Source organism: Scardinius erythrophthalmus, assembly GCF_964197995.2.
Source record: "Scardinius erythrophthalmus genome assembly, chromosome: 15".
Lineage (NCBI taxonomy): Eukaryota > Metazoa > Chordata > Actinopteri > Cypriniformes > Leuciscidae > Scardinius > Scardinius erythrophthalmus.
The window spans coordinates 31,188,551-31,765,266 of record NC_138235.1 but is presented as its reverse complement, the minus strand read 5'-3'; the positions used below and the strand labels follow the sequence as shown (position 1 = coordinate 31,765,266).

The 576,716-nt window shown below is 38.2% G+C and overlaps 18 protein-coding genes and 1 long non-coding RNA gene across 26 annotated transcripts in view; 6 read left to right on the top strand and 13 right to left on the bottom strand.

Annotated features, from left to right (window-relative positions):
• Positions 1-16,444: 16,444 nt before the first annotated feature.
• On the bottom strand, positions 16,445-219,492 carry plxna1a (plexin A1a). 2 transcript variants are annotated; one of them, XM_081387663.1, is made up of 32 exons: positions 219,362-219,492; positions 196,537-197,932; positions 180,132-180,314; positions 123,237-123,368; positions 108,646-108,746; positions 107,628-107,751; positions 105,417-105,570; positions 105,235-105,334; positions 98,704-98,818; positions 84,419-84,619; positions 70,974-71,070; positions 67,777-67,967; positions 60,807-60,958; positions 60,073-60,193; positions 59,256-59,392; positions 56,551-56,718; positions 51,167-51,260; positions 49,736-49,972; positions 48,077-48,220; positions 46,241-46,475; positions 41,524-41,672; positions 38,837-39,093; positions 37,418-37,484; positions 32,476-32,622; positions 31,357-31,516; positions 28,297-28,400; positions 27,416-27,512; positions 24,940-25,130; positions 22,746-22,915; positions 22,430-22,642; positions 22,154-22,304; positions 16,445-20,057 (listed from the first exon to the last, which is right to left on the bottom strand). In XM_081387663.1, exons 2-32 carry the CDS (start codon positions 197,722-197,724, stop codon positions 19,962-19,964), a joined length of 5,676 nt encoding a protein of 1,891 aa, XP_081243789.1. In that variant the 5' UTR covers positions 197,725-197,932; positions 219,362-219,492; the 3' UTR covers positions 16,445-19,961. The 2 variants fall into 2 exon arrangements, with proteins under 2 accessions (XP_081243789.1, XP_081243790.1); XM_081387664.1 differs by having other exon boundaries at positions 41,530-41,672.
• Positions 219,493-260,687: 41,195 nt separating this feature from the next.
• On the bottom strand, positions 260,688-267,513 carry LOC308702983. The gene is made up of 3 exons (XR_014031668.1): positions 267,400-267,513; positions 266,165-266,217; positions 260,688-260,971 (listed from the first exon to the last, which is right to left on the bottom strand). It is a non-coding gene; the product is annotated as an uncharacterized lncRNA (long non-coding RNA).
• Positions 267,514-276,233: 8,720 nt separating this feature from the next.
• Positions 276,234-352,419, bottom strand: chchd6a (coiled-coil-helix-coiled-coil-helix domain containing 6a). 2 transcript variants are annotated; one of them, XM_081386307.1, is made up of 10 exons: positions 352,219-352,272; positions 352,012-352,123; positions 351,311-351,383; positions 351,102-351,174; positions 348,046-348,190; positions 331,187-331,210; positions 329,190-329,273; positions 312,829-312,899; positions 299,611-299,746; positions 276,234-276,599 (listed from the first exon to the last, which is right to left on the bottom strand). In XM_081386307.1, the coding sequence occupies exons 2-10, from the start codon at positions 352,093-352,095 to the stop codon at positions 276,576-276,578; spliced, it is 714 nt and encodes a 237-aa protein (XP_081242433.1). In that variant the 5' UTR covers positions 352,096-352,123; positions 352,219-352,272; the 3' UTR covers positions 276,234-276,575. The 2 variants fall into 2 exon arrangements, with proteins under 2 accessions (XP_081242433.1, XP_081242434.1); XM_081386308.1 differs by lacking the exon at positions 331,187-331,210 and having other exon boundaries at positions 352,219-352,419.
• Positions 352,420-352,925: 506 nt separating this feature from the next.
• Positions 352,926-364,517, bottom strand: sars1 (seryl-tRNA synthetase 1). The gene is made up of 11 exons (XM_081386100.1): positions 364,271-364,517; positions 362,525-362,595; positions 362,353-362,433; positions 359,978-360,136; positions 358,776-358,919; positions 358,370-358,525; positions 356,079-356,300; positions 355,732-355,861; positions 355,426-355,583; positions 355,192-355,321; positions 352,926-353,965 (listed from the first exon to the last, which is right to left on the bottom strand). Exons 1-11 carry the CDS (start codon positions 364,404-364,406, stop codon positions 353,808-353,810), a joined length of 1,545 nt encoding a protein of 514 aa, XP_081242226.1. The 5' UTR covers positions 364,407-364,517; the 3' UTR covers positions 352,926-353,807.
• Positions 364,518-370,908: 6,391 nt separating this feature from the next.
• On the bottom strand, positions 370,909-385,374 carry LOC308703446 (interleukin-17 receptor D). The gene is made up of 12 exons (XM_081386924.1): positions 384,998-385,374; positions 382,103-382,187; positions 376,984-377,142; positions 376,497-376,615; positions 376,159-376,282; positions 375,975-376,013; positions 375,739-375,884; positions 375,467-375,541; positions 375,201-375,267; positions 374,783-374,932; positions 373,924-374,096; positions 370,909-373,153 (listed from the first exon to the last, which is right to left on the bottom strand). The coding sequence occupies exons 1-12, from the start codon at positions 385,112-385,114 to the stop codon at positions 372,680-372,682; spliced, it is 1,728 nt and encodes a 575-aa protein (XP_081243050.1). The 5' UTR covers positions 385,115-385,374; the 3' UTR covers positions 370,909-372,679.
• Positions 385,375-385,703: 329 nt separating this feature from the next.
• Positions 385,704-395,225, bottom strand: fam50a (family with sequence similarity 50 member A). The gene is made up of 13 exons (XM_081386930.1): positions 394,963-395,225; positions 393,813-393,897; positions 393,009-393,108; positions 392,670-392,812; positions 392,387-392,463; positions 389,245-389,311; positions 389,003-389,064; positions 388,784-388,860; positions 387,469-387,523; positions 387,085-387,133; positions 386,825-386,895; positions 386,351-386,461; positions 385,704-386,036 (listed from the first exon to the last, which is right to left on the bottom strand). The coding sequence occupies exons 1-13, from the start codon at positions 395,071-395,073 to the stop codon at positions 386,028-386,030; spliced, it is 1,017 nt and encodes a 338-aa protein (XP_081243056.1). The 5' UTR covers positions 395,074-395,225; the 3' UTR covers positions 385,704-386,027.
• Positions 395,226-395,643: 418 nt separating this feature from the next.
• tmed4 (transmembrane p24 trafficking protein 4) lies at positions 395,644-402,265 on the top strand. Its single transcript, XM_081386936.1, has 5 exons — positions 395,644-395,855; positions 396,341-396,441; positions 396,546-396,671; positions 398,411-398,557; positions 401,035-402,265. Exons 1-5 carry the CDS (start codon positions 395,711-395,713, stop codon positions 401,182-401,184), a joined length of 669 nt encoding a protein of 222 aa, XP_081243062.1. The 5' UTR covers positions 395,644-395,710; the 3' UTR covers positions 401,185-402,265.
• Positions 402,266-402,870: 605 nt separating this feature from the next.
• On the bottom strand, positions 402,871-409,257 carry plpbp (pyridoxal phosphate binding protein). Its single transcript, XM_081386931.1, has 8 exons — positions 409,123-409,257; positions 408,008-408,115; positions 407,896-407,931; positions 407,739-407,814; positions 407,422-407,562; positions 406,734-406,876; positions 405,021-405,119; positions 402,871-404,045 (listed from the first exon to the last, which is right to left on the bottom strand). The coding sequence occupies exons 1-8, from the start codon at positions 409,234-409,236 to the stop codon at positions 403,890-403,892; spliced, it is 873 nt and encodes a 290-aa protein (XP_081243057.1). The 5' UTR covers positions 409,237-409,257; the 3' UTR covers positions 402,871-403,889.
• A 540-nt stretch (positions 409,258-409,797) lies between these two features.
• snrpg (small nuclear ribonucleoprotein polypeptide G) lies at positions 409,798-413,840 on the bottom strand. Its single transcript, XM_081386939.1, has 4 exons — positions 413,377-413,840; positions 413,134-413,156; positions 412,687-412,811; positions 409,798-410,098 (listed from the first exon to the last, which is right to left on the bottom strand). The coding sequence occupies exons 1-4, from the start codon at positions 413,406-413,408 to the stop codon at positions 410,048-410,050; spliced, it is 231 nt and encodes a 76-aa protein (XP_081243065.1). The 5' UTR covers positions 413,409-413,840; the 3' UTR covers positions 409,798-410,047.
• Positions 413,675-417,854, bottom strand: LOC308703448 (uncharacterized protein). The gene is made up of 2 exons (XM_081386926.1): positions 417,663-417,854; positions 413,675-416,937 (listed from the first exon to the last, which is right to left on the bottom strand). The coding sequence occupies exons 1-2, from the start codon at positions 417,716-417,718 to the stop codon at positions 415,431-415,433; spliced, it is 1,563 nt and encodes a 520-aa protein (XP_081243052.1). The 5' UTR covers positions 417,719-417,854; the 3' UTR covers positions 413,675-415,430.
• Positions 417,855-418,520: 666 nt separating this feature from the next.
• Positions 418,521-425,996, top strand: coq10a (coenzyme Q10A). 2 transcript variants are annotated; one of them, XR_014031718.1, is made up of 6 exons: positions 418,521-419,204; positions 420,189-420,335; positions 421,337-421,529; positions 421,631-421,732; positions 423,145-423,522; positions 424,863-425,996. XR_014031718.1 is itself a non-coding variant. In XM_081386935.1 (5 exons), exons 1-5 carry the CDS (start codon positions 419,065-419,067, stop codon positions 423,310-423,312), a joined length of 750 nt encoding a protein of 249 aa, XP_081243061.1. In that variant the 5' UTR covers positions 418,521-419,064; the 3' UTR covers positions 423,313-424,835. The 2 variants fall into 2 exon arrangements, 1 of the variants encoding a protein (XP_081243061.1); XM_081386935.1 differs by lacking the exon at positions 424,863-425,996 and having other exon boundaries at positions 423,145-424,835.
• Positions 425,997-426,870: 874 nt separating this feature from the next.
• cs (citrate synthase) lies at positions 426,871-444,094 on the bottom strand. The gene is made up of 11 exons (XM_081386929.1): positions 443,938-444,094; positions 437,647-437,694; positions 437,283-437,390; positions 436,217-436,282; positions 435,493-435,624; positions 434,167-434,355; positions 433,835-434,034; positions 430,682-430,811; positions 429,815-429,916; positions 429,479-429,688; positions 426,871-428,816 (listed from the first exon to the last, which is right to left on the bottom strand). The coding sequence occupies exons 1-11, from the start codon at positions 443,986-443,988 to the stop codon at positions 428,646-428,648; spliced, it is 1,407 nt and encodes a 468-aa protein (XP_081243055.1). The 5' UTR covers positions 443,989-444,094; the 3' UTR covers positions 426,871-428,645.
• Positions 444,095-447,085: 2,991 nt separating this feature from the next.
• LOC308703442 (inactive dipeptidyl peptidase 10) lies at positions 447,086-510,904 on the bottom strand (the record flags this gene model as incomplete). Its single annotated transcript, XM_081386917.1, has 25 exons — positions 447,086-447,642; positions 447,728-447,800; positions 448,645-448,703; positions 448,951-449,050; positions 449,526-449,580; positions 449,867-450,061; positions 452,204-452,270; positions 452,711-452,809; positions 457,316-457,363; positions 457,446-457,564; positions 459,341-459,388; positions 459,993-460,084; positions 462,471-462,575; positions 462,746-462,790; positions 464,104-464,227; positions 466,096-466,193; positions 466,346-466,500; positions 466,781-466,901; positions 468,120-468,201; positions 468,744-468,796; positions 475,084-475,155; positions 476,713-476,807; positions 477,709-477,804; positions 488,178-488,292; positions 510,866-510,904. The coding sequence occupies 25 exons, from the start codon at positions 510,902-510,904 to the stop codon at positions 447,419-447,421; spliced, it is 2,379 nt and encodes a 792-aa protein (XP_081243043.1). The 3' UTR covers positions 447,086-447,418.
• Positions 510,905-512,540: 1,636 nt separating this feature from the next.
• On the top strand, positions 512,541-523,970 carry racgap1 (Rac GTPase activating protein 1). Of its 2 annotated transcripts, none has more exons than XM_081386918.1 (17): positions 512,541-512,723; positions 513,282-513,372; positions 513,482-513,684; positions 513,773-513,915; positions 516,274-516,343; positions 516,733-516,786; positions 516,871-516,948; positions 517,256-517,373; positions 517,812-517,963; positions 518,627-518,791; positions 518,928-519,023; positions 519,109-519,307; positions 520,463-520,568; positions 521,380-521,512; positions 521,620-521,749; positions 521,848-521,959; positions 522,531-523,855. In XM_081386918.1, exons 2-17 carry the CDS (start codon positions 513,288-513,290, stop codon positions 522,604-522,606), a joined length of 1,920 nt encoding a protein of 639 aa, XP_081243044.1. In that variant the 5' UTR covers positions 512,541-512,723; positions 513,282-513,287; the 3' UTR covers positions 522,607-523,855. The 2 variants fall into 2 exon arrangements, with proteins under 2 accessions (XP_081243044.1, XP_081243045.1); XM_081386919.1 differs by having other exon boundaries at positions 512,545-512,719; positions 522,531-523,970.
• Positions 522,916-528,998, bottom strand: LOC308703453 (uncharacterized protein). Its single transcript, XM_081386932.1, has 5 exons — positions 528,752-528,998; positions 527,559-527,664; positions 527,279-527,385; positions 526,646-526,818; positions 522,916-524,347 (listed from the first exon to the last, which is right to left on the bottom strand). The coding sequence occupies exons 1-5, from the start codon at positions 528,909-528,911 to the stop codon at positions 524,060-524,062; spliced, it is 834 nt and encodes a 277-aa protein (XP_081243058.1). The 5' UTR covers positions 528,912-528,998; the 3' UTR covers positions 522,916-524,059.
• Positions 528,999-529,805: 807 nt separating this feature from the next.
• bin2a (bridging integrator 2a) lies at positions 529,806-533,735 on the top strand (the record flags this gene model as incomplete). The annotated part of the gene is made up of 12 exons (XM_081386937.1): positions 529,806-529,904; positions 530,407-530,487; positions 530,575-530,629; positions 530,714-530,808; positions 531,174-531,269; positions 531,395-531,502; positions 531,684-531,769; positions 532,378-532,453; positions 532,525-532,607; positions 532,719-532,823; positions 533,111-533,549; positions 533,667-533,735. The coding sequence occupies exons 1-12, from the start codon at positions 529,812-529,814 to the stop codon at positions 533,733-533,735; spliced, it is 1,386 nt and encodes a 461-aa protein (XP_081243063.1). The 5' UTR covers positions 529,806-529,811.
• A 6,035-nt stretch (positions 533,736-539,770) lies between these two features.
• Positions 539,771-546,495, bottom strand: dazap2 (DAZ associated protein 2). The gene is made up of 4 exons (XM_081386938.1): positions 546,320-546,495; positions 545,065-545,183; positions 543,181-543,432; positions 539,771-542,554 (listed from the first exon to the last, which is right to left on the bottom strand). Exons 1-4 carry the CDS (start codon positions 546,330-546,332, stop codon positions 542,426-542,428), a joined length of 513 nt encoding a protein of 170 aa, XP_081243064.1. The 5' UTR covers positions 546,333-546,495; the 3' UTR covers positions 539,771-542,425.
• Positions 546,496-551,072: 4,577 nt separating this feature from the next.
• Positions 551,073-569,778, top strand: pou6f1 (POU class 6 homeobox 1; the record flags this gene model as incomplete). 3 transcript variants are annotated; one of them, XM_081386921.1, is made up of 12 exons in its annotated part: positions 551,073-551,442; positions 553,698-553,828; positions 554,151-554,195; positions 558,081-558,264; positions 559,808-559,923; positions 560,278-560,503; positions 560,766-560,980; positions 565,316-565,444; positions 565,568-565,804; positions 566,999-567,134; positions 567,361-567,529; positions 567,919-569,778. In XM_081386921.1, 11 exons carry the CDS (start codon positions 553,775-553,777, stop codon positions 568,262-568,264), a joined length of 1,857 nt encoding a protein of 618 aa, XP_081243047.1. In that variant the 3' UTR covers positions 568,265-569,778. The 3 variants fall into 3 exon arrangements, with proteins under 3 accessions (XP_081243047.1, XP_081243048.1, XP_081243046.1); XM_081386922.1 differs by lacking the exon at positions 554,151-554,195 and having other exon boundaries at positions 551,074-551,442; XM_081386920.1 differs by lacking the exons at positions 551,073-551,442; positions 553,698-553,828 and having other exon boundaries at positions 554,088-554,195.
• A 1,010-nt stretch (positions 569,779-570,788) lies between these two features.
• The window catches only part of tfcp2 (transcription factor CP2), a 12,735-nt gene continuing 6,807 nt past the window's right edge, over positions 570,789-576,716 (top strand). Inside the window, exons 1-8 of one of the 2 annotated variants that reach the window (XM_081386927.1) lie at positions 570,789-571,120; positions 571,453-571,672; positions 572,362-572,513; positions 573,070-573,146; positions 573,374-573,479; positions 573,665-573,771; positions 574,271-574,423; positions 574,554-574,664. In XM_081386927.1, coding sequence (XP_081243053.1) covers positions 571,551-571,672; positions 572,362-572,513; positions 573,070-573,146; positions 573,374-573,479; positions 573,665-573,771; positions 574,271-574,423; positions 574,554-574,664 — 828 coding nt within the window. In that variant the 5' untranslated portion in view covers positions 570,789-571,120; positions 571,453-571,550. The remainder of the gene's footprint in view (positions 571,121-571,452; positions 571,673-572,361; positions 572,514-573,069; positions 573,147-573,373; positions 573,480-573,664; positions 573,772-574,270; positions 574,424-574,553; positions 574,665-576,716) is intronic. The other variant, XM_081386928.1, reaches the window with a different exon arrangement.

The following is a 576,716-nucleotide window of genomic DNA, read 5'->3' as shown; positions in this document are numbered from 1 at the left end:
TGCACCGAGACCCCCTCCCCGTAAACACGGACACACACACGCCAGCATACTATCTCTGGATCCGCAGAAAGGTTCTCTGTTGCTTCAAAGATCCGGTTTGGCGTGCTCACATCCCGAAATGCAATGCTTCCCTTATCTCTTCGAACCATAAAGAACCACCATGTAAATCCCCCGTTGATAAATTGAAAGATTGCAAAGTGTTTGCACCCTCTTCATTGCTCTCATTAAGTTCGGTTCATTTGCATCATCGCCACTCTTTTGTTAGCAACATATTGAGATTCAAAGTCATGGGGAATCGGCGTATATGAAAACTTTTAAAACTCTAAACAAATTGGTTTGCGTGACCTTATTTCACGTGTCACTTTTTCTTCAGGCGTAATGAAATTTATGTCCCGGCTAGATAATTAAACGTCTTTGTTTGAGTGATTCTGGCCCTTAAAACTATGTTTAAGTGGAGGATATTTAAGTGTTTAAAAGGATTGTCTTAAAATTTATGATGAAATGACGCTGTTATTGAAAACAGAGCCATTGCTGAAAGAGTATTTGGGAAAGAGAGCACGGCCAAATGATGTCACCGAAAGCGTTCACTGTTTGTCTAAAGTGCTGTATTAAAGTCTTTACTTATGCCAGGTAGTTTAAGGAGAATGTAAAAGATTACAAAAGCCTCTGCATAAGTTTAACAACATTAATTATGTTTATGCTTAAAGTCCCCCTGTAGTCAATAATTGTAGTATCTCTTTTGATCACCAAAATTACATTTAAACGTTTTTTCCTTGAAAAAAAAAAAAAACAATTCTTCATGCCTTAAAATAACTTGAATGTAACTCTACACCCTTGCCTCATTTAGTATATGTGGTTCTATGAATATGCAAATTAGCCCCGCCTCCACTCACTCACACCAGCTCAGAAATCCACTCGTTGATGATCACACATTGACCTGATTGTTTACAAGGTAGTTTGTGACGTCAGAAACAGCGATTTCAAACTGCGTTTTTAAACTGTCCTTGGTTCACTGCAGTTTTAAGGAGAAAATACTCAGCAATGGTGTTGACTGATGAATTTGTCCATGGTTTGTCTTAAAGCATAAACACATAGACATATAAACAAGTTAACAACATTAAAAGCTTGATTTTTACCACAGGAGGTCTTGAAAACAAGCAAGAATTTGCCAAGAACTAGGACAAAGAAAACTATAATCAGTGTTAAATACAGTTGCTTAGTATTTTTGTATAAACTGTGACACATTTTGTCAGGATTCTATGAATAGAAAGTTCAAAAGAACAGAGTTTGTTTTAAACAGAAATATTCTCTAACATTATAAATGTATTTACTGTCACTTTTGAACAATTCAATGCATCCTTGATGATGATATTAATTTTTATTTTCTTTCTTTTCTTTTCTTTTTTAAAGTCCCCATGAAATCAAAATTGACCCTATTTACTTTGTTAGCGCATATTACTAGTCTTGTGGTGAACAATTAATCCGTGCAAGAAAATATTTAAAAAAAAAATTTTTTACCATGGTAATCTTTAATCAAAATCTGAAAATGCCCCTCCCCTCTGCATTGGAGGACCTTCTCTGATGACGTAGGTTTGAGGAATTGGTTTGGGCAACGCTTAACCACTCCCCTCAAACCGTTAGTCTGTTATGAGCAGAGATGGAGAGGAGGAGCGCTAGAGTAAAACCCTGCCCTCTGTTCAATATTCCTTTTCACTGGGAAATACGTCATAACACTGGAGAAAAGTCGTTTGCAACTTCCGGTTCACGGGGACTTTAATCTTACTTGCCCCAAACTTTTGAATGTTAGTGTATTTAGGTTTCCACAAAAATATTAAGCAGCTCAACTGTTTTCAACATTGATAATAATAATAATAATAATAAATGTTTCTTGAGCAGAAAATCAGCAAATCAGAATGATTTATGAAGGATCGAACATTAAAAAGTTACATTAAAAATATTCAATTATATAAAAAATAAAATAAAAGTGTGGTTTGTTCATATCTGATGGATTCCGCCTAATCTTATTTGAAATGGTTAATTCTGTGAAGATGATGTCATTTAATCTGTTTTTGGAGATCTCTGAATAAAACTTGTCACTATGGCATACAGATGGCACACGCCAAGCTGTGTCATAAACGACTGACTCAGCCAGAACCGATTCGTCGACATATTTACAACATCTACACGTTCGACACCTTTGCACCATGAGAAATAACAGCCAAGATCCGTCCCCCCTAATCACACTGTCTACATTCCACTGCCAATCACACTCCACGTCTCCGAGCTCGGTAATCAAACCGGCTCTCAGCGACAGCCATCTTATTACCTTCACGCAGGTGTGATGATTCCAGGGGCCGATCCCACGGCTTCATCAGCGGCCCCTGTCCTCAGAGACCCGCCGAGAGCCGGGTGAGAGAAGCGTGCTGCGCGCATGAGTGAGCGGGAAGATAATTGTCCACATCTGTGTCTCTTTATTCTGACCATCAGACATTCAAGAGTCTGTCTGTCAGCGGGAGGCCTTGAAAGAGAGGAATAGAGAAGCAGAAGAAAAAATATGGAGGAAATAAGGTGAACGGGAGATAAGACGAACTGGTTAGAGGCTGTGAAATATCAGCAAATGCGTGAAACTCAAGTTTTTCATTTGAGTTTTCCAGCGTACAGACGACAAACGACCCCTTTTCAAACACGAAAAAGACTAAAGAGCTGTTTTCTGCTGTCAGGTCTTTAGATGGCGTTGAAACGAGACTGAACACGTAATTCGCATGTGCATGACGCCATCGTCTGCAGAGATCCGTTTTTGTGGTTTACACAGAGACCGTTTTCAAAAACTTGCACTTTGAAACCCGTTTTCAAAAGTTTGCGCTTTCAGGCACCCAAAACGCCAATGTTTTACGTTTTTAGTTGAAATGGTGTCGTGTAAACAGCCCCTCAGAACAATAAAGAAAAAAAAAGCAGTTAATTATGTTTTTGTACCAAATCAATAACATTTGTTTTGCTTTGTAACATTTTCATGATTCATTATTAGTCATACTCATTATTTTTGAAAATTAAACACATTTTCCCTCGAAAATCCTTTTGGTCATACAAACATCTTTATCTTTACTGTAATATAAAAATATGGGTTACACATTATTTTAAGGTGAGGTAGTTATATTGTACTTACTCAAATAATTACTGAGTAATATTACATGTAGGCTACTTATAGGCTTGAGTTACGTTTAGGGTTAGTTACTTGTAATTATGCATATTTTAATGTTATTACTATAGTAAATATAGGCTATGTGTAGTAACATAAATGTCACCTTAAAATAAAGTGCTACCAAAATATGATATATTACTTTATGTGTATATATACACACACACACACACACACACACACACACACACACACTGCGATTCATTTTAAAACAACTATGCCTATACTATTTAGTTCTTTTCCAAAAAGACAGCTGTAAACTCAAAATTCCAAGTGTTTGTTTGGCACATTGTGATGAACTAAATCAGAATGTGTGAAAATGAACTACAAAAATCTTCACCGCTCATTTAATCCAGCTTGAAAACACCTGAAGAAATGTGTTTGGAGAGCCAGCGCTCATGCAAGAGAAGATCCAGACTCTACCCCGATTCACAGCTGTCGTCCATCACTCTCCCAGTCCTCCCAGTTTATGTTTATGTTTTCTTCCCCATCAAGCTCTGGTTGCCCTGCCAAGACACACCATGTTTACCTTGGTTGATATGGATGCAACTATCTGATGTGAATAAATCACATGTTTGACAGTATCCACCTTATTTTTAACGTAAGAGCAGGTGCGCCCATTTGTAACTTGAATGTGCGAGGCTTCCGATGTCATTCGCTTCCAGTTTTTTTTAGCTAAATGGTCGTTTTGATAATATTCATACTATACACATGCATACTTTTGTAACAGTCGTGACGTTTTCATCAAATGTAGAAGCTACTCAGTAGATGAGTAGAGAAATGAAGGCTAGAGGAAAGGACAGCTGAAGGCCCAGACAAAGGAAGAGGTGCAAACTCATAACCCAAAAGTTATGCTTAGAAATGTGCAAATCTTATGTGAAATGTCTAAAAAAATTAAAAATATTATATTCAATGGTCTGTGAGAAATTTGGGGAGTGAAGGTTCAAACTGGAGTATACTTTAGAGTAGATCTACTGTATATTATTTTAGATTATTTTGAGTTTAAGAAAAAGTACAACTGCATCTTAAAAAAGAAAAAGAAAACTAAACTATTTATTAATAGGACACCTCTTTTTTAAAAAAAAATAAATAAATAATAATAATAATAATAATTCCAGTACGGGTTGTTTTGACCCCCTTTATGCATTCATGTAGGTTTTCTGGTTCATGGATGCTAGGATTAATGGAATGTGTTTTTTTTTTCTTCCTTTTTTACAGTTCTATTTGGATGTTTGTCTAATATTTTTTAAATGTTACTACTTGTTTCAGAATGTTTTGAGAACATTCAAAAGTAGCATTCCCATAATGTTTCTAAAATTATAAATATTCCCTAAAAGGGGTCCTATAATGCACTTTTCACAAGATGTAAGTTTCTGATGTGTGTACGTGAAGTTTAGCTCAAAATACCCCACAGATATTGTTTTATAGCATGTTAAAATGGTCACTTTTTGAGTGTGAGCAAAATCGCGCCATTTTTGTGCGTGTCCCTTTAAATGCAAATGAGCTGCTGCTCCTTTCATGGTACAGAGGGCTCCGCTTACCTCACATAGACACTAACTGAAAACCAAAAAACATTTTAGCCTTTTATGTTCAAACCAGAGTCGCGGACAAAGATGGAGAGACTCAAGAAGAAGTGACAACATGCAGAATGCAACAACACATTTCTTAATGGTTAGTTGATGAATTTATTTTAAGCCAGCAGCCATATCACCCTGTAGCCCAAGACTGGTTGCCCACTGAAGCTAAGCAGGGCTGAGCCTGGTTAGTACCTGGATGGGAGACCTCCTGGGAAAAACCAGGTTGCTGCTGGAAGAGGTGTTAGTGTGGCCAGCAGGGGGCGCTCACCCTGTGTGGGTCCTAATGCCCCAGTATAGTGACGGGGACACTATACTGCCAAAAGAGCACCGTCCTTCGGATGAGACGTTAAACCGAGGTCCTGATTCTCTGTGGTCATTAAAAATCCCAGGATGTCTTTCGAAAGAGTAGCGGTGTAACCCCGGCATCCTGGCCAAATTTGCCCCTTGGCCTCTGTCTATCATGGCCTCCTAATCATCCTCATATACTGATTGGCTTCATTACTGTCTCCTCTCCACCAGTAAGCTGGTGTTTGGTGGGCGTTCTGGCGCAATATGGCTGCCGTCGCATCATCCAAGTGGATGCTGCACATTGGTGGTGGTTGAGTAGATTCCCCCCTTTATTATTATATATTATTATATACGAATTATTATTATTAATTATTATTATTTATGTAGCTGATGTGGAGATAACTATCTTATAGTCACTGATTAGCATATTCTGTCATGATAATCTATAAATCACGTTCCCGGGGGCGGGGTTTCTGTAAATTTTAGCGTTAGTGATGTGCTAACCCGTGAAGAAGCTCATTGTAGTCCCTACCAGCCGTTTGTTGTAGTCCTTAAAAAGCGATTTCTCAAGTCAAGTCAAGTCAACTTTATTTATATAGCGCTTTTCACAATACAGATTGTATCAAAGCAGCTTCACAGTATTAAATAAAATAGTACATCAGTGTTTGTTTCTGGTGTAAAACATCCACGTTTGGTAATGCTGATCAATAGCACTGTTGAATCGATTAATCAAATTAAGTATCCCCAACTGAGCAAGCCAAAGGCAACAGTGGCAAGGAACCGAAAAACTCCATCAGGTGAACTAATGGAGAAAAAAAAAACCTTGGGAGAACCCAGGCTCAGTCGGGGGCCAGTTCTCCTCTGGCGTTTATGAAGTAGAGACCGGATTTAACTGTAAGATTAAAATATTATATGAATGCCTGGCTGAAGAGATGCGTCTTTAATCTAGTTTTAAACTGGGAGAGCGAGTCTGAGCAACGAACAGTATCAGGAAGGCTATTCCAGAGTTTTGGAGCTAAATGTGAAAATGCTCTCCCTCCTTTGGTGGATCTGGATATCCTAGGTATGACCAAAAGCCTAGAATTTAGTGATCTTAAAGAGCGCGATGGATTATAGGGCGATAGAAGATCCGTTAAATAAACTGGAGCTAAGCCGTTTAGGGCTTTAAAAGTCAGTAGCAATACCTTGTAATTAATACGGAACTTTATAGGTAACCAATGTAGTGATGATAAAATTGGTGTTATATGGTCAAACTTTCTTGATCTAGTAAGAACTCTAGCGGCGGCATTTTGGACTAACTGTAACTTGTTTATTGAGGATGCAGGACAACCAGCTAATAAAGCATTACAGTAATCTAGTCTCGAGGTCATGAATGCATGAACTAACTTTTCTGCATCAGAAACTGATAGCATGTTACGTAACTTAGCAATATTTCTAAGGTGAAAAAAGGCTGTTTTTGTAACATATGAAATATGATTTTCAAAAGACAAGTTACAATCTAATATAACACCCAGGTCTTTTACTGTAGAGGATAAAAAGTAACAGGACACCCTACTATGTTAAAGTTGTATTGTAAGAGGTTTTGTGGGCGGTTTTTTGAACCGATAAGTATTACCTCTGTCTTATCTGGATTTAATAAAAGAAAATTGTGCGTCATCCATCTTTTATATCTTTAACACACTCTGTCAATTTGGATAATTTAGCGTTTTCATCCGGCCGTGATGAAATATATAGTTGAGTGTCATCAGCATAACAATGGAAACTAATTCCATGTTTCCTTATAATATTTCCAAGTGGCAGCATATATATTGAGAATAATAGAGGGCCTAACACAGATCCTTGCAGCACTCCATAGTTTACTGGAGTTATGATCGATTTTTCTCCGTTTAAATAGACAAAATGGTAGCGGTCAGATAGGTATGATCTGAACCAGCTTAATGCTTGTCCTTGAACACCGGTATAGTTTTGTAGTCGATCTAAGAGTATTGTGTGATCTATAGTATCGAACGCAGCACTAAGATCAAGTAAAACTAGTATTGAGATACAGCCTTGGTCAGAAGCTAAGAGTAAATAATTTGTGATTTTAACAAGCGCAGTTTCAGTGCTATGGTGCGGCCTGAATCCAGACTGAAACTTTTCATAGGTGTCATTTTCTTGCAAGAAAGAGCCCAGTTGGGCAGACACAACTTTTTCTAATATTTTGGACATAAAAGGAAGATTTGAAATGGGTCTATAATTTGCTAGGTTATTTGGGTCTAATTGTGGTTTCTTAATGAGAGGTTTTATAATTGCCAATTTAAATGTTCTTGGAACATGACCTAAAGATAAAGACGAGTTAATAATATTGAGGAGAGGCTCTTCCACTATAGGTAACACTTCTTTCAATAGTTTAGTTGGTATGGGATCTAATAAACATGTTGTTGTTGTTTTAGAGGAAATGATAAGTTTATTTAACTCTTAAATAAACTTTCTTAAATAAAGATTTCTGTAAAAGAAAATATCTCCCTTTGCTTTGAACTTCAACTTTTCAGATGTTTTTTATGCTCAAACAGCAACATTAAACACTAACTAAAGTAAAAAAAGTGAAATCATAATTAACCACCCCTTTAAGTTTTCCATGACCAAGAAAAAACGTTTAAAAACTGGATGTTTTGAACATTCAGATTACTTTCAAAAATAAAGTTTGCATAACTTGGAACATATTTTTGTTAGCTGGGCACCCAATAAATGACGCCACTCACTTAAACAATCAAAACCAGGCCTGCTGATATCTGGATAGAAAGCACTAGTAGAACCAAGCAAATGAACATTGTGCTTGAAAGGGAAAGTGATGCATGCACGTGAAGCCATTCACTGTGAGTATTAGAGCATCATTGTGTCACTCAAAATGCTCATCAAGTAACAAAAGTGGAATGGAGCTTTAATTGCTCTGGCTGTTCGCGGCGGCCGTCATTGACTGTAACTGCTTAGAGGAAAGAAAATCACATCCACTGCCAGGCAGCCATAAATCACAGCTTTACTGGTACATGCACATTTGAGTCTGACAGAATCATTTAAAGACTCGGTGGGCTCGCAATCATAGGGCAATTTGAGCTTTCCTTCAAAAAGAGTTTTAATTGAATTAGTCTGAGCGATTATATGCTCCAAACTAATGGGGGCAGTTTCATCTGGCGGGGCTCAGTGAGCTGAATAAAGAGCCAAATCTCAGTTCCTCCATCATTACTGGGACTCAAATGTCAGGACAGTATCAGATAAACATTCGCACATACTGGCTCACTGGCGTTTCAAAGCCTAGTTTGATCACTACTCTCTACATAGGTTGCCTTCTAAGACAACACAAAAGACAATTGAAATGGGGCCGCTCCCAATCCCTTCCTTGTTTTACATTTGCATATAGGTGATTTATAGATTATTTATCAATAAATGTTTCAAATGTAAATATTTTTGATATTTCTCAGTATTGAATGTAAAATATGCACATTTATAATGGATATATCCATATAGTGGACAACGGAAACCAACGGGTTGAAGATCCAAATTGTAGTTTCAATGCAGCTTCAATGGGCTCTACACGATCCCAGCCGAGGAATAACGGTCTTATATAGCCAAACCATCGAGATGGTCCTCAATGCAGTACAAAAGATCCGGGGGGAGGAGTCGGATCCAGATCCAACTCCTCCCACCTTACATACCTAAACCTACCCAACTCCGCCCCCTGATCCCTAGACCCACCCCTAAACCTACCAATATCCACCCCTTATATGAGATCCGACTCCTCCCCCCGGATCTTTTGTACTGCATTGAGGTGCTACTGAAACCATCAGCCATTTTCTGAAAAAAAAAAAAAAAAAAAAAAACCTTAATATATATACTTTAACCACAAATGCTCGTCTTGCAAGACTTCGCGTATTACGTAATCACGTTGGAAAGGTCAGGCAGTAACATAGGCGGAAAATATTCTCCTCCAACTTCAAAATTGTCCGACATCACTAACCGCGTTTCCATTACCCTTCAAACTGCGCAAATTGAAATTGCGAATTGAAAATATGCTCAATGGAAACACGTCAAAATGGCAATGGAAACTTTTTTTGCGCATTTACAGGTCAGCTGACTTAGAAGGCGCGGTGTGTTTGGACAGAATACGAGACAGTTCTTGAGAAGAAAGAATGACAGAAATACTGGTTCCCTTTCGAACGGTCACTTCGTATTGCGTAGCTATACGCAGTGGGGAAACTCCTTTTCCTCGATTTACTGAAGCTTTTATTTAAAACGCATTTGCAGCTGCACAGCTAGCACATTGAGCGTGGCTCGCTCATAGGCTGTGCTGCAGCAACTGCTTAAACCAATGGCGCGGGCGCCTCAGACAGGCCACCAATGAACAACATTGTACGTCAGAGCTCCCAAAGGGGGCGTGGCCTTAGTCTATATCAGAGCCCCGCATTCGCCATTATAGCAGATTTCACTCCTTCAGCGACAACTGCATGTCTCTGACCGATACTGCAAGCTTCGCCGTAGAACAAGCCCTTCAGCCTGAGCGAGCATTTTCAGCGGACTACGCACTCAAGCCGTTTTCCCCCTGACGCCGTCTCACCTGTGGCTATCCGGCGACGACGACGATCATATCCTTTTAATTATGCCTGTTTCATCCTGCGCCACGTGCGGACTCAAGCTGCACGAGGCTGATGGACACGCGAGCTGCATTTCCTGCCTGGGAGCTGCCCACGCGGAAAATGCGCTCTCCGCCGGCGGATGTGAGGCCTGCGAAAGCATGCCGATCTCCGTGCTGCGCACCCGGCTAGCTCTCTTATGAGACGGCGATGCCGCGTCACCCGCCCTTCCCTTCCCGGCACTACTTAAGCCGCGGAAGAAGAAGCGCCGCAGCCAAAGGCCCCCCGAGACGATGGAGATAAGCGAAAGCACGCCGGCCGTGTCCCCGCGTGCCTCGCCTTCTCCAGAGACGACGCCCTCACCGGTTTTCTTCGAGGGAGACCTGCGCCCCCCCCACCACGTGGCGGGCCTTGTCTCCTTCGGAGGATCGGGCGAACACGACGACAGCCTGTCGATTACTGCGTCTGAGGAGGAATGGCCGGGCTCTCTCGACCCCGCCAAAGCTTCTGAGGCATCAGGCAGTTTTTCAGCGACCAGGACTAACTCCGACGCCGAAATGCTTCGGATCCTGACTAAGGCTGTCACGGACCTCGACCTCGAGTGGGCCTCGCCCGAGGAGCCGCCCCGTAGTCGGCTGGATGGCTGGTTTCTCTCGGGGCGCCAACAGGCCCCACGTCACAAACCAGCGCCATTTTTTCCCGAGGTCCATGAGGAGCTGACTAAGGCGTGGCGAGCACCCTACTCAGCACGGGTGGGTTCATCGGTTTCCGCGACACTCTCTTCAGTGGACGGTGCAGCGGAAAAGGGCTATGAGTCTTTGCCGCCCCTCGAGGAGGCTGTGGCAGCTCATTTGTGCTTGAACACGGCGGCTAGCTGGCGAGCTAGAGCTACCCACCCCAACAAGCCGTGTAGAGCTACATCAGCCCTCGCCGGACGCGCGTATTCCGCCTCTGGCCAGGCTGCATCAGCTCTACACACCATGGCCGTGCTTCAAGTTTACCAGGCCAAGCTCCTCCAGTCCATGGACGAGACTGGCCCGGATCCGGAAGCCTTCAGCGATCTGAGGAGCGCTACGGACCTAGCCTTGCGTGCTACGAAGGCTACAGCACAGGCCATAGGTAAGAGTATGGCTAGCTTGGTAGTGCTAGAGCGCCACCTTTGGCTGAATCTGACGGAGATCAGGGAGACGGACAAGACACGTTTCCTCGACGCCCCCGTGTCCAGCTCCGGCCTCTTCGGCCCGGCGGTCAAAGGGTTTTCGGAGAGATTCACCGAGGCACAGAAGGCGTCCCAGGTAATGCGACACTTCCTGCCGAAACGCTCTAGCTCGGCGTCCAAGACCAAGCCAGCCTCTTCGCCGCAACCGGTCAGACCGGCAAAGCAGGTATCTCAGCCCCGCCCTGCGGCTGATACCTTCCGCCAGCCGAGACCGACAAAGCGCTACCCGATGCCCCGGCGCCAAGGCCCGCGGCCCAGCGGTGTGAGTGAACCGGTTCCGCCGAAGTCATCCTAGCAAGGATGAAGCGAGAGGGCTCGTGTCTCGCACTAGCCGGACCACCCTCAAAAAGACCCGCTATACTTCCCACAGCTCCCTGTTTAGTTCAGGCGGCTGGGGATTTTATTATTGTAAACAGGCCCGCAGCAGTGAGCGCGCCTCTACAAACAAACGCCGTTTTCACGGCGACCCAAATAAAGCACAAAAAGAGCATGTTTCACAAACACAATCCATGGTTTCACGGTCCCCCTACACTAGGTGGCCCCCTCCATGTTGTAAGAATGACTTCCCCACAAGCAAAAGTTGGTACAGTCACTCAAACACTCGATATGTGCACAAATCACAATGTAAAGGTAGAGAGTCCCCACAGTGTAGGCGACTCATCCCATTCAGTGGTTCAATCCCTAGCCACACGGGTGCAGGCCTGGCAAGCCATCCCCGGTGTGTCGAGTTGGGTCATAAACATTATAAAGTGAGGTTACTCGCTCCAATTCGCTCACAGACCCCCAAAATTTCAGGCGGTGGTCGAGTCTTCAGTGAGAAGCAGCGTGGGTCACGTGCTTCGCGCCGAAGTACAGAATTTGTTAGCAAAAGGGGCGATAGAATTAATCCCTCCAGCGCAAACATATTCAGGGTTTTACAGCCGTTATTTTCTAATTCCGAAAAAAGACGGCGGTCTCAGACCCATACTAGATTTGAGACATTTGAACAAAGCTCTCATGAGACGGCCGTTCAAAATGTTGACTATCAAACACATCCTAGCGCAAATTCGCCCGGGAGACTGGTTTGTAACAATGGATCTGAAAGACGCGTACTTTCATATTCAGATAAACCCTCGTCACAGGCCATTTTTGAGATTCGCCTTCGAGGGTCAAGCCTATCAGTACACGGTCCTGCCCTTCGGCCTGTCCCTGGCACCCCGTACATTCACAAAGTGTATGGAGGCAGCGCTCTCTCCCCTGAGACATCAGGGAGTGCGCGTGCTGAATTATCTCGACGACTGGCTGGTGCTAGCACAATCGAGAGCAGAGCTGGTAGCTCACAGAGATTTGATTCTCGGCCATTTGAAATGCCTGGGTCTCACAATCAATGTTGCCAAAAGCAAACTGACACCCAGCCAGACTGTAGTTTTTCTGGGCACAGTTTTAGACTCAGTGGAGATGACAGCGCGGCTCACACGAGAGCGCGCGCTCGCAGTGCAGACGCTAGCAGCCTCGTTCAGAGCGCGAGAGCGCGCGCCCCTGAAAAAATTTCAGAAACTTCTCGCCCTCATGGCAGCAGCATCGCCAGTACTCTGTATGGGATTACTGTGCATGCGCCCGCTGCAACACTGGCTGAAACGCCGTGTGCCAACCTATGCATGGCAGTCCGGCAGCCTGCGCATCATGGTGAATTACGGTTGTATAAGAGCCCTGATTCCCTGGCGAGCTCAGGACTGGTACATCAAGGGTGTGACCATGGGAGTAGTTTCCAGAAGGAAAGTAGTGTTTACAGATGCATCCAACCTAGGTTGGGGTGCTCTGCACGAGGGCAAGCCTGTCTCCGGCCTCTGGTCGAGCACGGAGCAGAGCTTACACATCAACTGTCTGGAAATGAAAGTGGTTGGTTTGGCCCTGAAAGCATTACTAACAAACCTAAAAGGCCACCATGTCCTGGTCCGCACGGACAACATGTCAGTGGTGGCCTATATAAATCGCCAGGGCGGCATCAGGTCAGGCAGCCTGTATGCCCTAGCGAGAGAACTCCTTATATGGGCACAGAGCAATCTGCGCTCTTTGAGAGCAATGCATATCCCGGGCGTTCAGAATCTGGGCGCGGATATGCTCTCACAGGGCAACACTGCCCCAGGCGAGTGGTCCCTAAACCCTCAGACGGTTCGTCTGATATGGAGTGTGTTCGGAGAGGCCGAAATAGACCTTTTGCCTCGAGATCCAACACTCATTGCAAGATGTTCTTCTCGAAGAGCAGGGATGCGTTGACCCATCGTTGGCCCAATCGCCCCCTATATGCTTTTCCCCCTGTCTCGATGATTCCACAAGTCATAAAGAGGGTCAGGGAGAGCGGGTGCCCAGTCCTGCTGGTGGCCCCTCTCTGGAGATCCAGACCGTGGTTTCCGGAGCTGATTCAGTTATCAGACACAGTCCCTTGGCCTGTTCCGACGAGGAAAGACCTCCTCTCCCAGGCGAAAGGAACGATATGGCATCCGCGTCCCGATTTATGGGCCCTCCATGTGTGGCCCCTAAACGGGTACCCGGGGACCTTCCAAGGAAGGTCCTAAACACTATCTCCGAAGCCAAGGCCCCGTCTACTAGGCGCCTATATGCTTTGAAATGGTCAGTGTTTTCCAGCTGGTGCTCGAAAAACTGTCTGGACCCAGAGTCATGTGAGGTAGATACAATATTATCGTTCCTGCAGGAGCTGTTGGATGCGGGCCGCTCCCCGTCCACGCTCAAAGTGTATGTGGCAGCTATTGCAGCGCATCATGCCCCGATAGCTGGCCAGTCGATAGGAAGGGATGATTTGGTGGTGCGGTTTTTGAAGGGTGCTAGGAGGATTAACCCCTCCAGGCCCCCTTCTGTGCCCCTATGGGACCTCTCCAGGGTCTTAGGGGCCTTAAAGGGCCCACCATTTGAACCGCTACAGTCGGTTGATTTGAAACCTCTCTCACTAAAGACTGCTCTCCTGCTGGCACTGGCATCTATCAAGCGAGTAGGGGATCTGCAGGCGCTCTCTGTGAGCCCTTCATGTTTGGAGTTTGGCCCAGGTGACTCTAAGGTCGTTCTCAAACCCAGGCATGGTTATGTGCCTAAAGTGCTTTCAACTCCGTTTAAAGCACAGGTCATTACGTTATTAGCCCTTCCCCCCTCTGCCGAAGATGGGGAGGTGAATCTTCTGTGTCCTGTCAGGGCACTGAGAATTTATCTGGAGCGTTCTGCGTCTTTCAGGCAGTCAGAACAGCTATTTGTCTGCTTTGGTGGCCGATCCAAAGGCGATCCAGTCACCAAGCAAAGGCTGTCTAGATGGATTGTGGATGCTATATCTATGGCTTATACTTCAATGGGTCAGGTTTGCCCCATAGGTATTAAAGCCCATTCGACTAGAGGCATGGCTTCTTCGTGGGCTTGGTCATCTGGTTTTCCTATTCAGGATATTTGTGATGCGGCCGGCTGGTCCTCGCCTTCCACATTTATGAAATTCTATAATATGGAAGTTCCTTCTCTGCATGCGAAGGTGCTTTCAGTATGATGAAGACCCGGCAGTGCCCGGTCTTCTCTACAGTGTACTGTGCATAATCATTCACATATATATAAAACCCGCTTGCTGGTTAATTTCTAATTTACTAAATAGCCCCGACGGTGTCCGGGTTCATTAGTATATTGGGTTGGTATTGATACTGACATATATATTTTATAAGGCCCGACGGTGTCTGGTCTATATATATAAATATATTTTATATGGTTCGGACTTGTTGAGCTCAGGGGTCCTGAGTTCAGTGGCAACCAGTTACTGTTGGTGCGGCGTTTTGCATGGCGTCCCCACTGCGTATAGCTACGCAATACGAAGTGACCGTTCGAAAGGGAACTACTCGGTTACTATCGTAACCTCAGTTCCCTGAGATAGGGAACGAGTATTGCGTAGCCGGCCGCACTATAGTAACCTGATGAGTTGTCGCTTCAGTCGTGGAACCTGCTATAATGGCGAATGCGGGGCTCTGATATAGACTAAGGCCACGCCCCCTTTGGGAGCTCTGACGTACAATGTTGTTCATTGGTGGCCTGTCTGAGGCGCCCGCGCCATTGGTTTAAGCAGTTGCTGCAGCACAGCCTATGAGCGAGCCACGCTCAATGTGCTAGCTGTGCAGCTGCAAATGCGTTTTAAATAAAAGCTTCAGTAAATCGAGGAAAAGGAGTTTCCCCACTGCGTATAGCTACGCAATACTCGTTCCCTATCTCAGGGAACTGAGGTTACGATAGTAACCGAGTAGATTCTAAACCTCAAAGAAATGCCACAATCAAGACCTCGGAGCAGAAATGAGGGAGAAACACCCAGGTACGTGGCTGTTATATATAAACTTACCAATGTCCGTTGCCATGATTTTTGGAATGACTTATCGCGGGAGGAAAAAATGACGTTTTAGTCGCATAACATCGGTTAATGGAAAATGGAAAAAATCGCAAAAGTTTTGCACAAATTTTTAATGGAAACGCGCCAACTGTTTTACTTTTCTTTTTTTTTTGTAAAGGACGTTTGAGTTTTCGCTTTGTAAACACTAGGTAGGTACTTCCGCCTAAGTCACGCATGACCTTTCAACGTGATTACGTAATGCGCATTTCAGCTACTGTAGTGCAAGACGAGCATTTGTGGTTAAAAAGCATATAAATGTTGTTGTTTTTTAAATGACCGATAGTTTCGCTAGATAAGACCCTTATTCCTCGGCTTGGATCCCATTGAAGCTGCATTGAAACTGCAATTTGGACCTTTAACCCGTTGGTTCCTGTTGAACTCCACTATATATGGAGAAAAATCCTGGAATGTTTTCCTCAAAAACCTTAATTTCTTATCGACTAAAGAAAGATTAAAGTAAATGATATGGAAATTTTAATTCTGAAGGGAACTAATCCTTTAATGTGTGGTCACATTTCCTGTTAGTTGACAAAATTTTACATTCGAAATCCAGTCATTTCATTAGGAATCTGAATTGGGAGTTTTGAATGAAGGCAAAAACGGCTTTTGTCCAGGTACACTTGCACATAGTTTTTCAGGTAGCTTTGCAGGAAGGTTTCTTCAAGCATCTTGGAGATGTTCCCGCAGTTCTTCTGGATTTAGTCTGTCTCAGTTTTTTCTGTTTCTTCATGTAATCACAGACGGACTCGATGATGGTGAGATCAATCATACCGGCTGTTGTCAGACTCCTTGTGCATACACAAATCTCACTGGATTATTACAATTAATGGCAAAAAGAATGTTTGGAAATGTAAACTGATATTTCCTAGTGACACACTACAGCAAAAGATATAAATAACTGACTTAAAACCATTTTTTTAATGGGGATATTAACATGCCTAAGACTTTTGCACAGTACTGTAAATTCGCTGCTAAAGCTGCTTTTTGTTGGAAAGCAACCTTCATGCATCACTAGACTACTGACAATGAACCTTTTTTGCCTACAAAGTTTCACTAATGTGAAATGTGTACCTTTAGAAAGATCATCAAATTAGACAGAAAAAAAGCATGATAAATTAGAATAAGACGACTAGGGACACAAGCAATTTTAGCGAAAAATGTTTAATCTCTCCTTGATGCATGTTTATTTACACATAATAAATTTGCAAAATAGGAAAGAGCACAATATTTACACAATGAGCATTTAACAGCCAACCTGTCACAGTTGATTCAAGTCTGAAACTCTTCAAAAGGTATCAGAATTAATAAAGTATTAAAATTCTTTAGTTTTCGTTTTCTTTGAAATCTACATGCTCACATTTTGCTCCTACGTTTAAATGAATTCATCCTTCCAAAAAAGGATTGTTTCTTCAATCTGGAAACACAATGAGCGGAAATCAAAAACCGGATTGGTCTTTTGGACTGAGGAGGAGCTTAAGAAAGAGGGCGTGGCCAGCAACGATAAAGAGGCGTATGGAAAGAGATGGACTCTGGGTAATGACAAAAACGAGGGAGGAGTTGACAAGGCACTCTGTGCGAAACGAAAACTCTGTGAGTCTGAAACACCTTCTCTTCGGCTTGTTTTCCCTCTACAACGTCTTTTTTTGTTAGTTCCTGTACTCAAAGTAGTTCTTAAAACAAGTGTCGCAAAATAAGAGGCATCACTCAAATACTTTACACAGCGAAATCTTTGAAATGTTAGAATATCTCTGAAGAATTCCACATGTTCCACAACTCAACATCTAAAAACGACTGAAAATCAAAGATAGCACTCGTCATGAAAACAAACTGAATGAAAAGAAATGCAAAGACGACATCAAAGTGAAACACATGTCCTGAGACATTACAATGCCACCAGCTGCTTTACAATCACCAACACCAAAGTCCTGCTAACAAAGCACAAAGCACATCGAGATTTTCCCATCCAGAAAATGACAATAGTAAAAGAAAAAATAACACATGGCCAGACCGTACATTATATGTAGAATGAACATTATCGGCCTTTGGAATGAAAGTAGAACAGCATGCTTGTATTCTCCAACCATTTTGTAATGTGGAAGCATGCAGAAACTCATCTACTGAAAATGAACTGAACATACTGACGTAAAGAAGGGTCCGAGTCACCTGACCTGTAATGCTATACATCCTTCTACTGTTAAAATTAAGACAGTAGTATGTATGTCCAGTTAGATAGGAAGTCTATCTATCTATTTAGCTACTTCATCCATGGTTCCTTCCATGTAACTTGATCTTGCACTAAAACTGATGACAGAAATGATCACTAAGAGTTTATGAGAGCTAAACACAAACAAGCAAACAAATCCAACACCGATTTAATTCGTTTTCGGTTGACATCTGTGCTGAAAACGAAAGCAGTTCCTACAGGTGAGCATCTGGAATCTAAAGAGAGATTGTCTTTACCGTTCTAGAGATTTGTGGAGACCTGCTCCCGGTTGATTAGGAGAAATCGCGATGGCATAAAATCAATAACGTAAACCTTAATCCCAAAATAAATAAATGCGTAAAAAGAGTGATTCTGTATTACTTTCCCAGCTGGAATGAACCCTGATGTATAGCTGAGGTAAAGCGAGCGAGAACCCGTCAAACGTTCGGTTTCGTGCGTCTCACTCACTCTCTCTCATTAGATTTCTGACCTAAATCTTTCAAAGATGTTTCTATCACATCTCAGAAAGTCTACATCTGCTTTAATCTCAGTGGAAAGCCAACGGAGGAAAGGCTTTCTCTTGTTTGAACACGACTGGCTTTAAGAGAACTGCTGCAGCACATGAAAGCGAGTCACTGCAATACACATTCTCACAGACACAATCTCACAGAGTTACCGACGCTCGCAAGAGAGAAGATAAAGAGAAACTCCAAAACAAACAAGGTGGCGAAGAAAAGTAAAGCAGAACTCGACTTCATCTGCTTGATACCCCTGAAACAGTTTGAGAATCGCTTCACATTTGTATTTGTAACACTGCAAATCATCAATCTTGATAGAAATTAGTTAGTGGACTGTTGAAAACCAAAACGATCAAGACAAAGCACAAAAAGTAGTTTTTTTTTTTTTTTTTTTTTTTTTTTTTAAATGGCATAAGGAAGCAATTTAGCTTATAAGCTCAAATTGAACAGAAAAATAAATTAAAAATACTCCTTAAAAGGGTTCTACTTCACAAAAAAAATCGAACTTAGTGCTGACACGATGGCCGTTTAAGAACGTTACCACCTTGCTTTAAGCTTAACTACCAGTTTTCATGGATATGTAACATTCACGTATGATCATTTGGCTTTAAAACCATTGACTTTAAGCTTTTAAAAACCAGAGGCTGCTAAAGATGTGGAACTGCATGGAATTAACATTTGCTACATTTACAGTGATGTCACAGAATCTTCTCAAAATGCCAGATTGTGACATCATCAGTAACGGAACACATTCTTCGGTTCTTCAATCTCAAGTTTTCCTTCATTCTAGACTGATTTGTGCAAAAGTTACAGAGGCTTAGAGTGCTCATGTTTTTAAAATGAGAAATGAAGTTGAAAAGGGCCAATTATTAATTATCGATCAAGTTTTTGCACGGAATAGCAACGAATATGTCCTGAAGTGTCTTTCAGACTGAAACCCATAATAGCAATAAAGGTTGAAATAAGTGTACAAACTAAATACACAGATTCATCCACCAAATAAACAATGAACCCTTTGTTTTTCGTGAGGACATTTCCCTCCAAAAACACTAGGTACCACATGGGAACACATTTGTCTGAGTTTGTTCTTTTTTGCACATTGTTTTTTTCACTCTCAGTTCTCAGTCACTAGGGTAGTCAACATTAAAATAATAACACATTTTATCTAAAGAAAATCATTTTTTGCACTAACAACATTCAAATAAAACATGGCACAGGACATTTTTTTTTTCAATATTTTTTTGTCATAGTTCAGTCTTTGTTTCAAATATCAAATTCATCTTATTCTTTTCTATGTTAAAATGGAAAACTTTGTACGCATCTTTTCACTCTTTTTGTATAAAAATGCAGTTGTATTTATATATCTATACACATTTATATATATATTTATATCATTTTCATTTGTTTTAGTTCCTGTAAATTGTGCAAATTCAGCAGTAACACAAGTGGCAGGAGACTGGATCAAGTGAGTCCTTTGATCAACCCAAAGAGCAAACAAAAAAAGAAAAAAAAAGATGTGATGTAAGCGCTAAAACAAAATACCGTTTACTAAAAAACAAAAAAACACTGTTTTTATCCTTCGTGGGCTTTAAGGTCTTCTGGCTCATAATACAAGACATCCTTGGTGAGTAAAAGCACACAAGCGTGGCTCAACACACACTCCAAAATGATAAAAATCCGAAAAACGAAATCCTATTGGTTGGACGTGGCGTCCAGGGAGACATTCTGGTGCGTGTTAAGTTCAAAGGAAGTGATAAAACAGGATTTCCACCCTGGGCTAAGGGGTCTCCAGTGTACTGCTTCTGTCCTTGCAGTCCGTTAGCTTAGTGTGTGTGCGTGTGTGTATGTGTGTGTGTGTGTGTGTGTGTATGAGTGTGGGCGAGGCTCTGGGATGGGCTCAGGAGGTCACAGGGAGCCAGCTGAGGTGGGCGGAGAGATGGGGAGGGGGTCCTCAGCTTGCCAGAGCCATGGTGTCGATAACCTGTTCCAGTTTACTGCGCAGTCTCTGTCGCCGAGCTAACTCATCCTTCTGAAGCGCGGACAGGATCTGTAGAGGAGGAAATTACCTTAAATTAAATTGCTTTCACAGGGTAGTGAGTACTTTAGTTGGTTTATGAGGCCTGTGTTAAAGGTGCAGTATGTAATATTGACAACTAGTGGTTGAAATGGGTACTGCAGTTGTTTCACCCCCCTCACCCCCAACATATTATGGTATTTTTATGTAAAAAAAAACTTTTTTACTGCACCTTTAAATTTACGTTTACACAATTCTCTCTATGGCAGCATAACAGTGATCAAATATGCAAAAAAAGTCTCAATTACACACTTAATGTGGGTATTTGGTCTTTATTTTGTTGTACAAGTGCTAAAAGATTCTTATTGTGGTAGTCAGGATGCAAAAAAGCAATATACTGTACATACTGTACACTGTATAAAATTACGGCAAATTCTGAACAAAGTCACTGGAACTCTCATTATATCACAGTTACGATTTCTGACCTCGTAAGTAAACTTCCCAGAGGACTTATAGACAGCATAAAAGCCTTAAAGTCAACATGAAAGTGTTCGCAACCCATTAAAACTTGATTTTATGCAATGGGAATTGAGATCTTGATGACAGCTGAAAAGGAAATTTGTTTTAGAGGAAGAGCGAATTTAAATGTAGTAATACATATCATGGCACTAATGTTGATTTCATGTTGACTTTAAAGAAGTTGAGGTTCAAACCTACAATCTTTTGGTTACCAGGCAAGATCTTTAACCACTGGGCTTCATCGTTCCCTTTGGGTAAATGTTTTTCTCTAGATGGAAATACAAATGTGCCGATCACGCCTTTCAGAAGTTGTTGTGAAACAGCGAGAGATGCTAACACCCATCTGTGTGGTTTAACCAAAAAAGCAAGCGTCTAAACGTAAAGGAAACGGGAAAGAAAAGAATCTCCAACACCCTTAGCGTCAGATAATGGACTGCTGATTTCCCTCCTGTTTTCACGCAGGTTCATTGAGGGTGTTCATGTGGACACGTGTGCATCTGGATAATAAAGACTAATGAACATAAACGGCTGTTTAAAACGCAACCAGCTGCGGTGTATTAATGTCAGACAGAGAGAGGGAGAGCGGTTTCATAGAGCAGAGAGATGATGTTTGATGAGTTGTATTAGACTAAACTATCCTGAAAGTAAGGAAATGGAAGATGGAAATTAAATCATAAAAAAAAAAAAAAAAACGGGCTAGGTGCTACCTATGGACACTTTTTTATATCTGCTTAATGGGTGAAGAAACAGTAGTAAATGTAGGAATAATTATGCAGACACACCGTGTCTATTTCTTTTCACTAAACACACACACACACACACACGCATTCCCTCATTTCTGTATGAGGTAGAACTAAATGGTCTCCTTCGGCGGCTCATTATCTCTCCATTTATCCAGCCTGGCTGGAATGAGTCACTGCTTTTGACACATGATCTCGTGTGTGCTGTCAGATGGCGTTACGTGTGAAGGGCTACATGGATAAACCTGTATCTGAGTGGCCATGTATTAAAAGTGTTAGATTTCAGATTTTGCCATTTTAACAGCCTATTCTGGCTTGCTTTGGTTGAATTCTGATGTACTAGTCAGAGGAGAAATACTTTTTTTCATCTTTCCCTCTGAAATATCTTTAGAATGACATACTACATACTATTTTTCAAAGAAAAGTAGTATGCAGCATTTATACTGTGCACAGCAAGTGAATTTTCTGTATGCATTAAATAGCTACTACCTAGTTGCTAAAATGTACAATGTGCAACCAGAGCACACTGTATGAAATAGTGCATCCCATGTCGATGCAATGTGCTCAACTTGGTCTTCAATTATCAAAATTAACTGGAAGTGTTATCAGCTGGAATTTTGAGTCCAATATTGCTCAAATATCTCTGCTAAAAGTTATGAAATGTTAATGCAAAAATTGACCATTTATTTCTGTGATGACAACTAGATGAATCTTGCAACAGTGTGGCCACGTGACAACGTGTGTGAAATGTTTGTTACATACTGTATACCAATTTAATCTTTTTTTGCACTGCGCATTACTGTATGCATACTATTTTTTATAAACAAAATACTTGTATTCCATTTGGATCACAGCGTTTGTTTCTCTTACCTCGTCTTTGTACTTGGTGATGTAGGAGTAGATCTCGTGGAGGGCGCTCATGCTGTTGAACTGGCTCAGGTGGAGTCTGGACTGCTCCGCGAGATAAGCGCTCATGTCCTGATCACTGATGGCGGACATGCGCCCAATGTCTGAGTAATACCTGCAGGACGGCAAGACAGCAGGTCCAAATGAGCATAATAATTTGCATCTTTGAAGGTTATAATTAAGGTCTAATAGGGCAATTTTGTGCTAGATGTATCTTAAGCAGGATCTCTGCCCACTTACCTTTCTACCCAGTTCTTGTAGTTGGGAATATCTTTAGCGTAGAGCAGCTTATTTGAGGGGGAATCTTTGCCGAGCTTGTGTTCAGATGTGGAGCAGGAGTCCATGAAGGTTTGGGCGACTACGGAGAGACAGGCATCCGTGATGCTGTTCTTGTGGATGTCGAACACAAACTGAGGGTTCTTGATCACGTTCACCCAGAATCTTAACGGCAAACTGAGGACGAGGGAAAGGCAATGGGTAGATAATGAAAACAAAATCTAGCTGATTTCACAAAACAGCAGTTTTTCCTAATGTCTTAAATAGCGTCGCTCCTCACCAGTTGCTCTTCCAGGTGTGCCGAACATCTGAATCTGTGATTTGGTGTTTGTCTGCCTGCTCATCCAGGAAGTCAAACATGTATTTGATAGCGAGAGGGAGGGCACTGCCACGGTGTGCCGTGCTGAATATCGTCTCAAACAAATCATCGACGAATTTCTGTAACGTACCCTGTAGTGAGAGAAATCAGATGTGTCTTGAAAATTACCTAAAACTTGCACACACACTGCAAAGACACATTTATATACAAACACCATATAAAAGTGAATTTTGCATCCAATGATCCCTTTAATGAATGTGCCTGTTAAATGTCCTATTTTTCATGTCAAATAAACATAAAATCAGTGGTTCTCAACCGACCAAGATTTTGACATCAGGTTGCACCGAAAAATACCTACATTTATCATACAGATTTAAAATAAATATTGAAATGTTTTTTTATTGCCATCAACTGCACAAGTCCAACAATGAGCAAATATTAACAAGAAATATACCATAGAGTTTGACTGTTAATGTCATCAACACAAGATTTCGGGAACCATTTTCTCATCTATTTTAAAAGTTGAATTATTTGTATTTTATTATTTTAAAATTAATTTAATTTAATTTTGTTTTAAACTATTTTATTTTTAATGCACAATATTATAGTTAGTTGGATTTTATTATTTGCATTTAACATCTTTTTTTTTCTCCACCAGCTGACAACCACTGTATTAAAAAAGCCTGAAAATGTAATTTTCTCAGCTTTAAACCTATCCTATTGATCACAACGGCTACTTGCACACAATCACAACTTGCAAAAACTTACTAAAGGCCTAAAATCGGAGATGTCGGTTTATTCATCATGTCTGTTAGCGGGAGAACAGCAGTGGCTCTCAGAGTGTGTTGATTAGGAATCTGGTGTGTGAGAGTGTGTGTGTGTACACGAGACAGACAGTCACAGTCCGCGTGGTTTCCCAGCATTCATTCCGCGATCTGTCACCACGCACCATGAAGCACTCGATCCACAACAAATTACCTGTCTCCTGCTGTTCTCTTCCGCTACAGCATTACATTTATCTATCGTTTTTTATTATGTATCAAAATTGACCACCCGAGAGGATTGTAAACATATTCTGATTTCATTTTTTCCTAGCCTAACAATTAGGAGGCAAAGCAATAAGCTACAGAACCAAGAAAGGGGGAGAGAGAGGAATGAGGGAGGTAGACAGAAAGAAAAAAGGAGATAGCAGGAATATTATATTGTGTCCTAACCAGATGCGATATGACGTGATTCAAGCAAGTGGTCTGTCAACACTGAATGTGACTCTGTGATGTGACACAATCATGGCCAATCAGAACATATTTGATATTTATGTAAAGTAGAATTTTGGACCAATGAGATTTACATTGGGCAGGACTTCCAAGCATAACAGAAATAGAAACCAGGCAATCAACAAAATGTTCTGTCCATCATTGCTTGTTGCATTTGGTTAGGATAAAAGCACAATTTTGCATAATCTTTTATCATCCTCAAAACTTCAAGATGGACAGACTGAAGCCCCTTTCACACTACCAGCAATATGCAGTTACAAAATACCATTAATCCCATTCATTTTCAATGGAAAGCTGGCGACTTCCAGGGACAGCAACCGTTGCAGACAGAAGTGGGAATGTCCAGTGACGCAACAAAGTTGACTAATGTTAAACTTTATGCAAATGAAAAACGACTTTCAGGAACAACAAGCATTAGGAGTAAAGTCAGTTGAGCGCACGTGATCCACCACTAGTGGAGTGTCAACGGCAAGATGGAAGAGAAGTTGGTGGTACTTGCCCTGCAAACTCAGAGACTGAATGGTTTTGTGAACCCAGATACACCGGCACTTGCGCTTTCACCACAGATAAATAGCATTGCTGTAAATAAATAACATAAATAACTTGCTGTTTCTCGTTCATCTTTAATATTAAGCAGTTTATGTTATGATTCCATTTATATTGAGTCTTTTCCCTCCAAAAGGTTTTTAGCGGCAAGAAAACTGATTGGTTGTCTACAACATGGAGTTGCATCTGTAAATGTCATTCACAAAAGTAGTGAGACTGCCCACTAGTGACCTAACAGCCAGCCACTGGTGACATGTAGCGACAAAGTCGCTGGCATAGTAAACGCACCTCAAAATTCTTAAAAACATGAATAAGAAAACTTCATGAAAGCTCACCTTGGTGGCCAGCAGTCGTGTCAGGTAGATCTCTGACACCATCTTGCTCCCGCGATCGCCCTCACGCTGGTCTGCGTGGTCGTGGTTTTTGACGAGGTGCCAGAGCTTGGTCCCACTCTCTAGATCGGGCGTGATCATGGGCGTCCTGGACCGCAGACTGTCTGGGCTGCTGGCCGTCCTCAACATGCTCTCTGAAAAGAAAGAGAGTCAATCATTAAATAATTTCTAGCATTTTATAACATGGATAGCTCTATTTTTACATTTGCTAGGTGAAGGAACTATAATAGTTGCCGAAAGATAAGCGTTTTCATGTTCACTATTTACAACATTGATGTGTTTTATCATGTTCCTGATACTGCCGCCATTTTATAAAAGCAATACGCTATAAAAAGCCATGCGTTACAGTAATTCTACCTTGTTCAAGGGTGTTATTGGCACTCGAACAGCATTAAAATCACTGTAACGCACGGCCTCCCACGCGTATTGCATTTATTTCATCATAATCTGGAAGGTTCAGTTATCTCAGGCAGTACTGACCCCATACATATAATATAAAGCGAAAAATAAACAGCATAAAACAGTCACATCGGCGGTTGTAAATCAAGTCCGGTGGTTTCTTCTATCTGATGAGCAGTCGGCTGCTAAATACCCAGGAGTTACACATCAAAGATGAGAGCAGAGAGGAGCTGAGCTCTGGCTAATGGATGGTTAAGCACAGTAATCTGTCTGAGGATAAGGCATTCTGGGTAAGGATCATTTCCTGTGGATGCCCTAAACTACAATGAATATACTGCATCTGCAGAATCCATCAAAAAACTCCCTTAGGTTTATTCTATCCTTAAGTGGCAAGTGGGAGTGAAAGATAGAGTCCCGCGTCTGGAGTCTAGTTAATCAGTCACAGACTGGCAGGCCGGCGTGCTTGAAAGAAACAGCCACTGTAAGCTTAATTCAGCCTCTCGCAGCGCTTTTATATTACACCGCATAAAAAGTCAAGGCTTAGAAAAACATAATAGTAGAAAAGCAAATAAATAATAAATAAACCGGGAAAGGAGCATTTTTAAGTAACACAGAGACCACAAGATAAAGGAAAACAAACACTAATGGCTGAAACTTACTCTACGCAAGTATGTCAACGCAGACGTTCATGCACTGAAATTCGTAATATAACGCAAGTATATATATAGCATAAGATACTTCTTTCAAAAACATAAAAAAATGTTATCTATCCCAAACTTTTTAACAAACATATATATGTTATTTGCCTATGTATATATCAGCATTGTATCAAATATATTTTTCTAGATGTTGAAATCCGCCACAGAAAACCCCATTTTAGTCATCCGCTGGCCAAAAAACTGCCTTTGCAGATGTATGTTTCTATATGTTTATGAGTATGTTTCTGGTCGAACAGGTCATTCATGCTTGCGTGGTGCTAGCAATAAGCAAGTGTATGAATATTGTTCCTCAATGCGACACAAATCGCATATAATGTTCAGCTCAGGGTAATAAAGGATGACACGAATATATAAAAATACCCTGTGAGCAGTCTGAAGTAAGACTTCCTCTGTTCTCTCCTACGGCTTGTGAATGCATCGTTTATTATTAATGGTACCAGTGTCAAACTTCATTACGGAGGCCCAGGGAGATGCATATCTGTCCAGTGCTCTTATCACCATGTCCATTCTGGAGGCCGGGGAGGAAAGCTCATTTGGGTATTGAAGATATGAATTCACTTCCTGTAGCGGGGTGTGGAGGGATTTGGAACAATGTTCAAAGGTATTTTCATGAGCTTACATATCCAGGAAATCAAGTTAAAAAAAGAAAGAAAGCCAGATCACGTAATGAGAACGATCCGCATTGGCGTCACTCTGACACCACAGCGACTGCGGTAACCTCTGCCGTTTCCATGGCAACGAGCGAAACACGACTTGAACGACAATACGAATGTGCGTCCAGTGTTTGAGCAGAATTATCCGAGACATGAAGCCCCCTCTCAAAGGGAAATATAATGGACGTCTGCCATGAGAGAGCCATGGCTTGAGTGCATGTAATTCTGCGGCAATCACGGATACACGCATCTGAGGAGGAAAGACGACATTAAACAGCCTTTTCCCTCTGATCCGCTTTCTTTTTTTGGGTTGAGGAACAAAACACCTTCAGTTCTGTGCTATCATCACCTCTTATTCGCACAAACACCCAAAGTGCTCGGAAAACAAAACAAAATCATCACAAAGAATAGTGAAACACATCAAGTCTGCCGGCTTTTTGAAATCCAGACACGAGGACACGATTCTAGCGCGAGTCCTCGTTTTTAAGGGAAAATGGAGGCCAGTGAGCTTCTGGGTGCAATAAATACAAATCTCTCAGGTGAATATGGCAGACGTGATCTCACTCTTCTGAAGAAAGTCTCTGAGGAGACGAGAAGTGGAAGTTCTGAGGGGAACATCAAAACAGGAAGTTGAGACAGAGTTCTTACCGTATCTGCTGAGGGACTTGGTGAAGGTGGACGAGTTTGAGATGTTGTACGCAGAGTTTTGCTTTGGCACCAGGGCAATAACAGACCCATCTGTTACCTGAATACAGTGAGGAACTCAACATTACTGCAAATAACTCACACATTAATCTACATCATTAATCTATAGTGCACTATACTCTGCAAATCAAAGATTCAAGATCATAATGGATGTACACTGCCTGTCAATAGTTTGGAATAATGTTTTTAATAATTGAGCACCAAATCAGCATTTTACAATGATTTCTAAAGGATCATGTGACACTGAAGACTGGAGTAATGATGCTGAAAGTTCAGCTTTACCATCAAACGAATAATTTACATTTTTAAAAATATTAAAACGAAAAAGACAGACATTTTACTGTATTTTTGTACAAATAAATGCAGCATGGATGAGCATAAACATTTTTTAAAAAAGCGTAATTATTCCATACTTTTTACTGGTATTGTATGGTATTTGAATAAAATGTTAACTTGATCATGTTTTTGTAGTCAAGACCATTTCTAAATGTGTTTCCACCATATTCAACCAGTTTCCATGACTATTAAAGTCATTCATGATTAATGCACAAGTACTTTTAAAATAATCTTCCATTTATATGCCAGGTGACAATCCCTGGAATTAAGAGATTATTTTGTACAAAAGTCTCCAAAAAGATCACAACAACAACAAAATCACTACAGAAATGTCCATGACTTTTAACATTTTAATACATTTCCATAACGTTCCAAGCCTGGCGGTCACAATATAAAAAAGGTTTTCCATGACCATGAGAAGCCATTCTTTGACCATGACATCTTTATTTGCCTTAATATTATTGCTCAGCTGTGGACAGTGACCGTACCTGATAGTGTGCTAGTGTGTTCAGGCGTTTCCAGTCATTATCAATCTTAGTAGTGACATCCTCATCCTGCAGAATGATCCTCGCCAGTCTCCCCTGGCGCCACTCTGCGACAGAAAACAAGATGAAGGTGTGTGTCAATGGGAATTGTGACATTTTATGTCTTAAAAAAGCAGTACTTGCTGCTTATTTATGAATACATTTTCCAATTGAGGACATCCCCAAATGCCTCCCAAAGACAGTTTTGTCATGTTTAGCTCACTTTTGGGGACAATTTTGAACTCAAACTCTAGCTATGTGTGTACACACGCACATTACTCCCACAGCAAGGACAACTGACCACTTGAGGGGAGCTTTCCTCTTTAGAAATGCTTCATTTAGAGCACATAACCTTGTGCAGACCTTGTCCGAATCTCCCTGTGCAGAGTGAAGTCACTTTTCCGAGCGGAAAAGATATGAAAACATGCACTTGCTGTTAACAGGAGCTGAGTGACAAGTCTGACTCCGGGTCAGATCTAAATGACGGATCTGATCAAGGTCATGGGAATGACTGTTGTAAGCCTCTTATAAGCAAACCGTTCCAATAAACAACCTTCCTGTTTGTTTGTTTGTTTGTTTGTTGCAGGAGGAAGTCGCAGTTTCTTATTTCGAAACAGATTCTGAAAGACAACTGCCAAGGAGCAGAGCAGAGCAAAGCCAGAAGAGATCTGCAGCTGATAGCATCACTCAGTCTGAGCCAGATGACAATCATGTTGGGAACTGCTCTAGCTAATGGGATCTTGCTGTGGATGATATGGTGTAGTGCCTATTTCCCTGGTGCCCACAACGGTGACTTCAGCATCCATTTATATCAAGCTGCTGATAAGCTGAACATTTGTATTAGCTGACAGTACCTTCTCTGAACAAAGCCATTTGATTACAAGAAAGTGAAACAGGGTTGTAAATAATTTTGTATAATAATTTAATTAGGTTATCAATTGTCGATTAATTCGTTTTAGCACAGTAATCAAAATCTATGTGTATATATATGTATATATATATACAATTTATGTACTGTTCCTCTATCAGTCTTCCTGTATCATCTCCTTTATTCATGCATAATATTACTGAGTTTAATGCATACTAAAAAGCTTAAATGTATTAAACTTCAGTGGACTGAACATTTGTTAAAAAAATAAATGGCAATATTTACATTAAGCATAAAAAAAAATATTTTATAAAATTAATTTACTATAAAATATTTGAAATTAATAATTAAAAAAATTAAATAAATTATATATATATATTTTTTTTTATGATTAATTTCCAATATATTTGTATATATTTATTTATATGTGATTACAATATTATATATATATATATATATATATATATATATATATATATATATATATATATATATATATATATATATATATATATATATATATATATATGTATATACATATACAATTTATGTACTGTTCCTCTATCAGTCTTCCTGTATCATCTCCTTTATTCATGCATAATATTACTGAGTTTAATGCATACTAAAAAGCTTAAATGTATTAAACTTCAGTGGACTGAACATTTGTTAAAAAAATAAATGGCAATATTTACATTAAGCATAAAAAAAATTTTATTTAATAAAATTAATTTACTATAAAATATTTGAAATTAATAATTAAAAAAATTAAATAAATTATATATATATATATTTTTTTTAATGATTAATTTCCAATATATTTGTATATATTTATTTATATGTGATTACAATATATATATATATATATATATATATATATATATATATATATATATATATATATATATATATATATATATATATATATATATATATATATATATATATATATATATATATATATATATGTATATATATATACAATTTATGTACTGTTCCTCTATCAGTCTTCCTGTATCATCTCCTTTATTCATGCATAATATTACTGAGTTTAATGCATACTAAAAAGCTTAAATGTATTAAACTTCAGTGGACTGAACATTTGTTAAAAAAATAAATGGCAATATTTACATTAAGCATAAAAAAAATTTTATTTAATAAAATTAATTTACTATAAAATATTTGAAATTAATAATTAAAAAAATTAAATAAATTATATATATATATTTTTTATGATTAATTTCCAATATATTTGTATATATTTATTTATATGTGATTACAATATTATATATATATATATATATATATATATATATATATATATATATATATAAATATTGTAATCACATATAAATAGATATATACAAATTATTATTTAAAAATATTAATATTATCGGAATTAAAAAGTAGGTTATGTGTATATTTTATTTGGAATCTTCCATATGCATTTTGTAGTATTAAAGTCAAAATTTAGATTGATTACTTAATAATTATTTAATAATTAATTGATTAATTGACATACCTAACATGCAATATTTCATTGATATGTCCATCTTGAATCATAAAAGCTCTGCCAACCACACATCCAAACTGCAAATCTCTCTAGGGCTTATCACACTGCATTTAAGCCTGAGTTATCGTCTTTTTAACCCTGGGTAAGGTCACTCATAACCCCGGTTTATGCAACGTTTCATTCTTGTCATTTCGAAACAGGGTTAGCACCACTTTTAACCCTGGGTTATGGAACCCTCCCCACCTGCAGCGGCAAAGGTACACACTATACAGTGTGAAATGATGCAGTGCAGCGAATTACTTAGCTACAGACAACTAATCATAAACTGCCTCAGTGTTGACCTCATTAAATATTCATGTGCTTTGTACAGCCACAGAAACGTTCACTTGTACATGTAAACATTTTCAGAGATGGACAGGCAGTTATTAAAACCAATCAATCTTATTGACCTCATAAATATGCAAATAAGAACATTAACCCAGGGCTTCCAAATGTAGAGTATAAACCTAACTGCCCAGGATTAATTGCAAACCAGGGCAAAGAGTTGAATAGTGTGAAACATGAAACAAGTTAAGCCAAGATTTTGCTATCCAGGGTTTAGAATGACCTAATGACTCTTTCTCAAGAGTTTCTCAAGAGTTCTTACCAAGGTCCATGTCTCCAGCTTTGGGTCTCTGTGAGTAAGGGCTTCCTTTATACACAGCATCCAGAAGCTTCTCTTTCACCTGGGTGATTGTGTCGCAGTTCAGGCATTTCACCGTCACCTCCGGGCCGTTCTCGTTCTCTGGGTTCACGCAATGAAGTGTCTAAAAAGAGTCAAGATAAATCAGCCTGAGCGATTTATCATTAGCTTCTAGTTTGAGCAGTTAAAACACTCAATACTGTAAAAACAAGTTGAAAACACCACTGAAAAGGCCGCTGTCTTCTAAAAAATCTCACAAGTGACTGATTTGGAATGCTCTGCATTTGGAACTTCATTTAATAAGCAAAAATCTTTTTTTAAATAGCATTTTTTTATTTTATTTCGCTGGCTACGTTTCGGAAAAGCTTTCATGTCAGGAGGTTTTCACTGCACATTGACTTTGTTAAATCAGCAGAAGGAACGGTCAGCAAAAAGTAGGATGCTAAAGTTAATACACTTTAGGGCTTTTCACACTGCGCTTAACCCTGGGTTATCATTGCACCTGGGTAAAGGAATATTGCACACTCGTAATTTAGAATCAGGGTTAACAATACGGAAATGCTGCGTCATTTCAATGTTTAAGATTCAAAAACATCAAACGATGATTGCGTTAATTGGCATGAAGAAGAGACCATTTTATTCTTACATTTATAGCCTGTAAAGGGCATGTAATCTATGTAAACAGGCTGCATGTTGCGTTCGTCCAATCAGTGACACCGACACCACAAATATGCAAATAAGGATGTTATCCCAGGGTTTAGGAATGTACAGTGTGAAAAGTCAGCTCATGAATACCAGAGTGAATGGACCCTGGGTAAAGTTTGAGCAGTGAGACGCATGAAGCAAGAAAGATCCAGGGTTTAGTTTGACCCAGGGTTAATTATTTAATGTGTGAAAAGTCCTTTTGATTAAAGATTACTTTTTCCTCTAAAACAATATTCATGAGTTGTGCACAACAGGACTAGTGACATTTATTAAGAATACAAATAAGGTCAATTTTGATTTCATCTTGATTGGAGAGACATAAAAACACATCCTCAGTCCTTCAGATGAGTGAGCTAATGTTGTGCACTGTATACTGACCAGCGTCTTATAGTCAATCTGCTGTCGGATGAGTTTGTCCTCGCTGAGGGAGTAGCGGGCCTCTCCGGTGATGGCGTCTATAGGGCCTTTTTCCATCTGCTGTTTAATAGCACAGTACAGCATGAAGAGAGGCTCGCCTGCACACTCCTGTAGAGAAAGAGAGTCAGAAACAACAGTGTGTTAGGACTCCGCAATGTCATGAATACATGCACCGTGAATTTTTTTTCACCTCATAAAAAGTGAAAGATGATGCAATCAATAGCCCTTCTTTCCTTTCATAGTAACACGCGGACATAAAATGCATTTCAGGATTTGTATATTGAGCAAAACTTGATTACTGATAAACTGTCACTTCAGATGTGAAAAACAAGCGGCTATAATGGCACACCGCTTTCAAATAATCACAAGGACTTGCCAATCAATACAACCATTAGCCTCTCACACCCTCAAAAAGCCCCTCTCGAAAAAGACAAACAGTTTAAACGTAGGGAATAGAGAGAGCGATAGATGGAGGTTAACGATTGGGAGGAAGCACTTAAACCCCTTTGTGAAATGAACAGATAGGTGTGGAGAGAGAGGCGGCAGAGATGTGGATTGATAGGCTAATTTCTACATTAGCATCAACATTTTTCACTGGCTAACAAACAACTTGTGAGTTTCTTAATTATCCATATTTATAATAATTCATTACATTTATATAGCGCTTTTCTCGGCACTCAAAGTGCTTTACATAGAAGGGGGAATCTCCTCAACTACCACCAATGTGCAGCATCCTCCTGGATGATCTGACGGCAGCCATATTGCGCCAGAACACCCACCACACACCAGCTTACTGGTGGAGAGGAGACAGTGATGAAGCCAATCAGTATATGAGGATGATTAGGAGGCCATGATGGACAGAGGCCACTGGGCAAATTTGGCCAGGATGCCAGGGTTACACCCCTACTCTTTTGAAAGACATCCTGGGATTTTTTGTGACCACAGAGAGTCAGGACCTCGGTTTAACGTCTCATCCGAAGTACGGTGCTCTATGACAGTATAGTGTCCCCATCACTATCCTGGGGCGTTAGGACCCACACAGACCACAGGGAATTTGTATTCATATTTATTAATTCATATTTATGTTTCTGTTTGAAATAGGCATCCGTTAGCAGTTCGCTAGCCTTATGTAGCCTGACCTATGGTCTATGTAGTGACATATTCTGGCCAATTTTGTTGATATAAAGCAACCAACCAGCAGGGTTGTTATTGTTAACTAAAAACTAAACAAAGCTGAAATAAAATAAAATATATATATTAGATGGAAAAACGTAAAACAAAAAAATAATAATAACACAGAATATTAAAATTGTTGCTTTGGCAACTAACTAACTAAATACGTTGAAGTACTAACACTAAAAAACTATTTAAAAAAATCGTATTATTATATATTCAGATTACATGTAGCACACATTGTGTGAATAACACATTACCACAGAAAATCTGAAACTACAATTAATAAACCTGCTAATCACAAGTTCCTGAGGCAGCTACAATAAATCTGAAGCTACATTCTGGGAAATTATCAATTCGCAATCCTATTCATTGCAGCTTCAGATTTTACAATGGTGTGACTGAATAAACTTGCTGATCACTATAGTTTCTGCCTCAGAAACTAGTGACTAGCCAGTTTATTCATTGTAGCTTCAGATTACACACAGCACATACTATCTGAATTACACATTACCACACAAAATACAGTGAATAAACTAGCTTCTGAGGCAGAAGCTACAGAGCTACAATGAAGCTTCAATCAAGTTTCTGAGACAGAAACTAGCAATTAGCAATCGTATTTAATATAGCTTCAGATGTTCTTGTGGTATGAGAATAAGCTCACTAATCCCTAGTTTCTTCCTCAGAAACTACAGAACTGATTAGCCAGTTTATTCATCACAGCTTCAGATTACACAGCACACATTGTGTGAATTCTACATTACAACACACAAAATCTGAAGCTACAATGAATAAACTTGTCAATCGCTAGTTTCTGAGGCAGAATTGCTACAATGAATCTGAAGCTACAATGAACTGTAATGAGTTTCTGAGACAGAAACTAGCAATTAGCAATCTTCTCCATTGTAACTTCAGATTCACTGTAGCTTCTGCCTCAGAAACTAGCGATTAGCAAGTTTATTCATCGCAGCTTCAGATTATAAATAAAACACATTGTGTGAATTATACATTACGACACAAAATCTGAAGCTACAATGAATAAACGTTTTAATCGCTAGTTTCTGAGGCAAAAGCTACAATGATCTGTAATGAGTTTCTGAGACAGAAACTAGCAATTAGCAATCTTTTCCATTGTAGCTTCAGATTACAAAGAAAACGCATTGTGTGATTTACACATTACCACACAAAATCTGAAGCTACCATGAATACACTTGCTAATCGTTTCTGAGGCAGAATCTACAAAGGTTCTGAAGCTACAATGAATTAGAATGAGTTTCTGAGACAGAAATTAAGTCAATTAAGTCAAAATCTGATATAATTTCCAAAGATTGGTCAAATTTGAATGCAGGAGACACGTAAATCATGATTTACGGAGAGCAGTCACATGCGAGACGCATTAGGCTTGTATCCCTCCTCAACCGACCCCCCGAGCGCAGTGATTATGATGGGCACGGTGAAACGAGGAAACCCGCCGTCTTCCTCCGCCTCACGCAAACCCACACGAAACAGTTACTCTGGTTTCCTCCACCACTTCATCCTGTTTTACTCCACCCACCCTCCCACCATATGCTGTTAACGTCTCGTTAGCATCTGCGCTAATTAAGCCGACAGCTGCTAACGAGAGGGAGCGTGAATACATCACTCTTAGAGACCCCCACTGCAGCGCACGCGGCCGAAAGACTAGACCTCATCCCACGCTCTAGCTTCATTAAAGAGACAGAAAGAGAGCGAGAGAGAGAAGACCACATAGACAGACCTCACCCACCCATAGGGCTAATGAACAGTAGCAGGAAAATATCCTGTTGAAATACAGAGCTAGCAGATCAATTATTCCACACCACAGCCTTGAGCAGACCTCGTTCAAAAGCACCACTGTGGCCAAAAAACTGCACTTTGTGAGAGAGATTTCTGGGAAGGTTTGACAGACTTGTGTCAGTTTGCTTCAACTGTGCTTTCTGAGCAGTGTCATCATATGTGATATTACAAGCTGTGTGTTGGTGATGTATGGTGTAACAGCTTGTCAGTTCCACTAACTCACGCCACAATCCCATCCGTCTAAAACAGCGCCGCTTTTCCTAATGCTAATTAGCGATCACAAACTGTCTGCTTCTGAACTTTTGTCAGTTAGCAGAGGAGCCAAACGAGGCCTGTAAACAGACAGAGCTTGAAACGGACTTCAAATGAGCAAATTGGAATTGGCTGATTTAGTCTAAAAGGAGCATGACTGCTCTGTGTGAGACTATTTCTATACACAATAAAATATGAGTAATTTATATATATATATATATATATATATATATATATATATATATATATGCTATATATGGTTGTGCTTATATATGTTAATGTATGTGTAATGTGTATTTTATTTATTAATTCTTTCCATTTTAATATTTAAAATGTATGGTCACTCATCTGATATCAGTCTATTATTAGTACAGTACTGTAAATAAATTGACCATTTTCATCTTGTGGATGAACTATTCCTTTACAAACAACTACATTCTATGTTGTCAAATAATGCAAAAGCACGTTCAATTTGTGTCAACTTTAAATGAATTTCTATGATGTGAAAGTATTCTAGACACCGGTTTCCTGTTGATTAAAATTCTTCCAGTGCATGCTGAGCCCTGCATGATTGAACTAATAAAACTAGAGAGCTGCTAATGTAAGAGTGTGTGTGTGTGTGTGTGTGAGAGAGAGAGAGAGAGAGAGACAGACAGGGGAGGATGCGACATCCTGCAGCTCAATCACGCTCTGTGAGTGGCGTCATGGAGTGCAGCAGGATGGGGGGGGGGGGGATAAAAAAGGAGAGGGAGCTAAGAGCTGATGAGGACTCAGAAGCAAAGGTGCCGCTAGGGACAGCCTTTGACCTGCCCGACCCCTGACAGACAGCTTCTGTTTCTTAATTTGTCTAATCATGTTGAAACTACTGGTGGGAAGGTTCTCTGGTCGCCCTATTCTTGTAGAATAAAGAGTGGGAATTCATTTTTATGTTTTTGTATGTGTGTTTGGGTGCATTTTTGTTTTATCAGGAGTGGGTGGAACAGACTTTACACAAAAATTCGGTCATTTACTCACCAATCATATTAAAGCTGATATTTTGTAGGTTTCAAATGGTTTGTCCACACGATAAAAGTCAATTGGATTAAAAAAAAACTCCCCTTAATACACAAATGTAGATCTACAATGATTCGTTAGATGGATTCAAACAAATCAAACAGATTCAAAATTTCTCTTTGATTCTTTAGAAGAACTGGCTCATAAGTTCAAGTTGAATGAATCAGCCTTGTGAATCAAACTATGAAAGCTCACAAATATAAGGTGTAAAATATAAAGTGGCACTGCAGATTCAGTAGTGCGTAAAACACTGGTGCATGTACTGTACACTACTAGTCAAAAGTTTGGGGTCGGTAAGATCTTAATATTGTGAAAAATATTTTTTAATATATTCTGAAATGTAATTTATTCCTGTGATGGCAAAGCATAGTTTTCAGCATCATTACTCCAGTCTTCAGTGTCACATGATCCTTCAGAAATCATTCTAATATGTTGATTTGGTGCACAAGAAACACTAGTCGTGCTGCTTAATATTTTTGAGAAACTGATAATATTTTTCAGGATTCTCAGCTGAATACAAGAATTGATTTCTTTAAAAAAATTAAAAATAATATAACGACCCCAAACTTTTGAACTTTTGAACGATATCCTACATACTGTACCCACTTACTTTTAAGAACTTGTACAGAAGAAAAGTGAACCAGTTCGTAAGCATCTTCTCAGCAACAGACTCGGTCCTAAAAGCAGAGAGGAAAAGAGGAAATGTGAATTCCAATTCATATGATAAAAATGTAATCCAAAAGTAAATAAAAGCCTTCTCAAAAAAAAAAAAAAAAAAAAAAAAAAAAAAAAAACACACACTAATGTGGTACTTGTGGGGGATAAAAAAACTACACTTTTTCCCAAAACAAACCACCAATCTTCATTAAGACCAGACAATTACAGTAATTGGGCGACGTCTTCCATTAATGGCCAACCTGTCGCTAGCCGAAGACCCCCCAAAAGCTTCCCCAGAACAGAAGTAATTAAAGCATGCCTTAATTAATGGACTTCAATTCTCCTAATTCATCTGTAGCTGGCAAACGAGAGCGACTGCTAGTGCGGGCTGCAAACTGCGGCTCCTTCCTCCCTCAGGCCCACCAGAAGCCTTTTCTGCTGTTCAATAATGCATTCACATAGACTTACCAACTCCCATTACCTCCTTACATAAGGGCCTATTATTAAATTATATGCTCGTTAATAAAACGGTGAAGGGGAGATAAGGTGAATGAAGCAGGACAACAGGTATTTCATGTGGGGCAAGTGTACTGAATAGCTCATTAGCGCACTTCGGTAAGTGCGCAAGATCAGGGTTGACGTTGGGTGAGATGGAGAGTATTGACTTCCGTGAAAATCTGAGGTGTTTTTCCCAGGCTGGGAATTTTGTAGCATTTTAAGTCTACTTAAAATGATAGTCAAGGTCTCTTGCACAAAAATCGTGATTTAGATTTGCAGTACTATATTCTACCCTTTCTATGACCCTTGGTGCGCCCACAATTGCATACTATCTGAGTAGGTACTACATTTGAATTTGAATTTACTTCATAGCAGTTAAAAAAAGTATGCTTTATATAGTATGAATATGGGTAGTATGAATGAAATTTGGACATACTACATCTGCCATGTTGTCATTATCACGTGACCTACCAGCGTCAGTTGCTTCGCTTCACTTCCATTCATGAATCCTCTCCCGTAGCGTCATTGGATAGTAAAGTGTCCATTGAATGCACACATCCTTATTACTGTGTGGTATGTGCTGCAGTGATGTGTAAATTTCCCCTCAGGGGAATTATAAAGTTTACTGAATTGAATCGAATTAAACACGTAAGAATCTCGCCGGAAGTAGTAAGTCATCCGGGGACTTTTCACCTACTGTTTTTCAAACACTAGGACACACTACTTTTTTTTGGCATACTATTTTTAGCATACTTAGATAGTAAGGAAGAATTCGGTTTTTGCTACTGTACCTTTAAGAGTTTTAAAACTAAACAACCTCTATTTTGATTAGCCAACTCTGTATATCAGAGTGTGTGTGTGTGTTCTCTCCCACCTCCTGAGCAGCAGTTTGGGGTGGTTCTTGCTCTCCAGGTTCTTGTCGATGAGGTCAGAGAGCAGCTGTTTGAGGACTCCTGTAGCGTACTCCATCTCTCCCTGTAGAGCTGTCATGATGAGTGATGCCACGTTGCCACGGTCACGCATGGAGAAGGAGCGCTGAGCTTCGAGCGTGCGGATAAATGTCAGAAGGAAGTGCTTCTTGGTGAGGAGTTGACCAAATAGAGTCAAGGCCTTCTCGACATTAGCCTGCACCTGTGGGGGAAAAACACGCAGAGCAACTCATTATACAGCGTAGAGCTAATTATGACATATGTTGTGTTTTGTTGAACAGACAAAAAAGAAACAATTACATGAATCTACACTAGCAATCAAAAGTTTGGAGTCTGTAAGATTCTTATGTCACCAAGGCTGCATTGATCAAAAAATACAGTAAAAAACAAACTGTTTTGTATTTTAATATACTTTAAAAAATGTCATTTATTCCTGTGATCAAAGCTGAATTTTCAGCATCATTACTCCAGTCTTCAATGTCACATGATCCTTCAGAAATCATTCTAATATGTTGATTTGCTGCTCAAGAAACATTTCTTATTATTATCAATGTTGAAAATCGTTTGGCCTGCTTAACATCCATGTTGAAACATTTTTGAGATACATTTTTCTTTCAGGATTCTTTGATGAATATAAAGTTCAAAAGAAAAGCATTTGAAACAGAAATCTGTTGTAACATTATAAATGTCTTTAGTGTCACTTCTGATCAAATTAATTGGGACATTGTTGAATAAAAGTATTAAGTAAATCTTACTGATCCCAAACTTTTGACTGGTAGCTCATACCTAACATAGTTCATATGTAAATTGTCGTCCAGAACTGATTCATTTTATATCACTATTTATTAATTTATGCAATTTTATGAATGACACAAATTTGTGCTCGTGTTTTATGCCTGAGAATCCCAATACAACAACTTAACAAATGCCATGAAATTGGAGGCGGGACTATCTTTTTAACTGGCCAATAGCGGAGGTGAACAACATTAAATTACAATTTTCAGTGCATTAAACTTGTGCAAATGTGACATTTCAAAATAAAATATTAATCGGGAAATAAACAGATTTGATTTTATTGCATAGTGATTTTATTGTATACTACCAAGTGGGACTTTTAAAAAAAAAATTAATTATAACATTCGGTGATCAGTTATGCACTGTAAAACCAGAGGAATTTTTAAAGAAAGTAAATCAGGTCAATTTCGATTTCACATTGCTTTTAATGTTTTTGATTGACACGTTCTGCCTCTCTGAAGCACAAAGTTAAAGTCCTTTAGTGTTCAAGCACAAGTCCACATGAGGGACGTGTCGCTTTCTGACTGACATCAAAGGGAATCCAAGATGCTAGCAGCTCAAAAACACAACAGAAGGAAATGCAGAGTGAGGAAGGACAGAGAGAGAAAGAGTACAGCAGGAAGCAGATGTGACCTCTGTGTCCAGGAGCGAAAAGTGGCGTTGTGTCCTTCCATGATCCGCAGGGCAGCACCTGTCACTTTTCATCTGCCTCACCTTTTCATACATCTTACCTGTACAATTTCTTGAAGCTACATGTTTATACTAACATAATAAAAGAAACACATCTTACATGTGTCCTAACAAGCCAACCTGTGTGCGCATATTCATCTAATGAGTAGCCCTGCCCACAGTGAAATCTCATTGGTGCAAAATTATGCTTCACAAACCTCTATGTAAAACTGTAATTATCTCACATTGTTGCTGGGAACTTTTCACAGCTGTTTAGGACAAAGAGCTATAATCCAAAGAAATTACGAAAAACAAAAACGAACAAATGAAATCTTAGTGCGAGGATGCAGGAATCAGACTTCAAAGCGAACCGACGTCTGTTATTGTCCCCTTCAGCACTTTATGTTCCATGTAACCTGACAAAGGCCTTTTTTTTTCCAACATCACAGACTAATAAAGTGCCTCAATTCTTCTCTGCTGAGCCGAATGAAATTTGCAGCCTCTCGGGGAGGCCGATTGCACTGTAGGTTGCTCTGGGGCGAGAAGCTACACAGAGCAATAAGGGTCTGAGCCGTGCGCATAGGCACTTGATTACGCCGGGGACTCGGGGGCAAATACAGTGAAAACAACCCCCAGATGAAATAATAAACATGTGATCCCTCCGCAAGCCAACAGCATGACCTGCCGTACACAGGCCGAAGGACGTAGCATGTTGGAGTAATGGAGTATTTAATTGCGCTGACCGGTGCGTTTTGAGGTTTTACGATTGCTCGTTTAGCGGCGTTGTTTTCTTTAGCTCGTGCTATTACGCGTCAGTCATTAGCGTCTGGTTCTATAGTACAAGAGGTCACAATCTGTAACGTATTGAACTCTTTCAACTCCAGATTGTAGGTTCAAACTGTATTTTTTCACTCTTTCCGGTGAGTCACTGACCCCATTTATCAGAAGTCATTGATGTCAAAAATATTGGTAACCGAATTTACAATATACATTGTGACCTTTCAAGAGTGGTGATCAGGCGTCAATGCCGTTATCATAGTTCATACAATCTCAGCTATACGTGAGGGCCTGATGTTGTTTTTTCTAGCATTAGTAGTGCTCTGATGATTTTTGATTTCACTGTTAGTTCTGCTCTATAGGGGTACCGTGGTGATGGCGATGTACTGACCCGTACCTCCATCTCCTTGAGCACCGGGTGGTCCTCAATGCCTGGGAAAAGCACTCTCATGGCGTAGATTCGATAGTCCAGGAACGGGATACCTGCCCCATCCAGCTCTTGGGTCAGCTCGTGGATGTCGGTTTGGAGTTCGGCAAACGCTGTGAGGAGAAAAGAAAACCTAGTAAGTAGAGTTTCAACACTATCTGACTAATCAAGTTATAAAAAAAAATATATATATAAAAAAATATAAAATAATATATACACACACACACACACACACACACAACCAGTCAAAAGTTTTGGATCAGTACGATTTTTTTATGTTTTTAAAAGAAGTCTCTTCTGCTCACCAAGGCTGCATTTATTTGATAAAAAAAAAAAAAAAACTAATATTGTTTAATATTATGACAATTTAAAATAACTGTTTTCTATTTTAATATTTTTTAAAATCTAATTTATTCCTGTGATCAAAGCTGAATTTTCAGCATCATACTCCAGTCTTCAGTGTCACATGATCCTTCAGAAAGCATTCTAATATGCAGAACTGATGCTCAAGAAACATTCATTATTATTATCAATGTTGAAAACAGTTGTGTAGTTTTTTTTTCAGAATGATGAATAAAAAGATCAAAAGAACAGCATTTATTTGAAATAGAATCGTTTGTAACATTATACATGTCTGTACTGTAACTTTTGATCAATTTAATTCATCCTTGATTTATTCAAAACTTTGAACAGTAGTGAAATCTAATAAACTAATAAAACAATCATAAAGGTAATCAGTCACATCAATATATATACAACCAGCTACTACTGTAGATCTATAAGTAACTGAACCCTCAACATATTTCCAGAGAAGTTTTGCAGTGCAGAGAATGATTTAATAATATATATATATATTTAAATCAGGGTACATAATAAAACATCTCATAATAGAAGTTTGGTTTGCTTTAAGCCTTACCTAAGTATGATTAAAAATAAATTTTAAATAAAGTGGTGGAAAATTATGGCAAAATGTGGTCACTGGGAGTCTCGTGAAATAATAAGTACTTATTGGGTAAACAGAAGTAATGCTAAGTCTGTCAATCTGTTTGTTTACTCAGTTTATGACTAATTTGGTTTTGCTATTCGAAAAGAGCGGGAGGGAAGAGACGTAAGACACAAAGTTCACGGGAAAAGAAAGTCAATTAATTGCATGAGTGGGTAATTAATAAAGGAGCGGAGCTTTTCATGCATAATTTCCTCCAGCTGTTGTTCCTCCTCGTTGTCCGCTGGGATACGAATACTGAAGCACGAAGCTCCTACTCTAAGTGAGGGGTTTTCATCTTAAAAATACTACACAAATATTATTCAAGATGAACTGTCCAATGGGATGTTCAGTCTCCTGATGAAAAAAAAAAGAAGAGAAAGTGACAGGCCTAAAGAGCTTTTAATTCAATGGTTCTTTCTCTTCAAAAGTGCACTTGAAAGGCCTAACAAAGATTTCCAACATGAGGGATGGCCTTGTAATTCAATTTCGCTTCATTATTTGGCGAGGCGCGTGTCGGATTGTAAAGCATGAGGGGGCATTACAGACAGCTTGAATTGCGAATTTTGAAAGGCTTCCTGTTGTAGTGGTCAAAACATTACACCACTCAGGAAGAATCAGCGCTGGCAAGGTCAGCCAGCAAAACATTTCCTTTAGTGCAGAAGCTGTTTGTCAAAACACGTTTGAAAAGTTTTCGGACACTGCTGATAATGCGTTTCTTTCTGCAATCGTTCCTTTAGTTGTGAAAGCACTCAAAGTGAAACAATTCCAATTACTGTGATGTCCACACATGCTTGCACTAACATTTCTGGGCTAATGTAAAGCAGAGAGGCGAAGCTGATATCCCCACTGAGCGTTCCCGGGATCTAAACCGACGCTGGATAGCTGGCTAATTAGCCATTAGCCGTATCCTTTGTTTGTCTGTACCACTGCGCTCTCTGATGGGCTGCATCATGGCTCAGTAAGTCTTTGCACATGGTAAATCGCATGTCCCTGGATGGCTCTCGCCGGTCCACACCCAATGACTGTGCAGCGCCATCATGACTGCATCCACCCTTCCAAATGCTACACAGACAAACTAGAGGGCGAAATTGTTCAGAGGGTTGGGAACGCAGAGGCTTTTGGGTGAATAAGCCATGAAGTACTTTTTACAGTAATAGAAAAATTCAAATTATATCTCACATTTTGGTAATGAGAATTTGGGGAGGAAATGTGTAAAATATAAATTTTTTATTCTAAATATACTATATCAAATTATTACCTTATATGCATGAATGTTTCGCCAATCATTATACATATTCTGGTCTTTAGCGACCCGGATCTACAGTATATCTAACACTGATGGATCTCTACCTGTTGCAATAATATAAAACTCTCCTGATGTTAAAGTAACTATTAAAGAACAATAAAATAAAGCATATTCTGTTACCTTTTGGAGCTTGGAAGGGTTCGGTTTGAGCAGATGTTTTATGCAATCATCACTGTCCTCGTAAGAGCTCATTTCCCAGTACATATACGCGGTTTCAAACATTTCTCAAAACTATCATTTTCAACATCTTCAAAATCAATATTTTGATCTCTGACAGTTTCTTCACTAGATCCACCATCAAGTGACAGTAACACTAATGTTTGATTGCATTCAGTACTTGCTCTGCAGTAAATAGCTAAGTTTTGCTGATGGTACTCCTTATTATTTTGTTTTCTGCCTGTGATAACTATGAGTGAAACGTCACTTCATCATTGTGTATCAGACACTGCCGTCCTTGTGGAATAAAGGTGAATTGCACTTATTCAGTCATTAAAGATTCAATTATTGTTGTGCAGAAACACCTCAGTTCGTTAGCGACCTTATACAAAACAAAAAACGAATGGGAAAACAGGCATTCTTTTGTAATTTTTTTTTCTTGTAATATTGCATATGATGAATTGATTGAGGAGTACTAAGAAGATTGATGTCTAACTACATGTAAATAAATATATGAGGAAGGGGGTAGTAAATGACATCCCGGGTCACTAAAGACCCGAGGTATGCGTTTAAGTGTTAAAATATTTTAACAGATATTTAAACTTTTTTCCTTGTAATTTTGGTGTAAAATATGACGTCTTGACAGGTTTTGAGAGATTCACCCCTTCGCAGCCCATTTTCTGGCCCTGTTGACCTCATTGGGTTCGACAGCCCACTGGTTTGAGAGCTTCGTGTCATTACGAAGCAAATCCATTCCCAGCCCAAAACGAAAAATAACCAAGCTGAGGTCATAAATATTTTGCAGAGGTTGTAAATAATGTCAGCGCATATGATCCAAATAAAACATTGATGCACAGATTGAATGGCATTGCGATAACAAACCGTTCAGGTTGTCCACTAATGAAGGCGGTCGGCCAATCAGTGAGAATCAGGTCTAAAGAACGTGACAGCTAATCAATGTCTACCGGTTCCTTCACCCATTTGGCAAGCAGAAATTTCTTTCATCATTCTCCCTCTGACATTCAGCCATCTCCCCCTTTGCGGTGAAAAAGACTGTTTGTTAGCTAGCTAGCCACGCCACGCTTTTTCATCCTCCTGACAGGGTTGTGACCAGGAGGGTCGACAGTCCTAAGATAATGGCCAATTAGACCCAGTGCATCTCTACGAGACCAGGTAGAGTGTGGCATTGGGAACCTTTACGGCATACGGAAACTGCATTTCATACTGGGTGGAAGACGGAATCCCATAACAGAGCGGCCCACTAACACCAACCTGTTACCAAGACATGCTAACAACAATAACGGTGTCACCATGGCGACAAGAGAACGGAAAGATGTTAATGTGGAGCTTGATCGTAGGACCCGCAGGTTTCACTTCAACAGCAATTTAAATCACGTATGAAAATCACATTCTCTGATGTGGACGTTTATCACAGCGAGTGTCATTTACATAAAACACCATTCTTAAATGTATTAGTAGGAACAGATAGGGTGTAAAAGCTTTTACAAAAGTATTCATTTATTAGGGTCGACTAGTGTTATTTTATTAGTAGATGACTGGGCAAGTCAATGCATACTTTATGTAAATGAATACATGTCATTGACATTTGATTCATTTCAGAAAGTTTTTAACAAACCTGTTTATTTTAAATTACATTTTTTGAATGTTTTAAAAAAAAGTCTCTTATGCTCACAGAGGCTGCATTTCTTTGATTAAAAACACAACAAAAAAAGTAATACTGTGAAAGATTATTACAATTTTAAAATCTATTTTAATATATTTCTTCAGTGTCACATGATTCTTCAGAAATCATTCTAATATTTTGATTTGCTGCTCAAGAAACGTTTATTATTATTATTTATTATCAATGCTGAAAACAAAAAATCTTACCGATCATGAATACATGCACACACACACACACACACACACACACACGCACGCACACACACACACACACACACACACACACATATATATATGAAATTGCGCATGCATAATTGTATATATAGTCCATTTAACATGTTAATTTAGTACAAATATTTAAAAAAGCAATTAACCTGTGTCTGACCCATATGTAAATTCTGCAGTGACATAATTAATTTAATTAAGCAATTTAATTGGTTGACAGCATTGTTACTGTATAAAAGGGCAGCATGCAGCTGCAGCAGGATGCAGTTTGTGAACCATCTTTGCAGGCCCTAAATGATATATGACTTACTAATAATTGATCTCACCTTCTTTGCACTCGAGAGCGACTCTAGACTCCAGGTTGTCCATTTGTAGCTGGAGTCGTTTGAGCGTGCGGTCAGCGTCCCGGGACTTGCGCTTGTATGCGATGAGCACAGCGATGATGACCAGCAGCAGGAGTCCTCCACCTCCTCCGATCCCGATGATGGCAGGCAGGGTGAGAAGGCTGTCGGAGTAGATCTGCAGCGTGCCGGGGGAATATTCAAACCCTCCTGCTCGGATCTGTAACAGAGGCACGGAAGACCTGACTCACTGAGGCGCAGGAAGCGAATCTTGTGTAGTGGCCTGCGATCTGCAATTAGCTGCGATTAACATTCATCATGTTGTTTGGGCAATTCATTTGTGAGAATCAACTTTTTGCATCAAGAGTGCAACAGCAGCTTCACACAAGTCCCAAATTAAAACTTTATGAGCCAATCACATTTATGAGACAAGCTCGGAGATTGAAAACCCATTTAGTTCAAAAAGCCCTATTATTACTGGATCATTTCATGCTTGAATTTCAAAAATAGAAAATTTAACAAGGAACCTTGTTATTGTTTACATAGCTCTGTCTTGGCAAAAATCAATTCACATAATGTCAAGGTGTTTTTCATTTCTTTTTTTTTTTGTTTCTTTTTTTTTACCGTAAAAGTGTTTTTACACCAGGGTTAAATGTTTAAAACCATATTACTTTCAAAGGAAGGAATTATGTGATATTGTGTGATATATATACATGTATATATATATATATACAGTATATATATATATATATATATATATATATTATCCTTACATTACATATAGTATTAGCTATTATTCTGTACACACATATATATATATAATATATATATATATATACATAGTTAAGTTTTTATATATTTAATTTTTTTTATTAGCTATTATCCTGTGTCTAACCCATACGTACATTCTGTAATAACTTAATATCACATAACTCCTTTGAACCTCTCCTCAACAAAGCACACAATCTGAGGTATCATTCATGTCTGTAGCACAAACAAATTATTAAATTCATTCCGTTGGGTTAGGGGTGTTGAAATAAAGTGAAGCGCAACAGCGCATAATATAAATCTGTGGAATTGAACTACAAGAGAACTCCACTGCAGACATTACGTGAGTGTGTGTAATGCACCGCAGGCATTGTGTGCTTTCTGCAAAACTGCAGGGACCCCTGGGAAGGCATGGGGTCAAAGATCCCAGCCATGCAAAATTTCCTAGAGAGGCTCTCTAACAGGGGTCACAACAGTCAATGCACAGCTGTGTGACCAGCACACTCACATGATCACATGTATAGACACACACACAAGACTAATTCTCACATAGAGGCCAAAAGATACAGAAATCACACACACTGAGAGCTGCCAGACGTGATCCAATGCACCAAGGGCGGCCCATAAGTAGGTCAATGTACATGGGACAAGAGCACAGCTGTGTCTGCCTCTCCCTGGCCTGGCTTCACGTCGCCTCTTAGTGCCGCACGCGGATTGCAACACAAAGAGACACGTCTATTTTTGAACCAGCATTTTTCAAAGAGCATTTGTAAAAACATATATTTCATACAATTTCTCTCAATCCAATGTGACATTTGCGGCAAAAATAATACGAATGCAGAAAACAGGCGTAAATGTTTTTCTTCTCGAAGCATTCTGCTTTCAGAGCCATCACAACGAATGACATGCTGCGAGAAGATAAAGAGTGTCCTTTCAAGACGTTTTCCTTCGGCGGGGCATTCGGCTGGTGCTAAGTTCATTTCTGACTGCCAGTTGTCATTTCCGATCTTTTGACATTTGGACAGAGTGAACTTGAGGATCTTGAGTACATACCGTCACTTTGTGCTGGCCGGTGAGGTTGGGCCATTCGCACAGCAACTGGGTCTCAGAGAGCGTCAGAACGCACGGCGTCTCTCCGATAAACACGGTGTAGTTCAGTCTGGAGTTACCAGGAGCGACAGGAATCAAATTACGACCCTGCAATGAGGAATAAAAAAAGACATAATCAGATATGGAAAAAAAAACTAACATTCATTGCTTTTTTGACATGATTCTCATCAGGGCTTTGTCATGAATCATTTGACCTTCACCTTAAAAGCATCAACTGCGCAAATACAGTATAACTCATTTCCATTAAAAAACTATTACTGCAAATTTTCTTTGTAAAGGGAAACTAAATAATATATTGTTTATATATTATATATGCAGAAATTTAAGTTTATCATTTTATATTTACATTTATTATTACAAATAAACATTTTATATTATATAAAAATCGAATAAAAAAAATTAATCAATAAAAATATCAATAAGATATAAATCATACATACGCACACAAACACTATAACAAAATATCCATTTAAATAATTAAAACAATATAAATGAAATACTTCACATAAAAAGAATACATTTACAATAAAACATAAAATATAATAAACATAAAATACTAATTTAAATTGATATTATTTGTGTGTTGGCAACAGTGAAAATATGAAAAATATCTATAGAATGTTCATTGACATTAAGCTGAAAATATCCTTTAAAGCACCAGAATGGGTTTTCAAGATAATAGTGATGGTCCATTTTTGTCTGAAATAAATTTTGCGTCACACAACCTTGGACACGTAAAGGTCATGTAGATATTGATTTTAAAAAAGCAAAGAAAACCCCAGAGGCTTGAACAGATATGAACATATCCTGTGACTGATCTCCTCAATGGAGATAAACAGTAAGGAAAATAAAGGACGGAAATCTCTGCAGCCACATGGACGGACGGGACAGGAAAGAGAAATGTTGATGAACAACAGCAAAGCACCAACACCCCCCCCCCCCCCCACCACCACCCATCCTCAGGGTTCAGTGATGCCATGGCACGACGCTCTTTAATGCAAATTCAGCTCCCTCTCCCCTTCTCATCTCATCCGCGCCGCCAACCCCAGATCAAATTAGATGAGAAATTAATTGCGTGGAGAATGTGATGCATCTCCAGAATATCCCTGATTATTTCACCAAATTGCATTTCGTATTTTCCTTCGCTTTGCTAATGCACCGGGTTGTTTTCTCTCCCCCCAATAAGCCAGACGGGGGATCGGGCATTAAGTAAAAAGGTTTCGTTAATAAATTTCCATTTAACAAAGAAATATCACCCGACATGCTGCGACTCTCACCTCAGTTGGTTTAAAGAAAAGAGAAGCTTTCATTACAGGAGAAACCAGCTGGTATCTGTGATCAGCATTTAGAAGTTTATAAACGAAGAGATGAAGGAAGTTGTAAGTATGGACCAGACAAATCAATAAAAAACGATACAAGAGAATCAGATATCAGGTTTATATTAGCTATTTTACATTGTACTTGTATTTATTGGTACAGTAGACAGGACAGGAAAATGTGTGCAGAAGAAGGGGAAACATGATCAGTAAATTACTCAAACTCAAATTGGCCACAAAAACCTCACATCAATACCCACAAATCCATCGACATCTTGACTTATACCTTCAGGATGAGGGGAGATGTTGGTTTGAGCTCCAGAATGCCTGTGGGACTGAGGGGTTCAAAGACGGGGTCCGGGTAGTAGCTAAAGCTCTCGTTGACGACCACAAGAGCGTGGACGTTATCCATGTAGAAGCCGATCTCATCGGGTCCGCTGCCAGTCTCTGCAAAGCCTCTCTCTGAATCAGCCACCGACGGGGCCAGACAGACCATAACTGAGTTGTTGAAAACAGTGCAGTTCTGAGTAGAATAGGAAAACAGAGAGGCAAAACTTCATAAAACTGCAACATTTCGAAACAACATTTATTATCAGGACTGACCAAAAAATATGTGGGGGGGAAAAATGGACAGAGCCTCTAAAGTGTGCGGTGGGTTTAGTGGGGGGTAATTGAGAATGAATGAGGGAAAGTCATGTGAGAGGAGGCAATGCCTCCATCACGCTATGATTGGATGTGATTGGTTAGGATTGATTCACACGATAAATTCCGCCTCGTTTTCGTGCATGTTCCGAATTAGTCTGAATGAACAAAATGATGGCGTTAATGGGAAGGCTAATTAAAAAAGTAAGTAAACAGCCCGGCCACTTGGATAACACCGCTTTATGTCACGTCAAAATCAAACTTGAAATGGCCTGAAAACATGATCACTGTTGGGGTTTTTAGCGAGCAATAAGCTTGGTGAAATGAACCTCCGTGTCTGTGACCAGTGTTTACCGACTGATGATAATAAGTTGACAGCTGAACATCAGTTTGGAAATAAAATGTATTGTTTAAATAGTTACTGCCTTTAGTTATTATTTTGGAATAAATGTAAAATGCTTAAAACACTAACTTGATGAGATTTATTATTGGTTTTAATAAATAGAACATTGCATTTTTAATATAAAAATACTAAATAGAATTGTATTTTTTAATGTATAGTAAAGTAATATTTAACCAGGAAAATGTGACACGACATTAAGTGTAACTGGGACATGAATGTACATTTGAGTTACATATATATATATATACATATATATACACACATGTACAATGTAAATAATTTCATTAAAATATTTAATTGATTGACCTTACTTATTAAATCGTTACAACAGAAGCCATGTCAGATATAACGTTACATAAAACATTTGTTAATGTGATGTTGAAAACACAGAGGTCATTTAAACAATAGGACAGTAAGAATTGTGTAGAAAATGAAACAGAGTGACAAAGATATTTCTGTGACCTTTCCCAAGTGCCTCTTTTATGGAGTCCTTTAAGCAAGAACAGTGGCAGGAGAACATGTGGGAGCTTTTGTGAGATGAACATTTAGATGTTTTCCTTAGAGCGAAGGAGAAAGCTGACTGAAAAATGCGGGAATACAAGGGAAAAATGTATGGCTAGTGGTGTGGAAGGAAGAAATGTCAGGAAAGAAAAGGGAAAAAAGGATACTTACATGGAAGGACTCGGCAGAGCCGTACTTGGCGCGGATCTTGGGTTCTTTAATGGTGGCCAGGTTGGTGCCGCTGATCGTCAGCAGAGTCCCACCGCTGGGAAGAGAAACAGGAAGTCATCATCGAAACATGATGGGTACAGATCTCACACAATAACCCAATCATACAGTCTAGCTCAACACTTGGCCTTGAAATCTGAAGAAATATCAGTCTATCAAGCTTTTCATCCCAAAGGGAGGTAAAACAGAGCAGAGGTAATATATCCCATAATCACTTTTGGCGATGAGACACAAAAAGGATTTTCGTGAAGAGCCGGGAGTTTAAAGACATTCCACCTCTACATATGCGGCACCCGTTTCATAAGTCATAAAAGAGGCTGAGATTAGGTGATGTGGTTATTCAGAGCCCATCAATTCAAAACTAGAGTTTTATAGCTTTCAGTCAGTGGCAGTTAGCTTCAAGGCTAACTTTATGCTAGTGCACTTCTGTACTCATTTAAAGTCTTTCATTTCTGTAAGACCAAATATACTAATGTATTTTTAAATGAGAGATTTTATTTAGGTGAAAAATCAACCTCTAGACTGAGAATGTCCCTCCCATAAATGTACATCCCCTTACCATGGCAAGTAGCAAATTGACATTGCTCACTTTATTTCTTTTCTCAACCATCAATTGGACACAAACATATACATTCATTGTGAAAGTAGTATTTTTAAATGCAATTTTACCAGCCTGTGATGTAAACTGGATGCTACAGGCTATTTAGAAAAAGAGAAAGCTCTTGAACCAAATCCTGCCCCAACTTCTTGTTTCAAAAGGAAATGTGTCAACCTTGCAGCTCAGTTTGTCTTACCAGGTGTTTGGAGACCTGTTTGTCCTGTAGTTCTTTCAGTCTCTCTCCTAAGTCCATAGTCTGTCTGACTAAGTGAAAATCCCTCTTAACTCAGGTACAAGCTTCAGAGAACAAGAAAAATGACACTCTGCCTACAAATAGATCCTCTACCTACCACTGAGAAGATATCTCATTCCAGTCACAGTGCTTGCCGGTATGCAACTGTACACTTGATGTATAACCTAACCTGATGCTAACCTACTCAGCAAATAGTATCTTCAGTAGTTGATAATAGTTAACAGGTTTCTATCCATCCATCCATCCATCCAATTTCAATAATTGTATATATATATTTCAGTCACAAATAAAGTGTTTAGAGTTTATCTGCAGTATGTCAGAAATAGAAACGAACGAAATCAAGCTACCGTAGTTAGTTTTGCGAGTTTGGAGCCTTTGCTGTTCTTGGTTTCTTTCATGTTTGTCCTAACTTTTGGTCTCTTGGCATTTGTCTGCATTTGATGATGCAATATGTACTTTTAGATTATGTTTTTTGGCTGATCTAAACACTAAATCGTTTCATGATACCAATTTGCCTAGGGTTCCCTATGCCGACATCTTCTGAAAAAACACTTGTGTTCACAAGCTTGTTGACATAGGCGGTCTGTGAGTTTGAGTCTCACACCGTACCGCTGCTGATGTCTCTGCCTGTTTGCCTCTGTGACACCTGCTGTGTGCCGTGGCCCTGAAGGGCATTTTCAGCTCGAATCAATAGAGCTTCTCTCAGTGCTCACTAACAGGCTCTGGGGCCACAACTTTTGGATTTCAGTTATGTCTGTTCAAGCTAAGGGCGACTTCTGCACAGGCGCACTCATTTCTGGTTCTGCTTTGATCCCTGAGTGTGTGTGTGTGTGTTTGTTTTTCAGAGGCAGATGGAAGGGGGGAAGGTACTATGGTATAGACTCCTGCGGGATAATGGCCCCGTTCAAAGCAGGGCACGATGGAGAAAGAACATGCTTGACTGTAGCGGCCTGGGTTAGCATCAGAACACACAATCACACAGATACTCACTTGAGAGTATGTGTGTAGTGACAACTGACTCTTCTGTGACTATAGAAAAAACAGAGTAAATTTATATATATATGCTGCTTCTGCACATGTAACATACATGAAATAACCCCTGTATCAGATCTATACAGGTGGAGCTGGGGAAGTTGAAGGGTTTCTGAAAGTGGGCTGCACTACTGGTATTTGAATGTTGAGCCGCAGCTCATTGGCCTGCGATGTAACAGCAACCAATCAGCTGCGCTATGTAGATGAGATGTGATTGCTAACCAAATGAGTTAAGGACCTATCGGACCGCGCCATCTAGTGTCTAATGCCAGAACTTGGTATAAATATGGTAGGAACATTATAACCTGGACCAGATATCAGAGATCATTCAAATATTGTTTTAAAAGCAAAAAAAATAATAAAAAAAAATAGCAATTGTTAGACACGGATACATGCTAAGTGCATAAAGTCAACAGCTTCGCTGTATAGCTTTAAATTGTTCAGCTTTTTGCTCTCAAAGAGCATACCGCTGACACCACACAAAGGTAAATAAGAAAGTAAGAGATAGAAAGAGGGAGAGAGGGGGAGTGTTGAGAGCTTCTTTTCATCTACAGGCTTTTAAAGAGCTCACTCTATAACCCGCAAGAGAAGCGAAGATGCAGGTGATAAGTGCTCCATCCTGCCTGCCCCATCTGACACCGCTGATGGTGTTTCTATAGACTTGTTGTTTTTATTTCACCCCCGACACCGACAGGCCAGACATGCTTTAGTGCAAATCACTGCTCCTCCCTGGAAAGCTGCAAAAAAACATCACCTGACAGCAGCACTGCTCACAGGTGCAGAAGTCTGATGGCGTGAAGGGAGCGACGCCTAAAAGAATCTCATTTTTCAACCTCTTAATGAGTTCTGCTCATGTGTCAAGAGAAAGTGTAACACAAATAGCTTCGTATTGATTTTTAATACTTCTTTGTAGTTCCAACGTCCTTCAGCGAGGTAGAAGGAATTGCTACGTTTTTAATTTTGCCATTTTTATTAAGAGGGGAAGTAGAGAGATGACAGAAAATTATGGCAAAGGAACTAGGAGACAAAGTGGACCGGATTCGAACCCGTGACTGCCACATGAACGCCACAGCAATGTGTTTTGGAGCACATATGCTAACCACAGGCAATGGCTCTGAAAAAAGCAGCTACATTTTAGTGTTTAGTGAAAGTGAGTGTAAGTGAAGGGTGTAACTTTTATAAAAAAATATATACTGTCTTTCTGTTGGTGCTTGAAATTCTCAAGATCCAATGTACAAATTATAATTTCTGTCAGCAATTTTTGGGCCGCAATCAGTTGAGGTTCGTCTTGTGGTGCACGTAGCATATTTAGCTAACTGCCAACTATTTTAAAGACATTTTAAACAAACCACCACAAACGGTTTTATCATATATTTGTGATGTGTAAATCTACAATAAAGTTAAAAGAAATTACATACATGCGACTTAAAATCAATGTCTGATTGCTTTTAGAGGGAAAAGCTGCTCATTACTGCTGGCCTAAGAGCAGTTTTCTTAGTAATAATAGCATATCGGTGAAACAGATTTGGCAAACTATCAAGTGTTTGCGCTCTGGAGAGCATCAATGTGTTTTTGCAGTGTTGAGCAGTGTAGTCAATCACAAACATAGCTGTTGATTTCCTGAAAGCAATGGTCAATCAGAGGTGTTGAGTTTTGAGCGGTGAGTGGATTCAGAGTTCTGCGTGCTCGCAAATCCTCTCATTATATCAAACAAAGTGTAGACAGATTCATTGTGCAGTCAGTTGCATTGATTTTAAAGGAATTTTGTGAGATTGCGATGAACTGAGATGAGTGACAGCTTTTTAGTACTACTTTGAGCACTTTCTGCCATGCCAAATCCCACACACAGTATGCTTGTTTTTCTGTTAAAATTAATAGTGGTTCGTGAATGTGGTCCCTTTAATAACATAAGTTATCGGGAGCGTTTATGCTGGGATGTGTAGGTTGTATGGTGACATGTAACTTGAAACTATTTCAAGGAAATCTATTTAAATGCGTTTTTAAAGGGAAGCGCATCTCCTTGCCCTGGAGTTGGTTCACCCTCCGCATATGTAACTGCATTTTTAAAGGAGAACTCGGCAACTCTAGCGAACTCTAGTCACTTCTTCGCTGATTTTCCCTTTTGTTGTCGCATGTTTTCCCCACGAGCTCCCCCTACAGCTGTGGTGGGGCGTATATTTCACAACACAGTCGTAAAAAACTCACTTGCGGCAGCCTCCTCCCCCTCTCTACCGCTGCTCATGTGCGTTTGTTTTGATCGGAGCAAGCCAACTGTATCGCGTGGAGCTATGTCTACTGAGGTGGGTAATCTGGTAATACATCATAAATGCGTGTGTGTTTATGTCGAATTGCCGTAAAGCAATTTGTGTTTCGCGCTCGTTCTCGTTCTCGCTTTCGCTTCTCACGAGACTTCCAATTTCTATCTTGCCGGGACGGTAGTGAACAAGTTGCAAGGTTGGTTTTCCGCCTGGGAACGCTGGGGGGAGCGGGGAAAGTCACCAATATCACCAGAACAGGTTGTTTAACCATCCAAATGATTTCTAGACAGTTTTATTAAGTTAAAAAAGCTACCAAGTTCTCCTTTAATGATATATACACTGCCTGGCAAAAAAAAAGGTCGCTGTTTGGATTTAAACAGGCAAATGCTTAAGAGTCTTAAAGTCTTAAGAAAAATGTTTCTAGCATGTTATATGTTTGGCAACAGTTCTTCTAACCCTAATTGATGGAGTGTGTTGCTTTCATTTTTTAAACAACCATGTAGGAAGACACATCATGGCCATATTCCAGGATGACAATGTCAAGATGCATCAGGCTCAGATTGTGAAAGAATGGTTGGGAGAGAGCATGAAGAATCATTTTCACATGAACTGACACCTCTGAGTCCAGACTTTAAATTCATTGAAAGTCTTTGGGATGTGCTGGAGGAGACTTTACAGAGTGCTGGACTTTTGCACTGTCATTACAAGATCTTCATCAAACGTTGATGCACCTCTTGATGGAAATAAATGTTTTTCAATCAAAGACTCTGAAGCAATTGCCTATTTAAATCCAAACAGCAACTTTTTGTGTATGTAAGTTTAGGGTATTGGATAGTATTAAGGGATGCAGAATATGGTCATGCAGAATAAGGCATTTATATGTGCTTTATAAGTACTACTAAACAGCCAATATCCTCGCGATATGCATGCAAATAAGCAAGTAGTTAATAGTGAGAATTGGACCCTAAACTAAAGTGTTAATTTTACGACTGTGAGAAGAAAAGAAGGCTGCATGATTGGCACTGTTTAATGTGTCAGGACACATACACAAACCACTAGACCATGGTGCCAACACACCAACATTGTAGTCATGCTTCCATTCTGTTCTGAAGTCACAATGTTGCGATTTTAAATACTCAATAACACAAACGCACATTGTGGGCCACTGAACAGTTGTGTCGCCTACCTAGCGATGCTCCAGTCTGGGTCTATCTTCAAGACAGTGGGGTCCTCTGTGTAGTTAAACTTCACCTCGGGGTTCCTCAGCTCAGCAGAGTCAATGTCCACCATAACCGGAGTACTTCCCGCATTCACGCCGGCCGGGGTCACACACACGATCTCTTTAGAGCTCCGCCTACAGTCATGGAGGAAGCGCAGAGGTGAATTAGGGTAAAAGCAAATGAAATGTTTACTAATTCTCATCACAATCAGAGCATGTGCTGTTAAAGCATGCCATCACATTCATATTTCATCATGACACAGATTCTGTACTCAATAAGAGTTAAGTTTGTTTGATGAAGCTCTATCATTTGTGTTAACAACCATATGGGTTTCAAAGACTTCGGGTCTGTTTTTCTCTGTCTGTCTGCTTCACTCTCTCCTCCTGTACTGGAGACGTGCCTGCAATCTCCATGCACATCCCCTTAGTACGTTGCCATGGGAACGCTTTTCAAGATGCACACCCCAGAAATCCTCAGAAGACTGCACATATTTTGACAAGGTGGTTGTCACAAACAAACACACACACACACACACACACACACACACACACACACAAAAAGTTGTGGAGCGGATAAGCCACAAATTTCCTCAAAGGTAAAATATACAGACATTCAATGAAATGAAGTGCAAAATGCAACCATTGCTTTGGGATATTTTTTTTGTTGAGATTTTGCATTTTAAATATGTAATTTGGATTACAGACATGTAGAATAAATTTGAATATAAATTCACTGGATATTATGAATGGAAGAAACAAAACACACAAAAAAGAAGCAGGGCATATGAAAGGGATAGTTCATCCGGAAATGAAGATCTCATGTCTTTTGAAACTCGTTTAATTATTTATTAATTTTCTGTAGAACACAAAAGTAGATGTTTTACAGAATGTCCGAGCTGCTCTTTTCCACACAATGAAAGTGCAATGGTGATTATGGCAATAATACAAGACTTTCAGTGAATAATGAATGAAATTTCAGTCTGTTCCTCATACAATGCTATTTTATGGCTTTAAAAGACTTAAAATAAAGTGCACAATTTGTTTCATGATGCTTTCAAGGAATAGTTCACCATAAAATGAAAATAATTTGTGTGATAATTTACTCACCCTCATGGCGACTAACTGTATGCCCTATTTTTATTTTTTGTGGAACATAAAACAAAATAGTTAAAATTGTTCACACTTTGGTACAACTGTGGTTTTTAAAGTGATATATATATATGTATGTATTATATATATATATATATATATATATATATATATATATATATATATATATATATATACACACACTATAAACACTTTAAAAAACACAGTTGTACCAAAGTGTGAACAATTTCAACTATTTTGTTTTATGTTGTTATATATATATACAGTATATATATATCTCTCAATGGGCTCCGATATTATTTAGTTCCCAACATTCTTTGAAATATTTTCATTTGTGAATAGAAATAATAGTTCAGACATAAAGTAAGTAAACGATGACAGAATTTTCACTTTTGCGTGGACTAAATGGCATAAATGGCCCAAGTCTCCATCCACTTTCATTGTACTGAACTGAGCGTCATGAACATTCTTCAAAACTTCTCCTTTTGTGTTACTGTAATAGCCATACAGGTTTGAAACTATGTGGGGGCGAGTAAATGATGAAAGAATATCCATTTTTGAACCTACTATCACTTTAACATCCTCGCACAATGGGTTAACAGGATGTGGACCTTCTCTCTGAAGCGAACCCTGGCTCTGAGACCAGGTGTGGCTGACGTCTCAGTCAGCGAGAACCGTGGTAATCCTCATTCTCTCCTTCTCTCATGTCTGAGACTTGGCAGCGAGACAATGTTTTTTATTCTCCGCTGCAATGCAGAGCGGTCTGGTGCTACAGATAGACAGGCGGACAGCAAGAACACTCATTCACTGTCCCCGTCCACAAACGGAAGCGCACAATCGACCGGGACCGCATGTGCCATTCCGTGGCTGATGTTCGTGCCTTCAAAGTGTCTCTTTATGCTGTAGATACACGCCGAGGGGTAAAAAAAAATGGGCCTGGGTGTTTTGACTGACGGAATGACAGGTGGACGTGCTAAGGTGAGAAGCCGGAAGACAGCTTTTTGGAAGGATACAGATAAAGACAGAGGGAGACAACTTGGCAGACGAATAAGCAGAGAGAGTAAGAGAAAAAGGACCACATTAACAAGCAAGCGGAGACTGTATGTTGGCAAATGCTACACCAAAACAGCCAACAGGCTAACCATCAAAACAACTGGCACAGAGCCTATGGCGCATATAAAACAGTCAAACAAACAAACACAAACTATGTGACAGACAGAAACAGAAAGTTAGAAAGAAAGCCAGACAGATGGAGGGATAAACGGATAACAAGACAGACAGAAGGGCAGCCAAACAGACAATTATGCTTTTTTCATATATATATTTTGGGACTTTTGCCTTACTATTAGACAGGTCACAGGATGGACTCGCACTTGGATTACCCAAATGAGCCAAATAATAATTTATATTTTGAATTATTTCTAGGCAGATGCATTTGAAACTGTGACTGTCCCCAATATGTCTTCATAGTATATACCAATTCATACCATCAACCATCATGCCAGAAGTATGTGGCATAGCTGCTAAAAGATACACAGAAGATATAGAAGAGCAGTACTCACTTTTTGAAGTGACAAGGGTGACGCCCAATGTTGACCCCAACAGAGCTGCCAGCATTAAGGTGGTTTCCTTCAATAGTGATTCTGGTTCCTCCTGAGAGGGGTCCCTGAGCGGGCTGGACACGTGTGAAGTACGGCGTCTGAGGAAGAAAATTATACATTAAAGAAGTTCACTATTATTGTCATTTTATCTTATTTCAAACACTATTAGTACAAAGTATACCCATACTGGGCATCACCCTTGCCTCCAACTCTGTGCATCTAACTTCACGCATTCCTGATATACACTAGCGTTCAAATATTTGGTGTTTGTAAGATTTCTAACATTTTTAAAATTAAGTATCTTTTTTAAGTAATTTGATTAAAAATACAGTAAAAACTGTCATATTGTGAAAAGTCAGTTTATATTTAAATATAGTTTTTTATTTTAATATATTTTAAAATGTAATTCATTTCTGTGGTGGGAAACTGATTTTTTTTAATGCTGATTTGTTGCCGCTTACTATTTTTTTGAAGAAACTGTGATACAGTTGTTTTCAGGATTCTTTGACGAATAGAAAGTTCAAAAGAACATCATATATTTGTATCTTTTTTGACATTATAAATGTCTTTACTGTCACAATTGTATGCGTCCTTGCAGAATAAAAGTATTAATTTCTTTAAAATGTACTGATCTAAAACTTTTGAACGGTACTTCATTTATACACAAGTGTTTGTTTGGAATTATATACAACCAATTTGCATAATTACAATTATCCAAAGGCAACGAGATCTGAATGTTTCTGTAGGATTAAGTGTCTCCAGACTCCTAGATGCTCACCACAAAGGTAAATGCCCTGGGTGAGAGGGCTCTGTAGTCAGCCAGGCAGTCTCTCACGCACACCTCCACCTGGGCTTCCTGCACACGGTATCCTGTGGCGTCATTCAGCAGACACACAATCCTGCAGAAGAAAGACACGTCAGAATCCTCTTTAAGGTTCGTGATTAACAGCAGTGCTAAGTTTCCAAAGGCCTCAAGGGGAGGAAGGTGAATGGATGGATTTATATGTTACAGCGCAAGTAAATATTATTATCATAATTAATCTGCTTCTGATTTATGAGCTGACCCAGACTGAAACTGCTGACTTTTTTCCTGCATTTTCTGCTCTGATTTCTGCACTGCAAGGATTCTTAATTTAGATGTGGTAAAATGTGTTATAATTACTAGACAACTATCAGAACTAACAACATATTAAAAACCCACTTTGTAGGTTGATTTTGATAGATCATTCAGTGAAAAAGAGTGTTATAGTTAGGTTTGAATGTTTAAACAAGGCTGTGAGGTATAGACTTAGTCTTTACAATGACACAAACTGTATAAAGGCCCTACATCAGGTAATTTGCACAACTCAGAAAACTGTTTTATGGAGTTTTTGTCAACTGATTTTTTATTTCAGAAAGACATTTTTCTCCCGTGCACAATTTTTATGATGTTAAACAACAGTACAATACATTAAACATGCTGTATTTCTATCCCTCACAGCCGTTTTCCAAAAATCTTCAAGTATTACCCACCTTTCCGCGCTAACATATTCCTCTTCAATAGGAACACAGGGTACTTTTCCCAGCCGAACACCTGTCATAATGTCTCTGAACTGTAGACCCAGATTCTCTCCAGTGATGGTGAGCCTGGTTCCGCCTTGCCGTGGTCCGGTCTCTGGAAACAGCTGTCAAATGAGGAAAATAGAGATATTAGTTTGATTGGAGACGGAGCAGGAGATTTAAAAGACTAAAATACAACAAACCAAATATTATTTTGGGACTTTTTGCCATGATGAGCAGAAGGGCAGAGAACAAAATCAGGAAATGTAGAGTAAAGAAAAAAAGTCTGGATATTCTGATATATGTAGACCACATAATGATCCACTGGTTGGTGCACAGGTCTTGGGATTGAACCCTGTAGCTCCTTATAGTCTCAGAGTTCCAACACAAACTCAGACACCTTGCATTTTAATGGAGACAAATCACCCCTTGGCGCAGGGGAGCAGAAGCCCCTAATGCTGGGCTTGGCGAAACACCTCCCTCCAACCCCCCTCCATCCATCCTCTAATTGAAACTTATTACCCAGGCTCTCGGATCCACGCTTCAGAGCCGCATGGCGCAAGGCAGTGGGATAATGTGATTTATTTAGCCGGATTATTCTCCGTAACGAGGACAGGTGTGGCATGACAAAACAAATATGGTGAATGATGTGCCGTGATAACAGCAGGATGGCGCCCCATAACAGCCATCATGAGGTAATTACAGGTACTCTGTACGCCTGATCTCTCGACCACAAGGTCTCCACGGCAACCTGGAGCCAGGCCTCGGCTGCATCACTGCCACAATGGCGGTGGGCCTAGAATGGAGCCTTGAGGTACCCCTATGTGTAAAATGACATTCCATAGAAAACTGTAAATTCAACAAGTGTGAAATGAGAAAGTTTGCCATAAAATTTTCTTGTTGGTCATGTACAGCCAAAGTAACCATAGTCTCAGCCTCACTAAGTACAGGAGAATTGAAGTATAAAATGAATGACAGGAAGAGGAATTCAATTAAATTTAAAAGAATTGCAAAATAAATGCAATGCAGGTGGTCCATAAAAATAAAAATAAATAAAAATAAAATAAAATAAAACAGATTTAACTGACCACAGCAAACCAAATAAAATAAAAATCTATTATTATTAGTTTTTAATAATTCGTTTTTATCTATCTATCCACTTTTTCATTTGTTATATTTTTGTTTTGCCCCTGTCAAACCAACATTCACCTTGATACCAGAGGTAAATTTATTTATTTTTATTTTTAACTACATCCTTGCATTCACATTCGAATTGCAATTCTGCATCCTGACTGCAACCTCAAATTAAATTCAAATTAAGCTGAGTATAGGCATTAAAAGGCATTTTCAATTCAGTTCTGAACGTTGTTTAACTCTGTTGCATTCATAACTGGCAAGAGTTGGCCAGTTAAAAAAATCATTTTGGCTGACTTCATGCAACTTCCTCGTGCCTGGAACAAGGTAGGGAGCAGTGATACAAAGAGCACTTTTGAGTCAAGTCAAGTCAAGTCATCTTCATTTATATAGTGCTTTTAACAATGTAGATTGTTCCAAAGCAGCTTTACATTGATAATAGGAAATTAAAGTAAGGTGGTCTGGCTTTATAGCAGCTCTAGAATAAAGTTATTGTCCAGCTAAAGTTAGTTTGCTGGTATAGAACTAGGAAGAGGAAGAACTATTGAGGAAGAGCTATTCGCTGGATTCGCCAAATTCCCTAAACAGCTAAAAAAAAAAAAAAGAAAAAAAAAAGCCGTCACTGGTCGCATCACACACAAAATGTGGACCAGACTTTATGCAAATCTGGCCAGGCAAAACTAAAGTAATCCCAGGAACCGGTCAGTACAGTTCTCAGACAGCACTGTACTGTCAATGCAACAACCTGTGTAGCAAAATAAATGCAAGCTGTATTGATAGAGCATATACAGTAAACCATCTAGTCTTGACCTGAAAATCACAGATTTTCGACTGAAGACTGTCGCTCGGGATTCCACAAAAATTAACCTACATTAGATGTCTTTTATTATGTTCAAAAAACAATTTATACGTTTCTAATTAAATCAGCCTTAGAGCGAAATGATAGATAAAAATAATATCTCTCAACACAAGTGGGGGTACACTAATATACACACACGTTCTCCCCCAGGACCTTGTTAAATTACAAGCAGTTAAGTAAATCTCCCTTCATTATCAGCTATGGGTAACGATACATTTCAAAAAATATATGCAATTACTGAGATTAAAGTGCACCAGAATGCACAAAACCTCCTGTCGATTTCCAGTGGCGAGATTATTACTGTTTGTGTTTCGCTTTCCCCCCACCCCCCGCCAATGGGTGGGAGGACGACAATGGAGGGAGAGGGGGAGGACTCGGAGAAGACGGCGGGTGAAAAGAATAGGGGCAGATTGGGGTGTCTGAAGACCTCCATCTTCCAGATCCCATCCGCCCACAAGCCACCTGCACAGTGTGTAAGGCTTAACGCTTTCCTGATGTTGCGTTTGTCTACCGTCTTTCTGTTTGTCGGTCTTTCCCTGATCTTCATCAGCAAGGTGGTCTTTCATCTTTTGGCAAACACAGAAATGCAGCATGGGTAAAATCTCTCAAAAAACATTTGGCGACAAATTACAGTCAAAATCTACTGGTAGAAACATCTACTTGCGCTTTTCAGCTCTCAGATACGCAACACAGTTCTGTCTGGCACCCCCTCTCCATACGTCTGCGGCTGCATACTTCCTGATGTAATTGAGGTTAAGTGTCTTTGCTTACGGGTACAACAGCTTCACTTGGGATTTCACCCAGAAAACCTCCTATTTATAGAGCTTCCACCAATCTGCTGAAGAATGGAAAAATGCATCAAAGTTCTGCCATATCTGTCGCTTTAGTTATGTAGCTTTCTAGGGCCCTAATTTGCTTCCTTTTTTCCCCATCAAATATTGTTAGTTTGTAGCATATGTTCTCAAATCCCTCTCCCCCTAAGCCAATCTTAGACCCTCGTATAGACCATAGAGTCAAAAATTGGCTTTTTGTACCGAGCGATGCCAATAACGAATACAGCATAACGAAACATGGAGGGAAAAGTGGTCTGTAATTGGTTTCAGAGGGGTTGTTTTACATGTAGCTTGGTAGCATCCAATCACAACCAGACTTGGATGGGCAGCAGCAGAAGTCCAACTCCCTAAAGGCACGTGAGGCTTAAGACTATTTTCATTTGTTACCTACATGAAGAGAATTGAATCTGAATCATCCAATCAGACGCATTGTTTTTTTCTACCACCTCTCATTGCCTGTCTCATTTTATCTCACTGCATGAAAAACAAGGCAGAACAACATGTATATTTTACATATTTCAGTGTCAAAGCTTATCAGAGCTGCTTACTGTTGACAGAGGTGTGATAAGGGTTGCGTGTGTGCGAAAGAGAGAAAATCCGAGATAAAGAAAAGAAAGTTCGGCATAACAAACCTTGCTGTTGCCCCCCGGTTAGGTGCGCTTTCCTCTGGTGTAATTAGAAATGGAGAAAATCTACACTCTGAGCAAGTTAATGCGATATTGATGGCGAAGTGAAGAGGTGCATTTTGGGAAAAACAAGAGCTAAGAAGCAGTTTAAGGAGGACTTTACCCCAAGATTGTCAGGGTTTTTCCACCCAGCATGTCACAAAACTTTGCAATTGAGTAGCTGCCAATGAGATGAATGGGAATGCTAACGGCTAGCTCTCTCCAGGTATTACAGACCTTCTTAGCCCATAGAGTGAAAGGGCACAACTTTGACGTCAGCAGACTGCTTTAACAGAGACGCAAAACAGCAGACAATAAGACAGACATAAAGCAAATTCAATTACTACTCATACCCAGGGGTCTCTCTCTGAAGAGAGAGAGACAGAAAATCCCAGTTTAAATACTCTATTCCAAATGAAATTAGAAGCTTATCCACCAGCTAATATACTAAATCACACGGCTCTGACGTGAACGAAGGAGAAACGAGGGGATGAGTGTGGTAGGAATTGATAAACTGCAAGAAAAGGTTAAAATATATAGGCATATAGCATAATGTTACTTGTGTTAACAAATGTTATGGAACGTAAATGTTTTTAAAAAAAATTCATGAATGTGAAGTTCTGGAGAGAGAAAAAAAACCCTTTAGTATGCTAAGTAAACTAATGATGGTACACTTTCCCACTGACTATTTAGTAGATGGTTTGATTTGCATTGCTAAATATCTAATTATTATTCTCACAATTTGATTTAAGCCATTTATTGCTACTGTGCCTAATACTGGGCCAAATGGGCGACTTACTCCCTTTTATTTACTCAATAAAGGCAATTTTACCCCATATTTGCCAAGTGTGTATTTTGGACCCGGTTCACTTCCCTCACGTAGTCTCTCTAATAACATCAGAGCTGTACCACAAATGTCCAAAAATGGGCCTGTGAAGGAAGTACAGCATGTGTTGCTGTTTTATAGGGTTTTGTAGGTTTAGTACATTTAGCGTACTGTACTTCCATTCTTCAACAGCTTTATTTCCGTCCACTCGCTCTTAAATCAAACATGGTCACGTCAATGACGTTTGGTCACGAGACACTCTGGAACATACAATGCTTGACGTCATGTGTCTTACTGCACCATATCTGATTTGAGAGCTGCGGTAGAGGGGAAAATGTCAATTTCAAGCTAAATTTAGACTGTTCATCACACAAAGCTATTGTATGACTTCAGAAGACTTACTGTAGGTCTGATTTTGGGCCTGTAGTCATCAAAACCGTTCAAAATAGTCTTACTGGTTAGCAGATTCCAAGTGAACTGAAAACAAGCGTATGTCTTTTCCTTTCTTTGTCTGTACCTCTTCCTTTTCTGTTTCTCCCGCCATTCAAGCTTTCAGCTCTGGTTATAGAGCGATAAGTAAGCAGAGAGACAGGCATGAGCTAACGGATTAGCAACTGTGCCACTGGCAATTACCCAGTATCAGGGGCTAATCTTACTGAGAGACACCGCTGTCTCTCAGACTGCCAGCTGCCAACACTGGCACACCGCAGTATATTAGCATCAATCCACCGCTGCACGGCAATAAAAGCACAGCGAGAGATTTGTTTGGCACGGCCATTGTGGAAAATATAAGATGGAGGTCTATTGTTTTTTTTTCTTAGATTAAGAGTGTCAGTGTCATGGAAACTGAAAAACAGTACAGAATTGCCATCATTAGCATACAGGAAGTAAACTTATGGTTTCTCTGAACGAACATTTATGATGAAATGCCAAGTGGGAAACAACAAATATTTGTTCAAATCCCTTCTAATAAATATAAAGACATTTATAGTGTTACAAAAGACAAATATATTCTTCACACTAAGAAAAAAAAAAGATCCTTTTAAGAACTGCTCACTGAAAGGTTCCTTAGGGAACCAAAATTGGTTCTTCTATAGGGGTTTTCGCACAGGTTGTTATAGGAACTCAGTCAGGGCCGTACATAGGCATTGAGGGGGACAAGTCCCCACAAATAACTAGAAATGACCAAATTGCCAATATTTGATATTCTTGATGCTGCTCTGTTGCACTCAATTACGTTTGGCTCTGTTAGTTGTGTTAGGATGACAAGAAGTTTTAAAAGCCAGCAGATGGAGACATTATTCAAGCATGCCATTCAACAACGTCAACATCTGGAGGGTGGAGGACGCTGTGATCAGAGCTGTGTTTTTGTCGTATTATGCGTTCAGCCAATCAACATACACCTACATCACTGGTAGTTCTTATTGTGCTGGGTTAGACTCTACTCTGAAGTAGGAGTTAATTTAGTCCCCCCAAAAGGCGTTCCTATATCTAAATCGTTCCCAGTCTCTGGGGTGCCTTTATGCCAAAAATCAGATACTTGCGGTGCGATAGCACCGTTCCAAACCCGTAAGACTTTTGTTCATCTTCGGAACAAAAATTAAGATCTTTTTGATGAAAATTCTGTTCCTTCAATGACATCTACGCTACTATCCCTTTGACGCTTCAAAAAGTTCATAAAGAGATCGTAAAACTAATCCATTTGAATTGAGCTGTTTATCCAAATCTTCTGAGGAGACGCGATTGCTTTATATGATGAACAGATTGAATTTAGGCTTTTATTCACATATAAACACTGATACGCAAACATAAACAGAAGCTCAACCAAACCTGCTTGATGACTGAGAACAAACCTTGTTGGTTCTTGCTGAAGCTCAAGCATGCGGCGTAACACAAGAATGAACCTCATTGGTTCTTGCAGAAGCTCAAACGTAATGCGAAACACACGAGAATGAATCTCATTGGTTCTTGAGGAAGCTCAAACGTGCTGTGTAACACTCGAGAATGAACCTCATTGGTTCTCACACGTCAAGCGAACATGCTTAAGCTACTGTTTATCATAACTGATGTGTGTTGATGACTGTTTATATGTGAATAAAAGCTTAAATTCAATCTGTTCATCATATAAAGCGATCAAGTCTTACAATCTCTTTATGAACTTTTTGAAGTGACAAAGTAGTAGTTGCGTAGCTGTCAATGGAGGGACAGAAAGCTCACAGATTTCATCAAAAAGATCTTCATTTGGGTTTCCGAAGATGAACCAAAGTCTTACGGGTTTGGACCGACATGACATGACAGAATTTTCATTTTTAAGAGTACTATTCCTTGTGTGTAACAGATGATATTTCAATTGTATACAGTACATTGATCTGAACAAAATATAAATGCAAAAATAATATTTAAAAGAACCATAGAACTACTCAAAAAAACTAATACAGTAAAAAGTGTACTTGACAGATTCTTTGCAGACCATAAGATGCAAAAAACAGTTGATGAACCTACATTTTCAACACTGCTCTGCAAAAACAACACCTGTTAAATGCTCACACAATAAAAAGTGTGTTTGACAGCCTTGTAAATAGTGAATGTGTTAAATGGAATGTGACAGAATGAGAACGGGTGCTACCTTGTTGATTTTGGGGTGCGCACAGCGACTGTTTCCTGCACTGGGGTGCATCCAGATGCTCTCTAGAGGAGCACACTCCTGTCTCAGCGAACACTTCTTCTCCTGCACGCACCAGCCGCAGTCGAACCGGGGATCCGCTTTCAGACACATCCCACAGCTGTCCCGCATGGCGTAACACTTGTACAGGTGCGCTGTCGAGAGAAACAGAGATAAAGAGAGGGATAAATATGCAAGCAGAGCAGAGGACAAAACCTTGCAACCGCACATCAGATGAATTCTTCATTAATGTGCCAAGTTGCTTGGCAACCATAAACCATCTACAGTTGAGCTAATGAACTGTAATACTCGACTGAATAAGTGTTTATTGTGCTTATTAGACTTAATAAATGTGATTATTTTTAAACAACGCTGTCTTTTATTTTATATTGCTGTACAGTTTTAGTTGTGAGTTTCACCTACAGTACATCTCACAATGAGCCTAAATGCAAAACCTTGTTTTTAATTTAATTTAACGCACTCAAAATGACAATTTGAGATAGAAAAAACAGCTAAAACCATCCTTTGCTGGATGTAGCTGGCCAAACTGGTGTTCAGTTGGTTTTAGCTGGTTCTCCAAGTCTGACCAGCTGAGTTGTAGCTGTTTTTCAGCAGGTAAATGCATACGAATAAGAGCATAACTTATATACCATGTAAACACTATATAGTATGGTATTTACATTATTCCAAGGTATTTCAAAGAATACGGTGATACACATCCAAATAGTACCATGGTGGCCTTTTGTTTGAAGCTGAAAGCATGTAAAAGAGCATTGAAGTTGAACAAACGAGTTAAATCTACACAAACAACACCTGCTAAACTGCTAAGCGATCGGCAAAACTTTAAATAGGCATGTTGCCATTTGAACAAGAAAAAATGTAGGGCGGGACTTGATTTTGTCCAACTGGAATTGATTGAATGATTGGATGGTTGTGTTTTGCTATTGGTGGATCTCATGTGAGTGACAGGTTGTCCCGCCCTCGACTCGAGCCTCTAAACACATTATCACAATAGAGTTGTCGCTACAAGAAGGAGGAGGAGTTATTTTGATTAAAGATTACAAGGGCATGTTAATTAAAAAAAAAATATAACAATAATGTGCACTGATAAATCATTTATAATTATAAATACTCCATAAACAAACAAGAATGGTCAATTTTGAATTCATGGTGACTTTAAAATGAGAGCACAAACACATTCTGCAATATTTTTTATCTAAAATGTTCAAATAGTTCCGTTTAAATGTCAACAGACAGGAAGAGAGATTAAAAATTGGATGATTTATGAAACAAAGGTATCACCTCTGCTACCGCTAGCAATTAGTGAATTACAGATGTTAAATTCCCATTGTAAAGAGAAAGATGGCAGATTTTTCATGGATCCCTGGAGCTTCATGGGACTGGGTGAATGTTCTGTTTGCCTGGGTGTCTTAGACTGCCGCCGGACTTCAAAGGCGACAGCGTATCCATCCGTCTCAGCCTCATGCTAATCTGATTAGCCACGGCTAAGCTTAAAAGTAGCGCTGCGCTAATTAAACTGAACCAAATGAATGATTTAATTACATTAACATTTCCACTTTACAGCAGGGCAAAGCTGGGGTTTTTCTCTGGCAGCGTGGTGAAGATGGATACATTTATTGTGCTATAAAGACAGCGCTGAGAGAGAGAGAGAGAGAGAGAGAGAGAGAGAGAGAGAGAGAGAGAGAGAGAGAGAGAGATAGAGAAACAGCACAAAAAGATCTCAACATCCCAAAAACAAGAGTTTAAGACTAGTTAGAGAATATACACTGAATTTGTTTTCATACATAAATTTAGCAATTTAGTGAGATTTATGCTTTAAACAAGGAAACAAAATGTCAATGTGGTTAAAAACTAAATTCAAGATGTTTTTCTTTGCATATATTTTCTTTTAATAGTTTATACAATGTTTATTCAAGCAAATTTATCTTGTTTTACGGATGAAGAAATATTTGTCTGAAAAAAACAAAAAACAAATACAAATTAATGAATTGTAAATAAATATTAATGTTGAAAACAGTTTTGCTGCTTAATATTTTTTTTTTTGACAGATATAGTTTTTCCAGATTTATTGATAATACAAAGCTCAAAAGAACAGCATTTTTTTTATATATATATATATATATATAAATCTTTTGTAACTGTATAAAAGTCTGTCACGTTTGATCACTTTAATGCAGGGTTCCTCAAACTCGGTCCTGGAGGGCCGCTGTCCTGCAGAGTTTAGCTCCAACACTGATCAAACACACCTGAGCAAGCTAATCAACGTCTTCAGGATCACTAGAAACTCACAGCTAAGTGTGTTTGATCAGGGTTGGAGCTAAACTCTGCAGGACAGTGGCCCTCCAGGACTGAGTTTGAGGAACCCTGCTTTAATGCGTCCTTACTGACCCCAAACTATTGAACAGTAGAGTATAGACAAGTAATCATAAAATGAAATGACATTTATGAATCAATTTACTTGTACTCCACCCAACCTAAGTGAAGCATTCATCAATTCTACCTTTTGAAACCGACCATATGAAGGCATCTTAGTAGACAGGATGTTACACAAACATTGGATCTGGGTCCGTCTTAATGCCTTCCTATCTCTGTGTACAATAGCATTTTTCAGATTTTGTTGACAGCGAAGAGATGGGAAAAAGAAGAACGGAAAAGCGCGGCACTCGTTACCATCACTCAAGGTGCCGAGAGCTACATTTGGCCCAGGTGTGGCGATCTATTGGATGGCCCTCCAGAGTCACCATTCACTCAGCGCTCTAAATAGCTGCTTACCAGCCTGACACTTGAAATATTAGCAGCAAATGGACCTGGACTCGACCCAAATGACCAAAGCGCTCATTTTGAGGTATATGAGGAGTCAGGCTGAGCCATCGAGACGGGGATGTCAACCCATAACCACACTTTCTCGACTGACACCCTTTTCATTCTTTCTGAATGAGGGTTTCACACGGTTTCTCATTGTTTAGCGGCGGCGAGCTACAGTCACAGCTCAGGAAGGACCAGATAAGCTGTATGGAGAGCAGTGAGGCCTGACATGCAGCCAAGCATAAAACGGCCCTAATTCATCTGCACAGAGGGGTGGATAATACAAAAAGTGTGACTATAGAGAAACGGATGTGTCAGACTGAGGCTAGGTTTACCTTGGATATGGTAGGGGTTGTCAATGACGAAATCTCCATTCCACACAACTGATAGGTCCACCGGCAGGTCACTGATGTCATTTCCTTCATAGTCGTACTGCAGAGAGAGAAAGTAAAACGAAAGATAGATTTGACTCCATGCTATTTATCACACTTGGTAATAGATGTTTGTATTATACCAGCCTCCATCAACTAAAATTCCTGTCATCGATTAAAGCAATGGATCACAAAAAGGTTATGTTTTACATGGGTGTAGCAATCATCATGTGGAAAATATGGGTTTTGAACTGCTTATCACCATAATTTTCTGTCTCTAAAGTGTGGCTAATCCACCAAAAAGGCACCAAAAAAACTATTAAATGACACATTGAACAACATTTTCAGATCTGATCCAACAACAAGAAAATAGACACACACAAAAAAAAAAACCTGTTGGAAATCAGGCTCTTCACATTACTCGATCCCATTACCCTCACTTCTCACTATTACTTCCTGTCCACTATCTATTGTCTTTCCATCTACCAAAAAGACACATTGTGCTGTAGTGTTTATGTGGGAAATACGTTTTTAAACCTGACTTTTTTCCCCTTTATTTTTTGCCATAATTTCATGTCCACTCTCTACTAAACAGACTTGCTGGACACAGTCAACTGTAGTGTTTATGCAGAAAACGAGAGCTTGAATTTAGCTTGCAACATTTTTCAATTACGATTTCCTCCACTTCTCACTATCTTTTCCTGTTCTTGTGTTGATAAAATCTGCTAAAAAGACAACAACAACAAACTAAAAAATGCCATTGCACTATGGTGCTTAATATGCAGGAAATACAGTTTTGAATCTGACCTTTATTTCTGAACCAATTATTAATAATTTCCTGTTTTCTAAAGGATAAAAAGGATAAAAAGACTCAAAATAACAAAAAAAAAAATGCTGTCACCATTCAGCTGTGGTGTTCATGTAGAAAATTGGAGTTTGAATCTGGCTCACAACTAACTTCCTGCTCTCTCTCCAATTAATAAAAAGACAAAAATGGCCAAAATATCAATACTGCTGAACACATTCAAGCTCAGGAAATGAGAATTTGAATCTGGCTCGCAACATTTTTTGATTCCCATAACCCACGCAGCTCAACCCTTTGTGCAGCACATCAGTGTTTTACTGCACTGATCCTGACATGCAACTGGAGGCCGCCGGGATGAAGAGTGTTTAGAAAAACGCATGCAAACCGTGTTCCGGTGCACAGCTCAAACTCAGCCCTGCTGAAATGGCAGCGAATGAATGAAACATGCCGGCTTATCTCGCTCCATGTAAATCTTGCCATTTAAAAGTGTAGCCTTGAGAGAGAGAGAGAGCGAGAAAGAGAGTGAGACGGATAAAACGGAGAGAGCAACGGAGTGAGACGGACAGCGAAGGAGAGACAAGTCAGGATTCTCATCACGCAATTGTGAGACTGTCAGATCAATATGGGGGGAGGTGAAAACACTCCACCCTGACAGCAGCCTCCTCTCTACGGCTACTCTCATTCACACACACACTCCTTACAAGCACTGATAAACAGCAGGAGACATTCAGCACACTTACAGGCGAGCTTCTAGTATCAGAAACCGTCTCTTCAAGCAAAGCTACTGACTCAGAACCAGCGCGCAGAGAGAAATGCGATTTGTCTGTGCGCACCCTGGCCGTTTCTGGATGAGCTGAGGGGAGACGGAAACGGGGCGGAATAGAATGTGGGCATGTGGGAGCGCTCAAAAAAATCTAAATTACAGAGCGGAAGCCATTAATTTACACATGAAACAAGTGGCGGAGTTTAGGCGTGAAGCGTGTTGCTGGGACTTAAGTGAAATTGGCATTTCCAATTTGCTTTCTGACACATCTCATTTGGCTTCAACTGTCTCCAACATACACACACGTGTGCACACACGCACACACAATAGTTGACCATTGAGACTTGAACATACAAAATACATGTCAAGCCAGTTTTGCAGTGCATTTCAAGTGTGTTTGTATGTAACATCAAAACAGTTTTTGTGCAGAAACCGTTTAAAAACGGCAACCGCTCGTTGTGTGTATTAAAGGAATTGTTCACACAAAATCACTCTCATGGCATTCCAATCCTGAATACCCTTGTTTTTAATCAATTTACAAAAAAAAAAAGGGAAAAAAAGGAGAATTATGATTTAGAATGTACTCCTTTTCCTTGCAAAGAATGGGGGGACTGGACCTTTAACCCCTTACCAGACCTACCTAAAATAAAAAGGTTGCTGCTCGTAAGTCATTCTGAATAGACACATAACCAAAAAAAGGGCTCATAACACATATTTTAGCTGTTTTACACTCTTAAAACCAGAAGCGATGCGATTAGATTTCAGCGACAAGCAATTTGTCTGTCCAATCCAGTTGCGACGTGACTATGAGACATGACCAAATCAATCAAAGACCACAGCCAATCAGAAGAACGTGTGGGCGGAGTCTCTCTGCAAGCACACTGCACTCACAACGAAAAGGATAAGTACATAAGTAAACTTTAATAAACAATATTACACCATTTGAACAGGATTAAAAAAACATACTGAGTGAGTGAAACAGTCTTTGTCATAGACACTTGTTTGTTCACTTTAGTTCTGAGGTGATTTATCCATTGTCACTTTCAGTATTACTACAAAAGTCACACAAAATGATATGCAATGTGATTGTTTCCAAAGAAAGAAAATGCACTAGACCATATATCTTATTTGTTATCTTTCAAAATGAAGGAAATGATCTGTCAATGTTTATAAAATGTAGCGCAACAAAACAAACGTTAAAGCGAAGACTAACAAGTATGGTGAGCATAGGACCGGTTTTGTTCACATTGCACATAAATCAGTTTTTTTTTTTTTTTTTTTTTTTTTAAATCTGATCTTTATGACTTTACCCGTCTGTCATGCTGCAAGTGATGAAATCAGGTCCGTTTGTTCTGACAGTGCAGTCAATATCCGGTATATCCACATCGGTTGCTGCAGTACTGATTTAAGTGTCAGCGCGACAGCGAGAGTCTTACTTCTACTATAACTGAGTAGCTGTCACTTTGGAAAGCAAGGACGGAAAACTGAAAATTGCCTTTGCTCACGTCCATCATGACATCTCACCATGATGAACTCCCGAAGAGCATCAGACGGATTACAGCATTATTGACACATTCATGCAAACACCGCCTCTTAAACCACTCATGTTCACTCATTCACCATTTAATAGATTAATAATGTCGCATCTGAACATACACTAATGTTTAAACGTTTGGGGTTGGTGTGTTTTTTTATAAATGATTTTGGAAATATGTATTTTATGCTCACCAAGACTGCATATACATGTATTTGATCAAAAATACATTAAAAACAGAAATATTATTACAATTTAAAATAATTGTTTTTTATTTTAAAATATTTTAAAATGTAATAATGTCAAAGCTAAATTTTCAGCATTATTTTAGCATCATTACTTCAGTGTCACATGAACCTTCAGAAATAATTCTAATATGCTGATTTGCTGCTCAAGAAACATTGTGAATGTTAAAAACTGTTGTGCTGCTTAATATTTTTGAGTAATGAGTCATGATAAAAAAAATGTTCAGGATTCTTTGATGAATAGAACGTATAAAAAACAGCATTTATTTGAAATAGAAAATAAAGATGTAGAAATAGAAATCATTTGTAATAATATAAATGTCTTTACTGTCACTTTTGATAATTTGAATGCATTCTTGCTAAATAAAAGTATTTCTATGTAAAAAAAAAAAATACTGACCCCAAACCTTTGAACGGAAGTGCAATTGAAACTGAAATCATTTTTTAATCAGATTTTAAATCCCATATGAATGTGATCAGATTTAATGTGGCTGGATCAGATTACAAACAACTACTGTAAACCGATCTGGTTTTAATCTGATTTCAAACTATATAAATAAATGTGAACAGTTTTTAAAAATAAGAATTGCCGTGGTTAGTTACAAACATCTAAATGGAATTGAGTCGGACACGGCAAAATATAAATAAATAAATCAGATGTTTGCTGCCTGTCTGAACAAAGCCAAAGAGTCAGTTGACGACTCTTTGAAAGGCACAAGGTCAAGGGTAAACCGCTAAACACCCTCGAGTCACGAGGCCTTTCTTTTGACAACTAATCATTGGCAGCTTCTTTCAAAGCTCCAATTTGATCAAACACATCCTCCACGCAGACCGCAGATGACCTCCACGCTTACAAACACACATTCTTCCCTAAGCAGACATGTGAACCCTCACACTCCTCCTGCCTACGTCTCCTCACCAGCGTCCCAGCTCCATTAAACTTTAAAGAGCTCCAGCTGTCCTCCCACACATACGTCGCGTCTTTACAACGGCCGTCGCTGTTCTCCGAGGGCCGTCCGAAAACACAGCTATGATTTATTCATATCATCATTAACATGCCTTTGACATTACACTACGCTCTCACCTCAGTCAAACAATCGGCATATTCGATGCTAATCGTCGCGGTAACATCATGCGACTGGGGTCACGTGACTTCTGGTGACCACAAAATGGCTGGAAACAACTAAATGGTGCATTGTTCTTTACAAAAAGGTCACACGCAGCATTTATGGAAAAGGTGGAGGAAAACAACGGCCTCTGTTTGGTGAAAGAGGGCAGCGTGAGAGGAGCTCGGGGAGGAGCTCGGCGTCTACTTGAGACTGGATGAATAATAACGCTCATTATTCAGCCCGTGGTCATCATGGAGACATGGCGGAGAGTAATTAATTGCTTGTGCAAGTGTGAGTTCCCATGAGGCCGATGGAGGCCTCCAACACAAGGTGAGGAGAAACACGCACATGACCCAATTAAGAATAACCATGATCCGGCAACTTATTCCATACGCGCCAAACCTCACACACACAGGTCTTTAAAAAAAAAAAAAGCCCCTCAGGTGCTGAGCTGACATGGCAAGTGTTGATAAATGTCAATGTCTCCTAGACTGTGACTTACTCTATACATTCTTGTCTTTGTGATCACTACACCCACACCATGCCATGGTTATGATGTGTTTTCGGAATAAAAAATGTGCTAGAAATCTCAAAATAAAATATGCTGGTCACATTTCACCTCAGAAAAAGAGAATGAATGAATGAATTTAAGCCTGTAACCTATAAAAGTCTATATTCTGCACAGTGACATTTTCATGACAATTACATACATTCTTCTCCAAGACTCATTACCATAATGCGCCTGGACATTTTATAAAAAAATAAATAAAAAAAATTCATAATATTCTTATTGGTGATACGACTTCATGTGGCGCTGCTCAGACTGAGCAGTGAGATTTTCTGCTCGCAATCGGGGGCGGAATTGAAAACGGAGACGTCAAGTCGGACACTTTTGCTGTGTTTAGACCCACATAAAGTGGGTCTATATATTTTTTTATCAGTGTCTCTTTTCCGATAAGCATGGCACAATTTAACATTATGGTTACATGAAAAGAGATTTTACTGTTATAAAAACATTTGTGACAGTCAAGACGATCTGCTGAAGTTCAAACAGCATCAGAATGGGGAAGAAAGGTGTTATAAGTGACTGAACATGGCATGGTTGTTAGTGCTGGACAGGCGGGTCTGAGTTTTTCAGAAACTGCTGATCTACTGGGATTTTCACACACAACCATCTCTAGGGTTTAAATAGGAGAAAATATCCAGAGAGCAGCAGTTCTGTGGGCGAAAATGTCTCATTGATGCCAGAGTTCAGAGGAGAATGACCAGACTGGTCTGAGCTGATAGAAAGGCAACAGTAACTCAAATTAGCACTCGTTACAACCGAGGTGTGCAGAAGCGCATCTCTGAATGCACAACACTTCACCTTGAAGCAGAGGAGCTACAGCAGCAGAAGACACACCGGGTGGCACTCAGATAAGAACAGGAAACTGAGGTTACAATTCACACAGACTTACCAAAAATGGGAAAATAAAGGATTGGAAAAAATGTTGCCTGGTCTGATAAGTCTCGATTTCTGCTGCGACATTCAGATGGTAGGGTCAGAATTTGGCGTAAACAACATGAAAGCATGGCTCCATCCTGCCTTGTATCAAGGGTTCAGGCTGCTGGTGGTGTAATGGTGTGGAGGATATTTTCTTGGCACACTTTGGGTACCAATTGAGCATCGTTTAAACTCCAAATCCTACCTGAGTATTGTTGCTGATCATGTCCATCGCTTTATGACCACAGCGTACCCATCCTCTGATGGCTACTAGCAGCAGGATAACGCACCATATCAAAAAGCCCAAATCATCTCAAACTGGTTTCTTGAACATGACAATGAGTTCACTATACTCAAATGACCTCCTCGGTCACCAGATCTCAATCCAACAGAGCACTTTTAGTATGTGATGGAATGGGAGATTCACATCACAGATATGCAGCCGACAAACTGCTTTCAAGCTGATTTTTCCTTTTCATTTTGATGTAATATATGACCAGGATGAACATAATAAGTGTCAAGCGATAAAAGTTTGCTTCAAGTAAATCTGATTGTTCTTTACATGACAGAACATTTTATCAATCACTCTCATGCAATTTCAGCAGCATCTTTTTTTAAGGCATTTTGCCACTTATCAGACAGTCATCTTTGTAAAAGGCAAGGGAAAAAAAATACCACCTCAAAAAGTACTTCAAATAAAAAAATTGCTCGTACAAGAGTGAAAGTAAAACAACTTTGCAGAAGACAGGCTGGAACTACGCACTGACCTTAAAAGAGAATAAGAAAGCATTAAACTAACTTCTGAACATGATAAAAGACAACAAGAACTCCACTTATTATGACTCCAGTTATAGTACCTGAAATTTGTAAGCAGTTGTGCATGCACAATAGTCTGAGAATAGAGTAACATATGAGTTGTATAGGTCCTCTTTCTTTCTCTCTCCACCTGCATGCCCAAAATGCATAATTACCCTCACAGGGGAAAATGAATGGAGGCCAGAAATAGAGACACACACTGGGCATCTCCCCAGCCTGCGCCCGTCCTCTGCTGGCAAGCCCATTGATCAGGGGGATGGAGGGAAGGAGGGAGCGTACGGATACGTGCGGGTGAGGCAGGAGATTCCGGGTCCGTGGGGCTGGAAAGTGCCGATGTTAACAAAAAAGACCAGCTGCTGGAATGTGAGGAGGGAGGGAAGAAAAAACGCCGCCTTTTGTGTGGGTCAGTCTTATATAATTAGTCATTTTTGATAGCATACCTGTGCGCCTGGGTAAAAATAACACATCAGCACATCGGGAGGGGTTTTGAACACGCGTGCGCACGCACACACTCACACACACATACACAAACCTTACACAAACATGCAACATTCAATCTACTATTTTGGTCCTATATTACGGCATGCCATTGTTAATTGTCAAGAAAGTCAAAAAGGCAGTTATAAATATAATCATAAATATTTTTTGTATATTACTCTTTATGCCATAAGGAGAAATGTCTTATTGATTGCATAATACTTTTTATGTTTAAGAAATTCCACAGATTGTGCGGGAAAAGTTACGTATGTAAATGTAATACTTATTGTTAGTGGTTTGTTGAAATCACTAATTTCAAGTACTAGTGATACTTGACTAATTTTGAAGAAGAAGAAAAAAAGAAGCTTTGATTATGTATTTGTAGCTCATTATGCAGAGTTGTTTTATTGGTGCAACTGCTGTGTCGTTTTTTTGCGACGAGAGTCATTTTGTCAAGTGCTGTAGCTCTTGAATTCGGCTCTGAGCTCGTGGTGAATCTTCTTCCTAGCAGGAGCTCGGCTCCACAGGAGCGTGTGACACACTCTTAACCCCACTGTGGGAAGCAACTGAGACTCCTCCAGCTATTCACCTCTCCCTCTCGCCCCAACATACGAAAGCTGCTTCCCGCTCCCTTCCTCAAAAATGATGACCCTTCTCCTCCCGAGCTCATTTTCCCTCCTTCCTTCCTATCTTTTTTTTCCTCCCTCAAAGTGTTTGGGGAGGAACTGGTGTGTTGAGTCTGAAGCAAAGCTTCTCTCTGCTGCACGGCTGCAATTCATCATCATGTTATCTATGACGGCTTTTAATTGGATCCTATCAAGCTCTCCCGATAGTCTTCATTTTGCTGTAGACGGCATAGAGGAGATTCTGGAAGAGATTTTTCTTCCCTTTCCCCCCTCTATGCCTTTCCATCATTGTGTTTTCTCTGTCAGTCTCTCGTTCTCTCTCTCCGGTCATTTATCTGAGCTGAAGGTAATGTTGTAAAGCAGAGTCTGATACCATCAGCCTGTTCTGTTCATCTCCTGGGTCCTGAGCTGTGGCGCTCAGAGAGAGGGCTCTGTAGAGGAGAGCGACTTTAGGTCTCTTGTCTTGTCTTTTATACACCCATCTTCACTCCTTCATTTGATTTCCTCTCTTTTACATCTTTTCCACCAAACTTGTGCTGGTGCCAGAGCACAGTCTGTGAGCCGTCTTGCGTTTACACCGACTTAACTGACTACACATCCCTCTCACAAACATGCATATTGGTCTTTGTTTATGAGTCTAAAAGGGTTACCCAAAAAACATCATGTTGCCATGTTTTAACCCTCATGTTAGGGCTGGGTGATATATCCCATGACATTGTTAGGCGCATCTCGTCAGTAAAGCCGGTACCTTGATTAGTAGTAAATCGCCATCACCTGCTTTCAGATGGAGCGGCATTTACAACACAGAGCCGTAGTTAACTGACAAGCTGAGCCATATTGCATTAATTATCGCAGGCGATACGTCGGCGATAATTAACGCGATATGGCAATTTATTCGTATTGCATATTTATTCGTATATGTATTTACTCATGATACATATATCATTGCAATTCATCAGGATAACATATTTGTATCCAAATTAATTCATTAAAACTGTGGGGAAAAGTGAACCTGCTGCATCAGTTTCAATCCCTCTTATGCATTTGGCATCACTTTTGTCCAGTACTGCATCTCTTCAGACACACACTTTGAGAAAATGCATCTGCAGACAACTGGATAAGAACAAACCAAACAGAGTTTGAAAATCAGATAATAAGTTCTTCCTCCTTCAGTATCAACCTGCTAATGTCACTGATGTTCTTCCTTCTCAGCACATCTCATCCTAAGCTGTATATCCTTTGTTTACTCAATCGACTGAGTCAGGACTGCCCGCTTCCCTCAGCGTCCCAACACTCCGTCATGCTTTATTAACCCGTCTCTCCATTGTCTTAAGCAGAGAGACAAAGGATCGAATTGATCAATCTCAGGCAAACACAATCAGCTCCCCCTCCCTAATCATACAACGCCAGCCATCTGCCCAGTGTGAGCCTGGGATTCCACCTGGCAGCTGTTGCCTCCAATCTACCTGGCACGAGATTGACCTCAAACGACCAGCGCTGAGGAACGCTGCTTGCAATATCATTCTGTAAGTCACGATAAAAGTGACCAATTACACATCCAGCGCTTATCTTGTACATCCATTTTTATGCCATTTCTGTGATGCATTCTGCATTGTTGTTGCCAGTTCTGTCGAATCTGTCACCATGATAATATTATCTACAGTAGATAGCTAGCATAGCTGAGGTTTTGTCAAGTTTGCACACAAAATCACTTGAAAGCATCATTAAGAATGTAAAATAGTTTTGTAAATAAAACTATTATTTGAACCAAATGTGGTGTCATGGTAGCGATATGCAATTTTTTAAATATTATTTTCATTTAAATTCAAATTGGTATTGACAAGAGTTTATCCCTGCAACATACAGTGGTCCCAAATATTATTATTAAATCTTAAAAAATGCCTGAATGTCAATGGATTGGAAAATAATATTGAAGAAAGGCAGTACAACCACATTATTTTATGCAAAACATCTCCCAAAAATGTGTTTTCAGTTATAAAACAATAGTGTTCAACAATCATTTTGCTATCAATCTTGAACCTGAAAATTACTTCATGAACTGACAAAAAATAAATAAATTAAATCACCATTTTGTTCAAATTACTTTTAAAAATGGCTCAAAAAGTAAATACAGTTCAAAGAAAAACTTTAGATCAATTTTGTTATCTAATGTATTGACATTCAGATAATTCTAAGTGTGTCTTCAATGTTCAAACTCTTTTTGAAGTAATTTAAAGTAGCAACTCAGAACTTTAATGTTAGCAAAAAGTAACCAGATTATTGTTGTTACTCACAACACTGCCGCTGGGACCTTAAAATGGTATTTCTCAGAAACAGCAGTGTTATGGCAAAGCAAACAGTTCAAATCCCTTTGAATTCAACAAAACCGTTAGTCAGAGTTATAATTAATCATTCAGATGGGAAATTTTTCTGTGGACTGAATGAAAAGAACTGCAGGGGCTTTTGGTGGGTGATTCATATCCGACCTGCCGTCTGGCACCTCAGCCAAACTGTTTTAATACAGAAGTACTTGGAATTTTCCGGGACCGATTCAGACCGAAGCCTATTGACGAACAGTCATTTAATCTGTAAGGAGTGACTCTGTGAATGTTTAAAACAATAGTGACTCTTGATCTATGCCAAAGCCTGTCATTCTTAACATGCTCCTACTTCTGGTAATGGAACTCTCACGCAGGGCTACACAGCACTCATGCTAAAATCACTGCAAGCTAAGTAACTGATAATTGCTGGCATTTAATGGTGTAATTGCAGTGGGATCTTAACACGGCTGTAATTGCGGCTCTCATTAGGAGTGACAGGCTGTCTGGATACCCAGCAGCACAGAACCAGTCCCGGCCTGGTTCCGTCACAGGCGTAAACCGCAGATGACCAAAGCAAAGCAAGGGACCTAATCTTAGAGTTTCAGCTGAGATAGAGATGACCTACGGTTATCCATGATTGTTCAAGAACAACACATCATAGAATCATACTGATTTTGAGAAGTATTTCATAAATTAACATGTTACTTTTAGTATTTTAACCACAACATCTGAGTTTCAAATAAGTTAAAACAACTTTCTAATTGATTCTTTGGAGAACAAAAGGGAACATTTTTAAGACTGCTCTTTTCCATGCAATTATGGGGGCTTAAAAAGCACCATAAAAGTGGTTCAAAGGATTTCAAATGCTCCATATTAAGTTTTCTGACGTCATGTGAGGAAGAGAGCAAACTTTAAGGAATGGAGAAACAAGAAACTGCTCTAACTCTAATCATGTTTACAAGAGACGTGGCAATGTCCAATTGAATCAATGCATGAATGAATCATTGTTTGAGTTGGATCTTATCAATGAATCAGTTTCACTGAAGCATTCTGATATGGCTCTCGAGTTCAACTTAATGATTCAATCATCTGGTTACAGTGAAAACCAACTAAAATTTCAGTCTTATCATTCCACAAAGCTATCTTCAGAAGACATATAGCAAAGGATTCATATGGACCACCTTATGAAACTCAAAAGCTCCAGTTCCCATTCAACGTAAATGCATGGAAGTGAGTGACTACGGAAATTCTCATTTTGTGTTCCAGAGAGGAAAGAATGACATGAGGGCTAGTAAATAATGACAGTTTTTAATTTTAAGTGAGCTAAACATTTGAGAATCTCATTCAGAAATGCACCTGTAACGCTTCCACCCTTCCTTGCAAAATTCGAAGAGAACGGGTCGCTTATCAGCCGGCAGTTTTTGGCTCTCGTTGACTGTTAAAGTTAACATCACTCTGGCTGATGCCTCCAGCTGGCGGAGACAGAGGAATAGCTTCTCGTCAGCGACGCGCCAATCGCTGTTGATTTGAAACGGCTGCGACAGCAAACAGTCGATAAAGTCTTTAGCGAGACAGCTCTGTGCAAACTCTTAGCCGTGTAATTAGCTCCCCCTCAGTAACACCGGGAATCTCAACACAAAAGAGAAAGAGGCCGCGTCCTATAACGGCCATCAATAAGGCATGGTGAGGAGTGTCACGGTGCCATCAAATACCCAAGCTTCCTCTCTCTGCCACTAATGACTGCCTTTGCAAAGCAGTCTGTTAAAACGATAACAAGTGGCACGTGTTTCATCAGGCCCTAATGGTCCACCAGTGCCTGCCCAGTGCCTGATGGGATTTTTGACAGGCCGACAAAATGTTGACAGGCCAGAAGGTAATGAGGGGGAAGGCTTGTGTCAGCAGTGCTGTAAGAAAATGGCCGGCTATTTGGACTAGCGTTTCTCTACCAATAATGACTTTTAAACAACTCGCAGAGATGTGAGGATTTAAGCGAGTCACGGCTTGTCAGAATGACTTTCGGTCCATTTGCCTGCGGTGCAGGTCCACTGGCCCGTGTGAGCATAAAATACACACAACACTCTCTACAGTAAGTTTGGCTAGAAATTCTTTCCAATGGAAAGAAATATCCCCAATGGGATCCCATTAGCATCTCAATTGTTTCTCCTAGACAGCAATGCAATCAAATGAAGAGTAAATTAAAGCGGTTAAATTAAAGTCTCCTATGCCAGTGCTCATATGTGTCTCTTTTCCTAAATGCTGCAAGTAAAAGTAAAAGTCAGAAATCTTAATATGAACTCAAACATTTATCTTCAAATTCACAGAACATAATAATTCTATGATATATCTACCTACTCATCCATCCATCCATCCATCCATCCATCCATCCATCTGAATTCTATGTTGTGTGACTAAAGATAAATGTTTGAGTTCATATTGAGATTGAATTAAATCCTATGATATAATATAATTCAATGTTGAGTGAATTTTAGGAGAAATATTTAAAGAATAAAAAGTTTGGGGTCAAAACTGTTGCTGCTTAATATTTTAGTAGCTGCTTAATGTTTTTATGACAATTCTTTTTATGAATAAAAAAGGTTAAACAATAGCATTTATTTGAAATAAAAACTTTTTTTTCAATTGTGACCCTGGACCACAAAACCAGTCACATGGGTCCATTTTTTGAAACTGAGATTTGTACATCACCTGAAAGCTGAATAAATAACCTTCCCGTTGATGTATGGTTTGTTAGGATAATATTTGGTCGAGATGCAACTATTTGAAAATCTGGAATCTGAGGGTGCAAAAAAATCTTAACATCGAGAAAATTGCCTTTAAAGTTGTCCATTTATGTTCGCGATTTTGCTGCATTCACTCACAAAAATAAATGTTTTATATATTTACGGTAGGAAATATTTTCATGGAACATGATATTTACTTAATATCCTAATGATTTTTGGCATAAAAGAAAAATCGACAATTTTGACCCATACAAATGTATATCCGTGCGACTTATGACTCTTTTTGTGATCCAGGGTTACAATTTAATACACCCTTGATGAATAAGAGTTATTTCTTTACAAAAATCTTACTGACTCCAAACAGTTTAACAGTAATGTAAATAGTTACAGCTAATTACTCCATTATATCTCCTGAGCTATGCAAAAACAAGGGCTTCCTTACTGAACAAAATAAAACTACCCAAAACAATAACCAACAAGCATTTATCTTACCATGGTCTTCTGACACTGTATGCTGGTGCTGTTGAAGCGCAGTGCAGTTACACTGTACTCTTTCCCCTGGATATAGAAGATACACTCGTAGTTCCTCTGGCCAGACTGGGGCTGTGGAAGGTTCCGGGCCAGCAGGGTGATGGGCTTCATGACACCAACGGGGATGTAGATTTGAGTGGACGGCAGGATCTGGGGACACTCCTGCGAAATGAAAAAAGAGGATAGTCTTCAGAAAATGCTCTTTTTTATATGTTGTAAATCAAATGTGAGTGAACTCTATGATATTAAAGGATTTATTTACACACATTTTATCATCTGTGAGACGAAAATCATACACATGTTCGCTTTGAGGGTTTATTCATGTTTGTAGCATACAATAGATTGAACAAAACAAAGCGTTTATATTTGTCATGTGTTTAGAGGTATGAAAGATGACACACATAGACATAATTTGAGACTGCTATACAGAAAACATAATGACTTGCTATTATGATTTTGATAGATTCAAATAACAGCACTGAGGTGGATCTAAAGAAGATCAAAAACACTTTGATCTTACTAGAGTAAATGTGGCCATTCAGACATGGCAGCCCCTTCAGTGATGCTGCTAAATCAAGAGCGGGCGAAGGCGAGGATATGAAGGATGCGAGGAGGACTTCAAGGCCATTGCCACCGTTGTCATGCCAACAGATTGGAAAACCAGGGCACAGAGCATGCAATTAAGCTTTTTGAGGGCGTGTGCCATTTTAAAGACTTGGCATTGGCAGCAGAGTTATGATGCCAACTGTGCACTTTAACTAGGCAGCAGCATAACCATAGGCACGAGATCTTACCCGGCAGGACCGCTCCTCAAGAAAAATATTATAAATCTTCAGATTCTACATAGAATAATTGCTTTTGTGTGTGTGTTTATATGTTTATATGTCACAGACACATCTCATGTGCAACACATAAAACCCGAAATTTAAGCAAAAAAACTGAAGCACTACATGATGGAAGATACAACTACATCAAAGCATAAGCCTCTCTATTGATGCTTTGATGCAGTAGGAGAACAAACAAAAAAACATGTGGTACCATGATGCATCAGTTGGTAGAGTGAATCTCACAAAACCTGTTTGTGTCATATTTCAATATATAATATATAATTTCTAACGATTAATCGCATCCAAAATAAAAGTCTGTGTTTACATAATATACGTGTGCGTACGGTGTATAATTATTTTAAATACACAAACATGCATTTATATATTTAAAAAAAAGTCATTTAAATATAAATTATTTATATGTATATACAATATAAATTATGTATAAATATATATATATATATACACAGTACATACATGCAAATATTTATTAAATATATACATGCATGTGTGTGTATTTATATATACAAAATAATTATACACAGTACGCACACATACGTATATTATGTAATCACACATTTTTATTTTGGATGCGATACTAATAATTTTATAGATTTAAAAAAGTATAAAATCTGCTTAAAATATATAGGAAACCACCTAGAAAACTATACATATATAAACAATGGATGGATGGATGGATGGATGTGATGCATGAATATGATAATCATTCAGTACCATAAATTACTGGATGCAACACAGGTCACATGTACAATTAAATCAAGCTGAAGTCGTGTAACCCCAAAATAAAGAAACATTTGCAGGTGATGTACGAAAGATGCAGCACAGGGTAGATCTTTCCCCGACCTCGCCTATCAAAGCCTGATAAAGCGTCTGAACTTGTTACCCTCATTTCCTATTTACCCTGCCTGTGGTTCTAATTGAATGGGAGGAGTATGGAACACCAGCGGCGTTATTAAAATCTAGTGGAGATATGAGCTAGCGCTGCCACGGCGAGGGCTCTGTAAACAAACCTGATGGGAAAGCCACATGCGGATCGGTGACTCTGCAGAGTTCCATTGGGCTGCTGGTTTAATTGCCTCGGGCGGCAGTCTCCTTATTAATACTGTGCTGTGCTCTCGATTCGGTTGTGACTGAATAAATAGACTGTGATGCAGTTTCCCCCCACCACCACCCTCAATGGAGCGAGCCTGTGTTAGCGTTCAATTACTGTGTGGTACACAAAGGTGAGGGTTTCGCTGCTAATGAAAAGGTGCAATTTGTTCAGAGTCAATAAAGGCCTGTATGCTGAGCACAGAGAGCCCTTATCAGTTTCCTAAGAACGCAGCACACAAACCCAAAACTATATCACTGCTAGAGGTTTAAAAGGAAATGTGTTTTCGCTGCTTGTAACAGTCGGTTACGTGTAGCATGATGGCTGCATACTAAATACTTATCTTTTCAAAGGCTGAATTATAAGCACATGCCAAGAAAAACATGGCATTACTATTCAACTGGCTGAATCTAATGAATAGCCCAGTACTTATTATATGCGTTTTAATACATACTGTACTATGTGTTTTAAATTTAATTTGCAACAATGTTATATGTAGTCAAATCATAGATGATTAGTTAATCATAGTTTTTAATATCCATCCATCCATATACACACATCCTATAAATGTCATATATACATGTGTTTTTCTGTCTATATCTATCTATCTATATATCTATTCTATACATCTATATCTATATATAGAATGCTTCAGTACAAAAAAAGTCCTAACAGTCTCAAAATTAGCCCTTTCTTTTTTCTTCTTTCTTTTGGTTTTGATGTGAACAATGACTTGGACATGTTCCTGACAGTACAGTGGTACATTATGATTGTTACAAAAGAAATTATGCTATAAGTATAATACATATTAAAGAGCAATTCTGTATATTCGATTCTGCTTTACTTACCATCATATTAGTTTCAAAGTGACATAAAATTGGGCATATCTTCAAAGACAAATGCTTTGGCATCATTAGTTCATCATTAGTTCTGCTATCCCTTCACACTCAGCTTGTTTGTAAGTTTGTTTGGTTGTTTTTTTTTTTTTCAATAAACTGCCATGAAATCTAATTACCATGATTAGTTTGGCTTCATTCCGAAAATAATCTGCAAACGTGACACAATGTCATTTAACAACGTCTATTCAGCTCGCAACTGCGTGAGGCAAAGGCGAGAAATGATAAGAGCGACAGAGAACCAATCAGAGGAGAGCGGGAGCTGGTCTCGGTCATGCTAAACCACCTGACTGGTGCTGAGAGACGCTTTGCTTGTGGCTCTGCCATTCGTTTCGGCAATCAAAACACACAGGTGGAGAAAAGATAGCCGTAAACTACACATTTAATGAAACGCTCCAACCATCTGATAAGGAAGGGATGCCTTTTAGAAGAGATGTGAGTCCACGCCCACGGAAAAATGGAAATCTGCGTTTGAGAGGGAATGAGAAAGAAAAAGGAAAGGAAAAAGGAATGAAAGAGAAACAGAACGGAGATGAAAAAGGCAGCATTTAAAGTGTACCTTTCCTGTAAAAAGTACCATTGTGCGCTTATTTTGTGCATATAGATCATTTAATGATATTTTGTAATTTAATGATATGTCAATATCATGGCACATTAATATGGTAATCTCAATGTATTATACGTTTTCCATCAGATATTATCACCGTAGTACCATAATAATACTTTTTGTAAGAGTAATCAGACTGTAAGAAAGCACAAGAGCTAAAGCAAAATGGAAAAAAAGAGCAAACGTGGGAAACTATTTTATTAAGTACCCTGACAGGTGTCAAAACAGGGTTGAAAGAGCAGATCAGATGGCACACTTGCTGAGCACAATGGAATAATGGTGTACCGTGGGGATTCCTTTGAAGTGTTTCACGTTTTCTCCTTCTTACTGCCTTTATTTGCTTTGAAATGACTGCGGCTCCGGTGAGCCGGGAATCCAGGTTATCATGCAGTGTGCGCCCCCACAGCGCAGAATCACATAGTGGGAATGAGCTCGGAGCAAACTCACATGTTCAAGTTAGAAAACTCAAATCCATCAGACTGATGCTGAAGCATTCCACTGCACTTTCAGCTGCAATATTTAACACGGTACTATACTGCATTTTAAATGAATGCATGGAGTGCTAGAAAATTCCAGGATAAGGTTACTTTGCATATCTCTGAGAACATGGATAATTATCAGAAAAAAATTAAATTAAATTAAATGAAAACTAAATAAACTAAATTAAATAAATTAAACAAATTAAATAAAATATAAAATGAAAGTAACTTGCAATTAAAGGGTTAGTTCACCCAAAAATGAAAATTCTGTCAGTAATTACTCACCCTCATGTTGTTCCAACCCCGTAAGACTTTCGTTCATCTTCGGAACACAAATTAAGATATGTTTGATTAAATCTGAGTGCTGTCTCACTCCTCCACAGGCTTATGGACACTATAACTTGCTGGCCCAGAAAATGTATTAAAGACATCGTTAATATAGTCCAAGTGACTCCAGTGGCTCAATCTTAAGTTTATAAAGCGACGAGAATACTTTTTGTGCGCAAAAACAAACAAAAATAACGACTTTATTCCACTATTCCTTTCATTCTCTCTCTGTGCCTCGAGTTAGTTTACGTAGTTTTTTTGCGCAGCGCATCTGTGTTGCACGTCACCACGTAGGCTCACTATTGGGCGATGCTGGTCATGTGTGTGATGCATGGTGACGCGCAACACAGACGCGCTACGCATAAACACTACGTGAAAAGACTCGAGGCCTAGAGAGAAGGAAATGAAAAGTGGAATAAAGTCGTTATTTTTGTTTGGTTTTGCGCACAAAAAGTATTCTCGTCGCTTTATAAACTTAAGATTGAGCCACTGGAGTCACTTGGACTATATTAATGATGTTTTTAATACATTTTCTGGGCCAGCAAGTTATAGTGTCCATAAGCCTGCAGGAGGAGTGATCCAGCTCTCAGATTTCATCAAAAATATCTTAATTTGTGTTCTGAAGATAAACGAAAGTCTTACGGGGTTGGAACAACATGAGGGTGAGTAATTACTGACAGAATTTTCATTTTTGGGTGAACTAACCCTTTAACTCAATTTGTTTTTTATCCTTTAGTTACGAACTAATACCATTAACATACCTAATTGTCAGAGAAATATATATATATATATATTAAAAAACGTTAAAAAAAATATATAAAATAGATTTGGCTACATATAACATTGTTGCAAATTAGTTTTAAAATGTTTAATGCAGTAATTTATGGCTTAGAAACTTCTAGTTAAAGTGAATACCAATATAACAATGCATATTCTTTTTCATAAAATTGTAATACTATGTAAAATAAAAACAATAATCTAAATAAAATTAATAATATGCCTAACATGACAGAGGTCTCGTGACGTGTTGTTCAAAATTGATAACTTGCTTTTAAAGTGCTCATGGTGCAAGATGTTAGTGTGCATCTACATTAGTGGCTTTTCTTAGCAAAAACTGACATATATTTAATTCATTGGATGAATTACTCAGCACATCATGTAATTTGAATAACATTTCAAACGGACCTGCAGCTGAGGTTTGATATGAAATGGACATGGAAACGCAGAGAGATGCAGTACAGTATTGTTGGGAAGCCGTGCTGAGGGAAAGAGGAGGGCTGTTTTTTGGCTCTGGGATCTGGCAGCACTGCACTGCTAGTCTGCTGTTTGTTTTGCTCAACTGCTGCCTCTAGCAATGCTCCTGCAAGCAAAACATGATATCTGCTGCTCTTTTCTTCCTCGTTCTCTCACATTCTCTACTTCTCTCTCTCTCTCTCAGTCTGAAAGAACCTGTGGGGCGATGCAGAGATGCTGCTCATGGAGCGTTAAGCAAAGCCCGCACTGCAAACACAGCCCACTTCTGTGGACCATTCACATTCCCTCGCTTCAAATTGATTTAAAATCGCATAGGAACACATTTCGTGATTGAAACATTAAAGACCAATGTTCTACACACAAAAAAAGAACCCTGGTAATACTATAGTATTCTATGAAATATCTAGAGGTAACCTGGTAAATATACCATCCATGGTATGTGAATATGAGAATCACTCAGTACTTCTTTGTAAGTGTAGCACAAACATACTAAAAAAGCACTATGGTATTATTATGTTTTTTTAGACATGGTACCATAGTACCACCATAGTATTCTTGGAGTACCATCTCTTAATTAATTATGTTTTGAATAATTAATTAAATTAATCAAACATATTTCAATATTTGATGAGAAAAGCCTCCAAATTAAGACATTTTAAATGGTACATGCATTTCGTTCAGAGCCGACTAAAGTGGTGCTATTGTTCTTGCCATCCTAAAAGTTTAGTTCTGAGGTTCATTACGGTTAGGATAGTAGAAACAACAGCACTGCTTTAGCCGGTAGTTTATGCAGTATCACTATTGACTGAGCTGCTAAAGCCTGTTATTATGTCTAACCAATTACTATCAACAATTTAAGGGCAGCATCACCAAAAAATCTTTAAATCCTAGTAGCATTTTAATTACATATTTTGGCAAGTCTCTTCAGGGTAACAGATGAGGAACTAGGCTGTCATCTAATTAGGCAGTCTGGAGCTCGTTGACTAGTAAGGGCCAAACGGTGAAGGGGAAACAACTCATGGATCCATCCACTCTAAGAGGAGCCTGTTGTCGAATGAAAGGGACTTTGAAGTCTAAAAGGGCTTTAGAGTGTCCGCCCACATGGGGCTGGAAAATAGAGCGCCACTCAAAACTTAGCAAGATGTGGCATAATTCAAACTAAAACTGGAGACCTGTTACTCATAATGATACACTTTATATTAGAAATTTCCAAATGGCTACTAGGGAAACGTCGATTTTAAAATTGACTAGTCAGTCAGTGGGTGTTTTGAAATACTAATCAGTCTAAAGCAGGGGTTTTCAACTGGTTCTGTGCCAGGGACCACAATTCTGACAAACAAGTAATCGGCGGCCCACTATTTTGTGTGTGTGTAATGTGTGGATTCCTTTGTCAGATAGCACAGTCGGACATCGAATTGAGGAAATGGCATTTAAAAAAAAAAAAAAAAAAAAAAAATGCGTTTGTCATGTCATTTTGCTGTGTACTGAACCTATTCACTGCTCCATCAACGTTAATGCCAAATCGCTATATTTCCTTGTTTAAAATGTACTGCAAGATGCAGTTTCTTTCCAAACCGCGATAAGCGCCAAACCTATTTTTAGCCTAAACGCGATATATCCTCTCGACTAATCAGAATTCTCTCTCGCTCTGTCACCCTCAAATCACTTGCGCGTATCGCGCCAGACGCTCAATTCGCCTCATTCACGCGCCCGCGCCGCGCTAAACGCCTCATTCGCGCCGCAGGACCTCCAGATGCGCGTAAACGCGTCTTTACATTGTCTTGACATGAAAATCACTTGCGCCAGACGCTCTATTCGCGTTTGGTGTGAACGCCACTCACTCACTCGCACAAGGTCATGTCGTGATTTGTTTTATGTAAAGCGGACAATGGTTCTACTTTTTATGGGTTCGACACTTTATTGAATGCCAATGTATTTATTACTGACTGACTTGCCTTTTTTTTTTTTAGACAAACTTTTTTTTTTATGGAAAAAAAAGTTATTTTAATAGTGAAATTACGTAGGCTGGAATGCATGTCACGGACCACATGCAATGCCGCCGCGGACCACCAGGGGGCCGCGGACCACCGGTTGAAAACCCCTGGTCTAAAGGAATAGGCTAGATTTGGGTTCACCTGCTTTGGACTGAATGCTTTTCTATGCTATTTTTAGGAAAATATTAAACTTGGCATGCTGCCTTGAAATTGTAATGCTTGTGGTTATGCTAAAAAAAAAAAACACAGAGCAAGAGATGACATGGACGTCCATCTCTTACATGTTTTTGCAATGCAAGCATGCTAACAGCTAAAGCACAACACGCTTTCAGCAAACTAAATAAAACATATGAAAATTAACAAAAAATATCAGTAAATTATCAGCAAAAATCTGTTGTTGGATAAATAGTAAACAAGTTGACCCCTGTGACCCATCCTAGTGGTTAATTGCTATTACTAATTGAAAAAGGCAATTAATGTAAAGACACAACTTATCTGAGATGATTTGGCTATGCAAACATGGTAACAGCTAAAGCACTCTTTTAAACACACGAGTAGCAGTTAAAGAAGTCATATGACGCTATTTTAAAAGTTCCTTATTTTGTTTATTGGTGTAATAGAATAGGTTAATATGTAAAAAAAAAAAAAAAAAAAAAAACATACTGTCCACTATTGCAGCACCTCTATACCCAGTCTGTCTGAAACGTGCTAAATTCTACAAAGCCCCTCCTTCCGAAAAGCTCAGAGTGCTCCAATTGGCCAAACACCCCAAGCGCGTGTCGGAAATGTAACGTCCCTTAGCATAACCGCAAGCGTCAGCTTCCAAGGCTTCTAAAGCGTAACACGCAGTTAATAATAATGTTGTAGGTTTTACCGTGTCAGTTCGAGTCGGATTCTGAAAATGCAGATGATCAAGCCGATCGATCGGAACCAACTTTGCCAGCACAACTTGAACAGATAAAATAGTAAAATTTCTATAGAGCCGGCGTTGTCTCTCCACGGTTCAGGAAGCTGTCCTGCGTAAAATGCGCTGTGCACAAGCAAACTTTTTGGTTGCACTGCTCAGGAACACCTTTATAAATAACTCTTAACCTCTGATTAACCTCTGAAAGCAAAATCAGTTTTGCTTTCGCATCCAAACACACAGCGTCTCTGAGACATGACAACACAACAATTCACTGAAACCTCGTCTTCTATCCTCAAAAGGGTTTTATAGTCTAATAAAAATAATACAGTAAAAACTCCTTTAAGAACCCAGTAGCACTGGACTGAGTTAGAACAGCATGAGAAACCTGGTCCTGGCCCCGTATCCTTGGGCACTACCCAAGACTTCGCGAGTGCTAGCGCCATCTCCTTGACTCCTGAATGTAAAATTCATCTTCAGTCTCCATTAGGCAGACAGACGCTGAGGCATCTGGAAATTAAGATTTAATATACTTTGAATAATTAAAGCCACAGATCAGTGGCAGCCTTAGATCCCTCCGAGAGGCCCAGTGCCAGAGAGAACGGGAACCACGGTGCTTTGAGCTCTACTTGCAACACAGCGGGATGGACCGGCATCAAACAACAAAGGTGAGGGTGCATGGCAGGGTCCCCGTTTCTGCTAATTGCCTTTCTGATTAATTGATTAATTACAGTGAACCCTCATCGTTGTTATCCCAGGAGGATGAGGCGTTGGGTAGGATGAAGGTGGCATTTGATATGGAGTAGCTCAGGGAACTGAAATGACACGAGGTGAGGCATGCGCTCTTGGCACGGCCGCTGGAATACTGATCCAGAGACTGGCTTCTCAAAGCTCCATCCTCGGCTGTTTGTAGTGCAGTGCTGTCAGCGCCAGTGCCCGGGATCAGAGGCACGGGAGACGGGAATTTGCAGAGTATTTGAGGGAGCTGGGCAGAGATTTGAGTGAGAGAGTGAGTAAGAGACAGAGACAGAGAGAGCGGGAAGGATGAAGAAACACCTGACAGCCAAACGGGACAGACGGTAAATCAGAGCTGGATGGAATTTGGATGCTGCTCTCCACATGCAATAAGAAACAAAGGCCAGATCGAACAAGTGCAATTCAGTTTAGAGCCAAAGGTGGGTAAGGAATATATGGCTGGCACTGTAAGAAGGTCATTTATGAATACGATGTTTGTATGTTTTATTTAAATTATTCAAGTTCTATAAAAGACTGAAGGTTAAAATAAGATTTGGCACAAAAGCACCACGTCCTACATAATGGAATACTAACATGCTGCAAAATGGAACATGGCACTATGTTTAGACATGCAGAAAATTTAGACTGTGAGATAAGACATCTCCAGGTCACATATACATAGCCTATATACATATACACACACACCTATATACCACATATACACACACACAGTAAAATAAAGTATATTGTTCATAAAAAATAAAGCTTATTTAACGACTGTTATTTATTCTACGGATATTTTCATGACAATTAGTCACATATATCCCTAAATAATCTCATTATTCTTAATGGTGATTTTGATTAGATTCTCATTAATGATAACCAGCATAAATCTGCATACATATCACCATTATTTTGTGTTACAATAATGAGAATGGGGTTATTTATTTTTGCATTACAGTAATATGAATTGTCATGGAAATAATGCCAAAATCTTAATTGTACTGAAATAGCCTTCATTTACTTGAAATACTTATTTTGCATGAATTTTGTGAAAGTTTGTAAAAGTAAGTGGTTGACTAAAAACCTTTTATTTCTTTATTTCTAATATAAATATATATGTGTGTGTGTGTATATTTTTAGTCAATCACTTACTTGAACAAACTTTCACAAAGAAATAACTTTTCAGTGTACACTGTTCAGTCACAGTTTCTTTTGTTTTAAGAGTTTGAAATCCCTTTCAAGCTTTATGAACCAATCACAGACATTATGAATGATCTAAAAGGGTAATTATGGGCTCTCGTGACAAACTGAAGTGAAATCTAAATGTATTCTCATTTTTAATTAAGTCCCTCAAAGCGAAAAGGAAGAAAGTATAAACACGACGGAAGTCCTGATAAAAAATTCTCTGATCAGGCTCAGCTGTGCAGTTTCCCTATTTGGCAGCAGTATATTAGTTATACTGATTAGAACTGAGGCTGTAAAAGCCTGAGAATATACCTTTCTTTCATGAAGACAAAAAAACTCCTTTGTTTTTGGTGTCTGTGTAGGCTTTCTTTGAATTATCATCCTGCAGACAACTATATTACAGTCTTATGTACTCACACCACCCAGAAAAGCTTTTGAAACACTAAGAATAAAATATTTGCAGAGAGCCGAGTTATTTTATTACCAAAAAGCAATGTAGGTACAATAGCTTTAAGCAGAAAGCTTTTAATGCTAACAGCTCTGTATGAATTATGAGAGCCACTGTATATACAAGTGTTAAAATCACATACTGTATGCACCCGGGCTGATAACAAACACCCCCACAATCCTCTGCTTTTCCTGCTATTATCATGGGTGACATGTCTTTGTTTATAAGAGCAAACACAAGGCAGAGCATTACTGAATCACACAGCTCCCGCGGGAGCATCGAGGAGTTCCTTGGTGATATACCACCCCATGACTTATTTATCAAAACCCCCATTTGTCTCATCGGAGACGCACACTAATGAGTCTCAAATGAGGGAGAGAACGCAGCCGTAACACCAGTTTCATCATCCTTAAAACAAACTCCATTCATTACGCTTATGGACTGGGCGGCTCTGTCTCAATAGGGTTGGATAAAAAGAGACGCAGGAGAAAACCAAAAGATACTACAGCAATGTTGAGTTCCCAAGGTTGGTCAGCAGCTTTCATTCAGTCTCTCTGGTCCATTTACGGACAATCAATGTTGGTACACTATCAGCATGTCAGCGTGAGAACAAATGCTATATAGGCTGGAAACAGAGAACAGCGTGGTGTACACCCACCCCACCATTATTCCAAAAATGATGCTGAAACGCAGCTCAGCACGACCTTCTGTGCGGGTCTGTGAAATGCACTTTTGGCACTAGCAAAGGGTAAAACCGCTGTCCAAGTGTGACTAAATGAGCTACTGGTCGACAGCTGGGTTCACAAATAACGAATGCTGGAACAAGTGTGTTGGCGGTGCTATTTGTGTGTTTGTTTGTTTATATATATATATATATATATATATATATATATATATATATATATATATGTGTTTGTTTATTTCTCCTTGTGAATTCCTCAAGTGGAGCTTACTGAAGCAATTTTCCACCTGGTCAGATTTAATGTGTCCCACTGTTTATCCGCTGTCAGGCGAATGTTGATTTATTTACGTTTGATTTGTAAATGTGACTCATTACGATTGGTGGCTGAACGGTTTATCTTTCATGTCTCCGAGAGGATGTTTGGCTACTTTTTAAGGTATGGTTGTTCACAGACTGAGCAGTAATAATGACAGAGATATAGACATTTGGAAAGGGATTGTGGGAACTGTATTTTCAGCCGTATTTGTGTGAACTGTAGTTGGATCAGGGATGGGCAACTTCAGTCCTGGAGGGCCACTGTCCAACAGAGTTTAGCTCCAACCCTGAAAAAATCACCTGCCTGTAATTTTCTAGTAATCCTGAGGACCTTGATTAGCTTGTTCAGGTGTGTTTGATTAGGGTTGAAGCTAAACTCTGTAGGACAGTGGCCCTCCAAGACCGAAGTTGCCCATCCCTGAGATGGATGGATGGATGGATGGATGGATGGATGGATGGATGGATGGATGGATGGATGGATGGATGGATGGATGGATGGATGGATGGATGGATGGATGGATGGATGGATGGATGGATGGATGGATGGATGGATGGATGGATGGATGGAGAATTGAACGATAGATAAATAGAAAATTAAGGTTGGTAATTGATTGATTGATTGATTGATTGATTGGTTGGTTGGTTGGTTGGTTGGTTGGTTGATTGATTGATTGATTGAACGAACCAGTAAATAAGTTAAAGTAGAACTGAAGAATGACTACAGGTAGCATGGGTGTTAACCTTATGTTTATGTTTGTAGTCATCACAAGAATGCCCCTATGATTCCAAGAAATGCTGTCTAGGTAGGCACCTCACTCGCTTTTGAGACCCCACTGTCGAGAATAATGAAAAGCAATCTCCGAAATCTCACTTCAACCACTAGTTATTAACCGGCGCTACCTGAAGATACCAGATGTGAAACACCAATCCTTCACTCCCTGCCTCAATTCCACACCTTCACCCACAAAACCCTGCCACTATCTCACCTTCATCCTCCACCCAATAAACACCAAATACCACCAACCTCTATGTCAAGAGCATCTCTTCCAGTGTTTATTAGTCTTTACACACGTCCATGGCAACTTCTTCATGGTCACACTGAAGCAGTTTAGCCTACTGAATTCAGGTTATGATGTAATGACATCTAGCTAATGTCCAAATCAATCATGCAGCAGCATATCTAGACAAAATATTAACTGTCAAAGAAAGAATTTTCTAGAGGAAGGATGATACTTAATGAATTTACATTTACATTTGTTCATTTAGCAGACGCTTTGAACCAGAGCGACTTAAGCAATGAATTTGCTTAATAAAATAATTTTTTTATGAAAAATTGTGTCCATGACTTGTATTATGCAGTAACCATTTTACAAAATCAATAAAGCAACCGAGGCCATTACACATGACGAATACAGTCAAGGATAAAGGGGTTAAAGACATTCTGCAGCACATTGCGATGAGCAATGATCTTTAATGTAGAATCTATTCACAGTCCATGCAAACATCAACATAAATATAACGAAAACGATACATGAATCATAAAAAAGGAAAATGAATATAATGTCAAAATGTCTCACTCCTTCAAGGCCTAATTCTGAAAAAACATTTTTATAAAACATCCTATGAATTAACTCAATGTCAATATAAAGGTAGACATATCACACATTTGAAGAATTTAATAATAATAAATTTAAAAAAATTACATAATGAGAATAAAATAATAATAATAACAATATTAGGTGTACAAAATAAGACTTAAATTAAACTTTTTGTGCACAATACAAATGAATATATGGGCTATGCATTGAGCTGTAATCCTCAAGATCAACTAATATTGATGTGGATGCTGCAGCACACTAGGAAGGTGTTTGGGAGTGAACACCGATAAGGCTGTGTGTAAAATTGTAAACATTTGCGTACATTACACCCAAATGCCCCTCTCAACAGCAAAAGCGCTGTTTAACAGCTGCAGAGTGCATGAAAAGCCCCCTGGTCGACTCGAAACGGTTTGAGATACAAATGCTCCCCTGAGATGACTTCGGCAGTTGAGAACGGGCATGTGGAGGATTGATGCGTGTGCATGTCAGTAATCATAACCCACTGTACACGCGTAATGCCGCCTCTCGCACTTCCAGCGCTCATGAGAAAAGGAGGGAGAGATGTGATTGATATTGGTTTTTATGCAAATGTAGCATTTGTAAATGTACAACACGATACAATTTGCATAGTCATTCAGTCAGTGCCGTTTATAAGTGCATTAATCCAGCGCCGCTCTCCTTAGAACAGCTGCTTGCACAAAGCCAGTGCGAAAAGAACAACGCTTGCAAATGGGACATGACCGCCCATGTGTGCATCTGCACCCCTGTATTTTTTGGTGATGGGTCGCAAGCATGAAAAGCAATTTTCTATGAAATGAAAGGGAGCTGTACACTGAAAGGACGTTGCGTGTAAATGTATGCATTGTATTAGGCAGACTGACCTCAGACATGTTGACGCGGCCCTCTTGGAAGGAGCAGTCGTTGGCATTGTGGGTGCACATGTGTCGGTATTTGCACCAGTGGCATGGAAAGGAGCCGTTCACACAGGAGAGACACCTATCAAGAGGAGACAGCAAGAGAAAGAGAGTATTTTTTTATTATTAACTGCAAAATGACTCATTCTATTTTAAACCATAACATTTCCACACAACATACTCATGTTTCTCTTTCATCAGCATTGGAATTTGGCACTTAGCACAATTATAATGCAGGTTTGTGGTTTAATTCATAGAATAAATCAGATTTTTCAACCAAGAGGTGTGCCTCAAGGCTCAATACTGGGACCACTTCTTTTTTTCCATTTATGTAAATAATCGACCATTCATTTTCAAAAAGGTATGCTGATGATACTGTCATATACTGTATGTATATAATGCTGATTCTCAACAAACTCTTCAGTATGATTTTAATATTTTACAAGATTGACTTTTGGCTAATAAATTAGTGTTTAATAAAACTAAGTCCTATATAATGATTTTGGGTTCTAGACAGAAACTTGTACTCCTTTGCGTAAAGTTGATATTATTATATCTTTTATGGCTTGATTTTGAACTTTCTTTTTAATCACATATTAATCATGTTTTACACAAAGTCCACTTTGGAATTAGTATTTTACATCGATCTCAAAATTGTTTTTCAAATAGTGCTTGTAAGAAACTTGTTTCTCAAATAATATTTCTGACCCTTGATTATTGTGAAGATGTTCACCAAACGACATTAAAATTAGATCTTGCTTCGTTTAATAGTGTATAATCGATTTGTTTTGGGTGTTCTTTTTTTACTCATCACTGTACAATGTATGATGCACTCCAATGGTCATCCCTGTATGCAAGAAGACATTCATTGTCATCCATTTATATTTAAATGTATGTATTTTAATTATCCCAGTTCTAAATAACAATACTCAACAATAAACATATTAACATTGTTCAATGTCATTTCAGCATGAACAAAGATCCTACGCAGTGTGTACGAAACTGAACTGAACAACTAGTTGTTTGTTAATGACGTATTTAAATGCATATCCGAGGTGTTTCATGGCTTGGTAACCGTCCATTAAACCCTATTACCAAGATGGTTTTTCAAACAAATCTACCTCTTTTATGTCTTCTCTTTCCATCTTTAAAGCAGAGGTGACAAAGAGCGGGTGATGTGAGATGGACAGAGATTGAGACAGATCAAAGACATGTCGGAAAAATAGAGTGAACAAACGCTCCCATCAAACAGCAAAGGAAAAGAAACCAAAAGATAAGACGCAAACACACAAACACAATCCATTCATTCAGGTATCACACAAAGTAAATGACCAAAGCTTCACATTCAACAGTTTAAAGTGACATTTATTTACATCAGCAACACTGATGATTTGTTCGTTTAAGACATTTAACAACTGAGCCCACATTTGACAGAGTTGGCACCTCAAGGTGAAGAAAATAAGAACGCCAGACACGTCACAAACAACACTGATCTGTCAACTTTCCACACATCGCACTGAGACAAAGGTGTAGGTTTGCTTTGTTGCTATGGATACAGAGGAAGATTTTGTTGCCGTTTGGCAGAGGAGGACAAGGACGCTGGTCTGTACTCTAGTCTCAGAGACCCGTCTCAAAAAGTCATAACAGAAGAGCTGCGTGGGAGCAGTTTCTTATCACGCATTCTGCATAAACTTCATAAACTGAGCTTGACATAAGAGGTGGAAACAGATTTGTGCAGTACTTCTAAACCATTACACAACTGTACAGGTGAAGTGAGTAATTTCTGCGCCATATATATGGACACTTTTTTACTCAATGGCAACAAAAATGTATATATACACATACTGTATAAACTGCCTTTGGGGTCAATAAGATTTTTTACATTTTATTAAACAGAGTCTCTTACGCTTACCCAGGCTGTATTTATTTGATCCAAACTACACTAAAAATATAGTGATATTGTGAAATATTATTACAATTTAAAATAACTGTTTTCTATTTGAATATATTTTAAAATGTAATTTATTCCTGTGATGCTAAGCTGTATTTTCAGCACCATTACTCCAGTCTTCAGTGTCACATGATCCTTCAGAAATCATTCTAATATGCTGATTTGCTGCTCAAGAAACATTTTTCATTATTATCAATGCTGTTAAATGCTGTTCTTTTTATATTGATATTCAAAGAATCCTGAAAATATAAGTTACATAAATTACATTTTAAAATATATTCAAACAGAAAACAATTATTTTAGATTGCAATAATGTTTCAAAATATTACATTTACAACATTATTGTATTTTTTATTAAATAAATGCAGCCTGGGTGAGCGTAAGAGACTTCTATTAAAAACATTTAAAAACATTACCGATCCCAAACTTTTGAATGTTATAAAAGGAAATGAATTACACGGGGACTTGGACGACTTTTGAACAAATCTGAATCAGTTCATTTACAAAACAAATGCTTGTGCAGTCCACACAAGAGTGCCACTTCCTCAGTATTTTAAGACACACTCCGCAAGCTCCATGTAGCTCAGCGCTCCCGAATTCTCCTCAGACGGACCGTGCTTTTCTCGTATCATGAAAAGGCTTCGTCGGTCAGCGAGAGCATCACAAAGAGGCGAGAAGTGCTCTCTACGCCTCTTCCCCTGTCTGTGCCAAATGTTCAAAGGCTTACGCTCACGTCCGCTGCTGGTGCATGATAAAGCTTTCTCCTCACTCTGCTCTGACTACATGAGACACAAGAGCCGCTGAATTAACGGACCAGTCGAACCTGACGCGCAGAAATAGAGAGATTCTAAGGCAGTGGAAAAGAAAACGAGGGTGAGAAAAGGAGAAAAACGAGGATGAAACGACAAAAAGGAACAGAAAAAGAATGAAAGGGAGGAGAGAAAAGCAGAGCAAAACAGAGAGAGAGAGAGAGAGGAGAAAAGAGAGAGAGGCGTAGGGAAGCATCCGCTAATGAATGTCACATTGGCACACTTTGATCTTGTATTATTCAGATCTTACTTCCTGAAGAGGCGCCTAGGTTACGACCCATCACTGCTGACACACACCTCAAAAGCCTCATGCCATCCTCCTTACTGCCACTATGGTGAAACAATTGTTTCAAACAATTTCAATTGTCAACAAACTATTTTGTGCCAAAATTTACTTTCTAAATTTTCCATTGAAGTCCATTTCCAAAGCTAATAAAGTTCTTGCAACATAAAAAAAAAAATGATGTAATAAATAAATAATAAATAAATAGATGGATGTAAGATATATTATGGCACAATTAAATAATTAAAATGAAATTAGGATTATTATTATACAACAATTTAAGTTGAAAAATGATGGTGCAATAAAATATAATAAATTGATTAAAAGGTATGTTTACATGAATTATTGTTAATTTATTATTGTAGGTGTTTGCATTCAAATGTATACAAAAACGAATGAAAATTGTTAGAATGTTTTAACCTGTAAATTATACATTTGACACATGGAAATCAGATGTCACAATAACGAGGTGCCAATCCAAAATAAATAAATATGCAACATAATTTTGGTTTAAAAATTATTGTGCAATAAAAAATGAACAAATAAATAAAATTATATATATATATATATATGTATATGTATATGTATGTATGTACTGTATGTATATATATATACACATGTATGTATATACATACATATACATATACATACATACATACATAATATATATATATATATATATATATATATATATATATATATATATATATATATATATATATATAGATGATAGATAGATAGACATCTATAGATATAGATATATAGATGTGTGTGTGTGTGTGTATATTCAAATTTACAGAAAATAAATAAATAAAACTGTTAGTGTGTCAACCTCCACATTACATATTCGAAATATGCAAGTCTAATGCTAAGCAAACAATGATAATGATGAGTCTCACGAGACAGGAAATCAGAATTACATGGTGCCAACCCTGAGGCTCTAACACACACGCACGCACACGCGCAAAAGAGAGAGGGCAGTCTATTCAACAGTGTGTGTCTCCTGTGCCACACATGCATGGGCTCTTTTCATATTAAAATGCACGAGCTACAGCTAACCTTTCAGCCTCGCGAGTGCTTTATCGCTTCAACAAAAGCCACCATCTATCCGTCTTTTTCTGATTTTCCTTCCTTATTCACTCCGTGCTCCTCTTGTTAAAAATGCATTGGGTCCCTCACATGCTCGATTAAGCCGTTCCCTCCCCCCGTCTCATGCTAAACTCTAATATTGTTACACTGCATGTAAATAGCTAGCAGGGTAATTTGCCGTGCCAAGCAGGAGCCCCTCTGCCACACACACACACACACAATACACAAATCTAGTGATCACTAGGGCCAAATAGTGTGCCTTAGTCACACTTACATACACACACACACACACACACACACACACACACACACACACACACACACACACACACACACACGGAGCACCAGATGAGCACTTCATCGCGTCCAGTTTTAGATGAAGTGGCTGTGTTGCTAATGGGTCGGTGCCATGCTAATGCAAAGCACGCTGAGCTAGCGAAGGGCACACAGCCTGACTTAATGAACGAGAGCGGGAGAGGACGAGAGACACTGGAGCTCAAAACATCTGGAGTCGCTCCTGCCTGGAGCACAACCTGTTGTCTATCCGGAGAGGGATGGGAATGTGAGGAGGAGGAGGAAGAGGAGGAGACAGTAAGAGCCATGGGACTGAGAGAGAGGCTGAAAATAGGGTCAAGAGAACGAAGCGATGTTAGTGCCATCAGTATGCTTTATGGAAAGGCTTAATCAAATGGTTCTCAATCAAATTAATATGCAATTATTCAATGATTCAAAAATATATTAAAGAATACTTTAAAATAAAATAAAAAATATGTAAAAAAATTTATTTATTATTTTTAAAATATTATTTAAATACCATTGTACACCAAATTAGTATTAGTATTTTAGTATCATTGAGATACTTTTATAGTTTTTATTAATATTTTGAGTTTTTATTTATTTATTTAAGTTTTCATTTTAATTTTAGTTAGTTTTAGTAATCATGATTTGTGGTTTTGTCACTTTTATTAGTTTAAATTGTCTAAATTGTTTTTAATTCAAATAGTTTTTATTTAAGTTTTAGTTTTAGCTATTTTAGTACATCAAGTTAAACTAAGAGAAAATGAGAAATGTTGCCTGGACAGCTAAGTTTTTTTAATGTTTTATTTGACTTCAGTTCAATTTATTTTATTTCATGCAACAAAAAGTGTGGTTTTAGTTTTAGAAAACTATAATAACCATGTGCAAAATAAAAGCTAATGTGGCATAACCAACATGCACAAAAGCATGTTGTAGTCATTTGTCTGCAAATCATAAAACAGGAAATAACAGTATGTCAAGGTCAGTAAGCCTCTTAAAAAATATGATATAAAGGACCTTTTTTATGACATAACAGTTAGTTTGTGTTGTCAAATGTAACAATTCCAAAAAAAGTTATGATATTCATGATATTGTCACAAGATGAAGACGGAGGTAGACAGGATCCAATACGGAGTGATTTTTATATTACAACAAACACAGGAACACACAGAAGGTTTAACTTTGCGTGTGTGAAACATGGGGTAAACACACACACAACATGCAAACATCGACCGACAACCAAAGACTGAAAACAGAGGAACTAAATACACAGAGATAATGAAATGATAACAAACAGGTTTGATGATTAAATGAGTCTGATGACTGGCGGGAAAATCAAACAAAGGAACACATGTGACTGATGGAAACAAACTGAAAGTCCATGAAAACAAACTAACTGAACATGGCTGTGACAGATATATAATTTATCATAATAATATCTTTAAACAATATCTTTAAACAAAATAAGAATGTTTACATTTTATGAATGTTTGGAAAAGTAGGAAAACCAAAACAAATGCATTTCAGACTAGCTTTGAACTTTTTTTTTTTTTTTTTTTTTTTACATTGCGGACATCTTTATTTTTCAATGATCTGAGAACAAAGAAAGGTTGGATTTCAGCAAAGGAATGGGAGCAAGAGAGAGCGAGTGATGTAAGAACTGCGGGAATATAACTCATGAGCAGTAAAGCTGGACGGCTGAAGTCAGGGATGCTCATGAGTCGTTAATGAAATGACATTAAAAGTCTGATCTCATCCCTGATATCAGCGAAAAACTGCTAACACCACACAAAAATTACATCCCTCTCTCCCTCAGAAGCAGTAAACACACACACACACACACACACACACACACACACACACACACACACACACACACACACACACACACACACACACACACACACACACACACACACACACACACACACACACACACACACACACACACAGCACGCTCCCATAAAAATAAACTTGTCTTAGTTTTAACGAAAGAACGACAGAGAGAAAAAGAGGGAGAGAGTAAGACGACAGGAGGCTGCCTTCTCTCTTTCCCGTGTGAGACTTACGACTGATGGACACTGCAGTTGTAGAAGACAAAATCCACGCTGGCAAACTTCTTCCCAGTCTCCTTGGATTTCAGATAGAGCTTCACCACCCGCTTGTCACCTGCCAGCAGACAAACAGTGAGCTTCAGCGCTTTCTAACAAGCGGATGGAGGCTTTTAAAAGAGTGTGCCTTACTACCTTACCCTGGTTGCGTGTGATGGGAGCGATCTCCCGTGCGGAGGGGGACAGGCAGTAGATGCGTCCTCCCATGATGTGTCCCTCCGTCTCAGTGTAGTCCTCAAACGAACAGTTGACGCCAGCAACCAGACTGGGGACGTTCTGAGCCTGAAGAACCAGCTGTAGGACCGAACACAGATCAGGAGACAAGAACAGATTTCAATTTGAATGTGCTTTATTGGCATGACAAACATTTGTACAAAAGACACCTGGACTTTCATTTCCAGTTACTGTCTGGATATTTTTAGCCGTAATGCGTCTCCAGTGCAGTCAGACTGAGATCTGATAACAATTAACTGCGCAAAATGCAAATCCATATTACATGAAAGCTTACTTTGCTGAAACATTTCTGTCATTTTTCGACATTTATTGACAGATGATTCAAAATGTTACTTTTTGCATTTAATTTCTTATCTTGTTAATAGGGATTATTAATAGAGAATTCGAGATTCCAAGTGTAATCCAGTGAAAATGTGAAGACAATCAATATCACAAAATCAATCATATTGATAAATAATTGTAAAATAAATTAAAATGTTTTATATAAAAAAAAGCTAAATCCTCTATATCAATAAAAACATTTTTTTTATATTTTTTAAAAAGGTTGATTTATATGGAAGCTTGTTTCCGCCATAGAATAAAACATTTTAAAAGATAATTGCGACTTTTTATCTCACAGTTGCGAGTTTAAATCTCACAATTCTGACTATTTTGAGACAGAATTGTGAGATATAAGTCAGAATTGCAAGATATAAACTCACAATTGCATCAGAATTGCATCAGAATTGTGTGATATAAAGTCACAAGTGCGTGTTATGAAGTCAGAATTGCGAGATATTAAGTCAGAATTGTGAGATATAAGTCAGAATTACGAGATATAAACTCACAATTGCATGATATAAAGTCAGAATTGCGAGATATAGTCTGAATCGCGGGATATAAAGTCAGAATTGCGAGATAAAGTCAGAATTGCGAGATATAAAGTCAGAATTACGAGATATAGTCAGAATTGCGAGATATTTAAGTCAGAATTGCAAGATATAAAGTCAGAATTGCGAGATATAAAGTCAGAATTGCTAGATATAAAGTCAGAATTGCGTGTTATATAGTCAGAATTGCGAGATATAAAAGTCAGAATTGCGAGATATAAACTCACAATTGCATGATATAAAGTCAGAATTGCGAGATATAGTCAGAATTGCGAGATATAAAGTCAGAATTGCGAGATATAGTCAGAATTGCGAGATATTGAAGTCAGAATTGCATGATATAAAGTCAGAATTGCGAGATATAAAGTCAGAATTGCGAGATATAAAGTCAGAATTGCGTGTTATATAGTAAGAATTGCGAGATATAAAAGTCAGAATTGCGAGATATAAACTCAGAATTGCGAGATATAGTCAGAATTGCGAGATATAGTCAGAATTGCGAGATATAAAGTCAGAATTGCGAGATATAAAGTCAGAATAACGAGATATAAAGTCAGAATTACGAGATATAGTCAGAATTGCGAGATATAAAAGTCAGAATTGCGAGACATAAAGTCAGAATTGCATGATATATAGTCAGAATTGCGAGATATAAAGTCAGAATTGCGAGATATAAAGTCAGAATTGCGTGTTATAAAGTCAGAATTGCGAGATATAAAAGTCAGAATTGCGAGATATAAACTCACAATCGCGTGGTATAAAGTCAGAATTGCGTTGAAATTGTGAGAGAAAAAAAGTCCATACTAAGAAAAAAAGACTGACTTTTTTCCTCAGAATTACGAGTTTATCTCTCACAATTCTGACTTTAGAACACACAATTGCGACTTTATATCATGCAATTCTGACTTTAGAACACAATTGCGACTATATTACGCAATTTTTAGATAAAAAGTCAGAATTGCGAGATTTAAACAATTACACACAATTACCTTTTTAATTTTTTTTTCTGAGGCGGAAACAAGCTTCCATAGATTTAATTAGGTGAGCAAAAACCAAGAGCAAAGTGTCTGTTGTCTTTTTTTATGTTGTGAAAGGACAATAAAACAACAAGGTAAGAAAAAAAGCCTTATTAATATTACGTACATAGCTGAATGTGCATAACATAAACCACCAACGGGTTTTCAATTATCCAAATAATAATCTGATCACAACAAAAGAGATTTCATTCACAAACAAACACACACTTACTTGAACTTCAGACATGGTGACTGAAATATTGCTGGGCTGCACCGTGAGTCGGACGCACTGCTCCAGTCTGGAGGCGAAGCGTTGGGGCTCATCAGCTCTCTCACAGCGGTCCTTACGTGAACATCTAAACACAAATATTACTCAGCAGGAGGGACAACGCCATTACTATTGATTTCTAAGAATAATCGACCAGGGAGATCAAACGCATACTTTATTAGAAAGCTGAATAGATTCGGAAGGTAAACACTGTGTTGTGTGATGAGGAAGGATAATTTAGTAGTGTTCAAAATGAGGGGTTCTGGTGGATTTCTGGACCCTCAGAGACTCCCGAAGGCACTGCTGAATCATTTCCATGACATAACATGATGGGTTTATTCATCAAGCATTTCATGTTTTTGTCCAAACAAAACCAAACAAAATTACATTTCATTTTGAGCATGAACAGACAAATTGTCATTGTAAACTTGTTACGTAACGAATAGATATGTATACTGCGATGGCAGACATGTCGGCGCACCCGCCATCTTGGAACGTTCAGCGTGTCGTTACTCGCAGTAAGAATGATGTGATAACATTGCACAGCTTCTGGTTTTGAAACTTACATTTTTAATGTTTTTACTTTTAGTATGTTAACTTTTTATGTCGTGTTAGCTGTTGTGCAGGCCTTCGTCTGGTTGTATTGTGTTAGTTTAGCATAATCATCTCCTGAAGTCTATTGCAGATATAGATGTTCATATTTGCCAAACTATGGTTGCAGCCGCTCAGTCAACTTGCTCTCAAATGTTCACATACCAGCTTTGACCGTTCCAATATGGCGGACCGCTTACACATAGAGGCCCATAGAAACAGCCCCTAATGAGGCATCTATGTATATATGACGTCAAGCATAGTGTCAACAAAGCAATTAGCTTTATATTAAAACAAAACAGTCTACAGTATGTCCCCATTCATATAGCCATGTAAACGTGCGTGTATGTGTGTGCGAGCAGCTGTGGAGTCAGGAGGTGAAGATACTCACACACTGTGCAGGACACACCAGCCGCAGTGGGGATCACCAGAAGCCAGACACTCGCTACAGCTGCTGTACTGCTCACAGCTCTCCACCGGCACACGGCTCACCTACAGACACACAAGCCTCGGAATTAATTCTCAAAATCTCACTTGTTTTTATTTCAACATGTATTTTTATTTCAACTTTCCCACACAGTATCAGTTAGCTGTGTAATGAGCCGTTAGCTTAGCTATATGCTAACGCCAGATTCTGACTGGAATCAGCTCTAAGTGTCCTGAGAGAAATTTTCAAGTTAAGCTCATTTGACAGGATTTGTTGAATACTGTTATATACCACAGAAATTCTTTGACAAATTCCATCCCCCATTTTTAAAAAACAGTATAAAAAGGAAAGAGCAATGAAGCAAATAGCATTAGCGTCTAGAGCAAATAAAGTTGAGTTTTCGTCCGTATATTAGTGCACATTTATAGATGCAGTTTAGTTTTGGTTGTAGGAAACTCCTTTTGTTTTTGGCAGATGCTTTTATCCAAAGTGGCTTACTTTGAATTCAAGGTAGGCTATACATTTTATCATGTTGATGCTGGATCGAACCCACAATTACGGCATTGCTATGGCAAGACAGACAGATGGAAAAATCTAATGATCAACCTGCTTGATGCTTTCAGAGTGCTTTGTGAAATCTGAGCACTGCGGCCCAAAACAGAGGTTGCGACATTCACCATCACTGTCAGCAGTTCAACAAACACACACTTACTCATTCACACAGACATCTTGCATATTACAAACGTCCAACATAGAGAACAGCTTGCTGAAACTCGCTGAGAAATATTGAGAGCCACCTACACATGTCTACTTTCATATAGTTTCATTCAGCCATCATAATGTCTGACTGGCAATCGATCGGCTCTCAAGAGACTGGCTCCATTCCAGATCTAGACAGCTCCCTACCTAGACAGCATTTTTATTTATATAGGCATCATAGGATGCTTGCAACAAGCTCAAATAAAGTCCAAAGTGGTGGACAAAGTTGTGAGTATTTTAAGTGCAAAATACCGTGTTTACGCTGTGATTTATGAGGTTGTAGGCCTAATACGAAAGGACAAAAGGATTAAAAGGAGGAAAAAAGACAAAGAAAATGGCAGACGACAGAGTACTAATGCAACAGTTTGACATATCAAATACAAAGTGTTGTGGTTCTGGTTTTTTTGGGGCCTGCCATAAAAGAATGAGAGATTGCAGTTCTTTGTGGTAGGGAGTGTTCGGAGTCTGGAACATTTCAATTAAGCCGATTTTCCAATCGGAGAGTTGAGTATTGTGTCCTACCTCTGCTCTTTGTTTAAACGTCAGGGCTGGAGACTATTATACAGCAGCCATTCATACGAAAGAGAGAGAGAGCTCTCATCCCTCTCTATTTAAACGGCTGAAAGAGAAACCATTCATCTCTCTACAAGAGGAGGAGGAGGAGAAGCAAGGGGTGTATTAAATATAAATAACATCTGCAAAATGAGGCACGAGGCATTTGGGTCACAATGGAAAATTATCTCAATCAGAGAGCGTAGCAACATTCAGCTGTGTTCGAACTCAGCGGGTCTGAAATGAGCCTGGACCCCTCATAAGAGTGCAAAATACAAAATAAAAAGAGACAGTTGAATTATTGCCATGACATAATATGTTTGTTTTTCAATAAAATAAAGTCAAAATAAACAAAAATATTGAACTAGAAATATATCATTAATATAATAAATATAAAATAAAGTGTTAAATAAATCTAAGATAATATAAATAATATACTAATATATATAATAATATACTAAATTGCATAATATATAACAAAACATTTTACTAAATATAAAATCATGTAAAAAGAAGAAAATAAAACTAAATTAAAGTTTGATTGAATATAAAATAAATATAACAGTATAGAAATTAAAATATAAAAATATATAAAACAAAATATTTAACTAAAAAAAATATTAATAATGATTCCTCACGCCTCGTTCCCGATCCCTGTCAGAATTCTAACGGCGTGCAGATGTAATTGAGGATGGTGTGTTTTCTTTATTCTGTGTGAGGTTTGGACGAACCCACCGCATGTAATTGCGCCATCTGTGCAATTTGGGCCAAAAATTGGTCATGCTCTAAAGGAGGCTGTGATGATCGATGGCTTATTTTTTCATCCCCAAAACACACACACACACACACACACACCTCAGAGAGCAAGTGCACATTTTCCATGAACACGCAGTCCAAATGAATAGGTCAATCTTTTGCCCCTCCCCCCCCTTTAAAATGACACTAATTTAGAAAGAGCAAACTTTCTAGACTAGGAGGCCTTTTCTTTCTTTTAACGCCCCCGTTTTTAGCCCTCCCTGTTCATCTATCTTCAATTTGGCCTTGCACAAAAGAAGAAATGGCAGATGAAACCATAGATCATGGCCAGGAAGCCAGACACAGCCCAGAGGGAGAGGATGAATGGGGGAAAAAAGAAAGAGAATGAGAGAAGAGAGAGATTCCATGCGGCCAAAACCATTTGCAGGTTGTTTCTCGGTACACGGTGAGAGTACTTGTTACTCCAGATCCACATTAAGCCAAGCTGCAAAGGTGAAGCTCTGCTAATATAGGTTCCATTTCTTAAAGAATATCTCCCACATCAAACATTAATTATGTATCGCCATCAAACCAATGAAAGCCCTGAGGGGTAAATGTCCATGCTTAATCTGGGTCAGGGTGATGAGGTTTCAATGATAACAGCATCCTGGGACGCAACATCTGCGGTCATATAACTGACGGGACACACCTGTAACACCAAATTTGAAATTATAGTACATCTGTAAAGCCAAAAATGTCAAAATATTCACACCTGTGACTATAAATCAACTGATACCTTAGTAATATGCCAAGTTACTGCTGCTTGGCAGCTGTACACATTCTACAGTTCGACTGATAAATATACTTAAAGGCACAATATGTAACTTTTTCGCTTTAAAATGAGCAAAAATCACTATATCTATGATATATATTTTTTTTAGTTGTGTACTTACATGATCCCGACTGTTTCCAACTACTTTCAAACCAGGAGAAATTTGAATTTAATTTTTAGACACGGCACGTTTCTTTATTTCCGTTTTGTCGCGGTCAATGGCGTCATATCCGCGTTTCCGCCTATCGTTTCCTCTCGTACTGCCATGGTAACCAGAGCTATGAGCAGAGCCCTCTGATTAACCAAAGCGACAGACGCGGACAACTGTGGAGTTCGCAATGTCTATTTGCATGCTGTTGTTGTTTCGTTCAAACATTATGGACCATGGCAAGCAGACTTTGGATAAAAAAGGAGAACTAAAACGAGAATCAATATCAGCGCAGTGTTTTCGAGATGCCGAGAGCTCCCATAGACAGTATATAAACGAGAGCTCCACGTCCGAGACTTCGACCGCTCCTGCATGTGCTTTATTAAACAGGTGAGCACATTTACATAAAACTAATCAATGTTCTATAGTTCAACAATGATAAAATGTCAGAATATGATCTGTATGTTATTCTAATGTTGATCTAGCTTACTGCTAGTCTCATACAGACAAACTAACACATACTTTTCAACACATTCAAATGCAGTTTAGTGTGCTAGTGTAATGTTAGACCAAGTGAAACAGCGCTGCGTTACCTCACAAGTTTAATTTGTCTAATAAACTGACCTGTGAGTAGTAATTCAGCGTGTAGTTCGGTAGAATGAAATGTCCGTATTCCTTTTACATCCGCGGGACTCGCGTCCCGTTTGGAGCTGATAGCTGTCTCTTAGCAATCCCGAACTGCTTCATATCACAGTCATGATAAAAGCATCGATGTATTCAGTCAACCATAAACATTATTAGATCGGTCGGCTTGACGTTGACGACAAGATCCATAATTCTTAGCATGTGCTGCGTCATCAAACTACACCTTTGTTATTGTAAAGAGGTTAGCGACCCCTAGTGGCGAAAAATTCCATACTGTACGTTTAATATTGAATATTGATGTCTTTAATCATATTGGTGTGGAGGAATATTTCAAAGTGTAATATGAGCCAACTTGAGGCAGTGATTTTACCACAGTTATGGGGGTTTATTTAACCATGGTAAAATCATGGTAACTCACAACCTTTTGTAGCTTATTGCTTTTAAAGCAGGTAAAACTTTTTGTGGAAACCATAAAGTGTTTAATTTCAGGATTCTTAGATGATCAGAATGCTCAAAACAACAGCAGAAAGTATTTATAAAAGTATTAATTTCTTTTAAAAATATGTTCAATGATTCTCTTCGCTTCCTTTTCACTGATCAGGGTCAACGTCAAGTTTTAATTTGAAACATATAAAACAATATTTTGATGCTTTTTTTTTTTTTTTTTTAAAGAGACATGAACTAGCGGTTACTGCACATGTTCTATCAAGAAACGTGAGACGTGTGTGTTCAGATCTGTCCATTTCTCTCTCTCCGATGATTTCCTGCTCTCTTTTTATTCTCTTCATCAATAGAGTGGCAAAAGACCCACAAAATAATTGTTTTATTATATCAGACATACTTTCCAAAGCACTAACTTGACAGTATAATCAACAGTTTGTCTAATCAGCACAGTATGCTGACATGCAGACTCCGCCCCCTCTGGAGGAACCACACGTCACTGCCATCATATTGGTCACCGATTTAGACAGTTATAATCTACAGCTCCTACTTTAAGATCAAGTTTGGTTACATACTTAAAATACTCTATAATTAGTTTTAAATGGTAGCTTTTGACTGGGTTATATAAAGCAACCTCCCTGTTAACATGATGAACAAGAAATAAAACATAATTAATGTTCAGTATTTTAGTCACTTCATTTCCCAATCTCTTTATTTCACCTCCTATAAATATGTCAAATGCTAAAACAAACTCGAAATTCCATCCATGGTTCTCACAGGGCAAATATGCGAGAAGAAACGGCCTTCACGGTGCAGTGTTATTGAACGCAAGTCTCCAGCTACGAGCTCAATAAACCTCCTGCTTTATCAATACCAGCACACATTCAAGGATTTGTGTGTGTGCAACGTGCATGGTTTATGTATATCACCATGGCAACATCTGGCATCTGGAATGGCTCACTTGGTCACTATGTCACGTCTGGACGATCTCCTCAGTAAAATCACGGTGAGAAGGGAAAAAAGAACAAATTAAGTGTTGCAAAATGACGGAATGGGGGAAAAAGAGGCTAGCAGAGAAGAAAAGCTAGCAAAAGAATGAAAATTATGAGTGTGTGAAGGCAATAAATAGCTTCGTCCAGCTGTGAGGTGAACTGTGATTTGGTTTTAATTGCTGTAAGTGTCTTTCCCTGCGTGGTTATGTTTACACTACCAGTCAAAATTTGGACACACTTCAAATTCAAAGGGCGCACCACTTCTCACGGCACAATATGTATAATAATGTGTGTGTGTGTGTGTGTGTGTGTAGCTTTGGACATTACTATTTTTAATGTTTTTGAAAGAAGTCTCTTTTTCAAGCCTGCATTTATTTGATCAGTAATATTGTAAAATACTATTACAATTTAAAATAATGGCTTTATTTTTTAATATGCTTTAAAATGTACTTTATTTCTGTGATGAAAAGCTGAATTTTCAGCATCATTACTCCAGTCCTTCAGAAATCATTTATATGCTGATTTATTATCAATGTTGAAAACAGGTGTGCTGCTTAATATTTTTTTGGAACCTGTGATATTTTTTTTCAGGATTCATTGATAAATAAAAAGTTTAAAAGAACAGCATTTTTCCATATAGAAATATTTTCTAACAATATAAGTCTTTTTATCACTTTTTATTTTAATATTTATGTTTAACTCATCCTTGCTGAATTAAGTATTAATTTCTTAAAAAAAAAAAAAAAAAAAAAAAAAAAGACTAACCCCAAACTTTTGAACGGTAGTGTATATTGTTATACAAGATAAATGCTGTTCTTTTTTTTAACTTTTTATTAATCAAAGAAAAAAATATCACAAGTTATAAAAAAAATATTAAGCAATGCAACTGTTTCCAACATTGATAATAAATCAGCATATTAGAATGATTTCTGGAGGATCATGTGACACTGAAGACTGGAGTAAAGTGTATTCAAATAGAAAATCATTATTTTCAGTTTTAATAATATTTCGCAATATTACAGGTTTTTCTGTATTTTTGATCAAATAACTTCAGGTTTGATAAGAGACTAACAAATTACAAAAAGTAATGTGCCCAAACATTTTTGGAAATATTATTAAGATTTAAAACGAAAATGTATTCAAGTGTGTCCAAACGTGTGTCCAAACGTTCATCCTTGCTGAATTAAGTATTAATTTCTGAAAAAAAAAAAATAATAAAAAAATGACTAACCCCAAACTTTTGAACGGTAGTGTATATTGTTATACAAGATAAATGCTGTTTTTTTTTTACTTTTTATTAATCAAAGAAAAAAATATCACAAGTTATAAAAAAATATTAAGCAATGCAACTGTTTCCAACATTGATAATAAATCAGCATATTAGAATGATTTCTGGAGGATCATGTGACACTGAAGACTGGAGTAAAGTGTATTCAAATAGAAAATCATTATTTTCAGTTTTAATAATATTTCACAATATTTCAGGTTTTTCAGTATTTTTGATCAAATAACTTCAGGTTTGATAAGAGACTAACAAATTACAAAAAGTAATGTGCCCAAACATTTTTGGAAATATTATTAAGATTTAAAACGAAAATGTATTCAAGTGTGTCCAAACGTGTGACTGCTAGCATATACATTTACTTCTACTTGAACACACACACACATAGAGTGAACTGAAGAGCTGGCAGTTTCTCCTTCCATCTTGTCACATTGCCTATATTAAGACGTCCGCCACACAAATCAGATTACAGCCAGCTGATACTTCCTCTCGGCCCTCTGATAGAGGAGTACAGAAGAACACTGACCTTCAGAGAGAGAGAGAGACGTGTAGAGTTTCCTCACTGTACTGTGTTACACAGAAGCCATGAGGTGCAGCTATGTGAGGAAACAATACAAGCACTGTCGTTCTGATCAAAAGCTTCTAACAGAGGGAGTGATACGCATGTACAAATATACACATGCTTTCAAGCCCACATATGCTCCCACAGCGGACACACACTGGGCATTATGCTTGGTGATGGAGCCAAACGCCGCTGTTGAAAGTCGGTCAGTCTCACAGAAACATGTCCAGGTCATATTTCACACCAAAATAAAGACAGACATCAATAAATAAATATTTGAAATACAATCTAAGATATATTGTAGTTAAAAAATATATATATGCACTTTGACATTTGCATGGCAATTGCGCACATTTAAGCATAAAATAAAAGGTAGTACAATTAATATTACTACCAACTAGTGTTGTCAAAAATATTGATATTTCTTAAAGTGACAGCAGTCTAATAAACCTGTCATGGTAATCAAAGAGCAAAAAAAGCTCTTGACTGAATAACTTTTATAACTTTAATTGTAAGCATTAATCTTAATTTTTACAACAAAATAACACTGGATAGTCTTCACATTTGATTACTTTGATTTCTTATTTGATTACCGACTGTTTACTTGTCTTTTTTTTTTTTTAGTTCAACAATTCAAAAATTCTAATCCTGTTCTGTGTGTAAGCTATTATTTTCAAGGAAATTTCAGTATTGAGACAACATTAACTAACTACAACTATTATAGAAATACTATTACTGTTTTAGAGAGAGAGAGAGAGCGAGAGAGAGAGAGAGAGAGACTATAGAAATTCTAGTGTTATAGTATATATTCTTATATATTATAGTAATTATAGTAAATATTCTTCCTCATTACAGCAATGAGAATGAGAATTTTGCATTATAAAGATGACATTTTTGAGGTTGAATGTGCTTCAAAATCATGAAAACATTATCAAAATGCATTATCAATAAACCAAATCATTTTCTTGGAAGTCCAAATAAAATATCATATTTCTTTCTTTTCAATTTGATGCGATATATGAGCTGGACACGTTCTTGATAGGTTTTCATGAGTCACCCAAAAAGCATAAACAATATCTCCCCAAACTACATGAGCAATACACCAAACTGACAAATCCATTGATGGCCTTTTTTTTTATTTTTTTCAGAAATTCCTCCAAGCCTCAGATAAACATTGTAAAGTTTATCGTCCGAACGGCAGCGAGCGCTGTTTAAATCAAGCTAACGCTAATCGAAGTTTCTTCTCGCTTAGTATGGGACAGCTTTATGTCTTCCCGCGGACCCCAGAGCGGGGGAAAGAGATGTCGGGGCTATCAGCAACTTTTAATTAAGTGGGTGTGAATATGGGAAATGGAAAATTGTTCTGTCAACCCGACGAAATGGAGTTTTTGATGTTTGAGGCACAACATGCGCCTCCGCCTGCCGTTTCTATTATCCAATGAAGAGATACAAAATGGAGAAAGAGAAAAAAAAAATTTAAGGAGCAAAGGGGGAGGCGGACGTGCACAACATACGACACATCTTTCTCCAGATCAGCGAGAAAATGGGGAAAGAAACAGCAATATCAGTGAACATTGGTCTCTTCTCTAATGCTGTGTGATATCTCTGTAAGCCTGAGGTACGGAAGTCAACATATTAAAATGTGGGGCGGATCGGAACGCCGGATTACGGTGTGATTGCGTTTACGGAAAGTTTTTGTTCGCTAGATTCAAAGGGGAGCAATAACATCTCTGGCTTTCACGAGAGAACACCGGTCGCCGTTCGTCCACCTCCTCAAACATAATAAAACCTGGAGGAAGAAATACGTGACTCAGGCTAGACACGCGACGGAGGCTTGTTAGCCGCTGCTGTTGACAAGAGAGATGGCGAGATGCCTCAGATTACGATAAACAGGGAAAGAAGTGAACGTGGGGAGAGAAAAATTAATGAAAGATGGCTTTAAGGAAGCCGGAGTGATCCAATCACAATCTATCTCCCACGACCGCTGTCAGTTCTCAAAGAGGCGGCAATATCTCAGCGAGACGGAGCGAGCGAGAGAGAGAGGACCCGCTATTTGAAAGAAAATGACCCCTGGGGCATCTCTCCCATTGACTCCTTCCTCCATAGGAGGAGGGCCACTTAAAAGAGAGGGCAGAAAGAAAAGAAAAAAGATAGATGAAGGAAAGAAGACAGAACAAATTGCTTCAAACCAATTAATTTCCACTTCTCTCTTTTGCTCGGTCCTCTGGGTCTTGGTGTGCTACAGACTAAAAGAGAGAGCGGCCTCCGTGTGAAACTCGTTCACCTCATCCCATATGTCCAAACCCACTCATGCAGGTGGACACAGTAAACCAGAAACACATTTGTGGATGAATTTTACAGATGCACTTAAAGATAACAGTAATGCAAATGACAACTGTGACAAAATATAGTAAGTAAGAAACAATGCAGGATAGGGCTTGATTTTATCCATTAGGCTTTGATTGTGAAAAGTGGACCATGAAATTGTTTAGAATAAAACCCTTAAGCCTGGTGAAAACTGTCCTAGCTCTCCAAGCCTGGTCGGCCAGCTAAACCAGCCTAAATCGCATCAAACCGCTCTAAAACCCAGTTTAAGGTTGTTGTTTTTTTGTTGTTGTTTTTTTTAGTATAAAATTATAGTATTACACTTTAAAGCTATTTACATGTATATAGCTCTATATGATCCATATATATGAATGATACTTCAAATGTACTTTGTTGAGGAGAGGTGTGCTACTACTTCCAAAGAAATAAATACAAGAGATAAAAACAATCAGACTTACACTGTAGATATGGCTTGGTTCATATCAGATCTGAATATCAAAGAAATCTTACTGGTGGGCTCTTCTGAATTACAGTAGAGACCATTTTAGTATTATTTATTATATTGTATTTTATTGCAGCTTTATAGTTCTCTTTTGAGTTTTGGTTAAGAATAGCATCACTGCTATCTATGTGTTAAATATATCCAAAACATTTGGTGTAGGGTTTAATTTTCATTATTTTTTACCATTTTCATACAGAAATTGTTAGTGAATAAAAAAATAAAACAAATATATATATATATATATATATATGTATATATAAATAAATATATAAATACAAACATATATATATATATATATATATAAAGAAAGAAACGCAAGTAACATACTGAATTCAACATATTTTGAAGTACAAAGACTAAAATAGTATTTTCTTGTGAAACACTCTTTACAACTTTGATCCTTTTTCACTGCATAGAAACACTAAAAGCACCCTGGCATCACCAAGCATTGGCTACATCTCCAGAAAAGTTACTTCAGAGGAGGAGAAAGCATCACCCTGTGTGGCCACCGCTAGTGCTATGTGCACAACTTCCTGTAAGAGAAGCACTTCCTCCCCCTCGTTTGTATAATAGTTCAAATATTCTTCCTCCATAAAACCTTCTTTCCCAACAAAGCCATTTACAGCTGCACTTAAATCAATATCAGTCCGAGCGAATACACACAGCACCATTTAAAGAACGTTAGCCTAACGCTCCTCGCGCTAAGTTAATGTGTTGAAGGGTTATCAAGCCCGCCCTCTCAACATGCAATCTCCACGCCGTCCGTATCAGAGGCACTCATACAGAAACCATCTATACCAATTACAGAACCTTTTCCATCTGAAGACGTGGTACATTAAAAACAATTATCGCCAAGCGCTGATGGATCGCAGTGTTGGAGCAGCTAACGTGTTTTCGTATGTCTAGGCTGTAGGTGTGCGTGTGTGTGTATTGGGAACCATTACGGTGAATGCATTCAAAGCAGAGGCAAAATCATCTAACATTGTCAGTCTAGATCTCTCCTTCAGAACGCTGCTTTGAGCAACTGTACTAAATAGTAAAAGACTCTGGATCTTAAACCTAAGGGTCTCGATGAGGTTAAAGGTCAGCAGTTGGGCTTATTTTGTAAATTACAGAGCGATAAAAGGTCAGATGCCATGTGACCGGACATTTTCTCCTTGCCTGTTATTTCTCGTCTACATTTGAATGTGGCCCTCGAGCTAGCAATATCTTGTTCACCAAAAATGAGTTATTGGGAAATTAATATTAACACATTCTATGAAGCCTGTGTATATTGTAAATGTATTCCTAATGCATCCATAATACCCATTGAATCAGTTGCATGTTCTTGTAAATAATTAAAAGCAGTTTTAATACATTATAATACTAACCTATTCATGGAGCCATCTAGAGCATAATGTACGATCAACAATCATGACTCTTTAAAGGTGTAGCCATGAATAGGTAAGTATTTTAAACTGTAGCTTGAATTATTTATGACAAAATATGATTACAATATGTATTATAAAGTGAATCTCACAAGAGCACAGTGTCATACTAACCCCACAAAAAAACAAGAATGCATATTTTGCACAAAAACAAGAAGAAAAGTCTATTTTAAGACCAATACTTATTGACCTGTTTACATTATTTTGACATGACATCAGTTTCAATGCATTTAATAGCAAGTATGACAGCTACATACTGTAATGCATTGGGACTTTATTTATATTTTTATTATATTTACATTAATGTACCACAGCAAGGAATCTCATCCAGTCTTGACAGGATTTATTTTCTAAACTGAAATCAGCATAAAGGAAGGACAAACAAATATTACCATGACGTATAAATATTTTTAAGTAATAAAAAAAAATTGTAATATTTTAATAATTTATGCATTAAACCAGTAGTATGCTTTTTTTCAAACTAGTAGTAGTAGTAAGGACTTTTTTTTGCAATTTGATTATGAAAATACAGAATTTCTGGCACTACAGTACTGCAAATGTATGATTTTATTTGAGCTATATTGCATTGCAGTAATGATTGACAATTTAAAAAATTAAAATAAAAATTAATCTGTCATTTTGCCAAATCTCATGTTATTAAAGGCAAAGTGTTATGCAAAGGCTATTTAAGACAGTATTGGCTGTGACTTGACAACAAATGCTAGACTGACAAAAGCAAAGACACTCTTCTCCACTCCTCAAAAACAAAACATAAGTCTTTATATATATATATATATATATATATATATATATATATATATATATATATATATATATATATATATATATATATATATATATATATATATAAATATATATATATAGTGTTTCTTGAGTAAAGAAAATGAAGTACTTATTCAAACAACCAGTTCATTATTTACCCTTTAATTGCAAACAAGCAGAGATATACTATACAAGGTCTTGACAAGCTTTGCGAGATCAAATCAAATTACTTTATAATGCATTCAAATATCTTTCTAACGCACAACACAGGTTTCATAGAAAGTGTTGTGAGGGTGCTTCCGGTTCCCTCTCATCTAGGTTACCATGAATACCTGCGGGTTGTTGATGCAGAGAGAACAACTTAGCAAGAGCCATCTTCATGCCATCAACATGAACTTCCGTGAAGGTTTCTTGCCATCTATTTCCATTCTAAAAGCTCTCTTACATTTATCTCAGCATGAACATGTGAATAACATGATACATTATTTAAATGCCTGCAATGATTCTGTCACATGTATTTCCTCTTAATCTCTGACATTAAACGGTAGAATAAATGCTTTCATGCCTGGATTTGATCAGGTTTTAAGGACTTTTTGAGGCTGGCGCTTAGGCGCGGTGCTCTAATCAGAGGCGGTGTGGGCCAGCGGAGTGTGAATGGGGTTACGGTGATGAAGGAAATGCCCTTTAATGAGAGGAAGACAGGAAGCACTCCAATCAGCCCTTAGTGAGGAGAACATGAAAGCACAAAGAAAGAGGCGAGAGGAAAACAAAGGAAGGAGCGAGACGGAAGGAGAAAAAGAGGAGAGAGAGAATTCTCCAGCCTTCGGTCTGAGTGAAAAAGGGGGGATTGGTGGGGGTGGGGGTGACGGAGGGTTTGGACGCTTTCTTTTCCATCAAAAAAGATCAGAGAAGCCCTTCCTCAATTTTTTCTGATAAGTGGTGAATTACCAGAGGCGCCGCCGCTTGTGTGTGTGTGTGTGTGTGTGTGTGTGTGTGTGTGTGTGTGTGTGTGTGTGTGTGTGTGTGTGTGTGTGTGTGTGTGTGTGTGTGTGTGTGTGTGTGTGTGTGTGTAAAAGTGGGAAGGGGCCCGACACAGTGTCGAATATCACGTGCAGACAATCAGGAGACGCTCCGGGTCTCTCTTTTTCACACATGCTCACATTCATACACAGTCTAACGAATTCACCATGTGAATCTGTGCAGAATAAAAGAACAGCATGTTGAATAATACACATTCTGAATTGTTTTTTGTTTTTTTTTGTAAAAAATACAGCATCTTCAAATTTCATACATTCGTAAAAATTTAAGTCCAACCCAGCTACTGTATATATTTATCAATCAAATGTTTGGACACATTTGAATTCTTATTATCTGAAAAAAAAAAAAAAAAAAAAAACAGGATCCAAGTCAGGATGAAATCAAAATTGACCCCATTTACTATGTTGGCGCACATTTCTAGTCTTGTGATGAAAAATTAATCCGTGCAAATTAATTCACAAACAAAATAAAATTGTATTCGTAATCTAATCAAAATCTGAAAATGTACTTCCCCTCTGGAATGGCCTTCCTTCTCTGATGACGTCAGTTTGACGGCTTGGGTAGACAGTGAGCTTTTCTAGATCCAATAAATTCCCAGAGGAAAAAAAAAAATCAAGCCACGCCCTCTATTTTTCTCATTCAATATTCCGTTTCACTCGTTACAATACTGAGGTAAAGTCTGCCGCAACGTCCAGTTCACACAGACTTTAAACGATTAGTTAGAACATAAATAAATTGTGCCTACATATACATTTATTTGCAAAAAAATATTAAAATAAAAGTTAATTATTATGACTTATGTGAATTTGCTTAGTTCAATAAAATGTCTCAACATAATCATAAATAAAAAAAAAACTAAAAAATAATAATAACAAAGGTTGTAAAAAATAGGCAACGTGTTCTGTTAAAATTCATGTTAGACAAAATACATACAGTAATAATGCTAATTTTAGTGTAGAAAAGCCTATATTGTGTCAAAACAAACTTATGTAGTTTTACAACCATTAGTTCCCCCCCCCATAAAAACTAACTCGATTTAAAATTAAAATGAAAAAAAGGATAGGTTGGACCAGACGACAAAGGAAAGGCCACCAACAAGTGCTCTTGTGCAGTAAGCATTTCCAGGATCTCAAAAAGTACAGAACGGTGCTAGCAACTCAAAAGACATGGGTTTGATTCCAAGGAAATGCAGGAACTGATCTAATGTAAGCCTTAAAATGCAACACACAGTGAGTCACTTTGGATAAAAACGTCTGTCAAATGCATAAATGTAAAAAATTAAGGCGAACAATGGCTACACTGAACTTAAGAAAATCTAAATTCTCATACTTCCATTCGTGTTATATCAACCAAGCGTTTGGAAAACGTGTCGCTTCATTTTCATTCTCTGTGTGTTCTTCTTTTCTATTTGGCCTCTTTGGGGACTCATGTGCGTGACCAAACCACACAGCTTGTCCGTTGGGCTCCTTAGAACATTCTAGCCAAATAAAACACGTCGACCATCACAAACAGCACACTCCCTGAAGTCTTACCTCTTTCTCTGTGAGCGTGTAGATGTATTGATGGTCTGGGCTGAACAACATGTCCCTCAAAATTGGTTTCCCTTCGCTCACCACCACGTTCTCATACAGAAGTGCAGGCTGGGTAATGGAGTTCACCAAGATCTGAAAGAAACAAAGAGGATATACGTTGAATATTAAAGAGCAAATATACCTTGGATTTGTGCAATCTGGCAGTGTTCTGATTTGCTGTTCACTTTGTGAAGCATTCTGGCTTTTAGAAAAAAATGGCTTTATAATGAAAATTGAATGAAAGTTGTTGGTTTGGTGTCTCTCTAAGCTGCATAATATATCCTTTTAACTCCGCTGCCTTCACATCAATGCTTAAAAGGGAGTAACAGCGGCCTCGAACGATGATAAACAAATGCATCTTGGTCAATAATAAACGCAGCATCACTTTCTGTTTGGCCCACCATAGCATCAGCCAGAAATACACCCGCCTTTAAGTCACCATCCCTGGCCTTATTGATGCAGGGTCAGGGGAGCGTGACCTCAGCATCCCGTGGTGTTTCAGGGCCTAATGATGTGCTCGGCTCCGGTGCCGTGTCCCGCTGATTAATGACCGTCCCCTTCGCCGAGCGCCATGGGAGCGCATTACCTGGGCCCTCTGACACCACCCCATTGCTAATGAAGAGAGCGCCTGCAGCACCGGAGTACACTAGAGCACCGTCCGACCCACTTACAAAAACACAAAAGCTGGTAAAGCAGTTCGGTTTTCCTCAGAAAGGTCCACAGCACAGAGTGAAAGAGTTGCAGGGAGTTTTCAGCCGCCCACACCTGGGAGTCAGTGTGGCCTATCTGGGTCAAACCCTGCAGCTGGTTCAAGAGAACTAAAATTACATCTACAAATATCTGAAAATAGAGTGAACTTAATCAGCAGTTCTGTTCTTTAACTAAAACCTAAAGCTGTGCAACGTGGCCTCATGTAAACTGCCACATTTATAGAACAACATTTTATATATATAGTTCCTACATGACGTCACAACATACGGGCATTTGCCGACCCGGCGCCATTTCTGTGGGCAGAACATTAGAAGAAGAAGTTAATTTCGTGATAAAAAGTGAAAATGGTCATCTCCTGCAGGGTCAATGGATGTTCAAATCGTGCCGGAGGTTCAGTTAAATTTGGATTTTACAGTATACCCGTCATTAGACTTCATGAATGTGAGAAAACTAAGCTTTTGTCAGAACAACGACGGAGGTTATGGCTGGCGAGGATAAACAGGAAAGAAACTCCCTCAAAACACGCAAGAATTTGCTCAGAGCACTTTGTGTCAGGTGCACAATGTTGTGTTTTATTGCGAGTGTACACAAATATAAGTTAACACTTTGCAGTTTGAATGATGTCCTGTATGAACAAAATGACCAGGTATTAAAAACATATAAAACAACATTGTTTCCACTGTTCGATCGCGCCCGCGCCTCTCTCTCACTCTCACACACACACACACACACACACACACACACACACAGACAGACAGACAGACAGACAGACAGACAGACAGACAGCGTTAGCGCATACGGATCCACACCATTTATTACTGAAATTTTCGCATTGTACCTCTCTCTGTCTTGTGTTAATAGAGTCTCTTTATAATCTCTTTATAGTCTCTGTCACTTTGTCTCTTCATGATTTTCGTAACATTATAAACAGAAAGAAATATTCGAAATTTGCTTGTAAAACTTTGTAAACACAGCAGCTTATGCCATCAAAGATGGCGTCTCCGGGGAGGTCACGTGACATTAATTGGCCTGTGGGAACTATGTATAGGCAAAAAAAACAATGTATACAGTGTTGGGGGTAACGCATTACAAGTTACGTAATCAGATTACTTTTTATAAGTAACTAGTAAAGTAATGCATTAGTGCAACAAAATATCTGAGTTACTTTTTCAAATAAGTAATGCAGGTTACTTCCCATTTATTGACTGACAGCTCTCTTTTCCACATGCTGAGAGAAATTATGAGTAAGTTTTAGAGGCGTTGTGTACGCTCTGAAAACATGATAGTTATTGTAGTTGTAGACTAAATGTGAACATGCATTTACTAATCTCACTTGCACAACAAAAGATTTAGTATTCCTCAACATGAATAAAAACAGTGTGATGCAAACTCAGAATATTATGCGAACATGCAATAATTAAATGTTTAATATCACACATATACTTGATGTATTTAATCTCACTTTATTAACCAATGTCATTGCTGCTGATCAGAGGTGGACAGTTACAAAGTACATTTACTTGAGTACTGTACTTAAGTACACTTTTTGAGTATCTGTACTTTACTTGAGTATTATTTTTTCTGGAAACTTTTTACTTTAACTTCATGACCCAATTCAATCATACTGAAAAAGCAAAAATTACTTTAGATCCCATCACATTTGTGTTCTTCTCTACTCCTTTTTAGGGAGTAACACAATATTGTAATGCATTATTTTTCAAAGTAACTTTGCAGAACAAAATATTTAATAAACCAAAACACAAATAGTGAAGAATGTTTAGTAGTGAATAACAAGTGAGTCTTCTCATGACAACTAACATAATTTAAAATGTGTAGATAAATTCGATTTAAACTATTATAAAAAAAAGAAGAAACAAACAAATATTTCCATGAATACTTTTGGGATTAAATTTTCATTTTTAATTTCCAGCTTTAACTTCAGGCCTGGAAATTGTTACACAAATTTTAATTCAAGGTTTTCCATGATTGTGGGAACCCTGTATATTGTTGCTCAGTGAGTGATGGAGGGTCAAATAACAGCAAAGCAGTCTGGGATTTGGAGTCTGTTGTCCATGTTCCCCCCTCCATCACTTCATTGAGCATTACTCCCGCGGGACGCAGTTCATTATGAAGTAGTGGCAGATAACAGCTCAAGGACATCTCATCCTCTCTCTCAGCCAATCCTTCTGGAACTCTTGCCAAGCAATGCTGAAGTTCCTGCAGTGGGGAGCTGAAAGAGAGAGAGTAAGGATCTTCCCCTGTGTCCGAGCAGGAGAATGCATGACATGGAGAATGCTTTAGCCGCATGGAACAGGAATACTAATCTAGAAAACTGGCCACTGCCATGCGATTTTTGGACATGCTTAAAACTTGCAGGACAATGCAACTAACAAACTCGCCTGCAAGTTTCCCTGCCATATGAAACTGATTAAATGGGATAAACATATATAATTGTTCTTCAAGGGTGAGCAAGAATTGCCATCTGCATTTCCCCGCCCTTTTTTAGAGTCGTGCAGATAGACGTAATTGTGCAATGACTCTTCAAATTGCAGATTCTTGGCAGATGGCCCATCTTCTCCTCAACAGGAAGAAGCAGGAAGAGCTAGAGAACTCTCTGTCTCACACTGCCTTAATAAAGGTGTCAGGAGAGATGAAGTTGGAAGGTGAAAAAACAAAAACAAACCCAGTTCTCCCTACTGACTGCGGCTGAATCCCAATGCACCTTATAGTCTGGAGTATTACTGCTACTGTCTCTGCTTTAGAAATCATTTTCAGTCACTTCCTGGGTAAGAGAACAATGTGATTTAAAGACTTAACCTTTTGACATATAAAGGTTAATGACTTATGCGCCAGTACAAAGACATATTTACATGAACAGCCCAAATGATCGCAAAAGCACTATGATAGAAGTTTACAGTACAAATACTATTATTATTTAAAAAAAAAATCGATTAAATTATATATTTATATATAATTTAATAATTATAACTTAATCATATTATTTATTTTATTGATGTATCTTTAATAAAAAAATACTAAAATGTATGAATTTTAAATAAAACTATAATTATATTTAAAATATAGAATTAAAATGTTGTATTTCAATATTACATATCAACCAATCAGATTTATCTACGTAGAAAAGCAATGCCAAAGTACAACTGAATAAATAAAATAATAACAATAATAACTTAACAAGTAACTTGCAATTCTGTTTCAACCAAAGAGGTCAATAGAGAACACATCATTTTGTAATGTACCTTTTGAAATGACGCTTCACCTTTAAACTAAAAACGGCCGAATGTCCTTGGGGACTCTATGTGCCGCACTCAAATCATTCATACCAAAACAAATATTGAATTCGCACCATCTTATTAGATGAATATTCTCCATGATTGCTACTTGCATTATCTTCTCATGTTTATGGTTCCATTACGGTAAGTCATGGCAGAATCATTTCAGGACAGAAGCAAACCCTTCTAGCCTCTTGCTGCAGACTGCACATAATGAGCGCAATGGGTAATAACCTAAAATAGGAACCTATAAATTAAGAAACAGAGCCCTGCAGTCTTCCTTAATGCTGGACTATGGATGAACAATAATTAAGGTGGACCAGGGTTCAATGAAGGGTCACTCTTGACGGCTTCAGAGCAAATTGAAACAGGTCTGGCCTTTTCAATCTTGTCAACGTCTCCGGTAAAGCACGTATGAATTTGTATATGACCTTATGACATCAGCGAGGTCAACAGTCAATACAATGATAAACTGTTGTAGACATAAAAGAGCTTGTAGCTATGTCTTATGTAATCCTTCAAATGGGGAAAAAAGAAAAGAAAAAAAGAAGGTTGTTCCTGACAGGCAGCTCTAAATTTCAGTATATACTGAAATTCATTCAGAGCTTTGTTGGAGAGAATGATTGACAGGAGTTTTGTCACAGAACCCAGGCATTTCTCTGCCGGAGACTGTGGCGACCCATCAACTCTCCGTTGTTGAAAATCATTTTACTCCAGCCTGGATGGGGAACGGAGACATTTGGCTAATTAAATCAAACAGGAGGGCACTTTCCAGATGAGCCTGAATCCAATTTCATTAGTGGCCTCTCAGCCACGGATAATGTGCGGACCATGAGGTCGCTCTCGGACGCTTCGTGTCTTGACATCAACGCACTGGAGTATGATCAATAAAGGATGCTGACTTGAAATGTAGGATTGAAAGCATGCTGGGTTTTCCACAGGCTCTTTTTCCCTGCTGCTGCAGTTTGACTTCAATGTTTCTCTTTTTCCACATCATTCTAAATTGGTTGTTCAGATGAAATTAAGAGGTAATATTGCAAAATGGAAAATATATACCAGTGCTGTGCAACTGGTGTATACTGAATTGAAATATACTCAACTGAACTGAAAATGTATTTTAAATTCCAATTCAATTCTGAAATTTCAATTTAGGTAGAACATGGGATACATAATTGCAGTTGGAATTTGAATGTAAGTAAGTAGAATTAAATATAATTTTAAAAAGTAAAAAAAAAATACAGTTATATATGTCAGCGTCAATAGCCTCGTGGGCAGCACGCCAACATATAGCACAGTTGCGCTTCGGGCGTCCCGAGTTCGAGTCCATGCTTGTGGACCTTTTGTGGTATTTTTTTTACTGTTTTACTAATATATATATATATATATATATATATATATATATATATATATATATATTTAGATACATACATACATACATACATACATACATACAAACATACATACATTATATATATTTTTACATTTTTACATTTAAAACATTTTAAAAAGCCTTAAAACTTTATAAAGCTGCCAACTCATGAAAAGGGAGCCAATTATGCAATATTGAATGTTGCAATATACAGTACAATGTTACTGTACCCTCCGAAGGCCTTGAGAAACAGGAAGAGTCGCTTAGTGCGAGCGTCTCCAGCCTCTTTGACCCTTTTCTGGAGGGCATCCAAGACTTCCCATGGCACCTGCTGACTTCACAGTCTGCATCTTACCGGCAGGAACAGAACCTGGTACACACAAACTCATTGAGCTTGATCAGCGTGACAGATTACTCTGTGAAATTAATCATCTTTCTCTGCCATGCTGCTGCTCTCTCTATAGGACGCCGGCCAAAAAGCAGCCGTGGACAGACAGTCCCAGTGGGCACAATGATGGCACGCCACTGCGCGGCTCCTGGGGACCCAATGCCCACTCCCCGGTGAGTTTCATCATTAATAAGACAAGGAAACAGGAGCAGGTTTGTCTTTGAATGCTTGACTGGCTTGAATAAACCAGGGGTATAATCCAGCTGGAGACGCCGAAGATCAATGTCGCATCTGTTCAGTCTTTGTGTTGTCGTGTGCTGCATCATGGTGACTAAATGATAAGGGGGAAAGACGGCGCGAGCGAGAGAAGAGGGGGAAATAATAAAGGAAGAAGGGGAGTCGATGCTTGGTCCCCGGAGAGCGACAGGCATGTCTCAGCCTCCACCTTTTTAATCTTTCAGGCACTCCATGGGTACAGCAGCATCTCCTCCGCCACTCACCCCCACCGCTGCTACAAGCTCCACTCGCATGCTCTTGACATAACTAGGTCTCCCTGTGAATAATAAACCAGCCACCAGATTCCTGCCTTTGATATGCAGCCCTTAAAGTAAAGATCTGCATCTGATTGAGCGCAATCACTGGCTAATTAATGAGACGGAAGGCCCGTACTCGGCCCACGCTGGCCCAAACACGCTGCCACCGATGTCCGTCCCGGTTCGTTCCCTTGAGAAGAAGCCAGCCGAGCCTGGAGGAAGAGACTCGGGGAGCACCCCTGGGACAGGCACACGCGGCTTACGCAACGAAGAGGGCGAACATGCTCAGAGCTGTAGATAACAAGAGGTAAAAATAGGATCTTTCAGCTATAGGGTAGATTTGAAATGGAGAGAGATGTATGTACCAACACTAATGCTAACTTTGTAGGGTGAATTTAGCTTATTATATATATATAGCTGGTACGAAATCCGGTCGATATTGGATGTGTATACTGGATTGAACTCTGCGACACAGTATATGTTATCGTATCTGATATTGCACATCCCTAGGCCAAATAAACATGCCTTTTAGATTACTGTTACCATCATGTGACACTCACTTCAAGTAATCTTTAATACACTAATTTAATAACACTGGTAAATCTATTCGTTATCGATCCATATCCAAAAATGAATATCCATTTTTTAATCTGACTTTTAATGTTGTGAGGCAAGAAATGTAGTATTAAAATATTATTATTATTTTTTTACATTTAGAATAAAGCATTATAAATTAGAACATTATAGATATATTTATACACTGTCAAATGTAATCTTTATCATAAATATATATATTTTATAAACTGGATATTGTTGTGAGGACTAAATTAGAATTTAACTGAGTTTAGTTCTTAGCGTTTAATTTTTTTATTTTTTTAGATAAAATAGTGTCAAGTTTCAAGAGGAAATAAACTGAATGGACAATATAAATACATTTAAAACATGTATCTAAAAATGTATATAATTTGCCAAATTGTCAGATTCAAATTTGTCAGAGCATGCATGCTAATCGTTAGACCAAATCTATATCTTCAGTCCAATGACTTTTCTGTTTAGTATCCTCATACATTGTGTACTAAACTAAACCATTTTTACCCACCAGATACTTCTACTGAGCAGGACTTAGACATGCTAATTAAACACAGCTCAACTGTCCCGCTATGCTAATCCTCTTCCTGGAGATGCAAAAACAACTTGTGTATTGGAGGCAGCAGGTCAAAACCCAAAAGCTCTTCACCGAAAAGAAGAATCTTCACCCAGGGAGAACTTTGTTGTGCCGTACAGACAAAATATACTCATCGGCCCAGCTGGGTTTTACAGGGAAAACAAGTGCACCTCGAGGGCATTGGGAACTAGGCAGTCTTAGGAACCCGGGCAAAGGGAGAACGGGCTAATCATAGAGGTCTCTAGATGGTTTTCTAACCCCAGCCGTAAACGTTTCATTATGACAGTCTCTGTGCAACAGATAGCAGCTCAAGCTCATTCGACCTCGTTCCACTTCCCTTGCAATATCTGATTTGGCCCCGGGTTCGAAGGCTCCTCGGAGCATTGAGAGGAATTTAATTTCTATTTTCCTACTTGTCGTCTTTCCGCCATCCGCTTACTCCCGCTCTCTATCTTCCTCTCTCAGACCTCCCCCCTTCAGGTCCTCTTGACACAACAGACGCACACCGGCAGTCAAGCAAGACAGACTGTGCGGTTAAAACTAGGTGGAAAAAATGGGAGTTTGCCCTGCAGTGAGTATGAAAGCAACTCCTAAGTCATCTCCATTTGTCACAAACTGCACGCTGGAACTGCCAGGCCACTTCTCATACACTCAAACCTCTGACAAGAGCGAGCTGCGGACAAAAATACAGAATAAATGGGATGCTATGGAGCTCAGCATAACACTGCAATACCAATAGTCATTAGGGAAGCCTCCGGCAATGATTTCTTTAACTACAGATTGTGCCTGCCTATACATCATCTCCCAATGCTAAATGGAGATCCAAACAGCTCGTTTGTGACTGCAAATGCCACAACTTCATCAACTTATGACTGCATTACCACAAAATGATGGGGTTCTCTCAAGGAATTTTCCTCAATATTTAAGTCTCTACTAAAAAATCCAAATTTGAACCTATGTCGCCCATATGAGCTCCAAGATTCTCAGCCACATCTTTACTGTACACATCTTCTATATGTGACACACTGAATCATTTTGAGTTGGAAGTTACAATGAGCTTGAAATTCTTTGTTAGAGAAATCTTCAACCAATAACTGTTCGACATGTCACCTGATGTTATGTTTTTTCTCAGGTAAATTTCGTTATTCAAGTAAAATTGTAAATTTACTATAAATGCAATATATTTTACTTCATAATAAATTGATGTCCTAATTATCTAACTGTGAATCTGGATGGATGGAAATATATTTTTAATATATTATTAATAAGTTTACTTTTATTGACTATTTTGCCATTTTTATATATTTCCCATGTAAAATATCATAATATAAAGTATATCATACTATATATATGACAATATAACATAACCATTTTACACAAAATGCATTGTAAGATTGGGAATCTCCATGGGAATTCCCCATGTCTCATCCCCATGATATTTTCTAATGTTTGTCATTTGAAGGTGTAAAGGAAATCGTTTAAAATGTGAAAAATATGTTTTCTTAAGCCATGCTGTTTACAGCATATATTTTGCACATAATCTACATATGTTGTGGCCAGATGTTCTGCTATATTGAAAAAAAAAATATATATACAGTATATTAGGGTCAAAACGACAGTCGCATGTATTTATTTGCCACGAACAGATTCTTGACTATAGATGAAACACCCCCGCTATTGCAAGCTAAACAAAAATGCTTTAAAGCAAATGCAAACAGAGCATAACAAGCTACATTTTTAGGGTACTAACGGTGCAAACAGATGGTTCTAAAAATATTTGTCCAAACCTTGTGTCAAATTTGAGGGTCACACTCTACGCAACAAGCTACGCTGTTTGACAAGGGTATGTAATCCTCAATGGCGGCTCTCAGCGAGTGTCACCGAAATGACATCTGCAACAATGGAGTGAGGCAATAATACTGACAAAGCCAAACAAAAAGTCTCTCATAAGGATGTGAACGTACTTGACGCATCAAAGCGAAGAGAGAGAGTGTGGCATTTTCCCAATCTCACCTCTGCAAGACAATCTGACATACCTGAGCACACAGAAAACACTGCGTTTGAGCTCTGAGGAAAAGGATCACTTGAGGACGGGCTCCACCGGGACAAACTACCTGCCGGTGCTTGAAAACCAAAGAGAGAGAGATGCAAGATACAATCTGCAGAGGGTGAGCAGGTCAAAATAATCCCAGTGAAGCCTTCTCCATGGAAGAGCTCACTCTGCTGTGAAGCAAAGCAGTGCCTTCAGCCAGTGCAGAAACTGATAGCACAATAAAGCGCTGATGGAAATGGTAAACATTATTATCATACAGAGTGCATGGACACATCGGCTACTTTTTTGGGTGTGGAAAATAATTATGAACCTGGAGAAAGGTGTGTTTCATTGGCTATTTACTTCTGGGCCGAAATCATATAAAGCTGTTTATGACAAATCTTATAAAATCCAACACAAAACAGGATCGATTTGAGTCTTTAAGGTTTATGAAAGAGTAAAAGCACTTTATTTGAAAGCGAACTGGCTGTAAAAAGCACCACGACTTCTATTTGGAAATAAGGTCTTGAATTTTTCCTTTGAGTAAAAAAAGTGTCACAGACGATGGATCTGTCTGAAGATTAATTATGCTTATACATTAATATACATCTCTGCATTACTAATACCTGCAAGTCATTCTTAGACACGGGTGTTCATCTACAGATCCGAAGTGGGTTATTCAATCATCTGTTAGGATCATAAATTTCAGACGGATTTAAATTAAATTTGAGAATGTTTATGTGAGTGCGTGCGGAGGTGGCTAAGTGTGTGTTGCCAATTAAGTTGCACGTCTACAGTAAATGTCAATGCACATCGAGACACTTAAACTTCCATACAGACCCTTGGAGGAAAGGAGCACATTTCAAAGATGCTTATCCGTTTACAGCATTCCACCAGGCAGCAGATATTTCTCACAGAAACATCATCAACATCGACATTCTGCAGCGCTGACCAACGCCAAATGGAATCCTGTGGACCCGAGAGAACATTCTATGCAGTGTGAAACGCCAGAGGGGAGTAAACAAGCGTGTAGCACTACAAAGAGCCGCCTCTAAAGAAATGGCTAAACGATGTTAATGTTAGATGCTGTGGATGTGCCTCCATTTACAAGAGGGAACCGCAGGACAAATTGAACATGAATGGACATGTTTCCTTTCCAATTACGGCTATAGATTAGTTGTGCAGGTAACTTGTGGTCATTCTTTCCTGTTAGCTGTTCATTACGTGTCTCTGTTTGGGAGCCTAAATCAGAAAGGGAGAGAGAGAGAGCTTGTCGTTCATAGAAAAAAAAAACTCTGATAACTAACAATTTGTCCACTCAAAACTCCATCAATGGCCATGTCTGTGCTCTGGTGTAGATATATGGGACTGTCACTGCAGTAGGCCTATTCTTACATTTAGCTATGATGAACCAATCACATGTCAACGTATGCTTGTTCCTACTGACTATAGCACTTGACAGTATATTTTATGCAAATTAGCCCTAGAAGGTTTGATTGTGAACTGAAGAGTTAGCACTCATGTTGCGCATCTGAAAAGGTTTAATAAATCCTCATGCTAAAGTGATTTCTGTTCTTTTGTTATGCTAATAGCATGCTAGCATTCTAGGCTTTGTTATACTAACATTATCAAGAGAAATGCTACTTTCTAAGCATTATGCTAACACTACTGAGAGGAAGCTTTCTAGGAAATGTGGTGCTAAAGATATTGAGAGAAAAGATGGTGGGAGAAGCTGTTAGTTACACCTTCAGTCAGAGTAGATGGCATATTTAATTTGATGCTAATGAAAACAAGGCTTTGAGGCATAGAAGTACAGCTTTGGTTTCATACTGATGTACTATTTACTCTGTAGTCTAACAGCACATTTACACTGATAAGAGAAGACGGAAAGTGAAGTGGGATGTGATTGGAAAAGGTCAGCGAGCCGGGACTCGAAATCGGGTCGCCTGAAGCACAACCACGCTACATGTCGGAGCGCTGCCCACGAAGTTATTGTGTCCAACCAAATGAAATTTCAATAGATGGTTTAGACCTCAAATAATCTTATAAATAGGGGGGAAAAAATTACACGTTAACGCTTGAATCAGACTATTTACTCAATTTGATTAAAAAATGTATTGCGTACATGTGCATGGCTGTGAAGTTTCCGCATTATTTACATTCTACTAAACTATTTGCTAAAAAGCTCTTCTGACGCATGTTGGCTTTTTTTTTATAAAATGTATACGAAAAAATGATACTCACGGTGTCATTGGTGACATTATTGTGCAGACTTTCTCTGGTTCTGAATGCATAAACTAAAGCAAGAGCCATTTTGTTCAGACTACATGTAATACACATGTAAACGAATATGAGAATCAGACTGCTAATCTGATTGGATTCATTCAGATTGACAAACATTAGTGCATGTAAACACATTTATTTTGCTTTGTTTTGTTTTAATTCTCATATTTTTATGAGCACAATGAGGTAGCAATATCTCAAAGGTTTACAACTTTACAGTTCCAAGCATTGAAACATGACATGGTCAATGTCACACATAAGGATGTAAAAAAAAAAGGACTTCAGGACTGCATTAAGAAAAATGCACTGCAAACTGAAATGATTCACAAACTCTCTGCTTGTGTACACGCACACTTGAGTAGTATGCACTGTCAGCATCCTCAAAGCACATGCACACAGACACACATGAACAGATAGCCCTGATACAACGCAGATACTCATGATCACAGGCATATATCACTGGTACTGACAAAAAAGAAATACACACACACGTGAGATAAAACACGCGACACACTGTCTCCTATGGGCATCAGCAAACTGTAGCTCGGCATATTGTTACACGACCTAGATTCAAGTTTGCTCATAGATTCACACACACACATAGATGAGAGTATGCTAATGAGAGTGAAACTCCAGGTTCCCTTTCTTTAGGAAAGTGTTGGGTGACACGAGAATATCACCCACTGTAGAAAAATTCCTGCCAGCATAAATCATGAATTGTGTATGCATGTCTTTTGTTTTGTATGTGTGTGTACTTTAAGAGAACAGTTGTGTAGAGAGAGCCAGAACAGTGGGATGTTTTTAGCGGGTGATCTAGGAAGGTCTAAGAAGAGAATGCTATGTGTCTCAACACCATCTGCAGCAAATGAGGGAAAAAAAGCCTGTTAGATGAAATGAGACAAGTGAGAGGCAAATAAGACCAAAAAAATCATCAGTGTAAAACAATTGTTCTCAAGCATGAATAAATCTTACAGAAATATCTGCTTCGGAACAAGCAGAAGCGTGAGGGAATGAGCTCCATGGATTTTTGAGCCTAGTGGATTTAATGCAACAACAAATAAAAAAGGTTGCATGCCTATTGAAGGGTTTTCTTTGCTGTATGTTAGGCTATATATTAAATTCTGTTGATCAAAACATTTTAAGGTAGAAATATATGTACACTATACTCAAAAGTTTGATTATATGTATCAAAAGTGACAGTGAAGACTTTTATCAAGTTACAAAATATTTCTATTTCAAATCAAACAACATTGATAATAATCAGAAATGTTTCTTGAGCAGCAAATCAGCATATTAGAATGATGGATCATGTGACACTGAAGACTGGAGTAAAGGAGCATTCAGCTTTGACATCAGAGGAATAAATTACATTTCAAAATATGTTAAAATAGGAAAAAAGTTATTTTAATTAGTATTAATTTGATAAAATTACCAGTTTTACTGTATTTGTGATCAAATATATGCAGCCTTGGTAAGCACAAAAGACATACCAACCCTAAATTTTGAATGATAGTGTTTTGATGAATTGATTATATAATAAAAGAGAAGCTTGTGTGACATCTTACTAATCTATATTTTTCATGGGGTCAGAAAAATATGGGCAAAAACAGGTGTTGGTTAAGCTAGTTAAGAAATGGGGAAAATCAGCCAACCAGAATCTCAAGTTGGGGGTTATTATTCAAAACATTCACAACATTTCTGTTTCAAATCCTAGAGAGAGTCACTTCACTATCTACATAGGCAGCTACCTTATGAGTATAAGCTAAAATGGAACCTGAAAACTGATTGAACTGGAAAGCTCTATATAGGCAACAACTACAGAATGTTATCTCCACCCAAAAATCACAAAAGAGACTGACAATTGGTTTAACCCTCATTAGAGGAAGTTGTGAAACATCTGATGTGTTTTTTGGGCCCTAAAGTTGTTTTGACATGCCCTGACATTTGTGCTTATTTCAATTACTTATAACATTGTCATGGCTATTTTCAAGTCTGATTACACAACACAAACTCTGCTACAACAATATGTGAGCAGCATGTATGTAAAAGTTTGTAGTTTTGAGAAAATTACATTTATGCATTGTTAATGAAAATGAAATAAGGCCATAAAACACATAGTGAACATTCGTTCACAAGACTTTTGAGAACTGGATTTTGGCATTGTGGCTAATGACACAAACTATGAGCCCACAAGTAAGCTAGAAAAAGGAGCATTTTGCTCTATTTTTAAGGACTAGGAACATGACTGTGTTGTTAGATGCCCATCTGAGCTGCTGTATTCCCCGTAACCCTCCGTGACACTCCGCGCCACACGGGACACAAAGGGTCACTAATGCAGCGTCACACTGAACACTTAGTGTGGAGGCGCAGCAGGTCAGAAAGGGTCAGTGATGATTACCTCAACATACTGTATTTGTGCCGTCCTCCTGACCACACTAACACACACACACACACATTCAGCTTTAATGACAAGAGATGCTGCTCTCAGCCTTTAGCACGTAGCTGCTGTCATGAGATTTTTTATATTTTGTGGAGACAAATATTAAAGCTTAAAATAACCAAGAAGTATGGCAGTATGAATAATCTCAACAAACATTTACTCTGGCAACCACTGTTTCTGCCAAAATATCATTTACACAGAGATTGGGTTATTTATGCTAGCATGACAAAACTAGTAGCATGCTTAATGGGTTGAGGAGCCTAACTTTTAGCTCTTGACACATTGGCTCATGAAGATACATAATGAGATGCATAAATACACTACAAGACACCAATACTCATTATTTTTGTGACCAACCATTTAAAGACAAAAAAGGACAACTGTCTAGGACTACACCTTGGTCTATAAGCTATAAGTTGACCTTTCAAGCAGATAATAAAACCATCTCTAGGATCGTCAAACATCTCATTACATTTAGCAGCTTCCAATCTCATGCACAGGGCCAATTTCGTGGGTGTTTAACTGGGTTTAGTTGCAGTGACGCCTCCTGCCAGTAGAGGGAGTGAGAGCAAATGGAGTCCCTGAGCATCTGCGTCTCTCCCGGTCTGTGGTCACAGGCCAGCAAATTAAAACAATCCATCAACGTTATGGCTTTTAATCCACACATTCCCCGTAAACACCTATTTCTTTACCCTCTCCTGTTCTCCTATATCCTCTCTCTCTTTCTTCCTTTACTCCAGGCCTTCATTCTGTATTACAATAGACACTAAATCATTAACCTACTGCAGCATGTAAAGGGGCTCCTGCATGACTGAAGACACCACAAATGAGCAATCTCAGCAGGCAGGGAGAGAAGTGCTTCTAAGGGTACCTACAGTTCAAATAAAGGTAAAAAAGGTAGAACACAAAGGGGAGAAAACACTACATAACGATATACTATATCCTTTATGCTGAAACTGAGGCTAGAACAAGGTCATAGGTCAAAGTTCAAAGGATCATAACCCCTGAGGTTTAAAGATAAGCTACTGAACTAAGGCCCTGTGTCCACCAAAGCGTTTTTTCACGCGGATGGCATATTTTTCCAATTGTTTTCAATGGGAGCGCCGTGTTTTTAAAAACGCCAGGAGCGTAACTAGGTGCTGAGCGTCTTTTCCACGAGACGAGAGTTGAAGAATGTTCAACTTTAGGTAAAACGCAGCGCTCATCACTGTCACTTTTTACCCAGCCGTCCAATCACAGTGGAGGAGGGGCGGGACAAATACCATACCGACCAACCGTCACATTCTGCTTGTACAACGTCAACAGATGACAACAACAAGCATAATAACGGAACTAAATAATTTAAAACAAGAGCCAGAGCAAATACTTCACATTGTATCAACATTTTTATATACAAACAACACAGAAAAAAATGACCTGTGAAATGAGATACTAATAATACTTCCGTGGATATTCCATATCATAGCAAGCTAGGCGCCTCAGCTAAAAAAAACGCTGCACTACCACAACGCTCTTAAGCGCCCACAGCTAGCTAAAAACGCTTTGGTGGACACGCAGCCTAAGACTTGGGAAATCAACCAAATGATGACTTGCTTATAGTTGTCTTGGCATATCAATTTTCGAAAACATTCCACACGGCAGAATTTCCACTACAATCAACAGATAAAATGTGGAAAAAACACTCACATTCCACCATTAAAGGATGCATTGCTTAACATTTCAACATATCTGGCCTCTAAAACACATAAAACTGCTAAATTAATACCCCAGCAGCGCTATAAACTGACACTTTGAAGGGCAAAAGTCGTATCTCTAACCCAAGAGCGCTGCCGTTAACGCTATCGCCCCCGCCGCAAACGATTCTAACCCCTGCCTTATTCCTCCCCCTCCTCTTCAATAACCTTTGTCATGGTCGCACAGTGCAGGGCAGCAATAAGCCTGGCTCCGCACGGCCAGCGCGTCGACATGCGATAAGAGAGGCCTGCCGCATGCATGCACACCGCTGTATTCAGATGTGTAATTACAAAGGAAACGATAAGCCCGCTCCAGAGGGACCGCACCGCTAATTACAGAGCCACCAGAGCTTCAAATTGCCATTTAAAGCAGCCATACACAATTACACAATGCCACATTCCTGGTGTCGTCTGCACTTTGTCGATGGCAAAGCGGGGCGAGAAAAAGGGCCCGGGCCGGCCGAACTCTGAGTTATGGCTGTTTACGATAGGCCTGACAGGCATAGCGGAGCAGGGGGGAAGGGTTTGGTGCAAGACGCCTCTGAGACTGGAACTGGAAGGATATAACGCTCCCAAACTCAAACCCATCTCCAAATGAATGTTTATACATGACAAACAAAACGTTCCCACACAGATGTTGCGACATACGCATGAAACTCCGCCCATGTCCCGCCTTCGCCATCCGAGAGGGGCCAGAATCAATGGGAGAACATGAGCCACACAAACAGAGAGTGGGAAAAAAAAGAGAGTGAAGCAGGAAAGTTAGTCATTTTGTGGTTGCGAGAAGAATGTCCTAACAGACACGAGCCTGCCAGAAAAAACCAAGCATTTTCCCCCAACCCCCTTTTCTCGCCTTCAAACACACACACAAGCAAATACACACTAGCCACAAGTACTTCTTGAAACATCCAGCACAAGGATAAAAGGGTTTTGGCGCAACTTTTCACCAACCATCTCATCCTCTCATATATCAAGATGGCAAAAACACCCACCCAGACCTTCAAAGGCCTAAAACGTATTGTCCAAGTCTAAAGAAAGCAGCCTGGTAACCTGATAGACCACTAATGATGTGTCTCATTCATTCACAGGTCGTTTACAGATGGATTAAATCAAATGCATTATGGGCTTTCTGGTCTTTGGGGGCATGTCTACAGGGAATGATGAGATCATAATGGTCCCATACAATGAAGTATAAGAGAAAGAGGGAACGCTTGTGTGTGTGTGAAACCACAGCGGCTTCTGCTGACTCTCTTCTCATCCTCCAATTCATTTAGCGTATGCTACACAGTAACAAATGAGCCTGAATCAATCTATCCATCAATTACAGGAAGCTCGGGAATTAATCTAATCTGAGGCCGAACCTGATCCTGGTCTCCGGTAGCGAGAGGAAACCGCAGAACTCAACCTCCCTGCCAAGAGTCTTGCGTCCTCCTCATCTCTCTTGCTCTCCGACACGAGGGTTCACCCACAATGAATGTCTTCAGAAGGTCCACCGCACCAATAAAACAGAGGGATTGATGGTCATTCGTAAAAGCTGAGTTGTTAAAAATATGACTGCACCGCAGTGGAGACCCATGTGATATAAAGGGATAGTTCGCAAAAAAATGAAATCCTCACACGCATGCTGTTCAAAACCTGTTTGCTCCAGCTTTGAGAAGCAAATGTTTAGCAGGATGTTCAAGCTGTTTTTTTTGTATAATGAAAGTTAATGGAGATAATGAAAGTGAATGGAGCATAAGCTGTCTCGATGTCCAAAAACGAACATTTCGAAATAATAACAAACTAAACTAAAATGCCTTCTCATGACTTTTCTCTTCTTTATGTAAAATATAAAACAAAAACTAAAAAAACAACTAACAAAGATGAGTGAAAAGAGTCAAAAGTACATACAAACTGAAAAAGAACAAAGTTTTAAAAAATTCAAAGCGATAACAACCCTGTCTCATGACCAGTCATTCTGCAAAAAAAAAAAAAATTACACAAATTAAATCTGAGAGTTATGGTGAAGGGGAGAATTTTCATTTTGTGTCTGTTCCTCACACAAAGCTATCACATGGTTTGAGAAAACTTCATAATAACGCATAAGTCATACAGTACATGGAATGCTTTGTCATTTTTGGAGCTTGAAGTCACAAACTTCCATAGTAGGGAAAGAAATATGATCCTCATGATATGAGTTTGGTACAACATGAGAGTGATTCAATAAATGACAAAATTTTCATTTTTGAGTGAATTATCCCTTTAAAACTAGATGAAGAGAACAAAATATAGACAAAGATTTTAATACAAAATGGTTTTGTGAGCACAAACAAATGTGTGAGAGCCTTTGCTTTGTTTTCTTTGTTCTCCTTGAACGGCTGCCATGTTTGGCATGTCGTCTTAGGATCTCAGTGTATGTGTGTTCCGCTACAATAACTTGCCAGTCGCACATGGCAGTGTATTTACGTGTGTGTGTGTGTGTGTGTGTGTGTGTGTGTGTGTGTGTGTGTGTGTGTGTGTGTGTGTGTGTGTGTGCGTGTGTGTGTGTGTGTGTGTGTGTGTGTGTGTGTGTGTGTGTATGCGTGCGTGTGTATGCGGGCATGTGTCAATCCGGCTTCGCTCCCGTGCTGCCACACGCAGGTTGTAAATGATTATGAATGGCCATGAGAAGTCCTGAAAGGAGGCCGCCCGAGGCTACGCTCACTGGGCTTCTATTAATCTTCGAGAAACTGACACATGGGAATAACCAACTGCTCTCAAACAAGCCAGCCAGGCCAAAAACGCACCCCAACTCACAGCTAAACCATAGCTGCATGACGTTGAGGGCTAACTTTCTTAGATTATACAGTATATCATCTTAGAATGAACATTGTACAATGCACTTAAAGTGCCTCTATTACGCTTTTTCCAAAATGACCTTTCATGCAGTGTGTAATATAGCTGTTTGTGAATGTAAAACCCAAAGTTTTACAGATCAAGTGCACGACAAATAAAGTTATTGCCTCCTAAAAAAGAATAAATTCTTAACTGCTGAAACAAGTCGTCAGCAAATCCAATCTCACTTCCATGTAACAATGTAATACATTTGCATAATGGCAGCTGATAGTCTTAATTGGGTGCCTGTGAATGATGTCTACTTGGACTTGCCCTCAAACACTGTAGTTGTTGCTGAGTTTGGTTCGTGTTTTCAACATGTTGAGAAGACGCTGTTTTCATTGCTGCAAATCCACTTTGCATGCACTTCAAAAGGATAAGGACTCACGCTGGATTTGATATGGAAAAACCAAATGGCATCATTCATATCACTGTGCATTGGACCAATTACAACAAACTGGGCCTTCTGACCAATCAGAGCAGAGAATGCTTGCAGAAATGAGGGGTTTAGAAAGACGGACTCTTTGAAAAACTAGGAGATGTGCAATTTACAATTTTTTTATTATTATTTCTAAAATATTTTAAAAAATATAAAAAAATCCCCCAAAAAAACACACAAAAAAAAACAACCTGACTCATTCAATTTATTACTGTGAAGCTGCTTTGATACAACCTGTTGTGAAAAGCGCTATATAAATAAACTTGACTTGACTGACTTGACTCATTCTAATATGAAAAAAAAAAAAAAAAAAATGTTATACAGAATTTTTTTTTTTTTTGTAGGAAATTCTTACCTGTAGCGTTAACATATCTCAGAGCAAATGCAACGGCACAGGGATCGAGTTCACGAGACGACAAGCCGTGCCTTTGCTTCAGTCAATTGAGATACAGCACAGCCCATTAGCCACGCAGTACGGAAGGCTTTTTGTTTGTGGTCATGGTAGACAGACATTGTTCCTCATGTTTGGCATTCCACGTTTCCCTCTTCATCAGCTCCCTCGTTCTCAGGGGGACAAATGAAAGGAGGGGAACGAAAAGAGAGGCACTTGATCTTCCCAGTCACAGCACAGACTTTCTCTCTTAACGCAATGATTTTGATGTAAGTCACATATCCTCATCAAAAGATCAATGACTGATGTCAAGAGAGGTATTTTATGACATTTCGATTTGAGGTGATGTTTATCCTCTGTCCAATGTGACAGATCCAATGATTTAACATTTAGGATACATGACCAACGATGGAGAATTTTAACTATTAAGCAGCATTATAACAAAAGGGTTATGACTTCCAGGTCTGTTTACTACTATTACTATAGCTCTTAAAGGGATAGTTACCCTAAAATGAAAATTCTGTCATTATTTACTCACCCTCATGTTGCTCAAAACACACATGAATTACTTTCTTCTGCGGAACTGGGTTGGGATCCAAACAAATTGGAATCCACTGACTTCCATTGTGTGAAGAAAAATTCGGCTTTCGTGTTCCACAGAACAAGAATAAAAGTCACACAGAGTTGGAACGACCAACTCTTTTGACTTGAACCACATAGCTAAAGTAACTAACAAAACCGGTAACACTTTACAATAAGTTTCATTAGTTAACATACTGGTAATGAATGAACTAACCTGGAACTAACAATGAGCAATACATTTGTTACCGTATTTATTAATTTTATTAATGTTAGTTAATAAAAATACAGCTGTTCATTGTTTGTTTGTTCATGTTAGTTCACAGTGTATTAACTTTGTAATACAACCTTTGATTTTAATAACTCATTAGTAAATGTTGAAATTAATATATACTAAGATCAATATAGTTCATTAGTTCATGTTAACTAAGGTAGTTAACTAATGTTAACTATTGAAGCTTATTGTAAAGTGTTACCACAAAACCTAACAATAACTAATCCAGGTTAAACTGATTTTGGTAGATGGTTTCTAGTTGGTGGCCCAAGCTAGACCACTTTGGACCAGCAAACACCTACTGTATCAGCCAGTCGCACAAGCTTAAAGAGGCAGTACACCCAAAAATAAAGATCATTTACTCACCCTCATGTCAGAATGTAACCTAGCAGTATTTAAGTCCACTGATCTCCATTGTATTAACAAAAAACACAGACATTTCTGAAAATATTATATAAACGGTGACAAAATTGTCATTTTTTTAGCTGAATTTGGACCTTCTTTCAACTAATGACAAATTTGGAGCAACTAGAAACCAGTTACCATAACTCAAAACACAGCTAAAGCTAAATCTTAAGCACTTTAGCAACATGGTAGAGGCTTTTGTAACACTAAACACTATTTTCCTTCAAAATGTATATAACAAACATAACAACTGGGTTCTACCTACAACTTAACCTCAAAGCCACCAGAAGTGCCACCTGTATACCAAAGCAGAGAGATTCAAATGATAGCATTTTAGAACATACCTCAGATTTGTGATGCATTTCTTCAATGTTTGGCATTCAGAAAGGATCTGAGCATCATTACCTATTGAGTTGGGCACACACACAAAGACGGGCACATGCGCATACGACCCGCAGCTACAGGATAAACCTAGCGGGGTGAGGTTACGCACTACAGCCTCAGATAATTGAAGGAGTCGATTCAATGCTGTGACCCAGCAGACGGGCTTCTTATGTATGAATCGATGATATTCCTCAAACGGGGAGGATCAGTATGCATGCGTGTCTGTATTTACATATGTCAACAGAGAGAATTCTCCATCCTCAATTCTCCATCTCCAATACCCCGGTTTTGCAGGCTTAAGCAATAACCAACAGGCTTAATCGCACTAGAGGTAATAAATGTGAATGTTTACTTTCTGTCTGCTGTAGTATCCCTACAATTCCAGCACTCCTTTCTACCACAAGAACACAACAGGTCTTCATTAAAAGAATTACTGTTGCAGACAATGACACACAAACATACATTTTGCCTGGAGCAGGACACAAACAGCGCTTCCTCCACATCGGTTGCGCCATATGATGGCTTGACGGCTGCAACCGCGCTGCTTGAAGAGTCTTTGACACCAGTGCTGATTTCACCACCATCACTATTCAGGAAACAGAACCCGTGCGCTCGGCACAGTCTGACTGGGCCTAATGATGCCGCAGGATCTGTGTGACTGACACAAGCACTTCAGCGTGCTGTCATGAGTTTATTAAAGCATGATGAGGGTCGCTGGGGACGTCATCTTTAAAGGGGCCATACTATGGGGGGAAAAAAGCTCTTAAAAAAAATGAAGAGTTTGTGAATATACACTAATGTTCAGAAAGCTCTCCCCCAGCTATAAACTAATGCTGCTTTCAAGTCCTCCTGGGAAGGTCTTATTTACGAGTTTGGAAGTTGTAATTACGATGTGATTCGAGTGATTATGGTTGTAATAAAATGGACTCGCCGGGCAATTTCATATTTGTCCTTCTCTTTCCCATTTCTTGACAGAGAGAGGAAGCTTTTTAGCACCAGCACAATAAAACAAAAAGGAAAGGATGTGCATTAGGTGTGTAATTGATAGTTTATGTTGTCTATCATTCTCGTGCCAGGAATTATGGGTAATGAAGTTTTGTTGCGCAAGCCTGTTGCCCCATAAAGCAGCTAAATTAGTAGTATTTATCGTCATTCTTCACTGATTCCTTACAGTAATTATGACCAATTAGCTCCTGCCACATCCATTTAACTGACAAGCCTCCATCTTGAAATGTAAAGGCTCAAAGAAATGATCAGGTTTTTCAACCCAAATCTGTATTTAGACGGTTTTACTTTCATAAATATTCAATAATCTTCAAGACTATGACATCAAAAACATTAGAATATAGTCACATGACCACACAAGTTAACATGTTAATGCCTATTCAGCATTTTTCCCCGCCTACCAAAAATGAATAAAAAGAGAAAACTTTTATAATTGTAAGATTCAGAGTAATCTTACATTAATTGTAATTAATTATTTTTGGTGGAATATATATTAAGATCTTTTGTAACGATTATATTTGACTTTGAATGTTAATTACTAACTATCTCCAAAAATAGATATGTATATATGGAAAGCTAAGAATATATAAATATATATATACTGTATATATATATAGCTTTTCAAACATAGTTTGAAAAAAGTTTTTTTCTACTTGCAGTTGGATACAGAATACAAAAACTCTCACTTTTGATAAAACCCCACTGGAACATTATGAAACAAGGAAGAGCATGGAGATAGATGGATAGAGATATGAGTAGGAGTTTTTGAGAGAAAGAGGTAGTTAAATGAGTGACTGGGGTGCTGAAAGACGGAGCACAGCCGCAGGGAGGAACATTAAATGTGTAGTTCACCCAGAGGTTGAACACCTCATAGCTGAATGAGACCAAACATAGCCCAACGAGAGTAAATACTGCTGGCAGAGACAGTGAGAGGCACATCGATGAACTAATTCTGAGAGACACTCATGAACAGACACTTTCACGTTCTGCTCATATTAAAAGACACAAGAATTACTATTATTAGCATTGGTCTGAAGGTCGCCCCTGGCAGTTAAGGTCCTCCCTGACAGTTCCAGTGACAATCCCAGACAGTTTCAAGAGCTAAAACAGAGGAAAAAAACTAGCAAAATCTCAAGCTGCTGTCCTAACTTTGATGAATGATTCCTTTGAGAGTTCACCCCCCTGACTGGACTAACTTTGAACCTACGCTCTCTCACCTGGGGCTTAAAACTAATCCAAACTTAAGCCCTCTGGATGTCTCGATGGCCTCTACAGAAGAATGCTTTGAGGAGGATTGCATTCAAAGTGCGCTCAGTTCATTCCACACTTCACTCAAGACTCTCAACAACACGTAGACCTTCACAGTTGGACCGAGAGAGCGGGAAGAGGAGGAGGATGAGGACGAGGAGGTGGGAGTTGTTTGCTAGCACTCTCCTAGCACAAGCCACAATCACTCCAAAAACTCTCAAAGCAGCCCTCGATGGGCAGCCCGAACACAATTCTCATGCCAGTGAGTGGCTGCCAAAATGCCTGAGCCTTGAGCCCGTGCCATTTCAGTAAATAGATGGCACAGTTCATGAAGCTCTCTCACAGGTAAAGGGCGCTGGGCAAGAAATACGTGGCATGGCACAGAAGGTCACTGTCCAGATGGGGAGTTATTTTCAAACATTTAATGAAGAAGGATTTGTTGTAGAGGGAAATTAATGAGGGAATGTGTTGAAGACAGGTGAAACTCTCAGTTACTGTGTCAAGTATGACAACTAATATTGCTCATACTGGTCTTGGTTGGAAGATTCCACCAATTACTTAGAATACACTAACAAGTGAAAACAGCCAATCACATTAAACTTATGTAGACCACGATTTTGGACAAATGGGATTTTACTGTGGGCTCAACAAACTCTATTATAGATGAGATAGCTTTTATCAGTTAGCATTTTTATCATGCTATGCCTGGTTAGGACAGTGTTACACAGAATACTGTGGCACTGAACCCTAACAATTTCCTCAATAAACATCCATCCAATTTTATCTTTCAGTGTTTCCCTTGAGAACCTCTTCCACCATGGGTGTTGGAGTTCACAGTGCCTATTTGAGCAGCTCCAGTCACAAGACATTGCAGTTCAGCTAGGGAAACATTTGGGGATCCCTACATCGCCTGTGGAGTTAAAGAAACAATGAACTCTTCCCTATATCCTAATGCTCTCCAAGGCCCTGCTTACACCTTGGATTAAGTTTCACAAGTGGACGACGTTAAATACAGGTGTACACAGGGGGTCTGAAAAGTTTTGAGCTTGCCCACTTTCGGCAACTTCCAGAGGTAGTCAAAACGCTTTCGACTGGGTTGCTTTCATAGTGTAAACGCTGATGTGGTCGAATGTGTTCGAACAACCGCTAAAGATGGCCTATTCCCCGCCTACTGACCTAATGCTTAAACACAAGAAGGCACAAGTGAGATCTCAATTGTTTCCCAGAGACACCAATGAGATGAAACTGAGAACAAATGCTTATGTATCCAGCTTCCTAGACTTTTCTCCTGAGAGAAAATCTCACATGTGGCTCCTCTAGAGCTTCAGAAGAGATGCCAACGTCTGCAATCAAGAGTCAGATTTTAATATGAACTCAAAAATTCCCTGAGCCTGATAAATTCACGTTAAAACCATTTTATTCCTCAGTTTCTCCTTAAATACAATTTTAAGAGAAACATTGCATACTTAATTGAAACATAAATGAGAACTTCAACTTGTTGAACACTCAAACATGACTTTAAAGTGTCCAGTCAACAAGTGCTGCAGGTTTACCTTCTTTGCTAGTGGTTTAACACTGCACCAGAAATCTGCAATCTGCACCAGAAAACTACATGAAGATATGAGGAAACGAGATGAGAAGAATACATTAAGCCAAACCACGTCCTAGAGTCAAAAGGCCTGTGCAACGCTGTTATTTCCTGCTGTAGCTCAAAGACGCCAGACAACTGGGACCAGCATGATGGGGAACAGCAGGACTGGGATAAAGAGGATCGGGAATATCACAGCATATTCAAACACACACAGTGCGCATGCGGATTGACCTTTAAGGCAACATCTGGGCTGTGCTGTTTATTGGCCTGACATTGTTTTTCCCACATGGATTGTAAGCTAATCTGTTTGGTAAACTCCACCGTGATCCGTCAATACTCTCAAAGATCAGAACCCGCTCCTGGTGCCTGACCCGGGATCAGTGCTCGTAATATAAGAGGCATCCTGTCTGTGCTCCTTTGTATAAAGAAAGACTGATCTCTGACCAGTGTTAGTTCCCTCCCTTTTATTGCTTGAACTAACGTGAACTAAACCCCAGAATATTGACAGCAAACTTTTTCTTTTGTTTTTAAGAACCGCAGACTCGGAAATGTCAAGACTTCTAATACTCTCACATTTATTGCAAACTAATCTGCAGGAGTTGATCCCATCGCATATAATCATGTGCTTGTGTTGAAACCACTTTGCATTTTCTGTTTAATCTTGCATGTGGCAAAACTCTATAAAATTTAAAAGAGATGTGGGTTAGCATTTCGCAACATACTGAGTTATGGAGTCCACATGGGAGATGTGGGTTCACGTCTGGCTCAAGTCATTTCTCAATACTGTTTCCCCCACTTTTAACTAACACTTCCTCGTTACACTCCTGTTAATTATATATAATGGCCGTGCTGCCACTTAAACAGTTCCACATGGAGTCTACATACTTTTTCATTTTTTGTACTAATTTCGGGAGAAAATATATATGTAATTCAGTAGAATGGATTTAAACAGAGTTAAACTGAACTAAGAAAAAAACAGTAGCACTTTATTTTACAGTCCTGTTCCCCATGTTCATACTGTGTACATATTACAGTAATAACAAAAACTGGGTACTAACCCTGAACCTACACCTAAACATAAATTTACCCCCTGTAGTTATCGTGTATTACCCAGTATTTTCTTAGGCAAGTACACTGTGAGTACATGTAAGTACACATACTCTAAAATAAAGTGCAACCAAAAAACCAATTGCTGACTGAAAATATTACCAATAAAAAACAAAAAATAAACATGAAATGTGCAGAACTTTGTGAATGACAGCCAATTCTGCAGAAATGCAGAGATTTATGAGGCTGCAGGTTCTTACCCATGAGCACTGAGGTGTGTTCCTTTTCTCACTATTAAACATTAAAGAACCTCCACGACACACATGTGTATGCTTACACATGTATAAATCCAGAGCCAGAGTGCAGCATACAGCCAGAGTCATCATAAAAGCGCCTATCAGGACCATTCAGCTGCCACAGTTCTCCAGGACGGGACATTGTGTCCAGGCACATCAGCATTTTCTTAAATGCTGGAATGATGGGGAACCAATGAAACCAGAAAAACACTGTACATGAAAGCAAACAGAAGAAAGTCAGAGTTTATGTATCTTAATGGATTTTGTAGCATGCTGCTTACCAGTGTTTGGGAAAGTTACTTGTAATAGTAAAGCATTACAATATTGCATTAAGAAGTAACTAATTACATTACTTTTGCGTAATGTTTTACATTCAATTTCTTTTAAAAACACAAATCTGACCACAATATTTCCTGACCCCTAGAACCATGTATGCCATACAAACATTATGGGTTATATTACCTACTATGCGACACTTTTTGTTGAAAGTTAAAAGTAACTTGTTTCATTAGTTTTTGTTTGTTCACGCAGACACATCAGTGTACATCTAAGTGACTATATAGAGATGAGAATTTCAATTCAGTCTTTAAAAAAAAAAACGTTTTAGCACATTAAACTGAAAAGTAACGTGAATTACCTGTTTAAAAAATAACCTCTCAGTTACATTTGTAACCCTCGTTCCCTGAAGGGAACTCAAATATTAATGTGTAAATTTATAAAGTAATGCGTAACTTCAAAAAAAGTAATTGATTACATAATGCACGTTAAATGTAAAGCATTACCCCAACACCACTCCTTAATGTAGTGACCAATTTCATATTTCCGGGTTTCTAAAAAGCGGAAGTTGGGTAACCTTCAAGTAACTAAACTTCTATAGCAGTGAATTAAAGACTACATTAAATATATATATATATATATTTGTTGTGTTCCCATTTGCTCAAATAGCAAAAGAAAAACTCCACAATAATGTCTTCACAAATTTCAAAAAGAGTAAAAAAAAAAATAGAGAGAGATTGATAACGGCAGTCCGAAAAGAGAAAGATGTACTGTATCGTCACTCTCACAACCGCGTTAACAATTTTTTTGTAATTTGATTTGTAAGATAATACTAAGTATAGTGTTATAAATGTACTTTTTTTGTGTGTCTTTGCAAAACTTTGCAGGAAAAGGGTCCATATTATAAAAGTTTGAAGATTTTACAAATAAGCTGTTTGTCGAGAGCTAGTTGCTTTTAGTGTGTGACAGCATCTTGTTATGCATAAAAGAGGAAGCAGTGCTTGGGCTTTAAATCTAGGCACCAGTTTGATTTAGCTAACACTTTTCCTTTTGTCAGTTACCACTTAAGTTTAGGTCAGGATGCCATGAATATTATGTACAGGGATCTTAATTTAGGTCAGAAGAACAGATTCCCCTCGAGTTCAAAACACAGACAAACAGGAAGTGAAACGCATGACCTGAACTTACTCTCAACCCTTAATGACTAAACAAGAACCAGCTGGTCTTAATACAACTAATCTGGATGTAATACCATTATCTGAGGTAATAAAAAACAATAGAGAAAAAAAAAAAAAAAACGTTCATAACCATGAATAATGCAATAAACCTCTCAGTGGTTCTCTGGGGTATAAGCACAGTTATAATAGCGGTGTTTGATGTGCCTGGCAGTACCAGTATGGGTAGGCTGGTGGTTAATTAGTGCCAGGCGCAGTCCTCTTATCCAGGTTAGCGACTCAGACTAATCCGCGAACACTAGCACCACCATGCCCTACATTCCAGCGCTCGTCCTCCCCTCCGCACGGCCCGATACCACCCAGCGAGACGTCTAACCCCCCTGCTGACATTTCTACTGGAGCCACTGAAGTTTAAGAGCGGCCCACAGATGTCAGCCATTTCATTGAAGTGGGAGTGAAAAGAGGTCACACACATGGATGATGTTAACCAAACCACAAAGCGCATTAAAACGCCACTTTGGTTTGAAGCGATGAGGTTGGCTTGCCATTGAAAACATGTTGACGAGTAAACCAACAGTTTAATCTATACTGTGTGAAATGCTTGATGTTGCTTATCAACCAACAGTCAATTTCAATTAAATTTTACTTGATTTACTTATGTGATATGTTGATTAATTAATCAAATCAATCACATACATCAATATTTGCTGTGGAAAGACCCCAAATGAAGATAATTAAAGGACATTAGCCTATATTTTGGAGCAGAGAAAATTGTATAAAAAGCAGCTTAACAATAAAAATATCAACAGTAAGATTCACTACTGTTTAAAAGTATGTATACTATTTCAGTATAAGATATTTCAAGTATTTTAGTATAATATGTATTTTAAGATATTTTATAAGAATATAATCTTATCCAGCTAGGATGCATTCACTTTATCAAAAGTTGGCATTAAAGCATTTAAGTTACAAAAAAATATTATATTTATAAAATATTGTAATTAATTATATTGCACAATATTACTGTTTACTGTTTATTTTATCAAATAAATGCAATTTTGGTGAGCATAAGAGTCTTTTTCCAAAAACATTTAAAAAATCTTATGATTTCGGATGGATGGATGGATGAACACAGACAGATAGAAAAGCCAGCAGACAGATTATGTATCATGTTAGTTTATATTAGTTTATGTATCATGTCCAAATGTCAAATCTCTTTTCCTCTCGACCTTCAACCTACTTTCAATAAAAGTGGCAAAAATTCCCCTCAAAATAAACACATGAAAACATACACTGGGGGACTCTTCTGTCACTCTCAATTGGCCCCTCTCACCAAAGACAAGGCAGAGGAAGTTGTCGCTCAGGAAACAGGAAGTTGATTAGGTCAGAGGGTCAAAGGGTGATGTCCGATGGCTTTAGAGGAAGCAGTGTGGAAATGTCAGAGGAATGAATAACAGACGGCGCATTCGTACAGACGTTTATGAGCCCTGGACGCTCTCGTCATCTTACAAACGCTGGCACAACCCCAGTCATCACGTCGCACCCTCAGAGAACAATACACGTCGTCTCCTGTCAGTGTGGCATCTCAGAAATGCTAATGAAATTCTGACAAACAGCAGACAAAAGAGAGAGAGGCGATCCCACTGACAAAGCAATCACATTCAATAAAACCTCCTTTTTAGTCTGCCATTTCTTGCCTGGTTTGTTTATGAATACTCAAACAGAATGAATTGATGTTATGCATACACGGAACGACAAATGCTTGAAGGAAAGGAAGAAAAGCAGGAGAGAGATGACGGGGGGAAAAAAACCTACATCATCTTTCTTCCCTCAACTCTTTGGAGCTTCTACAAGGGGCGGATGAAAAGAGACGCAAAACGATTTAGCCATAGTGTAAAAACAAGCTCCAATTAGCTAATTAAACCTGACAATTAGCCAGTGCGTGATTCAGCTGCCAACAAAACAATGCAGAACGAAAACACCTGAGGCTGGCACAAACAAAAGACGTTAGATTTCTTCCATTTTGTCATCTTTTTTTTTTTCTATCCTCCTCCACCTTACCCCATTTTACGATTTTGTTTTTCCGTCTCTGTCACCAGCACAAGCTCTCCTTTCATCACTACGTCAAGAGTCAAAACAATAGATGTCACAAAAAAAAAAGTGTTCTCCAACAGTAAAGTAATAAAATGCAAAACGTTTATAAAATTACTATGATTTTTTTCTCATGATAGATACCATAATACCATTGTTTCGATTCTAATATGATAAATATGGATTTCTTTTTAAATCTTTTCAAAATGGGGTCCGCAAAAAAAGTTCAGAATAAAAAATAATTAAATTAAATGATTAATATGAAATTATTTGATTAATAAAACATAAAATTAATAATTATGATATGTAATATATATACGTATGAATGTATATGTGTGTATGTATATGTATGTGAATATACACACATACATATACACATACACACACACACACACACATATACATATACATTATATATATATATATATATATATATATATACACACAATTTTATTACTAATAAAATTAATAATTATGAAATGAATTAAATTAATCAAATTTAATTTATTCTATTGACAGACAGTTTTATGTTTTCATTTAAGTTTACATCTAAGATTATTCTAAATATATTTATTTGTCAGATATAAATGGGTCCTTTATACACAAAAATTCATAGCTGCCTTTAACCACATAACATAACATTTAAATCCGGTGCAGATATTATTACAAAGCAGCTAGTTAGCAGGTGTTTTGCGTCAGACGTTACTATACCACACATTTTAGCATAGCTGGAACACTACTAAACAATCAGAATCCAAGGCCGAAAATATTGGGTTTTAACAAAGTACTATGGCATTTCTGACCAGAGAATACATGCAAGCGTCACTTTTGGCGTAAATTGCCGTCACTCACATACAATCCGATAGCATCACTATCATGGAACAACTTTTTGCTTTTTGTAAGAGAAAATTACAGCAGCTAACACACGGAAGATTGATATGAAACACAAGCGAGTCAGTAGACTCATCCAGATTTGATTTGACGGAGGTCACCACGGAAACACAGCATGCTCAGTCATTCGAGCTTCATTCACAAACATCTAAAAGCCGCTAGCACAAAAATCCACCCTGGAAGGTACTGAGAGTACCTCATATTCCCATAACTCAACTCCAGTGGGGTCGGGCTCAGGTCTTCCCCCATTAAAAAGACCTAGGAGTCCATTTAAAGAGTGACAGGGTGAATGGAGCGAGTCTCATGACTTTTTCGACGGTGGCCTTAATTTCTTGCATCGGCGTTCTGGAGCTTTCCATTATTCCTGCCTGACGGGGGATAACGGCAGGCACTCCACTCCGTAACAAGCTCCTTGACCTTTCCCTAGCAGGGATGGAATATTCCGCCCCACTAACGGCTCCGTACAACCGATTGCTTGCTGAGACCCGCTGTAATAATATTTGGCTTGATATGTGGGAAGGTGAGAAGAAAGCTAACATTGTCTTAGCAGCATTCAATTTAGTTCAGCTTATACCACAAGACTATGAGGCAACAAAGGAACAGTTCACTCATTTTAAAATGATTTTCTCACACTCACATCTTTCAAAGCTTCCATGACTTTATTTCTTCTGCGAAACAAGAAGATATTTAGAGCAGATTGTCCAATCAGTTCTTTCCTTAACAATGAAAGAGAACGGTGACCACAGCTGTCAGGCAAGATTTATAAAGCCTTTAGAAGACTTTAAACAGAGCACAAGTTATTTGACTACTTTTATGATTCTTTTATGGTGCGTTTTTAGAGTTTAATAGCCCTCGGTCACCATCTACTTTATTTGGAATAGAACAGCGTAAACATTCATCAAAGCGTCTCCTTTTGCATTTCATGGAGGAAAGAAAGTCACATAGATTTGGAACGATAAAAGAATGAGTAAATTATAATTTTTTTCACTTTTCGACAAACTATCACTTTAAGTCAGCTGATACAAACCAAAAAAAAGAAAAATTTGTTAAAGTATTAATAAGTATGAAGATATAACATTGAGATTCACACCATTGTTGTACTTCCAGAAACAACTCATGGACCATCTACTTCTGCATTATCAGGGTCCAAAATTAACACTCAGCAAGTGCCAAATGAGAGTAAAAAAAAATTGGCTTTGGCGGGGACATTAAACTGAGCAACTCGCCAATTGGCTGGCAACTTAATTACAAGCTTCAAAATAACACTAGATTTAAGTCAAACTGTAAGAATGAAAGTCTGACCACTCACTGATGTGAATGTGTCCGATTCAAATCAAATACCAAAAATGTCTTCTAAAAAACATATGGTGTGAATAGTCTTCTAATGACTTTTACCTTTTGGAAAAAACGGCACCAGAAGTTTATCTAGGATGTCAAAACTACTTTTTTTCCCAGAACTCCATGTGGTGCCACATATGTGGAATGTTCCTCGCATTACCAAAATTAAAATATGTGGAACAAAATCATAAGATGTCTTCATGTTTTGAGACAGGTGCAGCTTTATTGATAGAAGAACACTGGCCTATTGTATAATGCACTAAAAAGTCTGTGCCATTTGTCACTAATATGCAAGGGGGAAATAATAATAATGTTGTTGTTAAATGTATTTTATAATTTTTAGTTTAGTTTTTGTTATTAAAGTATAGTGTTTTGTTGTTGTTGTTATTATTGCTGATAAGAATATTTCTGGTCAATATTTTTTACTCTCTCACCATTGGATCTTCTGACCATACAAGCGTTATAGTACGACAATATAAGAAACAAAACAACAATATTAGCATTTGTTTCAATTGCCAACTCATAAAATTTACTATGTTTTACACACCTGTCTCAGTAAACATTTGCAAAACAGGTTGTATTATCATGTAACGAAGAACCGTTTGATTTTGCCAGCGGCAGCCAAAAAAGTCACTCAGGGGCAGAAAACTCCAGATTTGCAACAGTGTAATTAACAGCGAAAGATGACAAATAATCCAATCAAAGTCTCCCATTGGTTTCCAATAAGCCACTCAGACCTCTTTGTATAAATTGCATGGGAGTGAATGAGTGTCTGGATCATGTCAGACAATCAATCATGTTACCTCTAGCAAAGCCAGATAAGGGAGTTACACAAAGAGAATCTATCTGACACCACACAAAACAAGAGCTGATACTATTAAATCTAATCTAACATTTGTTGTCACAAACACAAATATTGTATCATAAGTACTTGAAAATAACGTCCTGAAGAACCAAAAGAGACGCTATAAGAATAGAACTTCGCTGTTTCCTGAAAAACAACATGGCACCAAGAATAAATGATGTAACAGCAAGCAAAGCATTACTTCTGATGCAGTAGTTGAGGATGACAAATCTCAAAAGCCCAAAGTCTCCAAGGAAAACAAAATATTATCTTAAGTGTATTTAAGACTGAGCCAACAGCCACAATCACTCCGCCTACCCACTTCACGACACAAAAAAAACAGTCGGCTGATCTGAAATTGATGTATAAATGCATTACGGACACACAACAGGACTGTGCAATGACAGCTAACAGAAATAAAGGCTCAGAAAACAATGAGTGTGTCTCTATAGGTTCTTTGTCCAATGTCTATAATTATATCAGTGTTGGGGAAGATACTTAAAAACTATAGCTAACTAAGCTACAAGCTAAAGTAATTTGCTACACTACAAGCAAATAAAAATATGTAAACATCATTGAAGCTATTTAAGAGGATACTTATCTTAAAATATTATATAGCTATTTTTAAAGTGATAAACTTTAACTCTTTTAATTTCAAAAACATTTTGAATCTTGAAATCTTGAATTAGGTGACATCATTAAACTTGAACGGATATATTTTTGCTAAATACATCTAAAATATAACAGAGTTAAAAGAGTTATGAACAGCAGTGTTATTTTATTTACTTATTTTTTATATCCGGTTCATATCTGAACAAACCAATTAATTGAAACAAATCAGATGTTTCAAAGCTACATGGCACAGTCTGGAGCCTGTTCTGTTAACGATGCATTACTGCAGCACATGTAATTGTGACGCAACCACCAGTAAACTGTACACTGCATGCACAGACGCAAAAGCATTCTTGAAAAAGAAAAAGCATCAATTAACACTGAGATTGATTATTACGTCTATTGATTGACTACCCGTTGGAGATTGATGAATTCATCAAGGCCACATTGATCATCAACTGCCTCTGACCTTAAGGATACAGCAAACCACAGGAGGGCAAAACAAGCGCCTCGTAAGTTACTGTGCATAAAACCAGTTCAGTTAATATTACCCATAAACCCTTGCAGAACTGAAGAGCAGTTTGTAAGTTGTAAATATTTAACTTTAAAGTGCAGAAGAATGTAGAGAAACACATGAACCAAAAAGATTTCTAAAAAGAGCCCTTGAAAATAAATTATGATAAACTATAATCTAGATAACACTTGCTATAAAGCAAACAGTCCACGTCACTGCCCCGATACTAGTGTCAAAATTGTTGAAACAAAAACAATACAAAACAAAACAGAAAAGAACAGAAAACTGAACAAAAAAACAAACCAAAACAAAACTAAACTAAACTAAACTAAACTAAACTAAACTAAACTAAACTAAACTAAACATAACAAAAAACACTAAAAATCAGCATTAAATAAAAAAGTACAATTAAAATAAAAAACTATGTAATTTTACTAATATTTTGTCATATTGGTAATTCAAAGCTTGACACAAGTTTACAAACAAAAAGGTTTCCGTCTTTAATAACGGATAAAGCTGTACTTTGATGATGAGAAAATAGCTGCCAGGGGTGTTAGCAAAATGGCCGCTGAGTCCTTGCTTCAAAATGGAATTTGTACGAGATTGAACCATCCAGTTCAATAGCTTGAGAATTGCAAAACAGTATTTACATGCTCAAATAATCTGAAGTTCTATCGGCGGGCTGTGGACACAAGTGACATCGGGTCATATTGAGACTTCAGCTTGAATGTTTTATGTGCTTGTTGGGGCCAAAGTGACTGTCAGTCCGTGTTACATTTGTGCTGAGGCAGCGACGTATCTCGAGGATATTTTTCTTTGCAGTGTGTGGGAATGTAAACGGACAGTAGTATGACCCGGTTTAAATAATTCTCCCGCAGGCCGTTATATGTCTAGATCTTTGGCAGCATGAGTGTACGTGTGCAACTGAATAAAGAATATGAAAGAGAATACATATTAAATGCATTAATGAGTCTGTGTGTGTGCATGGCCATGTGTCTCTCTCTGCAGGCCATCTTAGCTATCCAGGGCTGCGAAAATGACCTCATTAAATATCATTGCATTAAGCCAATTTTATGAATTTAACATAGTCCCTGGACCATTGTTTGCCTGCAAATTAGATTAAAGCAACATTCTCTTTTCTGTTTGGGGTCTTTCAATTATTTTTGGAGGGCATTGCAAGCAGGGAACCTAATGAGCTGAGACAGCTTTCCTCCTTTCGACTGTGTCTACAAAAGGTCTGAGCCAATTAACAAACAGCTCCTCCCCATCAAGACAACACGACTTCCAGGGACAGCGGCTGTTAACATAGCGGTTCTCTCTGGCTAGATTACCACCGGAGGACATTTGGATGGTCTAACACCATGATCAAAGGAGATCAGCGTACGTTTTTCCTGTAACAGCTGTGGTGTTAAGGAAGCCACTTTGAAGCTTCCCAAGTTACAAGCTTCTCATAAATTCAGTTAGTTAAACTACTGTAAAACGGAAAGTTTACCCCACAAGTAAAATTGGCATCATTTACTCACCCTTAGGTCCTGTTTACACCTGGTATTAAGATCGGATCAATCGGATCACAAGTTGACGAGGGAGACACATTCCCATTTACACCTGGTGTTAATCTGTATCTTTTGTCCACTTTCGACCTCTTCTGTAGGCTAATGATTTCTTCGAGAAGAGGGTCTATGGGCGGGTAAATGTATGGGCTTTTTCAGATCTTTTGATTTAATGGATGAAATAAGCTTGTGTAATTTACATATGAATGCGAAAGAAGACAATGGAAAAACATACAGAGAGCAGCAGCTTTTGTTTCTGCTCTGACAGCCGCAAGACCAGCCGAATGTGGTGAGTGTGTGTTAGAAATCAGGAATGGTGAGAGAACATTGTGCTTGGTACGTTTTTAATCTTCATACCAAACTTGGGTCTTGAGCCGACAAAGTTGAAATTAGGTAAACAGCTAGGTTAGCCGATTACCCTAAAAGTCCATAGATATCAGTCAGTTCGTACTGCTGTTAACACTTTCTCACGTTTTCCTGTTTGTTCATGTGACGTTCGGCATAAAGCCTATTTCAACCATCCAAAAAAAAAACAGATTCACACACACACCAAAAAAAATAATGATTTCAACCATCCAAACAAACAGATTTACTAAAATGAAACTTTTTAACCATCCAAATGCAAATTCATTAAAATTAGTGAGATTTCTAAATGCTACATATAAGAGAAAGAGCTAAGTTGAGTAAAGCATGTTTAATTACTATCTCACCCAACTAGTAGAGCTGTGTAAGTGGTAGAATGTGCCAACATACAATGTACTCCCAACAGCTGATTTTGAGAGTCCATGCCTCTAAATCGAGCTAATTTGCAAAGTGTATGTGTAATGTTTCTGTTTCCACAGTCCTTCAACAGTACATATGTGTATAACGTGAGTATGAATGCATGCTTGAAACTACCTGTGTGTGCACACGCATGTACAAGTGACCGCAGGGACTGGGACCGGAATGTCATTTTAATGAATGCAAGGGTTGGGTAAGGCTGAGTTAGGCGCACACTGAGACCCTTGAGGCTTCAGGAGAATGCAGAGACGCAGTCAAGACGACAGGAAATGCAAAACAGCCAAACTCAGGGGGATAGTAAAGAGAAGCAGGCCTGTTACCGTATTTTTACCACATTTTTCTTTTCCCACAGACTTCCCTCCGGCCCTGCCCAGTGAGCACACAAATGTCACCAATATGTGTGCTGTTCTAATGTTCCAAAAGGACAAGTTGGAATATGAGCAAACACTCTAAATATGACATCATATGATTCATGTACACATCAAATAGCAGGGCTGTGGTCATGCATTCAATCATATTAAATTATATAGTGATTCCATTTCTAACAATATTTAATCAAAACTTCAGATCCTTCAGTATGAAGATGAATATTTACTATTTAAATGTATTTATATTGTATAATTTTCTGTAGATAAAGAATCACAAATTATTTTGCCCTTTTATTCAAATTAAATAGAACATTACACAACAATTAGAACAACCATGATACAATTATGTTATAGTCATGTCACATTTGTGATGTATTAACCACGTTTATCACATTTTGAGTTAGTCAGCGATATACCAACCTAGCGAATCGGCATCTCAGTGATATGTGTGTGCTATCAGGGTGGGAAAGAAAACAGACCTTGTTTCACCATCCCAGAGGATTGAGCCAAACAGTTTCATTTACTGATGGTTTTCAAAGGTCTAACTGGTTGACCGGAAGTGAATCCATTGAGCTATTGATATGTCAAAAAGAGTTTTCCATATAGTTTTCAAATAATTAATTTCTAAACTGCTTACATAACACTTTTCACATCAATGCTTGTATGTGTGTATCTGTGTGTTGGTGCATAACCTTAAAAAGGCACTGGCTGAACCAAAGTCAAGCATACTGTGTCATTTAAGGCTCTACTGGATGTACTGGCTCTACACAGTACTATAACCATAAACGTTAACCAAAAAAAAAAAAAAAACATAAGAAAAATAACAACCAAAAACAAATAACAGCACAATAGCCCACAAGCCAGCTATAGGTCAGTCAGCACAAAACCAAAGTCCAGCAAAATGGCCCACGCTAAGTAACAGGAGGGATTTATCCAAGAACGAAATCTCCACATCTCCTCATGGGTCAAACACGGTGCTGGCCAGACCAGGCCAGAAAAGAAGAGAACAATAGAGAACAGAGAAGAGAAGAGAAGAGAAGAGAAGAGAAGAGAAGAGAAGAGAAGAGAAGAGAAGAGAAGAGAAGAGAAGAGAAGAGAAGAGAAGAGAAGAGAAGAGAAGAGAAGAGAAGAGAAGAGAAGAGAAGAGAAGAGAAGAGAAGAGAAGAGAAGAGAAGAGAAGAGAAGAGAAGAGACAGAATGTGAAGACAAGGAAAAAAGGAAAAATGAAGTGGAGAGATGATGCATCAGAACAGAGGAAAAGAAAGGACAAATAAATAAAAGTAGGAAAGTGGAGAACAGTTGAGAAAAGAAGAAAAGAGGAAAGAAGAGAGCAGACGAGACATAGCGTCTAATGACTGTGATGAACTGTTATATCTCGGCGTTGACATCACTGATGGGTGTTGCACATGACATTCCAGCAATTAAAGCAGCGGCAAAGTGACGTTATGAAGATCCGGTGCCACGTGACATCAGCAGTGGAGACCATCCAAGACATTCAGGGCCGGGCACAGAATGACATCAGCGCCAAGTATGGGACCTGCACATTATGTCACAAACACGGGCCATACATCAGCTGCGAAGAGCGCCCGGGTGTGATCGATATTTTCCAGGGCGTCTGCAAAAGGAATGAAAACTAACCCACCCATCCATCCCCCACCACCGCCTGCCCTCCTCAGCACACTGTAGACATAAATATAATTTCCTTTCACTTCTGTCAAGGTCAATTCTCCCTACGTTTGAAATCAACACCATCCAGGGAGGGGTGGAAATACTCAGCGGCCCGTTTAAATCGAACGCCAGATCATGATAACAATATGGACCGAGAGGAGATGCAATATGGGTTTCTGCACCATCAGCAGAAAACAAAACACTTCCGTCCCAACCGGATCCTTCGCTTGCCCTCACGTGCTAGACCTTTTCTGAGATTCCTGCCTACAGTTAAGTACTCATTTTGATTGTGAAGTTATAGCTTTACCATTCCGTACTGTTCTAATAAATGCTGACAGTCGATAAATGACACTTCTTTTTGAACCAAATTCAAATTAATATTTTCTAAGTTAGGTTCCTGTAACAATGTTTCTTTGATCACTTTTCACATACAGTACTTGGTGTACAGTAGTTAGATTTATAAACAAATGCCTCTTATGAACCAGTTATTTGTAATGAATCAAATACGTATAGAGTGACCAGTGTAGATTCACAAACAACTGACTAGTATGAAGCATTTCTTCTAAGTGAATGAACAAATGATTCTTATGAACCAGTTCTTTTTAGCGAATTCAACATGTACACCAGGACCAACCTAGCCTGGCCCTGAATCACAAACAACTGATTCTTATGAAGCGATTCTTCTTAGTTAATAAAAACAGAGTAACCAGAGTAGTCTGAATCATGAACAAATGACTCTGAGAACCAGATATTTTCGGTCAATCGAAAACATACAGTGTCAATAGTGTAGTGGTCTGATTCTCGAAAACAAATGACTCCTATTAGCCAGTTCTTGTAAGCTGGAAAAAAAAAAGTTACTGGTTTAAAACACTGTCCTGCATTATTTACATCATTAGCAGAGAAGCATAGCCAGCTGCATAACATTCAGCTCTGTAAGATGAATGTAAACTTGGGCCAGATTTGAGAGAGAATGCAGATCCCCCAATTGAGAAGCATTTCTCAAGGTGTATCTACAGAGCAACAGCACAACAGAAACCAATCGACTGCTAATGCGGCGAGGAGACGATCAAGAGGGTGCAAGCACCATCCGAACTTCCTGAGGGGATCGCAAACACGGCCTCAGTGAAGATAATGTGCGATCTTTATCAGGTCTACGGAGAGACGGGCAGAAAAAGAAGAAGGGGACAGACAGAGAGGACTTGTGTATGAGAGTTTGACTTGGTCATGCTAGAGGCTCTTAACAGATGTGAAGAGGACTGAGGTATCTGATTAAAGTAATCTGACAGGACAGGCCTCCCTAGCCCCGTCGGTAGCTCATGGGAAAAAAAAACCCTCCGGCCTTCTGTTGCACAAGCGTGTGTGTTTGTGTTTACATGAATTGCGTGTGTTTCCCACCTTTGCATCAGCCATCGAAGCAACAGTAACGTGCTTATGACTCAGATGCCCCTGGGATCCTGACCCTCAGAGGACCATCGGCCTTAGTGAGTGTAACAATCGAAGGAGGACAGGGAGTATGTGTGTGTGAAACGAAATCGAAAATAAAAACAAGAATACCTTATTTGGTATGCCAATCTTTTACACTAAAGCTAATATGAACAATACAAATAAATTAGCTAATAAAATTTCTAAGGAAACAAAATTTTGCAGAAAAATTTAGTCGATTTTAATCATAACGATTATCAGTAAGCACACACACAAAAAATATTGATTCATCTCTATTATCGGTGAATCCTTGATCCTGAAATATTAGAATTACAGTATATTGAATTAATATTACGTATTAATATATTTTAAAATGAATTATGTACAGATTTCAATATTAAATATACAGTATATACTGTAAATATGCATGTGCAGTAACACAAGCAATACAAATGTGGAAGTTTGTAATGCAAATGTTCGAACGCGCGCGCACAAACACACACACACACACACTCTAGATACATAAACTACTAGCAGATACTTTTTATTTTATGGAGCTTGGCTGAACAAACAAATCTCCACCTGCGCGACTGTTTTGTGAGATCCTATTTTCCTCCAGCCACTATTAAAATGCCTCGGGGTCCTGCGACTGAACCTGGCAAAGAAGAGAGATGCACTTTGAGGACAAAGAAAATCGTTATCGTGCAGGTCGATACATCGGTGGAACGGCTCGTGAAGAGAAACTACCTCAGAAAAACCACAGCACCGTTTCACAGCACCGCTGCTACATTCCCCTCAATAATGGAGGAGAAAGAAAAGGTGCCTAATCAAGCAGGTAAATAAGCTTTTAGTCTGTGAGACTCTCGGAGCTTAAACTCAACACCCGCTCTGAGCACAAAGCATCAGCGATGGAGTATCTCTCTCTAAAGACTCCAATTAACAATTATATATCACACAGTAATTTCTGCTAAAGGCATTATGAGATAGACTGATAGCATAGAAATACAGTTAGATGAAAGGACAGAATGATAGAAATACAGGGTCAGACAAACGGGCAGAACGATAGATACGAACAATACACAGACGGACGGACAGACAGACAGATATACAGACAGACAGACAACAATAGACGGACAGAACAAACAATATACCGACAGACAACAACACTGACAATGAAATTGAATGACAGAAATAAAGAACAGACTGTGGGCGTCAAAACAAGTATGCTCTGCATTCGCTCTGAGTGTGATCTGAATCAGGCCTAAGTTACTGTGGATAAAAACATCAGCTAAATGACTAAATTACTAAGATAACTCCCTCCTATAGAAGTCCACTGATGTAAACACAATACTGTACATGCTCAAAGAAAGACAGGGATGTTTCAAGCAACAGATACACAAACAAAAAAGACAAAGCAAAAGATAGAAAGGACCAAACAAAACGAACTAAAGAAAGAATGTCTCCGCTGGTGACATTCAATCAACACGACATTATGCAAATATGCACAGTCGTAGTGTGCTGCGAATAATTTGGCAGCATTGTAAACAATAATCACATTTAAGAATGAGCGAAAAATAAAATAACAGTATTTATATCAGAGTGATGCCTAATCCGATAAGCCCTCTTCATTTACTCAGTCAGAGCGCTAAACATGTTTTCCAAAGAACACAAAAGAGACGCTAACACGCCGCTTCTATTTCCGTGACGCTAAGATGGAGATAAAGAGACATTTATCACTTTTATTTTGCCTGCCTGCTCGCTACAATTAATAGCAGACGATAATTTGATCTTTTTTCGTCTTTTCATTTCTTCTCCTGACAGCTTTCGGCGCAGAGTAAAACTGAGATGAGGAATTTGTACCTTAGAGGCATACCGCAGGGTGTGTACGAAGTGAGTGTGTAAGAGCGCGAGTGTGTGTGTTAAACGCACAAGACAACAAGCACCTCAGTTCAAACTGAACTCCAAGGATTTGTGCTGTCAATGCATCTGTCACAGAAATTAATAACAAAGAAAAAAGAAAAATGCACTGTACGTACAGAATAACAGAGCGAGAGAGGCAAAGCTGGCCAGGACGATCTTTAATGCTACCTGGGAAAAGTGATTAGCACTAGCATGAACAAACAAAAGCATCCCTTTAATATCCAATGTTAATTTCCACTGCTGGTGGCGCCTGTCAAATCAGTAGTAGACTTTACATTATACGTGTGTGTGTGGGGGGGGGGGTTCCCAAAAAAGCAGGAATGAATAATACTTTTGACAAAGATTTTATCTGGGTGGTCTCCACTTATAGTGGCCAACATTTTGAGATACAGTAGCAGTAGTAGATACCAATAAAATAAAATATTTGTATCTGTCAAAAAAAACTAATCACTACTTTAAGTAGGAAAAAAGTATCAAATATGCTAGCAATTTCAGTATTTCTACAATAGCACTATTAACCAAATACTTCTGGATTTGCATAATGCTACATCCATATCCATATGAGTCAACGTAAACTCCAAGCCCATTTTTAGTTATTTAGGAGGACAAATAAGAGCTAGCAAACCTTTCTTCCACATACGATCGACAAAAGAACAAACCACAGATGTTGATACAAAACAGTCAATATGGCGTCTATACACAGAAAGTGAAGGATGGGGAGATGAATTGGGGAGTGAGCAAGATGGAGATGGTGATCTGACTGGTTGTAGCATCGTAAGAGTTGACGCCAGGTCCAACAGACACAGAGAGGTTTAGTGTCAGATGTGACAATCTACACTGAGTGAGCCTTCTCAAACTGTCAGTCAGGACTTGATCCAATTAAGAGGTTAAACAGAGGCCACACACATGAAGCTTGTGGCTTTTTCAGACAAAGAGGGAAAGAGAAAGAAAAGGTTATCTGCCAAAATGACTAGCAAAAACTTCTGGTCTGGATCTGGTGAAAATTAGGTAGTTGAAGTTAGTCACCCCCAAGTTGGGAACCAGAATCCAGAACACAAAACTGGTGACTAGCTATAAAAAGAAGCCAAAAGAAAACACTTTCGCTCATTGGAGCCACTCAAACAACTGCATTTTTTCGAAGGTACCAATGAAGAAACAACCTTCCTTGCTGACCATGTTCCTTCTGAGTTCTACTCCACAAAGATCACAAAACTCAGACAGAAAAAAATATTAGTAGATCTATGTTATATGTTTTCATGCTCGTGTGCCCCTGAATTGCTAAGATGCACGACTCTTGGCATCCATTTTGGAGATTGTACAGGACTTGGCTAGAAAACTAATATAGCCATCAGTATGAACACTGTTAGACACATTTGGGATACATATCCGTCGTGCAGGGCGGAAGGGCTGGCGGAGGAGAGCGTGCCAAGAGACTGCTGGGGTCTCAATTAGGGAGGTGAGGGTTAGAAAGGTGGAAGTGCCATGGGTCCTGGCAGGATCAGCCGCAGCGGGCCAAAAGGTGACGGGCACCTGCTGCTACGGCAGCCGCTGTCATCCTGTCAGGACGTTTCTGCCTACTCATCCAGAAGCACCCCTTTGCCCCCGTCACTCTGTGTATACTGCCTTCCCCGCTTGTTGGAGATCTACAGAGGTGCTAGTTGGCGGGCAGACAAGGAAAGAAGAGGGTCACGCAGTTAAGATCTGCAAAGGTTAAGGTATGGCAATTAGGTACCGAGATTTTGGTCCAAGCCAACTCCAAGAGTTGTGGTGCTGAGCCCAGCCAGATGGCCTTGGGGGGAAGGGAGGCCCGGGTTACCTTGCTCATCCTTCGCACTGCCTCACTCTCAATTATACAAGCCAAAAACAAGAGCTATTGACACAGCTCACATCAGTCTTTGTGGTGCATTCTTGGCATGGACGTGAATTTTGTTGTGTGAATGCAAGGCAGACACACTGAGGAAAAGATTCGGTAATCTACAGTAGAGACCATTTTGTTCTTGTCATCTTTCTCCACCCTCTTTGTCTGAAAAGAGAGGGCACAGCGCAGAGGTCAATAGAGCCAAATAAATTAATGGCTTGTAATGAAGTGAGAGGAGAAAAAGAGGGAAAGGTGGAGGAGGAGAATGAGAAATGACAGGAGTGAGTGTGCAAGAGCAAACAATATAGATATACCTGAGCAAGTGTACAATAAAGTGTGGGTAAAAAACAATTAGGTTATTTGGTGATAAAAATGTGACGTTCAGGCCTTGTCCCAAATGCTGCCCTCAGCCTTTGCAATCCTCTATCGAATCCACTTTTTTTTTTTTACGTAATACCTCACACTGTTGGGTAGAATTCCATCTTAAACTCCACAACCGGTATAGGTTTCTCAAGAGGGCAAAGCAAGGGACAGATCACGAGTACCTGTCAGAATCAAAAAATGATAAAATGGGACACCCTACAGTCTTATAAATATTAAAGATATGTGCAAGCAAAGGATATTAGACTGCAAGTACATATAAAGTGCACCATTTGGCATTTGGGACAGGGCCAAAATTTCACGTTAGGCTTTTTGGATGGGCAGATCTTTAACATATCCCAAAAGGTTTGTTTGACAGACTAAGTGGCTTGGATCAGTGAGTCAAATCCAATCCTGGCACAATAGACTTCTGGTCAATAACTCCAATCTAAAAAAAAAAAAAAAAACAATGGAGAAAAAAAAATGAGCACACAGGACAGAGTAATTTAGTGATTCATCCCAATTGTGCTAACAAATGGAGGGATAAATATGTTATTGGGAAACAATTAACCTCCCGTTGTATCTCATAGACTTTAAACGAAGCATTTAATCCCTCTTTTCAAATGTATCAAAGCTCAAACTGTTATCTATTCATTTTCAGTGCAAGGAAATCTGCTTTAATCTGCTGGATTAACCCCTCTGAGCTATTTTCATCAAAGGAAAACTAATGCTAGATGGCTCCCTGAGTGCACTACGAACAATCAAGTCTTCAAAGAGGAAGTTGAGGAAGGATAAAAAGGAAGTGTCAATGTCAGAGAAACCTCAGAGCTGCCTCCTGATTTTTGATAAAGCAAGATGCAAGATGCATAGCCTTATTGGGTGGCTGCAGACTTGAGGCCTGTGAAATCAAACGGACATAGGCAGAAATGCAAATATCAGAATAGATTTGTAAAAATGAACCATACTTTTTAACTTTTATAGCTTAAGTATTGCAATAAGTCCTTATCAAGAGCATTACGTGACCACTAGTCCTGTGGATAAGCTCAATTATCATCAAGGAAAACACAGAGAGCCAGGGTCACGACCACCGAGGGTCAAAAAGTCAACACATTACAAGAGAATCACCCACCTCTTAAGACAACTGAGCACTAGCATTACACCGGATGAAACCGAGCGCAGGCCTAAGCTCGCTCAGGGGCTGGAAATAAACTAAAGTGATTAACTCAGTGGCATGAGGTTACGTAAAGATGACATTTAATGTAATGAAACTTCATCGCACTCAGTCACGCCCTGCCCTTGTGCACGTTTGCATATGTGTGTGTGCGTGGTGGTCGCTGCATAACTCCTGTCATCTGAGATGTCCGGAGCTCAGCGCTCACAATATTCACTTTGTTGTGATGAATGTTCTGTAATCCGTATTGGAACTGAGTGAAGGAGTTTAAAGATCCAATGTTCTCCAAGAGCCAGCCCCCCCCCCCCAAACCCTGAGGGCTGATTAATAGAAATACTGCATGACTCTGTGTGATTGGAATGAAGATGGAGGGGATATTGTTTATGATCATGTTAGGAAAGAGACTAAACTGAACCCTGATCGTCTACAGAGGGGCCTGTGGAAAAAGGAGAGAAGGGTGTTAACCGTTTACAGGGAGGGATGTGATCTAAGTGTAGCATGTTATAATTTCACATGATCTCACACACACAGTCATCTTTGGCCTGCTTTTGACCTTGCTCATTTTACAACACAAAGGGCCACTGTGTGATATCAAAGGCGAAACATCTCACGCTCTGCTCAGATGGTCACTAACACAGAATAGGGCCTCTTTATTTTAAAACAGCTCAACAGCCCACAGACAGACCTTAACCAACCCCTAACCTATAAACACATGCTCGCATATAAACAGAAATAAACAGATAGTCACTGTAATGGCTGTCAATGAAAATCCAACATGCCTCTCCAACACAAATGGATATGCTTACTGTGGTAACACCATGGTACAAAGACTGCATCAGATGGCACTATGAAAGCGATGTATATCACAATATTATTAAGCCTTTTTAAATAAACAAAACAAAAACCAGCTAAAACATGTTTTTACTTATTTTATAATAATTTCTGAATATCTGAATGTACAGTATTATATTTATAGTTTAATTTATCAAAATGTTTATATAATATACAAATCAAGATAAATATTAAAACAAAATAAAATAATGTTTAATTCACTAATATTTTTTAATTGAAAATGTCAAAAAACAATTCAAAATATGATTAAATGTGATTTTTTTATACATTCATTTATACACTCACCTAAAGGATTATTAGGAACACCTGTTCAATTTCTCATTAATGCAATTATCTAATCAACCAATCACATGGCAGTTGCTTCAATGCATTTAGGGGTGTGGTCCTGGTCAAGACAATCTCCTGAACTCCAAACTGAATGTCAGAATGAGAAAGAAAGGTGACTTAAGCAATTTTGAGCGTGGCATGGTTGTTGATGCCAGACGGGCCGGTCTGAGTATTTCACAATCTGCTCAGTTACTGGGATTTTCACGCACAACCATTTCTAGGGTTTACAAAGAATGGTGTGAAAAGGGAAAAACATCCAGTATGCGGCAGTCCTGTGGGCGAAAATGCCTTGTTGATGCTAGAGGTCAGAGGAGAATGGGCCGACTGAGTCAAGCTGATAGAAGAGCAACTTTGACTGAAATAACCACTCGTTACAATCGAGGTATGCAGCAAAGCATTTGTGAAGCCACAACACACACAACCTTGAGGCGGATGGGCTACAACAGCAGAAGACCCCAACCGGGTACCACTCATCTCCACTACAAGTAGGAACAAGAGGCTACAATTTGCACGAGCTCACCAAAATTGGACAGTTGAAGACTGGAAAAACTTTGCCTGGTCTGATGAGTCTCGATTTCTGTTGAGACATTCAGATGGTAGAGTCAGAATTTGGCGTAAACAGAATGAGAACATGGATCCATCATGCCTTGTTACCACTGTGCAGGCTGGTGGTGTAATGGTGTGGGGGATGTTTTCTTGGCACACTTTAGGCCCCTTAGTGCCAATTGGGCATTGTTTAAATGCCACGGCCTACCTGAGCATTGTTTCTGAACATGTCCATCCCTTTATGACCACCATGTACCCATCCTCTGATGGCTACTTCCAGCAGGATAATGCACCATGTCACAAACCTCGAATCATTTCAAATTGGTTTCTTGAACATGACAATGAGTTCACTGTACTAAAATGGCCCCCACAGTAACCAGATCTCAACCCAATAGAGCATCTTTGGGATGTGGTGGAACGGGAGCTTCGTGCCCTGGATGTGCATCCCACAAATCTCCATCAACTGGAAGATGCTGTCCTATCAATATGGGCCAACATTCCTAAAGAATGCTTTCAGCACTTTGTTGAATCAATGCCACGTAGAATTAAGGCAGTTCTGAAGGCGAAAGGGGGTCAAACACAGTATTAGTATGGTGTTCCTAATAATCCTTTAGGTGAGTGTATATTTGTTTCTATACATTTTCATATTACATTTTTTAGAGATAGATAAATGTATGAAATATAAAATGTCAAACTTTTACAAATTAGTATAAGAATATATCATTTTAGAGTATATATAATTATGCCTGAGATTATTTAGTAACCATACCCCAACCATACCCCCCCCCACACACACACACACACACACACACACACACACACAAAAAAAAAAGAAGAGAGAAACATATCAGTTATTTTTAAACTTTTTTACTGTTCATGCAACAAAAGCACAAAAGGCCCCCTAAAAGATGACTTTTCATGACCACCATTGGGTTGGTAAATTACAAGTTATCTACATGTGTGTGGTAGGGAGGGAAAACTTCATTGAGTTCACATCATTACTGTCTGTAGTGGTTTAGTGGTTTAAAAGTGAAATGGGAGGACATGTGTCTTTGTTCTAGCCAATGAGGATCTCTCAGAAAGTGTGCACTTCCTTTTTTTCTATCAATCCCTTTTGCTTCACACATATGCAAGGCCACAGAGGGCTAATGTGGGCCCCAGACACGCTTCCTCCAGGGCTTGGAGCCAGAGAGCTAGTCATACAAACACAGCAGCCTGCCACAGAAGATCAGGGTGGCCCACATAGGAGGGAGCCGCGAAGAAGGGGAGGACGGTGGAGGATAAAGTGGATGAGCCACACACACACACGCACACTGAAATACAAACACACAGCACTGAAGCCTGTCAGGATGCATGCCAAGTTGGTATATTTTAATTATGGGAACGTTTGACCATGAAAGAGCAGGGCATGTGCGGCGCACACATGGAGATTACACTCCAGTTGCATGGGTTTCCACAGCCGGGATCGTTCCTCAACAATGGTCTGAAAGGGTCGGAGAAAGACATGGGGCTTGTGCAGAGGGAGAAGGCTGTCGTCCAACCCATTGAGATGCTGAGAGGAACATCCTGATATCATGCACGGTAATCTTGCACCAATGAAGACATAATGAATCTTGGCACGGGGAGGGTCTACAGATGGAGCGGTCCCTCTTTTCCCCCTCTCTTTGTCCTTCCCTCTCAAATCTCTCTGCTTTTTTGCACTCCATCGCACGCTCTCGTCGTTTTGAGAAGGACTTTTAAATCACTCAGCGGAAGAAAAATTCTAATGAAAGACTGGTTCGCTTTACAGATGTGGCCTCAATATCCCCGGGCTTCCTTTTATGACAGACTTACAATTCTGTTGAAACCAAATTTAAGTGTGTGTGTCCACTGCCACTTCACCCCTCTGACTTTGAAACTCAAATGGAAAGGCTCACTCTTACATGCCAAGAGCTCCTAATTCAAGATTGTGAGTGGCTAGCGAGCATGCATATGAGTCCGGGCAGCAGGTGTGTTGTGCGTGTAAGCAAGCACATGAGTGTCTATGGGTTCGTGTCAGAGGGCCTCTCCGTCCTGATTGCAAGGTCCTCTCAAGGGACTCGATGCCTACTTGATAATCACTATGTCTGGAAGTGCTGAGGCCCCCAATAGCCTGCTGATGCCAGAATGGCCCCCTCTCCTTTACAGTGCAGTGATTAGCATCTCAAGGGCTTCAAGAGAAACCAAGCCATGGAGGTCACAAGAGACTGAGGTCTTTGATATGATAAACTCAACTCAAAAGCATCATGCAATTCAAGAGGCTCAAACTTGAAACGCAGGAACCCAACCCGATTTCATGAGGAAAAAGTAACTATTTTATGAGCTGGCGACTTCATATGAATTTGTACAATATAATGTGTATGAAAACATATGATTGAACGTCCACCCTTAAACCTAACACTCAGTGAGTCGGTAGTAGATCATACAGAAATGTACAAATGAGATTGTACAAATTATGTATTCGCCACAAATTCGGCAAAATGTAAAATAGTTACTAGTTGCCATGAAAGCATTTTAAGTGCAGAAATCTCATAACCGTGTCCGTTTAGTGGAGATCAGGTTTGGTGCAAAGCATCTGGAGTCAATGGTTTGAATGTGTACATAAAATTTATTTTTGTTGATTTCAGAGCTTGTCAGTGAGAATAACAATCAATTTTCGGTATATGAAAAACAACTGCTTGAAAGTTTTCAAAATTAGGGATGCATCAATATTAAAATTCTGGTTGATACCAAAATTATTTTCATGTTTTTTGTCGATAACCAATAAAAGGTCATCCAAATAATCAATCAATCAATAAATAAATAAATCTAATATCGGCAAATATATTGTGCATCACTATTTAAAATATATCTGTTTTTACATTGACTGCATTTATTTCAAAAGTAACGGGTTGCTACAGGGTGGCTAGCTAATGGCCATCTTCCTCTCCAAATCTTTAATGTAATGAAGCTTCAAAGGCTCTAATCTCATACCAGAAGCTACAGATTAGCTACCATTGGCCTTGTGACACGACGGTGGCCACTTAAAAGAAGAATAAACCTGCCGAGACAGATTCCCATTCACAATGTCGTGCCAAGCCAGCAGTCATGGGAAAGCCACTATCCGATGTCTCCTGATTATGTTGTTTTTCTTGGGTGGACAGATTTCCTCCCGTGGAAACGATGGGGGATAAAGACGCTGTGTTCTTTCTTTCCTTTAGGCATACATTCAGGGTATATATGGTATTATCTTCCACAAATACGCTAGTGCGGTAGGTTGAGGGATGAAAGGATTTCTGTTTGATTCTGCTTGAGAGAAAAAAACTATGCAACCATCAACACGCATATATAATGTGTCATTGTCATCTTTAGGCATTGAACGATGTAAGGAACTACAATGAGCTTCACAAAAGGCGGCAGACAATATCACTGGTCTCTCCCATAATCACTTGCAGCAGGTCTGTAGAGAAAATAAGAGTCTGGCAGCATTAAGAAGTCATTATCTTTAAAGTTACAAGGAAGAACTTTCCTACCAAGTGTCATCTCCGAGACAGCGCTTGAAAGGAGGTCCCGGAGGGGCCAAACGTATCGCCTCTGATCATGAAACGTAACAAACAGGGGAGCGCATTAGAATTCAGAAGGGCTGGCAGGACACTTGCGTGAGGTGCTTCCATAAACGGAGAGAGAGAGACGGTAGAGATGGCAGACACCCCACATATGCAGATGAGATGCATGACACACTCAGTTTCCACAACAACGGTGCCCAAGGGAGAGCTGCCCTGGTGACAAAGGCTTTGGCAGCCAGAACACCAAGACCTCCTCGCAGACAGCGCTTCATCCAGTCATTCTGTGATCTGGGCTTCAAGAACTTGCCGGAATAAGCACACAGAGTCTGTCTGTACAGACTCACTGCTGATACACTAGCATAATGGCAAACAATTTTCATATAACCCTTATTGGTAACACTTCACTTGAAGGTTATAAACAAGATGCAGTGTAATGCATTATAATATACTGTACCTTGTTCTAGTAAATAGTTATAATGCATCTGAAACTCAGTCTTAGCTTACATGGATATAGCTTTAAGAGTATAATGCATTAAATCTCATTAAACCAAGCCATGCATTAAAATGTCATGTGTTGTGTTACAATCTATTATGCTATTTAAAGATGTAACTATGAATAGGTATTATAATGCATTGTAATAATGGCTACAATTAATTATGCATGAAAAAGTGCATTATTTATATTAATACCAATATTAATTTAATAATTAACAATATATAAACATAAATAATATTGTTTTATATATTTTAATTATTATTAATATTATTTAATAACATTATTACAGCAATTATTGCTTCGCAATATGGTTAAAATCATTAACATTTCAACATTCATACCATTTCAACAATTAAATTTGCATATTTAAATATATTAGTAGTATTATAGTAATATTAATAAAATAATTATTGCTTTGCAATAAGGTTCAATTAACATATGCAATTTATTCTTTTTTTAATTTGCAAATATATTGCAAATTTTTTATGTTGGCAATTAATATATATTAACATGACAGTTGTTTTTATTTTAGCAATACAAATTGAACCGTACCGTAAATTGTTAATTATTAATATTTAAAAATAAATATTTTTATTAACAGGAATGGTGATTACCTGTACAAAATATTTATGCTAATATATCCACACCAAACAAAACTAATAATTATTAATTCAAGTAAAGTTTTAAAAATCTTAAAATGTGTCTGCATAATATCTGTACAATCCTCATCTTTTCATCCATCACTTGTCCAGCTCGAACCGTCTTAGATGTTCAGCGTGATTGATGGACGCTCTGCAAAACGTTCTGGCGGGACACTCTGGGTGTACGGCCCCTACAAGTGTGGCACACGCACGAGGGCAATCTGCAGGGATCGAGAGTTCAGAGTTAATGCGTGTGACTGACCACAGTGAGAGTGCCGTGTCTGTTGTGACGAACGGACAGATGGCGCCAATGAGAGGAATGAAGCGAGCAGCAGCAGCTGTTTTGGCCCTTCGCTGCGGGTGGAGGATGGAGGTGTGTCCGCAGTTGTCAGACAACGGGGATGACGTCAGGGGTGGCCGCAGATGCCATTGGGCGGGCAGCTGTCCTGCCCTGGCATCAGGTGAGGTTGTGCACAGTTGCGCTGGACACAGCTGTGGCAAAAGCTGGCAAGCAGCATCCGAGGAATGTAGCTGGTCACATCCTTTGTTGGCATCTGGTAACAATCGTACACACACACACACACACAGTCTATAGCTTTGCTGGAGAGCACAAGCGGCCGGCACACATCAGTGACCCTCTGTTCCACTTAACAGTGTCCATTGCTGTGGGATGGAGTCATGTCTGCATGCTGGATATCCACAGCTGTCAAAGAAACACAGGCCACCTCAAAGCAGCATTAAACAAATGAGGCAGAAAATGAGAGAATACCCGACATTACCGTCATTCGGTTTACGAAGACATAAAGCACATAAACACAAGCTGTTTGGAGGGTGTATAAACTTTTATGCTAACACAGCGTCCTTCACTCTTATGATGATAGCTTATTGCCAATTGTTTCGTTTCGCAATAGCCAAAATAGGTTTATATACAATCGCCATCCATTACAGGCTAATTTTAGACCCTCATGGGTACAGATTTTCCCCCCGGACTCATAGGTTAAGTGCTACTCAAGGGCACTGCTGAGCAAAGTCGGGACTTTGAGGGGGGAAAAAAACCTGCAAGCACCTGGTTGAAAGTGTGCTTTCCTCACAGATGTCCAATGAGCTTCATAGCCAGGGGCTCATTCAATCAAACCCATCTGCCAGTGCTTTATATGGCCACATAGAGCCAGGGTACACATACGTGCACATTGCTTAGCGAGCTGCCTTGCTATATTCTCCCTAGATATGCAGCTACCTTCTAAGGAGACATATGCAACAGAATTTGAACCAATATAACTCCACATGCAACACAAATAGCCCTTCTCACTTAAAGCGCACTGGAAGCTTGACTTACAATTGACTCAGTTTGAGTCTTACATTAGCATGTTGCTAAGCTAATAACACAACACTCTGACAAGCATAAAAATACCTAGCACAGAAAAATGAGTGAAAATAGTCCACTTTTAATCAGACCTTTTTCAGCACTGAAAGACAACCACAAGACAAATATTTAAACTTGCACATCTGCTAAAAATGAATTACATGGAAGTCATTTTTGAATTTACAGCTTCTTTAAAATGCGATTCAAGTAGGCAGCACATTAGGTTTTAAGATTTTGAACCAAGTTATAGTAGATAATTAGATAATTACATACAAATAGAATATAAGAAATAAACACGAACATTAAATATATACAATTTTAATATAAAAATTTTATAAATATAAAATATCAAATTCATATTGGGAAGGTTTTAGGATTCAATCAGGACACAGAGGCAGAAACTGACAGTCTGACAAAATGATAAAGATGATCTTTTACTTCTTCAAGGAGAAGAACAATGAATAGACACAGATTGAGACAGAAACACGGGCACAGTGCCCGCTATAAGAGAGGAGCTGGATCTGACATTTATTTCGTCTGTGTGAGAGAAAGAGAGTAAAGTGAACAGCTATCTGTACTGGCAGATTCAGCTTCAATTTGACAATGAGAATATTAGGTTTTTGCTAAGAAAAAGAAGAAGAAAAAAAAAATCACAGTTACGACATGCTGCAGTCAGTCTTCCTCTTATTTGTCCCTCACAGGTGTGACGCTTCATAATGCCGCTCGGAACGACTGACCATACAACAGACTTCTGAGGATTCGTTCCGTTCTATACAGCACGCTCCCTAATCACTGCCACCAATCACGGCTTCCGACATTCCCGCCAAGGACTACAAGATGTTGTCAATCATTAATCGTTCTCAATCAGGCGAGATTTCCACAAGGAGAAATCACTTCCTGCCGCCACAACACCCCCCCCCCACCCACCCCACAAGCCTTCCTTCTTGCTCATTGCTTCCAAATGTTATCTGTAATTACCATTCGCTCGGCAAATTAGCTCAAATCAGATCATGCTTCTTAATTAAAGTGACATTTCAGCAGTGGAGGGGGGTACACGTGTGGCTGCGCTAACATGCTAATTAGCCACGCTAACGTGCTAAATGATAAGTGACCTGTAGACCTCCACCAGCATTTAGCTTCACCAAGGGAGATCTTCCCTAGGACTTGCGGATCAGACCTGCAGAGGTGGGTAGGTGGACATGACATGAACATGAATGACTAGTTATTCACAAACACCTTAATTTCCAGCCGCCACAAGTTGCAAGCTCAGGGCTGAAAAGACACAATAAGGAATGACCACATGACGGTTAGCACATGAACTCTGCCGTCGCATACAGATATAAAGAGTTCTGATTCAGATAGTTTCGACTCAGTTTGCTAACAAATAGTCTCATCCAACGCATTTTCAAGCCGCTTTATTAGCTGTTGTCTTCAATTTAGAGATCAGACAAGCTGATGCTTGAGGTTGGAGGGTACAGCTGATGTCAAGGAGGCAGACATATTTATGCATAGAGGATTTTGTATGGATATTTTCACTCCTGTGAACCCCAGTAGTGGATTCTATAAAATCACTGACATTGACCTCCTGTGTGCATTGGCCCCACAGGGGCCACATTTCATAGCAGGGTCACACAATACATCTCATAAACACATACATGCATACATACATACATACATAACTCTCGCCGCCTTCTCACTCTACATAACCCACCTGCATAATATACCGATAATATTATTATCAAAAAATGTATTAACTTGCTAATAATAAAAAGAAATAGACAAAATTACAAAAATAAGTACGGTAATTAGCAAATAAATGACCAAATAGATATTGCCATAACATTATTTTATATACATTTTAATAATATGAATATGATATGATTTAATGCAACTTTGAACATTACAAAGAAACGGTGCTTTAACGGGATCAACACCACGAAAATAGACACTGCATGTAGGCTGATTCTGTCAGGTGCCATCACATTTATTTGTAGTTAAAGCCCTTTTTCTTGACAACATTTTTTTTTTTTTTTTTTACATTTGAAGTATGGATATAGAAATTTTGTGCTAAAGTGAAACGTTCTGATTGCGCTAAACCTTTTTTTTTATTTTTGCTAAATAAAAATCTTGGATGGGAATAGAGAGAGAGATAGATAGTAATACTGTAGATAGAGATAGAGAGATAGATAGAGTGATAGATAGATGGATAGATAGATAGATAGATAGATAGATAGATAGATAGATAGATAGATAGATAGATAGATAGATAGATAGATAGATAGATAGATAGATAGATAGATAGATAGATAGATAGATAGATAGATAGATAGATAGATAGATAGATAGATAGATAGATAGATAGATAGATAGATAGATAAAAGTGATTGAGAACATAAAGAGGAAAAATTTTAAATCGCTACAACTGAACCAAACAAACTTCCATGTCGCAGTCTAACAGCCCATCATGGGGCTTTGCTTCACAAACATTCTCACTCACACACACTCGTACAGCTGTCTGCAGCCACTAAGATTTAGGCCCCTGATTATATATTCATACAGATGAATCAATAAGGCCTCGCAGCAACTGAAATACTAGAGGAATTACAATGAGCCCACGTCAATAGACTACAGCTTTACATTTCATTAGGGCCAGACCCACACTTTAGCACTAAATGAATAGCAATAAAACAGCACCGCCGGCACAAACACACATCTAAGATCCAGAGCTGGTCCATCTCTTACAGCTCAGCTCTTGAGGGCTCAGACATATTTGGCTAAGGCTCTGCAAAGGAACTAGATTGACTGAGGTGGTCGAGCAATGAAAGGAGCAGGAACAAGATTGGTACTCAATTAACTGACACGTGCCATCAACATATGTACATACACCTTTCTAGCTTTCACCTCATTTGGAACCTAGACACACACAGTGTATGTGCACACGGGCCATTGATTTCTGTCTAATGACACAGGCAGTGCTGTCCAACTTGGGGCCGCTACAGGAAGAGCAAGGTGGAGGAGAAATGTGATTCCGATCATGGGATATCACTCGACATCCGCTGATCCCCCCTCACCACCCCCGCGCACAACCTATATCCAGCCAGCGGTTTAGACATCACACCGGGGTCATATACAAGGACTGAGACAGGATTACTGCATACTTCAGCACAAGCACGTTTGTGTAGAAGTGTGTGTGTGCATGTGGCTGGTTTTCATATTCTTGAGAGCAAATGTGCCTGACTTTTAGTAGTCTAATACAAATAATAAAACAGCACTGTGGCTGTACCAAGATTCACTGATGGTATCTGATGGTATTACCTTGGTACTTTGATATAAACCATGGTACTGAATGATTTCTACATCTCATATGGTATTTACATAGCACTGAAATATTTTAAAGAATAAAAATGTTATTACAATCATTTGTATTAGTGTTCAAAACCAAGGTATATTTTTTTTACCAGGGTAATCATGTAAATCACTAACAAAAAAAATATACTGTACCACTTAATTTTGAAGTACCTTGGGATACCATGTAAACACTATAAATACTGAAATCCTGATGAAAATATATTATGATATATGTATATATACTGTATAAAACCTAAAAAAAACATTATATTCTATTCTACTCTATTGTCCCTTTCAACCACAAGATTATTTCTGTCTGACAAAGACACCAAACCAAAACCTTTACGAACATCAGCATCCAACCTCAAATGAATATGTACAATCGCATTACCTCCAAAACTAAAAATTAAGCATGCGACTCACCTTTTTCATCCTGCCACTACGGGTGCCGGTAAAGGCTACGGTGTGCCCGCGATAATCATACGCCGCCACTGATGTCATCCCATCGTCTTTGTCCAGGAACAAAGGGACCCCCTCGATCGTAGTGGTGCCCCCTAGAGGCTGGTTGAAGTCCTGGCCACAAAAGTTGTCATCTATCTGCAGAGGCTGTGGGGAGAGATAAGAAAAAGGCACAGTTATTAAAGTAGTTAGTGAGTGGGTGTTGGGAGCGATGGTGCCCGGTATGGCATTTTCACTTGTCTTAATCTTCTGCAATACCAATCCATTGCCTGATATTCCTTTGGGTCATTAAAGGCCATATACTGTATTTTCTTTGCTAATGAATCAGCCAGAGGCCCACACTCATACAGATATATCGCAGGATGAGTCCCTGTGCTTGTGCTGCTAGAAGAAAGTCGGAAAATATAGAGGACCTGAGGGAAAATCATTCTCAGCTCTTAACTCCTTTGTACGGTAAAACTGCTAACATGGACATGGCCAACATCAAATGTCGCACACAATGCCTTGCAATTCAATGCCTTATGCACAAACAATCCCTAATAGTCCCACACAAAGACGACCACACAATGCACAAAGTGTCCCGGGAGACGTCCTCTCTTTTTCTGCACGACAGACTGGACTCATTAGTAGAGACAAAAGTGGCCATGACCCCTACTGCACCGCATTGCTGCCCAACGGTGCCCCTCATCTTTCACCCAGCGAGGGGTGCCACTGCTGCCAAGGATGACCCGTTCCAGGCAGCGGGAAGGATATTCAGGCTCCCGAACACTGTAGTGGACCAGAGCTGTGCCCTACAACACAAGAGAGCATGTTCTTCCCAAACCCCATGGGAGATGCTGATATTTGCTCTGTAAATAGAATGAACAGAAGGGGATTGGACAAACAGACCAAGTGCATCCCCAAGGTTAGCGACCGTCTGGGTTACACCGACCATCATGCACCTACTGTAATTACAATCGGCCTGCACACAGGTATGAGCTGGACTCATCTCCTGAGAGAAAATGTTTGTTGCTCACCATCCGCAGTTATTGCCGCTAGGTGTTATTCTCAGTTAGATGAGGAAACATTATGTTGGCAGAGTTAATGACGCTGGTAATGGCGGTTAATGCAAGCCAACCAATGATGCTGGAAATATCACTTGCGTTAGCAAGGCTTGAAAAGTGCTGGCAAAGACAAGGTCGCGGGGACAAACTACGACTAATGGCAAGTGGATGAGTCCTACCTGGATAATGGCATTTCCCCAGTGCATCAGGGTGTGCAAAATTCTGATTTTTAAAGAATTTAAATATCACAGGAAGTTGATCTGGAATAACAGGAAGGTGAATGTACTGAATTGCAATTCAACACAGCATTCTGTTCTTCTGATTTATTTTGAGTCTTCTTCCTTACATTGCAAATTAAAATGTTGGCTACCTCAAATTACATTTAGGAATTTAAATTTTATAAAGCAATCTCAATTCAGTTCTTAATTAATTTAAAGGGGTTACTTCATGAGAAAATGCTACATATGTACACAGTTACATCACTTAACAAGCACATTTAAACTCAGTAATGACGTACACTGCTGAAATGTATTGCTTTTAGCTCCTATTCAGCACCCCATTTGAAAACTGCAGAAATAACTGGGCAGTCACCCATAGCCAGTGACCGCGAGTGGCAGCGATGCATATCTATCAGAGATTCCCCAGTATGTCTCATGTAGATTTCTTCTTTTTACCCTTCTTAACTCAAATTACAGCCTCATTTTGGAGCAAAGGGAGAGGGAAAGATGACTAAACAATGTGGACTACAGAAAGGAGGAATGAGTCCAGTGCAGAATGTTTTCGGTGGGAGAAGAAGGAAGGCGACGGGTGTCCTGACCCGAAAAGGAATCTCATCTCTCCCATAAATGTCTAATTCGGAGCAGGGCGTTAAGAGACACAGGCATGTTAACAAGTTAAAGACAGACACCATGCGACCACAGTTTCTTGGGCTGGACTGAGACTGTCATCTTCAATATCCATGGAATGCAAGGGGGATGACAGCTGAGATGGAAGGGGGCCGAAATGCCTCTGACAGGCTGGACAGGAAGGAGATGCCTCAGAATTCAGTCAGAGAGCATGAACAACAAAAACTTAAAAGAACCCATCTGTGCTGATGCCACTGAAGATCAAAACTGACTCTACATGATGATTTTCCCCAACAATTGTTCTCATGTCAACAGCTAATCTAAAACTTACTAAATTCTAAATGTATTATTTACTAATTTCGGAATTCAGAAGGATGTTTCAAGCTGACCTTAAAGACATAGACATGCTGTTCCAAAGCAGTATGATTATTTTTCTGGAAAACAAAACATGTTTTTTTCAGAGAGGCAAGAAAATCCTTGCCTCTCTGAATGCGGACTAGTGCTGTCAAGCTCCAAAAAACACCATAAAAGTATTATAAAAGGGATTCATACAGCTTGTGCATTATATTCCAAGTTTGCTGAAGTCATACAATAGTTTTTATGAGGAACAGACAGAAATTATTGCTAGCGACTGATAAAACTCCCCTCAGGGGAGAGGTTGACTGCTTGCTAACTGAAACGCTGAGTCAGTGGGTTGAACTATCATCTGATTTGCTGTAAAGATTTGATTCTAAGAGACAATTGATTCACTAATCAGACATGATTACTTTTCTTATGCTAAGGAGAGCTACAGCACATCGCTTCAGTAAATAATGACTTAGACTTTTGGCCAGTTCCACATCAAAAAACTATCACATGATTTCAAAAGACTTGGAATATAGCACATGAGTCATTTAAGCTGTAAGTTATGGTACATTTTTGGTCATTTTGGAGCTTAACAGAATCAGTGCTCAGTACCTTTCATTACACGGAAAAGGCTCCATTCACCTAAAAAAATAATAATAATTCCACAGAAGAAAGTAAGTCCTACAGGTTTGGAACGACATGAGGGTGAGTAAATAACAACAGAATGTTCAGTTTCGGTTAACTATCCCTTAAAGTTGCGGTAAATCTCTCTAAAGTCTAAAAATACCCCTCAACAGCATGGAAGGTATAAGACAAGGAAGCTGTTGTGTAAATGTATTATCTAATAAAAACAATGCCCTCTTATGTGAAAAACAAATATTATCCACAATTCTGAGTAATGCCTGGTTGATTCAGTTAAGCTGATGACTAAGCACCTGATTTCAAGTGACCCAACGCAGACCAGTGGGAAAGAGGAATGTGATGCCAACCCACCTATGCTCACACACTCACACACACACACGCACACCTCAGAGAGCAGCAGTAATCCTGATGTCTTATCGTAACACCATCTGATCGATCTCAAAGCAGACACGATCCAACTCTATCCTCTATCAGTCCATCTCTTTCTTTTCCTGCCTCTCTCTCCATCCGTCCAATGATAGCCTTAGGGATCGATGAGGGAGGCAGGGTTTGACAGAAGGGGATGTGATGGACATGTCTCAAAGGGTTAATCTGGCAGCATGTTTCAGAGATGCCGCAGGCCTGATCCAGAGAGACAGACACCTGATAGACCAGGTACTTTGGGAGAACATACACAAGAGAGATACAAAGTTCTCAGTCCTCTTTTAGAGAGATAAATACAGTTGTGCTTATACACAATTTGATTATATTCCATTTTTAACACAATGGATTCAGACGTCAATCTCGGCTATCACAAAAATACCAAAAGGGATTTGACTTTGGTTATTTGTTTATATTTATTTGCATAACATTTGGTTATTCATTATTAATATGTATGGTCTGAGACATATACTGTATGTATGTATGTATGTATATGTATATGTATATATATGTGTATGTGTATATATATGCAAATAACTCCAGCCATGGTGAGCTTAAGAGACAAACATATACAGTATACATATATTTACACACATACATTTACATATATACATATACATATACATATACATATACATATACACACATCAGTTTGGAAACATTAAAATGTTTATGTTATTGTCTCTTATGCTCACCAAGGCTGCATTATTTGCTTTTATTAAATGTATGTATTACATTTATTAAAGCATTAATTAAATAAAAATCTTTTGTTACATTTTAAATATCTCCACTGTCACTTTTGATCAATTTAATGAAGAAATATAATAAAATAATATTCTGTCTGTCTTTTTAAGACTCATTGCTGTTAAGTGTCTATAAAGCACGCTCATTTGTGTTCAACATGAATCCTTATTTGTTTACACTCAGGTATGCACCAAGGTGGGCAGCCATGTGCGAGTGTGTTTGTTTTACGCGTGTTCATGTGCTCGATTGTCCTTAAACGTGTTTGTGTTGATGCGTGTCTATGTGTGTGCTTGTCCTTAAATGTGTTTGTAGATGGTGGAACACATAAATGAAGATAAAGAGAGGCTGCCAAAATCTTAGGACGCATGGCCTAAGAGAAAGAGAGAGAGCGAGAGATGAGTGGAGGGATGGCAGGCTGCCAGCCTCCTGTTTTGATTGGTGATGGTGGAAATGCAGCGGCTCAGCCGTTTGCCCTTTGTTTCTTTCAAACAGCCAATGGAGGCTCTCTAATTGGGTCTTAATGGTGCTTGCGCTACAGCGAGCCAGAATTCAGGCACTCTCTCTGCTGCTCTCTCTGGCATTAACAGCATTAGACAGGAGAACATCACAGATTCCCAAAGCATCTGAGGCTTATCTAAAAATACACGTCATATTAGCATGGCCATCATTAGCTGTCGTTCAGCTTTATATAATGGTGTTATAAAGCTGCTTCCACTAAGCAATCCTATTGACCCTCAATCTAAAGTCCTTTAGTAGGACGTAATGTATTTAGGTTGTCTGTCCCGTCATTTGATTAAGGAAAATGCTATGACTTTCATGTAGCTCAACTGGTAGAGCAACACTGGAGGTCTCGGGTCTTAGCTACTGTAGACGCTAATGTTCATTCTGTGAAAAATCACAACGCACATGTAGTTGACACAACATGTCTATTGACGTTTTACTTTACTCACCATTTACTCTAATGAGGGTCTTTTTTTATATACATTTTTGTCTCTAATTCATTATAAATGGTCAACTGTTTTAAAAGTTTAGTCAATCTCTTTAGTTTAGTAAAAAAAAAAACACATGTACACTACCATTAAAAAAATTAGGGTCGGTATTTGGGATGCATTTAGTACAATTTAAAAAATTGTATTTTTATATATTTTGCAATCCAATTATTGCTGTGATCAAAGTTGATTTTTTAGCATCATTAGTCCAGTCTTCAGTGTCACATGATGATTTGCTGCTCAAGAAACATTTCTTATTATTATCAATGTGGAAAACAGTTGTGCTACTGAATGTTGTGGAACCAATAATACTTTTTTTCAGGAGTATTTGATGAATAGAAAGTTCAAAAGAACAGCATTATTTGAATTAGAAATCTTTTGTAACAATATAAATGTATTTAATGTCACGTTTGATCAATTTAATACATTATGAATTATTAAGGAGTTAATTTGAATAAAAGTATTCATTTCTTTAAAAAATGTTTAAATATTATTATATATTAATAATATTGAACGGTAGTGTATGATTCTACATTCTGTCGGACTGCTTCCAGTTTCTGCAGTCCTGATGCCTGTTCCTGCCTGTCTTCCTGTAAATATTTAAGTACATGCTACACAACTGACAAACTAAATTTCTTTTCCACATTTCATGACTTACAGTAAGATTAAGTCATTGACAGGCTGTAAGATGACAAATGCTGGTTTATACAGACAGATGTATAATCAAACACACATTCACACCCATAATAATACACTCTCAGATTCACCTGCATTGTGGTTCTGCTGTTTACCCAATACCCACGGCATGGCTGTAAGTCAGAGCGATTTATCAGTCTACTCTTTCACCTTTAAATCACCTGTGGACTCTCTCTCTCTCTCTCTCTCTCTCTCTCTCTCTCTCTCTCTCTCTCTCTCTCTCTCTCTCTCTCTCTCTCTCTCTCTCTCTCTCTCTCTCTCTCTCTCTCTCTCTCTCTCTCTCTCTGTCTCCATTCCCCTTTCACTCCAGCCCCTCGTCTGGCATTAAAAAAGGCACTCGTGATCTTTATTGTTTGACTTTATAACGTCTGCATGAGACTGTCGTGGAGTGAGAGCAGGTGTTCACTGCATGGAGGCACTGGAAAATATCAGCGGAGAGCAGAGGAGAAGTGTGCACCGCTGATCTTCTGAACTGATTTTGAATTAAAGCTGTATATTAAAAAAAAATACCCCTCAAAATGATGATATTAAAATGGTGATTTACAGACTTAAGAGAGAGTGAATGAGCCACTGAACGGGAGAGAGAAAAAGAGATTCAGCGTTATGTCCTGTGTAGTCTAGTCAAACTTGTGGTCCACACTGCAATTTACTCTGGCCAAGTATTGTAATGTAATCTTACGGGATAGTTAAATCTGTCATAATCTGGGATAATGACCATTTGATAGCAAAACCTAAAAACTAGATGCGCTCAAGAATCTCATTAACTAAATAAAACAATAATAATTTGAATATGTTTCAAAGATCTGATATCAGGTCCCTTGAAAATTTGGCAAATCCAGAGACTAGTTCTTTCTCGAAAACAATCCTTGTAGCACTGTGGGAAGTTTTAAATGAGTTTGTTCCAAAACTATAACAACATGCCCCAAAAAATAATAATTGCATAGCAGCAACCAAATAGGATTGGAACTGTTGATTTTGACCATTGATGGATGGATGGATGGATGGATGGATGGATGGATGGATGGATGGATGGATGGATGGATGGATGGATGGATGGATGGATGGATGGATGGATGGATGGATGGATGGATGGATGGATGGATGGATGGATGGATGGATGGATGGATGGATGGATGGATGGATGGATGGATGCCCATGAACGCTGCTTGGGGTGCATGCCTTCTAGAGCAGAGACTATGTATAATATATCATAAGGCTGACTGAAGGAGGCAAGTTCAACTCTGAGCTGCACACATGTGCTAATGTGTAACGTGTGCACTTGTGTCATTTAACTAGCAGCAGGCAAAAGCTGTGGGACAGATGTTCATATCTCCTCACCACTGACCTGACACCGCACACGCACCCCAGACACAGCCTGTTCACACTCGCACATACAGATTCCTCAGACCAGCGCCTCACAACGCAAACACATTTCCAAGCAGAGCACAGAGGCCTGATTATGAGACTGCCCATGACCTGCTCTCGGCCCCATGGCATCTGGCACAGACAGTACACACATGCACAACACTTGTGCTCTCTCGGTTTCACGGTCTCTCTCTCTAACATGGAGGTTAAGCGATTATGCATTTCACTGATCTATAAATCAGCATAAACTGAATAGGAGAGCAAAGGTACAAAAATGCTTCCATATGAAAGCAGAGACAGTTTTTTTGTTAGTTGGGTAAATCTCATAAAACCTGTCAAGAACTTTCCCAGGTCATATTTTAGCAATTATAATTGGGGAATAAAAAGCCTATTGGAGGAGCATTGAATTATTTGAATTGTGGCATCATTTAAAGGGATAGTGATGCTAATAAATATTATGGAAGTCAATGAGGACCAGCAACTGTTTGGTTTCCAGCAACTGTTTGTCAGTTAATTTAATATCTTCTTTTGTGTTCAGCAGCAAATCATGCAAAATCATTTTTTCTTTTGATTTTGTGTTAAAATATGGCCCAGAATCCCACACATATATTTTTCCTGAGATTTTCCCAGTTTGTCAGTCTATTTGAGAGCAGTGTGATCTACAGTCTTCATACGGTTCAGATTAGGATAACAGAACAAATAGTTTGGCACGGCCTCCCCAAATCTGCACTGCCTCTCATGAGAAACAACCTGTAGAGGCTGAATGATTTGCACGATCACACGTATGTTTGGCAAGCTCAGACGTCAGGCCTTTCAGAGCTTCCATTGAAAGCAGCTGGTCCTATTATTAATATGCAGGGTAGGAAATGCAATTTAGGCCAATTTCTCAACATTACTGACCCACTTCCTGCCTGATCGTTTCCCATTAAGATTCCAGTGAACTTAAACGTGTGTCGAAACACTCTGTGTGTATGTACCCGTGCATGTGTGTAATTATTTGGATCTCAGTTGGTCTGAGTGTTGTTGGGATTTAAATACAAAATACATAAAGAACATATAAAGCATCTGCTTAAATGACCAAAAAAACAATGCCATATGTTAAACCTAAAAACATGAATGAAAGTTTTTCATTATAATCTATAAAAGAATGAAACAATTTTAAAGTTACATACTCTTAACTTGTGAATTCTTCTACAGCATATATATCTGCAAAACATTTTCACAAATAACAGTAAGAATTATTTCACTTATATTTTCATATAATGTCTTATTCAACATCTTTTTGCATTTACGTGTTTTTGATTGTTTAATGTATTTTCATTACAAATGCGACTATTATATTTAGTCTGAATAACAAGCTCTTGACTGTTAACCAAATGCTGTGAGTCATACGCGCAAGCCTGTGTGCGCGTCTGATCTCTAAGCTCACGAAGCTGATCTGAGGCTTTTAACATTGTTGTCCCAGCAAAATCTTCAGATTATAATCTACATAATCTAAAATTAAGCATCCCATAAACACTAATCCAATTACAGCGCAGACACAGACTTTCTCCCAAGAGCGTGCTGCATTTCCGGCTGGAATCATCTGTATTCAAGAGCTCTGCTAAACTACATTCACAAACAGCTACAGAGTAATGAGATCTGAGATACATCTCTGTTGTACGCGAGTACATGAGAAAGCAATGAGCGATTTCATTAGTTTCCATTCAGCGGCTCTATGGTAGCCATTGGAGGCCCCGCTGGGCGCGTTCTCTTCGACAACAAGGCCATAAGAGGGACATAACATTGAGAGAATGTGAGTCTGCCGTTTGACTCCCGCTCAAGAAGAAAAACTGGAAACGGCACTCCAAGACTCAGCATGGTGAGCCTGCGAGCTTCCAACAGCACTATGCTAAAGAGCCCTGATCAAGCTAACATAATGTTTAGCATGCTGTGAAATTGCCTGATGCCAATTTATATGCATTCTAAGTCCACGCAAGAAAAATTGCCTCTGGTGACCCCTGCAAAAGACACATTAATTCATGACCAGACAGGAAAACAATGAATTGGCACCAAAAAGCATTTTGACACTTATCTGACTTGTGTAATTGTCATTGTATTACATAACAAAATCAAATCATGCAGCATCTGTAAACAAATGATGCTAGAGCTCTTCTCAGTATCAGTGTGTGTGAGTGTGTGTATGCGTGCGTGCGTGTGCATGCATGTATTATGGCTGTCAAAAATAACATTTTAATTTCTGCAATTAATATGTTAAAACTATTTTGATGTGATTAAGGCAGCATCCATTTTATTTTCCTGGCAAACAGAAAATTGCCATTTAAACTGTTAAACAGAAAATTTATTTTTGACACTGCTAATATACACACACCATTTGCCATTGGTGTGACATTTTATCACATACTTTAAAAACATTCATACATTTGTATGTGTGGCTTAAGTTAGGGGGTTTAAACAGGTCTTGTGATCCTCATAGTGGTGGACTATGAAAATTTGAGAGGGAAAAAAATTACACAAATGTATATATGACTTAAAGGAATTAAAAATACACTGAAGTATAATTTTTTATATTTTTATACAGTATTTTTAAATATATTTAGATTCATATTTTAAACTTCAGTACAGTGAACATTTTTAATTTAGCATAATATGATACTTATGATATTTTAATTAGGGTTTCCAACCTATACACAGAAGTGGGCCTTGACATCAAAAAGTTTGAAAAACCCTGCTTTTGTGTCCAAATATGTTTTGGGGCCACTGCTGTTGCGGATCAGATCCAGCTGGTATCTAGCTGATCAGATCTAGCTTTCGGTGGGAAAATGAAAAAAACAAAAACAATCTGTTTGGTAGAAAATATCAATGAAAGAATCAAATTGCATCTACAGGCTCATTTGCTAAATGTACTGTATCATGGTTATCAGCAAATGTCTCCCAGAAGCAATATCAGGACTTTAAATGTCCAACATCAGATGAAGGTACTTGACTCACAAACATTGTCTATTCAAACCCACAATCAGCAAAGCCTTAAAGCTGTTTTTCCCCACTCACTTGAACAAAGAGCACAGTCATTTTGGCATTTGAAGCTGTAACTGTTGGTTTCCATTAGCTATTAGAATTTTTCTGTCTAAATACACTGGATCCACCCCTAAAAACACAAGTTGCAAGGTTGTGATGGCACCCAAAAGGGACATCCAACCCTCATTATGCACCCAAAACAATTTATGTTTTCCTGGAATCTCTGACCTCAGCGTCCAGTAATGCTCCATCATCTAATCATACACCCCCTCATTACATGTGGACTCGAGAGAGCCTGCTAGAAACATTTCAGACAACAGCTAGCTTGAAGAGGAAAAAAACAACATAATAATAAAGTTCTAAAAGCCACCGTGACCTCTTCGGAGTGTCACAAAACTCCCAAAGGATCTCCAGCTTGGGTCGAGGTGCCAGGAATGAGGAATGGTTTTGTCCTTTCAAAAGTGGTTCACCATCTTTCTTTCCAGGTCATGCTAGTTATGCTCGGAAATGTGCTTACCAAAAGTGGCTGGCCATTACTCACAATGATTTAACAAGTATTCATGGAAATCACAAGATTATTGCTGAGCTTTTCCTGCATAATCTCGAGACGGACTGTAGTTCTCCAACCCCGCTGAAAGACCTGTGAACATGTTGTTGCCAAGTACTGTATGCAATGTTCCTGGAACAACATTCTAGTCAAATAGTCGCAACTCTAATCTTAACCTACCCCTAAAATCATAGGGCAAAGCTAAATTATTAATAAGAATGTTGTTTAAGCTAAAAACCAAACCCCATCATTAACCCGAAAATTTCACTGGTTGACAGGAATGTTTTCACACAACCAACAAGACGCTGATCCAAAAACATATTATACTTGATGAAAGCACTAGCGTTCAGCCTTCTTAAATAGCTTAATCAGCAACATTTTTGATTGTGGTTCACCGACGATTTAAAGACCTGTGAACGTGATGTCAAGTACAAACCACTCCTAGATCAATATCAAATGCCATCCTCCTAACCCTAACTTAAAACTAAAATCAAAGGGCAATGACTATCTGATAAGTTGTTCAACCCCTAAACCAAAGGTTAACAATAAAATATGTTTTGGTTGATAGGAATGTTGCTCCAGGACAAACTAGGTTGATCATAGTTAATTTCGACATAATGAAATATTGACTACATTTAAAAGATATTTATTTTCATTAAAAAAATATGGCTTTAACACTAATATTTATGGAAAGTGTCCCCACTTGCCTTCTTAAATAGCTAACCATTGGAAAAAGTGATGGCTGACCAGCTCAAAAGAACCAAACCAAAACTAACTAGCCTGCAAATGCATGCTGGTTAAATCTAAGCAGGTCTTTTCAGCAGGGAAGGTGTAACTGGCTTTTCCCAGCTTGTGTATGCGGATGTTTTTTAAGCCTTTGTGGAATATGAAATAGACTAATGTTTTTTGGATCCATCCCATTGCCCACCACCACATGAAACAACAAATACAGCTGCATGCGCAGCCTGGCAAATAGTGCCGCACATAAGCGCACACCCACAAACACACACTGCGCTCTTGATCACAACCACCTACCATCCCACACACACTCCATACGCGGCTCCCACACAAACACACATCAATAAATAATTACACCGACAATTAGATGGGGAGCACTCCAAGCATGACCTGTTAAGAGATTTGCAACCTACACACATAGTCGCCATGTGAAAGGCTTGGATGGGGGGGGGAGGGGTCATTTTTCTTACTACCCAGTTAACTGGCTGACTTATTGATTTAAAATTACCATCACAGAGAGCTCATACAGTTGTCTACACTTTATTTGGCCGCTCACAAGGCCTCGTTTGATCTGAATAGCTTATGTTAAGGCTACAAAGAACCAGGGAATGCAAATTTTGCCCCATTATAAGCACATTCACAATGGGAACATCCACACAGGGACGCAGTGATACGATACTACTATCGGATACTGAGATCATGTTCTTGTTTCGGTTCCACCACTTTCTCCCTGTAATTTCTGGTTGGTTCTCCACAATATCAGCAACTACCAAATTCTGTAGAAAGTATCTGTACTCATTCTTGGTCTCTGAAAAGGTATTGGTGCACCCATTTGGAATGAATAGATATTTACAGTCAATGTTCTTTCATTGTTTCCCCTTTAAAAAAGAAAAATCGACAAAGGATTCCCTTAATCTCAAACCTGTGTTCCGAAGCACAATAAATAAGACTATGGAAAAACGATTAGCCCCGAGGCTATTGAGGTGGATATAGTTTCATCTATATGATTTTTCAATATCCAGTCATCTCTGATCAATACCCTGCAGGGAAGGAGGCACAGATGGGAAGCCATTAAAGTGTAATCCAGTACAATATCTTTTTTGCCTGTCCGTGAAAAGGTCCCGCGTGGACTTGTTCTCTCATTTCCTTGAGCAGTTCCTCAGGGAGTCAGAAAGAACTGAAGTGAACACCAACAGCAAGCAAATGATATTCAATGTCATGATTAAAATCACAAAGTCTTTCATCTGGGAAGTTTTCAATAGCATCTGAGATTAAAAGACAAGACAGAAAATCTTTCAGCCGTCAGTCTGAGGGAAAAACAGAACTGAACACTAGAAGGATAACTGCTAGCAATCAAAATCACCAGGCAAGTGATCAACCGAGATAAGTGATAATGTAATTATGCAAAGCAGCAAAGGGTAAGGAGTCGGTCCTGGTGTATTTTCCTTCATCAGTTAAACAACAATTTGTCTCAGTGCCACAGACAGAATCAGCTAAAAGTCGTTCAATAATGACGAGATGTTCTCCCGAGAAGGCGATTCTCACTGTTTTCAAGTACGGAAATGTACTGTTGTTATTGTGTTGTTGTTGTGCTCATTAATATCATCTGTGGACACACATAAAAACTCATTAGCAATGCTAATACTTTTTTGTTTTGCCACCCCCCACCCCCTTTTCTTTCTCTTTTTTTTTTTTACGGGCACAATTCAGATGGTTAGAAACCAGCTTGCATCTGGCACAGAAGGTGACCTGGAACTTTTAAAAGTTCCTCGGTTGTTACAGCCGCCATAAAATCGAAACATTTGAGGGAGAGTCTGCCGCGCAAGTCGCATGGAAATAGACGGAAAGACGCAATCAAGCAGAATAATCTCAATATCCTGCAGATCAATAGGTTTGAAAATATAAGAAAGACTCACATCAGCATCTGAATAGACAAACTTTGGCAGCAAAGTACAAAATCAGTCTTCTTCCAAATGCATGGCGCCTCAAAATGCTGCATCCTAATGTTTTATTGAATCATTTTAGAAGCCCTTGCTGTGTATGAACAAAAGTGTCCATTATAAGTTATTTTTTTTAAAGAAAATGCCAAAGAACTGAATTACAGTGGAAAAGTTCCACTGCCAGCCTTGATAAAAAGCAGAATAGAGAAGAGAATCGGTGTGTAATTATTATTTGACTCTGCTGTCGTATCCTTGATGGATTGCAACACAGTATAGCAGATGGTAATCAAGCACCATCATGTACGGGTTCTCATTTCCATATATGCATAGCTTTACCATGAGCAATGGGACAGGTGGGCAGAAGAAAGACGTCAAAAGCGCTTACTGTCTGTCTGTCTGTCTGTCTGTCTGTCTGTCTGTCTGATTGCACGCATCTCTCGTCGTCTGTTTGCCTGCGTGTGTATCTCCCCTAAAGCCTTCTGAATTATGAAAGTGTGCTTTGTGATTGGAAAATGACAACATTAATTGCTTGTAAGCAGAGCGCGGAGGCAGAGGGATTTTTGATCATGCGCTGATTGTGATGGGCTATAAATGAATAACACAAGGTGAGTGAGGGTGAATTATTCATAAGCTGGAAGCTCCTTGCCGGTGGAGGACCCTCAGAGCGTTATCTTTTCATCCAATTCAGCCAGCCGTGCCGCCGTCATTACCAAGGCAGATTGCTCCAGGCCCGTTATTATAATGGCAGCAGTTATTATCGTTAATGCCACTGTCAGTTATTCGTCGACGGAGTCTACCACTGTGGCCATTCCACCCTCAAATTCTGCATTAGAGGTTAGAGCATATGGTTTACACTACCCACAATGCACTATAAAAGCAACTGTTAAGTCTATGCAGGAGGCAAAGTAAGGCCCAAACACATTAAGGAAGTACATGAACACAAATGTAATTTCCAAAATGTGTCAGAAGCCAATTCAAAGCGTAGCACAAATAAGCATTGCACTGCAACAGCAGGCATCACATTAAAAGTAGTCTTTCAGATTATTTTCATGACAGAGCAACAGGGGATAGTTCACCTTCAAAAAAAGTAATTTTCAAACATGTACACATTGCTTTCTTCAGTAAGACACAAAAGATATTTTGAAAACTGTCTCCTTACAAAATACAAGCGCAAAAAAAATAAAGCCCCAAAATGTGGCCCGATGTTGTTTGGATCCCAACATTTTTCAAAACATCCTGTGTTCCGCAAAAGAGAAAAATGCACACAGGTTTGGAATGACATGAAGTTGAGTAAATTGCAGTATTTTTATTTTTGGGTTAGCTATCCCTTTAACATGGACACAGCAGAAGTAGGACCATCTTCTTAAACAACTAATGCAACAGCATTAGTCTCCCTGTTTTCTTTAATTTTCTGCCAATTTTCTTTAGAAAAGTACAATTTTGTCTTTTAATGAACGACTTTTTTTAGTATAATATCAAGTATTTATAATAAAATAATAAAATAAAGCAAAAAAGTTCTCAATCAAACCTGCTTTTGAAAGAGAGACTATGACAGCTGAATAACAGCAGGTCTCTTTAACTGTGATATATAGTCTGATAGTGATTACTATTCAGCATTTGATGGATGGTAAAATAAATTATTGCCTAGTTTGAATTTTAGAGCTTTGATGTATGTGCTACTAAACGTTTGATCAGAGCAGATATTGCCGTTATAAACTGAAGCAAATATTATGTTTTCTCATTTGGGGCATTTAATAAAAGTTGTCGTTGAAATGTAATAATTCATAACCCACTAGTGCTATGACAAAATACTGTAGATTAGGTGTCATGGCATGAGAATTGTGAAACAATAACTACATTACTGAGACTGCATCAAAATATATCATAATACTACATGAGAAGTCAGCACACTTTCTCGATCCTTATCTGCCTCCCTCCCCTTCATCTTCCTTTCTTTCATAATAACCATCTCCATCCTTCTATTTTTTATTACTCTCACAAGTCTCTGACTCGATCCATCAGCCAAAATGTGTTTCCTCTTGTATGTCTGAGTAAAGTCGAATCACCCAGGAACATGATGCACATAAAATAGAAGGGAGGATTTGGGCTGTTCTCTGGGAATAATCCCCTCATTCTGTGCTAGAGCATTGTGTTCTGTGTAGAACAGCCAGCTTGGCTTTTTCCTACGAGGGCCTATGTAGAGAGTGCAGCTAAGAGTGCTGTTGATTAGCAAGTAAGCTAAATGCCTGCACGCTAACCTCTCTGTGGCTGTCCACATTGTTCTAACACTCGAACAAAGGTCCCAAGAGAAATTGGACAACAAAGACAGGACAGCTTTAAGAGTTTAAATCAATTAGCACTTGAGGAAATGGACACATGTGGCAAGAGAGTGCTAATCCTATAGACTGAGCTAATGATGTGGCTAGGCTAGTTAATCTGAGGGTTTCCCTGTTAAGCAACATTGAGATTCTCAGGGCCTGCATCCATGCACACGGACACGACATTCCCAACTGCTTTACCACACCAATGATTTGAAAATAACATGTGTACTATAATGAATGTATTGATTGCTACAACACCCATCAAAACTGGGACCGCGTTGGGGGACTTAAGTTACTTCAATTAATTTGCAAACAAACAAGACTAAAATCAACAGAGCACCTGGCATCTTCCTCGTTAATATAACAGTATGGTAACACTTTATTTTGACTGTCTACTTTACACATTCTACTAACTATCAATAACTTTTCAACTACATGTCAACTAACAGTCATTAGAGTATTAGTAGACTGTCTTCTTGGTATCTGTGTACACTTTATTTTGATGGTAACTTTGCAAGTACATGTCGACTAATTCTACTAACCATAACCCTACCTAACTGTCTACTAATATTGTTGAGAGTTAGTTGAGATGTAGTTGCAAATTAATAAGAGTTAGGTAGGTGACATGTATTTGCATAGTTACTAATAGTAAGCAGAATGTCTAAAGTGGACTACTGAAATAAAGTGTAACAAACAATATAGTAAGTGTGACTTACTGAGTTGATGCAGTTCAGTTCCTTGTTGAGGAGCCAGGGCAGGGACAGTTTACCTTCACCCCGGTAGCAGGATTGGATCCTCTCCTTAATCTTTTCCTTGATTTTACGCAGTGTAAACAGGCACAGGGCGGATTCTTTCGGTGGCTTCGACCGGTTTTTTTGGCCCTGAGCAAAAACAATAAACAGCACCTCTTCCTGTTCAGAAATGCCCAACGACCGTGCCAGCTTGGCACCAGGCCGACTGAGGTAGGCGTCTTGAACCAATCGATATTCCACACCATCCTTGGTACAGCCAATAGGAAACTCCACGTAGGAGTAGAACTTGGGGTCATCCACACAGAGGCGGACAATCTTGGAGGTGAAGAATTGTTCACCACTGGCATCCGGCGAGGTGAGTTGGGTGTCCAGTTGGAGAGTTAAGTAGTAGATGAACTGCTCACTGTTGAAGCCATAGACGTAGTAGATATCAAAGGTAGGGAACTTGGAAAGGGTGTCGGATGGAATCTTGAGCTGTGAGGAGACAAACTCATCCTGATAGACGAAGCTGAACATTTCAGCATTCTCCTCATTAGCCATCAGCTTACGACTCGAGAGAGTCGGGAAGTACTCTGATTTTCCTTCGATGGGTGTACCTACAAACAGTTTTCCGCTGTCTTCACCTTGGGTTCCACTAATAACCACTCCTGACATAGTGCCAGCCTCGGACACACTGGAAAGGTAGTGCTCCTTGCGGTGATGCGGCTCACCCAGTTTGAAGAGGTCATCCAGTCTGAGGAACTGGCATATACCCTGCGAGGTGCTTCCACATGCAATGAGCCTGTTCTGCCCTGAATCCAGAAGCAACAGCTTGTTGACATTGCTAGTCTGTGATAGCTCGTGAGGGCAAGACTGAACTCCAGGTGGTGGGTAACATTTCTCATTATCCACCACAGGGCCGGTAACATGGCTTCGGAGCTTGGTCAGGTTGCTGGAGAGCTTGTAGATCCAATTGACAGCACCAACGTAGACTTCACCCGTTTTGTAATGGACGACCAAATGCGTAAGCCCTCCCTCTGGTGGGATGAAGTTTCGGAAGGAAGAGAGGTTAACCTCGAGCCCCCCATGTTGAGGGAGGAACGAGAGGAAGAAAAGGAGGAGGAAAGCCTCACAAGTAGAGGCGGGAAGGGGCCTCCTCCCATACGGCAGCATTTTTAATATCTTTCTGAGAGGAAGCTGTAGGCCAGGTGATCCGTTCACCTTTCTGATCCTGGGCCTGGAAAAAACCTGGACAGCGTCTGTCAGTCTACGTTGAGGAGAGCAACTTATTGACCCAGTGTCCTCTCTGCTCTCTCTCTCTCTCTCTCTCTGCACGGAGCTGTCGTCTACACCATCATCTGCAACGCCATGGCCGCTAGCCCTGCAAGGGTAGAAAAACACATCATGAGTGCTGGGAAAAAAAACAGAATAGAACATTGTCTATTGATTTGACTAGAGTTTAAAAGTTCTGCCTGCCCAAAAGAAAAAATAACCAATAATACATAAACATAAATATCTTACAGTGGGGCCCTGGGTGGAATCCTATACAACATTTAATGAGTGTGTCAAGCTTGCAGACAGCAGTGCACTCCACAAACTCCACACTGAGAACTCGTCTGATAGACCTGCTGTGCCCTTAAATATTTCACACAGTCTGTGCCAACTCAGCTGGCACAAAAGGGAAGCAAAGGAGCGAGAATAGAGTAGGAGAGAGTATGGGAGGTGAGGAATGAGGAACGAGTAAGTGATGCCATAACTGTAGACTGGTTTACCAATTCACCTTGAAGAACACCATAAGCTCAGAAGCATCAGCAATAAACGCTCTCATTTCCTCTCACGCTTGCTCAGAGAAGCCATTCAAGTTGACCCCGCATAAAACAAAAGTACTTTCCTTGAACTGTGGGAAAACGTTCTGAGTTTAAAATACCACAGTACAGACAACACACCCTCTTGGCTCGACCACAGGGCTGCGGAAAGAGAGACAATCCATCAAATTTGCTCTAATTGAAAGTCTAATGACATTCATGTGATCATGGGTGATGAAGAGGAGCTCTGGGTGTCCAGCTACATCCTCAGAGTGCAAAACCACTTAAACAAGGGCAATATCAGGTCTCTCATCTAGCCAGCAGCAGGGACTGTCTGCTGCTGTGACCTTCTCCAGTGTTCAAAACAGAAGCATCATTGTATCTCAGATGACATTTATCTCACTTCACAAGACTATTGAGCGAGGAGACTGCCTCTGGGTCTCATTCACCGCTCAATGCTGTGAGCCATACTGTGGGCTGACTGTCATGCGCAAGGCTACGAAACAACTGTGCAAGAAAGCAGATACACATGCTGGCAAAAACTCATACATCAGCACACATCATATACTGTAGGACAGGGCTCTTCAGCTCCAGTCCATGAGTGCCAGTGTCCTGCAGGCTTTAGTATCAATCCCAATTTAACCCACCTGACTGTGATTCGCAAGTAACTCTGAACTCCTTGATTAGCTTGTTCAGGTACTGTATGTTTTGTTTAGGGTTAGTGCTAAACTCATCAGGACACTGGCCCTCCAGCACTGGAGTTAAAGAGCCCTGCTGTAGGACAATCTGATACACATCACAATTTGCAGCATGGGGGAAAAACCTATTCAAATTATTTTTTTTATTTTTTTTATGTCATTTTAGTTGATAATTTGAAAAAAGACAAAAAGGTAACAGCTTTTTTTGTAAAAATTATTTTAATTAAAATGTATCAATTACTGTAATGAGGCATTAGTGAACATTTTAGCAATTTTGTTGATATCAACACTGCTTGTCACAATACTGTATTGATATACTCAAAAGTATCAACAATTTGAGTGATTATTTTTCTTTTTTTTTTACATTTATACAGTTGGCAGATGCATTTAGCCAAACAACTTCCTGGGAATCAAATCCATGTCCTTGGCGTTGCTAGCACCATGTCCTACTCTTTGAGCTACAGGAATGCACAACACTTTTTACTTTGAACTTGTTGGTAAAAAAAAAAAAGAGAGAGAGATTCAGAGTAAGTCTGCAAGAAGACAGTTTAGATTTTGCAAGTGCATGCAATATTAGAATAAAAAAGGCACTGAAACAATTAAAAAAAAAGAAAAAGAAAAATACGATAAATAAAAACAGCGTTATTTGAGGCACTCAGAAAGAATGTCTTCAAAACAAGTCAGATTTTTCAGCTATTTTTAGTTTATACCGTTTCACTGTATTTGCTGTGTAATGTAGTGTGCTGACAGGGGTCCAAATTTCTCTCCGCTGTATTGATCATCACAGCTGAGCTCTTCTCAGCTCAACTGACTCAGAGTCAGCACTCCTAGGTGCATTTTGGCTCTGTAATAGAGGGACACTGTCAAAGCTAATTCCCAGCAGTAAAAAACACAGAAAAATTGCCTATAAATAACCAAGTAACTAACTTAATAACTCCACAACACACTTAAAATTGAATTTATCAGTGCCGCACCTGACCCATTATCAACAATAAAAAACAAAGCTGTCAGAGTTTTGACTTATCTGGGACAAAGATATGCTAATGAGATGGCAGAAACTGCTTAAACGCAGATCCAAGTGTCCACTTATTTTAACTCAGAAAATGAAAAGAAAAATAAGAGAGAGAGAGAGAGACTATAATAAACTGAAAATTCAGCAAAATATATACATGTGCTGCAATTTATAATACTGCACAGCAATGCTATTTGCGTGGGATAGAGCAATTAGGATATCCCACCCACTTGCTCCAAAAAGGCCCACACCAAGGATAAAGGTGAAATTGGATGAATCAATTAGAGGAGGTATGGGAGTTGCATGGCACCTTCAGGATAGCAAAACCTGCCTGGCTAGGAAAATGGCTGGCAGGACCAAGGTATCCACGATGATTTATTGCTTGTGGCACATAAATTACAGCACAAGCCATGAAAACGGCACCTCATACTTAAGCAAATTTATACAGAGCGCCTCTTTAACATGGAGGTCACATCGCTGAGCATTGTGGGGTAGAAAGCATGCAGGACTGTGATGGCCACAACTAAACCACCCAGAGAGGCTCTGCATAGCAGGATCTGCTTTCTATTACAAGCACGCAGACACACTCACATACATCAATACATAGAGGCCTTAATCCACAAACACACACAAGCTGGGCTTTCTTTATTATTCTGCTTCAGTCTTTATGTCTGTCTGTCTTGAAATCTTAATGCTGTCTGTCTTTCATTCTTTCTGTTTGACATTCATTAATTCTGCCTGTCTGTATATCATTTTTGTCCATCCTTTCTCTCTTTCAGTCCTTCTGCCTACCTACAATTAATTACCACCACTATTATCAGGTGTCTAAACATGAAAACAGATTCTGAACTGCATAATAAAGGAAATCCGCAGTAAATACAATTTATGTAATCAAATTAAGATTTCAGATTAGTGTGATAAAATGAGTGCACGAAACGAAAATGTGTACAGGACAAATATTTGACTATTATTACTGTTAAGCCACGCAGGCATATCAAAAACCAAACCCCTGGAAGACTCTCTACTGATAAGAAACAACAAGAAGAAGAAAAAAAACATTTGCATGTGCACCCGAAAAAACAGCTAGCCTACATATTTACAATGAAATTAGAACACCACCACTGGTATGCTTTGATATAAGTCAAGATATTAAAACCAGACAGACTCGATTTAGCCTACAATTTAAAAAAGCAATAATAAACTCAATCCAGCGAGACCCCCAATGAAAGTGATATTTTAACAAAGCTACACTGTGACTGTGATCGCAGGGGATGATAGAGGAAACAATGACTTGTTGACAGCATGAAATGATTTGCAAAACAGTCTTGGAACGACATGTCATCTCATTCAGCTAAAAAGAGGATATAGCAACGCAAGTTTGTTTCAGTCTAGGTGGCCAATTTTCAGTGTGAATGCTGCAATGCTAAATCACAGACTGTGCTAATGTTATGAGGACGACGATTTAGAGGGATGCAGCGGGCCTGGCTGTGGAAATAACTCCTTCATGCCAGAGAGGAGAAAAGCTGACGGCAACAATGGTGGTTAAAAGGTGACAACGACTGCAATTTCTGCCGTTCCTTAGCTTAGCCTAATGTACACATATTTTAAAAGGCAAAAACAGCCAAATAGTAACTTTTCCCGTGAGAGTTGATGACAAGAAACTGCATATGCAACAGATTTAACGAGTGAGGCAGAATATTTAGAAGGAGAGAATTTAGGAAAGAAGATGGATTTATGAAACATTCTTAAGATTGCTATTTTCTTACGAATAAAATGAAGAAAATTTCATATTATCAAAAACTTTTCTTTAGAATAATTGTAAGAAAAAATAAGAAACTTACTCATCCTCATGTCGTTCCAAACCTGTAAGACTTCTGTTCATCTTCGGAACACAAATTAATGTTTTTTTTTAATTAAATCTGAGAGCTTTCTGTCCCTTCATTGAGAGCAACGCAACTACCACTTTCAAGCAGCAGAAAGGTAGTAAAGATATCATTAAAGTAATCCATGTGGTTTAACCTCAGTTTTATAAAGCGGATAACCCCACATAATTTAACACTTTATTAACAAAATGCGTTTCAAAGCTATAGCGTAAAGCTCACAATTTCATAAAAAATATCTTCATTTGTGTTCCGAAGATGAACGAAAGTCTTATGGGTTTGGAGTGCCATGAGGGTGAATAATTAATGGCACAATTTTCGTTTTTGGGTGAACTATCCCTTTAAGAAGAGTCTGAATTCCTAATAAGAATGTTTAACCTCTAACTTGTCTTAAATCCCCAAAGGAGTTTAATGAATTTATTGGGGTGTTTTTTCTTTAAGTATTAAGCATTACAAGACAACACTAGCTATACATATTTCACATTACTAGGGTTGTGCACAAGTGACACCAATGACAATAAACTCAATACAACAAGATGAAGGCGTCAGCTAAGACATTAAAAACTTACCATAGTATAAAATCTGTTAAGTTGAGTATATAAAACACAAACCAACACATTCTCACATGTGAAAGGGAATTTAAATCTCGGCGGTTTCACAACAAGAAGCTGCGCAATGTTGTGACATCATTGATTCTTACTGTGAGTGACGACACACTGACCATTCCCGAATGTGGCATCTACACATTTATGGTTAACCCTTAAGGCTAAAGTTAGCTAGCATACTACTCTTAATGGATATTAAAATTGGCAGTTAAATTTCTGTTCTCTGAAGAACAGACAACATCCATTTGCTTATATCCACTTCCGCATATGATCATGCGAGTTGCTCCCTCTGGCATAATAATCTTAATAATATCTTGTAGTGTGTGTTGTGCCTCGATTGAGAAAAGATAATCTGTAAAGATTCTCCTTATGAGCATGATGCAACCAGATTTCATAATATAAAATATAAAAAAATCCTGAAGTCTGAGCCTGTCTTCAAGAATGTTTTGTGAATCTGGCCTCTGGGGCCCACTACATAAACTGCTAAGACTAATCTTACAAGTTAGTCGCAAATTGTTTTCTTTAAGACTGTTGTTCATAACATTTTTGATTCAGTTACATAAAAATGTAAATTGGCCTAATTTGATTTCAAAAAGTAAGATTGACTGCCCTTTGACTAAATGCTAGTGGGTCATGTATTTTTTAGAAAATGTACATAGTTTCAGTATTTTTATTAAATATAAAAGTTATATTATTTATGCTTTTAATAATTTATAATGCTGTTGTTATAAAATAAAAGATTATGAATCAGCTAATGAACCATGAGGAATAAGACAAAATCAATGCAGACAAATGTGGCTTATGCACAGCATAGAACACAAAACAAAACATTTGCTCTGCTTCTCACTCATTGCTAATTGCTAATCTAATACTGCCAGACTAGTCCTGCCCTGTTTAAATGACCAAAGAAAGTTGCACTCCGCCTCCATTCAGGTCTTTTGACTCTACCCCACTCTCTCTCGTGCTGAGGGTGCGTATTGTTTGGGTTTGACTAATGGCCGTGCAGCGGGGAGGGCCCGGTGTCTGCAGGAATAGAGGACACTGAGGAGGTGATTGTGCATCAGGCCTGTTGCACTGTGGATGTGCCAAAATCAGAGAACACTGTCCTCCATTTATAGCGTCACTCCTTAGCGTGTGACCCACTGACACCATGACAGCTGCCCCCTCCCTCGCCCCCCAAACCACCAACAACTTCGCACAGCAGGTTCAACAGCACCCTAACATAAACAAGTGCATTTTGGGAAGAAAAAAAAAAAGGTGCCAGATTTGCATGACACAATATATAAATGGTTTATAGCGGATTTTACTTATGGACCCAGATATTTACAGCCCAACACAGAATAAAAACCTTAAATCAAACATTGAAATGTATTATTATCACCATGAACTGCACAAACATGACAAGCTAATTTAGCACATTTCAACAGTTTTAGGTTTTTGGCTGCCAATAATTCACTTCCTAAAACACATTGTGGTCGGCACAAATCATGTTTGTCCTTGTTGTACATTATGGGTTAAATTTGTTTTGTTCATGGTTTGAACATGGGGCATCTCACAAACACATAATCATGCTGGCAGCTGATTAATTTGGCCATTTTCTACTAAGTGACAATCAAATTTGTGCCAAAATACTGTAGATTTTGATTGGACGCATGGACTCGGGAGGTCAACAGCAGAAGTGGGAAGTGTTTTCACCTTTTTTTCTTTTTTTTTTACTGTCCACCAGTTAAAATCAAACTTAACATGCCACACCATGTCAGAAATGAATCATGTCCTTAGAATAAACAGTGTGGGATGAGTTATGAGTTTAAAACTTAGATTTAAGAGTTTTGAAAAACTGAGTATGTGTAATAATTATGGCCTTAGCAAGCACCACAAACTCTAAAGATACACAATGTGAAATGATGTGCAGCTAAACTTACTTGCTTCCTAAAATCAAAAACTGCTGTGTTATTATATGGACTAAAGACAGAGCAGAAGAAATCACAGTCACAGTGGACATAAATTGTGAGCTATGGGAAAAGACACGGCACTTCAAGGGAAAAGCCATCAAGTCTAATAACTGGATCTTTTCACGTTGCTGTAAATGTTGCTACTGCAGCAGTTCGCTTATGTTATCCCTGCCCCAGATGACACAACTGTGACCAACCTACACTACAAGACATCTAGTCATGACATATTAACACATGCCTGTAATGATGCAAATATTTATTGTAAGAAAACATATGGTCAGTATGACTGTGAGAAGTCATCCATATTTACTATACACAAAAATGCTTCATACAACCATGGATCCTGCACTTTGGTGCCAAGTTGATGATATTAAAATAAAATGAAATCAAAACATAAAACAAGCAAAGTAAAAAATAAGTCAAATAAAACCAAAGGTAAATAAAGTAAAATAAAAATATATATATATAATGAAAGAATATATAAAGTATGAGTAGTACAGACTCAATTGTTTTTGTTCAAGTGACAGAAAGCCAATATGTATCAAAAAATTAGCTGATATATATACAAAATGACTGATACCATAGTGCATTGTGTAAAAGTATACAATATTTGATATTAATGCCAATAATTTTATAATAACTAATAAATTATATCAAAACAAATGCTATTTCTTAATATATTAATATTTAACTTTTTAAATGACTGCTCAACAGCATTGTCGTTTCTGCTGTGATATTAAAAACCATTTATTGTGACCACATTAGCATATTTTCACATAGAGGTGTGTACATGTGCAAATGAATGAATACACTTGTAAGAAACTGTAAGGAATACACAATCACAGTGTTTGTAACACCCACAAACCTAGATCAACAGACACATCCCATTCCATCTCTGGTTGTGTTAATAGATCCACGTCCATTACCACACCTCAGTGTCTGGGCTACAGCTCCCACAGAGCCAATAAAAGCACGCAAACACTGCTGACTCAAAGTTCAGCCATCAATAAAAAGCTTCCTCCCTCCTGGGAAGCGTTTGGTTATTTCCTTCTGCAGCCTATTGCAGAAGTACGTCCACCGCATCTTTTCCTCTTTCATTAGCTCGCTCTCATCTGTTGTGCAATCGACTTCATTATGATAAACATGGCTGCAAATCAAAGTGTTTTTTTCGTAAATTCCACAATTACGATTTACGATGTCATTTCTAAACCAGCTACAATTATCCGCGGCAAATGCCAAGCTAAAACTCATGCCAGGATCAGAATGTGAAACGCTCCACTGATTCCGGCTGTGCAATGCTTTAAACTACAGGGGAGAAGGGAGCATAAAGACTTCAAATCCCATAACGGTAGCTCCCGAGCTCATGGTGTTTCATGTTCCGCAGGCCTCGCTAGCGCACATTCCATCAGGATCGCATCATTGGGCAACGGCCATTCTCTGGCCCGCTTCCCTCCGCACACTGCAAGCATGCATTGATATACGTGAGTTTGTGTGCTGAGCTTCACACTTTCGCTAACTTCACTCATTACTATGCACCCACCTACACATGCATCCATACAAACAAACATCTTTATCAGTGCTTTCATCTTAAAAGACTTATCAAGAGTAAAGTCAAGCATGAGATGAAATGGAGTGTGGTTTTGTGCGTGCGTATGCGCCTTTGCTATGTCATCTGTGTGACCTTTCTAGTCAGATATGTGCGTTCCCGGTGAACGCATTTGTGCTAACACAATTACACTCGGCTAATGAACAGAGTGGTGAGATAAAGCTGTCTGAATGCTAGCTTCATCCCACCAACTCAATCTCCTTTAAAGGCTACATGTGCATCTTTAATAGAAATGAAATTCCTCATTACACGTGCAAGCTGCTGGTGGCTCGTGGAGAAAGAAACAGACCGAAAAGAGCAAAGAACAGATGTAAATCAAACTATTTACACACTCTTGCCCATAGGCTAACCGCGGTGGTCTCGTGCTAACAGATTAGAATGGCAATTGATTCCAATTCTACTTAACGATTCAGGGTTTGTTAATTCCATTAACTTTGTATTGTTGAAGAAGAATTGTCCTAACTACAGAATTAAATATACTAAAAACTAAAGTAACACAATATTATATTTATTAAAATGAAATACCATTATAATAAATTAGTTGCAAAGGACCAATTATGTCCCTTTTCCACAAGAATGGTTCGCATTCTGGAGCCACGTAAACTGGAGCCTGTTGCGAACTGGCCACTTGCTTTCACAGATTTGCGGAATGAACTGTGACGTAACGCCTGACTATGACTAGTCTAAAAAAACATTGCTCGTCCCGGGGGTTCATGCAAGAGTAACAGAGGCAAACTAGTAAGAGTCAACGCTCGGAGGTTACATTTGGTGCCATGACCCGGATGGGAGTGAGGTTTAGAGGAGTGAGTGTAACGGAGGCAAAGCTAGTAAGAGCTGTGCGTGTAAACTTCACTCCCCTGGCCTCAAAAGATGCACTGGCGACTGAAGCTAGAGAACTGCAGTCTGTAGTGTCCTTGTTAGTGTGCTCGCCTCTCATGCCAGAGACGCCGGTCGGAGCGGGTCAAGTAGGACCTTTCTGTTTTGCTGCTCACAGTACCAGGAGTGATTCTATTGAATCAGCAGCTTGCATAAACTGCCTACACTCATCTGTCCTTTTCAGAGATCAATTGAGACTGAAACTGTTGATTCACTCGCTCTCTTGCACCCTGGGTCTCTCTTGCGCACATAGCTTTATATTTCTCCATCCCCCGCTTCATTCGAAACTAGCAAGTTTTTAAGGGCCAAAGTTTAAACAATCTTTCTAGCCTGAAAGCCCCTTTTCTACAGTGGAAATGCGCCGAACGGTTCGAGAACGGACTTCAATGTGTACGATGTGATTTGTACGGAAAAGTGGAGCGTAAAGCAACTCTTACAAAAACGTATGAATGATTATCGTGCAAGTAGCAAACTAATGTGCTAAAACGTAAAATAGATACAAATTGCCATGAGTGTGTTTTAGATATGTTGTCTATTTTTTATCAATGAGTGCACATTCAATTCAGAAAGCTCATTTATAGCAATTTGGTTTGCTATGACACAGTAGATTCAGTAGCAGAATACTCTGTCAGAGTATTTAAGTACAGTTCAAAAACAGCTCTGAATGTCATGAAAATCAGAGTCAAAACCAAACCTACTACAGCTATGAAAGAGCACCGCAAAGATTAAGCAGTGTGAAAGATGTCCCTTAGAGCTTATTATAGATCTTCCACATGAGAGAGAGTCTGTGGTTTATAATGCTTATAAATTTGGCCTGGAGAACGAGAAACTTGATCCTAAGTCAGCAATTAGGGCACCTTGTCCCAGGAGTGTCTGAGCCCTACAAAGGAGTTGATCAGTCAGAGTGTGACAATTATGATGAATAGCCTCAGTACGCCAGCTGTCCGACTGCTCCTTTGGCCATTAATATTACTCGCGGCTCTACTGCAGCAAAAAGCCACTGAAGCTTTCGCTCACCCCTTTCTAGCTCTTTCAATTCAGGAATGTGTTGCCATGACAGTGACCGATGGCTCGGCAGCAGACGGGGAGCCCGCTCATCCCAGCCAAGGGTTGAGGTTGGTGTGAGAACGTGTCAGGGCCCCGCGGGCGAAGGATCAGAGACCGATCCACTGGAAAACTGGAAGCGTCTGTAGATGTGGTACTGATTAGTGGCGGGTGCGGGGGAGAGCTGCAGGTATTTCAGCTATGCTCTGCGTTTACCACAGGGGAATCCGGCTAGCGAGCAAAATTGGGCTATATGGGAGCGAGGAAAAGCAGAGATGTCAAATGTGTGATTTTTAAAGTGTGAGACCTTCCTTTTCTTTTAGCGTGAGCTGTAATTGCAAACACGTTTAGCCCTCGCGGTGCTACAGAACGTGCTTAAGACAACAAGGCCTGCCAAAGGGGTGTCTGTTCGTGGAAGGTTCCCCGTTTTGAGCCTGACAGGCTGATGAGGCTCAAAAAGGGATGCCTTACGTATATCTATGGTTGGATCAGGAAGTCGGGAAGAAAAACACCTATCGTGTCAAGGTTTACTTTTCATGACAAGGCGAAACAAAATTTGGTCAAACAAAAACAACTTACTTCTGGAATCACTTAAAGCAGTTATGAGGATATGTGAAGGTCAGGATCTTCTACAAATTAAACAAACAAAGAAGACTTTGCCAAAGCTTCAGTTACGATTATCAAATTCACTAACAGTGGCTTCAAGCAATTCGTTTTAGGATGAATCGAAACTGTTGTGTCATTCCCCATTTAAAAGCATAAGAGAGAAAAGCATCTGCAGAAGCATAAAAGCAAAGTCCTATGCCAGATGATTAAGTGAAAAAGGAATAAAAGAATAAATGACTCTCTATACAGTGCAACCACAAATGACCACGAACAAACAAAATATCAGCTACAGCACATCTGTGTGCAAGAGCAAACGCCGACGTTCATTACGAATGAGTCACGGCTCTTATCAGTAAATCATTCCACATAATGAGTTCATAATATTCTTTTATAATAATGAGGGTTTAATGTAGAGGAACGTTTTTATAATTTATTTAAAAACAACAACAACAACAAATCAGGGTTCCCAGCCTTTTTTGTCAAACCACTAATATTTGCATAAAGTAGTGTACCACCCAAAAATTCCATGTAATATATAGATTATGATTAAATAAACTATGATAATATTTTCATATAATTATTTAATAAATAGATTTAATCATTTAATAAATGATTATAAATTTAATAAATGATCACATGTAGTTATTAAAATGATTTCAAATATTTAATGTAATATTAAATAATGTCAAATTTAATTTTAAACTAATTAAATATTTAATTTATTACATGATATTTAAAACATTATATTTATAAATATTGGATTTTAAATATCAAAATAAAAATACAATTAAATGAAAATAATTTGAAATAAATAACTATTTTAATAATTTCTGCTTTAATTTGTAATAAAAAAAAAATTATTCAGCATTGGAATTTTTATTTTTAGAAAAAAAAAAATAATAATAAATGGATCCTCTTGACTAGATTTAAAGTCCACAGGGCGTTAACACTGTCATTTTGTTTGAGTGTTTATTAGAGAGCTCTAGTGTATTTTCCCCTGAGGAGAGTTTGGACACTACCCCAGTCTGGTGGCTTATATAGCAGAACAAGGGCCAGGCCATTGTTTCGTCGCTGTTTGCATTTCCCCCACCGCCAGTGCGACCGGCTCATCTGGACACGATTGAGAACTCAACAGGAAACGGGAAAGAATGGCACTGGAGTCTATAAAACTTTAAGAACCGTCTAAGGATGGCCAGTCTGCAAACACACGTGCACAAACACACACACACACACACACACGTGTGCCTGGCAAACAAACCTGTCCTGAAGTCAATCAAATGAGTAAACAGGAGAGTGCTATCATTGAGGTAACACACACTGATATCAGTGGCAGACGACTGCTGAGCAGCCCTTATGTTAAAACGCTTGCACACAAACTTACATCCGGTTTAATGCCAGCGGCACAGCCGAGGGTCGCCCGGCTCTGCTGATGGTCATTAAGGCACTGCACTGCCATCACTCACAGGGTCACAGGAGCATGAGAATCGAGCTGGAAACAGCTATATAGCAAGAGGCTAAAACAGACTAGTCTTATCTAAGCCAAGAGTGTGTGCGCAAGAGTGTGAAAGGGACAGTATCGTCGGCCGCTGTAAATACCAAACTCAAGAGGATCACACTCTCAATTATACAGCGACCCGATGGCATTCACAAAAGCAAGCCTGACGAAGACCGCTGCTGGATTTTTATCGTCACACACACAAAAATACATCTGCCAAGGATGAGGAAGTAAAGCTAGCTATTAACCTACTCTTCCTTCCTCTTGCCCTTCAATAAACAGCGCCGCATATGTCCTTTCAGACTCTTGTGTGTTAAAATTCAAACCCACATTCGTTTTTTGCACATAAGAAATGAAGGTTTGGGATAGAAGCACATTTATAAGCAAAGAAATGGAGAAATATCTATATTGCATCGGGCCGCTCGCCAGCTCTTAGCACAACTCATTCTTCTCGCGATCATCTGGAGCGTTCTGCCGAGCCTTTATACCAAACAGCATCTGCTGCATCTCACAAAAGCCCTCATCCACTGAGAGATTTCGAGCCCTAACAGCTGCGGATGGGAAGAAAGATGTGCTTATGTCTCTGTCCTTCTGAATATTAAAAACAGAGGTGTTTCAGTTTAAGCCTATAGAAAGGCCACGGTCACATTGACTTCACCTCATTCTGTAGTCAAATACATAGGGGAAGGGTGTGAAAAACTAAACTAAGGAATAAATAGAAGGGCTTTATTATAACTGGTCATACTTAGGGTAAGGTTGTTGTTGTTTTTTTAGTTTAATGTTGTAAAATTTGTGCTACAAATGGCAAGAATTATACCTCAAAAGCTGGCCTATTACTAGTGATCAAAGTACAGTTTTACCTGGCAGACAAAAAAAAATCCATGGCAAAAAAAAAAAAATACTATAGACTTACAATGAAAGACCCAAGCCATATCTAGGGATCAGAATTTCACAAAGACCTGAAGTCAGGAATCAACTACCTAGCAACCACCCAGAACACCCTAGCAACTGTATTGCAAGGTCCTGGCATACTCCAAGAAAACACTAGCATCCTACTGGTGAGTTTTGCAAAGGCAAGCATGCAACAACAACATAAATCTAGCTCAAGAACAGCAGTACAATTGCACACTCTTTTGGGCTTTTTTCCTACATTTTACTGACAAGAGAGAGCACACGTGAATTGACAGAAGAAAGAGAGAGGGAAAACAAGACAACGAACACAGACAAGATTCAAACCGACACCTTTCACAAGAGGACCGCCACTTGAGTATTCTTCAACTTTTACAAATTGGTAGTTGACAAGTCAACACCAGAATTTTATAAAACATTTATGTTTAAATGACACTGTGTTTTTAGATGCTATGTATGCTATAACTACGTTTGCCCCATTTTGTTTAAAAAAAAAACAACGTTTGACAGCTAACAGATACTCAAAAATGAAATTTGTTTCATCCTTTACACCCTCAAGTTGTTCCACCTGTATGAATTTCTTTCACCTGCTTAAAACACAAAAGAAGATAATTTGAAGAATGTCTGTAACCAAAGAGTTGATGGGCACCATTGTCTTCCATAATATTTTTTTTCAGTCATTGAGTCATTGGGGCAACTGTCTGAAGGAAACTTTGGGGAAATTTTGAAATGACATTTGAAAGTACAATATTCTTGTATTCATGTTTTAAAAGACAATAGAACTAAACTGATGAAATGCCAGATGCTTGATTTGATTTATGTGCTATTAAAATCTGGGGACATACTAAGGAAAGCTTTTTCCATATCTCCCACATAACTGCATGATGAAATTAAGACACATTGAAAAATATTGAAAAATTTCGCCAACATGAAATTCCAGATTCTTAATCTTTTAATATCTTATTCATGAAGCAACAGCCAAAAAACAAAACAAAACAAAAATTAGAAGAACCCACTTCTACTGAGCACCATATTGTGCATTCGTCATGCGTTCACAGTCTCACTAAAGACACAGTTGAGTGCTTTATGGTGCCTAATCAGTCTAGAGACAAGTATTTTCTCTTTTTTCCAGCTAAAATCTGAATTTACTGGCAATAGGCTGTCAGAAAAGTTGGATCCATTGAAAAGCTCCTTTGGGAAGCAACAAGAGGTGGCGAAGAAAACATCTTACAAACAGTGAATCGCACACCGCTCTAAACACACGTTAAATGCAGGTTGTCAGGAGAGGTGTAAAGGCGCACACCCCAACACCCCTGTGGCTGAATGCCTACTAGTCATTCCATCAGAGTGACACTTTCAAATACACACACTCACACACATGATGTCATCTTCTCCCTCGCACATTCAAATAGACACACACCTTCCATAAGCACCATAACACATTATCTCTCTCCTAGCAGAGTCTCAAAGGAGATTTACCAGTGCATCCCGCACACAAGACACTCACACTGACCCACTAAGGCACGATGACACGCGTACAGTCCGTCCCCCACGACACCTCCGGGCTCTGCAGTGAAGCATGTCAAGAGAATTCCATCTGGGGAGAGGAATTTGACCTCCGACCTCTGTTTATGACCCATCAAAGGGAAGCCTGCTCATTGGTCTGGCAGAGTAATCATTTCCAGATCGGGCCACTCAAAGAGAGTGTGTTCGAGAGGGAGAGAGAGAGGAGATTTTCCAGGGAGACAGAATGCCTGCAGCCGGCTATGTTCAAAATGCAACTTAACCAACCTCTCAGAGAGAAAAGATTAAGAAAGAAAGAAAGAAAGAAAGAAAGAAAGAAAGAAAGAAAGAAAGAAAGAAAGAAAGAAAGAAAGAAAGAAAGAAAGAAAGAAAGAAAGAAAGAAAGAAAGAAAGAAAGAACACTTATGACAATTGATAATCCATGCAAAAAAGTAAGATATAGTATAAAAAAATCTTATAAATATTATGAGCAAATTTATGCGCAGGCAATATAAAAAAAAACGAAGACGAGGATGCGAAAAAAGAGCATAGTTTTTAAACACTTATTATACGAGCCATCATGTTTTGCATTTATATAGAGCTGTCATGTCACTGTAATACTTACTGTAATACTGAGCTCTGCCTCTGACACATCACTGTCCCTCACTGACTACCTTTTGCAACTGTCTTGATAACTTTGGGTATGGAAAATCTTTGAAGTGACTACCATGAGCTGCATGAAATTCCGATATGGCTGCAAAACATCTGACCTGTATTGGATTTAGAACCACATATGGAAGTGGCACAAATCGGAATTGAAAAGATCAGATTCCATGCGTTTATGCTGTTCACACTTCATGAGAAAAACAGATCTGAGTCACATGTGAGCAACAAAAAAAATCAGATCTGGGCCACATTTGCCACTAGTCTGAACCTAGTCTGACATACTGAAGTTGTGTTCACACTGACAGCAATGTGCAGTAATAACGCAACCGAAAGTCATTCATTTTCTGTACAATTTTGACCAACCAGTGGCGAGGTTGAGCTGAGTTTGTCAGTTTATGTAAATGAGCAGGGACATAATCTGCCATCTGGAGTGCAGATTAAATGTAAAAACATCTACTGGCAATTGACTTTGCAACACTAACCATTGTAAACAGACCTTGAGAGAGTAACAAAAATGGCTGTCAAATACTAATATGGGAATACATTCTATTTCATTTCAAACTCATCTCATTTTCCCTTGCATCCGTGAGGAGTTTTTAAAGCTCACTCATTTGGAGCTGTTGTTGGCATAATCACCTTCTTAAAAAGAAGCAGTCCCTTCCTTGACTTGCTCGCTCTCAAACTGCTGGAAAATCATGATTAGCTGTTAGAAACATGATTAATGATTTCTGTTTCCCGAGCAGAAAGCATCATTATGGAATGAGAAGTTTAGTGGGCTCCCAAGAAGTCTGCAGTGACAAGGAGGTCCCCCGTCAAAGACCCCCCGTGAGGTTAGAGGTCAAGGGGCAGCAGGGATTAGGGCGACACGTCACCTCGCTTTGGGATTTCAATTAACCCTTTCACAGTCCTCTGTTACTCTGGCAACGGATAAGCCTGACACGACAGATCCAATGCGCTGGTTTCTCTCACCCGGATTAGACCTAATCCTGAATGAAAACCAACTCACAAAGCGGGCTTCCAAATCAAACCCGCCTTTAGCCCAAAACCAGCCAAGCAAAGATCACCAGCAGCCAAAATTACAAAGCAAAGGTCCCGATCTATAATGCCAGAATGAACCACAAGCGAAAACAGTTGAGATTATGAGGTCAACTATCTGAATCCATTCTGGCAGTATTAAAGGTTGAACATTACCCAGAGAGATCAATACACGCCGTCTTTTAATGAGATATTAATTAAGAGGCGACTGAACACCAGGACCTTGACTTAACAAGCTCAACGCTCTTATTAAAACCAATTCAATATCATGAAATATTACATCTATCAATCTATCAAGAGCTAGCTTTATCCATTTATTGATTTGCTGAAACAACTCCACGGAGCACCGTATTAAAAACTACACCGTATCCTGCACATACTATCCAGTTTCTTACACATTGAAAATGCACCTATATGGCTACTGTTGACCTCTTGAAAGGACTTTTAGAGCATCTGTGGTCCTAGGAGAGGGACGTCCCCTTGGGCCCCATCACTTTTAGTCTTACTTACATGGCCAGTCTAGAGATCGTGCATTATTTAACTGGCTTTCAGTACACAAACCACAACTGCCTGAGGAAGTGCTTCAGCGGCAGTATCCAAGGAAAGACGACGGCCAAATGAAATGAACCAGACAGTAAATAGTCTATTATTGAGTTCACACTGCTTATACCATAAGGAGGCATCACAAAGAGCAAACCTGCTCAGACCACAATGAACAGAAAGGTGGGAAACGGATTCTGCACACACAGCCCAAATTTACTTATATACACATGCAAACCCTTATAAACACACGTGGCTATTCTTATTACTAACTTCACATTGCCTACAGCGAAGATTTCAGATTCACTTTCATCAAGGGGTAAATAAACCAAACCAGACCTGAAGGGATACGTTGTGAGGGACGCCTTTGAATAAAGTAAAAAGAAATTTGGCTCCAAGATGCTGCCAGTCTGTGACTTCCATTATAAGAGCCCTAAAGCCCTTCTCGATACAAAACAGGCAAGCGAAAAGGAAAAACACAACGGCACCAGTTAATAATACCCTTAACAGCTGGTTTGGCATCAGTGAAACCTACCCTATGCTTAACATAATACATTGTGAGTGTCGTAAAAATGCTGTCTAGGATCAGTTGTAAGGGCCATAGAAAACTCCACAGAGGGTGATGGTAAAGCTGTAGTCTGCAAGCAGATGGCAGATAGCATTGATCGGATCCAAGCCCCGATAAGGCTGAGGGATAGATGCGCTGTCCTGGAAACTACAAAGGAGAGGTGAGTGGAAAGGTCCCCTCCACCCTGTCCCAAAAGAGAAATCCACACCACTTACTGGTATTGACGTACATTAACGGTCCCAGACGTTGTAATTTAAATCTAACAGCATGTATCACTAATAAAGCTAACTGATGTAATGTTCAATATGCATAAGGGGTCAGGGGCCAACCCAAGATGGATGAAGGCTGCAAAAGCTCATTCGAGGGCCCTTGACACTTTCATTCTCAATGGTATGTGGCCTGACAATGATGTCAAAGGTCACACTTGGTATTTCAAGCTCTAGTCGAATAGCTGGACTCCAGGAAGTGGTCAAGACACAGCTGGTTAGCTCGACAGTGGAAAACAGTCAGTCCCAAATGCATACGGATTGTGCTCTCTCCATCACAAACACATGACTTATCTATTCCTAGAATATGGTGCCATGTTATACCATTGAATTATAAACTGCTGAATCATGTTTTCTAGAATACTCCTGGTCATGGTCAAGCTTCATTGGTCACCCCAGGAAAGCTTCTAATCTCACTAACGGCCTCATACTTTGACAGCAAAACAAGAAATACAGCAGTTCAAAACAAAGGTAGGGATGGAATTTTTTCCCTCCTAAACCAGTCGCTAGTTCTTTTATTTTGATGGGCGGTTGAAAAAAAAAAAGAGGGCTGGAAAAACACAAGAAGAATGAGAGCTCATCATTGCTGTCCTGACATCATGAGTGGCACTGATCCTACACTGAGGTTCCCAGCTGAGACCTCCAGTCTGTTGAGGGAGAGGGAAAAGCTGCATCTCCTCTGGATGACGGCCATGACAAACAAAACATGGCCTGACCCTTCAATCTCCAAACACTGCTCAAGCCAAAAAACTATTTATACACACACAATAACTCAGAAAAGGGAAATAATAATGAATTTGATGCAACAGCGCTCTTTGCATTACTAAAATACAACAGAGTAGGCTGCTAATAAGACTGATCAAATATAAAATGGTAGCCTAATCTCTATTCCTGTCGTATTCCTATGGCATGAAGTATCTAAATATCACACGCTTTCTCAGAGGGATAACCATCTGTCAGCCTTTGGCGTACACTTATATAAACGTACATACTAGAAGAAAAGTGAAGGGAGAAACAATTTTATTATCTCTTCCTCTGATCTGATACAGTCGGCTTCAAAACACTTCAGGCCTGACTGCCTTTATTGTGTTAGTTTGACGTCTCCACAGATTTGAGGTGCAGAAAGAGCTGATAATGGATTGGAAGAGTAAATTAAATAACTTGTGTTTTATGATAAACTCAATCAAAAAGATATCATTGTCTGTCCTAGAAGTGATACGGAAGGAAACTATAAAGACAAGTTAGTAGCTAATGAGAATCTAAGAGCCCTCTATTCAAAAGAAGGAAAAATGAAACCGAAAAACTGGCAGCTAAGGCTTATAAATATGAAGGAGAGATGCTTGTGGGCAAAATGATTAATTTATTATTTAATCAATGTATGGGTGGTTGAGGCTAGTTGTCACAAGGGTATAAAGATTCAAACGTCAAGAGTTTTGTATTTGCTTTTAAAAAACCTACTTCAAAACCAATAAAAATATTTAAAAAAAATATTAATTGTCTCCATTTTTTTTTCTAAAACTGTTGGGTAAACACAATTTGGGCACATTGTCACAAGAGGTGTGTTCACAGCACATTTTCTATACATCCATAAGACTTTAAGACATTTGCACACACAGAAATTGACTATCCAAAATAAACCTACCCTAGGTAATATTCACTGTAATAAAAAGTGTAACAACTAGCCTCGGTCACTATAAATGCAATTGTAGCTCGTGACTCTGTAATTGTGACGTAGTAACGCTGCAGACGTTATTTAGTGTGGGGAAAGGCGCCAAAACTGTCTCTGTCTGCACACAGCACCTAATGTCATGTAGAGTGGGCACAGAGGTTTAATGCAGCCCACAGCCCACTCCACACCGGTAGAGAGACTCGGGAGGTGGCTGGCACTGACAAGCTCGAAGGTGAGGATGTCAGGGATATTTAAAACATCCGTCAATCACGGCAAAGGCCGAGTGCGCGGAACATAACGACTCATAGCGATATTAATTCTGACATGGCGCACTTCGTTTCTCACAGTGTCACAGAGGCGAACCGCTCTGACATAAAGTTGGACATTTTCCGCCTACAACGTTGAGATTGATGCTCTAACATCACTTCATAACACAAACTTCATCAAACTACCAGGGACTCTAACTAGTGGATTGTTCTTAGTGAATCAAAAACAAAACGTGACCAATGTGGTAAATTTTCCAAAAGACTCATGCTTTTTAAATCAAATACGCACGTTTTGTTGTACAGTTCTTATTCAGTAGGCTAGCTAATATTAATGAATAGCTATAGCCTAAGTGTTACATCTTAACACATTTATTATGTTCGCTTTAGCACATCTTTGTTCGCTTAGCTATTTAATAGGCTGAATAAGGCTACACCATATATAGTGGAATATATGGAATTTCCATCATTACTAATAAACCATGTCATACTCGGCGCTACTTCAAGAATGGAACTGAAATGGCATCACTGCTTGTGCCCAAAAGGTAGCCTAAGAGTTGCCACTCTCAATAAACACGGAATATGAGTTTATATAAAACACGTAACTTTTGGACAGTCTGCTTATTTCCCCACAATAAAATCTTTCAGCACGGTTACGCGTGCTATAATGCTGACTGGGACATTGAAGTCTTGAGTTTAAACGACCAAATTTCAATAGGCTGAATGTGTAATGATTATTTACCGCGCTTCCTATACAACACCTTTACTTTCAAAATAAACTCTTATCAGTCATATGAAAAACCAAAGCCATATCGAACACTGGAAGGACGCAGAGCAAGATCAAAACATTGACAAATACGTAATATTTCGGCTTACTGCAAGAAAACACGTACTAGTCTATTTTTCTCTTAAAATCATTAATAAAAGCATCATGTTATAATAAAAAGAAATGAAGTAGATCATATCATTCATTCACAACATAAACATAAAAAACACCAACCTTCGACTGTCAAACTGTTGCCCGCCAACCAAAAAAAAAATACAGTCTAGCTATGTCTGCTCCACAAAATAGGTAATTTAACCGTAATAAAAGCCATCTGATAGATCTTTATATGTGGAGGCTATGCTGATAGTAGGCTACATGCGTGAAATTACAATTAGAAAATGGTCTAATCTTAGATTTCTGCCTTTCTCATGCAGCCTAACTGTTGTAACCTACATCCAATGTTCCCGAATCCCCAGCTGAATCAGTCTTGGTGATTTTACAGACAGCCAACCCACATACTGTCACATTGATACTGACAATCCAATAAACCAAATAACTGAACAATTAAGAGGTGTTGGGCAAAGCCTGGTTTATTCAAACATATAAAGCATCCCTCGCTATGCAGTTAATATTATCCCTAAAAGTGTGATATGCAGTGGTAAACTGCGCTATCCAACAAATGCATCGTTCACATTCTGCATATTCTCAGAGAACGCCCCTGTACCCAAATAACCTGCTTACTTGTTTCAGTAAAGCAATTAAACCACAGGGAATCTGACCAAGTTAGTCCTCCACTACTGCTGTTCAATGCAAATATCAGCTTGTTTTATGCGTCAGTTAATAGACACTGAGGTGTCAAACCGCATATAAAATGTCCACATCGCACTCCTCGGCTGTTCCGACGCAATCAAGTATCGATACATTCACAGGGAACGCCGAAGAAAACAGCGCGCGACACGCATCTGATCTAAAAAAAAACTGCATTTCCCCCAAAACAAACTGCATTGAAAAGTCTCGCCTGTGCGTAAAGAACCGAGGTTACTTACTTGTGCTCTTGATACCTTGGTTTATTATCCTCGCCATGCGTAAAATCTCAAACTTGAGTACATTTTCTCGGCAGCAGTGTGTAAAGCTCCGCGTGCACTTTCCGAGTGTGAAGTCTCAGCACGGCATGAATGAGGAGGAATGCAGTCCGCGCGCCCTGATCGAGACGCAGCCTCGTTTTGAGTCTCAGGAACGCGCTGCCAGATACATATATCTCGCGTCGCGGCCAGGCGGCGACATTGAGCGCGCTGGAGCCTGTATTGGCGAAACCTACAGTCTGTAGTCTTGAACACCAGTCCGTTGCACCACCTGTCGATGTATCTAGGCACATTTATTACAATCACAGAGACGATGGTTTGTTTGTCTTTTGTGTATGCCAGCCAAGCATACAATAGTAGAAGATATGAATAAAACAGCATTAGAGGAGTATTGTAGTCAAGGTGAATTGTGACACCAGTTAAACCAATTTGAAATGAGCTAAAATAGTTCATTGTTTCCTATATATTTATCTTATTTATTTTAAATAAAAATGATTAAAATAAATGGAGGCTAGCATAATTACTGTTTTGAACAAGCATAAGTTTCAACAGGATTTTTTTTTTTTTTTACGACATTTGCAAAATAGACATTCATTAGTGCTTTATTTCTAATTTATTGCAGACAAATATGTGAATATTTTATTTTATGAAAGGTATAGGAATTACAAGCTGTACCTTGAAAAAAATGTTACAACACTCCCAGTCTACCCAATATTTTTAGATTTCTACCCATGTATTTTCAGAGACATGTGCTTGCAATAGAAAGTGACATTTTACAGTGCAGACCGACTTAAAATACAGAATATAGAAGAATAAATATAGAAAATATGCTTTCAAACAGAAAACAATTACTCAATTGCAAACTTGATCACTAATAGGGATCTATCATTTAGATTCAAGGATGTAGTCACATCATACATTCGTATCGCTTAATCATGCTCAGTGTGTAAGGCCCTTAAGACATAATAAACAATCATTAAAAACAATACTTAGACATATACTTATATAGTATTATAAACCCTTAGATTACAATGAGGTTAGATTCTTGTTTGACCAGTGGTAGACAAAGACCATCTCATGTTAGAATGTATTTGAACACCCGCTGAGCTTTACAATCCCATTGTCACGTTGGTTAAAGCAGAGGAGGAAGCAGGAGCCATGTACAGCAGTCCTTTATTAAATAAACTCAAAACTTCACAAATACAGACTCAGACTGTACATAGTACAACGTTAAGAACTGACAAAGACTGAACTAGACACGAGGCTTAAATACACAAACAAACCGGAGAGCTAAAAAGATAAGACGAGACACACCTGAACAGAACTAACTAATCAATATGTAACCATAGAAACAAACAGGCCAAGGCGGAGGAAGACTAAACTGAACTAATAAACAGATAACAAGACACCAACAAGAACAGAAATCAAAACAGACTGCCAATGTTACACCCATCATCCTACTGCACACATAACCTTCCTCACAAAGAAACCAAAGCTTCTCTGATAAACACTGTGGATTTATGATCAAACTTGCACACACACTGACAAATTCAGAGCTAGACAGAAGACAGTGCCTGAATGCACAAACAAGGCTGTCAGAAAAGTCAAAACTTCAACTTAAACTTCAGCTGAAATTCTACTCTACCTTTATAACATTTCTTTGCATTGTTGTTTTATGTAGATATAGTTCTTCAGTGATGTGAGGCACATTCCGGTACATTGTCACTGGATGTATGCTTCAATCTATTTCCCCCTTCCATGTAAAGCGATTTGAGTACCCAGAAAAAGCGCTATAAAAATGTAACAAATTATTAATTATTATTATTTACAACAAATAAGAGTGTCTACCCTTATCGACTGATGGTCTTCCCACAAGAAAAGGTTTTGCTAGTAAATGTAAGATGAGAATGTTTATGTTGAGCTGGAATTCAAAGTTTGTTTCTGTCATTGAAATTCTACATTCATTTTAATACATTTTCATTCATTTTTTACTAGAAAAAGCCTTGACAAAGTCTTGTTTGAAAGTTCTGAGATTTGGAAGTTTGAAGGTTTAATGAATTTCACCAAATCAAACTGTATCTTCCAACGTATTTGCAATATGTTGTTTTCATGAAATAGTCAGCACTTTAACTTTTAGGTAGAAGGAAACTTTTTTTAGGATTATCAGTACAACCTTTCATAGATCCTGTTTGTTGTATGCTGGTCTAATTGTGAATAGCATTGATTTTAGTCGTACCTGCCACTATACATCAGAAAATAACAAATGTTCTTGTCAATTTTAAGTCAAACAACTGCTAAGTTGACAATCTTGGCCAGAATAAGCTACTGTATGCATCAGACTTTAAACCAATAGTCAAACGTTTGGCTTGCACGACTAATACCACCACAAAATGTACACCATTGAGTCGTGCTGCTCAAAACTGTCTAGAAATCATTGACAAATTCACAAGATCATACTGAGAGAATGAGAGAAATTGAAGGGCTTCAATTTACAGACTGTCAAGAGTTAAAGAGTTGAACAGGCAGTAATCTGTACATGAGATAGGAGAACAGAGAGCTCCTACAGGTGTTGGTCTGGAGTGAATGTGGTTTCACCGTGTCCAACATGTTCCTGGATCTTTGTTGATCCTGGAACAACATTCCATTTCAATCATTCAATGATTAAATTTGACTAGTTTACAATTTATTTCAAGTTTTGGCTTACAACTAGGTGCTTCTACATCAATGTTATTCCCTTTGATTTTAGGGATAAGTTTTCGAACTGGAATGTTGATCCAGGCAAAATCACAGTGAACGTTGGTCAGGTGTCAGGTGCTTCTAGAGCCAGGTGTAGTGGGATGACTCAGGTCATTCAGTAGTTGGCCTTGCATCTTAAAAACAAAGTGCTCTGACTGAATGTAAGTGTGCCGCTCATCCCTGGGGATGTTTGCAAGGTCACTGTCATTAGGAAAGTCTGACTTAGAATGATTAGGTCTAAAACTTTCTCTCTAACTTCTGGAGTTTTGATAAAGCAGGTGGTGAGTGCAGGGATATTAGTCTTTTTCTCTTTTGTGTATCCCTAACACATTCCCCTGCAAATGAATACAAGAATGCTCCCACTTCCCAGCCGTATCCATACATGTCCAGTATGTGGGCTGTAACAGAGCCTTCCCAGTCACCTATTCGAAACCTTTTAGAGAAACATGACTTCGGAGGCCTGCTGCGATGACTGTTGCTTTTGCAAACACACAGCTGTTAGTTGCCCCCTGCTCTCTGCCTCCAGTTTCACGTCCTGCGGTTCACGGTCGCACATTTCTTCACAGGACATTGTTCCACCAAGAAGCAAAGACTTCCGTACAATACAAGACTGCTTGCGGGGCTCATGGCGTATCTCTCCTGGCCAGTGCCGCCTTGATGTCAGCCATGCATTTCTTTCACATCCACCGCAACACCCAATCATAATTAAAATCTTGTGTGGAAGCGGGAGCAGGGGAAGCTAATTAGGGACAAACACTTTCTTTTTCTCCAGCACAAATCAAAAAGAAGAGAAAGGACTGGCTGCTTCTGCACCCCTGTGATGTGCGGCTGGGGCAAGTAGGAGGAACCGGCGGAAAACGAGTGCATTTTTTCCTCTATTCTTTAACACTTTTTTTTTTTTTTGATCATGTGGAGCATCACAGACACACTTTTCCTTCTTTGCTCACACTGCAGCTCTGTATGAATTAGGTCTGTCTAACTCACTAAATGATTGGTGCGAGGACAGAAAGGAGCAGAGAGCAAAGGAGCGTGTGCGTGGGGACACTGTCTGGTGTCTGCATCCAGAAATAAGCTTCATTTTGTTCCTCCCTGGCTGGGTAATTAAACGTTAGACTAAGTGTGTGTTTGTCTAATGGATGTATGTTACATTTAGGATGTACAGGGCCTTGATGTCCATCTTTACATGTCTTGTAAATAGTGGGAACATTGAGTCATTATGTAAGAGATATAATTTCTTATATAAATAGCTGATTTTATAATTTTTTTTATGTTTCCTGCTCTTCACATCAAAATCAATAATATTGATACGGAAGCCTGGAATAAAGCATGATATGCAACTTGAAGACATGCTGATGATGGTACAATAATATTTGATGAAAAGTCTCAAATTTAGATGGTCAGCATGACCTCGCAATATGATCACACAGAGATTGCACACACTGTGAATGCACAGTGGCTGCATTCGTACAATCAGAGCTTGGGACTGACACACTGTCAGTTTTTGGGATTGACAACCGCATTTACGTACAGGTGTGAGTCTCGAAATGTCCCGTTCAAACAGCAATTTCTCGAGTCGAGCTGTGAGTTCATCTGTCAAATCTTCAGTATTTACCAACAACAACTTTTTTATCTGCTGGAAAGCCGAGCATTTCAGTTGCGCATATAACACAAAACTGATGGAAGCAGCTCTGGTATAGAACAGTGATTGGATATACTGTAAAACCTTTAGATGACACACAGCTCAGATCTCAGTCGCTGTAAGTTACTGAAAGCAAAATACCACACACGAAAACAACAACACACGGTAGACATCCTTTTGTGCAGTGCAGAGCTGCTCTCTTTCACTGTATGACGTGACAGACAACTAGTTGTCCAGTCCATTCTATTCACACAGCACGTTTTCCCAGAATCCGGTTGTGAGTCCTGAAAATGTAGGGGTGTGAGTTCTGTTATAGAATGAGGTTGTCATTCCTGTAAATAACTGAACTGTGCGTGAATGTAACCGTATTAAAGACTCAAATACAGGACGAACAACCTTACTCTGCTGCTGTGTGAACATGGCCTAATAGGTGTGAATCTCAAATTGTCTAGTCTTGTCAATTTTGGGTGAACAATCCCTTTCAAGGAATAGTTCACCCAAAAATGAAAATGATCCCATAATTTATTCAACCTCAAGCCATCCTAGGTCTACATGTCTTTCTTCTTTCAGCAGAACACAATCAGAGATACAGTATATTAAAAAATATGGCTCTTCCCAGCTTTGTAATGGCATTGAATAGTGTCCGTGTTTTTGAATCTCCAAAAAACACATCCATCTATCATAATAGTAATCCAAAATCCAGTGGGTTAATAAATTCCAAGACAAATATCCATATATATAAACTATAATCACTGGCTTCCGGCAATGGCAGTAAGCACGTTAATGAGAGAGTCGAGTTCCGGCGAAAAGGCAACCTCAGACCCGACGTATGACGTAGGTGAGAACTGATGAACACAGAAGCACAGAGGTTTTTTGAAAGTCTAAAACGAGAAGTTTTAAAGAAAAATGTCGGAGGAAGAGGAGATCCGTCCTACGCCGTGTCAGAGGTCACCCTTCCGTCGGAACTCGACTCTCTTGTGAACGCGTACAGTGGTTGATTCTAGTTTATAAAGTCTTGGCATTTGTTACCCCACTGAAATCATATGGATTACTTTTATGATGGATGGATATGCTATTTGAAGCTTTAAAAACTCGGACACTATTCAATGCCATTACAAAGCTGGGAAGAACCAGGATATTATTTAATAAAAACTCTGATTGTATTTGGCTGAAAGAAGAAAATCATATACATCTAGGATGGCTTGAGGGTGAGTTAACTATAGGATCATTTAAATTATTGGATGATTATTCCTTTAAGGGAGTCTAAACTGAACTGTGTGAACATAACTGCCAACTGACTCTAAGCTCCACAACCATATTAACCTCTGCACTTAGATATGATAACAAAGTCAGCAACCTCAGATATTAGTTCATGACTTTTCATATTTGCCTAAAAACACAAGCGAATTCATAATCAAACTTAAGCAGAGAATAAGACTACATATGCTTCTGCCAAAATGGTTGTAATTGCTTGCCCAGTCCTGCCCCCGTAATTGGACAGTGCATCACCCGAATGTCACTCCCTTAGTTTTAATTGCCTTTCACAGTATGCGTGCATCGCCTCCCTGACTAAATATTGCACCCTATACTGGTCCAGTCTGGTTGCCTTTTATTTTATGTATAAGACATTGTTGTCTAACATCCCTAGACACCAATTACTTGCACATATCAGAGCGATCATTAGTCCCGACCGAAGTCAAAGACTGAGGCCTGACACGGTTAGTGTAAAGGGAGTCTCTTTCTCTTTGTGTCTCTTTCCCCCTCCTTCCCTCCTCCCAATCACTTTCATGTGCCAGATCCTGATCTTCTATTTGCGATTCATCACCGGGCCATGAATCGTTCCTAGTGTCTGCAGGAGCTGGCCATCGCTTCCCGTTTCTCTCGGCCATCTATCGACGTAATGCATTGCTTCTTACTGTCACCAAGGCAGCACTTACCAACACCCATCCACTCAGCAACAACCTTGTATTGGTTTCTGACAAACGGAAATGAATTATTGAGTTGTGACAGAGACATTGTTATGCTACAAATACAGAGAGAAGAGGGCTGGATGCATGAAGAATAATAACCGTTTAAGATGCACATACTCAGCAACACATCATCAATCAAATCATCATCCCAGTGGCTGTCAAACATTCGGCTCTATTAAATTATAGAATCGGGTTTGAACCGTGGTGTTTTCATATTTTAGTTTAGATCAGCTGAGAACCACTGAATCTTCTATATTGTACTAAATCTTTTTCTTAGTGAGGTGCGGGAACTTTCAACTTCCTGGCTGTGCATACAGACCTGTGACGTCCCTTTGCTCCTCGCCCGTTTGATAACAAAGGACTCCTACTCATAGGACTACTGTAAGACAAGATAAGAGAAGGTGTCCGTGTTATCAATCCCAACATGCATCAGTGCAGTGGTGTAAATGAATGAGGAGAAAGGAGGGCTGGCGAAGCCCTGGGGGAGCACCCATCCTTGAAAGCAAGTGCGAGAGGAAGAGACAGGAACAGAAAGAAAGGGGGGTAAGAGGAAGTGAGAGAGTCCCATTCCCTGTCAGATCTCTCGACTTTCTTTGTCCTTGCAGTAGTATGTTGTTATTTCTAGAACCTTTTTAAATCAGAATTTTTGACGTGTTTGGAGGAGTGAAACTTTAGCCACAGTGAAACTGCACTTTAGCCAATGAAATAAAGTGATATGGAATACAGGTGATCATAAAATAACAACGTTTAATGATGATTTGACTGGTCATTCATTAGTAAAGCTAAAGTGGCTCATCTCATTCTTCAGCTGTGTTGAGGGTCCGCATCTAGTAGACTTATTCATAGAACAATCACAAATGAGATCTCAATTCATTTTCCTAGACAGAAATAAGAATAAATGGAAGGAAATTTAAAAAAAATTGTTAGTCTCCTGTTCCTCAGACTGGTTTCCTGAGAACAAAAACCATGGTAAACTCACATTTCAGAATTTTCAGTGATGTCTCAAACTGTGCCCTTATTTGCCAAGACAGATTTCAATAATAATGTTTCTCATCATTTCTTCTCAGATATTTCTCCTGAAAAAAGACTCCTTTAATCTTACACGTGTCTCCTATAGAGGTTCAGAAAAGATCTTAATAATTCCTGAAACTGCACTCAGGATATGCCTAGATGTACATCAATATGAACTGAAACATTTCTGACCATTCTCCTGAGAAAAAAAAGACCCCAGAAATCTCATATGCGTCTCATAGAGTTTCAGAAGATATGTCAAACTGTGCACAGATTTACCAAATGGATTTCAATATTTACTTTTCTCATCTAATTATTCCAAGTCTAAATGATCTATGCTATCCACATTCATTTTATTTCTCATTTTCTCATCTTTATCTTTTCTCTTTTTTCTCTTATCTCACTTTTAATGAATTAGGAGAACCCTCTCATGCAATCTTGGTATTTAAATGAAACATTCTATTAAGTTTCCTGAGCTATGAAAGAGCAACTCAATTTTCACCATACATGAACGCATAACAGCAGATCTCAAGATGGTGTGAATTTCCTGTTTGCATGTGCATGACTGCAATCTCTGCCTTAACTTACTGGCCTATCCATATCTCAGATGTGTGCATCTAATAGAGAAACCGAGTGGATCTACAGTAGATGCTGAGTTGATGGAGGGCTTCAGTCAGGTGGCGACCCCCCCTCCCTCTCCTCAGCTGGGGAGACTGACGTTGATGCGCACGGCCTGATTTACTAGGTGTGCTGGCAGTTATCTAAATGCAAAATGATGGCGTAATGGCAGTCACACTCTGTAAACGGCCGGAGAGGGCCCCGCTCTTCTCTCAGCCCCCACATGAGACCCTGCAGCGGGGCATTAGCCCAGCCAAATGTAGCAGAAGTGATATGATCAGACAAAATATGGGGATTATAGCCTGTCAAGGTTGAGGGAGGGAGAGAGGTGGGGTGACAGACAGCGTGGGATGATGGGGAAAAAATGGACGGCTCATAATGTATCTGCTGATAAGAATAGGACAGTTGGGAAAGAAGCAATTGAGGTGTTTGTTGTTGACATTGTGAGAAACTGAGTGGACAAAAACAAACTCGGATGCATGCTGTGAAATAGTAAGTCATCAATTTAGAAGACAATATTCTTACATTACAAGGACAATCCCCTTGGAGCAATCTGGGATTTAAAAAATATTAGTTTAATAATCCATATTTTTGTCTTGTCATGTTTCTTCCATAAAAATAAGATACATTTACTTAAGATATCAAATTTTAGATAATATAGCTTGCATTATCCTTATTTTTCTTCAATGGCAATTTTTGCTTAGTTTTTTAATAAAAAAATCTAACAAAATTTAGTGATGTTTATGAGCCAATATTAAGATTTAAATATTGAAAAAATTGTTATTTTTGTTTTTGTTTACAGAAGCAGTTCACCAGAAAGTATTTCAGACATTAAACTCTCCAAACATCATGTACTTCCAATTTAAGGATTAAAATCTTCAAATGTAATCTTCTGGTTTATACAGCTAATTTACAAAAATCATGTAATTATAATTTTCATGTACTAAAGCTCATTGTACTGTAATACATTATGGGATGTCAGAGATCTGCAGGACATTTGGTCTTTTCTGACAGAGAGGATTAATTAATTCATAGCTAGAGCCACACATCATTCTCAATGTGACAGAGCATAGTTCTCTCCTTCACTGTGTGAAGTCCGACATGTTGCCTCAGTACAACATATCTTGAGGTTGTTTTTGAGCAGTGGAAGGAACAGCTGCTTAAGATACTAAAATCAAATGATCAGTGAGCATTAGAGGTATTTCAGACATGAGAGTGCATAGAGGACATCCAATCGATCAGATTTGAGACTCTTGACACTATTTGCACTTCCTGATTTTGGTCAACATATTTTGTTGGTACTGGAATAACATTCCTGTCCCCATATCCCAACCCCTAAACCTAACCCTACCTATAAGTTATCCCTAAAATCAGAGGGAAATTATGTGAATAACACTGATGTAGAAGCACCTAACCCCGGATGTAAGCCTAAACTTGACATAAACTGTAAACTTGTCCCTCAAATCTGATTGGTTGACTGTAATGTTGCACTTGGTGAAATCAGGTTCTGCTCACCGTTTCACTGTCCGAGATGTTCTATGTAAGTAACAGATTAAAATAAAACAATAAGTAAAAGTGGGATTGGGAAAAGTGGGTGTCTCAATTACTATTTGGCAATATATTTAACATTATTTTACCTGCCCACCTTGCCTAAGTGATGCAAATTGATGTTGTGATGTATATAACTATATAACTGGTTTTCAACTGGTTTTGCTTCAGGACCTAGATTTTACTTTGGACATTGTTAATAAAGAAAATCAAACACTTAAATCAGGGCATGTCAAGCAACCTGTCCATGTTGGCATTTGCCTAATTCGAGGTTCAACTAACTGACAGATGTTCATTTTGAATGGACGGACATCCTTTGATATGGTTTCGATTCCCTTTTTAAATTACTTTAACAATCCTTTTTAAAGTAACCCGCTTATTTTGCTGTCCTAAAAAAAGTTTTATGATTTAAATTTAGCATGGTTTCTTCCTACAGTTTTGTTCTGATAGGGTTATGAACTGTGACCCAATTTTCGTTGTTTGGAAAGAGCTCAATAATCTATACTTACCTGTGTACTTGAATGTTTCATTATTTGTCATGTCTTTTTAACTACCGCCTGAATGACTCAGCAAAGATCAGGCAGCCTCGCTCATGTTGTGTTGTTGTCTTTCTCTCTTTCTCTCTCTCTGTTCTGTTCCCATGGCTTGTGAAGCATTTCAGTTCGTAGAAAGCCACATAAGGCTTCTTATTAACACCCATCCTCCGCTTCCCGACACATCAGCTCCTAAACGAGCCGCGCCATCGTGCACGTTCCTGTAATTCATCTTCCCTTATTCAGCAGACCTTCTCTCTCACATTTTGTCTCTTCTTGCACGTTCAACACATCTTTCTTGCACCTTCCTTGAACAGGGTACAAAATTGGGCCTGAAAAATACTCACAATACCTACAAATATTCTTTCTCAAGAACATAATCCAAATATTAAAATAACTTTTATTTTATATTCAAAGAAAAATCCTGATTGTTTTTGCAACCCTGCCACCATTTTCTTTTTCTTTTCTTTTTTTGCAATAAACATTAAATAAAATCCTTAAATAAAATAAAACTCAATAGGGGCTAGGTATTGAACCAAATAATTGCTTGTTGTAATAAAAAAAAAAAAGTCTAATTTTTCTTCTTTAAAAGCCTTTGGTAACATTACTGAATAGCTTGACAAATGCAGTAAAATATTTGTAAAAATTAAGAAAAATTGAAAGAGTCCAAATGATGAAACTTCCTGGATTCCTTACACTTCCCGTGTTCACGATTTTAAGTAATATTACAATTACTTAACAAGGTGGTGCACATAATGTAGGACATATATAAATTGTTTTTGGACAATTAAATTAATTGAACTTGCAAACAATAATTCAACAGTGTCAAAATGATTACGGAATATATAACATATCTCATGACAAAACATGAGATATGTTCGAGACGTTTTGAGCCTTAAATGTTTTAAAAACGTAATGAGACCAAAGAATACTGTATTCATGAAAAGTGCTTCTTACCTTTTCCTTGTCACACTGCATCTCTTCCTGTTCCTCCCTCTTCCGCTCTCTTCATCTTTTCCCTCTTTTTACTGGTAATCTGACTTGCACTTTATTTATTATCGGCTGGTCATTAACCGCTTCCTCTCATCTTTTATTTTATAATGCTCTTCACGCCCACTTTCATTTTACTCTCTCTCTCTTTGACATCCTCCCACGCAACACCTTTCATTTTCTTCTCTTTTCTTCCATTTTACAGGGACAGAGCAGGAGCAAGGTTACAGCGACAAAGGCCGTAAAGGTTTGTGCACTGTGTTCACGATGACTAACATGAGCGTATGCCCACACAGAATCGGCGTGGATGAGAGTGTTTCAGTTTGGTAGGGATGGGGGATGCAATGGTGTCTGTGTAGGGTTATGGAGAGTTGTCCTGCCAGAGGGGAAGAGCAGTGGCCTGTGTCTGTTAGCATTTCGCTTCACTTCTCCCTGTGTTAGCCTCACTCGACCTTCTCAAGCTGCCTTCACCTCCTCTTGAACCTCTCACAGTGAAGAGCGGAAATATTGAGAAAAATAATGCTGAAAACAAAGGACTTTTCCATCAGAAGCGTCAATGAAATAACACGCAAGCTTCTGCTGCCAGCAACCCAGCTAGCAAAAATATGTTCAAAGATGTTTCGCTAATAAGTTATGAAAGCATTATTTCTGCATGTTCTCTGAACATTCAAAAAGTCCAGTTTAATTTAATTTACAAATTTATTTATTAAAAATAAATAAAAAATGGGTTAGAATGAGCTGTGTTACAGCCATGGGTGTTACAGCCTGTGTAAGTTAGTTTCTTTCCCTGTTTTTGTAGTTTCAAATGGATGAATAAATCAAGCAATCAATGGCATCTATGCAGATTTGAAGCGCAAACAATATAGTTCATTTGAGACATGAACATTGACAACCATAGAATGCTTCCTGGATGGTGAGTGACAAGGCAATCATATGCATTTCTCATTCGCAAGCAATGCCTCGCTGGGTGTTATTAATTGAAATGCAATTGCTGGAGAGAAAATGAGTCGGAAAGAGAGGACTGCTCCTATCAAGTCCACATCACAGCGTACTAAATCCAGCCACTGCCTGCGCAAGACTGATACAAACAATGGCTCGCCTCCAAAAAGAAAGACTTTAGACGCACAGAACACAAATTTGAATGAATGAGCGTAGAGGAGAGATTCATTTGAGCTTTGATTCCACGGCTGCGCTGGGAAACGACAGTTCTGAACTGTGCAATCATGAACTGTGATTTCACAATTGTTGGCTCTCGCCACGGCGCAGGTTTATGTACTCCCAGAGTTCCCCAAGAGAGACAGAGATGGAGAGAGATGGAACGAGCTGAAACAACACTGCCACAGTTCATTAGCAGACACTTTTCTTTGTACAAAAAAATAAGGCCTGAAACTTAAATAACAAACTGATTTTTTCTTTTTTTTTTTCAACAAATGGTCAGTAAAAGGAGGCGTTTGACCTTCAGAAAAAGCACATTTGTCAAAAGCTTAAGACATCAAACTAAATATTATATGAGCTGTTTTATGTTTGCAGTTGTTGGAACAGGCCTCAAAACAGTTTAACCCTTAAATGCATGAATGCTACAATCATTATTACATATTCTGGTCTTTTGCGACCCGGATCTATATCAAACACAGATGGCTCCCTAACAACTGTAGTATACACCTCTCTTCATATTTTAATAACAATTACAAAAGAATAAAATAAAGCATATTTCATTACCTTTTGAAACTTTTGGAAGGGTTCAATTTGAGCAGATGCTTTTTACCATCATCACGGTCTACGTCAGTGCACATTTCCCAGTACATTAGCATCTTGCTCATAATCGCTATTTCAACCATATTCTCAAAACTATTGTTTTCAATGTCTTCAAAATCAATATTTTGATCTCTGACAGCTTCTTCACCAGATCCACCATCAACTGAGAGAAACACTATATTTGATTGCGTTCAGTACTTACTCGGCAAGTCACTAAGCCATTTCAAGTTTTGCTGATGATACTTCCTATCCTTTTGTTTTATGCCTGTGGTAAATATTAGCGAGACATCTTGCTAATATTGTGAATCAGACATTGCCACCTTGTGGAATAAAGGTGAACTGCACTTATTCAGTCATCAGATTCAATTATTGTTGCACAGAAAAAAAAATACTTATACACTTTTTACACAAATTTATTCGAAAACATAATATTCTTTTATAATTTTTTTGTATATTGTTTATAATGAATAGACTGAGGAGAACTATGGAGGTTGATGTCTAACTTTTAAAAAATAAATGAGGGGGAGGGTAGTAAATGACGTCCTGGGTCGCTAAAGACCGGATGTGTGCGTTTAAGGGTTAAAATCTTGATTGAATAAAATAAAATATTGGACGCTTCATTTTCTATTTACTGGAAATAACATAACACCAAACACTCACCTAAAATACCCTTAACACCACCCAGGCAAACGTGAAGGGGGGTGTGGGGAGTGGAGGAGAGAGAAGCATGAAGAGGGAAGTTAGCTAGAGGAGAGATGTCCTATACAACAACAATGACTAACATTAGAATTATATTCTCTTGAATTTTGATATGGCCGACACACGACCAAAGAGACGACGTTCCGATGAACAAATAGCAAAGAAGAGGGAAGAAGGAGAAGGAAGGTGCAAAGTCACGAATTTAAATCGTAAAAGCACGGGGGGGGGGGGGGGGCGGAGGGAGGGTCGAGCTAGCCTCCGTTTTGTTTGACAATACTTCGAACATCAACAAGAAGTGACGTCACCCAACATCGCTTAGAGCACCTTTAAAGGAGAACTCCGGTCAATTTTAACATTGAGCTAATTTTTTTTATAAATTTGGAGTGGTGTCAGTACAGAGAACAACGACAAAAATCAGTGTTGCCTACACCGTGTTATCCTCTTTTTAAAATCTGCACCCTGTTGACTTCAATGGGGCAAGTACTAAACCTGCTTTTAGCCTCTTAACATCCTTGATGTGTCATTACAAGTGCCCAGCCATGTGAGTGATTCCTTCAGAGTGATCACGGGTGAATCTGACTGCAGTAGATGTGAAAGATATTAATAAAAATGATGTTATTTCAGCCAGCGCACATACCTGTATTTACATCCTGTTTTCGGTCGAAGCCCATAGTAATCGATTGTCGAGTTCACGCGCGTAACTAAACATCATAGGTAACTAAACTAACTAACTAACTGATCATAGGTAACTAAACCTATGCGTGTGAACTCGACAATCGATTACTATGGACTTCGACCGAAAACAGGATGTAAATACAGGTATGTGCGCTGGCTGAAATAACATCATTTTTATAAATATCTTTCACATCTACTGCAGTCAGATTCACTCGTGTTCACTCTGAAGGAATCACTCACATGGCTGGGCACTTGTAATGACACATCAAGGATGTTAAGAGGCTAAAAGCAGGTTTTAAACTTGCCCCATTGAAGTCAACAGGGTGAACATTTTAAAAAGAGAATAACACGGTGTAGGCAACACCGATTCTTGTCGTTGTTCTCTGTATTGACAGCACTCCAAATTTACAAAAAAATGAGCTCAATGTTAAAATTGACCGGAGTTCTCCTTTAATAAAGAAAAGGTCCAAATAATATTACTTCCTGAGTGTCACAATTTACGGAATCACATCGGTTACATCTAAAAATTACGTATTTGGTAAAAAAAAAACTTTTTTTTTTTAAGCTAGGTTGATTTAATGTTAGATAATAGTAGACAAGAAAATACAAATACAATAAAAATCTTGGGACTCCAACGTATACAGTATTTTCGGAAAAGTGCCAGCACTCTGACTGGCATCAACCATAGCGTCCAAAAATGTTGGCCGGCCCCTTCAGAAAGCAAGTCTGCACCCATCACCGCACGGTTCATCTGAAACTAGAAAAAATCCCTAACAATCCACACATGCATAATGCATAGTGACTGCAGCACAATCTTGCAACGACTCAAAGGAGAGGTCAGGTAATTCAGGGTTGCCGTGTCTATGGAAACATATTGCTGTTTTGTGTTTGTGAGTCTCTGGAGATGGCAGATTTCTTGAATCAAAGTTAGTGTAAGTAGCTCCGGCTTTGATTGCCTCATCTGAGGTCTTTTCCCTCTTCTGCATGTTTGTGCTGCATAAGCCACAATGATTTGAGATTTCACAAGGGCAATACGATTTCACAGATAAACCTATTTACAAACGTACTTATGATGCAAATGCACAAGATTAGTTCAGACAGTTACTGCTGTTCTCCTGAAAGACGTTGCCTCGCCACTCCTCTCAGTCAATCCTTATTATACATCTATATTTACAAAGGCATTCAGCCACTGTTGAGTTTTCATTCGCTCAGTCGTTTTATTTGTTCATTCAAATACCGTTACATCTTGTGACGCTCCAAAGGCCTGATTCCATTACAGATAGCGTTTCACAACTATACAGTCCTACAAATGGAGGTTATTGCAGCATTTTTGCATCAGAAAAAAATCAAGAACCATTTTCATGTTAAGTTAGCAGTATTTTGCTCATAGGAGCCCAGGTTCAAGTCCAGCCTGCGTCATCTTTTGATCCTATTTAGCTGTTTTCCAGATATAATTGCAAAAAAAAGAAAAAAATTTACATTTGATGAAAAAGTATATGTGCTATAAGCATTTGTTATTACTATCAATAGATATGTTTTCATCCAAAGTTGCGAATTTAACTTGTGCGCCAAATTGGAATTTCGCATAAAACATTTGTGAATAAAGCAGCGTTTTCATCCCATGTGATCAAGAGAACAAAACCATCACTTCCTGGGAAACTGGCACAAAATACCTGTAATAAAAATGGAAATCGCTGCAATTGGGGAAGCCACTGTGGCTCTTTTTTTCCCTACGTTCGGATGCTGGTGTTTGGGAATGCAATCATGTGAGACACTTCTGGGAGTGAATTAAACCAAGTCAGGCTCAGGCATCATTTCAGAATGATCAAACCAACATTGAGATGCTGAGCAATGAAATTGGTCTGCTAGTTAGTCAAGTTATCCAATCACATACTCTGTTGAGGCGAAGCCACGTGTTTTTTGTTGCGCATTAAGGGATTTATAAATGTGTTTCATTCATAGTTTATATGCATGTCTCTCAATTGAGCAAATTTGCTTTTTTGTGCACATTTTTAGAATGTATGCGCATCTTGGCATTCCCATCCAGGGTTTTTAAGGTGATATCCCAAAATTCGATGGATGGAAACATGGCTAATGTTGAAAATGGTTGTGCTGCTTAATAATTCCGTTAAAACCGTGAACAGAAATCTTTTGTAACATTTTAAATGTCTTTAACATCACTTTTGATCAATTAAATGCATTCTTGCTGAATAAAAGTATTCATTTGTTTTTAAATAAATTACTGACCTCAAACTTTTAAACAGTAATATATATGAGAATTATGGATGAAAAACTTATGTATGCAAGACTTCAAGCCTATACATAAAACAATATAATGACAGATGGAAGTAGAGTCCATCCTGAGCAGCAAAAGCCTATACTCTTCAGAACGAGTGGTTGTTCTTTATTAAGAAGAAACATATGTAGTGTCTGGGCACCCATGTGTGAAATTCAATTCTTATCCTGAAATGGTGTTTTTATTAGAGCAGCACTATCACACAGGATCAGCTCGGCTTTGCTCAGCAGAGAAGCACAGAGCGCTCAGAGAGCCATTGGACTGTTCCTGTCGGTGCTTTAAACCATTCTGAGTCAAATCATACTAATAAGTATGCAGCTGTACAAGAAATGGTTCAGTTCAGATTTGCAAAGGCACCTGTGCTGTTCTTGTAAATGTATTTCAGGGTAATTCAGGTACAGCATTAAAGGGATAGTTCACCCAACAATTAAAATTCTGTCATCATTTACTCACCCTCAAGTTGTTCCAAACCTGTATGAATTTCTTTCTTCTGCTGAACACAAAAGAAGATATTTTTAAAAATGTTGTTAATCAAACAATTGACGGTAGCCATTGACTTACATTGTTGGGAAAAAAATACTGTGAAAGTCAATGGCTACTGTCAGTTTTTATTTTAAAATCCATTCCAACATTCAGATTAGTTACTGACCCTACAAGTTCGATTAAACCATCAAAGTATGAGGGAAATAATTTTTAAATATTTTTAATTATTTGGCAAAAAAAGGCAACTACAACAGGTTTTATTGTAATATCCACACAAAAAATACATAGAAAAACAAAAAGCTCACAGGAAACAGCGTAAATTGACTACAACAATATTCAGTTGTTAATATTTTGTTGGTTCTCTCGTTTTGCATGTGTACATAATTTCTTTGTATAACAGCCTGGGCAAAAATTATGTCTGCACAATTTGCCATATTTCATTACGTTATCACAAATAAAACAATTTACTCCAAGTACAACTAGGCAATATGATAACAACCTTATATAATAAAAATAAAAATAATTATTTTTAATAAATATATTTATATATATGGTGGGGAGAACAAGTATTTGATACACTGCCGATTTAGCAGGTTTTCCCACTTAAAAAGCATGTAGAAGTCTGTAATTTTTATCATAGGTACACTTCAACTAACCCTAACAAAAATCCAGAAAATCACATTGTATGATTTTTAAATAATGAATTTGCATTTTATTGCATGACAAAAGTATTTGATCACCTACCAACCAGTAAGAATTCCGGCTCTCACGGACCTGTTAGTTTTTCTTTAATAAGCCCTCCTGTTCTCCACTCATTACCTGTATTAACTGCACCTTTTTGAACTTGTTACCTGTATAAAAGACACCTGTCCACACACTCAATCAAACAGACTCCAACCTCTCCACAATGGCCAAGACCAGAGAGCTGTGTAAGGCATCAGGGATAAAATTGTAGACCTGCACAAGGCTGGGATGGGCTACAGCAGGGGTTTTCAACTGGTTCAGTGCCAGGGACCACCATTCTGACTAACAAGTAATCGGCGGCCCACTATTGTGTGTGTGTAGTGTGTGGATTCCTTTGTCAGATAGCACAGTAGGACGTCGAATTGAGGAAATGGCTTTTTTTATTTTTATGATTTTGTCTTGTCATTTTGCTGTGTAGCCTACTGAACCTATTCACTGCTCCATCAACGTTCCATGGCAAATATTTCCTTGTTTAAAATGTACGTTACTGCAAGATGCAGTTTCTTTCCAAAACGCGATAAGCGCCGAACCTATTTTTAGCCTAAACGCGAATTCTCTCTCTCTCTCGCTCTCTCACCCTCAAATCACTCGCGCCTATCTCGCCAGATGCTCAATTCGCCTCATTCACGCGTCCGCGCCGCGCTAAACGCCTCATTCGCGCCTCAGGACCTCCAGATGCGCGTAAACGCGTCTTTACATTGACTTGACATGAAAATCACTTGCGCCAGACGCTCTTTTCGCGTTTGGTGTGAACGCAACTCACTCACTCACTCACTCACTCACTCACACAAGGTCATGTTGTGATTTGTTTTATGTAAAGCGGACAATGGTTCTACTTTTTATGGGTTTGACACTTTACTGAATGCCAATGTATTTATTACTGACTGACTTGCCTTTTTTTTAAGAAAAACGTTTTTTTTATGGGAAAAAAAAGTGATTTTAATATTGAAATTACGTAGGCTGGAATGCATGTCACGGACCACATGCAATGCCGCCGCGGACCACCAGGGGGTCGCGGACCACCGGTTGAAAACCCCTGGGCTACAGGACAATAGGCAAGCAGCTGAGAGGCAACAACTGTTGGCGCAATTATTCGAAAATGGAAGAAGTTCAAGATGACGGCCAATCTCCCTCGGTCTGGGGCACCATGCAAGATCTCACCTCGTGGGGCATCAATGATCATGAGGAAGGTGAGGGATCAGCCCAGAACTACATGGCAGGACCTGGTCAATGACCTGAAGAGAGCTGGGACCACAGTCTCAAAGAAAACCATTAGTAACACACTACACCGTCATGGATTCAAATCCTGCAGCGCACACAAGGTCCCCCTGCTCAAGCCAGCACATGTCCAGGCCCGTCTGAAGTTTGCCAATGACCATCTGGATGATCCAGAGGAGGAATGGGAGAAGGTCATGTGGTCTGATGAGACAAAAATAGAGCTTTTTGGTCTAAACTCCACTCGCCGTGTTTGGAGGAAGAAGAAGGATGAGTACAAATCCAAGAACACCATCCCAGCCGTGAAGCATGGAGGTGGAAACATCATTCTTTGGGGATGCTTTTCTGCAAAGGGGACAAGACGACTGCACCGTATTGAGGGGAGGATGGATGGGGCCATGTATCGCGAGATCTTGGCCAACAACCTCCTTCCCTCAGCAAGAGCATTGAAGATGGGTCGAGGCTGGATCTTCCAGCATGACAACGACCCGAAACACACAGCCAGGGCAACTGAGGAGTGGCTCCGTAAGAAGCATCTCAAGGTCCTGGAGTGGCCTAGCCAGTCTCCAGACCTGAACCCAATAGAAAATCTTTGGAGAGAGCTGAAAGTCCGTATTGCCCAGTGACAGCCCCGAAACCTGAAGGATCTGGAGAAGGTCTGTATGGAGGAGTGGGCCAAAATCCCTGCTGCAGTGTGTGCAAACCTGGTCAAGAACTACAGGAAACGTATGATCTGTACCAAATATTAAGTTCTGCTTTTCTGATGTATCAAATACTTGTCATGCAATAAAATGCAAATTAATTACTTAAAAATCATACAATGTGATTTTCTGGATTTTTGTTTTAGATTCCGTCACTCACAGTTGAAGAGAACCTATGATAAAAATTACAGACTTCTACATGCTTTGTAAGTGGGAAAACCTGCAAAATCGGCAGGGTATCAAATACTTGTTCTCCCCACTGTATGTATATATATATATATATATATATATATATATATATATATATATATATCTATATATATATAAATATATATATAGATATATATATATATATATATATATATATATATATATATATATATATATATATATATATATATATATTATGTCAAATCTTGCAGACGATTAATTACAACATCAACATAATTGTAATTGTTTGGCAACAATGGTTTGATATTCTGTCCATGAACTTACATTACAACTTACTTATAACTTACATTGTGACAACTTATCCCATATAGTGTGACAACATGCCCCAATAACTGTATATTCATTCGTCCGCAATAATGGTGGACATGTTCTATAGCTTGTTTGAAATTAATATGTTTGGAAAGTAAAATATTTTATAAATTTTATTTGTCAGCTCAATTATCTGATAAAACATAAGCTTTTATCATCCCAAATACTGCAGACTGACAATGTCATACTGTTAATGTGAGCATGGTCTGTTTCCTCTGGCTGCGAGGAAGAAAAGAGGGGGAAAAACGTCTGTTCTAGACTCCTCTGACAACTCTGCCCTTTTTCCACTGGAGGAGGAAGAGGAGGAGTAGGAGGACAGCAAACAGAAGATGACAGGAATCTGAAAAGCCTGTATTTATTATTTATTATCTGTATCTGCTCATGTGGGTCAAGGCTAGCCAGAGAGAAAAAGAGAAAAAGAAAACTGCAAGAAAGACAGAGAAAAATGCTATAGATCCAAAGGATAAGGTGATAAAATGTTATATATATATATATATATATATATATATATATATATATATATATTGTTTAACGTTTAACCTATAGGCTGAGTTTTATGTTTTAGGGGTTGAGATGTTGTGCTGCTTGAAATGTAACAAAATTTGCCACACCTGCCAATAATGGCTCAACTGGACATTGTATATTTCTACAATATTTTTTACCAATCATTAAAATTTTCTTTTTTTATCACACTGCATATACAAAACCTTGTTATTTTAGCATCAGTGAAATATAGTGTTTTTTTTGTTGTTGTTTTTTATTAAATTTGGGTGTGTTTGCCACTATTTATTAGTTTTTGTATTTAGTTTTTTAGATATGCCTATATTGTTTAAAAAAAAAAATCTGTCAGTATAAGTTTTAGTTATTTTAGTAAATCAAGTTAAACTAAATAAAAATGAGAAATGTAAAAATATCGTGCAGGCAAAGCAGGCAACTAGCTGAAAAAAAAAAGTAAAAAATGTATACTGTTTTATTAAAAAATAAATTAAGTAAATTAAGTATATAAATTAAGTAAATAGAAATATACACAATTTTCCATACTTGTTATTTAAAAAAAATTATAATTTTGGTATATTTTTTGTGAGCGGAAATAAATTCGGTCACTCACTTAATATATTAACTTGTGTCTTTGTGATGCATTATGGGGGCGTAAGCAAGCAAACCAAAGCTTAGCTTTATCAAGTTCACCCTGAAATGAGAGGAACAGTAAGTGACCAAGGATTTAAGGACACCATCTGTGTGGAGCGAGCCCATCTTTAATACTGATGGCGCAGTGCGAGAGGAAGAGAGACACTGATCAATAGGACAGATAGAGCCGGGCAGCTAATAAACAGTGAAGCCCAGGAGAATGAGGGCACGTAGAAAAGATCATTTGATTTGGCTGAAGGAAATATTCATTTAAAGTTCTCATGAAACCAAAATTGAAGTTTTTTGGCTTTTAGTATGAATATGTTAGCCTTACTGTTATTATCTATAAGGCAGTGTGCTCCAAAACAATGACACAATTTGCTATAGAAGACATAAACGTTCAGAACTTACAGTCCCTCACTTCCGTCAATATACATCAACAATTTTGACGACATCACGATGAAATTCAGATTCTCATCAGTTTTCCTGTCCAATCAAATGCTCTCTAGAATCTAAAGCGCCCCCTACATCATAAATAGATGCTGAAGCTGCGGCTAAAATATGTCACTTGTTCACACAATTACTATTTTCTACATGGTGAATGGCACATAGTTCCAATTCAGTCTGTGTTAATATGCTTTCCATTGGGGCGAATGAAGTCTGGTTTCACGTTCCGGTCCAGAGACACGATAGCACAGAGCAGATTATATGCGCGAGTCGGCGCAGACCAGAAATCGGACCCATTTGAATTCTGCACAGAATGCTATATTTTAAAGCGATGGAGGACATTAGGAGGAGAAACAATTAGAGATTAGGAGGAAACCTAAGAGCTGTGATATAAACTAAACGCTACTGGCTATTTTAAAAAAGTGGGTGGAGCTGTTTGATATGTCCCGCCCTGCCTTCCTGTTTCAGTGGAAATTACGTCAACACATTGAATAACGCTGCGTTTCAAGGCACTTCAGTGGGCCTTTAAATCAGACTCGACTGCGGCTATGCTATAAATGTATGTTATGCTTGAAGGTGACAAACAGTGTTGGGATAATTGCAGTAATGGAGCAACAAGCAATAAAAGTGCTCGGTTAGGACTAGGGGTGTAACGGTTCAAATTACTCACGGTTCGATTTGTATCAAGGTAAAGATCACATCAAACTCACCACTCATGCTACAAGGTATAGTGGTCAAAGATGTCTGTAAGCATTTGTAGACCTACAATTATATACAAACATATATGACAAAATATTTATAGTATACATTTATTGCACTAAACTATCATAGTCCACCAAAAACTGAGACAAAATCAAGAAAAAAGACCAAATAACAATGTGAAAAAGTTTATGAAATCACTATATGAAATCACTGTTTGTTTGATTAATTAAGTTGCTGCCATATAGTATTGGACAACAAATGAACAAGACACGACTGGGCATGACAACAACATAATGGTGTCTGGCTGCTACAATATCATAAAATTTGAGATGGTGGGGGAAAAAGTCTAGAGTCTAGAGATGTGGCCAGAGGAGCGTTGCTAAAAGCTCTTGCTTTTCAAGGCTTGTCAAACCTTTTCAGAATGGCAAAGATGGAAATACACATCCTGATGGAAAGCCACTGCCTCACATCACACAGCTCCTCTGCAGAGTTCCTGCCACAACCTGGTGTGAACTCATTTCAGATGAGGTGGAGGATTAAGGCTGGTGATTTCCCTGCTGGAGGATTGAGGATGGCGTAGCTTCAGCCTGCCTGATTATGTGATTGGATGAGCTGAGGGTTAATCTTAGCTGATTGGTTAAAGCCGGGGATTGGTGTCACAATGGAGGGATGAATCTGAGCCTGGGTATAGACTCTCAAGTGTGTCACCAGAACAAGTCAGAGTGACATGAGACCGATAATGATGGATAAATAGCATAACCAACGCTATACTGAAAAAGATAAAAGACTAGGGGATTTGTGCATATTTACACTGTGTGCCAACTATGATAGATCATCAAATGTTAAAAGCTAGTCTGAGTATGCAAATCTATATTGTTGTAGGAAAGTTATGTGCCACAGGATATTTTTCTGGTTACTTGGTCTTTCTTTCTGCAGCGTCACAGGGTGTTGCCCTCTGTAAAATAATGTTTTTTGAATATTTCTTAGCAAACAACCAGGCAGAACACCCTAACAAAACACAAAATACCATAGCAACTGCCTGGCAACCACCTAAAACACCATGGCAACTACCTCAAATATAATAGTGACCCCTTGCAACTACCAGAAGACCTTTTAGCAACCACTCAGAACACCCTAATGACCACCTGAAAAGTCTAAAGACCCCATTGCAACCATGCAGAACATCCTAATGACCTCCTAGCAACTACCTGGATGGCTCTATAACAACCACCAGGCAAACTCTAATAACCACCTCAAGTCTAGCAACTGCATTGCACCCATGCAGAACCATTGAGTGCCACCTAGCAACCACCCAGAATAACCTAGAAAACCACCCAAATACCTTAGCAACCACCCAGAACACCCTAGGAAGCCCCTCATAACAACCTAAATAGGCTTCTAGCCGCCTTAGAACATAATTAACAAACACCCAAAATACACAAGTGTCTCCTAGCAACCATGAAAGAACACCCTAGCAACTACTTTGTATACATTAGTGACTCCCCAGCAACCATACTGAACACCCAAGCAACTAACAGCTGCATAGCAATCACACATAACATCTTAGCGGCCACCCAAAACACCCCAGCAACTCCCTAGCAACTACCCAGAACACCTTATCTGGCAACCACCCCGAATACACAATCCCCTTGAAACTCTCTAGCAACCACCCAGAACACCTTATCTGGCAAACACCCTGAATACACAATACCCTGGCAACTCCCTAGCAACCACCCAGAACACCTTATCTGGCAAACACCCTGAATACACAATTCCCTAGCAACCACCCAGAACACCTTATCTAGCAACCACTCTGAATACACAATACCCTAGCAACTCCCTAGCAACCACCCAGAACATCTTATCTGGCAAACACTCAGAATACACAAAACCCTAGCAACTCGCTAGCAAACACCAAAACACCCTATCTAGCAACCACCTCAAATACACAATACCCTAGCAACCCCCAGAACACCTTATCTGGCAACACCCTGAATACACAACACCCTAGGAACCACCCAGAAACCCTATTTTTTACCCTACAAACCCTACGATTGTCATTGTCACGACTTTTGCACCACTAACGTTTTCATTATAAATTGTAAACATTTAGTCTAGTCTGTAATTTGTAAAGCAGCTGTTGAACAGCCCTTATTGAAGTAATGAGCTGTGCCTCTATTTGCTGCTTCATCTGAGAGCAGTTAAAAAATGAACAGGTTCTTTTAACAGCTTGGCAACGGTTTGCACTTAAATACCAGAGCGCACAAATACACAAATTAATCGAGGAATACAGAATGTGGAAAGGAACGAATCCACCAAAGAGCCAGGGACACCAGGCCAATGAAATCATTGCTGTCTGCTGTTATGTCCTGGCTGTCATGTCAACCTGTCATACTGATGATTTAACTCATCTACTTCTCGCGGATGTGTGCGAGTGTGGGTGTGCGCACGAACATCCCTGCAATTCCCCACAGTGGTGTCTGAAAACTCGCCGCCTGCCTGTCAAACCAAATCCAATCTCCGCATTCCAGAACGGTAGAGTTGGGGTAGGGAAAAAACACTTAATCCATTTACTGCAGTGTAACAGTCTCATCCATCAGCTCCTAGCTGCCAATGGGAAGACTGCACCAATCCCAAGCCAGATTGAGGGAAAAAAGGAGAGAGAGAGAGAGAGAGAGAGAGAGAGAGAGAGAGAGAGAGAGAGAGAGAGAGAGAGAGAGAGAGAGAGAGAGAGAGAGAGAGAGAGAGAGAGAGAGAGAGAGAGAGAGAGATATCCATCTTGAGTAGTGTAAGAACAGCCTGCAGTTCTCAGGACACACCTGTACACACACTTGTACGTCGATGTGATCGATGGCTGCTGTGGTCCCGGCAAATTTTACCGTTCATCATACCAGGGGGACACGCTAACACTAAGGCATTCACATCGAGTCGCCTTCGAACAATAATGGACACGCTTAATTACCTCATAGAGTCACATCAGAGAGCCTGCATATGGGCTAATTTATGCTCCAGTCCAATGTGGCTGACATCTACAATTCATTAAGGGCTATATTTACGAGGTCACCACTTCATGTAAGTCATCATAAAATATGCACAGTATCAGAGATGTGGCATGGTGGGTAGTGCACATGCTCAGACACGATTAGGCTCTTGATCTCCGTCGTTTTCTGTGTTCTCTCCTAATATCTTTAAAGAAACAGTTAAATAAACAAAAATGAAAACTTTGTCGTCATTTACTTGCCCTCAACCCCTGAAATGCATTCTAATGTCCAGGGATTGGTAGGCTAATTATCCCACATGTATCCAAATCATTCTGAGGTGAAGTCTAGAGATCAAAATACCTACAGTATATACATGCACACTACTGGACAAATGTTTGAAATAATTATGATTTTTTTTAAATGTTTTTGAAAGAAGTCTCTTATGCTCACCAAGGCTGCATTTATTCAATCAAAAACATGGTAAAAGACTACAATTTAAAATAGTTGTTTTCCATTTTAAAACGCAATTTATTCCTGTGATGGCAAAGCTGAATTTTCAGCATCATTACTCCAGTCTTCAGTGTCACATGATCCTTCAGAAATCATTTTATTATGCTGATTTGTTGCTCAAGAAACATTGTTTGTTGTCCATCCCCATTGGAGAGCAGAGCAGCGTGAACATTCGGCCAAACATCTTCCAAAGAAAAAAGAAAATCTTACAAGTTTGGAACAACATGAGGATTAATACATGACAGAATGTTCCTTTATTACAGAACAATACTTATAAAATGTAAAAGTGCATGTACTCTGCACTGCATAGAGTGGACATTACCGGGCAAAGTGGTGCATGGAAAACCAAACTCCACCTTTGATAATTCAGCTGGTGAGATGCAGCCATGCCTCTTTGCCAGAGGGGAATGCTAACAATTAGCCCCAGAGCTTGGCATGGATGTCTGGGGAGAGAGCCAGCAATTAGACCCAGGGAGAGGCATCCCAGCCAGGGGAGAGATCCAGTGATGAGGCCATGAGTTTGGCAAGTGCAAGGGAGAGAGTGCTACATTACTGCTTGATGTCACACGGTGGCTCTGGCCAGAGGGGCGGATACTGGCACATACTTTTATGCACTCGCACACACACCCAAACAGCACAAATTCCAAACAGAAAAGCTGATTCACAGGCCAGAGCAGGACATCAGGGATGTGAATGTGTGTGCAAGAGACGGAGAGGTTAATAGAAAAGACTTGAATGTGGATTTTAGGCATTCCCTTAGGAAAAGAAGTTTATTCAAGCGTGCTATTGGTATACTTCTTTTAAACTAAAAATAATAAAGTATACTTTTAGTCTACTTTCTAAGAAAAATACTTTATGTACTTCTCAGAAAAATACTTAAAATTGCACTTAAGTATAGTATACTTGACTTATTCTGACAGAAAGGTCTAAGTTTATTTGGCCTATACTTGTACTCGTTATTTTGATCGAGACATACATAAAGTATAATTAAGTAATCTACATATACTTGGCATGTAGTTGTGTTCAGAACTGGTAAGAATGTAAATGTGTACCTTGAAATGCAATGTAAGTCGCTTTGGATAAAAGCGTCTGTCAAATGCATAAATGAAAATGTTTACTCGTTTTAATAGGAGCAGCCTATTAAATACTTGTTTCACATAGTTTTACACCCTGTCATATAAAATTTGTTTGAAACATTGTTTGTACAAACATAGTTTGAAAATGTCTGAATTTTTGTGTAGGCTAGTCCACTGGTAGTGTACATAGCAATTTACTTCAAATTTACTTTACTTTTTCCCTTCCACTGACTGATTTTTCCAGCTATTCATGTTTTCACTGTTATAGGGTAGGGGGCGCTATGACACATCTTCTGAAAGTGTACAAAATCTCTGTACCAAAACACAGGTGAAAAAGAAGCAGAAACAAGCGATAGAAGATTGCTCACGCAAATGTAAAATAACATGATCATCAAACATTAAACAGCATAAGTTCAAAACTGCCTAACGTTATCGAATGAAATGTCGACCCAGAAAGGGTTAACAACTGTGAAGATTTGGTGGACTCGATCTACTCCATCTGTGTTTTGATCATCATTCTGAATCTGTTCCGGACATAGTCTTTGACAAAAATAGCAACATATTAGCATACTTAAAGTGCAAAAATAATATATACAGCGGGGGAAATAAGTATTGAACACGTCACCATTTTTCTCAGTAAATATATTTCCAAAGGTGCTATTGACATGAAATTTTCACCAGATGTTGATAACAACCCAAGGAATCAGTACATACAAAGAAACCAAAACAAATAAGTTCAGATATTAAGTTATGTGTAATAATGTGAAATGACACAGGGAAAAAGTATTGAACACATGAAGAAAGTAAGACAACAGCTTAAAACTATTAGTAATTAAAAAGCAATCCAGCCCCCTGTCCGTGCACTTCTGATTATTCTTTTCACTCCTCTGTCAGAAATCTTGCGAGGAGCACTGGTCGAAGCAAATTTATGGTGAAATGATTGTCTTTCCACTTCCGTATTTTGGCCCCAACAGTGCTCACTGGAAAATTTTGAAGCTTAGAATGGTGCCTATAACCAAAGCCATCATTATGTGTTGGAACAATTAGGTTGCGAAGGTCTTGAGACAGCTCTTCGCTTTTACCCATCATGAGATGTGTCTTGTGTGACACCTTGGCAAGGAGACCTTTTTGTAGACCATCCGTTGGGACTGAACCAGCAGTTATTAATTTGCACGGACAGGGGGCTGGATTGCGTTTTAATTACTAATAGTTTTAAGCTGTTGTCTTCGCTTTCCATGCCTTTTTGTACCTTCCTTTATTCATGTGTTCAACACTTTTTCCCTGTGTCATTTCACATTATTACACATAACTTAATATCTGAACTTATTTGTTTTGGTTTCTTTGTATGTATGGATTCCTTGGGTTGTTACCAACATCTGGTGAAAAATTCATGTCAATAGCACCTTTGGAAATATATTTACTGAGAAAAATGATGACGTGTTCAATACTTATTTCCCCCGCTGTAAATAGTAAACTATAAGTAGGATGTTATGTTCACTTAAAGAAAACTTACAAGTATACTTGCAGTAGCCTATAAAACTACTAAACTAGTAGTTTACTGAGAGTATACTTCAAAGTGTACATTCATAAACTACAAAATGTGATACAAGTATTTGACTAGTAAACTATCAGCATACCTAAGTTATAGTTGCAGTACAAACAAAAAACAACTAGGTATAAACTAGTTGTGTACTCAAAGTTTACTACTTAAAAGTATACTTCTAAACACCAAAAAATGGGCCAATTTAGTCCCAAGTAGTATTGAAACACTTAAAAGTAAACTTATAGTACATTGATATTAGTATACTGATATAAAGTATAGTTAAAATATACTTGAACTTTACTAAACTTAAGAACTTGAAGTATACTTATATTTTTTTGTAAAGGTTAGCACACCTGGGAGCTCTCCTGCCCTGGGAAACTGCCATGACAAACCTTTCAGCATGAGTGCATAATGCCATCAGTGTCAACGTACTTGGCCGATCTCTCTCTCTCTCTCTCTCTCTCTCTCTCTCTCTCTCTCTCTCTCTCTCTCTCTCTCTCACTGTCTCAGACTCTCTGAAAGCATAAAAAATGGAAGGGAGAGTTACTCAAAATGACATGTCTGTCATTAATGTAAATTTTTCTCATCAGTGGCCGTAACTAACACAGACCATTGCACAAGGTCAGATTAAAAAGACAGCCCCTCCATTTGGGTGAAATATTACAACAACAGCGAAAGAGACAGTGCAGGGCGCCCGGCATCCATCCCGAACCATTTTCATATTTCAGTCGATTCTCATTACGTGACATTTGTCCAAAAACTTCAGAAACATCCATGCTTCTTGAACATCCCAACTGGAATATGAGACAATTTGAGGACCTGCCAATCGGAGCCCGGTTCTGCTTCCTGCTTCCTGCATACTCTTACAGTCAGCGTGAAAAACTCATACAAGGTACTGGTGGCATCTATTTCGCCAGAGACATCCAAGTCGAGTGTGACTCATCTGTCTCTGTCAAAATGACAACAGAGGACCCCGAAACTATATGCAAAAAAATTCCCAAACAGCAGTGCTGTGGAAGCTACTTTGAAACTGTAGCTTGTCAACAAGCTAGGCATGATTTAAAGTAGTTCAACTACAGTCAAGTTGCTCTTTTGAAAAAGTAGTGTTTGCTACTCTGCCAGCCATAACAAACAGTTGCCAAAACACTGAATCGAAATACATTTTATTTAGTAAAATCCACTGTAGTATTTTGTATATTGCTACAAAACTCAGAACTAAAAGTGACACATTAATATCTGTGCAGAAATGAATCTGTGAATCATATTATTAAGTGTTTAGTTTAAAAATTAAATATGAAAATTTATGATAAAAATGAAAATCATTCTCTGTATGAATATGAAAGGCATTTATTTATTTATTTATGAACAACATACTAGTTCTGGACCAAAAAATAAATGACAGTCTGTCATTGACACCCACTGTGGGGGCAAATGACACCCACTGACACTTATAGGAGGTGACCACATTTTATTAGTACCTCAGTTCGCTTGGCTGTAAACCAGCATGTTCAATACATCATAACAAAATATAGCAATGCAAATATAGCAATTATATCACATTACACGGCCACCTACTGGGAAAAAAAAAGATAGTCGTGTCACTATTTTATTTAGTCACTCCCCAAAACATATTGTTGAAACTAAGCAAACAGCCATGAGACTCTTTTCTTTTCCCAGGCAGCTTTTCCTAGTGTATCGGTGCTTGGGAGCTGACTTAGTGGAAAAGTAACTGTGAGTTGGTTAATAAGCTTAATGGCTGAGCGTGTCACATCCTGACCAGCTCATGTGCGGAAGAGTGTGAGAGCACAAGCTACTTTATAACTGTAAGCCTTTTAATGCCACTTCACCACAATGGCTTCCTTTAGCGACCAGGATAAAAGCCAGCACGCTGTGTGAATGAGTAAACAGCTGAATATATCAAGATATGGACAGCCCCACTGTGGCATGTGTCTTTGTGCTGTTAGCAGCAGGGGACACGCGGGATGGATGTTTGGCTAACATGAGCTGAGACAAACGCATAACAAATGGGTGATGGGAAGAGAGAAAGTAAAAGAGAGACAGAGCAAAACTTACTTTGTTTTCTCACCGTGCACATGGGTTTAACGAAAGCTTCACGCTGCGAGGCGCTTTCGCGACAGGACATCAGCACATCATGTTCGGGTTCAACGCCACTCTGACCTCCAATTTTACAAGGATGCTAGACTGCAAGAAAGCAGGAAGTCTGCACAGTAAATGATTAAAAAAAAATATGGTTATCATCGGCTGTTCTTCGAAAGGTCAGAAGCAGTAGAAATTGTTGATCTTGATCTGCAAGAAAAAAAAAAATCCTATTCTTAACAAGTATTTTTATCTAATTGTCCAGTAAAAATATCAACAACAACAAAAAAAAATACTTGCATTAATATTACGACTAGTCTTCAGAGAATGCATTCTACTGTTTAAAAGTTTGGGGTCAGTAGGATTTTTTTATTGTTTTTTAAAAAAGTCTCTTATACTTACCAATTATTTGATCAAAAATACCATCAAAATATTAAGATTATGAAATATTAATACCATTCAATATAGCTGTTTTAAATATCATTTAATCCTGTGATGGCAAATCTGATTTTTCAGCATCATTACTCCAGTCTTCAGTGTCACATGATCCTTCAGAAATCATTCTAATATCATGAAATATTTCCTATTATTATCAATGTTGAAAACAGTTGTGCTGCTTAATATTTTTGAGGAAACAGATCCTTTTTTTCAGGATTCTTTGATGAAAAAGTTAGAAAGTTCTTCATATTAGAATTGATATTAGCATTTCTTTGAAATAGAAATCTATTGTAACATTATAAACATCTTTGCTGTCACATTTGATCAATGCATTCTTGCCGAATAAGAATATTCTTTTTTTTTTCTTTTTTGAATGGCATTGAATCTTTACTTTATTTTTTACTTGTATTTAACTTGTTTATACAAGTAAAAAAAAAAGCAAAATACACTTGCAATAAAGATACAAGTCATGAAAACAAGTCCTAATATCTTATGCAATGTTGCTTTCCAAGTAAATATCTTGATTTAAGAATTTTTAGCAGGAAAATTAGTTTAAAGGGGGGGGGGGCACTGATGTAAATCGGGTGAAGGGGTGTGTGCTTGTTTGTGTGGGAATCTGTACAGTAGGCAACGCTAAGCTGAAAGAACGTGGCTAAAAGTCTCCAACACCAATCAGTATGAGGGGGAATTACGCACAGATGCCAGACTCGGAGTGCAGTTCTGCCCTTCTGGTAACCCCACGGCTCTGCCAAGAGCAGCTATAGGTCACCGTGTTCCAGCCAGAGACCTGGACTCAGGAGGAGAGAGACGCCGAGACACTGCAGTCCCCTACTCACCCGTTTAACCACCTGCCAACTCCAACACAGCTGCTGCATGACCAAACAAGAACTCACATTATTAGGTTCTTCAAAGAAAGCATCAACAGGGCCTGAAGGCAATAACAACACATGCATCACCATTTTGCTTTCGATAAACCTTTCTCCCCGCTGTTCTCCTCCGTGGGCTACCTTTGAGGAGCAAACTCAATGACGTGTGACCGGAGATGATGTGAGACAGATTCTACAGTCAGCCCTCGGACATGGAGTGGGATTGTACCTATGGATTTTGTATTTTTCCCAGAGGAAATTGTATTGCAATTCGATGCAAAAAATAAATAAAATAAAATAATTATTATCATTTCTTAATCAGTATTTTGTCTTGTTTTCCAGTTAAAACATCTAAGCAGGCTTTTAGAGTTTAATAAATCATTAAAGGCATGTTTTCAGAAAATACATCTGTAATAGATGTATTTTCATGAGTAATTGTGTCTTGTTTTCCAGTTAAAATATATAAACGTTTTAAAATTGAATTATGACAAATTAAGAGAATATAACCTAAATTGAGTTTACTTTTCTTTTCTATTTTTTTATTTCTTATTTTAAGTATAAATTTAAAAAGTTTACACATGCAAAAGTAATAATTAAATTCTCTGAAAGCAAGTCTTATGAACCTCAAGCTTGCAGATCAATTTAATTTATCTTGTTTAAGAGGGTTTTAGTGGAATTGAAGAAAAAAATGCTGATTGAGGAAAGTTTTATTTTCAGAAGCTCAAAGGTTGTACTTTCATACTGGTGCTCAGGAGGGGTAACTGAGTTCATTATGTACCTGCTGTCTCAGATGTTGCTCCAGGACAGCATACAGTAGCTTAGATCATATGGTTTTGGAAGTTTCTTATGATAAATGTTTGAGTTCATACTGAAGCATGTAACTTTTAATTGCATACTAGGCATGTGTCAATGCGAATCTGATCACAATTTGGGAATTTAAAGGAGTCACATGATGGCAATAGGTGCACACAATCAGAAATGTATATTACGTAATATAATATGTCATCTAATATAATATAATATAGGCTAATATAATAAATGTATAATATAATATATAATAAATTACTATAATACAATATACTATAATCATTTGTAACTCGCTTTGGATAATAGCTTCTGCAAAATGAATAAATGTTAATATAAAATACAATATATTACATTTCGAAATACATTTTAAAAACCATCTGCATGCACACGATGCCAGAAATTGATTGAGTTTGATTCTTTTGTTTCACTGTAGTTAAACTACATGTACATTCCATTGTTCTTGAAACCCAGATCTAACCTGTCCACCATGTGAAGACGCATAATGAGACGAGACCTGAATCATGTGATCACCCCAGCATGTTGGGCGTCCCCAGAGCCTTTGATTATAGCGCGCGGAGAGACAGACAGGACTAATTGCTGCATATCCAGCCCCCTGTGCTGCGCTCGTGCTGAGCTGTTCAATGCCACCCTGCACTAGTGCATTTCGGGATATCATTTCCACTGACTCCTACCCCTCCCCAATCCCATGACCGGAGGGTGATTTTAATAATACAACACAGACTGGTCAAAGAGATCAAAAATCTCAACGAGGGTGGACAGATGCCATACCGCACATCCTACTACTACGTCTCAGACACCGTCCTCGTTCGCCCCGCCTACTCCAGTGCCATGATTGTCATGGAAATGATCCAGATGCGACCCTCACACCCTCGTCACGGCCATTAGCCGGTCGCGGGCCCTCGGAGAAGGAACCCTGGTGATTTGAGCGCCATTAAATTTGAGCCAAAGCCATTGAACTTTGACCACCCATCGTCCTGGTCCCATCACAAGTCATTTGTATGTAATTAGCAGCAAAGGATGGTTGTGTTTGTCCAGGCTGGTCTGCACCACTAACTACTGGATTCCCATTTAGTATCACATATAGTATACAGTATATATAAGACTTTGACTTCAGCAAAAGACAACATTTAAAGGGAAAGTTCATGTACTTATGTGGTCACCCTCATGTGCTCCCAAACCAGTGACTTTTTTTCTCTGCAGAGCAAAAAAACATATTTCAAGAACGTTTTAGCTGTTTTTGTCCATAGAAAGAGTCCAAAACAACATTGGACCAACATTGACAAAAGAACACTAAGAGATTTTTCTAAATAAATTCTTTTGTACATCTCAGAAGAATGAATGTCATACAGGTTTGGAACGGCATGAGATAAATTGGGGCTATGGACTATTTTAGCTGTCTGCTTTTAGCTGGTTAACCAATAACGCTGTACCTGATTAGCCGAACGAGATCTGACGGCCTTTGCAAAACCGAAGGCACTTCGCAGTATTTCTCGTGGTGTAATGTTCTCTTCTGTTCACTTCAGATGATTAATGCACTGACTTGTTTAGCCTGGCCGCAGTCTTGTGCTGAAAGAAACATCAATAAACATTTCCAGTGATCGATTGGCAGCATTTTCATGCAGATTACACAGTGAAATGTTAATCCATGTGTGTTGTGTATGATTGATCTCTAACGGAGGCATGACACCCACCTTTCATTTCTGAAGGCCTAAAATGCCCAATTTTGGACAGGCATTTATGTCACTGGTTTGATGCTAGTCAAGTTGGTGGACCTGCTCAGCATGGCAAACCATGAGCAAGGTCTCGATATTTCTCTTTCGCCTTTTTACTGGCTCTTTCTTTCGCACTCCCCCTCCCTCCTGCTATTCTCCTGGTGAGAGAAGTACTGTGAAGCAGTTGTGCTCGTCACAGGCGAGTGGCTGCATTGTCTCTTCCTCTATTACCATTCATCTCACTGCAATCCTCTCTGCTCTGCCCAAAACACAGCTTAGCGCTGTCCCCTCCACCACGGCAGGGGGGCTACGCAAAGTGAGTCTCAGCCTCTTGAGCCTCGTCGAGCTTGAATAAGCATGGATAAGCCGAAGAGGCAGGCCGTGGACCACCTGGAGCAGCGCACTGCGCATACACTCGCTGATGGAGACTGGTTGGGGAAGGTGGATACGGTGTGTGGCTTACATGACAGCGTCAGACCAAGTTTATACTCTGAACCTTGGTGGACAGGCACCTCAGAGGGCAACCAGCCCTTCAGATTGGCCAGATGGGCACTTTTGTCGGGCCAGATTGGGTATTTTCGGCACGAATTCCTGGTCTTCTTGTGAATATGATTCATCGGTGCAAAAGAAAAAAAGGCCTTCTTAATCTTTAGCAATGGCCACTTTTCATGATCCAGTTAATTCCTGATGGATTAAATCAAAATCAATGCATTATACATTAATTCCATGCAACAAATTTAAAATGAATGTTGTTCAGTCAAAATCTAATTTCTGTAAAACTATCAAGAGATGCAATATATGAAAATTCATATAAAATTATAGATAGATAGATAGATAGATAGATAGATAGATATTAAACTATACATAGTTACTCACATTTATAGTGTATAAAAGGATATTATATATTTGTATTATATGGAAATATAAATTAAACGACCATTACTACATATAAACACCACATTATTAAAACATTTTTTTACATTTATACTTCAATAAGTCTTTATAATTTGAACATTTTAGCTTTGCACGTAAATACTGGGTGTAAAAAAAAAATACTGACAAAGAAAACTATTTTTAGGGCTTTTTTGTGGACAATGACAAAATAAGAATACCAGGCGAATCATTGCAAACCCACAATCCTCTTCCACTGACCTATAATCTCATTCTCAAAAGCTTGCAAGTGAGGTTAAACATCATGGAATGGGTTAGCAGCACAACGCAGCCCCGGTCAGTGTGAAAATAGATAAACAGTGTATTCAGATCAGTGACCAGTAGCATTGGTACCCCATAAATCCAGAATGTGTCTTGCTGGGCAAATGCATTGGGAGTGATGAGCTGTATGATTTAGTGCCGCCCGCGCTGCTCTCTCTGTCTGTTTGAGCAGCGCACACAGACGCAGAGCTCTTTTCATAAGCCCGGCCGGATGACATGATTCATGACTCTAGTCCCAGCTGTTCCAGGAGCAGCACAGGCCAGCCACTGCTGGGTTTGCTGGTTTATTCATGCTGTCTGGTGTAGTAATGACAACCTGCAAACACCAAAACACTACATCAAAACCTTCCTGACTGAATGTACATTTTAACAGTTTACAGATTGATAGGGTTCGACATGGAATTGAATTAGGACCTATCTGTTCGGAAAGCCCTGCACGACTAATTGCTTGTCGTGTGGCCAGGTTTTAAATGTCACGAATCCACACCTGTGGCATACAAGAATACACTGGTTTAGTTGGTATAGTGTGTCACATGATGATGGCTGAGCATATTGTGTATAATACTACAAGTTTGACCAAGGATGATACCACCATACCAAGCATCCAAAACAACATATGTGCTGGTTATTTCAACAGAGATGTTGGGTGGTTATATAGTGTTTGAAATCAAATGAGCCTACAGCCAAAAGATATTCTGGTCCCATTAGTCAATGGCTTTTGATTCATAGTCTATGGGACTTTTCAACCTGATGTCACGGTATTACGGTATGTTACGAGGTGAATTGTACAAAAAGCATGATTGTTTGAAAAAAGTAAACATGAAGGTCCGCCCATAAACATACCCGTCACTGGGGTGTAAGCAGAGCGTATGAAAACGTTCCAATGAGATCATTCAATTTAGCCACAAAACGTAAAATAGTTACAAATTGGCATGAGATTGTGTTGGACTTTTCAACTGTTTTATAATCCATCAGATGAAAATCACAATACTGACCACACTACTCACTGAGTAATAATACACATTTCCTCAACAAAGTGCATGAGGGATTATTATTTAAGTCTGTAATGTAAATGGTTTAATAATAGATTTAAAGTATGAGCAATAGTAATGAGCTAACGGTACTAATAGAGTTTTTTTTTTTTTTTTTTTGTGGATTACAATAACTGGTTTGAACCATTAGATATCATTTCATTAGACACCCTAACACTATGTAACTCCCTTTCTGTGGATCTACTGTACTGCCATAACAGATGAATAATTTCTCAAGAGTGGATCTCTCAGGCACAGAGCTGTGTGAGAACCCTTTGTTAACCTCTGTAAATGGTATCTTGTCTACATAATTCACCATTCTATTGGGTTTCGTCTGTAAGTAGAAAACTGTGTCAACTGTGTCAAGACCGTCAAAGCAAGGGGGAAGATCGTTTTATTAGTCTAGAAGACTTCCTAACCTCATTTAAAGATCTCCTGAGACATGCCAGTCCAACCGAGCCCCTAAAAATTCTCAGTGTATGTTCACAGAAAAATAAAGGAACAAAATTTAAAGCAACAATTTGTTAAAAAAATGCAATTCTGTCATAATTTACTCACATTCATGTTGTTCCAAATAAGTTTGATTTTCTTCTGTAGAGCACAAAACAAGAAACTCTAAACAATGTACAGTACCGCTAGCTTTTTTCCCCAATGCAGTTAAAGTGAGTGGGAATTTACAGTAATGATGCAAAAGCATCAAAAAATGGTCCATATGACTTGTGCACTATAGTTCAAGTTGACCGGTTCGGTCCAATTCCTGATCAAATCAGAGAGACCCATTTTGTGAATTGATCAATTGATCTGAATCATAAGACTGGATTGTGCACAGATCAGACATACCTTTCTCACCATCACTCATAAATGCATCTAGAAGATTTAAGGAAAGTTTTAAGATTAGTGAATAACAACCTAAATTGTGTTTAATTTTCTCACAAATAGGTATCACATGACTTGGAATATAGTGCACGAGTCATAAATATTACTTTTACGATACTTTTATAGTGCTTTTGCATCCTTTTAAAAGTGCCAATTCATTGTAACTGCATGTTCTGCAAAGGGGAAAAACAAGTTTCAAATGACGTGAAGCTGAGTAAATGATGACAAATGATTCATTTTAGTGAACTTTTCTAGAGCTTAACTGTAGAACAACATCTTTACACGTTTATATTATAGACATCATTCTATTTCTTGTCAAAATGAATGCATTTCTTGAAAAACCTTTACATTGAAAAGATGCTCGTTGCACGGGCTGTTGTCTTCAGCTGAGTCACAGGAGAGTTTCAGAGACATTGATTGGTTGCTTGATCTCCATTCCTCCTTTGTTTAATAAAAGGATCACGTCACTTTTGTTCCTAAGAGGTTGAAGTAACACAGAGGTCATAATCAGGGTTGGCGGTCCGCAATGAAGCTCCCCATAAAAATATTCATATTCACAGCTTTATGTTACTCATTAGCTCTTGCCAGCAGTCAAGGGTAACCCCTCACCGCTATATAAAACCTGCCTCTCCCAATCCTGGCATGCCTACAACAAACAAACAATAGGAAAAAAAGTGACTCCATCCATAAATTAAAACAACAACAATACCGGATGCCTGCTGGGATGCAAAGAAGTGATTGGCACACACTTAGGTAATTTTGTATTAGAGATCTCCATTTACATACCACCAAACAGTTGCATATTAATGTCAATGAATTATAAAGCTGCGATTTGAACTACATTAGTAAATCACTTGTTTAATAGCTTGGAAATGTATCGCTATTTAGAGTCAGAGCTGGAATAGGTAATCTCAAACATATACGACTCCTTTACCACGGTTTGAATATTGATATATTCCTTTATCTATCTATCTATCTATCTATCTATCTATCTATCTATCTATCTATCTATCTATCTATCTATCTATCTATCTATCTATCTATCTATCTATCTATCTATCATCCATCTTACCTATTTAAGAGCCTGCCCATCCATCCATCCACCCACCCACCCATCCATCCATCCATCCATCCATCCATCCATCCATCCATCCATCCATCCATCAACTTACCTAACTGTCTGCCTATCTATCATCCATCCATCTTACATATTTAAGTGCCTGCCCATCCATCCATTCATCCATCCATCCATCCATCCATCCATCAACTTACCTAACTGTCTGCCTATCTATCTATCATCCATCCATCTTACATATTTAAGTGCCTGCCCATCCATCCATCCATCCATCCATCCATCCATCCATCCATCCATCCATCAACTTACCTAACTGTCTGCCTATCTATCTATTCCTCCATCCAATCCATCCATCCATCCATCCATCCATCCATCCATCCATCCATCCTTCCAGGCTTTTAAAAACTTTTTTCAACTTTTATTCAAGGCTTTGACAACATCAAAGTTTGTCTCCCTGAACTGTCCTTTTCTACTTGAATTCTGAACAAGTTTTTAGTATGTGTCTAACTATCAAAAAGAGTTGAGTCCTCTAAGCTCAGTTTAACACGTTTACCTCATTTAAATTTTTACCCAGAAAGTTTGCAGATTCTGTATGTCTCTACTGCAGCAGTCACTGTTCATCATGCACCATAGGTCACAGTGTTTTATTTTTTTTTATTCCAACACTCCAAAAGGAAATATGTGTTTTATGCAAATTACATATTATAAAAGAGACAAACCCTTTGCATTCTCAATGCTTTAAAAATACATAGTGTCTTTTATGCTGGAAAGGTATTCTGTGGTCTGAAAAACCCACAGGGGCCGCATTTACACAACCCCGCTCTTCAATACGGTGACCTCTCTCACTATTGTCTGTGAGAACAAACAATAGGCCTGGAGTCCCCTGCACACACTACCCATAAATCACTGAAACACTGAACGCAGACTGAGCCTGAGACCCAGACGGAGCCAAAGAACTATGGATACAAGACTGCCATCTATTGTTAGAGAGGAGAACGTTGGCTGAAACTAGGTATGAAGGTTACTTTTCAATTGCTAAGAAAATGTGCGTGAGTCTGCACTTCTACAGTAAAGTCGGCCTTTATTTTCCAGCTCCACTGAAGCCAAAGAAGTTTCAGTAATATTGTCAGAGCAAAGCACAGCCAAAACTCACAGCAAAACCTGTTTTAATACAAAACCAGTAATATAATAGAGCAGGAGGTCTGCGGAGGTACAAGAGTGTTGCATTTAACACTGTCACACCTAAACACATGCTTGCAAACATCAGGCTGACTGTTTACAAAGCTTTGTGGGGTTTCTGCTACTTGTTTTTGGCCTTTTACCGCTTATGTGTGAAGGAAAGTATAGAGAGGTCGGAACAAGATGAAGAGAGAAAAAGGGATTGGGAAATGTTATGAGGTGGATTCAAACTTGCATTGACCACACAAGTGCCATAGCACAATATCTCAGAGCATGTGCTTGTATCCATAAAAACACTGCATACATACTTCAAACATTTATACTTCAATGTAAATGATTCCAAAAATAAAGTCTCAACCTGTCAATGTTTGTGTCATATTTTATCCAAAAACCAAAAGAAAAAAAGCAGACCATTAAAACGTTCGCATTGTGATATTTTTATGCTAATTATGTAGCTCTCCCCCAAAATTCCCATTCGATTTGGGCATTACAGCAGTGCTAATTAATTTTTAACATTACAGTAATGAAAACTTTGGGGGGAAATGTTAATAATTGACTCTTTATCCTTTTCATTTTGTGCTGAAATGTTCTTTCTTGACAGATAATGTTCTAGTATATGGGGCGACACACTGAAAAGCATGAGCTCAGAGAGCAAATGCTCTAACTTTCTTTAACATAGATCAACTCTCTTGTTTAAAGAGAGGAAAAGATACCAAAATAAGGAAACAGAATAGAGTAAGGTACGTTGTTGCTCGAATCGGGAAGGGATGGGCCATGCTGGCAAGTTGAACAAAGATTATTGTTTTTATGTAAATATTTCCCATTTGTAAGAGAGCTCTAATTCAAGTTGTTCAGAGCATGACATAATAAAACAAAACAAACCATGAATTATTTGTGACTGTGCGCCTGTGTGGGCGAAAAAAAGAAATGATGTAACAAACAATGGAGCTCCTGAAAGCTTTTATTTGGGAGGGATGAATCCCTGTCAGCTGTGACAGTATGGAGGAGTGAATCTGTCATTCACCTCAATGACAGCGTTCCCCAGACAGCGGCTTTCATCTGTGACGGTGTCACGGTTCGAGCTTTCATTCAGGTCTGCCGCGCTAAACAAGTAAACAGAGCGCATGACCAGGCGACAGGGAATGATCTAAAAAACCAGGGTGCATGTTACCTGTTGCCTTCCATGGAACAAAGAACGTCGTGTGGGTTTTGCACGACATATGAGGGTGAGCAAATGAAGGATAAACATGGAATTCTAGCTAGAACCGCAACAGAATGAGAGCGGTCTGTGCACCAGCTCATTGTGAGGAACAAATCCAAGCCATATTTGATAGGGGCCTGAATCACTGGACCCCCCACTGGTCGTACAGGAAGTGGTATGATAAAAATAATGAGTCTGGAAGCTGCTAGCAGGGATAATTACGCGGCAAAGAAAGGGAGATGACAATGCAGCTCGCCGCATTAAAGCCGCGATAAGAGGACGGCCTAATCCACAGGACTATGGAGGGATTAAGGTTGTGAGCTCCTCGTCTGGTCTCGAGATGAGAAGGTTAACCGGCCTGTCCTTTTCCACAGTCTTCTCTCTTCTCTGTCTCAATGTTCTCCAGCTCTGTAATTCCATTAGAAGGAGGTCAATCTCTTTATCCCGGGGAGCAATGGAGAAGGGGAATGCCACGCGGTTTACGAAGAGTATCCACGGACGTCGCTTTCGCTGAGTAATCTGATGAAAGGGGTGATAAAACACATTTGAACAGCCGATCAATTTCTCGCAGTCCACCCTGGCTAATGCATGTGAGCAACGGCTGTCCATGCATACAAATTAGATATTCATTATATGAATTACATATTCAAGAAGACAGAAAGACATGCATCTATGACATGCAGTGGCCTAAAAAAGTACAGTATATGCTTCTGCCCCATGTAGTTGTCTGACTAAGCAAAATGGCTACCGTTAGCATTAGTTTTGTCACTGCATTTCGTTTATTGATAAATGAATGTTTCTCATTAACTATGTAGAGTATTGCCGTGTTTGAACTGAATTTTCAGCATCATTACTCCAGTCTTCAGTGTCACATGATCCTTCAGAAATTATTCTAATATGTTGATCAATAGAAAGTTCAAAAGAACAGCATTTATTTGAAATAGTAATCTTTTAACATTATCAATGTATATATCATCACTTTTGATAATTTTAATGCATCATTACTGAATAAAAGTATTTATTTCTTTCAAATAAATAAAAACGTCTTAATGACCCCAAACTTTTTCATAGTCTATCCTAATGTGCATGCTGATGCTGTGCATGTTATCTGTTTACAGTTGTTCTACATGGCTCATACGATTTTTTTTCCAGATCACTTCTGAAATCTGAGACATATTTAAGCACATCTTGTTTCAATGTTTACATAGACAAGCAAACTCAACAGCCTCTACCCTCCACTTGAAACGCATTCAAAATTGAAATCTATCACACATGGACACATTGCCTTGTCTCCTATGTCTGAAACAGCTCTTCATATGAAATCCTCAGTGCAATGTTTTCCATTAGCTAATTTAATAAGGTCCCTTTGGAGTGTAAAGTACTCTCAACGAAACACAATGCTTCCTGGCACAGCTAAAAAGTGTTTTAATAGTCAGAGTGATAGTTTTGGAAATATTAGGCATTCATAATCAGACATTTCACACTGTTAATGTATAAAGTATATTTTGAATAAACAAGGATTTCTGATAATAAAACACAAAAGTTAGTACTACTATTAAAATCCCCTTAGAATAGTACAGTAAAAAAAAAAAAAATTAAGCTCCAAAACGCACCATAAAAGTATAAATGTATTTTTATGATTTTTTTTGTTTGTTATAGAAGAATTAAATACATACAGGTTTGTAACGAGTATATAAGAGTATATGAGTAAATGATAATGACAGAGCTTTCATTTTTGGATGTAATATTCCTTTAGGGGCTCAAACGTATAAGATCGAGGTGCTTTATCATGGGGCGGCTTCATGGTTTGGATGACAGCCTTTTAATTTGCACCGCCTGTAATCATAACTGGCTTGAGTTTATCGTCAAGTAATGACCTACACGATGGCCTTGATAGATAATGTGATTCATTCATTCTCTGCTTCCATCCTCTACTACAGATTAACACAGAGAAAAGGCACAGAGGAGATGAGAGTATGATGAATAGATGAGATGAGAAAGACAGAATTTGATGGGGTCCTCGGTCCACCGAGAGTAGGTGTGACTAGGAATACGCATAGCCCAGACTCAGGCAGTGGGCCGGACACACATACGCACACACACAGATAAATGACAGAGGTACTTCACATGAGAGCCTACTGCTGTTGAAGTACCAGGTGAAGCATGTGTAACTGAGCTGTACGCCAGCACCCAGAAACAGACTGAAAAAAGGTATGAAGAGAAAGGATGGGGTATATGAAACATCACGGACTAAACAAATCAGAAGATGAGAATGAATATATATACATATACACTCCGGGTGCTGCCATAACTTTTGCCAAGGAATGGACTCCTCAAGACCCCCGAAGGTGTCCTGTGGGATCTGACATCAAGACATTAGCAGCAGATCCTTCAAGTTCTGTAGGATATGAGGTGGTCACCGTGGATCGAACTTGTTGGTCCAGCACATTCCACAGATGCTCGATTGGTTTGAGATCTTGGGAATTTTCAACATCTTCAACTCTTCATCATGTTCCTCAAACCATTCCTGAACAATGTGTGCAGTGTGCATTATCCTGCTAAAAGAGGCCACTTCCACCAGGAAACACCATTGTCATGAAGGAGTGTACCTGGTCTCAAATTTCCATCCACATGAATGCCTTGATCCAGGGTTTCCCAGCAGAACATTGCCCAGGGGTGCGTTTCCCGTACAACTATATAGCTTGCTGCTTAACTACCATAGTACGATGCATCGTTGGAGAAATCAACTAGCTAGTCACGACTGTTTCCTGAAACCGTATGTCGCAAAGTATCGTTCAACCACGTTGGTTTATGACGTCTCGCACGTGGTGGACTAATAACTTATTTTAATTAATCTGTGTGAGATCGAATTAACGCTAGATTTTGTCATATAAGTTACAGACATATGGCATCTGAAGACCATATCTAATTTTTCTCAGTTATTTTGCTTTATTACCAGACTCAGTGTTTGGCTCGTTCTTACATAGAGCACGTACGCACATGCGCAGTCTTCAAAAATGGTGCTTTAATTCATCTCTTGACAAACTAAAAGACGTAAATTACATTAGTATGTATTCTAAATAAATAACACGGGTTGTACTGAATGTCAGTTTGCTTATTTTGCTAAAGATAAGGATTTATTCAGTCTACATCTCATGTAAACTAGAAACTATGCTTCTAACCACAGCTCGAGAGCTGTCGTTCCAACCACACAAGTTTGCGATGCTGTTTGCGAACGTTCGTTGGAACGATGGTTTCGGGAAACACCAAATCGTTGAACTATGCTGATAACGATGGAACTTGCGACCATAGTTGGCTAACGATGCTTTCGGGAAACGCACCCCAGAGCATCACATTCCCTCCACCAGCTTGTCAGCATCCTGGTGCCATCACTTCCCCAGGTAAACGGCACACATGTACACAGCCATCCACGTGATGTAAAAGAAAACAGGACTAGAACTAAGACGGACCAGGCGACCTTCTTCCACTGTTCCATAGTCCAGTTCCGACGCTCAGGTACCCATTGTAGGCGCTTCCATCAGTGGACAGGGGCAATATGAAAGCTTATATTTTACTGTAATTAATTAACTGAATTGTTGCATACACAACAGACAGAGAAATTCAAGTCATCCAGATGACATCTGCGGTTTACAAACACGTCATATTGTTTGCTAGGATAAGCATGTCTGTGCGTGCGAGCATACCTGAAATCAAATTTCCGAATTATTAGAGGCAGTTAACCAATGAAACAGCAGCTGTCTGGAAACTGATCTGCCCTAACACATCTCCTCGCTGACCTGCACACAGCAACGAGCGACCTGTCAGAACATCGCTAATCATTCTGCTCCATTTAACCAGAATATCTGGCCCTGAACTAACAGTCCACAGTCCTCTGATTGGGCATTATGTTATTAAAAATGTACAGGAAATGAAATCAGTGAGCCGTACATGTCGAACCAATAGGTCACACGTTGTCACAAGTTTAAGTCTCTTGTGAAATGGCAATGTGTAATTTATTATACATTTAAAACATAAGACAATGAGGTCACACTAATCACCTGTAGCCTATCGGAAAACTAGAGTTGTGGTACAAGTTTGAGTCTGGCCTGCAACATATTCTGTTCTCCCTCTAATCTCCTGTCCTCTCGCTGCTCTTCACTGAACTAAATGTAGCAAAAATGTTGCTACTACGGGAAAACATAACTAAGAAAAATGATACACAATTTAATCAAAAAAATGTAAAAGAAAAAAAATATATATTTTTAAAAAAATATGGCATAATTGAAAACAAACAAACATTTATATTAGAAATAAATGAATAAGCTCAGTTCTCCTCGACTTGTCTGATATCTTCAATGAGTTGTGTCAGTTAAAATGACCTTTTTCGTGAAGTGTATTTAGCACTGTTGAAAAGTTTTGGGTGAGTAAAAAAGTTTTTTTTATAAAGAAGTTAATACTTGTATTCATCAAGGATGCATTAAACTAATCAAAAGTGAAAGTACATTTTATAAAAGACATTTGTAATGTAACAAAAAAATTATATTTCAAATAAATGCTGTTCTTTTTAGATTCATCAAAGAATCCTGAAAAAAAGCACTGTTAATAATAACATTGATGATAATCAAAAAATATATATATTTCTTGAGCACCAAATTAGAATGATTTCTAAAGGATCATGTGACACTGAAGACTGGAGTAATTAGGCTGAAAATTCAATTATTAGAATCAATTATTTCAAAATATATTTAAATAGAAAATATATTTTAAATTGTAATAATCTTTCACAATACTGTTTTTTTTTATCAAATAAATGCAGCCTGAGTGAACAAAAGAGACTTCATTCAAAACCATAAAAAAAGATTCATTCAGAAGGCAACATGATTTTTTTCTGCATACCTTTTAGAATAGCTTCCAGCCTTCCACATCATAGATTTCACTTTGCTATGATACTGTCTGTAGGCAGCTCACTAGGTTATGGAAAACTTATGAGTATCTTCCAAAAGATGATTATCTACACTAGGGAAGATACATATTGACCAGTGTCTTCAAAGGTATCAAACGAGGGTTGCCACAGATTCAACATTTCCGTGCATTCATTACTCAAGTGATGTTCGAAGTAAACTACATCTGTGGAACAGCATGTTGATGCTGGTTGTCTAGATATCTAGCCTCAAGGCCTTTAGAAAAACCCTACAGGCGATTTTCTGTCTCTGCACAGCAAGACGGCTCTGACAGATGTTTTCATTCATGTGAAGAGTTACCAGGATGTGGCGGGTCATTTTCCAGCAACTCTCGAGCGTTTGAAATGAGCTTTCCCAGTGCATGGATACACAGCCTCAAGCTGTTATAATACCAGTGCAAGGAACACTGGATTTCTAGTTGTCCTGCAGTGACTTTCAAGACATATCCAGCCTTACATGTAAAAAATGAACTCTCGAGTCAGTATGAACCAAGCTGTGCTAATATCTCTTTGAGTTTAAAGTGCAGTGTTTATTTATCTTCGATTAGTTCTACCGGATTGCAGAAACAAATTCGTCATTGGCAAAAGATAATAACAGTAATAAAAAAAAAATCGAATAACAGTCTTCCATTGTGTCTAATTACTAAGCTTTTGATGGATTTCTTTAGAGTTTTGACAGTTTTATTAACAATGTCTGTCTTAAATTTTCAATAGACATAGACCAGCTAGAAACACATTTCTAGTTACCTCACCTGCTCTTCTGTTTCCTCACTCACATGCCGTTCCAAACTTGTGCTTTTTTCTTCTGTGAAAAACAAATTAAAATAAATGTAAAAGTATTTATCTTAAAAATTCTAATGATATTAAATAAATGTTATCAAATTCTCCAGTGAAACAATAGATAATAGATACAATAGCTAAATAATTTATTAATGTTAAATATATTTATATATATATATATTTCATTAGGTTTCATTAGTTAACATTATTAACTAACATGAACTAATAATGAACAAAACATTTGTTACAGTATTAATAAAAATACAGTCGTTCATTGTTTGTTAGTTCACAGTGCATTAACTAAATGTTAACAAACACAACTTTTAATTTTAATAATGTATTAGTTGTTCAAATTAATTTTAGATTAATAAATGCTGTAGAAGTATCATGTTAACTAATGAAACCTTATTGTAAAGTGTTTCCAATATATTAATGATTTTAAATAAATATGTCCCCACTTTTGTAGACATTTAAAGCACAACCAGAACACTGCCCATGAGCAGGTAGCCATTTCATCACATGACTTTTGGTCTTTGTTTCCCAGGTGCTCCACTTAATAACAGCGTTTAATATGTGGGGAAGTGGTGTGTTGCCGATCAGTCCAAAAAAGTTCAGGTGCTCCCGACAGCCACATCAATCTACTCCACAGACGAATACGGACCCCTTACCCCGTTCCTTGCTCGGGCCCTGAAGCTTCAGCCCCACCTAGCCCAATTGTTAATGCGGCCCAGCCCCATCATAGCCAACACAGCTGCTAGAATTACTCCCAGGTTTGAGGTTGTCACGAAAGTGTCCATTAGGTAATATCCCTGGATTGGACATTTGGACAACAGGCTTAGATATTTGATGTGGTCTGGCTGTGAGCCTGTGATTTCCACATTATGCGGTGGGGTTTATGCCTGACCAAACCAACCAAGGTGGTTTTGTGGGTTTGTAGTGAGCTGTAGCCCATCTGTCAGACTATTTTGTGAAGTACTTATAAGGGCTTCAGCGGAGGTTTGGTAATGGTCTAGCTGGCATTCCTCCCACTCTTTTCATTAAGGATAAGATGTTTGTTTTGCCCAGTTTGATTACAAACTGAGTTTCCAAATCCAGCTGCTTGTTTTGCTTATGAAATATGGTCTGACGAAATGAATAGATGTTGTGTGATGGAAATTCAATCTTTTTTCCCCAGTTATCAAGAATTGTTTTAATGCATTTGACTCACAGAAACACAAACTGATAACAGAAGTGTTGGAAAGCCAGGGATGGATTGTGGGCTAGTGGATCCAGTTCCTGCGGGTTTCAGAATGCCAAGGGCCTCCAATGCAATCTGACCACCACTCTAAATTACAAAAATTGAATTAAATCAATTGCATAGATGAAACTGTGAGCTGTAACAGTATGAAAGGAAAACACAAAAGAAACTATTCGAGAGACCCACCAGGTCGCGTTGACTCCCTGTCATCCGAGGTCTTCCATTAAGCCTTCACGGTTCCACTTGAAATTAGTGGAGTGAGGTGGGTGTGGATGGCACAGGAAGGGAGGCCCAGTTTAAACGGGACGCAGTGGAGAAGAATGGGCTCTGTCAGCCCACAGCACGCTTTAATTAGGGTCTATTGTCGGCCGTGTTCCCCCGGTGAGGAGACTCTGAAACGAAACAAGCAGAAAATGGGTTCAGGCAGTTGAAAGAGGCTGAGTAAAAGAGGAGCTGACTGTGTGGTGCTCAAACGGATCTCTTCGCCGCGCAAGGGCTAAGTACACATTTCAGGCGGAATCAAGCACCTACCTGAGATTTCATGGGTTGTTTCCGTCAGGTCGAATCGCGCGCGGCGTGTAAGCGCTTAACGTGAGGCCAGAGTTTGTGAGTGTATCAAACATATTCTGTAGAGCACTTCAAATGGCTGCTCCTAGAAACAAGTGATGCAGTGGGACAAGACAGTCAACATAAGAGTGAAAGATTGCACTAAAACCTCAGGAGAAAATCTGGTATATATTTTGTCTTCTCTCAGAAGAAAAGAAAATATTGATTCCTCTCCAGATCATAAATATCAGACCTAGCATAAAACATGAATAAATAACCCTCAAAGCGTTGAACTAGGATAAAGAATCAGATCTAGAGTGAGTATTGATTATTTCCTTGTCACAATGAAAGATAAATACGCTGTATAATTAAAGATAACAGAGAGATTTCTCAGTTTTAAACGCTGCCAATCATAGCAGGTTACCGCCACTCTCGACGCATCCGAATTCAAAGCGGAAATCGACGTCGCTTCGTTTTTTCGCTAAGGTAAACACGAGAAGTGTATGGAAAGGTGGTAAAGAAAGGGGGTGGGGCAGGTGTTCATTAAAAACACTTCCTGAGGCATCTGAGAAGAAGTGCGACAGCGTGTGTCTTGTGCTGAATACCACGCGCCTGTACGACAGCACGCGCTGTAATTGGGTATGACACGGGATCAATGCGGACACGTCAGGATGCAAAGATGTCATTTTCTAACCTGATGCTTTCAAGCACGTCTCCGCCGTTACTCAGGTGCCAGTTGCTGTGGAAACACAGTTCTTCTTCTCTTTTTTTATATATTTTTATTAAGATGCAGCAGAGAGCATTGAAGCTTTTTCCCTCACAGCAGCGGCGGATTTCTTATTAAAAGATACAAGACGTGCAGTCACGCTAATTGAAACCTGCCTATCAAACGTCCTATTACTTCGGGTGCTATAGGATGTCAGCGTGGGACTGAATTCATTGCTTTCATAAAGTTCATAATTAAAGTTTCTAAGTTTAATTCTGCAGTTCTACAAGCTGTATAAACTAGCAAATATCTCAATCTATGTATAGTCTTATTTTATTCATATTCTTTATTTTCATCTCGCCTTTAGGCCTAATCCTCAGTTTATAGTTTCTCTTCACTGACACTCCACACATTTGTAATGGCAAAATGGTTGTTTTGAGATTTTATCGACAGTTTGCCAAATTTTGTAAGTTGTTTTGTTGTGCAGAAAATAATTATGTGACGTTTTGTTAGGATAGCCTAAACGAACTACACCACCACCATTATGCTTCTGACAACTCTTTTGATATCTTAAAGTTGTAAAGTTTGAGTAAGAATATAGTCTGCAATATAGCTGATGTTTAATGTCCCAGACAACCTCTGTAGTCTCATTTAGCAAGCATCCTTTTCAAGACACATAAAAGTTTAAATATCACAAGTGGGGTATTACCAATGTTTAGTTTTTGCAGTCAACATAAGTGCAATAATTGCTACAACGATAATAGAAAACAGTTTGAAAAATGAGTTACCATTGGTAAGGGTGAACTTCACTGAGCTTCCACATTCTGATCCTCAAACATGGGTGGCGGTGACGCCATTCCTGGTAAATGGAAAGCTTACTTTTCACGATGCAAAGAATTCCAGATAAAACTTCCAAATATTCTGTTTACCTCAGAAATGTCACATTCCAAACATAAAATGGGATGTGAACGCCATGTTGACCTTGAGTGTCTTGATCATGGTCATAATGCTGACAAATTAAGGACTTAAGGGTTTGAATCCACAACCGTTTAGCTGCCAATGCACTATAGGCTCTTCTAAATTATTACAAGCCACCACAATGTATGACCATTGACTCACTTACCCAACAGCACATGGTTGAAAATCCTCCACACCTGAGAACTGGACAACCTTGAATGGTCACAGCAGTTAATAATCAATTCCACTAGCATTAAAAAACCATGAGGAAGTTTAGCAGAGCAAATAAAGCCACTGTAGCATGGTGATGAAGGCAATAAGAGGGGCATTAGAAGCAAAGCCCACTTAACAGGCCCATCTGACGGGACCGCTCGGATTTCATTGGAACAGGCAGGCACTGAAACTACCAACCTGTGACTTATTGCTTTGGGAACTAAAATGAGGCTCTTAGAGATGTAATCCAAACATATGAGTATCTAAAATGCTAAGTTAATTTAGAACGAGAGCTGCGGTTGTCAGCAATGCTTTATGGGGTACTAGTCAATATGTCAACAACAGTAATGCCTTTATGGTGAAATAACAGCCACTGAGCTTGATTTTTAACAGCAAAATACCATCTTAACAATCAGTACCACATATCAAATATTATTCTAGAGCAGTATTTACACTGCAACGTTTGAATGTTATAGCTTCTGCTATAACACTTAATTGTCAGCTGACAAAAAAAAAAAGAGTTTCTCATAACAACAGCAACATTTCATGCGGCATTTCATTTACCAAAGTCGCATCCGAACTGCTGACACTTGGGCTGAAAGTGGGGCAGAGTCGGTATTAGTGCAGGTTATATCTGTATTGCATCTTTACAGGAATTTGGGTGGTGGCACAGAGCTTGTTTAAACTAAGCAGCAAACTATGTATCTCAGACAGATTTTTTCCCCTTATGCACATTACGTATAAACTTGACTACATTATGAATATGTCTACATTATATACAGAGAGGTTTTCACATTTATATTTGTCAGTAAACTCACTAAATACTGAATAAACACAGGAAACTAATGCATTTTAATTATTTAAAAAGTCGGTGCACCTCATAAAGTTATTCAATACTTTACTATTTACAAAAAAATGTTACTTATAACTTTTTACTACCAAAAGGCAGGCAGTTATTACTGCAGGCAGTTATAAAAAAAAAAATAACATAACAAATGCAACTCTCTGAGGTCATGATAAAGAAAACAGTAAATGTAGCAAAAAGTCTGAGGCCGCATTGAAAATGCTTTTATTTTTCATTTTCATTTAAAACTTTTCACCAGCATAACTATTTGAATGAAAATAGAAAAACAGACATGAAAACATGAAAATCAGAATGCCTTCGTTTTAATGTCAAAGATGACCACACACTAAAATGAAAATGGTTCCTGATGGTTTTCACACCTGATTCTTCACCTTAATTCTTTTGCAGTTAACATGCATCTTTTCTTCTCAACCTGTTTTTTTTTGTGACTCTTCTGACCCAATGAGCATTTCTTGCCCAATGGTCATGCCTTAAATGCAATTACTATAGTATTCCATCTTTCTCATAGGCATTTACAGGAGCAGTTAGTGAGTTCTGGCAAACGCTTTTGATATTTGAAATCCCCAAAACAAACAGCACCTACCCAAATAGATCACACCCCTATCTTGATAGCTCCGCCCCAAACCAACACGCTATGCACACCCATCATGAGTGGATACGCTGATTGGCTACAATTTTGGTGCTCGGTCCAATCCACTTTCAACATCGTTTCTTAGAAATCGCTTACTGCACTTTTAATAATGTCTGACTTTTCAGTGTGGATTAAATCTCTTTTCGGTCCATTTTACCTGTAAAAGAAAACCTGCTTAATAATCTGAATTTAAGACATTTTTCACTTCCAGCTCTCATTAACAATTATATATCATTTATAAATGAGAAAATACAAAATTAATAGTTATTAAGATTGATATGACTTGGAATTGGTAAAATGTGCTTGGAAAAACATCAGAATATTGACTTGCATAATAATTATGCACAGATTGTGTGTGTGTGTGTGTGTGTGTGTGTGTGTGTGTGTGTGTGTGTGTGTGTATAGCCTGTATTCCTCAAAAAGAATACAATATCCCCGACTAGCAAATATACATAATATATAAATACATTTTTATATATATTTGAGTGTGAACACCTACCTTCAATATTAAAATCTAACCTTTTTTTTATTTTTGATTTTTTTATTAGATTTTAAAATCCCACTTTCAATGTTGTCTCAGACTTCTGGACCATACTGTAAGTAATAAGAGTAAATCCAGTAACAAAAGTCCAAGAATCTCTTGCTAGTCCTGAATAAGAGTCGTGTCAAAAGTAGCTCTTCAGTTCGGTTGAAAAACTAAAAGCTTGGCAACTGTAACCGGTTGACAGTGTAGGAACCGCCCCCCCTCTTCCAAAACCGCACAGCCTCAGCAGGACTCCTGTGGGGGTATATTACGGCATTGTATGCCACAAGATCTCTCACTCTCACAGAAAGGAGACGAGTGAAAAGCAATAAAAAGGGACGGAAGAGAGCGAGGGCTGTTCCTCTCTAATTACTCTCATCTTTGCACAGTGAGGGGATCTAATAAAAGAGGAAGGGTGTCATGGTATTTGAAGATAAATGTCAGCTGTGAGTGCGTGTGCGAGTGTGAGAGTGTATGGTAATGTAATGTCAGCTAGGTGTGTTTATATATTTCTCTAAATCCGTGTTGTGCCGCGGCTCCAGTGCAGGGAGCCCATGTGCGTCAGCGCAGGTCGAGCCCTGGAGGAGGGAGAGCAGGCACGGCAGCGGCGCGCACAACATGATGGTAATAACAGCACGCTCGAAAACCTCAGCCAGGCGCTGTTTGCCCAAAGGGGGCGGCTGTTAGCACAATTCAAATGTCAGGGGCACATGCTCAGGAAGGACAGAGATTGAGCTGGGAGAGAGAGTGGATCAACATAGACTGTGGGATGGACACTGAGGGAGATCCGAGGATTGAAATGGTATTCTTTCAGCTAGCACTGACAAAGGCAGCGTGTTCACTTGGTGATTAGATGCTGTTGCATATTTCAATGCAGATTCTATTTTGTGTGATTTCAGAAAAATGTTCTGAATGATCGGAATTCAAAAGGGCAGCAGCACAGGTGAAGAACTATATATCTCACAAAATTACTTTTTTTCTATAGATGGTATACATACACTTATCTACAATGGTGGTAATAATGGCTTGAAAGTTGATTGCAGAGTTTCTCACAGCAGATAAAAAAAAAAATATAATAATAATAATATATATATCTTTGAACAGAAATATATATTTGAACATATACATATATATATATATATATATATATATATATATATATATATATATATATACACACTCACCTAAAGGATTATTAGGAACACCATACTAATACTGTGTTTGACCCCCTTTCGCCTTCAGAACTGCCTTAATTCTACGTGGCATTGATTCAACAAGGTGCTGAAAGCATTCTTTAGAAATGTTGGCCCATATTGATAGGATAGCATCTTGCCGTTGATGGATATTTGTGGGATGCACATCCAGGGCACGAAGCTCCCGTTCCACCACATCCCAAAGATGCTCTATTGGGTTGAGATCTGGTGACTGTGGGGGCCATTTTAGTACAGTGAACTCATTGTCATGTTCAAGAAACCAATTTGAAATGATTCAAGCTTTGTGACATGGTGCATTATCCTGCTGGAAGTAGCCATCAGAGGATGGGTACATGGTGGTCATAAAGGGATGGACATGGTCAGAAACAATGCTCAGGTAGGCCGTGGCATTTAAACGATGCCCAATTGGCACTAAGGGGCCTAAAGTGTGCCAAGAAAACATCCCCCACACCATTACACCACCAGCCTGCACAGTGGTAACAAGGCATGATGGATCCATGTTCTCATTCTGTTTACGCCAAATTCTGACTCTACCATCTGAATGTCTCAACAGAAATCGAGACTCATCAGACCAGGCAAAGTTTTTCCAGTCTTCAACTGTCCAATTTTGGTGAGCTCGTGCAAATTGTAGCCTCTTTTTCCTATTTGTAGTGGAGATGAGTGGTACCCGGTGGGGTCTTCTGCTGTTGTAGCCCATCCGCCTCAAGGTTGTGTGTGTTGTGGCTTCACAAATGCTTTGCTGCATACCTCAGTTGTAACGAGTGGTTATTTCAGTCAAAGTTGCTCTTCTATCAGCTTGAATCAGTCGGCCCATTCTCCTCTGACCTCTAGCATTTTCGCCCACAGGACTGCCGCATACTGGATGTTTTTCCCTTTTCACACCATTCTTTGTAAACCCTAGAAATGGTTGTGCGTGAAAATCCCAGTAACTGAGCAGATTGTGAAATACTCAAACCGGCCCGTCTGGCACCAACAACCATGCCACGCTCAAAATTGCTTAAATCACCTTTCTTTCCCATTCTGACATTCAGTTTAGAGTTCAGGAGATTTGTCTTGACCAGGACCACACCCCTAAATGCATTGAAGCAACTGACATGTGATTGGTTGATTAGATAATTGCATTAATGAGAAATTGAACAAGTGTTCCTAATAATCCTTTAGGTGAGTGTATATGAATTCAATATCCACTACAACCAACAATAAAATATCTTTAAAAAAAAATTCTTAAACTATAATAAAAAAACTATAATTGATGCTTAAAACGAAAACAATATCCCCTACAAGTAAAATACCATTAATCAGAAGCCTACTTTTTTTGTTCCTTAAAGGAGGATTTGCATACATCAAAACAGAATATACATTTTTAAACAATATATACATTATATAAATATATATATATATATATATATATATATATATATATACATATAGAGAGAGAGAGAGAGAGAGAGAGAGAGAGAGAGAGAGAGAGAGAGAGAGAGAGAGAGAGAGAGAGAGAGAGAGAGAGAGGTTATTCTATTCTGCTTACAGGTCTAGTTACAACCAATTTCTGCAAACTTACACAACATATGGAAAGTACCATGTTTCCCCATATAGTATGTATTCATTAGTTTTTATTTGCATTTTTAATGCTGATCAGTGCATATGTGTGTCACTGTGTATTAGATTAGAAATCCTCTTTCTCTCTTTAATGTGAGCTGTGTATGGTTGAGCTGTCAGACCTCATTGGTGTATGATGGAGCACTTATTATGTTAACCTTTGGCCCTTCCCTCGCTCCTGCTATCGCCTGCCATCTTGTCCTCGGCACACTTCTGCTGAGTGTGATTGCTGTCTGAAGAGCCTGGGCAAGAGCTTTCTAGAGGATGCACATTCGTACATGTTAGCATCCTGTCTTATTACATGCAGTTTATTTTTCTAAAGCATAACTGTATGTCAAAGTATTTCTGTTTAAAGTGGTGGTGTATTGGACTGGCTGTAGGAAGCACCGAACGGCCAGTTGTCATAAGCAATTTATTTCGAGATTTGAAGGAAAAAATAAGTTTCAACACCCTCCATTTAAGAAAAGGTGAGTTTTGATTCAAACATCAGTTTCCCCAAAGCAACGTATCCCCGTTTGCCCTCCACACCAGCCACACATACAGTACACACACGCAGCAAAGGCAACCCGCCTCGGCTCGGCTGTATCCTTAACAAGGTAATTCCCAAGTCAATCCTGCTAGCATGGATTGAGAACCTTATTAGGCTTGACAGAGAGGTGTGTATATTCTGACACGGCGTGTGTGTGCGCATCCCAACCGATGTCGAGATGCAGTGTGTGTCAGCCGGATAATTGAGGGTTGTGTGTGTGTGTTGCCATCTCACCATAATTGCCTGAGCTCACATGGGAGACCCGGCCATGTCAAAAGCAACAAATTGAGCTAGAATGTCTATGTGTGTGTATGACACTGAAACCGTGTCACTACTCGCAGATCAATCACGTCTTCATCTCTCTTCCTTATGTGAATCATTTCAGCCCCTTTCAAAAATAGGTTGCATTCAATCTGACCTCAATACTTTATGAATTTTCAATGAAATTAAATTTGACTAAAGGCATAGTTCACCCAGAAATTAATATTCAATAATGGTTTATTTTTATATTATATAACTTTAGTATTTGATACTAATCAGTTATTGTTCAAATTATTATAATATTATATGTTATAATTATATATCATAAAATATAATTAATATTAATCACAGTACATTATTAAAAATAACAAAAAATCATTATTATCAATATTATTGTGAACTTCCACTATAGTTAGGTAGTTTTTCTGTAACTGTCCCTATAGTTTATTGATATTTATTATTGTGACTATTATTATTACATTTAGAGATTTAAGAGATGCATAGACTCTTTTAATTGTCCTTTAGTGTCCAATAGCAAAAAAAAAAAAAAACCCAAAAAACAGGACAGGTTTGGAATGACACGAGGATGAATAAAAATGACCCTGTTCATTTTTTGATGAACTATGCCTTTAACGGCCAATGTCAGGATTATTTTTATGTGGAACAAACCAGAAATGAATTCACTATCAGATTGATTTAGTTTCAGACACTGATCTCAAGTTGGCCATATTTGAAGGACAATAAAAGACAGAGGCAGGACCAGCTTTGGGCAGTTATCCATTTATGAAGATATGCTTTTGCCGAAATACAATGCATAAATAAAATCCTGACAAATAAAAGCATCAGGATTTCCTGAGTGTACTCTTAGAAAAATCAAGCCTTGCATTTCGGTGATCCCATTCTCTGCGCTGTTACAGATAATGTAATACTCATAGTGGCCTGTAATATGTAGCTTGTTCAGTACACTGGAGTGTGACTCCAAGCCCTGGGATCAGATGGTAATTGGATGGAGAGGCTTAAGAAGAAGCGTCCCGTGAAACCCAACATACGGATGAATGGGAGAGACGGGTATGGTTGCGCTGCGGCCGAGGTGAACGGCTCTCTATCCGTGATTCACCAACAGATTCTGTTCAGAAAGGGTGGGAGTGACAAAAAAGGGAGGGAGACAATAAAGATCTTTAATAATCAACATCAAGACTTTAGATTACAATTTATATGAATATACAAACATTTAAATCTAGTCTGTCAATTAATACAATGCATTAAGGCTGCCCCCAAATGGTCGGCCAGACTTGATTTGAAACGTAAATAGTAGCCTAACGTGTGTCAATAACGACAAAGCCAAAGACAGTGTGTGAATACTAAATTGAGTTCACTTTCAAGTCTTCTAGCGCTAATTCAACGGACTAATTCACACAAAAATGATGTCAACATGCCAGTCTTGGCGAGTATCTTAGCATACATTGTTGGTTATGTCTTAAGTGAACAGTTGAGAAAGAAAACTCAAGTCTATCAGTATATTGGATCTGTGCATTATGTCTTAAAGTGACAGCAGCCTAATATTCCTGATGCTGCCGTCTGTTTTTAATGTTAATCAAACAACAAAAGACAAGAATAACTTTTGTAACTTTAATAATTTATACAGTAAAGTTCATATGCAGTGTTATTTTACACTTGATTATTATTCAATTTCTGTACCTGAAGGACCTACCTTAATTTTTTTTTTACAAAAAAAAATGGCTTCCGGTAGCGGTCGATGCGCGTTCACGGAGATGGATGCTGGCGTATGACGTAGGACGTAGCGTAGGAAGCGTTGTGACGTAGAACGAACGTGACAACGCAGCCAGAGAGCAGAGCAAAACAAAACTCTACATTCGTTCTACGTCACGACGCTTCCTACGCTACGTCCTACGTCAGCATCCCGCGTCGACCACTACCGGAAGCCAGTTATTTTCGTTTATAAAGTTTTAAATATTTATATTTTTACGACAAAACCGCACAGATTACCCTCAGAAGGCCTTCGTTTATCCCCCTGGACCCGGATGGATTACTTTTGTGAAGGATGCATGCACATTTTGGGACTTGAAGGAGGTGGACCCCATTACTTCACATTATAACCACTGAAAGATCTAAGACATTTTCTAAAATAACTGAAAATGTGTTCGTCTGAAAAAAGATTGACATATGGATCTCGAACGGCTTGAGGGCGAGTAAATCATGGGTTAAATATCATTTTTGGCCGAACTATCCCTTTAAGGTTTGGCACAATTAATTTTTTATTTTTTTTTTATATTAGAATATAAAGCTTTACAATCTATATATCTTAAGTAAAAGTCTAAAAATCACAAAGTAGCCTTCACTGTTCAATAAATACAAAAGCAAAACCACAAGGTGACGGGTCTCCTGGCCAAAAAACAATATTTTAGAGAGTTTACAGTAAAAAAAAAAAAAAACAGTAGTCACTGCCATCACTGCCTGTGGGATTCAGGCCCACACGAGCGAGGGGGTGGACTACATTGCATGGGTAATCATCACCCACTAAAGGTCAGGGCCCTTAATTCCAGTCATTCGGAGGTGCTCCATACATTACAGTGGGTGTGTGCCAGAGAGGAGGGCAGCAGGAGATGGAGGGAGGACAGGGCATGAGAAGAGGAGGGAGATGAAGAGAGAAACAAAGAGAAACTGGCGAAAGGGAGGACGTTGCAATGACATCACTCAGATTCAAAGCAACCCACATATCTATTATTTCTGAATGCTGGCCTTGACCTCTGAAGCTTCTAAGCATACATGCAGGCAAACCGAAGATGCAGCAAATGAAGAGGGTGAGAGTTAATTAACGCAACCTGTCAGCAGCACCAAGGGCCAGTTTAATCTCAGAGGATTTGCGCCTTTTAACCCAGAGGTACAAATCACCCTGGGTCAGAAAATCTGCAACATTGACACCAATTATTTGCACTGCCCTCAAAAGACTTAAACAAACATTAAATTGGCTTTCTGTGAGGGGTTAAGGTTTTTTAGTAAAAGAAGAGATTGTGGAAAAAGATCCCACACTTGAATAAGTTTCTTCAACTATGGTAACTTTTGGTCCTGTGGGCTTTTAGAAAGTAAACTCACCTTTTACACTCTCACAAGCTTAACTCTACTAACAATGTCCAACACTAGGCACACAAAGCATCTTTCACTGCAATTTTATGAAAATTTTCACCACAACGGCATTTCCATTACACTTGAAATTATGGATGCAGGCATTCTGAGATGAAAATGACCTTTTAAACACTTTTGGAAATAAAATGGCAACTTCCTTGGCTTGCTAAACTTAATGTCATAGCTCCTTTCTTATATGCCCAAATACACAAAATTTAATATTTTCACATGCATAATTTTATTTAATTAAAACTGAAGTACAATATTGTTTACAAATGTATAATTACCTTGATTATTGACAAAAAAGAAAGCAATTTATTGAAATTTATTGAAAAAAGGAGAAGGAAAACCCCTCATCAGTTCAACCCCTGAGACATAAAAACATGAATATACAGGCTACACAAAGGAAGAGAGATACGCTTAATTCACTAAAGCACACTCTCTATAAGTAACACAACCTAGTATCACAAAGAAACTGCACAGCGGTTGCCTTCCACAGCTTTTGCACACGGCCACTGTCAGCTCAGCAGGCTTGCATTTGTTTCAGTCCCATATCGATTGGACTGTCTTTCCCTGTGGTCGAAAGCAGCCAAACCCAGTGTTTGTGCAGAGAATCAAATTCTGATAACCCTCTTGAGGACCTCCTGGATCAAAACAGGGAACTAACTGGTGGTGGAGGGGAGGCCGAACTAAGAGTGTGGGATCTAGAGATAATTAAAACGGGCCCAACACTGAGACCTGAGGAACGCCGACCGCGCCAGTGTGGTGTATTGACCTGTGGTTGATAGCGGTGTGGTGAGAAGTGGGTGTCATAAAAAAGGTTCACAGCTGAGAAACGTATACCAGATAAGAAAGCTGATAGATCAATATCACAGCTCTGATGGATTTCTTACAATGCGTGGACATACTGCCAAGAAAGAAAGAAAGAGTGTGCGAGTATAAATGAGTCAAGAGGGACAGATCGAGATAGATTTTATTTGTGAGAAGAAAAAAAGTAGTATGATGCCACAAGGGAACATTGTATAAAAGTCATAAAAATTAAGCATAATCAAAGTACACTAGAGATTAATTAAAGCATAATAAAAATGTACAAATCATATAGTAAAATGTATTAATTATCATTATTATTAAATACAAAACCCAAAAGCGGAATGTAGTTGATGTTTGTTGGGGCACTGTGAACCTTTACAAACCTAAATGGCAAATCGGTTGTCTAACAAAGAAAGTGATGTAACCTACAGAAACAGCTGGGCTGATGTTAGCTACTAGAGTCTCATTTTCCTCTCTGAGGCCTTGTCTAAACTCCCCTCACCATTAAGGGCAGGGAGAGACAGCTGCTGTCTCTACGGCGGCAAACAAGAGACAACCAGATGAAGAAGAACGATCAAACAAGACAAACAAACAAGGCCGAGAGGGAGCTTGACTCTGAACTCTGCATTGAGCAGAGTACGTGAGGGAGAAAAAAGGAAAGAAATCGCCAGCAGCGACAGGGAGTTCTGCTGATTTTAACTTCACCAACTTCTGATGTACTGCTCTCTGATCCGTCTGATCCTTTCATTTCAGCGTAAGATAAATCACACAGTCACAGGCAATCAAATATGCGAGAGGAAGTACTCCACAACACATCTGGCATAAAGCACGTCCTGAATAAGGCATTTAATGAGCCTGATAAGAGCTGATCTACTTCTTTTTCACTTCACCTTTCATTAGGCAGGAAGTTTCATTGAGGTATGTAAATTTCTTTCTCCAAAAAGAGTCAACCTGGACAAAATACTTTAAAGGCCTATTCAAACCGAATGTGAAACTAAAATGCAAAACAAATCACCAACAAAAAGGTCTATTCACACCAAGAGCAAAACGAATATTCATCAGTCTACATTAAAACCATTGCTTTAGCAAAGCATGTCAAATGAACTAAAACCGAAAGTGCAATATGGCTTGGTGCCCTTATCAAATCGTAATAGACTGCTATTTGATTAAATAAGTATGTAGTCTGTTTGCACTGCATGTTTCAAAGCGAAGTCATCTCGTGATCCAGTGTTTTACGTGTTGCAGAACGACTCATTTAACAGTGAATGAATGTAGTGAACTCCATCTTTGCTTATGCTGCGAGTTTAGTCTGCATTTAGGAACATAGTGGGCACCAGTTACACATTCACATAATTTCCAACAATTTGTGGGCAAGTGATTAGTTATTAACTAAATTTGTAACGAGAAGCATTTGGAAACCTGTTTTTGCATAAACTGTAGTTTTCCGCCAAAATAAAAGCCCAACTGCAGTTTCCATCAAAATAAAATCTCTAGGGTTTATCTCTTGCAAGTGAAGAAATTAGGACAAAGTAGTGCTGGGCGGTTTGACCAAAAATCAACATCACGGTTTTTTTCTAAATTATACCGGTTTCACGGTTTTTACCGTTTTTTTTTTTTTTTTCAAGCATGATGGGTGTTAACCACATTTTCTACTGAGTGAGAGAGGAAATACTGCAGTAGATTTACTTATAATGCCCTATTTTATTGTCATGAGTGAATATTATAGAAAAAATCCACACTAATATTAATAATACAGGTTTGCAAGGCTGTTTACAAAGAGGTGCCAGCAGGACGCGCTTTAGGAGCGGCAGAAACAGTGGTTTCCCCGGTAACGGCTGTACACAAAGCAGCAACGCTCATAAACACTGCTTTATCAGGAAAGATAAAGAAAGATTCAATCGTAATAACAAAGAAACTTTTCTAAAGACCGTCAGTTCACTTCAGATACGTTAATACAGTATAAAAACACGCGCGCCGCGAGAAAAAAGACACTCTCACCCCCACACGTCTCGTGCCCATTCTAGTCAATGCTTGTGTTTCAGATCGAAGCTTCCCAGAAGCGGCTCTCCGCGCCGCTTCGCTAAATATAGGCGCCTAGTCTATTTTGACGCACCGCGTGGAGGACGGCATAAAACCTTGTCGCAGCTGTAATGCGCCGCAGACGTGTGTTGTAAATGAGGGGTGAGACTGTGTCGCGCAGCGCCGCGTTCCGATTAAAGGTCCCGTTGCATGCGATTCCATGTTTCAAACTTTAGTTAGTGTGTAATGTTGCTGTTAGAGCATAAATAATATCTGTAAAATTATAAAGCTCAAAGTTCAATGCCAAGCGAGATATTTTATTTAACAGAAGTTGACTACAAAAAACGGCTCGATTGGACTACACCCCTCTACATCCTGCATTAGTGATGTCACCAGAACCGTTTCTTGACTAACCTCCGCCCACAGGAATGCTCCCTCAACTCTACTGGCAACTTGCGCACTTCTTATAACTTAGCCTACTGTGTTTACTCAGCTCTTACGGTGATTTTCTGAAGTAAAACTGACGCTTAATCTTTTGTGTGATGTACAATAAACTTTATTAAACTCATCAGTACATGTTTAATCATCATTCAGACAGCAGACTTGTAGGCTATTAATAAATAATGGATACATACAAGCAGATGACAAATACGTTATAATAACCGTAATTAAACTACTAAACCATACCTGTTTCATCTCTATACAGCACTCTGACTCTGTAGGCATTATTGTCCGACTCGAAATGAACGCCGTTACTGAGAGTTTCTGATATTATTATCATTCCGTGAGATGAATTTTTCCTGACAGACTGAGCACGAGCTCATGAAGCTCCGCCCCCTGTGTCGTCCAGCAGCACCTCATTTGCATTTAAAGGGGACACACTGAAACGGCTCGTTTTTCTGAGCCCCAAAAAATGTCAATTTAAACATGCTGTAAAAAATTATCTGTTGGGTATTTTGAGCTCAAACTTCACATACACACTCTGGGGACATCAGAGACTTATTTTACATCTTGTGAAAAGGGGCATAGAACGGGACCTTTAAAGCGACATACACCGGTATTGCGGTATATTAAAAATTCATATCGTAACAAAAATAAACACCGGTATTCGGTATGAACCGGTAAACCGCCCAGCACTAGGACAAAGTATTGTAATTTTCCTCATGCCCAAGATTTGTGTTCTAAATCCAGTTCACAGTGAACATTTGTTCCATGCTTGGTGTGAATGGGCCTAAATGGTTGTTCATACAACTAAAGCTGATGCTAAAACAGATTGCAATCTTCAGAGCTTCAGAACATGTGGAAGTCGGACACGCACACTTTGTCTTTCAAACACAAGCACAATGTCAGTTACTTTCTTTCTCAAAGGTCAGGGGGTTTTGTGACCCCAAGCTCCCATGGCCACTACATCATGTCTAGTGTGACAGGACATTGTGAGGAGGAACCAAAATATGCATGACCTCTGCCCTTTTCATCACTGGACATAAAGGCTAGAAATGCCCTTTGCTCTAATAACATCATCATTCAAAAAACAGCCAATCTAAACAAAACAGAAAACTCACTTTCAAAATCTCCAAAAAATACATTGAGTTTATGACATAACTAGGTGGAAGAGGAAACTCCTGCACCTATCCAATACCAATTCATTCAATAAGCAAGATATATGGCACAATAACTATATTAATGAATTATTTTTAGACTATAAGTTATGCATAATTACATGCAATTAACACTCATTCTAACCCTAAAGTAAGTAAGAACATGTAGTTAATTATTATTAATCAGGACTTAAATGTATAATAACACTGTATAACTGACACCTTAAAATAAAGTGTAACCAAATAAACTTTTCACATGCTGAACAGTGGACATTCACGAATCAAATGAGTTCAGCCCTTTTTGTTATATTTTACAATTTTTAGTAATTTCCTATTATCACTGTAAAGCTGCTTTGAAAAATACATATTGTTAAAAGCGCTACATAAATTAAGGTGACTTGACTATTTGACCATTTTCACCACAGTGTAATTTCACAGTGCTTAATAGCATTCCTTGGTGCATTACATGTTTTATATTTCTGGAATAAAATGACTGACTCTTTTGTCCTGCTAAGGCATGTTATATATCATAAATATACAAAATTAAATAATGTTTTCAATTTGGCATCATTTTAACAGTTAAAGCTTGATGGAAATTAATAAATAATTTAAATATTCTGTTCACATGTGATTTAACTAGATCTTCTCAAGCATGCTCTTTACTGATACATTTGAAAATAAGCAAAACTAAATGATGAGGGAATGTTAAAAAATAAAAATAAGCTGAAATCTGTTAGATTATGAAAACCTTAGGACATAAAAGCATGTTTTATTGCAAAGTTTTAAATAAATATTGTTTTGGTCATTTATATCATTATAATTTAAAATAAAATAAAATAAAATAAATTTTATTACGTGAACACGAAAAGTGTAGTATAGATTTCAGCTTCCCCATCTGCATTTGGTCTGGGTTGAATTGGAGATCCATCATATCAGACGCTTGACAGGCAATCTTTGGAACTCAAAGAACAAACTTCTTACCCGCCTGCTGTAGAAAGGAGGGGTGAAACAAAAAACACCAGCAAAAAACTAAATATCCCTGTACTAGTTGGATGATGGGATCGTTCACTTTTCACAAAATGTTTTTTCAAACGAGAAGCCATTTCTTCCGTACGAATAGTCTGGAATACAATGAGCCTTTTCTGAAAACAAAAAAGCAAACAAAAACCTATTTGTTGTACGTAAAGGAACCCACAATTTGGTTGCTCTCCTTATGATGTCTGATGACAACCGTGAAAAAATAGATGTCTTTGAAGCTAGTCCGTGGAGGTACTTCAAACCTGCCTTTGTGGATGGAGTGACGGCCGGTCCAAACAGTATTTTGCCGCTCCCCCTAACAGCTTCAATAGAATAAAATAGAGGAAAGAGCTTTTGGACACCAGACAGACAAAGTGAACCGCCTTGTTCCGATGCCAAATGGGAAACAGCACGCGAATGCTTTCGGGGTAACAAAGCAAGAAAGCCATTCCTAATGCACTTTTATCACACCTGGAGAGTGTTGGGGAAAAAAAGTCGACTGCAGTATTGAGAAAAAACCTAGAGATTCTATTGTTAAGTTGTCGAAGTTTTGAAGCTGCTTTTTAGCAGAACAATGTCTGTCCGGTGGATTATCAGTTATCAGAATGAATGCACAGTGGTGCAACTGCGGCTCCGCTACGGAAAGGTCACGTCAGCCATTGTGTTTCTGGCTCTTGGCCTCAGGTTCCCCGCTGACTGTGGCTTCGGGGCTTTGTGAGGATCTTCATAGGCCATGTGGCACGCCTGAGCCAAAATAAAGCCTGAAGAATGGGTCTGATATGCCGTCTGATAGTGCAAAGTGCAGACGATAGCAATGGCACGATTGGAGAGGGAAGCACAGAAGCAAGACGCAAGAGAAGTAGTACAGATTGAAAGATGAAAGGAGAATTACGGCTACAAAGAGCGGTGAGCCAAGTATGTAGTCAGCCTTTTTTTGATCTTTTTGTATTTCGAGCACCGTGTATTTTAAATTTGGTTGTAATATACTTCTACCGCAAAGGCAGTGCAAATTGAATCTATTTTCGCAACAAAAGCCAAACAACACACAAACTGCTGTGAAGATTTAACACTTGATTTATGCAATTACAATGAATGGGGTCTGAAGCTTTCAAACTTCAAAAAAGACCAGTAAGTACCAGAAAAGTATCATAAAAGTGCTCCATACAACTCACATGCTATTTCCAAAATCTTCTGAAGTCTTACAATAGCTTGTGTGAGGAAGAGACAGAAATTTGGGTAGTTACCAACTGAAAACTGGATTTGTAAGAATTGTTCTTTTGAGTTTTTTTCAGTGAATCATTTGATCCAGGTCTGAATGATTGGTTCACAAATCAGACTGAATCAGTTCTTAAACTCAACTCAATGATCTGGTCACACTGGTAAACAGATCATAGAATGAGAAGATTAATCAGTAAAACTATTTACTTTTCAGTCTGTTTCACACCCAAATCTACCGTATGTCTTCAGAAGACTCGGGAAATAGTGATCAATACCTATATGATGCTTTTGTGTCCATTTTCAAGCTTAAAGCGATATTTCACACAAAAATTTTAATTCGGTCATCTATTGCTTCGTTTGATTCATATGGATTTGTTTTATGTGGTGTTTAAGAACTTTATAAAAAATTCAAAAAAAGTTTTGGTATAATGGGTATAAAAGGTATAATAACTTTTTAGTGGAGGGACAGAAACCTCTCAGGTATCATTATACATACATATATATATATATATATATACACACATATATACATACATACATACACACACACACACACACACACACACACACACACACACACACACACACACACACACACATATATATATATACACACACACACACACACACACATATATATATACACACACACATATTATATATATATATATATATACATACACACTGTATATACATACATATAGCAGGATTTGCACCTGCCCACACTGCCAAAAGAACCAAAACCTGGTTCAATGACCATGGTATTACTGTGTAATTACTGTGTGATTTCATGAAATACTCAAATTTTCTGGGATTTTGATTTCGTGGGTTTCGTAAGCTGTAAGCCATAATCATCAAAATTATAACAAATAAAGGCTTGAAATATCTCACTTTGCATGTAATGAGTCTATATAATATATTAGCTTCACCTGTTAAGTTGAATTCTTGAAAAAAATCAACTTTTTGATGATATTCTAATTTTATGACCAGCACCTGTATATATATATAATGAGGGTAATTGATGCCATAATTTTCATTGTTTGGGGGAACTAACCCTTTAAAGGCTACACATTGCATGGGGAAAAAAACTGCATGTTGCACACAAATAATTCACAGTTTTGTTATAACATGACTTTTTGATGACTTTTTGATGGCATTTTTGAGGGAACTATTAAGTGTTTAAGTGTTTTTGATGACGTCAGGCTAAATTAAAATTCATTTTTAGAATTAAAGAAGCCACTACAATTTCGTGAAAAATAACCAACCAAAAAAATTCACCCAAAAAAGAAAAATCTCTCATTTACTGGCCCTCATCGTGTTCTAAATCAGTATAACTTTCTATGGACCCTATTGACTTTCAATAAATGGACCAACAAAAGAGACATTTTTCAAAATATCTTCATTGTGTTCCACAGAAGAAAGAAAGTTACATAGTAAATGACAGAAATCACATTTTTGGGTGAAATATACCTTTATGAAGTACACTAGGGCTGTACTGTCCTAGTTGATTAGTCGATTAGTTGGTCGATACGTTCTGGTTCGACCAAAATTCTGATTTGTCGATTTTCTGCCGCGTTTATTTCATCAGTTTTGCCGCGCTGAGGCGCGCTCATTTCATCAGGTGGAAAGCACTAACTGCTAATGGGGGTGTTTCAGAGTACCCTTGTTTCACTGTAACAGTCTGTCTTCAAAACACCCCCCTTGTTTTCACCTTTTTTGGATTAGTCCAACCCAAGAGAGCGCGTCGAGCATAGAAGGTTTGATGCTGAATATTATTTATTTAATTGTGAGAGCGTCAGTCCTCTTCTAACATGTCAACAACAAAGAAATCGACAGTGTGGCAGCATTTTGTTAAAATTGATAACAGGAAAAAGGTCGAATGCAAAGTTTGCAAGCAACAGTTTTCCACAGCTTGACGACAAACATGACATATCATCTAAAAGTGGTAAGCTCACTTGTCTGCGTTAGCTTGCCCTGTCTGTTTTGAGTAGGCTATATGAACATATCAGAATTTGCATATTTCAATGTTTTAGTGTGATAACCTATCTTTTTTTATTTTTTATTTGGAGCCTAGTGCGCAATTGCGCTGTGCTTGTGTTAGTTTTGAGCCTAGGATGCTTTATTTTTCAGTTATGCACTTTATTTCGTTACTGCTCTTGATCTGGTTTGTTTAATAAATATTATTTTTTTATTAAAGTGGACGTGCCTTTTGTGTTTATTAAGAGTAAAAGCTTTAAGTTAATATTAATAGTCTATTCGTGTCTCAGCTGCGAAGCTGAGCTCATGTTCAGTCTCGCTCGGTGCGAGGACATGAAATGATAGTGTCTGACAGTAATAACTTATTATTATAACATATGACAAAAATAATTGTCTAAATTATGTTGCATATTCCTCAACAGTTCTTGTGATGATATCACTAGTTGACAACATAGTACTATTTTCGGAAATCATAAGCTATGATATTGCGCAGGTGCACGTGATGCAGCGCTGTCAGAGCCGACAGACTCATGTGTCAGACTCATTTCAGTACAAAATAATTAGGTCAAAAACTGTACAATATTCTGCAAATAGCCTACTAGTTGTTTATGTTTATTTATAATTCATTTAGGCGGACAACAAGGCTACCAAGTACTGCGCACAGTGCGCATCTAATTAATTTAACGTTTTTTTTTTCTAACGCCATTTTTAGTCGATTTTTAGTCGAAAATTTCAGGACTTCAGTCGACCAAGATTTTCTTTGGTTGAGTACAGCCCTAAAGTACACAGGATCAAATTTGATGTCAGGTTGACATTTACCCTCTGAAAGCACAGAGAACGTCCAACTTCGGGGACTATGATAGAAAGAAATTGTAAAACAGAGAGTGAAATAAACCTTTTTGCTTTTGTGTATCCTCGATCATCGGGGGAAGAAACAGAAATGTAGTCCTAATCCTTTTAGCTAACAGACAGCAGCCAGTAAAGCACAGCAGCTTCTAAAAGCCATTTGAGTGTTTCTTCCGCCTAGACCCACATGTTCAGCTAATCAACAACACAGCCACTTATCTTAGTTAGTTTCCCCACGAGACGAAAGATTACATTGAATTTTAATGTACTCCTTCCTACAGCTTTGATAAAGGCGGATGCCTTAAATGAATGAGAATCTTAACTCAACGTATATATGTTGCATCTCCAAGGACAAAAACAGGTGTAATTGGGTCCCCACAGTGCTGCACTTTTTGATGTAAAGGCTTTCAGAAATGGCAAGGCAACAGTCTCTGTCGTACATAGGTGCAAATCAGTGTTTTCTAGTTCACCCAACCCCCACACACACACATTTCTATAGATGTGCAATAAAAATTAAATAAAGAAAAAGCCCCTCCATCCATTTCCCTCAAGGTCTTTCTCAATGTGTCTGTGTGAAGCTTTTCGAGCTATTACCACAAACAAGATAATCCTCGCCATCTATTATATTGTGTAAATGTGCTGCTGGAACAATAAGTTTGTTCTGAACTCAAACCACTTTAGCGTGGCACTTTCGGAAAACTTTTAAAATCTGTGCTGCCAACAAACTCGCCATTATACTTGATGTTGTTTGCCAATGCGAGCTCTATTATTTCAGGACACAAAAGGAGGAGAGAAAGGGAAGCGGCTGCAAAAAAGAAAGATAATGGTGTTCGCTTTGATTGGTTCCTTCTAACACAGACGGACCGAGGATCAATTCACTTTTTGAAAAGAGGGGAAGGTTGTTTACAACGGAGGACCTGCAGCAATATGAAAATGAAATCAATAATCCCACTGTGAAGAATGTATGGATGGAGGCACGAGGCGTCTGGTCTTACAAGAAAGAGGGGCAAAAAAAAAAAAAAAATGACAAGCAGAGATTGGGAATGATAAGCCTTGTGCCTGCCGTTGAGCACAGTCTTATATTTTTAGTAGAAATGTAGAAGTTCATGTATGCGATTTGTTAAACCGGTTTACCTTCATTAATTATTCTACTTCTAATTATTTATAAATCAAACCCAGGCGGGAAATGGAACAAAAGTAAACTCATTTGAATTCTTGAATGATGAAATTAACATGCTTCAACAATGGAAAAATCAACTAATCGCAATTTAATATTGAAATAAGTTAAAATAATTATATTTATATTTAGATGACTAATTATTAAGTCATTTAAATATAAATGTACAAATATTATTAAGGTTTTCAGTTTTTATTTATAAATTTATGTAAATTTTTTTTAAATTGATTTAGAATTTTATTTAGAAATTTAAATAATGCTCTTTCCAGTTGCACCAAAATGAGCAATGAATTCAACACCGAACTTAATTTTCACCATTTCTACATCAATTGTTATATATTTGGCGCAGTCGTTGTGTAACACACACAAAAGGGAAAACTACAAGTCCAAGCTTAAGATGGTCACAATGAAGCTACCTGCCTTTAGCTTGAGGGATTTGAATTAGGCTACGAGGAGTTTTTGCTTCAGCAAGCCACGGCAGAGCTATGACGGGTGATTAAAAGGCTGCTGTGCACAGATTCTCACGTTCAGCAAGGCTTTTGAGGAAGAAAAGGTCCAGAGGGACACCGCTTCATTGTGGACATTGCAACTGTAACAACAATCTGACAAAACAACATCAAAACTGATGCTATATACTTCCTTAATTAATGTTCCTGGTCTTTTTGTGCATGATCCATCAGTGAAAATAATTCATGACATGGGCAACAAAACAATCGTCGTTTTTGGGTGAACTCTCTCTTTAACTCTTTCCCCGCCAGCGTTAAAAAAAAAAAAGTTGCCAGCCACCACCAGCATTTATGATAATTTTCACAAAATTTTCATGGCCCCCAGAATATTTTGTTGTATTAATATCTGAACATGCAATATATCAAAAAGACAAAAACAGAGCCTCTACTTTAATTAAACGGTTTTATTCTAGATTAATGCATTATTTTTTTATCATCAACACTTGAATGTGGGTAAGTCTAAAAAAAAAGCAACATTTTGAGCAAAAAGCTGAGAAAATCACGTTTTCAACAAAGACTACATCCAGATCGGATTCAAAACGATGATCAAAACAGAGTAGAACGGGTCCATCAACACCCCCTAAAGTTGTACTGTCCTATACCTCGTCCTGGGTTGACATTTCATTCAGTAAAATTAGGATTTTGATTTATATGCGGTTTAATATCGATGATTGCGTTATTTTACATATGCTATCACTTGTTTCTGCTTCTTTTTTTTTTTATTCGGAAATTCAGTACTCTTTCAGAAGATGCGTCATAGCGCCGCCTATCGTATAACAGTATAAACACTGAAAGCCGGAAATTTCCGTCAATGACGGGGAAAGAGTTAATGCACATTTTTAGTTAATTATGGCCTTAAAGGTGATGCCCGTGAAAGGAATACCCGTGTCAGTATTTTTTACTCTATTTTTCAACAAAATAGTTTCAACAAAAGCCACTGCAGAACTGTTGTGCATCTCCAACACTCAGCGGTGTTTCATGAACAAATCTGCGGCTTTGAACAAATCGTGAGCCAATGATTCATTCATAAATACAGTTTGTTTCTAATGAATGAATCAATGGCTTACTCATAAAGACAGGGACTTACCGCCACCTACTTGAGGCTTTAATTTAATATTTAAAAGTATAATTTCTCTATTTAACATTTTTTTTTAAAGCATTATTCTATAAAGGCAAAAAATGCACTTGAAAAATCGATTTAAGGGGGCAAATATTGTCCCTCAATGGAAAAGGGTCAACTGCAGTCTAAGTGGATGAGAGGGGGTATGCAGAAGGATGTTAAATGCCTCGGGGGTACGCCACTCTAAAAAGTTTGAGAGCCACTGACTAGTAATAAATGAAGCTGCTCATCAATTTTTTGATGAGTTAAAACAGTGTTTGTCTAACATCACCGTCTCGTATTGTGTGTCCTTGTAAATACAGAGCACGACTATTTGTGGAACCCAAAGGCAAAGCTGTATAAACACCGGGACCTTAAAACGAGGGACTTCCAGACTCTCTGTCAGCAGCTGTCAGATGAGCAACAAGTTATAACCGGTACATCCTGTTGTGAAAATTGCTTTATGCATATCTTTTGAACTTCTAATGGCTATTGCAATAATGTTGTTGTAGTAAGGTAGTATTTATCGACAACATAGTTTTTACAGCGTTTTGGCTGCTCCCTCAACATCCCAGTTCCCAGAGTTCATCACATCTTCTCCTTCTCCTTTGATCTGATTTAACTTTATTGTCCTTAAAGGTGATTCTTTATGTAGACAGCAGGAATTTATGGATTCAGTTCTTAGGTAATTGTAAAGAATACATGCTGCTTTTGTTATTATTACAGTCTTGGAAGGCTCCAGTGCGATTGCTTGGCGAAAAACTTTGAATCTGTTTGCCAAGATTCCAAAAACATTTTCAACACAACGACGTGCACGAGAGAGCCTGTAGTTAAAGTTTCGCTTGTTGTTATCCAGTTGTGTCCTTGGGTATGGTCTCATCATCCATGGCTTCAAACCAAAGGCCTCATCTGCCACGACAACATAAGGGACAGGGGTTTGACGTCCAGGCAGGTCTTCTAGTGGTGGTATGTTCAGTGTGTTGACTTCCAATGCCCGGCTCAGCCCACACTGGGCCCAAACTCCCGTCGCCATTTGTCCCTACATCAATATAAATTAATTTCAGGTCCGCATCTACTAGAGACATGAGAACTATTGAATTGAAACCTTTGTAGTTATAGTAATGGGACCTTGAATTTGGTGGCGTAAGGATGTTGACATGCTTGCCATCTAAGGCACCAATGCAATGTGGGAAGTTCCACCTCTCCTCAAATCTGGTGGAGATGTGTCTCCACTCCTCTTCTGTGGATGGTACTTTGAGGTAATCCTGTTGTAATGCCTTGTAAAGAGCCTCACAGGTCTCGACTATAGTCCTGGAAATACTGTGCCTACTAACCCGGAATGTGTATTCCATAGAGGAGAGGGACTGTCCTGTGGCCAACTCTCCCCAACAGGTATTGCCTCCCTCATCACTGTGTCTTTCCTTCTTAATGGTTCCACCAGGCTCACCAGACTGTTAAATGTGTTTTGCCCCATTCTTAACCAGTTTCTGTAGCCAGGAGCATCTTTGTCAGTAGTTGGCTGTAACACCCCCTCTTCCTCCTGAGCAGCCTTCTTCTGGTCCATGTCCTTGTTTCTTTTTTGCTGAGATTAATTAAATTGAAAGGCTACCTGATTATTTTGCTAACAAGTTATGGCACAGTGATATGCTATATATATATATATATATATATATATATATATATATATATATATATATATATATATATATATATATATATATATATATATATATATATATATATATATATATATATATATATATATATATATAAAACATTTCCATAACAACAATGTAATTTAGCCTCATTTAATAAAAACTCTTGAGTCATTAGTCATATGCTATATAGGCTACTAGCATTTTGAAAGCAAAAAAAAAAAAAAAGATAGAATGTATGCATGTAATATGAATTAATTTATGTAATGCAATAATAATTTAATGTATAATAATCATATTTTTTAAGTTTTGTGTTATAAGTGATACTTAAGTATAATTGTTGAAGAAGCCAAGACAACAGTGACAGCTGCAAAAGTTTCAGCATTCATCTTTGTAGTGTCTGTCTCCATGGTAATAGATTTGCTGCTCTCTGATTGGCTGCTGCCAACTGCCCGTTGCCCTAAATAGTTGCCCTGTGTCTAACCTGGTTCCCCGTTGACGGCAACATTGCTCGGCAACATTGCTCAAAAAGTTGCCCCGTGTATCATCCCCTTAAGAGTCTCTCACAAATAGCATACAATGTTCAATTATTCCTCCACCATGAAAATAGTTCCGAACAAAGTCAAAGCAGAATTAACCATTGCACATCTCCAAGCAACACAGTGGTGTTTAATTACTGAATGAATCAGTGTTTTTGAATAAATCTGATGAGTAAATAACTCAATAATACACTCATAAATCCACCTACTGGCGTAATGATTTAACCTGCAGAAAAAGAAGCTTCAACTTGTGTTTCACACACACACACACACACACACACACACACACACACACACACACACACAGTAAAACGTTCTAGACAGTATATTGGCACTCTTGGAACGCTGCTCAGCAAGTTAAATATAAGGACTGGAACTATCAGTTGTATAATTCGAATTTTAATCAGTCCCAACATTACGAATGTAAATTATTCTCTGCAGTTCTCTGAGTCAGTGTACTTATAAATACAAACATGTATCTAGGGTTTTTTTCAGGGTCGATGACATTGGATAGTTCAATGATTTCAGTACAGACAATGATACAACTTCCCTATCCTGACAAAACACCATTCTCATCTAAGTAGAAAGATGTTCAATGCGGCTGCCCACCAACCTTGACCCAGTCTCTCTACTTTACTTATTAAGCTTTCCATTTACCTCATTCTATTTTTAGGTTTGTTTCATTGAAAGAGCTCACACAGATCACGCACACAATAGAAAGATCTCATTATATTTGAAATGTCTGATGCAGACCAATTTAACCCACCATTTATTTCAATGGTGGTGCTCGTATTGATGATTTGTTTGTGGACCCTAGAGTCAACGTCAGTTGTTGCATTTGTATCTTGCTACAACCAAATAAATAAGCTGTCAAGCAATATTCCAGCAGTACTTGATACGAGAACTCACGCTAACACACACACATCTCTAAGTTGGCACAGCGGGGTCGGGAGAAGGCCTCGGAGCACCTGGCAGCCAGTTCCTTTTAGTCAATCGAATGAAAAGAGGTTCCATCTCTGAGCCTCACTGGAGAAATGCAGCAATACATTCTGTGATCTGACTCATGTGTGTGTGGTGATGGACGCTAGAGACAAGATGGGGCTGAAAGTGTGTATGTGCGAATTTTTTATCTAGCAATACCTTTAGGGAAAAACCTGCTTAAAAATGCTCCATGAAGTTAGCCCAATCTGATAGAGTCTGCTTTTAAGCAAAAATCATAAATAAAGCAAGAAGCTAAAAGACAGTTACATTGATTTTCCCACAATTAAGGGGTGCTGTTAGGTACAACGCAAAGCAGCCTTGAGTAGCTTATTGCTTTAATAAAAAAAGAGGGAAAAGCAATATGATGAAACAAACCAATGTTTAAATAATAAATGCATTAATTATAATAATAATTTAACATGTAATTATTTACATTACAATTAATTGTCATTTAAAAATTGGTGTTTTTATGTATTTTATATTGTATATTTTTATGTATTATATTATTTGTATTACTAATAACTAAATAATTAGACATTTATATTTCAATAATATTACATTTCATTGTTTCTATTTAATTATTATATTTATTATTAATAACAAATTATTTATAAAATAATAATTACATTTAATCACTTAAAATTTAGTGTTTTTAAATTACACTTTATTATTATTAAACATGTTTTGTATTTAAATAATAACAACAATAACTGTAATTCTTATTTACACATTGATGTTTGAACATTTATTATACTATTTATTATTACTATTAAATATAAATATTTCTATTTTAATAATAATAGTAATAATACATTTAAATAAACATAATTGTTTAAACATTAGTGGTTTATATATATATTCTTTTTTATTATAGTCATTATTATTAAAAATCACAAGTAATAATAATCTCCAAAGTTGAATTATGGTTTGGGTTTGAGTTAGTCTGTATTTAATTATAACAGGAAAAAAAAAAGTAGAATAAGTGATAAAAGTCTAAGGTAGAAGTCTGAAACAATAAGTCTCAGTCCTGATTAAGACAGACGCGTAAACCTGACATGTATGAATTTCCTTAACTTGCAGTAAAAAATGGTTTCATATGAAAATCATTTAAACTGTTGCAACAGCAACGGTTATTGAGTAGAGCATAACACAAACTCTCTCACTCTCCTTATACATTCACATTAGTCATAGCATCTCAGAGCTCAAATGAGTGCTGATGTATTTCTAGATGTGGGCAGACATTCTGAAACATCTGTTACAAGAGCACGCATTGGCCTGAACTGTCACAAACACATCAACACACACACGGGGCATTAGCCCTTGAGCCTGCGGTAATGCTGATGGCAAAGCTGAGGCTTTGGGGGCAAATTTTACACTGAGAAAAACAGCATTAAAAGTTTAAGGCAGCCTCTCAAAAAGTTCAGCCTTGACACAACAGCCCCTGCCGCCCCACAGCATCAATCCGCCGTCTGACACGGAGGGCTAACTAGCCTATTCCCTTCTCCAGCTCTCTCTTTCTTTTCCCCTCCATTTTTTTTAACCCCTTACTCCTCCCATCCATCTCTCCTTCAGCAGTTCACCACAAGCCCCTCTCTCTTCTTCCTCTGTGTTAAACGCAGGGGAGCTCAAAACATCAATCACCATCAAAGTCAGTGCATCTGGCCCTGGCCGTAAATGAGTGGAAGATCCCGGTGCAGGGTGGAGCGTGCAGGATGGAGGAACAGGCCAATCTCGGAGTCATTATCCCAGACAATGCCCAGAGAAGCGTGGGTGCCCTCTCAGATGGAGAGCGTGAGTTCGCTCCCGCTTCTTCTTCTCTCTGTCTCCCTTCATTCCGGGGCATGCAGCCTTCCCAAAGTGAAGTGTGTCAAGAGCAAGAGAGAGTTTCTCTAATAAGGGCTTCTATAAATTCTAACTGCTATGATGAGAAGACTGGGCTTTGATCTGTGCTTAAAATAGGAATGTGCAAAACTACATTTACAATTACAACATTGACTAGCTGGTGGGTTGTCTGGATAACTAGTCGATAGTTAATGTAGCAACGTAAAATATTGCAAAAATAAATATTAATATATTTTAAAATGAATGTGATTTATTCCTGTGACGGCAAAGCTGAATTTTGTCAAATGATCCTTCAATAGGCTGATTTAATGCTCAAGAAAGACTTCTTATTATCATCAAAATTATATTATTCTTAATATTATTAAATGTTGTGCTACTAAATATTTTTGTTGAAACCGTGATGCATTTTTTTCAGGATTCTAAATAGAAAGTTCAAAAGAACAGCATTTATGTAAATGATAAACGTCTTTACTGTAACTTTTGATGCATCCTTGGTGAATAATACTTCTGAATTGAAAGTGACAGTGATTTATATATATATATATATATATATATATATATATATATATATATATATATATATATATATATATATATATATATATATATATATATATATATATATATATACATTATATAATTACATTATGGTCTTAAATGCCACTGTTTGGCATATGTTTAATTGCTGGAGTCTAATTAAATGCAGCCTGATTATAACAAGGTTGACTGCGTTATATTTCACACATCTAGCAAGCAACGTCTGTTCTGACGGTAACACAAGCCATGTGCAAAGAACAATATTATCTAGAGGTGACTCCCCTCAGCAAGTGTTACTTATGATGTAAACTGACATATCTATTGTTTAAAGGAATAATTCATGCAAAATAAAAAAATCCTGTCATTCTTTAATTACCCTCATGTTATTATACCTGTTTTTTATTTCTCTGTAAACATAAAAGGATATTTTTTAAGTTTTTTTCCATGTATAGGTTATAATCACATGATACCGAAGCTTTCCGTGAGGAAAAGACTGAATTGAAGTCATTAATCACTGAACTGAACACAAACGTGAATGATATTTGAGAGCTGTGGCGGAAGGGAAAATAACTTAAATGTATTTTTTTTATGAAAAAGAACAACATTTACATTCTACTAAACTACTTCTGCGTTTGACAAAGAAAAGAAAGTCACACAGGTTTGGAACAACATAAAGGAGAGTAAATTTTCAATTTTGGTTGAACTATGCCTTTGGTCAACATGAAACAGATTACAACTCACTTTTCTTCCTTAACCTGGCACATTTCTTACGGTCAATGTTGCTTTAATGTTCACCTCACCCAGTGCGTAGAAAAGGGAAAGCCACGTTAAAAGCCCATCTCTCTTTCCAGTAGGTAGACATACTGTACAGTCTCGCCCCTGGCCCACAAAGTGAACAAATATCCTGAGGCTTTGTGCGCACTGAGAGCGATGTTCGATCCATTGATCTGGATTTTGTGTTTACCACCTCCTGCTTTTGTAGCAATAATGCTTATGCGAAAAGTTGGACAAAGACACAGCATGCAACTGAGTGTCTGCACACTCACAAAATTGCTTCATCAAACTGCATTGAAAACCCCTTTTCTTTAAAATACTCAATTCAGAAAGACTCAAGAAGAAGAAAAAATAAAACACCTGGCCAAACAACAAAGACGTTTTCAAACTCGTATTGAGTAGTTGTTCTGCAAAGTAATGGCAATTAAAAAAAAGTTTAAATCAACAGTCGACGCTCGCATTCAACAGTTACAATATAGCACGGATGAGTGGAGGTGAGGGGAATGAGGAAGTGAGAGCGATAAGCCACCGGCAGCAGCATGAGAACCAGATCCACATCCTGGAACTGGGAGCCGTTGCCATAGCAGTGATTACCACACACTCCCTGAGTGCAGTGTGTACTAGTGAGCCAGCAACCCATCCACACGCACTCGCTCTCGTAGCGACCGATGGTGTGATGGAGTGGAGCAATTACTCTACTGTTGCCTGGCTATAACTGAACATTAAAAGTAAAACTCCTGGAGAATTAACACCTTGAAAAGTACACCTTTACTGACAGCGCTGCAGCGAGGGTGCCGCGGACCAACACAAAACGCTTAAGCGATTGTAATGTCTGAGAAAAGACCGGCGACTGAATTCACCCTGATGTTTTTCCAAATCTGTAGGATTTTCCTTCTTATGTAGAACTGAACACCAATGAAGTATGTGAAAATGAAGATATTTTGAAGAACGTTTGGCTTGTTGTATGGAGTTGGGAGGGTAAAAAAACCAGACATTTTTCAAAATATCTTCTTTTTTGTTTCACAGAAGAAAGGAAGTCTTTCAGCTTTGGACCATCATGAGGGTGAGTAAATGATTAGAGAATTTTCATTTTTGGTTGAACTATACTAACTACTAAGACCACTTATTATGTTTATCAAAGTCTCTCGCACCAATAACAATCAAAATTGAGTTTCACGTGACCATTTTCCACCCCTTCTCTGATATTTAAGGGACATTCACACTGGCAGCAAATCATATCAACAAAATGACTAGAAAGTGACTCTTTCAATGAGTTTTGAAGATTTGAGGTGATTTGAGATAACGAGCTACAGAGATGTTTGATGAGAGTTCAACTCTATGCAAATGCACTGCAATGTAATGCGGATGCCAATGGGCATTTACATTTATATTTATGCATTTGGCAGTAAGAGACTCGCAGTGCATTCAAGGGATACATTTCATCAGTTTTTGTGTCCCCAATCAATTAAATCCATGATCTTGGCATTTCTAGGGCCATGCTCTACCAACAGAGCTACAGGAATGCCTACTAGCAATGTCAAGTAGGACAGCTGCTAGCAACTAACAGTACAGCAACTTGGCAACCTCAGCATGAACATCCCTTCAGTATCAAACAGGCTTTTAGTGTCACTGTACATTTTAAGACCAATTCACACCGCAACAACAGAAGCCAACCAACGTGGACACTCAGCAGATTACAGTATGCCACTTCTCAGATTCCATGACTCAACAAGCGGCAAACTAACATTTTCAAACGGCGAAAACAAGCGCATACCCACGCCACAAGATGCCGACAGGGTAGCGTACGAATACTACAAACTCTGGTGAAGTGTCTGTCAGTGGAGTGTGAATTGGCACATTGGAGTGGGTTTCTACATGTCCTCCTATAAGTGAATCGTACATCATAAAACATAATTCAAAGCCTTCACATTCGTAGGACTTGTAAATTACAGAACAGAAACTCTAAATACAAGTGAGCTAATTTGTGTATATTGCTAGTAGTTCATAATACTTAACAGAACATAACTTAAAAGGCATTAAAAAATACCATGCACATTCATATTTAAAAAAACTATTGATCTGTTAAGAATTATAGGAACATTTTATAAAGTATAAAGTGATATTACATTACATTTCATAATGTCTGTTACATTTTAGTTATTATAAAATGTGAGTGATATATTTATATTTAGTTTTATTTGTATGTTTATATAAGATATCTTTATATTTATTAATTTAAGTTTTTCAATGCATGCTTGAAAAGTATATGCTTGTTGGACTGTGATATTTTAACGTTACAGTAAAAATTTCAACTGTACCCTTCACAGTTGAACTGAGGTCACAAATGCTTCTAAACAAAAACTTCATTCAGTCCAGCTAAATCTTTATGGTTTCTTACCTTCTTAGCTGCATTGATGCACTGCATGTACTCTTTGGCCAGGTCAGAACACTGAAGCGTCTGCTCACGGTTTTCTCTATAGCAGTTCAGGATCTGTGATTGCAGGTTCGAACACACTGGCTCCACATTACGCGGCCTGTGGAAAAGGTTGAAGGTCAATGATAAGGAGGGCAAAAGTCTCTAACTTGTGCAAAGGCAGAGGGATATTGTTGTACACATCCTGGCAGGATCGTACATGCAGTGACAGTAAATATTTAATATGAAGCGCAACCAAAAAACAAACTCAGCGGTAAAATACAGTCGCATGACTCACTCATTTCCTCCCACCCCTCCCTCAATTTCGCTCTTCCTGTGGATGGTTTAGTAGAATGAATGAATGCAGGGAGACAGGTTAAACTGAATTACCGGCAGAGTGGATATTCATTAATAACACCAGTGTCAAGAGTGGCAGTGACTAGAACAACTATGATAAATAACCCAGCGAGCGGGAAGGAGGTGGAGGCAGGGAACAGACCCGACAAACTCCCGGTACATATGTACAGTAGACCCTGAAGGCAAAAAAATAAAAGAGCGGCAAATAACCTGTCATTCATCCTCACTTCAGACAAACACCTTCACTCAAATTAATAACGCGAATCTGAACTGCCATTGTTGAAATGACGGCTAAATGACGGTTATTGACTCAAATAATGTATGCGGTGAGATCTGTGCAAGTATTGTTGCTAAAAAGCATAGGAAATTTGTACTAAAAGAACAAAATGTAATACAATACAACTGAAGCCAAATTAGAGTTTATCAGGCTAATTGTCCTCAATGCCAATCTGAAAGCCAGGCAAGCTATTGTTAAATTGAATTCAATTAAAATGTTGGATTTGGATAATGTAAGTGGCGTTTAAAACAAATCCCACGCTAAAAAAATAAAACAGCAACCACAAAAAGGTTTTTGTAAAGATATTCATCCAATCAAGCTAATCAATCTGGCTGTCAAATTAACAAAAGGTAGACTAGCTAGTAGGGGTGTCACAATATATCGCAATACAAAAATGCAACAATATGTATCATGGATAGTGTCACAGTACTACATATACATATAGTATACAGTACTATATATAATGTTGAATATACAGTAATGCATACTAATGCAGTGGGGGATTATTTGTGGGTCCTGATAATGCTAAATGTCTTGTTACCAGTAAAAGGTGGCCTATATTATTTTAAGTATAACTAGTCAGCAATAAAAGTAAAAATAAAAAAGTAGAAATCTTAGATTTATATAATCAGATTGGCAGATCTGGCCAAACTGGCAATAGCTCAGCTATCTTATAGCAAACTAAAGCAGCTATAGTAAAAAGCTTAGCTTAAACTAAATTTAAGCTAAGAAATTGTGTTTTATTGTGGTCTACTTTATCCAATCAAGCTATCATACAAAAGGTCAGTTAACTTTAATAATGTATGTGGCATTTAATATAAACTTAATCTAAAGCAAAACCATCAAATTTACAGTGATCTACCTAGGCGTTGCACCACAAAATCATTGATGGGCTTGACTGATAAAATGGATAATGTACATGGAAAAGTTTAAATATCTTTGTTCAAAGCATATCCTAAACCAACAAAACAGGGATTTATAGTGCAGTTTATCCACTCAAGCTAATAACTCTTGCCGTCAAGTTGATGAAAGCACAGCTAGCCAGGTGTCATGTTGAATATCACTAGACTGATTAAGCAAAGTGAAGCCTTGCATCCACCTCCAGCTTCACCGTGACTGCGGCTTTCAGACGATCGACTGACATCCTGCTTAATTGAAAGGCGATTTAAAGCCTCAATCTAGCTTAGGTTTCACTTGCAACTTCAATTAAATCATCAACGATTGCCATCATACTGACGCAGGGTAGAGATACGCCAATCCATTGATCCCTTTTTCAAGCAGGGCTGTACGTCTTATGGTCGTTCAGGGTAACCAGATGTGGCCGAACAGAGAAGTTAGAATGAAATCAACTTCCATCAATGGAACATCTGCGCAACGTTAGAGGGCCACCATGTATCAGATCCCATATTTTTATCAGCCGCCGAAAGCAGGTTTTTGTTTTAATTACCCTGCGAAAGGAAGAACGACGACTGTAGTCACATTCTTTGCTCTGGCAGATAAGAAACTCTCCTTTAATTTAAAATAAACTGCCTTCATCAGGAACGGCAGAGGCTTCTGATAGAGCAGAGGGTTTATTAAAGCAGTCTGAAGCAGAAAATTGGCTTGCTCAAACCCAGGCTGAACTGAATTGAACCAAATTAAAGGTGAGGTCTTTAATAAAAATATTAGCTGAGCTGCTTACTAACTGCTCTGCTTTGAAGAGCAGAAGCCGTGCCTGTTTAAGGGACACTTGTTTCCTCATTTCACATCTGTAAATAAATAAAACCGCGTTTAAAGATTAAATGTTAATTACCAGAATTTCGTCTATTATTTGTAATCTCCTTAACGGAGCAGAGTGCTACAGAACAAAGCGCGACTTCAGAAACCTTTCCGAGAAGGAAACGCACAAAGCGTAATTCAAAAATATGGAAATGAAATGCAAAAAAGAAAAAAAAAAGCAACTACAAAAGATTAAATTAGCTTAAAACACATTCTGTGTGTAGGAGCATGTGCTTGTAACTTGGAGAGACAAGCTCATTATTCTGATGCTAAGGAGCCGTGCGCTAGCTGAAAATTGGTAGATACCAAAGACTGCGCAGAGATTTAGCTTCCGCTCGCTCGTTAATTATTTCCAATCAGCTCTTGTTGATAAGAGAAAACAAGACTTTGGAATTACCGCACTACGGAAATCTCCGCGACTCCAACTCGGATTAGCGTCTGAATGCTTGAGAAACTGAGATAAACAAATAATAGCGAGAGGAGAACATAAAAAAGAACACACACAAAATCAAACTTGATGTAACACATAGGCCACAAGGTTTTATCAGCCCGGAGTTCGGCTCGACATGTTTTCAGAATCGAGGGTCTAAAATTAACTAGATTAAAGGCGCCAATGCCTTGACCTCGCTCGAGCTCAGCTGGCAGATGAGAACCTCGTCTTATCTTGTCGACTCTCCTTCCAGGGGCTCGCTCGCACTCTGACAGCTTTTCAATTGACTGAACACGGGCTTCCTCCCCTCTCGTCCAAGACTGCGTTACCCCCCCACCCTCCTGTCCAATCTCACCTGTAGGGGCCGGTGTTTTATCGGAGCGATGGGCCCCACTTAAACCTGACAGGGTGAGAGGAGGATGGGAGCAAGAAAGAGATAAAGAGAGAGAGAGAGAAAAGAGGAGAGAAGCGCTCGGAGGGATCTGACAAAGCTGATAATTACTTCTGTAGGAAGGGTCCGCATTTGCTAGACCAGCGGGCCAGAGTTCTGCACCTCTCTCCAGGGTAGCGGTCTCTGAAGTGCTGAGGAGTCACTTCTCTCGCCTCTAGTCAATCACCCCGCGGAGCTCAACAGTCACGCACGCTTCGGTAACCTTCGGCCCGCCGCATGGAGACAGGTATAGAGAGGAGATGTTACTCTGGTGTGACAAGGTGAGGGGTTGTTGGGGTGCGGGAGCTGTCTGACATGTCCTCAAGACAGGAGGTCACAAAGCAGCAGTGTAGAGCTCTCTTCCGAAAAATCACACATTTCTACTTGAATCCAACTTTCAGCACACCTGGAATCCTTTAAAAATGTATGTGTATATATTTATGTGTAAAACTGTCAAATGATGACAATTCTTTAATTGACTTCATTGCATGACATGCCAATCAAATAATTCATTGTATTACATGAAAAAATATTTGGTGATAAAAGCTCCCAAATGAAGTTCAAGAGACGTTACATTAATGCAGGGGTTCTCAAATGTTTTTGTCAGCCCAACACCTAAGATGTTGTACTTTATACCCTCTGAGATTTTAAGTTAATATTTCTACAATATAATGGAAAATTTGCATGTTCACATTTATCTGATGCAACTATTATTATTAGTAGTAGAAGTACTGTAAAATAAAATATATTTAATGATTATAATGAAAGAAATGCGCTGCATGCTTCACTCTGAAACAAGCAGCTAATAAGACTTCAGCTTTTCATCTCACAAACCCCTGTTTGGTGAACCCTGCATTAATGTGACTGATGAAAAATAATAAATATTTGATGAAAAAAAAAATTAAGATAAACAGACATTATAAACAGGATATTTTTGTTGCATTATTAATTTTAATATTAACATTGATATTATTATTAATATTAATTAAGAGTGCATAATGCTAACAGTCATTCATTTTTTATATAAATATTAATATAAAAATGCTAATGTTTATATTGACATTAAAATGGTAGCAAAATAATATTATTGCTGCAAACTTAATATTAATATAATTACCAGATTAATTATTAATCCTTAATATGCTCCATCATGGTATTTCTTTAATTTATGCTTATTTAATTTTGGGGAATTAATGTTTTCTGTAATACAACAATAAAATACTGTATTTCTGTAATGAGAATATAACGAAAATCACCGCTGAGAATAATGGGAATTAAAAACAAGTCTAAAGTAAAATATCTGGACAAATTACGATAAGAAGAATTATGGGGGGGAGGGTGAAATGTCATGAAAACAATATCAAAATGCAGACAAAATAACTAATAATACATTTTCCACTTGATTTTTAGGGTTAAAATGTGATCTGGACAAGTTTTCATGAGATTTACCCTGACTGAAAAGCAATTGTCAATGATTACAGCAAAGTCTTCAAAGGCACAACCGGTGACTGTTCATGAATCGTTCCTGGTGGAGATGGAACGTTCCTAGGCCACACCACCCCCAATTACAGAAGACAATGAACGTTACAATACAAGTCTAAAATACCAGTGAAAGAGTCTTAAAGAGGGGCAACTGCAAAAAGTAAATTACCGATGATGACGGTGACTCATCATGGTCAAATAAAGTTCTTCATTCATCTTAAATGAAGCGAAGATAGCAAGGTGAAAAAAGAAGGCCAAAAGATAAGTATCATCAGAATTCAAACCAGAAACCTGGCATGTGTGAAAAAAGTATTTTTTTGTGAGAGAAAAAAAACACTGCTGGTTTTTAATTTTATTTGGGTTGCACAAGACTTCTGATTATGTGCTTTACTGTGGCTGTGCTAAAGCACGACTTGTGACCCACAGTCTAGTCATCCCACATTTCCACCCACCCTTCCAGCCAAGAGCTCCTCTAATGAGGGCCTTTCCTCTGAGAGACCGCAAACATCGCCCATAGCAAAAAACAACAACAAATGCCTGGCTATGGCTATATAATTGGCTGCCACAGAGCAAGAAAGTTTACTGGGAAGGTAGACCAAGCATGACGCTGACCAGATGCATTTCTGACTATTCTTGTTTGCTTCTTTTTCTTTGCTTTATTCTCTTAAAGAGATAGTTCACCCAAAAGTAAACTGACTTCAGATGCAAAAACCTCTAAGTCCGTCTGACATTTTTATCAGGCTCCTATGTTTAGGTTCAGTAATTTCACCTTAACGGCAATGAAAAGGTTGTTAGTCGGTTATTGAAATGCCTTATTTTCAAAAATGTCACTTTAGTCCATTCATTGGTATTTAACAAATTTGAGTTTCTTTTGCTGCAAAACTTTTTTTTGTTTCAAAAACCCATCTTGTTCACTTTGTCGCGGGTGGAATACAGCTGTTCTTTAATGTAGGGTATGTCCGTTTTCTGTCAGTTACAGCTGCATATGAAACAGTGTCGTGTTTAAATGCTCCTCGCAAAATCCTGTCATTGCCACTGTAACGATTTTCTTTAGCATTAGAATGGGCAGAATTATGAGGTTGACGACGTTTCCTTTTGCCAGTAACTGAAACTACCACAGGTTCATCAATTTCATCATACTCCTCCATCTTGTTTAGGATGGATAAAAAAAGGATAGAAACTTGGAGCTCGACAATTGAAGGCCAGCTCAAACGCACACCATCATTAATCTTGAAATCATGTGATTCGATTTGCGTCTTCTGATCAGAGCCGATCAGCCCTATACGCACACTACGCAAGTTGCGTAGGGCCCCGCAAATCACTCAAGGCCCCGCCTCCCCCTTGTGTCAAAGCGCCTTGACAACATCGATGAGAAAATTAAGCAGAACTATCCTTCTGGTCATGAAAAGAGAGAAAAAAAACACCATGAGAGTGAATTGCGGGAACAGCAATCAGGCAGACTTGTGTTCTCTCCTCTCCAAGTTTGATGTCAGCAAAGAACAGTAGTTAAGCTGATGTGCATCACTCTCTAGTCTGTCTGTCTAGCTAACCCCTGGGCAGTGCATCTTTTGTGTCTTGCTTGCTAATGCCGGCCACTTCCAGTGTTGTGTTCTGTGACTTTGTGCCTGACAAAAAAAAGTGAGAATGAAATACAACTATTTATTACATTTGATAAATGACAAAGGGTAACGGTGTTTGTTTATAAACTGCAGCTCGGAAAAGATAACTGTGTCGCGCGTTAACATGCGTTCATATGCATGTGCACGAAATGAAACACGCACTTTCCAGCAAAACATCTGTGGGGACCAGTAAAATATGGGCGTGATGACACTCCTCATTATAGGCGCACATAGTTTTAAAACAAGACAATAATTATCTAGTCCACAAGTCAGTTTAGTTACAACTCTGCAATAAAGCAAGATGGAAAGCAATGTATTGACATTGACTATTGATTTATAGGTTATATTGCATTTAAAATGTTGATTGGCTGGACATACTGGTCAATATGGATGCACATCCCTCAGTAAATAATAACCATAAAGTATCAAGTATTGCTTTTATCATTTAAAACAGTGACATGCTATGGCAAGCCATTTTAGCTTTTATTCATTCGCAGGATGCATTTTTGATATCAATAATATTTTTTTTACTATTTAAAATGTGAATTCTTGATAGTAAGAATGTAATTTTTCTAGCAACAATGTCTATTTCTGATATCAGGAATGACATTTTCATTAGTACTAGTTTAAGGAGGGAGGATTGTAGTGGGATCACTGGGGTGTCAGGTATGTGTAGCAATGGCAAATGGTTTTATATGGCTCATGGGTCAGGTAGGAGAATTGTGCTTATAGGGCCCCAGAGAGGTCAGGATCGGCTCTGCTTCTGATTGGTTCTGTTTTGCTGGAAAAGGGAAGTGGCGTTTAGAGGTTTCTACTAACGAACCGGTATTTCTGAATGGGCTGAGGCTGGGATTTAGCAGGTTTGAATTTTTGATGGATGTGGCGTTAAGCATGTGGCGTTAAGCGGCTTTTGCAGTGGTGCCCAATAGGTCGATCGCGATCTACCAGTCGATCGCAAAGACAATGCTGGTAGATCGCACATAATTTTAAAATATGCTTTTGTTAAATTTGAATAAAAATAAATATAGCATTGTCCTTCCTTCTTTTAGTTTCTGTATAACTTGCACTTGACGGATGAATTTTTACCAGGTGCGATTTTTGTTTATTCGGTTGTCATGACAACTAGCCTGCTTCTGCTTTCCAGCTCAAGAGCTTCGGAGAACAGAGCGCAAAATTGTGAAGCTAACAGTATTCGGAATCGGTAGCGTACACAAATGCCATTCATTCATTCATAAATTCCAAACATTTGAAAATAAACTGTTTGAAAATGATCAAAACACCGGTCCACCATGACTGATGACAATGTGGAGGCCTGTTTGAGACTAGCTATCAGCAGCTTCTGCCCGGATTATATAAAACTCTGATTCCAGTCAGTGCAAGTCATCAGAATAAGGCAAAATGTTGTAGGTATTTTGAGTTTAGTGTTAAAATTGAATATCAACAATGAACATTTATTATTATTTTTCTCCTTAATTACAAGATTACATGCAGTACTACTACTGCAGTAGCAACAAGCATTTGAAGTTTTTTTTTATTTTTTTATTAAACTGTGTTTTTTAGTTGGTAGTTGGTAGATCTCATTGTGTTGATCATTTTAAAAGTAGATCATCAAGCAAAAAAGTGTGGGGACCCCTGGGCTTTTGCATTTGAAGATGCATATTGCAAAAACAAAAACAAAATGCATATAGCATTTTGCAATATGACCAGGATATTTCTGTGTGGGATTCATTCACTTACAATAACCAACAACTACATGCAGTAAGCCTCAGCATTAGCAAATACATTCAAACACAATCCACCCCTCTGCACTGCCTAGTCTATATCCCTGACTGACAGGTCCAGCAGAGTTTCTTAACAGCCCTGTAGGTTTGGTAGTTCGCCTTGGCTGGATCGCAGTTCCTCAGCAGGCGTTTTCAATTTAAGATATCAGATCCACCGCACTCCTCGCTTGGGAATGGGGCAGGATGGCCACGGGGCCGTGGCTGTCTCAGAACTCCATGTGTTGGAAAGGCAAACGACAGAGGGACCCTGAACCGCTCGAGGCTTGAGAGGCGCGTAAGGATTAAACGGCAGCCTTGTCATGCTCCAGAAGTCGGGGGTCTGGAGGCTGCTGTACCCTCAGGGATTAAAACCAGGATTAAAACATCAGCTCCACGCAGGTAACAGCAAAAATGCTTGCTAAAGCTCTCTGAAATATAACTGCCAACAAGTGGATTGAACAGACTGAACAAACTGTACCAAAGCTGGCGCAGAATCTAGGAAAGAACAGATTTGCAATTATAATCTTTCAAATTCAAACTCAACGTGGATATTAAAATTAATCTAATTTTTACTTTGTTAACGCACATTCTTGGTCTTTTTATGTGCAATTCATCAGTGTATGTTTAAAATCAATGGGGACCTATTATGCCCTTTGTCAAATTCTTTTTTTCCCAGGGTGTACTAGAATAGGTTTTCATGCTTGAATGTTCAAAAAAACATATTTTACATTGTTGCAGCACCTCTCTTCTCAAGTCTGCCTGTAACGCTTTATTTAGTTCTGGTATATATGAAGCTTCTCCTTCCGATAAGCACAATGTGCTCTGATTGGTTGGCTGGACCAGTGTGTTGTGATTGGTCAACCGCTTTGTGCGTGTTTCAGAAATGTCACGCCCCTTACCATAACTGTGAGTTTAAACACACTACTAACGCAACACAACCAGGCCTCACCACTTTTTTTGTGTATGCCTTAGGCGGAAATTATTATTTAAATGAGGAATATTGTGACGTGTACATTCCCGGAAGAAAAACTACAATCAAGGCATCAAGGCATCAAACTGATATAGAGAATAGCTCTCTTTGGAGTGACTTGTAACTTTGCAGACATTTTTCATGCCCAAACATCAACATTACATGCTAAAGTAGTGTTGTCACAATACTGGAATTTCCAACTTACAATACCTTGAAAAATATCTATATTCGATACCATTTTCGATACCACGGGAAAAACTGCCATATATACCGCCATACAGATAATTTGTTCATTTGAATTTATTCATTAATTTGGCTTTATGTGAGTGCCACTTATATAGATCAGCAGTGCGCGAAACCTGCGAGAATGAGTAAAATCATGCGCAATACAAGCATTATTTAACCGGAGTGAATGAGTCAGTGAGAGGAGGCCGGTGTGTATCAGTTCGCCGTCAGAGAGAAGAGAGTGAGAACACGCAGCTAGTATTGGTGTATTGATACTGCAAAAAAGGAGAATTGGAACCGTTTCAGATATTTCACAATCGATGCATATTGAAATTTGACAAAACCACACCCTTTAAAAATGCGGACCACTGAATTTCTTAAAAAAAAAAACCTGCACTCATAAAAAAACCTGCAACAACTATCCATTGGACATAAACAAACTTCCTTGTGTTAACCTTTAAATTCCAGACATCTGGCTCTATTCTGTCACGAAACGTCCACTTTTTTCCTCTCGTTTCACCATCTCATTATAAAAGTAAAAAGGGTTGCGAACACCATTTCATGTCGACTTTAAAGAGACGCCTCAGTCTGCTTTCAGCTCGGCTGTTTCAGTAAAAGAACAAGGTCATACACTACCAACAAAGACACACAAAAACTGAAGTAGTCATGTACAGATGTTCTTCTGTGCTCTGATTGGCAGATGAGACGTCCCCAGGGGGAAGCTCATTACCCAGGTGCCAACATCGTTTGTATAGCCTCAAAGCACTGCCTCTTTGCCATCTTTGCACCCAAGACTGGCACTCACCGACAGCTGGTACAAAACCTGTGAGACTCAAGAGGGACAGGAGAGGAAACAAGCTAACACAAACACTTACACACGTAAATCACGTACACTCGATCTGACGAACTGAGCTCAATGGCGCGTTGCCATGCTACACGATACCTCGCGCACTGGGACGGCCTTGCGAGATTATCGTTTCAAATCCCTCTTTAAATCTAGCACAAAGCATGCTGGGAGAGAATTAGTCACAAGCCATCTGTAGGTTTAACGGTCAAAAGTGTTATTTTTGTATTTTCAAACAAAGTCAAGTTTAAGAGTCGTCTGGTGAATTCAGGATTTTAATGTTTTGAGTGATTGCCCTCCTCTCCCTAAAATTAGCTAAGGCACAAAAGATCCCACAGTGCTTTGTTCTGTGGGGGGTTCGGCTGAACAGCCATACATAACAGAAGGGATCCAGAAGAAAAATGGCTTTCAAAAATATCCATAGAGCTAATTATTTTTATGTACAATCCATTTCAAAATAGACTAACCACACGCTCTGAGAGGGTAAAAAAAAAAATTGTATATAAAAAGTGGGTTCTCTGTAAAGACATCCACCAATCAGTCAAATCAAAATAGAAATCAATCAAACTGGAAAAAAAGATGGATTCTAGTTAAACTGCTAGCTAACCTGTCGCTAGCTATTGATGCTTTTTTAGCAAATTTGTTGTCTAGGAAATGACAAAACAATAAAAGGACTATTAAACTGTAATAGTTTAGCTAGGCAATAGAAAAAAAATCAGCCAATATTTTTCAGAAATTTAAACATGTAAACTGTTGATGAATAATATATTGAAAGCTAAAATATATATTTTACATAGTAGTTTACATTTGCTATGCATTTATAAGCACTTAAGCAGGACAAACATGTGATTATATTAGTCATTTGTGCAATATTTGAAAAATTCAAATACTAATAATTTAATTTAAAATACTAATTTTAAGTTTTTGAAGCATTGACGGTATGGTAGTAAAGCTACCTGAAAAAAAGAAAGATATTATTAATAATATTTTATATATATATATATATATATATATATATATATATATATATATATATATATATATATATATATATATATATATATATATATATATATATACACACACTACAAGAAGATTTCTATCTTCTTTTTTCAATTATCTTATGCTCACAAATTCTGCATTTATTTGATGAAAAATGCAATATCATCATTAATGCATTAATGCAATAATGCATTATTAACAAATATTTTTTAAATTTAAAATAACAATTTAATACATTATAAAAATGCACTTTATTCCAGTGATGGCAAAGCTGGGATTTCAGCATCATTACTCCAGTCTTCAATGTCACATGATCATTTCAGACATCATTCTAATATGCTGATTTGCTGCTCAAGAAATATTTTGGTAACACTTTCTATGAAGACCATGCTTACAATGAATTATAGCTCCATTTATACTTATAAGTCTTACTATTTTATAAATAAATTTATAAAGACTCATTAAGACCTATACTGCATTATCAGAACAGTTATAGCATTTACATTTATATTATTTTTATAGGTATGTATTGATCACATTCCCTCCACCGCCTTGTTGTCATCCCACAGTGCATCCTGGTGCCATCACTTTACAAGGTAAACAACGCACATATAGACAGACAGTTTTTGATGTAAAAGAAAATGAGACTAGGACCAGGCGACCTTCTTCCGCTGCTCCAAGGTCCAAGGCCTTGTTAGGAGAGGATCAATGATATGCACTTCACCTGTGACTGGTCATAACACGTTTGCTCATCAGTGTACACCACTGTAAGTACAGTTCTTCAGCAATGCACTATTCATTCCCTCATAAAAGATGAGGATGCAGTGTGAAACCTTTTTCAGTTTTTAACCATTACATTTTTTGTCCCCAAAAAAAACAAATGTGGTAATGATCTGATTTATCTTGGAGCAGGTAAGATTCGTTCAATGAATCTTTTGAAATGCCTATAGAGAAGGAAAATACATTTGGAGATAGAGAGAATGACTGGAAAGAGGTAGAGACTGTGGTGGAGACAGAAGAAAAGTGGTGGGAAGGAAAGAGAGAGAGAGAGAGAGAGAGAGAGAGAGAGAGAGAGAGAGAGAGAGAGAGAGAGAGAGAGAGAGAGAGAGTAAAATTGTCAGCCTCAGTGAATGGCGAGCAGCTCTGGGCGGCGGTGGGGTCATGGTGAGCTACAAACAATCTGCATTAATTACAGCAGCTGGAGATTCACTCGAACCCAGAGAGAACAAAATGCTTGTGTCTCCTGCATAGGAGGAAGGAAATTGGCTTTAATGAAACGCAAATGCAATTCAACTTCGCCAATTCCACACCGGCTTCAGAGAGGTGAGAGAGAGACAGATAGCGACCACAACATGAAGATGATAGCAAAGAATAATAATCGATGTTTGGGGGGAGGTCGGCTCTTCGGATGTCGCGTTTACGTTAATGAGAATCTGGCATGTTCTGTTCCTTCCACATGCACTTGCTTTCATTCTACTTGCCGAGAAGGGACAGAAATTACCTATCTCCATAGAAACCAGGCCATATTCCTTTGAAATCAATGGAGCAAGGCTACGACGGTGCCTTGCTTTTGACCCTATCATCAATTATAGAGTATTTCAGGAAGTAAACTAGAGGACCGCAGAAAGGCTTACCTTGCCGGCAACATGATCATTAATTTAATGAAACATCTTCAAGGCACTAAAAAAATCTCATCTCTATTCAGGAAAGTCAAGGTTATTATGAGGCTGTTATCAACCGGAACAAAATAAGCTTTTTTTTCTCAGGCGTGTTTGTTTAGTAAATGTCTGCATCAACTTTTTAAACTTGGAACCTTTAAACTTGGTTCACTTTTACGGCCACTTAACTAAAAAAAAAGAAATCTTGGACTCTTTGAAGTCCAATTTTTCTAGCTAATCAAATAAAAAACAATTAGTTGCAAGAAACTTTTGACTGTTCCTTAACGCTAAATGCTGCCCTGAACACAAGCAGATGTTGCTAACGCTTATTTTAATCTTAAAATATTTGCATTATGATTAATTAAGTGACAATTTTGTAATCTCTTCTTACTTTATATTGGCTTCACTCCTTGTTGCAGCAGTGTGAAACTGTTCAGCAGACAACTTGAAGCGTTCCTCATTCTGCAACACAAACAAAGAAGATACTGATTATGAGATGAACCTTCAAGTGGAGGATTATACAATGAACAAAGCTGACAGAATAGTATAGAATAGTTTTATTTTTATTTTTAATGATTGGTTAGCCTGGAAATCCAGACCCAAATCTTAAAGATTAATGGTCTGGCATCGACTAATGAAAATCGCCCAGTTTGAGGGGCGGTGCCAAGCATGCATTTGAAAATCTCACTGCACGCAATTGGATAACACTACGACCAATCACAACAATAAGCCCCATACGCTTAGCTACCAGCAGAGCTAACTGGTAGATTAGACTCTTGGCGTATCCAGTCGGCAAAACAGCAATAACGCCCTTCTTACAAAGGAAGGATTCGAGCACCGTCTTCTGTTCCTCTTTTAGATAAAAAGCCAAGTCTAACTCGTTGTTCATTGTAGCGGCCAAAGCCGTTTCAAACAACTGGTGTTCATCCATAGCCATCTTGCAATGTTTACTAATGACTTCAACGTCACAGCGCTGTCGTCATCTGTTTAGCTCGCCTCCGGCCCGCCTATATCAGATAACCCGATGTGATTGGTGCAGCTTGGATACAAGGGCATATTTAATGAGCATAATTAATTACTCGTTACTCATTACTTGACGCTAGAGTAAACTCACTGAGCAAATTCAATTTGTGCTCTCGCAAGAACTCTGGATTTCCTAGGTAATGACTGGTGATATTTGGTGTCCAAAAACTACAATTTCATTCAAAAATAAAAACATTTCATATTGATTCCAAAATTTGCAGTGCAAATATTCTTAAAAGGCCATTGGGAGAGAAAATGCATCTTGGGGAAACAATTATGGAACTTAAGTGAGTCACAACGAGACACTGAACACTCTTTTGTATGTTTCTTTTTTTCTTTTCTGCAATGCAAAAAACTAAACGGAAAAGAGCCAAATGATGAGTGTATGAAGCTCCACTCATCCCAAAATCTAAAGTATATAGACATTGGAACCTCTAAATTCTGAATTATTTAAATTAATAGTTTAATAGCTTTCTAATTCTACCTCTACCTCTTGCAGTAGAAGAATGTTTGGCTGTTTAAGCACGATCACGAAGACAACTACACTTAAAATGTTTAGGGTTTTAATGAGGCGTTAGGCACTAGTTACACACAGGAAATATGGGGATCTTTCTCAGATTGTGATGCTATAAAAATACAAAGCCATTTACAGAACCTGCAAAAAAACAAACAAATGTTATTTATTGTGTTCATTTTATTTTTCCCCTGATGTTCACTTATGTAACAAGATTTTGTGCACCAAAAAAATAATTATTTAGTTACCTATGACCATTTTCCACACTCTCTCTCTCTCTGATCCTTAGAATGAAACACTTCTTTTTAATGCTGTATGGAAGTAAAATAATGTCAAATGTTTTTGAAACAAAAAGCCTGTTGAATTGCACTACGTGAAAAAAAATAGGCATTGCATTAATCATGCTTGCATTTTAATGCATTGTATTTTTAGGGCTTGCATTTTTATGGGCTGAAATTCAGCATGGTTGAATATTTAAGCTGTGAATATTTCAATTAAAAACATTTCAAACACATTTTCATTATTAAAAATTCAATAATCCATATTCACCTTTCATATTTCACTTCCAAAATATTAAAACTGTTTAAAAATACAACCTATAATATTCAACAGGCAATTTTCGGTCCATTTTATTTCGCTTTGCAAAATTCGCTTCCTCAAATTCAGTGGTTCAAATTCGACAGTAAATTCAACGGAACTGCAGGAAAAGCAATAGACTACCGAGATACTCTCCATCTGCTGTTAGTCGACCTCACCAGCAGGTGGTGCAAAAGCGTGTGTTGTTGACGAAGACAGAGCAACAGTTAGAGCAAGCCATTCATTCATAAAACTCATTTAACAGCAATGCAAGTGTATTTGTGATTATTATGACGGCGGTTTTATGTTAAATTCAGTGTCTTCACGGTTACTTTGTGTAGCCTACAACCATCTTTCTCTACCTTGAACAAGATTATAATGTTATTCCCCGATGCGGATATACAGATCCAATATTACATTTTTGAGATTGACATATATTTCTCTTGGTTGTTTAGTTGCCTTAACTTTATATTGTGGCGATGTGCTGCATGCAAGCTATTAGGGTTTCCCTCAATACTTAAGGATTCCCCTGCTGGACATATAAAACGCTTAACGTATAGCTTAATGGACTAATTACAGTGATATAAAAGACCAAACTCGCAGGCAAGCAGATTGACTCAGAATAACGCGCAAAGTTTAATGCTGAGCGTTTCCCCAGTGATAGACTGGCATTGACGTTGGACATTCGCACATTTAGGGACCGTCTCTAAAGTGTACTATTTGGTATACACGTTTCTAACTTCAATAGCATTTGAATAGAACGACTTACAGTCATAAAACCAACTGTAAAGTGTTCATGTAGTGTCAGGCATAATGCGCACCCTTTGGATTTTTGATATTTATTCAAATAAATTAAAGTTTGCTATTGAAGTTAGAAACGTGTATGCCAATGTTTTATGCAACTTTTGAGACGGTCCCTAAATGTGCGAATGTCCAAAGTCAAGCCAATTTTACATTTATTAGGCTACATTTAGTCATTTATTTAGCAGACGCTTTTATCCAAAGCGATTTACAGTTAAACTAACAATAGGAGGACAACAATATGCAAGTGCTATGACTCTTCCCAGTTTAAGCTAATGCAATACACGTAGGCATAGCCTATACTATATATATATATATATATATATATATATATATATATATATATATACTGTAGAGAGAGAGAGAGAGAGAAAAGAGAGGAGAAAGTGTTAGTATTGATCAAGTGTTGATTTTATGCAGGGGTTTTCAAAGTGGGGGCCGCGGCCCCCTGGGGGGCCGCCAGGGGGGCCGCAGCAAGTTGGGGAAAAAAAGCGGAAAAAAGTAAAAAAAATATATATTTATATAAAATATTAAATATTTGCTAATATGAGTATTGTTATGAAATAACATTATAATAATTTGTTGCATAGCCTATCTTAACATTATACTTTTAATGTTAATATTTTAGAGATGAACTGATTGATCGGCTAGTGACAAGAATTGGCCGATTTTCACGTGATTTTCAGTCTGACATATGCTGATTCAAATGCACGCAGGCGCCGCATGAATAACATGATCGCGCAACATCAGCATCACACATGCACATAGAACGCACATGTAGGAAACCTTGTGAATTACGGCCGTTTCAGACCGCGAGCGGCGCGCGAGCAGCGCGATTCATTCACACTGCGAGCAGGAGCAGCGCGTGAGCGTCAAGCAGGAGCGTCGCATGAGCAGTAGTGAAGCGGAGGGTTTCGGCACCGAGTCTATTTTTGCTGTGCTGCTCACGCTCAATTAAAGTGAAGGCACACTTTTGATGGACAAAATAAATATGATTTCACACAAAAAGTACCTAAAATGCACATATTGCATGTAGCCTATAGTGTGTTTGAACAAGAACTGGAGTAGGATTTTTGTCTTCATTTTCTTTTCTGACATAGCCTACTAAAGAAAATGAAGACAAAAATATTTATAGAAAATAAACTTGTTTTTATTAGGCTAATCAGTTTGGGTAAAAGTGGTGTTTTATTATATATATAGGCTATATTAGGGCTGGTGGAATTAACGCGTTAATCTTTGCGATTAATTTGAAATGTTTAACGCGTTAAAAAAATAACGCATTTAACGCAGCACTTTTTTTTTTGCCTCGTTTTAATGATTTCCTGTTGCGGCTGCTATTAAAAAGCCGAAAATATGTGGATCGGGTTTCATTCTCGAGCAGCTTTAATGAGCGGGTCTTTTCCGCTCCGTGTGCGCCGCCGCACTCTCCGTTCCGTGTGTGTGTGTGTGTGTGTGTGTGTGTGTGTGTGTGTGTCGGCGCGCTGCGCGTTCTGCTCTGTCGTTCACGGCCCAAACGCTCCAATCATGTACCGATCACGCACTGGAAAAGCAAGTCCGCTCAAATAAGGTGAAATTTCTCTCTAGACTTCTGTTTGCTGCGCTGTTATGCATGCTGGGCAACAATGTTAAAGGGATAGCTCACCCAAAAATGAAAATTCTGTCATTTACTCTCCCTCAAGTTGTTCCAAACCTGTATGATTTCCTTTTTTCTGCTAAACACAAAAGAAGATATTTTAAAGAAGGTTTGTAACTAAACAGTTGCTGGTCCCCATTGACCATAGTATTTTATTATTCCTATATGGAAGTCAATGGGGTCCATCAGTCGTTTTGTTACTGACTTTCTTCAAAATATCTTCTTTTGTGTTCAGCAGAAGAAAGAAAGTCATAAAGGTTTGGAACAACTTGAGGAAGAGTAAATGAGGACAGAATTTTTAATTTTTGGGTGAACTATTCCTTTAAAATGACCTGCTCTGATCACATGCTCTGTGTAATAATAGCTTTTTTAGGACTATAGTTTATTTTTATAATTAGTAAAAAAAAAAAAAAAAAAATTGAAAAAAAAAATCTTAAATTGATTATGTTGATTGATTATTGAAAAAGAATAATACATTGATATATTGATGTTTAATATTATTTTAATATAGGGCTATTTTCTGTTCCTTTTTTTCTGGTGATTCTAAGTTTTAATTATTGATGATTACAAGCTTGGAGGAAATGCAATTAATTGCAATTAATTACAGCAAATTGTGCAAGTAATTAGTTATTTTTTTCTAATCGATTCCCAGCCCTAATATATATATAATATTTGTGTGTGCTGTAAAGTGGTAAGAAAAAATTAAATCAGAATCGGCTAAAATCTGTATCGGCAGGTTAAACTCAATGAAAAATCGGAATCTGCCTTGAAAATTGTAATCGGTGCATAATCTTTCTGGTATCAAACACCACCACATAATCTGATGTTCACCTAGATGTTTTATTTATTTATTTCTACACGTGCCGTAGTATTGTCGATGGGTTCAATAACACATCCTGCAAAAGGGGGGCCTTGGCCAGAACCTAGTGGTATTTGGGGGGCCTTGGCATGGAAAAGTTTGGGAACCCCTGGGCTATATCACGAAACGCTCAGCATGAAACTTTGCACGTTACGTTCATATTCTTAGTCCATCGAGCCTATATAGTAGCCTACAGCCTACATCCCCAATAAGGTGCAAGTTTGGTCTTTTATATCTCTGTATTAGTCCATAAACTACGTTAAGCGTTTTGTCCCGACAGAAGGGGAATCCTCGAGTGTCAGGTATATTGAGGGAAACCGATTATAATCCTGTTCATGTAGAGAAAGCTGATGACATGCTACACAGGGAAAGTAACAAGTTATTGAATGAAACATAAACACAGCTTTTGTGTCTTTATCATCTTTTCCGCATATATACTGACACAGCTCATTTTCATTTTATGAATGAATGGCTTGCTCTAACTGTCGCTCTGTCTTCGTCAACAACACGCGCTTTTGCACCACCTGCTGGTGAGGTCGACTAACAGCAGATGGAGAGTATCTCGGTAGTCTATTGCTTTTCCTGCAGTTCCGTTGAATTTACTGTCGAATTTGAACCACTGAATTAGTGGAAGCGAATTTTGCAAAGCGAAATAAAATGGACCAAAAATTGCCTGTTGAATATTATAGGTTGTATTTTTAAACAGTTTGAATATTTTGAAGTGAAATATGAAAGGTGAATATGGGTTATTGAATTTTTAATAATGAAAATGTGTTTGAAATGTTTTTAATTGAAATATTCACAGCTTAAATATTCAACTATGTTGAATTTCAGCCCATAAAAATGCAAGCCCTAAAAATACAATGCATTAAAATGCAAGCATGGTTAATGCAATGCCTATTTTTTTTCAAGTAGTGCAATTCAACAGGCTTTTTATTTCAAAAACATTTGACATTATTTTACTTCCATAATGCTGTGTCACTGAAGTCAGCATGAAATCAAAATTGACTATTCATGTTTTTTTCATGGAATATTGCAGCATTTATTGTAAGTGATTTATCGGTGTACATAATTGTATTTAAATGAATGTACCCTTGTTATCATTAATCAAAATAACCTCCCTCTCTCTTGCTATGACATTTCTTCTCTACTCTGATGACGTTTACTGGCAAGCAGGCGGGACGACCCGTCACTCAAATGAGATCGACCAATAGCAAATCACAGCCATCCAATCAATTCCCGATAGACAAAATCAAGTCCCGCCCTTTTTTTATCTCGTTTGAGAAGTCGCTTCACACTAAATTCCATAACAATAGGGAAGAAAAGTCTTCCGCAACTTCAGTTTCATGCCAAATTCAATATTATGTAAACGCCATCTTCACACATTATCAAATGAGACATATAGAAATTAAATTTACAGGCTTTTTGTAACAGTAAATCACATGAAGCAAAAATATTGCTTCCTGCACTATAGAGATTTTTCCAAATCAAATACTGTCTTTTTTTTTTTTAAGAAATGGAAAAAAAGGAGAAAAAAATAATAATAAAAAAAATTATATATATATATATATATATATTAGGGGTGGAGCCGAACCCGAATACGGTATTCGGAAAGGCACAAATAATGTGTTTTTTACGAATACTTATTTCGAACAAATACTTTTAAAAATATTTGTATTCGGGAACAAGAAAAACTTTATATTAAAAAGCTGCGTTTCCTCATGAGACATGGCGACCGGCGGTGCTGCTGATGTGGTGGCTGAAATATTTTGGATTAGGCTAATGTCACGTTGTCATAAGGGGTAGTTCACATAGCGTGTTTTTTGCGCGTGCAGATTTCAAATGTAGGCGCGCAGCAAGCGCGCTTATAATAGAAGCGAGCGGCGCGCTGCATAGCAACGACAGACGCCACAGGAGGGCAAGCGCTTGTGGACAGGAGAAAACGGTGCGAACTGCGCTCTTCATGATGACGAGGAAGTATCAGCAAAGAATTCATTGATTTCTAGCCCTTGCATTAGCTTTAGATATATTTATGGAGATGAGAAATGAAATAAAAAGCCGTCATTATGTCATTATCCGTCAGAAAAGCAGTTCTAGGCTTATTCTTGGCTGGATAACTCTTAGCAGGTTTAAAAAGCTCTTTTAAAATTAAATATGAATGCAGTTTTGGATTAAATAAAAGTACAGTCAAGTCAAATAAAACATGTTTTATCTCCTGTTTGGTAACACTACAATAAGATACCATTCATTAACGTTACTTAATGCGTTATCTAACATCAACACATTGAGTGAACAATATATTTTTACAACATTAATTAATGTTTGTGAATGTTATTTAATACAAATACTTGATTGGTCATGTTTGTTCACTTCATTCATTGTGCATTAAATAATGTTAACATAAATAATGTTAACTTTTGATTTTAAAAATGTATTTTTAAATTAACCCCAAGGAGAATAATTGCGACAGTATATAGCCTAACTATTGTTTATTGTTAGGTAATTTTATCTAATGTTATCTAACAAATGGAATATTATTGTAAAGTGTTTTTAATACTACAGTTTCCATCTTTGTAACCGTGATATACGCTTTAATATATGTAAATTTAATCTAAATTAAGCTTCGGTACCGAAATTGTTACCGAGAACCGTGGATTTTCACAGGTATTGGTACCAAATACTGAAATTTTGGCACCGTGACAACACTAGTAGCTCTGTTAGCTCGGTAATTTAGACAATAGGCTGTTGACAGAGTAACGTTAACATATGTAATGGCTGTTATGTTATTTTCTTTTCAATGACGTTCCTTGTTACATGTTCATTGCTGGATTTATGGAAAAACATCAACCAATATTGCATATCCATAATTATTATAATGGATATAATTAAAGAATACTTACACTATAACGTAAATTAGAAGTGTAACGCAAAAAAACTGGATTTTTACACCTATTTTGAATTTTACTCGAATACAAATACAAATACAAATACTTTTCCCCTCTCAACAAATACAAATACAGATACAAATACCGGCTGCTTTGCACACCCCTAATATATATATATATATATATATATATATATATATATATATATATATATATATATATATATATATATTAGGGCTGTCAAACGGCTGTCAAAACATCCAAAATAAAAGTTTGTGTTTACATAATTTATGTCTGTGTACGGAGTATAATTGTTTTCTATATATAAATACACACACATGCATATATATATTTAAGAAAATGTGTTATTTATATATAAAATATTTATATATAATATAAATTATGTATAATATTAATATATATACACAGTATATACATGCAAATATTTCTTAAATATATACATGCATGTGTGTGTATTTATATATAGAAAATAATTATACACCATACACACACATGTATTATGTAAAAACAAACTTTTATTTTGGATGCGATTAATCGCGATTAATCGTTTGACAGCCCTAATATATATATATATATATATATATATATATATATATATATATATATATATATATATATATATATATATATATATATATATATATATATATATATATATATATATATATATATATATAAAATGGGCGGGCCACATTTCTGAACACCGTATAGGCATTGCTGACGTGTAAATGTGGGCGGTCATGCGGTAATGTATTCATAAAAATGCTCTCCATCACCAGCAACATTATCAACTGAATCTCATTCTGAGGGCTTGAAGCTGTAGAAAGTGTTAAATAGCATGTGGGCGGATCCTTTATTATATGCAAAAAAAAAAGAGTGAAAACTGTTGAGTATGATGCAGTCTAGCAGGATTACCGACACACTGACCCAAATACATTTCCTGAATCCCTTTATCCTTTCAGGGAGCAATCCCTGACAGATCTTCAATTCAGGGTCATTTTCATGCCAGCGGGAAACACTTAATGCTGTAAAACAAAACTAATCCTCAATAACAAGAGCTTTCCTGCCAGGGCCAGTGAGCTTAGGACACTAATTCTGTAAATGAAAAACACTTGTGTATAGATCTGAAGCAATTGTTGAGATTTACGTGGGGCCTTTGGATACTTTCAAAGCCTTTGACATTTTCCATGTCTTCTTTGCAAGATAATGATATCTGACCATCATCACAGCTTCAATACAGCAGTTGACACTGGATGGATTCATGTTTGAAATGAACAAGTGACTAAATGAGAACACGGAGAGGAAAGATCAGGGTTACCGAAATGAAAACCCTCTCTCGCATCCTCGCATGCATTAGCACAGAGCGTCCCTTCCTGTAGCATCTCAGCAGGAAAGGATTTGTGCGTTATAATCACGCAGCTGGCACCTGCTTTGTCATTCTCCTCTTTGCCTGGCACTACCCGTCAGTGACACCCTTGCCTTTCAGTCACAGCCGCTGCATTTCTAATCCAATCAGCATTTTAATCTGTATCGGGCAGCTATGCTTCACTGCAGGGTGCATTTGCTGCAAGACTTCCTCCTAAGGACGAGCACTTCCTGTGACAGACAGGGATCAACACTGGGAAATATATGGACACGAAACATTAACCATCCACTATGACAGTAAACCATGTTAGTGTACTATCAAAAAGAAACTTCAATTTGTTACATTTTGTGGCACTTACACAGAATAAAGTACTAGGACCAGGCATTGCATCTGGGGCCTATTGCACCGGTTATACATAAGGTACAACCTATCCTAGTAAGGCATAAATGGGTAAGATACAATTGAGGCTACAGATTACAGATTATTACGTAATCCTGTGCATTAACTAAGTATTTACATAATCATCAGGGGCAATGCATGGAATAAAACGGCAGAACAATTGGATTATATCAGTGAACTGACAGACTTTAATTCTTTAGACTTTAGACAAACAGAATATGATAATCTTGTACACTCATATACAGTAACAAAAAATTATATATTAGAGATGCACCGATGTATCGGCCAACAATTGGTATTGGCCGATAAAAGCTATTATTTTCACTATCGGCCATCGATAAACAAGAACAAAATACAAAAACAAATACTCTCTGATTATATAATCCGTATGTCAGTCAGCATCGTCAACTTCATCTTTGCATCCTACACTGACTCGGAAAACAGTAGTTTATTAATAAATAATTAAAATGTACTAATAAATAAATAAAAATTAAAATCTCCTTGCTATTTTTTCCTGACACATTCATAATCATTACTTTTGCCGGTGCTTTGCGGCAATCTTTATGTGTGCGCTTGAGTGAGGAATAGGCTTATGCCTATGTGTTAAAAGGCTCATTATGTTTTAGTAATTAGTAATTAAATTAATATAAATGTGAGATTAGTCGACTAATGGCTTGAATGAACGACTACTAGTTGACTAGAATAAACTTTAGTTAGGGGCATCCCCCTTTTGACAATCTAATATACTAAGCAACACAACTGTTTTCAACATTGAAAATAATAAGAAATGTTTCTTGAGGTTTCTCTGAAGGATCATGTGACACTAAAGACTCGAGTAATCACTGCTGAAAATTTTAAATGTATTAAAAAAGGAAACATAGAGATTTACAACATTTGTATACTTTCAAAGCCTTTATGACATTTTCCATGCCCTCATTTCAAGATAATGATATCTGACCATCACTATAGATTTATGTTAGAAATGAACAAATGACTATTATTCACAATATTTCTGTTTTAATGTATTATTGATCAAATAAATGCAGCCACGGTGAGCATACAAGACTTCTTTCAAAAAGGATTGTGGGTAACAAATTATTATTCAAAAAAAATAACAACAATGTAGGTCAGGATCTGTTTGACTTAAACCACCTGCAAATATGTAGTAGATAGTCTTCACTTAGAACAGCAAAAAATGGATATTATGTCAGAAAGGCCTTGTTTACATCTTAAAAGCCATGTCCAGATTTACTTATGGACGACTATATAACTGAATCAAGCAAGATACATACGAAAATTTAATAAGGCTGAATAAGCAGATGCAACATAACACAACATTTTGTCAACTCATCAGCGTTTACTTTTTGCATTACCATACTGAGATGCAACACAGCAAAAACGTATGCAAAAAGTCCTCTTCTTGATTGTAATGCTGCTCCACCTCCCAGCTTCTCGCCATTACAGAGTCAACAAGCTATTAAGCCCCTGCAGCCCCTGACATCAGCGTATACTCAACACAGCATGAAAAATGGAATTATGTATAATTCTGCTTAAGAATTATAAAACTGAAATTTTAAATACTTTGAAGTAAATTAATTTCAGGATTTGGCAGTGCTGGTGCCCCAGGCCAAAGAGGTCCAGATATCTGCCACTCTCGTCTCCGTCCAGGTGAAGCCTGCCGCAGTCGGTTAGGGAATTTCTAGAACGAGGGCTCGCGTTGACAGCACGTCAGCCCAGCTGCCAGTTTTTCAGGAGGATTATTATCTCGTACCCACGCTCAAGTGCTTTGCAACTAGTGACAAGGGAGAAAGAGCGAAGCGGGGGAGGCTAAAACGGCAGGGCAATCAAAAAAAAAAATCTTGTCTTGAGAGTGCGAAGCAGCTAAGAGCGGGACGCAGACATGAGTTGACTAGAGAAGCTTTAGCGGGATTAGGGAGCGCCAGCGCTAATTCAAAATGGTGTCGGAATGCTGCTGTTTACAGCTTTCGCTTTCAGCTGTGCTAACTCACCGTCTTTGGCAGAATTTATGGATGTTAGGCGATTATGCGTGCCACCTTCAAAAAGAAGTGGGGGGGTGGGAATGCCACTTTACTGCGATTAAAGGCGTTCGCCACTTGCAGTGTGGAGAACGTTCCTGCGGTGGCTCGCCTGCGCTGCAGAGATAGACTTCTTCAGCCGCACCTGCCATCGACGGGAAACGGGTGAAGCGGGATGGATACACCACACCTCTCAGAGGTCTGTCACGAAGATACCCCCCTCCCAAAAAAAAAAACCTCCTGCTGGGGTAACAGCAGTCTGAGCAGACATGCCAACTGCCTGCATTATCCCTCTCCCGTGGTCTGACTGTGTCACACGGCAAGTAAAGCCTGACTGCAAACACTCTGTGCGCCTTTTATTGCCAGCTTCTGATCCCTTTGGCAAACGGCGCTTCCTTGTAATGAGGTAAATATAAATACTGGGGCATCTGACACACTGGGTTGATCCTATTTGCTATTAGACAGAAGATAGCTCGTCTGTAACCTCAATGTGTGCGAGATAGCTAGTGTTTATGTGTGTGTGCACTTGTGTATAGATGGGAGGGGAGCTCCCAATGTAGAATGTTTATTTATGATGATCGCACAGTAATTAGCACTGGGTCGCCATTAATCCTCACAGCCTGTGTCTGGCCTTAGCCAGCGACGGAGATTGACACAACGCGGACCAGCCCCTCATGCCCTGACGGAATACTTGTGGCATTGATTTAGTTAACCGCTTCCATACCACACATCTAAGAGACTTTGTTGGACTTTGAATCAGGGATGTGCGCGATTCAGATTTGAATTGAGAATGCCTTTTACATTCAGTTTCTGAATTTCAATTGAATTTGGAATAAGGTAGAGAATTGGAATTTGAATGTAAGGAAATGGAGTTCAAATGAATTGAAATGCAAAGAAATGTATAACTAATTTTTAAGTAAGAGAAATAACTACAATCTAGATGGACAGACAGTCAGACAGACCAATAGATATAGACAGACAGACCAATAGATAGACAGACAGACAGAGAGATAGACAGATATATAGACCAATAGACCTTATTCAGAGTAGGGCCATGACAGGTATGAAAGCGAGGCTGTGAGGGTTAGACTTACTATGTTTTCAATGTCATCTGCTGTAAAAAGCTGTATAAAGCTCTTAGTTCACTTCCACAGCTCTTGTTGTCTGAGTTTTTTGTCTACTGAAATTTCTTGGAAAGATATTTTTGCAGGGTTTTGTCAGCAGAACAATAGAAAAAAATACATAAATAACAGTACAACCCACTGAAGAGATGTATGTCTATGTCCAGCCCTCACAGCCTCGCTTTCATTCACATAAAAAAAAATCAAAGATGGCGCTGCTGTGAATAAGGTCTATAGATAGATAGATAGACAGAAAGACATACAGACAGATAGAGTGATGGATATAACAAGAGTCAGACAGATAGACAGGTATCTAGACAGACCGACAGACAAACAGACCGACAGATAGATAGACAGAGACAGAGAGATAGACAGACAGACCAATTGATTGATAGATAGACAGACGATACACAGACAGACAGACTGCAGTGGTTGAGTCACTATTTCCCAGAATGCATAGCAATATTTCAAATAAAATAAACTTTTGTGGACCAGGGTGGAAAAACGCTTCACTTCCCAGAATGCATTACCTGAGCATGTACTCTAAATGCTATGCCAAAGCTCCATATTCAATATACCTTCCCATACAAGGACTAATGTCCAGTGAAATATTCGAAATGTAGATTTAATAGAAACAGACAAAATGGAAAACGGTGCTTGGAAGTGTATTATAAATCTGTCTCCGGCTCAAAATGAAACATGAATTGAGTCTGAAAGATAGTGGAGTGTAAATCTGCTGCGTGCGAACAACGTTAACTGTACACCGTGGAACAAATCCCCTCTTTTCAGAGACACAAGCGTTAAATTATCAGCCCGGCCAAGCCACCATGGATGCGGTCCCAGTGTTAATATTTCCCTTTGCAATCCTTTGTTTTCGCATCATAATGGAGCATGTACCAAAAACATTCATCTCCATCTCCTTCCCCTGAATCACTGGACCCAAAGTGAATAAACAAAAAGGCAATTCTTCAAGCCAGTGAGTGAGCAACCCTCTTAGTACAGCTTATATGAACAAAGCAAGAAGAGAAGAGAAGCTGAACAAAGTGAGGGAGTCAAATAGAGAGGAATTATCTCTCTAAAGCTGTCAAGGTGGCTGGGTTATTCTCTTGTTCTGAATACAGTATGATAGAGAGAATACAAATATTGCATTTAATGGCATATTCTTTAGTCACTGAATTTAAAACGACACCACATATTATTAATGGAGGAACAGTCTTGCAATTTGTTTTGTTCCAAACACTGTATTCAACGTTAATATACAACAACATTATGGTGTTTTTTTGTTTTGTTTTTTGGACTGAGATTCTACAAATATTGCATTCCAGGAAATAAGGTGACTCAACCATGGTAATCAACCAAATTCATTTAGTGTTAATATGCAACTAGGTTAAAAATGTTTCCTTGAGAGTCATTGTTTAAATACTGCTGTGCATTCAAATGTAAGGCTTTTTAAGAACTGCACAAATAAAATGAATACTGTAAGTCCATTCAGAACAAACCAAAACAATTCAATATGTATTAAAAATGGTTTATGTACCAATACATACGAATAAGTGATAGAGCGATATTATATTTTGACAATATAATAAAAATGCGTTTAAAGAAAGAGAGATTGCAACAAAAAAAATCTAGATTTATTGCAGATATAACCCATTTTTTTTAAACAAATTTTGCTGACTGCAAAATCCCCTGAATGCACAGGAATACTGTAATCAACCAAATTTGATAAAAACATTACAACTACGTCACAATGTTTCATCATCAAAGATTCCTCAAATAATGCATTGCATTCTGGAAAATAATTACTTAACCACTGTAAACAACCAAATGTTTAACATTTCTTTGGCAGTGGCTCTTCAAAAATTGTTGTGCATTCTGGGAAAAAAGGTGACTCAACCACAGTAGACCAACCCTCTATGGACTCACTGAAGCTTGGGTCGTCATTGGCTGGTAAATGTCTTATTTTATTCGCCAGACTTTTTACACGGAATGCATAAACAATGCAAATGGTAAAAAAAAAATAAAAAAATCAAACATTATTAAAGACAAGTCTGTAATAAAATAAGAACAAACAGTAAAACTACAAGCCACAAATTAAAGCAATAGAACAAAGATACAAATATAATAAACAGTGCTTTTCTGTTTTTTTCAGGTTGTAACACGTCTTTCTTGACTGTTTACGATCACTTAAGGCATTACCGACCATGTCTACTAGGACACTCGCCAAGACGGGCATTTTGACGTAACTTTGTGTGAAATTGTCTGGACTTAACTTGTCCGGGATTACTTTCTCCCGATCCAATCACTTTGATGGATAAAAATAAAACAAGCATGTAACAACCTCAAATGGAGGGAAAACAGCGGAGTACAGATACATCACTAACAGTTTACTCAAGTACACAAATTTTTAAACTACTTAAAAGTACAATTTCTGATAAAACAAGTTAATTCCAGTAACAAGAGTATTTGTAGTTAATCAGTTCACACCTCTGTCAATAAAGTAACTTAACAATGTGAAAAAATGCCTTTTTTATGGACCACTTCCATACAGCACGGCCAGAGTTACACGATGGGCCATTTTCCTACGGCATGTTGGTAAAGAGGGGAAGAAGCAAATCTCACTTTTTGCCTGCTGCATGCAGTCGATAAGACCTCAGAGAGAGCGTATGAAAAAAATGGGGGAGGGAGTGCAAGAGAGAGAAAACGAATGAGGGGGGACTGAGGAAAATCACAAATCTTGGAGAGCGACTCTGACTTCATTTGCCAATAGCTGAATGGTTTTGAGGCTTTGGCTAAAGCACTTTCTGCACCATTGCCCCTTGCCGCGCCGAGCAAGCCCTTTCCATTTAACGTAACTTTATTCGTTTTTTGACACCAATGGGGGTTAATCAAGGTGTGAACTCAGCGGATAAAGGCAGTTGGTGTTGCTGCCCATCCAAATGGAGCCAATGCACTTCAGATTCCCACTTCAATGCTGTTTGAACCATTATGATCTCTGTCCAGTCATTTACAAAGGATAGATGGCTGAAGGTAGGGCAGTGGAAAATGGCCCTGCTTGGGCATTATCTCTCTCTGAAAGTGACTGAACGTGGCAGTAGAGGATAACCTGTGCTTTCATCCTCAAATATTATGGCGTAACTAGAATTGTGTACAAACAGACGCGTCTCGTCTTCGACAACTATAGCCATGCGTGAAGCGGAAAAACTGACAACAGCGTGGAAACAAGTTCTTAACCACCCACTGATCCGGAGTCTGCTTATACATACCTTTCCTTGAGGCTCCGCATCATAACTTTTACTTATCGAAAATGTCAGGGATCAACTGTGAAAATTATACGGGAAGACAGAACTTAAAAGCAAGACATTTCGAAAGCTTTTCCGAGAAATGGAATGGATGCTGTACCATGGTATTTGATCATTCACACACTGAAACCATTAATATCAGTGAGCAGTTTCTTCAGTATTTAGCATGTATAAAAATATCATGAAATTGGAAAGAATACCAAAGAAGACACCAACCTTCTTCTCTAGTTGTGTGATCTGTTCCCTGTAGAAAGCATCCAGCGCCTTCAGCTCTGCCTCCTTATTCTCCAGCTGTTTCCCCTGCAATGAAGTAAATGAGTTTTGTGTCATTCAATTGCTCATCTTGACCAATTCCAGGGTTATTGCAAAATTTCTTGTTTTGTAAAAAAAAAAAAAAAAAAAATAATATATATATATATATATATATATATATATATATATATATATATATATATATATATATATATATATATATATATATATATATATATATATATATATATATATATATATATATATATATATATATATATAAAATAAATATATAAAATAAAAATACATGTACATGTACATTTTTTTAATAAATATTTTGCCAACAAAAAATAAAATACAATTTTACGTAAAAAAAAGGTAAAAAAAAAAAAATTGCAAATAAAAACACAAATTATTTTTAGGTTGCTCATTTTCAACAAATTGCAAAAAATAAGAATAAATAAATAATAAAAAATATAGGAAAAAAAATACTTGAGCCAATACATTTTTAAAATTTTAAAAATTTAATTTCTAGCAAATAAATAAAATTGCCAAAAAAATATATATTAAAATGATTTTTGGTGAAGCCAGTTAAAATGTTGGTAACTACTGGCTCGACTGAGCCAGTAAGGGGAAAGAAAATATTGTTGAGTCTAGAATCCATTGATTAACTTCCTTAGAAATAAATGTGAGGCCAAAGAAAAAAAGTCACATACTGCCCAGGCTCAAGCCCTGTGATCTAGTTGGTGATATTAATAATAAAATTAAAATAAAAATCCACAAAAAACCATAAGGCTTATAAGCTCAGGACATTGAAAGAACAACTGTCATCATCAGAATTTCACTATTTGTTGGCATTTCTAGAAGATTCGTCAAGGTTTTCAGATTTCTGGGCACCGGATTAGCAAATGCTTTCGGCAACATATGTCCCGACTGGTACAAAACTGTTGACCAAACTCAAGAGAGGCCGGACGTAGGACATCGCACAGCGCAGCTTCACTCAAACAGCATGGAGCAAAAGCTCTTAAAACCGTTCTGCCGACTCTGCCAGAGACTTTAGGAAATGGACAGCTGGTGTTAGATTTTCAACCCTCGAAAAAATCATTGAGGAGGATTTACAACACGGAGGGATTCCAAAAATAAACAGAGAAAATGAGGACACAATTTAAAGGTGATTTCGTCCATGCTTGTGACGCTCAAACAGGTGTGCAACAACTGAATGTGATCGGTGAGGTTGGCATGGATTATGCATGCACAAAGCAGGGGGGGGATTGCCTGAGATGATATGGACTATTTATGAGCATGCAAACATCTGTGCTTTTGAAAAGCAATAGGAGTGATAACCTTACACAACACTGAGGGATGTACAAGCATACATACAAAAATTAGTTCAAAGCTGCAAAAAGAACAAGTATTCAAACAATATTCGACAAGGGAGCGAAGAAAGCGACATGCTCGCACACATGCGCTGGCTCATCCCCCCTGTAATTAGCATCTCTCTCATTCCGTAACTATGTACGAGGCACGGATACATTAGGCCCAGCGGGATACGGCACTCACACTGTCGTGCTTTCTCACATAGACGCACGTGCACGAGAGGCGCCCCTTGATGCTGACCGGGAGAGAGGCGCATCTACGGTAGGAGCCAGACAACAGTGCACAACAAAGCACAACCCCAAATTACGGGCATACATAATCACCCCCTTCCCTCTGCCTCCTGTCTCGAGCGAGCAGTAAATCACCTCCATCAGCATGAGCATCATATGCAATTTTCTAGCTGGGTAGCTCCGAAAACCGCCACGGCGGCCGCCACGGTTTGCATGCTCACAATCAGGGCTTAATGCATGAAAACCAAAACACCATGTTTAAATGAGGAGGGAACAAGACGCGGAGAGATAGGAAGAAAGAAAGAGTGAATAAGAGAAAAATGTAACAACGACTGTGGAATAGGCCGTGCTTACCCAGGCATCCAGTTCAGAGGCAGGCTTGAGAAAGAGAGAATGAGAGGAGGAGGAAGAAGAAAACATCACTTAAGACATAGCTAAAGAAAAACACTTAGACCAGAGATAGCTTCTTAACATATCGACGACGCGTTTGAAAATCTACATCCATATGTTAATTATTAGGTTTGAAGAAGATATGAAATGACATTTGTGGGGCATTTAAATCTCGTAATGTAAAGAATTTGTAAGTGAATCTAAATCGCGTACTTCACTAATATATGGTAGGTTGAAAACAGTGTGTCCGAATTCAAAGTACTTAGAAAGAAGAAGATGACCTAGTACTTCTGACGAGATTCGCAAGTGTGCATACGATGGACACTTCACTATCCCATGAGGCCACGGTCTATGGGCGGGTAAATGTATGGGCTTTTTCAGATCTTTCAATCTAACGGACGAAATAAGCTCACGCAATTTACATATGAACGCACCGAAGACGACGGAAAAACACACGGAGAGCATCAGCTTTCATTTCTGCTCTGACAGGACAATACAAAGGGGTAAAAATCAAATACATTTAAGATGAAAGAGGGACACGAGCAGCACAGATATTTGGGGAATCCTTTGATGAAGAAAATGCCTAGTAACTGCATAACAACACCCAAGCAAACACTTAAAACATCTTAGCAACTGCATAGCAATAAAACACCCACGGCACCCTAGCATCACATTAGTTTACCTGCACTTCTTTACATTCTTCATCATAAAATGTAAAAATCTAGTCAACTTTAATTATTTCTCCCACTCACATGGCCTTGGTTAAATCAGCATAAAAGAAAAGACATTTCTAGGCAATGAAAGATCACGAAAACACTTTTAGAACAACACGCAATGATGAATCATGCACAATATGCCCAAGGACATAAATTAAGAAAGTAAATGGGGTCAATTTTGATTTTAATGTTGCTTTTAAGCACTGTTTTTTGCTTTTATAGACAGAATCCTCTCGGAGCACTGCATCTTCTACATCTTATGTCCACTTTTTGTACTTGACCAGTTAAATATCAAACATGAAATGGAGACTGTAAATGGCCAAGCATGAATCTCCTAGGGCTCGTAATTGCAACTGTAAATTGGGTGCTAACAAATGTATAATGTAGTATGGAATCACTCCTCATTATAGGAGCAGCAGCAGGGCGTTTCGCACGTATTTAATGAACAGGAAGGAGAGGGTAATCTGGTCTGCTTGCTGAAGCCAAGTGCTCAACACTGCCAGAGCTCATATGGATCTTGATAAGGCTGACTTAAAACCAAGAGCTGAGCATCAGAGACCACCTAGAAATATAGAATATAGTTCATTCAGCTCATGTTGTTAACAGAAATTAATTAATTATCATTGATTGTCAATTTTACTCCTTAGTTGTTGTTGCATTCACGAGAATAAGCGTTGTTAACTAAAACTATTAACCTTAAACTAAAATCCTTAACCTTAATCTATAATAAAACTGAATTTTTTTTTACAAAAAATATTAAATGCAAAACTTAAACTTAAAATTTTAAACAAATATTAGAAATGTTGCTTTAGCAACTACCTGAAATATTTACGTTGGATAACTACAATTACTAATATTATGACTGAAATAAATATAAATCAAAGCTAAATACAATTATATTAAAAATGACAAAAGCACATTAAAAAATGAAAATGAAAACTGAAAATATAAAAGCTAATTCTAAATATTAATGAATACTAAAAAAGTATATAAATTAGGGATGGGGCCGATCCGATCCAGTATCGGTATCGGGACCCGATACCAGCGTAATTCACGTATCGGATTTTCCCGATCCAACCTGCGGAGATATCCGATATCCATTAATCATGTCTGCGCTTTAACGTTGTCTGCTGAAATCCAAAAGTGATTCCCGCCGGCCAGTCTGCTAGCTGGCTGGAAACTGCGGAATGGATTTCCTGAACGGAGGCGCGGCTCAATGAGACACCGAGTTATAAGACACGCTCCTGCTCAGGAAATCCATTCCGCAGTTTGCGGCGAGCCACGTCCGTTGCTTTAGCAACTACCTGAAATGTTTACGTTGGATTACTACAATTACTTATATTATGACTGAAATAAATATAAATCAAAGCTAAATACAATTATAATAAAAATGACAAAAGCACATTAAAAAATGAAAATAAAAACAAAAACTGAAAATATAAAAGCTAATTAAAAATATTAATGAATACTATAAAAGTATATAAATAATACTAATAATGATGAGAATGAATAGCATCTTTATTAGCCAATCACAATCAACTATATTCTATCAAACTAATCTAAGAGGCTATTTACACGACATTGTTTTCAACTGAAAAAGGAAAACTTTTTAAAACCTTTTGGCTGTTTATTTAAAGGGATAGTTCACTTTGAAATTAATTTTTGATATGTTTTAGCTTACCTCAAGGGCATCCAAGATGTAGGTGTCTTTGTTTCCGCAGTAGTTTCAATTTTGATATTTTTAGGTCAAACCGTTCTTGTCTGTCAGTCATACAATGCAGGTCGATGGTCACTGGCTCAAAACACAAGCACAGAGTCCAAATTAAAACAATTCCCCATCGTCCAAATGAAACAATTCCCCATCATAAGTACACATTGATGGCCTAAGACAAGAAACGAGCGGTTTGTGTGAGAAAACGAACAGTATTTATATCGTTGTTATATCTTGAAAACAGCACACGTCCAAATGATCTGACGGCGCGGGCGGGTATAGATGTATACATAGATGTTGCCTTGGCTACGGTTTCGTTCCAATGAACTGCAGTAGCGAAGGCGACATCTAGTGTATTCATCTATACCCACATAGAGATATACACTAGATGTCGCTTGGCTACGGTTTCGTTCCAATGAACTGCAGTAGCCAAGGCGACATCTATGTATACATCTATACCCGCCCGCGCCGTCAGATCATTTGGACGTGTGCTGTTTTCAAGAAATAACAACGATATAAATACTGTTCGTTTTCTCACACAAACCGCTCGTTTCATGTCTTAGGCCATCAATGTGTACTTATGATGGGGAATTGTTTCATTTGGACGATGGGGAATTGTTTTAATTTGGACTCTGTGCTTGTGTTTTGAGCCAGTGACCATCGACCTGCATTATATGACTGACAGACAAGAACGGTTTGACCTAAAAATATCAAAATTGAAACTACTGCGGAAACAAAGACACCTACATCTTGGATGCCCTTGAGGTAGGCTAAAACATATCAAAAATTAATTTCAAAGTGAACTATCCCTTTAAACGGCAATAGTGTTGGGGGGGTGGGGGGGTGGGCTGAAAACACAAAACGGTGAAAATGGTAACATTATCGTCTCTGTAAACTACAAAATCGTGAATTTAACAAAACGGTGACATCATGTGCTTAGCAGCATAATACAGTGTTTTTAGTCGTTTTCGCCGATCTGTGTGAACGGGGATCGTTTTGACAGTGTTGTCGTCTATATGTGAAAAACGTAAAGGAAAATCTTTTCCATTTTTAACTCATCGTTGTTATATAAATGTACCCTATGGTTCATTTCCATTTTCATCCTATTTTTGGTCTTTAATGTGCCATTACATATGGAATATTTACACATAAAGCATTTGCTCATCTGCAATACATTGCAAAAATGTTATCAAGATGTTTTTACTACATATACAAAAAAACATTTAACCATTTACTGCTTTCCTAAAATGGCAAAACAGCAATATGATAAAAACCAACATTGTTTAATAAATAATGAAATGTATTAATAACAATAAACACTTCTTCTGCCAAGTAATATAGTTTGTCAGCCTATCTGTTGGCTATTAATATAAATTGGCACATTAATATAGATTTCAACTGATGTGCAGTCAGAGGCATGAATATATTGGCTATTTTTAAACACCTTTGATTGCAGCTCATCCAATAAGATTTTAGTGTCGGTCCTATACATTTTAATAAAAAAGAAAAATGAACATTTATAGGTAGATTTTAATATAAAATGGCATTTACAAAGCTACTAAAGTTGTTACCATGATGCAAGACAAGACAGCCTAAAATAGCCTCTCGAGGACCTAAAAGTGACTCAACGACAACTCTTAGCTGAAGAATCAAGAGTTTGCTCCCTGCTGGTCTGATGACGGCAAACTCATCACTCAGTCTCAAAGAACTCTCAGAGCCTGTTGAGAGCCACACACATACAGCTCCTGACTGCACACAAGCCTTGTCATTTCTTTATTTATCCTCTTTAAATTCTCTGTGGTGACAAAGCCAATCTGATGGGCGTGCTGCACTCATGTAACGCTCTGTTTGGGATCTGGAGCAGGCTGATAATACTCAGGCAAGCATGAATTACACTGATAAGTCTAGAAATGAGCCCTGCTCGGAGTTGGGTTTACCGTAAACAATGGTGCATGCTTGTGCGTTAGGCTGGAACTCAGCACCCAGGCCAGGATAGATGCAAAGTGACAGGCCGTACGCTCAAGAAGAAGTGAAGAGACTGGAGGAATGATGAACTGAAGGCTGTTGAACACGTTACGTCAACTATAGCGTATTATTCTTGATCACACCTAAAGTTTTAGCATGGAGTTTAGATAGAGTTGCTCTTCAGAATAAATAAGAGATGTTACAGATAAATGTTTAAAAAAAAACTTATGAGTAAAACATTAGTCAGATTGTTTAAAAAAAATAACCTGAGGGGGAAAACAAGTTCTCTTTATATTTTATCTGGTAGAAATGGAGTAAAAAACATATCCATTAAATCACACACAAAAAAATAAATAATAGTGGAGTCAAAAAGGTTGAGAACGACTGCAATATAGAATCTTAGAGCAGGGCTCACGATTAAACTAAAAGTTTCAACATTTGGTGGTTCCCATATCATAATAAATACAGTATTATGATAGTATAATATTAACACTGTCTTGATGAAGGTGCGATAATTCTCATAACACTAATATTAACACTGATGAGAATTATTGCACCTTCTTCAAGACAATCACAATCATCAATATTATCAAACCAATCCAAGGCTGATGCAATTAAAGTCATGGATAACTGCCGTTTACATCCCATTTTAGGTCTGTAATATATGTTTACATTTGTTTAAAGCATTTGATCATCTGCAAAACATTGCTAAAATATTGCTAAGACGTTTCTGCTACGTTTACACAATTAGTGTAATTTCAAAATTAGTTATAATATCAATTGATTATGAATATTTTATAGTTCGATTATTGTTGTGGAATCAGAAAAGTTGAGAACCACTGCATTTTATAGCATCTTATAGCAGAGTTCTCAATTATACTTAAAGTTTCAACATTAGGAGTTTCCAGTCAAAACTAAAATGAGATTTAGAAGTATGTTCGAAAACATAATTAAAACAGCTCATTTCTATTTATTACCACCTCTGGTAATGTTAATCCGCAGTTAAATGCTCTCCCCGTATGAAACGTCCAGATAACGGTCTTGCCATACGGCTATTGATTAACCTGTGTCATATAAAAAACTGATTCAGGTTCATTTAATTTAATTTCAAGTTTTGGAGGCTCTGTGATTGAAACTCGGTTGTCATGTATTCTCAGATCCGTCTCTTGCACACACACACACACACACACACACACACACACACACACACACACACACACACTCACAGTGCATCTGTTGTGTCCTGCAGTGTGTGTTTATACTCCGTCATCCCCTCTAGGTTGGATGTGCTGCGTTGCCATCTGATATCTGGGCACAGCTTCCCTCCCGCTTTCCTCGTCTATTTACTCGTCTGCGTTTATTTAACACGTAGCTCCCGGCTAGGCAATAAATTAGCACTTAATATTCAAACTGCTACTCCGAGTGCATAACGCTGTGGTCGTCTGGGGAGGAGAAGGAAGGGCCACTTGCTTCTCTCGTGCCATTGCAATGAATAATTTCTCTGCCGACGTTACGGCTCTTATCCGAACCCGATCCGACCACCGTGCCAGCGAGAGCCAATGTCATTTTCGAGCAGGGTCTTAAACGTGATATTGATGACATGAGGGAAAAGAGATTAGAGCAACAAGACAAATCCAGAAGAACTATTTGACAGAAGGTCGGGATTCGTTTGGCACCAGAGGGAGAGACACAGGAATCAGCCCGGAACGGTCAAGTGCTCACGAGGTATAAAATTTTTATATGCTCATCTTCCTTTACTGAATGGCAGGTAAAGCGTTCAGCTAGCAATCATAATCCTGATCGCCTTCAGGGGTCACCTGCCCCTAAATGATGTCGTCCCCCATTATGTTTCATTGTTGCACTTTCTTTTTTTTTTCTTAAAATGCTCAAGGAAATCTTTAAAAAGTTGTTGCCTAGCAATTGGCACGTTCATATGGGAAATGTGGGTTTGAGTCTAGTCCCAATTCTATCTTCTCTCTCTCCCAAAATAATTTGCTGTCCCCTTTCAAATTTTGAGGTCAAAAAATTCCCCAAAATGTCCAATAAGAGATCTCAAATTTTCTTTTAAAACGCTAAAAATAACCATATGTGGTGCATAACACATTTGTGTGCTCATTTGGGAAATTAAGGTTTAAATTCAGCTACAATCCTATTTCCTATCTCTGCTGAAATAATGTCCTGACCTGTCCCGGGGGGACAATAAAAAAATTGTTTAGTTGTATTAAAGGTGGTATCAGTGATTTCAGGCCCAAAAATATTTTTATCACATTCATTTAATCTTTCCTAACGATCCGCTAGCTGCCCGCCCCATAAGCATGCCGTCAAAAAAACGCGTCTCTGTAGGCAGCCTAGGCTCTGAGATCTGCACACAAAAACAAATGGTTTAGCCAAACACTCAAAACCAAAACAAATAGTGTTCCAACCAATCACCGACAGGGGGAGGGTGTTGTGAGGTTTTGTGCTCCTGCACGGCTGCACGCGAAGTCAGAGCTGAAGAAAAAGCTGGCTCAAAACCTCACAACACCCTCCCCCTGTCGGTGATTGGTTGGAACACTATTTGTTTTGGTTTTGAGTGTTTGGCTAAACCATTTGTTTTTGTGTGCAGATCTCAGAGCCTAGGCTGCCTACAGAGACGCGTTTTTTTGACGGCATGCTTATGGGGCGGGCAGCTAGCGGATCGTTAGGAAAGATTAGATGAATGTGATAAAAATATTTTTGGGCCTGAAATCACTGATACCACCTTTAAAGGCAGCCTGAAAAAAAAGAAAAAAAAAATTGTGGCCTAGTGGCTTACACATGTTTCAGACATGTTGAGCCTTGGTACTCATACAGGAAACACAGGTTTGAACGCAGCCAAAATGAATCTCTTGCCAGATTATTCCAAAACAGCCAGTAATTAAAAAAGGCCAAAAGCAGGCAAAATCCCATATACAATTTTGAGGTCAATAAAAGTGGCAAAAAATGATAAACTAAACTTTTCAATTAAAATTAAAACTTTTAAAAGTCACACGTGTAGTGCAAACACATTTAGGTGCTCATACGGGAAAATAAGGTTTAAATCCAGTTCAATCCTATTTCTCCTTTAAATCTTGCAATCAATAAGACTATGTTCAGACTGCATGCAAAAGTGATGCAAATCCAATTTTTTTTTGCTCATATGTGACACAGATCGGTTTTTCTCATGACAGTGTGAACAGCACAAACCACATGGAGTCTGATGTTTTTTTATTCTGATTTGAGCCACTTCCATATGTGGTACTAAATCAGATACAGGTCGGATGTTTTGCAATGCAACCTCAATCTGAACAATCATCGGAATTCATGCGACTTTTAGCGTTACTCTAGATCAACATTCGTCACAGTTATGTGCTGAAGGGAGTCACTCCAAAAATGTTACATACTGGTAGTTCTTTGGTCACTCAGTTAATATGGACGAAAGCCTTGACTGTAGTCAGTGGAGGGACAGTGAGGTCTAAGTATCACAGTGATGGCTCTATACAAGCAAAACTTGAGGGAAAACTAGAAGCTTTTCCCTCATCTTCATCCTCCTCATCGCACAAAGTCACGGATTCATCGGCACATCAGCCATGTTTACGTTCGTAAACGTTCGTTATTGTTCTTTTGCGCATACGGGTCAGTTTGGGACCATGATCAGTTCACACTCAAATCTGATACTGGCAACATTTAAAAAACTAATGTGTACAGCCAAGCAAAAATAAAATAAAATATTCAATAAATAAGAATTGAGCACTAAGGCTTCCTGTGTGAACGTAGCCTTAAAGAGACAAAAAAAAAGTCCAAAAACAGAAACTTTCAAACAAATTTTCTAGTCTTGAAAAAAAAAGGTTGTAGCCTAATGGCTAGCACATTTTTCAGATATGTTGAGCCTTGGGGATCACGCAGGAAACAGGTGAATGCAGCCAAAAATATTTGTCTCTTCCGGTCTCCTATTTATTTTAAGTCTAAAAACAGAAAAACTCAGCTTTTCTATTAAACTGCTCATGTTGAGCCTAGGTGCTCACACAGAAAATACTGGTTTGAATCCAGTCTTTGTTGTGTTCCAATTCAAATCTGCCTCTCACGACAAATAATTAATCCATTTTGTAAATCACAAAAAGTGAAAAAGTTTGAAATAAATTTTTCATACGGTTGTCATAAACACTGCCGTTTTAAGGTTGACATGGAAACAACAAGGAAATCATTCTCAACTGACACAAAGATGCTTACCAGTAAAACCTGTGACACACTCAAAAAAATAAAAGCCCTTCCAACAGAGCGATAAGTAAACACTTACAAACACAGAGACAACACAAGACCTAATCCTGCACCTAATTCCCTCTTATCCCAGACTCCTGCTCGAACAGCGACGCTAGAACGGAAGAAACTGCGAAGGGAGCACGGGATAAAATCTATCCACTCCACCTGCCTGCCGCGGGCCCCGCTGGCAATTACCTGAGCTCTGGCCTGGCTTGAGCTCAGAGAGCGCGGGAGTCTTAATGGCTTTGCATGCAGGAAGATGTCAGGCCTGAGATTACAATTACTGATAGGACTTTGCTACCAGAAAGGCTCTCTTCTCTCTCTCCCGCCGCACCGGATTACTCACACTGAGCTTCTCTGATAAACTACACAGCAAGGGAAGATGAAAAGTAGGTAAATAAATAAACGAAGGAATGAATTGTTCACAAGGTGCGGCGTGTGCTTATTGTTATCTTGGGTTTGGAGGTAAATGTTGATGTCTGTGATGAGGTATGTTATGAGGCCGGAGTTTATACACATAATTTCAGCATATACACACACATATATATATATATATATACATACATAAATACACACACACATACATACATACATATACATATATATACAGTAACTATATTTTAATATAGTAAGTATATTTTAATATAGTAATATATATATATATATATATATATATATATATATATATATATATATATATATATATATATATATATATATATATATATATATATATATATTAAAATATATAATATATAATATTTACTATATTAAAATATACTTATATATTAATATATATAAATCCAAAATAATAATTTACAATATAATACCATATTTTCTGGACTAGAAGTCCCATGTTTTTATCATCTGAAATGTGCTGCGACATACTATATAATCCTATTAATGTCAAACACATAAAATAGAGGACGCATACACACACACAAATACAGGCGAAAATCTAATCAGTTCTAGCATTGCTAATCTCATATCACAGCCTCCTCATCATAACACTAAAATGTAGTTAACAAAAGAAACGGAAAACGTTACACTGTTTAGTTTAAATTTTATGTAAACATTATGCGAAGGAAAACCGAAATCGTGCAGCAGAACATACATTTTGGTGAGAAACTGGTGAGAGACTGGCGAAAATGTGAAACGGTGCTCAATGAAATGAAGACCAAACCAGCTAATTGTGGACGCAAAGCCTGTTGGCCTGAGCTGGAGGAGAAAGTTCACAGATGGGTTCTTAAACAGTGCGCTGCTGGCAGAGGTCTACATTCACAGACACTTCACTATACACATGTTTGGAACACATGCACTTACTGCTAGATCGTGGCTCTCATGCTGTTAATTTTCATTTCAGAGATAAATATGACTCTATACTACACACACATACATAATGAAGCTACTCATGTTAATAGTCTCATGTCCACCAAATCAATCAACGCCTGTCAGCTCTAAATCGGCCCTGCTTCCATTAGACTAGAACAACACCATGTTTTCTCATTTTAGGAGACAAAAACATTGACTGCTATTCCAAATTTAAATACTGTAATGGTGTACCTCAAACACACATTATACAATAGCAATTAGCACTGAAGACCTTTTGGGCGTTGTATTGAGATTTGGCAGAAATGAAGACAAAGGCATTGTGTTGCAGAGTTATTCCGCCATCTAGTGTCTAACAACTGAATTTACACCATTTTACTATGCACTGCACTATCTTCAAAGAAAAGAAAGCACAATGTAAAGATGGCAAGAAAGTACTAGGGTAACACCAAAATACTGGTCAGGAGAATGTATAAATGTATAGATTATGGTGTTCTCATTCCATAAATGGACAATCAAATCACTGCTCAACCTGATTATAGTGAGCAACAGGAAGTGAGCTCCCACAGCCTCCCATTCACACGCAAGTGTGAAGCTTTGTGCAGTGATGTCATACCATCGTAGGTACACTCAAAAACCAGATTTAAAAAACATCTGACGCAAAATCAGATACGAGAGGTTGGAAAAGCATCAGAGTCCTTATCACAAAGAGATAAGCCTGGCATAGAAGCACTCCGATTATTTTAGCATCTCTCATGCATAAGTAACAACTGAGCTAGAGGAGCAGGCGGGCAGCTCGGCGGCGAGTGTGAAGCGGTGTTAATGAGACCAGCTTTTTAAATGGAACTGTGGAAAGAGAGTGCCAAATGCAAATGCAACTTATCACCTCTCCCCGCCAACAGGCCAGGGAAAGGCATTAATGCGTTTAAGAGTAGAGAAATTACCCACAATCCTCCCCACTCTCTCTCCATTTAACCACCTCTCTCTACGTTATTTTTGATTAATCTTGTAAAGGCTTGTCATGTACAAGAGCTCATAGAGGGCATCTGCACAGACCCTGGCAGATGGATGGAGGAAGTCAGGCAAGGAATGAACAGACAGTGAATAGTGCATTTCACAGAAAGAGTGTTACTGTAGTCTGAGTGAGAGTGCAGGGGTGGAGGTGACAATTTACTGCATTTTAATGTATTTGTGCCACCTCTTTCTGTAAGACAATTTCTTAAGAAAACAGCAATTCTTTATGTGAAGCAGAAAAATAGTGAATGGAAAACTGCGACGAAAGCACTACAAGTGGCAGCTTATAGGTCTATTTTACAAAGTGAAAACGAAATCAAACATCACAGACGCAAAGATATTCACAATATGAGCGGGGAAAAAGCGTAAAAATATAAAAAGGTGAGTAGTCAAAATAATGTAGTCAAAAAGTCAGTCAAACTTAGGGCTGGAACTAATGTTTCTTTTTTTTCTCAATCGATTAAAGGAACACTCCACCGTTTTTTGAAATAGGGCTTATTCACCTTCTTTCCTACATTTAGTTAGGTGGGCAAATGCATTTTTGTCTCAGTGCATGCATTGTTTTAGTTTGACAGGGTCGGCGCTAGCTTAGCTTAGCATAATGAATGGAATCCTTTGTTGCCAGCTAGCATGTCCTGAGTAAAAGTAATATAAAAAATAAAATAAAAAAACCTAATTACTAATATATGCCTAGGAAATCGCCTAGTGTTAATCTGCATCGCTATTTGTACTCGTTGTGAATACGCAGGCCACAAGAAGTAATTAGGTGTTTTGTTTTGTTTTTATATTACTTTTACTCAGGACATGCTAGCTGGCAACAAAGGATTCCATTCATTATGCTAAGCTAAGCTAGCACCGACCCTGTCAAACTAAAACAATGCATGCACTGAGACAAAAATTGCATTTGCCCACCTATCTAAATGTAGGAAAGAAGGTGAATAAGCCCTATTTCAAAAAACGGTGGAGTGTTCCTTTAATCGAAAAAAAGAAACATATAACACAATAATCGAACTATTACGCCAATCATTGGGGGCGAACAAACAGCGCGACGAATAGACGCATTCCACTCAAAACAACAAATTAACATAATCGGCAAAATCAATTACGCCGATGTGTTGTTCCAACCCTCCTAAACAAGTTATTCAAACAGAGCAAAATAAAATAAAAAATCTGTTAAGAGAGTTCAACGCATCACAAACTCAAACAATCACATTGAGACCAAAAAAAATAAATCAGCTAAACGAAAACACTCAAAACATACGCAAAGGCATTCACACCGAGAACAAAACGAATCAGAGTAATGAAAAGGCAAAACGATGAGGCAAATCCAAAGCTGTTCCAAAGTGGAAAAAATGAAGAAAAAAAAAAAACCGGTAAAATGTAAACCAATGGAAATATGTTTTACAAACAGAAAAGTATTCATATCAGTGAGACGAAAAAAGCAACAACAAAAAAAACTTATTACAAATGCAAAGCTATTCAAGCGAAAAAACGCTGAGCTGAATATGAACAAAATTAGGATTAAAAAACTCATTGAATTTATCATCATCAATGTGAATGATTCCATTGGAATGTTACAATATAAATCTTGTGAGAGCAAGTTTTATCTTATCTAAACTCAAAGGTATTATCATCAAGAGCATAACAAGCCAGCCATAGGGAACAGGTTTATAGGCATACGATACAGTGTTTACATTTTTAAGCCAATGTCGAATGTAAATGTCTACACTGTGTAAATGGTGCTCATTTTTAACTGTTCATTGCCTGGGACTATTACACTGTGACTCTTTGTTAACTAAACCGCTTCAAATTTGTACACTACACAGGCTCCAATAAGCAAGAACAACAGCTGCAACTTTACCAGTAACTCGCATGAAAAATCCCATTGAAATGCCTGGTGATCAATCATATCCTACAACAACTGACCATCACTCCTGCCACTCCATTCAACCTTCCAATAGACACCAAATCATAGTGCACTTATGCTGTCACACACTTATAATATTAATTACGATAACACTTTCATTTCAATATTTTAACATCCTTTTGCAAGAAACCGAAAACAAAGGATCAGTTCCTCTTCTGATGGCTGAGCTGATATCCAACCATGACTCATGTCGCGTTTAACAAGAGAGGTCTCCAGCGATCAGGACATTATTGATAATCATGAATATTTAGAGGCGCAGACCTTGATGTTGCGCTCTGAAACGCACCAGCAGAACAGAGAGGAGTCGCCATGTCAGAGCTTTATTCTGATTAATGATAAGACTTCCCATTACATCCACATCACACAGAGCCACTGCACGCGGCTTGGTTCTCAACTGATGGGTCGCAGGTTTGTTCTTTTAGGGCTATAAACCCGCAGAGAAAAGAAAACAGTGCTTAATGGAAATAAAACGCCACTAACCGTAAAATAGTGCATTAGAAATGCAAAATAAATAAGCTTTTCAGCTTTCACATGGCAGGAGAAAACCTGAAATATCTTTTGTTCCTGAATATTTGTTTGTTAAATAAATCCAATCAAACTCTACTCATCTGTCACATAGTAATATAATATTTGGCCAAGAGTTTATCCAATGCGTTAGGCTGGTAAAGCACACTACTGCTGTTGTTTATGTGAATGGAGCGGTACTGTAAGTTCTAATGAGTAATATTAAAGCCTAGTTAACTTTAAAAATAATTATCAACCTTGTGTCTTTTCAAACTTGTATGATTTCCTTTTCTCCTGTGAAACACAAGATATACATTGAGAGTGAATGGTTACCAGCAAGATTTTTAAACTGATAACTTACATGTTGGTTTGTTCATTACACAAAGCTAATGTGAGCGATTGTCAAGTCCTCTGAAGCCATATGAAGTACTTTTGTAGCTTTATTGTCCTTTTGGAGCTTGACAGTCCTTGGTAACCATCCAGTTTCATTGTATAGAAGAGGCAGCTTGGGCATTTTTTTTTCTCTCTCTCTCAAAAAAAAAAAAAAAAAAAAAAAAAAAAAAAGAGCTTTTTGGCAGCAAACACTTAATATGGGTTTGGTTCATACAGGGATAAAAAAGTACCCCATGTGTAAAAATGAAATACTCTGCTGTATCTTTAATGCTGTGGGCCTAATTTTCTGCCAGATGTCCTGGACATCTCGTTCAGATACATGGCATCATGGATTCCATCAAATACTAACAGATAAAAAATCAAAACCTGACAACCTCTGCAAGAAATCTTATAATGGGCCATGTTTGGATCTTCCAACAGGACAGTGAACCAAAAACAAACATCAAAATGGGTCACTGAGCACAAAACCAAGCATCTGCAATTGCCATCCCATGCAGTCCCTGACCTGAACCCTATAGAAAATGAGTGAGCTGAACTGAAGAGAAGGAGCGCCAACATGGATCTGGGAATCTGAAGGATCTGGAGAGATTCTGCATGGAGGAATGGTCTCTGATCTCTCGTCAGGTCTTCTCCAAACTCATCAGGCATTATAGGAGAAGTCTCAGAGCTGTTATCTTGAAAAAAGGAGGTTGCGAAAAGTATTTAATAAAAGGGGGCAAATAATTTTTTCCAATGTGTTTTGGAGAAAAACATTGATTTAATAATGTGATTTTTTTTTTTTTTTTATAAAATATCAAAAGGATAAACTGCAGATTTTTTTTTTACAGCCATATTTGATCATATTTACCAAGGGGGCAAATAATTCTGACCAGCACTGTAGATAATAATAAATCAAATAGCAGTGTCATGAAGCAAAACCTGTTTAGAACCACTGGTTTAAAAAAAGAACAGACACATACTGAACTCCATACAATCTCAGCTGAGGGTTGTGGTGACATCTGGGCATGTTCACACATCTGCTAATAAGACACTGAGGTTCAGATAGAGAGAGATGTTTAGGGATGAATAGGAGGATTGAGCTATAATTACCTTCACAACCTACATCCACACACACACACACACACACACACACACGTCGTCTACGCTTCAAAGCTTGAGCCCAGGGGAAGCTTTTCTATTAAGTGTCCAGAACATGTCAGAGCTCAGATAAGACAGACCAACAAGACACGTACCACAGGATCCTCGGGTATGGGCTGACATGTATAACATCACACACAGTTTTTCAGTCCAATGTCTGCAAGAACACGACACGTGTGAAGCGTAACTCTTATAGACTTGATAAGGTGGCCCCTCCAGGGGCCTAAGAATGAGGGACACAATCCCTAAAGGACCTGAATAAGTGGATGAGAATAAGAGGAAGACGGGACAAAGGAAACAAACTGAGTGGAATTCAAAGAAGCCAATTTCACCCGTGTCAAGAGAGCAGCGTCGTGTTTCTCAGACCAGGACTTGACCAAGTTGAGTATTCTTCGCCTAGGGGACTTTTTTTTTAAAGAAAAACTTTCAAACTGGAAAATTAAGGGAGATAAGAATACAAGTAATTAATTTTCCCCTTATTTTAAACTATATTTATTTACTGTAGAACTGTGAACTAGTTTGGCATTTTGAATGCTGATAAATGTTTTGATAAAGCTAAGAAAGCAATCAGCCAAAAAAAAAGCTACATGTTAAAATGACTGATTGTAAAAATCAAGAGTTGAGTTGCTTTTGGCATTTATAAAACAGCTGCAACAGCAATTAAACAGTTAAATTAATATATTCATAGTTTTATTATATTTATTAATATAGATGTATTTTATTAAAATAAAATTGCTCTTGCCACCATTTATAAAAGCAACTTGGCAAACTAAAACAGAATGTGCATCTCGGATGTTCGTTTTTATTGTTATCCAATCAGAATTTAGAGTGTTTTAAAATGAGTGTTTAAAAAAAAATTATTTAGTTTATTTAGTTTAAATGAGCTGTTAAAACATCCAGTCAAGGAAGGATTGTGAAACTAAACTGATTACAGTCTTTAGAAATCTTAATGAATAGATAAAAGGTATATTGAAATCAATGCATATGCACAATATTGCTTAATTCTGAAAAACACTGAATATTCTATATATCACCCAGTCTTAGAATCAACTATACAACTATATATATATATCTTTTTTAAAGTCTCATATGCTCACCAAAGGCTGCATTTATTTGATAAAAAATACAGTAAAAAAATAAATATTGTGAAATATTATTACAATTTTAAATAACTGTTTTGTATAACATATTTAAAAATGTAATTTGTGTGTTGTCAAAGCAGAATTTTCATCATTACTACAGTCTTCAGTGTCACATGATCCTTCAGAAATAATTCTAATGTGCTGATTTACTGCTCAAGAAATCTTTTTTTTATTATTATCAATGTTGAAAACAGTTGTGCTGCTTAATATTTTTGTAGAAACAAAAATCTGTACTACTTTTTTCAGGATTTTTGTTTCAAAAGAAAAGCATCTTTTATAACATTATAAATGTCTTGAATTTTGATCAATATAATGCATCCTTGCTGAATAAAAGTATTAATTTCATTAAAATTTTTTTTTTTTTTTACTGATTCCAAACTTTTGAACAGTAGTACTAACAATAGTTGATCAGTAACACTACTAATATTAAAAAGCATTATTTATAAAAACATGGCATTACCATGGTACATGTAAAAAAAGATATCACCATGATGCCATGTCTAAAAACCACAGAAATATGATACACAAGACAATTTTACAATAATATGTTTGGTACCGAACTGCCCTGAAATTCAACTCCTTTCACTACATCGTACGATGACTAAAAGAAAAATCCGACATTCTGTACAGTATTTACACTGCCTGTCTCAGAGTGTGTTTGCATGTGCCGTTATACTTCTGTCCTGAAGTATTGTTCTGTGCTGAAGTGTTTTATAGAAGACTCTCACCAGCTGTTTGGCTTTCTCAGACTCCTGCCGTGTCTGTACTCGCTCTCTCTGCACCGCTCGAGTGACGTCCTGCCGCGCTGCCTCTCTCTCTTTGCGTGCGATCCGAGCCAACTCCTCTTGTATAATGGCCTGCTGCTGCTCATACCTGTGCAAGCACACACACAGCTTTATTTACATGCCTGTTGCCAAGCCATTATTCACTCACTGCAGTTCTTAAAACTACCACTGAGTTACAGTGTTTTGTCCTTTGTTCTTGTGCTATGATTCACACTTGGAGAGAATCCAGGAAAAAATGAGTCCCCTTCAAATGTACAGTCTTAACCTTCGTGGGAACTCCAGTATTTAGTACTCATATTTATAAGCAATTCTTTAGACATTTACAGTCAATACATGTATATTGTCATATTAGAAGCACAATAAATAAAAAATGAATGCATTTATAAATAAATCATACATTTGTTAAAATGCAAGTTGAGTGTTTTAAAATGTCAGCTTCACACATGCAACAGATTTGCATGAAGTAATTCAAGAACAGTTCAGAAAGGTTCTTTAGAGCTTAGAGATGTGTCATCTGGATCTGTGTTTAGCAATAACATTGCTGTATAAAATGACCTGGGCCACCTCAAAGTAAAACTGTTCTAAGAAGTTGATATATTGTTTATATATAAACATTTTTTTAGACCAAAATCCTGTCTCGGTGTGCAATGGCAAAAAATAGACTAGAGCAGGGTTTTAAAGTCCCCCTGTAGTCAACTGTATCCGTTAAAACTCATCTTTGATCCCCAAAATGACATATTTAAGCGTTTTTTCCTTGAAAAACGATTATTCATGCCTTAAAATAGCTTGAATGTAGCTCTACACCCTTGCCTCATTTATGCCGAGTTCACAATGAACGATTTTAGGCCCGATTTTTCGCTCGCCGATAGGTTTTGTGAGATCGGCGACAAATGCCCGAAATCATAGGCAAACCGGTTCTCGTCAGCGATTCTTTCTTTTGTAAAGTCATGCAGTGTGAAACATCCTGTCGCCTCACGATCCATAGTGCAGTGTGAACATAGCAGCAACTGAATGTTACTCCAGATTAGTATACACGGTTCTATAAACCTCTCACAATACAATTTTAACATAGTAGGATGCTCTGTTACTTTATCCTCTACAGTAAAAGACCTGGGTGTTATATTAGATTGCAACCTGTCTTTTGAAAATCATATTTCATATGTTACAAAAACAGCCTTTTTCCACCTTAGAAACATTGCTAAGCTACGTAATATGCTATCAGTTTCTGAGTTAGTTCATGCATTCATGATCTCGAGACTAGATTACTGTAATGCTTTATTAGCTGGTTGTCCTGCATCCTCAATAAACAAGCTACAGTTAGTCCAAAATGCCACCGCTAGAGTTCTAACTAGATCAAGAAAATATGATCATATAACACCGATTTTAATATCACTACATTGGTTACTTATAAAGTCCTGTATTAACTACAAGGTATTGCTACTGACTTATAAAGCCCTAAACGGCTTAGCTCCAATCTATTTAACGGATCTTCTATCCCCCTACAATCCATCGCGCCCTTTAAGATCACTAAATTAAAGGCTTTTGGTCATACCTAGGATATCCAGATCCACCAAAGGAGGGAGAGCATTTTCACATTTACTCCAAAACTCTGGAATAGTCTTCCTGATACTGTTCGTTGCTCAGACTCGCTCTCCCAGTTTAAAACTAGATTAAAGACGCATCTCTTCAGCCAGGCATTCATATAATATTTTTAATCTTACAGTTAAATCCAGTCTCTAGTTCATAAACGCCAGAGGAGAACTGGCCCCCGACTGAGCCTGGGTTCTCCCAAGGTTTTTTTTTTCTCCATTAGGTCACCTGATGGAGTTTTTCGGTTCCTTGCCACTGTTGCCTTTGGCTTGCTCAGTTGGGGATATTTTGGGGATATTTAATTTTAATTTTATCAATAAATAAATTCCATTAGAAACAAACCTTGTTGTATTATTTTAATATAATACTGTGAAGCTGCTTTGATACAATCTGTATTGTGAAAAGCGCTATACAAATACACTTGACTTGACTTGAATATGCTAATTAGCCCCGCCCCCACTCACTCACACCAGCTCAGAGATCCACTCGTTGATGATCACACATTGACGTGACTGGTTAACAAGGTAGTTTGTGACGTCAGAAACAGCGATTTCAAACTGCGTTTTTAAACTGTCTTTGGTTCACTGCAGTTTTAAGGAGAAAACACTCAGCAATGGTGTTGACTGATGAATTTGCCCATGGTTTGTCTTAAAGCATATTAAAACCACATAGGCATATAAACAACATTAAAAACTTGATTGATGCCAAACTTTTTCATGCCACAGACAGACAACCAAATATGATCCTCATAAAATTTAAAAGCCAGCAATATATTTTCATGTAAAAAGAGACTCATTTAAATTGATACATTATACCAATCTTAAAATGTTATTTGGAAAATATTTAGTCTAGTCAAGTTTTAACAGATTAGTGCCCAATTTCACAGGCAAGGCTCAAACCTAGTCTCAGACTAAAATGCATGTTTGAGCTGTTTTAACTGAAAACAACTTGCACTGACATATCTTAAAATATGTCACTGCCATTGTTTTGTCTCCAGATGCACACCAGTAATGAAGATTTAAGGCACATTTTTAACAGCTAGCCTACTTAATTTTCTAAATTAAACAGCTTTCAAATTTAACTAAGGCCTAATCCTGGCTTATTCTAAGCCCTGTCTGTGAAACCAGGCCTAAGGTTTTTGTTTTTAGTTAATAACACATTAATTAATTTTTTCTACTCACAAAATTATACAATGAGATGTATTTTTTTTAATAATAAATAATAATAAAAAGTACTTTGTTTATTTAAAGCATATTTTAATGTAATTGTTATTTATTTATTTTTTATCTTTTTATTATTTATTCATTTTTAAGTTTTTTTTTTTAAGTTTTCCTCTAAACTTTTCAAAGGACAACCTAGCACTCTCTTGGGGGTCCCTGGACCACAATTTGAAAAATCCCTTAGATTACCTCTTCCTGAGCTCCTCTTTAGTATCAGGCAAGGTCGTCTTGGTCTGTGTTTTTGGAGGTTGTGGGTCAGCACCTGCAAAGTTAAAGAAAAACTAAAATAATTATCGCTAACATGCATTACAAATTTAATATCTCACTTATTGCTTCTTGTAAGCACACAGGCATATAAACTGCAAAAATGTATGAACATGGAAAATATTATGTCATACCTAGGTTTTCTTTATTGCTGACAGGTGGTCTTGGATCAGCATTCCTCATGCGCTGTAGGACGTCTTCAGACAGCTGAGAACATAAATGCATAAAAATGACTTATGAACATAAGTTAAATGAAGCAATGGTGTCACTGATAACTCATAATTTAGGCTATTATCGTTCTGGTTTTTTTATCTATAGATTGACAACACATAGATCTACTTTTTGTAATTTGTCACTTATAAAGCTTAATCATTCGTTCTTGGGTATCCTTGCAGATTTGTAAACATTAATAAAGAATAATAACTCTCAGCATTTTTCTAGTGACATTGAATGAACTCGCACATAACACACACAAAGACACACTTGTTTTCGCCAACTTGCCTAATCATGCAACCACTCATTTATATCCTATTATGATCAGTCCAACACAACTTCCAAATCAGGAAACAGTTTCTCGGTTTCAGACTCGGTTGTCATTAGCCAGAGCTGACAATCATATGCGGACTGCAGATATTCATGTAACGTTAACTGTTTATTTGTGAAATGACAGACATCCGAAACAACATTGTGGCCTGTTTTCCCAAACTCGTCCCGTTCATTGAAGGACGTTCGGTTAACCTTGTTGCAAATTCGCGGTACAAAGTCCCGCAATACCAACCATAATCGTACATAACCAGAATGACTTTAAGGTAATAAATATCTGCTGTTGGATTACCTTCACTCCACGCAGAATCCTCACCCTGTCATCCTCATCTAGGCCGAAAGAAACTCTCCTAGACGTGCTTTCTCCGGATCCCATCGCTTTATGTACAGCTTCGTTAATGGATCTTTAACAAAATATAAACAATTTTATTCTTTAACTGAATGACACAAATTATAGAGTAAACACGCCGATAATATGTTTGACAGATTCACATCTTACCGTTGGGAAGTGGCAGATTGTAAGGCAGTATTCTGAAACACTATTGGCGAATGACATTGCAATGAGCCAATGGAATCTCAGGATATATCGGCGACTGGAGAAAGGGCTTCTGGGAGTTGCAGTCCATCAGACTCACTCAGTCCTTATAAACATTAGAGGGGTTTGATGCTTTAGTGTACTTATTTCACAAGTGTAATTCACAAAAAATAAACAAGAAACCCACAGTTATCCATTAAACATTGAGTTAATGACTGAAACTGTGCTCCAGTTGAATCAAATTACTTCCAAAAGTCCAGGACGGAGTGGTTTCTTGCATGAGGTTAAATTAGTAGGCTATACTCCTTTCTTATTACCTCCAACTGTTTACAGTGACCATTTAGTGGGTAAGATTTCCCCAAAACCCTTCATAAACAATATTTGGATTAACACAAAATAAAGTGTTTTCTCATTTGATTCTTATAATTTTGGCAAAAAAAACAATGAACTCCATGATCTAATGGGTTTGGCTAAATTCTACATTTGATAGCAACTATGCATGGTCTTTCTATATAGGTGAATTATTACAATGTAAACTACTTAAAGTAAAAATTTTTAGGCATATGAAATAAGCTTTCTAAACACCCACATAAGAAGACTAATATTAAAGTTGGCTACTTGTATTCGGAGTTAAATTGTAAGTTAAATGGATGATTCCTGCACAATAAATTGCTCAGTTTTCCTAAATTTTATGTTGCTTCAAATAAAAGTGTGCAATGAGATAATAATAGCCTCTTACATTTAACACCCTTAACATAATATTCATGCACTCAGAGAAAGCATAACACGAAACATAATTCAGAGACAATGTTTTCTTTCAGGTATTGATTTATCCTCAAATGCCATCATACTCCTCACACAAGGCATCTTAAGCAAGTACTGTACATATAATAACATTCCCTGTTTAACAGACAAATCACAAGAAGAAATGTTTCTATGAAGCAAAAGACAGACGCAAATGATAGAAAGCTGCTCGCTGCTCACTTTAACTTTTGACAATGTGAACAGTAAGTGCACAGTAATCAATAACTTCCTTGAATATAATTATAGCGCAAATATGAATTGTAAGACAGGATATTGAAAGAGTCTGTCCAGAACCGATTTTCATTAAGAATTTCCTAAAACTCCCACCTTCAATGTGGCACTGATGCAGAATAATCCCAGTACTAACTGTAATGACCATGCATGTTCCCTTTAATTCAACAGCAGAATTATAATACAATGCCTCAGGTAATTACAGTACCATCAAGGCATTTCGGTCTAATGGTTAAATGTCTGTCACAACATCATGCATTTAATTAAAGATTTCAAAGACCCCTTTGTAGGAAAATTATTTGTGAATAATTTAAATTAAGATTATTAAACATGACCCCATCATCACCTATAGACAGACAGCGCCACTGTAGGACTGTCCCAGAGAAAGTAAAGTGAGGCAGGGGCATGACAGGGACGAAACCATGTCACAGCTTCAATGGACAATGTTTGTGAATGGGATACAGAAAATGGAGGTCTTGTGAACCATTATGATTGGCTGGGATTGCGAGGAGGCGTGTTTAAGAGTCATTGACTGACATGTTCTCCACTTTGTTCTCTATATCAGCGTCACCGCCCTGTTTCTTCTTCTTCCCTCCTTCCTGCTGTTTCTTCTGCTTCTTGGTTGCCTCCAGTTCAATAGGGGCTGGCTTCACAAACTTGATCATTTCTGTTAAATCTGTGTAAAGAAACCATAATATTGAGATTGATTGGAGATACAATTGGTGACTACTTATCAGAGGAAACGTAACCCACACACATTGAACAGCTATCTAAAAGGTCCACTTATAGCTCACATATCCGGTTCTTTTGATTGAAAAACTGATAACAGCGTGTAATAGTGTTCTCTTTCGCCTCTTCTAGCGCTTGAATGGTTTGAAATCGCTTAAATGTGTAAATTGTCAAGAATAAAACAAGTGCAAATTATATACTTTTACTCTATAATGGTTCAACTTGGCAATTAATCCGTGAATAACATGTGTGCCGAACCGTGGGTCCTGGTCCGTAGGAACAAGGCTCAACTACGATCCATTGCACCCCTACTTGTGAATCTGTTCTTTTTTTGGGAAACAAAAACATACAATGCAACCAGTATTATCCGATTCCCAAAAAATGACTTGATTCCTTGTAGTGAATTGGTTCTTTATAGTCAATCAAAAACATACAGTGTCACCATCATGTTAATTCCCCAAATAATTATTCAGAGGAATCAGATACGATTTAATAATAATAATAATAATAATTCGTTACATTTACATTTATGCATTTGGCAGACGCTTTTATCCAAAGCGACTTAGATTGCATTTTCAAGGTACACATTTACATTCTTATCAGTTCTTTTGTTTACTTTATCAGTTCTAAAGTTATATTTATATAGCGCTTTTCTGGGTACTCAAAATCTCCTCAACCACCACCAATGTGCAGCATCCACCTGGATGATGCGACGGCAGCCACTAGGGATGAGTCACGTGCATATGCGGGAGGGGTGTGATTTTCAAATTATAATCTAATAATACCCAGCAATCTTCGAATATTATTTTTGCTTGAAATGCCCATCCCTAGCAGCCATATTGCACCAGAACGCCCACCACACATCAGCTTACTGGTAGAGAGGAGACAATGATGAAGCCAATCAGTATATGGGGATGATTAGGAGGCCATGATGGACAGAGGCCAAGGGGCAAATTTGGCCAGGATGGGATTTTTAATTTTGAATGACCACAGAGAGGACCTCGGTTTAACATCTCATCCGAAGGACAGTTATACGGATGATTTCCACCCTAATCTTTAACGACTAGGTTATGGCATCCCAAAACAAGTCTTTTTCATGCATGTAGAATAGGATTGAGGTGGACTTTTCTATAACCTATCCAGGTAAACAGATCCATACTCAGCGGTGCTCACCTGGAGGCATAAATGCCTTGAGAGGTTCTGGAACAATAATGCCTTCCTCTGTCTGGAAGTTCTCCAGGATAGCACACATAACGCGAGTGGTCGCGCACATGGTGGCATTTAGCATGTGCACAAACTCAGCCTTTAAGAAAACAGACACAATCACAATGGTCAATCAAACAGACCTCAAATGGTAATAACAGATAACCCAGCATCCTTCTTCAGAACAGTGGAGTAGAACTGTACCTTGTCCATCATTTTCTTAGTCTGACCGTAGCGAATACGCAAACGGCGAGCCTGGTAATCTGTGCAGTTTGAGCATGACACAAGCTCTCTAAAAGCCTGGGAGCCTGGGAACCAAGCCTCTAAATCCAGCTTTTTACTAGCAGCGTGGTTCAAAGCACCTGTGAAACAAAAGCAGACAATTAATTTGAAGCTTTTCCACTGTTTTTTTACAGGAATCTGACAAAAACTTTCAAGATTTTCCAACAAATGGTGGTTTATTAGTTCCATTGGAGCTCTCAATGGAAAAACTGGACAATGTGAACTAACCCGACACAATGTTGACGATGCGGTAAGGGATTCCTAACGACTGATAAAATTCTTCAGCTGTTCCAATCATCTCATCAAACATCTCCCAGGACTTGCCGTCATGAGGAGAGGCGTACACAAACTGCTCGATCTGGAAAGCAATGGAAAGAGTTTGTATTCAGAGAGGTTGTGATTTCATACTTGAACAATTTAATATTAAACAGGATTCTTCTAAATAATACCAGAAATTTCTTCAAGATCTTTGCAAAATTTGATAGAGGTCTATTTCTTGTTATGAAATAATACAGGCAATTAACAATTGATATTCCACTGTTCACACATTATTTTCACAATAGAATTGCTCGGACCTTCTCAAACTGATGGACCCTGAAGATCCCGCGCGTGTCTCTGCCGTGAGAGCCCACTTCCTGTCTGAAGCAGGTGGAGAAGCCGGCATAGCGGATGGGGAGATCCTCTGGCTTCAGCCATTCATCTCTCAGGAAAGCTGCTATTGGCTGCTCCGATGTGGCTATCAAATACTTTTCGTCTACTGAACTGTCGTCAGACTTCTCGCTCCCCTTCCCGATCACCTAAACAAACACATTACATTACATGCTCAAGTTTTGTTAGTTGTATTAAGTGATTCTAGCATGATGATGTCAACTTTTGTGCAACTAATGTATATACTATATATATATCGTCGCTGTCCGATGAAAACCGCGTATGTCCATTTTGCCGATTTTGAGATTTTTCGACGGATAGAATGTCCAGGTTCATTTCCGTATACAGTATGCTTCACATATCTAAATGACCAATGAAAAGTTGTGAAATCATGTCATCTGATTTTCACGTATATCCATTTGGTGTCAAAGCTGTCAATCACGCCGCGTATCTCCCGCCCAGTGGAGGCATCGCGCAGTCTAAGCGTCTCTGGAAGCTCAGCATTGGATAGCCGAATAACTCTGTGAGGTAAAGTATCAGCAAACGTTTGTTTTGACAACTGTTTAAGTTTATTATATATTCGCAATATATTTACAACTGTTATTTACCGGTAAATAGACGAAGTAGGCTAATTGTCACTGTTTATTGTGGAGATGTAAACGCATGGGCCTGTTAACTCAAGCAATACTTTTAAGGTAGTCTAATATTTTTCTGACTAATAAATTACTGACACAGTAAAGGGTAGATTTAAATAAACAATAACGAATTTTAAATAAAGAAAAACAAAATTTAAATGAAAAAACTAAATTTAAAAAAAGAACAAATTAAATTTAAATAAAGAAAAATGACATTTAAAGAAAGAAAAAACTAAAATTAAATAAAGAAAAAAACTAAATTTAAATAAAGAAAAACGAAATTTAAATAAAGAAAAACGAAATTAAGTTAAATTAAAAACGAGATTAATTTAGACTGATAACGGGTAAAAAGGCTAATAGCCTACATGTTGGGTCCGTGTACTTTTTCGTTCATTCATTATTCTATTTCGGAATGAAAGATGAAATGTAAAAAAAAAGGTGCAGCTTGTTTTTTTTTTTTTTTTAAAGAAAAATCTTTGTTATGATTTTAGTATCATAATGATTAATAAATGCAAGCACAATTATCCGTGAACTTGATTTGAAGCCTTTCAACTTGTGTGTGCAAAATTCAGAATTAAATGAATGTGCAGCAATTTGTACAAATAGAGTCTGTAGGTCTACTATATTGTTGAAAGTATGAAAAGTGAACAGCACGAGTAATAGGATTCACAATTTGAGACGGATCAGACATGATTTTGACCACTTCATTAAGTCTGGTTTTGTAGAAAGCCTTTCTTTAAAGTGAATTTCGTTTTGTATAAATTGTATCTTAATTTTAATAAATTGCCTGGAGTGGATTTAATAAATAAGAGGCAAATATATAGCAGACAATATAATCATGGAGGCGCCCGTGCGGTCACTTGCATTGCACGTTAACTGGAGCTCATCTCATCCTAACTTAACGAAACTCAGTGTATGCCTCACACAGACATGAGAAAGACATCAAATACACAAAGCTTGAAAAGTCTTTTAACTAAATAATTCAAAACGAAAAGAAAAAGGCTACTCTCTGATTATGTATGATTATATGATCATATAGCCTAGCCTATTTTGTGAATTGTTCATTCCCGGTTGGCACACATTTTGCCTTTACAAAAGTGCCGCTCTAGGCAATTGCCTAGTTCACCTATATGGACGCGCCGGCCCTGGGGTCAGCAATGAGTGTATTGATTCATTGTCCCTTCATAGTTTGCAAGAGACATTTAATAAACTGAGCGTATTTAATAAACTGAGACGTAGGCCATTTAATAAACTGAGCGTAGCCTATTCATCTGTCAATATGAAACGCGACTTGGCCATTCTAATTAATGATTGGAAGAACGCGTATCGACCACCGTTACTGTAAAATATGCACGTATGTCCATTTAAACTCGATTTTGGTCAAATGTCGATTATATCATTACACTGGCAAGAATATGGTTACATTTAAAGATGCCGTAACAAGTATGACAACGCTACGTTCAACTGATTTTGAAATTAGCTGTTTTTTTCACTTCCTGAAAAGTAACCGTTTTGGACATACGTGAGTTTCATCGGGCAGCGACGATATATATATATATATATACAATTGATATAAGACAAACCTTATAGAGCTCCTCATCAAACTGGCTGAGCTGAGCGACCTCCTGCATGACTTCTTTCCTCATGAAGAAGGGTGTGTACAGCAGGTTGTAGTTCTTGCTGTACAGGATCCGCAGTGCATAATTAATTAAAGCCTGCTCCAAGAAAACTAAAGGCCCCTGAAATATAAATAATACAACATGTAATTTAAAAATGGGTGGCAAATGCTTTTTGGCTTGTTTATTTTGAAGAACTGACATGAGAACAGGGGTAAATATTGTGCAACAAGGCAAAATGGTTACCACATGCTCAGTATTAAAATGTTCAGACGTGGTTTACACAAAAACAATGCCGTTGTCCTTCAGTTCCCTTCCTTGCACAGTTTGACAACCCACAAAAAAAATATTTTTAGGTTAAAGGGCAACAAACCTTTAGGAAGTATCCTCTGCTTCCAGCCACGATGGCTCCTTTTTCCCCTTCGTATCCATCCACCATGACAACCAGGTCCACGTGAGAGTACTTCTTCTGCACTGTGCAGTCACCCCAGGTGCGTTCCACCTTATTATCAGCATCCTGAGAAAGAGAAACAACGTTTTGCCTTAGTCTCCAGTTGAATAAGTTAAGCAACAACATATGCTAAATTATACACTGCCTGGCCAATAAAAAAGTCAACACCTGGATTTAACCAAGCAAATAGGAAAGAGCCTAATTACTGCAGTGATGTTTTTGGACATGTTTTTTAAATGATCATTATCAGAGATCACTTAAACGTTAGGTGAAATCAAATCAGTAGAACACACTTTCATGTTTAATAGTGAGCATTTAAACACACAATGCAAAGAGAATTTACGGGATTGGGAGTAAACAGCTGTGTAACCTTAAGAAAACCACTTATCAGTGAGGCTAACTGGGGAAAAAGGCTTCAATTAGCTAGGGAGCATAAAGATTGGACTCTTGTGCAATGGAAAAAGGTAATGTGGTCTGATGAGTCCAGATGTACCCTGTTCCAGAGTGATGGGCACATCAGGGTAAGAAGAGAGGTGGATGAAGATGCACCCATCACGCCTAGTGCCTACCGTACTTCAGTTGGTCAGGTGACAGGTCTAGGTTCAGCAACGTTATGTGCGCATATAGCCAAAAATAAACGTTATGTGCCCATATATAAAAATATAGCCAGCTGACTATATGAACACACCGAATGACTAGTTTTTTCCATCAATCGATTTTTTTGAATATGCATGGGCATATTCCAAGATGACCATGCCAGGATTCATCGGGATCAAATTGTGAAGAGTGGTTCAGGGAGCATGAGACACACATTCACACATGAATTGGCCACTAGAGTCCAGACCTTAAACCCACTGAGAATCTTTGGGATGTGCTGGAGAAGATATAACGCTGCGAAGCAACAAGATCTATGCGAGAAATTAATGCAACTTTGGATGGAAATAAATGTTTTTACATAGCATGAGTTTATAGAAACGATGCCATGACGAATGTGTGTCGTAATTAAAGCAAAAAGCAGTCCAGCAAAATAGAGTGTGTGATTATTATTTTTTTGGCCAGGCAATGTATTTGGTTTGGAGGACCTGCCTAGTGTACTGTGTATATAAAAACACCCTGAAACTCACCTCATCGTTGCTGATGGGCACAGAGGGATGCAGGAGGTTTCCGATCTCTCTCAGGAACTCAAAGCGCTCCGCCTCCAGCTTTAGACGATCACTGTCTGTCTTCTGCACAGCCTCGTCCACCAGTAACCGCACCTTCTTAATCTGAGTCACCGTGAGGGGCTGCCAGAGACAGAATGCAGAATTAATGATCACAGATGGGTTGTGGATAATTTTTTAATGGGTATATATATATATATATATATATATATATATATATATATATATATATATATATAAAGGTTGGGTACCGTTCACATTTTAACCGGTACTAGGGCTGGGCAAAAAATCGATTTAATCGATTTATCGGTTTTGTAGTGTAAAACGATTTTTATTTTGCAAACTCGAGTTTTTTTGCCACAATAGTTTTTTCGGACTTTTCCGCGTTTCGCCCTTGTGCGTTACCATAGCGCGATATGAGCCAGCCGGCCCCCGACCCGCGTAACCATAGATACTAAAAGAAGCGCGTAACACAATCAAAACAACATGGCACCTGAGGAATAAATATCGCGAAGAATGGGAGAAGTGCAGCCGGCTCCGTAGCGAAAACGGCTCCTCTAACACACCTGCTAAAAGCAAATTACACTTCCTGAGAGCTTTACAAACTGTGTGCCTTATAAGAACGGAGCGCGATGGAAAGCGATTACAGAGGCGATCACGTTTTATATTGCCACAGACATGCTGCCAATTTATTCTGTCGAAAAGCGAGGTGTTTTGTTGTTATAGATAAAAGTTTACATTTGTTCACTCTTTGAGCAGGCTATGTCTGCCACATGCATGTTTCATTTTTTATATTCACAGTTCACACTATACTGAGAAGAGTTTATTTTTTTAATTGTAATGTTATATGTTACAAAATTTGTAATTATCTGATTTCTTGAACAGAAAATTTAAGCTACTGTGAAGTTGTTGCACTTTTGCTTAAACCTGGGTTAAAGCCACTGATCTATATAATGTCATTCTATATAGATCAGTGGTTAAAGCTTGAAATTGTTGAATGACAGAGCCTCATTTACTTTTTGTTTTGGGATTCTACGCATTTTAACTCTTGAGGACAGTCATAGCAATAAAGTTGCACTTTTCACACAATATCTGATGTCTGCAGTCATTTTTTAAGTTTATTGAAAAAAAAAATCGAAAATCGAATCGAAACTCGAATTTTTCTTTAAAAATCGAAGATTTTTTTTTTAGGCAAAATCGCCCAGCCCTAACCGGTACCTTAAATTCGGTGCTGGTACCCAACGGTACCTTTTTTTTTTGTAATTTAGGCATGTTTACCTTAATAACTGTAAAGAAAGTAATTTGTAGAAGTGTTGTTGACATTATACCAGAGCTGCCTTGTCTGCCATTGAGACTGCAGAGGCTGAAAAACACAGCGAGCGTCACGCGTGCTTCAGTGTGTGTGGTAAATGAAACCGCGAGTCATTCATACACACAGAGACACGCAGAACATGCAGGATTTGTATTTAAATAGTCTTACTCTCGCGCCCAGATGCGTTCTCAGGTACCGAAATTCGGCACCGATTATTTTAATGTGAATTGGTACTCGGTAGTACTGATGTAATTCGGTCGGTGCCATTAAAAGTACTGAGTTCGGTACCCAACCCTAATATATGTCAACACTTCAGTAAAAAAAAAACTACAAAAAAATATTAGGCAGCAAAATATGTTGCCAACACAGGAATAATTTACAATTTAAAAAAAAATACATTCATATAATATACAAAATATATATTAATACATGTAAACCAATAAAACATATTCAGCCTTGGTGAGCATAAGAGAATTCTTTCAAAAACTTTAAAAACTTGTGACTGATAGTGTATAATATATACACTATATAAAACTACCGTTCACAAGTTTTAGATCGATAAGATTTTCTCATGTTTTAAAAAGAAGTCTCTTCTGCTCACCAAGGCTGCATTTATATGACCCAAAATACAGCAAAAACAGTAATATTGTGAAATATTTTTTTAAAGTTAAAATATATTCTATTTGAATATATTTTAAAATATAATTTATTCCTGTGATCAAAGCTGAATTTTCAGCATCATAACTCCAGTCTTCAGTGTCACATGATCCTTCAGAAATCATTCTAATATGATGATATATCATATCATCAAAAACATATAATTCAAATAGAAAACAGTTATTTTAAATTGTAAAAAACTTATTTCACTTATTTCATTACAGTTTTTGCTGTATTTTGGATCAAATAATGGCAGCCTTGGTGAGCAGAAGAGACTGCTTTTGAAAACATGAAAAAAATCAAAAACTTTTGAACGGTAGTGTATATACACTTATTATACAATAATTATGTGAATTATTGCTTGACTCACTGATAATGTTTCTCCAGCGAGGGCTTCCAGATTCTGAGCCTCTTCTGGAAGAGTGTCATCGTCACCAACTGGCTCTTTCTTCTGCAAAAACATTATACGACCAGCAAGCAGAATATTATTATTACTGAATGATAACAGATCAAAACAAATATATGACAGCTGCTTTACGTACCTTCATCTTTTCACCGATGGCTTTGCTGCACAGATTCTTGGCCTTGTTTAGGTTATCCGCCGTGAAGCGACCTGGAGGCATAAAAAAAGAAATATTTCTAACATAAAATAATGTCACAAAATTATAAATTCACTAAAGTATTCATTTCATTTTGTCAAAATATTTCTTTATTTTGATTTTGTCCGGACATGTTCTTGCCTGCTGTAAAGGGAATCATCCAAAAGCATAATAACAATTGTTATCTAGAATGAAGCAATTCATTGATGCATTACTTGTTCCTATGTTATTTATGTTTAAAGGAATAATTCCCATTTATTAATTCAACATCAAGCCATCCTTAGTGTATATGACTTTCTTCTTTCAGCTGAACACAATCAGAGTTTTTATTAAATAATATCCTGGCTCTTCTCAGCTTTGTAATGGCATTAAATATTGAGTTTTGAAGCTCCAAAAAGCGCATCCATCCATCATAAAATTAATCCATACGTTATTTTACGCATTTATTACCCTACTGGAGTTGTATGGATTACTTGTATGATGGATGGATGCGTTTTTTGGAGCTTCAATAACTCAGGCGCTATTCAATGTCATTACAAAGCTGGGAAAAGCCCGGATATTATTTAATATGACTGTGTTCGGCTGAAAAAAGAAAGTCATATACACCTAGATAGGCTTGAAGGTGAGTAAATTATAGGATCATTTCCATTTTTGGGTGAACTATTCCTTTAAGTCGGCATGAGACTGAAGTTTCGATAGTATTTTCTTCCTTACTGTGACGTGTATACGAGTGAAACGGCTTCTCGACAAGAGAAAATGTAGGGTTGATTTTGTTTTTTTTATGTTCTTGATTTTGTTCATCGGGAATTGATTGAATCCTTGGATGGTTGTGGTTTGCTATTGGTCGATCTCATGTGAGTGACAGGTTGTCCCGCCCTCACGGCAGTAAACGCATCATCGGAGAAGAGAAGAGATGTCGCTGCAAGTGGGAGGGGAATTTATTTTATTTAAAGATTAGGAGAGAGCAGATTAATTTTGAAACAATGATAATGTGCACGGATAAATAATTTGTAATAAATACTGCAATAAAGAAAATAAGAATTGCCCATTTTTATTTCATGGTGACTTTAAAGCAACCTTTAAAGTCCTTAGTCCTGATGCATATGGTGACCACACCAAATATTAATAGTGAGACTTTTGGATGGATTTAAAGGAATAGGGAATTAAATTGTCAAACTGTCATTCCTAATATTTTCACTTTAGTTGCATAGGCAAGAACATGATGAAAGAACAGTCTGGCACACAACAGCACTGACAGTCAGCAGCTCCTCCTCGTCCTCTGTTAAATTCCCTCTGACACTGAGATTGCATCAGATACAGCCGGGTGATGCTGCGACAGGTTTAACCAATACATTCTCATACCTCTCATCCCCGAATAACACCTGGTATAAACATATATTAGGCTAAATAACAGAAACACGTTTTATTAACTGAAGTAAACAATGTTAATCACACTATAACAGACGGGTTAAGTATTAGCGTAAATGCTACATGCTACTCCAGTACACCGGTAATGCAGTTTCTGGACGTTTCCACGCATTTTATATTAACTTTATTATGTGTTATAGCACAGTCAGTGTTTGTTTCCTATCTTAAACTGTATAAACAGATATGTTATACGTGTCACAATCTGTTCTCATTCACAGGCTGCCATGTGTTTCGTTAGCTGTAGCGTTAGCCGATACTCACATTTCCTCCATTCTGTATCCGCCTGGACAAGTTTATCCACCAGAGACACATCCTTGAACCGTTTCCTCTGGGTTTCCCGCACGATTTCAGGATCGCCGCCTTTGTCGGTGCGAAACAGGTCTAAATCGAGCACCATGATGCCTGTGGACGCGGTGTGCAGTGCGGATGAATGAAGGAAAGGAAAATGGAAAGTATGGAGAGATATGGAGGGGAGGCGCTAGAGAGCTTGCTGCTTTGAATATTCATTACTCTGCTCTGGCGAAGTACAGAATCATACTACTGAGCTAATTAATATTAATTACTTTAAATCGACGCAGTCACGCGTAAGCAAATTCATATTCATGATGAGCCAACATTCCTGGATTCTGTTTACTGCATTTATTAATTTAATATAACCTTTCTAAGTCATTATTGATATTTTATTCCCAACTGGGATTTTTTTCTTCTTCTTCTTGGTGGTCTAAATTTATTACAGTTTACAGGTTACCAGCAGCAACACAGGCTACTTTTCATCGAGAGGCTTGAATTGGTAAGTCTACATTAAACATTTCAAATGGGATGTAATTTACATCCCATTTGAAATGTTTTATAATGGTGGCATTCTTCACAAGAAACCGTTATTATATCAAAAATGGCTTGAAAGTAACATTCCTATGGTCAGTACGTGGAGTAATGTTCAGGGTGATTTGTGTAGCTATCAGTGATGTTTTGGTAATTTTCCAGTTCCCATTTCTCATGCAGAATTTCCATCTCTGGTATAAAACATCTTAAACCAGTCCAAGATGGTCCAGGCCTGGAGACCAGATAAGACCAGCAAAGACTATGGCAAGCCGTTTTAACATTTAATCCTTAACCCTTTAAGGTACTACTCAACCGTTTGGTAGACCACACTTTAAGTCACTATATTTAATTAAAAAATGCATCAAGCTTAACTCAACCTGAATGAGCCATCTCTATTGTTTGGTGTAGTTGTGCAATGCAAAAAAAAATCCACTAGATGGCGCTGTGTCTGTGAGCAGCATGCCTTTTCATTGTTCCTTCAAACAGCACGTGACACAGCGAAAATTTACTCATCCTTTGATGACGCATATAGGCGGGACTTTTAAAGGTAAAACTATTTCGTTGACATATTATCGTTTCAGAGGACTTGTTAAACAGAATTATGTAACTTAATTAAACAAAAATAAGTCTTATAAGGGTCAAATAATTTTTTCAAAACATGCTCTACCAAACGGTTGAGATGTCTTTTTATGGTAGAGAAGCTAGCTAATGTTGGTAAAATTAGCTAATGTTGGTAAAATTAGCTAATGTTGGTAAAATGAGCTATTTGCAATGAACAAAAGGGTTAGTGTTGGTAAAATGATACATTTAATATTATTCAATTTCATATTTGATGAGAAATATTTGATCAATATAGTATCTCTAGATAGTATCTTGTGGGCTCAAGATAGTAACTCGTGGCCTCAAGATACTATCTTGTGGCCTCAAGATAGTAACTCGTGGCCTCAAGATACTATCTTGTGGCCTCAAGATAGTAACTCGTGGCCTCAAGATAGTAACTCGTGGCCTCAAGATAGTAACTCGTGGCCTCAAGATAGTAACTCGTGGCCTCAAGATAGTATCTCGTGGCCTCAAGATAGTAACTCGTGACCTCAAGATAGTAACTCGTGGCCTCAAGATTGTAACTCGTGACCTCAAGATAGTAACTCGTGGCCTCAAGATTGTATCTCGTGGCCTCAAGATAGTATCTCGTGGCCTCAAGATAGTATCTCGTGGCCTCAAGATAGTATCTCGTGGGCTCAAGATAGTAACTCGTGGGCTCAAGATAGTAACTCGTGGCCTCAAGATAGTAACATGTGGCCTCAAGATAGTAACCCGTGGCCTCAGGATAGTAACCCGTGGCCTCAGGATAGTAACCCGTGGTCTCAAGATAGTAACTCGTGGCCTCAAGATAGTAACTCGTGGCCTCAAGATAGTAACTCGTGGGCTCAAGATAGTAACTCGTGGGCTCAAGATAGTAACTCGTGGCCTCAAGATAGTAACTCGTGGCCTCAAGATAGTAACTCGTGGCCTCAAGATAGTAACTCGTGGCCTCAAGATAGTAACTCGTGGCCTCAAGATAGTATCTCGTGGGCGTGGCCTCAAGATAGTATCTCGTGGGCGTGGCCTCAAGATAGTAACTCGTGGCCTCAAGATAGTAACTCGTGGGCGTGGCCTCAAGATAGTAACTCGTGGCCTCAAGATAGTATCTCGTGGGCGTGGCCTCAAGATAGTAACTCGTGGCCTCAAGATAGTAACTCGTGGCCTCAAGATAGTAACCCGTGGCCTCAAGATAGTAACCCGTGGCCTCAAGATAGTAACCCGTGGCCTCAAGATAGTAACCCGTGGCCTCAGGATAGTAACCCGTGGCCTCAAGATAGTAACCCGTGGTCTCAAGATAGTAACCCGTGGTCTCAAGATAGTAACCCGTGGCCTCAAGATAGTAACCCGTGGTCTCAAGATAGTAACCCGTGGTCTCAAGATAGTAACCCGTGGCCTCAAGATAGTATCCCGTGGCCTCAAGATAGTAACCCGTGTCCTCAAGATAGTAACTCGTGGCCTCAAGATAGTAACTCGTGGCCTCAAGATAGTATCTCGTGGCCTCAAGATAGTAACTCGTGGCCTCAAGATAGTAACTCGTGGCCTCAAGATAGTAACTCGTGGCCTCAAGATAGTATCTCGTGGCCTCAAGATAGTAACTCGTGGCCTCAAGATAGTAACTCGTGGCCTCAAGATAGTAACTCGTGGCCTCAAGATAGTAACTCGTGGCCTCAAGATAGTAACTCGTGGCCTCAAGATAGTAACCCGTGGCCTCAAGATAGTAACTCGTGGCCTCAGGATAGTAACTCGTGGCCTCAAGATAGTAACCCGTGGCCTCAGGATAGTAACCCGTGGCCTCAGGATAGTAACCCGTGGCCTCAAGATAGTAACCCGTGGTCTCAAGATAGTAACCCGTGGCCTCAAGATAGTAACCCGTGGCCTCAAGATAGTAACCCGTGGCCTCAAGATAGTAACTCGTGGCCTCAAGATAGTAACTCGTGGCCTCAAGATAGTAACTCGTGGCCTCAAGATAGTAACATGTGGCCTCAGGATAGTAACCCGTGGCCTCAGGATAGTAACCCGTGGCCTCAAGATAGTAACCCGTGGTCTCAAGATAGTAACTCGTGGCCTCAAGATAGTAACTCGTGGCCTCAAGATAGTAACTCGTGGCCTCAAGATAGTAACTCGTGGCCTCAAGATAGTAACTTGTGGCCTCAAGATACTATCTCGTGGCCTCAAGATAGTAACCTGTGGCCTCAAGATACTATCTCGTGGCCTCAAGATAGTAACTCGTGGCCTCAAGATAGTAACTTGTGGCCTCAAGATAGTATCTCGTGGGCGTGGCCTCAAGATAGTAACTCGTGGCCTCAAGATAGTAACTCGTGGCCTCAAGATACTATCATGAGTTGCTATCTTGAGGCCACGAGATAGTTATAATTTTTTTTTTTGACAAAGTGGGACTTGGGGGGCCCCGTACTAATCAAATCTTGGGTGAAGTTTTGCACCAACACACACACACACACACACACACACACACACACAGAGACACAGAGACACACACACACACACACACACACACACACACACACACACACACTTGATGTGTTTGGAGCCATCAATAGCAGCCATCAGATTTTTTATTGGTCAAGAAACTGCACAACTTTGACTTGTTCTGAATGTTGTTCTTTTACTATGAACAGACATCTCAACCGTTTGGTAGAGCACTGTATCTAAAATACTGTAGAGTCTAATTTAAAAAAAAATATTGATTGTTGTTATTGTTATCATAATTGAATAAAAAATGCAAAGAAATAAATTTTCCTTTGCTTTTTTCATGGTGCGTACCTTAAAGGGTTAAAAGGGTCATATAATGGTTACAAGTTGATTGTACTGAAATGTGAGTTGGCAGTGCCTGTACACAGCCATCATAAAATGATAAAAATCCATCCAGTGTTTTTTTTAATTTTTTTTTTATCTTCTTATATGTTTCCCCCCTCTCTCAAATCAAGCCGTTCGATTTTGTGAAGTCACAAAATAGTTCGGCCCTCCCACGATTGTTGATTGACAGCAGCGATTTAACACAGACCCGCTTGCTCGTAAGCGAGCTGTCAATCATAGTCCGCGCGGACTGGCGCGGTCATTGTTGATACTGGAGCACTGTCTATGAGCAGAATGGCGTCTAAGTGATTATGGTGTTCTGTTCTGTACTAGTATCTAATGAATAAGTACTAGTATCTAATTAATAAGTACTAGTATCTATTTAATAGGTACTAGTATCTAATTAATAAGTACTAATATCTATTTAATAGGTACTAGTATCTAATTAATAAGTACTAGTATCTATTGAATAAGTACTAGTATCTATTGAATAAGTACTAGTAGCTAATTAATAAATACTAGTATCTATCTAGTAATAGGTACTAGTACCTAATAAATAACTACTAGTATCTAATAAATATGTACTAGTCACAAATGGAATACATACTAGTCAGAACTGAATAGTTGATATCTGAATGACAGATCCCCATAGAAGTCAATGGCAAAAAAAAAAAAAAATTTGTTACTAGTAACAAAAGAATAGTTACTAGTCACTATTGAAATAAGTACTAGTATCTAATGAATAAATACTAGTATCTATTTAATAAGCACTAGTATCTAATAATACATTCTAGTATCTTTTTAATAGGTGCTAGTATCTTTTTAATAGGTGCTAGTATCTAGGGCTGTGTTGAAAAAATCGATTCACCGATTCTGAATCGATTTTCATATTAATTTCTAAAGATCGATCCGTAACTCGAAGGATCGATTTTCCCCGTGAACTTTAACTTGCTGCGTCATTGAATTCACGCATGCGCGCGAGGTGGAAGGACATTAAAACAACGTCAGTAACGTTAAGCATGCGGTTGCTTTGAAAACTCCAGAAACGCTCAAAGCTGCGATCTGACACCATTTCGGGTTCAGAAGCAATGCAGAGAACGAGCTTGACAAAAGCAAAGGTTTTCTAAAGGTTTTGTAAGTTCAAATTTTATTTACATTCTGTGTAGAGATGCGCGGTTGGCGGTTACAGCCGCGGACTCCGCGGATAAACCGTGGATCGGGCGGATGTCGTGACGAAAAATTATATTTTAATTAAATTCGGATGGGTGGCGGGCGGTTAACCAATCAAATAAAAAATGTTATGTATGCATACATTAAGTGGATGGCGGGCGGGTGCGGTTTTGAAAATTGGTCAAAAACGATGGTGCGGAGACTGCGGACGGATGAGTTTTGTGATGCGGTTGAAGTAATAGCCCATCCGCGCATCTCTACTCTGTTTACTGTGAAGCCAGTAACCAACAATCTGTTTACATTTGCACTGGCTTAGAACAAATGTGTTCTAAATGTTGATCATTAAAATAAAAAATAAAGGTGCATTTGCATCTGAACTATAGCAGCTTTTTGGAAAATTCTTAATGTCATTTTTAATAATACATCAGGTTCGCGTCTAAATAATCGGTCTACTGGTGCTGATATACCTCTGCGTCCTCGGTCGTCTACACCAGTGCAAGTTTGTGAAAGCAGTTGTATCAACACTCTGGAAGGGGGATTGTTCTTTACAACCACCAATACTCCATTAATTTGCAGTTGAATGTCTATAATAATAGTATCAATATGTTGCATAACTACAGTCCTGTAATTCAGGTAACAGCTGGAAAAAAATGCTTTTTTCAAAAACCATTATCTAAATCTCGAAGATCGGATCGGATCGAATCGGATCGAATCGAATCGAATAATGATAATCGATTCAAGATCTTGAGAATCGGAATCGAATCGATTCTTGAAATTTGAATCGAAACCCAGCCCTACTAGTATCTAATAAAAAAGAACTAGTATCTAATGAATAAGCACTAGTAGCTAATGAATAAGTACTAGTACTTAATGGAAAAGATACTAGTATCTAAAAAATAAGTACTAGTAGCATGAAAATAGAGACTAGTAGGTTTTAAGGATTACATGTTAAAACGGCTTGCCATACTTAGACTGTTTTAAACTGTCTTTATACAACTATCAGTTTACAACTATCAGTTTAAACTGTTCCAACTCTGCAGTTGTGCTTATAATGTTCTTGTAGAAATAATTAGATTATTGTTCCAATGGGGTATTATGCTCATTTACTCTTTACTTGTATAGCTTAGTAGAACATTTACTGCAAAAAAGTGCAGCCCAAAGTAAATTATTTAATTCTAAACGGCCCATAAAGATTACTCCACTGTGTGTAACTCTGAAACGTCTTTGTTGGTGTTGCCAATTTTCTGAACAGCTTTGGCAAGTTGTTACAAGATTTATTGGCAATGAAATTTAGGATGTGTTTACTTTATTGTGGAAAATGTGGTGTTTGAATTCCTTGACAATGATTCAAATGCAAGAAAACCAATTGTATGTAATCAATTTGATGTTGTTGCCAATGCTTACTAAGTTTTATATTCGTAAATCAAAGCTTTCTAACAGGGTCAGATTGTACACCTATAAGCAAAAAAAAAAGAATAATAATCAGTCGAATAAATTAGTCCTAGCTATTTACAAAAGCAATGGAAGTTTATTTGTAAAACATCATGCATTCATACATTTTCATAAACATTTTATGTAAGAGTTTATAGCTTATATTCTAAAAACAGAGATGTTTTACAACACAACTCACTGAGACATATGTGTGTTTTTAATTGTGGCTGAATTTCCTTGCATTATAATAATATAAAGATTATGCATTATTAAAATATATAAATAAGCCTTGCATTATTATAATGTAAGACCAAGCACATTTAAGGCAGTTTGTAAAAATAAAATATAGTAATTTCCCTTCATGTTAGACAAACACAGATTGTTGCAACAATAACTGATAAAAAAAAAAGAAAAGAAAATTGTCCTGGCAAACAATATAATAAAGGTAATTAAAAATAACACTTCATGTAAACAAATTACACAATTTAAGGTCATTCACTACAATAAAAGTGTCCTTGAACATTTTCCATCATTTTTTTAGAAGGACTACTGGGATTGCATGCAAAATACTAGGAATATTCACTGTAAAATGATGTTTATCATTCATGAGCATAAGCAGGAACTACACAAATAAGGCAAAATGAATACACATTTACACGAAAATATCACAGCATTCGGCAACCTCACTGTACTTCAGGTTCCCTCTCATTTGTTCACAACAATCTAAAAAGAGGCCCATGCAATTGAGTTAAAAGTTGATTGTGCATGTCTATGCAAAACTCCTGTGGGTGCTGTATGTGGATGCTATGTGGTTGCTAAGGTGTTCTGAATGTTGTTATGTGGTTGCTAGGGTATTCTGGGTACCTAATGATTTTCAGGTCTCCAAATATGGCTCAGATCCCACTTTCACTGTGCGTTGTTTTTATTGTTACGTTATTAAAATTGATATTACACTGCACTATTAGATCTATTTTTTTTTTAATCAATTGATTTATTTTGATACATTTTTAATTCAATTTACTAAATTTACACTGACCCCCCCCTCAGCACTCTCTTCCAGACCCCAGTTGGAAAACCCCATGTGCTAGGAAATACGTAAATGGTGTGTAAGGCAAATTTCATACAATGTACGCATACTATAGTAACAGTATGTGACAAAAGAAGCATGTTTGAATTCACAGTACTAATAAAAGAAGGCAAAAAAGTACCCGGATGACCTACTACTTCCGGTGAGATTACTTTACTATTCCATGAGGCCACGAGGAGGATTTGCAAATGGCAGTGAGGCCACACAACTGAACTTGGTATGTCACATGATAATGACGACATGGAATGCAGTAAGTCCGGATTACATTCATACTAAACATACTACACATACATACTAAACTCACACTATATAGAACATACTTTTTTAGCGGCCGTGAAGTAATTACTTGTTCAAAAAAAGTACGAGAAAGAGTATGCAATTTCGGATGCAGGCTTATTAATGTTTTTGTTTTGTTTTTTGCACTAATTAGTTTGCCCACAAGATGACAACACTGGCCTGGACCATTGTTTCACAGTCAGAAAAGAAACAAACAGAACAAGAACAAAACAAAATCGACATTCACACGTTGACCATAGACGGTGTTGACGTGTGATTGGGTGAGGGGATTAAAGTTGCATCTCTACACACTATGCACTATGTACTTATGCACTATGTAATCAGCCATGTACTGTATGAATTTATACTTTGAAAGGCTATGTATGACTGTGAAAAAAATCAAAGTATACTTTGGGGTGCGTTTATCTGTGCAGTTCTAGAGATCCTTATGAAATGATTGGAATTCGTACATGTTCCTCTTCAGTCGGCTACTCAGAAAACTGTGCCTTGGCCTCCTGTATGGCCAGCTGTAGTGCAGCCCCAGCTGGGAGTTTACAGTACCCGCTTTCTAAAATATTCTCCACCTGTAGGTAAACTCCAGGCTTCTGCAAAGCCACTCCGTGAAGATGGGAGAAGAGCAAAGGTAAGTCTTTAGTCAGGGTGTATCTTGAAGCGAGACCTAGTACAGCTGGGATATCAGACTCTTGTGAGTACTCAAATATGGCCACCATGAATTTGGAGAGGTCTTGACCCAACGCTTTGGCACGACACAGCTCCTCTCCGATCATGGAAACTGTAGCTAAGGTGGTGTTTTCCAGCGGTTCCTCGTCCTCAGACTGGTTCTGATGGAGACCTCGGGAGCAAATGACCAGCACAAAGTCGCAATCCTTCATTCTCTTGCAATGCCACCCCATACTGCCCTCCTCCATAATGCGCAAGGCCTCCCACAAGTCTAAATGCACCTAAACAGAAAAAGGAGAATTAACAATAGGGATAATTAAGAGATAAAGAGTTGATTACCAATTTTTTTAAATTTATGGATACATTAAAAATACATTTTTAAATGTAGTTTATCTATTTAACTACATAGACATTTTTTATTATTTTATTAGTTTTTATATATATTAATACTTTTTTTAATAAGATGCTGATGACCAGTGTGGATCATCTAATGACTGTTATCCATGGATTTGTTCCAGTCGCAATTGCGCTAATACTTTGTTTTTAGAACTGAATGGACCAGTGTTGTTATTGTTAACTAAACCTAAAAACCGTTTCCGTTAGATTAAATAAAATATAAATATTAGCTGAAAAACTTAAACTTACAAAAAGTTGATGTAAACTTAAAACTTAAAATTAGAAATATTAAAAAGCTATGAGAAAATGACAAAAGCACAATACAAAATGACTAAAACTTCAATTTAAATCAAAAATGAAAAATATTAATAAATTCAAAATATTAATAAATACTATAATAGTGCATAAACAATAGTAAAATAACACTGGAAAGAGCTAAATGGCAAAAAAAAAAACTTTCTATTAATTCAAAATAATGTGCGATGTGATTTTTTTTAATACACTACATTCCAATTAATTCATGAAATGTCTAATAATCTCAAACTAAATGTTTTAAGAGTTTCACCAACCTTTAAAGATGGATGGGGAAACAAAGTCTTAAAATAATACAAATATTCTCAGCATGCTTTGTCTGATTTGATCCTAATACACTTACTTGAGTCGCCATGTGCTTTTGCAAAAAAGCAGCCAGTTGCAACACGACTCTGACGTGGGCAGGACCATCATTACTTGAGTAGCAAATCAGTAGCCGAGGGGGACGGGTGGTTTTGTCCAGCAAAACACACTGTCCTTCACCCAGTTTTTTGTCATAGTACTGTTCGATGATTTCTGACAAATAGGAAATAACAACACAATTAGTGTAACTGTGTGGTAACAGTTTGTACTAACACAATTAGTACAAAACAACGTACATCTTAAGCTGGGTTCGCATTTTTTTAAATCCTAAACGATTACTCAGATCCTAGGGCAAAATTTGAAGTCTTTGATCACTAGATTGACACCTTTGCAGACAGCCGATTAATGACTTTTACCACAGGCAAAATTCTGTCAGTCTCAGAAGATTTGATGTATAGTCCTGTAATGAGACTTCTCCCACGACAATCACCAATTCAACAAGTCACTGAACATGTCACGGACTGATGATGTAAAACTTCTTGCGTGCATCCGTTTTTTAACGTGCCTTGACTGCTGTACAGTCTGACATTAATGACAACTGAGATCCTACAGTGTGACATGGCTCACAGAGGGGATCATGTTCATACAGTCTGACAAGTGTGACGGCCCCTGTGACCTTTGAGCCAGGTTGTGACACAAGCAACAGTCGTAAAGGACTATTATAAATCATACCCTGCGCACCCAGCTTTCATTGGCATTCTCAAAAACACCTTTTAAACTTCCCAAATTAATTTATAGCCCTGCTTTGAAAACAAAACATTCAACAATAAAGAGCAGAAGACGATGTGTTGCCCAGCAGTTTTATCACTGACCACGTGTTAATGATATAAAACTCGAACCTGGTCTCATTTTGGTCTGGACTTTTTTCTTCTTCAGTCTTTTCTTGTTGACAACGGTGAAGGTGAGCACTGCGGTAGCAGCAAGCAGGATTCCCACGGACAAGAGCACCATCAGGGAAGGGTTTTCTGTGAAGTGGGAGGTCGATGGCTCTGATATCGTGAGAGGAGTAAAAATACCAAACTGATTATGGCATTGAAGTCTTTGATAACGTAATTGTTTCAATGGGTGTTGCCTCTTTAAAAGCTGCCTGGCATGTTGCTTCACACGCAGTTTCTGTACACACTGAAGGCTATTTACTGTACACATAAAAAAAGAAAAATGCCTTCAGCGTGTACAATAATCTCTAACATTTCCTTAGAGTTCAAATCAGTTTTTGCTGAACGCGTGTTCTTTTTCGATTTGACAGTTCAACTTTACCTTCAGAGCTATGTTTAACTACAACAACGAATGTTTTCCTGACTGCATCCACGACGTCAGCAGCAATCTGGAGGGAAGAAAAATACTACTGAACATCTGGGATATATATCTAGAGTTACAGCAAATATTTGCAGAAGCCTATTAGCACAGCCTTTTTAATGTGTCTGAATGGTTGTGTGCCTGACATAATTTGATCTCTCATTCAATAATACAGAAAGTTAAACAAACAAACACACACCCATTTAATCTGAAGAATGAAGACTCACCTCACAGGTGTAGTTTGTTCCTGCTTGGAGATTCTGCAAACGGTATGTGTGATGTGTCTTGTTGAGACTGAAATCCTGGACATCAGCAAATGTTCTGATTTAATTATCAGGTAAACGTTTGAGAAATGATATTTATTTCATATTTATTTAAATGATCCTTAAATAACACCGATTCATATTACACTTGATTAAATAGCAACAATAGCAGTATTCTTAAGTCTGTATTATAGACACTGTTATATTTAAAATATGTTTGTTTTTTTTAAACCCACCGGTTTGATGCTCGTGTAATTTCGTAGCCCACCTCCGAAACATGATGAAAAATACTGACGGACTTCAAAGTTCTCAGGTGCAAGGTTAAAGGTCACATAAACATCCCGGTTCTCCTGGTGGACCTCCACGTATCTGGGATACCAGTCTATAATGAATGACATGACGTACATGAACGAACACATCTGAGGACCATGTGCCATGATCAACAGGAACACAGAAGACACGAGAGACTCACCTTTCTCACACTCTTCAAGACCATTTTTTTCAGGACATGCTGAAAACACACATTGTCAAGTTTATTACAACTTAAGCATTTGTCAACTGATTCTCTTAATGTGCAGTGGTGCAAGTTGTCAACATTGTTAATGACTATCAAACGAACTACATGGTTTGTTTCAAAGCAAAAGGGAAGCGCTTACTGCGTGTGAAAAACTTTTTCTTCTCGTAGGACTGGTCCCACCGCTCAGGGACGGGCAGTGCCATGACAGTCACGGCATACTCCCTATCCAGAGACAGATTTGTGAAGGGATCTGAGTGATAGACCTGTGAAAACCATCAAGAAAATACATTACATGATCTCATGACTTCAGGAACTAGTACATGGTAACTCAAAGTTGTACAAATACGGAAACAGTAAGTTCTTAAAAAGATTCTAAAAGCCCTGTTTTTTTTCTTATAGCTTGAAAATATATTACACTATTTAAACAAGAATAAAATGACATTGGATGCTACCTTAGTGGTTTTTTTTTTTACATACCCGATGGGCATGTGCAGGGGTGAGGGACAGATTGCTACCCAGGAGAAAGAGCTGACATGAGAACTGAGATCCACCAAGAGCCTGAAGGGTTACTTGAAATCCACGCAAGAATGCAATACCTGTGTACATCAATCAAATAATTAGACCGATGCAGAGGGTACGATAGATAGATTGAACAACAGACATAGACAGACAGGTAGACATTGATAGAACGACAGACAGATGGATAGATGGATGATAGATAGAACGACAGACGGATGGATAGATGGATGATAGATAGATAGAACGACGATAGATAGATAGAACGACAGACAGATGGATAGATGGATGATAGATAGAACGACAGACGGATGGATAGATGGATGATAGATAGATAGAACGACGATAGATAGATAGAACGACAGACGGATGGATAGATGGATGGCTAGAAAGACAGACAGATGGATGGAAAGACATACGGACAGACAGACTGACTGGCGATCATTACCATATTGGCTTGGGTTCCATGACACAGTAATGGTATCATATGTTGGATCTTTATTGGCTTCAAACTCGATGTGAATATTTTGTGGTGCTTGAACATAATGCTGGCAGACCTCTGGGGTTTCCTGGCCTAGAAAAGAGTGACAAGGCCAAGGTACGCAACCTGGCCGAGGAGAGGAGTTACCACACAGTTACACTAAATGAGCTCTTGTTATCTTAATGAGCTATTCGTGCCTGACATGATTCTTAAATCTAAGTCATTTTTTCAGGTTTCTCAGAAAACACAAAAAACTGAACCAATAATTGAAAAATGACTTATGTGACGATATGTAAAATAAGTCTCTGATGTCCCCAGAGTGTGTATGTGAAGTTTTAGCTCAAAATACCCCACAGTTATATTTTTTTACAGCAGGTTAAAGTTGTCCCTTTTTGAGGGTCAGTAAAAACACGTCGTTTCGTGTTTGTCCCTTTAAATGCAAATGAGCTGCTGCTCCCGGCACAGAGGGCGGAGCTTCAAGAACTCATGTGTGTTAGCAGCTTCACACAGACAAGCACTAAAATGTCAGAAACTGTTCTGCCTTTTATGTTTAAACTGGAGTCAGACAATGATGGAGAGACTCAAGAAGAAGTGACAAAATGTAGAATCCAACATTTTTTTTAGAGTTAAAAATTTCAGTTAAATATAAAGGAGAAACAGTGCTGGAAAATCATGCAAACCCCCCCCCCGGGGGGGGGGGGGTTTGCATGATTTTCCAGCACTGTTTCTCCTTTATATTTAACTGAAATTTTTAACTCTAAAAAAAATATAATCTTGCAAATAAGTGTATTGTGATTGTCAAAACATTTTAGTAACTAAACTGAATTGTATTAGGTTTAGTGACAACATGTTACAATGTTTATATGGTACAATTTCTGGTAAGATACGTTTTTTATTATTGCTTGAAACAAATTTCAGGATTTCAATTCAGTTCAATTCTTGTGATTTGATTTAATTGACTGATTTGGATACATAGAAGATAGGCATTAATTTTTCTCAAGAAAAAAACTCACCTAATGCTGTAAACATACAGAGAGCCTTATCAGCAGGTAAAATTATTTAAGGTTAAAAATAACTTTATTTAACACATTAAATATAATGCATTTTTTATTATAATAACAACTTTATTTAATGATAAGTAAATATAATAAATATGTAATATAGTAGCCTATGTTTAGCAAAATACTCTCTATAGCACTTTTTTTCTAGCTAACCAAGTGCTATAGCCTATTATGGTCATCAAATGGCTTTCCTGAGGTAAATGTTATGTGACAATTGTTCTCCAGCAGTTTTATTGACCCTTTCCGCGGTTGAAAAACACTGATTGATCGATATTATGTATGATGAATATACATTTCGGTAAGTTTTACGCTTTATTTAAACATTGTTCATTTGTGTTTATTTACTGTTAGCTAGAGGTGATCAGTTCACGTGCCGCTAGGGATCTTTCACGTCACATTTACAAACGCCAAAACGGTGTTTATTGTGTGAATTTCGTAATAAAATTGACAGAATCTGAGAGCTGAGATTTTTTTTATATTATAACTAACCTGCTCTGTCTAGTCTGTCGGTCTCCGTGTCCTCTTTGCTTCGCGATTTTTCTGTGCGTGAGAAGGGTTAATTCGCTCTGTGCACAAAATGGCGACCGTTGACGTTTCGAACTTGAGTGTGTGGGCCAGTACTTCCGGTGAAAACTTCCGGTGATCTGACAGCCAGAGCGGGAGACAACAGCGACCGAGGTCCATTACCACAGCGATATTTTTCACATTGAGTGTTTTTAGGATTCAAGAGAGGTGACTTGCCTTTCAGAGGGTGACAGCCTCAGCACTTGATTGTTGTGTGCCGTTATGTACCATGTCGTCACGTTATAACAGAGAAGTCAGCTTTCATGCATTCCCCGTTGACGCTGCGGAACGGGCATGAGTGGATACAGAAGATCCGGAGGGGTGACTTCAACCCGACCAAATTTTTAAATGCAGAATTTTCAGTGTATTTCACCTGTGCGTTTCTATGCTTTCTATTACTGCATTTATTTTGTGCAAGTGAGATGAGTAAAGAAAGACCATCTGTTTAATAAATCATTATCTGTCTGGTGTTTATATGCAGCACATACAGTATTTTTCTACGTGTGTAAAATATACACAAACTTACCCATACATTTTTTTTGTGGTACCTACAGTTAAAAATGCAAAATATGTGATAATAATATTGATCGAGCGATTGATGTAAGTAAAAATATATGCGCAGAATTGAGAAAATAGTATTTATGGAGATAAATTGTAGGCAGCCTATCACAGGGCAAACATGTGAATGTTCACGGTGCATTTTATGCAAACAACTCTAATCGTAGTTATAACTCTATTGGGTCATTGACGAATAAGGTTTTTAAAAGTGTAAAAAAAAAATAGAATGGAGATTTAACTATATTTGAAACCATTTTTTAGTTTACTTAGTTTTTTTTAGTTTAAGATTTTGTGGTTTGTACAATCAATTAACACTGTTTTTTGTCATTTTTTACAAGATGGAAAAAATCTCACCAAAAAGTCATTGGTTTAACCACTGATTTGAAAGTTAAAAACGGATTTGACATTGATGTTGAGATAGTATATAGTGTGTACCACAGAAGAAATTAAAACAAATTATCACTGATCTCATAAATGTAATCATTTATTGGACTACTCTAAACACTCCAACATATTCAAGTAAAACATTGCACAGGGAAAGGAGAAAAGGGGAAATGTAAAAAAAAAAAAGAGCCTTGTATTTGTATTATTGTAGTTCCTTTAGTTATTAAAAGCAATATTATTCCATTTAAATATTTACTATATCGGTTTTACCGAATGACTTTTTGACACTTCAAAATCTTTAAAATACCTTTATATGTAGTATAATATAATTAAAACCTTTTGGATTCAGTAAAAGAGATCAAGTTGTACTACCTTACATACTTTGGATGTTATATATTTGTTTTTTATTATTATTAAGGCCTTTGGACAAAAAAAAAAGACCCGTCACGTCATTGACCCATTTACAGTAGGCATAATTGTTATTGCGTATGCAGCATGAGTCAAATACAATCTTCTGTTCGTGAACAGTTGTATTTCATTCATTAATCTGACTACTGTTTTTACTTACATCTATTGCTCGATCAATATTATTATCACATATTTAACATTTTTAACTGTATGGTACGACAAACAATTTAATATGGGTAAGTTTGTGTATATTTTACTCATAGTAAAATACTGTATGTGCTGCATATAAACACCAGACAGATAATGATTTATTAAACAGATGGTCTTTACTCATCTCACTTGCACAAAATAAATGCAGTAATAGAAAGCATAGAAACGCACTGAAAATGATATGCATTTAAAAATTTGGTCGGGTTGAAGTCATCCCTCCGGATCTTCTGTATCCACTCATGCCCGTTCTGCAGCGTCAACGGGGAATGCATGAAAGCTGACTTCTCTGTTATAAGTAACGTGACGACATGGTACATAACGGCACACAACAATCAAGTGCTGAGGCTGTCACCCTCTGAAAGGCAAGTCACCTCTCATGAATCCTAAAAACACTCAATGTGAAAAACATCGCTGTGGTAATGGACCTCGGTCGCTGTTGTCTCTCGCTCTTGCTGTCTCCCGCTCTGGCTGTCAGATCACCGGAAGTACTGGCCCACACACTCAAGTTCGAAACGTCAACGGTCGCCATTTTGTGCACGGAGCGAATTGCGCGTGGCAGCTCTGCAGTAACAGGAAACGGTTTGAAACCAGGAAATTCTACTTTAGAAGTACATTTTAACAAAAAACCGGGACAATTCGTGTCCCGGGAAAGAATATAAATTTTCCGGGACTGTCGCTCAAAAAAGAGAACAATCCCTGGAAAACCGGGACGGGTGGCAACTCTAGATGTGGAGTTAACTATCTTCAAGTCTTTAATTAGCATATTCTATCATGACAATCCATAAAATCGTTTGTGTGGGAACTGTTGTAAGATGTCTACAGAGTGACATGCTATTGCATTTGTGTTACTTGTGTTACCAGTCGTTTGTTGTAGTCCTTAAAAAAATGATTTCTTCCTTTGCTTTGAGCGTTGTAACTTTGCAGATGTTGTTTGTGTTCAAACAGCAACATTACACTCTAACTTAAAGTTAGAAAAGTGAAATCATAATCAACCACTCCTTTAAAATGGTTTTCATTACACATGAGGTACACTGTCAAAAGCTAGATAACATTGAGATGACAAAGTTGAAAACATCCGAGAACAAGAGAAAGGCACTTTGATTTACTTAAGACAAAAAATCCTAACATGCTAGTCTTGGAAAGCATCTGAAAATGGAAAATCATACATATACAGATTATAGTTTGATGGAAAGCCAAATATGAGTAATTCCTGGAACTGCTGCAAACAATTTAGTGCAAAACAGCTTGTCTTGTTTAGTGAAATTACCGGAACAACTTAATCCAACAAAACAAGAGAGAGTAATGGTCCTACATCACGCAACCTGAAACGTCACTGATTGTACAAGCAGTTCTAAATAAATGAACAAATAAAGATGTCAGTTATCCTTTTAGAATGTGAGCACTGATCGCTGTGAAAGGCAAATTCAAACACATTTCACATGTTATCATTTAGTGATGCAGTGGATGGATCACAAAATGTACTTTTACTGGCCGCATCAATTAATGCCATATTGTTTGCATTGCTGATCAAGTTCTGATTCATTTAAAGAAACTATTAAATTAGCTTTTTCTCCTTAAGCCTATCGTCCTGAGAAATGTAAAACTTCAAACTCATCAGCAGTTGAGTTTGCAGTTGAGTTGTTTATACACTGATCATTAACTACGTTCACAGTCACTTTGTCCATTTTGAGCAGTGGTTCATCTTCAAGTTTACATTAAAATGAATTTCACTGGCTGAAAGCGATCCCTTTACTCCTACTTAGTGATCAAAAGCTATGAAGCTTTATTTCATTAACTCATTGAACCTTTACAAAGACCATTGGGTTTTGGCAGAGCTGGATTATATTGTATCATTATAGGTCTATGGGGGGTGCTGGACATATACAATAAAATTGACTTACTTCCAAACGGGCTGTAGGAGGGAATACTGGGAGATATTTGCACATCGTCTGCTGTGATTCTGCAGTATTCACATCTTGGGTCTCCCTGAAAATACACATTGTCCACTTTATAAAAAAAAAATAGGGCAAATATGAAATATTACAGATTCTGCACCATTTCTAGGCCATTAATCAAATGTGTAACACTGACCTTGTAAATTCCTTTGTACAAAAGGCCAGATTTCTTGCTTCTAACTTTTCACTTAGAAATAATATAATTTGCAATTTAAAACAGAGTGGACTTGGCTTTGTGCTCTTTCAGAACTAGACACGCATCCAAACTTTAATCGAGGATAGTAAGAATGCAAGGGCTTTAGATACTGCTTTGGATGCGACTAGCTTAGTGAAATCTGTACATTGTTTGGTTCCGGCAGTAGAGGCCGTGCAGCAGTGCAACTGGGTGACTGTGAGACGGCATAGTCACAGGACATTCACCGCTGTTCCGTTCCAATTACCATAACAAAATAGATTCTGAAACACCCACTGAGAATCCTGTTGAAAGTGTCCTAGTTATTGGCAATTCTATTACACGGAATGTGAAAATAGAGACATCAGCCACCATAGTCACATCTTTGCCAGGAGCCAGAGAGCCTGACATCAAAGCAAATTTAAAAGTGCTCGCTAATGCTAATCGTAAATTCTCTAAGATTATTATTCACGTCGGCACTAATGATGTTCGACTTCGCTAGTCGGAGATCACTAAAATTAACTTTAAAGAGGCGTGTGAACTAGCAAGTACGATGTCAGGCACTGTAATTTGCTCTGGCCCCCTTCCTGTTCGCCAGAGTGATGAGATACTTAGTAGACTGTGCTCACTCAATGGCTGGCTGTCTAAGTGGTGTCCGCAAAATAATTTAGGGTTCATAGACATTTGCAAAAGTTTTTGGGGCAGACCTGACCTGTTGAAAAGAGATGGTATTTATCCCTCCTGGGATGGTGCTGCTCTTCTCTCTAGTAATATGGCACATAGTCTTAGAGCTCAAACATGACGATTTGGGGCTCAGGTCTGGAAGCAGACAGACTGGCTAAACAGACCATCTGCTAGCTGTCTCACGTCACCAAGGTCAGATAAATCCCATCACATAGAGCCTCTTTCACCTAGATATCATCATAAAGAGACTGTGTCTGTTCTCCGAATTAGGAAATACAAAAAAATCCCATTTAAGGGTAAAAATTGAATTGATGTTCAACAAATAAAAAATAGATCTAATACAGATGAACAAATGATAAAGCTCTGGCTGCTGAATATTTGATCCCTTACTTCAAAAGCACTTATTGTTTATGATATGATTGCAGATTATAACCGAGACATGTTGTGTTTGACAGAAACCTGGCTAAAACCAGATGAATACATTACTTTAAATGAGTCCACCCCCCAAGATTGCTGTTATATAAACGAGCCACATCTGAAAGGAAAAGGGGGTGGTGTTGCTGTAATCTATAGTAATATCTTCAGAATTACTGAGAAGTCTAGTTTCAAATATAATTCTTTTGAAGTGTTGGTACTTAATGTAACACTATCTAGTGTATATGATAAATTGCGCTTGACATTTGTGCTAGCTGCTGTATACAGGCCACCATATAGACTTTATCAAAGAATTTGCAGATTTTTTTTAATCAGAATTAGTACTGGCTGCAGATAATTGTTGATGATTTTAATATGTAGATAACAAAAAAATGATTGACAAACACGACCACAACGCATGATGTAGTCAGCCAGATCTGGGCCGTACCCAGATCAGATGGAGGACCTGCGACTAGACACGACCACAACGCATCCCTGAAGTGTCAGCAGAGGTTGTGTCAAGTAAACTCTCCACATGAAGGCCTCATTGACACGACAGCCATCGGCACTGATCCTCAACAAACTCGTCTTCATAGCGGCGTGATGACTAAGATCTTCAACCAGATGGAACTGGATAAAATTCTGATAACCTGTAATGCTGCCTGAATCATAATCATGCATAATCGTAATGCTGCCTGTTCGTTCGTTGCAAGTAAAACATCACTGAACTTACTTAAGCTGGACTGTGACGCTATTTTCTTCTGGAAACAAACTTTGTTTCATTATTTTCCTGTTATCTCTGTAAAGCTGCTTTGAAACAATCTGCATTATAAAAAGTGCTATATAAATAAATGTTACTTGACTTAGACTGATTCATGCTATAATCAAACTAAATAAAGCAGCTAAACAAACACTGAAAAAAAAAAAAAAAAAACTATGCACCCGACCTGAAGCAACCAGAAAAAAACAGATATAGTGAAAAGGCTAAAAATCTTGAAGCACGAGAGAGAACCACAGCAGCAAAAAGAAAAGACACAGATTAAGATCAGTCTGTGAGAATGAGAATGAGTGTGAGGGGTGTAAGCGAAATTCCTTGATGAATATACACAAACACACATAGAGGCACACTTGGCGACAATCCAGCCTAGTTAGTATACTTACATGAATTTCAGTAATGACAATACTGGCAAAAAACAACAACATTTAATGAATTTGTTGGGTGACCAAGAAATCATACACTTTTTACCTTCTTTTATGAAAAAAAAAAAATGATATCCTAAACCCTTATTTCCAGGTGCAAATTAGACTTTGAAATCCAGATTTTCAGTTGGGTCTAATTGGAGAATTTTGAGTTTCAACTTGTATTTATTTTATGGTCAATTGCATAACCATGACCAAAACATGTATTGTGTACACTGTATTGTATACACACACATATATATACATATACACATATATAGTTTTTTGTATTTACATAATGACTTTAATGCTTTGCAAAATGAATAAAAACAGTACCGCTTATTCCTTAAATGTTGATACAGCCAGCTGGAAGTCAAAGTATGAAGTCTTACCCAGCGGATGCATTCAAGCGTGCAACTCTGAGGTCTGTAAGATGTTCGTTCACCTTGAGCACCAAGGGACAAACTGGCCAGCAGGAGCAGATCCAGGGTCAGTGTGGGTGGCCACATCCCGCTCCCTGCCTGAAGAACACTTAAAACTGTCTTCAAACCCCAACACAGCTATGTCCTCAAAGCAGACGAGCCATTACAGGTCTCTTGAAGAACTAAAGATCAGTTGAGTAAAAGCAGAGGGGGTGGAACGGCAGGGGGAGGGAGGAGGTAAGCAAAGTGTTGGGAATGAAAACAACAGCAGTTGAGGGAGTGGTGGCCTGAGGGGAAATTCTTTGACAGAGGCTGTCAAAATCCATCTGCTGTGCCACCAGGTATGCTTAAACTGATTTACTGTTTGAAGCTGTCCTTTCGGCTTAAATGTGCAAATGGAACAATGACCTTAACTCACACAACCACATGTTCCTGCAGGACTAACCAGTCAATGTCCAAAAACAACATTCTGCATCTGTGAAAATAGATTTTGTTCCATGAAAACACACCATGAGAGAGATTGATAGCCTGTGGTTTTTACGTGTTTTAACTGCTACCATGCGTTTGATTTTCAACGGTGGTGGTTTTATTCCAGGAAACTACAAATCTTTCAAAAAAGTTCCTGTAGTTGCGAGCGATGGAGCAATCATAAAATGATTCAATAGGAAAACATTCAAAGGTAAATAAACAGGGAGTTTATTTTATATATGATTCAAGAGATGATTGAAACACTCAACAGGCTATTTACAATCAAGAGGGCAAACATCAGTTGCGACAACAAAAAGATGTGTCAGGTTAGTTGTGTGCAAGATTCGACTATGAGCGCTTGGCCTCGGTTTAGACCTCATGTTCACTTATATACAATGAAAACGTGGGTGCAAACAGTTATAGATATTCAAAAATACTACGCAAGATAAAGCATTTTGCTGCCTGCTGTCAATAAAACCAACAAAACAGTAAGATGGTTCAGGAACTCTGTACGTCTCGTGGATGTGGCATCTCACCGAATCTGAAAAGCAATGCAAAACAGTCTGAAAACATGTCATGAATCCAACCAAAAGCATATTCACTTCAGTAGACCCACAAAATTGCCATGATTTATTTGTCCTGACATTTAGACATCCAACTATTGCTGGAACACATTAGTTTTTGGTTTTGGTTAGGACCATGTCATGATCATATACGTCAAGATCACAAAGCTTCTTTCATATGGTTCTACTACTAAACATGTGGTTGCAGGAAATTTTAGAGACTTTCACTCAAACCTGACCATTTCAGTGTCAAGACCTTCAATGTAAGGTTGTTGGTGGAAAATATACTCACTGTGTATTTGTCCCATTTCTTTTCGGGGTCATAAGGCTCCCAACGGCTGGCAGGGAAGATGTGTTTGTTTTTTTCATACCAGCTCCTCAGCACCACTTTTCCTGCATGAGACTGGACAAAGAACCACAAAGAGCTTTGAATTTAGCCGAAGCTCTATCAAAGGTGACTGGCTTCCATGGAGTTTCAATAGAGTCAATGTGCATGTTCACCAAGAAACATTGTGTTTACAAGTTTCCATGGTGCTACTAGAGAAAATTTGTCGCTGGTTGTTCAAGGTTTGTGGTAAGACACTTAATAATGTGTAAAAAAAACATATCCTGGAGCACATATGATAATTTGTTTCCGTTTATGAGAATCATATCAAATTTCACATTCACCTGCCCCAAAACATCACATTTACATGCAAGTCTCTTTCTTTAAACTTCTGTGGTTCTTGCCCAGAATATAGACCAGACATTACGCTGACATTATTACCTCATCTTTCTCAACTGTGGCATCGTTCACCAGCCGAATGTCATCGTGCACATCAAAATTGAAAAGGGGCCCTGAAGAAAAAGAGGAAGGTCTCAATTCAGCACCAAAAACAAAGATAAAACACACAAATAACAGGCTTATGCTAAATATAATCAGTGTTATCTTTATATTATAAAATATCAGAGGACAGTCATGCGTGAAATACAAAAGCCACATGGGAACCTGTTAAACTAAATGTGGTAGAGAAAGTAGGAACTTACCACTTTTGCCTCTTGCCTTTGTCACGATGAAATCATAGAAACTGTGGTGCTGAAAGAAAAGCAGATTTTTAGTAAGTGAGAGATTTGTTTTGAAAGGGCAAATGAACTATAAAAACTGTGATTTATTACCACCTGTCTTTTGCAATCAGGGAAACACTTCCTAAAATGCCCTTAAAACACTGTAAAGCAGTTTACGTTGCAAAACTTGTGTGTTCCTGACACAAAATCTGTAATTTAAGAGATGTACATTCTTGTACAGAATAAAAGTGCATTGTAAACAATGACAAATCTTGCAATGATTTAAAAGAGACCTAATTGGTCTTACAAATGAGGTGATTTATAAGTATTAACATTTACAGTTTTGTTGAGGGAAACTTTACTCACATGTGGTATTATCAAATCCTCTTTAATGTACATTAGATGCTCCACTCCTGCTGATCTGAAGGACACAAACAGGCTTTAATATGATCTCAGTTAAGACAAAAAGCCCTCACTGTCCTGATTTTGTCCATTGAGTTTTCATTTAATACCAGCACACTTGAAATTTATATTCATCACTGATATTCTGAGGAAAACCTGAACTCAATTCTGAAGAAAACTAACATGTTTTTGTAAATGTGTGTGTATATGTACACACACACACACACACACACACAAAATATATAGATTTTAAGAAACTCTAAATGTGTTAACTGACTCTAACTTCACTATCTCCTGAAGGGGATGGATTGGAATCCACTGCTGCTTCAGTGTATATGTAATGAGTGATTATAATCAAGGTATTAATGAATATTTTTCGTTCTAAATATCAAATGAGTTGAATAACTTCTCTGGAGATTTTACTTTGTTATAGAAGTTACCAGTGTTATTACTGAAATGTTCTTTTCATGTATTCTTTAATGTCAGTATTTGATATTTGAATGCAGTAACATTGCTTGCCTATTTATCCCAGCTTCCAGAAATGAAATGGGGACATGTTTTGTGTTTGAGAAAGGTCTTCAACATGTTAAAACACATAGGGGTCATTGAAGCCAATAGTTTAAGGGACCATTTCTTTGTTAAAGCCTTACTTAGACTAAAATGTAGCCTTCCTTGAGAAAGAACGCATTATCTTGATGTTTTGAGACTAGACTCCTGTTTATAGTTATCCAACCTTGGAAAAGCTGTGTGTCGGTGTGTGTGTTAGTCTTCTAGCTAGCTTACAGGTTGAGGAACCACAGGCATTGTTGGAGATTGACTGAGTTGTTGTTCGGGACATGCTGGCACCCAGCAACCCAAATCTGCGACCTGGAAGGTCACGACGTGCCTAACTTCAGGGTCTGAGTGTCAGCAGCATAATCTATGGAGATATGCTTCAGTCTATCTGTATATGTGTTGAAAATTACTGTTTATGAATTTCTTAGCCTATAAGAATCATTCAACCTGTAAGCAATGACGTAGCTTAGACCTTGGAAATGGTATAACTGCTGTGATCTTTGTAACTGTAAGCGGGGCGGCCTACGAACTCCTGTGTGAGTCTTGAAGCTGACTTCTGCTGATGAAACTGCAAACTATCTTCAGTAAAACTTTTTTCTTTTTTTTTATAATTCTGACTCCAGGTCTTCTTTCAAACATTTGGTCCTTGGGTCCTAAACTGTTAACCTCTAACACTCCTATGTAGTTCTTTTTTAATATAGCAGGTGACAATGAATCCATTTACCTCAGCTCACTGAAGTCTTTTCTCAAAACTTCCAGGGCCCTTTGGAGAAACTGCTGAATTGTGTTGCCTTTCTTCATCTACATGGGCACATACACAAATATTATAGTATAGTATATTAAACTGAGTTGAGCACATTTTTACAATAAAGAACATGTAACAATGTAACATCTTGGGCATGTAGTTTTCTTAAATGAGAAAATCTGATAACCTGTTCTGTACCTTGACAGTTTTTCGATGCCCTGAGCCATCCCAGTAGCTGAAAGTGATTTCAATTTCTTCACCTAAAAAAAAGGAATAAAAAAACAAAGACAGGTTGAAGAACAGGTTTGTAGACTTTAGACTAAACAAGTTGAAATTAATAAATGAATGAGTTAACAGGTTCAAATGCACTCTTAGCCAGGTTCAGATATATCAAACAAAAGGTAATCTCCATAACAGCACATGTGATCTTAATATCTTACTTTTGATCTTCTCTTGTTTTCTTTCCCACTCCTGCCGGAGTTCCTCTCTTAAACGATTCTCTTCTTCCTGAAACACATTTTACTCACAATTACACATAAAAAACATGTATTCACAAGCTTTTTGGTACATTTTTCTGAAAGAAACTTTTTTTTCCAAATGTGTATAGCTGCTAAATTTTGCCAACTTCAGAGTACACTAACATACAGACACTTGTGGAGTCTTTAAAACGGTTCTTTAAAAAAATGCACAGCATTATGTGATTGCAAAATAAAAGGGCATATCAAAAAAGCTCATATATACTGAAGATAAAGCTCTTATATATACACACACACATACATAGAGTGCTAATTCCTCTCAAGGATCATCTAGTCACTTATTTCACAATCTCTTAAATATTCTGTTTTTTATTTCTGAAAACAAGCCAAAGCTTTTCACCTATATAGTTCATATATTCACATATATAAATGCAAACAAGACCTTCGTGACAAATTACAAGTAATCTGGCAGATCTAAGGATCTTAACAGTCGACACGCCTGCTTGGAAACTGGCTGGAAATGAGCCAAAGTAGAACAAAACAAGAACAACAAAACCATAATCCTTGTGGCAGTTGACAAATTTGGTATGCAGCTTTGTGATAAAGCTCAGGCTGATGTGTCAATGTGCAAAACACTGCCCAGAGGAGGCTTGTGTTAAAGGTGCAGTAAGTGATTTTTGAAAAACGCTGCTGATCGGATCAGCACCAAAACACACTTGCAGCCAATAAGCAGTAAGGGGCGCATACACTCATGATGGAGTGCACAAGACAGACGTTAGCAGAACGACTACAGAAAGAGAGATGGCAGAGAAAATACAAAAGAGGAAAAGGCCAGTGGAATATAACTTTAAAAAGAAGGGTTACTATCAGGACCCGCGTTAATATCAGAGAAGCTTTCCAGCGCTGGAGAGACCTTAAAGCTGCAGTAGGTAACTTTTGTAAAAATTTATTTTTTACATATTTGTTAAAACTGTCATTATGTCCTGACAGTAGAATATGATAATCGGATAATCTGTGAAAAAAATCAAGATTGCCGGTGTGCCGCAGCTGTGCTAATGGCGGACAAATAACCGAAAATGGCAATTTCTCGAGTGGCACCTGCTCATATAAAAAAGACAGGTAAACGGAAAAAGGCAGATGACGATAAACAAGCCCGTCGGAGCCCATTGACTAGCCGCATAACATACAGATAAAATGTCACACACTGTGCAAAGCAACAATTGAAACCTGCTAATTCACTGGCTTGCCATGTTGCTGAAATAATGTACTAGCAAACCTTATTTAGCATTACATATCGCTAGAATAATTACTTACATACTGTAATGTTAGTTACTGTTATATTATCTTACTAGCTATTTATAACTTATAGAAAGAGTGCAACGTTATGAAGTTACATTACATGTATTGCAAAATACGTAATGATTTGAGGACCAAGTTTGTAGTCAAAGTATGGGCAGGCCATAGTCAATGTAAAGCGTATTGTTGATGTTTCGTCCCTACCAGTGAATGTGCCATAACTGTTTATCCGCCGTCACCGGTGGCCCTGCGCGTTCACGACAGGCTCCGTTGTGGGGGAGGAGCTGTGGAGGGAGGGCTGTAGCGCAGCAGAGAGCAAGGGGGGTGACCTGTAAGTTGTGCTTGTTCAAATTTTCAGGCTAAGTCAACGTTTTCTAAAAACTCCCTACCGCAGCTTTAAGGAGCGGGAAGTCCTGAAAACGGACACCGAGGTTGCTTTATTTCTTCTCGATACATGAATAACGTTGGTTTTCCTTTGTTTCACAGAACTAACTTATGCTGTCCTCTGCTTGAATATACTCATGTTTCACCCGCCAACCCGCCAAATGCAGTGAATTTCAGCAGTGGCTTGTAACGCAGTCACTCCTCCTAGTCACTTTGGCAGGGCTGAATTTTATATATACTGTAATATATACATACAATTGTAGTATTTTAAAAATACATCTGAAATAATAAACTAAGTGCAATAGTGTTGTCAAAATCGATTTTCAAAACATATCGATACTGAAATACCTAAAAATGCTTCCAATACACATTTTCCACAAAAGAGATACACGATACAGCTGCGTTTTGTCACTCTCTCATCTCTCTGACAGCGAGTGACTGTACTGTACAGGGCCGGCTCTAGCCCTTTGGTTGCCCTAGGCAAGATTGAGTTTTTGAACCCTGTAAAACTGCATTCAGATCCCTAAATGAGGCAGTTGGGACAGACACTCCACGCTCTTTGACACTGAATGCAAAAGCAACTATTTTTATGCACACAAAAAAAAAAAAATCACTCATCTGTTAGTTGAATATAAAGCTGTGTATTAGTGATGCGCGGGTCGGCTTTTTTTCCAACCCGCGGGTCCCGCTTTTATGAAATTATTTGGCCCGCCCCAGCCCGCCCCGCACCACTGTATCTATTTTTACAACCCGCCCCGCCCCGCACCCGCGACCATTAAATAGACATATTAGGCATTGTAATGTAAATGAAAACAGCCTTTATTTCAGCCTGAAAGTGCTTGGAAACATTGCCAACTGGCAATAACAGACGTTTCTGAATATGAACCATAAATCAGGTCATATTAATAAGATAATGATTTAAACATTTTCAATATTTACAAAGCAGCGTTTGTATTCATCTAATTCATCATTCACCTTTTTTTCTTTAATTATGTAAAATCCCAACCTCAATTTCTCCCGCACCTCATCTTCCATCTTCACTTTTATTTCTCCGTCTTTGTTGTTGTGGCTGGCGGCGGGAGCTGCTTTGCGCGAGCTGTGTCACGTGACGCCAAAGGTTTGGGGAAATCACGCAAGTTGCATTGCTACGGCCTTATCAAAGAACCTACTAAAATATGATTAGATTGGCATTCCCAAATATTTAATATAGGCTGGACATTGCATGCAACATATATGGATTTTTATTTTATTTTGTTTTTAATGACCCGCCCCAACCCGCCCCGCAAATAAAGTGACAATTTCTTTACCCGCCCCAACCCGACCCGCGGGCTACCCGCGGGGCCCGCGGGTTATGAGACGACCCGCGCATCACTACTGTGTATGTGTTAGCAGAACATCAAGAGAATTCTTTTTTTTTTTTAAATACCTCTCTGTCCCTATCTGGCAGGAAACTGGTGTCCACATCTGGGTTTTTCCCTAGTTTTTTCTTTTTTACAGGTATGCCTGTTAAAGACAATGACAAAAAAAAATCAGAATTTTATTAGTGTTAAAAATAAATAACACATTTAGAAAAATGTATAATAAAAATAAAAAACTAAACTAATGAAATCAATCTATTAAACTTATGCTGAATCACTATAAAATGCACTTTTACTTAGTAGTACAACTTTAAACTGCTGGTTAGAAATTAAGAATGTAAAATGCCATACATATCTCCTCCTCAATTTCCTCTTCCTCCTCTTCTTCCTCCTCCTCCTCCTCCTCCTCTCCTTCTTCAGGATTGAAGGATAAACTGGCAATCTTCCTTTTCTGCTCTTCCTTTCTTTTCTTCTCCTTCTGCTTCTCCAGTTTCCTACAAGAAGAGACCAAACATGAAGCTTTAAACCCAAACCTCACACAGAATTTAAGAGAAAAAAGAAACAAAGAAAAGCAGGATGCCTGGAGGGCGCAATGCAAGGATCTACAATAACATGATTTCATTCATTCGTCTTGAGAAAAAGACACCAAGTAGGAGAGAAGCAAAGTTCAAATAACTGAAAAGGCCTTACAGCTGTAGCTCTTTTGACTGCTCCTTCTTGGCAAGCTGTTTCTCTCGTTCTTTGACCAGAGCTTCCTGCTTCGCTTTCATGTCATTAAGAGTCACCAGACCTGCAAAGAACAACATCCCTCACTCACAAAGTGATTTAATACATATTAAGCCTGTATGCTTAAATTAAATAATTTCGAAGGAGGTTGTACATTATGGATAAGGTTGCCAAATTCAGATGGGACATGTAACAAAAGTAAAGACTTTGCAGTCTTGTGACAATCTAATGTTAATCAAATGTGGCCCTGGACCATAAAACCAGTCACAAGTCGCACGGGTATATTTGTGGCAATAGCCAACAATACACTGTATTGGTCAAAATTATCGATTTCTCTTTTATGGCAAAAATCATTAGGATATTAAGTAAAGATCATGTTCCATGAAGATATTTCGTAAATTTCCTACCGTAAATATATAAAACATTTATTTTTGTGAGTGAATGCAGCACAATAGCAAACATAAATGGACAAATTTAAAGTCGATTTTCTCAATGTTTTGATTTTGCTGCATACCCAGATTCCAGATTTTTAAATAGTTGCATCTCGGCCAAATACTGTCATATCCTAACAAACCATACATCAATGGAAAGCTTATTTATTCAGCTTTCATATGATGTATAAATCTCAATGTTGACCCATGTGACAGCCCAACTCATAACACAACTCTCTAAAACTTTCTGATTAACTACAAGAAAAAAACATAACAGAACCATAACAGAATCATAACAAGAACCAAACAAGTCATTCCATTTTTAATGCTCACTTACCAACAGTGCTGGATTTGAGCTCTTGCTCCACAGCGTCATAATGAGCGGAGAACTTTTTATCAATGTTGGACTTCACCATGTTGTCCTAGAAAGGAGAAGGTGCAGTTCAGTTAGGGGAGATGTTTTACATAAAGTATGAGCAGTGTAGATTTATTTGAGCTGCATATAAAGATTGTTGTAATGATCGTATATAAAAAATATAGCAATATTCATTAAAAAAAAAACTACAATCATTATAGTTATACGATGCTTAAAGATCAGTAGTTTACATACTGTGGTCCCAAAATAGTGTTTTATCATTTGAACCTTGCTTGAAAGGTGTGTTTTAAAAATGTGTTATACAATGGTGTCATACTTTTTAAGCATAGGATTTTTAAAAAAGTGTCCAAAGGGTGTCCAAGTGGCACAATATATACAACCATGTGAACACATGAATATAATTTTTTTATTTTCAGAGGACAATAAATATATACTGCTATACAAGCAGCACATTGACTACTCTAAAATATATCCAAGTTTCATTTCTATCGTATTGTCCCTTGAGAAGATATACTAAAATATTTGATGAAATGTGAGGGGTGTACTCACTTTTGAGAGATATATATCAGATATATACTATTTCATGTATATCACACGTGTGTGTAGGCTACTATTTCATGTATATCACACGTGTGTGTGTGTTTGTATGTGTAATTATATACACACACACATATATATATATATATATATATATATATATATATATATATATATATATATATATATATATATATCTCAGCCTAGTACTTTGTGGAAGGTATGTCAACACAGACTATGAATCTTCATAAATTTCATCAAAAATTCACTTGTTCACTAGTTTATTAAAGTCATGTGCATATATCATGTGTGTATGTGTGTGTGTATGTGTGTATGTATGTATGTATATATATATATATATATATATATATATATATATATATATATATATATATATACACACACACACACACACACACACGACATGGATATCCTATATAACTGGATAACGTTACAATATACATTCAACACATTTTTGAGCTTGAATCTATTTATTGGAGGCATATAGTGAGGACAGGTTGAATGGCCAGTGTGTTTATGTCTGTGTTTGTTATTCGGTTTCGGGCTCACTTGCCTCTGCAATCTTCTGTTTCAGCTGCTCGAGCTGTTCTCGCTCTCTTTCTCTCTTCTTCATGAGCTGCATCGCTCTCCCCGCTTCACTTGCCGCTCCTTTATACTGCGCCATTGCGACTCTTTTACAAGATACTCAGAAAAAGAAATGAAAACACTGAAAGAGCGAGACAACTATTAAATTCAGTGCATAAACAAACGAGAAACTTCTCGAATAAAGCACAAGCGGTTGTGGGTAATAAACGCAGTACTGCTTCCGGTTGATGCGCGAATTGACTGCATTCCAAAGTAAAAGTCTGAAACATGCTTGCCTAAAAACGTGCATAAAATACATTTATTATCAATGCATTATTATCATTTTTATTGCTGTTGACGATAACAATTATAGTTGTATTATGTGCTATGTATGATTTCATGTTCATACTAAAAGATTTTCATTTATTTTTTTTACAATAGTTTTTTCAAATAGTATCAATAATGTAATTTACATAGAAATTCAACAATAAGTATACAAACAAATGAGGTTGATTTAAATATTCCCAAAAAATATAATATGTTATTCGTTATTATTTAGATTTATTTTAATTAAATTAATTATTAAATTAAGATTTTTAGTTTCTTTCTTCAGATAAACTTTTATGCAACTCGGACACTTTAATAAACAAAAGCCCTATGACAAAAGCCCGTGTTGAGAATCGAGTTATTCTGCAATCGATTCTCAGCCCTGGATTGAGAGTGCAGGGGTGATTTGGATGGAGATGAAGGCGGTGGTGTCCTGTGCCGGGCTTTTGCTTCTATTTGCGTGGCTTTCTCCAAGCCAAGCCCTTTATTTCCACATCGGAGAGACGGAGAAGAAATGTTTTATAGAAGAAATACCCGACGAAACCATGGTGATCGGTACGTCCATTGTCCAATCGGCTCTCTGTGATCGGTTAGCTTTGTCGGCTAGCTGATTCATCCATCTGGATTTATCAGTAGAAACATTCACTTTTTGTCTCATTTAACACACTCAACCTGAAGACAGCTGATAAGAAATCAGATTTTAGGTATGGATGTGATTATCTGCATACATCTGTCCAAATGAAACAGGGCTTTGAGTAGATCAGCATGATCAAGGATGTGGCAGGTGCAGCATCCTGGTACCTGAGATACAGGTGCAACCAGTTCCTTTCTGCCAGCAGCTACAGCCTGGATTTATCGCTTGTTTATAGTAATCAGAAACAGTTATGATGACAGGAGACAATGCATGTATATTTGATCTATGATATCCATACTGCATAATGAAATAATAATAAGATCCTGTTGCTCTAATAATTATGTTTGTCAGTTTTTTGTGATGCAAATGAACATACTGTGTTGGGTTTTGTGTGTTTTTTCTCCAGGAAGATACAGAACACAGCTGTGGGACAAACAGGCTGGCTCTTTTCTCCCGTCCACCCCTGGTTTAGGCATGCACGTGGAAATCAAAGATCCGGATACTAATGTAGCCTGTTTTTGTTTATACACTACATTTCACACATGTCTGCTATATAACAATGAATAGGGTAATACTTCTGTGAAATCACATTCTCTCATCGTTTGTTTCAGATCATTCTGTCCCGTCAGTATGGATCAGATGGACGTTTCACCTTCACGTCCCACACACCTGGCGAGCATCAGATCTGCCTTCACTCCAACTCCACCAAGATGGCACTGTTTGCTGGTGGAAAACTGGTACGACTGTAAAAACTGACAGAGCAGCAGATACATATAGAGATCAGTTTAAGTGCTGAACACAAAAGAAGATATTTTGAAGAGTGTTGGTTACCGAACAGTTGATGGACCCCATTGACTTTCATAGTTTATTTTTTTATATATATACTATGGAAGTCAATGGAAGTCAATTTGCTGTTTGGTTACCGACATTCTTCAAAATATCTTCTTTTGTGTTCAGCACTTAAACTGATCTCTATATTTATCTGCTGCTCTGTCAGTTTTTAGAAATTCATACAGGTTTGGAACAACTTTGGGGCGAAAAAAATATATATTTGTTCATATTTTGTCATTTTAATTAATAATTTTGAGTAATAATCTGTCCAATATGTAGTTTCTATATTTAACAAATTACATCCAGCAAAATTAGTCAAATACAGTGTTATTTTAGTATTATTTATATACTATTATAGCATTTTTATTCATATTTTGAAATCTTAATAAATAGTTTTGAGTAATGAGCTGTCCAATGTGTAGTTTAACAAATTACATCCAGTAAAATTAGTCAAATACAGTGTTATTTTAGTATTATTTATATACTATTATAGTATTTATTCATATTTTGACATTTTAATTAATAATTTTGAGTAATAAGCTGTCCAATATGTAGTTTAACAAATTACATCCAGTAAAATTAGTCAAATACAGTGTTATTTTAGTATTATTTATATATTATTATCGTATTTATTCATATTCTGACATTTTAATTAATGTAATACGCTGTGCAATATGCAGTCTCTGCATTGAATAAATTACATCTGTTAATATGTATGTCAAATACAGTGTTATATTAGTATTATTTGTATAGTATGATAGTATTTAGTCCTATTTTGACATTTTAATTAATATTTTTAAGTAATAAGCTGTCCAATATGTAGTTTCTATATTTAACAAATTACATCCAGTAAAATTTGTCAAATACAGCATTATTTTAGTATTATTTATATACTATTATAGCATTTTATTCATATTTTGAAATCTTAATTAATAGTTTTGAGTAATGAGCTGTCCAATGTGCAGTCTCTATATTTAATAAATTACATCTGTTAATATTTATATGACAAATGCAGTGTTATTTTAGTATTATTTATATACTATTATAGTATTTATTAATATTTTGACATTTTAATTAATGTAATAAGCTGTCCAATATGCAATCTCTAAATTTAATAAATTTTAATAAATGTCAAATACAGTGTTATTTTAGTATTATTTCTATACTTTGATAGTATTTATTAGATTTTAATAATTTGCTTTAATTTATGCTGTATATTTTTAGTTTGTTCAAGTTTTAGTCATTTTGTTGTGCTTTGTATGTGTTTTTTTTATTACAATGGTATATTATATTATACTTTTGTTTTTTTTTTTCAATATTTCTATTTAGCTTGAATTTATTTTTATTTCTGTTTTAGTCATTTTAGTACTTCAATTATTATTTTATATCGGTTCAGTTTCAGTACTAATTTTTATGTTTTAGTTTTCATCTAATATTTCCGTTTTATTTGATTTCAGCTTTGGTTCAGTTAAGAAACTGATTTTGAATAGTTTTACTTAACAATAACAACACTGGTCAAATACAATATAAATATGGATCATTTTCAAGTTTTGAGATTACTTCTAGATATGAGAAAGTCGTTAATTTCAATACAATACAGTGTAAGTTACTGAACATTAACATGTGAAACCATGCTGTCTTACAGAGAGTCCACTTGGAGATTCAGGTTGGTGAGCACACCAACAACTACCCCGAGATCGCAGCCAAAGACAAACTGAGCGAGCTGCAGCTGAGGGTCCGACAGCTCCTGGACCAGGTGGAACAGATCCAGAAAGAGCAGAACTACCAGCGGGTGAGTTTGAGCTTCAGAAACTAGTTTTGGTTAATGGTACAGTAGGGTTCTGTAGGCTGACTGGCCAGTTAAACTTAGAGTTCCTCAACCGCTGGAAGCAGGTGCCTGCTCAAGATGTTTAATATTATTTTGGGCATCTTGTTGATATTAGTACTGAATCTAAGGCTGTTTACACCTGGTATTAAGATGTTTTGGTCGATCGTATCAAAAGTAGACGAGGGAGACACATGAATAACACATTCCCATTTACACCTGGTGTTTTAATATAGTCTCTTTTGTCCACTTTCAACCACATCTGTAAGGGTCTATGTATGGGCTTTTTCAGATGTTTCGATCTAATGGACAAAATAAGATATTTAAATATGAACCCAGGTGAAGAAACCAAATAGAGTATTGCGCTCCGAGTCATTAAATCTCTTGGTGGTCCGACGGACGTACCGGAAAATGAGAGGAGACCGCTCCTTTGCGGCCGCTGCTCCCAGGCTGTGGAATAGTTTACCTCATTATATCAGGCAATGTTCCTCTCTTAGAGAGTTTAAACGACATTTAAAAGCATATTTTTATCATATTGGCATTTGAACATTCATGAGTGCTGTGTTAGTGATGTAACGGGTTACTATTAATGCTGCATTGAATTTGGGGTTTTATTCTGTGATTGTCTGAGGCAATGTTATAGAATTTGATTTTATGATTATTTTACTTTTTCTTATGTACAGCACTATGGTCAACCTTCGTTGTATTAATATGTGCTTTATAAATAAATTGAACATTGAACATTGAACATGAACCCGACCGGAGATTATGTAAAACATACAGAGAGCATCAGCTTTTGTTTCTGCTCTGACAGCCGCAACATTTCTCATTTTCTCAACTTCCTGAAACTCATCCATTGTAGGCCCTGTCCCAAATGGCATACTTCATATGCACTTTTGGTCTTGTGGACTTACAATGGCTCCCGCGTGCGCGTGTCCGTTAAGTCCGTGAGACTGTAGGGTGTCCCATTTTTCATTTTAGGTCTCAGAGCTATGTGGTCGATTTGCGCCCTCGATGCGCACTTTTGCCGAGCCCGCACGTAAGCGGCGTTACGTCACGAAAGTGCGGACACAGAGAAAGACCATGAGTGCTTAGGGTGCCATTTGGGACAGGGCCCTTGTCTTGAGTTTTCCTCTGGGAACGAACACGTCACAATATTCCTTTTTTAAAGGCCCCGTTCTTCGTGATCCCATGTTTCAAACTTTAGTTAGTGTGTAATGTTGTTGTTAGAGTATAAATAACATCTGTAAAATTATAAAGCTCAAAGTTCAATGCCAAGCGAGATATTTTATTTAACAGAAGTTGACTACATCGAACGGCCCGTTTGGACTACATCCCTCTACTTCCTCCTTTAATGACGTCAGTAGAACCGTTTTTTGACTAACCTCCGCCCACAGGAATGCTCCCTCAACTCTACCGAAATTCGTTTATGTACTTGCGCACTTCTAATAATTTACTGTGTTTACTCAGCTCTTACGGTGATTTTCTGAAGTAAAACTGACGCTTCATCTTTGGTGTGATGTACAATAAACTTTATTAAACTCATCAGTATATGTTTAATCATCATTCAGACAGCAGACTTGTAGGCTATTAATAAATAATGGATACATACAAGCAGATGACAAATACGTTATAATAACCGTAATTAAACTACTAAACTATATCTGTTTCATCTCTATACAGCACTCTGACTCTGTAGGCATTATTGTCCGACTCGAAATGAACGCCGTTACTGAGAGTTTCTGATATTATCATCATTCCGTGAGATGAAATTGTCCTGAGAGACTGAGCGCGAGCTCATGAAGCTCCGCCCCCTGTGCCGTGCAGCAGCAGCTTATTTGCATTTAAAGGGCACACACTAAAACAGCGCGTTTTTCTGAGCCCCAAAAAATGACAATTTAAACATTTTTTTGAGCTGAAACTTCACATACACACTCTGGGGACATCAGAGACTTATTTTACATCTTGTGAAAAGGGGCATAATACGGGACCTTTAAATAATTTAGCCTACGCAAAAAAAGGGGGTGAGGCCTGGTTGTGTTGCGTTTGTAGTGTGTTGAATCTCACAGTTATGGTAAGGGGTGTAACATTTCTGAAACACGCGCAAAGCGGTTGACCAATCACAACGCACTGGTCCGGCCGACCAATCAGAGCACATTGTGCTTTACAGAAGGAGGGGCTTCACAGAGACCGGAACTAAACAGAGTGTTACAGAAAGGCTGAGAAGAGAGGTGCTGCAACAATGTCAAATATGTGAAAATTTTGTTTTTTGAACATAAAAACCTTCTAGTAGACACCAAAAACAAAATCAAGACTTTGTAAAAGGGCATAATATGGCCTCTAATAAAAACTATAATAGTATCTCAATTATACCAGAATAACACTGGTATCTAGTTGTCAATGTATAGGTTGTATTGCACTCACAAGAAGTTGTTTCTCCACAGTATCGTGAGGAGCGTTTCCGTATGACGAGCGAGAGCACAAACCAGCGCGTTCTGTGGTGGTCTATCGCTCAGACCATCATCCTCATCATCACTGGCATCTGGCAAATGAGACATCTCAAGAGCTTCTTCGAGGCCAAAAAGCTGGTGTGAAAAGCAGAAAGCATTTCAAAGACACTAACCCTTTTTATTGCCGTTTGGTTTCTCAAGCATGGAAATACTCAGTGATTCATTTCAATATTTTCTTTTTAAACTCGGTTCGGTCCAACATTATCTTCGGCAGAGCTTTGAATTAAGTCTTAAAAAAGCAGAATATTAACAACCCTTAATTCTGCTCTATACCCGATCCCCATTTATCATAAATGAATCATACATGTCTAGAATGGTGTTCAAATTACTAAAAAGTGTGATATGAAAATGGGTATTATGGGTGCATGGAAACTACTGTTGACTTTAAGGTTGCATTACTGATAAATGTGAAGAATCAAGTCAGCTAATCATTTCTAAACATTTTTAATATGTATATATTGAGGTGTATTGAAGATTTTGGTAAATATGTGGCTTTATTTTCATGTTCTGCTCTAAACACCCTCAAACTGGTGTGATGTTCATGATCATAAGGGGAAATGATTCAAACAAATTGATTGTATCTTGCGTAGTAGCTGTTAAATCCATATTTTAGGGATTTTCTTTCTTTTATAGACTTACAAAATGTGATTTTTGTTGTGGTTGTATTTCTCAGTGTTCTTTTCCATGCTTTATTTATTTACTGCATTGACCAATATATTGATAAATATAATTCCAGTAGCTACAATGAGCAGGAATGTCTGTAATTTAATGAAAACGTTTGGTTTTCTGGGTTCTTATTCAATTTCAAGACTATATGTTGTTTATAGGGTATTTGGACATTTTTGTACTGGCTTCTTACAAGTACCAATTTATAAAAACGCTGGTTTGCATGACACACAATGGCAAAATCCTCCATGCAATGTGAAAAGTTGAAGGTAGTCTCAAGTGTCATTCAAGCTTTGTAATAAACTATATATCTGTGCACACAGTGTGCATGCACATACTTAACTGTATGCTTGGTACTCAGTTAAAAATCATTGTTTACAAGCATTCATAAACATTGTTTGTATTTTAGTTGGGGTTTTAATGTTTTTCGAATTAAAGGTTTTAAATTGACAAGTATTTTTGGTCTTCATGAATGAGTGGCATAATGTATATAACTTATTATAGGATAAAAAAAATGTTTTATATATAAATATACATACACCACCATTTAAAATGTATGTGTCAGTAAGATTTTTTAAACTAAACATTTATTCAGCAAGGATGCATTAATTTGATCAAACATGGCAGCAAATGCATTTGTAATATTACAAAATATTTCGGTTTCAAAATAAATTAAATTCTGTTCATTTTAATTTTCTTTTTATCAAAGAAACACGACCATTGTTTATCATGGTTTGTACAAAAGTATTAAGCAGCACCACAGTTTTCAACATTGATAAGAATAAGAAATATTTCTTGAGCAGCAAATCAGCATATGAGAATGATTTCTGAAGGATCATGAGTTATGATGTTGAAAATGCAGCTTTGCCATCATAGGGATAAATGTCATTGTTTAATATATTAAAATAGAAAATGGTTATTATAAAGTGTAATAATATTTCACAATATTAGTTTTTACTGTATTTTTGATCAAATAAATGCAACCTTAGTGACTTTTCAAAAACATTTTAAAAATCTAAATTTTTACACTACACACACACACACACACAATACATAAAAGAACAAAAAAAATACTAAAGTTATCTATATATGCCATACAAACCATTTCATTTTCTCTTATTTTATTGCTCAACTCACCTAAATCAAAGAAATATCTACAATTCAACTATCAACTGACAAGATACAAGATGTTATTTGTCACACTTATCAGAAAAAAAGGATGCTATATTTCTGTTTTGGCTTTTCACAACTGACCACAAACAGTGAACCCATTAGTTTGACACACTGTATTAATCCAAAATTTTTAAAATAAAAAAAATGATGTGATTATCCTCTATACAAGCATCTAAGAATCAGAACAATCTCTCTCTTGCATAGTAAATTGCCTCAGACCCTCAGCGTCTTCAAAACTCCATAAAACAGTCCGTCTCTGCACCGATCTCATCGCACATTCCAATGTTCTGTACTGAAACCAATCCGGCTGTTGATCAGTGCTAAATTCAACACCAGTGTTTAGGGTGACATGAATTACTACATGAATGATGTAACATAACAACACTACACACACATACACACTGCAGTCCCGACACATCTCACTGACAGCTTTCACAGCAACAAGTGGATACAGAAGCAATACCAAAAATGTGCTATTCATATCATTTACATTTATGATTTCAAACAAAACAAACAGACACACAATAAAATATACCTACACACTTCTAGGAACAAAAAGATATCCTATTGTTTTAATTGGATGTTAAAATGAGTTACAACTGATAACGTCTAATCTGGCTGAAATGTCAGAAATAATACTTCACATCTACAATTGGCACAACAAAACTGAGCATGTGCTGACCCTGTATCTGCTAAAAATAATCGCAAAACCAAGGCTAGGGGTGGAGGACAGTTCTGGAGATCTTTAGATAATAAAAACACCTTCAGGAAGTAAATTTAGTATTCCAGTTATTAAATTGCACCTCTTTAGCCACAGAAGACCAGGTCAGCAGCATTAGTTAAGACATATAAAGGCCCTTGACTGGTGAATGGTGAGCCCAGTCATTGGGGAAAAAGCCCAAGAGGTCCCACGTTTAGTTCAGTAACCTTTTTGTTTCTCCCCGCGTCATTCAATGCTCTGTGACAGTGAGCCGGTCCATTTTCCTGGCTGCTTCCTCACATACAACCTTTGGCTTTTTCTCTGGACTGGGGCTCGGGGTGTTGGGGTATTCTCTGGTGCCGAAAATAGTGCTGCCGACGCGTATGTTGGTGGAGCCGACCTCGATCTAAATGGAGAAACATTTCAAATGGATATTAAATTGATCAAAAACAACTGCAATAAAGTTAAGTGCCCCATTATGCTATTTTAAAGGATCGTAATTTTGTTTTGGAAGTCTCCTACAGTAAGTTTAAGTTCAAAAAACACTTTCTCATAATGTACATGGCACATCACCTCATTTCTCACAGTGTCTGAAACAGTTCAATAAAGATCTAGTGTCTTTAAACCAGAGGTCTTCAACCCTGCTCCTGGAGACCCACTGCCCTGCAAAGATTATATCCAACCTGCTTCAGCTTGAGATTTTCAAGTTATCTTGAAGAGCTTGATTAGCTCTGGTTTAGGAGTGTTTTATTAGGGTTGGAGATAAACTTTGCAGGACATTGGGTCCCCTGGAGCAGGGTTGAAGACATCTGCTCTAAACCCCTCCTTTCCAAGAGCCTACTCTGCTCTGATTGGTCAGATGGGCCAGTCTGTTGTTATCGGTCTAATGCTTGCAGAGCGTGACAGAAATGAAACTACCATTACCATATCGGAATTTCAGCTCTGGATCTTCCTCAACTCTGGAGTCCTCGTCCTTTGGAAGTGCGTGCAAAGTGGATTTGCAGCACTGAAAACAGCGTTTTCTCGACATGTCGACACCATGAACCAAACTCTTCCAGCCTCATCTACAACTGCTCTTTTCGGGTCAACGTTGACGTTGTTCGCGGGCAGCCAATGAAGACCATAGGCTGGCTTTATGCAAATTTATTACAAACCTACGTCATTTCGAGCAAGAATTAAGACTGGAATTACTGATGACGCATTTCAGGCAGATAAACTCGGTTCTTTCTTTTGGGAGACAATAACTCTCTTGATCTTCGAAACTCTGCAGACCTGTCACATTCACTAACAGCTACATTACTATCCTGAAAAGCATAATGGGGCACTTTAACACTGATGGCACATACAACTGAAGAGTATTTCGAAAGAAAGCAACACCTACCGCATGTTCAAAGTCATTAGACATGCCCATACTGAGTTCAATCTGCTCTTCTGGGATCTTCAGACCCTCACAAACTTCAGCACGATGTTTCAACAGCTTCTACATTCAACATACACATTAATTTACATTTTGCATACTATGTTGTAACATTCTTTTAGCATGTTGCTCAATTGTTTTTCATAATCATGATGCAAGTTGATTTTGCTGATAAACTTCATACACCACAATTTTTTTGCAAAGAAATTAATGCTTTCATTCAATGCTAGTAAAGTGATGGTAAAGACATTTACAATGTTGCACAAATATATCCATCTCAAATAAATGTGGTCCTTTTTATTCAGCTTTCTATTCAAAGAATTTAAATTTTCAACATTGATGACAATAAAAATATTTCTTGAGCACCAAATCATCATATTAGAATGATTTCTGAAGGAAAATGCGACACTGAAGACTGGAGGAATAATGCTGAAAATTCAGCTTTGCCATCACAGAAATAAGTTGCATTTTAAAATTATAATATTTCACAATATTACTGTTTTTACGATCTAATAAATGCAGCTTTGGTGATCCGAAGAGACTTTTTGAAAAACATTTGAATGGTACACTCTTAAAAATAAAGCTTACAAAAGGTGGTTTTTGCAGCAATGCCATAAAATAACCATTTTTAGGTTTCCTAAAGAAACTAGTGCAATGCAAAGGTTCTTTAGATGGTAAAGGTTCTTCATGGAACCACTGATTTCAATGAAGAACCTTTGTTTTAAAGGGTAACTCTCACCAAAATGCAACCTAGGGTCTTTTTGTTAATCTACTTGAGGCAAACTTTCGTTTAAAAGCATAAGTAGAATGGAAACGCCACTTTTAAGTTTGACCGTATTTTCGTTTTAGGTTAAATGCCTTGTGAATGGGGCACTTCTATGACAGCATCAAAATCGTTATTTTTAAAACACTTAGAAGGCTCGACACAACATGAAACTTTGCTCGAAGTATCACCAGGGCCTCTACACATGAACTTGAGCATTGAGAACATTATTTGTGAACAAAGAGTTTACTAAAAAGAAAGATTGTGAACAACTCACTGTGTTTCCGTCCGCCGACATTTTGTCAGTCAAAAATAGTCGATCTCCGTAACAGGGAGGAGAGTAAAGATGTAAAGCTCCTAAAGCTTAGTTCAATATAAATTCACAGATAATTTGTTGTTTTCTCGTTAGTGAAAATCAATATTGACCTTGTATTTGAAAAAGGATACTCATTTAAGAAACAATACTAAAATTCAGAGTCAGTTCATTCGCATTCGGAGATCGACTATTTTTGACTGTCAAAATGCCGGCGGACACAGCTACAGTGAGTTGTTCAAAATCTTTCTTTTTAGTAAACTCTGTGTGCACAAACAATGTTCTCAATGCTGGAGTTCATGTGTAGAGCCCGTGGTGATACTTCAAGCAAAGTTTCATGTTGTATCGAGCCTCCTTAGTGTTTTAAAAATAGTGATTTTTAATGCTATCATAGAAGTGCCCCATTCACTCCCATTCACAAGGCATTTTAACCTAAAACGAAAATACTGTCAAACTTAAAAGTGGCGTTTCCATTCTAATTATGCTTTTAAACGACAGTTTGCCTCGAGCAGATTAACAAAAAGACCCTAGGTTGCATTTTGGCGAGAGTTACCCTTTAAGAGTGTAGTGTATGTTTAAAAGTATGTGAGATCTGACGCACCTGGAAGTCGGGGTTGGGGCCTTCACTGAGGTCGTATCCGTAACGGCCGATCGTCATGAGCCCGGCGAAGTCAAGAGCAGAACACTGAGATACGGCGTGTTTTACCATGTTTACAGTCTCATCAGGTGGCAGGCCATGTTTACCTGATAAAACACGTCCGAGAGAGACTATCATGCTGAGCTTTCAGAAAAACAGTTATCTGATACACTGAGAAAAGATTGCATAATGCTTAAGTGTTTTTGTTAGACATGCGCCCACTGTGACACTGCAACTATCATCCTGTCCGAATGTGAATTATCAAACAACATCTGGACGTTTGATGTCGGCTTTTTTGACAACATCCCATAACAAATCTGGATCCCACTATGATGCTCCCAACTGTGAATCAATAAATTTGACAAACAAAGAGCATCTAATAAAATACAAAGCATCTCAAGTGACTTCATGACACATTTACTAGTGTATTTTAATAATGAACATGAAAGTTGCTTGAGTGACATTTAGAAGAAAAAAATGTCTTGAGCAATAATGGAAAATGAAAATTTATGAGATCTGACACTCAAAATTCTTGTTTAAATCACTATAAATAGGCTAAATACTGCATGCAGATTTCTATAATAGAGTTTTTAAAATGTTCAGAGCTGATGTTAATAGGAAACAAACAATTATTTGGGCGCAGAACACTCACTTTCCTCTCCACTGGTGTTGATCTGAATCATAATCTTTAACCTCTGTGTATTGGCAGCTCTCATTTTTTGCCACGAGCTGTTGACTTTTTCAGCCAGCTTCACAGAGTCGATCGTCTCGATCATATACAGGTTTGGGACTCCTGTGATTGATTTCAATGAATGTGGGTTACACATCAGAATCAAAAACAAATAACCTATACATGTCTGATGCAATCACTATGGATTAACTGTAAAACTAGGCTATAAATGATACTCATATTATAAAGTCAAGCTAAATGCGAATCAAAGTTGACTTTTGTAGAGTTGCTTTGCTCACCCAGGAGTTTGTTGACATTATTCTTTTGCAGATGACCGATAAAATGCCATTTTATTTCAGGACATGACAACACAACCTATAAAGAAGTTTTAGATTGATCAAGACATATGATCAAAACCAACTAAACAAATACATTCAAATTTGCCTGACTACATACCTGGGGATGGGAAGCTTTCTCAACAAGTTCATTTACCTGCAGAAAAGGGGATATTTCATATGAAAAAAATAGGCAAATGCAGTCTTGCATGCATACTTAATCATTTACTCACATAATTCTCTCCAAAGTTTCGTTGTCCATGTTTGTAAGCCTCCACCACCATCTCCGGTGGTTTAGTCTTACTAACTGCAACTAGCCGAGGGGCTATACATGGTAACGTCTGGAATAGAAACGTAAAATACGGTCACTTGTTTATAATAGAGCAGTGTCGGAAATAACATTTTTGTATTAAGGGACAACATTTGCCTCACTAGAATTACATTTTTGGTGCAATTTTTGCTTCAACCATATAAAAGCAAAGTTTGCGGTTCATTTATGTCAAATGCTTCGAATTAATAAATAGTTACAATCAGAAAAATAAATGCTCTGCTAAAAATGGCATTAAATATTTAATTAACTAGATAGGCCTACAGCATTTTAAAATTGAATATATTAAATGTTAATTAAGGATGTTAATATATATTAAATATATACAAAAATAGATATTTTTAGCAGCAGTACTATTTTAAAATGTCAAAATAGTTCATTAATTATTGTTAGTTAATATAGATTACATACAGAATTATAGACGCAAAAATAACAGAATTTGCTTAAATAAATATGGCATGTGCATTAAATTAATACAATAATATACAACTTTCACTCAACTGTTCTTCATCATAATGATTTTGATACTAATTTAACCATCAACCGACTTAAAATGTGCATGTTAATATCTGCTCCTCGTGTGTGCAGTGACATTTTTAATGTAAGGATGTAATATATTACACACTTTAAAGTGCATGTAATTGACGCGTGAGCGTGTCATACAGATTTCATTTGCTGGAGCGTGACTGCTTCAGGAATTTCATGCAACATGCATTCATTCTCACACACACACAAAATGTCCTTCTCCTTGGGAAGAAGTTACACGCTATTCGAATGTTATACTGTCATTCTGAACACGTTTACATATATTGGGTCAAAAAAATTATAAGTTATTCCCTACATAATTAGCTGTCAATCATTCCTCGTTACTATATGGAGCTCGTGAGTGTGTAAAGGTTGAACAGATTACATAACGGTCATAACAACACGAGGAGCACGAGGAGATAATATGATTTTGTGGTATTGCAAAAGGATACTGTTGTTTCATGTCTTGCTCAAAAGAAACCGATGAAAACTGACCTTCGGGCGACGGGAAACCGCTTGATTCACCCGGTCCACCACCGCCTGCAATTTCTTCCCAACCTCCTCCGACATCACTACTCTCCACATAGCCTCAATGCGCGTACATCTCATACATCAGCCACGTGACGTCACGGACTATTCCGGTCAACATTCTTACAAAATAAAAGTCCTGCTTCTGAGACTTTGTAAATAAAATAAAAAGTCACAAGTCGGAAAACTAAGGTATTGTGACAGCATAAAATAAAGAGTAGTAGATATGATATATGTTAATCTAACGTGTAACATTACTACATTTAGAGAATCATATGCAAAGCAGCTTATTTTTAAACAACATATTTTTTCTTATTTAGTAGACTGTATAGTATTTTTATACAGCTTTTATTTTCTTGATCCAAGACAAGGACTGAATTTTTAGTTTTTTAAACTGATTTACTTATTTCTATTCTATCATGTCCTGTGATGGTCAACGAAAATATATAGCTAGGTTAGACAAAGGAATCATTTAAACTCATTTCTTTAAGTAAAGTTCTCAGTTTAACATTTTTATACCATTTGAACTCTTAATAATTCAAGATTATTGAATGGCTTCAAAGCATAAAGTTACTGAGATGGTGAAAAAGTTGGCACTGAATAACACTTGAACATTACACCAATCAAATATAAATACAAAGGGATAATCAAATTGTAGTCCATTTATTCACAAAAATGCTTTATGAATTGTGTATACAAATTTCTACAGACACAAGGCAATTTATAAAACACAAAAAAAAGATGTTTATATAAAACAGAAAATTTTAACAACCAAGGATTTCTGCATTATTATTCAGTCTTCGTTGTAAACCGACATGAGAAACCCATTTTGATATTTGCTGGCTGGATGCAAAAAAAAAAAAACAGAAGGAGGGAAAAGCTGCATTCTTCCTCATACTCGTTCAAGAGCCTCCAACATGATTATACTGTTTCCTCTGATTACCTAAAGAGACACCAAGACAGAAACAGGAGACCATTCATCACTGCACAGATAAGAACACTCTTAAAGGAACACTCCACCGTTTTTTGAAATAGGGCTTATTCACCTTCTTTCCTACATTTAGTTAGGTGGGCAAATGCATTTTTGTCTCAGTGCATGCATTGTTTTAGTTTGACAGGGTCGGCGCTAGCTTAGCTTAGCATAATGAATGGAATCCTTTGTTGCCAGCTAGCATGTCCTTAGTAAAAGTAATATAAAAAATAAAATAAAAACCACCTAATTACTTCTTGTGGCCTGCGTATTCACAACAGGTACAAATAGCGATGCAGATTAACACTAGGCGATTTCCTAGGCAGATATTGACTTGGGACTATATTAGGGGGAAGCACAGGCGAAGCACTGCTACTTGGGCACAGAGATATCACGCCCAAGTAGCAGTGCTTCGCCTGTGCTTCCCCCTAATATAAGCCTTAATATATAAGTCAATATCTGCCTGGGAAATCAAAATCGCCTAGTGTTAATCTGCATCGCTATTTGTACCTGTTGTGAATATCCAGGCCACAAGAAGTAATTAGGTGGGTTTTTTTTTTTATATATATATATCACTTTTACTCAGGACATGCTAGCTGGCAACAAAGGATTCCATTCATTATGCTAAGCTAAGCTAGCGCCGACCCTGTCAAACTAAAACAATGCATGCACTGAGACAAAAATGCATTTGCCCACCTATCTAAATGTAGGAAAGAAGGTGAATAAGCCCTATTTCAAAAAACGGTGGAGTGTTCCTTTAAGCTGAAGCTACTGGAGGAAAGAAAGAAATCTGAAATCCAGCTGTGTGATATATTTAAAATCCATGATAATGTAAACATAACAATAGGACTAAAACCTGAACATTAGAGCAGTGAAACATAACTGTTTTTGTGATGCATCATGGATGCTGATGTAACCGGTTCTACTCAACGCGCTCCGAGCGGGATTCGAACCATGGTCTCCAGCATTGGAGGCGGACGCTCTAACAAGGAGGCTAAAGACCACAACCCCTATCTTCAGGTTTACATGCACAGCGACTACTGGCCTATGACAGTTACAGTGATGTGACCTGATTCTGCATTGATGCATTCATTTTTTTAATGTAATTTAATAGGCCTATCATATACATTAGTGTACTGTTTTATTGTAAATGAAGTACTCTCATTATATATTAATAAAAGGTGGCACATGTCCTTCGGAAGCAAAGCACTTGCATCTGATTTTCGTAGTTAATGCATCTAACGTTTCAGTTTTTACAAAAAGAGCATGAATGAATGAGGAAATGAAGTGCAGGAGATGCTCGCTTTTAAAAAGTGATTAAAGATCACCGTATACATGCACACAAATTTCATCATGTGAAATGAAATAAATGTGTGCAAATAAGGACACAGATACAGTGATACGTCTGGTCATGAACGGGATGAACAGTGATGAATTATTCTGTTCTGAATGTTATTCAGTAGTAGAAAAATAAGATAAGATAATAAAATTCAAATAAGAATGGACAAAAAAGTAACAATGCCTTTATTCTTTCTGCATTAAACTGAGGCGTGTCTTTTGTTCAGAGATTGTAGTGCTTCATCATAATACATTTTTTTTAATACCTTTTAGACCTTATTTCTTCCCCATTTTTCATATAGATCATCAGTTCTGCAAAGCTATAAGCTATAATGCTGATTTGTTGATATTTCTAAGAATAATTTATCAAAACATATTTGATTTGTTCATGATAGTTGTTAAAAGTCTCTAATAAGCTTTTTGTGAGTTTGTCGTCATGTTTTTTTTAAAATAGGTTGTTTTTTTCCTCCACACATATTTTAATATTCATTTGTCTGTATAATGAGTGTTGTAGGTCTTTTTCCACTGCTTTCCACATCCTTTTGTTGAGTCTTTTTCAAATCTGAAGTGTGAACAACCAGTGCTGAAACACTAAGCGCAATCTGACTGACACACACACACACACACACGCGCACAGTGCGCAAACAGAAAGATGCCTCTCTCTTTAGCACTGTATTGAGCTTGAACAGTTAGATGGCAGATGCACACAAATATTAAAAAATATCTGTCTGTATTCACGTAAACAGTCAGTTAACTTATGTCTTAAGCAAACGTAAAATCAGATTTTTAACATTATATTAGATCCGTGCATTAGGTCTTAATATGATGACCCTGCTGCTATTAATGTTAATCAAACAACAAAAGAAAAGAGGGAATCACTCAATGTATTTGACTGAATAACTTTCGTAGCTTTAATAATACATTTTTACTTTATACACTAAAGACTATGCAGTGATTTTTTTTACTAACAAAGATAAAATAACCATATTGTGATATTTAATATAGTAATTAATATTAATAAAAGAACTGGAGGAAAAGATGCATCGTGATGCACCCAGAATCTTTTTATAATTGAATCGTTACCTTCTAAATCATAATCAAATCGAATTATGAGGCAAGGGAATATTCACACCTCTACAAAACATGGTGTAATTCTATACTTGTGTCAACAAGTTATGTTTCCAAAATGAGTTCTGTAATAGATTGTGGTATTGAGTACGTACCACCATCCCAATGGTGTTCATCTGTCCTCCTGGAGCCATTTCTATAGTGTCATCAACGACCAGATTCATGAAGGGATCAAATCCACGCAAGATGCCCTGGACATGACGACCACCGTTGAGCTTCACTGAAAGTGTACACAAAAACATAATCTCCACATAAGAAATGTATATTTGAATAAAAGATATTAGACAGTGATTCTGAACACAGATATTGTGTAGTTTAATAATACATGTAGTAGAACATCCATTTAGATAAGTGTATCATCCACTTTTTTTTTTTTTTTTTTTTTTTACACATTCGCAGTAACGTAGGGTTACAATACAAATACTGTTAAAATCAAATATGTTTAGGATTAAAAATTATTTAGACTTTCAGATACATTTCATCCGTATTTTAGACCTTTCTGGATAATATTTTGGGAGGGGAAACACACGCATTATACTCACGCGAAAGCTTCTTGTCCATAAATCTTAAAAGGAAAGGACAACAAAAAGTATTGTATTTAAACCGTAATACAAATTTACAGATACAATGCCAATACACTACAGACACTGGACAATATATCTGTCCATTTAATGAGAATAATCCTGGTTTCGAAATAACTGCAGACACACTGGCTAAAACAGGAGAATAATCGCAATTTCTAAGACGCTTATGATTCCATTCAAGCAAAGGCTTGAAATACTTACTTTTTCAGCTCAGGTGGATGTGCTTTGCTCATGTTTATTTAGTTAGATCTAATACTTTTGTGAAACAAAAACGTTTGAAACACGTTTCATTCAGCGGATAAAAGAATGCCCGAAGTGCAGGAAGTGTCGTGGGAGGTCGCGGGATTCTAGACCAGTCACCGTGCGCGATATCGCCCCCAACTGTAGCGGAGGACGAACTTCAATAACATTACAGCCGGTTTTAATCAATGTTGTATTTATTTTGTACTATTTGTCATGTTTAAAAGCGACAAAAATAACAACAACTACTACCGAACGTTTTAAACAATTTATTCAAAAAACAATTTCAATTGTGATGAGGTACATTTTCTGAAAAATAAACCATCTCACATCGTGGCTTGGGACAAAGCAGGTGATACTGGAGGTAGCTGCTAGTAAACACACACACAGCGATTAATGTAGAGAACTAAATTCAAAATGTCTCCAGTCTATCTTCATAACTAAAGATTTGAAGGAAAAAATACATATATTTGCACTCAACGTGTACAATGTGAGCCATAAAGTGGACTTGATACAGTGTTTAAAGACAAAAAAACAACAATGGTCAGTGCAAAAAAAAAAAAAAAAAGATAACAAAAATCACTGCGGCCCATTTGCTGTCAGGAAGAAAAAATGTTAGAAGTGTTACATAAAACAAATGAAGATTAAGACCCCCTGATAAAGAAATTAAACAAAAATGCAGTAAAAATAGCCTTTTCCTTAGCATTATCCATAATGAGACAGAAAGAAAGTATTTAAGATATAGGCTACTTGCAATATTTGGTCTGATAGCATAAAATATCATGTATCTAAAACATGTTAATATCTGTAAATCTACACCTTAAGATGTTAGACTATGCACAACATTCAGCAGCAAACCTCTCACTTTGAAATACAAATTCTCAGACTGAGATATATTTTGACTATAAAATGTTATAAGAATAAAGCTTACTTTGCTTCCTTGACTAAATACAAAACAGAAGTTTCACAATGCTTGAGTAGAATGCAATATAATAAAACAGGCCACAAAACTTCAGTAGACAAATCTCACAGATCAGATATTATGTCCCCCAACTTCAGACAACAAGGACATTAATTTAGCTGATTTGGCACTGGCCATTTAGAAAACAGAAGTGCTATATGCGTCAAAAAGAATCAAATTCCCATATTCTCACAGTAATATAATGGATATATGTCTTCTAGGCCTGTGTGAAAGTATGGAAAAATGTTTATCCTAGAGCAGAATCCTAACCTGGAGTAGAAGTGGTTTTAATTGAGTACCCGTATCTGACAATATAATATAGGCTTGTCATTATTAACGAAGGCCTCTATTATTTGTCAGGCAGTTTGGCTCAATGTTGCGGGAGTGTGTTATCCTGTAACAACATTATACCTCACGAACAACAGAAATCAAAACCTGTACAATACTGATAATATTTACCCAAATGCCTGATGAATGTAATTCCTGATAGCCATAAACATCTGCAGAAGAGATTTCCCTGCCCTTAAAGAGACAGTACACCCCCCTCAATTACTTAACCACATGTCTTTCCAAACATATTTTGAAGAATGCTGGTGAATAAACAACTTTGGTTCCCATTGACTTCTACTGTATATATAAAAAACAATGGAGGTCGATGGGAAACCAAAACTGTTTGGTTATCAACAATCTTTTTTTGTGTTAAGCAGTAGAAAGAAAGTCATACAGCTTTGGAACAACATGAGGGTGAGTAAATGATGGCGAAATTTTCATCATTAGGTCGACTATCCCTTTAAAGGATCAGTTCACCCAAGAATTAAACATTTTTCACCTTCATCTCATAAAAACCCATATTCTTTTAGCTTTTTATTTGAAATACACACACACACACGAAAAAAAAAACACATTTTCAATAGCTTTTGGAGCACTTTAATAGTGCTTTTATGCAGAGGCTTTAAAAAAAAGTTATGTGAGAAAAAAATGAAGGTGAGAAAATATTTGTCTTTTGTTTTTTGAGTGAACTATCCCTTTTTTTCTTTTTTTAAAGGAAGCTCTTTCAGTCATCACTGAACTCATCTTGATTCTCACGTAGCAGATGTTTCTGGCAGTGCTCCAGAAAAGTGTCCAGGGCTATGAAGGCCTCGGCACATGGCACACAGTGATAGACTTTCTTTTCACAATCTTCTGGAATCTGAGAGAGGGGAATCCCACCTGCGCACACACTGCAACACCTGTGGACTGGTTGATGAACTCCTTCAGGCACTTCCTCGTGGACTTCCTTGTGCGCATGCAGCGCAGCTTTAGAGCCAAAGACCTGATCGCATGACGTACAAGGATACTCGCCATCCTCGTCTTCATCATTGTCATCCTGCTCATTCCTTTCCACTTCATCCTCTCGCTTGGTTTCCGTCAGAGCAGGAAGATTTTTGGTCCTCGGTCGACCTCTCTTTCGTCGAATTTCTTGGGAAGGTCTGAGATCCTTTGCACCCTTCGGGTCGAAGCCAGCTGCGTCAGCAAGGGGAGAGGCGCAGTGTTTGAAATGCGCCCGGCGCGTCAGATGGTGCAGGAACTCTTTCCCGCAGCGAAGGCACGGATACGTCTCACCTTTCCGCCTTCGCCTGGTGGCTTTCTCAGTGTTCTCCTTTCTCAGAGCTTTCTCCTTTATTTCACGACGGTGTTCCTCTTTCCTGTGCCGGTGGAGCAGCGATGTCTTAGGAAAGGATTTGTCACAGGAACGGCATGGAAACAACTTACTTGAGTGGAGAACTTTCTTCTTCTTCTTCCTGGCTTTCTCAGTGTTCTCATTTCTCAGAGCTTTCTCCTTTATTTCACGACGGTGTTCCTCTTTCGTGTGTTGGAGGAGCAGTGAGGTTTTAGGAAACGATTTGTCACAGGAACGGCATGGAAACGTCGTCTTCGTTCTGCTTTTCGTATGTGCGGGGGAAAAGCGCATGTGGCAGGAGAGTCCAGCAGAAGAACGGAACGTTCTGGAACACACAGTGCAAGCAGAAAGAGACGCGCCGGCGCTCGGAGACGGTGGCAAGGACGGTTTGAGAGTTTTTGAAGGCTGACAGCCTCCGGCCTGCTGGTGGTGCAGCAGCTCTTGCTTGTGGCTGAAGGCTTGTCCGCATGGGGCGCACGCATAGGGGCTGTTGTCCTGACTGAAGGAATCTTCCGGGCGATGTGGGTCTGAAGGTTGGCTCCCGCAGGAAGGGCACGGAGAACTCCTCATAGGTTTCCCTCTGCACGTCTGGCACATAGATGAGGAACCAGGGCACTTGTGTAGCTGCAAACTAGAGAGCAAAGCAAACTTTTGGCCACAGCGTTGACAGCAATGGAGCTTTTGTAGGGCGAGCTCTTTTTCCTGGTGATGCACAAGGTCGTTCAGTTCGGAGAATTCATGGCCGCAGTCCTTGCGGATGGAGGAAGACGTCTGTGGTTTTGGTTTATACTCCATGCACGTGATCAATTGAGCCAGTTTGGATAAAGTGTCTGACATGGGTTTGGACCTTGTGGATATCTCGTCCCCTTTTGCCCCATTCCAGTGTACGGAATCCATATTCCTGTATGAAAATACAAAAAAGTGAATTAATGGCATTCAGTCATAAATCATTTAATTTCCATTTTATTTTTTTAGTGTTTTTGTAAGAAGGCTCATCAAGGCTGTATTTATTTAACCAAAAATAAAGTAAAAATAGTAATATTGTGAAATATTACCACAATTTAAAATAACTGTTTAGTGACACACTTTCATTCAAAAGTTTGAAGATAAAAAAAAACGTATAATTTTATTCAGCAAGGACATAATATATTAATTAAAACAAACCGTTATGTATAATGGAACATAAGATTTATATTTCACGTATATGAACTTTCTATTCATCAGAGAATCCTGAAAAAGTATATCAGTTTCCACCAAAATATCAATTAGCAAAATCTATATTCAACAGTGATAATAATACGAGCCATTATTAATAATTGGGCACCAATAATAATCGATAATAACTGAGGACCAAATCAGCATATTAGAATGATTTCTGAAGGATCATGTGACACTGAAGACTGGAGTAATGGTTGCTGGAGTAAATTAGTATACAAGTTCTTAAATTGCATTGCAAGAACAGGTTTACATAATTGACAAGGAAAAAACGATAAAAATAGTGAAACAAACGGATATGCTTAGCTATATACTGTAGACACTTAGGTAAACTACATGGAGCATTAAAGCAACACTGACACAGGAAGAGTTAACTAGCTGTCTTGCTACGCTGCTGACATACAAACTCACCCGCTCGAGGACTTTGTATCACTCAAAATGTTTTTTTCGCCCCTCTGTGTGGACATTTTAGCAGAGGTTTTTTACGTTCATGAACGCAAAATGCACGAGGTCTTGAGGTTAGACGCAAACGGACTTTCGGTTTAACTACCATGCACTTCTACCGAACTAGTTCAGGCAGTTTTAAAAACTACAACTCCCATCATCCCATATGAACGAGCTTCACATGCGCTACTACGATTTATTATAACTTTTTTAATAAAATAAATTCAATATGACCCAAGAAACGACTTTCTTATAATAATAATAATAGAAATGGCTTACACGTTTGATTATAAATTATTCAAAGTGCAATTATCAAGTGCTCAACAGTGCAGTCATTACCTATAATTATAAAAATCGTTTTTGTTAATTGAAATATATATAAGTATAATATAAATATAAATATAAATACAAGTATTAGTTTAAAAACTTAAACTACTAAAACTGAAATAAAAAATTGCCAAAAAGCACATAACAAAATGACTAAAACAGAAACTAATATTAACATAAAATACAAAACTAATTCAAAAATCAATAAATACTATAATAGTCTATATTTACAAATTTTAAGGAGTAACATCTCTATTTTTTATGAATCTAATAAGAATGCAAGTAGCATACTTTTATTATGAAATAACATCGTCCCCTAGTGAGTTGGAACGAAATGACACCTTTTTATTACGATTATTAATATCAGTTCGTTAATGTCATGGATTTTTATCTACATATATCATCAATAAACACTATAATGTCTATAATTTTAAGTTTTTAAGCGGTAACATTTCTATTTTTATTAATGTGATGATGAGAACGCAAGTAGCAGACTTTTATTATGAAATGTGCTCAAACCGCACAAGATCGTCCCCTGGTGAGTTGGAATGAAACTACACCCCTGGTTTATTATGATTATTAATATTTGTTCGTCGATGTCATGGGTTTTTATATACACATATCATTTATTACGATGATTTAAACAGAATTCGCCAGTTTAGAATTGAAATCATAATATTTTTGATTGTATGTGACATTCTGTCCTCCTCCGGTCCAGTTGGCGGCAGCTGCACCTGTCCGCAACGTTACATCAGAACAGTGTGTTCCACACACCGGCAGCTTATGAAGGCTTCACCGGTTTAACCTCAATCGGTTTCGGAGGAATCGCAGGAGAAAGGACTATTTTTTCAGTAGATGATCATCTTGAAGTCGAAATATGATACTTGCAACCAGCGCTCAGCGGGGATTTGGTCATTAAAAAAAGCCAACTCAACTAACTTAGAGATGACAGCGCGCGTTTGTTTATCACTGCATTAATCGTGTTATTCAAGATTAGTAGGCATAATTTTACACTCATTGGAAAGGTCACGCTATTTTATTGATGGCCGTGTCAGGAGGCGCCCGGCGGATCCCGATGGGTGTTCGGACATTCAGTGAGTTTCTGGAAATAGCGACTGTTGGTCCGTGTCGCTCCAGCAGCCCGTTTAGATGCAGAGAGAGAATACAGCACTGGTCCATCAGGTAAAATACCGCACTTACCTTTCATCAGTCCGGTTTAAATTACAGAATATATTTTAGAAACGTACAAATATTATATACACACCACAAAAGAGGCTTTTATTGAACCATTGGCTTGCCACATCGCTGAACAAAACGAGGTGGGAAACACCTCCCCCCACAAAATTACCATGGTAAAATTTCCGCTAAAACACTATTAGAATTGTTTGTCAGTATTATTTCAATGGTTACCCCTATTTTACACTACTGTATGTGTGTAAGTTACCATAGTTTCAGTACCTTAATAATTAGGTACTAAAGTTACTGTTATAATAAAAACACTGTGACTATTAAAATAATAAAGAATAAATAAAATGACAGAGATTCTTAAAGAAATGTATTCTTATACTTGGAATCTTACCATGGTTGGGGGAATGTTCTTATATTGCGTAATGTGACTGGTTTGTGGACATTTCATCATGGTAGTTCCATGAATACACTAATCATAGTGGTATAACCAAGGCTTGACATTAACTTTTCTGCTCACCAGCCACTGTGGTTAGTGGTTTAGCCACTCAGTATTTTCACTGGCCACAATTTTGACATCGATACCATGGGGAAAAACTTCCATATATATATATATATATATATATATATATATATATATTTTAAATTATTTCTGCTGACACACAGAGCCATTACACTGTTACACATGCGTTTCAGATATTTCAATATCGAAAAATCTATATTTTTGACAACACTACGTTGCACCTAGTTCATTTTTTCATATGCCTTATTAAAATATTTTAATTGAAAAATTTATTTATTATATATAAAATTCAACCCTCCAAAGTGGCTAGTAGCAGTGAAGTCCACCCGCATTTGTCGGGTTGGCCGGTGTTAATGTCAGTATAACCATTGCAGAGCATGTTTGTACCATGGTACCGTCACAGTACTGCATGCACTGTATTTAACAGAATCTTGTGTCTCATTTGTCCTCTTTGTCAGACACCTGTCCTCCTGCGGGATCCTGATGACTCGCTATCCTCGCACGCTCTGTCTCTCTGAAGTGGATTTAACTCCCACTCCTCACAGGAGATCTTTCATCAGCCTCACCAAAAAGAGAAAAGAGTATTCAGAGAGGAGAATACTAGGGTAAGTTGACTTCTACCCTTCCCTAACTAGGCTAATGCTTACCCCAGTGTCTGATCCTGAACAATAACCCCTTCTTCTTTTTTATGGAGGAAGGCAAGCATTATATATTGATCTAGTGGAGGCAGGGCAGCTGTGTAAACATATATCCAATACAGTCAGGGACATAAATACAGAAAGAAAATATGACTGAATAAAATAAATAGTATTACCAATAAAAATAAATTACAATACAAACATACAATAAAAGCAATAAGTACAAGACACATTTATAGAATTTTCATCTGTTTATTTTGTGTATTTCATTGCAGCATTTTTCAGTATTTTAAATGTGTTTTATTTTTATATTTTCAGTTTTTTAGTACTTCACCTTAGTTCTTAGTTTAGTAGGCTCAGTTGACCCAAAAATTACAAATTGACCCCCCTCATGTCGTTCCAAACCTGTATGACTTTTGTTCATTTTCGAACACAAATGAAGATCTTTTTGATGAAATCTGAGAGCTTGCTGTCCCTCCATTGACAGTCTACGCAACTACCACTTTAAAGGAGTTGTTCACTTTAAAATTAGCCCATGATTTACTCACCCTCAAGCCATCCTATGTGTATATGACTTTCTTCTTTCAGACGAACACAGAGTTATATTAAAAAATATTATGGCTCTTCCAAATTTTATAATGGCGGTGGATTGCAACCAACAGATTAAAGGTCAAAAACATGTATCCATCCATCTTAAATGAACTCTAAATGGCTCCAGGGGTTAATAAAGGCCTTCTGGAGCAAAACGATGAGTTTGTGTAAGAAAAATATTCATATTTAAAACTTTATTAAGTCAAATAACTAGCTTCCGGCCAAACGAATATGGACTAAACCGCTCAATTCATTTTACGATCACTTTATAAACTTTTTTAAGCGTCAAAGTGGTAGTTGCGTAGCTGTCAATGGAGGAACCCTTTAATCCCTTTAATTTTGAAATTGGAAAGATTTACCTGTGATTTGGTCTTTAGGTTCTCGATGCAAGAAATGTATGATGTGGTAGCCAATGTGGATGACTACAAACACTTTGTACCATGGTGTAAAAAGTCCCAAACCATCATGAAAAGGGCCGGTCACGCCAAAGCCCAGCTGGAAGTGGGCTTCCCTCCGGTTGTCGAACGATACACTTCTATGATAAGCCACGTCCGTCCACATCTCGTCAAAGTAAGTCGTCCTGTGTGTGCTTTACAACACCTTCAGTGCTATCACTGAAACACAAAGTAAGAATTCATGACTAATTATATTTCACCCCCATCCCGTTTCAGGCGGTGTGTTCGGATGGTAAACTCTTCAATCACTTAGAGACAATATGGCGGTTTAGTCCTGGTATTCCCGGCTATCCTCGCACATGTACTGTAGACTTCTCTGTAAGTACCAATTACAAACTTCTACATCTAGGTAACCCATCGCTAAGCTCCACCCTAGATATCCACCATACTAAGCTTATTGTTACTAGGTCAAATATGTGATAAATAATAGTTTTTTTTAACAATCAAGCATGAAAACCTATTCTAGTAGATCCCAAAAACAATATTAAGACTTTATTTAAGGGCATACTATGGCAGAAGTGTTATTTTAGTATCATTAATATAACACTATACTATTTATTAGGGGTGTGACGAGACGCTTAGCTCACGAGACGCGAGATTGAGTTCAGAGACGAGATTTTTGCACAGTATTATTTTTAAGAAATCCTCAATGACAAAATTCATGACTGGAAAAATAGTCTGCAGGTGCATTTTGAAATGTTTGAACTAATCGTCTTGAATGAATGAATGAATTTCGGTTATGCATTGAAAGACAACAAAATACAAGAACTGTAAAAGTTTTTGCCACAAACTCAACTGACTGGCTTCTCTCCTGCATGATTTGATATGAGTCTCTTCAGACCTTACTGTACATGAACAGTACTGTACAGGGAGCTCGCGTTTTACTTTCACTTTCGAATTTGCGATCGCACGTACTCTGTGTATAGGGAGCGGTGGCGTTGAGCACGCATTCATTTATCAGATGCTTAGGCTCTGTTACGCAACAAATCCTCCACCATGGTCATGAGCAGAGCAGATTTTACAATAATTTACAATTGAACTGGCCGTTATCCAACTGAATTAAAAAATATATATGTCTATAAAAAAAGCAAAACAACTGTGGAGGCTCAATGTAGCGGTGGCGTATCCTATGCTAATTTCACCCTCACTCTCCGTCATGGCAATATCGCGAGACAGCTTTTCACCTTGATGAGAAATCTCGTCACATTTTAATACTGCATCACACCCCTAGTATTTATTAATATTTTTAATTAGTCATTATAATATTTTAAGTCCTTGTTAGTTTGAGTAATTTAGTTATTCGTATATATATATATATATATATATATATATATGTGTGTGTGTGTATATATGTATGTATGTATGTATATGTATGTGTATATATGTATATGTATATATATATACATGTCTATTATTTTATTTTTTTATTGTTTATAGTGTTTTTAGTAATTTTAGTAAATCTTTATAAATGCAGCTAAACCAAAATAAAACAAGTTAAAATTATTATTTTTTTATGTTTATTTCAATGTAGTTATTGTTTATGTCTACATTTTCAAATGTTTTTCAATAGTTTCAGTTTTAGTTAACAATTATAACACTGGTGGACGGCAGCAGTTTCTATCTAGGATGGCTCCGTTCAGTGATGTTTGATCAAAGAATCAGTGTTTGTAAGGAAGTAAACCTACCATGTGTGTAAATGTCTCTCTTTCTCTGCCCCCCCCCCCCCCCAGATCTCGTTCGAGTTCCGTTCACTTCTGCATTCGCAGTTAGCAACGGTGTTTTTCGACGAGGTGGTGAAGCAGATGGTGGCCGCGTTTGAGCGGAGAGCGTGTAAACTGTACGGGCCCGAGACGAGGATACCCCGTGAGCTCATGTTTCACGAGATCCATCAAACGTGAGGTGCATCGTCACACTGGACTCGTGTCTGCATCTGGAACTCGCAAAACTCTTTAGATTATCGCATGACAAATCACATCACTAGATTACATTGGGATGGTACGATGGATACCATTTACTTATAGATGATATTTCAGTTCATTTGAGGTATCGCACCTTGAACATTGCTTTTTGACTGAATGAAGATTAATTGATTGCCGCAGCTCTGAACGGTAAGATCAAACACTCGAACGTTTCATTATGGTTTCATCTCGTTTACATATTCTTTCCTGCTATGGGTTTGTTGGGGCCAAATGTGAAGAACTTATTACTGAAACTGAAAGGGATGTTTTAGGTGAAATCTGTCGCGCGCTGTTGATTACCACACCAAATAATTTCGGTTTGTACCTTTTTTTTTTTAAATCAACCAATAAAACACAGCACAACCATTGTTTACTTGCCTCACTGCAAATGCATTTGACGCATTTTTATGCTTTTAAGTCAATGTTATTTTCTGTGGTAATCGACAGCATGCGAAAGGCGCGGATTAACCCAGAATATTCCTTTATACAACTAGATATGAACATAGTGAGAATTCAAAATGCTTGAATTTGAACATGCTTGCAATGAGTTACTTGACTTTCACACTGCACTGAATTTATAATATTCATCTCAAGAAGTCGCACTCGAGGTTTGAGACTTCAATCACAACTGTAAATATAACGAACATAAATTATACGGTTAGAGTGACGTCATATTTCTCCCACCTATATATTTATGCTTATAGACAACGGAAAAACTTGTTTATAGAAGTAGTGTATTGTAATGAAGAATTCTAGTTAGCATGCTAACTCAGGGCTTTGGAGAAATCCAAATGGAAGAAATGTAGGAAGACAGCCTGTTGTTCCCTAATAGTGATCCCAGTTTGTGCCTGTTCATGTAGACTGTGCCATTGTTTGTTTTGTTGCTACATCAATGTGTTTAAACACTACTTTGTTCATTTGAAATGCTACAGTATGAGCTGGTAAATACAAGCATAGTAAACGTTTTTTTGTTTTTTTTTTGAATGCTTATTTTATGAGATTTTATTTTGAGCCATTTCAATGCCTTATCTAAGTGTTCATGGCATGTATAAATGACTTCAAATAACGTTGTCGAGATGTCGATTGAGTATCAGACGCCCGTCGAAGAGTCTTCCATGGAAATAACGTCACCATCTGTAGATTTCGTGGGTGTATCATCAAAAAAAGACCTTGTTAAATGTCTGTTAAGTGAGAATGTTTGGTTGAACAACTGTGAATAACAACCAAAGAGATAATCAGTGCTTCATAAGAGCAAGAGCACAGTTTTAGGAACAAATTCTCCATGAAATGAATGTTATCTGTTCAGTAAACCTTAATTGTTGTCAGTGTTATAATCTTGCACAAGCATTTATTTTAATTTGAGAATCTATAAATTTATTTCAAAACCTAGAATTTGTGTGTGTTTTAATTGAACTGCTTGAGAACAGCAAAGTACAACTTGTTGGATTTGGATATGCATTGACCCTTTTGTTTTCTTTCTTGCCTCTAAGTTGAAGCACATTGCTAGCTCACCTTTAAGGACAAAGGTCTCCGCGCTGAGGAGATACAGGAGTACTTGTGAAAACATAAGTGAACGGTGAACGCCAGGGGACAAAGAATACAGCGTGAAGCTGGCAGTGGAGGTTGAGGAAATCTGAGTAAGGTGCTGGTATCTGGGTCATGTATTTATAACGGCGTGAGAGACTAGTGGAGTTTCTTATTCATGCTGCCTTGATCTGAAGATCTTTACACGGAATTCACCATTAAAACCTAACTTGAATTAACCAATCCACTATCTCTTTCCCCGTCAGCAATATATCAAAAGAAAAACAGTTTTGAGGTTAATTGATGGAATTTTGTGTCTCTGGAAATTAGTGATTTATGACATTGTATTATGTTGAATATCCAAGGTTTTGTCTATTTGCTAATGAGGGATGTGTAGGGAATTTTTTAGAGTAAAAGTTAGTATTTATTTTGAAGTAAAAAAATAAAATTAGACCCTTGGGTAAGATGACCCCCCCTGAATGGGCACAGAAGGCCTATAGTAGCATTTTTTTATTTAACACATTGTAATTAATGGGGTTATTATTTAATTAGATGTACACTTCAGATATCTTCACTTTCATTTAAACCTATAGGTTAACTGAGTGAACTCGTTCAATTTGATTTCACAGTTTCTATTATGACATCTCTTCAATTCAATAAGTAAATGTCCATATGCCTGTATACAAGTCATAGAATCATTTTTCTTTGAGAAACTCTTACTGGGATTCTGCTTTGTCTGTCATCGGTTATTCAATTATTCAACTAAACTGTCAAAATATTTTTTTTAATAAAATAGTTGATTTAGGATTTTACATTAATTCCAATTTAATAAATATATAAATAAGAATTATATCAAAAGTAATTTATACATTCTGTACATTTTTAATATTTGACATTTTGTGCTATAACATAAAAATTTGCAAATGTTTTTCTATTTATTTCCTATAATAACACATCATCACCCAGCACATGCAAACTTATCTAAATATGTTAGTTTTAGAAGTAAATCCAAATTGATCTTAGGAGGGGCACCTCTCCCCATGTAACCCTAATGACTCCTAGTTGCAGTTACTTATTGTTAGTAGAATGTCTAAAGTGGACCATCAAAATAAAGTGCTACCATATTTTGAATTAGCATTTTTTTCATTTTCAGTTATAATTTTATACTTTGTTAGTTGTTTTTATGAAATAGTCTAAATTAAACTTCAGTAAATCTCAGTAAGTTGTAAAGGCAACATTTCTAAGTTTTTCATATATTCATATTTTATTTCAATTACTGACATTTTTAACATTTTAGTTACCAATAACAAAACTACTCTAATGTTGTTTTGTTCCCAATGTTCTTCAAAATATGTGTTCTGCAGAAGAAAGCAAGTCTTAGAGGTTTGGAGTGACATGAGGGGTGAGTAAATGACAAGAGTTTTCATTTTTGGGTGATCTCTATCCCTTATATTTTGGTTAATCCTTTAATCCTTTAGTTTAGATGTTTCAAAGCTATCGAAATATGGCATTTCTGTTTGACTAATTTGAACATGTGCAAATATAATGAATATTACTTTAGAGTGGACATTCCAAATATATGAAAATTATAAAGCAATATACCAGCTCACTCTTAAAAAGAAGGGTTCCATCAAGGGGTTTTCACAGCAAGGACATGAGGTTCCACTGAGAACATTTCAGTGAACAGCTCTTGAACCAATTTTATAATCTAAAGAATTCGATTTTGTGCGATGGAAAAAGCTTCCTTGGACCTTAAAGGTTCTACATGGAAACACTAAAGAACCTTTATTTTTAAAGAGTATCTCTTATTTGGGTGTCTAGTAACCAGAATATTGGCTTGGGTTAATGTTTACATTGGCAATTGCATTATGGACAGCTGAATGTGATCAAATTTGATTAATATCAGAATCTTGAGCATATAAAGACATTGAAAGTGAAAGTGTTTCATGTTGAAAAGAAGCAAAAAAATCCTCGAAGGGTTTGTTAAAAACATTTATTGGTTTTCCTTTTTTTTGTCAAGTTTTCCCATTTTTTTTTTCTTTTTTGTTCACCTAAGCTTCTTTTCCCAATCAATCCAGACTCATTTGAACCCCATTCTCTGGTTCCCCTCCCCATTTTTCCCTGGTGGATCCGACTTCAACCAATTCTCTCCACATTCACATTCCTCATTATTTAAATTAACCCGACGGAGCATAACCCAGTCACGTACATCATGATGAAAACAGTCACACGGGAACAGGGCACGGCAAACCAGACAAATATTCTCACGCTATTAGATGAGTGGGGTTATAACCCACAGAAAATGATGATGGGGGAGGGGGAAAGTGCCATTGGAGTGCTTATGGACCGACTAGCCTAAACAGCTGCTAGATTATCCAAAAAACAACCTGAGAGCAAGCGTGCAAGAGAGCAGGACTCGTGTGCGCCACAGCAGAGGTCAGATCAGATGTACAAGTCATGTTTTAAATTCTATTAAAGGTATAGTTTATTTAAAATAAAGGGTTAAATGAGTCATTATAGATGATTATGGTTGTGAGGGATGGTGAGACTGTTTTGATATGCAGTTCATACAATCAAACTATATTTACATGAATAAATAAAACCACAAATTATGTATACCTACACAAAATGAAAGCTTTTCTCTTTATACAAGACAACGTTCATCAAAACACTGAAAAAAAAGGGAAACTAAAACTCTAAACAGGTAAAAAGGTAGCAGATTTTGAACGCTCTTGGATGAACGTACAAATTAATGCCACAAATTCGACTTGCTCTCAAGTTGGTACACGAATCACCTGCGACTACAATAACTTGTGTAAATGACACAAATCTTTAAATCAAAGCCAAATATGTCCACTGATTAAATAAAGGGGAAGGGGGGGGGGATTGGAAGGACTGATTAGTTTAAATAAAAAGGGCACCACATGTGCATACAGGAAGATGAAGACGATTGGTTGAAGTCAGAGAGCAATATGAGAGATAACTTAAAGGGGCAGTACCCTTTTAAACAAATATACAAGCTTCCCAAGTTGAACTGAACTCATAGAATCAATTCTATTGAGAGAGGACCGGTTTGCCGCCATGGAGTGCTCTTACAAGGAGAAACGTGATGTTAGCTATATGAACGCAATGTCAAACTTCATCGAATTATCGGACAGGCTCAGAGCAGGGCTTTGACGATTCGTTTCCTCATACAAACAGAGGCTCAAGTGATCTTGGGGAGAATAAAAATACAAGACTAAAACTGAAATAGTTGGTGTGACGGCTGAGGATAAAGGGTTTATTTACATACCAGGTGAACAAACTCTTCTTAACTAGTATTCAAAAGTCATTCTTTAATTTAAATAGGAGAGAAGTGATTTCTGGGAAGATATCTTACTCTCTCGGCTGTGTTTTTGGACAATAACACGGCCCACCCCACTACATCCATAGCTGCGTCATTCAAGCTGGTCTGGAAAATCGGTATGAAATGCGGGAAAACTGAAGAGGAGTGACCACAAGCGATGACTGTGTAATGCGTCTACACATTTCCTGTGAAAATGTAGCTGTAAATGTGGTTTTGGGAATGAAAGACTAATAAGAGTGTAAATGGGATGTGTAATCTTGACGTTCTATATTAATAAAGGCCCTTATTAGATGAAATTTAAAAGTGTACTGTCTCTTTGAATCCCTTAGCCCGGAGGCTTGTTTCTAATAGTTTAAGCTCCTCCCCTTCCTGTTCTCACTCCGCTGGCATGGTCTCTCTCTCTCTAGCCTGATTTGGCCCCAACTAGAGAAATAAGTCCATCCGTGCTCATGGACTTGGGACGCTCCAGAGGGAAGCCAAGCGCTCTGCTCCACACCAGCTGGGCGAGGACGCCCAAAGCCCGGGATACGCCGAACAACACAGTGTAATAGTTCATCTCAGTCATGCCATAATACTGCAAAACACAAGAGTACAAATATGAGAGGATTTCAGAGCAAACAGAAAAATAGATGTAAACTGTACAAATAGAAAAGGACAAAAAAAAAAAAGGATTCATATAAATAAAATGATATTATTTGTTTAAAGTGTATACAAAAATTAAATGTATTTAATAGATTACATACATATATAATACATATTTTTAGATATACATTACAAATAAACCTTTTTTTTAGTTATATGTGACAAACTACTACATTAAATCGATTGCCTGGGGAAATGTTTACAGCGGTCATTATAAAAACATTTTTAAGTGCAAAATGTCATGCTTGACTATTCAGAATCCAGTATTCAAAAGAACTGTGTAATAGGACCAGGTATATTTATAAATTCCGGTTTCATATATATTAATTACTTCTGACAAATATATAAATATATATGGTTATTTTATGTTATTTTCACTGCAAAAAATAGGGTAAAATGATAAATGAATTAATAACATTCAAATTAATAACCAAAAAAAAAAGAATAAATAATTTACATACAGAAAGGTAAGATAGATATACAAGATAATTTAGGGGCACTTGACAAAAATGATACAGACCTGTACTAAAATGCCACAGATCATCTTTTAAAATCACATTTATATGTATTATCGGCTGATTTCTGGTGTCTTACTTGCAACAGGACTCCGCTGTGAGCATCTACATTGGGCCATGGGTTCTTGGCCTTGCCCTGCTCCAGAAGCACATTGGGTACGATCTTGTAGAGTTGAGCTACCAGTTTGAACATGGGGTCATTGGGAAGGTGCTTGAGGGCAAACTCGCGTTGACAGGCGTAGCGGGGATCTGTCTTCCTCAGCACAGCGTGGCCATAGCCTGGGACCACCTGAATAATGACATGAGAGAGAGAACAATCATCCATTATACTTTGATCCATCTGCACTGAGTTTCTTTTGTATGTTCATGCATTTCCTATTGAAACAGTAAGTTGGAACATATCAAAGGCACTCACTCTGCCTGATTTGAGTGTGTTCCAAATGTAATCTCTCATTTTCTCATCCGACACCTCACCCCCGAGCTCCTTCTGCAGGGCTGTCAGCCACACCAGAACCTCCTACAGGACAGAGGAGGAAATGCATGAATGAAATGCAATGCTGGTTAGTATTTCATAACCATATGTCCTGTGCAACACGAAGCACATTAGCCGCTTTCCGACCAAGTAGTTACAGGAAATTAGTTCAAGGAACTGTCCACTTCTAAACAATTCTAAGAACTACTCTCCCCCAAACTCGGTTTTGCTGTTTGCGTTCGCACCAGGTTCGCACTGGCCAAGTGGCCATAGGAACTGGTAGGAGGGCTAAGGGAGTGACGCAAGCACGGTGACTTATTTTGACGGCGCGACGGACCTTTATTTTGGCGGCGCTGAGAATGCCAGAGCAAACAATACTTGTATTCTCTGTGTTTATTAGTTAGCGATCTGTCTAACAGTTCTGTTTAAGATGTTATTAGATAGAACTGTTATAGAAAGTAGACAGTATATGAAAAAAAGGTTATTAGCCTATGCCGTGTGGTTGATGTCCAGTGTTGCTAGCTGGGCAGATATACATAATCATGTTTGGCTTGGTCCCCTCAAAGTTGCGTTGGATTTTCTCTTCAGCATAAAGGTTTAGAGACCCATCTATCACTGTTTTCCATGTTTGTATAGTAAATTTATGGAGTAAATATATAGGCTATAATCTGTGTGTTTACATTCTAGCTGTTTTAAAAATGGCGGGTGCTGGTGCGTTGCAAACACGTCGACATCCGGGTACTTTAAGCAATAGTTCTAGGAACTGCGAAAAGGTTCCTCCGGTCGGAAAGCGGCTATTAAGGCACAAACCTGATTGGCCAGTCCGTGCAGGGGTCCGGCCAGGCCATTCATAGCAGCACTGAAGGAGAGGTAGGGGTCAGATAGGGCACTGCCGACCAGGTGACTAGTGTGTGCGCTGACGTTTCCACCCTCATGGTCACTGGAGAGAAACAGAAGCAACAAGGTTAAGGACACTAAACTAGATTGTAGACTGGCAAACTAACACAACCACATGAGGGCAGACTTAATTCATTTTAATATTCTATACAGATCCCCCTTCTTTCCTAACAAGTACACTAGTAAGTTGGGTGTTGTTCCTTGCTGACTGAACAATGCGTGTACAGTCTAAAGTCACTGGCCAGTGGGAGATTAAGCTAGATCAATAAACTTTTAAGTACCACACAATAATTTTTCAAAATGTAAAGTTCATGAGGTGTGGCAGTTTAACGCCATTAACGGTTATTAGAGAATTTAAATACACAGATGTTTTGGGGATTTTACTGGATTTCAAATACAATATTTATTTAGTAGATTTTATTATTAATTCAAAGAGTTTATTACCTAAGGCTTTTTATGTACTTCATTTGCATCCATTTATTCAGCTATAAAAGTGACAACTGCTTTTGCTAGCGTAGATTGCATGTCTCACCGGTCTAAAGTCCCATTCAACACTGCTGTGTGTTAAACATCTTATCTTGATTAATCTGTCAATTATTTATTCGTCCACTAATCAGACAGCTAATCCACATCTTGATCAATGATCAATGCAAGCCGTAGAAATAAAACATTACTTGACGTTGTTCAGCATGTTCCTGCAGAGGAAGGTAGAGCAAATCGTTTGCTTTTAATATTACACCACTGCTCTTCACATAATTTTCAGTGTCAGATTGTGGATGGTTTTCCTTTTAAAAGGCAATTCACAGTATTCTACTTGTGCTATTGATGTTTAATGGCATGAATGATCCAGTCTGGTAATAGACATCAGGTGCATTCAGGTCTCCACTGGAAATACAAGCTTTTCTCAAAAAGCTTGACAACTCCGAGAAAACACTAGAGAGCTTTTCTGAGAGCAATCACAAAGGTTAAAAGTCCAAGCTGACCTCATTCCTTATGACTGCCTAGAACCTAACAGTGGAGGAGGAGTTTATAACGAATGAGTCAGTGAGTTTATAGGTCATGTGATGGATTTTTTAATTAATCATAACTAACATTTGTTTTTCTTGCAGGAACAACAATCATGTTTTTGAATTATGTATGTGTCCCCTTTTGGCTAAAACTCGTGACTTTGGTTGTGTGAGTTTAAAAATAACAAACATGGGAAATGAAACTAGACAAATGTCTAAACTTAAAACCTTGTGGTTACCTAGTAACAAGAGGCCTTGTCTATGAAAACCAATCAAATTGTGGGGAAATTATGTAATGTTTCATGTCATTTTAACATACCCCTTATTCTTTAAACACTGTTGTATTCGTGTTAGCTGGTGGGATTCTCAATGAAATTTGTCTGAAATCCTCCAGCCATGATGTATTATTCTTTTTTGGGGAGATTCTTTGAGAACTGCTCGGGATCTCCTTCGGCCGTGATTAAAGCATTTAAAGGACATTTGCTAAAGCCTGTTGGTTTATTATTGCTCAGGGTTTCTGCAGGGTTTGGTCAGTCAAATTTAAGACTTTTTAAGACCTTTTTATGACCATTATGATTTAAATTTATGACCTACACGAATTATGAAAAATTCATTAAAATTCCTTTAAAAAAATTTTTTTCTACTTTCATTGACAGTAACAAGATGTATTATTTAAATGCTTAAAGAAGCTCCAGCTTCTTACCCAGTATGCAATATGCTTGATACTGATTATTTGCAATGGGCTTGAGCCAACTACTAAACACACCATCTTTGAGCCATGGCTCGTTAAATGTAGGCCTACACTTTTGTGATAGACCGGGAGATTTCAGTTAGGGCTGGGCAATATGGCCAAAAACAATTATCATGATAATTGTTTTATATTAGTCAATATCGATAATTATCACGATAAATGTCAAATTTTTATTTCTTTCAATTTAAACTAAGGCAGACTGTTGCTTCTAAGTGAAAGTTGTAGAAACCAGAGCGTTAATTGTGGTTTTAAACTAACTTTACTCTTTATTGTCAGAAAATATAATGACAAACACTTGCTAAAACAGGTGAACATTTCACAAATCTGAGGTCTAGGACATTCAAACATTTGTCATTTGTCCTTAACAAAATAAATATCTTTATTGGGAAAATAATTACTTAGTTTCTGCATGTGCTAATAGGGGTCAAGTCTTGAAACAGGTTTGTGTTGCCTAACTTTGATGGCACGTATCTTCAGGAAATGTATGAAAAACAGTAGCCTAAATACATTATTAAATACTGTAAATATTCCATTAGTCCTTTAATACATTATCAGCACTAATAATATAATAAAATTCAATATGTATATCCCACATGGTGCAGTTAATATTACTAGGCTAACGTTAAAGTAATCCATGATAAATGATGGGAGATTGTAGACCGAAAAGCCTTCTGACTGTATCGTTGTGCAGAGTGTCGTTGTGTCAGTTCTATTGAGCTCGCGCTGCGCTGCCGTTTGGACTTGGAGCCGAGCGGGTAAATGGTCCGTGTGGCGCGCGTTTCAAATCTCCTAGAACTAAAAACGTTCCTAGTTAGTGCGGTGCGAACACGCCAAAAACCAGGTACTTCCACCAGGTACCGTTCCGCTTTTGGCGCATTTAACCTGTGCATTTAACATGCCGCCAGCGCATTTTCAGGGGGAAAAGGCAATGGTAGAACCAACGAATGAACGAGCATATAAATTTAAGACGTGGCTAAATGAAATTTATGACCTTGTATGGAAAATCCGGACGTTTTTATGACTTTTTATGGCCTAAAATTCTTATTATTCTTATTAAATTTAAGACATTTTATGGCTTTTTATGACTCCGCGGAAACCCTGATTGCTGCGCAGCAAGTCAGATAGGGGAGCAAGCTAGTTAGGTGACTCGGCCGACAGCGCTGGAGTATAAATATTATTGAACGGGGACGTCGACTGTAGACGAGACCCAGAGAAACTAACGTCGACTGTATATGTTAGGGGATGTCGATTGTAGACGAGACCCGGGTACGTAGTTAGGTTTAAGGAAAAATCTACCACAATTATCACCTGTGAATGGTGAGGTACAGCCTCATGAGTTCTGTGAACTGTGGCTCGCTGTAGCCCAGCATGTTGGTGAAGTTGTGTGACCAGTCCAGGTTGGAGTCGATGGCGCCGATGCTGCTGCCTTCACGGTACAAGTTGCGGTAGATCTTGGCCGCCACACAGGGGAGCTTGGCGATCAAGTCCATTGAGTCTTCGTACACGAACTATAAATAAGCAAATAAATATCTTAGTCCTTATTTCATTAATAATTAATATCATTTTACTCTTATCATCAGGTTTATCTTTACAAACTTCACCAATAAAGTTTTCTAGAACAAATTTTCTCAACCACTCACCTCCCAGTACTTGGCCTTGTTAACTCCCTCAGAGTAAGCCCGAGCAAAACTGCTCTCACTGTTCAGAGCCGTGATGGCGGCGCTGAACTGAGACATTGGGTGCAGGTTGGTGGGGAAGTTGTCGAGCATGGTCACCACATGAGAGGGAAGGGCCGCGCGCTTAGCCCACTCCTTGGACAACCAACTCACCTGAGGAGTTAAATGAGAGAAGAAAAAGGTTTTTGTGATAAGTTATTACATGGAGATACACACATTTACACATACACATAACAACTAGAAGCTCAAGAATAAATAAAAAAAATCACTTACAAGTTTAAAAAAAAAAATCTCAAATAAGTGTTTTAATCAATAAAATAATTTTGATAAGCAATCATGCAAGTGGGATGATTTTTCTGTTTTGTGTCAGAATCCTAAACACCTTATTGGGGTTTATTTTGTGATAAAAAAAGACAGACTGTACATTTTCCTTTATGTTAATATTAGGGGCTTTCGCACCGGGTTGTAGCCACTAGGGTGGTTCCCATAGGGCCATTTTCCTGGTTGCATTTGCACTGCTAGTAGGAACTCTGAAGTGACGTAAGCCGCACTTGTTGTGACTTATTTTGACTGCGCTGAGAACGGCAGAGCCTGAGCACACAGCGCTCCCATTCTCCGTATTCATTAGTTTACGGTTTGTTTAACAGTCCTGTCTAATACGTTATTAGACAGAACTGTTATACAAAGAAAGTAGACAGTGACAGTATATGAAAAAGTATTAGCGTTGGCCGTGCAGTTGATGCCCAATGTCACTAGCTGGGCATAAATACATAATCATGTTTCGCTTGGTCCGCTCAAAGTTGTGTTGGATTTTCTCCTTAGCTTAAGGTTGAGAGGTCCTTCTAATCACTGTTTTCCATGTTCGTAGAGTTAGTTTATGAAGTAAATATATAGGCTATAAACTGTGTTTACACAGCTTTTTTTTTTAAATGGTGGGTGCTGGTGTTTCACGTGCATTCAGCCAGTCATCATACACTTACGTCACTGGTAGTTTATTGCACTAGATTAGACCCTACTCTGAAGTAGGAGCTAATTAAGTTTCCCCAAAAGGAGCTCCTAGAACTAAAAACGTTCCTAGTTAGTGCGGTGCGAACACGCCAAAAACCAGGTACTTCCACCATTAATTCAAGGAACTACGATATGAATCCTCTGGTGCAAAAGCCCCTATTAAGATTTACGCAAAGAGAGGTGGAACAAAACTCTGTTTCTCAATAGATATTTCCTCTATTGCGCCCTGAATTTCTTTAACGGGTAACACTGCAGTGAATATGAAAATGAATTCCTCCTCACCTGCTCATCAGTGGGCACCTGTCCTGTGATCAGCAGCCAGAACAGACCCTCTGGCAGCGGCTCCTCTCCGCCGGCAGCTTTGGGCAACAGCTGCTGACACTCTGGAATGCTGTAACCACGGAAACGGATGCCCTAAAGACGCGATCGATAAACACAGGGAGGGCATCAGTACATCTGACTGAATAAAGTAAACAAGGAGAACTGGCGCTTCAAACTCTGACAGGGTTCAGGGGTTAGTAGGATAAATACTAACCCAATGTATATATTTATCCAAGGCACCGTGGTGCAACTATCTATTTTTAGCATACAGCAGCACTGTGTGCAAATAATGAGCTCATATGACATCATTCATGGTACATTTTCAAAACCTGAAATGTCTATGTTACGTGTCAAGGATAAATGCATATTGACGGCTCATTTTATGGGAAACAAGAGCTTTTAGTCTGTTTTGAATTAAAATACTAAAATAGTATGTATAACAAATAAGAACAATAAAATTATATTCTAATAATAATAAAAAAATAGTAATAGTAATAAATTACTTCTAAGACTTTTATTAATATCATAATTTCATAACAAAAAAAGACATTACATTTATTTATAATTAACAAATGTTTAAATAAATATAACCTGGTTTAAGCTACATTTTCACAACACCAGGCTGACAGCACATGGTGTGTGTGTGTGTTGGTGTGTGTGTGTGTGTGTGTGTGTGTGTGTTCACCTCATCAGGGTCGAGCACAGAGGTCTCGTACACTAAACCCTTCATGCCTCTCATTCCTCCATAAACCTGTTGAACAGAAAAACAGCACTCAAGCATTACTGAGATAGTTCTATCATCACACTTTTGTGATGTTTTCCAGTCCGCCATCTCACTTCTCTGCCCTATATTTCTTGCATGTCACATTTTGAGTAATTATACCAGTTGGATGCAGTTTAGTCTGCGATGTAGAATAAATGGCAGTGAGACAAAGACCACATGACTCGGCTGAAAGAACAGCCATGAGAGCAGCAGAAGTCACACCATAGCCTGAGGGTCCTTGAGAAAACAGGCGTCCAATCAGAGGGCAAAAAAATATTACTGTGTTTGTGGGGGTGTGCAGCACCATATCATGTGAGATAGAACTGGTCAGGCATGTTAGGCAACACTTGCTCGTGTCATCAGGCAGACGAAACAGAACCTGGTTGAGTAAGGGGTAATATATCCTAAATTTAAGCCAATGACTCCTAGCCAGTTACAAAGAAAGAATACAATATTAGTAATTGTATTAATAATAATTGATTTACTTCACTAATAAAATTACCATCTTCAGGATTATTAATGATAATCCTCAATGATATCCAGTAAAATATGAGTAACCAGGAAACATTTCTGATTTGTGTTGATAAAGGGGTATTTGAGTCTTAATGGGGCTTAAAGGTTAGAAACATTAAGGTACTGTAAATATCACGATTAAAGTGTTGTGTACAATACAGCACAGCCTTATTGCATTTTATAAAAGTGAATCTCTGATATATAAGCAAAGTGTGAGTGGTGTTGAAGTGAATTACTGTATCAGTGTTGTGATTGTTAAAAAAAAAAACTACTAAAAATAGTTTGTTAAAATAAAAATAAAAATATTAGAGACTAGAATTTGTTTTAATGTTGAACATTGAACAATGTATGTTTTGGCAAGTAACTGAAATAAAATGAGTTTAAGTACGAAAATGACTAGCCTAAGTACTATAAAAACATGATTCCTTCCAGACATGATTTACATTAATGGTGAGTGCAGTGATGTTTCTCTCACCATGTCCACCGTTATCTGACCGATTGGAGTTTTGCCATGCTGCTGTTTGAAGTTTTTGATCCTGCTCTGCTCTTTAGGGACGAGGTCTGCCAAGACATCTTTTAAATTCTGCACAAGTTCAAGGAAAAAAGGTCAGTGTTTGGTAAGTGAATCCGGTACAAACAGATTTAATAACTGTCTAACATGCATTATAATGGACAAAGTGCTTTTTGAGGTTCTAAAAAAGTATGCGAAGACATTTGATAGTGACTCAACCTTTCGAAAAGCAAGGTTGTGATCTAATCTCAGTAAGTGTAATTAACATCTGAAGTCTGGTTCTGGCTGTGATTATAGATCCAGGATCTGAAATGATGCAGATACATACCGTGGATGCGCTGACATTTCTGGCAGCCACAACAACGCATGCTGCATTCTGGAAGAGAAAAGAAAATACAGACTTTGATGAAAGATGCAAAGCAGCCAGGGTTAACAGAGATTTCACTGCAGAAGGTCTGCTGACAGCTGCAAGGCAGGTGACTTTAGTTACACAATGCAAAACGTGTCAGTTGCCAAGGCAATGCTTTTTCTTTGGACTCAAATTACAAAGCTTCTTATTACAATTCATTTTGCTGGACCAAATGCTTTTAACTGGGTCTGAAGTCAAAAGCCCAGAAAACAGTGTACATCTACAGTGATGCAGAGCTTACTACATGTAAAACAACATAATCTGTAAAGCATTTCTGTCCAAGAGAGGTACAGCACACGAATTACATGATAGACAAGAAAGACTGCCAGAAGAACTAGATGTGAGTGTGTCTTAAACTTTCACCACTGTGCCATTGATCATGATCACCTTATGTGGGATTCAGTCTTACAAATATAATACTGAGATATAGGACCTAATACAATTTAATTATAGCATTAAGAAATAGGCTATGTAATGGCAATATTTCGAGAACACAAAGGAGCCCATGTGCAACAGAACACAATGGATTCTGACAGATCCAAGCTATTTCTATTACAGAATTCCTTCAGGAAGAATGACGAGTTATTCCTGTATGGCCCATCCCTTTCCTACATCAAGATACATCCTTAATTTCTATATATAGCTTTAGATTAAGAGCCCTGTCTCATCGACACACAGCAGGACCAGAGATAAACTGCCACTGCAGAATGACTCAAGCACGGACGTAATGCCGGGTCAGATTGGCAAGCCTTCTGGGGAGATGATTCTCCTCCTAACAGATTAAAGTCACTGGAGTCATCATTAATCCTCTACACATACACACACAGCTGTTTATAGCATTTAGCAATGGGTTGTGAAACTGAAAAGATGTTTAGCTTAAAAAAGGGTAATTTACCTTCAACCCAATACAACATGTCGTTGAGTATTACAAAGAGAAGCAGTGATCACATTTTCTTTAGCAAATTTAAAAAATAGTGATGCACCAATAAAATTCTGGCTGATACTGATAAGCCAATAATTATTTTGATGATAATGGGCGATAACTGATAAATGGATTTTAAAATTGTATACTAGTATTTTGTCCAAAAAAATTTCAAAATAAAACACTAAAAACAAAAAACTTATTTTAAATGCTACATTGATTGATTGGTTTATTTAAGTGTCAAACACCATGGTGCCCAGTCCTCATGGGCTTATTAGACACTACAGTAATAATTTAACAATTATCTCCAGATAGCCACGTGACGTAACACAGAACCCAACATAACATAACTAAACCAATAAAAATAAGTACACATACAAATAGAGATGGCTTGTCATATGGGATACAAAATACTTTGCCGCAGATACCAGGCCTTTTCTATAAATTTTGCTACAAGTGACAATATAATGTACAGTATGAAAAATTGATGTTCCTTCTGAGATTTGCAAAAGATTACATTTAATAGTGTTATTGACTATGATTTTCATTTTTAATGATTAAAGCGTTAGAAAGCACTAATCAATTTAAAGGTCCCGTTGCATGCGATTCCATGTTTCAAACTTTAGTTAGTGTGTAATGTTGCTGTTAGAGTATAAATAATATCTGTAAAATTATAAAGCTCAAAGTTCAATGCCAAGCGAGATATTTTATTTAACAGAAGTTGACTACAAAAAACGGCTCGATTGGACTACACCCCTCTACATCCTGCATTAGTGACATCACCAGAACCGTTTCTTGACTAACCTCCGCCCACAGGAATGCTCCCTCAACTCTACTGGCTACTTGCGCACTTCTTATAACTTAGCCTACTGTGTTTACTCAGCTCTTACGGTGATTTTCTGAAGTAAATCTGACGCTTCATCTTTTGTGTGATGTACAATAAACTTTATTAAACTCATCAGTACATGTTTGATCATCATTCAGACAGCAGACTTGTAGGTTATTAATAAATAATGGATACATAGCCTACAAGCAGATGACAAATACGTTATAATAACCGTAATTAAACTACTAAACCATACCTGTTTCATCTCTATACAGCACTCTGTCTCTGTAGGCATTATTGTCCGACTCGAAATGAACGCCGTTACTGAGTTTCTGATATTATCATCATTCCGTGAGATGAATTTTTCCTGACAGACTGAGCACGAGCTCATGAAGCTCCGCCCCCTGTGTCGTCCAGCAGCACCTCATTTGCATTTAAAGGGGACACACTGAAACGGCTCGTTTTTCTGAGCCCCAAAAAATGTCAATTTAAACATGCTGTAAAAAATGATCTGTTGGGTATTTTGAGCTCAAACTTCACATACACACTCTGGGGACATCAGAGACTTATTTTACATCTTGTGAAAAGGGGCATAGAACGGGACCTTTAAATGTAAAAGGAGTAAATGAGCATGCACAATCAAATAACTAATATTGACATAGGCTACTTTCTAACATTGCCCTTGAACGTATTATTGATATATTATCGATTGTGCATAAAAATGCTGTGAAAAGAGCTTACGTTTATTTATTTTTCTATCAGTCTTTAATATCCAAAACAAACAGCACAAGACAGAGAAAACAGGGCTGCAGTGCACATACTGGTTTGCTTTCACCTTAAGGGTCAGACTAAGACTGGGATTGAGCTGGATTATACAGGGAATGACTGCAAAGCCAATACTTCCTACACCGTGAGCCTCCTGATCACCATGCAAGTCAGTGCACCGACATCAGACACCCGTCACTCTATCTGCACTATAGCTAAAGATTTCTCTTTGTACAGAAATAGAGAGCAGCCTGACACACCTCGCATGACATACAGTAGCTGTGTGACCAGAAAACCATTCAAATCAGTCAATCATCATTTATGGGGTGGCCTTTATTGTTGCTGATAAGAAACTGCTTGTCTCTGACCTTCCCTCAAGTCTATGGCCGTGTAATCTGTGGGAAAGGTGATCATACTGGCAGCTGTTAGTTTGACCCAAGTGCAACGCAGAGGAGGGTGATTACATAAGCCTCTGTACTAGTAACGGAATTCCTAAATGAAAACGATTCCGCTGTCTGTCTATTAAATGTTTAACAAGTACGATCACAGCCGCAGAACATTCAAATCCGCATTGCGCTGCTGTTGACACGTCAAGGTATGAAACAGCTTCACAAACAGTATTTTCAACCACACAGTATCATTATTTCTGGGTTACAAACATTCAAATGATCACAGAAGCACTGGTATTAAAGTTTATAGTTCGGATATAAACACTGTCTACGGTAGTGAATCTAGCGATCAAAATTAATCACCTTTTGAAAGGAACTTGATGCTTCAAATAACAATTGAATCGATTACATTGACACCAGTAGGTGGCGACAAGTGACTTAAAACATTTATTTGCCATTGAATCATTCATTCAAGAGATTCATTCAAGAGATTTGTTCAAAAATCTCAGCTACAGCAAGGCTGCGTTCCAGTCCAAAATTGTCATGCCCTTCACTTGCTAACTTCCCTCCGTCTCGTTCACTCGGATGTACGTCATTGCGAGTGCCCACTTCTGGCGGAAACTGCGGCGGGCTGAATTGGAACGTCCTAAGCCCTTGATCACTTGGAATCAGCTGTGTAGTTGATTTATTATTTACATTTGTTTTCCCTTTAAGAATTTGTTTAATGCAGCATCCAAATGTATTGGTGTTTGGGTTGTTTTCAATTAAAAAAATTAGAATTAATATATCATAGAGTTGTTTGTTTTGGTGTTGATTAGACGAGATATGTGGTGACGTCATAATCGTACTGCATTGTGGGACATATAGGTGCCTGAAGTGTACATATGAAGTCGAGGGAGCGAGGGTCTGTCCATAAACTTCCCTCGTCCACTTCATGAATTGGAATGGCGGCGGGGATTCCCCCGAGGGGAAGTGCTTAGGGAAGTTCGCAAGTGCGTGTCTAAAAGTGGACTGGAACGCAGCACAAGTAATTAAATAAGTAAGTTCCTTAGGAGTGAGTCATTGAATCATTCATTCAATCTGTTCATCATTCCTTCAATTAAAAAAATATATATTTTAAATTAAATATATTTTTGAATAGACTGCAGCAGTTAACATTTTGTCAAAACCTTTTGTTAGTAAATCACACGTTATTTTGTTTAGTTGTCTATTCAGAATCATGGGATAATGGTGATCTCTATTTGAAACAAAAAAATGTGATTCTCAATATATCCACAACCGTAATGTAATGAACCAATACAATTCAATAACAATGTTTCCTACTAATTACATTTCTATGGAAGTTTACAACATTACTCTAGATTTGTAATGAGAATGTCACAAAAACGTAAAAGGTCTCTGCAGTTTTCCACAAAAAATAAAAGCTAAAGGGTTTAACACTTAACAAGTGAAGAAATTAAGACAATAATGTTGTAATTTGACAAAAGTAAAACAACTATTATACTTACTATGAAATATCCCTTTTTTATTTTACAGTGTAGTTTTAAAACTATGTAATATGCATTTAATTAATTCAGCTTTTAATTATGTATTTGAATAAAAAAAATGCTACATTACGTTTTTGGAGGAAAATGTGACTGTTTTTGTGACTGTTCAAAAATGTAAAAAATGAAATGCACAACTAAATCCTATGGTGCAATGTATGCTATATAACAATAACCTTGGAAACAGCATCAAGGTAAGGACCACGTCACAAATGCTGCAGAGAATAGGCCTAGTGCATTTGCAAAGGGATACTGGCCAGCTAGCAATCTTGTTGACTTTTCACTCATTTCCTATTGTGACTACTCCAGCACAGACTATTCTACAGAGCCAGCCTATATGCAGAACAGACACAAGGGTCGGCGTGTTAGCAGGGATCACTAGTAATACCATATGGAAGAAATCCTGCACAGACAAAAGGACTCTTTGTGAGTTTTCTTTAGGAAGGGAAAATGTATAAAAGATTGACAGGTAATGCTCTATTGACTTTGTTTAGATGAAAGTTGAAACGCCTTGTTTTTCTATACTCAAAGCAGATGACAGGTGGACAGCTGTGTCAGACGTGCTGAATAAGTTGTACACCAACTGAATGCTTTATTAGGAACAGCTCTTTATGGTACCATTGCATAAAAATCCATTCACATAGCTAAGCAAATCTCCCAGCAGTGTCATTTAAGTCTACAAGTGTTTGCAAAGCAGACTACTAGGTCTGAACAAGGTCCAACACATTACCAATAAAACACGAAAATTATGCAAGTACTGTACAGAAATGCACCTTGGTCACTCCTGTCTTATGAGCTGATAATCAGCAGATTACATAAATGTAATACAATGCAGAAGAAAAGGCTGAGAAACTATTCATGGTGTACACAGGTCATCTAGGGGTGTGGACGGAGAGTTAACCCTGAATGACAAGAGCACAGTGACCTATATTACCATAACCTCATGCCGACACAACTGAGACAGTAGGCTATATGGATAAGTGCAGGTTTCTTTAGGTTATATATAGGCCTAAGTGACACTTTTTCTCATCTAGATGTGACATGTTAAACATCACCAGCACACATTTTGTTCAAGGCAGTTCATACCCAAGAAGAACATAACTATATTGAGGTATTGAGCAACTCTGCAAACTATTCACATATTAATGAATGAATGACAAATACAATCCCTGAAGGTCAAGTCAGCCACAGAGAAACACAAGAAGACTGACCTGTCAGACTACAGCTAAACAGGTGCAGATCGAAGATGTCAAAGTGACTGTTCAATTTTAGTTACATTAGATCAACTGAAACTGGTTAAAGTGTTTAATTTCATGTGAAAGGAGGCCAACTACGCAACTGGGCTTCAGAAACACCTTAGTAAACCAAATATAACGGGTTTCTTTGTCATGTATCTTTACATAGCTGAATGAAAACTTTCTTAAAACACAACTTTATATTGGCTGTGCCTCAATTTTGTCCGTTTCCTTAGACAGCTTGCTTGAAGTGCGCTTTGAAAGTCTGATAAAATTTGTGAAAGCCTATGTAACGTTAGTCAAGCACAATTGGTATTGAAAGACAGCCACTGATTTAAATATAGAGTTATAGGGGGAGACACAAAAACAGAATATGTTTCATGCATAAATGACCTAAAGTAGATGATCGATATGGTCTATTATTACTGGCTGTCTGTCACTACGGTAATCTATGCTAAGCTAAGCTAAGCTAACCTAACCAGGTACAGCCTGTGTCTCCCTCACTCAATTTAAAATAAAACTTTCCTACCTTAGAACTGAGGAGCCTTGGGGCTAGTCTGCTGATAGAGAGGAAGGACATTGTTCGTTTATGTGTGTATAAATATTACAAGTGGTTCTTTATCGACCCCTGCTTGAAGGTGCCCCTCTCGCTACCGTGCTCGCAGTGAAGGTTGAAAAAGGAACTCGAGGGCCTGTTGTAGGCGCGGTTTGAGTCAACCAGGGCCTGGTGAGGATGGAACGGCGAGACGCGTTCTGATTGGTTGAAAAGGAGAAAGTGTTTTTGATTGGCGACAGGTCACATCGCTTTTTCATTTGATTGGTTCAAAGACAGAACGGCTATAAATTATTCAGACGTATACGTTCAGCTGTAGGTTGTTCTTTAATCTGCCTGTCTAGAAATAGAATGATAGATATGCTCATGTAAAGTCATGTTTTTTTTAACAGTTTCTTTTTTAATTTTGTAACTGTAAGGGCACCTTGACCTACACAAATAGAGAACGTATCTCCTGCCTTTAAAATGAACAATATTCAATAAAGGTTTGAATTATATCATTATCAGCTAGTCTGATGTGAATAACACTCCTTTGGCTGCTTTGATAAGTGCATCGTCCTGCAATCACTTGAAACTGCATGTACACAAAGATTTCAGACTTTATTGGAAAAGGGTCATTAGATACAAATATATAGATACAGAGGCTCAAGGACGTTCATTTCAGACTTCATGCTGCCTGTAACATTGTCATTGCTCTGGTAGGAAGGATTTTCTTGGACCTACAACACAACAGAACATTCTGAGATATGTAACTTGCTTAGTTGCATCACAATGTCAACACACATAACTTACAAGATTTCTACATATACATTTCAGCAATACATGAAAAATAGGTTTAATAAAATAATTTTTGATTGGTGAATGAGATGGTTGAAGACAGGTGGGACGACTGAGATCTTGTGTTGTATGACAAGAAACTTTAAAATACTTAAAACAGTTTTTTTTTTTTTTTGGCCAAACTGTTTCCTTATAATCATTATCATCATTAGTTTATGGTGTTTCAAAAAATATTATGTCACTGTGTTACGAGCTGGTGAACTCCTGGATTCTCAAACCTGCATATATCGATAAAGACTACTATTCAAAAGTTTGGGGTCTGTAAGATTTTTTAATGTTTTTGAAAAACCGTGTAATATGCTGATTCGCTGCGCAAGGAACATTTATTATTATTAATGTTGAAAACAGTATGTTGCTTAATATTTTTGTGGAAACCATGATAAAAAAAAAATCATAATTCTTTTCTGAATAAAGAAAGTTCAAAAGAAACTAATTTATTTGAAACAGATGCATCCTTGTTGAATAAAAGTATTAATTTCTTTAATAATATCTTACTGACCCCAAAGATTTGAACGGTAGAGTATATAAAAGCAAATATGCAAATTAGGGCTGTCAAAAGATTAATCGCGATTAATCACATCCAAAATAAAAGTTTGTGTTTAAATAATATATGTGTGTGTACTGTGTATAATTAAATTTGTATATATAAATACACACACATGCTTGTATATATTTAAGAAAAATGTGTAATTTATATATAAAAAAATTATATTTATATATAATATAAATTATATATAAATATATACAGTATATGTATGCAAATATTTCTTAAATATATAAATGCATGTGTGTGTATTTATATATACAAAATAATTATAGAGAGTACACACACATATATTATGTAAACACAAACTTTTATTTTGGATGCGATTAATCGTGATTAATATTTTGACAGCCCTAATGCAAATACATGCTTTTGTTTTACATATTTAGTACCATGGTGTATATAAAAGTACTCTGTTTTTACCAACCAATAACCTTACCATGGTACCACCACAGGACATTTTTGTCACAAATATAAATTAATGAAATGCTGCACACAATTTTTTTTTTTTTTTTTTTTTTTTTTAAAGAAACACATTTTTTTTTACTAAATGCACAAACTGCCACATTCAAAACTGTAACATAAGTCAGTACCAAAAGGTTTGGTCACAGAGTATTTGGCACATTTGATCTGTAAACATAAAATCTGCATATGCATGACAATGGCAATGGAAGTTGTGTTTGCTTGCCAGCTAAAATATAGTTACTCTCGGTGTAAAATTGCACACAGCAGGGCTTGACGTTTATGAAGAGATACGATGTATGCTGGAGAGCTTATGAGGCTTCTGTAAACAGCGGCATGCAGTGTGATTCATTGATTTTGTACAGCAAGGACAGCCTGTGTACTTATACCGCAATGCTTTGGAGATGTTTAAAACTCGCTGTCTGTGCACACCGTGCGCTTTGGTTTAGCACACTGTATGCAGTTTCTACATTTTTATCATCAATTTCTATTGAGTTTGGCACAGATATTATGAAATAGTCAGAGTATACAGCACCATGCAGCCGATTTGTCATGCATATAAAGAACCAGGTTCAAATAACATGTTGCAGTGTACATTTAATCAAATCTTCCACAGTATAGGCTAGACCAAAACACTGGCCATTCACAGCCAATAACAATGTCTGTTTGGCTGATTAACAGATGTTCGGTTTGGTCAATGAATTGGAAACTACCTCTGATTTTTTTTTGAGAATTTGAAATAAATATTGTTTAAAACGGGCAATAATTTCATGTCAGCAATCTCAGTCATTATTGTAGTACCTATTAGCATTATCATCCACTCTTCTTTTATAGATATCAGCATAGTCTATAATGAAAAAAACATATCAGTTCAGTGTTATTTTAGTATTCTTTATATACTATTATAGTATTTAATATTTGGTTTTATTTTTATATGTTCAGCTTTAATTTTAGTTTAAGTTTTAGTAATTTTGTCATTTTTTTATATATCTATCTTGCTTTAATTTATTTTAACTATTTCATTTTTTTAGTACTTCAGTACAACTAAGTTTCCAAGACAACATTTCTAATGTTGGTTTTAAGTTCTAATATTGTATTGATTTCAGCTATAGCTTAACTTTAGCTTTCAATTAACAAAATGACTTTTAATAGTGTTAGTAAAACAATAACAACACTGTATCTGTTGACTACTGGTACAGTATTTCCAACTTCACTATCCATGCTGGACAAACCATTAGTTCTCTTTCACCACAAGGTGTCGCTACAACATCAAGGCTAATCAACATGCCTATGTATGCAGCATCTTTGCCCATTTTATACATAAACTGACTAAAGATGTTGATTGTCCGTAGGCATTATACTGTGTGTGATTTACTTGAAAACTGTATGAACCAGACCAGTTGTGTTTCATCCTCCTGGACACACAAGAGACATTTACGGTTGTAGTCTGAACAAAAATAAAAGCATCCCAAAGTTGAGTTAGTGGAATAGCTGGTGGATTTGGTCCTCTTGATCTCCATTTCGCTCTCTTTTCCTTTGGTGAAATAATGCAACCTGAAGTTAGTCACCATAATGGGCACCTTTGAGCACCGAGAGAGGACACGGTGGAAGAGATCACTCTTCCTCCTCGTCCTCCTCCTCTTCCTCCTCCGTGATGAGGAAGGGGTCGTATTTGAGGCAGTTGTGGAGGTACTGAAGGAGGGTGCGGTGCAGGTGTTGAGTGCTCCGCTCTTCTCTCAAGGTGTGGCCTTCATCTGGGTACAGCTGAAGGGTGTAGTTGGCCTCTACCTTCACCAGACGACTCAACAACTCAGCGCTGTGTTGGAAATGTACCCGCGCTAAACACACACAAACAAGTAGAATATTACTTAAAATCCACAAATGATGTATCTGATTTTAAATTGCATTATTATGTAAGCTAACCATCTGCTGTCCCATGTATGAGGAGGAAGTTTTCGTCTTTTAGCGTATTGATGTTGTCCAACAAAGACGCAGTCTGCAAAGACACAACAGAAACGTGTAACTTTGTTAGGTCAGTGAATACAGTGGCAGAAGTGTAGTTAGTAGATGTTATATTGGTATCTCAATCACTATATAAAAAGGTAATTGTAGTTTTATTTTTCCACAAATGTGACTTTATATCTAATTTTGGGTTTAAATAACTGTAACTTTGTCACAATGTAACTTTAAATCTCAAAATGTTGACTGTTTATGTAACTCTAACACTATATGTGACCAAATTTCACAATTGTGATTGTTCTCATAAGTGTATCTTTGTGTAACAATGTGACTTTATATCTAACAAATGTGACTGTTTCCCCTAACTGTAACTTTGTCACAAAGTAGCTTTAAATCTTACAAATGTGACTGTTTCTTTTAAATGTAACTGTCACAATGTAACACTATATGCCACAACTTCATATCTCACAATTGTGACTGTTTCTTGTAACTAACTTTGTCACAATATAACATGTCTTGAAATCTCACAGTTGTGATTTTTGTTTTTGCTCTCAATTACCTGACAATGTGACCTTAAATCTCACAATTGTGGCTTTATAATGTAACAATATAACTTAGTGTCACAATGTAGCTATTGTAACTAACTTTGTCAAAATTTGACTTTAAATCTCACAACTGTGACTTTGTTTTCAATAACTGTATCTTTGTATGTTACAATTGTGTATTTGAAAACTGTAACTTTGTCACAATGTAACTTGTCTTATTTTACACTTAATCTCACAATTACCTTTTTTATTATTATTTTTTACTCTGTGGCACAAATAAGCGTCTATAACACAATGCTTGATAATGAATGAAAGTTACTGATGCAAAAAGCCCACCATGTATGAGTGCTCCTCTTTAGTTGGAAGGCCTAGATATCTCTCTGAGAAGGCAGCACCTGAAAAGCAAGGTTGAATTTATTTTCACACATAAATCTGAAATTAAACTGCAGTACTCTACAGATTATACCATTTATCAAATGTAAAAAAGTAGTACCAGGACACTTTGATATATACCATGGGACTGGATGATTACCATATCACATACCATGGTATTTTGAAGCACTCCAAGGCACTTCAAAGAATGTCTAGAAATACTGTTCTTCCATTGTGCTGTTTTTGCTAGTGTATGGATCTGGAACTCACTATAGAGCTTGAAGTCTGTGATGGGAGCCATGACAGCGGCACATTTGAACATCTGATCGGTTGCAGTCAACATCTTTAAACCTAAGTAGCCACCGAATCCCTGTGAGGACAAATGAAGGCTGATGTCAGAGCTCTGCAACTGAAGACTGAATTCAAAGTACACATCCTAAGTGAGAATATGATGCAAGTCTACAAAGGGATTCATTTGCTTAGAAGATGTGTATTAAAGCAATAGGCCTTGAGAGGCCTTTAGATTGGTTTGACCACTTTTAAGTGCTGCTATTTGAAGTTATGCAACATCGAAACCCCATTAACCACCCAAAAAGTTTGCTGTAAAGTTTATCTGGTTTTTAAACACCAATTTTCATGGGTGTTTAATGACAGGGGTGTTTGCCAGGGCATTGCTATGCAGTTGCTAAAGTGTTTTTAATACATTGCTAAGGTGATATATAGCTCATTAGCCTAACCGTAGGCTGTTTACAGTTGCCAACATGCAAAAATCAGCTATTTATTCAAATGCTCATCCAATAAGATGTTAGAGCTTGCATTCTAAAATTTCACAACATATATTTTACCTTTCCATAAACAGCAATTCTTCTCCCATCAATGTACGGCAGCTGCATTAACCATCTGTTATGAAACATGCACATTTTAGGTGCTATTTAGCAGTTATGATAAATGGCTGGTCTTTTAAAAGCAGCCAATGTATTAACTATGCTGAGCCATACACATCGCCTTGAGCAAGAAGGAGGTTCAATTAAATTAGCCAAGCAAGCGTTCAACAAAATATGGAAGAAAACCCAGCGTCTGCTTTAGAGCATAAAGCTTTTCCTAATCAGATATTTTGTGGCGTAATGTGCAAAATGACTTTTCTATTACAGGTATTCTTCATAACTGATAAGAGAGAATAACTCACTCCACGACTCCTAGCTTGTCTTTAAAGCGGAGGGAGCCCAGTTTACGAGGGTCCAGGATGCTGCTTTTCTGTCCCTGCGAGGCCCGGCTTTTGCTGTCGATCCAGGCCAGCGCCACTCCATGCAGGCTGGACAAAACCTCTGGCCAGCCCAGGGTGAACTCCTCTGTTACCGACTCCCTGCCGGGAATACTGTCACTAGAGGTGCAGGGAACAATGGATGGATGGAGGTGTTGACACAATGTCACATTGTAGATTAAAAAGACATTAGCACACACACTTCTTGCATCTCAATCAAGCATGTGCATATTGCTTGCAGCATTCATAAATCATGTAGCCTAACCAACTACGGCAAAGGAAAGTCTTAACTAGATTTGCATTTCCAAAAGGAGATACAGCTGCTTGCAAGGCAGCAAAAGAAGTTATATGCTAAAAATTAAGAGCTGCTTTGTCACTGTCAAGACACTCAGCACGTATCTTGTTTTCAGAATGCAACACTGGCTTATTATTACTTAGTAGTATATGCTACAGCAGGGTTTCTCAAACTCGGTCCTGGAGGGCCACTGTTCTGCACAGTTTAGCTCCAACCCTGATCAAACACACCTAGCTGTGAGTTTCTAGTGTTCCTGAAGACATTGATTAGTTTGCTCAGGTGTGTTTGATCAGTGTTGGAGCTAAACTCTGCAGGACAGTAGCCCTCCAGGACCGAGTTTGAGAAACCCTGTGCTACAGTATAGGGTATACACTGCTTACTATTTAAAAAATAGTTATTAAAACATTAAGCATTAGCTCAGCATGAACGTTTTAAGCAAAAGCATGCTACATTCTTGTCACATTACCTTCTAACATTACAATTTTAACTAATATTATTTCTAAAAAAACCAGCATACATTATTTTTGGTTTATCCATCACACTAGAAATGGAAGGTCAAGTCGAGTGCATTGCATTGTGGGAAAGACCAAATACAATTCAGTATTTGGAGAAAGTATGCAAATGTTTCATTAAGAGGAGGAGCTTAATTATGATTATTATGCAGTCGAAAAAACAATGTTTAATAAATGTAATAACTATGGAAGTTTGTACCTCAGAATAAACAAACAAAAAAGGTTTCTACGAAGTTGTAACAGTGACTTCATATCTCACACGTCTAAACATTTTCTCATAGCAAATTTATTTGTCATGTTTATTACTTTTTGTCTCACATTAAATCAAGTTAAAATAGTTTGTTTTGGCTACCGTCAACTGTTTGGTTACCAACATTGAACACTTATAAAATGTTATAAGTTAAATCAAGTTAAAATATTTTTTTTTGGCTACCGTCAACTGTTTGGTTACCAACATTGAACACTTATAAAATGTGTTCAATGTGCTGCCCATTGTGTTGGATTGTCAATGCAACCCTGATCTCCCACTCTTCACACACTGAATGGCCCCCAAGGTCTCCCGATCTGACCCCCTTAGACTTTTATCTTTGGGGTCATCTGAAGGCAATTGTCTATGGTGTGAATATACGAGATGTGCAGCACCTGAAACTACGGATACTGGATGCCTGTGCTGGCATTTCTCCTGCGGTGTTGCTATCAGTGTGTGAAGAGTGGGAGAACAGGGTTGCATTGACAATCCAACACAATGGGCAGCACATTGAACATTTTATAAGTGGTCAGAAACTTGTAAATAACTCATGAACGAATAAAGTTACGTTGAAACCAAGCACACCATTGTTTTTCTTGTGACATTACCAATAAGTTTGATGTGCCCATGGCCCTCTTCCTATTGAAAAAACAAAAGTTGTATCCAAGATGGCCGACTTCTAAATGGCCACCATGGTCACCACCCATCTTGAGGAGTTTGCCCCCTCACATATACTAATGTGCCACAAACAGGACTTTAATATCACCAACCATTCCCATGTTATTACGATGTATCTATATAAATGGCCCACCCTGTAGAATGATTTCTGAAGGATCATGTGACACTTAAGACTGGAGTAATGATGCTGAAAATTCAGCTTTAGCTATCACAGGAATAAATTAAATTTTAAATAAAACATATTCAGTTATATTAAACTGCAATATTATTTCACACTGTTGTTGTTTTTACTGTGTTTGTGATCAAATAAATGCAGACTTAGTGAGCAGAAAAAAAAACATAAAAAATCTTACCAACTGCAAACAGTGTGACCTTTTATATCTCATAATGCGACTTTTTTATTTTAAATTTTATCTCATAATAACCTGTCTTACTTTTTACTCTAAAGCAGAGATGGGCTTCCATACAAAATAAAGCAGCCTTACTAACAATATCATACAGGTGCTGGTGAAATGCTGGGAGACACTTACATGATAATAAGGAGAGGGTGCAGGTTTCCCTCGTACCCAGGGGGCAGGGACATCTTCAGATCTATGTCTGTAATTATTAGCAAAGGCAGTTAAAACAGAGCAAACGGCCGTTTATACTGTACCATACTGCAAGGAAGTCTTGGTACCGGCTCATCAATATTCCAACCACTGGCAAATGAGCTCCCATGAGCCTGTTGGTTTTAACAGACTCTCAGTAACACACACACACATGCCCAAACAAACACAGTCAGGGGACCTGATGCAAAAAGCATGTGCAATTTATATACAGAGACTTGTACATGTGCAAACCCCATCATACAAGCAAAAACATACACGCAAACAAGCCACGATGGGCTTCCACTAAAGGCAGGTACCGCAGTGAGGATCCAATTAGCAAACCGGAACAATTACCTGATTGATTCTTAAATCTAGTTGGCTTTGTAAAATGTTGAGATCAATTTATGCTGAAAGGAGGAATGTAATCAGTTATTTAAGAAATCCTTTTACCGCTGTTGTCGGAGGATAGCGTCTGGAAAACGGTCTCAGAGAGCCTCTTGGTTTCAAGAGACATAGCAAGGAGGCTGTTGTCTTCCACCAGCATGTAACCTGGAAATGCAGCACACAGACTTAATATATTTTTGGCATAAAACCAGAACGATCTACCACCATGGAGTATTTAAAAAGTAAACACTATGAAACAAAGGATGAAGCCAGATAATAAAATGTAAAAGATATCATGCAGCACTTTCAGATGTTTTAGTGAACTCTCTCACTACAACAAACTTTTAAAATACTCAGTGGGGTGCTTTCATACTAAGACAATCTATTTTCATGAAAGAATAATTTTCTAATGCAAATGTGAGAGGATGCTTGGGTATTGCTTTGTGGTCACCAAGGTATTCTAGACTGTTTTCTATTTTAATATATTTTTAAATCCTGTGATGGAAAAGCTGAATTTTCAGCATCATTACTCCAGTCTTCAGTGTCACATGATCCTTCAGAAATAATTTCATTTAGTGGGCAACCACTCACCTATCATGTTCGACAATGAGCAAATTAGAAAGGTTTCTTCGTATAAGCATTTAGGTTTATTTATTGATAATAACCTATAAATTGATATAACGTGTCATTAGGTGCAACAAAAAATGTGCTTCCTTTGGAGGCTTAGGGAGGCGTTCATCTTCGAAACACAGTGAGGATCTTTTTGATAAAATCTGAGAGCTTTCTGTCCCTCCATTGACAGCTATGCAACTACCACTTTGAAGCTTCAAAAAGTTAATAAAGAGACCGTAAAACGAATCCATATAAATTGAGCAGTTTATTTTCTGAAATTTTCTGAAGAGACTTGATTACTTTATATGATGAACACATTGAACTCAGTCTTTTACCCTCATTGGTACTCATTGGTTCTTGCTGAAGCTCAAACGTGCTGTGTAACACAAGAATGAACGTCACTGGTCCTTGTGGAAGCTCAAAACTGCTATGTAACACAAGAATGAACGTCACTGGTCCTTGTGGAAGCTCAAAACTGCTATGTAACACAATAATGAACCTCATTGGTCCTTGTGGAAGCTCAAAACTGCTATGTAACACAATAATGAACCTCATTGGTCCTTGTGGAAGCTCAAAACTGCTATGTAACAAAAAAATGAACGTCACTGGTCCTTGTGGAAGCTCAAAACTGCTATGTAACACAATAATGAACCTCATTGGTCCTTGTGGAAGCTCAAAACTGCTATGTAACACAAGAATGAACCTCATTGGTCCTTGTGGAAGCTCAAAACTGCTATGTGACAAAAAAATGAACGTCACTGGTCCTTGTGGAAGCTCAAAACTGCTATGTAACACAATAATGAACCTCATTGGTCCTTGTGGAAGCTCAAAACTGCTATGTAACACAAAAATGAACATCACTGGTCCTTGTGGAAGCTCAAAACTGCTATGTGACACAAGAATGAACGTCACTGGTCCTTGTGGAAGCTCATAACTGCTATGTAACACAAGAATGAACCTCATTGGTCCTTGTGGAAGCTCAAAACTCCTATGTAACACAAGAATGAACCTCATTGGTCCTTGTGGAAGCTCAACACTGCTATGTAACACAAGAATGAATGAACCTCATTGGTCCTTGTGGAAGCTCAAAACTGCTATGTAACACAAGAATGAACCTCATTGGTCCTTGTGGAAGCTCAAAACTGCTATGTAACACAAGAATGAACCAACCTCATTGGTCCTTGTGGAAGCTCAACACTGCTATGTAACACAAGAATGAACCTCATTGGTCCTTGTGGAAGCTCAAAACTGCTATGTAACACAAGAATGAATGAACCTCATTGGTCCTTGTGGAAGCTCAAAACTGCTATGTAACACAAGAATGAACCTCATTGGTCCTTGTGGAAGCTCAAAACTGCTATGTAACACAAGAATGAACCTCATTGGTCCTTGTGGAAGCTCAAAACTGCTATGTAACACAAGAATGAACCTCATTGGTCCTTGTGGAAGCTCAACACTGCTATGTAACACAAGAATGAACCTCATTGGTCTTTGTGGAAGCTCATAACTGCTATGTAACACAAAAATTAACGTCACTGGTCCTTGTGGAAGCTCATAACTGCTATGTAACACAAGAATGAACCTCATTGGTCTTTGTGGAAGCTCAAAACTGCTATGTAACACAAGAATGAACCTCATTGGTCCTTGTGGAAGCTCAAAACTGCTATGTGACACAAGAATGAACGTCACTGGTCCTTGTGGAAGCTCAAAACTGCTATGTAACACAAGAATGAACCTCATTGGTCCTTGTGGAAGCTCAAAACTGCTATGTAACACAAGAATGAACCTCATTGGTCCTTGTGGAAGCTCAACACTGCTATGTAACACAAGAATGAACCTCATTGGTCCTTGTGGAAGCTCAACACTGCTATGTAACACAAGAATGAACCTCATTGGTCCTTGTGGAAGCTCAACACTGCTATGTAACACAAGAATGAACCTCATTGGTCTTTGTGGAAGCTCATAACTGCTATGTAACACACAAATTAACGTCACTGGTCCTTGTGGAAGCTCAACACTGCTATGTAACACAAGAATGAACCTCATTGGTCCTTGTGGAAGCTCAAAACTGTTATGTAACACAAGAATGAACCTCATTGGTCCTTGTGGAAGCTCAAAACTGTTATGTAACACAAGAATGAATGTCACTGGTCCTTGTGGAAGCTCAACACTGCTATGTAACACAAGAATGAACCTCATTGGTCCTTGTGGAAGCTCAAAACTGCTATGTAACACAAGAATGAACCTCATTGGTCCTTGTGGAAGCTCAACACTGCTATGTAACACAAGAATGAACCTCATTGGTCCTTGTGGAAGCTCAAAACTGCTATGTAACACAAGAATGAACCTCATTGGTCCTTGTGGAAGCTCAAAACTGCTATGTAACAAGAATGAACCTCATTGGTCCTTGTGGAAGCTCAAAACTGCTATGTAACACAAGAATGAACCTCATTGGTCCTTGTGGAAGCTCAAAACTGCTATGTAACACAAGAATGAACCTCATTGGTCCTTGTGGAAGCTCAAAACTGCAATGTAACACAAGAATGAACCTCATTGGTCCTTGTGGAAGCTCAAAACTGTTATGTAACACAAGAATGAACCTCATTGGTCCTTGTGGAAGCTCAAAACTGTTATGTAACACAAGAATGAATGTCACTGGTCCTTGTGGAAGCTCAACACTGCTATGTAACACAAGAATGAACCTCATTGGTCCTTGTGGAAGCTCAAAACTGCTATGTAACACAAGAATGAACCTCATTGGTCCTTGTGGAAGCTCAACACTGCTATGTAACACAAGAATGAACCTCATTGGTCCTTGTGGAAGCTCAAAACTGCTATGTAACACAAGAATGAACCTCATTGGTCCTTGTGGAAGCTCAAAACTGCTATGTAACAAGAATGAACCTCATTGGTCCTTGTGGAAGCTCAAAACTGCTATGTAACACAAGAATGAACCTCATTGGTCCTTGTGGAAGCTCAAAACTGCTATGTAACACAAGAATGAACCTCATTGGTCCTTGTGGAAGCTCAAAACTGCAATGTAACACAAGAATGAACCTCATTGGTCCTTGTGGAAGCTCAAAACTGCTATGTAACACAAGAATGAACCTCATTGGTCCTTGTGGAAGCTCAAAACTGCTATGTAACACAAGAATGAACCTCATTGGTCCTTGTGGAAGCTCAAAACTGCTATGTAACACAAGAATGAACCTCATTGGTCCTTGTGGAAGCTCAAAACTGCTATGTAACACAAGAATGAACCTCATTGGTCCTTGTGGAAGCTCAAAACTGCAATGTAACACAAGAATGAACCTCATTGGTCCTTGTGGAAGCTCAAAACTGCTATGTAACACAAGAATGAACCTCATTGGTCCTTGTGGAAGCTCAAAACTGCTATGTAACACAAGAATGAACCTCATTGGTCCTTGTGGAAGCTCAAAACTGCTATGTAACACAAGAATGAACCTCATTGGTCCTTGTGGAAGCTCAAAAAACATGCTTGAACTTCCATTTACCACAACTGATTTGATGAATGTTGAAATAAAAGCATAAATTTAACCTGTTCCATCATATAAAGCGATCGAGTCTCTTCATAAAATTTGGACTAAACCGCTTAATTCATATGGATTAGATTTGCGATCTCTTTATGAACTTTTTTAAGCATCAAAGTAGTAGTTGCGTAACTGTCTATAGTGGGATGTGTGTTCTGAAAATGAACAAAAATAGTACGGGTTTGGAACGACATGAGAGTGATTTATGACATAATTTTAATTAAAAGTCAATTACAATTTAAGTTAACATTCATGTTCATAGTAAAAAAACGTCCTAGATGAATTACGCAGACACATTTTTTACGTAGGATTGTGGGTTTATTTTGAGTACCTAACCCAAGGTATGAACAATAATAATAGTAATACTTGCCTTAGAAGCAGAAAAATGTTCACTAGTGTGCATTTATAAAAATATTTGTCTACTTTTTTGACACAACTTTATTAGTAATCAAAATCTTTCTTTCCTAAAAAAACAGCTTGTAATGAGGAAAGTATTAATTCTACTCACTGGATGGATCACTTGTGTTGTGAATGGTCACCTTTGGGACACCTGGGCCTGTAAAAGTATGACAGAGATGAGACATGTGCATCTTTATTCATCCACCTAAATGTGTGTTTGAGAGAGTCAGTGACCTTACCCAAGCAATAGAGGGTAAAGTATGTCTGATTGTGGCTGAAGTCCGCTTTGAAGAAGCTGCATCGCTCAAACAGGTTGCATGTCAGACACTGGCGATGAAACACTCCTCCAAGCTCCACACTAGTCAACAAGCATGCATTTCATTATTTTACAACCCATCATCTTAACGCCATCAACCTCTGCTAAAAGTGTTCTGCGGTTGTAGAGCGATTATAATATATAAGTTACAAAATGTTTATTATAAACTAGCGCCAGACCCAGAATATACCCTACCTAAATTTACAGTCAGGAGCCGCAACTGCCATCAATGACAATGTCTTAATAAACACATTGGTTATATTCACCTCATGTCTTTATGAACCTGTCTGACCTTCTGTGAAACCAAAATGAAAAATTTTTAACCCTCTGGTTGTGCTCTGGTCATTTTGATTTGGAGTGGATTTTATTTTTCCCAAAAATGCTAGTCATTTTAAACACATTGGACTAAAACTTACTGAATTTGCTCACACAGAGTATATCATCACCTCAAAAATTATTTTATCATTTTTAACCATGTTTTCCCTACCTTCTTCCCTACACTTGCGGTGTTACCGGTCAAAAATGACGACCTAAAAATAATACTTAAATATTTTGTTATGCTATGTTATTGCCAAAAAATGGATACAATCTTTTCATCAGCTTGTTTTCTTTCAATTAGAACAGGTTTTGCATTTCGTTTTTTGGAACTGATTGAGACCTCACTGATCTGAGCTTATGCACCTTCCTTTTTTTTTAGGTGAATAAGGCCTACGATCAATCAGTTCCAAAAAGAATTCAAAACCAGTTGTAATTGAAAGAAAACAAGAATATTTGATAATAAAATAGCATAATGGGACATTTAAAAGGCCAGTATTTTTGACTGGGAACACCAAATTAGGTAAAGGATTTTCAACAGAGCACAAGAGGCAATGATGTTCATGTTGCTCTTTTCCATAAAATGAAAACATATTGCTGACCAGGATTGCCAAATTCATGAAGCTAAATCGTTCATTCAATAAAATGAAAACTAAACTATTTAGTGTTAACTTTTTTAAACTTCAAATGTCTTTACTGTCCCTTTTTGATAAATTGAATGCATCCTTGATAAAAAAAAAATTATATATATATATATATATATATATATATATATATATATATATATTGTAATCTTAAAGACTTTTGAACGATAATGTACATTTGAAACACACACGCTGAGCTAGTTTTCCATTATCCACTTGCTTGAGCCCAATGCTGGACCTTTGCACTTTCGCCATATATTGCTCGGATGGTCGCAATAAAAAATCTATGAGAAATTGTGGCCCACGGAGAGCAAGTGAGAGGCTCAAAGCATTAATCAAAGGTTAGAGAACACCGTTTAAATCTTTGTGAGGCACAGCACCTCCCCCTCTGCCTGTCTCCTTTTCAACCTTCTCTATCTCGCTCTGCCTCTTGCTCTAGCTCTCTAAGCTGCCGTTTCTGTTAAATGAATTAGCTGGGCTTCTTGCCTGGAGCTCACTAGGGGTAAAAAAAAACCTATTGGGTTTTCACGAATGTCCCCGAAAATGCATCTCAGATACGTTTTAATGTAAACTGGAAGGATTTAATTGATTACAGCACAAGCCATCGATGAACATTCATACTGAGAAACTGGACCGTCAATGCGCATAATATCAACATGTAATGATGATATGGACGTCCAAAACCCACAAACCTATTGAGGAAATGAAATATATCACAACACAACAGGGTGTGCAAATGCTCTCAGGCTGATTTAGATGCAAATGCGCAGAACAGCATGAGAGGTGCAGAATTCCTAGACAGTGATGATAAAATACTCAATTACTGCTTAAAAGACGTATCGTTTGGGACAGAACCCACCTGTATAAGTGTCTACTCTGCTGCGACTCCTCCGTGCTCAGAAAATAGCTACAGGGAAAAACACATTAAGGAAATCTGAAAAGGTTTTTTCAGTTACTATGTAGTCAGTCATTTATCCTTTAATAATAGTCTACTTCCACATACTGCCTTCATTCAGCTGCATGGCATGCTAAGTAGGATTGTATCTGTTACACATGCAAAGTAGGGAAGACTGTGACACGCATTCATTTCTGTCAGTACCGGATTAATTGTAAGTCATTGATTTACAGGCCTAAACTTTGATTTGAGCTATAGATCTGACTATTTATAAATATTCATGCACTGAAAAGATAAAAAAAAAAGTATTTTTTTCTGAAAAAGCTTTCACTTCTGGGATGGTTATTCAAGAGGGTTTGTTTTATGCGGCTGCAATTAGAGAACAACGCCGTGAGAAAATGACAGAGTCATTACAGTCAATTCAACATTCAATTACTTTATTAATTTTAATTAAGTGCCATCTATGCTGATTCAGTGGGATAAATGGGATTTCTAGGTGTAAATAATTCTATAATTACTCGTATTAGGTAGTTTGGTTGACTATGAGATGCTTTACGACACAGTCTTGAGGCTTTTGAGTCAAAATGGTTTGCTCATAAAATTCGATCTGTCATACATTTTATCGTTCTCCTCATCAAGAGCGCACAGCGAGGTTACATCCCAGTTCCCTGACGTTAGAAAGCGAGGAGATACAGAAGGAGTGGAAGCCTGAAGAAAAAGAAAGAGAAAGAGATAGATAAAGCTTATAATGAGGTCTAAAGAGAAGGCGGGTTATAATGGAAAGCAGTGGACAGGAAGACGAGGAAACATTAGACAATGTGAAATATCCAATCTAAAGAAAATGACAGAAAAAAATTATATAATAATGTATGTTCACTTATTTATTTAATTTCAGATTTTATATACACCACTGAGCCAAAACACCTGCCTAATATGCTGTTGGTCCTCCACGTGCTGCCAAAACAGCGCTGACTGGTCAAGGCATGAACTCTACACGACCCCTGAAGGTGTCCTGTGGGATCTGACATCAAGACATTAGCAGCAGATCCTTTAAGTCCTATAGGATATGAGGTGGAGCAGCCGTGGATCGAACTTGTTGGTCCAGCACATCCCACAGATGCTCAATTGGTTTGAGATCTGGGGAATTTAGAGGCAAGGACAACATCTTCAACTCTTCATCATGTTCCTCAAACCATTCCTGAACAATGTGTGCAGTGTCCATTATCCTGCTAAAAGAGGCCACTTCTGGTCTCAGTGTTTAGGTAGGTGGCACGGGTGAAATCTTCATCCACATGAATGCCTTGACCCAGGGTTTCCCAGCAGAACATTGCCCAGAGCATCACACTCCCTCCACCAGATTGTCATTGTCCCACAGTGCATCCTGGTGCACATGTACTTGGCTGTACACAGGATGTAAAAGAAAACAGGACTAGAACTAAGACGGACCAGGCGACCTTCTTCCACTCTTCCATGGTCCAGTTCCGACGCTCACGTGCCCATGTAGGTGTTTTCGGCAGTGGACAGGGTTCATCATAGGCACTATAGAGCTGGTAAGTCCCGCCCCTTCCGCTAACCCCACTGGACCTCTAGGTTGAAAAATCGTCAATGCAAGTGAATGGGAGAAAATAATTATTTTCTGGTCCCGTTTGAATTTTGCCATGAATATGAACATATGTTGTCTGTGAATTTTTTGAATTTTATGTTGTCTGTGAACTTAGCGGGTAGAAGTTTGATACGGTTAGACTTTGTGTGAGAGCACTTTGTGGACTACAACTCTTCGCTGCTTTCGACGCGTTTGAAACGTCAACACCACTCGAACACGGACACTAGCACACGGATCCCGCTAAACATGGCTGTGTCTTTGGTGCACTTCACCGCCTTCTTTCAGGGAGAGGACAAAATCGTTGAGGTTGGCGAAAACCACGGGTAAGTCAACTTTATGGGGTGACGTCACATAGGCGACATGTAGTCTTTCTCGTTATGTCTTTTCCACAACTGCTAGCCGAAGAATCATACCATATACTGTCAAACTCGTAACATGAAAAGTTATATAAAAAATTCACAGACAACATATGTTCACATTCATGGCACAATTCAAACGGGACCAGAAAATAATTATTTTCTCCCATTCACTTGCATTGACGATTTTTCAACCTAGAGGTCCACTTGGGGTTTTACGGATGGGCGGGACTTACCAGCTCTATAAGCTACTACTACTCTATGCAGCCACATATGCAGCAGAGTGCAATGCACTGTGTGTTGTGACATTCCTCCCATAACCATCAGTAAAATTTTGAGTGACTTGATTTTGAGTAGACCTTATGTTGGCTCGGACTAGACAGGCTAGCCTTCGTTGCCCTCGTGCATCAGTGAGCCTTGGGCGTCCAACACCCAGTAGCCAGCTTGTGGTTTTTCTTTCCTCGGACCAGTTGGTAAATTCTCACCACTGACCGGGAGAAACTCGCGAGCCTTACTGTTTCAGAGATACTCTGACCCAGTCCCCTTGCCATAACAATTTGGCTCTTGTCCAAGTCCCTCAGATCTTGATTCCTGCCCATTTCTTCTGCATCCAACACATTGATTACAAGAACTGATTGTTTGCGTCCAATCCAATCTACCCAGACCTTAATATGTGGCCTTGTTAGTAGACGATCAACAGAATTTGGATCACCTGTGACTGGTCATAATGTTTTGGCTCATCAGTATATTATATGTATAGATAAAGCTTATATTAGGTTTAAAGAGAAGGCAGGGAATAATGGAAAGCAGTGGAAAGGAAGATAAAGGAAGATATATAATATATTAATATATGTAATGTTTTTATATAGGAATATGTAACTCGTGATATAAATTTGTAAATGACTTCAAAATTCAAAAAACAAAAATCTAAATTAACATAACTATTTATTCAAATGAAAGTCTAACAGTTAAAATGAGAGAAAGACTTTACAATACACAGGGGTTCAACATCGCCCCCACTTGCCATAAAAAGTCACATACACGTATGGTACCTCAGGTTTCTAATCACGAAGTTTATAAGTACATCTAATTTCACTGTGCATAGCATGAGTACGAAATTATTCCACCCACAGACCTGAGCGGGGAGACTGGCGATGTGGAGGAACTCCCCACGGGCCCCTTGCTTGGCAGGCAGAATGAGGTAAAACAGGGAACCATCTGCCGTGAACAATGGCTCCTCCTGTAGGACAAGCCACCATCAATATGCATTCCTCCAACAGATCAACGAGAGACACCATTTTGATGCAATTCATTTCTTGCCAAGGTGGATGCAGCTTTTAGGAACCAAAGAATGGAACCTGAGGACTGGAGAGAGAGAGAGAGAGAGAGAGAGAGAGGGGCTGAACTTACCTGCCGCTGGTTGTTGTGCCAAAAGTCCATCGCCATTTGGTGCTTCTAAAGATTAAAGATATTTTAAAAGGATTAGACATGTTATATATTAGAAGTAAAATATGTTTTTTAAATCATTTGTTCTCTTCTGCCTGCCAGGGAGAGTAGTACATCATAACAAACTCCACCGCTAACGCAGAGTTTCAGGCAATCCATCATTCTCATTGGCATCACATTAAGGAAGTGCATGTTTCATTTTTATCTGCAGTTTAGATGTGCTGTCTGCAACAACTCGAGTTCCACATCAATTCCATTAGGCTGTTCTAAATTATGGTTGCGGTACATACTAATTATGGTACAATACTCATTTCCTCTATTTTTACATTTAGATTGCTGTTATCTAACACTTAAAGTTAATCTTAAAAACAGATGAACTGTTTACCCTAAAGGGACATGTAGTGGAGTATGACTTGTTTTCATGAATTTTTGAAATCTCTATATAAAATGAATGGGAAAATACACTATCATTGACATTTTTACACTATCAAGTTTGGTTTCAGTCAAAAATAAATGAATACTTTCATTCAGCAAGGGTGCATTAATCTGATCAAAAGTGACAGTAAAACCACTTACAATTTTACAAAAGATATTAATATTTCATATAAATGCTGTTCTTTTGAACTTTCTGCTCATTAAAGAATGGCAGTGTATATATATATATATATATTTTGTATGTAATACTATAACAATGTTTATATATAAGATTTGATTGCTTAAATATTTGTATACATTTGAATATTAAGATTAATTAAAGCTAAAATCATGTAATAAAAGAATTGTGGCTTTACTTGTCCAGAAATCTTCAATCACCGCTCAACAACCTCAGAGCTCATGGTCTTGAGACGTTTATATACATTATTGTTAAAAATCTATTTTTCTATGGAGAAAATGAATGGGATTTTTACTTCCAGAGCCAAACAGTTAAACTCTGTTATGTATTTCAACACAGCTCCCAATGCCTCCAATTATAAAACTCTGTTGACAGATTTATTAACACAGAACACACAGGGTGTAGAAATCAAACAAGAACTGCACATCCCTGTCAGACGCACTCCTGTGCGCATGCATTCAATCACTCGGACATAAAAAGGGAATGACCTTTAGGCATTAAGACAGGCTGCGCATTAAAATTCAAGCTTAAAAGTAAAGCTGAGTTAGTCTTTCACGCCTCCAGAAGGAAATTAGGCTGAGCTGGCAGAAGAGAAGCAAGCGATTCTCTGTATGTTCTGAGCAGAATAAAGAGTGAGAGCCAGATCGATGGATACTTTAAGAGTAAAGATACCCAGTGGGGAGCAGTGGATGAGCTGGAAACCCCTCACCTCTGAGCAGGCTCCTGTCGTGGCCTCACACACACACAGCACGGACTGGTTCTGGACACGGTTCAACCAGCGCACAGTCAGACGGGTGCTGCTTATCCAGCTCACCATAGAGATGTAGCTATCTCTAGAGAAAGAGAGAGAGAGAGTAGAGTGCATTCAGAATCACCACTTTATCCATTGTTTCGGTAACACTTTAAAATAAGGTCTCATTTCTTAACATCAGTTAGTGCATTACCTAATGTTAACAGATACGACTTTGGTTCTAAAAATGTAATTGTGGAAATGAAATTGAACTAACAGTTCTTGAACAGTACTTTTACAGCATTTATTAATCTTAATGTCAAGTCAAGTCATATATTTATATAGCGCTTTTTACAATACAGATTGCATCAAAGCAGCTTCACAGTGATAACATGAAAATAATACAACAAAGTTTGTTTCTAGAAGAAAATTGCATCATCATCCACCCTAAGTAAGGCAGATCAATAATATTGTTGAATATTAAATGTTCCCAAATTAGCAAGCCAAAAGCCAAGGCAACAGTGGCAAGGAACCAAAACCACTCCATCAGGTGACAGAATGGAGAAAAAATGGGTGGAATAAACATATGGCAGGAGTTTAACTCTCTGAACCCTGGACTTTACACCTCTGCAAAATCAAACTCTATTGAAACTCTCTATTATATATGTTATATGTCTATTATAATCAATTTTGAGTCAAGAAGACTATATATTCTAAATGGTTTTCCACAATTCCAAGCCTTTTTCATCAGTAATGTTGCTCCGTGTCAGTTTTTTAATGTTTAGCTAGTAAATTTCCCCAACTCTTTTTTAACCTGTTTTCTTTTAATATTTGCAGTTTATCATCTAGCAGATGCTTTTATCCAAAGTAACTTGCAAATGAGGAACACTACAAGCAATATTAGAGCATTGCTTTATGTTTGTTAACATATTGTGATATTTATTGTTGTTATTTTGGCCAGGTCTCTCTAGCAAAATGAGACTTTAATCTCAAGGGACTAACCTTGTAAAATAAAGGTTTAATTGAATCACACTCGGGGGATGATTTTTAGAAAGCTGACTGCCATCAAGAACAAAAATCAGCATGAAAGCTATATGTTTAGAGTGAGGATTCATTTTCCAACAGGACAAAGACTCAAAGCACACAGCAAAAACGAAAAATGAAGAAGGTTGGTATTCTGGAGCGGCACAGCCCGAGCCAAGGCTTGAATCCAATTGAAAATCAGCAGTAAGACCTGAAATTGCTGTCCACCGGCATTCTCCATCTAATCTGGCAGAGCAGGAGTATATTTTAAAGCTCACACCGACAAACCTAGGATGATACAGGCTGTACTTTTTGGACTATAGAGGTTGGGGCAAACAACAAAAAATATTCATAAAAAAGTAACTTACTAAAGACAAGAAGTTATCACTGCAAATATAATAAAATCCTCAGTGAGTAACATCAAACCACTCTTAATAATCCATTGTACAATGTTGCCACAGGGATACAACCCCGTTTTCTTTGGTTTGCAAATGCATAATGCATTTAAAATGGTAATAAAAGTGTTAATAATGAAGGAATTACTTTGAATAAACTACTAAAAACTTCATCTTTATAACACCACATCCATTTTCAAGTCTTATTCTGGTAATATGCACAGTGTGGAGAATAATTGATCAAAATGTTCACCCATTAAAAAACATTCACATTTGTTAGAAAGTAAACTTCATTTTAGAGTCATACAAATGATTTGCATATCATGAAGAACTTCTTAAATGTGTTTGTTGCCTAAGCAACAGATTCAACTCACTTGCGATGTTTTTAACATCATGCATAAAAGATTTAGTTTAATAAATAGACAGTTAAGACACATTTTGCCATGTGTTTAAAAGGATATTAAAAATGAACAGCTCTGTATCCACAGCCTGTGCACTGCATATGTTGCATGTTCGCAATTACGGACACATGCTAATGAAAGATAAACTTCACCTGCTGTTCTGGGAGTCTGGAGGAATCATCTCTAACGTGTGAGCTGGACCGTATAAATTCACCACAAACAGACTGGCTGATGGAATTCTGGAACCTGCCTGTACAGAGCAATACTTTTAACATTATCAAATTAGACAAAATGCTCTTGCATTCATTATTCAATATAGACTTTTATTGTGATTTCCGATTCATTTTGAGGTTATTTTGTCATATAAAAGAAATTAGTATGCTGCATGTCAACTGTTTTTACCTTTGGATATGGGTAGAGGACGTTAGAAGGGTAAACCCCACCCAGGAAGTGATGTATCTCCATAAAAGGAGTGGCTGAGTTGTTAATGGACAGATACGCCAGGCGTGCGCCGTCTTTGGCCCACCAGAACGCAGGATATTTCAGCAATATCTCCTCTAAAGTTGAACAAGGTAAGGGAGAGAAATTAAATTTTGATGAGGCTAATTAACCCACACACATATCATCATAGACCTACGCTTATGATCATAAATCTCATTTACCTTTCTCATTGTGTATTTATAAGGCCAAATGAGATAATAATCTCTTCATGAATACTGGAATGTCTTCAAGGGACTTTCAAAATTGTCTCAAAGTACACACAGAATTAAGGTGACTCATTATAGTGATGGACTGAAAGAGAGTATTGAAGGGGACGACTCATCCAAAATCACTGACCCTCATAGGTCCAATCAGACAGCCCATTAACCACCATTCCATTTCTGCCCGTGGCTGTCAGACGCATCGCCTTGCTAGACACATCTGGCTTGTAGTAGATGTCATTCTCAAAGATATAGACCTGGAATCAACAAAGAGACACAACCAGCATTAATAGATGATGTCATAATCCAACACTCTTAAAAATAAGGTTCCAAAAGGTTGTTGTTTTTTTCACAGGGATGCCATAGAAGAACCATTTTGGGTTCCACAAAGTTTTTCTTCGAGTGAAGAACATTTTAATAATCTAAAGAACCTTTTTCCACTATAAAGAACCTTTTGTGGAATGGAAAGGTTCCATGGATGTTAGATGTTATTCATGGAACCATCAACGCCTATAAAGAACCTTTAATTTTAAGAGTGAAGATTATTACACATTGGGCCCTATTTTAACGATCCAAGCGCATGGTCTAAAGCGCAAGTTCACTTAGGGCGTGTCCAAATGCACTTTTGCTAGTTTAACGACCGGAAAAATGGTCGGCGTGCCCAGCGTATGGTCTAAAAGTGTTGTCCCTATTCTTAAAAAGTAACGGGTGTGTTTTTGGCATAACGTGAAATAAACCAACCAGTGTCTCATCTCCCATTTTATTTAAAAAGCTAGTTGTGCTCGTGCCATGGCAGATTTGCTATTTGCATGGCGGAATTTGCAAATGGAAAAACTGAATATTACACAATATTAATCTTTTACATTTTAATCATTTTATTTTTAATATTTGGCATGTTTGTGTGCTGCTGCGCGTCCCTGTGTGTTTAATAAGCAGAGTGTCATTGTGGACCCGCCTATAGGCGCATATTACTAACGCGCTCTTTAAATAACAAAAAAAAATATTGCGACATTGACTTAAGACCAGGTTTTGGCGCAGTCTATTTCAGTTGCCTCAAAATAGTAACGCGCCAACAATGCACCTGAACACACCTCGTTTTCAGACCAGAACGCCAATGGGCGCACAAATGGGCGAAAATGCATTTGCTATTTAAAAAATGTGGCGCAGGACGTGAAAATGATAACTGCGTCAGGCTGAAACTAGCAAAAAACACTTGCATCGCGCTTGGTGCTGCATTGCACCGAGTGTATGATAGGCCCATTGAATCATTCTGTGATACTTTTGCGTCTTTTCAAAAAGCTTGATGCTGGTCACTATTCACTGCCATTATATGGACAAGCGCAAGTGGGACATTTAGAAAGAAAAAAATTAACACCATTGTGAGTAATTCATGACTTAAATTTCATTTTGGGTGAAAAGGGTGAACTATCCCTTTAAGGAAGCTCGCTATAGTACAATAGAACAAAGATCCTCACCAACTGGTTCCCTTGAGGTCCCCACGCTGCATACTGAAGTACAGATGTATCCTCCTCTGAAGGGGTGAGGTCCATAATCTCCCTAAGATATGCAGACACACACACATAGATTGAACTATTACATCACAGACATTTGAAGCACTACATAGCACAAATTAATCCGGTTCTGGGTCATTTTTAGAGTGCTTGAAAGGGCTCGTAAAAACAGCACGATGCAGATGCAGAGTTAATACGAAATGAAAGTGAAGTATACAGAGAGGCAGGGGTCTGGACATGCAATGAAACCACAGCTAAGGCTAAATGATCTGTGAATACTGCCAAAACAAGCAAACAGGCTTCAAGACATTCTTTTAAATTTCACTGCTCTTTCACAACCACAAGCAAGAATCTCAGGCTTTTATCAACAAACAGAACATAGCAAATCCCTGTCAGGGCATTCAGGAAATTGCAGGTTAGTGAAAAAAACAATTCATCCAGCAGAGACCTGTCAACATCAGAACAAATAGTACCTTTTCCATACTTTTATGTAATCAATGCCAAACACAGAGGGACCTGTGGACTGGTTTTCGGTTGTGCACATGCCCAGTACAGGCCATGCAGTGAGGAACCTCTGTCTCTACCTACCCGCTGGCCACTGTGTAGATTGCAAAGGATGCTGTGAAGGACTGTGAGAATACCTGGAAAGGGGCAGAGGACATGGTGGATCCCTAAATTGTATACACAAACTATGTACGGAATAGCATACTACCACACTATTTCTGCAGCGTTTATGTGTACAGTATGTGACTGTATTAAAATTTTGGTATTCAGGAATTTTCAGGATTAAGCACTACCTTATCACTACCTCACTACCTTATGCTGCCAAAATGTGCAGTATAAGAACTATAAAACAAAGAATATATGCAATGCACTCAACTAGACTGTCAATTTCCAGTGTGATAAGTAAACCAAAAGTAATATTAATCACAATATATATAAAAAAAATATAAAGTTTGGGGGCTGTAAGACTTTAATGCTTTTTAAGTCTTTTATGCTCACCATGGCTGCATTTATTTGATAGGGCGGAAAACAGTAAAAACAGTAATATAGTATTATTGCAATTTCAAAAACTGTTATTAAAATATTGTCTATATTTTAAAATGTAATGTATTCCTTTGATGAATTTTCAGCATCATTACTCCAGTCTTCAGTGACACATTATCCTTCTGAATGCTGATTTTCTGCTGAAAAAAAAACATTTCTTATTATTATTTTTCAAGATTCTTTAATGAATAGGAAGTTCAAAAGAACAGCATTTATTTGCAATATAAATCTTTTGTAAAATTATAAATGTCTTCACGGTCACATTCGGTGTTGGGGAAAGTTACTATTAAAAGTAATGCATTAGAATATTGCGTTGATCCCTAAAAAAAGGTAACTAATTGCTGTACTTAGTTACTTTTAATTGAAAAGGTTGCGTTACTTTTGCATTACTTTTCCTCTGCTTGTTTGTTTTTTAATAATAACCAAAAAAAGTTATATTCTTGGCAAATGTGAAGGCCCTTACTCTTTCACATTAGCCTGGTTAAAAACAGACCATTCTCAGTAGTAACTGAGATATGATCTGGCAAAGCTTCATTAATAACTCATTTCCAAAGGGGCGTCACCAACGAACGTCGCTCAAATGCCTCTGGGCGCAGTTGGATAGACCTAAAACCAATCAGAGCGATCGTCATTGTGTAAAGCCCGCCTCAACGTTTCTGATTGGTGCCGTGATTTCTAGGCCATGGAAATGGGCTTGAATGAGCTCTTTGCCAGACTACTTCTCGAGCAAATCTGGTTTTCCCAGGCTACTTTCACATCAAAAGTGAAATAAATAAGCCTCAGGCTGAAGGAAATGCAAACTCACGCCTGTACAGTAGAGGGCGCAGCTCAAACATTTCAGCTATGCTGCCATTCTAGACACTTTATTTTAAAAAAGTAACTCATATTTTGTTTTAAATTTAAAAGTAATTTGTTACTAAGTAATCTGATTATTTACTCGCATTACTAGTAATCCATTATCCCCAACACTGGTCACATTTGATTGTCCTTGCCGATTATAAAATGGGTAGTTCTGGTTCTTGATGCTGATTGGTCAATAGCTATGTTTTATTTACGATAAGGGGTTGACTATATTCACAATACAGCACAGCCTCTCGTACCTTATTTTTAGATATAAGTATTAATTTCTTACTGACCTCAAACTATCGAAAGAAGTATGCAGTATGCTAGTATCCCATTCTGAACATAGCACACGCTTGTGCACACACTCATATAGTTCTTACAGCTCATAATATCTTTCACTCTCTCACTGCACGACAGCACAACTATGGGTGGTTAATGAATCATTTAAATTCATTTCAATTTCAAGCTTCATTCAGCTGATTCAATTGAAGAGCATCATGAGCAAAAGAAGCAATTCTTTAGAAAACGATTTATTTTATTTCACAATCAGTAGCCGGAAGGGATACAGGCCCCCAAATTGGTTTGACTCTTATGAGAACGGTACATCACATGTATGGGGTCATACGACAGAATGATAGCGGCACGTGAGTTTTCACAGCTTGAAACTCACTCCAATGGATTAGCATGTCAAAGATGACCTAAATCAATAGAGGTGTCCTTTAGGCCTCTAAAGACAATTGTGCATTTTGTCAGTACAGCATGGTTTATTGCAATGCATTTGGCTATATGAAGATTCGTATATTGATCAGTTAGGTCTGTAATGATTTCTGTAAAATTAGATGTATGGATTGCTGCAGCATCAGTACAGAACGCAGTGTGGCGACAAGCTTCAAACTGCACTCGTTTCCCAAAAGCCTAATAGGATTGAAAGTCATGCCCTGCACTGCATACTAAAAACAGAACAGCCGACTGTCGCACTGTCTGGCACTGTATAGAAGTGAGGTTAAACAATTATTTCATTAAAAAATGAATGTTTGAGGTCAGCAAAGATAAGATATTCTTTTGAAAGACATTAAGATGTTTATTTAGCAAGGACATATTAAATTGGTCAAATATGGCAGTTTTAGTAATTTAAAATATTATTTTAAAAAGTTCTACTTCAAATAAATGCGGTTCATCCTGAATAAAAAAGTATCACTGTTTCCACAAAAATATTAAGCAGCACAACTGTTTGCAACATTGATAATAATAAGAAATGTTTCTTGCGCAGCAAATCAGAATGATTTCTGAAGGATCATGTGACACTGAAGACTGGAGTAATGATGCTGAAAATTCACAGGAATAAATGACATTTTAAAAGATATGCTATAACATAAACAACAGATATTTTAAATTGTAATAATATTTCCCAATATTGCTGTTTTACATTTTTGATCAAATAAAACCAGCCTTATTGGTAAGTAGAAGAGACTTATTTCTGAAACATTAGAAAAAATCTTGCTGACCCCAAACTTTTGAACAGTACTGTATCTCAATATTAAAAAGACAGACACAAGTGTTTGTGTGCATATGAGTACAATCTGAAAGTGTCTAGTGTTAAGTTTGAGCACATTTTCTCTGAGTGTAAGGCTGTGTGTGTTGATTATAGGAAAAGAGATTGTGGATTCCTGCTGAGAGTCATAAATCCTCTTTTTGCAAGGAATCACAAAATTAATATCCCTACGGCAAACATTGGAAGAAATATTGCTAATGTGGGAATTTGGATGGTTGTGACATTGGCATAGTAATTGCACAAATTTGCTCAATAATACTGAATGCGGTACTGAACAACCCACACAATTCTCAGTGCCAAAAGTGCAAGATCTGCCCTAGTTTGCCTTTCCCGCCTGCCTTTTTTCATTCTGTTCTCTACTCTCTGTAGTGTTGATTCTCACTGTAAAATCTTTCGATTCATGTTCATCACAACAAGTCCTCCTCTGGGCTTTAAGTCTGAGGTTGCTCTGGTTCTCATAATACGTGCCTCTTTATATCTGAATCCCTGTAGACATTTTAGCTTTTTTCCACTTACTCTGACTTCCTTTAGCACTGTGCCTAGTCCACAATCACATATAAACAATCGTGCAGCTGAGATTTGTTATAGGGTATATTGATTCAGGTGAGTATGCTGTACACAGGTAAAGTAAGATTCAACTTTTAATATATCACTGGGTAAAAAAAGAAGCAAAGCGGTCATGTACAACTTTAGAGAAGTGTTTTGAAGTCCAAGCTTTGTGTGAGAAACAAACCAACATTTATGATGTTATTTACAGATAATTTTCCCCTCCAGTGAGCTGTTAACCACTGTGACTGGATCATTGAATCAGTGAGTATTTAACTTGAGAATCAAATCAGTCTGATTGAATGAATCATTCAGGGCTGAATTTCCGAAAAGCATTGCAAACCCAAGTAGATCTTAGAGACTATTGGAACCAATACTATCTACTTAGACTTAAAAACGCTTTTGGAAAACACAGTACAGACTAGTTTTGTGAACCATATCAATGAATGCATTGAAAATATCTGACTCAAAAGAACAAACTGTTCATGAATCAGATATTTGCTATGTGCTAAGAATGGGCATCAAATTGTCACACACAAAGCTTTCGTATGACGTCAGGTGACTTGGAATAAAGTGTATGAGACATATGAACTACTTCTGTGATGCTTTTGTGTCATTTTAGAAGTGCAAAAGCCTTCTTTTGTGTTCTACAGAAGAAAAAGTCATACAGGTTTGGATTTGGAATGACATGAGGGTGAGTAAATGACAGATATCTTGATTTTTGATGAATTATCCCTTTACATTTGACATCCTTTTCCCACCCTCAGCATTCTCTTTAACTCTGCGTCTCTGTGTCTTTTGATTTGGCTCAGGCTCAGGCTATCGCTCATGCTGTCTTTCTCAGTTTCTATTTCACTCTCTCAATATACATTTCGCTTGCACCCTCGGTTTCTTTGTGACACTCGCCTTCCTTCCCTTTTGCTTTTTTCCTTTTCCATTTTCTTCCTTCCCTTGCAATTTCACCTCACTATTCTGGTGTCCCCTTTTATATTTTGCTATGTCCCTCTATTCCTTATCTCCCAGTTTCCAATCTCTCTGCACACATTCACACATCCAATTCATTCCGTCTCTATGATTGATTTCGATTGGACAGCGTGATCTAAGGGCGACTGCAGATCACATCGTTTTTATCCTCGTCTTCTTCAGTCAACGTATCCCCCCCCACACTCTCAGTTCAGTTGCTTGAGCCGTAAACTGCCTCAGTCAGCACATAATCTCTAGAGATGGAGGGAAATGGGGGGGAGAGAGATCAAGGAAGAGAGATAGCAATTGTGACTAGAAGAGGTGGAGAACTAACAGAGAAATCCCTTGTTTCCCTGCAGATGTGACCACACAGATTGACTTTATTTATCCTGTGAGCCAAGAATGTACAAAGAAAGAGGATGTAAAAGGAATGTAAAAAGAGACAAAGAAAGAAAGAAATGTAAAAAATCCTTTAAGATTTTTTTGCATTGTGACAATTTTCTCATGATAATTGTAGTTTTAGTCCAAATGAAGTGCTTGTAAATGTCTTTACACTGGCAACATACATACATACATACATACACACACACACACACACACACACACACACACACACACGCACACACATACATACATATATACATACATAACATAACATAACATAACATAACATAACATAACATAACATAACATGCATTACATACATACATACAGTCATTAAATTAATCTCAATGCAAACCATAAATAATAGTGATAAAATAGGCTCTACTTAATATTTTATGCAGAAATAATTTCTTATTTTGATGTGAAATGTGATGTGGACATGATTCACCACATCCACCACTTGACACATGCTTTGAGACAAATGCACAAGAAGAGAGAGAGAGAGAGAGAGAGAGAGAGAGAGAGAGAGAGAGAGAGAGAGAGAGAGAGAGAGAGAGAGAGAGAGAGAGAGAGAGAGAGAGAGAGAGAGAGAGCGCAACTCAGGAGAGAGTAAGTACGGATTGTACTGTCAGTCTTTTCACTCATTGCCTGTTTTTTCCTATTTTTCTTCTTCTCTATTACTCATGTCTATACCCTGCTTAGTTGTTCTCTTTTGAGAAGAGAGAACGCTACAGCAGAAATGATTATTTTCTGAAGTGGAGGTTCGGCAGGGGGATAAGAAAACAGATTGCTGTGGTTGCTCAGACAAATAGCCTACAAGTTGTTTATGCTCAGCCTGTTTCTAAAACCTGCTGTAATCACAAAGGCTTGCCCTAGTGCGACGCTACAATTCAGTGCCAAACAGCTCCTCTCCTCTGTTTCCATCTCTCCCTATGCCTGTCAGCATCCCTTCTTCTTTCTTTCTATACACCCGAGCTCCTCTGTGTTTGAATATTCTATTCCGTCCACGTTTGCTGTTGATCGTAGCAGTGTTCATTGTTGAACATGCTGCAGAAATTATGGACGAAGTAAGTGGGCTGTAAGAGTTTATAATATAAGTTTGTAATGCATCTTTAAAAACACATAACATTATTGAGATATCTTCTTCTCAAAGTAATCACAATATAATTATCGTTTCATAGCAGTTCATGTAATCTCATTAAAAAAAGATAGCTTCTGGTATTATATGTGACATTTAAAAGGCATTATTTGTCATATTTACATACAGTAGGCGACATCACATACATCATAAAGCAATTTTGCCAAAATAATTGCTTTGTGGTCCAGCTGGGATATGATTCTGTGTGGGATAAACAGCAAGACAACAGCTGACTAATGCAGTGGCTAAGTTGGCTAGACGGGTAAAATAGCTTGTACAGCACATTTATTAAAAACAATAGACAGAGAGGCCTCAACTATGATATAAAACCTTTTGTGTTGCAATGGCACAAAAAGAAGATAATCTGTGGAAGCAATAAATAGGCCATTTTCTCTTACGGGTAATGTGGAAATGAGACCACTGCTTCTAGGTGTTTTTCTGCTCATATTACTCACATGTTGGATATTATAAGCCATCAGGATGAACCTCTTATCAGCTGAAACCTGGAACTTCATGGACTTCAGATCCTAAAACGGAAACCCAGAAATAACTTTTAACATTTTGATCGCCCCCTGGTGGCTGGCTGCAGTATAGATCATTAACACTGCCTTCTTCATGTAATCAAATGGGACGCGAGCCAAAATAAAAAATCCAAATACACTTCGAATAACTTTATAACAGTGACCGGGAAGGGACATGTTCACTTCGTTTTGTTGTGGCCACAACATATAAACTCGTGGGAACGTGATAATAAATCGTGGCCATGAGATCATTTTGTTGAGGTAATGACATCATTATGTCGGCCACGCGATGTAAAGTCGTGGCCTCGAGATCATATGTTGAGTGAACGATATATTTTTCTCGTGGCCACACTCCGGTCTATACTGTAATACAGCAGTCGGAGATGGAGATGACTGATGAAATAACATTTTACTTTGAATTAGGAATGTCATATAAAGATATAGTGCGCTCTCTGGCATTAAGACATGGTACGTAAGTGAAAGACACCTGAAACACATAATTAAGTTGAATGGGCTTTTTGGTCGAAAATTTCCACGAGAAACGGATGTCGTTCCCTCAACATATTAAGTCGTTGCCACGAGAAACGGATGCCGTTCTCTCAACATTTTAAGTTGTAGCCATGAGAAACGGATGTCGTTCGCTCAACATACAATCTCGTGCAAACGAGATATTATGACGTTCCCACGACTTAATATCACGTTCCCACGAGTTTATATGTTGTGGCCACGAGAAAACTAAGTGAACCGAACATGTCCCCTCCCGGTCACCGTATACTTTTTTAACCGTTTCTGTGATATTTTGGCTTTGTTTCTCTACTGTGGAAGGAAGTGGAGACAGGTCCTTCATCTTTTTTTACAGTCTGCCAAATGGGATTTTGCCATTACAAAATGCCATGGAGAAAACTTGAATTCTTCCCTTTAAAACACCCATAATCTGCAAACCATGAATGCAAAAAAGTGTATCGTGGCTAAGAAATGTTGTTGGGGCATAAAGCCAATGTGATGAGTGTAGAAGTGTTGACAGTGTGGGTAGAGGCTTTAGAGGAGAAGTATCTGCTATCTCAACAACATTCCATTGAGCGTCTGAGGCAATGACCCATATATGATTCTCAGTGTAACCCAGCTGCAGCGTTCAAAGGGTGGCCCTGCTGAAACAGTCTCTTTGATGACACATGCAGCGGGATCAACTGGAGAGAAGTGCAGAGAGGTGGAATAAAAGACAAAGCATTAACTATTAGAGCTTTGGAAGCCAAAACACTATTTGCTCTCTCTTTGCTCATTTTTTTGGCATTCTGATTCTTTCTTCAAAGACATTCGGCTACCAGTCCATACACTCTCGCTATGAAGTGACCCATTTGTCAGGTTCCATAAGAATGGAGCTAATGGAGTTGTACGTCTTGTCCTGCTCACATGCCTCAAGGGGTTTGTAACTCTCCAGAGAGCTGCTTTACGCTGGTGGTTTGGGATGAGGACAGGGCTTGTACGAGTATGTCTTTGCATGGCCTTTATGTGCTATGCTGCTGTCTTCTATGTGAATGCATGCATGTGTAAGTATACACTCACCAGGGTGCTATTGTCCAATAGCGTGGTGGTTAGATTTGTGTTGAGATTGTGGATTAAAACGTGACCCTCCTGGGTGCAAAATGACACCTCGTTCTCTGTAAAACATGAAAATTAACATTCAATAGCTGAGCTCAAGACTGGCCTGGACTAGACTGCATCCTAATAAGAATATGTGCTTCTCTGGTGATGGGAAAGTCTACTATCATACCATTAATATTTTTTATCCAGAAAGGAAGCACTGAAATGACTAAAAGTGAGAATAATATATGTATATATAAAGTATATGTATACAGTATATACAGTCAGTCTATACAATTTTGATAATAATTAGAAATGTTTCTTGACCACCAGATCAGCATTGATGATTGAGGAATGATTTCTGAAGGATCATGTGACACTGAAGACTGGAGTAATGATGCTGAAAATTCAGCTTTGCCATCACAGAATAAACAATAAAAATCGTACTGACCCCGAATATTTGAACTGTAGAGTACATACTTTTGAGAATGCCAGTATTTTTGAGGAACTCAACCTATAAGTGACTTTCCTAAGTCAAACTGCATATCAAAATGGGGTAGGATTATTGTAAAATCCAAATATTACACGCGTCAATTTGAACTTTTAGATTCATAGTTAACTTCTGCAACTCACATTCCTTATGTTACAACAAAAATTTGAAAGTGTCAATGTGTCAGGGGCAATATTAGCCCTACAGACACCTTTATAATACTATTTTCAATGTATTATGACTTGGGATGCACTAATATTAATTGTGCATGCTTTATAATGAAGAGTGAATAGAAATGCATCCTGATGAATGCCACGTTTATTGAAAAGTAAATCGAACATTTCAAGAAAAACACATCCAGTCTCCCATTACGTTTCAAGACAATGAATTGTTGCACTCCAGGAGCTCTAAATGTCCACATAGATCAAATAAATGAACCTAAAACATTCCCCTGAAACACTGTTTGTAAAATATAATGACATTTTTACCATTTAGCCACGTCGCACATGGGTCGTGAACTCTGAAATCCTCGCTCTCTAGGTTCTCCAGAGTGAGACGAGACAGCAGCAGGAGGTGAGACTCGTCTGAAATACAAAATCAGGCAATCAGTTAAGAACAACCACAACTCCTGAGGACAAATCATGTCTATTAGAAAAATCTACAGGAATGTCTAATAAAATCAAATATTGATGCTACTGATGGAAATGCAGTAGGCTGTTAGAAAAAAAAATGATTAAAAATAAATAAACAATTAAATGCCGGAATGTGGTTCCACACATTGAAAAAATGTGCATCAGTATTTTTTTTTCTTAACATTTTTACACAAAAATATTTTTGCATGTAAACCATAAAGCCCCGGTTTCACAGACAAGGCTTAAGCCTAGTCCTTGACTAAAATGCATGTTTGAGTTGTTTTAACTGAAAGCAACTTGCTCTTATATTTCTAAAAATGTGTCAGTGCAATTGTTTTGTCTCAAGATGCACATCAGTAATGTAATGTTTCTTTTCTAAGGCATGTTTATAAAAGCTTCTTAAATCTCCTAATCGAACTAAAGCCTAATCTAAGCTCTGTCTTTGAAACCAGGCCATATTGTTTTAGTTCAAAATTAAGTTACCATACAATTGGTTTTATTTACCGAATATGACTTTTAAAAAAAACATATTGTTTAATATTCTGTTATGCTGTGATTTAGAAGAACACGTTGTGTGTCGCTTCCAAAATGAACGCGCCAAGGTAAAACTTGGATTTTGCCATTTGGACCCAGCTGACAATATAACTGAATCTCTTCTATAACCCAGCATAGCAGATCATTAAACATAACTCTCCCTTTTCTCATCTTCCTCAACAACAAACAAAATAATTACACTTAATTTCAACATTTATTCTCCCTATCCCGTCTTCCCCAAAGCACGCTGGTAAAATAAAAAGCTCAATGAATGCAAACAAAGAAAAATCTTGTAGGTACTGTAGTGGCAATGCACACGGATTAAAGGGATAGTTCACTTTGAAATTAAATTTTGGTATGTTTTAGCTTACCTCAAGGGCATCCAAGATGTATGTGTCTTTTTTTCCGCAGTAGTTTAAATTTTTATATTTTTAGGTCAAACCGTTCTTGTCTGTCAGTCATATAATGCGTTTTTACCTCTTATACACAGCCTTAAAGACATCAACTTCAACTTCAACTTTATTTGTCCCCAAGGGGCAATTAGTTTGCTGCAGTAGCAAAAGTAGTACACAAACAATACATCACAACAAAACATCAACATCATAAAAAATTTAAAATACAAATCTGTCAAATAGATATTAATACCACTACCATATAAATGTAAATTTAAAGTTTAGTGCAAAAGTTACCTCTTTTTTTCCAGAATTTATCAAAGAGATAGCAGAGGGTACAAAGGAGAATGTATATCTATTTGTTCTCTTACGAGAGTCCTCTCGTACTGCGTTTTATCAAAACGCTACGGGAAAAGTCTCTTTTCACGAAACACTGAAGCAAAAATTATCCTTTAATTTTCATATATGTAAAACGCGTTGCGGCAGCAGCAGACAGCTATGGCGAGACGGCTTGTTCGCTCATTGGCTGCTCTGCGGCAACTGCTTAAGCCTATCGAGCGAGGCCTGAGATGACATCAGGCCAATGAGGGCGCTTCGCGCCCTCCTCGCCACTTCCCGCCGAAACGGGCGTGGCTTACCTCTATAAAAGGAGCTCGAGAAGGCTGACTCACTTGATTTTAATCTCTTCAGCGAAGCGCACGCATCGCTGGATCACGGAAGCAGCGTCGTTGAAGCAAGCACATCAGCGGGACGAGCCCTCGAAGCTGCTGGCCAACGCCGCCTTCTACAGCCGTACCTGCTGCGCTTTCCGGCGCCTATATCCTTTCATTGCCTTTGTGTGTGTGTGTGTGTGTTTCCTGCATCACTCACCCCTAAAAGAGCTGCGTCTTTTTTAAGATGCCTTCTTGCGGCTCGTGCCGAGCCCCACTCACCGAGGGAGACAAGCACGTCATCTGTGTTTCCTGCCTGGGTGAGGACCATGCAGCGCTCGCGCTCGCTGACGGCGGATGCCCTCACTGCGAGCTTTTGCCGATGGTGACTCTGAGGACTCGCCTGGCATCCTTTTCCAAGCCTGCATTCACCGCCGCGATGCCGCGCCGTAAAAAGCGCCGCTCGCAGCGGGTCCCGGAACCCGCTCCAGCCCGACCAAGCTCGCCGGTTCGCCCGCCAGCTTCACCGGCCTCTCTCGAATCACTTCCTGATGCTCAGCGCCCGCAGTCTGCCGCCGCTTCATCAGAGGAAGTCGGTTCAGAGGCCGCGTCGGGGGAAAAGGATTCCTGCTCTCTGGTAGCTTCAGGCAGCGAGGATTGGGCGAGCTTTGAGGACCTCGCGCCTCCTGCCCGCAAGCCCTCAACGAGAGCCAACATTGAGAAGGAGCTCATGCGAGTACTCGCGCTGGCCGCGGCGAGCCTCGGCCTCGAGTGGTCTGCACCGGAGCCCCCCTCTCGAACCCGGCTGGATGGTAGCTTCCTCCCTGGTGAGCGCACTTCTCCGGAATCTAAGCCCGCTCCTTTTCTTCCTGAGTTACATGAAGAAGTTGCGAAGGCTTGGAACGCGCCCTTCTCTGCGCGGACGCGCTCATCTGTCTCACCCGCTTTTTCCTCCCTGGATAAGGCCGGAGACCGAGGCTACCTCTCTCTTCCGCCGGTGGAACAGGCGATAGCGACCCACCTTTGCCCGCCCTCTGCTGGACGGCGGGCTAAACCGGTGTTGCCTTCTAAAGCCTGCCGCATGACGTCGACGCTGCTCGCGCGAATCTTCTCCGCCGCTGGGCAGGCCGCGTCATCGCTACACACCATGGCTACGCTGCAGATCTACCAGGGTGATCTCCTCCGTAAACTGGACGAGATGGGACCTGACGCTATCTGCATCGCGGATTTAAGGAGCGCTTCAGATCTCACGCTCCGAGCTACTAAGGCCGCCGCACAAGCCATGGGACGCTGTATGGCTTCCGCCACTGTCGCTGAGAGACACTTATGGCTGACGCTCACGGAGATGGCCGATTCCGAGCGCACTGCGTTTCTCGATGCCCCGCTGTCTTCCACCGGCCTTTTTGGTTCTTCTCTCTCCGAGTTCGTGGAGAGATTTACCGAGGCCCAAAAAGCGTCTCAAGCCTTCAAGCACTTCCTGCCGAAGCGCTCCGGTTCTGCAGCGGGTCGTGACAAACGGACCCCGCGGAGCTCTCAGCCTCAGCCCCCGCCTTCGGCCGCCTCATCGCAGCAGCCACAGCAGCGCAGCTCGAGGCCCCGCTCTCGGTCCAGCGCCCGGCGCCCCTCCTCGCGCGGGCCGCGATCGAAGGTCGTGGTAAAGCCTGAAGTGCCGAAGAAGTCCTAGCAAGCCTAGGAAAGCGCAGGTGTGTGAGTCCCGTTGCGGCCGGCCTCCCACCCAAGCGCCCCACTGTTTCAGTCCCAAGATTTGCGACTGTTCCAGTGTTTTCTGCAGAGAGCAAGCCCGCACTGCTGCCCGCTTGCCTGCACACAAAAGCCGTTTTCACGGCTACCCAGATAAATCTCAGAAAGAGTGTATTTTCTGGTGTCCCGGCCACGGCCGATGGTGCTATAAATGTAGTCTCGATGCCCACTCCTCAGTGCCCATCACTACACATAAGCACAGCCCTACACTTAGGGCCCGCGCACATAAAATCGACTCAGGTCGATTGCGCTTCCAGCATAGTGAGAGTGCCCACTTCCCAGTGCCCACGAACACTATGTCTAACACATCACAGGCTCTCTGTAAAAACGAGAACTGTGAGCGCGCGCTCTGCTCAGGCAGACGCCGCGCCCAAAGCAGTAAATGTGCCCGCTCCCAGCCCACATCTACTCGCTCACATGGGTCCTATGAGACTTTCTCAGTCCTCCCTCACTCAGCTAAGCACTGTAGCGAGGTCGAGGATGAGCGTCTCGCCCGCTGTATTAAGCGCGCGCCCCGCCTCAAATGCCACAGGCATAACGCCTATGTTTGTATCCCCCGAAGCGCCTCTGTCGCACGGCGATCAGAGCGCGCTCCGTATCCAGCCCCTAGCCAGCCATGCAGATGCATGGGCAGCGCTCCCAGGGGTTTCGGACTGGGTGCTAGGCATTATAAAGAGAGGCTTCTCGCTACAGTTTTGCCGACGCCCTCCCCGCTTCACAGCGCGCGTCGAGACTACGGTTTCGTTGGAAGTAGCTCACTTACTTCGAGCCGAAATATCAAAACTGATAAGCAAAGGGGCGATAGAGCGCGTTTCCCCAGCTCTAAGCGAAGGGGGACTATACAGCAGATACTTTCTAGTCCCCAAAAAGGACGGCGGTATCAGACCCATACTGGATCTAAGACGGCTGAACAGAGTATTAGTGAAACGCAGTTTCAAAATGCTCACAACCAGCAAAATTCTCGCGCACGTTCGCCGAGAAGACTGGTTCATGTCGATAGATCTGAAGGACGCGTATTTTCAAATACAGATAGCGTCACACCACAGGCGATACTTGAGATTCGCCTTCGAGGGTCAGACATACCAGTATACAGTCCTGCCATTCGGCTTGTCCCTAGCACCTCGTACATTTACGAAATGCATGGACGCAGCGCTCGCTCCTCTCAGACTCAGAGGCATGCGAGTGCTGAACTATTTGGACGACTGGCTGATCCTAGCTCAATCACGATCACAGCTCGTGGAGCACAGAACCATTTTACTCGATCACCTCGAGAATCTTGGTATCACAGTCAACTGGACGAAAAGTTCATTGAACCCCAGTCAAACGATTTCGTTTCTGGGTGTCGTTCTGGACTCACAGTCTATGACAGCGCGGCTGTCACCACAGCGCGCGCTGGCCATTCAGCGCGCGGCGAGGGCTTTTCGCCGCGGCGCTGTCACCCCGCTCAGGAAGTTTCAAAGGATGCTGGGTCTCATGGCCTCAGCATCGTCAGTTCTCCGGCTGGGCTTGCTCCGCATGCGCCCGCTGCAGTTCTGGTTGAAAGCGCGGGTACCGCGCAGAGCGTGGGCGACCGGTCGATTACGCCTCAAGGTCGATCACAGCTGTGTTTCAGCCCTGACGCCTTGGACGGCGGACGACTGGTACCAATCAGGTGTAAGCCTGGGGACTTCCTCGAGAGTGAGGATGGTGTCTACAGACGCATCCACCTCGGGATGGGGAGCTCTGCTCGAGGGCAGACCGTTCTTCGGCCTGTGGTCGGAACGAGAAAAGCTCCAACACATAAACTGCCTAGAAATGCTGGCAGTGCACAACGCGATGACGCGTTTTTGTCCCCGCATCAAGGACGAACACGTCATAGTCCGCTCGGACAACATGGCTGTGGTGTCCTACATAAATCGCCAGGGCGGTCTGAAATCCTTATCCCTGTACAGGCTGGCGAAACGCCTCCTATTATGGGCTCAGCACAACTTACGCTCGCTGAGAGCAGTGCATGTACCTGGGCTTCAGAATGTGGGCCCAGACAGACTGTCCAGGAACAATGTTCCCCCGGGCGAATGGTCTCTACACCCACAAACAGTCCGGCTGTTGTGGGAGAGATTCGGCAGAGCGGAGGTGGACCTCTTCGCGTCCCGCGAAAACGCGCACTGCCCCGCATTCTTTTCAAAAACCGACAGCGCGCTGTCCCGAAGGTGGCCGCGCTGTCCGTTATACGCTTTTCCCCCCGTCTCCCTCCTGCCACAGGTGCTGGAACGGGTCAGGGAAACGAAATGCCCAGTCCTGCTTGTAGCTCCGTTCTGGGAGAACCAGATATGGTTCCCAGTGCTTATGCAGTTGACAGATATCGATCCATGGCCACTGCCGCTGAGGAGAGATCTCCTCTCGCAGGCCGGAGGCTCGATTTGGCACCCACACCCGGAACTATGGTCCCTTCATGTGTGGGTGCTCAACGGATACCCGTTGGTCTCACAGAGGGAGTCGTGAATACCATCACTCAGGCTAGAGCGCCGTCGACACGGCGGCTTTATGCTTCGAAGTGGTCGGTTTTCTCCGGCTGGTGTACAGCTCGGAGCATTTCACCCCTCGAGTGTGAGGTAACGGAGGTTCTCTCCTTCCTACAAGAGCTGTTGGATAAGGGCAGATCCCCTTCCACGCTCAAAGTGTATGTGGCGGCTATTTCAGCGTTCTCTGGTTCAACGCTGGGTCAGTCGCTGGGAAGGAATGATTTAGTCATCCGCTTCCTCAGGGGAGCTAGGAGACTGAATCCACCTAGACCTCCTTCAGTTCCTTTGTGGGACCTTTCTACGGTCCTAGCGGCCATGAAAGATGCCCCTTTCGAGCCTATCCAGTCTATTAGCCTCAAACACTTGTCTTTCAAAACAGTGTTTTTGATGGCTCTCGCTTCAGTGAAGCGCATAGGCGACCTGCACGCGCTCTCTGTGAGCCCGGCGTGCTTGGAGTTTGGCCCTAATGACTCTAAAGTCATACTCAAACCTAAGCACGGCTATGTGCCGAAATCCCTCAACACGCCTTTTCGGGCTCAGGTCATTTCCCTGGCTGCCCTGCCGGCATCAAGTGAGGAAGGGGACTCGAGTTTTCTTTGCCCTGTTAGGGCTTTAAGAGCTTATATGTCCCGCTCTGCTGTCTTCAGACAGACAGAGCAGCTCTTTGTCTCGTTCAGTGGACGTTCCAAAGGAATGGCTGTTTCGAAACAAAGTCTATCCAGATGGATAGTTGACGCCATAGCGCTGGCTTATACTGCCAAAGGCATTCCATGCCCGTTGGGAGTCAGAGCGCACTCCACGAGAAGCGTGGCTTCTTCGTGGGCTTGGTCCAGCGGGATTTCCCTACAGGATATATGTACGGCGGCGGGCTGGGCCTCGCCGTCTACATTTATGAGGTTTTATAACCTAGAGGTTCCCGCCTTGCAGGCTAAGCTTTTGTCGGTGTAATCCGTTCAGCCGTCCAGTCAGACCGCTGAAACTCACGCGCTATGCGCTACCGACTATCTTGGGCAGAACTGTGTAAGACCCACATTTCCACATTAGTTCAGGCTCCCTACCCTGTCTATGTGATGTTATACTTGCGTCTGTGGATATGTCTATTCTACGACGCTACAATTTAGGGAATCAAGGCTCCCACCCTTATTCCCTGACTCTGTGTGAGTCAATCTGGTGATTATGCACTGTATGCCTGAAATAGCTTCCGGTGATCAGTGTTTTTATCCCAGCACGCACGGCGTTTTGCAAGGGGTTCCCGTAGCGTTTTGATAAAACGCAGTACGAGAGGACTCTCGTAAGAGAACGTACTCGGTTACTAACGTAACCTCGGTTCTCTCTAGAAGAGGGAACGAGTACTGCGTTCTCTGCCGTGCGTACGGTTCACTCTGGTTCGCTTCGGCGATCAAAATCAAGTGAGTCAGCCTTCTCGAGCTCCTTTTATAGAGGTAAGCCACGCCCGTTTCGGCGGGAAGTGGCGAGGAGGGCGCGAAGCGCCCTCATTGGCCTGATGTCATCTCAGGCCTCGCTCGATAGGCTTAAGCAGTTGCCGCAGAGCAGCCAATGAGCGAACAAGCCGTCTCGCCATAGCTGTCTGCTGCTGCCGCAACGCGTTTTACATATATGAAAATTAAAGGATAATTTTTGCTTCAGTGTTTCGTGAAAAGAGACTTTTCCCGTAGCGTTTTGATAAAACGCAGTACTCGTTCCCTCTTCTAGAGAGAACCGAGGTTACGTTAGTAACCGAGTACGTTTTAGCGTATGGCTGACTAAGGCGTGAACCAGAAGGCAGCATCTTAAATTCCGCATGCAGGGGGTGAGAACTACAAGACATAATGGATTCTAGGGCTGGGCGATATGGCCAAAAAATCATATCTCGGTATTTTTGGGTTAAATGGCGATATACGATATATATCTCGGTACTTTCTACATTTTTCCATTTGGATAAAGAAAATCTGTATTTATTTAAAAAAACATGCCATTTTCATCCTGCCCAATGATATCCAACAATGTTGATATTGGAGGATATGGAAACAAATATAGTGAATGTAATGTAGGCTATGCAATATATTATGTGCAAAAAGGTGGTTAAAATCACATTACATTCCAACAAAAATAATGCTTTTGTTTTTAAATTGACTAAAGGCTAAACTAAAAATGAAAATAAAAACAAAATAACTTAAACTATTAGCCTGCGTTTGATTACCCCGTTATAATGGTCACTTTCATAAAAATATACTTGTAGGTTTAAAATTCCCCATATGGCATAGGCCTATTTGTTGTTTCCAACAACAATCATTTTAGCAATATGTATATTTTAGTCAGAATTATTGCGCTACTATTCTATTGTGCTCCGTCTGTTTGGCGCGCATGCGCGCAGCGTCGCTCATTCACAGTGAAATGGACATATTTGTTTGACTTTCTAACATTTACAGATGGAGAATATACCTGTGAAATGTAAGTTAAGCACTGAGGAAAGCAACACATCTCAAACGCATTAAACAGCGCAAGTATTTATCTGTCAGTCAGCAACAGTATCTGTCAGTAAGCATCTGACAGGGCAAGCTGCTTTAAACTTGTTAACTATATCTTACCAGTTATTTTGAAGCCCTTAATATAAGCTTGTGTCATGTTTAGGACAAATTGTACTATGTAGGCTAACGTTACTTTCACTGCGGCAGCGCACACTGCGTCTTCCGCGTTTTTCAGATGTGCTCGTATCAAACTACTGTATCGATATAAACGGTATTGCCTCATTCCATATCGTTTCAAAAAAATATAGCGATATATCGTACAACGATATATCGTTCCGCCTTTTTCAGTACATGTCTATTGTACAGTTCATTTAGTTTTACCTGTTGAGTCCCAATAATTTTGCTGCTAACTTTATTTACCCTTACTAATGTGTTCTTTTGTTTTAAACTAAGAGAAGCATACCAGCAAATGCATGAAAAAGTGAAAACAGACTCAATAAAAGATTTATAAAACAATGACATCAAGGATCTGTCTACTTGAAACTTATCTAATTTTCTCAGACAGAAGAGACGTTGCTGACATTTCTTATTCAGCATGTCCGTATTCAGGTCAAAGGTCAACTTGTTATCAATAATGATTCCCAAGTACGTTTACGACTCAACGATTTCAACCTCTTTACCATCTATAATTGTCTTTTCAAGAGTTGGATGGTGACGTCTAAAATCAATGCACATTTCCTTTGTCTTAGTAATATCTAGGTCTAAAAAAGCTTCTTTACACCAGGTTAAAAAATAAGGTAGTACCGGGCCGTAAGTTGTTTCATTGTTGTCCATTAGACCTACTATGACTGTATCATCTGCAAACTTTAAAATATAGTTATTAATTAGTTCACTCCGACAATCATTTGTGTACATAATGTACAGAAGAGGAGAGAGAAAACAACCTTGAGGGGAGCCGGTTGATATGACTGAAATTTCAGACAGATGCCCGTTTACTCTCACTCTCTGTGTCCTGTTTGTAAGAAAGTCCAGAATCCAGCCCACCAAGTTGTCATTTAGCCCAAAGTTTTTTATGAGCTTCTGCACCAATAAGTGGGGCTGGATAGTGTTAAAAGCAGATGAGAAATCCGCAAAAAGCAGTCTAACATGGTTTTTATTTCCCTCCAAGTGCTTGTATATGAGGTTAAGCAGAGTTATAGTCGCATCCTGTACCCCCCTATTGGCTCTAAGCAAACTGCAAGGGGTCGAGTAGGTGTTCAATTTTTTCCAGCAGTTCTTTCTTTATAATTTTTTCAAAAGACTTCATAACTAATGAAGTTAGAGCCACTGGTCTATAGTCATTTAGAATTTTTGGATGTAAGCTTTTTGCAATTGGAATAATTATTGATTGTTTCCATAAATTAGGGACTCTGTTTCAACATTCGTTCCAATGAACTGCCGTAGACAAGGCGACATCTAGTGTATATATCTATGCACCAGTCTGCGTACACGTCACACACCAGGAAGCGCGCGTGCCCTCAGATCACTTGGACGTGGCTGTGTATAAGAGGTAAAAACGATATAAATACTGTTCGTTTTCTCACACAAACCGCTCGTTTCGTGTCTTAGGCCATCAATGTGTACTTACGATGGGGAATTGTTTAATTTGGACGATGGGGAATTATTTTAATTTTTAAAGTGAACTGTCCCTTTAAGCAAAGTTCTATTATAGAAATGTATGTTATTTTGCAGCCAAACAAATATACTTCTGTTGCACAACCACATTTTAAGAGCTGAGCACGCAGCAAAAATCTATTCTGAGGGTTGCTTGCTTTGTTTCCTCTTGTCTTTTCGTATTTTTATTTGTGAATGGATGTCTTATATATGAGCTCGCTCACATAAACCCTCTATAATCTTCTTTTGTATTTCCCATATCTCTTTCTTCCCTTATTGTAGCTGATCTCACATCTCTCTTCCTTTATCCTTGGTTCACCACCTCATTCACTTTATATTCATTAACTTCTTCGTTCTCCAACTTACCGGGGGTGAGGAGAAAAATTGAGAGGGTGACCAGAGACATGACCCCCAGGATGACCACCATGGCGATGCCAATTCCCTTCCAATTCCGAGGAGGTCCTCCCGAGCTGACATGGTCCTGCTCAAAAAACAAAATAAAAGTAACTGCATTAACTTTCCTCCCCTCATACACATAGTCTCCCCACCGCTGAGGGAGAATGTATTAGTGCTGCCTCATTTGCACTGCCTCAGAGCAGGGATTTCATGTGAGACGTGTGTATCAGTGCAGCAACCCTCCGGGGAAGAACAAAAGGACTTCTCTCTGACAGAAATCTGTGTCATTTAAAACAATCCTTCATAAAGCCAGCAAGGAAAGAATTCCTCGAGTGAAAAATTAGAAGCTAATTGAGTCTCAGATTTCTGTCGTGTCTTAATTTCCACCGAATGGTGCCTCATTTCACCTTTTTAATGGGGCTTGTGTATGATAAAGTGTGTGTGGGGGCGTCATTTTACACTATGAGGGATGCGATGTTAGCATTTCGGGGTTTGGAAGCTTGCAGAGATGCGTTCTCGACTGTTTTTCGAAGCTGAATCTACAGCAACAAAGCAATGCGGATGAGACGAGCCAGAGTTCTGTTACGAAACAGTATATTAGATGTGTTTGCAGCTCCCAGAATGCCTCTGTGACAGCCAAGGCTGAAGCGAAAGCTTTAGCAGTGTATCTGACGGGCAGGTTGGGAAGGTTACGAGACCATCAGTCATGATCAGGAACAATAAACAGCCACTACAAGGCTGTCGTGGAAAATCACTGCTGGTGGCAAAGAGGGGAGGACCGCAGAGTAAGTGTTTACTCATTGACTGTCCATAAAACTTAGTCTTCATTATCTCTGTGTCTTATGTTTGTGGTTTCAGAGGGAGAAGTTAAGCCACCTCTTCTCACCTTCCCTCGGGGTCGAGGTGAATGAGAGATCTGTGTTGGTAGAGAGGGGGGGGGAACTCATATCTTCACCAGCTGGCATCCTGGCAGACTCTATCCTCAGCTGTCTCAGGACAAAAAGAGCAGCACAAGAGCCGACTGCCAGCCATCTCTCACCTAAACACCTTCTGACTGGCTGCCTGTAGTGCTGTATGCACCATCTCAGTAAGCTGATGTGAAGGGTGTTGTTGTTGTTGTTGTTGTTGTTGTTGTTGTTGTTGTTGTTGTCAAGGCCTGACAATAAAATGGATCAAATTGGATTAAAACTGCAAAATAAATATGTATTTCCCAAGATGATAACTAATAATATTAAATACTATATATTAAAGACATATTAAATCATAGTCTGGATTTTTTTTTTTTTTTTTAATTGATGAGTTTATTGAACCTTTAGACAAAATCTCTTTTTGTTGAGAATCATATTTGATATATTAGGCTTTTATGGCTCATAACAGTGTGCTATTGTGAGAATATGGAGCTCATACTTATGGTGGAAAAAACATTATTTTGTTATATGCACAAATAGGCAATTTGGTGCAGATGTTGTTATTTATAAGGCCAAAAGTTATGAAATTCTGATAATGCAAGCAGACTACCATAAAATGCATATAAATATCAGTTGTCACTCTATAATTTATTTTTCAATAATTTATCTTAAAGCAGCGCTATGCAGCTTTGCCGATTTCTTCGCTGTTTTCTCGCGGGTTTCTCTAGAGAGCTCCCCCTACACCTTCGGAATATATATTTGACAACACTGTCGTCAAAACTCGTTGGCGACTGTCCCACCTCCCATCTTCTCCCGCTGGTCACGTATTTTAAATTATAGGTTTCATATACTAGTATTTAACCAAAGCTATAGATTGTGAAATTAAACATTTCTTGTTGCTAGTGTGTTTTTTAGTTAGCTTAGATAATAGCATAGCATACAGCTAACGTTATCCGTATAATTTAAAATACATTAAATACATTAATGACTCGTTATAACGTAGTACAAACGTCTTCTATAATAAAATGATTTTGTATGATTTGTAACCAGGCACTAAAGCGATTACCCATAAAACTTGCTTTGAACCAATCGGATTGCTTGGGTCCTTGACTCATCACACCAAAGTGACCGGATTATTCACCACACCGGCCCAAAGTTGCAAGGGTGGTTTTTCCGCTCACAGGCGCTTGGGGGGTGCGAGACGACCACCATTCAACCCGAAAAAAGTCATATAACTATTCCAATGACTCCAAAGCTGTTTGGTTAAGGTAAAAAAGTTACTTAGTTCTCCTTTAATATGATTTTAGTGTCATGTGTTAGTTTTGTGATCAAAACTTTAATTGTGGGGGCAAAACATAAAGAAATCCAATACAATGATGATTGAGATATTTACAAATAAACGTTCCTCAAAAGCCTGATACTCGCATTTTAAAATGATGGATAATCAAATCCAAATTCAGTCCAGTGAGTGTTCATCTTGACATATTACTAATGATATAAAAGTCATTCTTACGTTTACTTTATAAAAATCAGTGAAGACTTCACAACTAAAAGACGTGTGTACCACAACCTGAAGGGGGACATTTTTTTAATAATACTATGTAATGGAGGACAGCTATAGTAAGAGCTGTGTGAGTAAACCTCACTCCCCTGATCTCAAGAGGCTTACTAGTAGCAACTGGCCCTAGTGGCTGCAGTCTTTAATGTCCATGTTAGCGCGCGTTCTTCCCATGCCGGAAACTCCGGTTCGAATCCCGCTCGGAGTGATGCGAGTATAAAGGTTACAACTACAATGCCTTTTACTTGCAAAACATTATAAACGATCAATCAGACGACTAAATGCATGTAGTTGTGTGCAACAGGTTTCATCCAAGTTTTAATCATGTTGATAATTTAGACGCCATATTTTGCATATCAAATATAATATAGTAAGCTTTACATAGGGTTAAATGTTTATCATTGTATGAAGGTTATGTTCAGATCAGAATGAAATAGTTTACTGCTATGCTGTGATGCCTACTATTGATTACTATGAAACAGGAATTATTCTATGTAGCATTCTACAATTACATGACCTCATCACTTTTGCATATTTAATTCACCAAGCAATGTTCAGCTATCATCTTGCAACATTTTTTATTCAAATTTGTAAATTGGCAAAAATTATTTCAACATGTCAGCAGCAGCACTATTCTCATTTGGTAAGAACAAAAAATAAGTGATAAAAAAAATCTCAGCATACATTTCTCAATAAGCAATAATATCACAATGGAAATTGACAGTCAGGATGAGCACATTGCATTGTGGGATATAATGCAGTCATCCAGATATTCTATGACTGAATTTAGAGTGGCATACTATTACTATTTCAGTCATGTCTTTATATGCTAAAAATAGTAAGAGTAATATGCTATTCCAAATTCAGTATTTGCATATACGGTGCAGAGTATTAAAGTAGCATGCTAATCCAAAGTTAGTCAATGCATAACGTTTTTTTTTTTTTTTTTTTTTTTTTTAGTAGGCGGTATTTAGTGTACACTGTGCAGTATGCAGCATGTTAGTATGTCTGGAAACTATTTTATTTGCAATTCTGATGGAGACAAAAATACAGCTTCCGCCAACTTTAAGAAAGTGCAGACAATTGTAAATATTTCCAAACATACACACATGGAAATTAGCGGTTTCATTTCTGTGGCCTAAATTCATAGCTTTATAAAATTTAATTAGAGCCTCAGAATTCTTGGATACTGTTCATTGTTGTTAAACAAAAAGATAACTTCAAAAGCTTCAGAGGTTGCCAGCATGGATTCTAGCCAGCGGCTCATTATTAATAGATCTTACTGAAGCTTCACACAATTAAAACAGCTGCTGATAGTGTCTGATAAATCTATCTGCACTCAGCACTCAGCGGCAGAGAGAATAAAACAGAATCATAACACAATTGGCTCTCTTTTCAGATTCTACAGATCTATAACACTTGCCCTTCAAAAAGTAATTTCCTTACATCAAGCTCATTCAGAATCAGTTCAAGCCCCCTGAACTTCATTATCATGAGACACAATGCTATCAGATCAGAATAAATGATACTGTCTGCTGCACTGAAAATAATCATTTTATAAATCATTTTTACTTGGTTTCCATAAAAACTTTAGGGTTAGTAAGATTTTTTTTTTAATTGATTATTTTATTAATCAAGGATGCATTTATGTTTAAAAATGAAAAATGCTGAAAAAAACTGTTTTCAACATTGATCATAATAAGAAATGTTTCCTGAGCAACAAATCTGCATATTAGTATGATTTCTGCCATCACAGGAATTACATTGTCAAATTTATTATAGATAATAGTTATTTAAAATTGTAATAATATTTCACAAATTACTGTTTTACTGTATTTTTGATCAAATATATTTAAGAAGCAAAATGACACAAAGAAGAATTTAAGTAATTTTTTCTTGATCCTCTTTTAATCCTATTTTTTTAACTCAACTGGAAATTGTTTTTCATGTATTAAGCGCAAAAATATAACATCCTTTAGAGAGGTCTAACACAATTTGCCAGTTGGGTTTAAAATAAACTGAAAACCAAGAAAAAAAATACAGATTAAGATGATGCTTTTGTCAGTATAAGATTGTGACCCACTCACACTCCCCCGTTACAGCCACAACAACACAATTAATGTAATTTGTTCACACTGTTGAATACAAGACTGAGACTGTTTTCATTTCAAAGGCGTCTTTCTCTCATTACGGGCTGAGAGCCCAGTATTTTCTGTGTTAAAGCTTCATCAGCTTGGTTTCCGCAGGTCCCCTGAGCCCTGAAATGATACTACACTCCAAATTAGGATGACTCTGTTGGCAAACAGGGGAGAACCCTGCATCATAGATGAGAGAGTATCTTCAAACTTGCATGGTAATGTTAAACTGGGAGAGAATTTCCCATCTGAGGGATGCAGTGCTGTCTTAACTCCCAGATAGTGATATACTGATAGATAGGTAAACTATATGACCAATTTCATGGTAACAATTAATCACAACTAATCACAACATTTAATTAGTTATAATTAGTAATAAATAATTAATTAAAAATTGAATTAACTTAAAATTTAACTTAATTTAATGGGGGGGGGGGGGTTGCTCCAACAGTGGACCTTTTTTCACCAAGCTGCTTGGCAATTTCCCCGTAGCCCTTTCCAGCCTTGTGGAGGTGTACAATTTTGTCTCTAGTGTCTTTGGACAGCTCTTTGGTCTTGGCCATGTTAGTAGTTGGATTCTTACTGATTGTATGGGGTGGGCAGGTGTCTTTATGCAGCTAATGACCTCAAACAGGTGCATCTAATTTAGGATAATAAATGGAGTGGAGGTGGACATTTTAAAGGCAGACTAACAGGTCTTTGAGGGTCAGAATTCTAGCTGATAGACAGGTGTTCAAATACTTATTTGCAGCTGTATCATACAAATAAATAGTTAAAAAAAAATTTTTTAGATTAGGCCTATGTCTCTCACAGTGGACATGCACCTACGATGACAATTTCAGACCCCTCCATGATTTCCAAGTGGGAGAACTTGCAAAATAGCAGGGTGTTCAAATACTTATTTTCCTCACTGTATATATATATATATATATATATATATATATATATATATATATATATATATATATATATATATTATATATATATTGAATGTAACTTGAATGTAGCTTGAATGTAAGCTTAAATGTAACTCTACACCCTTGCCTCATTCCTATAAGCGGTTTCATGAATATGCAAAATTAGCCCCACACCCAATCACTCACACCAGCTCAGAGATACACTTGTCTACTTGCATGACATATTTCCTCTATTTGGCACAAGTCTTCAAGTAGGTGTACAGACTGAAAGTGTGTGTAGAACCTTACAGAACTTATTTATTGTATTTTCAATACTTTGCATTTTAAAATAAACTTCTACATGTTTGTTCAGGAGTCGCTATGTAACTAACAGAAGACACAAATTTAAAATTGCTCCGAAGCGGTATTTGGTATTCATTAAGGCCACTACACTTTGGCATTTTTAAGACATGGGACAGTCTTGCGCACTTACTTCCTGTCGCGTGCACAAACTCTTAAGTGGCCAAGACCGCAAGTGTGGGTATTTGGACAAGGCATGACTTTGGTTCACTGCAGTTTTAAGTAGAAAATACTCAACAATGGTGTTGACTTATGAATTTGCACATGGTTTGTCTTAGTTGTAAATTTTAGTAAATCTGGCCCTATATCTTTCATTCTATTTAAATATATACCTTGTTTTAATCTATATATTTTAATCAGCATTAGTTATTAGGTGACAAGTTTATTACAGCAGCATCTCAGAGATCTCGAATAGATTGATTACTCCTCCACCTGTGAGCGACGTCATATTGTTGAAACAATGTGGTTCAAACGACAAGAGGTGTGACCACGTTTCGCGAAACAGACGTGACTACTTGGTTAGTTTCACGAACGATGCATCGTATATGGTAGTTAATCAGCGGGTTACATTGGTGTATGGGAAACGCACCTCAGATCAAGAGATTTAACGATTCTGATAGCCGTTGTGAAAAGAGAGGTGACAAATAGAGCCATGGAGTAAAAGTGAAAGCAGCTGGCCTGCGAAAACCTTGGCACGGTTGTCAAAGTGACACATTTTTCAGCCGGGCAGAGTCCCAAGTAGACAGATTTCTCATTGTATTCCACTCAAGCGCTCAGTTCACAGAGCAGCGCCTCTACAAAGCTGTCAGTCACATATATTGTGCCACTCCTGCAATGCAGAAAGCAAGGCTCCGCGTGGGCGAAAAATCTCATTAACAATGCTCCTGTGCTATAGGAGGAAGAAAAACATGTTTAGAGGTTTGATAAATGTACATCACATTGGAAAGATCTACCTAACCTCAGAGCAAGCAGTTGAGATCGATACAAAGGGACGTGAGGGGAACTCCAGCGGGAAATAATTAATATGAGAGCGGGGGGCTAATGTGAGTGTTCTGAGAGACATACAAAAACCTGTGCCGAACCGTGAACTGTGATCCTTTGGGATTACATGTGGGCCAATATGGGTTTGTTAATGGGGGATGCTGATATAGAGACCAAAGCAGCTGGCTACCTACACAATGCTGCTATAGCTATACATAATATAATTTAAAGCTACACTGTGTCATTTTTTAAGTTGATTCTTAGCAAAAAACACTTTGTTCTTTCAAAATGATATGTGGTCATTAATGTGTAATTACTTCTACCAACTAATCAAGTATTCTCGTAAGCGTAGAATCTGCCATTTATAATACATACGAGCGAGTCGCTCGAATGGCGGCAGCCATGTTGCGCCTCCATCTTGAAAATACATTAGCCAAAGAGGGACATACCTGGAAATTCAAGCTTCGCCTTTCACGTTCTGACACTCAGTGGCACCGTGACGAATGCAAGGGGGAGATTACTCGCGACTGCCGGCAGATTTGAAACAATACGGCCACCGTAGGAGTTAAAACGCCCTCGGAATGGGAGGGGCTAGAAAGTAATATTCAGTTGGTAGTCATACACAATTTCACCGCTAGATGGGAGAAAATCCTACACAGTGTAGCTTTAATAACAGCAAATGAGATGTACACCAAATTGCTTAAATGAAATGAATGCTTATTTTACTTACTATAAACTCGATTTAAAGAAAACACCTTTTAGTATCCATTATAATACCTTGAGAAAGCTATAGCATTCCCAGTCTCAATAGCAGTAGGTCCACTGGAACATGTCCTCCGGAAGTATGCAGTTTTAATACTGAAATTGATTATGGGAAAAATGGTGTCCTGATAGCAACAAATATCATGCTTTTAAAATCCCTCCAAAAAAATAAATAAATACTTGTGATTCATTTGTTGCTTTCAAAAAATGGCCGTAACCAGGTATTAGAAATGGATCTGTTACACATGCTGTGGCATGGAAGAGGAAAGGCGAATATCTAAGTTCAGCAGTTTTTATTAAGAAAACACAGTGAAAAGCAGGTATGCAGACGCCAAAAATCCAAACAGAAGAAGCAGAAAGAAACTGAAAGAAACATACATCACAACAAGGCTGAAGATAATCCAAGCAAAACACAAATCCAAACAGAAATGCAATAGTCTTACCAGGGGAATGTAAAGACACAAACTAACTCAAAATATCAGAGAAACACAGAACACCAGGAGCAGAACTGGAAACACTGAATGACACAATGAATGACAGCAATGAATGACACAAATGAGTGCATCAACAAAACAGCAATCACTGGACAAGACAATCAACACAGGAAACACCGGGGTAGCCCTCAGGGTGTCTTGGAGGAATGAGGTGCTGCAACATCTAGCTACTGAAGTGCCTCAGGGCTCAGTGCTTGGACCACTTCTCTTCTCCATCTACATAACATAGCAGCAGTCATAGTGGTCTTTAACGAGCCGAAGAGAGCGCATGTCACACCACTCTTCATCAATTTGCAGTGGCTGGCAATAGCACCTCGCATCAAATTCAAGGCACGGATGTTTGCCTAAAGAATGACCACTGGCTCAGCCCCCCCATACCTAAACTCACTTTTTCAGACTTATGTGCCTTCCAGAAGCTTGCGTTCTGCAAGTGAACGGCACCGTGTGGTGCCATCCCAAAGTCAAAATCACTTTCACTGACCTTTACTTGGGACTGTTCCCAGCTGGTGGAATGACCTGCCTAACTCAACCCGAGCAGCAGAAACGGCTAAAGATGCATCTTTTTCATCAACACCTGACCTGTTAATACTAACACTTCATATTCTATTATATTTCTATTCTAATTATATTTATTTAAAAAAAAAAAACTTGCTACGTGTACTGTGCTACGCAAACTTGGACTTGTCACAGCAATACACCTTACTGATGTCTGAGTGGCTCAATTTGCTGATGGTTGCCATTCTGTATAACATTAAATAAAGCAACAGCACAATTTTTCACTTTGCTCTCTAGGGATTCTGCACGCATCTGTGGGGACCGAGTAATTTATAAATGAGACTCATGGGAACTTCTGCACTGCAGTGTTTGGCCATGATGAAAAATCACAGTTGTATTTTATTTCACAGTATGTGCACTTACGTGTACTTACCTAAGAAAGTACTGGGTAATATAAGGTAACTACATGGGTTAAAGTTAAGGTAAGTTCAGGGTTAGTACCTTATTACCCAGTTATTGCAATTACTATAATATGAGGAACAGGACTGTAAAATAAAGTGCTACCAAAATCACTTTGAGCGAAATCACAGAGCTAATGTGATGTATCTGAGCTTTGCATAATCCTGGAACATACGGTGGAGTCCTGTTAAGCAAAGGCAGTCTTCAAACCCCAGAGGACAAACAAATTATCTGCAATCCAGTAATATCAGCTACGGCCGGTAAATACATATGAAATGAATATTGACAAATTCATTATACTGAATTGAAGCCACACCATGTCTTATTGTGATGACTGATGCTGACTAAATAGACGAAGCCATAACTGATTTCCATAAAATGAGCCCCTAAATTGTTATTTTGTTAATGTGTTAGCTCTTTATAAATGAGGAGCGTTAAATCGCTAAAGGTGTTTAAAAATAATTTGACATACACATTAATGTAGTCATTCTGAATGATAGCAAGCATTGAACACAAATGTTTTTTTTTTTGGTGTAAAAGACTGTTTCAATTAGAAAACATCTCCAGGGGTGAACGATAAAAAAAGTCCATCCACATTACTGATAGCAACTTTTTCTTTTCCAGTTTTTTTCAAGCAACCCACATTAAAACATAATTTAATCAACTACAGCTCCGCACTGATTTCTGCCAAGAAATAATTACTGTTGTTTTGCCACCTTCCCAGAAGGTAAGGAAGATAGGATGGATGGATGGATGGATTGATTATGTAACCTCTGTATTTACATTTACATGGGAAATGATCAGTGAGGTGCGTACAAGAAAACTAGATATGTGACCCTGGATCACAAAACCAGTCAAATGTCGCACAGGTATATTTGTATATTACGGTATATCAGGTATATTACGACCAGAGATACTGCTTTATGGCAATACTTTAGTCACTTTGGTGCTTTCGCGCTCCGCACTTTCTTTTCACTCGAGGCATCGACAACACAGCTGACACAGGTAAATACACGTGCTAGAAGAGTTTTTGTTTTGTTTGTTTCTGGTCCTGCTTCGGATGCCACTATGCCATCAAGCGGGATCTCTGGTCGCAATCAGTCCTTCACTGACCAATCAGCGTTCATTAGCAGAATGCTAGCGTGTTATGAGCAACAACAACTCAACCTGTAAGAAAGGACATAGGTACTCGTTCATTCAACTTTCGACCTATAACCCATGTTGAACTTGCAAACCCTACAATCAAATCTGAGATTTCTCAATGGCAATCGGGTGAAAGAGACAAATTTAGCCGTCTAGCCCCATAGACTCCCATTCATTTTGCACTCATGGGCGATCGCCCCCAGTGGAACTCTGGTGGAACTGCAACCAAAATTCGGTACAATAGGACTTAATAGGGAGTGGGTAGGCTCTCCGTAGACAGGCTCTGTTAACATCCACAGACTGTAAAGAGGTCACGTCACTGCCGTTTCTTGTGGCAAAAGTTGAAAAATTTTCAACTATCAAGCGCCAGCGCAGCCGTCAGCCAATCAGACCCCCTTTATGCAAATACCAGCGCGTTGCAGTCCAAGCTGGAACTTGGGAATGTGATTGGCTGTTGTCACTATGAAGGTCGAATCAGCACCAAGCTTGAGACATGTCCTCCGTCACGCACTCGAGCCCTGTGTGAATGCAGTGTAAATGGTTTTGTGAACCCAGATAGACCACCGCTTGCGTTTTCGCTCCAGATAAATAGCCGCAATGGCAAAAAGCAATTAGCTATTTCTTGTTAATCTTTAATATTAAGCATTTTATGATTCCATTTATATTTAGCCTAGTGTTTTCCATCCAAAATGTTTGTTTTTAGAGGCAAGAAAACTGGTGAAAATAAATAAAATGACACTAATGGTCAGTGGCTTGTTGTGATAGCACCAAAGAGCCACAGAGTTTACACTGCTCTGAAGAATCAACTATAGTTGCCTGTGCTCATTAACTGGGATAGGTGTTTTTACAGAAAAATAACACTTTTAACAGCATTCAAGATTAAACTGAAACATTCTGACACAGTGTATACTATCCAACAAAACAGATCAGCTGTAAATTCATAATGACCTGCTCTTGATGTGAGTTCAACACATTGGTGCCAAACATATGGTGAACTCCATATGCTCCGCTTCCGTGACATTATCCAAACTGCAAGCACTATTCCAGGACAGCCTACATACTGTAACCTCCTGCGTGCAATTTCGTGACACCAGCAAATGTAGTGTAGCATGATTTCTCCTCTAAATTTCATCATTTAAATATATTGAATTCTTTCACTTTTTCATAGTTTGAATGCCTGTTGTTGATGTCGAGTTACAGCATGTTGCTGTATTGCTCCTGCAGAAGCTGTCACTGGCCGGATGGGAAGGATATCATAACACGAGGAGGTGGAGAGAAGGCACCTGCAGACCTTTTATTATCCATCCACAGTGTAGCTCTGGATTCAGAGTCATGACAGTGTTGGTAGTGCCTCCTCTGTGTGCTCCCTTAGCCATCAGAAAGTCTTACCACCCTCCTTCACTTTTCAAACAGCCCACAGGTCCTAGGCTTCACAAAGGACACCGTGGATGGAGCGCGACAGCCCCCGCAAATCTGGCTCCCTCATTCTAGCTACAGACAGGAAAACAACTCAGAGATGGTTTTCATGCCACTGAGTGAATCACACATGTCAAATGTAAGCAAGGATGACAGATTTATGTGATGTGAACTCTCTGAAAAAGTTTGTATTAGTGTCAAGTTTACACATCATTAATAAAATACATCAATGATATTGTACAAATAATGAGAGGAGACGAATGTGATGCAGCCGAACAGTCTATATGGGGATGATTAGGAGGCCATGATGGACAGAGGCCAATGGGAAAATTTGGTCAGGATTCCGGGGCATACTCTTTTCAACATACTATGCTTTGGGACACACTTATTTTAATCTCACATACTGTTTAGGATGGATAGTGTGGACATTGAGACACAGGGTATAATCATATATATATTTAAGTAACTTTAAATCATTTAACTCACTACTTGCTTATATGATTACATTTTCAGCACTATAATGTGAAGTGTGACCCAATCCTCATTAGACAATTAAATGATTTAGAGAAGTCATCACAGAATAGAAGTGTCTGTTGTACTAGTACTCTGTGACAGGGCTCTACATTATGCCTTTACTGTGGTAATGAGGGGAAGCTAATTCCCACAATTAATTTTGAAAGATTTCACTTCATGCAAATTGTCTGACTAATCACTGCAATTTAAGCACCAACCTCAGAATACAAATATAAATGGGCATGAGATGTTTTCTAATAAAGTCACATTTGTTGATGGACTTCAAGAGTGGATTAGTAGTGTTAGGAGTGTCAATATGCTCTTAGGAGTGTTTTTCTCATTTCCTGAGTTGTCTTTTTTCACGTCATCATTTTTACCACTATCTTTGGTCGGTCGTCTTTGAAACTCTCTCACTGTACGACGTAAGACCACCATTTAGGAGCTACAAAAATCGCCACGATTGGACATCTTTCATCTGGGACAGCCCAAAATCGTATAATGTATACTGTACATTAGTAATACGTCACCCCAACAGGAACTCGGCTATTATGGGTAGTTTGAAAAACGCATGCTCTGGATTTTGATATACTCCTCCAAGTGGATTTGTGCGATTGCCACCTAACTCGGTCACCATGAAGCCGAGACAAAGATGATGCTATATTACGAGCGACTTTGTGATGTCTCGAATGGTTTGGCTGTGGTGAGGCAACAAATTTACGGCAAAAAGGGAAACAGGAAGTGTGTTATAACTTCTGCATACTTACATACAGATTGACAACTGTATGTTCTTTTAAGGAGGCTGATCACAGATCAAGTTATAGCACCAACTGGCAGCAGGAAATTTGTCAATTTCAAAATGCTATGAAATCGGCCACTTATTTTTACCAGATTTACATCAAATATCATCAGAATAATGCCAAGACTGGCAGAGTAGAGAGGCCGACGGACCAGGGCAATTTCGATGGCCTAGAAGCCTGAGGCTGACGGAGGTGGCGACAGGAATCGGCTGACCGGGGCGAAGCTAGAGCGAGCAGGGATGGCGGGGAGGTCAGAGAAAGGTAGGATGATGACGCCATAGGGGTTGAGGGTATAAGCACCACCGGAATCCCAGAAGTCCGTGGCGGAAGCTGAGCGACGACCACTGGAGCTCGACCTGAAGAGACGAGTGAGTCCAGCAGAGTCTCAGGGCAGACGGGAAGATCTCTGAACGGGACCGGAGCAAGCAAATATACGGACCGGACCGGCGAAGAAGGTGAGGATTTGAGGTTGGGGATCTGGCAGGGAACTGGATACGCGGACCAAGGATCTATTAGGTTCAGGAACGCTCCTGGCTCCGGGGTGGCTGATCAGCAGGCTTAGACTCCTGGGTTTTGATGGTATCTGGCTCTGGTTCCTGGACTAGATTCATGGGTGCCCCGGGCTCGCTTACTGTGAGGGAGAGGCCGTCATCCTGGAGCATTCAACCCAAATACCCCAGCAACCTTCGTTTCTCGGGGAGGAGGAGATTCAACGCTGGTCAGTCCATAGTTTTTTAATTACTTGTTTTAGAGGGTTGGTTATTCTGTTACGGACTGGTGGCTGTAGAAAGCGCATGACGAAGGAGAGGATTAGAAATCAAATAGCAAAATTTAAAAGAATCACGACCACATTCAACACAAACAATAACCGACAAAGGACTGAACAGAACAGGGAGTATATACACATAGTAAATGAGGAAACTAGGAACAGCTGAACAAGGATAAACTAATCAGTAACCATAGAAACTAATTAGAACTCACACAGACACAACAGGAATGAACTAAACAAAATATAATTGTGACACTATGACATGAAATAAATCTAAATTTAAATGATCTCATGGATGTGGCTGTTGTGGCTTGAGGTCATAGTGGCTCCAGCTGCTGCACTAAATGTGGCATATTTAAACAACTTTGATGCAATCATTTTATATATACCCACATTAAATGTATATTGCCAACCATGCTCAGTTTCCCTAAAGCCACCGGGGTGGCAGGGGCCCAGAGGTTTGGGCCCGGCATCGCTGCTTGCAGCTATATTTTCAGATTTGGTTTTCTATTTGACAACTATTTGATTTGTTTTGAAATGTAGATCATAATAATCATATACATTTAGTGGTAACTTTGAGGAAAACTAATTGAATATGCTTTTAAGTAATTACTTTTTAAATAACATCTATTCAATAACAAATAACAACATATTCATTCTCAAGTAAAATGTGTAGCTTAACAATTAGAGACAGCCTAGAAAATTAAAATGGCAATACCTTAGCTTAAATTTTTTTATTATTATTATTATTAATAACATAATAATATATAATAAATATTTATTATTTAAATATAATGCAAAATAAAGAATAAAATAATACTACATCATTAAAATAATATATAAAAGTATATAATATTGTTAATATAATAACAATATTATTATAAAAATAAAACTATAAAAATGAACAAATCAGTTCTGTATTGTTAAATAATCTGTATCAGACAGAACGAACGAACAAACAATCGATAGATTAATAGATAGATATTGTGCAATCTCTAATAGCTCTAGATTGTCTCATGGACATTAACAGAGTATGTGTATTAAAAGAGAAAGCCAAAAAGCAAAAGCTTTGTTAAATACAAAGTACTGACATCAGCAACATAGAAGTTTTGGGGATGAATCATTTACAGCTGTCAGGCAATACTGTCTAAGAAATATGACTCGCATTTAATTGCCATCTGGTTAATGAGAAGACACTAAGCCTTAGATATTAGACATAGAATGCTTTATTAATGATCTTTCAAGCAAACAGAAAGCCCACTCAATCATGATCAGTCTAGGGGTAACTGTCAGGATGTGTTCAGAGTTTCTGCCTAAAGCGGATAGCACAAAGTCATCGCAAATCATGGTTTTCCTGCGGCGGTAATGAGATACATGGTTCTACTGAGGTTTAGGATATGAAATATTACCATCAGAAAGCAAATCTGCATTCTGAATAAATAACATCTAACTGGAGGTGTTTGCAGTCATATACTTTCACAGATATACGCTATCTATGAGGAAACTTGTCTATATCAATTTGCAACTGCTAAAGCCTCCTAAATAGTGGGACCAGAAAAAGAGCAAGGACCAAATTATGGCAGCATTTGAAAATGCAAAGAGCAACCGCACTAATCTCCAGCCAACTCTCTGGCTGTTTGATCCAAAACCTCCTGAATAGAAAACGCTTGCTGTGAAACAGCTTCTAGTGAATAGAGGAAAAGCAAAGCAAATGCTTGAAAGGTTGTTATGCAGTACAAATCAATGATACAAAGTACTGTTACATAATTAATAGGCTTCCTGTACAGAATCATTCACTTTAACATTTCAAGCAGGTGAGAAAGCGGTCACTGTCTCAGGAGACCTTCCTCCTGTCAATGATCTAAGAGGAAAAAAGATAGAATTCTAAATATCATTTCCTCATGTATCTCAAATTGGATTATAGGATTTTTTGATGGATAACACTTTCCAAATGGATCAATGTATTTTGCTACATAATATTTTAATACGCATTATTTGATGGACTAGATTCAGTGTTATTTTAGTTTCATTAAGATAATATTATATAGTTTTTCATTAATATTTTGAATTATAGATTGTATTTTTATATTTTCCGGTTTTTGTTAAAGGCTTAGTCATTTAGTTGTATGTTTTTGACATTTGTATTAGTTTATATATATATATATATATATATATATATATATATATATATATATATATATATATATATATATATATATATATATATATATATATATATATATATATATATATAAAGCTATATAGCCTATGGAATAATACTATATAGTGTTTATTCATTTTAGTTTTAATTTTAGTTTTAGTACATTAAGTTAAATTGAATGAAAATAAGACATTTTGCCTTGGTTCTTGTATATTTTATTTTATTTCAGTTAACATTTATTATGACCGCCGCTAGCGTAGCTAGCGAAAGCGGTCATATAGGGATTGTCAAAGTTTTTTTTTTTTTTTTTTTTTCGTCACCTTACTGAATTTTTCGTCAACGATACCAGGGACACCGAAGCACCGGGGAACATGAAATTTGGTGGGCATGTAGCCCCACTAGACTTTTAAGGAAAAATTTCGTCCCCGGGGGCCACTCCCCCCCCGCGCTGGGCCCCCTCAAACCCCAAAAAATGCAGTTTTTCCTAAATAACTACCTGAACCGTGGCACCGAGGATGAAGAAATTTTTATGGTATGTTGGTCTACTAGACTTTTACGGAAAAATTTAGTTTGGTCCCCGGGGGCCACTTCCCCCCCCGCGCTGGGGCCCCCGTAAATTTTTCGTCAACGATACCAGGGACACCGAAGCACCGGGGAACATGAAATTTGGTGGGCATGTAGCCCCACTAGACTTCTAAGGAAAAATTTCGTTTGGTCCCCGGGGGCCACTCCCCCCCCGCGCTGGGCCCCCCCAAACACCAAAAAATGCAGTTTTTCCTAAATAACTACCTGAACCGTGGCACCGAGGATGAAGAAATTTTTATGGTATGTTGGTCTACTAGACTTTTACGGAAAAATTTCGTTTGGTCCCCGGGGGCCACTTCCCCCCCCGCGCTGGGGCCCCCTTAAATTTTTCGTCAACGATACCAGGGACACCGAAACACCGGGGAACATGAAATTTGGTGGGCATGTAGCCCCACTAGACTTCTAAGGAAAAATTTCGTTTGGTCCCCGGGGGCCACTCCCCCCCCGCGCTGGGCCCCCCCAAACCCAAAAAAATGCAGTTTTTCCTAAATAACTACCTGAACCGTGGCACCGAGGATGAAGAAATTTTTGTGGTATGTTGGTCTACTAGACTTTTACGGAAAAATTTCATTTGGTCCCCTGGGGCCACTTCCCCCCCCCCCGCGCTGGGGCCCCCGTAAATTTTTTGTCAACCATACCAGGGACACCGAAACACCGGGGAACATGAAATTTGGTGGGCATGTAGCCCCACTAGACTTCTAAGGAAAAATTTCGTTTGGTCCCCGGGGGCCACTCCCCCCCCGCGCTGGGCCCCCCCAAACCCAAAAAAATGCAGTTTTTCCTAAATAACTACCTGAACCGTGGCACCGAGGATGAAGAAATTTTTATGGTATGTTGGTCTACTAGACTTTTACGGAAAAATTTCATTTGGTCCCCGGGGGCCACTTCCCCCCCCCCGCGCTGGGGCCCCCGTAAATTTTTTGTCAACCATACCAGGGACACCGAAACACCGGGGAACATGAAATTTGGTGGGCATGTAGCCCCACTAGACTTCTAAGGAAAAATTTCGTTTGGTCCCCGGGGGCCACTCCCCCCCCGCGCTGGGCCCCCCCAAACCCAAAAAAATTCAGTTTTTCCTAAATAACTACCTGAACCGTGGCACCGAGGATGAAGAAATTTTTATGGTATGTTGGTCTACTAGACTTTTACGGAAAAATTTCGTTTGGTCCCCGGGGGCCACTTCCCCCCCCGCGCTGGGGCCCCCGTAAATTTTTCGTCAACGATACCAGGGACACCGAAGCACCGGGGAACATGAAATTTGGTGGGCATGTAGCCCCACTAGACTTCTACGGAAAAATTTCGTTTGGTCCCCGGGGGCCACTCCCCCCCCGCGCTGGGCCCCCCCAAACCCCAAAAAATGCAGTTTTTCCTAAATAACTACCTGAACCGTGGCACCGAGGATGAAGACATTTTTATGGTATGTTGGTCTACTAGACTTTTACGGAAAAATTTCGTTTGGTCCCCGGGGGCCACTTCCCCCCCCCCGCGCTGGGGCCCCCGTAAATTTTTCGTCAACGATACCAGGGACACCGAAACACCGGGGAACATGAAATTTGGTGGGCATGTAGCCCCACTAGACTTCTACGGAAAAATTTCGTTTGGTCCCCGGGGGCCACTCCCCCCCCCCCGCGCTGGGCCCCCCTTAACCCAAAAAAATGCAGTTTTTCCTAAATAACTACCTGAACCGTGGCACCGAGGATGAAGAAATTTTTATGGTATGTTCGTCTACTAGACTTTTACGGAAAAATTTCGTTTGGTCCCCAGGGGCCACTTCCCCCCCCGCGCTGGGGCCCCCGTAAATTTTTCGTCAACGATACCAGGGACACCGAAGCACCGGGGAACATGAAATTTGGTGGGCATGTAGCCCCACTACACCTTTACGGAAAAATTTCGTTTGGTCCCCGGGGGCCACTCCCCCCCCGCGCTGGGCCCCCCCAAACCCAAAAAAATGCAGTTTTTCCTAAATAACTACCTGAACCGTGGCACCGAGGATGAAGAAATTTTTATGGTATGTTGGTCTACTAGACTTTTACTGAAAAATTTCGTTTGGTCCCCGGGGGCCACTTCCCCCCCCCTGCGCTGGGGCCCCCGTAAATTTTTCGTCAACGATACCAGGGACACCGAAACACCGGGGAACATGAAATTTGGTGGGCATGTAGCCCCACTAGACTTCTACGGAAAAATTTCGTTTGGTCCCCGGGGGCCACTCCGAGGGCACCGAGGATGAAGAATTTTTTATGGTATGTTGCTCTTAAGGGCCCACATCAACCTAGCCCATAATCACTCATTTGTGATTTGCGCCCCTCCCATAAAAAATGAAAATGCAATATTATTCTGCTTTAATCGCCCCTATCTTCAGTGGAGATGTTCAGAACTGCACCATATTTCATGTGTATGATTAACTTGACATCCTCTGGGGGTATCCTCTGCTAAGTTTTGTAGAATTTCATCCATGGGGGGGTATAAAATAAATTCATTTATGTGCACATTTAGTGACTGTACACCTATCGGCTTGTAGATGGTGCTGTTGAGCGAAGGGTTGCTGGTTTAGGATGATACTGTCACACACACACATGCAGGAATACAAACAAACGCAAGCATGCACACACACTGACATCCACACGCACAGACACACACCCATACACACACATACAAATCCACATGCACAGACACACACACACACACAAACACACACGCGCACACATGTACGCACACATACATACACGCACAGACACACACACACACGCACAGACACACACACACACACACACACACACACACACAGACACACATACACAAACACACACAAACACACACACACACACACACACACACACACACACATAGACAGACATGCACATACTATTACTTTTTTTAGGTATATACATAAACACGCAATACAGCCAAATTACTCCACATCATTTATTTTTGTGGAAAGCCAGTGCAGGCCTGAGCGGCGGTCATATTTTGTACCGCGATGCGGTACATCTAGTTTTATTTCTAAACTAAAATGTTTTTTTAATGGTTTTAGTTTATATAATAATAATAATAATAACCCTGACTAGATTTTTTTTTTTTTTTTTTTTTGCCACCACAATACTAGGATAGTTGCCAGGGTGTTGATTTCTTGACAACTACCTTTATATTATATTATATTATATTATGTTATGTTATGTTATGTTATGTTATGTTATATTATATTATATTATATTATATTATGTTATGTTATGTTATGTTATGTTATATTATATTATATTATATTATATTATATTATATTACATTATATTATATTATATTATAAATATTTAGGACAAAACACAACTTATTTCCAAGCTACATTGCAAAATGTAGCCTGGAATGTTCATTCCAGTGCACTGAATGAGACAGATCTTTTTTTGCTTAGGTCAGCAAGCATAGGTTGATCTGACAAGAGGGGAGAGTCATCTCAAACCTGTCATGTCGATAGAATCATTTCCCGTCACTCATCATTTAGATGACAAACCATCATTTTAAAAGTATACTCAAGGTCATTTTGAACTTGACCAATTCAATAACCTGAATAGTACTTCTGTAAATACCGGTATGTTTGAAATCATATCACTGACCTTATAAAATCTTTGTTGGTCTTTTGTTATTTGATTAACATTAATGAGCTGCACAGATCCAATATACTGTTACACATGCATTTTCTTTTTTAACTGTTTACGTTCACTTCATACATAACTAACTGTTTACATGAATAATAACCAAGACAAGCATTTTGTGTATTTGGCTATATAAGCTGCGGAAGAGAACTGAATTCAGGATCGCTTGATGTTTGAGGTGTGTGCAAGTACAACTCTTTTGACCATGTTTGGGGCAAATATGGACAAAACCAACTTCAAAATTTAAACCGACGGTTGTTTTTTTTTCATATTCGATCCAAACAGGGTTGAAACAACCCAGCATTTTTTAGTGTGTACATTTGCAATATTTTTATAATTTTTATATATTGTGCAGCCCTACTAATTGCACATTGAATTTCATCAGTGCCATAGTTACTTGAAAAACAATTTACAGGAATGGTGCAGAATATTAGTTTTCAGATGTGAAGGGGGAAATACAATGCAAAAGAAACTAATTACTCTGGGTGTTTCTTATCTGCTGGAAACAGAGCAGTATGCACGATCCCACTCACTCTAGATCCATAGAAATAAAATGTATTCTGGAGACATAATAGATTAATATAGAAACTGCACATTGCATGTTATATGACATCTCTTATCTTGCATTTGGCATGAGAGTATTGACAGCCGTTGTGCACCTAGACTTAACTGTTGTTGCTTTTCTACCCCTTTTCTCTGGCCGTTTACCGCCAATCTTTCTACACACTCAGGTTGCTCTTAATGGTCAAAGCACCATGCAGAATATATGCAAATGAGGTGGAGACTACAAAGGGAAGGAGTGATTTGATTATGTTTCAGTTAAAGATGCATCATGAGAGTCATCTGCAACCATCGATGAGAAACACTGCTCCTTCACACTCTCTTACACTTACAAAATTCTAGGCTCTTATACACAAACATTTTAGATGAGAAAGGTGATCATCTTTATCAGTTAAGCATGATGCAAACTCTGACTAATCAAGGAAATACAAATCTGTATTTGAAAGGGATGTGAAAATAATATTTATATGGGTGAAACCTGTCAAGAACATTTCCAAGTCATATTTCACCCCAAAGTCAAAAGAACTAAAAGTTTAGGACCTTTTACATTGACATTTCACAACAATTAAAGTCGGCATGAAACAATAGTCTTTTCTTGTGACGTATATCCGAATAAAACAGCTTTAGAACAATAAAAAACGTAGGGTGGGACTAGATTTTGTGTCTATCGAGATTGTTGTGTTTTGCTGTTGCTGGGATCTCATGTGAGTGACAGGTATTTTTATATTGAATGTACATTCAAGAACAGTTTGTTATGTTATCTGATGTTGAAAATGGGTATTTGTTATCATATTAATTTTTAATTTATTATCGTAATCATTAACACACTGGTTTGTAGCACACATATTTTACTGTTTACTGCACTTTGTTGTCCTAGAGGCTACTGAATCGGAAGTCTCGCACATTCACAGGAAACAGCTTACTTCTGGATTTAAAAATACGGCGGATATCAATATTTGTCATATACTAACTTTGATTTACAGTGATATTTTGAGCTTAATTTTGCTTAACAATGCAAAACAACCCATACAGTAATAAAGAGGTCGTTTTTGTTTTGATGTTTTCTCAGTCACATGACAACAAAATGGCGTTTTACATGTTGCAAACTTTGATATGGCTGACTAAGTTTTTTAAATATTTCATAAAAAGATAAGACTTTTTTAAAAGAAATTATATTTTACAAGGAATTTGGTTCACTGCTTATGTTTTATAAATATATATTGCCAAACTAACATTTCCTTACTTTTCTAGCTGTTTAATGTGACTTGCAACTGCAGCCAAAAAGAAAATCTAACTTTAAACCTTACAAATAATATTAAAATGACCTTTAAACGTTTTTGTCATAGTGTATTCGAGTAATTTTTGTATGCACATAATAGAAATGTTCGTCGTTGAACCATAGAAATTTGTGCAGGCTATGATTGATAACTTGTCTCATTTCAGTTTCTTGGAGAAGATCGCGGCTCTGAGGTAAACGTCCAGCAGCTCTTGCCATCTTCACAGCGAATTTACACCAGTTCAAGTCAGCTATCTGATTCGTTTGCGCCAACAACACACATTTCGAACTCAGATATTAAAATCTTAACGTAGAAGTTGAAACGGCAGCCTGATATTAAGCTTTGTCGGAAAAGCCCTACTTCAATTAATCAATGAGTCACTGGAAAGCACTGCAGTAGTAACTGGTGTGACGGACCGAAACCGACAGAGGGATACGGACAGTTCCTCTGAAAGTATGAATGAAAACCGAGTCGAATCAATGTGACCAACGCATGTGTTGAGCAAGCGTGTTTTTAATATACTTTGACGGATACATGAGTTGAAACAAGCTTAGATACAGTTTATAAAAAGGATTCGAAAGGGTCGTGTGCACAGATTTGTATTCTTTCGCACGTGCACGCGCTCCCTCGCTGCGGCTAGTTCACACAGATGTGTAAAAAAAAAAAGCATCAAAACGCATTTTCTCGTCAGTCTGCATTTAGTCTTTGTTCATGCAAAAGATAAAACATGCTTTTTATCTTTACCAGCTCTGTTGTCATGTTCTGCTGTGTGGTGGCAATCATGTTTGCAGGATTCAGCACCGATATCTCCTGATGCGGTTCACGGATCTTCCAGCACTTGAAAGCCTTGTTTGAGTTGGTGTTGCTGCAAGTTGCACTGCACACCCCACTAGCGGATCTGTTTGATATGATGGTGTAAAGTTGGCCATCCCTCTCTCTCTCTCTCTCTCTCTCTCTCTCTCTCTCTCTCTCTCTCTCTCTCTCTCTCTCTCTCTCTCTCTCTCTCTCTCTCTCTCTCTCTCTCTCTCTCTCTCTCTCTCTCTCTCTCTCTCTCTCTACAGTTACAGTAGGGTATTAATCAAGACAACACGTTGCTTTTTCTGGCTTCAGCCCCTTTTTCGACTTCCACTGTGTCTGAGCGATCAGTCACACTGTGCACACTTGAACAGTGAGCTGGAAGATAGATAGATAGATAGATAGATAGATAGATAGATAGATAGATAGATAGATAGATAGATAGATAGATAGATAGATAGATAGATAGATAGATAGATAGATAGATAGATAGATAGATAGATAGATAGATAGATAGATAGATAGATAGGGTGCATACATCATCCTATTAATAAGGAGAGAGTAGGTAGAAAAATTGAGAGTCACCATACTATTTATAGGGAATAGGCATAAAGAATAAAATATGCATCAACAGAAAGGAAATATTAATTAATTAATTTATCTAATTAATTTATGTATGGCCTACTTAAATTACCAGCATGAAAATCAGCCCAGGACAGGGGTTTTCAATTTTTTATGCCCCAAATATGATCTTCCCCACACAAGGGACCCCCATCCTCCAAAATATAAAAGGCAGCTTGTATGTATAATGACCCGCATTTACACTGTTAAGATTAATATTGTAAATATGTGTAAAATATTGTTTGAAATATAATTTTAGTTTTGATTGTAACATCATATAGTTCTTTTTCCACTCAGAATAATGGTTACTGTATTGTTTTTTTTTATTGTTTTTTTAAACAAATTTAGTTGTTTATTTTAACCTTATTTATTTGGTTAGATTAATTTGTTTTTAATTAGGCTGTTTATTTAGGCTATTTTAAATTTTATACACTGCCTTTCTCTGAACTTTTCCAAAGAGACTTAATTGCTACTCCTGGGCGGTGAAGTCATTCACCCATATTTCATACTTGCACCAACAACAGTGATATTTTCTGAAATCTGGTCTTATTTTACTTCTGTTGTGCGTATTATTATTATTATTTATTTTTTTTTTTTGCAAGGTTTAAATAACAAGATACTAAAGCCAAACAAGAGCCAAATAAATATACTCAGCGAAGAGGGAGCATTTGAATTTGATAGTTTTATAGTTCGATTTTATTATTATTATTATTATTATTATTATTATCATTATAGTTTAGCAAGTGAAAGAGATTGCAATTCCAATTTGTAGCTATAAAGCATTCTATAAGCCTACATATAAATATTATAGTTTGTTTATGGACACCCGATTTTCACGACGCCAACAGTACAGCATGGTACAGCCATAGGGTACAGTAGACTAAAAAAATAAAAAAATAAAAACATGGTACAACCTTTTTTTACAGTCTGTTTTACAGCAGACGCGCTGCATGTACGTCCTGCGTCAACGCGCTTACGTCAGCACGCCCGAGCGGCGATGATTGGCTGGCGGGTAAATTTGAAACGCAACTTCTTTAGACGCTCACGCGCTAACGTTAACAACACATCCGGGTAAACTTGGTTGGACAAACCGGTACTTTGCTGTTGTCCCTGGAAAACATATATGTTCAAGTTATAATCTTACGTTACATCGTTTACACGCAAGGCTGGGCGTCTACAACAGTACGTAAGTTATATTACATGGCAAACCAATGTTTGTTTGTTACTAATGACGAGCCGCTTAGAAAACACATAGTGTTTTACTGTAACTTACTTCTATTGTTCACCATTAACGTTAAACATATTGTGATTTAAACGTGCTTGGACTGTCGTTGTTTACGGTTGTAACGTTACTTTCATCATCCTAGCAAAAACAAGTTTTATAATATTGTATTAATATTGTTATAGTGTAGTACACTTATGTATTTTAAAAGTAAGTTAGGCTATTACTATTTTGTCACTTTATACACTTTCACTGTTTTAGATTGAAACTACTTATATTATTATGTATCTTATGCAGATACATAATATCAATGTTCATTATTGGCCACGCCTATAATATTTTGAATGACCGAAAAGCCACAGATGTCCAAACAGTGGAATGTGTGATCTTGAGATACCAACTTCGTTGAGCAGAAATAAATTCATGGGTCTCAAAAGGATATAACTGGAAGCATATTAAATCTAGCAAGTTGTATGAACTGGTGCACACTGCACACAATTAAAATGTTTTTCTTCAATGCAGGAGGACATGGAGACTGCTGTGATCAATCTTCACAGTGTTTTTGAAAGCCTGCGGGCACAAGCGGATGTTCTCAACGAAAGCATTGAGCCCCGTAAGTACTGGCTGTGTTGAATATTTGAAATAAAATGCATGCATGCTGTAGTACACTGTCTCAATCTCTCCCACTAAATATTCACTGCAATTCTTTGTCTCATCGTCAGAGTTCATTCAGATGGCCTTGAACTTTGAGGACAGTCGTCGTAAATGGCTGAGAGTCGAGCATGAGCTAAATGCATGTAAGGAGGTGCTCACCAAGGCCGAGACAGAGCGAGGAGCATTGGAGGTCAAACTCAAACATGCCCGCAACCAGGTGGATGTGGAGATCCGTCGGAGACAGAAAGCTGAGGCTGACTGTGCAAAACTGGTTTGTAGGCCTCTTTTTGCATGGTACTTGTGCTGTAGACCTGTTCTCTGAATTTAGGCTCAAACCAGACCTTTTTATTCCTCTGCAGGACCGTCAGATCCAGCTCATCCGGGAGCTGTTGGTGACTGAAGGCTCCAGTAACAGCATCCAGTTAAATGAGGAGCAGCGCTCAGCTCTGGCCTTTCTTAATGCCCGTTCCCAGAATCCCACAAACCTCAACACTAGTCGACGGTAAGAGAAAAAGCAACCCATTTTACTTCTGTAATATGATGCTTTTCTGAGTTTTCATTCCATTACTTTTGTAATATTACTATGTATTAGGTCTTTTGTATTGAGGCATGACTTTCAATTAACTTTTAAGTTAAACTGCATAGGGATTGGCTGTATAACCTAAATCTTATTTGTATGTGTCATTTAATGTCGGCATTAAATGAAAATAAATCCTCTCTTTACTAAATTTATGACTACTTTGTCTTTTGAGGCAGCGGCAGAAACATAGGATGCTGGTATGCGTGGCTTTATTCTGTGCTCTTGTCTCTGGTTTCAAAACGTGTCTCTGTTATATTGTCATTTTGTACTCGTCCGACACTTTGAAACAACACAACCTTGTTTATGCAGCGACTTTCAGCATGTTTCCTATAACAACGTCTGACGTTTACGTTTTACGTGGCCTGAGAAAGTCTCACAAACCATGCGAAATCCAATCAGAGCAGTTGGATTGAAACGGATTTCCAGAAATGCGATTTGAATACGATTTCAAACCACATATGTATAGTATGTAGCTCGAAACAGATTTGTAAAAGTCAGATTTCATGTGTTTTTTTGCTAAATCTGATCAGATTTCAGTCAGATATAATAATCCATTATATTCGTTACTTCAGTGTCATCGCAACTTTAACATCATGAATTTGCGTAAAGCTACTTTGAAGCAATGAGTATTGTGTAAAGTGCTATACAAATACCTGGGTTCGTACAATGTGTTTAAAGTGCTTGAAGCACTTGAATTTGACTTTTTCTGTTTGCTCTTTTATGCAATGAAAATTCTAGTGCTTTGTTAATGTTCCCATACTGAAAGTTGACACAGTCATTGCTAGGCCTGTCACGATAACAAATTTTGCTGGACGATAAATTGTCCAAGAAATTATCGCGATAAACGATAATATTGTTGTTCTGAGACCATTTTCATTTCATATAATTATAATGGCATAATAATGCAGGTACACCTTTTCAACGATCTATAAACTTTTATTTCTAAAGAATATTAAACATTGAAAACGGAAAACATTTTAAATATCCCAAAAAATGAACAAAACAACCAAAAACAATGAAAGCAATGGACTCTTAGTGTCTGTTAACAAAATAAATGTCTGTTAATAAATAAAATGAAACAAAATTGCACTTCAAAAAATATTAAACATTAGGCTATAGACATTATTAAAAGTGATACATTCCATAACAGGCAAAACTGACAGTTAGGACCTTTGTAAACAAATAAAAAAAAGCCTCAACAAGCCATATCGCACAATTTTGCACTGTTACTCCTGTTACTTTGTCCTCCTGTTACTTTGCCAAGTGATTGTGTACTGTCGGGAAGGCATGCTACGCACTGAAAATACTTGGTTAGGATTAGGGGTGAGGAGTGCGTGCGTATTACACGCCATAAAGAGCGTATCATATGCACGCAAAAACTATTTTTGGCGTATAAATGGCACGAGAAATAACATTCGTGGTATAGATACGCATTTTCATGTGATCGGGCTCGCTGTCGCAACTCACAACTAGCGTCTTCTCTCTCTCCCGGCAGTAGCCGCAAACACTCCCGCCGGCGCTTTCCCATACAAAGACCATGTGACTGAGCGCCGCGGCGCCGCCTTCTCACACAAAGACCATGCAACTGACAACAAGAGGGTTCACTCCTCCTATACGCTAAAGAACCGAGCGAGAGTGGTCATCCAGTCTCTTTGGTAGAGAGAGAGAGACGAGGAAAACAAACAAGCATGCAAATGGAATTATCGCGGCCGGAAAAATTATCGAGCTCGTTTTTTTTTATCGTGCGATTAATCGACTTATCGACTATCGCGACAGGCCTAGTCATTGCATACTTTGCATGTGCTGCACTTAATTTGTACAATTTTGTTTTAGCTGTTAGTAGATTTTTATTTATCTATTTACCTTTTTTAGGGCTCCCACTCCCATCTGAGCTTTTTTGGATTTGCGCTCTCACGCTAATTTGCCCTGCTTAGAAAATCTGGCCCTTAGAATTGGAAAGATAATAAAGATATTTATTAAGTGAGATCTCTGAATCTGATTATAAAGTAGTGCGTGAAAAGTCCTTGAAAGCCCTGGTTTTTCATTTTACAATATATGTACGAACCCTGAAATAAGATCATTTGAAGCTGGATATTACAGAAATCTGTCAGGATATAATTGAATCATAAAAAGTTGTATTGTTTTTTCTGCTTGAGTGACTGAAAAGGTATTTTTAAAGCGTTTTTAATGTACTCTATCTTCAAAGATTTAATTAAATGTCATAAAAGACATTTCTTACTGCTGTAACCTTCATTTGTTTTTTCACACCGTCTCTTCTAGACTGACCACCATTGATGAATCAGCGTCTATCTTGTCTGACATCAGCTATGATAAAACTGATGATTCTTTGGTATGTCATTTTCTTGAATATTAAAAATATTAAGGTTATATGTGAAGAGTTCAGATGCAAAAGCCTCTAAGTGCCATGATGCCATCTGAAATTTTCTTCTAGAATGATCATTTTTATCAAGCTTGTATATTTAAGTTCACTAATTTCACTTAAATAGCAATGAAAATGACCTATTGTCATTTAAGTGAAATTACTGAACTCAAATACACAAGCTTGATAAAAATGATCATTCTAGAAGAAAATTTCAGATGGCACTTAGAGGCTTTTGCATCTGAACTCTTCATGTATTCCTGTCTCAAACTTGACAGAGAGAAAGAAATTGAATCTTTGAAATTGTGTTAGACTGACTCATCCTTTATTGATTTAATTTGACTTTTCTTTAAATAAAGGACTGGGACTCTTCTGCAGTCAGGACCGTTCGTCTCAAGAAACGGCAAAAGAGAGTAAGCTTCCAAATAAATTCACATTTAATGAAAACACTTCCAAATTTCAAGCAATATCTTATTATTTAATCTGTCTCAATGCAGCGCTCCTCCCGAAACCACACAGAAGGCCCTCCTTCTGGTGCCAAGAGGTCCCGTTCCACCGGCCGCACCTCTGAGAAAGTAAGAGCTGGTTACATAAGCACATGACTGACTGTTTATTATTGGAGAAAGACTCTTTAGTAAAAAAGGCTCCCTGCAGGGCTTTGCTTTAGTCATTAGAGGTATAATGTTTCCACAGTTCTCCCCAGTCCCTACAACCCATTGAAGTATGAATATTGGAAGATTTGGTCTTTTCTTGACATTGTAAAAGCCAAGTTAACAAGCCATTCCCGGGTTGATGTTAATGTCCAGTTAATACCGCCCCTAGTTTAGGTGAATGTGTAGTAAGTAGTTTGACAATTAATTAATTTGAGTTCTGTTTTATCAGGGTAATGAGTCTCTGGTGGCTAAGACCACCGTGACGGTGCCCGCTGGTGGCGGACCCATTGAGGCTGTCACCACAGTGGAGGCTGTTCCGTACTGGACCAGGAGCCGCAGAAAGACTGGTAAGCTCAATACACAAAATTTATTATGGTCATTTTAGAGATTGCAAGTGCAGAGGAAGAGAATATTTGCATGAGTCATTGATTATATGATTCTTGCTATTGATTGAATAATAATGTGCAGGCTGCTGTATTATAAATAAGATTCGCATTGAGTCATGATGTGTGGTTGCCATATCATAAAAATGTGTTGTTTTATTGAACAGGGTCAAAGATTTTTTTTTTTTTTTTTAAATAATTCATTACGTGGTTTGCAGGACTCTGGGGTGTTTTAAATTGACCCCTTGATGAGTCTTTAGCCTTGTACTCTTTTATTTGTTTATATTTGGTCTATTTTGTATAGGCTTTTCTCCTGGTCATTTCTCACACCCCAAGCCTTTGCATTTCTGTTTAAGTATTCTGCAGTAGTTAGCTGTGCTTCTCTCTGCTTTTGTTCTTCAGCTGTTCAGGAGTGGGACACTGCTGACACCGACTCTGTTCAGTCTATGGATGTGTTCCGGCATCCCAGTCAGCCCAATGGAGAGAGCAGAGCAGAGCCCAGCACTCCCCAGGGCAACGGAGGTGTCCGTCTGCATGAGTTTGTCTCCAAAACGGTAGGATACAAATCTTTCTAAGATGCGAAGATGCACTGGATGCATTGCTCTTGAGTCCCAAGTTAGAGGGTTGTTTACTTTTTAGATCATATTTTAAATTATTCATCCATGTATGCGTTTTAAATTTGACCTTGTAAATTAATCAAAATGATAACTGGACCTTCCCAGTGAAACAACAGACTTCTCTCTAGTGAAGTATGCTGGACTTTTCCATTCGTTCAGGCCTGTTACGTGCCAACGCTCTTATAATCAACTCCAAGCTTGCATTTAGGTCTGCCTTCATTCAATCAAAAATTAATGGATAGAACCAAGACCCCACCCAACTTTTTTCCCATCTTTCTTCAGACCATCTGTTTTACTGTGTTTGGAAAAGATCTATCACAACTTTCATTACATCGTGATTAAGGGGGTGTACTTGCACTTGGCGATCTGAACCGTGCCGGAGCACATTTAACCCCCATAGTCTGGTTCGTTTGACTTTTGCCATGATCATAGTAAAAAGCTAAATATCTGGCCGTATTTTATCTGAAATGTCCACCCCAAATAAAATAAAAAAATGATATAAAACAATGTAATTTCCCATTATAATCAGTGAAGTTGTCTAGATAGGTTAGCAGTGGCCCCTGTTTATAGTTTATATCTGCCTGGCTTTTTGTTTTTTAGGTGATCAAGCCAGAGTCTTGTGTGCCATGTGGTAAGAGGATCAAATTTGGGAAGATCTCTCTGAAGTGCAGGGACTGCCGTGTTGTGTCCCACCCCGAATGCCGCGAGCGCTGCCCTCTGCCCTGCATTCCAAACATGACTGGGACTCCAGTCAAAAGTGGAGAGGTGACAAATCTATATGAATCTTTATCATCCAACTTGAGTATTTTCTCCCTCTTTTACAATCTGAAATTAAGTTTAAACTAAATGGTTGTGTTGTACTCTTCATTAAACATATCAACCTGGTGTGATTTTTCGATAGGGCACCCTTGCAAGCTACGTGTCCTCCACTTCTCCCATGATCCCTTCACTAGTGGTGCACTGCGTTAATGAGATTGAGCAGAGAGGCCTACATGAGGTAAGTTGATAAAGATGCTGGATTCAGTCTAGAACACTGGACAACAAGACCAATACGTTCTGAAAACCTGCATATCTCTTGGCAGACTGGTCTGTACCGGGTGTCTGGCTCCGATCGAGTGGTCAAGGAGCTGAAAGAGAAGTTCCATCGTGGGAAAACCGCTCCCCTGCTCAGCAAGGTGGATGATATCCATGTCATCACAGGCCTCCTCAAGGACTTCCTGAGGAACCTCAAAGAACCCCTGTTAACCTTCCGCCTCAACCGTGCCTTCATGGATGCTGCTGGTTAGTGTTGGTGTATGAATGTACACTACCATTCAAAGGTTTAGGATCGTTACGAGGGCTGTGCGCGGAATTTATTTTTTTGTTTTAATTTATTTATTTTTTTAAATTGTTTTTAAAATGTGGCCGATTCTATATAGATTCTCAAAAGCCACGAACCCGATTATTTTTTTCCATATTTATTTCCGCAAACATTGAACATTATCTGATTAACATCAATCTTATTTCTAGTCTTCTTGTTAATCAAACTACAAAAGACAGGGAAGATCACTCCCTGCTCTTCACTGAATAACTTTTTTGTAACTTTATTTAATTTGTACTGTGAAGATTACATGCAGTGTTATTTTACATTGGATTACTTTGTTCAATTTCTGTACTTGGAAAACTATTGTTAGACAAACCTGAAAAACTTTTAAAAGCACTGGTTATTTCATTTGTGTCTTTGTTCTATTGCATTTATTTATTTGTGCCATTTGCTTGTAGTTTATTTAGTTTTATTATTTATAATTATCAAAAACAATAACTAGGCCTATTTTATTCAGTTATTACTACTTTTTTTTGCGGTGGGGCCAGTGAAAATTTAATTAATTGAATTAAATCGAGAATCAAATCGAATTAAGATCTTGTGAATCGAAATCTAATCGGAACTGATACTGATACTCACATCTGAATTGATACTGAGCCCTAATCAGTATGATTTTTAAAAAGTCTCATGCTCACCAAGACTGCATTTATTTGATAAAAAAAACAGCAACATTGTGAAAGAAATACTGTTTAAAATAACTTATTTTAATACTAAGTGACATGTATTCCTGTGATGGCAAAGCTACACTTTCAGCATCGTTACCCCAGGCTTCATTGTCACATGATCCTTGAGAAATCATTCTAATATGCTGATTTGCTGCTAAAACATTTCTTATAAATGTTGTTCAATTATCAAGTTGTGCTGCTTAGTATTTTTGTTTTTTATTAAATATTTAATTTTCTTTATAGAAAGTTTAAAAGAACAGTATTTGATAAATTTAATGTGTCCTTGCTGAATAAAATAATTAATTACTTATCTTACTGACCCCAAAATGTTGATCTGTGGTGTACTTGGGAAGATGGGTGTGTTAATATTAGTACACTCAATAGTAATCATTCACTCTGTTCTCATAGAGCTGTCTGATGATGACAACAGCATTGCCTTAATATATCAGAACATCAGTGATCTTCCACAGCCCAACAGAGACACTCTGGCCTTCCTCATCATTCATTTGCAGAGGTAAACATCATACACCTTCTCTGATTCTACTGTCTGGTTTATTGCCTGTGCCATTTGTAAATATGTTTTCATTATTAAAGTTAACACTTACACTAACATTTGTAACTTTAAAGGAATATTTCAGGTTCAAAGCAATTTGATCAGTTTGTTAAAAACTGCATTTGGGGGCAATTACCCTGGCGAAAAGCAGAAATATGAAGCCTCTATTTAAGCATTACCTTAATAAGTATGATGGTCATACTCCTGACATAGTGTTGCAATTTTAATTTATGCTGCTGTAAATGCTCTATCTAGCATTCTGTTGAAAAAAGGTTTAATCTGGAAGTTTAATTTTTGATTTTCTTTTTTTAAACAACATAAAAGCATTCGATTACCTTGATAGGCAATGTTTCTACAATAACACAAAACATTCATATTGTGGTTACGAAATTGTTACCAGATATTATGGCATCAATTCTGGAAACAATATTTAAAATGAGTTTCCCTGTTTTTTAACAGCAACCGTGTACAATGTAACATATGGAGCTAAATAAGGAACTACCTTGCAGTCCATTTACAGTTCAATAAGTGTCATTGTATGGTTTTGAAGTATTCAGGCCATTTACACCAAATTAAAAAGCTATTACATATCTTTTTTTAATTATTATAATTTGTGTAATTTTCCTCAGTTAAGTACCACTATCAATCCAGCTTAATTTAGAGCAACATTCTTGTATTTGATATATTAAAACCCAGCACTTCTCTCTCTCTCTCTGAAGTTTTTAGGCTGTGAGACTTTATTTAACTTGGGTTTTATTTCTGTCATCATTAGAGTGGCCCAGAGCACAGATACAAAGATGGACAGCACTAATCTGGCTCGTGTATTTGGACCTACGATTGTGGGTCATGCCGTGCCCGACCCAGAGCCAATGACCATCCTGCAAGACACAAAACGACAGCCAAAAGTAAGTGCTCATGGCTGAAGGTCCCCACTTTTCTTTTCCCCATTGGGTCTAGTTTGTAAATGTATGGTGTTTTGGACCAGTTTTTCACCAAGCTCTTTCTCTCCCAGGTGGTTGAGCGTCTCCTCGGTCTGCCTGTGGAGTACTGGAGTCAGTTTATGAACAGCAACAACGACCAAGCTCACAACAATCACATGATCATTGAGAACCCCAATGTCCACGCAACTCCTGATCAGAAAAGTATGAATTTCACATCCAAACATTTAACAAAACTATTTCCAAAACATCACCTGTCCGATGGTGATATTCTATAACAACATGCTTTCTTTGTGCTCTAGCAAGTATGTTTGGGCCCGTGACAACACCTGACCAGCAGATGAGCAAGACCCCATCGTCCAGCTCTCTCTCCCAACGCATGAAGAACGCAACTCTCAACGCAATCACTCCAAAGTATGTTTGAACCTTACCAGGTTTTATAGTAGTGAGTAGTGATCGACCGATATTGATTTTTTTTATGACCGATACTAATTATTTGCATGTTTATGTGCCCGATAACCGATATGCAGAACCGATATTTATTTACTGTTATACTTCTGTTTTTGACACAATTATTACAACACAAATGAACTGAACAAACCATTTTATTTATAACAATCACTCCCTCCTTGCATACAATTTTTTTTTTATATTTATACACAAATAAATAGGGGTCTGAATCCAAAACATAAAGTGAACTGTTACTAAGTGTCTTTGTTTAAAAATAAAAGCTTTGAGGTAAAAAATAAAGCACAAAAATTATTCTAAAATATTGGAAAAAAAAAAATCTAAATTACCTGAATTTTTTTTTTTTTTTTTTTGCATAGCTATTTTAGTAGTGTAACTTATTATATTACAAAACCGATACCCGATTATTGGAAAATGCTTAAATATCGGGAAAAATATTGGTAAACCGATACATCGGTCGATCACTAGTAGTGAGTATTTGTGAGCTAACCTTTATGAACATCCGTTCTGTTTTCAGGTTTGCTAGCAGGAGCAGAGCTCCAGTCAGCGTCTCTCGCCAGGGGAACTTCTTCGCCTCTCCTCTCCTGAAGTAGCCCTGAAGCAGCTCTTCATGGCTAAGAGTTTTTCTTTTCTTTGGGAAACAGCTGCAATATATTACATTGTCCTACTAGCATATATTATGTCTGATTTGTCCATCAATTCAACCATAGTAACGCTACTCTTTTTATATTACCTCTTTTTAGTTTTCTTGTAACATTTGTATTTTAGTCACTTTTAAATGTTTTAATGTACTATTAACATCCTCACAACCAAAGCGATGGGCTGGTATAAGCACTTCCATCAGTCACTGAATCCTCATAGAATAACAGAATCTGCATCAGTTTGGGAGTTCTTTATCAAGAAACCTGAACTTGATTGTAGCATCTAGAACAAAAAGGTTATGCTTTATGCAGGATTTGTATAGCGTAATCTACAACTGTAACCTTGTTTGTACATTCTAATTTGATGCTTTACCTTAAATCCTAATCTCTTGGAGGGTTCAAGGTTGTGACTATCAGATTATACTATATAGTGTAAACTGTGTTTTTAAACATGGTCAAGCTTAAATTTCACTGCCAGTAGGTAGAGAATTTGTGTTAAATGATGATGATGCTGCTGATGATGTTTTGAATTTGTTTAAATGATCCATTTATGGTGTTTGAAATGCATTGAACCCTATGAGTTGTTTATAGGGGGATTCAGGACAGCAAGAAAATTAAGATTTGCATGCAAAAACACTTGGTTGCTGTGGTGGGCATTTTAGCTTTCATAAATGAACATGGCCAGAATTATTTCAGATTTTCACAATGGCATTGATTTGTTTATATGCAGTTCTGTCTCAGTTTATTTAATTATATACCGTATTTAAAGCAGAAGCAAAAAAGGTGCCCTCTGGGAGAATTGACTGATTTTGAAGCATCTAATGTACCTATAGTAGAAAAGATTTGGACTGATTGGATGCTTTTCACTGTATGCAATGAATCATTTCTTTCAGTGGTGCAGTGTTTCTGGAGCAGTAGTCGTGTGCATTACTAACCTGTCAAGTTTTTATTGTTTTCAAAGAGCAACTGTTTATTATGTTGAACATTGGAGTTGATATCAATTCTAGTTGCTTTTCAATTTGAGTGGTGTGGCATTTTGTAAGACTTGTGCTGTTTGTAAAATACATTCATTTATTGCAAGTCCATTGTGTCTTTTTTTAACATTGTATTGGGGTTTAGAGTTAAAAGTGGTGAGATGTAAATGTTCACATTTAAAATACGATACAAAATCACTGAGGCACAAAGTGTGCCAGAATGTTAGATGACTGGGTAGTTGAATCAATGGGAAAAGTACGTATAGATTTCTTGAAGAAAGTTCTTAAGCATTGCAAAATAAATATGTGTATTGAAACTGTTATAATTAAACTTGATTTAGGGCTGAGGACATACATATAGTTTTTTTTTACTCTCACTTAGGTGTCTACATCAGACATTCACATAAGCTTTCAAGTGCTGTAAATATGCTTTATTCTCCTTTAAACTTGGGAAAGGGCCAAAGGAGGGGAGTGTTCTTGATGTAGTTCTGGAAAGCCGGGTCTGATCCCCATTTCTTCATAGCTTGCTTCTCAAGGATGGGGATCCCACTAACGTGTCTCAGTAAGAACCAGACGAAGAGCGGAGAAACTGCACTGAGGTATTGAGGTCCGCGCATGACGGAGGAAGCGGACAGGAACAGCCCTGACCATTGCAAGATCTCCCCCAGGTAGTTCGGATGTCTGCTGTATGCCCACAGTCCATGACTAATAAACTTTCCCTGCAAAAACATGCAAAGTTATAGGATTATTATAGGCCTTTGCCCCATGACATTAATTAAAATGTCACTTGCAAATAATAAGCAGGATTTCTTGTAGCGAGTGTAATTTCTGCATTACTCCCCCTGTCTGCCATTAATCTGACAAACAGCCTACCCCACAGTTGGTTATGCCAAAAGAGCTGTTGCAGGCTGACTCCCCCTTCTGCCATTGGTTGGCCAAACATATCCCCACTCCAAATGCACATGGTCGGTTAAGCCAATATAGGGGTGCGTCTTAATCAGCTCCCGAGCTCATTAATCAGTATATTGTGTTCACAAATTCGGGCACTGGTAGGACAGTAAAAGGACGCTGGCTCACTACACAATGGGACACTGATGACTCTATTTCTGGTGACATGACAACATCCTCATTGTACAAAATCATAACTGTTTTTTATGAACAACAGCAAAGCTGATGTATTTCTAAAATTCATTGTAATGTTATTTTAAGTATTATGATAAATATTTTGCTAGTTACATATAGTATAGAACATTTCAGCCGAAAATAAACTGTAAATGTTAGCTAGGTTATGTTCATTACCTGTCTGGCGATGTATGTTTATGATGACATAATGGTTTGTATTTTAAAAAACATCTATCGCGTGTCATTATGTGTTCTGAGTTGGCTCACATGATTTAAGTTTTGTGTTTCAGAACTTCCGTAAGCTTATAAAATAAATAAAATAAGCTTTTATATATATAAAAAAAAAAAAAAAAACACCTAATTACTTCTTGTGGCCTGCGTATTCACAACGAGTACAAATAGCGATGCAGATTAACACTAGGCGATTTCCTAGGCAGATACTGACTTATATATTAAGGACTATATTAGGGGGAAGCACAGGCAAAGCACTGCTACTTGGGCGTGATATCTCTGCGCCCAAGTAGCAGTGCTTCGCCTGTGCTTCCCCCTAATATAGTCCCAAGTCAGTATCTGCCTAGGAAATCGCCTAGTGTTAATCTGCATCGCTATTTGTACTCGTTGTGAATACGCAGGCCACAAGAAGTAATTAGGTGTTTTTTTTTTTTTTTTTATTACTTTTACTCACATGCTAGCTGGCAACAAAGGATTCCATTCATTATGCTAAGCTAAGCTAGCGCCGACCCTGTCAAACTAAAACAATGCATGCACTGAGACAAAAATGCATTTGCCCACCTAACTAAATGTAGGAAAGAAGGTGAATAAGCCCTATTTCAAAAAACGGTGGAGTGTTCCTTTAAAATGTCCGACTCCCTGGTCAGTGCCCTGACTACTGAACTAGGGAGCTGATTGAGACATACCCTAGCTGTTTCATGCTGACTCCCCGTCTGCCATTGGTTGGACAAACAGATAGCCCTATTATGCCAATTTAGATGTTTCAGTATGTTAAAAACTTTTTTTTTTTTTTAAGAACACACAAATGGTTCACATTTAGTTGTTTTTAGTATATTTAGCCCATATGAAAAAATATGCCATTATTCTTTAACCCTCTGGTATTCCACACTTAGGGCTCACACTTCCTCAGTGGTTAAAACAGACTAAAGACAATAAACGTAAAAAATTCGAATGAAATTAATGTACGATATTTTGTTTCAATTAATTTATTCTTTTATATTTCATGGCACTAGACAATATTCACCTCAAAATTAGGCAGCATGTATTATGTATTATTATTTTCAATTAATACAGTATAATATAGCAAAGGTATTAAAAAAAAAAACAGATTAGTGCCATCTGCTGGAAGAAATAAAGAAAATCATATGTAATACCATTGCGTAACCACTAGATGCCTGTATAGCCAATATATAGGGCTGTGTTTTTCTCAGTTGCTAATAAGAATAATTATTTAATAATTAGTAATTACTAATTACTAATAAATAATTAGTAATTACTTACTTTTATTATGTTTTGCATTTGGATATATATATATATTTAGACATTATCAAAGACTACTTTGTTGCTGATTTGTAGATTGCACCCCAAAAAATTGTTCATGTCTACATTTGTTTGTGTATTCTCATGGCAAGTGCCACAAAAGTCACCAAGATTTGGTAAAAAATTTTCAAAACACATGTTCTTTTGGTTTATTATGATGACCAAAGACAACCAGAGGGTTAAGAAAAACCAGTTTGATCCAGTTTGTAATCTGTCAAGAGTGCAGGCCTCATAAAACTGTAATTATGTTAAAATATATTTTTATGATATGAATTGTCATAATTTAGCTTTCACAACTGAGTATTCTTATCAGCGTATTATTATCAGTGCATGTAATTACTCACAACATTATCTGGATCACTCTTAAAATTCCACTTCTGCTGGTCGGCAATGGCCTCTGTAGCAAAACCCAGCCCCCATATTCCCCAACCGATGTAGTCACGTGGGCCAAGGGGCTCGTCCCTTCTCTCACTGTTTAGAATTAGGGTGGGCAAGAGGGTAACAAATACCCACACAGCTGGAAAGAAGGAGAAACAAGTTTCAAGTGGCAGTCTATTACTCTTCTGGGTTTAGTAGAATTTCTTTTTAGAGTTACTTTCCTAATTCTTTTTTTTTTTGTGACATTATTTAAGTGTGATGTTTAAAGATTGGACAAGTATGGCCTGCTGCAGCCACCAATTAACAGTAACTATGCAAATAATAAATAATGTAATAGAATAGATGCAAAATAATTTACATACACTTATTTGATTCAAAACAGAATAGAATAGAGATATAGGATGGGATAGGTTGAATGATTTTGTGATATAGAATAGAACAGTATAGAATAGGTGCAAAACTTCTCCTTATGTGATTCATAATACAATTACTTTCCTATTTGTCTCTTTTTGTTGTGATAAGGATTGGACACGTATGGCAAACTTCAGCCATCAATTAGCAGTAACTATGCAAATAATCAATAGCCTTAGTTGAAATACCTTGCATGGTCCAGTACACAAAGAATGTCCCAGGGCTGTCTCTGACATTGTTAAACCTCCGGTCTTGTCCTTCCTTTAGGATTCTAAGAAAGAGAAATGTCCCAAGTCTGCAGGACAAGGCCCGATCTGTTACTTATTGACTTATTAACCAGACCTTAATAGATACTTTAATACAACATGAAGCTGGACTGACTTCACTTTTATTAACGCTGTTAAAGCAACAAGACTCCAATAAATAGACACGTCTTTTGTTATAGATCACTTTATCTATCTATCTTACCTCAGTCCCCAGGCAGTAACAAGTCCAGTTTGTACGTTCTGTCTAAGGTGTCCATTTCCGCCCCATACACGACTCAGATGAGCCAGCAATATATAGGTACCAGATCCTACAAAACAACAAAATTAATTTATGGTTAAACTGATAAGGCATTCAGTATCCCTCCAGATATGGGCAGAGCAGCCAGTCACCTGTGTCCGTCCATTTTAAAAGTGAGGCGTGTTCACTGAATATTTTACCAATGAACATAGAGACAATTGGTAGCAAAGTTCAAGGATTCTCAAGAACACACTTCTCAGAGAGAAAGAAAGAGGGAATAGCACTCAGGAACCTGGGTTTGAAAAACTGAAATGGTTGGATAATTGTTGTACTCCATTGAAAAGAAATGCATATTGAATGCTGACAGGTAAGTAGAAGCTAAAGTTATTTTTTATGTAGAAAAAAAGAATTTTCCTTACATGGATAATCACATCCTAATGTTCTCAAGGTATGATCACTTTCTACATGCAATGAATAAAATTATAATCAGTGTAACTGTCAAAATGTTTAATATATGCTTTATAAAACTGTTTATATATAAGTTTAAAATGTATGTTTCAGTGTTAATATAACTGATTTTCGAGGTCTATGCATCATTTATAATAATTAAATAACATATATTATTGCACATGTAGTTATTTATATAAAAGATCACATATCCGAATTAACGTCGTTATTTTTTTTTCCATCCGTTTTTGACAAGTCCCGCCTCTAGCTGAATGATTGACAGTGACGTATCCATAGTTTGGCCAATCAAGCGACGACTACTCTGTAGTCATTTGTCTGATTGGTTAAAATGACGCCTTGTCGGCTGGGGGAAATCATGCTTTTCAGTAAGCTGGTTTAAGAGCACGTCTTGTGGGTGGAGACGTATTTACGGTGGTTTCACAACACCTCATTGTAGTTTAGATAACCACCGTCTCGTAATACATTTTGATAACAACCTATTTTTCACAATAAACAAGTTAAAGACGTCGCTTGTGTTGCGACTTGCGACCCAACGAAACACATACAACATTCTTTAAGACGAAATACCATGTGTGCAATCTGTGCATACTAATGCATAAACATGACAAAACCGACGAAAGCGAAAGCAACAGATATTATATTACTATATCAAGATCGTGATTACTACGCCTTTTGGATAAATTATTTACCTGCCAAGTCGTAAAACTTTTCAGTTTTGAATGCAGACGCTAGTGACCATCCGACCCACTGAACGGCCAGGTCGATGGCTGCACATTTGGCCAACGTGCTTCCCATCATCATCTCCAGCTGGTTCTGAAGTAACAATGTTACAAACTCGAGCTCAAACATACAACCCTATAGAAAAAATACGGCAGAGCAAAGTTCATAACATACACACTTAAGTGAGGAGGAGTGGCCAATGCTGATTCTGTGCGTAAGGTGGCTTATGGGAACCGTAGTTTGAGAATCCACAATGCTTTTTATGTATTAGGTAATGCTTGAATAGAATAGAATAGAAATTCAGAATAGAATAGAAATACCCTTAATGGACCCATAACAGTAGCCTAGAACAGAACACTATATAAAGCAATATACATGCAAAATTGTACTTCCACATATTTGATTCAGAATAGAATAGAACAAGTTGAATGTTTGATCTTCATTGTGTGATATGAAATACAATAGAATAGTATAAAATAGGTACAAAGGTGACACACTTCTACTTATCTCTTTTATTACATTTAGTGGGCTACTTTTTACAATATAGATTGTTTCTAAGCAGCTTCAAAGTAATAAACAGGAAAATAATGGTGTTAATGTTGCAAAATTCATCTTCACTTTTAGCTGTGTAGCAGCTCTAAAGAAGATAATAGTGTCATTATTCAGCTCAGTTCAATATATAATATAATATAATATAATATAATATAATATAATATAATATAATATAATATAATATAATTTCAATGTTCTGACTCCACTAGTGGGCCCTTACACCAAATACCCATTCACAATGAAATATGACTCAGGGGCCGCCACAGTGCTGTAAAGATAAGAAATTTATGACTTATGACTGTAAAAAAACAAAAAACAGGAGAAGGTGTGTTTGGGCTCAGACAGAATACAGGCGAAGATAAAGATGCCAAGTCAACTGTCTTTTGCTCTAAAACGTTCCTTTTATTCTCCAGGGTTGGCCATTTAATTTAAAGGGCTATTGAAACATTATTCCAAGATTGAATACAAGTGAAGAACATGGCAGAAAGCAAGGCCAGCATCAGCTCGAAAGGAGGGGCCAATGTGCTTGCTAAACAGGTGCAGAAAAAATTCAGCAGGGCACAGGAGAAGGTACGTGGCTGGAATCATAAAACACAATAGAGTTAAGAGAGCCAGTGTGCTTTCCAATGTTTAAGAGCGCAGAAACTTTAGTGTTATCTTGATCCAGTAATCGATTCAGTCACATGACATGGGAGTAGCTGACACAAGTTGCTTCATCTACTCCATCAATAAGAGCCAATGTAAACATATAGCTTCCTTCTTTGCTTAACAGTGTCTGTTATTCCCAGAGTTGTCTGCCAAGGCTGACCAAGTCTCCATTTACTTTTCTGTTTTCACCTGTTAAACCCTTCATATCTTGTCATCTCAAAACTGATTGTTGGTGAAGTCAGATGAATAGGTCTTAGGATCTAAAACTGTAAGGAAGCATTTTTTTTCTGTCAGTGTGAGCTTATCAATATTTTAAGGATGAGGTGTAACATCCATTGCACAGCTGGCAAATATACTTGGAGAATACCCTTGTCAAGGCTGTCAGGTGTTTGTAGGTACGTTTTAATATGTGATGCCTTCGCAGGTTTTGCAGAGACTTGGCAAATCCGAGGAGACCAAAGATGAGCACTTTGAGCAGTGTGTGATGAACCTCCAATTTCAACAGGTAAATTACAACTACTACATGGTATCCAAAGTTACAGCAATGAAGATCAAAAGTTGACCTAATTTTTCCTTGTGGTTTCTATCGCAGAGCGATGGATACAGAATATACAAGGACCTTAAAGCGTACCTCAACGCTGTCACAGGTTGGCTCTTTACTGTGAGACTCGTGCAGGAGATGAGCTTAAACCGGAATACTGACATGCTTTCTTGTGCTTGATGTTTAACAGTAATGAAGGATGCTTCAGGTCGACTGTTTCAGTCCTTGTTTGATGCATATGACGATAAATGGGATGGTGTAGAAGATCTTGGGGAAGTTGTGGAGGTAAGTCTCAGAGATCACACTGAAGGAAAAAAATTCTGTAGAAAAACTGATATGGCTGGTACATTTCTGCCAGGACATTGTCCGTTAAATGGATAATTTACCCAAATATGAAAATTCTGTTATTAATTACTCACCCTCGTTTCGTTCCAAACAAAGATCGAAATCTGACAGCTTTCTGTTCCTCCATTGACATCTACGCAACTACCACTTTGACGCTTCAAAAAGTGCATTAAAAGATCGTAAAATGAATCCATATGAATTGAGCGGTTTAGTCCAAATTTTCTGAAGAGACGTGATCGCTTTATATAGGATGAACAGACTGAATTTAGGCTTTTATTACAAATGTGTCTCTCTGTGTTCCAAAGGGAGAAGAGCTTCTGTGGAAAGATTACGAGTCCAAGCTGCATGATCAGGCATTAATCACTATGGAGTCTTACATGAGCCAGTTTCCAGATGTCAGGGTAAAACCGGCTGCCTGATACATTGGCGCATAGCCTACACCTCGCACAAAGCTCTCAATCTTTTTTTTTTTTTTTTTTTTTTAATGAACAGTTTCATCTGTCAACTATTTTTCTTCATGATTCAGGAAAGAGTGGCCAAGCGAAACAGGAAACTCGTAGACTATGATTCTGCTCGTCATCACCTGACAGGCATGCAGAATGCTAAAAAGAAGGATGATATCAAAATTGGAAAGGTAGGCCTATATTTTATGACTGGCATAGAGAAACAGTCACTCAGTAAGTTTGTTTGTAACCTTACAGATAAGTTCTAACCTTCAAATCATGTTCTTTACGACCAAACATGACATTACAAGCATCATACTGATATGATTCAGGGTGATGTATGGGACTTTCCTTTGTGCTGTTGTTTTTAAGGCAGAGGATGAGATGAATGCAGCCAAGGTGATATTTGAGGACATGAACAGGGAGCTGAAGATGGAACTGCCTATTCTATTTGACACGTGAGTTTTGGAGTTGTTTTTGTAGTGCACAGATGTTCAAATGTTAATTAATTAAACAAATGAAATATCATAAAGATTTTGAATGGCTATAATTTTATAAACTATATGGTTTCACTTTATTTTACAGTACATGCACTTACTGTACGTGTACTTACCAAAGAAAGTACTTGTTAATAATTTCAGGGTTAGTACCTAGTCATTACCCAGTTATTGTTATTACTACAATAAGTACATATGTACACGGGGAACAGGACTGTAATTTAAAGTGTGGTTACACTTTATTTTAAGGTGTCATTGTTACAATGTAATTATATATTTAAGTACTGAGTACTTACTATAGGCTTAGGGTAGGATTAGGATTTGGTTGAGGGTTAGTTGCATGTATTTATGCATAATTTACTGTTATTATATGGTAAGTACATGTAACATGTAACAAGGACACTGTAAAATAAAGTGTTACCGCCTGCTCAATCCTAATTTTATGGTCAGTAGATAGAGCCTATATATAGATATATTAATTATAATATAATATAGATAATTTTTTTGTTGTTGGCAATGGCATCTACAAAATGAAACTTGGCCAATATTATTTGTTTTGCATTCTGTAGTCGTATTGGTTGCTATGTCACAGTCTTCCAAGCCGTTTGCAACCTCAGAGACATCTTCTACAAGGAAATTACCAAGGTACACCAAAAGTAAAAAATACAGCTTGAATCAATGACCAGTGATTCATCATGATCTTTTTTTCCCCCAAGAACAATGATGTTCTACAGACTGTGATGAAAGAGCTGAGCACCCAACATCCAGACAAGAGCTTTGTTGTGAAGAATTTGAACCGGTATAAGGCTTTATAAGCTGTTCTTCTACATATTTTTTTAAATAAGTTAAATATCAGTAAGACTTTACCTGGCAAATATAGTACAAATGACTCTCTTTGTTTCATTTTAAGCTCAGGTTCCTTGAAAAGAAGGTCGTTTAGAGACACGTTGTCTCCCAGATCACTTAAAAGCTTTTATGATATGCACAAGGGTTTCAGCCCCAGGGACTCTCTCAGGTAAAATCATCATTTCAATTTCTCTCTTTGCCTTGCAGATTTAAAAGTTGGGAACTAATGCCATCTCCTGGCGAATGTGCATGATTAGTTATATAAAGAAGATTTACAAAATGTATTTTTAAATCAAAAGTCAGATTACACAAATAATTGTTTACTATAGCAGTCTAGCCCCGGTCTACCTGTATATACATTTCCGGCATGCATTACTGCACGCAAAAAATAATTGAATAGGGTATCTGTTTTCAAGATGCAAACCAACATAATTCTCCATACATTTGCTTTTACAGGAGAGGCAACTCATCCAGTTTTAAGTCTGACAGACCAACATATGGGTTATACAGCCCCACCAGCCCTCTACCCATTTATGAAAACGTCTCTGGTGCCAAAGATGCAAAAGGCAGGCCTATAAGATTAGACGATACTACAGAGGACGAGCCACGGGTGGATGACACCAGCACCTCTGAAGATAAACCAGTGGTAGAAGACAAGAAAGCCGAAAAGAAAGAGTCCTCGCAAGCCTCAAGTCAAGATGGACGGGGGGAAACGCCAAATGAGGAGGGGTCTTCTGAGGAGGACAGTGATGAGAGCGAACTGAAACCAAACTCGAGTCCCGCCAAAGAACAAAAATCATCTGAGAAGGTGGAGGATGATGGGTCTTCTGGTGTGGAGAATGGAATAGCTTGTGACCCTAAATCAGATGTGGAAGAAACTGATGCTTCAAGCTATGTGAGTTCTGTAACTACATATTCCATTCTGAACGTAGCCATTATATTCATTCCTCAAAGAAACAAAACAATGTAACTCAAAAAGAGGTGTCATTTTATTTATCTGACCTGTTTCAAGGCTCTAAACAAGGGTGGCCATCCGTCAGGAGAGGTGAAGGAAGGAACGAAAACAGAAGCCCCTAAATAGCAGACAAAAGGTCAGCATAATTTGAGAGCACTTACATCTCACACTCATGTTGTGATTATGTGTTTCATTTAATCCATGTGAGCAAATTGCTTAATGTGTATTTCATTTCAAATTCATCTGTTTACAGAAAAGACACATCGTTTGTTGGAAATACACTGGAATTGGACAGCAAATTCACAACATAACAGAGGATTTCCAAATGCTGCACTGACTTGGATAAAAAAAATTCCATCCCTGATCTTTTGAGATATGTTTTTTCAGAGAAATGTTTAAATTCTGGGTTTTAATTCAAGTACAGTTTCTTTTAGAATATAATTCTTTCATCCTTTCAGTCTTTTATCCTTCACATGTGGTGTTCCTTCTTATGGATTTTAATGTTTTTAGATATATTACTCTTTACATGACATCCATCTAATCGACAAATGATCACAGGAAACAATGGAAATGTTTATAATGTACTTGACAATCACCCCAAAACTTTTACTAAAAATTAACTTACCACTCGCCTATTGTTTATTGTGTGTGTGTGTGTGTGTGTGTGTGTGTGTTTTTTCTTCATTACACTCTCAAGCAATTAAACTAATGATCCAAATCCCCGTTCTTTACTTTCAGAGGTTAGTCTAGCATGCTGGTGTGGTTGCTGGTTAATATTAGTCATTTCGTGGAATGCGACCATTGTTTGATTATTCACGGGAGCGGGCAGGAGGAAACGCTTGTGAACGCGCACAAGCTCATCTCGTTTCCGCGAATCGGCTCTTTTGAACTATTTGTTTCAAAGAACCTGTTTATAAACGAGTCAACGGTTCTTTTGCTTCGTGACGCAATTACGTCGCATGTTACGCACTCAAACGTCCCTGTAGTTTATTGTTTTTTATATTACGTTTTTTAGGTGAGGTTTTTAAATCCACTTTCACGAGTCTCAGCTATGATAGGCTATTAGAAAACTGCATATTTCATTTTAGAAACGGAACATATTTTTCATTTATTCGGCCTAAACAGTACTAAAATTCATTTAGTCACACAAATGTTTATGCATGTTTTAATAAATAATAAATAATAAAACTATACAAATGTTCAAAATAACAATCAGTCCCGACGTTACGGACATGTTTTTACAGTCTATGAGTCAGTTATGGTTATTGACTCGAGACAAGCTCAGAAAAGATTCGACTCAAAAGAATGATTCATGCAAAATCGGCATCGCTCAGTGAGCGTGTGGTGGCTTTATGCTGTTCTACTTTGAAAAGAACGCAGTCAGTCTACTTTTCATGATTTATCAGTCTGAAGTTTAACTTTTATCACCGTGATCGCCATCTTAAGTTGAAAAGTAGTTCATCCGCGACTTTAACACTCAAGCACTCAGGTAAGTTTTATTTTGTCCCTGTTGGACTGAAAGTAGATCTGACGGTTTCAAATGGCTGAACAGCTGTTAAATTATTTGTAAGATTTTTGCAGCTTTTTAAACTGATCGTTCACAGTGTGAGAGGGGTTTTCCGACTGCCATCGATAAAAAATATAATTAGTTTTAGGTTGCCTCTACAAACACACTGTTTTTGAGTATGTGGCGACCCCAGTAACGTTACCTCTAGCTTTGTGTTTACTTTGCCTGAGTTTGGCTACATCACGACGAGATCCTTTATAAAATAAGTGTCTCGGAACTCTACGAGATTTGTTACAAGGAAAGTTAAATTTAAATTAAATTTAGGAAGTGAGACATGTGACTGCTGCTACAGCATTTATTTATAAGATAAGGGTGATTCCATAAAACGGGTGATATGGTGTACATTATGTGTGTAACGTTAAATATGAGATAAATAATGAAGAGCTAATTCAAACTTTTAATGTTTGTTTATATAGGTCTAGACATTTTCCTAACCACATCTAAAAATGATTTTTTTAATTTTCCTCATTGTCTCCAGCCTTGTGGGACACACACACACACACACACACACACACACACACACACACACACACACACACACACACACACACACACACACACACACACACGTTGTTTTCAAGTTTTATAGGGACTTTCCATAGACATAATGATTTTTATACTGTTCAAACTGTATAGGCTATTCTATCTCCTTACTCTAACCTGACTCCTAAACCTACCCATCACAGAAAATTGAAATATATATATATATATATATATATATATAAGATAAGGGGGCCAAATATTTTTTGGGGACCAAAAAATGTCCCCACATGGACAAGGATTTCAGATATTGCCATCTTTATGGGGACATTTTGCCCCCATAATGTAGGGTTTACCAGGCCACACACACACACACACACACACACACACACACACACACACACACACACACACACACACACACACACACACACAGCGTTTACTTAGCTATCTAAATGGGGACATTCCATAGACATAATGTTTAATGTACTTTACAAACTTTATATTCTATCCCCTTACACTAAACCGACTCCTAAACCTACCCATCACACATAACTTTCTGCATTTTTAAAAAACCTTTAATCACTTTATTTTTTATACCAGATTTACAAATAAAGACATCCCTAAAGGGAGGTTTTTGTCACTTCTGGGTACAAATTAGTCCCCAAAATATAGTTAAGTAGGTACACGCACACTCTTCATGTTTTATGGGGCTTTAAGGGAGAATACACACTGAAGAAGGCCTGCAAGCTGAAACGTCTGTTGTATTATTATTCCCCTGTGAAAAAGTGACTAAAAGCTATCATAGCTGTATTCTTGAAGTAATTAAATAGATTTACGCACGAAAACAGGATACAAGGTATGAGACGAGAGAGCACGGTGTAAGCGAAGAAAAAATGTCCCCAAGGATTTCTGGTATTGCCATCATTGTGGCGACATTTTGTCCCCATAACGTAAGGGACTACATGAACCACACACAGTCATTGCATCTCTGTATATTTTCCTCTTTGTCAATTAATTTAAACATTTTGTGTAGTGAAACGGCGACATTTGTAATGTCAGTTTCATCTTTCATTTAAAAAAAGACATAATTGTGGTCCAACATAAACAATGTATCTGAAAAATCACTATCAAACTAGAAAAGGCACCCGTTTCGTAGAACGTCCCTTAACCTGTGATGTATAGTTGTAGAATTATTTTGAAAAGTGGGTTGACGCAAGTCTTTGAAAAGTACTTTGACCCAAAAAGTCCAAATGTAGAAAGATCAAGTCCCCAATCTCTTATAGGCGTCCCTCACTTCAGTCAGTGTCAGTTTAATGTACTTACTGTACAGGTTGTTGAGTGATGTGTCTGTCTCACAACCCAGTGATGTTTGTCCATATTTAATAGTTAATGTATAAAAGAGGTTTACTCAATAAGTCACATGACTGTTTCACACACTAAAAATGCCATTGTTGACACAAGTCTGTTTATTTTGCTCCAAATAGGTGTCCATTCCAATACAAGTATGACTTTCACCATGACTAGCATTGTACCTAGTGGTAAGTTGTGCACATTGTTTTCTAATATAAAGAGCAAACTATTAAAAGTTTCCCTCACAGGCTTTGGGTGTGTCGCTCAAATCAAACAATGTATCAGAACAGTATAATAGCCTAGTGCAACATAATCTGTCTTGGCACCGACACAATTTATTTAACATATACGTAATACATGTACGCTTTTCAATCCTGGCTTCATTTAGTGTAGTACTGAAGCATTAAATAAAATCTACGCATAGTTAATGCCTAACATCGTGCCATCATTTTTATCTTTCTCCTGATCTGATTACTCCTCAACAATGCTGATCATGTTCTCCATCTGAAATGGTTGTAATTCCACATTTTAGTGCATGTAATCTTGACATACAGGTTTTGTGTCGTCTTCAGTGTTTTTGTTTTTTTCACAGTGACAGATGTTCCAGCAAATACTACGGCTGCTACACCACAAACAGACTCGACTGTAATAGGAGGTAAATGTCTGCCAGTCTATCAGTCTAGTTTATACTATAGATCATGATACTAGACTAAAGCCGAATTATATTGTGCTGGACACTCCTAGAAAGCTTTTGTTGGGACGGTTTCAGATTTGTAAGTTATTGTTCAATGAGGCTACATAGCCTATTATAGGAATGCTATTTGACTCTATTATTATTGTAATATATTTTTTAAATGTAATTTATTCCTGTGATGGAAAAGCTGAATTTTCAGTGTCACATGATCCTTCAGAAATCATTCTAATATTCTGATTTGCGCTTAAGAAACATTTCTTATTATTATGCTATTATGCTGAAACCGTGACACTTTTTCTCAGTTGAACAAAGAAAAAAAAAACAGCTATAAAAGTTTTGTAACATTATAAATGACTTTTGATCATTTGAATGCGTCCTTGTGAAATAAAAGAAGAAAAAAAACCTTACTGACCCCAAACTCTGTGTGTTTACATTCAATAACTGAATTTTGTTTATTTTGAATCTGACTCATTCTGCACTTAGAAATCCATACATCTATTTATATTCACTGTATATACATTGACTTAAAATTTGGCGGTAATGGTCAGGTCGGATTGTGTGAATCATCAAATGAATTATGCTTATGTCATACAAATAGTTTGTTTAATATGTCATATGAAACTGATGAAGTTTGATTCCCAAATTAGGGAAAAACGCTGTGTGCTTATGTGCTTTTAATTATCTTTATGCCTTAGATAATTAAAAAAACACATTAAAAACACTTTCTATTATTTTTAACGGGTTTTTTTTCCACTTTATTATTTTTGAATGGTAATATATCTTCATTTGTTCTATTGTACATTGACAGCTGTTTAAAATGTGTTTTTTCTTTTCTTCTAGTGGTAATTGCCCTGATCCTGGTGACCCTCGCTCTCTGTGGATTCCTGTTGTACCGATACCTGTGCCACAGTAAGGGTGTTTACAGAACCGCAGGTGAGCCGGCACCAGGAGTAGACCCAGAACAGGTCTACAACGACACCGTCACCGACAACAAGAAGGAATACTTCATCTGAACCGCTTGATTCAACCAACGATCTGGCTAAAAATGCATGGATTGCTCCAGACATCTAAATAGTCAATGTAGAGAGGTTTATATGCAAGGACATATGGGACATAAGCCACTAGTCTGTGCTGTGGGGAAGATTGTGTAGTTGAATGGATACTGTTTGAGTTTGAGTTCAGTTTGAGCCAGAAGTAAAAGGAGTTGTTTATTCATGATGTCAATAAGCTCACCATCGATTTTGGTATGGTAAAGTTACTCAGTTACTGGGACAATCTTTTTTTTTTTTGCTGTAAAATTGCCTGTTTATAGTCCAATCCAAACTATATATTCCCTACTTCAGCAAAAATGACACGAAAATTAATATGCAAGAGTTATAATTGGAATTATTTATCAGGTATTATTAGAACTATGCTAACATTAAGTCACTTTAGTGTTAATTTGTGGCCTTTCAAAGTTACTTTTTCCCTTTGACCATTTAGCGTGGCTTTTTATTATTTATTAATGGCAGAGTTTTTTTTTTTATTTATGTTTTATAATTCAAGTTGTGTTTTTGTTACAAAGCCACGCTGTAACGGTGCCAAATATAATGATCTCTTTCATTATTTGTAAAACAGACAGATGCTGATCATAATGTCAAACACATATGACACGTTTTTTTTGTGCAGGGTTACAGTTCATAAGAAAATGAATGTAATTTATATTGGATTCTGAGTCATCTTTTTTTTTTATTGCACTATCAATACGTTACTGTGGTTATCGATGATAACACCATGTCAAATACAAGTGGCTAGTAAGTTCAAATTTGCTAGTACAACTAAAATTAAGATTTCGTTTGTCTACAAGAAATCCATTTCCATGCAAGTATTTTCTAAAATAATTAATCCTCTGGATTGTAATTTACAACGATAATCAATTTCCAAGATCTATATCCGGCCTTGCTTTGGACTAAATGTGAATTTCAAGAGAAACGTTTGCTGCAATCTGGAGATAAACCTCCACATGAACCAGTCAGCAGGCAAAAATTTCAACACCAAACGTTGAAAGACATATTACAACACAGATGGTCAAAATTCAAAATAGCTTTTATTCTAAATTTTGTTTTATACTTAAGGTTTAGTATAAAAAAAGTTAAGTGCACCACATTTTTCACTGGAGATCATTTTGTCATGTAGCAAACTAGGAAGGACCTCGGTTCCTTGATGCTGCAGTATGCATCCATTATAACCCATCACAATTGATTTATATTATATATATATAGAAAAAAAAAATGAAAAGGGTTCCCTGAACTGTAGTGCCCACAAAGACGTATATACCATCTGTGACTGTCATGGTATTGAGGCTCAAGATAAGCAGTGTATCCGCTACATTGCATACACAAACACACGGTGGCACATGCCAAGATAAAATGCTGCGCTAAGATTGAAACAGATAAGAGTTCTGAAGACTTTGCCCTCATGTTTTTTGCCTTATGTTATTTTCATAACAAAGTAAAAATAAATGAAATGAGATTTGAATTAGTAATAAAAAGTCAGGTTAAGGAATAACCAGGTCAGAAGTTTCAACTAAAATAGCAACCTAACTTACATGCGAAATCACAGAAAATTATATAAATGGTGCTAAGGCAATGCCAGCATACTTGGCATGTTTTTTTCTTTTTTCTTTGCAGATAGAAAATCTACCTGAATGTTTTTATTTTATTTTTTATTATTCAGATGGGCAAAACCGTTAGAACTGTAGTGTCGGATACCCAGTGATGCACCTGATACACGTAATTTAAAGCCTAAAAAGTAGCCCCATTTGCCAAGCTAGCATGAAATTCCCTATTTTTTTTCTTTCTTTTTTTAATCAGTCAGAAAATATATATGGTATAATGACAAAAAATGATGAGATACCAGTGAATGTATGAAGAATAAACTCAAGTGAGCATTTCACCTCAGTATTATCTAGCAAAAAAGCAGCATTTTAAATTACAGTCACATATAATACAGGCAACTGCTACAGAACTTTTAAGTTGTAGTGTCAAGCAGAAAACATGTGCTTTTGAAGGGCATTCTAGCACTGCTGGGAGCAGAAATGAAGATTTAGCAATTAAATAAATTATAAGAGCAAAAAGTGGTGGAGACAACTGCTGGTGTAACTCAGTGAGGTTTTCCTTTTATGTCAGGTATTTTGAAAAACATTTTAAGTCACGTTACAGATGTGAGGAAAACTAATCCCTTGCGAAACATTAACAAATCAACACCACAATTTCTCAGCCGAACATAAGCCGTTGTATATGCTACTACGTATTACCGTGCCGCTTTGAAAAATCATCAATGCAGCAACAAGTGTAACTGATGCGGTTTTCGTATTTAAAAGCATATGTACAAAAGAAATCGGCAAAAACATTTCAGAATTGGTTGACAGTGCACATAAATTAATCTTGTAGTACTTCTAAAAATTTTTAACAATGATAACTTTTTATTAAGAACAAAATGACTGAAAAGTGCATGCAGAAACATCAAGATGCAACTAGGAAACATGAATATATTTTTCAACACAACCCCCTACAAAATGCAGTCACAGCAGTGGTGTGCTCTACCTGGTGCGTGACACCTGCAAAGCAATCACCATCATCTCTAAATATGATATGTTTACTTATTTCAGTATGAATCTGAGTGCAGATGTACTTTGACAGAAGACTTACAAAAAGCAAAAAGCTTTTAGTGCATTCTAGTCCAGATCTTTGGTACAAGCAGCTCCCCACAAACAAACAAAATGCTTGATGTGCCAAACTATTTTAAATACTGAAAATAAATCGTCTCTTGATTAAGCCCTGACCGTTGTAAACAACTTTACCTTTGTGGAAATGCTAAAGAGGTTTGTGAAGAAGCACATAGAGCTGGAACACACAAAACACACTCTAAACGGCTATATGTACAGCTCTGGGTATCCGACATAGGAGGGAAAATATTGAGAAAAAAAAAAAAAGTCCAACTTTTGTTTGTCTTGTTCGCTCTCTCTTTTACTGCATTTAGGTTCATTCTTATGTAAATTCCTTTGCTTTTAAATAATGGTGCAGTTTTGGCACCTGATAATATTTATATACGCTTGCCCAAAGGTACAATACGCCACCGCTGTTTGATTTTGTAAACACGTCTTTCTCTTTAATTTGACAAATCTGACAAGACCTTAATAATGATAGGAATGAAAGGCTTAGTTAAGCGTACTATTCAAAGAGAACGTTTCAAGTGCATAGCTACTTTACACAGATGATCAAACTGGCTTGGTAGTTCTCTTGGCATGATCTCCGGCTCAAGAAAACAACCAAAAAACTAGAAAATGTACTATAAAATGAAGCCGAATGAAGTTGTAAGAGGTACGCCAGTGGCAATAAAGGTAAAAATGACCTGGTTTTCACCTTAAAAGTTGTCTTAGCCAACCAATAATTATGAAAGATGACATACATGATCACTAAAAGTTCGATCCTACAAATATCATGCACTTTTGAAAGCGGTTTTAATCGTGAATACGCAATGACTGCGTTTTTACACAATTATATCAACAGCGGAGTATTGTACCTTGAGTAAGGGGCTCTAAAATATTACATTCCATTAGATTAAATCAGTATTGTGGCTTAGCCAAGCAGCCCCAAGGGAGGCAGGCGTGGGAGAACAGGTAAAGGGAACCAGGGAGAGGGAAAGGAGGGCTTCGGTCCAGGCCCAGGGTGATGCTCATTGTTACCAAATGGTGTAACCGCCGCTGGAGCCGCCCATGAAAAAGTTGCCCTTGCGTTGTGTCATCACAACATTTGCACCTTGCATGGCCGCCATCTGAGCAGCGTTAGGGAGGTGACCAGGAGGTGGAGGCTTAAATACAGAGACAAATTATGTTAATTAAATACATCTTCAGCCACAAGAATATGTAGTAAGTTGTAACTTATAGGATCTCAGAAAAGACTGAACCTACAGGGAATTTCAAATCGAATTCCTTGAACTAAATGGTTCTCTCGAGTACTGGGACAAAAGAGTACAATCATGGCTACAGAAGTGCAAAAAAGTTGGGAGGGAAAAAACTGAAAGAAACTGGCGTTCTGTCAGTTTTTGTCATCCCAAATCAAAATGGCGTTGTGTACGGGTAAGAAAGCTGTCGCCATAGTGTTTTGTTTTTACTATAATGCTGTTTAAAGAGTGGACATAGTATGATACAGTTTTCAGTGATAAACCTACTCTTGCAAATCTACTGTTCTGTTCATAACCCTCTGTCGATCCGACTGTCCGTGGGCGGGGAAACAAAAACTCAGAAGTATAATCTGCAGTTTTCACGAAAGCCCTGGAGCTGTCAAAACTTTTGCTGGACTGGACATTTGCTGACAAATAAACGTGAATTTCTCAGTCCACGTAACATGGAGAACGAGTAAACATTGTTCATTTACATATAAATGGATATTACTTCCTGGCTAAGAAAATTCAACAGGTTTACTGTGAATACTCACAGGAATGGAAGCACTGGTGCCAGGCCCGAAGCGAGCTCCAGCATCAAATCCACCATCCATCATGACGGTGGAGCCAGGAGGGTACATGGGTCCCATTTGATAATAAGCCATTGGGACACCGGAGGCCATGGCTCCCATTGGCACAGTCTGAGCATGCATTGGCATGTACATCTGAGTACCAGGGTATGCTGAGGTCATTTGGGCCATCTGTCCAGGGGCTGGGGGAGGAGCCATATACCTGGGCTGATAAACCTGTGAAATACAAAAACCCTAAAATGTTATTTTAATGATTTTTGTATGAGATGACAGAATTTATATATATATATATAAAAAAAGATTTTTAAAATGTGCCACACTTGAAGCCATTTTAAAATGCAGATAAACACTAATCTGTTACCGCATAGCTAGTCCATAAATTTATATTTATTATACCTTTATTATTTATTAATAAAATGACTATAATGACTATTTAATTGAACATTGGTCTCTTTTATCATTTCATTTCTGATGCAGTTTTGTAAAAAAAAAGAAAAAAGGTCTCATTAAGGCCAAACTCAATCAATTCACTGAAACTAATGGCCTCTTTTGGCTTATTGCTTAATTTTTCTCAACGTCAAGTTATTTGTTATAAATCTAGCATACTGGCTACATCTCTCTTCCCTTTGGGACTATATTAGCGATCACACCAATGCACAATGTTGTTCTGTTTATTATAAGCACACGCTGCAGTTCAGTTATCTGCCGCTTTAAATGTCTGAGGTCTTTAAAGCAAGATGGATTCTGATTGGTTCTTGTCAATGTTTTTATCATTCATCAGCTGGAAAAAATAGTTGTGAAAGTGATTCCAACAATGTCGTTTCTCTGTGCCGTTACCGCTTTAGTTGTGGTGTGGACTCAACTATTCTTTTACATTTAGAACGATTTTAAAATAAAACTATATCTTAATCATTATAGTTATCATCCTTGGTGTGAACGGGCCTTAATTCATTGCATTGTCTGTCTGCATCACAACAGATGATTCATCAAAAGCAATTTCCAGATATGATGCATTTCCTTAGAAAAGGAAGGACTCTTTAGCATGCAGTCTTGAGTAAGGGAACGTGGATTCTTGAGTGTTAAAGGCAGGGTAGGCGATTTGTTCCAGATTTTTTTTGTTATGCTGGTTGAAAGTCTCTTCACATCAATGAAAAGCTTATTTATTCAGCTTTCAGATGATGTATACATCTCAATTTCAAAAAACGGACCCATGTGACTGGTTTTGTGGTCCAGGGTCACGTCTGTGGAAGGCGTAGGACCTTGAAATGTTCGTCCAATCATTGCATTCAGTCCGAATGCAATGGTACGATGTCCTACCGGCCAGACAGAGTCAAAAAACAAACAGCAGCCACCTTTAACAGTTCCTCCTAAACCAAAACAACCAGCTTATGATGCGTTCACGCCATAACTACTGTAATTTGGAAGAGATTGAAACCTGTGACGTTATACTCTGAGAGGTTTGTGACTTGATGGCAACACTATCAACACCGAAATGAATCTGCAGCAGTCAGGTGGTACAGGTGAGTGCTCTTTAAGTTGTTCATGTTCATTATTATTGTAATGTTATGTGCTTTGAGACATGAGGTTGTGCCATCTCTCGTCTCGTGATGCTTTGGAAACTCTGCTGTGTGCGTTCATGTGTTTTAGAGGGTGGGATCTCATGCTTTCAAAGCTAATTTTCTATTGCTAGCCGTACCCTACCTTTAAACTCGTTTAAAAACATGTTGCTATCTAATATAATACTTGATTAGTGCACATTGTTCTAAAGGGCATTTCCTACTCCTTTTATACTATAATGAGATATTGCACATTCACATGACCAGACAGAGAGTAACTAGTACTGGTAACCTCAGAGTATGGGGGAGGGGCATCTGGATATGGAGACACCTGAGCAGGGACTTGCATAGCAGGCGGGTAAACGGATGCTGTGCTCTGCTGAGGGTAAACAGCTTGTTGTGGATATGAACCTGCATGGACACAAAGCAGAAAACAGTCAAATCAATATCACGACAGAATCCTGTTCATTTACTGAAAAGAGAGTAATATTAGGGTTATATACTAAAGATATTGACCAAAAGAGGTCTTCTTTAAAGTCACTCTTGCTTTTTCATACTGCAATATTTATTATAAATGATTTATCAATGCACATCATCATTCTTTTATTCACGTGCCCTCATAATGTTTAATCAAAATAACATCTCTTCTCTGATGATGTGTTTACTGGCGTGAGGGCAGGACAACCTGTCACTCACATGAGATCGACCAATAGCAAAGCACAACGTTCCAACGATCCAATCAATTCCCGATGGACAAAATAAAGTCCCGTCCTCCATTTTTTCTTGTTCGAGAAGCCGTTTCACTTGGATATGTCACAATAGGGAAGAAAAAACTATTGCAACTTCTGTTTCATGCCGAAATGTGGATTAAATTAATTTAAATAGAACACATTATCATTTTTTTTTAATAATTAGAATTTTTGTATTGTACACAAAATAGCACATTAAAATATAATACAATATACATATCTAAAAATGACAACGAGAATAGAAAAATAAGAGGCAAATAGGCCAGTCTTAGCTGACTGCTAAATTACAATATATAATAAGACAATATGCAAACCTAAAAATGAAAACGAGAATAGAAAAATAAGAGGCAAATAGGCCCGTCTTAACTGACAGCTAATTTACAATATAAAGAATCAGACAAACTGTTCTTAAAACCACAGTATATTGATGAAGCACATATAAATTGTATTAATTAATGATTAAACGGAGGCTGTGAGCGTCTCGTTCTCTTAATGAGGTCACCTTTCTAATCACGTCATCGCGCTGTAGCAGCGAAGCTAGTTAACGTTACCCTTTAGCCGTTTTCATCTCAAAACATTAGCCAGTCCGCTGAAATCTGACATTCCCACGTAAAATATTACAGTTTCCGTCATGAGGTAGTCAATGATAGATGTTTTTGGCGCATAATCCATAAGAGTTCAGTATGTAAAACCGTTTGTTATATAAGTCGGTTATGAAGGCTAACGTTTACTCCATTGGTAGTTGCTAGGAAGCGGCTAAGCAAAATAGCAGAAGATCGGAGTTGATCGCGTATTTACCTTTGTTGTTCATTGTTCTTCACCGTAGATAAAAGATGCTAGGGGTCGAGAATTTCAACAGACCGAATTCTGCGTTTATTTGACAATAAATATAAGGGTTACTCAAAGTTCCTTGTCTTTCTTGCTCGTTACTTCCTTGTTTTCGTCTGGCTTTCCTTTGAGTATATTTGTGTTGGGAGGGGCTACGTCATGCTAGCGTCAGTTTTTGGTCGCCACTCCCTATTAAAGAGAAATACATGTCGAAAATGAAAGTGTCTGTAAGCCCCACTTTATACTATAAAAATACATGTAATACTAAGTTATATACAATATAAATTCTATAATATGTTACGCTGCTTATTTATATGTAAAATGGTTGCATGAGTAGGGCAGTTATCTCAAAGGGAAGTTGTCACAAGGGCGATATCAGTAATTATTGGCGTTTGAGTGAAAAGTCCAGTTATGTGTTTTCTCTAGCAGCGGTTTTATGTTGTTTTCAAATTCAAAGGCATAGTTCAAATGGCTCTTAAATTTTAAAAAATATATATTGTAATAGCTGTTAGGTAAACAAGTAGGCCTAAACATAATACAACTACAGTTAGCATTTTCAGTCAAGAGTCAATGATATTATGAAGATGAATGATTTAACTGAAAGGTTGGACTGTGGTTTCAGTTTAAGTGTATTATTCATAAATGTTAAGCAAGGGCAAGTTTTATGTAATTCATTACAGTTTTTGTTTTATTTACACTTTTCTGAAAAGCCAATAATACAACTTAAAAAATATGACATCCATGGAACCTTTCCATTGCACAAAAGCTTCTTTATAGTGGAAAAGGGTTCTTTAGATTACCAAAAAGCTGTGAAAGCGGCCAAATCTAAATCCTTTTCAGACATGCCATAGACCTATAAATTCTGTTATAAATCCCTCTGTTGATTTTCACTTTGATGAGCCAGTTATAGTTTGTGAACATTTTCTCAGCTTCTTAACAAATAAAATAAGTGATGTTAAACAGCTTATTGTCCCCTCAGATTGTGATCCCTGTATCCCTTCTGTCTGTACTTCATGTTTTAATGAATTTGAGCCAATTTCTAAACTCTCTTCTAGAACTTAAGCAATTAAAACCTACTATGTCAGTATGTCCTCAACTGATATTATTCCAATGCGCTTACTCATTCAGGTTTTTGATGCCATTGGGCCATGTATTTTATCTATAAAAAACAAGAGTCCTTCTGAAGGGACCGTTCTGAAATATTTTAAGCATGCAACTGTCAAACCCATGTTGAAAAGCAGAATCTTGATGTGACCGTTTTATCTCATTTTAGGCCTATTTCTTGTATATCTAAAGTTTTAGAGAAAGTAGTTTCTGCTCAAATTCATATTTTTTTTTTAGAGTACAGTGGTGTGTTTGAAACCTCCCAGGTTAACCTGGATAACAACATTATCTGTTGATTCTGAACTCTGTAGTGCTTTCGCTTTTAGATTTAAAGGTGCAGCATTTGACACTGTAGACCACAGTATTCTTATGCCTTGAACACTGTGTGGGTATTAACGGTTGTGCCCTAAATGGGTTCAAATCCTATTTGAATACTAGAACTTTCTCAGTCTGTGTGGACAAGTGTTCATCCTCCAAATCAGTTTTGACCTGTGGGGTTCCCCAAGGATCTATCCTGGGCACCATTTTGTTTTCCCTATATATGCTCCCTCTGGGTTTGATTTTTAATAAACACATTTCGTTTCATTGTTATACTGATGACTCTCAAATCTATATGCCTTTTAAGTAAAATGACAACCATGGTTTGAGCACTTTAATCTCTTGTGTGTCAGAAAGTAAAGCATGGATGTCCGTACATTTCTTACAGTAAATCTCAATGAGAGTACGACTGTGGCAGTTGTGTTCGAACCTCTAGCTGTTTCTGGCAGCTCAAATCAAGTGATGGTATGGTGACATATGTTAAGCCCTCTGTTAAAAATGTGGGTGTTGTTTTTGAATCTACTTTGAAATTTGATAAGCAAGTAAATACAGTAGTTAAATCCATTATCTTTCAGTTAAGACCCCTTGCCAAGGTTAAGAGTTTTTTTTTACTTTTGCTGAGTTTGAGAGAATAATATAGGCCTTCAACTCATCTCAACTACTGCAACTCAATTTATATAGGCCAGGGGTGTCCAAACCTGCTGCTGGGCTGCGTTCCAGTCCACTTTTAGACATGCACTTGCAAACTTCCCTAAGCACTTCCCCTCGGGGGAATCCCTGCCGCAATTTTGAAGTGCGTTCCTCGTGAAGTGGACGAGGGGAGTTTATATGGACAGACCCTCGCTCCCTCGTACACTTCAGGCAGCTCCATATACCACAATGCAACATGATTGTGACGTCAACGCATATTGCATTTAATTTACCCCACCACAAACAACATGATACATTAATTATATAAAAAAAAATTAAACAACTCAAACACACCCATATACATATAGAATGCTGCATTAAACAATTTCGTAAGGGAAAAAAATAAATAATAAATCAACCCCATAGTGGATTCTAAGTGATCAAGGGCTTAGCACGTTCCAGTTCAGCCTATTGCAAAGGTTCCGCCTGTAGTGGTCACTCATGCAACGTAAGCAATGACGTACATCCGAGTTAACGAGACGGCGAGTGAAGGGCATGACAATTTTGGACTGGAACGCAGCCCTGGAGGGCCACTGTCCTACAGAGTTTAGCTGCACCTTGCCTCAACACACTTGCCTGGAAGTTGTAGTATGCCTAATAAGACCAGCTGGTTAATAAGCTGGTTCAGGTGTGGGTTAATTTGGGTTAAAGCTGAACTCTGTAGGACAGTGGCCCTCCAGGAGCAGGACTGGACACCCCTGATATAAGCCAATCCTATATGAATCGCTTACAAACAGTCCAAAAAGCAGCTGATAGACTTCTGACGGGCACTTGTATAAATACGAACATATCACCCCTGTCTTTCTCTCTTTGCACTGGCTGCCAGTCTGTTTTAAACAGAGTTTTAAAAAAATTGTCTTTAAGGTTTTAAATGTACTGACACCTTCTTATATTTCTGACCTTTTAAGTATAAACACACTAGATGTTTACGGTAATTTAATCAGAAACTCTTCCTGTTCCCTAGACCTAGGCTAAAGAAAAGAGGTGACCAGGCTTTTGCCATAACCGGCCCTAAATTGTGAAATAGCCAACCGCTTTCTGTTAAAATAATCTTGATAGAATCTCTTTTTAAAGCAAAACTTAAAACCTATCTCTTTGAGAAGGCTTATAATCTCTGAGTCAAATGGGGCTAGTCTAAGCTTCAATTATGTGTTTACGTTGTGTTTTACTGCCATACTGTTGTACGTATTCTAGCTTTTTTTAATTTATATTGTTCAGCACAATGGTCATCCACTGTTGTTTTATTGTGCCTTATAAATAAATTAAGATTGAGTTTACAATAACATTGTCAACATGTAATATGAATTCCTGTCTACCCACAGGGTTAGTTAGTTAATATGGAATGATTCTGCACACTTGATGAACCTAATATTGCATAAAAATATTGCCCTGGGAAGTATGAAAAGCAGAGCAGAGGTTACATTAAGATCTTTTCATTTAATTGCAATATTCAACCCAATAAATTACATATTAGACATATTAATCCAAATTTAGTTTTGCACCTATCTGATTAAATTAAATGCATTTTTATGGGTGGGTAGACAGTATAACCTAAATAGTATAAACCGCTTGTCGGACCTGCAACTATGCAGAAATAAAACAGGGCAGGGCTTTGTTAAGGACCATTTGATTATCATTTTCGATTGCCTTTTAACTGCAGTGTATAATTTTTTTTTTTTTTATATCAGATGTATAAAATTAAACTGCTCTCTAATAGTTGGGGCCTGAATTGGATGTGAACCTAATTACAGATTCGTCTGTATTCAGCAATCCCTGTTCCCCTTTGAGCTCCATGGCAATATGCTGCTAATGCATGCAAATGGAAGTGTTTGCCAGCTGGCTTGGCAACGGAGGAAAGACACGGAGTGTGTGCAGAGACACGGTGTGTCTTTAAGCTTGTTCATTACAAAAAATAAATAATTTTTTTTAAAAAGGAATGTGCCTAAATCAATAAAAATCAGTACGCATTTGATTTTTATATATATAAAAAAAGCCCATTAAAGTGCAACGTTTCAGCTTGAATGTATCTAGTGGTTTGCATAAAGCTTTCTCACAGCTTCATGTATACAATGCAATAGATGCACTTGCTTGCAATTCCCTGAAATCTTCTTGGGTTGTAGCCAAACTCTTTTTCTTTAGCATTCTATTTCTTTATTCACTTGTGTTGTGTTCCTCATTTGAAAGTCACTTTGGATAAAAGCATCTGCTGAAGGAATACATTTATTATAAGTACGGAGAAACCATGGAGCAAGTTTGAATAACTGTAAATAACAATTGAATTGTCTGTTTTGTTCTGTTAATTTATTTTGCATGAAATCATGATTTCCTTTAAAGCATTAAAAAAGCTAAAAACTGCACAGAGAATGACATGGATATTAATATAAGCATGATGAAGTGATTATTATTGTCATTATTATTATTAAAAAAAACAATAGTAATTAATAATATTAAATTGATGCAGTTATTATTAGCAATAATATTATTAATAGTAGTAATTTTACCATTAGAGCTTAATCTCACAATATAGCAATATTATAATTTTTGAATCGTGCAGTGAACTGCAGTAACACGGTGTACTGTCCCTTTAAGACGGCCATCACTCCAGTTCTGTCGAGCCAGCGCCATTTTTTCAATGCAATGCAAGACTCGGCCTGCATAAATTATGTTCATGACGTAGTGCAAAAGAGCAAATTTGTGTTAATTTTTAGGCACTTTTCTGCAGATAAGGGGTTACCTTGGCTATTAAGGTGCACTTGCTTCACCGGCACGACAGTTAACGCAAAGACGTCATTAAATATTTAGTTAAAAAGAGGACCAGCGTTTTCCCGAGCCTCCTTATCAATGCAAATAGCTCTTTTGTGTGCATTCGTAGCGCGCGTCGGAAGCTGTGAGATGAATTTTTAATTATGCATATTTAAAAGAAACTGTGGCAAAGCTTGCCGAAGGAGGAGAAATAAAGGAAATATCCCACCTTTCAGCGGGTAAGTCGTGAATATGACCACAACTTGCATGTATTTTCACACAACGCTATACCAACTCGCGGATTCGAAATGAGTTTTTGGTTAATATGCAATGGTCTTAATTAGCATAATTTATATATTTATGATAAAGAGAAAGGAAATACATCAAATGCCGTCCCGAGTCATGGCATATTGGCATGTGAGGAGTGTGATCAGATCAGTAGATGAAGTGTGTGTCCCATAGGGAGAGTTTTATTATTGCATTGTGAATGTGTTAGGAAGGCTGCACTAGTACCTCACACAGGGCCTGCTTGATGTGTAAATGCGCAATACTTACATAATGCTCTATTGTTTTTAGGATAATTACATGCGTAAAATTATAATGCAAGACATCTTACAATGCACTTGCACAGTGATGGCATTGGAACATGCTCAGTCTTTTTCTGTTCATTGAAATAATGTAACATTTTATTAAAAACTGTTACATTTTACTATGAGGTACCTGGGTTCTAAAATCTTAAGTTGACAACCTTGAGAGCGCGCGTCACAGACGTGACGTTACTCACTTGACACGTCATGAGTATCTGGTCAATGCCTTACAAAGTTTCACCATGGTAATCGTAGTTCCCGCCAAAATAGTTGCTATACTTATTGTGATTACTTTAACAATCATAATATGTAATGTAATCGAAACAATTAAGTGTTATTTTGAAGGCTGAAACCCATGTGATTTTTTTTTTGTAAGGGTGTGCTGATGGTCACCATCATATTTTAAACTTAAAATATAAATAACCTATGTATTCATATATTGCAATAACCTAGTAGTTTTGAGACAACTAAAAATAAACAGGCCCATTGTAATGTTGTATAGAATAGAATTTTATTTTTATATTATATTAGAATAGTATTATATCATATAAATGGGACACTTTATTGTAAAATATTTGTCAATTTAGCTGCACAGCACCATCAGAAACTTAATAGTTGAATCAACATTTTTCTTCCATATTGTGATTGAAGTATTTCTGATTGAAATGTGATATTTGTCAGATTTAGTTGTATTAAGTCACATATTTTGTACCTCTATAACTTAAGATTTCAAATCCAAATGTTCTTTATTTATAATGTAAAGTATTTCTGATTGAAATGTGATATTTGTCAGATTTAGCTGAGTCACATTTTTGTTCTTTTATAACGTAATATTTAAAATCATGTTTTTTTGTTCCATAATGTGAAGTATTTCTGATTGAAATTGGGTGTTCAGTGACCCAAAAAAAATGTAGGACAGGACTTCCCTGAATCGTAAAAAATTGGTCTCTGACAGGTGGTTGTAGGTAGCCTGGTTAAAACCAGACCATTCTCAGTAGTAACTGAGTTATGGTCTGGCAAAGCTCCATAGACAAATCATTTCCAAAGGGGCGTCACCAACGGACGTCGTTGCTTATATGAAATGTCTCTGGGCGCAGTTGGATAGACCTAAAACCAATTAGAGCGATCGTCATCGTGTAAAGCCATATGCTGCGTCCCAATTCGCCTAAGTTACACTACGCCATAAAAGTATGTACTCTTTTTGTGAAGAAAAGGTATTTACTTTTGAATGTGTAGCAAAAAAGTAGGCAAGCTTTGGGACATACTACTTCGTCATCTTTATCGGACGGATCTGTCACGTGCGTCCTGTCACTTAAACTGCCCTGTCAATCATCGTGTCACAGTTAAAATCCTCTATTAAATCTAATTTAATTTCCTACCGTTTCGGAGAGAAATGTAGTAGCACGTTCATCTGCCAGTGGGTCTTTCATGGAGACTGTCCTCATGTGTTTGCAATTTGAATATAATAATGCATTTAAAAGTTGAACGGACGTCACTCAAATGCCTCTGGGCGCAATTGGATAGACCTAAAACCAATCAGAGCGATCGTCATTGTGTAAAGCCCGCCTCAAAGTTTCTGATTGGTGCCGCGATTTCTAGGCCATGGAAATGGGCTTGAATGAGCTCTTTGCCAGACTACTTCTCGAGCAAATCTGAATTTGCTGGAAGTTGTCTGGGTTTTCCCAGGCTAGGTTGTAGGGGAGGTTTTGATCGAAAGGAAATTTGTTTTCAGTGACAGAGCAAGTTATTACATTTTGGAATAACGTGATGAATCATTCGCAATAAGACCAGGAATGTGTATTAAGAAGGTAAATGGGGTCAATTGTTATGCCATGGTGACTTTAATCTTTGATAGTCTGCATCTAGTGCTGTCAAGCATCCTTAGTGACTAGTATTTTTTGTCTCAGGTGCGACTGTGGAGCTGGTAACATCCCCTTCAACCACTATGCAGAATCATTGATCTCCTCAGAGCTTAGACGTCATCATGGAAACTGAGGATCTCCCTGCAAACAATGCGCCTCTCACTGTCAATGAACAGGTATTCTTGAGTCAAGTCATAAATCTCATACATTTCTCACATGTTTTTTACATGAAGTGTACCTTAACATTTCATCACATGTCCAGCCTTAAGCCCCATGCGTGTGAGTGTTCAGTCTACGTTTACAGCGCAAGCAATTCTCTTCTGGTGGTGGGGCATTTGCAGAAAGCATTGCTTATGCTAGTTTTTGGGTAGATGCTCTTGCTTGTTTGCCCTACTCATGTCACTGTTGTCCTTGTTGGGTTGGTTGTTTGTCCTAATGTGTGCTTGGCATCTCTGTTCTCTAGCCATTCACTGTCTGACCGCAGAAGTGTTTTTTCAGCTTTTAGGTTCCTGCACTTTGAAATTCCCAGCACAAGACGACCAGGTACGCACCCTCTCCTGCCTCTGTACTGCTCTCTGCGTGGCACTGTCCTGAGCTGAGCTTCCCTCTCTGCCCCAGCCCTGCATTTGCTCCTGTGATGTTTCTCTGATCTCGACTGAAACATGATCGTGAAACGTTCTTAATAAAATGCTTGATCAAACTTTCAAAACAATTAAGCTGAGCAAAAGCTTAAATTTCTTCATGCTATTTTATGTTATAATACACTACCGTTTAAAAGTTTGGAGTTGGTAAGTTTTCCAGAGAAGTCTCTTAAAGGGATAGTTCACTTTGAAATTAATTTTTGATATGTTTTAGCTTACCTCAAGGGCATCCAAGATGTAGGTGTCTTTGTTTCCGCAGTAGTTTCAATTTTGATATTTTTAGGTCAAACCGTTCTTGTCTGTCAGTCATATAATGCAGGTCTGTGGTCACTCTCAAAACACAAGCACAGAGTCCAAATTAAAACAGTTCCCCATCGTCCAAATGAAACAATTCCCCATCATAAGTACACATTGATGGCCTAAGACACGAAACGAGCGGTTTGTGTGAGAAAACGAACAGTATTTATATCGTTGTTATCTCTTGAAAACAGCACACGTCAAAATGATCTGACGGCGCGGGCGGGTATAGATATATACATAGATGTTGCCTTGGCTACGGTTTCGTTCCAATGAACTGCAGTAGCGAAGGCGACATCTAGTGTATTCATCTATACCCGCATAGATATTTACACTAGATGTCGCTTGGCTACGGTTTCGTTCCAATGAACTGCAGTAGCCAAGGCGATATCTATGTATATATCTATACCCGCCCGCGCCGTCAGATCATTTTGACGTGTGCTGTTTTCAAGAGATAACAACGATATAAATACTGTTCGTTTTCTCACACAAACAGCTCGTTTCGTGTCTTAGGCCATCAATGTGTACTTATGATGGGGAATTGTTTCATTTGGACGATGGGGAATTGTTTTAATTTAGACTCTGTGCTTGTGTTTTGAGACAGTGACCATAGACCTGCATGATATGACTGACAGACAAGAACGGTTTGACCTAAAAATATCAAAATTGAAACTACTGCGGAAACAAAGACACCTACATCTTGGATGCCCTTGAGGTAAGCTAAAACATATCAAAAATTAATTTCAAAGTGAACTATCCCTTTAAGGCTCTGACGCACAAAGCCGTCAGTCGGCCGTCCCAGTTTTGTCTCTACTTGGACATCGTCGCCACACCATCGGTGTGAGGGAGAACTCTGATTGACTGTTCAATTTAGTGAACGAGTGCGTGAGAATAAAAGTGAAAGAGATGAAAGCGAGCAAAGAAGTCAAGACGCCACAGAGAGAATTCTGTTATAATTTTACGTCATCTTACCTCAGCATTCCAGTGTGCAGAACAACATCAGCCGCCTGGAATGAAGAAAATGATTAACATGATTGATATTCAGAATGTTTACAGTTTGTATATCTGCAGTCCTAGTTTCGGTTTCCCTTTTTGAATGACGAATATTGATACCTGCATATATAGACAGTTATTTCCTTACACGAAGGCACAGAACGCATGTGCTAGTTGACAGTCGCCTTTAGTCTTTGTGGTGTGTTCAAGCGCAGCTTTTTGGCTGAGGCGCAGCTGATGCGAGGCAACACAGTCAGTTCAGTTTTTTAAATTTCCTTCTAAGAAACAAACAAAAAATGTACTGCCTCCAAACTTTTGAACAGTAGTGTATAAGTCAAAGACAGCAGAATTCACTTGGATTTCAAAGGCTCATGTTGACATTAGATTTCACATGTTTCATGGGCACCTGTTAACATTTTAAAACATCCTCTGCTGCTTTCTTTCCTAATTAGCTTATTTTTCAAGCTTTTGAGCCTCTTGTACAGCTGTTAAATGCATATGAAGTAGGGATGGGCGATATTGCATAAAATTACATGTTTTACATGCGTTTATTCAATAAATGAACCCAATAATGACATTTAATAATGTATGCACTAATATAACACTGCATTTTAAAGAAAAGTAATAGTTACATGTATTTTTTAGCAAAATATTTTAATATATGAAAAAAGTTTTTGAGGAATGCTGCAAACAAATCTTTCATCAAATCTTAGATTCACTGAAATGGACAATTTGAACTGAATCGCAATCATTAATTAAAACATCTCTCTTCTGCCTTTCACGCTCTCAAATGTTTTCAAAAATGTTTACATTTCTTTTTTAAATTTCAGAACTTTTTTCATGTTGTCTAGGACTAATAGTGATACCTAGTGGCATGAACTAAACGTTTTCACTTACCAATTGCAAATGCTCCATTAAAGGGTTATTTCATCCAAAAATTTAAATTCTGTCATTATTTCCTCCCCCTCATGTCGTTTCAAACCTGTAGGACTTTCATTTATCTTCGGAACACAAATGAAGATCTTTTTAATGGAATTTGAGCACTTTCTGTCCCTCTATTAAACAGCCCAGGCAACTACCACTTTCAAGCCCCAGAAAGGTAGTAAAGTAATCCATATGACTTAAGTAATTTACCACTTTATTTACAAAATATTAATCTCCAACGCGCGTTCATACAACAATGTCTGCTCTTGTGTCAACACAACACGCATGCATTATGGTGCTCTAGTGAATGCGTGTTGGAGATTAATAATTTGTAAATAAAGTGGTAAATTATGTTTTTTTGCACAAACAAAGGACTCATGTCGCTTCATAAAATTGAGGTTAAACCACTGTCACATGGATTACTTTAATGATGTCTTTACTGTCTTTCTGCGGCTTGAAAGTGGTACTTGCGTCAGCTGTATATGGAGGGACAGAAAGCTCTCAGATTTCATTAAAAAGATGGACGAATGTCTTACTTGTTTGGAACGACATGAGGGTGATTAATTAATGAGAGAATTTTCATTATTGGGTGACCTATCCCTTTAACAATCAGCCATAATTTGTTTATTCCTTGAGCGATAGTGTCCAGTAACAGGAGGGTTTAAAGGGATAGTTCACCCAAAAATGAAAATGAACTGATCTTCTTTCAGATGAATACAATCAGAGTTATATAAAAAAATGTCCTGGCTCTTTAGACTTTAGAAATCCATATGTTCGTTTGGCCGGAAGCCAGTTATTTTACTTTATAAAGTTTTAAATATGGATTGTTTTCTTACACGAATACATCGCTTCACTTCAGAAGGTCTTTATTAACCCCTGGAGCCGTGTGGAGCACTTTTATGATGGATAGATGCACTTTTATGGACTTCAAAACAGAAACAGCCATTAACTGCCATTATAAAGTTTGGAAGAGCCAAGACATTTTTTAATATAACTCTGATTGTATTCGTCTGAAAGAAGAATGTCATATACACCTAGGATGACTTGACGGTGAGTAAATCATGGGCTAATCTTCATTTTTGGGTGAACTATCCCTTTAGTGAATGAATAGTATTCTACTGGTCATGTGATCTCAACATGGATTGGATCATCCTATAGGGGCAACCATGTCTGATAAAACGGCTTTTATTATGCTACTGGTCTTAAGTGAGTTTATGGGATTTTAAATGTATTATTATAAATTAGTGCTTTGCAAAAGTATTTAATTTCTTTATTTAAAAAACAAATGGAGGAAAAGTGCACCTTAATGACCAAATAATAAAATAAAATTGAAAAAAGCACAATAAAACCATTGCAAATATTCAATATATCGCCCAGCTCTAGTTTCAACAGTTTCATGCTCTTTTGCTCAGCAAATCTTATCAGTATTTTAATAAAATGTCTGTGAGATCAGCATACACGCACAGGTGTAAACTCATCCATAACAGACCATGGTGCATTTTCATCTTGTCACCACTGCCCCCATTACCCCAGAAAGGAGAACATTTATAACCTGTTTAACCCCTTCCTCCAGGTCATTGTCATGTCAGGTCAGGAGACCATCCGTGTGTTGGAGGTGGAGGTGGATACAGCCTTGTCTTCTTCAGGGGCTGATGGGAAGTTGGAGTCAGGGGGCGAGGAGGGCGCTGGTCAGACCCTGGATGCAGCCGAGGAGGGTCCGTTGGACAGTCCAGTAACCACAAGCACAACTACAGCTGGTGAGGCTGATAAAATTGACTGATATATATATATATAGCCACACTACTTTGATATCACAGCAACCCAGTATTCAAAGCCACCACCATCAAAGAAGCATATAGAGCTGGTAAGTCCCGCCCCTTCCGCTAACCCCACTGGACCTCTAGGTTGAAAAATCGTCAATGCAAGTGAATGGGAGAAAATAATTATTTTCTGGTCCCGTTTGAATTGTGCCATGAATGTGAACATATGTTGTCTGTGAATTTTTAAAATAATTTTTCGTGTAAAGAATGCTACAATTTAGCGGGTAGAAGTTTGATACGGTTAGACTTTGTGTGAGAGCACTTTGTGGACTACAACTCTTCGCTGCTTTCGACGCGTTTGAAACGTCACCATCACTAGCACACGGACACTAGCTCACGGATCCCGCTAAACATGGCTGTGTCTTTGGTGCACTTCACCGCCTTCTTTCAGGGAGAGGACAAAATCGTTGAGGTTGGCGAAAACCACGGGTAAGTCAACTTTATGGGGTCACATAGGCGACATGTAGTCTTTCTCGTTATGTCTTTTCCACAACTGCTAGCCGAAGAATCATACCATATACTGTCAAACTCGTAACATGAAAAATTATATAAAAAATTCACAGACAACATATGTTCACATTCATGGCACAATTCAAACGGGACCAGAAAATAATTATTATCTCCCATTCACTTGCATTGACGATTTTTCAACCTAGAGGTCCACTTGGGGTTTTACGGATGGGCGGGACTTACCAGCTCTATAGGGCCAGATTTACTTAACAGGGCAAATTAGCGTGAGAGTGCAATTCCAAAAAAGTTCTGCGTGTGATCTTCTGCCGGATAATTTCTATAATGACCAACGCAATCTATAAGAGCAGCACAAATTTGGCCCTGTTTACACCTATTAAGATGCTTTCTGGTGGATTGGATCACATTGAGCTTATTTCGTCCATTAGATCAAAAGATCTTAAAAAAAAGTCCATACATTTACCCGCCCATAGACCCTCCCCTTAAAGAAATCAGGACAAAAGTGATTGAAAGATACAGATTAAAACACCAGGTGTAAACGGGTACGTGTCTCCCTCGTCTACTTCTGATCCGATCGACCAAAACAAGTCTGGTTTAAGACATGCTTTTTGGGTAGTAAATAATGGTGCAAATACCAGTAAATTGACTTGTGCAAACCTTAGTAAATCACCTTGCATGATTCATTTTAATACTCTCCTCTCATAAATATTGCCTCTGAAAGGCAAACTCCTACAAATGCAGATACAGTAAGGTCAGCCGCAAAAATAATCCTGTCCACGCCTTTTCAATGCAAATTTTTCAGTGGGTGTCTTTAATAATTCCTGCCAGTTGTTTTTTGGTGCCAAAAACGGTTTTGCGCTGGCGCAAGCTGTTAGTAAATCTGGCCCTGAGAGTCATAATAGTAATAGATGCATGGTTTGAAAAAGACACCACCATTCATTATGTTTCCTATGCATTGAAAAATCATTCTAAAATAAAAGATTTCAGCAAGTCTGACTCTGTTTGCATGTAGTGTCTGTGGAGGTCTCAGCACCTGCAGTCCAGACCGTGGTCTCCACAGCCCCCATCAGTTTGTCTCAGGCCCAGCCGCAGACCAGCATACCCATCACTGTCCAGGCCTGCCCACAGGTGAACTCCATTTTCCTTTTTAAAAAGACGATATTTTTGCCGATTAAAATACCGGGGGCCACTTTCAATGTCAGTTTTGCTTTAAGCCCTTGATCATTTCTGACTCATGATCTCTGACTCGTGGATGTTCATATCATGACATTTCCAAGTGATCCGAGGCAAGGCAACAATTCCAATTTTCTTTTAAGTTGTTTTTAGATAAGGTTTTCCATTTGATATTATTCCCCCCCCCCCCCAGATTTATTTCAATAAACACTCCTAACTTTTAATCGTTTTTAAAAGTGCAAATGTGTGTATGTCAACACATTTGAAAATCCTGAGAGTAATTAAATCTGTTTACCATTACCCTGCCAGGTCCTGACTCAGGATGGCTTGGCCTCTCTGATGACGGGCATGTTTGCCCAGCAGGGTTCTCTGGGTCAGCCTCTGCTCATTCCTTTAAGTATGGCGGGGTCTGTGGGTGGTCAGGGTGGTCTGGCAGTGCTCACCTTACCCACCGCCACTGTCGCCACCATCCCTGGTCTCACGGCAGTCAGCCCTGCCGGAGGACTTCTGAAGCTGCCGTTTGCTGGACTGCAAGGTATGGTGCTGCTCACACATATTTTGGATACTCATCAGGTGCAAAGCATCTTAGAAAAAGTGCATATTTTACATTCTGTTGGCATGAGATTCAGTTTAAAAAAATGCATGAAATTGTGTTTTTATGAAATGGTGTTTTTGTTCAGACCAGTCAACAGTTCAGAATAAAGACAATTTTAATGGTACAAGGTGTTTTACTGAGCAAACAAACTCTTCTTTTTAAATTGTTTTGATTGTTACAACAGCCTGTTTTCTTTTTCCAGCTGCTACTATGTTGAACTCTGTCCAGACACAGCTGCAGTCACCTGCGCAGGCGGTCCTGCAGCCCCAGGTGTCTGCTCTGCAGTCCATGCAAGCGGCCCTGCAGCCAACGCAGACCACGCCAGCCACCACCGCATCTGTTGTGCAGAAGGTGTCAGAGCCTAGTGTCTCTGTCGCAACACTTCAGACTGCAGGCCTGTCCATCAACCCTGCTATTGTGAGTAGGGAAATCATCTATTATGAATAGAAACAGGTTTTTCGTTTAGTTGTATGATATCTCATGTGTAAAATTGGATTTTTAAGATGTTTGAAGTAAGGATGCACAATACTTTGGGACAATATGGGCAATTGAACGATTTTACAGATTTTTATTTATTTATTGGAAACTTAGTGGCTAGTATTGGATATTTAAAAGGTAATTTGTAATTAGTATGTGTATTAGTAAAAAATTTATTTGTGTAAACATTACAACGTCTGTAAATGGGACGTTAACATCTCTAAAGGGAACGGACAGAAAAGTTTCGATGGCATTTTCTTTTCCTCTGTATAATGCCCGTTTATCCACCTAATTCTGCTCAGTCTAAACAATGCGCGCTGCCATGAAGACGACTCCGGTTGCCTACTTCCGTTCATAGCGCTTGACCTGTACTAGCAGCGAGAGAATGAGTTCAAGCTCCTCATGTGCTGTTGTTATTTGTTTTAACAATTCAAAGAAGATTTCAAACTTTTTAGAAACTGAGTGTTTCGAGCATAAGATAAGAAGGAGATAATGCCCATGTATCAGATACATTTAATAAAGTAAACGTTTAGAGTGGTTAGCGTTAAAACTGAACTTCTCTCGCTACTAGTACAGGTCAAGCGCTACGAACCGGAAGTAGGGAACCGGAGTCGTCGTTATGGCAGCGCCCATTGTTTAGAGCAGAATAAGGTGGATAAGCACAATGCTGATTTGTGTTTACCGGTAACCAAGGAAACTGTGCTGATCCATAAGCGCCACCTACTGTCAGAGAGTGAATTTGCATTTTTATTCAGTCTGCTGTTTTTGTTTTGTGCAGGTGTGTCTTAAGTTGCATAATTTCACAAATCTAAAGTCTGACCATTCAGTTTTTGCTGAAAACTTGAAATTATACAATCTAATTAAAACCAAAAACAACTGCTAATGCTTCATGTGCGTAACATCTTTGTTTGGGTCATGATTAAATTGAGTGGTTGCCTTTAATTTCAAATGGCAACATATATTTTTGTTTAAGGCCAGTTTGCCTGTTATAGAGCAAATAAACAAATAATTTGCCAATGAAAAATCATGATTGGTGCATCACTGGTGCTTTCTCATCAACAGTGATTACTGAAACTGATAATATTTTGAATTGTTCTTATTTCTATGGAGACTGACTTTATATTTTATGGACCTTAATAATAATAAGGTAACATTTATCAACAAGGTTCCATTAGTTAACATTAGTTAATGCCTTAACAAATAAAGTACACAGCAAAAAGTCCAGTGTTAAATTAACTCTCCTGGGAGTTTATATGGCTCCAGAGTCAGTGTTAAAATATGAGTGTTAAATTAACACTCAAGAGTGTTAAAGTTAATGAGCTCATTAAGTGATTAATTGAGTGATGATTGAGCATTATTGAAGACACCTGATGTTAGCAAGCAGAATCACCAAAGGAGAAAATCTAATTTTTTAAGACACCGTTATGGAGATCAGTGTTTGCTTTAGTTGGGCTCTTGACCCATAAACTGTAAACATTAGATTAACTTTGGCTGTTGTATCTGAGTTATAACTACCAGATGAACAAAGAGAAAGTTGATCCGGTTTTGTTGGTTATGTTTTGACATAATCATAATTTCACCTGAATCACTGATCTCATATAGAGTCTAATCTCTGACTGTATATTGTTGATTACAGCATCACTGTGATTCTACAGCATAAGATCTTTTTTTCTAACTAGTCTAAAGGATTTCTTAAAAGTTGTTCTGATAAAACAAATATTTATTTTAGGCACACACCGACATCAATAATCAGTGTATCAATCTCAACAATGGTGACAAACAGAATATTCAATTAGGAAAAGGAAATTACACATACAATTCAGATCATAATTTATTCATACCAGAATGCCCTGCAACATGCTTTATTATTGTCACCATTGTTGAGATTCACAGGCTGATTATTGATGTCAGTGTGTCCAAATAAAGTAATTTTCTAAGTATTTTTATCAGAACAATTTTTAAGAAATATTTTGGATCATATTGATAATGATAAAAATCATTTGTTGTAGAATCACAGGCTGCTGTAATCAACAAGGTAAATCTGACTCGAGAGTAAGAATGAGAGTTGATATTCAGGTCAAATTATGATTATCAAATAGGCATGTGCCGGTATCAACTTTTCATGCTGCGATTAATTGATTGAGTTTTTACCACGGTATACGGTATTATCACGATATTTTAATTGCTCAAGAGAAATGAATGGATTGGTGGGGGGGATGGTTTTTTAATAAAAACATTACAATAGTGATTGTCAAAACATTTGGTAACTAAATAGAATTTTACACAATTTTCACGCTTTCAATTCTTGGGATTTGATTTCAATCTTGATTCAGTATTGACTTTTTGGATAAATATTAGGTAGGCTACAGTAGATAGACGTTAATTTTTCTCAAGAAAAAATATATCTCACATAATGCTTTAAACATACAGAGAGCCCTGTCAGCTGGTATTATTAAAGGTTAAAAATTAACTAATTAAATTAAATATAATTTGGTTTTCATTGTAATAACAATTATGACACAAGTAAAAATATAATACAAATGTAATATAGTGCACATATTGTGCAAAATACTCCTCTCTATAGCTATTTTTTTCTAGTCAACTAACGTGTTGGTCATTAAATGGCTTTCCTGAGGTAAATGTAACGTTCTGTGACATAATTGTTCACCTGCAGTTTTATTAACCTCTTTCCGTGGTTGAAAAACACTGAATGATCGATATTATGTATGAGGCATACCTTTCGGTAAGTTGTAGCCTACTGTAACTTTAAATAAAAAGTAACAGATGATCGCTTGAACTGAGGCGCTACAGTGATCTGTCAAGTCACATTTACAAGCACCAAAACAGTATTTATTGTCTGAATTTCGTAATAAAATGGACAGAACATGAGAGCTGAGAATTGTTTTCATACCATAATAACCTACTCTGTCTAGTCTGTCGGTCTCCGTGTCCTCTTTGCTCCGCGATTTTTCTCTGCGTGAGAAACTGCATGTGGCGCGAGAGCGTTTGAAAAGTGTAAATTGCGTGAGTCTCACGCTGAATGCGTATTGACAGCTCTGCTTTTAGAAGGGGGATAAATCGTCGGCAGCGTGCCTCCTTCCGCCATGCTTCTTCTCCATGTGAGGGTTGTTTACATTAGACTAGAGTGCGCACTGCGCCGCATGCACACAGTGCTAATACATGTGGGGATTGTTTACATCAGAGCGCGCACGTGTTTCGCGCAGCATACGCAGTGTTTGTTTAAGCGGTTGATGGAAAATAAGCTAATACGCGTTCTATAAATATAAATTCTGATCTATTGTTTTTCACGGTATTTTGAAGTGCCCACGATAACAATATCGTGCATTTTCATTACCGCGATTTATCGCATTACCGAATACCGGCACATGCCTATTATCAAATCATAACCAACACCACCTGATCACCTTTTCTCTTTGTTCATCTGAGAGTTATAACTCAGATACAACAGCCAAACAAAATTTAAAGTTAAAGCTTTATGGGTCAAGAGTCCAACTAAAACAAACACTCATCACCATAATGGTGTCTTAAAAAATTAGATTTTCTCCTTTGGTGATTCTGCTTGCTAACATCAGGTGTCTTCAATATTGGTCAATTATCACTCAATGAATCACTTAATGAGTTCATTACCTTTAACACTCTTGAGTGTTAATTTAACACTCATATTTTAACACTGACTCTGGAGCCATATAAACTCCCAGGAGAGTTAATTTAACACTGGACTTTTTGCTGTGTATTAATTAATCTTTGTTCATGTTTATTAATAAAAATTCAACTGTTCTTTGTTTGTTCATGTTAGCTCAGATGCAACTTTTGATTTTAATAATGTATTACTAAATGATGAAATTAACATTTAAGTATTTTTAATTGTTAGTTCATGTTAACTAATGTACTTAACTAATGTTAATCAATGGATATTTTTCAATCAATATTATTTTATTTTTTTATTTATTTAAAGATTGTATATAATAATAATAATAATAATAATAATAATAATATTGTTGTTGTTGTTATTTATGTATTATTTTATAGAATGCATGTAGTAATAATAAAATAATAATTCTGTAAATATTTCATAAATTAAAAGCAAACTAGATGGAATGTTTTTGTAAAAAAAAAATGTGCTCACTCAAAACATTCTTCTTTTGCTTCTTTACAAGTACTGGTAGTTCCTTTCAGGAAACTCATCTATCCTTCAATATTTCATAATGAATTTTTAAATAAATCTAATCAGGAGTTGTTTTGTTTTTTCCCCAGATTAGCGCAGCTTCTCTGGGGGCTCAGCCTCAGTTCATCAGCTCTCTTACTACAACTCCCATCTTCACCAGCGCCATGTCTAATGTGGCAGGACTCACAAGTCAACTCATTACCAACGCACAGGGCCAGGTTAGTGCTACATTTAAATGCTCAGTTATTCATTTAACAGACACATTTTTCCCAAAGGCAAGCCTTCTTACACAATGAACATTTTTACATACCAGTCTCATTAGTTTCATACCTGTGTTTTAGGTGATTGGAACACTTCCTCTGCTGGTCAACCCTGCATCACTGGCTGGAGCTGCGGCAGCATCTGCGTTACCCGCTCAAGGCCTGCAGGTCCAGACCATGTCCCCACAGCTGATTTTGAACTCCCAGGGTCAGATCATTGCTACGATAGGGAACGGTCCAACAGCGGTTGCCCCGTCTGCAGCTTCCGTCCTCCCCAAATCCAATGTGCCCCTGACACTCACCAAAACCACCACGCAGGTACTATAGTGCCAGCTACTATGGCTTTTCATTGGTCTATAAATGATAATAAACATTTTGTGTAGTCTTTGTGCCATTTTTGTACTTTCTAAGCATTAGTATATCTTTTTTAGAAAGTAAAAAAACACTCAGAATACCCTCAGAATACCCTAGCATGCCAAGGCTCATTGGAAAACGTGCCTCTACCTACATATTTGGAAAACATACTTTATATATATATATATATATATATATATATATATATATATATATATATATATATATATATATATATATATATATATATATATATATATATATATATATATATCAAGCTTGTATATTTATGTTCAATAATTTCACTTAAATGGCAATGCAAGTTACCTATTAATTGTCATTTAAGTGAAATTACTTAACTTAAATATACAAGCTTGATAAAAATGATCATTCTAGAAGAAAATTTCAGATGGCACTTAGAGGCTTTTGCATCTAAACTCATCATATATATATATATATATATATATATATATATATATATATATATTTATACACAGTTCAGTGGAGTTTCCAGCTGAAATTACCACTAGTGGCAGTAAAACACCGAAAATTTTTATTCCGGTTCACAAAAATTAAGAATACAAAGTAAATTATACATGAATAAAGACTTATTTTCGCACAGTTCCTTGCACAATAATATGAGCTCAAAATACTTTTCAGTATTAGCACATGATTTGTAAACTCTCAGACATGAATCCATTGAGTCACTTTTAAAGAACTCAAAGACTTGTAGAAGCCTATTAAAATAGCATGGTTGCTTCAGCAAATGCGTTTTTATCTCAAGTTTGCTTTTATTAGCAATATCGATTAGGTTTAGTGTAGGTGTTCCGTTTTCATACGCAATAGAGCAAACTGTACACGCTTTTAGTGCCAGTCAATGGACATTTCACTTTGAAAGTGTCACAAAACAAGCTTTTTGCAGAAATTTCGCCACAGGCACTCTTTTCCAATGAGCAGAATGCCCTAGCATCCATTTAGCAATGCCTTGGCAGCCACCCAGAGCACCCTACCAATAGCAATGAACTCAGAATACCTTAGAATTACCTTGCAATGCCCTGGCAAAATCAGGGGGTGAGTTTTGCACATTTGCTCTAGATCATGTGAAATATTTGTAAAATGATTGTCATATTTGTTGATTGACTGTAATTTATTCTCTAGGGTCCTATTGGAAAAGTGGCCCCATCTAAAGTGATCATTGCTCCCCAGCCACAAGTGGTTAAATCAGTCACATCCCTCACCTCTACCGGTGCCATCGCCTGTGGAGACATGCCTACCGTGGGGCAGCTTGTCAGCAGTAGGTTTATATTTTACTGGTAGTATATCTTTACCGTTTATGTTTGCAATATTGCATTTACAACCATCTTCAGTCACATAATTGAATAGGAGCAATTCTTTAAGGTTGTTTAGATCAGATTTCAGTTTTGAAAAATGATGTTTCAGTGACTCATGGGTAGATTACTCATGTTGTTTATGATCTGGACAGCATCCAGAAGTCCTAATTCAATTTTTGTTTTCGTTAGAGCCACAGTCTGCTGTGAATGAAGAAGAGGCCATTAATCTGGAGGAGATTCGGGAGTTTGCCAAGAATTTTAAGATTCGACGGCTCTCTCTGGGGTTGACACAGACTCAAGTTGGCCAGGCTCTCACTGCTACAGAGGGTCCCGCCTACAGTCAGTCAGCAATCTGCAGGTTAGCCTCTTTTATATCTTCTCTTTGTTTCTTTCTTTACGTTTCTTAGAGGTCGGCACAGAAATGATTGAACCACTCCTGATCTGTTTGTTGTGTAAATAGTGCCATAACAAAACGGTGACATACAGGGTTCTTCTTTACACTTTATACAAAATATAATATAATTTTATACGTTGCAGTAAACTTTAAGCTATGTAATTGTACATTTCCTGAGACAAATAATTGGTATTTCGTTATATATACATTTATTTTGTATTGTTTATATAAGTTTCATTTATATAAATTACATTTTACATTCTATATAAAATCTGTAATCAAATATAAGTGGCGGAAAGATTCCCATTTCACTCCAGTATCTTGTGTGTTGACACGTTGCCTCTTGTTTGAAGATTTGAGAAGCTCGACATCACTCCTAAAAGTGCCCAGAAGCTGAAGCCTGTGCTGGAGCGCTGGCTGGCAGAGGCTGAGCTCTGGAATCAGAAGGGTCAGCAGAACTTGATGGAGTTTGTGGGCGGAGAACCCTCCAAGAAGCGCAAACGGAGAACGAGCTTCACGCCGCAGGCCATTGAGGTCCTCAACACTTACTTTGAGAAAAACTCCCTTCCGACTGGTCAAGAGATTACAGAGATCGCAAAGGAGCTGAATTACGACCGAGAGGTGGTTCGGGTCTGGTTTTGTAACCGTCGACAGACTCTTAAAAATACAAGCAAGATCAACGTGTTTCAGGCCCAGTAGGACAATGACGTGCAACAGAAGAACTTTTTGGACGTTGATGTATTGGTGCTAGTTGCAAAATGACTGAAATAACTGATTTGCTGTTGTGATGAAGCCAGCGGCACTCAAATGGTGTGTGGTCTTAGAATAGTATCAAACATATTCTTTCTGTTGTTTTTTTTGTTTCCTTTATGCTGCATGCAGAGTGACCTTTTGCCATGCCATCACCCTTTTCAATGCTAAATGGCTTTTGAACTATTTAAAACACGGACGAAGCTACGAAATCCTGTATTTGCTGTTTTTATAGATGAAAATAAGCACTTCATTAATATATGAAATATGCTCTCATTTAGGTTTTTTTTTGGTTTTTTTTTGTTGTTGTTGCAGAAACTAACAATATTCTTGACCGTTAAAATTGCTTTTCGCTGTAGCAATCGCAGCAATGGCTTCTGACTGCATATATTACATTTAAGAGGCTATTTAATCATTTGACTGATATTTTATTTTTATTCATGTGTTCATATAGTTTTTCTGTAAGCTGTGTGATTGTACAATGCCTGAGACAGATAATTGTTTTTTGGTTATCTTAAACCTTCCAAAAAGTCCATCTAAAAGGGTGTATTCAGGTCTTTATTTCAGTTTCCATGAGTACAGTGATTACCCTGTCTTTGTGCTTAAATACTGTAGATGTGGTTCAGTCAAGTGGACAATCATAGTTCTCTGAATCAGAAAGCATGCGTGGCTAAATCCAATTTTTCCATTTCAGCTGTCATCGTAATTTCATATGCCAGAGAATTTTATGATTTCAACTGTTTTAAATAGAAAACTAACTGTATCAAAGATTACAATGACTGACTTAACTAGAACATGTCCTCTGGATTTTACTGTTACTGTTTTTGTCATAACCAGAAGGCAAATCTTAATATTAGGAGGTGATATTGAAGCCAAACTTTCATCTATACCTATATGAGGCACTTAAGAAACAACTGAAATGCTGAAGGTTTTTTTTTATTGTTGATCAATGAGCCATTAAAAAAAAGTTACAAGATATTACTATCACAAATGCAATTCATCATTAATGAATTTGGATTGTGCACTCATTTGTACTCCCATATTCACAGGTGATATGAATCTTTTCCCATTTAGTAAAACAGCCCAGACAGAAGTGTGTTGTAACATGTTTCACATGTTTGTTCTAAGCATAAAGCTATATTGTTCTTATGGACCTTCAATATTTATCTAATGGATTCTTATCTTGATTGGTACAATACCATACATTTACATTTTAATGTTGTGAAGAAGGAATGGTATTAGACAATGTTTTAACAAATGCTATAAACATAGACTTAAACATGTAAAAAGGCAGCATCTGTTCAGCATTTTAATCTGCGCAGAACTTATCGTTTTTAAAATGATGCCTAAATGCATTTACAGATTATAAACAATGGTATGGTACTCCATTAACTATATTTATTTTGTATCAATTGTAATGTTTGGTATTAACTTGTTATTTGAATAAATTAACGCTAAACAGATTTGTTGTATTTGATTTTGATATCTTGGTAAATACCTTTTGATTTCTTGCCAGTCATTGTATTCCTCACACTCAGACTACAAAGTTCAAAAATGAATTCTCAGAACATAATACAAATGATTTATTATTATTATTTTACAAATACTATTGATAGAAAGCATGATAATTGTAATGATGATAATGCAGCAATCCATGGTATTATTTATGGTCTGTGGCCTTAAAATAGCATGGATATTTGTTACTATGCAAAAAATTAAATTGCCATTGCCATGGTAACCATATTTTCTACCAAAATATCATCACTGCATTAAAGTGTATGAAGCTTTCAGAATGATTTGTTTTTATTGATTGATTGATTGATTGATTGATTGATGTAACAACTGTGGTATTGAGCCAAAACATTTAGGTACTTTTTTGTTTATACTTTTAATAGACCTTATTCATAGCAGCGCCATGACAGGTGTGAAAGCGAGGCTGTGAGGGATAGACCGAGTTTTCAATGGCATCTGCTGTATAAGCTCATATCATTTATTATTTCCCACAGCTCATGTTGTCTGGAGTTTTTTCTCTACTGAAATTTCTTGGAAAGATATTTTGCAGTGTTTGGTCAGTAACCATATAAAAGGTCTCCTGGTCTCTTTTGTAAAAGATTTTAATCTCAATGAGTTTTACCTGGTTAAATAAAGGATAAATAAAAAAAAAAACACATATAAAAACACTTTAAACAACAGTACAACACTGAAGAGATGTATGTCAAATCAAACATGGCGCTGCTCTGAATAAAGTCTATAAATTAGCAGTGATATTTTGTGAAAAAAAAGTCCACCAAAAATGTACACAGGGTTCCTTCCCAGCCTAATGTTGTATCACTATAACGTGTCTTATCTTATCTTTTTATTGTATTACTTACTTTTTTAAATATTACTTTATTACATTTTTTGTTCCATGTTTGCGCCATATTTCTTCATTATAAATATCGCGGCCATGTACTATGTTGCAATGCGCCTCCAGGGCGATTGAGGCCACTAATGCTCTTGAGCCGGTCGCTGTTCCAGCAGTTAGTGAGGGAGAGTACTGCGGATATTACGGCAATTTCTACAGAGTAGAAGAGATAAACAAACATGTTATATTATACATAAGACATTTATTCAAACAAAACTCAACCTGATAAATTATCTTCGAATTGTTCGCTGCGTCGTCAATTTTTGGAGCGACCGGTGAAGGAAATTAATCTGTCTTCTTTCGAGCAAAACGAAGTTGTCTTGCCAAAAGAAGGACGATGGGTGGGAAAATGGCGTGAAACGATGAGCTTTACTACATTCTTTATCTGACTGCTGTCAGAGGTAATTTACACGCTTACAATGCCATATATGATAAAGCAAACACTTTATTTTTTAAGTTTTTCCCGCCAACTGACTTGTTTAATGTAATAAATGTGTTCGTCATGTGTAGGGTTTGTTAGTACTTCTGAATTTAGTCATTTTGGGGATTTGTGCTGCAGTGTTCTGTCTTAAGCGTTATATTTGATCTAGTAATAATAAATAATACTTAAAAGATTTTTCTTGTAGTTGATAACAACTTATTTTCCAGTTAAGAATGAATATTTATTTTTTTTACCATGCAATAAAACTAAATATATGACCCACGTAATCCATTTCCCCCTCTGTTTCTTTAGACAGGCGTCTGTGATCATCCCTAAACCCAAAGGGAGGCTGTCTGTCAGGACTGTGATTCATTTGTTCCTTAGTTCACTTGAATTGGAGGTCTAAAGTCATGGCTTGGGCTCTAAAACTACCTCTGGCCGATGAGGTGATTGAGTCTGGTCTGGTCCAGGACTTTGATGCCAGTCTGTCAGGGATCGGGCAAGAACTTGGAGCTGGTGCATACAGCATGAGGTGAGTTTGTTTAGGGATGCTTAGATTGTTTTTGGTATGTTCTGAGACCAGTATGGTTTGCTCTTTAAAATACTGTTAATGTTCAGCTGATATGTGTTTTTATCTATTCAGGACTGTTGTTTAAATCTATTTTACTTGCCTACTATGTCTATGCCAACAACTTCTGCTGTGCACATGTCACTCCGGGCTGTTTAAAATGTCATGATGAATGCGTCTGACCTTCTATAAAGGTCTATAAATATCTTGTGTTCTCTTACATGACTGATGTGCAGAAAATGCACATTTAGAAAAACCATTTAGAAAACTACAGGTCTATTTGTGGCGAGGTTATTGTGTGTGTATGCTTTGATGAGGTGTTTTATCCCACATTTGGAGTTTTAACATGGAGAGACAAACTGACAAATCACATGTAAAATAAAAATATAATCTTTTCTTTGATATAAATGGTTAAAGTAAAATGGATTGCCCTGTTGAGAGGTAGAAACATTCACTGTCTAGCCTCATGATCTGGTCTCCAGGTAACGAAATAGCTGTCTGCTATAAACCACATGTTCCAGTTCTGCTCTGCCATCTGTGATGATTTACTCTTAGATGTTTGAGTAGCATTAGGAATGTGCTTCTTGGGCTTGTCTGAAATGTCCAAATCCATAAATTTGTCCATTTTCCCCCTTTCTCTTGTTGTTTTCTAGTGATGTGTTAGCTCTCCCCATCTTTAAGCAGGAGGAGTCAAATTTACCTCCAGAAAGCGACAATAAGATCCTTCCCTTCCAGTACGTACTGTGTGCCGCCACCTCTCCTGCTGTCAAGCTACATGATGAGACACTCACCTACCTCAATCAAGGTCTGTTCAGCAACACTGGCTGAAGAATGTCTGAACTTTCCTTCAATTCTGATATGTTTGAAATAGCTTTAGGTTGTCAGTATAAATCTGATAATACACAGAACTTATAAAATTCTTAATAGTTTATTAAAACAAACAAATTAAAAGATTAAAGAGCTAGTTCCTCTGGAGACTTGGAAAATACATTACTGTTGAAAAATTTGGGGTCAGTAAGATTTTTTTTTTTTGGTAACACTTTACTGTAAGGTTAATTAGTAACTATTAGTTAATTAGTTAACATTTGTTACAGTATTTATTAATCTTTGATAACACAGTATCCATCCCAATTCACTTTCTTCGTATGAAAAAAACTGTTCTGTTTAAGTCAAATTATTTATTTGTTATTTCTTTCATGCATGATATGTAAGAGATTCTAACCTTAAAATATGATCCAATGTTTCCATAAACTATTCAATTCAATTCTGTATTGTACAGAGGGCAGCATAAAAAGCAGAGTAACAAGAGATGTAAACTGGTTTTACTGGTATTGCTATAAACTTTTTCCCACCGGCTGCAGGACAGTCTTATGAGATTCGAATGCTGGATAATCGGAAAATGGGAGAGCTTCCTGAGATCAATGGGAAAATGGTAAAGGTGAGGATTTGCAGTCTGTTCTTTCTTATCCCCCATAATTCATGCTTCCCACATACAGGATTATACTCGCATCAAGGCTAGATCTCATTAGCTGTTGAAAATCCTTTAAGTGTTCAGGTTAATCTCACTGTATTATATCAGAAGAGTGCCTGATGAATCATATGTGTTTCATGTGACTATCTGTGGTTGATCTCAGCTGTTATTTTTCTTGTGGTTACTCCCTTCAGAGTATTATCCGTGTCGTGTTTCACGACCGCCGGCTTCAGTACACTGAACACCAGCAGCTAGAGGGCTGGCGCTGGAATAGACCGGGAGACAGAATCCTTGATTTAGGTAAATACTGTAACCGATGACTTCACAGAAAGTGAAAGATCAGATTATAACCACTTCCCAGTAAGATAATAATAAACAGATTGTGAGTAATTGTCACTCAAATATAAATTAACTACCAATAAATCAATGTTGTATATGTAGGAATTTATTATACATTAATAACATGCTTGCACTGAAATCCACAGATATCCCAATGTCGGTAGGGGTGGTTGATCCCAGGGCAAACCCTACACAGCTCAACACTGTGGAGTTCCTCTGGGACCCCTCGAAAAGGACCTCTGTGTTTATTCAGGTATCATAGACTGCTTTTGCTGACCTCAAGAACAACTCTCCCAGACACTGTCAGTGGAGCCTTAAAAATCCAAAGATGAGGTTTGATCTGTGTCTTTATTGTGCTTTTATTTTTCCCAATTTTTTTCAGCCTTCCATACACAATCTATGTACTTTGTCAATGCGAATTTAACTTAGACTTCCTTATTATGATGGACTTTAACCATCTTAAAGGGATAGTTCACTTAAAAAATTTAAATTCTGTCATCATTTACTCACCCTCATGACATTCCAAACCTGCATGACTTACTTTCTTTTCTGTGGAACACAAAAGTAGATATTTTGAGGAACCTTTCATCAATTTTTTTCCATACAATGGAAGTTTGTATGGTCCAAAGCAACACTGCATCCCATTGACTTCAATTGTATGCTGTGGACAATTTTCTTTTTGTTGTTGACAATTTTCAAATATGTTTTTTAAATATTATTCACTGTTACTTATTATTTTCCTGCTTGTGTAGGTCCATTGTATCAGCACAGAGTTCACCATGCGTAAGCATGGAGGAGAGAAGGGAGTGCCGTTCCGCGTTCAAATCGACACTTTCAAGGAGAACGAGGCCGGCGAGTACACTGAGCACCAGCACTCCGCCAGCTGCCAAATCAAAGTTTTTAAGGTGGGCTGAGGCCTGCGCTGATAAACATTTACAATGTGACACCAGTGCAGCAGCATTTTTGTGTAACCTTACTACCGAAACAGGATCTCCTTAAAAAATTCAATGCAAATACTTGTTTTTGTGTGTTTAGCCTAAAGGAGCTGACAGAAAGCAGAAAACAGACCGAGAAAAAATGGAAAAACGAGCACCGCAGGAAAAGGAGAAATACCAGCCTTCATATGAAACCACAATTCTCACTGAGGTGTGTATCTGCTGCCTCGGAAAGCATGGGTTGTCATGAATATCATTTAAATTTAAATACATTTGTCTCTCTAAAATTACAGATTTTAATTTTATATTTTTATAATATTATAATAATGTTTAATTATATATATTAATGAAATTAATTATTGAATTTGTCTCTAATAGCTAGAGATAAATTAATACACTCACCAGCAATTTTATTAGGTACACCTATTCGACTGCTCGTTAATGTAAATATATAATCAGCCAATCAATCACATGAAAATGACTTGTTTATGCCAGAGGTTGGAGGAGAATGGCCTGACTAGTTTGTACTGATTTTGTGAAGAAAAAGTACATACTTTTGAGTGTGTATCAGAGGAGTAGGCAAGCTTTGGGACACAATACTTCGTCATAATTGCGTCTTTAACGGACAGCTCTGACGCTTAGTTACATGCTTCCTGTCACTGTTTAAACTGCCCTGTCAATCATCTTGTCACACTTAAAATCCTCCACATTCAATTTAATTTAATTTCCTACAGTTTCGGAGAGAAATGTAGTAGCACGTTGATCTGTCAGTCATTGTTCTTTCATGCGGAGACTGTCCTCATGTGTTTGCAATTTACATAATGATGCATTTAAAAGTTAATGACGAAATGTATCTTTACAAAAGTTCACGATGCTGTTGCAGATGAAATATAATGTGGATGACATTGAATTTATATATTTTTTCATCAGGTTAGATACTGATTGTTAATCACTCAAACCCTTTTATCTAAACCTATCTACTTAACCGTCGGACTCACACATTTGCCATGTTTGTGTTTTTTTTTTTTTTTTTCACCTTTTTATTTGTAGTTCAAATCGAAACCTTGCCCAACGCGCAATGTGTTGTGGGCAATATAAGACATTAGAGTGTGCATGGATTGGATTCTAAACCGTAAAAAGTAGACCACCAGGGTCTCTTTGGAAAACTAATTTCAACATACTACGATTTTGGGACACACAAATACTATTTAGAATGGATAGTATGCGAATTGGGACGCAGCAAGTAACTCAGATATTGAGCGTTACAACCGAGGTGGGCAGAAGAGCATCTCTGAGCACACAACACGTCGAACCTTGAAGCAGATGAGCTACAGCAGCAGAAGACACACCGGTGCCACTCCAGTCAGATAAGAAGAGCAAACTGAGGCTACAATTCGCACGGGCTCTCCAAAATTGGACAAAAGAAGATTGGAAATATATTTCCCAGTCTGATGAGTCTCGATTTATACTGCGACTTTCAGATGGTAGGGTCAGAATGTGGTGTTAACACCAAAAGCATGGATTTATCCTGCCTTGTATCAAGGGTTCAGTCTGATGCTGGTGGTGTAATGGTGTGGGGGATATTTTCTTGACTATTGTTGCCTACCATGTCCATTCCTTTATGACCACAGTGTACCCATCCTTCTGATGGCTACTTTCAGCAGGATAATGCACTGTAACGAAGTATGTTGTTATGGGAAGGAGGAGGCGGGAACCGGCGAACATTAAATAAACTTTAATAATCATAAAATAAATAAACAACAAAACGGAAGTAATGGCGGCAGCCCTTCACGGATGACTGCCACACACATAAACAAAACATAACATAAAAGTCCAGGCATGGTCCTCTCTCGTCCTTCACTGTCGTCGCTCCTCCTCTTATGCTTCCGTTCATGCCTCCGTTCTCTCACGGCCCTCGGCCCTGCCCTGCTTGCAACACGCGCCATATCACAAAGCTCAAATCATCTCAAACTGGTTTCTTAAAGCAACAACATGGAACTTTTCCTCAGCGGTCGCCCTACAGGTTGGAAGCGGAATTGTCCATTACCGCTGTCGTAAAATGATTTACGGTTACTGTATATGAAGCATGTAGGCTTCTTTTCATATGGGCAATGATAATATTATTAATCTTCCTCCTTTTATAATTTATACATATTTAGTAGACTAAACATTTTAACTCAAACATTTGCGATTTGCATGTCGATTACAATGCTCAAATCTGAACGAGAATAATAGCGATAGCATCCTAACCATCTAAAACTAA

What these genes read in the sequence shown, in the direction of transcription:
- tmed4 (XM_081386936.1), top strand. Translation starts at nt 395,711, where the DNA reads ATGGAGATGAAGGCGGTGGTGTCCTGTGCCGGGCTTTTGCTTCTATTT. An exon ending in CGACGAAACCATGGTGATCG is followed by an intron (nt 395,856 to 396,340) that starts GTACGTCCATTG and finishes TTTTTTCTCCAG; the next exon opens with GAAGATACAGAACACAGCTG. An exon ending in TCAAAGATCCGGATACTAAT is followed by an intron (nt 396,442 to 396,545) that starts GTAGCCTGTTTT and finishes CGTTTGTTTCAG; the next exon opens with ATCATTCTGTCCCGTCAGTA.
- LOC308703446 (XM_081386924.1), bottom strand. Translation starts at nt 385,114, where the DNA reads ATGTGGCCACCCACACTGACCCTGGATCTGCTCCTGCTGGCCAGTTTG. An exon ending in CCCCTGCACATGCCCATCGG is followed by an intron (nt 376,283 to 376,496) that starts GTATGTAAAAAA and finishes TGGTTTTCACAG; the next exon opens with GTCTATCACTCAGATCCCTT. An exon ending in AGTTAAACATAGCTCTGAAG is followed by an intron (nt 374,933 to 375,200) that starts GTAAAGTTGAAC and finishes TCACGATATCAG; the next exon opens with AGCCATCGACCTCCCACTTC.
- chchd6a (XM_081386307.1), bottom strand. Translation starts at nt 352,095, where the DNA reads ATGGGATCCGGAGAAAGCACGTCTAGGAGAGTTTCTTTCGGCCTAGAT. An exon ending in AAAGAGGAGCTCAGGAAGAG is followed by an intron (nt 348,191 to 351,101) that starts GTAATCTAAGGG and finishes GTGCTTGCACAG; the next exon opens with GTATGAGCAGCAGCAGGCCA. An exon ending in GCATCAATGCAGCTAAGAAG is followed by an intron (nt 276,600 to 299,610) that starts GTAAGAAACCAT and finishes CTTTCTGAACAG; the next exon opens with AATCTGTTGGTGAATCACGG.
- LOC308703448 (XM_081386926.1), bottom strand. Translation starts at nt 417,718, where the DNA reads ATGTCCACACAGAGGGGCGAAAAAAACATTTTGAGTGATACAAAGTCC. An exon ending in GATACAAAGTCCTCGAGCGG is followed by an intron (nt 416,938 to 417,662) that starts GTGAGTTTGTAT and finishes ATTTTCATACAG; the next exon opens with GAATATGGATTCCGTACACT.
- coq10a (XM_081386935.1), top strand. Translation starts at nt 419,065, where the DNA reads ATGGCCGTGTCAGGAGGCGCCCGGCGGATCCCGATGGGTGTTCGGACA. An exon ending in TCAGAGAGGAGAATACTAGG is followed by an intron (nt 420,336 to 421,336) that starts GTAAGTTGACTT and finishes TTTGGTCTTTAG; the next exon opens with GTTCTCGATGCAAGAAATGT. An exon ending in TCCGTCCACATCTCGTCAAA is followed by an intron (nt 421,530 to 421,630) that starts GTAAGTCGTCCT and finishes ATCCCGTTTCAG; the next exon opens with GCGGTGTGTTCGGATGGTAA.
- sars1 (XM_081386100.1), bottom strand. Translation starts at nt 364,406, where the DNA reads ATGGTGCTCGATTTAGACCTGTTTCGCACCGACAAAGGCGGCGATCCT. An exon ending in TTGATGAGGAGCTCTATAAG is followed by an intron (nt 356,301 to 358,369) that starts GTTTGTCTTATA and finishes GTGTTTGTTTAG; the next exon opens with GTGATCGGGAAGGGGAGCGA. An exon ending in GGGTCCATCAGTTTGAGAAG is followed by an intron (nt 355,862 to 356,078) that starts GTCCGAGCAATT and finishes ATTGCTTTCCAG; the next exon opens with ATCGAGCAGTTTGTGTACGC.
- cs (XM_081386929.1), bottom strand. Translation starts at nt 443,988, where the DNA reads ATGTCCTTCCTCTCTATCAGCAGACTAGCCCCAAGGCTCCTCAGTTCT. An exon ending in GTCAGATAACGGTGGACATG is followed by an intron (nt 436,283 to 437,282) that starts GTGAGAGAAACA and finishes TCTGTTCAACAG; the next exon opens with GTTTATGGAGGAATGAGAGG. An exon ending in ACAGCGGAGTCCTGTTGCAA is followed by an intron (nt 428,817 to 429,478) that starts GTAAGACACCAG and finishes TGTGTTTTGCAG; the next exon opens with TATTATGGCATGACTGAGAT.
- racgap1 (XM_081386919.1), top strand. Translation starts at nt 513,288, where the DNA reads ATGGAGACTGCTGTGATCAATCTTCACAGTGTTTTTGAAAGCCTGCGG. An exon ending in ATAAAACTGATGATTCTTTG is followed by an intron (nt 516,344 to 516,732) that starts GTATGTCATTTT and finishes CTTTAAATAAAG; the next exon opens with GACTGGGACTCTTCTGCAGT. An exon ending in CTCCAGTCAAAAGTGGAGAG is followed by an intron (nt 518,792 to 518,927) that starts GTGACAAATCTA and finishes ATTTTTCGATAG; the next exon opens with GGCACCCTTGCAAGCTACGT.
- fam50a (XM_081386930.1), bottom strand. Translation starts at nt 395,073, where the DNA reads ATGGCGCAGTATAAAGGAGCGGCAAGTGAAGCGGGGAGAGCGATGCAG. An exon ending in TGCCAGATAGGGACAGAGAG is followed by an intron (nt 389,312 to 392,386) that starts GTATTTAAAAAA and finishes AATGTGTTTCAG; the next exon opens with GAAGAAGAGAATCGTTTAAG. An exon ending in AAAGGCAAGAGGCAAAAGTG is followed by an intron (nt 386,896 to 387,084) that starts GTAAGTTCCTAC and finishes CTTTTTCTTCAG; the next exon opens with GGCCCCTTTTCAATTTTGAT.
- plpbp (XM_081386931.1), bottom strand. Translation starts at nt 409,236, where the DNA reads ATGAGATGTACGCGCATTGAGGCTATGTGGAGAGTAGTGATGTCGGAG. An exon ending in GAAACTTTGGAGAGAATTAT is followed by an intron (nt 407,932 to 408,007) that starts GTGAGTAAATGA and finishes CCTTTTCTGCAG; the next exon opens with GTAAATGAACTTGTTGAGAA. An exon ending in GCCCCAACCCCGACTTCCAG is followed by an intron (nt 405,120 to 406,733) that starts GTGCGTCAGATC and finishes TGTTGAATGTAG; the next exon opens with AAGCTGTTGAAACATCGTGC.
- plxna1a (XM_081387663.1), bottom strand. Translation starts at nt 197,724, where the DNA reads ATGCTGCCGTATGGGAGGAGGCCCCTTCCCGCCTCTACTTGTGAGGCT. An exon ending in TCCCATCACACGCAACCAGG is followed by an intron (nt 105,335 to 105,416) that starts GTAAGGTAGTAA and finishes GTCTGCTGGCAG; the next exon opens with GTGACAAGCGGGTGGTGAAG. An exon ending in CCCAAACTGCTGCTCAGGAG is followed by an intron (nt 37,485 to 38,836) that starts GTGGGAGAGAAC and finishes CTCTGCTTTTAG; the next exon opens with GACCGAGTCTGTTGCTGAGA.
- snrpg (XM_081386939.1), bottom strand. Translation starts at nt 413,408, where the DNA reads ATGAGCAAAGCACATCCACCTGAGCTGAAAAA. An exon ending in CATCCACCTGAGCTGAAAAA is followed by an intron (nt 413,157 to 413,376) that starts GTAAGTATTTCA and finishes TTTCCTTTTAAG; the next exon opens with ATTTATGGACAAGAAGCTTT. An exon ending in TGAACACCATTGGGATGGTG is followed by an intron (nt 410,099 to 412,686) that starts GTACGTACTCAA and finishes GTGTCTCTTTAG; the next exon opens with GTAATCAGAGGAAACAGTAT.
- dazap2 (XM_081386938.1), bottom strand. An exon ending in CCCCTCCCCCATACTCTGAG is followed by an intron (nt 543,433 to 545,064) that starts GTTACCAGTACT and finishes TGTATTTCACAG; the next exon opens with GTTTATCAGCCCAGGTATAT. An exon ending in GCACCAGTGCTTCCATTCCT is followed by an intron (nt 542,555 to 543,180) that starts GTGAGTATTCAC and finishes TCTGTATTTAAG; the next exon opens with CCTCCACCTCCTGGTCACCT.
- LOC308703453 (XM_081386932.1), bottom strand. Translation starts at nt 528,911, where the DNA reads ATGTTTGAGCTCGAGTTTGTAACATTGTTACTTCAGAACCAGCTGGAG. An exon ending in AAAGTTTTACGACTTGGCAG is followed by an intron (nt 527,665 to 528,751) that starts GTAAATAATTTA and finishes GTTGTTTTGTAG; the next exon opens with GATCTGGTACCTATATATTG. An exon ending in AGAGTGATCCAGATAATGTT is followed by an intron (nt 524,348 to 526,645) that starts GTGAGTAATTAC and finishes ATGTTTTTGCAG; the next exon opens with GGAAAGTTTATTAGTCATGG.